This window comes from Desmodus rotundus, chromosome 8, assembly GCF_022682495.2.
Source record: "Desmodus rotundus isolate HL8 chromosome 8, HLdesRot8A.1, whole genome shotgun sequence".
NCBI lineage: Eukaryota > Metazoa > Chordata > Mammalia > Chiroptera > Phyllostomidae > Desmodus > Desmodus rotundus.
Window position 1 is genome coordinate 89104586 of NC_071394.1, and position 576716 is coordinate 89681301.

A 576716-nucleotide genomic window follows, 5' to 3' on the forward strand; every position below is an offset into this window, starting at 1 on the left:
CTTTGAGCAGTGACAACATGTAATAGGCACTGAAATATTTACTGTCACAATGAATAATACAGATAATTCTACTTCCAGTGTTTAACAGGCTTTGAAACCAAAGTGTTGAGTTAAAAGCATTTTTATATCCATTTATAAGTATGGGGATGGTGTCAAAGTGACATTTTCTGAAGTCACGAAAGTGGGGGTTCATCAAGAATTCCATTTTGGACACACTTAAATTTGCAATGCCTTGTCAACATCCATGGAGAGATACCAGATATATTGATCCGGATCTCAGGGAGAGGTCCACGCTGGAAGTATGTATTTGGGAGTTACCTTTAAAGCTATGAAACTGGGTAAAGTCAAACAAAAAGTGTGTAAAGAGGACACCTAGCACCAGAGAACCCTAACATTGGGCTGGACTGAGCAGGACCAGTGAAATAAGAGAACTAGTGTATGTAAGGTGTCTGGGAATCCAGGACAGATAGGTGTGAGGACGAAATGAGATGCTGGTTATTGGCTGGTCCATCAAAGCGCCCAAAACAAATGAAGTACCTGATATTGCTGGCATGCTATAGCCAAGACTTATGCGTAGCACGATCCACTTAATCCACACATTCCTGCTTCCTCACAAACCCCACCCCCAGCAGAAGGTTCCGCCCTTCTGTTTCCGGAGTTCTCTGGCACAACTCTCTGTCGGCCATCTTTACTGTGGGCAGCCAGCCTGGAGACTGCGATTGCGCTGGGAACCTTCTGTTCCGGAGTGTGTGGTGCGGGTGGAGGCTAAGGGTACCTGGGGGTCTGCAGCAACGATGACCCAGGCGGAAAAGGGAGACACGGAGAACGGGAAGGAGAAGGGCGGAGAGAAGGAAAAGGAGCAGCGTGGCGTGAAGCGGCCCATCGTACCTGCCCTGGTGCCGGAGTCGCTGCAGGAGGTTAGGTGCTAAGGGTGAGGCTCGGGTGGAGCTCGGTGAGGGTCCTGCACCCTGGCCTCGGACCTCCGCATTCCGGTCTGAGGAGGAAGTGGAGGCCAACGGAAGGCTTGGGGCCCCCCATGAGTCTTTAATACAAGATGTTTGATTTACTGCCATATATAATTACCAGGGTATTTATAAAGCCATAACCAACATAACCTGGTGGTGTACGGGCTGCTCATTCCCTCCCACGTTGTTGCAAGCCGGGTGAGGACTGCGTCCCCCCGTCCTTCCCCTCCGCCTCTGTGGGAGCCCCAGGTTCCCCGGCTTTGAAACGAGGGCTGGGCTGTTTCAAATATGTGAGGTTTTAGTGGTGGCACGTAGAGTTTAGCACCGGGCCTGGCTCACTGGGAGTATCTGCGGATATTTATTTGGTAAGGGATAGTTAGAGGTTCCTGCCTTTTTCTTTGTTAAGGAAATCTCAGGTAGTGGAATGAAGAGTAGACATTTGTCTAAATAGACATTGGGTGCATGTGTGTGTCAAAAACAACAAGATTAAGTCATACCGGAAAAATTATTTGCAGTACATGGTGGGCAAAGGGCCTTTATATGTAATATTATGAATACTCAGTGAAGAAAATACAAGCATTCCCATAGGAAAATGGACAAAGGTAATGTAAAATTCACAACAGAAATCAGGAGATGTTTAAATGCTCAGAATTTCTTGTTGGACATTTCTGAGGTAGGTTCCTGGTAGACGTGTTAAGTATATGCCAAACTGGCCAGGCAGCTCTAAAGTACATACCTTACAGTTCCTGGCACATGGTAAGCCCTCGGGGTGGTTATTATGTTGCACAGGGGTCAGTTCCTCCACTTAACTAGTTGAGGGGCAGACTGAATGGCCTGTGAGGGCTTCCTGGTTCCCACCTTCTAGGGTTATCCCACCCTGAGGGTGAGGCTGGGAGGAGTGCTGGGGGTGGGGCCATTGGTATAAGAACATGGTGTGGGATCCGCTAGTGGAGAGGACCAAAAGGCAGTGTTGGGCACACACAGCAGGTACCTCCTCCAGCCCCAATGGTCTGGGATGGTTTCTTCAGAGGAGGTGACATCTGGACTAAGCTGAAGGAGGATTAAAAGGTAGGTAGGGGGAAGGGAAATCTCAAGGAAGGAGAGCACAGCAGGAAAGAGAACTAGGTTAAGAGGATATGCAGTGTTGGAGATCAGGATGTTTGGAATGGAGGGAGTAAGGGAGCAGCAGATAAGACTGGAGATCTTAGCAGGGGCCATATGAAGGTCCTGTAAGCCAGAGAGTCTGACCAGCCAGTTCTGAAGGCAACAGCGAACTTTAGAAGATCCAGCCAGACTCTGAGCTTGTGATTGCTTATTAACTTGCTTAATCTTCACAATTATTCTATGAGGTAGGAACTTCATCCAGAGCAAAGAAGTGGCACAGTCTGAATTTGAAGCCAGGTGTGTGAATCCAGAGCCTGGGTCCTTAATCACTGTAGCAACATTTCCTTAACTTCAGTCAGTTGTGTAACACTCTGGTTTTCCATGGCCTCTGCAGCACATGTACCTGTATCTCATCTTAAACAATAATATCCAGGAAATGGTATGTGCGATGTACTGACCAAAAAAGAAGTGGTTCTAGACTAAGACTAGAGAAGTAGGCAGGGCCTTGCTCTTAGAGGTCTGGACTTTAACTATTGGCCAAGTACAGAAATATTTTGAACAGAAACATGCCAATAAGACCCAACTGTAGCTTCAAGGACAGGACAGAATAGGTGCTAGCTAAGGAGTCAGGCTGGCATGGTGTTTCTTAACAAAGGGATCCTGTTGTCAAAGGGATTCTTGAGTCCCTTTTTCCTTCCCCCACTCCCTACTGAAACGGTGGGTCCCTCAACAAGTTTACAGGGTAAAGGTTCCCCGAGTGATTCAGATTATATTCTGCCCTCTTGAGAATTTCAGATCTAAAACAATTATCATCTCAAAGTACAGTTTGCAATCATCCACTGTCCTGATTTGCACTACTTTGTCAGGCCCTTGTTCATCATCTCCCAAGAATGGATTGTGAAGTGCAGTGAAGTTTTCTGACTTAGGAGGATAGAATTGTGAACTCTGGCCAGTCTCTAGCCAGATTAGGTGAATGGCACAGAATCAACAATAGTAAAGTGTAGTGTTTTTTTAAAAAGTAACCAAAATATAGTTTATGCACACACTTGGGAAGTGGTTGGTGTATAAAGCCTTACTTTCCAGTATTGCAAAGTAATAATTGTACTTTTACATTAATGTTTTCCATTAGCTGTTGAACCAGTGGGTTTAAACCTGAGTGATCATGCTAATTACCTCAGGAGCTTTTGAAAACTGGATTCCTAGGCTCTCTCTTTGGAGACTCTGAGTTGCAGAATTTGTAGGGAAAGCTTAGGGCCATTTTTTTTTTTACAACTATCTTTAGGTGATTCCAGTTTTGGGAACCCAGCACTCCACTAGTCATGGTATTCCCCACATTCTTATTCCTTGTTTAACTGTCTTCCCTAGTAAACAAAAAGTTCTCTGATTTTTGGGACTTTGTCTTGGTTATCATTATACTCACAGTACCTGGCACAGAAATGCCCAAAAGGTTAATTTGCATTGAGTAAATACGGTTCTTTTCATTTAAACAAATATTTGTTGGACTATGTACTATGAGTTAGATCGTGGGAACACGGAACTATAAAATGAGTTTGTATTCAGGTAGAGAGCAGTAATTGGATACTTCTCAAGGAACTCCCCTTACTAAATTATTTTGAAACCTTTGGGTATAATGACCATTATAGGAAACTAACTTCTTAGTCTATCCTGTTACCTATATGTTATTTAACTTGTTACCTGCATATTACTTACTAAGGCCGCACTCCTGTTTTATATTTGCAGCAAATCCAGAGCAACTTCATTGTTGTCATACATCCAGGTTCAACAACTTTAAGGATTGGTCGAGCCACAGACACACTTCCTGCCAGCATTCCTCATGTCATTGCACGAAGACACAAACAACAAGGGCAGCCCCTGTACAAGGACAACTGGCTCCTAAGGGAGGGACTAAATGTAAGTCGGAAATGGAGGGCCTGGAGAGAAATCCCAAGATTGTTTCTTTGGGAAGACTTAGACATGCAAGTCTATGCAATCAGCTTGAATAAACATCTTCATAGCCTTGTGTTTTTAAATAATAGCACCAGCCCTGGCTGGTGTGGCTCAGTGGATTCCTGTGAACCAAAAGGTCGCTGATTTGTTTCTCAGTTAGGGTGTATTCCTGGGTTGCAGGCCAGGTTCCCCATTGAGGGCATGCAAGAGGCAACTGATCAGTGTTTCTCTCAGGCACTCATGCTTCTCTTCCTCTCTTTGTCCCCCTCTTCCCCTCTCTCTAGTAAATAAAGTAAATAAATAAATAAAGTAAACAAAGTAAATAAATAAAAATAAATTATTTTTAAAATAATAGAATAATAGCATTATTCAGGGTTACAAATAATCATTTTTCATCAGAACTAGCAATTTTATACTGTAAGTAAATAATTGTAATAAAAGTAAATTTAATTTTTTTAACCCACCAGGGTGAACTGGGTATTGATGAATGTGATTTTTAATGGAAGGTACAGAATTATCACTCACTTAAGATGATACATTCTGGTCTCTATTAACTGACTTCTGTTTTTTCTCTTCCAGATACTTAAGAGTTTAAAATAAACTCATATTTTTACTTGATAAGCAAATTGAATTTTTACAATAAGCACTTAATGCAATCTTAAGTCAAATCATAATGTAAAGGCATAAATATATATATTTTTAAAGATTTTATTTATTTATTTTTAGAGAAGGGAAAGGAGGGAGATAGAGAGGGAGAGAAACATCAGTGTGTGGTTGCCTCTCATGCTTTCCCTACTGGGGACCTGGCCTGCAACCCAGGCATGTGCCATGACTGGGAATTGAACCAACAACCCTTTGGTTTTCAGGCCAGTGCTCAGTCCACTGAGCCACACCAGCCTGGGCAAAAAAATGTATTTCTTTATGGTAAACATTTCCTTTTCCTATTTTGCAAATGGTAATTATAAGGAAAAATTTTTTTATGATAGGTGGTAATACATATATTACATTGTAATTCACTTTTAAGTTTTAAATCAAGGATATTTTTAGGAACTTCATTCTCTGTAATTCTGACAGTAAGCCTTAGGGTTCCATTTTTTAATTCTTACAATTCTACTTTAGAGAATAAAAATTGAAAGAAAGTAAAATAACTTCACATAAAAATTTATGGATATATTTTTTGCAGTATCAAAATTACTTGAACACTTGTTGATTAAGTAAAATAACACATGAGGGACTCTAACACTGTTACAAAGTCGTAAACATGAAAATGACGTAAATCTGTGAGAGCATCTCTGAAATACTTTGTAAATGTAAAAGCAGCTATGCTCTGCCTAGTGCTGTGAAAATTTTTTGTGAACCCAAAGCCACTCAAAGTTACAGATTTTTTCAAATACCTGCTTTATAGTGAGGATTCTTTTATGACTTTTTAAATTTATAAATCATAAAAAGATTACTTTGAATTCTGGAGATTAATACATATGTTAGAGATTAAGGAAACACTACCTGTTGACAAGGGAGCGTTTCCCAGGGCTGCATTAGTTGTTTGCCAGACTGCCTTCTCTTTTCACTCAGTTCTTTGCACTGCTCATCTTTAATTCTATTTTCTAGAAACCTGAAAGTAATGAACAAAGACAAAATGGTCTTAAAATGGTGGATCAAGCGATATGGTCTAAAAAGATGTCAAATGGTACAAGACGGATTCCTGTGTCCCCTGAACAGGTTCGACCTCAACTCTTCAGATTTACTCTTTCAGCACAGCCATTATATCATAATGCCATTCATGTGCTCTACCTATTTAATTATGCAAATGCAAGAAGGGATTTTCTTTAAAAAGGAAGAAAAACCATTCATAATCACCTGTGGTGTCCCTGAATCAGTGTCACAAATGCTTAGGCAAGCCAAATAATTTATAATGTGGTGTTTCTTACCACAAGTTGATAAGATTTATGGTTTACTTGAGAGTCTTCAGTGTATAATTCTAGGACCTTGGTGGGAAGCGGTATTCTTACCACATTTGTTTTTTCGATGTGCTAAGCCAATAATAATTAGGGATGCCTGGGAGTTGATGTAAATTTTGTATTCAGCTTTAGGTAGAAGGCAGTATTAATTTTGGACTGGCTGTGAATCACAGCCCTACGTACTAAAAATCAAGACTGTGGAAAAGGCAAGAGAATCTTTTTGTTACCAGTCAGTATTTCCCCAGATATCTTGTCTTTGTGAAAAAATTTGCCACTGTATCTGGTTCTGAGGGAAAGGAGAAAAGAGGACTCACATTACACTAACCCCTTCTTTTCCCTTGTGTAAATTCAAAGAATATGTGGTGTGCTTGTGTTTCAGGCACGTTCCTACAACAAGCAGATACGACCTGCAATTTTAGATCACTGTTCGGGAAATAAATGGACAAACACATCTCATCACCCTGAGTTTTTGGTAGGAGAAGAGGTAGGAAACTTCTTTATAATGAAATGGAAGAAGAAAACCTGGTCCTAATTCTAAAATTCATTTACTTTGCCGTCCAATTGCAGTTTCCACGCATTCGGTAATCCTGTTCTGAGGACCAGGTAGTCAGACTGGTTCCTGAAGTATTAGATCCTCCACCCTCACCATTTAGAATGTTCAGCAAGTGTTACTGATAATTTCGAGCCTTAGAGTTTTGAACTTGAATTCAGAAAACCCTGAGAGAAGAGTTTTAACAACATGCTCATCTCCCCATCTTTTCTAGGCCTTGTATGTTAACCCATTGGACTGTTACAATATTCACTGGCCTATTAGAAGAGGTCAGTTAAATATTCACCCGGGACCTGGGGGCTCCCTCACAGCTGTTCTGGCAGATATTGAAGTAATATGGTCTCATGCAATACAAAAATACTTGGAAATTCCATTGAAAGATTTAAAGGTAAGCTCACATTCCCAGTTACTTGGATAATCTTTCAGAATCTTGTTCAATAAAAGTACACATTACTGAGTTGTTTATGATACAGGGTCTTTGAAGCATTCTCGGCCTTAGGTGTTGGGGGTATCTTTGCTGAGTTCTCCTTTAATGCTTTGTCTTTTTCTTGTTCGGTTTGTTTCTTTGGTGTCCTGCTCTGCAGGCAGCAAGTGCTCTTGTTTGTGCCTTCTCTCTGGACCTTTTCAGACACATCAGTTTTATTTTTATTTCACAAGTGTTAAATAATTCAAAGAAAAAGAAAAAATGTCAACGTTCTCTGTTTTCTCATAAAACCCCAAAGATAGCAGAGAGTTTTGAGCTTTTACTCTAGGCCTCTGACCATTGCTTCTGTTGCTTTAAAGTGTGAAATTTACTTTGACCTGACGTTAGTGTTAACCATTTCATCCTTTTTCTTTGTTCTTCTCTTTAGTATTATAGATGCATCTTGTTAATTCCTGATATCTATACTAAACAGCATGTGAAAGAATTAGTGAATATGATCCTAATGAAGATGGGTTTTTCAGGTATGTCCAGTATTCCAGCGAAACCTATTTGAAATGAGATTTTTCCTTTTTTACTGACAAAGTTAATCCAGTTCACTGCTTTATTGGAATGCTGATTTGAGAGAGTCAGCAGTGGGTGAATATCTGCCCAGAGGTTCCTAGACTTTAGTTGATTATTTGTCTTCAGAGAGTTACTGCTCTGCAGCTGATTGCTCTTCTACCTTTTGTTTTTTAGGAATTGTGGTCCATCAGGAGTCTGTGTGCGCCACTTTTGGAAGTGGTTTAAGCAGCACGTGTATTGTAGATGTTGGGGACCAGAAGACAAGTGTGTGCTGTGTGGAGGATGGGGTCTCCCATCGGAATACTCGGTAAGGGACTTGGGAGGCGTCATTCCCTATCCCTCTCCCCTCACGGTCTGTTCAACTATAAAGCATCACAAGTTAGAAAGAAATCACTTACAAGGAATTATATATTCAAATTTTGCATAAGACACCAGCAAGATTGTAGAAGAGCAACTTCTGGCAAGGCTATGCACAACCAATTTTCTTCTTTCCTTTGGAACTCCAATAAGTTCACGTCAGCAGCTCCTGAAAGTCCTAGAGTGTGCTGTGCTGTCCCACGGAGGAAGCATATAGGTTAGCTCTGTGTCTCCTGCTGTGGGCTGGCCTGGAGATGCCGACCATGCACAGCAAAGCTTGATTTTGGCAAGTCTCATAGGAGAAAATAGGTTTTCGGGTTTGAGTTCTCTAGCTAGCATTTCAAGTATTTGCTTTTCTTTCATAAGAAATACACCATGAGTATTTATGGTGTTCAATGAGTAACTTTATGGTGAACAAATGTCTGTCACCACTGACAGAAAAGTTATAAAATAACTCTCAGAAGCAGGTTTGTTGCTCGTCCTTCCTGAGACTAGCGCAACTCAGGTAAGCACACTCAGGTAGTGCACACGCGGCCTCTGTGCAGCACTTTGTACTCCCAGGATGGCTTCTTCAGGATGCTTTAATTCTCCGTGTCCCTTACATTAGGTAGTTTGAATCTTAAGGTACGGAATCAAATTTAAAAGAGGTCCCAGTGAGTCCATGAGAAAGGTTAATCCCAAGTTACAATGCATTCTACAACCCAGAATGAGTTATTTTGGCTCACCCATTGTTTGTATTGTGTGATGCCAGTGGTTGCCAAGGTATGGAGAAAACACCGGATTCAGGTCTCCAACCACTAAAATAATGTGGCGGCGGTCTTTCTAAATTGCAGACGTGTTCAATTAGTGGGTAGTATCCTCTCAGATTTCTCCCAGAAGTTTGTCTTACGGTGTCAGCTTTATATGCCAGAGAATGTACACAGGCAGACAGCTGTCAAATGGTACTGACTTGGAAATGAACTGGATTTAATAGTGTGTTTTCTGTTTCTTGGATACTTTTTGCAGACAGTATGACTGCTTCTAGGTGCCTTACCGCTGGTTTATTCTAGAGTTCCCTTTCTGTCTCCCATCCATCCATCTGTTCTTTCTTTAATGTATTCCTATCACAAACATTTCTTGAATCTTGGTGTTTCACTGTGCCTGACTGAGTTTTTGAATCACTCTTTACACCTTTTTAACTGACATATTACCCATCTGCTTTTTCTCTTAACTCTAGCCTCTGCCTGGCATATGGAGGATCTGATGTATCAAGATGTTTTTACTGGTTGATGCAACGAGCTGGGTTCCCTTACAGAGAATGCCAGTTAACGAATAAAATGGATTGCCTTCTTCTGCAGCACCTGAAAGAAACTTTTTGTCATTTAGATCAGGTGGGAGCAAAATCAAAATTGACTACTTTTGTTTTCAGAAAAACTTTAACAGTATCATGCTACCCTTTCAACCTAAGCTGATAAAGCCTCGAAGCTGAAGCCCGTAAGGAGTGTGAGTTTTTAGGTGAGGTCAAAGCTGTGTAGATGTGTCTCTGGCTCTGGAAAAAAGCTTTCTTTTTTTTTTTTTTTTTTTTTTAAAGAGAGTTTAGCAAACCTCTCTCTCTGTAGGCTCTGGTCATTCTGATAAAGGATGAAAATAACCCTGTAGGGGTGATGAATAATAGCAGGTAAAACATATGCATAAACATTTAATAAAATGGTATCATTTGAAGCACTTTCTTAGTATTGTGAACAGTCAACATTTAATCATTGCTATATCTGGATTGCTACCGTTTTATACTCTTAGATCTTTTTTTCACCTTTTCAAGTAGTATAGTTCTGAATAAAAAAATTTTTAAGAGATATAAGACTAGGTAACATTCCTCAGTTATTGAGAGCATTTGCTTATTGATTTGGGTCGTTGTATTTATTAGTATTTATCAATAATGAAGAAAACAAAAAATGCAGATGGTGGATATTTCACAAATGTTAAAAAGAAAGCAAGTTAACATTGAACTCTTAATTTAAGTTTTAGTGGGTGTGGTAGAAAGTTGTAGGGCAGCCTTGTTATAGGTGAGGTTTAGGTGGTAGGGAGGCTTAATTGTAATCCGAGGAGTTTACATGCACTTTCACTGATTCACTGACAGCATCTTTTCCTGGAATCAGGACATCTCTGGGCTTCAGGACCATGAGTTTCAGATTCGACATCCAGATGCCCCTGCCCTGCTTTACCAGTTTCGATTAGGAGATGAAAAACTCCAGGTAACTTGGGTGTGTATTTTCATGAGTAGAAAGAAAGCCAGTCAGGCTCAGACTGAGAGACTGTTTACCTGCTGGAAACCTCATGAGGTCAGAATGTGAACTGGTTGGAGATTATTCACTAACCCAAATTAGAACAGATCTGAGGACCGTCTTTGCAATTAGCCACTATGTGGTTAGTCATCTAGAGAGAGGCTCCATTCTTATTAGGTAACTATAAAGTAGGTTACTATGTACTGTGCATTTACTTTGAGAGTCTCTGGTGTCATATCACACTCCAGTTAGATGATAAATGAGTTTTCTGGCCTATCTGCACTAAAGAAATAATGCTACTCCCCCCAAAAAGAACACTATATAGTCTAAGTTTTAGGATCTAATTGGTCAGTTTTGCTTTTTGGAAGAACAAAATTTAACAGGTCAGTTTTTTCAAGACACAGTATCCTGGGTTGACCATTCTTGTCCTTCCATGCACAGGCTCCAATGGCTTTGTTTTATCCATCAACCTTTGGAATTGTTGGACAAAAAATGACGACTCTGCAGCACAGATCGCAGGGCGATCCCGAAGATCCTCATGATGAACATTACCTGCTGGTGACCCAGAGCAAGCAGGAGCAGGTCTGCGGGGTTCCGGTGCGCGGGCAGGCAGTTTTCTCCCTGCAGGAGAGGTTTGCCCGAGACTAATGGACCACTGCAGTCACTGCCCTCTGGCAGCATCCTAAAGCCGATACTGTTTTCATGTTTATTTTTTCTAAGATTTTATTTCTTTATTTTTAGAGAGGGGAATGGAGGGAGGAAGAGTGTGTGGTTGCCTCTCATGAGCCCCCCACTGGAGACCTGGCGCACACCCCAGGCGTGTGCCCTGACTGGGAATCAAACCAGCTACCCTTTGGTTCGCAGGTTGGCACTCAGTCCCCTGAGCCACGCCAGCCAGGACTGACACTGTTTTTAGAACTTTAGGTAGAGTCTAAATTTGAAATCTGGATGACAGATTTTTTTGTTCAGAAGGCATTCATCCAATTCTCAGAATACCAGTCCACACATTTAAAGGTTAAATTAATGGAATTACTTTTGAATATTCATCATAGTAAACATTTTCAGTCACATTTCACCTGTATTTAATTACAACATAGGAGAGGTGTGTGGCACAGGCAAAGAGCTAAATGTCTTTGTGCAGTGCTGATCCCAGTATCAGGAAGCCTGATACAGGGGCAAGCTATCATCTGCTAATAGAACAGCAGCTCATGGTGGAGGGAGGAGGGCTCTAAGTCGTTTCTAGTCCTCTTCCCTGTCCCAAAGCGGGTCACAAAGTGATTAGAAAAGGTCTGAAAATGAGGATTTCGTAACAGTCACTGGCTCAAGAATTCCACTAAAATACTCCACTTACAACCTCAGTTCAAGGGAAGAAAAGCTTGTTGTCTACACTGACATCTCAATTGTAAATCCCAGCCCGTAATAGTAAGGTTCTGAGACTCGCCCTGCCTGCCCGGGACCCCTTTAGAATTGTCAGTGCACCCTCCTCTTCTGTCCATCACCCCTCACTCCCAAGTGGGCGGTTGCACACTCTGGTGTATTTCCTCTCTGCACCACACCTCAGGTTTTTTGGTTTTTTGGTTTTTGGCTTTTTTGGGCAGGGGAAGGTTACCCCCTCAGGCCTTAGTGTATAGTAGTATATGAGGGGAGGACCCCCAAAATAATAATTTATTTATAAAAAATTGTGTATTCTTACATGTTTATACTTCAGTCACCTTCACAGTACTCTCCATTTGATGCAATACACCTATCAAGACTTTTTTTTCCACTGCTCAAAACAGTTTCTGAACTTGTCGATTTTCATGCCTTTTTGTGTTTCTGCCATTTTTTGTTTCACTTTTTCCATATCCGCATCGACAAAACATTTCCCTTTGAGGATTTTTTTCATCAGAGAAACAAAGTTGGCTCAGGGCGAGATCAGGTGAACAGGGAGGGTGGGGTACGGGGGTCATGATGTATTTTGTCAAAAACTGCTGACACTCAGCGCGGTGTGGGCAGGTGCGCTCGTGAATCATCCATCATGAAAGGGGCAAACGTGTTGAAAGAGTTTTCACAAAAATCCACTGAAGCTAAATGCAGACTCTTGCAGCACCACCAGCTGGCACATTGATACAGATGGGTTCCTGAAACACTCACCAGGTGGGGACACCTGTACCCCAAGGGGTCCCCCTCATCTAGTGGCAGGAGGTCTAGCCAGAGAACATCGACAGTGTTCTGTCATAATCATACCACCTACTTGATTGTCCTTTTCATTGATTTAAAGTCTGCAAAAGCTACTGCTGACCGAAAGTCTGCATCCAAACCCATTGGATTTGAAGGGGATCTTCGTGGGCAGTCCTCTGATCTTCCAGAAAGACTCCATTCCCAGGAGGTGGATTTGGGATCCTCCCAGGGAGACTGTCTGATGGCTGGCAACGACTCTGAGGAGGCCCTCACCGCTCTGATGTCAAGGAAGACTGCCATCTCGCTGTTTGAAGGGAAAGCTCTGGGCCTGGATAAAGCCATCCTTCACAGCATAGACTGCTGTTGTAAGCACATTGGGGGAAGCTGGGAGAGGCAGTTAAATGAATGGGGTCAAGCTAGGGTGTGGTTGTGCAGTGCTACGTAACACACTCATTCAGAAACAGTCCAGCACCTGCCCTGTGCTTGCATTGTTGCGTTTGGGCATTGGTTCCTGGCCTTGTTGGAGGAGACCAAAATAAGGCAAATTATCGCACAAATGTGAAATTATAACTGGCAGGTACAACAAAATTGAACTAAACGGTGCTGATTGAGGGGGTTTAATAAGGGATTTTTACTCTCTAGGGGGAGTTGTGGAGGGTGGAAGTCAGGAAAGGCTTCCTTGGGGAAGAGCCATTTGGGAGAGATCTGGGCAGTGGGTGGCATTTCAGGCTGGGTGAGGGCCGGAGTGGCTAGGACACAGGATGTGAGGATGAAGCTAGAGAAATGAGTACACCCTGCTCTGGACTTTTTAGGCCCCCTTAGAGATTTTGTTCATGCTCCAAGTAGCAGGGTAGGGACAGCAACCTGCTCACGTTTGTGTTGGCAAGGTTCCCCTGCCTGCGCTGTTGAGGAGGGGTTGGAGAGAGAGCCTTGGGAAGGCTCTTGCAGTTACCCAAGCAAGAGATGACGTTGGTTTGCCTTAGGGTGGTGGTGCGTATGGAGAAAAAGCTTGGAAGGGCTTCCACTGTCTTTGCAGCCTCTGATGATACCAAAAAGAAGATGTACAGCTCCATCCTGGTGGTGGGAGGCGGTTTGATGTTTCATAAAGCACAAGAATTTCTGCAGCACAGAATTCTCAACAAAATGCCACCTTCGTTTAGGCGAATTATTGAAAATGTGGAAGTGATCACAAGGCCGAAGGTATGTTGTTCATGGTGCAAGTTGAACTGTATGCAAATGAAACCAGCATTGATTATTTCTGATTCTAATATGTGTGGGCAGATAAAATCCTGGAAGTCCTGAGCTTGTGCCTGGGAGTTCTTGAGGATTTGGGTCAGGTGGAGTTACTACTTCCAGCAGGTCACAGATGTGAGGAAAGGAGCTTGGATGAGGGGGACTGGGTTCCTGGGTTTAAGTCCCTGCTGTGCTCTCCGAAGCTAGCAGGGCTGACTCTGCCTCTGTGGAAGGATGGTGGGGCAAGGGGAAGACTGGCCCGTGTCACGCCGTCAGCTAAAACAACTCTACTGTGATCTCTCTCATAGTAAGGAGCTGCTGCTGGTCCCTGGACCAGGTGATCTTTAAGAATCTTTTAGGCTTCAACTGTCTTGAAATACAAGCCTAGGAATTTAGAAACAGATTGTGCCTATATTGCATTATATCTCATGGACAATTCCTGGGAATGTTCTTAATTTCAATCCTGAGGGAGAGATTGTGGGATGTATTTATTCTACTCAAACTTCAAAGTAAGTTATTTCCTTACATATGTTCTGCCTTCAGGGATGACTGTGTAATAATAGTGAATAGTAGTAGTTTCAGTAATAAAAACTGAAAAGTTTTCGTGTCAGTTGAAACAGACACCTGCAATGTAAGTTCACAGGTCTAGCATAGGTTGAAAATCGGGCTTATTAGTTCTTGACTCAGCAGAATTTGTTCCACCCCCAAACCCAAATAAATGATTAAGTGTACGTCTTGTCTGTATGTGTTGACCTGTCTTTATCACTGCTCTAGGACATGGACCCTCGGCTGATTGCGTGGAAAGGAGGGGCAGTGCTGGCTTGTTTGGATACGACACAGGAACTGTGGATTTATCAGCGAGAATGGCAGCGCTTTGGTGTCCGCATGTTACGAGAGCGAGCTGCCTTTGTATGGTGAAATGGGCAGGAAAATGTCACTCTTGAAGAACCCGAAACAAGCCTCTTGATACTAGAGACTCTTACAGAATATGTATTTTTTATTTATTGACCTACAATTCTAACTGTTCTATTGAGGACCTGACATTGGTGTGAAATTACAAGCTGCCTCTGTATCGGGACATTTGAGAAAAAATGTGGCAAGCTTTCCTGCACCGTCTCAGGGTCTCAGAAACTCGCCAGTGATGGAAGATGGTTGAGCAGTTGTCAGGTGGTGAAGCTCTTCATTTAAGCTGACTGCCCAGTGTCGTGAGACAGTCTCCTGCGGCCGTGAGGGGTGGGTGTGTGACTTGGGACCTGAATTGTGAGCACTGTGTGGTCATGATATTTTCCCTGTTGGCTGCAATAACAAGCACATATGATGTGACTCATGTGCTTTTGGAATTCCAAATAAGAAAAAGAGTTTTGATTTTTTTAAATTTTCTGTTGGATTACAAAAACTGTGGGGGCCCATTCAGGTCTAGATTTGCCAAGGCAGAGGTTTAGGGCTAGGCTGGCCGGCTTTCTTTAACCAACATGCCCAAGGGTAGCCTTGTGAAAAGAAAATAGTCATTATTTGACCAAAACAACCAAAGCAGAAAAGGAAATTTTGTTTTCCTTCCTAAAGCCAAACAAATGATTTAGGAATAATTGAGAGTTGTTAGCATGTGTTGTGCAGATAAGCAAGGCAGTAGTTGTGATTACTACTGACTTAATCATAACGCTCACCATCCCCCCCCCCAAAAGCATCTAAGCAATTACGGGGTGGGGATAAGACTGGGATATAGAATAAGAATGGTGGTAAGTCTTAGGACAGGGAGCAATGCTGGCAGTGGAGCATTTTGCATTAATAAGAGCATCCTATGTATCCACCTAGTAGGTTAGGAACAAGGGAGAGGCCACTGGTAGGACAAAGTTTAAGTTGCTGCTGCTGCTATTTGGAATGTATGTCTTCAATTTGAAAATTGTATATTCTTTGATTTAAGACATTTTCAACAATAAATTTATACAATATTGATTTTATTTATGTGTCTGAGCTATTTCAACACATTTTAGTATTGGCTACCTAGTTCCAAAATCATCATGTATTTCTGTTTTTAATAGTTTCCATGTAATGGTAGATACTGATTCAGAGGAAGTGGCTTCTGGCCTAAGTTTTGATATACACCATGTCCATCTTCTATCCCCAGCACTCTTAAGCACCGTGAAGACTGATCTTGACAAATGTGTGACCTTTACCACATTAAACATATTACCTGAGTAATTGCTAAGTATCTGCTGGTAAAGCTGGACACGGTGAGGTTTCATTCTATGCTTATTTATTTTGGCTTTTATTTTATCCTTAGGACATGTATTAGGAGGGGCATGGCCCTTTAAAAATAATCCACAAATACATTTTAGCAGTCATCTGCCTGAAACCGGTCCACTTTCTAGAGCAGATTCAGTATTGCACTGTGTGAAAAGACAGGCATTCTTAGAAAAACACATGTGTTAATATATATAACCTTTTGGTGACCTAAAATAAGAAAAAGGTGCTTTTAGGAAAATAAAAAACTTGGAAGGCTCAAAATACCACATAACTCTTGTGTTCTATAAGTCTGTGATAGTTTTTTTTTTATTTAAGCCATTATAATGACTCATTTATAAGATTAATTACTTCAAGAGAGCTCTCTTCCAACATAATAGGAATTACTTTTGTTCTAAACACAAAAAGTTAACGTAATAACCAAAAAACTCTGAACTATGACAATGACCTCTAATAGGTGACTGGGCAGAAGTAGACGACAGGTCTGCACGTGTATTGGTGTTCATGTTCGAGTTACCTGTACAAGAAGCAAATAGGACACTAACCTCGTTCAGAGAGGGATGGTCTTAGGAAAATACCAAATAATACAAGTGGTTACACATATACTAGGTCATGTGATGAGTAAAGATGGGTTACATTTTTGTATTAAAAATAAAGACGTGTGTAACAGGGTTTTCACCTAAGAAATCATTGGGTGAATTAACAAGGGATTATGAAATGTAGCATTCACTGCACTTGTATTGTTGCAGAGGTGAACAATTCTGCCTCCAGGACAGGGCAGGGACAGTTCGAGACCAGACATCAGCCGGAAGGTGCTGTCTCGCTGCATTGTCAGGACGGTTACAGTTTTAACTATTTACATTATAACTCTTCTTGATTTTTAGTTATGAAAGTAATTTAGCTTTATAACTATAAATTTCATTTCCATTCTTTAGTTAATACTACATTAGTAATATTTGTAAGTCTTAACATAAAAATTTAATTACTAGGCTAAGGCATGTGTCTTGTTATGAGTCCTCCCTATTCCTTTTGCTAACTCAGGTATATACATAAAATCCTCCCTGCAAGTCGCCCATGCAGTAAACTTTGTAATCGTCACAGAAGCTTTTTCTAATTGGAGGGGTCGGAAGCCTTCGAGTTCTCCTTTCTCATGGGTGGGCTACACAAAGGAGCAGCTGTTGTGGCAGGCTGGCAACCTTTTCCGCGCGGACACGTGCTGCTCAGCATGGAGAAGTTCTGAGCAGAAAGTGGTAGCTTCCTTCATGAGGCGGTACTTGGGGCAGATGTTGAGGGCGTTGTAATTGTCTTTGGTATCAGCCTCTCTAAAATAGACCACCATGTATTTGTGCACAAGAGTCTGGCTTCTCAAATCGCTGCAGAAGAGGTTAAAGGCCAGGGGGAACAGGTCTTGGGAGTTCTCATGGGGGCTGCCCTCGCTCTTGCCACAGGTACCATCACATATGGTGTTGACATCATTGGAAAGAAGGAAAATGATTTTATCTGCTGCTTGCTTCTGAGTGGTAAGCCACTGCACGGGACCCATCTCGGCTATTTTCTTTTTCTGCCACTTGTCAAGGATAACCTCACTTCGGCAATGATTTTGAAGAAATTCAGTGAAGTAACAAACCGTGTGATGGAAACATACTTCAGATGGGTAAACCACAAGAACCTTAATGAGGGGCAGTAGCGCAGTGGTAGGGAAGGAAGTCCTGATCCTCTCTGTGGAGGGAGAAAAGCATTTGTCACCTATGAACAGCAAATGGCAGCCTTTCACTGTAAAGATGTAAAAGCTGTATTTTCTAAGTTCTGGCCACTAAATCAGTTCTCCTAATCAAGCCATACCTTTGCAGGTAAATTAATAGGAATTGTTCCCATTTAAGGTACTCTGTTTTAGGTGGGTTGTTGTAACTTGACTGTTTTTAGTACCATAGGTATGTAAACAGGAACAACCTGACCACTGCCCTTTGTGTTTGGAGTTGGGTCAACTCAGTAGTTCTGTTTTCTACCTGCAGGTGGTAGAGTTTCTTCATCATTCCATAAGGTTCAGTGGTGCCCCATTTCTGGAACTTAACTGGAATGGTGCCCTGTGTGTGCTAGTGAACAGACGCTACCTTTGAAAGTACTATTACTAATGGCAGACCACACGACATCTTCTAAGTGCCAGTATTCCCGAGGTGAAAGTTCCACATGGCTTTCTTAGTCTAGGTCATGAGGTTAATCTTGGTCTATCTACACCATCACAGAGACTCGCAGTCTGCATTTTTATTTCCTTTTGTCCCCGTGGAGAGGGGGAGAAGCAGAGGCTTTCGGGGTGCCACCCTCTAGTCAGCTATCTACAGACTCTGGCTTCTGTAGTCAGTCCTCAGTGTTTTAATGTTGGCAGGACCCTTAGATTATATGAAACCCAGTAACTGGTGGTGTTATGCCTTATAAGAATTATTTTTTAAAAAGTAGGAACTAGCAGAGAGTACCTGTCACAGATTCACTGCCATTCCTTGTTAGCTATCTGCCCATTTCAGTACCTGTCGATCCCTCAGTGGCAAAAATGAAACAGATGCTGCCACCAGATCTGGAGGTCCCGATCCCTGCTTTACCTTACTTAGCAAATGTGATCCAGTCAGTATATGTCTTTTCAGAAGATCTCTAAGGCATTAAATAAATGCTATCTGACTCCTGTTCAATGCCAAAACGTGATTGCCTCTGGAGGGATCTCCTTCAAAAACAGGTTTCTGCGATGCATGGCATCACCCTTACCGCGTCTCCACGTTAGATAGATCCCAGCTGCCAGCACCCACGTGGCCACCAGCAGAGCCAGGAGGAGGAGAGGGAGCCAGCCACTCAGCACGCGTTTGCCTGGAGAAAACAAAGCTTACTCACCTTCAGCAAAACAAAACCAAATTACCTCCTACTTGGAAACTAAGATTTTTGCTCTTTTTGCAGAAGTTTAGACCCCTTTAAAAACGAGGGCCAATAGGTCTCTAAGGGGTCTGAAGAATGGTGTGTTTTTCTAGTGTCCAGACCTATTATTATATTCTTGGGATATGGGAGGAGATTAAGAATAGTCCTCTAAAATCACTTTGGTTTCTTACCCCATACTTATACTAATGTAACTAGAGTTTACATTTTGTTTTTTTGTTCTTTGACGAATTAACTTTATTCTGGGCGCAATTACTTAATGTGTAGTACACATACATGCATTTTTAAAGGCTGTTTTGTAAGACAGGAAATGTGGGGGATAAAGCCACCCCCTCACAGAATGTCAAGGATCAGGTAAGCTCTGGCACACAGGCGTGCTCAGGGACCCAGGGACACCGCCCACACAGAGTCAGGACTGTTAGGCACCTGGATTGTTGTTAGTTGGTTGGTTTGAGTTTCTAAAAATAACACCTTCCAAGTTTTGGCCCCATCCCTGGGCTAATTCCAGAACATTTTATTTGTCCATCCGTAAGTGGAAGTACTAACATCTCTAAACCCAGAGACACATTTTCCAGAACATGCTGCTCTCAGGCACCAGTGAGACGTGTCTTTCGGTGCCAGCATACTAATTTGTTACCCAAATGTTGGCCATGTGATCCCATCAACTTATAGCAACAGCTCGGCCTGGGCTACTCAGACTGATAAGATTCGAAAAATGCAGTGAAGTGCACGTTCCTTTATAAACTTAGTCCTTTTATGCTCTTGACTTTTTTTAAGCAGATTCTAGTGGCTCTAAACATCCATTCTGCACTGTTTATTTTTTCCCCTTGTGTATATTCTGCTTTGTAAAGGATCGCAAGGCAATTTTATAAATAAAGCTTCATCTTACTCAGCTCCGACATCTTTGCCTACACCCCAGTTCAGCACACACAGGCAGGGACTCTGTCACACGCCCCCATACACCCTGTCATATATTGAATGGGGCGGTGGTGACAGCTGGCCCTTCAGGCCCTGAACCTCTTTGCTCATCCTGTGACAGTGACTGGGCACTCACTCTCATCCAGAGGGAAGGAGCCACCTGTCTGTGGGCAAAGCACAACAGTTCCTTTGCGGCGGATGCAGTCGTAGCCACAAGTGTGGAAATACGGAACCAACTGAGGGAAAACAAGAGGATCAGAAAGTTCCCACCACACTTCTGAACAAAATCTCAGCATTATTCCTACTTCCACCGAAACTTCTCTTCCCTTTTTTTCCTGGTTTCAACCCTGCCCCTCCCTCTTGTAATAGGACCTTTTTTTTTTTTCCACCTTGGCCACAGTTCAGTGATAAAGCCCTCAAGTCGGAACCAGTGTCCCAAGACTGAAGCACCTTCTAAGTTTCCTGGTGTCTGAACCTAAAATAAATGTAGCTAACATGTCAGTTTCCATATCTAAACATGTTAAGTTACACTAGATACACACAAATATTTCCTCAGAAGAACAAACAGCAGTAGAGCTCCCATTAAGTCATGCTCTATGACATGGAAGTGCCCTGGGACTAGGAAAGGCTGATTCCCTGGAGGAGGGTGCAGACAGGTATCTGGCACGGCAAGGTTCTGCCTTTATGTTCCAAGGAATGGAAAGGAAAAGCTCCTTATATCTTGGGTGAGGCTGTATCTCACCGAGACCCTCCATGGCCTACATCATAAACTCAGATTTGAATGGGACCAGAGAGCATCTGCTAGTCTAACTTCTATTTTCGTTTCTTAATCCTCACCCAAGGACATTGTTTTTTTCATTGCTTTTAGAGAGAGAGGAAGGGGGAGAGAGAAACATCAGTGTAAGAGAGAAGCATCGATTGGTTCCCTCCCATACGCACCCGGATCAGGGATTGAACCTACAACCTTTCAGTTATGGGGTGATGCTCCAACCAACTGAGCCACGCCAGCCAGGGCTCAATTTCCTATTTCCCATCTGAGTAAACCAAGGCCCTGTGAGGACAGGCAGTTGCCCTTCAACAGTCACACGCTAATCAGGAAACCAAGCCTTCACATTTCACATGGTTTGTTACTTCATTTTACAGTTAGAACTGTAGCTTGGGAAAATAAAATGGTACTCCTGTCTTAGAATTACTCACGGACTTTGTGACAGAAAATGGAAATAAAAGCATTTTGGAAAGTCAACAGCCACTAATAAAAGCATAAGATACCACAACTGTAAGGTCAGCTGCCTGACCTCACCACTGTAAAAACCAAGACAAGGATTGCCCATTAACATCATTTAATGTAAGACTGTTGGCAGAAATGAACAGGCGAGAATTCACCTATTCCAGTTTTGAAAGGACTCATCAAAAGCAATTAATGGTGTAGAAATCAGTCTTCCCCTCCCCAAAGCTCCTCACTGAACTATACCTGGACCACAGCACCTTCACTGTCCTCAGTCACTGGAACCATGACAGAAGTTCGAGTTAGTTTGCTCCGTGCCGATAACTGAGACAAAATCAATAGTTAGGAGCCATGTGAGTGAGTAGATCAATAACTGCCAGTGAATAAACCACTCTTCCCAGAATGACTTTCAATTCATTAGACTCTATGAATGCAGATTCATTTCATACTTCTGACCCTCTACCTGTGTTCAACTTAGATTCACAGGGACATTTCCAGTGATGCCCTCAGGGACTTGTTTTTCTCTGTAGAATTAATCAAAATCACCCAGCACATTTGGACAGTGGACAGTTCTGCCTATGGTCTCTTAAAGGAGAGCCTTTCCGGGGAATCCTGGAGTGCACATGTTTTTCTTCAGCAAAGCAAGGGAAGCTGGAGGTTGAGGATGGGGTAGTGTTAAGGAAATGAAAGAGTACCTCCAGCAAAGAAGTCGCAGTTGAAAAGTTATTTTGGATAACAGCCATGTATTTGTTTCCAAGGGGACTAGTTGTAAAATTGACTTCTACTGTCTTCTCGTCCTTCTTACAAGCGGTGATGTTTGGATCCCAGAGACTTCCTGTAAAGAGAGAATCGAATCACATAGATGAAGTTGCAAACTCTTCCTTCATCTAAGTTCTCCAAAGGGCTTGACAAAAACAAATACAAGTCCCAGGCACACATCCAAGAGATACGGGCTGCACTACACACTGCACTTTTTATTTGTCATCGCTCCCAGAATTTCAAAGTAGCTGCTGCCCATGAAAGTTTAAGGACCCCAAGTCACTGCTCCGCTTCCCCAGGCCAAGGATGGTGGGCAGTACAGATTGGGTTCTGCTGTTCACTTCTGTTCTCGATGTCCATTTTGACTTAAGGGCTGGGATCAGTGTTTTCTCCTTTCCAGGATGGGGAGGACAAGCCATGCACTAGGAACTTGTCTACGATTATAGAACAAATGGATTCAGGCTCAGGACTACAACTACTAGAACATCCTGGGGTTCTAGGGGCTTCATCCTTCGAACCACTCTGCCAGCTTTCCTGGGGATGAAGAAATAAGGAAATGCCTCATAGGATTCCCGACTCTATGAGAAAAAGCCAGTTGTTTCACTCATGAGACTTGCAAATCAGCACTAGGTTAATTTCCAGGAAGGTAATGTATAATAGCATGCATTATGTTCCCTATCTAGGAGACCATTTCAGGTCCTAGCTCAGGTGGCCTTTGGGAGCAGCTCTAGGACTGACTGAAGGCCCCCAGACCTCTTCACATCACTATTGCCCTCCCTACTCCACCCTCTCGGCACAGTGCTCAAGTCTGCCAACAAGGCGACCGTGTGTAGCTCAGTCTGACAGGGTGCACAGGGATACCTTGTGGGATGGGGGTGCGTAAAAGATGGGGACTAATCCCCCCAAATGCCTCTAACTTCCTCAGCATTCTAAGACTGTATTACCCAGAAATTTACGCAAGTCCTTGTACAATTCTTGGAAATTCGATACCTGGGACAGTTTGCCCTGAAGGGTCTGATTTCAAAATGCAAAGAGTGGGGGCAGGTTCTAGTAGCCTAGCATGCAAGAGATGACCCCTGTGAGGACACAGGTTGAGAACATGCTGTTGGTTCATTACTTCCGCTAACACTACCACCTTGAATGTTTGTTCATCCAAACAGCAGGTTCTCAGGGTGCCCATAGCCACAGGTCAGTGGTACCGGTGTATGAGCAGGTGGAAGGACTTATGGATCGCCCCTCCAATCAGGGACAGCCTTCGATCGACACCACTATCGATGCAGCTTGAGCTAAAGTGCTGGTTCAGCCACTGGGGTGGGGCATGTTTCTGTGAGTGTTGCTCACTATCAAACCCCACTGAGGGTCTGTCCTTCCCTGGACAGACTGGATGCTTGATTCAGTGGGCAGAGAAACTCAACCTCAGTTTCTTCATGGAAGATGGGTTGAGTTGTGCTGGCTCAAGTTATGAGTTTCTTCAAATAACAACAGCAAATGCTGTATTTACTTACCTGCCTCGATGCACTTTTTTTTGTATTTCATTACATGGTCTAGGCAGCCTGGAAATTTGAATGACAGTTTTTACATTTTAGAAAAGATATCTCTGCTCCACCCCTTGCCAACAAGTACACACACATATATGCTTACCACACCCGTATGAACTGCCAGAACATTCAAGATGTGAGGTCAGATTGCAGATTTAAATAGGACACTAACATTTTACTGCTAAACAGAAGATTATCTACCCATGATGTGGTAACCAGAGACTAATTTCAATATAGTCTTTATCACAATAGGATCTATGATCCCCAGGAGAAGATTCAAACCGTTCTTTAAAGTGAGGTTTGGTAATATGTGTGAATATGGCCCCTTCTAGGAGGTGGAGCTTAATCCACCCCACACTCCCACCCTAGGGTGGTAGACTTAGTGACCTGTTTCTAAAAACTAGATTGGGAAGGGGAAAAACAGTCGATCACATGTGGAAGCCTGCCAGATGCCACTTTACCAAGTGATGAAAGTCAACACCACCCACGATGCGTGGATGCCACGTGCCCTGATAGGATGCCATGGGAAGGGTGCCTCACCCCTGCAGTGTACTCAGACTAGGGGATGTTCCACAGGATGCCTGGCCAGTGCTCCCCAAGACTATCAAGGTCATGAAGAACAAAGACAGACAAAAGCTATCACAGACCGGGGAGACTAAGGAGACACAACAGGTGAAATGCAACTGGGACAAAAAGAGGACATTAATGGATCAGCAGGTGAAATCCAAATAAAGTCTGGAGCATAGTTAAAAGAAATGTACAAATGTTCATTTCCTAGTCGTGACAAATGTCCCATGGCAATATGAGATGTTGATGATAAGGGAAACTGGGTGAGGGGTATATGGAAACTCTTCGAACTATCGTGGCAACTTTTCTATAAATCTAAAATTATTCCAAAACAAAAACATATTTTTAAAAAGTATGGTATGGCAACAAGAACATCCGGGATCACAATCTCAAAGAACAATGATTGGAAATTGCCTATTTGGAAGTTCACCTGAGACAGGGAACAGGCATGGGGTAGAGAACAGGTGACCCATCCCAGACCGGGGTGGTGTGGGAACTGCTGAAGCCTGACACCATGCTGGACCCTTCACACATGACCCTGTCTCATCCTCTCTGCAGTGTGTGTGACATTGCAGGTGTGACCCTAGAGACCTGACTGAATGTTGTAAAGCAAGAGAAAGAACCCAACATTCAACTCGCTGCCTCTCACCGACAGTTCGGGGAACGAGCCTACTGGCGACTGTATGTCCTCAGAGACCAAGGAGCATGCTCTCAAACAACACAGCACGTTAGGAAGCCAAGACTGGGACAAACGTTTTGCTTCCATGACAAAGAGTGGCTAAAGTGCATGGATCAACAAGGACCAGGGTTTGAGTATCAGCCTCTCTTTTACTGTGTGTGTACCCCAGGCCAAGTTACTTGAGAAGTTTCCTCACCTGTAAAACAGGGCTATCCCAACCTTGGAGTTGTTAGAGGCTTAAGTGACATGATGCATGTCAAGTGCTCAGCACAGTACCCGCCACACAGAAATGGTCTTTTTCCTAAGTTTACCTCTTCTCCCCTCTCGGGAGGTACAGTTACTACTGTGTCCATGTTTCAAGACTTGACAAGGCCAAACACCTTGTCCAGGGTACCCCGACCTCTCTGTACCAAACATCATACCCAAAGCAAGCATCTCAGGAAGACAGAAGAGTGAGGATTTACCTGGTGAGGTGAAATTCACAGACAAGAAGGGGCTGTCTTCATTCATATTTGCATTGGGAATATTATGGGCTCCGATGAAGTAGAGTGTGCTCAACTCTACAGGAAAGCCAACGTAGGAAAACATCCACTGAAAGGCAAAGCAAGGATCTCCTGAATTTCTGAAACACTGGGATGCAAAAACATAATAGTTTTGTGTTGTCCTTTTCATTTAGAGTTTTATTCTTCAACCTACTGCTGTAACCTAGGTCTCTAGTCAATGTCTGCTTAGGGAATGGACCCCACACAATCTTCAGTGTAACTCACAGAATCAAAGAGTAAAATTTTAGAGCCAGGATATAGTATAAGTTCATCTCCCCTCACTTTGCTGATGGGGAAAATGAGGCCAAGAGACGCTGACTTGCCCAAGGCTCACAGCAGAGAAGTGTCCAAAACCGGGCTTTGAACCCAGGCGTCATGCTCTAGGCTGACGGTGTAGCTGCCCACCAGCCTGTGTGTGTAGCACATCATCCATATCCCCAAGCAAAAGGCCTTCCCAGCTTTAATGACAATTAACCAAGTTCCTCAAAATGCTTACTTTGCCACCAGAGGGTCTGGTCTGAGTCTGGAAGGCCTCTGTGTAATTGCACCTCACACAGCTGTAGGACTGGAAGTTGTTTTTGCCTGTCACGCAGATCTTGGTGGCCTTCAACAAACGGATGCTGGCTAACGAGATAGACAAGAGAGTTTATTTAGCACTTACTAGGTGGCTGGCTTGATGCTAAGAGTATACACGCCTCATCTCATTTCATGCAACAGCCCTGAAGGGTAGGCACCGTTATTGCCCCCAGCTCATCGTGGCAGGGGTGGTGAGTGGGGCTTAGGGAATTTCAGGGAGACTTGCCTGAGCTTACAAAGCTCCCCGTGGTCACAGGTACTGGTGTATTAGCAGGTACAGAATATGCATTCAGATTCCAAAGCCCAAGCTTGTTCCTCCTCACGGGTGAGCCTGAATTTCACAGGCTACCTGCAAAGGTGACTCAAGCACTGCACTATTCTGGATTTCTTTAGAAGTAAAAACCCTCCCGAACATCATCGCCAAACCATGCCTGTGCTGACTACACTTTTATCCATGCCAATTCTTATTCCTGGAGTGCCTTTTCTCCCGTTCTCTGCTCTCCAGGGTTTACTCCTTGTCTATAACAACGGTTAACAGATACAAGGGCGCACTCTGCTAGGTATGGGGCCAAAAGCTTTAGTGCATCACCTAATGTAAGTGGGCTCACCAGGGCCCTCTCCTTCTCCTCCCTGCCCCGATCCACTCACAGCTCCTTGCGGGATTCCTGACACTGTCCCTTGACTGTGCCTGTAGCTGACTCACCTCTCTGTGCCTGGCACTCCTGGATTCCTGAACAGATGGAATTTAACTGAATTTAGCAGGTGGAAATCACAGACATGAGCTTCAGGCCCCCAGAATTTGTTCGTCAAAAGAACACATAGACTGCCTTGAGGGAATGCCAGGACTGCCCCAATGCCACTGGGAAGTGGGAACAGTCATCTATCTAAGCCAGTGCCTTTCATTTTTTTAAGTATATTTTCATTGAATTTATTGGGGTAATGTAGGTTAATAAAATAATATAGGTTTCAAGTATACAATTCTATAATACATCATCTGTATATTGCATTGCATGTTCACCCCCCAAGCCAGCGCTTCTCCTACACCTGGGGGAATCCTCTCTGGCCTTACCCCGTCTTCTTCCATGAGGCATAGCGTTACATACAGAGAAGTACACAGATCAGGAGTGTCCCACCAAATGAGTGTGCACACTCATGCAGCCAGTACCCAGGTTGAGAAACACCCCAGGAGTGCCCTTTATGCTTCCTTGCAGTCACTCCCACCCCAATGGAACCACTGTACTGACTCCTAACTGGTTAGCTTAGTTTTGCTTGTTTTGCATCTTTAATTAATGGAATCACACCGTATGCAGGACTGTAAGCAAACATGCAGATATGACTAGGAATTCTTTTGAATCTGGCTTCGTGGACATGAGAGTTTCTTCCATATTGTGTATCATTATAGATTGTTCGTGCTCATTCCTGTATTGGATTCCACTCTGTGCCTCCAATTCTAGTCAGGAATTTGAGTGTTTTCTGTCTTTTGCCTGTTGTGAATAATGCTACTGTGAACATTCTAGCACATGGTTTTGGGTGCATGTATGTATATATTCTTCTGGGTATATGTCTAGGAATAAAATTAATAAATCCTATAGTCTGAACATTTCTGCTTTAGGCCTTAACTTTGATTGATGCAAACTTACCATCTGCCCGGAGTATCCAGCTTATGTTCATCAAAATTGAATAGTCCTCCGTTGCAACACTGGTTTTAACAGATTCCACTCGAAGGTCCCTCAAGTCTCCTGGGGTCAGAGTGTGGTTGACCATCCACTCTGGAGACGGTCCTGGGAGAAGGTGAGACTTCCCATGACATGTCCCTCCCTGGCCCAATTCGATGACATCTCTTCTAAGTGACCCACTCTGATTCACAACCCTCATTCACAACCTGTCTTCGTTCCTGCTGAGGCAGGCCAGACATTTCTCAGTGTTGACTGAATTATAGCCGAGGTGATACTCAACCTCCTGGCCCCAACCTACAGAGAACTTGGGACCACTCCAGGTGACTGTGTGTGTGTACGTATGTATGTATGTGTTTAGTGCATTTGACATGTTTTTAGGCTCAGTCCTGCCTTCCCCATGCCTCATCCTGGACTCCAGCCAGCTGGCCCACACAACTCCCACTTCCTACCTCCTAAACTTTGCCAGTACCATCTCTCCCCCTGCTCACCCTTCTCACCTACATTTCTTGGGCAGAAGTCCACCTCGTCTTCAAATGCTCTGATCTCAAACACTCCTCTAAAACACTTGCTTACTGTTTCTGGGTGTAAGTGACCTCCTCCCCGCAGCACTTCGCTTCCCTCCCAGGAGTGGCACCCTTCACTTTCTGCCTTGTGCAGCCATCCCTGCCCTGCCTCTGCCCCTTTTACTGTCTTACTGGCAAGGAAGCCAGCTGCTCTGAAACACCGGGAGCTCTGCCTGGGCAGAGAAAGGCTTCATGTGCATCAGCTAACAAAGCAATGGTTCACCCTAAGCCTGGTCTCCAATGGCTTCAGGCCTGTAAAAGTCCAACTGTGCTTTCGATTTCCATGTAAAACCCCAAATACCCATTACCTGGTGCACCTACCATTTTCTGAGCCACACTGAATCGCCTGCAAGAGAGACAGAAACCAAGTATCATGCTGAATGTCAGCAAACCAGAGGCCAAATTAGTCGAAATACCATCTTTTTTCTTTAAATGCCTACACAAGTAATGAATGCTCAAAGAAAAACTGAGCCAGTCCACTTCACAGTTTGGGGGAGACTAAGCTCCCCATGTAGGCTATGATGGACCATAGATCGGCCATCAGTATACTAGGTCCTTAAGCCTGCTTATCACCTCACTTCAAGACCAGAGGGGATGACTCTGGACCATTATGAAAACCCCTCCACTCTAATGTGTAACCGTAGGTTTTCAGGGCCATCTAGAGGTTTGGGGGTTTTTCCCCCCAGATTAAGGACTGTCTGTACTAAGAAGATGAACAGAAGCAAGCCATAAATGCATTTCATGGTACTCTCCCCAGGTTCTTTAACACATTCCTCTTCTAATACCAAAAGACTGACTTACCTGAGCTATTTATAAAATCACAAAGCAACTGTGATCACATTTTATCTTTTTAAAAGAACTTTAAAAAAATGCGTATCATCAGTGCCCAAGGAGGGCCAGTACTAAATCTTTTGGAATTAACTGCTCATGTTTTTTAACTAGATAATACAATACTTTGCTTTTGGAATAAAATATTGGACCTCTTAGGCAGCAGCCAGTGCTAGTGACAAGACTCAGTGTGTTGTGCCAGCCAGCTCCGGAAGCCGGTCCCTCTCAGCCTCAACATTTCCAAAACGCCTTGTAAGACAGCAGGCAAGACTTGATGGTTTGAGTAATTTGGGTTCATGAGAAACTGTCAGTCACTCACCTTTGTCTTTCTGAAGCCGAAATCCAAGGGATATCATGAGGCATTTTTAAAGACATATAAGCCACCACAATGGGAGCTGAGTTCTGTCAAAAGGCTGGTAATATAAGTTGCAAGAAGAAGCAAAGCAACAGCTCTAAACTTTGGAGTTCAAACTGTTGGCCTGACAGCAACTACTGCAAAGGCAATGAATTCTTCCTCTAGTGGGAAAGGCCCAGGGGTGCCAAACTGAGACAGAGGCACAGCAAGGACCCTCGCTGAAGACATTGGGGCACACAAACGGGGTTTCTCTTTCCACAGCCATCACCAAATAACCACCATGCTTTTATGTTATATGCCATGCTAAAAAGGTAGGGATATAATTTCAAATACTGTTTTGCCAATGAGCATTTTCTTCTATGGTGAATCAGATTTCCTCAGCCCTTCAAGGCACGGGGAGGGAAGAAAACTGGTGAAGGAGAGTTCCGGACTTACCAGCTCCAGGGACAAGACACCCCAGTGCAACACGAATCAACAGGACAAAAAATGTGAGTGGTAATGGAGAAGCAGTTCTTGCGCTCCGAAAAGTGGGCAGACTTCAAGACCCCCAGCAGAACACCACCGAGCACCTGCTAGTACTGGGCTCTTTGCTGCTGTCTCGCAGGCCTTCCCTGTTCCTCACTAGACTCTGGTGAGTTAGGTATTACCCTTTGTTTTATAGATGAGGACACCAAGGTTCAGTGAGCATAAATGACTGGATTAAGAATATAGGGTGACATTTGAATCTGGGTCTGATTTCCATGCCCCTGACTCATGCTGCCTGAAGCCGGTGCCTACTGGCCCGCACAAGGCAAAGCCGGGCTGCCGCGGGGGCAGACTTGCCCTCTCTAGACCGCCCTCCGCGAACGTCTTAAAGAGGTAGGTATGAGCTGGCTGGTCGGCCACCTTCAGGGTCAGGGCTCCAAGGCAGGAAACGCGGGAAAGGGGCGCGGACAGGGTCTTACCGGCTCCGAGAACACCGCACCCCAACACAGCGCGACCAAGCTCAGCAACACTAACAACATCGCAGGGTCACCGCCCCCAACCGCTCGGGCCGCAGCCAGCCTCCCGCCGCGCTCTTATCCAGGCGCCCCGGGCCACCCCTCCAGGCTCCGCCTCCCATAGCGCCAACCTGGCACCACCAACCCCTCCTCGGGTGGGGAACGTGAAAGAGCCCTCGTCCTCCAGATTCGGAGGGATGGCCCGGGTCGAAGGGCTCGCGACCCTTGGCCGGCCAAGCACCGCAGCAAGCAGTAGCGCTTGTCAACCCCGTGCACACGTGCCAGCAGCGAGCCAGGTGCGCGGTGGCATTCGCGCCCCGCCTGCGCGAGCCTGCTGCCAGCCAGGCTCTCCGGTCTCCGCCCCGAGCTGACAGAGTCCGAGACGCCCGCGGTTCCTCTCCTGGTCTTGGAGAGCGCGCGGTGCGCCGGCGCGGACAGTTAAAGTGTAGCCGGGCAGGGCGAGGCTGCTGCCGCCCGCTCCTGCTCCGCCTCTGCTCCTCACTCTCCGCCACAGTCCACTGTCCCAGCACTCGGCCCCAGCCCCAGGGTGAGTAGCGGGGTACGCGCCCCGACCCCCCGCCGACCAGGCCCGTAGCGTTGCTGCCCGGGCACCGGCCCCTGCCCCTGCCCCTGCCCCTGCCCGGCAGGGCCCTGGCCGCAGCCCCCCGCGGCCTCAGGCCAGAGGTTTGGTGAGCCCGGAGCGCCCAGGCTGGAAGTTGAGACTAGGGCACCACTTTACGCAAGGGCGAGCCCCCCGCCCCAGAGCAAAAGGGGTGGGACAGGGGCAATCACAGCCTTATTGAGTTCTTCCCGGAGCTAGTTTTTTGCAAGAACTAAGTTATATGTTATTCAGGGTAACAGAAATTCCCCCATTCCATCCCAGGCTTTTCTAGTAAATGTAAATTTTCCCAAAATGAAGCCTGACACTAATACTTGGGGCTCCCAAGGCTGTTTTTGCTGTGGTCCTACTATGTGCCAGATCTGGCCCACCTGTTGGGTTCAGCTTTGGGCCTGCATGGAGTGGGTCCAACCTCAAGATCACATGGGGGCTCTGGCATGCATATATGTGGGGCTCCAGGTGACGTTTCTAGAGGATTGGTCTAGTTTGGAATTTTGGTTCTCCAGTTTCAGTGTGCCCAGGATTTCTCAGTGTTGCCATAAGTGCAAATTTTGGGCCCTGGTTCAGAGACGCCTACCAACTGCCACAGGTGGCTCAGAGTCTTCCATCTGCATTTAACAAGCCCTCTCTGGTAATTCTGACATAGTTGGGGGACGGGGGTTGTTTGTTTTTTGTTTGGTTGGTTGGTTTTGAGAGACAGTGTGGTCTATGGCCACTCTGAACGTGCTCAATGTCGTCTGATCTCGGAAGCTAAGCAGGGTCAGGCCTGGTTAGTACTTGGATGGGGAAGACAGTGTGGCTGGGGGAAGGGTAACAAATTGCAGCTGGGCTAACAGTGGATCACAGATCACAGAGCTTGGAATTGTGCTGCTTCAGCCCTCTCTGTTTGCAAAGGACAAGGGGGGTTGACTAGTCAAGATCACTTAAACTTATAAGCCAAATTAGCTCCTTTCTACAGATGACGAGACCAAGACCTAGAGAGGGATGTGGGTCTTATGGATGTAACTGATGAGAGGTTGACTTATCAGGTGAGAGTCAAGCAACTGTTCCTGCTATAGTCCTACTGTGTGCCAGGCCTGGCCTGCCTGTCAGATTCAGATTTGGGCCTGCATGGACTAGGCCCAGCTTCAAGGTCAGCTGGGGGCTCTGACATGCATAGTTACGGGGTTCTAGAGAACCCTGACGTTTCTGGAGAATTGGTCTGGTTCTTGACCAAAGAGAAAGGTTCAGGTGGGATCGTTACCTCACCCTTGCCTACGGCTGGGTGATCCTGGACCCCTTGCTCAATCTTTCTGAGTAGCTTTCAGCCCTGTGGTTCCTAAGATCATCTCTGGCTCTAATAGTTGTCTTTCTTCTTAGCAAACACCTGCAGGGTGCCAGTACTGGGTGCAAAGGTTAACAACACATGGGTGTTGGCTCATGGGCTGTCTTGGACTGAAGGTGAGTGCAGTGAGTGTGTGAAGGGCACGTGTGCCTGCCCTGCTGTGGAAGTACAGATGGAAACAGCCTCTTCTGCCAGCTTGATCATGAACTTTGTCCCATGGTGCCAAGAAACCACAGCAGAGGTTTAGGTGATGGTCAGTTTTCAGTTTTAGAAAGGCTGCCTGGTTGGCTGTGCAGGGCAGTAGGGTGCCAGCCCCTCTGAGACCAGCAGGGAGGTAGCTGCTAACCAAACTACTTCACATAGCTAAGTCCCTGCTGCAGGCCAGGCTCCGAGCTGTGTTGGATTTTCAGTTGTGTGCCAAAGCAGGCCCTTCTGTGGGAACGTGGGACTGTTGCATATGAGGGCTTTGGAGACAACCAGGGATGCAGAGGTGAAGCCTGGAGATAGGATATGTGAGGCAGACATTTATAGGGGATGGTAGAGAGGAGAGGAGGATAGGGCCCTAGGGGAGGAGAGCTTTGTGGAGGTGAGGGCTAGGAGGGGCTGCATGGGGAGTACAGGGGCAATTCATGGGGTCAGATGGGGCAGATATCACAGAGAGAGGAGGCTGAGACCTCCTGACCTGCAGAGGCCCTGCTCCATAGTGGCTGCATCCGGCCTGAGGGGCCCCCCTGGCTTAGGTCATTGACAATCAGGTGTGGTTTAGCAAGAGGGGGTGAGGGGGGTGAAAGAAAGTAGGTTTGGATATGGGAGTGTGGTGAGAGTGGCTTTGTTTTAACAAAGGGTGAAGCTGAGATTCTTCAGGGAAGAAGCTGGTGGGCAAAGGAGAGAAAAAGGGTGACATGAGGATAGAGTCGAGGTTGCTGAGCTTGTGGATAAGCTGGGAAGGAGGGGTGCTGGGCATTGACGAGAGACACAGACTGAGCGAGTACCCCCATCCACTGCCCTGGGTCCAGGCTTGAGGGGTGTGGGCCAGAGATATGACACCACTCTGGCCTTGGCCCTCTGTTGGATGGGGATGATGCCCATGGCCAGCTCTACAGACAGGAATAGAGCGGGGGGGTCAAGAGGTGAGCCCTGCGACCACACCTGGTGTTCTCCGTGGGCAAACCAGGTGTGCTTGCCTGTCTTCTCAGGAGGTTCCACATTGCTCGGAAGGTCATTCCAAAAAGTGTTTCTCTGTGAAAGGTGCTTGTTGATTAAGTGTGCAGCCTCTGAAGTGGCCTGCTGGACGGTACACCATTTGTTTGAATGCCTAAGCTCAGTAATGCTGTGGCTTTATAAATTGGAGGCAGGGCCATAGCGGGTCAGGAGGTCTCAGCCTCCTCTCTCTCTGTGACCGTGGGCAAGTAACTACCATTCCAGAGCCTCATTTTCCTGTTCTGTAAAGTGGACAGATGAGAGTGTATTGAAAATGGCTAAATGAGGTGACTCAAGTCTTAGAAGGAAGCGACCTTTGGAGATACTCTGACCTTCCCGCTTTGGTCGTGAATTCTTCCAGGGGTGTGTGTCTGAAAAAGCCACTGTGCAGTGTGACTTCATGTTGGGTATTTCGGAGGCTCTCGTTAAATGCTTGAACGGATGAGTGAATGCATATTTTCCTCAAAGGCCAGCACCTCAAAGGCCGGTCTGGGAGAGCTGGATTGGGCTTGCCCCTTGTCCTCCTCCAGTGGGTGAAGGCCAGGGCCTCTACTGGAGCTGGAAGATCACTCTGTCCAGCACCCATGGCCGCTGATGCCAGACTACCCAGGACAGGCTTTATGTGACAGCTGGGGGGTTGAGATCCCACGGCTCCATGTCCCCTGGCTGAGCTACTCACTCACCAGCTGCAGCCTTGGGAGAGGCTCTTGGTGTCTTGGAGCCTAAGTCACCCTCACCTATAACATGGGTTTGATATCAGCCCTGCTGGACTGGCAAGGGCTGTTGGGTGACTCTGGAGAGAGAGGAGGAAAGTGGAAAGATTTAAAGGTGCTGTGTAAATTTAAGGGCAGGGGAGGCAGAACAATAAAAAACAAATATCTCTATGATCCAAATAGGGAAATTCCTTTAGACCCAAGTGCAGTGATGCTCAGGTTCTGTCACTGTTATCAGACCTTTGTACATCTGCCAGATCCATACTGGGAGGAAAAGGCAATTGGGGTTGTTGACCTGTCCCAGGCCCTACCTCCACCAACACAGGTGGAATTTTCCACTTTGTTCCTTTTGCAAATATTAATCAAGGCCCCACGAGTTAACAGTGGACTCATTGTCTGGTGAAGAGCGAGCCGTTTCTGGTGAATGCTGGCTGCCTTCCAGGGCCCCGGTGGCATGCTCTGCTCCAGCTGGTTGAGCTTCACAGAGTCAACAGTCATGCCTGCTTTCAGCCAGGGACCCTGAAGCCACACTGAGGGCTTGCACCCACTGTTCCCAACAGGGCCACACTGCAAACATTTCCTCTGCTCCGGTAAGGAAGGGCTGGCCCAGGAAAGCACACAGACACAGGCCACAGGCTTAACTCCACATTAATGCTACTGCTCCTATTGAAACCCTGCGATGTCACAACCCGTTTGTACTTGCATTGATTTTCACGTGTTATCACACTGAGGTCTCAAAGAAAGTCCAGAACGCAGAGGAGGCAGCTACTGTTGTCCCCTCAAGGCCCCATCTGTATGTGGGGTGATGAAGCTGGCCTCAGGCTGTAGGGAGGATTCCTGGAGGCTTCAAGGGGTGAAGCAGGAAGCACCCTGTTGGGCACATATAGCAGAATTGGGGATCTATTTTTTGAACAATGACACTTTAATTAATCTGTTATTCATAATATTATCACAGCATAATATATAGTTGCAGCATCACTGTCCACACTTAATGGAGGAGGAAATGGATCCTCATGAAGTTTTGGCTTTGTACTTTTAATTCTTTAAAGTGTGTTTTAGCTATTTGCTTTTGCTCTCCTAACAACCCTGGGAAACGGGGGGTTCTGTTCCCATTTTGTAGATGAAGAAACTGAGGCCCAGAGTTGCTAAACCATAAATGGTGGCAAAGTTAGGACTGCAGCCCAAAGGATCTTGACCACCAGCTCCTTTCACTTTTTTTTAAAGTAGTGAAACTTGAACACAGGACCCCAATAAATAAAACACATGCAGGCAAAGTTTGCATATTTGTGTTCACATTTGTGATATTTTTATTTTGAGAGTATGTTTATTGCAGTTTGGGACAGTGAAACAAGGAAAGGCTTAGGATAGAAGAAGCAACAGTGGAGAGCCTAGGTGGGGCTGCTTTGGCTCTCTTCACATGTTATAAGAAAGAAATGAGTGTGGGCAGGGCTGCTTTCATAAAGGTGGGAAATTGTAACGGTGGGAAATTGTAACCCACCACACCATTCTTTTGACATTGTTTCTGTAAGTGCTGACTCTGACTAATATGTAGCTTATAGATAAACAGCATGTTTGTATAAGAATCCTAGGAACTAACTTCAAAAGATACAGACTCTGACCTTCAGGCGCCCCAGCTCCAGAAATTTGCTGGCCTTCAACCGTGGAGCCAGGATGACTAAATCAGGATGAGGCACAGCGGACCATCGCTTGCCTTATAGGAATGGACTGTGCCCGTCTGCATGTAGAGAAGCTTTCAACACTCTCTTGATCTCTTTGTTCTGTTTCCCTCCTTATAAAATCTCTGCCTGTGGAGATGGGCTTTTAGACAGGAGTCCCCCATCTTCCAGGTGGCCAGCACCTGAAAATGAACCACTTTCCTTTACATAAACACCTGCCTCTTGAGTACTGACTTTTGTAGTGGCAGGCAGCTGGATCTGTGTTTCACTTGCATTTTGGCTCCTTGGGAACTAAAAGTCACAGTGACAGAAGTGAGCCAAGTTGGGGCTGCTGTTAGCTCACTGAGAAGTTGAGAAAAGGGAGCCTTGGAGACATGTTTAGGGGGTTATCCCAGGACAAGCTGCTGCTGCCCCCAGGGCTCCCCTGGAGGCAAGCCTTGTGCGGACCCTCAGAGTTTAGGAGATGCACACCTTACAGGGGAGAAAGGTGTGGACGTGCTCCCTGGAGGGAGAGCACACTGTGACTTTTTTGTTTGTTTTTTGCATGTCAGAGTAAGAACAGTGATCCTGTTATGAGCACACTCTTGAAACCAGGGTTCCATGGGTGCTAGCTGGTGTCTTACAGGAGCCCTATGCTTGATTGATTCCTGCATTTTAGTTCGGTGAGAGAGTAATTTGCAGTTGACACAAGGAAGCAGTGGGGTTTTTTTAAGCAGCTCACTTTGCAGGCTTAGGGCCCACTGTATGTGTAAGTTGGCTGGCTAACTAACATCTTGCCACGGTGCCTGTAGATTATAAACAAGTGTGCAAACTGCCCACTAGGCTGCTCCCAGAGGTGATCTGGTGTCACTGTCACACCATGGCTGGTGATGGTGACTTGACAAGTGGGCGCTCGGCACCTCCTGGCCTTGCTGGCCATCGGTGGAATGTGGCTCTGGTCCTGTGGTGGTGCAGAGGGAAGATGGGTTAAAATCGAGCAGACTTGTCAGCGTCTAGTCAGTGCTGTGTTTATAGGCAATGCTGGTGTCCCACCCGCAGATGGTGGGAAGGGAGGATTTGACCTGGGACAAAGCAGGTGGGTTTTGGTCTCTAGGAGATTCATGTCCAGTCCCTAAGAGTGCCTCCCAGACTCTCTGTGGTGAAGGACCAGTCATTCGTTTGGTTTTTAAGTTTTAATCTCTCACAGGCCAGTTTAAAAAACCAATAAAAGTTGTTTAATAAAAATGTAGACACATAGTCCTGGCCGGGTGGCTCAGTTGGTTGGAGCATTGTCCCATGGACCAAAAGGTTGTGGGTTTGATCCCCAGTCAGGGCACATACGTAGATTGTGGGTTCGATCCCTGGCTGGGGTGCATACAGGAGGCAACTGATCAGTGTTTCTCTCTCACATAGGTATCTGTCTGTCTGTGTGTGTCTCTCTCTTCCCCCACCCCCAACTCCCTCTCTGTAAAAAAAATCAATAAACATATCCTCGGGTGAGGATTAAAAAAATAAAGTAGACACATAAAATGTAAACCCATTACCTTATTGCAATTCAACAGACATAAAGTCAGTGTCAGATCGCTGCAAAAGTTTCTAAACTCTGACTTCCAATCCTGTATCTTTCACAGATGATCAAAAATAGCCCGTGGGCTGCATGGGCCCCAGACTGCCCCATCTGGGTATAAGGTGGGTGCTTTTTCATTGCGATTTTGCAAACTGGTGGAAGGTGGACTTGAAAGAGGAAGCTGGTAGCAAGCATTTGCAGAGCACCCCAAACTTCTGTGCAGTGGTTTGAAATCCCCCAAATCCTCCTGGCTCTTCGCCTAGGAGGTTCTCCTGCCCTAGTTTCTTTCTCTCCCATGTTTAGTAGGGATATTTGAGATTTAAAACAGACAAAAACCTCTTGTTATGGACATTTTGAAACATGTACAAAATTAGCCAGAAGAGATTATCGAATTCAGTATTCCCATTACTTCATGGGCAATCCTGTTTCATCTGACCCCCTAATCCCTGGTGTTATTTTAAACCAAATTCCCAATATCCTTTATTTTTTGTCAATTTTTCAGTATGTATGTCTTCTCAGTATGTTTCTGTCAACTTTTCAGTTTTTTAAACAACATAACCACAGAGCCTTTCAGATTCCCGGGATCTAAATTATTCTCTCGTAATCTATATAGACTGCCCTCCATCCCTGTCTGTCTTGTTTACTTTTCACTTAAATTGGTTGTTCAGGAAATGAGTGGAGACTCTGGTGGCCTGGATCCGGTTGGTAGGGTCCCTGGGTGTCCTTTCACGTGTTCCTCTGACCTTTGTCCTCTGACCTTTGTCCACCTTGGTAGGTGGATCTAGAAGTGTGAGCAGATTCAGGTTTGAATTTTTTGGCAAGGGTATCTCATAGGCATTCTCCCACTCAGACCTGTCTCGACTTGAAGAAGTTGTCTGTTCTGTTAATGGTCTCCTGAGTGTGACGTTACTTTGGTGTGGCCCACGCTGATCTTCCGCTGGTTCTAGGATCCCTTGCACTGTGACAGCACCCAGCGGCTGTGTGAAGAGCAGACCGTGAGGTGTCATGGGAAGGGGTTGTGACAGCAGGGACACTGCTAAGATGCCATCAGGAGGATCCTGCACGAGGTGATGCAGGACATGCTGGAGCCTGATCAAGGCAGGGATCTATGAGGTGGACAGAAGTGAGCAGATTCAGCAGTTCTGGCCCCACCCCTTTTAAGAGAAGTTACTGTCCTCTGTGTCTTGGCTTCCACGTCTGTCCTCCTTTCCTGAAGTGAACAATGTATTTTTATATGCCAGTCACATAACAAGCATGTAATGAGTGCCTGCTGTTTTCCTGGCTCTGGGAGGAATGAGCACCCCTTCCCCTCTCCCCCGCTGATGACTGTAAGTGAACAAATGTGGTGGCAGCTCTGTGGACAGGCCCTGCCAGGCAGAAATTTGGTAACTCGTGGCCACTAGGTCACCAGGCTTCTGGTGATCTCTGGGTGCCATGGCCCAAGGAGGACCCTTAGCACCCCTGGGGAGGGAAGAGCAAGCACACTTTCTGGTGTCGTGTCATTACTGCATGAAAGCCAAGGCACCTGGGTCTTTTGTCTCCTCCGCCCTCCTCTGGCTTTGGCTCTGACTTACCAGCACCCACTTCCAGCAGGTGGCCCCTGCTTCCCCATTTTCACTTCTCTGCTGCTGGAACCCACTCGCCCAGGCAAAGTGCAGCCCCAAGTGCAGGGGAGTTGATGTCTGGAGGGGCACCTCTCTTCTTCAGGGGCCACTCCTGCCCATCTCCCCAGTCAATCAGGTGATTCATTCTGGGAGGGGCCTTGGGGTAATGAATTGAGTCACCCCCAGGAGTGACCTTGATATTGCACCCTGCTTCCTAAACACACCTTGTGTGAGTGAGCATGTTACCTACTCAGAATGAATCCGCAGACATGTCTGTGAGGAAAAGAAATGGAAGGAAGCCCAAGGAGCTGTCCCTTGGGGTGTTGCACCCAGGCCACCACCCCCTCCCCCCTCCCCCACACAGAGGTGTTAGGACACTAGGTTTTCCCACCTTATACTGCTTTTGGTGAGACCACCAACATGGAAGTTTTAGAGAAAGGGGGTCACCAGCTGGAGAGTGGGAGTCTGCATACAGAGGGCAGACACCTGGAACGTAGGGTACCAGGTCCCACATGCAGAGGCCAGCGCCCATGCATTACCAACAGGGAACCCCTGGCTGGGTCACTCAGCAAGTCCTGGAAGAGCCGGGATGAAAGCCCAGCCTTCGGTGCAGTGTCAGGCTTGAGGGCTCCCACCTTGGGCCTCTCCTGGCTGCTGGAGGCACGTCCTGTCCTGACCATCCTCTGCCCTGCCGTGTGGCCCCGCTCAGCTGCTGCACCAGCAGAGCCCAGGGGCCAGTGGGCCCTGCCCAAGCAGCCTAGAGTGGTCTCTGAAGCAGCCAGTGATGAGCTATTTCAAGAGAAAGGAATTTATGATTCATTTGTTTATCGTGCATCAACATGTGGGAGATGAAATTCCTAGAAAGAGAAACTTGACTTTTGAAGAAAATGCCTTTTTTTAATTTCTAAAAAGTTGAGCTACAATATACACACAGTGCCAATCTGTATACACAGTTTTTGATCTGTATATACACCCGGGGGATCACCATCAGGTTAGGGTACAGAACATTCCCTGCGCCCCACCCCCATGTGGTGCCTGTGTCTGCCCTGGCACACACGCGAGTTTAGCATTTGGGCTTCAGACAGCCCATGTGTGGGGAACCGTAGGCCACGTGCAGGCTCATCTCCACCTTGTGTCCATTCAGCCCGCATTACAGAGCACCACCCTGGGGCCAGGCCAGAGCCCTCAGCTAGGGGGATGGGCCTTCAACAGTTCATCTCACTTGTAGTTTGTTGAGGTCCCAGTAAGTGGTACAAAGGGAAACCCCAGAACAGATGTGGCCAATGATGGAGGAAGGCTTCTCAGAGGAAGTGATGGCTGAGGGAAGGTGAGGAGTGGCCCAGGTAGAAGGAGGTGAGGACATATACCGGGAAGAGAGAGAATAACACAGGCAAAGCCCTAGGTGGAGGAGGGCAGAGGAGGGGAAGGTGTTCTGTGCACCTGGAACCTAGAAATCGAGGCTCATGATGAGGTGAGAGGTGATGGGTGGGGAAGGGGACAGGCTAGGAGGGGCTCTTGGGATAAGAGATTCCATGGGGTCATGAGGAAGCCTGCTGCACCATCTTGGGGAGGGTGGTGGCCTGGATTGGGGGTGGCAGTGAGGTTCCTGTGGGAGGAGATGGCCGCTGTCCATGGTTATTCGCTGGGCCATCACCACCCAGCCAGGTTTCCTCTCTCTGACCAAGACCCTCCTCACCCTGGGCCACCAGCCTGCACTCAACCCCGCCCACCACAGGGCTGAGTGAAGAGATCCCCGTGTCACTGGGAAGGCTTTGCCAGTCTGCAGGAAGACAGCTGAACCGTCACCACCTTCTCGGCCTCCCGGGCCCTGGTGTGGGTATGTGGTGCCTTCCACCATTTTTATGTGCTGACCACGACTTTTGGGCTCCCACAGCATGGCTCTGTTGGTCAGGCCCATGGTGGGGTGGGTCCTGGCCTCTCAGGCTTGCTCCCCTTTCTCTCGCATGGAGCTGACAGTGATGGTGATGGTGATGATAAAGACCCCCACCCAGTGTCTTTGGGGAATTAATCCATGCAAAGCACTAAGTACAGTGTACCTGCCTCTATTATTATTACTATAATTATAACTCAGTTGGTCCTGTGGCTTAATGGAGCTCTGGGATTGGACAAAGGCAGCTACAGAGTACTGTTCATTTTACCCACGCAAAGCCCTGCCTAGAAGGTTGAGAACCTTGTCCGAGGTCTCACAAGAAGAACAGGTCAAAGGCAGGTGACCTGCCCCAAATATTCCACTTGAGAACAACCCTCAGAGACCAGCAGACAGACAAGGGTGGCCATGGCCCCCACCACACTTTCTGTGGTTCTCTCTCAGAATTGTCGCCACCACCCTGGCCCATAGGCACAGGGACAGGTGTGAAGGTCAAGTGCCTCCATGGAGAGTACCAGCCTCGGGCTACCAAGGGCCTTGATGCTCCTGAGAAGGAGAGCTTTGTGTTTGGGTCTGCTGACAGGGTCCCTCCTGTGTGTGGTCCCATTTTTTTATCGCACCATTCCTATTGGTGGACAGTTAGGGTTTCAGCATTGTTTGCCAGCATAAACAACTCAGATTGCTTGTGCTTACTTTTTCACAGTTGTGTAGAATTATCTTTTGGTTAAATTCCTAGAAAGGAGATCCTTCTGGAAAATTTCACATGCTCCCCAGCTGTGCCCAAAGCAGACTCACTATCATTGGCCTTGCCTCAGCTGAACTTCTCAAAGGCTAAAGCAGGTCTCTGCCTCATTTTGCATGCAGGCCTGGCTGAGACTGCTCGACCCTTCTCCAGGGTTCTGTCATCTCTTCTTGGGTGACCAACAAAAGCCAGGACTTCCCTGCATTGCACTGGCCAAAAGCTAAAAAGGAAACACATGCATGCCAAGAAATTGAGAAGAACCCTGTTCAAGGGGGTGTTTAATAAAGTTTTGTCAGTTCTCCAGCTGTACGACTCTGATGACAGACTGTGTCCCGAGTAGAGGCACTCCAGAAATGGTGGGTCAGCATTTTATTCTTGTAACAATTCTTTTGCAATTTGAGTCCACCAAAATCATCAGACTTGTTGCGCAACTAGTCACAAGCTCAGAATTACATGGAAATATGTATTGTCATACAAGAACATCTGGCCATGAAATTTAGCAAATTTTTCAATATAAATCTTCGCCTACTGATTTTAGAATTTTAAGAGAATTGTTAGTTGCTACAAAGTACTATGGTGATGAAAGCTGCTAGCAATAGTTAGTAGGGCGTGGTGGTAACTCACATTGTTACCACTCATTTAACGTCATCTCTGCACTCCACTCATCTTCTGTGTTCATTCACTGGCATCGAGGGTGCTGGCCTTAACTGGCCGAAGCCTCACTTCCCAGACAGAAGTGCCACAGGCTGACCAGCTAGATGGAAGGTGTGGCTCGGTGGAGCTGCTGCGTGCCCCATGATGATAAGTGTGGTATAAGGGTCTTCTCACCTGGACTCCACTGGCAGGGCAGGTAGAAGTCTCCCCTCCCCCATGCACAGTATTTGGCTGAGCCTCTTCCTCACCTGATCAGAGCCACATAAGTGGAGAGACAAGGTTGGTCCCAGGAAATAGGGTAGGTCAGGAATACAGGCACTCAGAGTCAAAAGAATGCTTTGGATGCAATTCCACCCACTTCAGCCCCCACCCATGGTAGGATTTCCCCATTTTACACACACACACACACACATACACAGTCAAATGAACACACATGCTATCCTGTCTCTCCCTGGTCCCATACCTCCAACTCCAACCCACCCCTCACTTTCCACACAGCCAATGCCAGGGAGTTCCTTCCCTGCCCAGGCAGCCCAGGAAGGTGGAAAGGGCTGTCTCCCTGTCACTCCTGCCACTCCCTTTTCTATCCTCATCAGTCAGTTTGTCCACCCACCCAATCTGGGAGCTTGAGGGAGACCTGCACTCAGGGCTAGGGGGTCCCTGTCCCCAAGGGGTTTTCCTTTGGGTAGTAGCCCCCACTTCATCCCCACTGTACACAGTGAGTGTGTACAGATCCTGCCACCTTCCAACACTATGAGCCCAAGGAAATGTTGTTCTGAGGTTAGAGCCTCCCCTGAGCCTGGGCATCAGGATTGCTGAGGGAGACAAGGAAAGCCCACCCCACCCCAGCCTTGGAAGAGGGTGGAGAGCTGGGCCACATGCGCCCCCGAAAAGGGGAACTGAGAGTGGGCAAGAGCCCTGGGTTTTCTGGCCTCCATTATTCAGCAATTCCTGGGCTGAGGATTCTTAGGGGCGAGGGGAGGATGGCAGAGGTGCTCAAGAAGTTTCCTCTGTGCAGGGGTCAGGTCCAGACAGAAATGCTCCAGTTTATCCCACCCCTGCCCAGTGCCATACCTGCCCAGCAGTTTGAGAGATCTGTGCCTAGTTCAAGGCCAGACTCAAATCTCCGAGAATAATCAAAGGTCCCCTCCATGCTGGGGTGTGCTGGAAGGGGATGTTGGAGGAAGAGCTGTGATAAGAGGTGTGCTTTAGGGATGTTTGGGGACAAGGAGAGTAAATGACCTGGTGGCAACCCACAAAGAAGGGGTCAGTCTTGACTCCTGTGCAGTAGGCCCGCTGCCTCCTGGTGAAGCTGCCCGTGTTGCTTCCTAATCCTACTGACTTGAATATCACCAATTATTTGAGACCCTCAATAAAACTGTACAACAAACAAACAAGTACCTGTCACCTAGATTAACAATTAAAACATGGCAGGTGCAAGTGAAAACACCTGGATACCCTTCCCTACTCAAAGGTAACTACTATGCTGAATTTCCTTATACTTTTCTCACTATTAGATTTGAATCACTTAATAACATCCTTAGTATTGCATGTGGTGTAGGGTTTTTTTGTAATTTTTTTAAATTGTGGTAAAATATACACCCTGGTCAAAAATCTTTTAACCATCTGTGCAAGGGTTTATTTCTGGGCCCTCTATTTCATCGGTCTACCGGTCTGCCTTACCCACACCACCATACTCTTTTTGATTACTGTAGCTTTGTAGTAAGTTTTGACATCAGAAAGTTGAATCCTCCAGCTTTGTTCTCTTCCAAGATTGTTTTGGCTACTTAGGGTCTCTTCAGATTCCATATGAATTTTAGGATGGGTTTCTCTATTTCTGAAAAAAAAAACCACTGTTAAGATTTTGATAGGGAATATACATTGAACCTGTAGATTGCTTTGAGTAATAAAGTCATTTCAGCAATATTAAGTCTTCCAATCTATGAACAAGGGATATTTTTCTATTTCTTTAACTTCTGACAGCAATGTTTTATAATTTCCAGTGTAGTCTTTCAATTCCTTGGTTAAACTTATTTCTAAGTATTTTATTCTTTCTGATGCTATTGCAGATGGAATTTTTTCTTTAATTTCTTTCTTAGATTGTTCATTATTAGTGGATAGAAATGTAGCTGATTTTTTGTGTTGATTTTGTATCATGAAACTTTGTTGCATTTGCTTATTAGCTCTAACAGTTTGTGTGTGTGTGTGTGATCTTTTAAGGTTTTATAAATATTAGATCATGTCATCTGCAAAGAGATCATTTTACTTCTTTCTTTAAAATTTTGATAACTTTATTTCTTTTTCTTGCCTAATTGTTCTGGCTGGAACTATCACTACTGTGTTGCATGAAAGTGGCAAAAGTGGGCACCCTTGTCTCCCTCCTGATATTAAAGATTTCAGTCTTTCACCATTGATTATGATGTTAACTGAGGGTTTTTCACATATGGCCTTTACCATGTTGTGGAAATTTCTTTCTATTCCTAGTTTACTGAGGGTTTTGTTTTTTTTTTTTAAATCATGAGTGTTGAACTTTGTCAAATGCTTTCTCTGCATCAGTTGAGATGTTTATGTGGTTTTTATTCCTTTATTCTGTTAATGTGATATATTATATTGATTGATTTTCATATGTTGAACCATCTTTGCAGTCCCAGAATAAATCCTACTTGGTCATGGTGTATAATCCTTTTTAATATGCTGATGAAGTTTTGCATCAAGTTTCATCAGAGATATTGGTGTAGTTTTCATGTTAGTGTCTTGTCTGACTTTGGTATCTGTGTAAAAATGGTCTCATGTAATGGGTTAGGAAATTTTTCCTCATCTTTAATTTTTGGGAAGAAAGTGAGAAGGATTGATGTTAATTCTTCAAAAGTTTGGGAGAATTCATAAGCCAAGCCATCTTTTTCAGGGTGTTTGTTGAGAGTTGTTTGATTACTGATTCTATCTCCTTACTATTACAGGTTTATTTATATTTTCTATTTCTTCATGATTTGGTTTTAGTAGATGGTATATTTCTGGGAATTTGCCCACTTCATCTAGGGTATCCAATTTCTTGATACAAATTGTTTATAGTACTTTCTTATAATCCTTTTTATTTCAGTAAAATCAATAATGATGTTTCTACTTTCATGTCTGATTTTACTAATTTGGGTCTTCTCTTTTTCTCAGTCTACCTAAATATTTGTCATGTTTTTTTAAGAACCAATTTTTGGCTTTTTTATTATTATCATGTTAATTTTTTAATTTAATCTTTATTGTATGTTTTCCCACTACCATTTAGTCCCCTTACACCCCCCTGTGCCCAGCAATCACCACACTGTTGTCCACGTCCATGAGTCCTTTTTCCCTTTTGCTCAATCCCTCCACCTCCTCACCTTTTCTCTATTGTTTTTCTGTTCTTAATTTTATTTTTCTCTGCTCTAATCTTTATTATTCCTTTCTTATGCTAGCTTTGGGTTTAGTTTGCTCTTCTTTTTCTACTTTCCTAAGATGTAAAGTTGGGTTATTATTTGAGATCTTTCTTTTTCAAATGTGTGAATACACAACTATGTTCCCATCTTAGCACCGCTTTCGCTGCATCTCCTAAGTTTTGGTATGCTCTGTCTTCATTTCCATTAGTCTCAACATATTTCCTAATTTCCTTTGTGATTTTGTCTTTACACATTGGTTGTTTATGTTGTTTAATTTTCACATATTTGTGAATTTGCCAGTTTTCCTTCTGATATTGATTTCTGGTTTCATCCCATTATGATCAGAAATAATACTTTATATGGGTTCAATATTTTAAAATTTATTAATATTTGTTTTGTGGCCTAACATACAGTATGTCCTAGAGGATATTCATGTGTAATTGAGAAAAAAAATGGGTATTTTGTTGTGGTGAGGTGGAGTTTTTTTTTTTTTATAAGTCTGTAAGATACAATTGGTTTGTAGTTTTATTCAAATCCTCTATTTCCTCATTGCTCTTCTCTCTGGTTATTCTCTCCACTATTGAATTTGAGTATAGAAGTCTCCATCGGCTACAGTAGAATGTCTGTTTCTCCTTTTAAATCTGTCAATGTTTGCTTCATATGTTTTGGGGCTCTGATGTTGGATACATATATGAATTACATGTTTTAAAACATTTATTTATACAAAGGTCTCATTCAGGTGATACCAAGCTGTAGATTGCTTTTTACATATTTTCAATATACTTTTAGTTTTCATCCACGTTGATATGAAGTGCTATTGTTCCTTCATTTTCACTGTCATGTGGGGTTTCTTTGCTTGACTGTATTACAACTCTTCCCATGACCTTTGTATCTCCATATACATTTTGAAGTCTACAAAAAGAATACTGCTGAGGAGAACCAAGATGGCGGCGTAGGTAGATACACTGCGCCTCCTCGCACAACCAGAACTGACAGAGAATCGAACGGCAAGGGGGTCCGACACCAAGGAAATAAAAAATAAACATTCATCTAGACCGGTAGGAGGGGCGGAGACGGGCACCGGGGTGGAGAGGACTTGCGTGGCTGTGGACCAAGACTGGCGGAGTGTGGGACGAACGGGGCAGGTAGTCCGAGCACTAGCAGACCCTGCGGCCACGCATTTGCACAGATAAACCGAGAGGGCCAGACTCAGAGTGGCAGAGAGTGGGGCAGGCAGAGTGCGGGTAGCACACCGCAGCCCCACATTCGAACAGAGATAAACCGGACAAACGGCGGGGAGTGAAGCAGACCGCGCAACCCAGGGCTACAGCTCAGGGAAATAAAGCCTCAAACCTTTGATTGAAAACGCCTGTGGGGGTTGGGGCGGCAGCAGGAGAGACTCCCAGCCTCACAGGAGAGGTCGTTGGAGAGACCCACAGGGGCCTAGAGTGTGCACAAGCCCACCCACTCGGGAACCAGCACCAAAGGGGCCCAGTTTGATTGTGGGTATCGGAGTGAAAGATTGAAATCTGGAGGAGAGTGAAGCGGGCGCCATTGCTCCCTCTGGGCCCCTCCCCCACATACAGGGTCACAGCGCAGCGTCACAGCACAGCAACCAGCGTTACCCCGCCCTGGTGAACACCTAAGGCTCCGCCCCTTAAAGTAACAGACGTGCCAAGACAAAAAAAAAAAAAGAAAAAATAATGGCCCACATGACAGAACACTTAAAAGCTCCAGAAAAAATACAACTAAGTGAGGAAGAGATAGCCAACCTATCAGATGCACAGTTCAAAGCACTGGTTATCAAGATGCTCACAGAATTGGTTGAATCTGTTCAAAAAGTAGATGAAAAAATGAAGCCTATGCTAAGAGAAACAAAGGAAAATGTACAGGGAACCAATAGTGATGTGAAGGAAACTGGGACTCAAATCAATGGTGTGGACCAGAAGGAAGAAAGAAACATTCAACCAGAAAAGAATGAAGAAACAAGAATTCGGAAAGATGAGGAGAGGCTTAGGAACCCCCAGGACATCTTGAAACGTTCCAACATCCGAATTATAGGGGTGCCAGGAAAAGAGGAAGAACAAAAAATTGAAAACGTATTTGAACAAATAATGAAGGAGAACTTCCCTAATCTGGCAAAGGAAACAGACTTCCAGGAAGTCCAGGAAGCTCAGAGAGTCCCAGAGAAACTGGACCCAAGGAGGAACACACCAAGGAACATCATCATTACATTACCCAAGATTCAACGCAAGGACCTACATCCAAGATTACTGTATCCAGCAAAGCTATCATTTAGAATGGAAGGGAAGATAAAGTGCTTCTCAGATAAGGTCAAGTTAAAGAAGTTCATCATCACCAAGCCCTTATTATATGAAATGTTAAAGGCAGTTACCTAAGAAAAAGAAGATCAAAAATAGGAACAGTAAAAATGACAGCAAACTCACAGTTATTAATGACCACACCTAAAACCAAAACAAAAGAAAACTAAGCAAACAACTAGAACAGAAACAGAACCACAGAAATGGAGATCACATGGAGGGTTGTCAATAGGGGAGTGGGAGGGGGAGAGGGGGGAAAGGTACAGAGAATAAGTAGCATAAATGGTAGGTAGAAAATAGACAGGGGGAGGGTAAGAATAGTGTAGGAAATGTAGAAGCCAAAGAACTTATAAGTATGACCCATGGACATGAACTATAGGGGGGGAATGTGGGAGGGAGGGGATGGGCAGGATGGAGTGGAGTTGGGGGGGGAATGGGACAACTGTAATAGCATAATCAATAAATATATTTTTTTTAAAAAAAGAATACTGCTCAGATTTGATTGGCACTGCATCAAATCTATAAATCCATTTGGGGGAATATTAACATCATAACAATATTAGGTCTTCCTATTCATGGTAGCTCTTTCTATGTAGGTCATCTTTAATTTCTATCAACCATGTTTGTAGTTTTCAGTGTATATCTCTCCCATATTTTGTTAAATTTATTTCTAAGTGTTTCATATTTCCTGTTGCTCTTGAAATTGGTGTTATTTTGTTTTTGTGCCCCACAGAGGGTAGGATCAACTTCACCACCATCCAAAATATGTTTAAATGTTGACACTGATGGTACCATGAACGTACTAAGAAGCTATGCACAGACGCCATGCACATACTAAGAGGCTATGTATGTACACCATGCACATACTAAGAGGCTATGGATGCACACCATGCACATACTAAGAGGCTATGGATGCACACCATGCATGTACTAACAGGCTATGTATGTACACCATGCACATACTAAAAGGCTATGAATGCACACCATGCACATACTAAGAGGCTATGAATGCACATCATGTACATACTAAGAGGCTATGTATGTACACCATGCATGTACTAAGAGGCTATGGATGCATACCATGTATGTACTAAGAGGCTATGTATGTACACCATGCACATACTAAGACGCTATGAATGCACACCATGCACATACTAAGAGGCTATGTATGTACACCATGCATGTACTAAGAGGCTATGGATGCACACCATGCACATACTAAGAGGCTATGTATGTACACCATGCATGTACTAAGAGGCTATGTAAAGGTTTATTATGTACATAATCGGCCTTTCTGGAAAGACCAGGGCAGGTCCCTAAGCTGGTCCAGGATATCTTGAGTGAAGGTAGGGGCAAGTGGCTCTGATTTTTATTATGGTGGGAGAGTGGGACCAAGGTGATAATTCCTGTCTATAGGTTTGATTTACATGATTTAAACTTCCCCACTAGCAGTGAGGGCAGGAATGCCAGGGCTTTTTTAAATTGAATTACCCAGATCTGGAGCAAGAGGGAAGAACGGGGTTTGAAAGCTGTCAATGGTCAAACACCAAAAATGGACTCAGACTCTTCATTACATCTATTTATATGTAAGTGCCCAGTTGTCCACTAATGTATATAAGAATACAGTTGACTTTTGTCTGTTTAACTTGTATCTTATGACCTAGCTAAGTTCATTTATTAATTCCAGTAACTTTTAAAAAGAATTTCTTGGGAATTTCTATGTAGATAATCATGTCTACAAATAAGGGCATTTATAATTCTTTCTTTCCAATCTGTATGATTTTTATTTTAATTAATTAATTAAACTTAAATTCCTGGTTAGAATCTTCATACGATGTTGAATAAAAGTGGTGAGAGTGACCATTCTTGCCTTGTTCCTGATCTCGGGGAAAGCTTTCAGTCTTTCACCATTTAGTACAAAGTTAGAGGCAGGTATTTCATAGATGCCCTTTATCAGGAAGTTCTCTTCCATTCCTTTCAAATTCATTGGGGTAAAATTGTCATAATATTATTATACTCTAGAATTTGGAGTAATATCCTGTCTGTCACTGCTAATGTTGGTAATTTGTGTTGTCTATGTTCTTTTCTTTGGGTAGAGATTTATTAATTTTATTGTTTTAAAGAACAATATTCTGGTTTTATTTTTTATTTTTAAATTTGTTTTTAATTTTATTGATATCTCCTGTTATGTTTATTATTTTCTTCTGATTACCATGGGATTAATTTTATTTTTTTCAGATTATTTAAAGGCGAAAGTATAGATCATCAATTTGAGATCTGACTTTTCTAATATAAACATTTTAATGTTATATATTTCCCTCAAAGCATTGCATTACCTGCATTACTGTCTGTTGTGTTTTCATTTTCATTCAGTTCAAAAATTCACTGATTTCTCTAGTGATTTCTTCCTCGACTCAATGGTTATTTACAAGTATATTTAATTTTTAATGTTTAGGGATTTCTCAGATTTTTTCTATTATTTATTTCTAAATAATTTTTTTGGTATCAGGGAAGATACTTTGTTTCATTTCAGTCCTTTTCAATTTGTTGAGATGTTTATTATGGCCCAGAATCAAGTCCGCCTTGGTGATGTGCGTTTGCACTGACTGTGGATTCTGCTGTGTGGGTGTTCAATAATAAGCATTAATAGGTCAATTTAGTGCATAATGCTGTTCAAATCTTTTATATTCTTACTGAATTTTTGGTCTAGATGTTTCTTTGAAAAAAAGATATTTGTTCAGCATGATGATCATTTAGCAATCAACAGCATGGATGCAAAAAAACCCTACATTAAAACCCTTTGTTGGAATGCTTTATACTTTCCATAGAACAAAAATTAAAATAACCTGTTATACAAATACAGTAACCTTGAGTTTTTGCCCATATACATCAGTATTGTCTAAAACGTGTCTTTGTAGCAGCTAGGTCCTACTGCTTCTGTGCTTGGCTGAGTTCACAAATCTGGTGTAACCTGTAGCTTCCCTATTACTTTGCTGGCCCTCCTCTCCTGCTAAGCTTTGTTTCCTGGCAGCAATTAAAACATCCTGCCACTGCCTTAGCTACTGCTACTGCTGGAACCACCTTAGCCACCTTGGTTCCATAGTTTGGCAGAATCTGACCTCTACCACCACAGGGGCCAGAGCTTCTGCCGCCAAAATTTCCTCCTTTTGTGGATCCAAAATTTGAAGATTGATTATTATAATTGCCAAAATCATTGTAGTTTCCACCGCATCCAAAGTTGCTTCCATCATTACCAAATCCATCATAGCCATCCCCACTTCCACCATACCTACCACCACCACCACAGCTTCTACCAAAGCCACGTGGACCATGAAAGTTTCCTCCAAGACCAAAGTCATTCCCACCACCACCTCTGAAGTTTCCAGAACCACTCCAACCTCTTTGGCTGGACAAAGCACTAGCCACCTCTTGCTTAGATAGGGCTTTCCTTACGTCACAGCTGTGGCCATTCACAGTACGGCATTTATGAATGAATCTTGTCTACAGAGTCATGGCCATCAAAGGCTACAAAAAGTAAAGTCCTTCTTCTTGCCATTGCCTCAGACATGATTTCAATCACTTCACTTTTCCCAAACTGTTCAAAATAATCTCTTAGGTGCTGTTGTTCTTCAGTGTCTTCTTTAATACCACCGACAAAAAATCTTTTTCACGGTGAAGTGGGCACCAGGTCTTTGAGAATCTTCTCTAGAGACAGCCCTCTTGGCTCCACAACTCTTCCACCCACCTTGTGTGGCCTTGCGTTCATGGCTGCATCCACCTCCTCCAGTGACGTACCTGACAAACCCAAAGCCTCTGGAGCGCTTGGTGTTTGGATTTCTCATCACCACACAGTCTGCGAGCACTCCCCATTGCCCAGCATGGCTCCGCAGACTCTCACCGGTTGTTTCAAAGCTCAAACCTCCAATAAAGTGAGAAAAATAAAGAGCTTCCACAGCTGTTCCGGCTCTTTGGGAGACTCTGACTTAGACGTGAAGACTGCGGAAGAGGAGACTTTAATGATGCTCACTCGGTGGCATCCACCAGCATAAAGGAGTGATCTGATGAACACACCTCTAGATGTTTCCGTTACTGTGAGGGGAGTATTGAAGTCTCCGAGTATAATTATGCATTTATTCCTTTCTCCTTTCATTTATATCTGATTTTTGCTTCATGACTTTGGAGTTCTATTAGGCACATACACATTTAAAATTGTTTTGTCTTATGATAAATTGACCCCTTTACCATTTTTAAATGTCTTCTAAACCCTGGTGATATTCTTTGTACTGAAGTCTAGAGTTAATATTGTCACTTTAACTCTTATTTGTGTAGTGCTTGTGTGGTGTATCTTTTTTCCATTGTCTGTATTTGTCTTTATTTTCAAAGTGGGTTTTTTGTGTACACAGCATATATTGGAGTCTTGCTTTTTTAAAATCCCCATTCGACAATCTCTGCACTCTAATTGAGGTATTTAGAATATTTACACTTAATGCAGTTAGTGATATGGTTGAATTTAAATCTATCATTTTGTTATTTGCTCTATATTTGTCCCATCTCTTTTTAGTTTATTCGGCTATTTTGTATTGGTTTCAGGTGTACAACATAGTGGCTAGAGACAATCATACTCTACAAAGTGTTCCCCTGTTATTGCCAGTACCCACCTGGTACCATACATAGGTATTACAATATTACTATTTCCTATGCTGTACTTTACATTTCCATGACTACTTGGTAACTACCAGTCTGTTCTCAAACCCCTCACTTTTTTCACCCAGACATTTAACCCTTCTTTCCTCTAGCAACCATCAGTCTATGTTCTATGAGTATATTTCTATTTGTTTATACTTTCTAGAGACTCCATGTAAAAGTGAAATCATATGGTATTTTTCTTTCTCTGATTTATTTCACTTAGCTTAATACCCTCTAGGTCCGTTCATGCTGTCGCAAATGGTGAGATTTCATTCTTTTTTACATCTGAGTAATATTCTATTGTATATATGTACCACAACTCTTTTATCCACTCATCTATTGATGGGCATTTGTGTCCATATCTTGGCGATTGTAAATAATGCTGCAATGATCACAGGGGTGCTTATAGTCTTTCAAATTAGTGTTTTGGGTTTCTTCAGATATATACCCAGATCTTGAATCACTGGGCCGTAGGGAAGTTTTATTTTTAAATTTTTGAGGAACTTCCATACTCTTTCCCGTATCGGCTGCACAAATCTGCAATCCCAACAATGGTGCATGAGGGTATTTTTCTTCCCGTGTCCTCTCAAATACTTGTTTGTTGATGATACAAACATTTACTGATGATAGTCATTCTGACAGGTATGAGATGGTATGTCCTTGTGGTTTTAATTTGCATTTCTCTGAGGATTAGTGATGCTGAACATCTTTTCATGTGTCTACTGGCCATCTGTATGTCCTCTTTGGAGAAGTGTCTATTCAGTTCCTTTGCCCACTTTTTAATTGGATTGGGGTTTGTTTGTTTTTGCTGTTGAGTTGTATGAGCTCTTTATTAAGTTTTGCATATTAACTCCTTATCAGATGTATCATTGGCAAATTTGTTCTCCCATTCAGTGGGTTGTCTTTTCATTTTGTTGCTGTGCAAAAACTTTTTAGTTTGATGTTGTTCCATTTCTTTATATTTTTCTTTTGTTTCCCTTGCCTGAGGAGAAATGTCAGAAAAAAATAAGAGAAATGTCAGAGATTTTACTGCCTATGTTTTCTTCTAGGAATTTTATGATTTTGAGTCTTACATTTAAGTCTTTAATCCACTTTGAATTTATTCTTATATATGGTATAAGAAGGTGGTCTAGTTTCATTTTTTTTGCATGCTGCTGTGTCCAGTTTTCCCAACGCCATCTATTGAATAGACTGTCTCTCCATTGTGTTTTTGCTTCCTTTGTCATAATTCATTGACCATATAGGTGTGCGTTTATTTCTGGGCTCTCTATTCTATTCCATTGAGCTATATGTCTGTTCTTATGCCAGTATCATTCTGCTTTGATTACTATGGCCTTGTAGTATAGTTTGATATCAGGTAGCATGATACCTCCAACTTTGTTCTTCTCAAGATTGCTGTGGCTATTTGGGGTCATTTGTATTAATCCTCCTTGGAATGCTCTAAGCTTCTTGAATCTGTGGTGTTTTGTCTTGCATAGATTTTGGAAAAGTCTCAGCAATTATCTCTTCAAGTATCTTTTCTCTCCTGTTCTCTCTGTCCTTCTCTCCCTCTACCCCCTCCTCCCTCTGCCCCTCATCTCTCCCCATCTTTCTTTGTCTTTTTACCCCTATCCTCCTGGGACTCCAATTATGTGTACTTGAGATAGTTTGATATTAACCCATAGCTCTCAGTTGCTCTATTCTTTCTCTTCTTATTTTCTCCTTCACTCTTAATTCTCTTCATATTTCCAATTTCTTATTACCTAATTTCCAGTTTCATTTTTTCTCTGCTGTATCCAATCAAATTATTCATCTTCAATAATGTGGGTTTTATTTTTAGCATTCCTATTCATCCCTTTGTTTTATAGTTTCCAATTTTTTCTTGAAATTGCCTATCTGTTCAACATGTTGTCTGCCTTTTCAACTAAATCTTTTAAAATGTTTAACTTGGTTAAAGTCTTTGTTTGATAGTTCTAACATCTGGATGGGCCATCCCATGGTCTGGTTCTGTTAACAATTTCATCTCTTGATAATTAATGGGGGGTTTTTTCTTACCTTTGTGTGTCTCTTAATTTTTTATTGAATGCTGGACCTTGTGTGTAACTGGATAGTGGGGACTGAGGTAAACAATATTTATGGCTGGAAAAGGGTACACCTTTTACCCTATCAGGTCATTAGTGTGGCGTGTTGAGTTAACCTAGAGGGAAGCTGAGCTGCTGCCACCTTGGGCTACTATGGGGCCTGGAGTGCTAGAAGGTTCTTCTCAGAGTTCCTGCTTCAGACTTAGCTTTCAGGAGGCCTTGGTGCCTCTTTGTTCTGTGCCTGCATGAAGGTAGTGGCGGGTGGGAACCTTTCTCTGCACTCTTACCTCTTAGCCCGCCTCCAGTGGTAGGCTGCAGTTGTTCCCTGGTGCAGGCTCATGGAGGGAGCAGGAGGATCTATAAGGGTTTTTGTTTTGTTTTCTTTTCTTTTTCTTTTGAGGTTTCTCAGTTCTCTTGTTGCAGCCCTAGTCTTGGGCAGGCCTTTTGTGGCTTAACCTCATGAGTGGAGTTTTCTCAGATGTGCTTATGTCACGGAGGCCTTGATGGGATACCATGTTTTTTCCCTTCTCTGTGCACTGAGCATATTGGTATTGATTTGAACATTGTTGGGAAACAACCATGCAAAAGCTACTGGCATTTCTTTGTTGGAACTTTAGCACTTGGTAGAGTGATCTTTGGAGATAGCAGCTCTGACCCCACCCCTGCGAAAAGCCCTCTAGTGTAAGCCATGGCCCTCGGGTCAAAGGCTTTGAACACTACAGCCTCGAGCCTCGAGCCCTGACCTGCCATCAGTTATTTATTTAAGTCTCTCTTAACTGTCTCTCTGGCCTTAGACCATCTGTTCTGAGGGCAGATGTCTTCCTCTCTGTGTATTGCTACTGATGAAATGGTGCCTGGCACGTGGTAGGGGCTCAGCAATCGTCTTGAGCGGATGAGGAATGAGCGCAAGTCTGGCGAGCCCTTACCTCCCCTGCTTTCCAGCAGAGAGACTCCTGCCCAGCCTACAAATTCAGGCACAGTTGTCACAAAGAAGACTTTCTGGGGACTCCCCAAGTCTGGAAAGGGGCCTTTCTCCTGTGCCCCAGCCCTAGCACAGATCTTGCAGTGCTGATATAACACCTTGTACCTCTACTCCCTCCATCAAGGCCCCCAGGGCAGGGACCTGCTAGCCAGGCCTGTCCCACCCAGCCCTGGGTAGACTATTTGGTGAGCCTGTGGGGGACTTTTGCTGCACCACAGACTGCCCCAGCTTTGGGCTGATTCTGCATGTGCACGCTGAGTTAAAACATTTAAGGCCTCTTTTCCTAAAGCAGGAATAATATTTTTCCTGTTTTCCTGCTTTAGGAAAAGAAGCCTTAAATATTTTTCCTGTTTTTCTGTTTTAGGAAAAAGTGAACCACCACATACCCCTCTGTGGATATAAGAGGACATGGCTGGAAGCATGTGGTGTGTCCTGCGGGGCTGGAGGCGAGGATACCTGAGCCCCTGCGGAGCCCATGGGCAGCAGTGGCTCCCAGGCATCCGTGCTCTGGCCAGCGTGGCCTCCAGAAGCGGGGCCGAATACAGTCACGTAGTGGTGGGTGCAGGCTCCGCGGGCTGTGTGTTGGCGAGTCGGCTCACCGAGGACGCTGATAAGCATGTGCTGCTGCTGGAGGCTGGGCCCAAGGACATGTATGCAGGGAGCAAGCGGCTCTTGTGGAAGATCCACATGCCCGCGGCCCTCGTGGCCAACCTGTGCGATGACAGGTACAACTGGTACTACCACACTGAGCCGCAGGCAGGCCTGGACGGCCGTGTGCTATATTGGCCACGTGGCCGGGTGTGGGGAGGCTCCTCGTCCCTCAACGCCATGGTCTACATCCGCGGGCACGCTGAGGACTACGACCGCTGGCACCGACAGGGTGCCACGGACTGGGACTACGCGCACTGCCTGCCCTACTTCCGCAAGGCGCAGTGCCATGAGCTGGGGGCCGACAGGTACCGTGGCGGTGAAGGCCCACTGCATGTGTCGCGGGGCAAGACCAACCACCTGCTGCACCAGGCATTCTTGGAGGCGGCACAGCAGGCTGGCTACCCCCTCACCGAGGACATGAATGGATTTCAGCAAGAAGGCTTTGGCTGGATGGACATGACCATCCACAAAGGTAGTATAAGGTGTCCATCCCCCATCTCCCAGATAATTCCTTTAAGAAAAAACAATTTACAGCCCCATGCCTCCTGCTCCCATCATGGTCAGTAAGTGAGGACAAACTAGGGCTGCCACAAGGCGGACGGAGATGTGACGTATTGCGCCCCCTACAGGCCACACAAATGCAACCCCAGTCAATGAGAAATGATGTGGGGATGGTGACACCTGGGGCATTCTCTGGGTCTCTGACCCCTGAGGGAATGGATAATGGCGAGTCAGCTCTCTGGCCAAACAATTCAAAGTTCTCTTGACACTCCCAGATGGGGAAACTGAGGCACAGAACATGCAAGGGGCCCCAGGTAGATGTGGATTTCAGTTGCACAGGATCTTTTGGTCTCGGCCTTACTTGGAATGCAGAGCTGGCACGGTCAAGGGAAGGACAAACTCCCTTTTTGGATGAGCTCGTGCAGGGTGTGCAGGGGCCAGGGGAAAGGGCAGGGGCTGTGCCTGAAATCCTTGCTCTGTCCTGCAGGCCAGCGCTGGAGCACAGCCTGTGCGTACCTGCACCCTGCACTGAACCGCCCCAACCTCACAGCCGAGGCCCGGACCTTTGTGAACAGGGTGCTGTTTGAAGGTACCCGCGCAGTAGGTGTGGAGTACGTCAAGAACGGCCAGAGCCACAGGGTGAGCCAATTCCCCCCAGGCCTGGGCAGCTCAGATGGCAGGAAGGGAGTGGACAGTAGTCATGTTTTTGTCTCCACCAGCACTGTAATGAGGAGTGAACAGCTGGTGGCAATGGCCTGAAGAGGTGAGGAAACCCCCAGTCTAGCTACCTGCAGAGCCCGTTGTGCCCTGGGAGCCTCTGTCTGCCACTCCCCACCTCAGAGCTGTACCCCAGTACCTTCCACGCCTTTTCAGAAGTTGGTACGTGTTACTGTGATCATACTCCATACTTCTGCACTGTGCAGTTCCCACTTAGTGTATCAGGGTTGTTCGGCTTCCCACTTGAAGGTCTGGTCACTGTTCGCTGTTCGCTTTATTGAAACCACTCATTTGAGTGCGGTTTCTCATTTAAATTCCACAGTCCTGCTTTTAAGACCATTACTACTAGTTAGCTGTTGCAGAATATTTCAGAATATGAATCATGCTTCATTTATGATTGCACACCATAGCTGAAGGTGTGGGTAGCTCTCACATAGCACCCTAAAGCATCCTCTTCCCACTTGGGTATGTCATGCCCAGGCCACGTTCTCAGAGCTCTGTCTGCCTGTTGGGGAAGGGAAGTGTGACCTGCTCGGCCCTCTGCCTTTTCCAGGCTTATGCCAGCAAGGAGGTGATTCTGAGTGGAGGCGCCATCAACTCACCGCAGCTGCTCATGCTCTCAGGCATCGGCAATGCAGATGACCTCAAGAAACTGGGCATCCCCTTGGTGTGCCACCTTCCGGGTGAGTCCCCTTCTCCACTGCTCCCAGAGGGTGTTTCTGCTAAATAAAAAGGATTTATTGTATTTTATTAGCATGGAGGGGACAGGAATCAGTGCTCCTCAGCACTGTCATATTTCTCTCGTGAGCCTGAGGGTCCCTCATGCCTCACAGGACACTTCTCCCCCCACCAGGGCCCCCAAGTCTTTGTGATGTTTCCCCCTCCCCTGGCCATCCCCACCTGCTGAGAGGCGATGCCCCTCCAGTAGGGAGCATGCGTAAAGCCCACTGGGCCTGGCTCCAGCAGGTCACAGGGCAGCTGTGTGGTAAGAGGGGTCCAGGCCTATGTTTTCCATCCTCAGGACTCACCGGTTCCTCTTAGTTAAAGATGCCAGCTCAGAGCTCCTGAGTATGCTTTTCATGTTAAGACAGTTTTCCAGTCCTGAAATTTATTTTATAAACTGTCTTTGATGCCCTTGGGCCTGTCCCTTTTGCTTCCTCTCATAACCCACGCTCCCAGAGGCCTGGGCCTTTGTGCAATCAGCCTTCATCATAAGAGGTCTGCAAAGGTGCTGGTGCATGACAGTGACTGGCCAGTATCCCTCAAGCTTGGATGAGCTCAGGCAGGGTCTGCACAGCATGACGGGGGCTGCATCCCCCGTTCCCCAGGCCAGGGATGAGGGTGGGGCTGTCAGCCATTCAGTGACAGCTTACGGAGCAGTATCTGTGGCACACGTGGGCCCTGCCCACATGGAAGTACTGCTTAGCAGGAAGGCACCTGGATGGTCACAGGTGCTTCCCTGGTAGTGAGTGACAAGGGCAGATGGGTTTGGCAACATGTGAGAGGGCTGGACTTGGTGGGGAGTACAGAAAGGTGTCCCTGGGAGGTGACCTCCAAGCTGTGACCTGGGGACTTGGCAGATGAGTAGATAGGGGAGAAATTTTCAAAACCAGGGGAATGTTGAGAGGTCAGCTAAGGCCCCTTGGTAACCATTTTTCCTCACCTCTCTCTCCTATTTTAGGAGTTGGCCAGAACCTGCAAGACCACCTGGAGATATACATCCAGCAGGCCTGCACCCATCCCATCACCCTCCACACGGCACAGAAGCCCTTGAGGAAGGTCCGGATTGGTCTGGAGTGGCTCTGGAAGTTCACAGGTGGGTGTGCTCATCCCTGACCTTGGCAGAGACAGTCTGTGGATAGCTCAGCCTCCTTCCTGAGGTGCTGAGCAAGGGCTCTGGCCCTACATTTCTGGTTTGAAGCTGAGCTCTGCCATGCACCTCAGCTCTTGGAGTCTCAGCTTTCCCATCTGCAAAATGGGGTACAGAGTTCTCACATGTTGGGCTGGTGTGAGGACCAGACTCCATAACTCAGGGCCTGACCCAGGGGAGACTCCTCACAGGCCAGGTGTTGTTCTTCCTTGCAGATACATGGGGATGGCATTGTGCTGGACACCAGGAGGTGTCTAAGGAGCTGGGAGAAAGGCACTTGGTGCTGGACTGTATAATCAGCATCCATTTCTTAGCATTTTCCATTTGTTTTCTGAGTCTCAGTGAGTTTTGCCAGGAAATGGTGCTTTGAAATGCTACTCATTCACTCAGCACGTGTTTCTTGTACACCTACTTTGCATTGAGGGCTAGAGGGTGAGAAGTGCCAGAAGGGCAGGTATCCTCGAGCCATTTACACTATAATGGGGGCAATGAAGAGAACCAGGTAAACATGCTAAATTTTAAGTACAGTGAAAGAAAGATCAGGTTGTTGATTAAACTAGAACATAGTGCTTTATGAAAGCAGGATCTGAAAGGCAGGAAGAATATGTGCAAAGGCTCCCGGACTAGGCATACCTGTTGGGCCAAGGAGCTGGCAGCACGTGGAGGAGGAAGCAGTGGTGGGGCTTGGAGGGGATAGGGCTTGATCATGAGGCTGTGCGTGAAGGGTTGCAGGAGGCACTGAGGGAGGCCTGGGCTCCAGTAAGGAGATCACCAGAGCCACCAGTTAAGAGGTGATCTGGGCTTGGACCAAGGCAGGGGTGTGGGTGTCAATGCCAAGAAGATGGATTCAAGCCGCGTTTGGAACTGAAGATAAGATATTCTGATGTGCTGTATGGTGGGTGATGAGGAAGAGGTTGGTTTCTCAGAAACAGCTCGAGTTTCTGCATTTAGCTGTGTGTGAAAGGAAAGGTCACGGGGGCAGGGCAGGGAAGCTCACAAGGAGTACAGGCTGGGCCAGATTAGGGATGCCCGTGAGACATCAGGCCTCATAGTCCGGTCTCCGAGGTGCAGTCAGGGGAGAGGCAAAGGTGAAGACCCTCGACATGGAGCTGAAATTGAAAGCTGTGGTGCTGGGTGAGGCCAGCCCATCTGCCATTCCCTGCCTTTCTCCTCTTCCAATCCTCAGGGGATGGAGCCACAGCCCATCTGGAAACAGGTGGGTTCATCCGGAGCCAGCCTGGGGTCCCCCACCCAGACATCCAGTTCCACTTCCTGCCATCCCAAGTGATCGACCATGGGCGTGTCCCCACCCAGCAGGAGGCTTACCAGGTGCACAGATCTTCTCATCTCCCCCACTGTGGCAGTGCCCTGCCGGCAGCTGCTCAGAGTACTCGAGCCAGGACAGGCAGTCTGCGAGCTGCATGGGAAGGGGAGGCCACACCCAGCTCAGTTGATACCCTGGGTACTGAGCACTGGCAGTGGACCCCTCACACCAACTCTGCCCAGGGAGTGCCACCTCCTGAGAGTTTTGGACAATTAGGTGCAGAGGCTAGAGTGATTCATCAAGGTGGTTTTTAATCACTGTGGAGGGTTGGGGGGGGTAAGATGCAGGCAAATGCTGAAATTTATCTACTTTTAACTGATTTTGGATATAGAGTCCCACCCACAGGAAACCTGGGACCTCTCTAAACTGAGTTGGGGGGTTGATGGAAGTGACTGCTCCCTCTGGATTCATCTAGGTGCACGTGGGGACCATGCGGGGCACGAGTGTGGGCTGGCTCAACCTGAGAAGTGCCAACCCCCAGGACCATCCTGTGCTGCAGCCCAACTACTTGTCAACAGGTACTTCACCAGCCACCTTTGTATCCCCAGGCCTGGGCCTGCTGGGACATTGATGGAATGACTGCCTTTATGAGTTCAGATTTGTGCCTGAGCCACATTACCTGAGACAGTCACTCTCTGTCCTCCCTCTGCCCTACCATTCTAGGCTGTGAGCTAACTGCACGTGCTGCTCTGCAGCGCCCTAGGTCACTTGGAGTAACCCTGGGGCATCCCTTTACACAGTGGAGGAGATTTGCAGTTTTCAAATAATCGACCCAGAGGTTCAAGGCAACCTGGCTGTGTACACGTAGCTCACAGAGCATTTGTCCTGCTGTTACTGTGAGCATCCTTTAAAAGCAAATTATATTCCTGGGCCTGCCTCTATACGTGCATCAGAAGCGAGCACTCCCCATTGGGCAGGTTTTGCCCAGTAAAAACTCACCGGGCCCTCACAGCCACACTGTGGCAGAGGCAAGGCATGTATTTCTTATTCCTAATTTACAGAGAAGAAAATTCAGATCCCTGATTTAAACCTGGGGCCTCTGAGGCAAGCTGTATCCATCTAGAATAATCTGTCTGGGCTTTGTGGGACTCGCCTTGTTTTCAGTGTAACCACTTATGGGTAGGTGACAAGCAGCCTGGAGGCTTGGACCCCCATGTCCTGAACTGTTTCCCCTCAGGCAGCTCATTGAGCCTCTCCATGACTAGAATCTCCCAGCAAGGCCAGTATGGCAAGAGGAGTCTCACCTGTTTCTTCTGTTCTACAGAAACCGATATTAATGACTTCCGTAGATGTGTGAAGCTGACCAGAGAAATTTTTGCACAGGAAGCCCTGGCGCCATTCCGGGGGAAAGAGCTCCAGCCAGGAAGCCACGTCCAGTCAGATAAAGAGATAGATGCCTTTGTGCGGGCAAAGGCCGACAGTGCTTACCACCCCTCGTGCACCTGTAAGATGGGCCAGCCCTCCGATCCCACTGCCGTGGTGGATCCACAGACCAGGGTGATTGGGGTGGAAAACCTCAGGGTGGTCGATGCCTCCATCATGCCCAGCGTGGTCAGCGGCAACCTGAACGCCCCCACAATCATGATCGCAGAGAAAGCAGCCGACATCATTAGGGGGCGGCCTGCACTCTGGGACAAGGATGTCCCTGTGTACAAACCCGGGACCCTGGCCACCCAGCGTTGAGGCACTCACTGCCTGAGAAGCCCCCTGACAAGCCCAGAGGGCCAGCACAGCCTTTGTCCAAATGCCCTTTCCTGAAACTCTCTACGAGTTTAGGATTCAATGGCAGAGACTTGGGTAATTTCTTAAGAAATGAGATCAGTACTCGTTGGTGAGTCAGGTTCCTTTTCCCTCGAATTTTCCTGTGGGCCCTTTGGGGAAGGCAAGGCCAGTGGAGGATGGTTAACTCCTACCAGGGTCTTGTGTTATTCTGCGGTGCTCTCCAACCCAGAGTCCTGATGCCCTCCTTGTCCTGGTTGGACCTGAGGGAAAAGGTTCTCTCCCAGACCTCCCTCTGAAGGCAAGCCCCTCAAAGAGTAGGGTGCTATGCACAGAGGCTGGGTGCTACCTTCTCTAAGAGGGCATCCTCCACCTCAGGCTGCAAGCTGTAGCTGAGGCCAGGAGTCACGCCATAGTTAAGGAGCACAGCCAGGATGTGTGCCTAAGCCTCCAGCGGGTCCTTGTTCAGAGGGGGAACTGCCTGCAACGATAAACAGGCCTCTCCTCTCTCTTCCGCTTCCTAATCTCACTCCCAGAGTCTGGCAGGAGCTGGTGCTCGCTGGGGCCCTCTGAGTGACCTGTGGCCCACCTGCCTGATGCTCTGGTTTATGCTAAACACCATCAGCCTGACGAGAAAATTTCTGAACCTTGTTCAAAGAGAGAAGGGTCTGGAAGGACTCTTCATGACTACAGGTTTCACAATTTCCCATTTTAAAAGGAAGCCTGGAGCCCAGAGCAAACCCCACATGCCAGACCACTGCTCCACACCAAAGCAGCTAGCCCAAGAAGACACTCCCCCCTTGGCCCGGGGAAACTACTCAGCGCTGGACAAGGCTGGCTCATTTTTATTCTGCAGATGTCCATGGGAACAGACCAGGATGGAGCTGAGACAAACACAGAAAGGAAGTCAAGTAAAACTATGCTACCTGATCCTGTAAAAATGCAACAGAGAAAAATTAATTGTCAAAGATTTGAGTTGGGGGTAGGGGAGGGGGAAAACCACATACAAGTAGCATTTAAAACAGTTCTTTGATCTTTAAACTTCTTATAATTCAATAATGTAATCCAGTAATTTATTTTTGAATGGAGATGCCTTATCCAGATGGTCCTTACAAGGTAATGGAAACAAAATGCATTTTGGATTGATTTTTTTTTAAGCTACTCAAAGCCACCCCCTTATGGCAGGGAACAAAAGAACAGCTGTGTGGAAACCTGCCAGGCTGGGCCCCGAGTAAAGAAGGGAGAGCAATGGGACACTCCGGGCTTCTCCCGGATCAGAGCGCACCCAAGTAGCTTGGAGGCCTGAGCCGTAACTTACGTTTCCGAGAAACACCTTCCAGAAAGAGAGGAAGAAGAAAACCATCACTTCTTCCTTTAAATCTTCACCGTGTCCAGCTTAGTTTTCTCATCCAATAAAGGGTCAAGAAGGGAAATTCTAAATCTGCCAAGAGATTTATTTCTCCGAGACAGGTGCCACTGCCGTGGTCCACAGCCATCACTGCTGGATCTCAGAGCCATCTGCAGGGGCCAAGGGACAGCAGGGGAGTGCGGGTGCCAGCCCCAGAGTTCCAAGGGCTGAGAAGTAACACGTTAGGGGTGTGTGCGTGGGGGGGGATCCCAGGTGACTGTGACTATACCAACCTTCTCTGGTGCAGGTATGGCAGGTGACATGGCCATTCAGTTCTGCCATCTCTATGTTCTGTGGTGGTCTTGGTCTCCAAGACAGTGGCTGGTTTGCTACTGTGGCTGTACTGTAAGTTAAGCAACATAACAGGTCCCTGTACAGCTCACTTCTACCCTGGCCCCTTCCCACCCTTGCTTACAGGGCCTTGTTCCGGCATTCGCACAATGTAGCTGCACACAGAAATGTTTCCACAGAAATGTTTCAAAGGAGAAGACTAGGAGTGTCACATATCCAGAACCCCCAGAAGTCAGAGTGGGAGACTGCTGTTGGGGTTCAGACCCAGGACAGAATGTTCTGACTTGAAGCCCAACAGCTCAGTGCCATGGTTGTCTGGGCAGAGTGAGCAGTGGCCCACGTCACAACCACTGGGCTGTCTGCAAGTCCCACTGCCACAAGGGACCCTTCCACCTCAGAATGAGAGGGCCGTTGTTTGAGGAAGCCAGAGAGGGAGAACAGGGCCTACTGGATTTGGGGGGCGGGGAGGACCCACAGTTAGGCTGCCCACAGAGATGGGGCCAACACTCAGCCTCTTGAGGAATCGGACAGACTGTCATTGAAACCCCTGAGCAAAAGCCTGCAGTCCCTAAAAAATGAAAGAATCTACTTTACGAAAAGTGGTTTAAGAAGCATTAACAGGAAGCAGTGTATGTGCCCAGCGATCAGGCTCTGAGGAGCACGGACCCCTTTGCAGAAGCCTGTGTTAGGCCGACGTAGCACCAGCAGAAGGGTCTTTCTAATAGGACGAGGGACGAACATTCAGCTATAGGAGCTGCATCCCCAGGATGTGGCGGGTCCCGGAAGAAGGACCTCTGGCACCGTAACTACCTCCTTTCTGTTTCCAGTGCAGGCAGCAAGAATCATCATTTCCATAAATTCAAATGGACTCTTCTTCCAAACCACATCTTCCACCCAAAGGTCATTTCATATTTCCACTGATTCCACTTATCAGATCTGATACCTAGATCGTTTCTCTTAAAACGCATGACTAAAACCACACACCCTGTCCGCTGGCCTTGTGTTGAGACCCTGGCAGTCCTCTCACGTTGTCCCCTGTCATCATCCTCAAGATCATGCTCAGCTTGTTCCTGTGCTGGAAGCAAGGGCCCCGGCCTGCTCTTCATTCTCGCCTGTCCTTTAAAGTTTCCAGTAGACAAGGAATAGCATTTTAGAGAAATAAAAAAAATGTCAACAAATGAAAGCATAGCTGGAGACCCTGTTCAGTTGGGGTAGTCTGATACCTGAACAGAGCTGTTGTGTGATGACACCTCTATTGCTAACCATTTTTAGATCAAACTAATTGCCAATCATGAAAATAAAAACCTTTGTAGAAAAGCAGACAATTGGCAAAGGCACTTTCGACCATGGTATAGCCTATGAAAAACCCCCATGAAACAAACTGCCCTGGCTTCTTCCACATGAGTGGGGTCAGCAGTAAAGAGGGCTCGTCCAGTAGGCCAAGCCCACCGCGCACCAAGACGTTCCTGGGGCCTCGACAGCCCGCCCTTCCTGGCCTTGGGCTGATTCCGAAACGTCTCGGAATGGAGCTGGGAAGCGCCGCCAGGCCAAGTCTGGATGGAAATCACAAATACAGTTATTAATGAGGGAATCTTGTTCATTGAGAGTTAAATCAGATCTTCCATTTCCATTTTGTGATACGAAAAACACAGATTAAAGACACTAAATGTACTATTTCTGGGAACAAAACAAAATGACATTTTTTAGGGGGCAGAAGGGGAACCAAAAGGAAAGACATTTAATCATAACATTTTCCTAAAACAAAGAAAGAAACCATGCTCTACAACTTCAAATTTTTCTTACAAAGAAAAATTTAATGTTAGATGATAGGTTGAACCAGGCTTAAAGCAGACAGATATTAAGAGTGGTGCAGCCTATAAAAATGCCAGTTTTTAAGTACTGACTGGAAAACAGCATTGCCTATGCCGGAAAAGTCAGTCCTGGTAGGCATGGTGGATCAATGATGTTAAGCCACACAGAAAGACCAATACCTAAAAGAGAAACAGAGTCCGAGGTGATGGTAACAGTGGTTTAGCCCTTTAGGAGAAACAGTGCTCTCTGCAGCTGGTGTTAAGTTGCCATAGGCATTGAAGGAGCCACGAGAATAAGAAAAAATCTACACAATTACAGAACTGCCCTCAAGGAGTGCCCGCCCCTTCCACGGCTCTCACTGGCAAATGCCAAACCAACACTTTGCAAGGAGAGCACCCAAATACAATAAAATTATTACACAGCTTTATTCTGAACATTTTACATTTTAATAGAAAAGAACTTATGTCAGGAAATAGTCATTTACAAACCTTGAAGAGTTTCTGCCTGGACCTGGAGTAAGAATATCTTAAGAAGAGGTTTGTAAGGTCTTCATAACAAAGTGTTGTTATTTACAAAAAAAACCATGAACAGGTTGTCTATGTAATATTTAAAAATTGCTACCTGTTTTTGACTGCAGAGAGTCCCTGCCAAGGTATCTTGACAAAGTCGGCATAATTCTGTGAACAGAAAAGGAAGCCTGGACGGGTCTAATGATCCAAAAGTGGGATTTCTGCAGGAAGTGCGATCGGAGGGGGAGTGCATTCTAGTGGAAACTTCAGCCCTCATTCAGTTGCATATAAAAGCCCTCAGAACACACAGCACAGCAGTGTTTTGTAAAAAGGCAACAATACGATTTGTCCAGATGCTGACCTTCTACTTTTGTAGATGGTCATGTCCCTCTGCTCCTTCCACCCCCTCTTCCCCAGCATTCCTTATGCCTACGACAGCAGCATCACCCTTTCCCAGGGGACAGGAGCAGAGGGACGTCATTCACCTGCAAAAATGTCCTGTGGGGGCAGGTGCGAAAGCCCACCACTGTGAATGCCACAGGGTCAGAGTAAGCAGCTTGACCCAGTCTGTCTTGAGCTAATGGGGGAGGGCGTTAAGGTCAAACAGAAGACAGCTGCAGCCCCTGGTGGAGCAAAAGGGACACCACCAAATCACAGAGCTCTTGCCCGAGGAAAAGACTGCAAGTAGTCAGCCTGGTGTACCTTGTGTAAAGATACACTTATAACGACTCAAAGTATTTTAGAAAAATCTCTGCAGTATCAAGTTCTTTTGAACTTAAAATTTTAACCCCAAAAGATTTTCACTGAATAAATGAGAATTGGCTCTATTTCTTCTACTTCCGTTTAGTCTGAGTAAAAATACCAATAATTTCTAGATTTCATTGGGGAACTACAATTATTAGGACCCATGGATATTGCTGCAGTTCAAATACGGTACAATAATTACAAAATATAGACCATCTCTTTACAAATACAAATTATAGTATATTACAAGTCATGTACAGTAAATCTATAATTTTTAAACAAACTAGCGTATCTAAGTTGACCTGGTTGCGAGTGAATTATTATTCCAGTTTACATCGCCCTTCGCCTGACAGTCAGAAAGCAGCCATCTGAGTGATGCTCTCTCACGTAAACCGGTGTCACAGAACAGAGAACCTTGCCTGCTAGGTCCTGCGTCCCTCTCAGGGTGACAGCTGGCAGGCAGGTCCTGACGTACTTCGGAACAGGGATCAGGAAGCAGTGTATTCTGAAGGGAAGGGTTTAAAAATGGATATGCTGGGCCCAGTGAGTGTCTGATATGCTAGACCGATGGCTGAGGTAATGACACAGGTATGGTGATCGCCATCACCTTTAACCTTCCCCAACGTGCCTGGGGGTGGGGGGCCAAGTGCCCTGGGCGGGCTCTGAACGAGAGGGCAGGGCCTATCCAGCGCCCGTCCTCGGTGAGCGGGCTGGACCTGCTGTTTCCCACAGCCCAGGCTCCGCACATGAGCACAGCTGCCCCACCAGGTTTATGGCTTCCTTGAGGCATGACATCACTTGTACAAAAGTCTAATTGAATATGGACTTCACACTAGTGCCTAAACTTTCCTAACTATGAGGCACTTTTTCCCTGGCCCTCCGGCACCCCACCAGAGGGCAGAGCCAGTCTGCCCCTCCCTGGGGACTACAGGGTGGTGATGCATATCATTTCATCCGCCAGGTCCTCCTCCTCTCTCCCAAGGTCTGGCTCTTCGTCACTGTAGCCTGGCCCGAAGTCCTGGAGCTCGTAGTCCTGCCGGCTTGAGACAGGGCCCAGGTCCCCGTTAGCCCGGGGATGCATGGTTCCATTAAGCAAGTTGCTGGCTGCGCTCTCCATCTCGTCAATGGTTAGGTCACAGGCATCAGCAATTTCGTGTTTTGTTGCTGACACAAATTTGGGGTCCCTTGCATACCGTCCTAAGCCTTCAGATATCAGGACCTGCACAGGTAAGAGAATCAACGGTATGAATGTATCATAATGACAGAAAACCCACCTCAAGCACTAACTGTATGATGTGCTTCTGGGCAGGGCTCAGCCAGTCATGTTCGTTCCATCTTGTACACAGTAACTAAAGGTCAATGTCATGAGGCTCAAAAACTATATACTCGTACATAGCCCCACAAGGATGAAACTACTAGGGATGAATCTTTTAGTATCAACTGGTAACTGTTGCGGGAATAGCACATATAATCCTGAGTATGGCTACTTTATGAGATTTAGCAGTGGTGGTGGTTTTATACTCCTGCTGTCAGTACCATCCTTGCATCTAAGAAGTGGGTGGTGTCCAGATTAGAAGCCAAGGAGCCTGGCTCCAGACCCCTCCCGCCCTCAGAGCCACCGCCTGCTCCTGCTCTGTGCGGCTCTCCCGACACCACCCCTGCTGTGCCTGCAGCCTGCCATACTCACTGCCTCCACCAAGCTGTCTGCGCTCCTCTGCTTGTCGCTGTTTTTGTTGTGGAAGCTGCTGGGGACAGTCAGGCTGGCTGGCGTGAAAGTCCGATAGGAGATGCCAGGCTCGTCCGTGTACCACGAGCTGCGGTGCAGGGAAGGCAGGCTGCCATTGACCTGGTCCAGGGCCTCCGACTGCTCCACCTGGATCAGGGGGGTGTAGCATGGCGTCCAGTCCCGGTACGGAGGGGTCGCTGGGGGCGTGGCCCATGACCGGGTGGAGTGGCTTGGCGAGTATTTCTGGGCTTTACTTGAATCGAGGCCTGCAACTGCCATGACCTGAGGAGAAAGGGGGAGTGGGAAGACTGGAAGTCCTCCAAGGTCTAGGCCTCGGGTGTCCTCACAGCGGACCCAGCCAGAAGCTCTGTTTTGTAGGGGCGGCCTTGGAGAAGGGCTGTAAAAACACACTGAGTACATTGAGTGAGTTGGCAGTAAAAATCTGGCTTTCTGGTGGACTATATTTTCTTTCCCCCGAAATCCATATGCATTTCCTATGGCTGTTCCCAAGTAGGAATCAATTGCTAATGAATGAAATCACTTCAGAACAATGAGGGATCAGGGAAGACCTACCAGCTGGGTCTATAAACATGCTCCCTGTTGTTTAAATACAGAGTACATTCAGGGCAAACTAACAGGCCCCAGCACCCACAGGGAAAAACAGCTGTTCTCTTCACTCTAGCGCAACGTGCCACATGGCCAGCCTTGCCTGCTCTGAGGCACCAGGTACCGGCCTTGCTCTCCCACCTCTGGTGACACCCCAGCAGACCTGCCTCGGCATCCCACTCTGCACAGGGGGACCCTGAGGCCAAGTCTGTGAGCTGCACAGGGGAGGCAGTGCACACGGGACCTGGGCCCAGCCAGGGCTGGCCAGCAAAGGGAAGGGGTTTTCACACATGTTCCCAGGGAGATTTCCACGCCTACTTGGTTCGTGGCATTTGATGACCAGGGCCTTCCCGGGACTTGTATTTCTTCCATGATAAGGCAGGACACAAATCAAAATGCACGTAAAGAACTGGCAGAGAGACTCAAATAGAAAATCAGAAATGGCAGCTGCTGTTCATGTGCTCAGGGTAGGAAACCACCCGGAGACCTGGCTCCGCCCAGTACAGACTGGGTGCGCACCACATGGGGCTGCTCTCCACCTCTCCCACCCTTCCTGACACACACGGGTGGACACACCTCTGATGTGCTCTTTTCAGACAGAGAGAGTCCTTGTCCTTGAGGCAAAGCCTTGGTGAGCAGGCTCTGGCCCCGTGCCCTCCTGTCCAGCTGCCTTCACTATGGACAGCTCCTTCTTTCTGCACCACATGCCCCTTGCAGGCAGAGTAGGGGCTCACCACCCCCAGTGACCACAGGGCCCTGCCCACACACGGCTCCATAAATGAAGGAATGACCTCTCAGAGCAAATGAAGAGCATTGCTGCTTGTTCAGGGTCAGTCTAGCAGCCACCACTCCCTAGGCCACAAATTGTGCCAGGCCCTGTCTTCAATACTGAGGACAGATGGCAGCTTTGGCAGCTGGCAGTTTTGGATTCAAATGCCAACCTGGTCACTCACCTACCATCTCTGATGTTTGCTCAACCACACAATAAGGTTCATGATAGTATCTGCAAGGTTGTCACACAACTGAACCCCAGTGTATGTGAAGGTTCTCTCCTTCCCGCTGGTGCTGGCAGACAAGGGGAAGTCGATGTCCTGAGGGTGGGTCTCACACAGGGTGCCCATCAGGCCATGGGAGCAAGGCCAGGTGGGCCAGCTCACCTGTTGCTGCATCAGGTGTAGAGGCAGGGCGGTACGGTGAGGGAAGGCCGGTGACATTGGGACCTCCTCCTGGCTGCTCTGCCGGCGCAGGCACTCAAAATTGAAGGAGGATCTTCGGTGGGCTGAGAAGGCAAAGCACATGAGCAGCTGTGAAACGAGTTCTCTGGTAGGACCCCAGGGCTCTGGAAGTCATGTCACTCACCGAACGCTCAAAGGGGAGCCCAGGAGGAAGCCCAACGTGTCCAAGACAAAGCATTAGGTAGTGAAGCCTCAGAACTTTTGGAGGGAGGATGAGGAAGCAGCCCAACTGAGGGATGGTTTTAAAAAGTGCAAGTAGATTTCTTATAAATGCCATTCCTGTTCTCAGGGGCAGGAGTGAAGGCAGCCCAAGGGCAGCTGCTCTGATCCAAAGCCCCTGCCCTACACATTGTGGGAAACTCAGTCTCATTCCAGAATCCCACAGACACTGCTGACTGCCTTCCGGACATCCGGGGCCTCTGGGGCCCGAGGCAGCTCACGGGTGATCCTGTGTTTACACCCGTGCCTTAAAGGGAGTGACTTGCCACCTACCCTGTCAGCTGAACCAGGTAATAACAAAATTCTTTTGTTGGGAAAGACCTCACTTCTCTAGCACTGAAAACAGAACAAAAAGGAACACCTCTGACTGTAAAGAATGAGCTTGTCCTGTTAACAGCCAGGGTGAGCGACGGCAAGATATCCAGAGCCCATGGCTTCCAGGGCACCAGACATAAGAAAGTCATTGGGATTTGGGGCCCCCTAGCAAAGGCCAGAAGCCCCCCCGCTGGAAACACCTCCCTGGGAAAGAGGAGGTATTTCAGGAGCCCTACTGATAGTTTGTAAGACAGTGACTGGCCAAGTCACCTTAGCAGCAACTTTCTGGACCTCTGTTCTAAGCTCGCAGGGCATGCTTCCAACTCCACACCCCTGCATTCCTGTATGGGTAACTGCAGACACCAGCCTGGGGAGGCCTCCTGGGCATGCTGGGACTGCTCACGAAGCTGCAGGAACTGGTTCTCCGAGGGCCCCGCTCCCGATGTGTGTGAAGAGCAGGTCAGCCACCGTACGACCAGGAGGAACAAGACAGACGACACTCCTGGTCTCGCAGGCCCGATGCACACTATGGGGTGTGCGGGGGCCTCCTGGAGTTGAGTCCGTGGCTGCTGTCCTCATCAGACAACCTACCCTCCACACCATGCAGGGTAAAATTTAATGGTGTTCTAAGGAGGACAGGCCCCCCTTGGCAGCATAACTTCTAGGACCCTCCTAGCATCAAGTGGCAGGGGCGAGGCTCAGAGCCAGGAAAGGAAACCACCACTCCTTTCTTTCGGATAGTGCCTTTTAGTTTTGGAAATGGGTCCACGTACACCCGTCATCTCATTGGTCACAACCATCTCTGCTGGAGGAAGTCGTCCTACTGAAGCTAAGAACACGGACTGCAGAGTTCCATGCTCCCTTGCCCAAGGTCTGAACCTACAGGCAGCAAAGTGGGACCAAGTTAGAAGTGACAAACCCAAGGCAGGCTATAGCACAAGTCCTACGAATTGTAGTTGGCAGAGCGTTGCCAAAGGTTGCACCGATCCTCATGAGTCATTGGATTGCCAGATTTAACAACGAAACGTAGTGGACACTCGGTTCAACCTGAATTTCAAATAAAGAGCAAATAATTTTTTTTTTAGTATAAGTATGTCCCAAACGTTGAATGATTTGTACTAAAAAAAATTGTTTATTTGAAGTTGAAATTTAACTGAGCATCCTGTATTTTATCTGATTTTCCTACCATGAGAGAAACAGACCATTTTAAACATCTATTCTTATAGAGCAGGAGGCCTGCTAATAATATGAATCACCAGCTCTAACAGCTCTCCTTTCTTTGTAGTTCTCTCTCCTTTAAACTGCTCCTTCGCACCTTGTCCTCTCCCATTTGAAACTAGAAAGGTCCAAAACAAGAGCTAGCCTGAATGGGAGGTGGTAAAAAAGAAAAAAGAAAAAAGAAAAAAAACAGAAACCAAATTCTTTCTGCCCCTCAAGACAGACTGGTATTAAAAATTAAAAAAATAAAAAAGAAAGAAAGAAATACATTTATTTATTTGCCCTTACAAATAAAGAGGACAGTTGCTCTTGTCCACTTAGGTTCCTCACTTCCCTGATGTGGTATCTGTGTATGGTAGGCATTAACGTGGCTGCCAAAGGGAGGTCCAAGGAGGGCTGTGGACTTGTATGGGCAAGAGGCCCCCACCCAGCCTCACCTGTGTGTGAGTATCCAGTAATGATGGAGACCAGAAATGCTCTGTGTGTTAGGACTACCACAGAAATTGGTCTGATTTCACTCCCCAGCAGGGCTGTGACCACTGGAGAGAGACAGAGAGCCCGAGGTGCCACCCAGCCACAACTGTTACTGTGCGTGCAGTCAGCAGACTGGGAGCCGACATATCTTGGCTATTTTTTGATTACTGATTAGAGTCCTGCTCAAAAATATGCATCACTCTTTAGAAACGCCAGAAGTGGATATTCTGTAACCACCATCCAAATGCCCACGTGTCCAAAATCAAACTGCCCAGCCAGGAGACAGCAGGGGCCACTGCTGCCTTTCCTTCTCCAGCCTGAGTTCCTCACCGGAGCTGACCCTGATTCCTGGCACTGCCAGTTATGCCACTTGCACAGGAAAACCAGATGGAAGCAGCCAGCCCCTGCCCCTGCACAGCAGTATGGGATTCCTCGGCCCCAGGATGGGAGCCCCTACCCTAGAGTTCACCAACAAGGCCAAAACCTGCCATGTGAGCTGAGGGCTCTGGCAGACCAGAGGACAAGATGAGAGAGGTGAAGGAGGAGAGGAGAAAAAGAAGACACCCTGGTGTGGCCTGAGAAGAGACAGACACCAAGAATCCCCAGGTACCCACACTCAGAGGCATTGGACTTGGTCTAGCTCAATACTCAGACTGATCCCTTCTGCCCTGAAAGTGGTTACCTGACCCCCAGACTGGGCCTAACAATGGCCACGGTGTATGTCTTACCCATCTCTCAGGATGGATCCCAGGTTCAAGGGCAATGAAAACGTGCATAAGCAGCCCCTTATCAGATTTTCCATGCTGTGCAACAAACATTAGGGCCGCATACTGTCTTTCTCTGCCCTCAAAGAGAGTCCAGAACAGCACTGAAGTAGTTTAACACATGGAATACTGATAAGAAAGGACAGCTGATAGGATCTGCAACCACGGGTCTGGGCTTGAGGACTAAAGGTCCTCCACACAGCAGGACTACATCCATTACCATCTTCCCCCCACCCTCGGGCCCGGGGAGAGGCACAGTGCTCTCTGGGAGGCTTCACCCCAAACAAAAAATCTGGCCTCACATGTTGGGGTGGGAGGTAGTAGGCGTCTCCTTGGAGATCTCCGGGAATCATAGCAAATGGGTGAGTCATCGTCCTCCAAGAAGCCTTGAGGGTGATGGTAGCCTCGGGGCCGCTCGAAGTCCAAGTTGCTGCCTGGGTATCGGTTGTAGTAGCTATAAATGTGCCTTGTGGTCAAAAAGGCCAAAAGAGAGAGTAAGGGGCACATGAACTCCTAGGTAACAAGCCCTTTCCATTAGCTCAGGCACACCCACCTCTACAGTCCTCTCCCCACCTCCTTGGGCACAGGTGGACTAGCTGGGAACAAGGCAGTCCTCAGCTTCACAGAAGATTCAAGATGGGGGTAAGGGCTATTCCAGGAAGGTTGAGGACAGCCGGCCTATGATGATGAACGGAGTGTCGGTAGTTTCTCCCTGGCCAGGGCAGCCTCAGCCCAGGTCCACGTGGACAGCAGATTTCCCACAAGCTTGACTATCACCCGCTCACTTCCTTCTTGACAACCCCTCTCCTGAGTCCCTGCCCTCAGCCAGGGCTGGGAACCAGGGACGCCATGGTGCATGAAGCGTGGCCCCTGCCCTCTAGGAGCTTAGCAAATGCCACACGTACACAGACAGCCACTGCAGCTGGGAAAGGTCAGCACCAGAAGACGGGCCCAGGGCGGGTTCTGTGAGTTGTGGGGTGGGCATTTCAATGCCATCAGGGAATAAGCAGCAAAGCCCTGATGCAGGTCCTTGACGAGAGGCTGGAATGAGGCCCACAGAGCTGGGAAAGGGTGTCTAAGTGGTGGGCATGCTGTGTGCAATGGCTCTGAAGAAGGAAAGGCAGAATCCATTTGGTCAGACTCAGTGGTTCTGTAAGTCAGGTGTTGAGGGAGGCTGATGGAAGGAACTGGCGGAGGGCAGGGTGAGTGAGGGTCCAGCCATGTCTGGCCTAGAATATGAGGCTAACAATTATTACCAGGAGGGACCTCACGGCAGTACCATGTCCACTTCAATGGGCCGCCTGGTCATTGTGAAATGCAATTTACAGAAAGAGGATGGTAGGTGGCCTTTGTCTCCCTGCACTGCCCACTATGGGGCCTAAAACAAAGTGTCCCTTTTAACCTCAAAATTCTTTCTTTAGGACCTGCAGAGGTGGCTCTGCTGAGAGATGCCACCCTGACCTCTTGTCCCCCATCTCAAGGACAGACCCCTTAATGAGAGTGGGAAACAGATGCTATTCATTAAGACTCTGCCCAAGCTATGGGCTGGCTGAAGGGCTATGTACACCGGGCCCCTAGCTCAGAGTGCTCAGCATTAGCAAAATAAAAACAGACACTTCAGAAGACAAGGAAGAGATGGAAGAGAGCTAACCCTCCATGAGACAAGCCCAGCTCTCCTTTCTGGACCTTTACTAAAAGGCCTCACAAGCCCCTGGTAGAAATGAGTCAACAGCCTGAAGGAACAGTCCCCACTCTGCCTCTCTCTGGCCCTGTTTCTTCTGCTCAGACTTCTCCTCTGGCCTGGAGTCCGCCTTCCTGGTTTGCTTCCCAGGGCAGTCCCCGGTGCGGCTGCAGGTGGCCTGGGGCTTCACAAACAGGCTGAGCACAAGGGATAGGCAACAGCGAGGCCTCCTAATGACAGCCTGAGCCCCAGAGCTCCTCACCTGCTGGAGGTCGGCGAGCTGTCGTCCTCGTAGTCCTCCTCACCACTGAAGTACTCCGGCTCCCCCAAGCAGTGGGGTTCCCTGAAGTAGCTGTGTATATCAGGGTCTTCCCGGCAAATAGTTGGGAACTGCTCATCTCCTGAGTCCGACCTGCAGTTGGGAGGGAGGACCTGAGCCCCTGTGCAGGAAGCAGTCACTTCCTGCCTCGAGCAGGACTGGACTGTAAAGGCCACTGGCCACAGTGCTGTGTGTGCGCGCGCACCAGGAGGGCTTCTCTCGCAGTACCTTGAATAATGCTGGTGCCAGATCGCTGTGCCCAGGGGCCTTGGGGCCAAAGGAGTAGATGTAATTTGGGAACAGGGCAAGAACATAAACCTAGAGACCTGCAGTGATCGGCATCCCCGGGGGAAAAGACTTTGGTCTCCCAGACCATCTACTCTGACCCCTGCTCCTTCCTACCTGGGCCCCACGTGACTTCAGAGCCTGGAACAAAGAGCCTCCCTAACCTCCAACTTCCCACTGCGTATGGCCCAGGAGGAGCAACAGGAGTTTTGGATACAGTGTCCCAGGAGAGACCCTCATGCATGACATCTACCAAAATTTCTAAGACGGTCCCCTGCCCCAGGACTGTCATAATGCCTCCCTGAGGTGCAGCTGTCCAGGCCTGAGACCTCAGGAAAGCCAGCTCGGGGCTGTGACATCGCTTCTCCCCAGAGAAAGGACTGTGCTCCCTCCAAGTTCTTTTTCTCTCTCTGACCTCCTCCGGCTCAGGATTTCATTGGAGATAATACAGCAGACCTATCCTCCCCGTCACCAACAGAATAACCATCCTGCCCGCTGTTCCATCCGTTCAACAAACGTGGAACAGGATACAGTATGTTTAGGGCTGCATGGAAGGCAAAGGGGAGGACCTGGCCCCTGGTCTTTGGGGAGCTGGGGTCATGTTTTCACAAAGCCCCACAAAAGGCTTGGCCCCAGAAAGCAGCAGCTATTGCCCAATTCACAGGCCTGGGCATCAAGTGTGCACAGATGGCTCTCCCCGTGCTGTCCAGAGGTGTGCTGAGGCCAGTCCCCACCTGTCATGTGAATATCAGTCCTTCGGTGTAACTGTCTATGCAGAAAAAAGCCACCGCCTCTGACTCCTGAGTCCACAGCCCTGAGCTATAATATTGCAGTCGGCTTAAAGGAACTTCTCATTTCTTAGCACTCAGAGGGACCAATGAGTCACACTTATAGTATTTAACACACACAAAAAGCAGTGAGCACATACCTAATATAAGTTTCATAATAGCGGGTTCTATCCAGGAAAAGCATAACAAGAGAGGGAGGGAGAAGGTAAGTTAAGTATTTCCAGCAAAATTTAAAATGCAGTTATCAGGCTACTACTCAGAACAGGGCTGGCAAGTTATGGGCCACAGGACGAACACAGGCTGCTGCCTGTTCCCCTATGGCCCACGGGCTATGATGGTTATTACATTTTTAAAGGATTGAAAACCATGAAAGGGAGGAAAGTATTTCATCACCTATGACTTTATGAACTGCACATTCCAAAGTCCAAAAATAAAGTTTCAGCGTGACACAGCCGCACCTGTGCATTTGACATGTTGTCTGTGGCTGCTTTCTCGCCACCACAGCAGAGCTGAGTAGCTACAACAGACAGTGGGGGGTTCGAGGCCTAAAATATCTACCATCTGGCCCATCACAGAAAAGGTTTGCCAACCTTTCGGCACAATTGGGGAGGGTGGGTTTGCACCTGCTGCCATTTTAAGGAGTGTCTCATACAGCAGGACACGGGATGGCTGGTGGCCCTTTATCCTTCAGGGTCATCACGTGGCTAGGGCCTGGAACCCACAGGTTCAACTGCAAATGCCTCCTGGGAGTCTCCTGCATGTGCCAGAGCATGGGGTGGGGAAGGGGCATTCACAAGTGCAAACACATTTTCAAGGTTACCTTTTAATACTGGACCTTCTTTGAGGCTCATGGTCAAGCTTGTGGGAGGACTCATGCTCATTTTCAGACACATGCTCAAGGTTCCCAATGCTGGGCCGCTTTCCAGGGGCAGCTTTGGACATATTGGCATTATTGAGATTGGCATTTGTTGAGCTGGGAACTTGCTTTCCTATGGAATTATGGTTATGATGGTTATGACACACCGAATTTCCTGCTGGAGGAAACAGCGGTTTCTCAGTATCACTTGCAGGTGGAACTGAAGGCCTTTGGACATGCAGGGGACGGTGGGTGGTATTGGTCTGCTGAAGGGAATCTCTCCTATCACTATTAACATGATTGACATGGTTTCCAAGCAGGGCACCATTTCTCTGCAAAATAATGGGAGACAACACCAGGTAATTTAACAAGTATTTGATGCAGGCTAGCTATGTTAGGTAATTTTTCTACATGAAAAACAAATTCTAGGTAAGCTCCAGAGGATCCCTGGAAACAACCTGAGGGCCTCAACAATCAGGGTGGGTGTGTCTGTGTGGCAGCTGGTCCCCCTGAAATGGGGAAGGTCACCGATTCCTGAGCCAGGGAGCAAGCTCTCGGTGGTCACTTGCGTGTGCTCTTCCAGTTGCTCCAAGATGAGGTGACTTATAGCCAGTAGGGCTGGCTGGCAGCCCCAGTGGTTGAGTGTGGGTAGTAGGCATGCTCCCCGGACTGAGGGGCTGGGAGGCTGAGAGTCAGCTAGAAGCTCAAAGAACTGGCCCAGGAAAGAAGGGGGCAGTGTGGGCAGGCAGCTGCCAGAAGCACTCAGGATGCTTATCCATACCACCCAGTGGCTGTGGCCAAGGTTCTTGGAAGCTGCCAGCGTGGGCAGAGGAGCAAGCTCAGGAAGGGCAGTCCTGGCCCTAGAAGAGGTGCTAGTGAATGGCAGGGGCGGGGGGAGGTCTGCCTGGGGGGAGGGCATGCTCCACAAGCCCCCTATGCTCTGGGGCTGGTTTGCATTCTCCAGGCTTTTCTGTGGCTCATTAACTGCCCAAACTGGAGCCCTGCTCCACTATTTTCAAGCACTGAGTATGTAGCTGTGTGTGGAATAATTACTTTGAATACATCTTCTTCTTCTCCTTTTGTTTCCTCGGGCTCATCATCTTGCAGATCACAGGATATGGCACGCCGGATCTCTGGCCCGATGTCGTGCAGTGTCCTTAACCCCGCCTAGATCAATGAAAACGGCAAAGCAGATTAGACAGCACAGGTGCCCTGGACCCGGCTGGGGTCCTGGCTTTGCTCCTGCCCGATTCAGCTGTGGGAGGGGAAGGTTTCTCCTCCAAAGGACAGACCGGAAACTGACCACTGTTTGAATGTAACTGAAGGGGTCTCTGCAGCCTCAGGGTTGTAGGGTGGGGGCAGAGGTTCAAGATGGACCTAGCCTGGGATGCTTGAGGCTCTGAACTTAGGAAACTCCTTTTCAAGTAACCCCATTTGCAGGAAACAGTGCCTGGTTACTAATACTAAGTTTGTCACAGCCAAGAGCCCATTCTCCCACCTAAATGACAGTCTACAGAAGGATGTCCTGCAGAGTGTTGTCTCCCGAGCCCCAGACAGCACGGGGAGCACAGGCAGAGTGTTGTACAGGGACGGTGGCAAGGACTCACTGGCTGTGCCTACAATGAGGAAGCCTAGGAGCAAGTGCCAGAGGGCAAGCAGACCGAGCAGCCACCAGGGCCGCTGGTTCTGCTAAAAAGCCATGGGAACAAGGGAGTAACACAACACACTGCAGCCACTGGCACACTCAGGACTGAGACAGAATGGACTGACATGCACACAGACCTGGGCCGCTGTGCAGTGCCAGCCTCCGTGGCCATTGTGGGACCCTGGCCTGCAGCCCATGCTTGGGCTGAGGACTCGCCAACAGTCAGGTCATCTTCTTGAAGACCACAACACATTGCGGAGGGCTCACCAGCTCTGGAGGCCTTGTAAGAAACCCCTGCTGCTGCCTCAGGCTCCTCACAGACATTCATCCTGTCTTTCCCCAAGGCCCTCTCAACTGGTCTTCCTTATCCTGGGTCCTGGGTTCCACTGGGACAGGGCCTGGGAGAAGCCCTTCCATTGTTCCCAACTTCTTTAGGGATGGACCATATATGGGGAAGGTATAGTCACTGGCTCTGAGAATATTTTGATGCTTTGACCATTGATTGGAAGAAAAACCATGCTGACTCAAAGACTGATATGGACAGTATAGCTAATTTATCCTTTTCCCCAGAAAGACATATCTGAAAGAGGCATTTCTTCCCTGTCCCAGGTCTAAGGCCACCTGTGAGCATGCAGGCGGCAGCCCCTCATTTGCTGCCAGCCAGTCTGCAAATTAAGCAGCCACTAAATGTTGGCTGTGCAGGTCCCCGTCTGCAGCTAACCTCCAATGTAAGGGCAGTCTGCAGAGAAGGACGGGGCCAAGTGTGGGTTGTCAGGGAAGGGGACCACTTCCTTGTCCTTCCTCCACAACCCCCAGCAACAGGTAGGCATAGGACATAACCAAAGTGTGATGACCACACTTGGCCTAGCAGTGGCCAAGGCAGGGGAGGGGATGGTGGTCAGGTCCAGCAGCGCTGGGCCCACTGGTGTGGGAATGCTCAGACTGGCCTTCTGCAGACACCTGTGGTGGTGACGTTAATTTAAAATGTAAAGTTATACGAAAACTTTTCATCTTCCCTGGTAGCACCCGGCCTGTGAGACTAGCCTGGGTAAGGAGGCACACCAGCCTGGCTCTGCTCTGCACCAGGCTTTGAATAGAGAGGATCAGCAGCTCTTTCCATGTCATGAATTGTGGGGGTAAGAGAGCCGCCAGAGTCAAAGCTTTCAGGCTCCTCACTAGGAATGCTGTGGTCTTATAGGGGAAAGCACACAAGGTCTGGAACCAAACCCAGAACAGCTGTGGTGTGTCAGTGAGGCAGCCACTTCCTCCCGTCCCTCTGATCACAGGCACACAATGCATGTGCACACACATGTCCACACATGCACACGTGTACTCACACACATGCATGCACATGTACAGAAACACACACTTTCCCTCTCTCGGGATCCCTGAGTCCAGCACATCTGAACCCAGGGAATCATCCGGCTTGGAGGGGGACCCACTTGCCATTCTCATGGAAACACCAAGAAGGCAAGTGTAATGTGAAGTGAGGGAAAGCTCTTAAACAGCAGAGCTACAGGCATGTGCAGAAAGGTCGAGCCTGTAGTATTACACAGCCTACAATTCATCCATTCAGCATTTTCTAGGGCACAATTATCATGGGAGGATAAATTAAGCCAGGGTTCAAGGCTGATTCTGGATTACTGGGGAGAAGGTGATGTCGCATATCTGAGGCTCCCAAACAAGGAGAGACCAGGTTTGAGACACCTGCTGCTGTCCCCACAAAATAAGCACAGGTGAAAATGCGCTAAGTCAACACACCCAGTTAAATGATGTATATAAGCCACATTACAAGCATGGGCTCGGAACACTGAGTTCAGGTAACAGATAATCCTGTTCACTGTCATTCAACTAATTGGACTAGGTCTGGTTAAAAGAAATAGAAAACTATTTATTTGGATAATTTTTAACATCATCCTCTGTTGACGGGTTGACATTTCACTGAAATACACATATAACATAATTGTATAATAAAAACAAAAACTGTCTCCAGCACGTCGTCAATGATACAGCAGAGTCAGAGAGTGCAGTGAACAGACACACGACAGAGTTTGTTTGCAACATAAACCATGGAGAAGACAGGTGGCCCATGAGGCAATTTCCAAAGACAAGTAACGACAACATATTTATTAGAGACATCAAAGGAGGAGTGAAAGCATCGCCCTTCCCGACAGAAAAGCAGAAGCTTAGAAATCATAATTACATTTTGCTTGCCCCACGCAGGAAGAAACACACCTTCTAAGTGTCAGGGACTGACTTTGCTCTTTCACGTGGGGTCTGGGGAAGCACGCACGGCGGCGGCGCACACGGGGGCGGGGGGAAGGGGATCTGCCAGGGCTGGGAATGAGGGAAGCAGATGTTCCCAAACTTAAATTGAAACAAAGAGCTTAAGCACAGCACCCTGAATTTATACACATCACAAAACATGATAACGAAATTTTTCTGGCGCACATGTCAAGCTGAAAGGTAGCTTAGGCTGCTCCAAAAATTCCATAGGCACAAGTTCCAACCCCCTAAATTCAAAAAACTATCTTAAATCCTTGAAAAAAATTATTTTTCATAGCTCTAGAAAAAGAACATTTTTTCTTGAAATAAACACTTTATAATCAGTAAAATTATGCATTCTTTCATATTTCATATCTGTGTCTACCTCTATCAACAAAATACTATTTTAATTTGAAATGGGGTCATAGCTCTTAAACCAACACAATTAAAGCCATATAAAGTCATTCCATTAACATCACAGTAGAATTATGGTTTTGAATAAACACAGAACTGCTATAAAATATAAACATTGTTGATTTAAGATGTCCAATCATATAAAATATTAAACAGAATCAAGCCTAGTTTCTGGTTGATTTTTAAATGCTACCTATTATCATAAATATTTTCTTAAAAAATGAACGGCGCTTTGCCTGTAGACTGCTGCTTTAAATTTTAGACACCATTTAATTGGAATTTTATAGATAGTTACTCTACTAAATGATTAAGTCACAAAAAACCCAAACTATAAAAATCTCTAAATATTTCTGAAGCAATAGCATAAAATTATGATTTTTTAACATCAGAAATGAACATTCATTTACCATCCTTCCTCTTGCCCACTTTCAGGGTTGTTCTTCCTACCTGGGTGCATTTGTAAGACTTTCGCTGCCTGTCTCCCTAAGCCAGCTCCATCAGACACACCAGGCATCTGCCAGCTCTCAGAACTAAGGCAAGCACGTCCAAACTCCTTCTGAACCTACACTGTAACAGTGGAGATAAGAGATGCGAGTTTCCAGCTGGGACTGGGCCAGGCCATTCATCTTCAGAAGTGAGTGCCAGGCTTTCCGACTCCAGCCCAAGAGCCTTTGCCTGGCAGAGCCTGTTCTCCATCACAGGCAGGTTTCACTCAGCCAGGGCTGGCCCTGCGCAGGCAGGTTCCAGTTAAGCTTTCAGCAGGATTCAGCCCCTACCCAATCAGCTGCACAATTTTAGACTTGCTCCTCTCGGGGAAAGAACTGATGGGTAAATTCTTAGAGAATAAACCTGTTCATCTACAAGCTGTCCCCCGCCTCCTCCGCATACACACATGAACACACACACCACAGAGGGCGCACCCGTCCTTTCGTCATTGCTTTCCGCCAGGGAAAATGTGATGGTGTGGCCTTCCTGTCTGTTATGAACAGTTCTTGGGTTATATAAGGGGTCAGAATCATGAGCACGATGCCCCATGAGTCAGTCACCCACGGTGATTCTAACCCTCACTGAAAAGTCAGCTGTAATGTTATTTCATGAGTCACCCTCGGGTTGCACTCAGCACTCCAAAGAAAATAAAGGGACATTTACAAAATCAGCTAGATTTTTGATCTATGACATTTCCCTGCAAACGATCTGACAGAGCTATCAGTCTCAGATACACCTTGATTCTCGGTTGTAGTGTTAACACCGGACTTGGAGAAACTCTTGCCGGCTTCCTGGTAACAGAGAGGATATTACTTAAAATGCAGGCTCTCCAGAAGCCACGCATCATGACTGCTGTTCCGGTCCACCCTGATACCTCTCCTGTGACCTCACATACTTTATCCTGCTACACCGGGGAGGGACGGTGGGCCATACTCTTCCCATTTGGTTAAGGGGCTTGCCTAAAACAGCAAAGGTTCAGCTAGGTTCCCATGACACCATGCTGCCCCACCTTGACCACCACCAAGAACAAGTCATTGGGTCAATGAAAAGAGGGCTGAGAAGGTCTCAACTGAATGCTCACTCATAACCATCTCCCTGCAGGCCTGTGGGTGCCACTCAATCAAGGTTAACCCCATTAACTAACTGAGCAGAGCTCTTGTATCACTAAGCCAACATGGAAATGAGGAGCCATCACAAGGTGTCATGAAAACTGATCTTATGCCTGGCACACATCCTCGCCCCAGTTGTGCCACTCGGAGGTGGGAGATCTTAAGAAATACTGTCTATCATGTGCTAACTCAGACCAGCATTCCTCCAGATCGGCACAGGCAGGGAGACGTGGCCATGCGGGGCATAACACTCAGTCTGAACTTAGCTGGACAGTGGGGTACAGGCAGCTGTGTCCAGGTGAATGGGTTGGGACTGGGGAGGGGTCTGAAAGGGAGAAAAGGGTTCAAGGCAGGGACAGTGGTCTACATAAGGGGCTCTTGAACCAGGGAGATCACAGAAAGGCCCTAGCATCCTTTTCCTTTCGGGGCATCTGGGACCATTTCCCCACAGCAGCAGTTCTCAAAGGGTGCTCCAGGGACCCTGGGGCTCCTCAGGACACCTTCAGGAGTCCATGAGGTCACTGCAATACACCAATGGGACGTTCTTTGCCTTGTGCACACTCGCTATCGTGAGAGCACAGTGCGGTTTCTCAAAGGCTACCTCATGTATGATGATGTCATCACTCTGGCATCTCGGTGTTTGCACACTCCATTAAAAAATTTTCTCACTTTTAATTTCTAATGCAGTAAATATTGGTATGCAAGGGGGGCTCATTAATTTGTAAGAGCACAAAAGGGACCTGAGACCACAGAGTTTGAGAACTGCTGATAACCTGTCCTTAAGACAGGTAGCGACATCTTTTCCTCAGGTGACAGACCCTTCTTCCCATTCAGGATTCCTGTTATTTTACCAACCTTTCTCCACTTTGGGAAGAAATGTCCTTTTCAGAGCTTCTCTGAGCTAGCCTTTGACACTTCTTGGCAGAGTGCTCTCACTGTGCCTTAGAATGGCGTGCTCTCCTATCATCCCAAACCTCTGCCTCTCTTATGTCTGCTGTGTGCCACGGAGAGCCAACTCGCACAGGTACCCACCCTACCTTGGAAGCACTCGTAAGTGGTAGCAAGCTCCTTCCCATGGATAACTGAATCACGGCACATGTGGGCTAATGAGGGGTACTAGGTAGGTATTATTCAATAACGTGCTACAATAATTAAGACCTTTTGTTACTATGTAATAGAACTTGTTGTAACTCCTTTTCAGCAATGTTATCTCCTCAAGGACTTTTGAAAATAGTAATTACTATTCTCAGAGGGAGGGTATCTACTTTTTAGAAAGAATATAGAATCCAGTACCCAATAATCCTGTGGGTTTAATTTTTAATTGGGCTACACCATAGCATAAGCTATTGAAGAAGAGCCTGGTACTCAACTCACATCTGCCTCCCACAATGGATACTGGCCTGCGTCTTCCACCCAGGGGCATTAGAGTTTAGCACCATGGTCTGTGGTGTTGGGTACCGAGTTTGCTGAGTGAGTCTATGACAATTCTAGGAAAATAAACTTGGGTTGTCTCCTACAACTTGCCTACATTTAAAGCTGTACTCTTCCACCAGGATTTTAGGAGAACAGACAGAGGTGTCTGTAGTTTGGCTGTAAACCGAGTTTCAGGGAATTCTTGTTTCCCTTCGGTGTCGAGGCCAGAAGCGGTCCCCATGATTTCTGACTGTCTTTTACCAACTGGCCTTGGCTACACACCTCAGCCAGTGCCGTTATTCAGCAAACATAGCCAGGCCCACGTTGGGTGAGACTCTCCTGTTTCATTTGAATCATTTCCTAAGACCCATCTAGAAAGTTACCATTTTGCAGTTTTTAATTATTTGGAAGGACTGTGGAGAAACACCAGCCACATAAATTGCTTGGGGCTATTCTGCCAAGGATTTGGCAGAATGAAGACTTAGATCTAGAAGACAGCTGGTCACACAGGCCCCTGAAGATGGGGCAACACAGACAGTGAGGGGAGAGCATACCGTCTGTGCTTTAGTGTTTAATAAACATCACATCAGGGTGGGGCGGAGACAAGCGGGGATCATGTGTCTGGGGGAAGACTGGCTCCTCAACTGTGTCCACAGGCTGACCGGCGTCCTTTCCAGGGATGATGCACCAACCTCTTAGTAACTGGTACATCCCAGACACTACCCAAAGAAAACGTGGGATTGCAGACCAGAGCGGAGTCCCAAAGGCCCCTACTACACCAGGCACTAGTCCTTTATTTGCCAAATCACAAAAGGGTCTGGAGAAGAGCTGGGGAGACTCATGGCTATTAACTGGCAGGTACAGACTCAGCATCCTCACAAAGGGTCCAGCCATACCAGAGTTTCCTGGCCAGCTTTCAACCCTATCTCCACACCACCAACCATGGTGATGTCTGAAGAAGCCAAACCGGGTCTCAGGCCTCACAGACCCTGCTGTGAGAACCCATAAAACCCACTGAGAACTCCTAGACTCACTGTAGTCTATACATGCGGGAGCAGAATCGGGGGCTGAGCCCAGCTCCATAGTGAGGCCAGGAAGTCCACTTGAGTCCAGGCAGATCCACTTGGTATCAGGACCCACTGGGGCCAAAGGGTAAAGGTCACAGCACACGAGATATCATGGGAACAGACCTCAAGGCTGGGAGGTAGACCGTCAGTCCTGCGTAGGAAGGACGTGCAGGATATCACTTCTAACTGGTGACACAGCTCCCCACTCAGCCCGGTCCTGGATGAGCACAGCTAGGAACAGGGCTTCCCCACATTCCGCTGGCTCCCTCCACCTCATTCTGCATGCCCCTAGCTCACACGCAGCCACCACTCTGCAAAGACCAGGGCAGCAAAAGGGGCTGAGGACCCTTCTTTTCTCTATTCACTTCAGAAACATCGTTTTTGCATTAGGGTTGCTTTTGAATGTTAGCTTTAAAACTCAGATTGGCTCCTGTGGGTATCTTGGGCTGAGCATCAGGATGTACAGACTCCTCAACCAGTGCTTGGCATTGGCTGAGAAATTCAGAGGGGAGGCCCTCCTGAAGCAACTCTGGGACAAAAATCTGTTCACGAGATGTGAAAACCCAACCTGTACAGTACCTCTGTTTACATCTTTGTGCATTTACAGATATCTTAAACAGGGGAGAATTCACCTTCTCATTGGATCACTACAGTTCAGAACAGAAAAGAGATAAAAGAAAAGCAGGAATTTCTTAAAGTTCTGGTAGTAAACAGGCATATGATATTATTATTGTTGTAGTCTTAATAATAAGCAATTATACGTTCAAAGTGCTTTACAATCACTTAGCTATTCCTCACAACAGCCCTGTGAGGTAGGTCGACATTATTATCCCCATTTTACAGATGGGGAAAACTGAGGCACAGAGAGGTTAAGTGTCTTGCCCAAGGTCACGCAGCAACAAAACGCTGGAGCTGGAACTAGAACCCAGGTTCCCTGACTCCTGGTGTCCTTGAAACTAGACCACACTGCTTCCAAAGAGGCATCCCCGGCCTGGCTTTGAGCACAGATTAAAGACGGACAATGTTGGATGAAGTTTGGGTGTGGTGGTGCTCCCGTGGACACGTTAAGATGGAACCTGAGGTGCTGCCTAGGTTGGTTTTGGCATGCGGGTGTATGGGTTAGTTTAAATGGGTGTGTCTGAGCTTCCTGTCCTGCCCGATCTCACTGCATTCTGAACTGGGTCACTGCAGAGATTGGAGCCGGATGGTCAGGAGGTCAGGAGGTCGGGACTGACTGCCATATAAAAGGAACTCTGTCAGCTCAGCACCCAGGGGCCTGCCAGTCTTTGGGAGTCCAGGCAAACTAGGGATGCAGGACTTTGGAACCGAGTCAGCTGCCCACCTTAGGCAGGTCTGCTTAATCTTTTTATTATTTTAATTTTTTTTTTTTTTACTGGCCAGCATCAGGAAGTTGTGTTCATTTCATTCTCCTTTTCTCTCTCTCACTCTTTCCCTTTCTCTGAGTCTCTGCTCAGAAGAGAAACCGATTAAGCCTTGCATGTTCCCTTTCATGAAAAAGAGCCACCGTGAGCAGTGTCCGCGACAGAAGGCCATGGCTCCGCTGATGAGCCAGGGCCCCGCTTCCACCTTCTGGAGGACTGCTTTGCTTGGAAGGGGTCTCCCCGGGGCCTTGGGTTTGCTTTTTCCTGCATTTCTCCTGAAATGCTGTTTCAGTAGAAATAAGCCCACTTGAGACTTTTCCCTTTCAAGGCCTTAGCCACAAACGCCTTCCGACTAACGAGCTTGGTGCTGTAGCTCAGGCAGAAAATTCTAAAGCATCCGTTCAAGCATCTGAAACAAATGAATCAGCCAGTGAAATCTCATCTGTTAGCATCTGTTCTCCTCTTAGATTAAAAAAGAAAGGAAAACAAAAGGCCTTTTTATGGCTTCTGATGGAATCATGCTTAAAAAAAAAAACAAAAAAACCCCACAAAAAACCCTTGGCTACTTTTTAGACTATGGCGATTTAGAAAACAGGTGTCTGATATTCCACAGATTAAATGCCTGCTGAACATCCCATTTGCCTTTGTGTTTTTGCACAAGCCTCCCTCAGGCCACATAGAGGCACATCGGGAAAGAAGCATCACTTGCTTCTCATACCACCCACTTTTCCACTTGACCACCTACGTCACTGTCTGTTGGCTTGGGGTACACACTTTAACACTATAAAACCTAACAAACGAACTCTTTGCAAGCTGGAAATAGTGGCCTCTTCCTTAAGCCCCACAGGTTTAAAACAAAAAAACAAAACTATCCCTCTAAAATCCTCCTGTCACTGAGACGGGCAGGCTCTCCCGTATGAGGTGAGTGAGGGACACGGTCTCCTCAGATTCCACCAGAGTGTCTTTTGCATAAAGGGAATCCCTGAATGTTGAAAGAAAAAGAAATGAACAAAACTTTTCCCACTTTGGGATCTTTTGTTTTCCTTTTCCATGAGATATTGGAAAAATGCGTGTCTGTCGCTTGCATAGGAGCCCTCCTCTGGAAGGTGTGATGGGGCATTACTGGTTGCTGGGAAGGGACATACTTTTCATGGCTGCAGAGCTGTTGTTCCTTTATTTACTTGCTCCTCATGGAAACTTGCAGGTCGCTTGGATGCAGCAACAATGGATGAAGAGCAAATGCTGAGTCAAACTAAAGTGAATATGGCATGGAGGGGATGAGTGAGGAAAAAAAGGCCTGATGCAGCTTCTCTCTGATTCCCTCTGGAGAGGTGCTGGAGAGAAGGCTGGCTTTAATGTCGATAATGGATGGACAGATGGAAATTGCACACTCATTCAGACCACAGAGGCCAGAGGACACAGGGTGCCGAGCTCCTCCCACACATGGATGCAGGAGCCATTCTCCTTCATGGAGAGGGGACACTGCAGTTGGTCTGAACACAGGGAGACCAGATGGAGCCCACAGGGTTGAAAGCCACAGTGCATCTGTGTGGCCTTGAAAACCATTTTCATGGAGGAGCAATGCCCAGAACGTGGACCAGTTCTGATGCTTTTCAGACAGACGGCACCCTACGCAACACAAGCACGCACATGCCTATGTCTTGTCTTCTGCGCTCACACCGAATTGCCCACACTCCACTTGCCATTAGCAATCGGTCAGCCGTGTGGCACCCTTGGCACAGCGAGAAGCAACTCACCCCACTTTTCAATGAGCCATGCCCACTTTCGGGTGCTTCCCTGAGGACCTATGTACTTGTCCTAGTGACACCGTGGGTACAGTTCTCCCATCGCCGCTCAACCCCATTTCCCTAACTGCTACATCATCACGTAACATTTCATCATGCCGGAAGGAAGAGCCTCCTCGTGCTAATTAAAAATAGAGTGACAAATCATATTTAAAGCCATTTCTAGAGCCGAGGAAGCCAAAAATGTAATTAGAATTATCCTTCAAGGAGACAAACTTTTTTCTACTTTTAATGTTTGCTTCAGAGTCAAATGCATTTTCAGAATTTATCTGTCAAGGTTATGAATACAACTTAATTTCGTAGGCTGTGCACACAACATAAATCAGAGCCACAGCCTCGACTCCCAGTGGAACTGTGTGAAATGTGTTGATATTACCACCTAACTGGAAATATTTTAATTTCACCAAGGAAATAAAACTCTTTCTATAAACAACAAAATGGAAAATGGGTAGGAGAAAAAAAAAAAGAAGAACCTCAGCATTACTGTAACACAATATAACAGAGTCTTTCAACCCATGGCTTAAAAATGCAGTCGTCACCTCATTCAAACCTTCAACTTGAACACTCAGGGAAGCCTGTTCATATGGAGTGGTAATTACTTAGCCATGTATTGTTTTTCAGGTTTTAAAATATTGAAAGTCTATATCCAGACATATCCAGTCACCAGAGCGAGCACTGAAGCCATCTAATCAGGAAGTCTTGGGAATTCAGAAAAGGTGTAACTCTGTATTGAGGTGGTCATCACCCGTGCCTTCCTCAGAAAATAGAAGGGTCTCATAACACAGAGCTAACTTGGTTATTGTAAATCATAACACAGAAACCCATGAAAGAGGTTGTTTCCCCTCCAGAAAAGTGATCAACTTCCACCAACCCCACCAGCTAGAATCTGAGAACGGCAAACAGGGCCTACAAGCCGAGGGTACCACGCACTCTGAAACCTGGCCAGCCTAGTCCTCCAGGCCCGAGGCTACTTTCAAGAAGAGATGTCAGAGACACGTTTCTCACCCTCTCTCTTTGCACCCAACTTGGCCACACCACCCTCAAGATGTGTGGGCCAGAGACCTTTCAAATTTACAAACACCTTTGAGTTTGCCTTGTCTGTCTACGGCTACTTGTGCACTGTGATCAGAAGGGCTGTCACTTTGCAAACTGGATTGGCAAGAGGTGAAAGAGCTTTGCTTACAAATTCTACCACCTGAGACAGCAATGAGCTGTCTGATTGGGCCTGTGGTTCAATGAGCCACCTTTAGGAGGTGGGATCAGAGAAAGATCAGAAATTGTCTGCAGTTGGATTCGGCTTATTCCCCTCACCCTGCAGCTGTGTGGGGAGAACGGGGGCTTCATCATGAATCAGCAGGTCACTGTCACACAGAGCACCTACTGACCCAACACAGGCGTGCGCGTCCTACGTGCCTTCGTTCACTCTTTCGTCCTTCACATTCACATTCTCTCTCTCGCAAGATCACAGACAAGCCTTCACTTTGGTAGTGACCATGACTTTGAACACTGAACAATCAATATGGGGCATTTTTCCCCAGAAAAAAAAATGCAGGACTACTTTACATTCACCCTTACCAATACCTACCTATGAGGCCCAATTTAAGACATGTGGTGATAACAGGTACATAAAAGTAATTTAATAAATTAATTAAAAGTAAATAAATTAGAAAGGAAACATTCTTTATCCTATTCATGATGGACCTAAAGCACTGTGGGTGGCAGAGATGACAGGGATTAATTTGGACAATTGTTTCTGACAGCTTGCCAACCTCTATGGTTCCCTTTTCCCAGGTCTTAGCATCTTTCTCTCCTTCCCTCTTCACTCTGCTTTCTCCATCACCAGCACTCACAAAGTCCCCTCCCTGGCCCCTCTGTGCAGCTCTCCATGGTGACTCCCTTCCCCTGCACACCTGCTTCCCACTGCAGAGCTCTGGGCTCGCCAGGATTCTATATCCTCTTGCACTCTGGTTTGAACCAGAGGTCCCTGAAGGCCACACCCACACTCTAGGAGCCCAGGGAGGGGATGGACTGGCTGGGGGGTGGGGACGAGAGGCTGGCCTGGGTGTGAGAGAGCAGCATTTGCACAGCAAGCCTCAGGGCCATCAGGAGGCAACAGAGAGAGACACACACACTGCAGGCTTGCACACACACATGCACGCACAAACACACATACACACACACGCACACACCAGGAGGTGATAGATGTTACTGAAATGGACCAAAAACCAACAAGCAGTGGGGTAAGAAACAAACAGAAACAAAACAAAGCACTTGCGTTCAGATGGAAAGCTGTTTAGTGGGCAGCTAGGGCCCACGCCCAGGGCTGGGGGAAGGTGGGTGCCTGTTCTGAGGGCTCTGCCTTGGGAGAAGCGTGGAGGAGACAGGTGCAAGGGCCACCCTCGCTCCCCTCCCTCAGGGCTGTGCCTCCACCGCCACCATCCTGGGGGTCCTGTCCCACAGGCTGCAGCGGATGACAGAGAAAGCAAGGAGAGGGAGGCACTTACCTTGTGGCCCAGAAATGGCTAGTCCACATTTTGGGGAGTGTGCAGTATCTCAGTTTAAACAAAATCCTTGTGGTACTGCTCAACCATGACCTGTCAGCTCTCTAGTATTTCAAATAAGCTTGTAAAATCGTTAGTGAGAAGAGAAAACAAGAAAACAACAATTCACCTGTAGGGCAATTGTGGTGTTCTTCGCAGGGTATTTTCCCACCAGTCCTTGTTCTTTCCGTTTCTTGAATTTCCTAAAGTAGTCCTGTATCAGGAAAGTGGCATAGAACTTCCCCACGGTTACCTCATCATCTAAACGGAGAGACCAGACAGAGCTCTCCCGAATCAGCACATTTGCACCAAGAGCCTAAACACTGGCTTCTGGCTGGGGGAGGGGGTGGGGGAGCGCAGAAGGCACTGAGCTCTCGGCTTACTACACAGGAGGGAGACTAGATCTAGCAAAAAGCAAGGTTTGGCAAAGCAGTTAAGGCTTAAAATTAGAGTCAGTTAAATAAACTGATACTCAACATTGCAGAAAATAACATTTGTCATGAATTTAATAGAGCAGCGTATTAGTAACACTACCAAGTGCTGTCTTTGTTATTTACTTAAAATAAAAGTTACAAAACAGAAAAGTCTTCATAGGCCGTATTTTCACTCCTGTGCACAGGGATTTGCATGTGTAATTACCATGAACACCAAGGGCAATTAGCCATCCAAATCCCTATGCCTGGAGATAAAGATAGAGACCTCAGAGAGGTGACAGACAAGCTTGGAAGAAGAGGAAGGTTCAGTAAAGTGACTGCAAACCCAGATTTTCATGTGCCCCTTGACTCTCTGCCAATAGCCTCCATATGCCATTTCTTGGTCTGTAATTCAGAACCGCTTGTGGTTTTGTGCTGTGACAGTGCCAACCAACCTCATGGTTTAGCTGACTTCTTTCCATTTTATTCAGAAACAACCAACATGGATCGCTGGGAACTGGAACTCTGCTGAGCATTTTATGGGTGATGCATGAGGCAGAATAGAGGCTCCGGCTGTCTGACGATAAACCACCCTGGCAGTGTGCATGTGCTCCGGGGGTCTCCACAAGCCCTGCTCTCCCGAGGGTGCTCACCACCCGATCCGCGGTGCACCAAGGCCTCCTGGGTGGAAAGCTTGGGCGCGCCCCACATGGGGCCGCGGGCCACTGACTGTGCCTTGCAGAGGCTGGGAGGTGGAATGGCTGCAGGCCCTCAGGCTTTAGTGCGGCTAACCTTTTGGCCAGGCCGCCCTTGTAAGAGTTACGTATGATCTGGGGCAAGGGGCTCAACTTCTATGGGCTTGTGCTCTCGTGTGTAAAGGGGGCTGCCTCTCAGAGGAGCTGTGAGGCTCACAGGAGAGGAGGCGTGTGAAGCACTCGGCCCCCTGCTGGGTGGTCCTCAGTGCTGGGGGCTGGATGGCTGTGAGCCATAGCACCATTATTTTATAGCCCACCAACGGTGGCATCCATTTTAATGGACCACAGAGTACCACAGGTTGGGGGACACCAAGGCCCACTGTGCTCCCTAATACACCCTGGGTGGGGTTCACTTAGTGCCCATGTAGGAGGTGTCTCTGGACACGACTGGGCCATTCTGGGCCGCCTCTCCAAACGGAGTAGGTCAAGAGCTACTCAGTGCTTCTGTGAGAGGAGATGCTTGGACTGGTCTGGCTATGGGAATGTGTTGCATTCCTTCCCAACCCACATTGGGCAAGTCCTGGAATGACGTAGGGGCCACCACAGTGAAACGAAGGCTTTGCAGAGCATGTGAAACCATGGCCCCTGACCAGTCTCAGCTGGTCCAAGGATGAACTCACGGGCAAGGAGGCAAGTGAAGAGAGACCATCCAGGTCTTGACATTTCAACCAGATTTGCTCTCGAGATGCTCCCCATTTGGCCCCATTCCAGCTACGCCTACTATCGGGCACCTACAGGTGCCAGGCCCGGTATCAGAGAAGTTCTATACGGGTCACCTGGCCTCTTCAACTATAGCTCTGAGACGGCGGATCTGCTCACCCGCTCAGACAGGTGAGAGAGGTAAAGGACTTGTCCCAGGCCAGTCGAGGTAGGACATGAGCAACCAAGCATGGGCTCTTCTCCTCCTCTGCACACCTCCCTGAGGGACGGCCTAGCTTCTGCCACACAGGTCACCTTCTTCTTTGGGGCTGCCTCTCCCAGAAGACAAGTCTCTCTATCTCCACTGGGCTGCAGTCAGGAGGACGGACTACAGGCTGCATAGAGGATCCTGTGGATCCCGGGACACTCCACCTGCTGCGCCACAGCCGGCCTCTGCAGTCCAGGGCTTCCAGTCTTCTCTGGGGGCTTCCAGAAATACACCACTCTACCTACAGAAGGCCCTTCATTCCATACGGGGATGCTTCCAGCACACGCAGGCCGACCCTTATCTCCCTTCAGCCTGGACTGTGCTAGCCCGCAGAGGCCAAGGGGCTCCTGCAGGAAGGCCTGGCTGTCTGTGGCCCACAGCTAGGGTGACAGTGTGCTCAGAGCGGAGGGCTGGCTGTGTCACTCCCAGAGGGGCAAGTCCAGGGCAGAGACAGCCACCCAGGGCTCTGCAGGGCAGGATCCAAGGACTGCTTGGTCTGCTCCATTAAGATGCTGAGCTAACTGAGACTGAGGCCAGGAAGAGTTCTCAAAAACAGAAGATGTAAAAGCTATAGCAGGACAGAAAATGAAGGAAGAGAAGGCATGAATGCAGGGAGGCTGCCTGGACTCCTGAAAGAGATGGGGTCAGCTCTGAGTGCTCTTCAGGGAATGAGAGCCAAAGATCCAGGCCAAGGACGAAGGCCCAGAGGCAAGGAGAACCTCTGGGAGGAGAGGGGACTTCTAAAGAAAGGGGGAGGACCCACACAGTGGCATGACAAGACTGAAGGTGGAGTGAGAGTCCGAAGTAGGCAATGAGACACCTCAGCCTTATGACGCAGACAGAGGACAGGCTGTCCCCACAGCCAGACTCCTGCAGAAGAGAAGTTCCCAGCTGGTAATTCAGGGCTCAGTCCTGAGTGTCCCCTTACTATGAAGCTCATGACAGCCTAGGGGCGCCTCACATCACACCTGAGCTGGCAACAGCTCCTAAGATGAGCACCTACTCCATGACCAGGTCTGGAAGGGGCTCTCTGACCGCCCCACATCGCCCAGGCACTGGGACAGCTCCCTGGTCCAGTCTGCTGCTCTCTGACGAGGTGACAGCATGGGGGACACGGAGCCCCCTCAGTCTTGGGGAGCTACCCACTTGTTGGCTCAGAGGGCTGTACAAATATTCTATTTCCTAAGCGTGCCATGACGTGGGAAAGGCTGGGAACCACTGGCCAACTGGAGTGTGAAAGAGTCAGAAACAGACAGAAATTAAAACACTGCTCAGCAACTCATTCAGGGTCTGTCCACTGAAGCCAGAAACGCACTGCCTTCTGAACGTCTTCAGTGGCAATAGCAGTGATCCGAGGTTCGGCCTGATGAGCATCAGCCCAGGCACGTACACAAGCCAGGGCACGGAACCTCTGCAGCATTCCATCTCCCTCTAAGGTCGTTCCCTTCTTCTTGGTTTCACGATGCCACCTGACGCCATTTTGAAATAGATTAACACATCATCCTAAGCCTCAATCCATTTTCAGAAATACCAAGAAAAAGCCAGGGCCCATCATTGAGGCAAGAAAGCAGAAGAATATGTGGCCTAGTAGAGCTAGAAGATGATCAGTTTTTCAAAGGAAGGGAGCTTAGATGGTGAGCCAAAGTCTGGACTATTTTTCTGGTCAAATAGAAAGAAATGAGGTACCACAGTGCTGTGGATGATGCCACCCAGGTGAGTCTAGCCAGGATGGGCACTGCTGTGTGAGTGAGACTAGTGTGTAACAAGGGTGGCATTTCAAGAGCGACGTGAGGTGCAGCAGGCGGAGCAGGGCTCCTGGCCACGTGGGGAAGGTTTACTTAGACAGACACAGCCCACTATTCTGAAGCATGCATCTGTATTTTGAGAAACACTGTAGGGGAATACAGTTGGCAAGAGATAACTCTGATTCCATGCCACCACCCTAAAACAGAATTGCTTCAGAATATTCTGAAAATTGAAAACTGAGAATTGAAAGGAATGGAGGCTGCAGAAAAACCTCAAGCACATTGTTACAATTTTACAAAACCAACATATCTAAGCCATGCGAGCTCGTGGATGTGCAGCTATAAAGAAAAGAATGAAACCAGAGTCGTTTTAAATGTGCAGGATCAGTTCTTCTGCGGACAGCCAGGGTTCTCTGGGTGGGAGTTGGGGGCGTTTGTTCTTTTTTTGGGGGGGGGCACTTTTTTGCTTTCCCCATTATCATTTCCTGGTGGGCCATCGTCCCCAGCTTTGAGCAGGAGGCCGTGCTAGCTGTGGGTGGTTCCCTGCAGTGACACAAACTCATACTGCTTCTTGCTTCATGCTGAGGAGCAGAGCTGGCCACCATGCTGCTCTCTCTGACCCCAAAAGCCAGAGGTTGTCACCTTCTCAGAGGGAGAGGCCTTGGCCACCGTCCTGGCCTGGGGTTCCGGAGTCGGCATCCAGGCCTGAGCCAGAGCAATCTCGAAAGCTGTGGGGGCAGTGACACTATAAAGGTTTGGTTGGTCACAAAATACACCAACTGCTTAGCACGAGCCCAGGACGAGGGGTGACAGAATGCTGCACGGTGACCCCGAGTAGGCTGATCCTGCACCTTTAAAACTTGAAAATAAAACAGTCAAAAACAACCACCTCAGCTTCTAAGTCCATGTGCACTTAAACAAAAGTGGAAAAACAGTGTATACATTATATATATATATATGTTTTATATATATATATATATATATATAAAAATCTGAAAAAAGTTTAGTCAGTTATTTCATGATAAATAACAAAAGGACATAAGCATGCCTGTTAGTCCTGTTCCTACTCTAAATTCTAGTTAAGGGGACACCTTTGGTCGTTAGGGTAGTAAACGCAGTCTTGGTAAGAACATTTGGGAAATACCATTTTCTGACAGCTAACCATTTTTCCTGAGAAGCTTTCAACAATACATTAAAGGACAAATGGAAACTAGTTTTAAACATTTCATTTTGGGCCAAAAAACATAGGCTTTTTCGTTTTGAGGTGGCAAGCCTGTTCTCTAACATTAATTCCTCTACCAACAAGAAAACCCCCACTCCAGCCATCTTGGTCTGGTTTCCCTCCCACTGACACCTCGCCTTCAGAATGGTCTTAATATTACCCCCAAATAATACCGCCAAGGGGCCTTCTTTAGCTGTTGGCCTCAATGACCTAGCTGATACATAAAGCATTCTGCAGTCCAGGCTGGCTGGAGACTCTGTCACTGAAACCAATGTGCTGGCCAAGAATTACTTAGGAAATAGATTACACTGACCACCAGCTGGTGGGACGACCTGGTCAAGTAGTTTCATGCTGGTTTTCTTCCAGATTTTCTTTATCACAGCTCGGAGTTCTTCATTAGCTTGTTCCAGGTTCCCTGGATTCAAAATGCAAGAGGAGAAAACAGGCCTTGCTTCTTCTACCCAGCAATCCCTCTCTGCTCTGACCATTGCTGCTTTCCTGGCTGGAAGCAGGGCCCTCGGGTGGGGCACCCCTCCCAGCAGGCTCTCTCTGGTCAGGGTCATTCTCATTTCCTATAGCAGCAAAGAGATACGGTCACTCCACTGTGGGGACAACCATGTTTTACTCTGGAATCCCAAGCCCACGCCTATTCCCTTCCTGCTGCTCCCTGTCTGGAATGCCAAATCCTGCCTCCAGCCTTAAAGACCCAAACTAAATTTTGCCCAAATAAGACTTTCAGTTCCTACTGTGTATACTCATCTGTAGCACCCATATGATCTTGGTCTTTTATCAGAAGGGCTGAGGTTTGTCTCCTCCACTAACATGTCAGTACAGAAGAGCATCCTGCCCTCTGCATCCCTCACTGATGCCGCTGGGGCCCGGTACACAGAAGCACCCTGCAAAGAGCACATTAGCTTGCAGGGACTGGCTCTGCTGGACAGTCACCCTGAGCTTGGGAAAACAGCTGTCCACTAGCTCCGCAGTGTCCCTTTTGACCCCTCTTCCCTCTCCTCCCTCACAGGCTCCGCTTCTTCCCCTCCTGGTCACTTCTGCCTCCCATTCCACCTCTGAAGCTGCCACTGAGCCAACCCCAATGGCCATGCTACAGGGCTATTCCAGCAGGGCCGAGCATAGCCCCAAAGGCGACTCTGCTTCGCGTCAGCTGAAAAGACGCTGGTCTTAACAGTATTTCCCGTTGCCCACTATGTGCCAGCACTGCAGAGGGGATTCTGCAGACATCAGCTCATCTTGTCCCCAGGACTTCCCTGATTTGGGTGTGTTTATTTCCTTTCCATAGAGAAACAAACTACAGGTCAGAACAGCCAAATCCCTCTCTGACGGTCACACAAGTCGTAAGGAGCAGCTGAAGTGAATGCGTGTACCCCGATCTCCCACCTATTTCTCCCGCTCTGTAGTAAGCAGTGGCAATGAGCACCTCCAGACTTTCTGGGACAGTGAAGAATAAAGGAAGGAAAGAAGGTGGGAAGGAGGTGGGCACAGCCGCGTCCATCAGCACAAACATTCTCATTGCACTCACCACCCTCTTCCCAGGGCCTCCTTTGACAAGGAAAGGCCCAGAAGGCAGAACACAGGTGGGAGGGGGCATCTCCCAGTTCTACCACCCGACCTGCTCCCAGGGGTTCTCACCTTCGGTCTTGATTTTAAGAGCTGTTCGAACCAAGGCAAACAGGGTCGCATTAAACATGACTGTCCCGTCACTGTTGAGAGGCATGTTCATGGCAACTAGTCTCTGCAAACAGAAAGAAACGTTTTGAACTAGAATGTGAATGATTGATGACAGCATTTTCTACATTTATTCTGTTTCTCCCTCCGATCTGTTGTAGTCGACCCTCAATTTAAGTCAACAGCCATGTGAGCAGCACCTGCCAGCCGGAGGGCTCTCACAAGACAAAGATCAAAGATTTAGTCATGAAACACAAATGCTGGCCCTTGGATGAGGTGTTTTGGTTTTTGTTTTTAACCTTAACTGTTCAACCATCTCACTGTTTCAGCATTCTTCTCCCTTTCTCATTAACCAGCTCTCCTTGTGTGCCGTGGGTCAGGACTCTCTTCTGGGCACATCCTTCAGGCTGCTGTGAGGGTAAAATGCTGTACCAGGCACAGTGAGACAGGTGCAGGGCGTGGGACTTGGGTTCGCACGCAACGGGGTTCATTACTATTCCTAACACAGGGAGCGTCCTTCGAGGACCTGCCCTGGTGAGACCCTTGTGGAGTCACGTGGTTCCTCCAAGTGCTTGGTCTTTCAGGGCAACATCCCTACTGTCCACTTCTCTTCCTGTCCTCCTGTTCCCTCCAACACCGGCACTGAGAGTTGGACAGGAGTGGGTGACAAACACCCTCTCTGGGCCCCCGGGACCTCATCTGTAAAAACTGATGACATGCCCACACCAAAGGGGCCATGCAAAGATTAAAGATCAGAGACACAGATTTCAGCCCAGTGCCTGGAACAAGCTAAGTGCTAAATGATGATAATTATAATCATAAATAGTTTCAAATCTCTTATTTTTGGCTGACAGGGTGTCCCTCCAAAAAAAAGTAAGAAAAAGGTTTTTTTCCTCTTTATTAAATGCACTGGAAATGTGTGTTTGCCTGATGCACCCCACTTAACTTCCCAGTCCTATTACCAACCAAACGTCTCCAAACCCAGCACAGGCAGCCGGGACGCCTAGTCACTTTTCCCGACAAGTTCCTGAGTCAACAAAATGGACCACTTTGTGCCTTTAGGACACTCAGATCCTTTATGTAAAAGGGTCTGGAAATGCAAATGCAAGACGACAGCTCCGAGTGGGAATCCACTGTTCTTGGAAAGCAGAAAAGAGGCTGGTACTAGGAAATTTATGAAAAAGAAAGTCAACTGCCAACCCGGAGTCCAGGCTGAGAAGAATCAAAGACATGGCAAGGACCCCAGGGACTTGCTGATGGGACTCCGGAGACTTCAGGGCAGGGAACAGTTTGGCTTAGAAAATTTCTTTGAAAGCCTGAAATGCACAGTAGCCTATACTCTGTTACCTGGGTCTTGTCTAGAACAGGCCCGGCAACCCTGGAATGCAGACTGGCTGGATTTCTATAGGGTCAAGTTTCAACAGGCAAATCTTGCAGTTTTCTTATTTAAAAGGGGAATTCTTTTCTGTTGAAATCATGGCTGGAGCTCACAGAGAGCACAGTCTGATGTGAGAGCTACAGAAATGGAGCAGGTGGGAGGTCTGGACCCATCCACAACAGGCCCCCGCCTGCGGCTCCCCAGGAGGGGAGCTGTAGCAGCAGAGGGCACAGTATGGCACCCACCAGCACCCCCGCTAGAAATGCCCAGGGACCAGGTCTTCTCCATTCTACTTCCCAAATGGAGCTTTAAGCCATCCCCTCCTCACTGACCCCAGATCCACTGCCCTCTCTCTGGCTCTAGTCACTTCATACTTAGACAACTCAACAGCCCTCCCGGGTGCTCTGCCGGGCCCAGCTTACTTCTCCATTGCCAGAGCTGCCTTCCTCACGTGGAAGTTCCCTCGTGTTTCTTCCCTGGAACTAGCATGGCATGGGATGTTCTGCACAGCTATGCTGAGTTTGTGCCTGCGGCCTTCTGCCACTTCCTCTTCTGTTCTAGCCACACTGTGATTCCCCATTTGCCAACACGATGTCCATTCTCCTGCCTCTGTGTCTGGGTTCTCTGTGCTTCCTTTCTGCAGCGCCCTTCCCATGCTGACAAACCCCCACGTCTCTCCTTCTGGACCTGATGCAAATGTCACCTTCCCCTCCATTCACCCAGTGACAAATTACATAATCCCCTTCCTATTCTTATTCTTGGCTGACAGGGTGGCCTCAGAGTTACACTTCTGGGAGCTCCCCAAGGACAGGAACCACATATTATTCACCTCTGCATCTCCAGTGCCCGACAGAAGGTTTGAGAGAATGTCACTTCGTGTTTTTTGAATGAACAAGGAAGTTGCAGCAAGAGAGGCCATCACCCACACAGGACATTTACCTTACAGGCTACTCTGTGTGGGCATAATTTCCCAAACCCCAGGGGAGGCTGGATGCGGCGAAGCAGGGTGACCACGTCCAGGTGCTTGATCCTTCCCCTGGAGACAAAGTACAGCATGAGGTCCAGGGCAGCACTGCTGGCATGAGCTTCCAGCCCATCCCGCCTTCCACCGAAACCACAGCCAACGTGCCTGAAACAGCCCACACCAGCCAGATAGAACCCTTTCCAACCTACTTTGCCTCGGGGTCATATTCTGACCATATTCTTTTGAATTCATCTAAGTGGTGAGGTCCCAGAATAGACCAGTCCCGGGTCAGGTAATCAAAGTTATCCATGATGACAGCCACAAACAGGTTGATGATCTGTGAAAGCAAATGAGAGGGAGGGAGCTTCACCTACAGTGGGATGAAGTGGGCTAGGAACTGCTTCTTCGTTACAGGGACAAAAAGCACTTGAACCCATTTCTCCAGAGAGGCTTTAAAAACTCTCCTTCTAAAGAACATTTGAGGGAGCATAGGCTTCTAGCTTTCTGAGATGGCTTTGGTTCTACTCCCAGGGGAGGGCAGGAGGATGAATTATCTGGACTTCTGAAGCACATCACAGTTTTATAATTTCATTACTACCAAATAACTCACACTCTTAAGTCACCGCTACATGCACTGGCTTTGAAATGTTTATAAAGAAATCAGCAGCCCTAAAAAGCTAGGGCAGTGACTGCCCCAAGCCTGTGACTGAGCATCAAAGCCCTGTGGACAATGAAGGTGCTTAACATTCAATGATCAAGCAAAAGCCTCTGCCAAGACTGCCAAGTGGAGTCTAGGGTGCTGCACTTCGACACAGAATACCCACAGCGAGTGGATGGGGCAACATCACTGGTCTGAATTCCAAACACTACATGAACATCTGCTCATTCAGAGGGGGAGCCCTTCTGATCACGTACCAGAAACGCGCAGAGCATGTAAAAACTGATGAAATACACGATGGCGAAGTTGCTCCCACAGGAGTACTCCTCCCCAGGGTTGTAATCCGACTCGGGGTCACAGAGCTTCCCCGGGAGGCAGGCCAGCATGATCTCCTGCCAGGCCTCACCTGTCGCACACCTTTTTTAGAGGGAGCAAAGAAAGGGCTTTTAGTTGGGGAAGAAGGGATTGGACGCTTAGACCTCTAAAAAATGTTAAGAAAAAAAATTTTTTCACTGGAGCAAAACCTAAGGAATTTGTTGAAGAGCCAGTTTTAATCAGTGAAAATATGAAATTCCTACTTATTTCAAATGCAATTTATCTCAAGAAGTGGAGGCCCTGCTACAACTTCCTTTGATTTATATCAATCGATATAAGCACATCAATTCTTTTTGTAAAAGGAGATGTTTATTTTTGTGCCTTTTCTTCAAACCCTTAAAGTTTTTATGGATCATTAATTGTCTTTTAATGACAACATCTGACAACTTGATTAGACCCCATTCCATTTTGTTGAAAGCCAACAATGGGAAACTGCCTACCTTGCAAATGACTTGCTATCCAGTCACCAAAGACATTACCAATTACTTCTATGATTTCTAGGAAGTTCTTTCACTTTGAGGCACCCTTGGTTACAAAGTTAATTAACTGGGGTTAAAAACAATCCCATAACATTTCAAATTCCATATTTTAGGATGTTCCCCATTGGCTGTGCAAAAGGCCTCTATGTTCATGCAAAATCTCCGTGTTCCTGGTTGTGTTTCAGAGCATGCTCCCCTGCATAAGCTTATCTCCTTCCATTGCCCCGGTGGCCTTAGTGGACCCAACTAACTCCCAAAAGGATAAACCTCAAGCCAGCCACAACCTGAAAAACCACAGCAGTTTCAACAAGCCAGCAACATTCCGTGCCTGAGACGCCAGTGTCTTTGTTTACAAATAAAAAACAAATACAAAAAGCCGCCATGACCCACTGGGCACGGGCACATGGCTTTAACAACACGTGTCCTCGGTCACTCCAGAGCCTGCAGCTGCAGGGAGACACGCCCTGTGCAGGAACCAGTCACCTGAAGAGCAGCAGCACTGCCTGGGGAAAGGTCTGGAAATTGTTGTTCCTGTTGATCTGGTTGTTATCTCTCATGGCAACTTTCCCAAACATCTGGGTGGAGAAATTATTAGGGAAAGAAGAACAGATTTTGTCATAAAAAAAAAATCCTCCATATGTGAATTTAGAACTAACTAAAGTTCCAGCCACACCCAAAGGGCTTTCCCACGGTGCTTGGCACTTCGTTTATTCACAGAGAAGTGCCAGGCACTGTGCTCACCACTGAGAACGTGGTGATGTTGGGCACACTCTCCCCTCAAGGAGCTCCTTTCTCTGGGTCAGAGCTGGGATGGTCCAGCTGGACAGGGGAGCACAGAGAGGTTCGCATATCGGAGGCTGGGGGGTTGGGTCAGGGAGGCTCCATGTGAGTGAGATGAAGGCCCAGAAGAACTGAGGCTACACAGGTGCTCCAGGAAATGAAGAGAACGAGTATGCACAGACAGGCCACGGTCAGGCTTGTGTCAGGCCAGTGGGCCACGGAAAGGAGGGTAGGCTTTACCTCCAGGGTAAGGGGAAATTAGGAAACACTTGTGGGACTTGGAGAAGCAGACTGACATCTCAGAAGAGGTGATGCCAGTGGTGGTACGCGCAGTGCAGTTTGCAGGTCTCTGAGACAGCTCTGGGTTTGCATGAGAGCATCCTGCATAAAGGACCTTTTGGGGCACACGGCATCACATACTGCTGAATGGCAGGGGCTCAAGCATGTTGATTCTTGGTGCACAACTCCTGGTGGGATTCCTAGCAATTTGAGAATCCTTCTATGCCTTCAGAATGAAATAAATAAGCATGACCCCTTCTTTGCCTCTGGAATCGCTCCATCTCTTTACACTCATATCCCTCCCCTATCTGAAAGAGGGCATCGAACCTGCAGAGAATGTGGTACAGAGGCCACCCAGGGACGTCCAGCCCCATAGGCTGCCCTCCACCTCTCTCTCCTCCTGGAGGTTCTGTCCACTGCAGCCACTCCGTGTTAGGGCTCAGCTGTTAATGAAGCTCCAGTCCTGTTCCCTACCCCAGGAAGAGCTGGCAAGAATCCTGACACCCCTCAGCCAGGGTCAAAGAATGACCTGGTTTCATGCTTCTTTGGGGTACTATTGAGGCAAGATAATGTTCCCAGTTCAGGTTCACCACAGCATCAGAAACTATTTTGTTTCAATTTTTCAGAGTACAAACCACTCGTATAACTAAATATCTTCTTAGTAACATCAGTGCAGAAAATAGGACAATTACAGCTTCTTTTAGTATGGCATTTCCTGTGGCTAAAATCAACTATGGATTTTCTCAATCGGTTGACTCTCCCAAGACTCATATTGGGGGTGAGGAGTGCCACCAAACCCAGCTTTCCTTGGCTTATTCCAGCCCCTCCTTGCTCTGTGAGCCCGGCTCTCTCTGGCACAGGCTCTTTCCTCTGGAGCCAAGTCTTCCTCATCTCCACTCTTAGGAAGCTGAGGCAACGGCTGCAAATGTATGACCTTATTTTTCCATTCCACCTGGCCAAGGTGCATCTTGCCATAGGCTTGGGTTTATCCAGGAAACAGGACCCCAGTGGAGCTGGAGCTTACCTGCATGCCAATCACTGCGTAGATGAAGAACAACATGGCTATGAGGAGGGCGACATACGGAAGCGCCTGGAAGAGAGGAAGCACTCGGCTCAGCATTGGCCTCTTGCCCGTCACTGCCTGGGCACAGACTGAAGACCCACATGAGGCCACATGCTTTTTTTTTCCATGTTATATTGAAAGAACGTCAACGGAGAGGAAGGACTTTCACACCCTAGCCCAGCATGGTGATTTCAGTCCTGAGCCCCCCAACCACGTGCACACCTAGTGTTACATAGCTGCAGGCAGCTGCAGGCAGGACAGCTTCCCAGGGTCATTAACAGTGTCTCCCAACCCTAAACAGTGTCAATGCAGACACATCAGTCTCATATTAATGTTTAAATTCCTCACTGGATTCCTTTGTGAAAATATTGTAATTGAGCAAACCATTCCAGAACACTGACATTGAGGTGGCTTCCACTTAAGTTTATGGGCACGTGCGGGGCAGGGGCGAGGCGCCATTGTAGTTCACCTTGCCAAGAAACGTCTTTGTGCAAATCACCTGGCCATCTCCTAAGTGTTTCCTTAAGGTGGAGTCTCAGGCGTGGAATTACTGGGTCAGAGAGAAAGAACCACTTTCTGGCTATCGCTATACAAAGCAAGACACTTTTCTCAAAATGCACACTTTCTGAAAGAACCACACAGTGAGGGAAGAAAGGGCGCAGGCTGGGCAGCTGTCAGCCTGGGCCACCCTTAGGAACATGGAACACAAGTGTGTGTGTGAGGTCAGACCCCTCGTCCTCTAACGCTGCTCCTCAGCTGCTTTTTTTACCCCAGCTCACGTGACAGCAGATGTCCCTGTGTGCGGCACACCCCCAAGGAGTGCCCAGAGTGTTAAACTGAATGCCAGACCCACATGCTTAAAGCACCCACTTTCTCTCCCATCAGCGGAAGGGCACCAGAAGCAAGCCAGCAGCTAAGAACTCTCCGACGTGTGCCAGCTCTGGGTCTGTGATGGCCAGCCCAGCCCGGTGCGGCCACACCGTCCTGACGGCCGCACTGGTTTGTGGAGCCCCACTAACCCTGTGGCTTTCCTACACGTATACGCATTTTCTTCTTAGATTACAGAATATTTAACAATTTTGTTGGCACCATTTCTCAGTTTTTATGACAGAATTTATTAAAAAGTTAAGCAATTTTTTTAAAAGTAAGTAGGAATGACATTATTACATGAATTCATTGTATTTTTATAGCAGTTCATTCACAAACTTTGGTACCTCATATTAATAATAGACTAGATGTCATCCCTTACCAAGATCAAGGCTTGCCTGCCTCAGGCCCCCGCGCCACCCTGCCTCTCTCAGGGCTGCATTCTGGTTCCTCCTGCATTTTCCCCACCAGGACTTGTGATTTTCCTTCTTTGAGTTTCTGGATCTACTCCCTTCCCCAGATGCCATCCCTCCTCCTCTGTATGTGTTAGAATCCTACCCAACCCACTGTGGAAAAATGCTTCCTGGGATGTTAGCACTGGTTACCTCTGAGGTGGCAGGGGACCAGTAGGTACTTTTTCTTAGTTTACCTTTGGACTGCTTCACTTATTAATGTGAGCACTTATTACTTTTGAATTAAAATAGTCAAATAATAAAGAAACAGATGCATGATTCATTTCTAATGCTTGTGCATATCTACAAATTCCCTGCATGGGTGTAGGGAGAATCTATACCCCTCTCCCTGTGGATTCGGTCCAGAAGACTAGAGTATCTGGGTGGGGTACTGGAAGTTTCGGGAGTAGACCAGAACCAGATTGCACCAGGCTGAAGAGTCACAAATGATGACTGAGACCTGGCTTATGCTTAAATGTCCACTCCGTAGTCCTTTCAGGCATTCGATAACCCAGACGCTGGTGATGATGTGCTGGCCCAGGCCCAGGGGGCTCTGATCCGTGTCTAGACTAGCTGGCAGCCAGGACTGTTGCAGCCCTGCGAGGAGAAGCCATCCTAGCGAGAGGCTGTTAGGCTTCTGGGGGCCTACTGCTTTCAGATATCACCACCCACCATGGTGCTTCCTGGGGAGGACTGGACCAAGGTACTGAGAGGCTCCATATCTCTATCAGTCTTGGAAATGGTGCAGAACCCTCAGCTGCGGGTCCTCACTGCTTTCTGTTCCTTTTAAGGAAGTAATCCTATTTGATTTACCCAAGTAATGCAGGGTCAGGTCCTCCCAGCATTCCATATTCCCTGTTGACCTAGGTGGTCATGTGACCCAGGCAGTCACGTGACCTAGTGGTCACCGTGGACATGCAGAAGAGAGTCCGGATTCTCCACAACAAGGGACAATCACTGACTTATACAGGATCTTTAAAGACAAAGAGAAGCCCTTGGCATGGCTCTTACCTGAAAGGACTTAATAAAAGTCCACAGCAATGTCCGGATGCCTTCCCCCCTGCTGAGAAGCTTCACCAATCGCATCACTCGGAAAAGACGGAAAAAGGTGATGGAGATTCTATTGCTCTCTTCAGAGTTCTGAAGGGTTATCATGGAGAGGTCAAACCCAATGGAAAGTAGAACATGCAACACTTTCAGAAAAACAGCAACAGATGCAAACACAGGTGACAGAGGTAAGAACTGAAGATGTGTTTCTAGGGCCTTTTCACCTTAAAAAGCATGATATGAAAGGAAAAGTTACATGCTAACAACACAGGGCTTGGAGAAACTGCGTTCACACAGCACATGCATGTCCACTGTGGTCTAGTGTATTAAGAGGTGAACGCTGGGCTGGTCAAGAGCACTGGACACTGATGATGAATGCAAACCACTGCAGACACCGTTCTGGAAGAATAACCATGGAGAATACAGGAAAGGAATACAGGAAAACTAGCGAAAAACTCGACATGGTCAAATAAACTCAAGGAAAAGGCCCAGCCCCTGGGGACTAGTCACTGATCTTACCCCAGGTGTAGCAGTTGGGACAGGGACATTTTCACTTTCATTTGGCTTTAAGAAATCAAAGATTGAAAATATATTAATGAATTGGGAAGGAAGCAGTGGTTCAGGAAGACATCCCCTCCCCCCTTTTAAAAATTTGTGGTGAATATGTTAGGACCACACACCTGCTCCCTCCCTGAGAAAGTGCCAGGGACACTGCCTGGAACTGGACTTGAGGGCGGGCAGCCATGTACACAGGCTGACATGCTACTTCCTAAATCATGCTACCCAAGATATGAGACTCCAAGGCTGACAGACACCCAAGAAAGATAATGCTGCAAGATTTCAGTTGTCCCTACAGATGGAAATGCAGAGTGGGATTCTGCTTTTCCTGGGGAGACTGGCTCTCTTTGCTGAATCAGAGTGTGGGTGCCAGGAACTCACTGTTCCGCCACAGGCCATAGGATGACTACCAAACAGGGCAAACGGTGTGGCAGCTGCCTGTGGCCCACAGACCTCCTGGGCCACACTCTGTTCCCAGGGCCACAAGCCTGGGCAGTGTGTGCCCCACGATACCCTCTCTGGTGGGGCTGCTGGGGAGCTGGACAGACCAAGTCGGTGGGGGCAGAAGGGTCTGTTTTTCCCAAATGGCAACTCAGACTGCTGTCAAGGAAGACAAAGCTCTAGTGATGACTAGAGAAAGAGCTCAGGACCAGTTTGCCCTGAGCTTCAGTAGTTCTGCCTCCTCCGAGGTATGGTGGGGCTCCTGTTTCTCAGGGCCCCAGGGTGCAGAATCACAGCACTCACCACCCTGTGTCACTGCCTCCCCCAACAGGCTGGGTGCCCCCCTAGGGCAAGGGCCTTGCCTCACTCCACTCAGTGCCCAGCGTGGTATCTGGCACTTATTGATGCTCAGTAAGGGCTTCAGAAAATGCAAAGAATTTGTAAGCAAGCTCTAACAAATATCAGAAGGCATCTTTAAGTTAAACAGCGAGGAATGAACAAGAATTGGGAAATGATGGCCTTTCTATTCCCTCTGGTAGGGTCACCTGTGCTGAAGCAGCTGGTCTACCAGGAGACCCACAAAGCAAGGAGGCTCTTCTGGTAGGGGCCTGGCACCGAGGCGCGCACTCTGGGGCTACTAGGCAGCCTTTCTGCACGGTGTGTCTGTGCAGCTATGGGACGTGTGTGCGTGCATGGATGTGCACACTGATGTGATGGGTTCCCCTCCCTAGGGATACAGGGAAAATCAGGGCTCCATTCTGAAGTCTCACTCTTGTCAACAGCTGCCTCCTGAGACCAAAAATAAAATTCCAAAAACTCATAGCAAATGAGGAATTTGAGCACATCACATCCCAACTGAAATTCAGTAATGCAACTATGAACCCAGGACTAACAGATTCTTACACAGTAAAAAAGGGGTCCCTGGGTCACCCAGGGCACTCAGAATGTGAATTCTGCAATGGGTCTGTTCCTCTTCTATCATCTCACCTCAAAACAAATAACATCACCTAAAAGGGATAGGTGGTGGTATTTAACTTAAGACTTTAACAAACGAAGGAATTAAGTTTTCCAGTGTCTGTCTCCCACACCACCTCCTATGTGCAGGAAGGTTCTAGTCGTCCATGCAGCTGGAGTGTGAGGCTGTGCAAGTGTGAGCATGCACACCATTGCTTGCCTACTCTAAAGGGGCCAGAGTGTATGTAAGACAGAGCCCTCCACAGCACACATTTGAAATGTCCACACATAACCTGTGAGTTGGACCCGTGAGAGGAAAAGGAGACACTCTTCCTGGCCACATGCTCTGGCCCAGGCCCCTGCTGTCCACTGCTGTCTATCCTGCTCCCAGTCTGACAGACCTTTCACCACCCCCTTCCTTACATCATGGGAAAGTTAGCAGCCAAACTGACTTTTGAAGTGCACATCTCTTTTTCAATTGATGTCTTTGACGTATGGCAAATCTTGGGCTATGAACTTGAAATCAAAGATAAATCAAAGAACAGGAGTAAAGAGCATCTGTGGAGGGACAAGGCAGCACAACATGCATTGAAGGAAGGAAAGAACAAACAGCACATCAAGCTGCGTGCACCCCCGTGCAGCCTGTGGCACCCTCCCCTCCCCCACTCACCACAAAGGGCAGGAGGACTAATGGGGGAGGTGCCAATGGCAGCACTGGGGGAAAGTGCAAGTTGCCAAAATATCTTACAAATTGGAAGGACCCCAAGAATGGCCTTGTTCAAACTACAAATGCCAGCCTGATGGAATGGACAGGCCGGCTCTCACCCTGGGTGGCACATGAGAACTGCCAAGGGATCTCTGACAATATCTGATGGCTAGGTCCTACCCCAAAGATTCTTATTTAATTGGTGGGAGGCTGCCTAAGCTTTGGAAGTTTTAAAAGTTCCCAGGTGATTCAAACGTGCTGCCAGAACCAAGAACTGCAGTCCTAGCCAGGGTAAAGCTGGGCCACATCTTCCGCTGGTCACCCACACCAGCTCATGCCTTTTAGGTCTGGACTGGCCATTCAGAGTGGTACTACTAAAAAAGCCCACTTGCGCTGTTACAGCTCACAGTGGGTTCTTTGGAAGTTAATGAGGGTTCAGTAAATGAATGCAGAGATCCACCACCTTCCTTACAAGGAATGGAGGAGGACATGCTGCTGGACTCCTGGGATCAACACAGGACACTGCCAGAGGTCATGAGATTGAAAAAGGACTCACTCCGTAGGCAGCCTTCCAAAGACAGCTGTTAGGGGCAGCATGATCAGTTTTCAAAGGAGGGGATTCCAGTGTCATCTCAAGGCCTGGACTAGATGAGCTCAGTGGCTCCTTCCAACCCTGAGAGGCCAATCTCCATCTGGGACCCCAACAGGGAGATGGCCCCCAGCCTCAGGAGGCCAAATAATATGCCCGGGTTGGGAAAGCTCCTTAGGTCCCTGGGGCTCTCCAGTGTTCTCTCCAGCCCCTTCCTGCAGGGCTCTCAAGCAGGCTTTTGAGATGCAGGCTCAGGGTCAGCCCTCCTGCAACTACAGAAGCCCAACAAGCCCTGGGTTTCCCAAGTACAATCAAAGGGCTCAATCTGTACTTTCTGAATTAATTCCAGTCTTTTTCTGGAAAAGCTGAAAGGATGCAGTTTTTCAATCCAGACAGAAAACAAACCAGCATCCCAGAGCCAGTTAACCCCAAGTGTCCTGGAGAACCCAGTCTTTGGAGGAAGACGACTTCTGATGACTGCTGACCTGGCATGTAACACCTCAGGGAGGAAGGGCTTCTATATTTGGTATTGCTGAGTCTGTGTCCAGAAGCCAGCAACCTGGTGCGTAGAAAAGGGTGAGCATAGGGAATGGAGGGCTGAAAAACCTGACGGTGGGTTCAGAGCAAGAAGTTGACTGCAGCTGTTGGCCATCTGGTCCAAACTCAGGCCTGACAAGTCAGGGACAATTTTTGGGCCCCTAGGAGTAAGTTCCCTACTGACGTTTGACACACTCTTCAGTAAGTAATAACAAGGCAGACATGGCCTCTCTACAAGTATTCCACCCCCCGCCCCCACCCCCGCAATAATGATAATGGTGAAAGCAGCCATTCCTGGGATAGGGAGAATATGTTGCTGGGTCATTTCACCAAAGAGCAAATGGGCATCTAAAAGGGAGCAAAAGTAAGCTTGCCAGTCATCGTCTGACATTTTGGCAGCTTGGTGGTGGGATGACCAAAAGCCGGGAAGACGAGTCCATGAGCACTATCACACCATGATCAGAGCAGGCTGGGGCCAGGGGAGGGGCAGCAGGGTGGAGAGGGCTGGGTGAGCATGCAAGCAGGACAACGGAAAGGGCCATCCAAACTGTTTGTTTATTTTTGTTTGTTTGGGGGTTTTTTTGCAAAGAATACAAATGCAAGCTCTATTTCTCATTTCCTTACTTCCAGGCCAGATTATTCATTCTTGAAGATTATGCTGGCAAGTCACAGAGCCAAGCATGACTGACCAAGATGGCCTCAGCTCAGGCCCCAGGCTGGAGACCATGAAAGGTGGGACGGGAAACAATTTAGATGACCATGACCAGTAGCACGTCCTGTGAAACTCAGTGAAAACCAAAGGTGGGGAAGCCAAAAACAAGTATACAGTCTTTAAAGTGCTTTTGCTTTAATGACTTCACCGTATATATGTTTATATATACTTGCCGCTACAATTTTCTAAAAATAAAACCAACATGAAAGTCAATTAGGCAACAGAAAATAAAGATCAACAGAGGTTGGGGGAGAGAGCACAGCAAGTTAATATTGCAAATAATGATGACTTATGGCAGCTAAAGCAGCCGACAATGGACCAGAGTGCTCGTGCTGAGCTGACCCAGGAGCTCAGGGGACATGGCCACTCAGGGACACGATGTGTGCTGCTACCCTGGGGGACTCGGCGTCTACGAAGGGGTGTAGGAGGCAACAGCCTGCTCAGAGAACTGTACCATTAGAGGTTAAGGACACCTAGTTTCTCTTATCTCTGTGCCTCCCCCAAGCTTCACCCACGGCCTGAGAATTCTAGATGTCCAATAAACATGGATTGAAAGACTGAATAAATGAGAAAGTGGCCTGGAGCATTCGCTCTGCACTGAGGCCTAGCACAGAAACACTGAGGTCTCCCACAGGAGTATTCTCCTGGCCCAGGGCAGAGACCTGGGATCGCCACTGGTTGAGGAAGATTTGGCCTCAGGCTATGTCTGGCCAGGGAAAGGTCAGCACTGACTGAAAGGACAGCATGGGCGTGATTCCCAGTGTGATTCTGAAAGTCTGAGTAAATGTCAGGAATGGGCCCAGTGATAGCTTGTTTCATAGATACCCTAGTGTCAAATGCTAACTAGAAAACTTAGTGTGGGCTTTTGTAGACCTGTGGCTTGCTTGACTACAGAGAGGTAAAGGAGAACACTGGGACACTGGTGAGCAAGGCTGGGTCAGAGGCGACATGTGCAGCGGGCTCCTGCGCCCAACACAGGGCGAGACAGCCGGGAAGCCAGGCACGTGCTGCTGCTGAGTGAACCAGTGCCACTCCCCGCCAGCCAGCAGGTGGGTCCGGCATCAGAGAGCTGGCTCGCTTACTTAGTGAACAAACTTGGCCACATCCTGGTACCCAGAAACTAGGCATTTATACCCAACACCTGCACAGCACTTTAAGCACTGAGTGCTCTAGGGAAACCTGCTAAAATTGTAGTTTATTATATTTTCATTTCCATTATAGACCGTCTCTGACTTACACAAGCCTCTGTTTCAGAATCTTCATGTGAGTATACTGAGATGTGAGTTATAAGTGCTTTGCATTGTAAGATGATTAAGCGGGCAGATGTCTGTCTGCTCATAAACTCAGGAGAGAGCCCGTGGCTGCCGAGTTAGGGTCCTGCTGTTCTCCCATTAACACTAGATTATTTTATAACCAAGAATAATTTATACGTTATGAATGGCAATTTTACAGCTGACTTATGGAATATTTCACATGAAGTGGAATTTCATAAGTCTAGAGGTTAGGGGATGTAAAATACCATTTTTATACCTTGTCATGGCATGAATTTGGGCGTTAAAAGGCTTAAGTCATACCTTCACGCACATGCTAATGCCTTACAGTCCATTTCACTTCTTATTACATGGAAAATCTTACAATGACACCCTGTATCTCCATAAGACTTTGGGTTTTTTAGCAAGTGTTTTCACAAATATTCATATTATTTTATCCCAACATACCTCTGAAGCAGGGAGAACAGATGTCATTAACCCCAGTTGATGCAAGAAAGAAGTGAGCCCCAGACCCAACAAGTCATTTTGAACTAGGACTGGAACTGCCAGGTCTGGAGATCGCCAGGCCAGTGGTGGTCCCACTAGTCTATACTCCAGAATCTGCCTGCCCCCCAAACAGGGGGCATAAAGGAATTTCATTGTCCTTACTTGACACAGGCTATCTGGGCACCAGGATGGACACATAATTCTGCAGATGTCAGCCAGGCAAAGCGTGGCGGCCCCTTCTCAGCCAAGTGTGGGGAGAGGCTGGGCTGGCGACGTGGAGCAGGAAGCCAACACTACACAACAGTTCTGCCCCATGCTCCACTGCCCCCACAAAGGACTCTACACAACCTGGTACACACATGACACCCACGAAGACTTACTGACGAGCTGGGACAGACCAGGCGGGCAGGGCCATTTCTGCCTGACCAGGCCCATCGGTCTGGGCGTGGCTCGGACCCAAGAGGAGCCAGCAGGAGGTGGTGCTCCCCTTTCTCCAAGCCTCTTAATTTTGAAGGAGTGTTCTCAGGATGCTTCTTGAAGGAGAGGGGGTCACACCACCTGCCACATAGCTTGTTCTCTCATCAAAGGATTCAACTGAGCACAACAAAGGAGTACTGACTCCCCCGACCCTTGCTTGATACGCACTAAGCCGTCCTTCTCCTGGTCCCGGGCAGCTTTCATTTGGCATCGCCATTTGGGGAGCTAGGATGAGGGATGTTCCCCCGTGTCACCAGTCAGACTCAGGGGACACGTGAGGACACCAGCAGCAATGGCCACATGCTCAGGGCACAACTGTGGCGTTTCCCTCCTCTGCCCTCACAGAACCACCGTGGGTACCAGGGCACACGTTATAAACTCCATTTTACAGCTGGGAAGGCTAAGGCACAAAGCGGCCGGGGGACATGCCAAGGCCACACAGCTAGGAGTGCTGAAGTTCACATACATCATTAACTCCTAGCCCTTAACATTTTAACAATATATTCTATTAAAATAATGTTTTAGCTCCAAGACAGTAATTCTACATTTACTTCCCCATCCTCTTTCATGGGAATGGAGTGGGGCGAGGGTGGAAGACCACAGAATGGTCTTAGGCTTTCGAAAGAGATAGGCCTGAATTTCTAAAGCATAGAAAGACCCTTGGGTCAGGGGGGTTCTGGTCTCCTCTGTTACACTTAACAAAACAAATTACGTCGTAGGACACAAAATTTGCTACTTACATTCACTTCAGTTATAGCAATATCAACGACGCTACCAACAACAATTAAGGCATCAAAAGTGTTCCATGCATCAGTGAAATAGTGCTGTTAGGGCAAGCATTCAGAAGCCACAGAAGAGATGAGGCACAATAGGAAAAAAGAAGAAAAGGACAGTGTTATAAAAGGGGAACGTTCTAGCACTGTGCCGCCCGGCTACTTGAAAAACAGCCCTAAAACAAACATGTTATAGATACATCACTTTGGATATCACTGCTGACACAGAAAATCAAAATAATTAGAGACGCCTATCTTACCCTGCCTACCAGTGACTTGGGTAATGCTGCAAAAGTCCTCCAAAAGGCGACCTGTCTAAAAAGGCCCAGGACAAGGCTCTACCTGAAAGGCCTGCTTTCCGCAGCTCTCATTAGGAAACTCCTGGTTTTAGTGAAGTGAAACTGGGATCTGTGACTTGTCCAGGTGATGCCAGTGCGGGTCGGAGGGAGCAGAGTGTGCACAGACAAAGGGTAAGAGGCGGGCGGCCGCGGGCGGGCACATACTCACGTCGGCTTCGCTGAGGGCCACGTCTATAATGCTGCCGATTACGATGAGGGAGTCAAACGTATTCCAGGCGTCACTAAAATACCCCTGGACAGAGCAGGCAGGGGGCAGACATTTATGAGCATGTAGGAATGAAACGCCACACGGACCATATGGGGACACATCCAGGCCCCACAGCACCCATGGCAACCAGATGGGGCAGGAGAGCCAAAGGGAGGCAACAAAACTGTCCACTGGTGGAAGGGGACACAGAGGATGGTGTGCACCTGCATGTGTTGGAGAGGTTGCCCACACACACACACACACACACACACACACACACACACACACACGCACACGCAATGCATACCTGTGGCCCTGAGCAGCACCAAGCCCAGCAGAGCATCTGCAGGACAGAGGCAGCCCCTTGGCAACTCTGCTCTGATACCCAGGGTGACAAGCCCAAACCCTCAAATGCTGACGAAGAAAAAGCCGCTCTGACTCCTTCCAGAGACCCCAGTTACCCCACTTCCTTCTCTTCTCCACTTAAAGAGCACTGTGACCATCTATTCCACATGCTCATTCCTGTGCCTTTAAAACCAGTAACCCTTCCCCCTCCTCTCCAGTCCAACAAGAATTACCAAGGGTGTGCCTGAGACAAGTTCCTGTCCTCTCACCGCTCTCTAACAGGGATGCAGACATGTGTGGCAATGGCTGACAGGGAGACAGGCACAGTGACACACACAGGTCCGAGGTACTGAGTCACGGCAGAGAAGCTCACTCTGGGTTATGTGGATGGGGGCCCTGTGGGGAAACCACGGCAGGTCTTATAGAGAAAAAGAGCACAGAAGGACGAGAAGGATGCTCATGGGCTCCCCCTGTCACAGAGGGAAGCCCCAAGTCACCAGCAGGCTCCTCCTTGCACTCAACTCTTGCTCTCTTCCTCCCTCTTCACCCTCCAGGCTAGGAGGACTCCTTCCCCTTCATCAGAACCACTACCAGCTTCTTCCCCACCTCCTGATGCCTCCCCACCCCAACTCTATCTGCCCACATTCACTTCTTTCTTCAAGGTCAAATCAAAAGCCACCTCCCGGAGGGGACCTTTTCAGATCCTATCTTCTACCCCCATCACGGTGACTCTGCATCTCTCATATCTTGATCACTGAATCTGGGGTCTTTGCAAGTCCATCACTCTGAGGATGACGACTATGCTGATGACTCCATCCCCTCCTCCACTAATCCCGGTACCCCTGAACCCAGTTAGTGCCTGACATGTTGCAATGTCTCTTCCTATAGATTATGCAGCCCACTGCCTTTTTTTTTTTTTTTCAGGTCCTCGTATCTTGCAACAATTCTGAAGGCACAACATCCCCATGAGTGTGACTTACAAATCCATATACACGTGCCATGCATTTTACTTCCTCTTCTGGGTTTAAAGCAGTAGGTGCTAAATTAGTGCCTGTTGTCTCTCAACACCCCCAGGAAGGCCGAGATAGGAGAGGGCAGTGGGCAGCACTGCACACAGAGGCTTCCGGTCGCAAGGTCAATGACCCTGTCTATAAATCCACTGTGTCTTTTTAGAAAGTCAGAACATGTTTTGGAAATCAAAATTTAGATCTGAATTGCATTAAAAAGGGGCCCAGTGTGCTCACCACTGGGGTGTTCACCACTGAGTAGGCTTCATGCTGGATCAGGAAAACCAGAACAGAAGGTACTCTGAAGTGTCAGGTCTCATGAACTTGTGATCAAGTGCAGGCCCAGAGGACGTCACTGCGGAACCCAGCCTTTTATGGCACAGCAGAAAATGTGGACATGTTCACATTTAGCTGAGTTGGCAGGTTTATTCTAGCTACTGTTAATCACTCTGGGTGCATGGATAGGGGAGCTATGACACTGACTGATGGTTTGGCTTTTATAAAATTTTGTTTTAAATGTAAGATTTTCCCACCCAACCGCCATGACTTCTGACCCAGGCTTTGGCTCTCTCCTCCCCTCCTACAATCACAGTGCCTCAGTCACACATTACCCTCAGTAACTGCCACCTTCCCAGGCCCCGATCTCAGTCCTGTAACAAGTAAACAGAAGGAGTTCACTGGCCCAACTCTGATGACCTATGGATCCAGTCTAATGGGAAGGTCTCCTTAAGAAATACCACATCCTGTATCTTCCAGCTTTTCTCCTCATGGTACATGATTCTTGGCCAGCAAAACTGAGGAAAGATGGGCCACTCTGAGGACTAGACTAGTGCTGCTAACACACCAGTCATGCTGGTCAGAGAGGAGATAAAGAGTTTGCACCAGGACATAGAGGAACACACTGCTTCACCAAGAAGTCTCCGAACCAACAAGTCAGCAAGATCAGAGGGTGCACCGAGAGCTGCTGTGGATGTCCCAGGTTGTAAGGATACAGATTCTCTTTGGAATGATGCACACTGTTGTGAACGGTATCAGACAGTCGGCTGACTAGCAAGCAGCCTTGGCAGGCTGCTCCGAGGGGAAGAGCCTGCTCTTTCCTTCGTGGTCTTAACAGCAACTCAAAAGCTCAAGAGAGTTGGGTGGTCCCTCCCCTCTCCTCTAGGGAGAAATGGGTGCCTTAGTAACATCGTCAGTCATCAGTAACAGCTGGGCCTCCAGCATCCACACAGAACAAAGACCAAGCATTCCTCCTCCTCCCCTCTCCTGCACAAGGACAGCCTCTGGCCACGCTGCCCTGTGCACTCTGCTTCTCCCATTACAGTCTGTCATTTACCTGAGGCCAAATGCACTGTGTGTGTGCTGGGTGCCAGTCCCTGTCACCTACTTTGGACTTTACTCCTGAACAGCTTTTCTTTTTCTGCCCAGGATTATCAGTATTAACCTCTGGATCATTTCCATCAGCCAACAAACTATTGTCCAGTGGATCATTATGGCTCCCAATGCTGCAAAAAGTCACTTTAAATCAATGTGAGAGGGGCTTGACATTTGGGATCCTGGAACTTTTTGGCAATGTCATCAACTCTCTCTCCAGAGGATCCCTCACACTCACAAAACCCTAGAGGCTGACATTCCTAACCCAGGTGACAGGAGGCTTGAGTTGGAGTAGGTAGCTGGAATCACAGGATCTGACCCAGTGACTCTGCTAGGTCCCGGGGAGGCAGAAAATGCCAGCCCACCCTTTCTTCCCACATCCTGTTCCCCTACTTAGTAGCCTCCTTTCTAACAAAATCACTGTCAAGTGAACATGACTCAGTCCCCCACCCCTTTCCCACCAAATTCTGGTGTCACCAGAAAATTAGACACTGTCTTCCAACAGAGGGCCCAGCTCCATCTCTCTTGTCATTGACAACAAATTATCATGCAGCTGAATTCTGAGGCCAGGGTCCCTCAAGTGGAACCAGCAGTCCTTACCAGCCCAGCCAAGGTTGGTCCTTGTATTATTTTTTGTCCAGCTCCATCTGCTTGAAAAGACCAAGCAAATCACCCACTTGCAATAACATCTATTACCTGGAAACAATTCTGACTCCAGAAATTTAAAACCATAAACCAACTAAAGTGTGTCTTGGAGCAAGGTAGCTCATGATTTCCAAGAATTTTATTCTGATTGTGTGTCGATGTCTGTCTCCTGCCCAAACGCGAGGTCCTGGAAGCAGAGCCTGGACCTCCAGCCAGGATGTAGCACAGACTTGGCACACATGGGGGAGAATGTTGGTGGAATGGCTACACATGAGAAATGGAAAAGCAGCCCAAGCCCGGGGTCTCATCTGCAGATCTGAAGAAGCCTTTTACAAATGACCTGCTTTTGCTGTTGACCATGGCAGCCAGAGCACTTATCAGTTTCTGCCAGGGCAGGATTTGACTCCAGGTACAACCCATAGCGCCAGCTTTTCATAGAACCTGTAGCTGGCAGCTTTCTAACTAGCATAAGCCTTTCCAAAGGTCATGTGAGTGTTTACAAGAAAACATATTCACTTTTGGCCACTCTACTCTGCCCAAAAATCCCATGACAGAAAACCAGGTACCCTCTTATGCCAAGAGGGTATACCCAAGGGCTCATCCATTTATTCCTTTCTCCATTCCCCAATCTTTACTGAGTAACCAGCTTGTAGGAGGCATCATGTAAGACAAAGGAGACCCAGCCTACAACATCAGCTAGTGAAGAGAGAGATGTGAAGTAGCAATGATGATGCTAATGTACCATCAACACAAACAGCTGATTCTCGCTAGGCTGGTGGGGATGCTGTCACAGAGGAGCCACTATTTCAGACAGGCCTTAAGGGATAACAGCCAGAAGCATGTGCCAGGGAAAGGTCTCTCATGTTAACAGTTAGGGATGGGGTGGGGAAAAAGAATGACAGGGAGAGAGTGGCTGAATGAGGCAGAAACATAAATGGGCAAAGGTTTTAGTGGAAGACTTTGAAATTAGACTAAGAAAGGTATGTTTCTCATGCAAAAGGTGGCTAGTACCAGAATTTCACTGGAAGAGCAGCATAGTCAGCCTTGGGTTTACAAAGGAAGTATGTGGAAGATGAATAGAGAGGGGCTGAGACCAGAGGCAGGGAGATGACTGAGCAGTCAGGGCAACTCAGAAGGGAGGAGGGCAGTAGAGATTTGGATGATATGGAGGTGGCCACGGAAGGCCTGGGCAGGTACCCATTTCACCAGGTGAGAAGGGGACCAGGAGAGAGTTCTGAGAAAACCCAACATTAAAGGAACAGGCTGAGCCCATGAAGAAATCTGACATAAAGTTCTAGTTAAGGAGAGGGAGAACTGGACTGTTATTTGGCATTAAAATCAATCATTGACCTTATATGTGATCACTGAACCGAAAAGACAGTGTCAGATGTTCTTTCCAGGAGATGGAGAATGTACTCTAGGAAGATTACTAGGGTTTTCTTGTTAAGACTGACTCTGCCAGGGACCCTGGGACAGGGACTGCTGTCCCTGGAGGCTGGTGGACCCAGATGACCCAGTGACCACTGTGCACCAGCTCTGCACAGACACATGTGGACTGAACTCGAACTCTTTCTCCTTTCCCCAAACCTAACTACTCTTTACTCTCGTCAAGTACAAGTGGCTGAGTGTGTAAATTAGCCATTGTTGAAGTAGAAGCAAGATCAAAACACTTGATGGCCTGAGACTTGGGAGCAAAGTGTGGCTCTCTGGGGATAAGCCCACAACCAGGGTAGGTAACCTGGCTCGAACACGTGCTGGACCAAACGCCAGATGGGTGACATCTAGAAGCACAAAGTGGAAGCCTCAGGAAAATCAGAAGTGTTCTTCCTACTTGCAGAAGCCAGTTCTCTGGAAAAGGCCCTTCTTCTTCATCTCCCTCCTTGGAACAACAGAATTCATCAGAGAATTCCGGTGGCTTCCCCAGGGAGTACTGGGGGGAAAGGCCAGGGGAGTGGGGCTGTCTCTTACCTAAATGATGGCCCACTTTTCAAAACCCTAGGGCTACACAGCCAACTCCAAGTTGAAAGCACAACCTTGAGTGCATGAGGTCAATGCCTGACAAATGGGTTTCCCTTGGGAGCTGATACAACATATTAACTAGCCTGCTTGCCTTGCCCTAACCTCGGGTCTCTGGTTTCTCAGCACCTTGCACTCTTACCTCAACCAGTGAGGTAAGCATGCAGTGAGCCTGCCTCCCCCACTGGCAAGCTCCCAGCCTACCTCAGCCCTTCCTGCTTATGGAGGTTGGGTGACCTCACCTCATGGGTCCTGGGACCGTATCCCTCTAAATGTACTCCATCTCAGGAGGCCCCATTTTTTGGTCAGTCTCCTGAATATAAGAGGTCCCCAGGGCCAGGTTTCTTGATTTACTTTAACTCTTCCTCCTACAACACCTCACCTACCAGGAAGGGTATTGTCCAACTCACTTTCTGTATTTAAATTATAAAACAGCTGTGACCCAGGCCCTCCTGACAGGTACATTCTCCTAGACAGGAATTTTCCTAGAAGGTATGGCCCTCACTATGGCAATCGCTGCCCCAAGGGACCCTGTTACAAAGCTCCTCAAAGGAAACAAAGACTTTTGTGACATGGGATCGATGGGCCAGGTTTCCCAAACCTCCGTCCCACATGGCCATCTCCTCAACTATTCTTCCCTCTTCAGCCTCTACCACATAGTCCCTCAACCCAGCTGCCCCACTTACTGGGAGGGAGGGCTCTCCCTGACCTGTCTGTGAAAGCCTGCTCCCCAGACTGGTGTTAACAATAAAGAAAAGACAAAGATAAGTCAAGGAGTGCTTTAAGCAGAGCTTCGCATCTGTCTTGCTGAAGTGACTCTCTCCTGCTCTGCAGGCACAAAAACGGCACAAAATCCTCCCCTGGCTTGGTGAACACAGCAACAGAGCTCCCCAAGCACAGAGATGCAGCTATCACTGTTATAAAACTTCTCAATTGTAATCTGAGGTTCTCTTATGCTATGCAAATATCTTGCTAAGTAAAATTACAAGCAGCACAATTTCTGGCAGAAATTACTCATTTTAAAACTCTGGTTGATCAGTACTGATTATAAATTTTCACTTGGTGCCTCCAGTCTGTTCATAGGCCACTGAACTCCCCTCTCAGGTTTGGGATCATCAGTTTACTGAGCAGAGCAGTGTGCAATGAGCCATGGGTGCAACGGCCCACTGCAGGGCTTGTGCTTGTGCTCACACACACACTTGTGTGCGTATACTTGCACACATGCATGCTCACACACATACTCTCATACTCACACTCTCTTACACACATGCCATGGGCAAGCAGGCCTTCTCTTCAGGCTAGAACAAACAAGCTTTTGAAACTTCAGAGCTTAATCACCAGGCAAGGGAAGGCATGGCAAGAGGGTCTAGGAAATGCTCCATAGATATGTTCCGTGTTGCATTTCTCAAGTCCTTTTAATGTTTACTTTGCAAACTTTTCCATCAGTTCAAACAAATATTATTTGAAGAAGTAAAGGTGAGAGGGAAGCAAACCACGATCTCCAAAGGAAATTAAGATGAATTTGGAAAAGGAGGCAATGTTTATATGTAGAGATATGGACAAGTCACAGTAGATAACACCTGGCCATGCATAAAAGTGCCAAATGTGACCCCACTGCAATCGCCCCAACTGGTCACTTACAAGTGTCCTTTCTTTGGGGTCCACAAAGAGCTGATAAAGATTGCATAGAAATTAATTCAAATTAAAGAAAGGAACAGTTCTGAATTAGAATTCCACATAAATATGGAGAATGTGAAATCATTTCATAATCCAAGTCTTAAGTTATAGATACCGTACACACAGATGAACCAATACCTGGGGCAATGTACTTGTCATTCTCTAACTCTGAAAATTTGGGGCTTTGCTAGAAAAGAAACTGAGGGTTAAATGTCCCATAGCTCAGCCAGGATTTGCTCCTTTGTCGAGGTCTTTAGAACAAGGGAACATCGTTAGTTGAAGATGACAGTGGGGGGGGGTGCTCAGCATGGCACCACTACCTGCCAAGCACTCCTCTAAGCACGGCACATCTAGCGATTCTTTACTCCTCACAAGAACCCTATGAAATAGGATTCATTTTATGGACGAGGAAACCGAGGCCTAGCGCAGCAAAGGAACTTGTTTGATGCGCTGGTGGAGGGTAGAGATTTGAATCCAGAACCACATGTGTTCCTCGGCACTGTCCTATCCGCCTCACACTGCAGACACTGACAGCTGTGAAACGGATTCACTCCCTCCCAAAGGAGACACAACGTGCTGAGTTGTCCAATGCAGTTTAATGCATTTCATGTCTTGTTTTATCCTAAAGTGAAAATTTTCTAAGTTACATAAACAAAAAGTGGCATGGCTATGAGGGGTCTACAGCTGGTAGAACTTTCCATTAAAGGTGAAAAAGATGCTGTAGACCAAGGACAAAGAAAACCAAAGCCTTTATCCTAGAAATCTAAAAATAAAATCACAGCCAAATTCTTTCTGATGGGTTATGTTAAAACAGTTTCTCCAGGGCTCCAGTAATGAAGCAAGTCTCCCTGAGACAGCTGGATACATGCTATTCTAGAAAAGAAAACCGGGTCTATTCATACATGCTATTCTAGAAACAGAATACCAGGTTTAAAACGGTCTCCATTCTACCAATTCCCAATTCTCTCTTCCCTTCTCCTTTTTCTTAGAATTGTTTTTATGAGGTTTTGTTTCTGTAGATTTATTTTCCCATATGTATACAGATGCCCTAATCAGATTTTAATGTTCTCAGGTGATAACCCAGTTAGCGGCCAGAACAATTCAGCATAATTCAGTAACACAAGACTAACAGGAAGCGGGTGCTTCTCTGGGGTGGTTCCGCAACAGCCTCTGAAAAGTGGTTTCAGAGACTCACCTTAGGTTTAAATGCAATGACTTTCAAAACCATCTCGACAGTGAACACCCCAGTGAAGACCATGTTGAGAATGTCCATGGCGTCATTAAACATCTTGGACTGCTCGTAGTGCTGTGGAGAAAAGCAGAGGCACAGTTCTCAGAGGTTCCTTCCCGACTCACAGGAGGAGGCCCCCGGTCCTCTGCTCTGCAGATGCCCATCCCCCACATGGACACAGAGGCCACCTGCACAGCCCAGCACCCTCTCCCAGGGACTCCACTGGCACTGCAAGGTCACAAGCCCTCCCCACAAAGTGCATGGGGTCCTTGAGAAGATGAGGATGACTGGATGATGTAGGGGAAAGACATCAACGTCCTCCGCCCTGGATAAGAGGAACCCATGCCTCCTCCTCCTGGCAGGGTTTATACTTGGGGCCATGACCCAGGCACAATGCAGAACCCACCAAAATGTCTATAAATAAAGGTAGGATTTGGCTAGGGATAAACTTCATGCTATTTAGTTCTATGTTCAATATAAGGCAGTACTAGCTTGACTTCCTACTTTCCCCTACATCAGTGCACGGTCCTTCTCATGTGTAAAGAATTCTTACATTTAAGGAAAGCAATAGGAAATTTATTGCTGGCTGTCTTTAGAACCATGTGCCAGATAGCACTGGGAGTTGGTTTGCTCACGTTCTCAAAGTCAGTGTGAAAAATGAATCTAGACCTTGGTCTTTGCTTCTTGTCCTAGTGTAATCAGACAATAAAACAGCTGGAAAGGCTAACTGTTAATCCTATTAATTACAGTGATAATAATAAATGTGCAGAATTATATTAAAAGTAACAGTGTTAATACACTTAACACTGTTAATACAGTATAATCCAGCTTGGCCAATTGAAGTGAGTTGTACTCCTTGCTCCCGATGTGAGGAGGGAATAGCTGTAACACAGGTCAAACTCCAATACTCCGTGAACAGCAGGATTCCCTGCTGCCATATGAAGAGCTCCTTGAGGACAGGAATGTGACTTATATGTTGTTTGCAACAATGGGCGCTTACTCTGTGGCAGGCCCAGAGCAAAGTGCCTGACACCAATTATCTAGCATAAACTTTACATCCGAGGGAGGTATGATAGACTTCCCACTTTACCAATAAAGAAAGCAGGCTCAGGGGATTTAAACAACTTTTCCAAGGTTGCCCACTGGTGAGGAGTCAAGTCAGGATTAGAACCCCTGCCTGTCCAACTCCACTCAGACAGAGCTTCAGTCTACCACTCCCTGGCCTGGGGGGCCCCCAGTAAAGGTTTACAGAGTTGAATGCTCAAACTCCATGGAAATGTCACCTATGGTCACACTGTATGGACAGTCTCTTACCAAGACAAAAGAGCAATCTTAAACTCCTACAGTGATGACTGTTAGTTAAGAATGGGACCCTGACCAAACTACAGCCCGGACTCACCAGAAAATCAAACTCACCCTCTTGGGAGGGGCTGGCCTCCCACCCTTAAAATCTGGATCATGGGACTGTGCAGAAGGGGCAGACATGATCCCCATCTCCACCCACGTGTCTTCATTTTTACCTGCATGGCCAAGCAGAGTGTGTTGAGCATGATGAGGACAAACATCACGTATTCGAAAGGCGAGGAGTTCACCACGTACCAGAACTTGTACTGGTAGGGGTTTTTGGGGATGTATCTCCGCAAGGGACGTGCTTTCAAGGCGTATTCAACACACTGACGCTGCAGTGGCAGAAAAGAGCAACAAGGGGACCTAAGCATGTCTCCAGGAGGAAGGCTCTGAAAGAGCAGGTGCAGCCCCTGCTGGGAAGGACCCAGGACCAAGGGGAAAACTACCAGGCAACCCCCACAGGTACCACTCTGCATCGGGGACAAAGGGCCCCCAGCTCCATCACCTCTTCTGATCCTCACAGCAACTTGGGAGTGACCAGATCCCCCATTCTGCTTCCACTTTACTTACTACAAAACTGAGTCCAAAGCTGCGAACTGCCCCCCCCCAAGGTGGCAGGGTATGTGGGCAGAGCTGTGAGGCCTTGCCCCAATTCTTACTCCTGCCATTCCTCTATGCCAGTGGATCACGTCTGTACTTCTCCTGCCCCGCTGTCCTCCAGGGAAGGAAACCATGTCGAGAGGCATAGAAATTCTCAAGAACCAGAGGGGCTGGGTTCACTGCCCGAGACTGGAGTCCCAAGGCTGCTCCAGGAAAGACGCACCCAAGTCACCTCTCAGGGCCCAGAGTGTGTTAATTATAAGTACCTAATGGTCAGTGAGCTATGGGTCCATCTGGGAGCTTTTGCAGCTCAGGAACTGGCCGTGTCCTCAGACTTATGGGTCACTAATGATGGCCAGAGCACTATCATCCCCACTTGCTCTGGGGCTGAGACTGGTCCACTCTTTGCAGCAAGCCCAGAGGGAGCCTCCAGCCCTGAGAGCTCGGCAACAGGCCCTGCTTGCACCTCAGCCCAGACCTACTCCCATTCTTCTGCTTGGACTCTGGGTTCTGACTTCAGACAGGCTCTCTCTGTTTAGGACCTGGCCCTGCTATGACCTCACACATTGACTCCAGAGACCCCCCCCTTGAGTCTGCTGTGGGTCTCGGGTGGTGATGATTTCAGCTCTGGTGCTGTCCGGCTGGCCTGGGCCTTGCCCTGACACTCTTCTTCCTTGGTGGGGATGAAGATCTGGGCCAGGCCTCACTCTGACTGTCACTGATGGAATCTGCAGAGACGTCCTGACATCTCGAAGCAACATCTTCCTACAAAACAGGCCAGCACTGTCCTCACGTTTCCCCCAACGGGCATGACTGCCGCCCAAGACAGACTGCCTCACCACAGCCACTTCCCGCATGAAGCCTAGGCTGGCAGATTATTCTTGTTCACTCCGTCATCATCAAACCGAGATGCTGCTGATAGAGGGCCTGGGGGAAACTCCCAGAGTAGAATCTCGATCTCACAATCTTTTAATGCTGGAAGGGACCTCTAAAAGCAGCTCCAGAATGCCCTCAATTTAGAGATAAAGACGCAAACCCAGAGAGGATTGGGGATGCACCCACAGCCACAGAGCAAGTGCAGGTAGAACAGGACCCAAACACAGGTTGCTTGGCTCTCTCGCACCATCACACAGTCAGAACCAAAGCCCCTGATTCTATCAGCTTGGTTAAAACAAGGTGCTAGGCAGAGAGAGATTGCTACCACTGCAATCTTAGTCCCAAGTCTAAAGTTAGTGACTTTTCCTGTGGCGTGAGAGTATACTTCCTCCTAAGTCAACAGTTCTCAGCCAGGGACATTTAGCACCATCTGGAGATGTTTTTGGTTGTCACCAAAAACAGGGGTCGGTGCTGGGTGTAGGTGAGTGCTACTGGAATCTAGTGAGTAGAGGCCAGGGATGCTGCTAACCATCCTACAAAGCATAACAAGAATTATCCACTCTGAAATGTCAATAGTGCTGAGGTTGAGGAGATAAAAGACTGTCATTAGGAACTCTGGGAGTATCACTGGATACTTTCTGGCCCCTGGCCACAAGATTCTGAGCTGTCACTGGTGGTCAGACCACAGAAGGTGGCCCAAGCACCTCTCTGAAGTCTCACCCACAAGTCTGGGGGTGGATTCCACAATTACAAATCCAAATCTGTATCTGGAAACCTAAGTTTCAACAGTGATGACTCAGACTGGCTGTGGGTGTGCTCTGAACGGGGCCCAAGCCCCAGGGACAGACACTGGTGGCGCTTTTCTCTGGGCATAGGGAAACCACTAAAGGAGAAGCAATTCCTCTCCTGCTCCGGGGATGGATGCCCAAACAGCGTGTGACTTTAACCTGATTTTTGTCCAGCTCACAGTTCTTATACTCTTTTTCTCCCTGCTCCTGGAATGTGACAATGACGAAACCCACGAAGATGTTCATCATGAAGAAAGCGACGATGATGATGTAGATGATGAAGAAGATGGAGATCTCTACTCGGTAGTTGTAGATTGGGCCGACATTCTCTCCATTCGAGTCAATGGCTTTGTACAGCAACCTGGAGAACAGAAGGACCAAGTGAGCATGGCCAGCCCCACTCAGCCCAGGTAGCCCAGGCCCAGGTGTGTCCCTCTTCTGAATGCCACCATGGGCACTGACTATCAGATCCGTCATCGGAGCCCCCTTCCCTAGGCCCCTAGACACAGGCAGGTCTGAGGCACTCTCCCTAGGGTGAGGTCCAGTCAGCCCAGCAGCACCTGGGTGAGGGGCACCTGGGATATGTTTGTGATTGATGTTTTGAGGCCTAAAAAATGAAAGATTTCACAAATATTCAGTAATGCTCCTTCCTATTCACAGATAGAAGACAGGAAGAACATTTCATGTAGACACTTTCTAAATTGAAAACTATACAGACTGGCGAAGACAATAGCAAGCAACCATGAATTTCCAAAGTGGAAATTCCATGGTTGGGAGGTTCCCCAAACTGAAATGCACACTAAATTAAATATAGGCCCAGCAGAACTCAAGAGGAAGAGAAGAAATTACTATCACACCCCTAAGTTAAATTCAGCCCCATTCTGATGCAGATTCAACACTTCCAGGGCACCCAGCCCCTGGGTACATTGGGCTACATACCTTCACATCCATCTGGGAAGGTGAACATTACAGTCACCCCCATATTATGGAAGCTCAGAGAGGGATCTAAGTGCCCGGCGTCAACTCCTCGGTGGGCAGAACCCAGCTCCTCTGAGCCCCAAGTTCCAAACTTGTTCATTTCCCTTCATCTGCCACCCTGATTGCTAAAGCACAGTGTTCAAAACCTAAGACCCAAAACCTGCGTAGAGTAAAAGATCTTACTCCATGCCTCTTCTCTCCTCAGGACTAGTTCCGTAGTGAACAAGCCCTACCCAGCCATCCTTCACCCCACAGGCACTCCTAGAAAGATCTCTGGCTCTCCCATGCATCCAGAGGGTTCTGCCAGCCTGAGGTCGTCAGCCTGTCCACCCTGTGCAACTCCTCTAGACATAGGAATTTGACATTCAGGACTCAATCTACACATCTACGTTCTACTGGCAGGAGGCAGAGATGGGGGGGGGGGTGCCAGAGAGTACTGAAGATACGAGAGACTCTCCTTTTGTATTCCACCTCCTTCCTTCTGTTTTCTTACTCTGCCCATCAAAATCCTAGCCATTCTTCAGAACCCTATTCTGCACGTATCTGGCACACCAGACCTCTCTACCTGCTTTTATCGCCTGACCAAGGCTCTAATTGAATTGGGGCTTTGAAGGGAGTAACTTACGTGGAGACAACTTCCACAGTGCCTAACAGGGCACGTTACATGGAACTGGTATCAAAAGCACACTTTACAAATGAGCGAGTTCCTCGGTGAAAGACACAGCACAATGGCTGCTATCCATGCTTGGCACATATTAGTACTAGGAATGAATGCATGAATGAATGAATGAATGAATGAATGAATGGTTTGGTACACTTCCAAGACCCTCTTTGGTGTAATGGCAGCTTTGCTGACATGGCTACAAACAGGAGTTGGCATAACAAATGCCTCTGAGGACCCCCCGTTCTCATCCAGAGATGCTCCCCAGGAGCTAGCAGAGATGAGCCCCCAGCCTGGGATCTGTGACCCCCACTTCCCAAATCTGAGAGTCCTGTCAGCTGGCAACAAAAGTTTATCCTTTGCCTAATCAGACAGAGGGGCCCTGTGGGCCAAAAAGTGATTGATAAGTGGCCCAAAGTTTAAGTCATAGGAAAAGGCTGTGCCTGTGGAGAAAAGAAGTAGGACTCACTCTAGAAGAGACGGATCAGCCTAGAGGACCCCCAAAGCAAGGAGGAGCCTCCCCGAAGATGTCTGCTCTCTGTACTTACTCAGGCCAACCCTCAAACGTGGAGACTGTGAACAGCGCCATCATAGCAGAAAGGACATTGTCAAAATTGAAATCGCTATTTTGCCAGATCCTCTCACGGACCACAGGGTTATCAACATCCTCATCCTTGTAGAGAATGAAAAGCCCCCTGGAGCAGAAAAGAAATGTGGGTTGCCTCGGTCTGACAAGAAACCGGTTGTGGCTGCCCCAGCCCCTCGCCTGCAGGCAGTCACGCTCAGCCCGCCAGCAGGGCCACTGACCTGAGCACTGCACTGTCTGCATCTGCGTCCCTCCTTTTGTTGCCCTCTGTTCAACCTAATCTCTGGTTCCAACAGCACTGCACAACTACTAGTTTAATGAGTGTTCTCCAGTGCAACTAGGCAGACACCGGCATATGCCAGACAACAAACAAAAACTACTGAACAGTAAACATCTCTCATAGGCAATGGGCCCAAAGTGTACACTGAAGAATCAAAAGCTTTGGCTGTAGAGAATTCCACAAGCTCTGGGAAACAAGCCCAGGTATCCTCTCTTATCTGCTATTTTAATTTTAATCAAATTCCTTCCCGTTATACTAACAATATTCCCAGGTTTTTTTCCCCCCAGAGACTTCTATAATTTCTGGCACTACACAATAATTCTCACAGAATTTCATTTCTGGGAGGTGCCCAATGTCTTTACTTCACAGATGAGGAAGTGGAGGCCTAAAGAAGGAAGAAAAGGTGTCTTCAGGCTCCTATGCCGCTCAACTCCAAAGAGGCCCTCCACTGCCCGCCCACATGAATGGGAGCCCTGGAAGTGCAGGGTCTGGTCTCATTCCATTTGGTGCTCTCTGGCTGCACCTTCTGTTGGAAAGAAACCGAAACAAGTGCAGGCAGCCAGACCTCACTTGGTGACATCTCAAGAGGATGGGAAAACAGGAGTTCTGCAGTTTTAGAACTTTAGGCAGTGGCTTCCGTCTCTGCCTTCACACTCTTCTGCACAGCTGGGTGTAAGAGGCATGAGTATCTTCTGCCTTGTCTCTCCTCTGCCCGTTCTTGTGAATGGAAATATGGCCAAAATGTGGTGACAGGAAACCTACCAGAAGACGGTAGCCAGCATCTGAATACTAGGGGTTGAGCTCTGAGTTCTGGTTTGGGGAAAAATTATCCAGGTGGCTGTAGAGTGAGCTATCTGGGGCACTTCATAATTGTTATTTTAGTGCCCCCACCCCAGTTTACAGATTCTATACCAAACATCAAAGCCATCTATCGATTGTTTTGGGGTGATGAAAAGCTTTGGAAATAAACAGAGGTGGTCTTTACACCACAGTGTGATTGTGCTAAATGCCACTGAATTGTACAGTTTAAATTGTTTAACTTCAGGTGATGTGAATTTTCCCTCAAACAAACAAAAAACACTCCTCCATCTCTCCAGTCACGAGCTGAGCACACAGGTCCCTTGCAGCCCGTGACTTCTGAAATGCTAGCACCAGTGAATCCTGCAGCCTTCCTTCTGTTCTTCCAAATTCCCCACTCCCTTCCTCAGGACCCTCACCTGCATTCCTCAGGGTTACTTTTGGCTTCATCGGTGCAGCGATAGAACTTTCCCTGAGTACAAAACAGACAGACAGTCAAAGGCAAGGTTGCCCCTGAAGAGATCATCCGGACCTCGTGCTCCAAGGCATGTCCCTGTACCTTGAACAACTGGACCCCGATGCAGGCAAACATGAACTGGAGAAGGGTGGTGACGATCATGATGTTGCCAATTGTCCGGATGGCCACAAAGACACACTGGACGACATGCTGGAGAGAGAGAGAGCAGCGAGAGGATGCAGGGGCATGACTTGCCTTTCTTGTTTTAGCCACAGGGAAAGCTAATGCCAGCCAAGACTGCCTGTGTGTGTGTGCATTTGTGTGTGGTTTTCCAACTCTGTGGTGCTTTGTTTTTCAGGTAGTTATCTGTGGGGAGTTACCCCCGGTGCACCATGGCTGCCTGAGAAGAGCACCCTGTAAGTGGGTCCCACCTCAGTTTCCTGCCACAGGTGCAGCACTGCCTGGCACACAGGCCCACAGGACTCCCCACCCTATAAAAGGACTTAGGAAGATACAAACTCTCTGGGCTTTTGTACAACCTGCATGAGAATAGATTTAAAGACTGAAGGAAACACTATTAATAATTTAAAAAGTAATAAGTGAACAGCAATCACATAAAGAAAATATTTTAAATGAATAAAAGAAAATAATAATAGTTAAAAATGGTATCAAGCACTTGGCAGAGGCAGCTCAATGGGGTAGAAATGTCCTTTACAAATGTAGAACCCACTTTAAAATCCATCAGGCCTCAGCCCAGCTCTGGCCCAGTAAAGTCAGTAATTACGGCTGACCCCACCAAAGCAAGCCCAGCCTGGAGGAGAGAAGCAAACCTTAAGTCCTTTCGCTCTATTGATTGCCCTGAGCGGCCTCAGGACCCTTAAGACCCTGAGTATCTTCACAACGGAGATGGCGCTGGATCTAAGGAAAAGAACAGAGGGAGGAAAGAAAGCACTTCATTAGAGCTGGATTAAACACTCTGAGGTCGTTACACTTGGCTTTCACTTTAATACCAAGACAAAACGTGGTGGGACCCACGTGGAACTGCGCCAGCCTCTCCCTATGGCTCATGGATGATGATGACCACAACCCACGGTGCCTCCTAGGCCAGGCCCACTCACGCAGGCCCTGGGGCAGGTGCGCGGCTGACCTTGGCGAGACACGACTGAGGAAATTTGCTTTGTTCTTCTCACTCAATGTAAATGCTAGGTAGTACTTGGCGTTTAGGCTTCAGTTTAGTTTGTTTGGTTTGGTTTTCTAACTTTGGGGCTCTTCTGTAGGGCTTTGGGGCTGGGCTTCACTGGCCTTCAAGGAGTCCACTGTTTGGTGGGAGAGATAGGCAATGATGCAGCCAGGGGAGTGTCACCTTGGGGAGTCTGGGAAGGCCTCTAGGGAGGTGACGGTTGGCTAGACAAAGGGGGAAGGGGCAGAGTGAGGGTTAGCTAGAGAAAGGGGGAAGGGGCTATAAGCAGGCCCAGGGAGCATCAGGTGGACAGGTCCTGCATGAGAAAGTACAGCTCATTTAGCAGGGCAGGTGGCTGGGTGTGGCCCGAGCACATTCAGGAGGCTGTGGGCAAGGCCTGGAGAGGGCAGGTACAGCCAGGAGTTTATAAAAGTTGCAAAGATAATGGTTAGAATGCCCTTCCAAGCCATGGCTACCTGGCTCCCTCCCTGTGGGCAGTAGTGGGAGGTGAAGAGGACTGTTCTCATAGAGGGCTGCTTCGGGCAGGCGTCCTCAATCTTCTGAGGGGAGCAGAGCCTCTCCATTTACCTTTAGCTCTGGGGGGGGGTGGGGGGTGGGGGAGGTACGCACGCACGCACTCTGATTTAGGGGATACTGATGGTCAGCATGAAGAAGTGGTGCTTAGAAGTCAGCAGGAAAGCAAGGCCACCCCTGGGTGTTCCCACTGGAGCCTCTGCTCCAGACCCCTGGGTACCACAAGCAGGTAGGGGGCAGCTCGGGCTATTTCCCACCAGAAATCTCAAAATGCCATAAAAAGGACCTACAGCCCTGACTTGCAGTCTCAGCCCCTTCCTAGCTGAAAATTTTAGAAGCCAAGAAAGAAATAAAAAGGGCCATATGTCCTGGAGATCAAGGGAGCCTTCACTATCCAAGTAGAAAGGGCTCCAAGAGGCCACGTGGTCCTTGCCCCTTTCATACAGATGAGGGACTGAGGCCCCAGAAGAGGATGCCCTCAATGCCCTGGGGCCAGCCCCTGGAGGAAGCTGGACTAGAATTTGGCTTTCTTCACTCTCTGTTGAAAGCAAATATCACAGAGTAATATAAGCCCAAGCTAGCAATGCACATGAAGCATGAATTGTCCCACTGCTCTCTGGCCTGGGTACCAATTAAGTTTTCCCAGGTAACTAAATATGGTTATCAAAATGATGCCTAGCTTTATGAATCATGCTACAATTCCTCAGGTGAACCATCCTGCCCAACAGGGTTGTGTGTATATGCACCCACACCCCAGAATACTTACTGGATCCCAAATGATACCAGAGAGACCCCGACCACCAGCATGTCCAGCAGATTGAAGTAGTTCCTGCAGAAGGCTCCTTTGTGGAGGAAAGCTCCAAAAGTCGTCATCTACAAGCAGAATCGTGGGTGAATTCACTGCTTTTTCTCCCCAGAGGAAAAGAAACCTGGACTCTTTACAAAACCTTGAGGAAAGTCTGTCTTCATTAACAAGTGTGCATTATGAAGCCAGAAATGCAAACCAAAAGGGCTGCACAACTGAATCATTTGTTCAAAAATAGAAAAAGGGCAGCTCATTTGGGGGGCATTTTAAAAGAAGAGAACAATTTAGACTATTACAGCAACAACCAATTTCAAATATGAATAGTCATTGGCATGTCCAAAGAGCCTGTCTCAGGAGAGAGGCCACATGACCCTACTTGTTAGGCAGTAAGTGCTGCCCAGACAAACTGGCTTCCCCACAAAATGCTGGTTCTGGCAGCCTACACTGTTCCAACCCAGGGGGCTAGGAAAAGCGCCGGAGTCCAGGGCTCGCTGGCTATGTCTGCATAGAAACTGGCGTTCTTCCAGGGAGGCCCCTTACTGATCCTTACGGTCCTTAGTGACACATGCACCTTAAACAGCACTTCCAGCTCCGTCATGTAGCTCTAGCAAGGCACGGCTAGGAAGCTGTCACACGCGTCTCACCTAAGTCAGTCTCATCGCGCTCTAGTCACATGCCAGTGTACCTGGGGCCCACTGGTAATGGCAAAGGAGTTTAGTGAGGAAACACCCCCAAGTGAAAACCGCAAAATACAAAGAATTCACTGTTTGCATAAAAAAAGTATTAAAAAGTGGGGAAGACTCATAAGTATAGGAGAGGAGAGACACAGCTGGGAACTAATAAACTTGGACCACGTGAAATTGCCAATACTCAACTATTTCTGACCTACAAAAGAGGCAATTTCATGTGTTCAACCAACAACCAAAAAGCCTTCCAAACCTTCTCAAGGCCACCAGGAACCTCCATTTCAGATGTCAGATGTTTCTTAGCAAATCTCCATTTTCTGGATCCTTCTTGTTTTAGCTTATTTTCCACTCTCCAAAATACTTCCAAAATGAAGAATGACTTGGAAGATTTAAGTCACTGAGGCAAATATACGGAATTTGAAAAGCAATAGGTTTTCTTTTATAGTCCTGTATCTCATTTGCCCCAAAGCCCAAAAGTAACTATATTCATTTGACAACTAAGACATGTGGAAAGTAAAATAAAACCTCAGTTAACCAGGTTAACAGACTAAATAGAACAGACTAACTAGAACATTTCCCCATTCAATTTTAGGAAGCAAAGGAAAATTATTTAAAATTAAAGAAAAGCAGCTGGGGCTCAAGCGGAGGCCGGTTGAGCGTCCTTGTGCCCCGTGCTTTCCGCATCTGTGCTTCTCACCATGGAAACCGCTGTTCGCATCTGCTCAGTGGCCCGCATGGGTCTGACTTAGAACTGTCACAAATCCACTGGCCTAAAGGCAGGAAAATGAACTCAAATTTTTAGACTTTAAACAAATGTTTAGACAGAGTTTGGTTGTTTAGTTGGTGTTGTGTGAATGTTTTTATTACCAAGTAATAATAATAGAAAGAAAAAAAGACCCCATTCACGACCCCATTCAATGTTAATTGAAGTTTCATCTTATAGAAGATTTTGTAAAGAGCCCAAGTCCCACAGTTGTCTAACATATATATAAAATACATTTTTCCCCCTGAGATGCACATATAAAAAACTCAAAATGGTTGAAAGAATATCATGGTTAACAGTTCTCCTTTCCCAGACTGTGTCCCCGCCACGAGAGAACTGCTTGGACAGCCGCCCAGTACTGCCATAGCCCACAACACTTAGCAGGTGTGGCAGTGCTTGACTCTCTGCTTGGGTCTCTGGGCAGCTGGGTACAGAAGGCACGAGCTGGCCCCAGGGTAGCCTTCCCCATCAGTCCACAAACCGCATGCAGCAATGGTACCTGTTAGCTCATGCATGGGTAGAACATTAGGGCACCCTGTCCAAAAGGTGCTCTTTTTGTTTGTGTGATTGTGAGCCCATTCATTAAAACAGATATAAAATATCTTAACACAAAAAGATCCGAGTTATCTTGCAAATGCTGTTGGAAGAAAATAGTGCTATTATTATTTTAGGCCACTGAAACATAATTCAATCAAAAAAATAAGAAGAGATCCATTCCCTTCATAGGATAAATGCTTCTCCTCTGACTTTGATGCCAGGAAGGGTGGAAGAAAGTTCACAGGTTGTGACGTATCTGTTATCAGCTGATATCTTTCAGAGGACATTAAAAAAAGGGCAAAACATAATTTCTAATCACTATTACGAAGCCAAAGAAACTCCTACATGCATCAAAGGTTAAAAAGAAAGAGCAAAAATGAATTGAAAAGTTTCAGGAAAAAATCCTTTGGTTTAAAAAAAAAAAAGTATAAGCTTGGCCACAGACAACGAAGAATAAAAATAGTCAAAAGCACTTCACACTGTTTTGCTGTGTCATATGCAGGAGAAGGCCCCTTGAACACAAGGCTGCGGAACCTGCTACCTTCAAAACAATCTCACATGCAAAAATACCAGTGAAGACAATCCATAACCTAGTATCTGGAAAGTAAACAAAGGATTGAAACTATTATTGCTACAGCTGCATTAGAGTACAGGAAGATCAACAAAAAGGCCTTACCTTTAACAGGATTTCAATAGTAAAGATGGCTGTGAAAACATAGTCAAAGTAACCCAGTATCTGAAAGGTACAACAATAAAATGAGAAAAAGGCATCTGGACAACAGCCATACACCCACGGGCAGACTCCCACGTGCAGACAGACACCCTCCCCAGGTAGGCCTGCCGCTCCGGAGGTAAGTGCGGAGATGCTCCTAAATGCCCGCCTGGGCCAATGACAGCTCATCTGTATGACCAGCGTAGAGCACTTGGAAATACTTACCTGCTTTAACCGCTCACACTAACTCGCTCCTCGGTCTCGCGTCTGAGACAGACTCATTTCTAAAAGTGCTTTATTAATAACCTTTTCTCGTCACAGCACCACGGTGACAAATTACTTGCGGCACCAGATAAATTAAGAGTCTTACACACATTTTGCATTTTTAACTGCATTTTGGCTAAATGAAATAGGCTGCCATTCAGCTGAGCTTTAGATTGGTGGAGAAATGTAAATAACAATGTAAGGGCCATTAAGTGGGCCAGAAGCTTCCATATGTTCCCTTCAATTCCAACCCATTTAATCAGGGAGTAAATACCATCCCCATGTGTGGGGCTAGATAAGTCCTCAAGAAGAGTTTCACTTATCTCCTTGTTCTGCATCTAACGCTGCTCTCTCCCAATACTGTTTTTTTAACCTCACTGGACCCACTCAAAGAACAGATGACCTGGTTTTTGGATTATCCGTCCAGACCACTTTGTCAGTATTCCTGAACATACCATCTACTCCCCAACCAACCAAGACCTGCTTGCCCCTTCTGGGGTCTCTGCCTTAACTCAGAGCCGCGGGGGCAGGAGCAGGGGCAGGTAGGCTGCAGCAAGGGGCAGGTAGGCTGCAGCAAGAAGTCTGACCAGCATACAACTGTGGCTGCTCACAGGGGACCTCGGCCACGAAGAAGCCATCTTGGCTACTTATTGTCATGACAATCATGCTCTGAGGCTCGAAAGAACTGAAGAGGTCAGAGGTGCAGCAAGGGACTCTGCTAACCATCCAGGCTCCTCCCTTCATTTAACACACGAGGGTCCTGGGAAGGGGCTAGGGGGTGCCTGCTCAGGCCACGAGGCCAGTTGTGGCACTGCTGGGCAAGGAGCTAGGCCTGTGCACTGCTGGTCGAGAGCCACGGGCCCTGTTGTTTAAGTATGGGGTCCATCCCGGAGGAGTCCTTTATGCCCTGTTACCGTAAGATGAAGCCCTCTGCTTCAAAGGCTAGCTCTCCTCAGCTTAAGAACTTAGGTTTAAGTTCTCTTTTCAGAGAGTATTCATTATCCAAACTGCTTCCATTTTTCAATTGGCAGCTTTTGCTGGAACCTCTCTGTGTGTCTGTGTTTCTGGCCAGGCAACGCAAAGCACTGCCAGCATACTACAGGCCCCTGGCCCCTCCTCATCTCCTCCATGGTCACAGCAGGACTGTGACTGTTGAAAGCACCCGGGTGGCCAAGAAAGACACCGCTGCCCAAAAGCCAACAGCTCAGCCTAGTGCCAGGGTCAAAGCTCTTAGAGTCACCAGCCTCCATTCTCTTTCTCACTAAGAACTCAGATAAGGTTAAAAAATATATTACAAGGTTGAAATTACATGAGATCTCTAAAATAGTCAAAAACCCATAACTAGAAAGTGGAGTGGAGGTGGCCAGGGCTGGGGGAGGGGAGAAATGAGGAGCTGTTAATGGGTGCAAACTTTCAGTCATGTAAGACGACTGGGTTCTGGGGATCTGCCGTACAACGTAGTGCCCATCACTATGAATACTGGGTTGCACACTTAAATGTTTGTTAAAAGAACAAATTTCACATTAAGTGTTCCTACCACAATTAAAAAGAAAACCCTGCAGAATTTTAAAAGCAATACACATACACATATGTACTTAAAAACAGTAATAACATTCTTGGGAAAGCAGCAGGAGAATAAACTCGTGGGGCAGTAATTACAATAAAAAATAAGAATGCAAGGGTCCAATATAAGTTAACTCTTTGGCAATCTGTGTTCTAGACTAGCTCTTGACCTCGTCTGTTATGTGATTATATTTTTCCCTTGTGTCTCATTTTCATGATGGGACTCAATGACACCGGGTCTTTGTTCCATTTGAATGTAGAGATTAAGATAGGCTCAGGGCCTTCATCTTTACATCAACACCAACACGTGCCTTAGAGGAAAGTTCTTTATCTTCATGTCAGAGTGTGTGTTTTATCAGTCTGATAGGTTGGGTTTGCCAGGCTTCAAGCCAAGAGCCTGGAAATGGAGAGACACAGCACATGGGTTGGGCTGTCAAAACCAAAATCCTGGGGCACTGATCTGGTGACTTGTCTTACTCCTTAAATCTCTAAAATCTCAAGAGGTGACAGAGGCACCACCCAGGCAACGCAGCCATACCTGATGGCCTCACACACTGGTGGGCTGCCCTTTCTTGAGAAGGTTTCTCAGTACTGCGCTACAATATCAGGGCCGAGAGGCAACAGGCCACCGGTCTTCCAAAGCTGTCTCACTTTGAAACTGTTCTCAGTGCTGAATCAGCTGACCTGCTGAGATGGAACTTCTTAGGCAAGAACCAGCCTGAGTACCATTCTGTCCAGCACGGATGCCATGCGAGGGTGCTACCCTACATTGTGAAACTGATTTACAGAAAACTTAACCCTCTACTCATTTTCTTCATTAAATCACTTCCTGCCCCACCAGGTTTCTTCCTTTCTGAGGAACCACTCAACTCCACAGCCCATCATCTCCCTAACTTGTATTTTCCTAGCAGCAGAATCAAGTAGCTTTGCAAATTTCCATCCATGTAGAATAGAAGTCTTCCCATCCAGCCTAAGTAAGAGCCCCTGGGCATAAATCATACCTGGTTTCAGTTTTACTTTCTGTCCTGCTGGGTGCTTCCCTAGGCAGTAATCTCAAAATAGGTATGGATCAGAATTTGACCAGCGGAGAAAAGAGGGACCAAAATGTTAGCAGCAGGGAAGGAAGAGGAAGAAATGTAGGGTCCCTGAATATACTATAAGGTACTGCCGAGTATTAAAATGAAGCTTAAAATACATGATTCAGAAAAGGTTTGTCCCAGTGAAACAAAACCCCACTGGTACTTAGAACATAAAATGCCTACTAGTGAATGAGATGCCTACTCTAGCTGTTAGCCTCTTGGGCCGCTGGAGGCCCTGCCTGGATGACAAGGGGCCAGTGCTTACCCCAAGGGAGCCCCACCCTTCTGTCCTCACTCAGTGGCTTACAATGTTCCGGAAGGAGTGGCTGCGGATGGGGTCCTCAGCGGCGAGGGACGCACTGCTCAGCATGATGAAGACGAGGATGAGGTTGGTGAAGATGTGGTGGTTGATGAGCTTGTGGCAGCCCACACGGATCCTGCGGGGAACACCAGCGCATGGACACAGCCCCTGGCAGCACCCGCAGCATGCTGGGACAGGTAGGTCCGGCCAAGGATAGCTACTGCTGTGCCGCCCAGGCCCCACCCAGAAAACCAGAACCACCTGTCCATCAGCCCCTCAAAACTACTGGACAACAGACCCTGAGGGCCCTCGGTGCCACGGCTCGGTGTGGGAGTGCCACAGACACCATCCATTGTGTCTTTCAGTGCGGGGATTATCACCCGTCTAAAGGAAAAGAAACGGAGGCTTAAGTATGTGCGAGAACTTAGTAAGAACCAGGGGCAGATTTCCAACCCAGAGCTGACTGGGACATTTCCCACCATAACACGAAGCCCAGCTCTTACTTTCCAACCTGGAAAGGAGACTGAGGTCAGAGCTCATCACTGCAGCTGCTCACAAAGCATGGGAGCCATCCCTTTCCTGCAGCTGGGCTTATGAAATATGACCGCAGGGAGGGAGGCTTGGTGAATGTCCTGTTATGTGGAGATTCAGTCACAGCACCATATTAGCACTAATTTGGGGGAGTTGATCCATAATGAGCACTCCTGAGAAAGTGAAGTGAGAGTCACCTCATCACGCAAGATCTCACGAGGACTCACCACACCATGTGGTAGAGTCCTGCAGGCCAGGCAGTGCGGCGGGTGCCCAGCACCCCGGGTCGGCCCTCACGATGGCTCTGTGGGCCATCAGAGCCTCTCCTGCTGCCCCGATGTCCCAGGGGCTACTCAGTGCCTGACTACCCTTAACCTCAACATTTGACTTTAGCTTTCAAAGATTTTGGGGGTGGGGGGAGGTGTCTATAGAATACATATAGGTTTTCCTTTGAAAAGATCTTTTTCACTTTCAAAACTGGAGTCAGCTTTATAGGAAAGTGACTCCTTGCTTCAAATCCTCCATTTTGGGGCTGCTTAAGGCTAGGCTGTGCCCCTGGGAAGGCTTGCAAGCTGATAGCAACTGAGTCTTGGGAAGGCCTCCCAGAGCTGAGGGCAGGAGTACTCACAGCTCTGGGGGGACACCGATCCCCTCCTTCAGTACAGTAGACACAGTGAGCTGTATGTGTCAGTAACATCAGCTGAGTTTTTTTTTTTAAAGGGACACCCGAACTCTCAACAGTGATGAGCTGTACAAACTATCACCAAATCTCCAAGTCTCTAAGGACCGCAGGTTGCCTTGCTTCCCACCTGTGCCTCCCTGGGGCCTTGAATCATAGAGTTCCTCTCTGACAGCCAAGAACTACTTCTGCAATTCTAGAAACCTCTCCTCCAGGAGCTATTTATTCCCTCTGGCATTTCACTCTATCCCAGATGATTTAAAACCTAGAAACCAGCTAGTAAATAGGCGTGTTCCCTTTACAGTACTTGTGAGTAATTGCCATGCTCCTGGTGAGCACCTTATCATTTTAACACGAGAAATGCTATTTTAAGCAGGACATCATCAAGCTGAATTGACTAGCTCAACCTATAAAATATCATTGAGCATATTATTTATTGCCATAGGACTCAACAGGGAAAGCGATCAACTATAATGGATCTCAGGATGAGGATGCAGGCAGAAGTCAGTCCCCCTCAAAGCATCTCAGCAGAAAAAACCCACTTATGAAGAAAGGGTCCTCTGGATGGGAAACACGTCACCGGTGACTGCACATGGAACCCCAGAGCCATGGGCTCTGACGGAGCAGCAGCTATCTCACCACTGCTGACCCCAGGGCAGAGGCTAAGGGGAGGGGAATCTGGAATGGGCTCCTCCCAGAACTTGGCCCCATCCCCACAGCCGCTACATCCAGGACAGAAAGGCCAGGAAGAGATGAGCAGAGGACAAAGGCAAGGCTGCGGCAGAGGAGGTGTTAGGGCTGGAAGGGGGGGCCCTCTGATGTTAGGTGCAGAAGGGGGCTTCCCCATCCCCAGCCACCATCATGCAACCTGTATGGTCACAGGTGAGACACAGCAGTGAAGTGAATAGAAAGGGGGTATTTACGGGTTGGTCTTGCTAAGAATGAAGAAAGCGCTCCCTTCAGGAATGGGGATGATTTTCTCTTTCATGTTCAACTCCGAGATTCTGCGAGGACGGGGGCCAGCAGGAACCTCGGGCTCATCCTCCTCCTCCTCTTCCTCTTCCTCTTCATCTACTTTAAATGAGACACTTTTTTATAGGCATGACACAAGGCTGCATTCGGGTTTTAATTATTCCCAATTTCACATGAGAATTTAGCTTACACTTTAACAACATCTATCAGCTTACATGAATCAAAACCTTTTAGAATAGGGACTATGTGGTGGGGAGGCAGAGGACTGAGAATCTTGCCCCTCTGGTGAGTGTGTGTAGTTGTGGGAATGAGGTCCCCAGCAGATGAAGATCTGAGCACAGCCCAAAAAAGAAAAAAAAAGGAGGCAGCACTGGGATTCTCACTGCCAACCCCCCAATATCCCGCTGTGTCCCTAGTAACATCCTTGTTCAGCTTCAGTCTGAGACACTGTGTGGGGCTTCAAGTCACACATGATCAGTCAGTCCCCCAGGCCCCACAGTCCCTCCTACATCAGTCAACAAAGGCACCGGTCAAATGTGAAAATGTCAGATGAGTCGTAACCGGTTGCCTCCTGGAGAAGATTTCCTAGCACAGCTTGGCCTTTTCCTGATCCACCTGCACTTGCTCTCCCACCCCCTGGAATTTCCATTATGTAAGCTACCTGTGACCAAGAGAAAAAGCAGGTGACTGGACTCATGGCCTCGGTGACCTCAGCAGCCCACCCAGCATGTGCCCCAGCTAGGCTAGCCAGCCACAGACTCAGCCGCTGATCACAGAGTGGTGGCAAAGCCACATCACTCCTGAGCTGAGAGCCTGTCTCCAGCCCCGCCACCATACCTGGCACATCGCAAGGTGGGTAGGGGTCCTTGTCCTCATCCTCTTCTCGGTAGTCATCAATTGTAACCTAGGATGACAGGGAGTTCTTGGAGGAGGGGGGGATTCTGACTAAAACGCATGTCAGAGGGCCGTGGTAAGGACTCAGCCCTGCTGCTAGCACAGGACAGAGGAACTCTCTTCCAAGTGTGCGCAGTACGTGAGTGTGCATGATACATGAGTGAGTGTGCAGGGGCAGCAGGCTCTGCAGGAGACGGAGGTCTGAGGGCAGATGAGGACCCTCCCAGCCACGGCTGCAGCACCCAGCACTGTCAGGCACTGAAGGCTGCTGCCTCCCTTCTGGACAGTGAGCCCCACGCAGGCAGGGGCCTCGCTAGTCTGGTTAACTCCCTGTCCCCGGTATCTGACACATGGTAGCCACGCAATAAGTGCTTACTGACTCAGTGAACAACCAACCAAAATGAATGAAAAATCCAGAGCTGTCGTACACACGATAAAGTTTGACAGTATAACCCTGAGCACACAGACCCCTGACCCTGTGATCTCCTCTGGGGACAGATATCTATTAACAATTCTTGATTTGAATCCTGAGAAGACACTAACCTAGGCCAGGTCTGACCACACAAGTCCAATAAAGGACAAATAAGTGATCAGACCAGTCAAATATTTAACCTGCTGGTGCTCTGGTAAAATATTGGCTAACAACCAGCTAAGTGCCTGAATTCACTCAGAACACCAGGGAAGGCAGCATCTAGAATGGCACGCCACACTCACACTCCAGAACGTCACACCCGACACCTTCAAGGCAGAAATGGCACCTTTTTGGTGGTAGCAACAGAATCATTTGAAACGAAAAGGGGAGAGTGTTTCAGACCACACACCTTGTTGTCACTGTTGGCTATCTGATTGACTTCCGGCTTGTTGTTCTTTTTATTTTCCAGGCTTTCTTTCCTACAGAGGAGAGCAGGACACAAGAAACCAAGTAACTATGTTTCTGTGAATAAAATTGCTAATCAGGATTCTGAATCAACAGCGGCCTGATAAAGGACAGAATTTAACTGGAAACAACCCTAACAGCAAGAGCACAGCACAACCCACATTACAGCTTCCTGTTCATCTAGTGCGCTGTTCATTACACGGATCATCTGATTAAAATTTTCATCCAAAAGCTAATCAGCATTGAATGCATCATTTATTTTATGATGCCAAAATTAACTGTAGTGACTCTTTGAGCACGGGGGTGCGTGACTCCCACTCTTAGCTCTGAAATGAGAGCCAAGGGACTGGGTTCTGCCCCAGATTCCATCCTTTTGGGTCAGCCCCACCTGGCCACCCACGGCCACCACCAAGCAGCAACAGAGGGCTGCAGCTGCTGCGGGGTCTTCACGGCTCTGCCAGGCCTCACCTGCAGCTGGCTCCCCGGCAGCCCCCTAAGCAAACACCTTAGCTGAAAATGGGGTTACCTGGCAATCTTTTTCCTTTCCTTTTCTTCAGCTTCCTCTTTCTGAGCAGTATTCAGACTTTCAGCGTCAGCCAAATTGTCCACAGCGATGGCCAAGAAGACATTCAGGAGGATATCTAATTTGAACATTTTAAGGGCATAACCCCTGTTTAAAGCGTGGTCAACAGCAGCAACATCCCCCCCGACCCCCGCATTCTGGGAGGCTGGTAACAGGTGACTGACTGTCCCTTAATGCTATCTTCATGCATAAAGCCAGAGGACAGAGACCTGTTTTCTTAAAAAAAAAAAAAAAAAAAAGAAAGAAAGAAAGAAAGAAAAGAAAAGAAACACCTAGAAAACTGTGGAAGACAATCTGGAAAGAAGCAAAATTAAGATTTGCTAAAATCCACGAAAATCTGTGTGTGCTTATGCATAGTGAGATCTATGATACACGTTGCAAAAGACAATCTACAACATAAATGTGGAGTTTTCAATGCATTTTGCATTTTCTCTTCATGCATTTTGTTTCTCTTAAAACACACTCATCCACCTATAACATATTTATTCGGGGCGTGCTTTCCAAAATAGACCCCTTTAAAGGCTACCCGTTATATAAGTGATGATCCCATTGCACAAAGCGGTCTGAGCCTGTCACTTGGAATGGCCTTCAGAGTGTGCCGACGCCTCGTGCGTGCACCGCACACACCGGCTGCAGCGGGCCTGCCCAATCAATGGTGCCGGACTGTCCTTCTGAATAGGCCCACTGCGGTGAAATCTTTGACTGCATGGCTGCATTTTATTTTTTCAAATAGTAAAAAAAGTTAAGCATTTGACAAGTTGTAAGGTTTTATAGGCTTCTACGATAATGATGTATGTGTGGTTTCCATGAATGATTGAAAAAAAAAAATTTCTGAACAGGGTTCCCAAATCAGAAACCGCCTGTTTCTTATCTACCACCAGTTAAGTCCGTTTTCACGAAGCAGACGGATCAGACAACAGAAGTGAAGACAGTGAAGACGACGACTCCCTTCTCTGACTAAAGCTTCTCTCGGGCTGATGCCCAGCCCTCTGCCTGCGGGAGCCCAGGACCTGAGGCAGGAGAGGAGCACCACTGCACTGCCCACAGGCCCCGGGCAACCTGAAATCTCAGGTGGGTCGCTGTAAACAAACCTAACCTCACAAGGGACCGATATGAGACAGCTTCCAGGGGATTTCACGCTTGACCAATCTGTTCATGTCTTTAAAGAGGACAGAAACATGAGTGAATTACATTCAGACTTTCAAACCACCTTTGAGATGCTAGACTATTTTTTAAACGGGGCCTCCATGAGTCTGAGGTGGTATTCATGTGTGTGTACAAATGCTCTTCCACCATTTATCGAGAGGCTCCATGTGCCAGGTCTTGCGCTAGGCAGGGAGGACAGAGAGATAAAGCGGACACAAGCAATGGTTATGGGTCATAAAAGTTCCAATCGAGGTAAAGAGAGATCTTAGTTTCCAGAAGTCTAGGATTAGAGAGTACTTCTTGGCAGGGACAAGGAATAAACAAGTTGAATAAAAGTTCCACTGCATGATACAGCAACAAGCCAATGGATATTCGACTTTCAAAAATGTGCAGATCAGCAGAGCAAAATTAGGTTCAGGGGCACTTAGGTCCATCCACTGAAGGTAGGTCCCTAAGAGGACACAAGTGTGTCCCTGCCTCCCAAGGATGAAGGCACGGGGAACCACCTGGCTTTGCCCTGAGCTATCCCCGTGGGACCTGTGACACCAGGCTGGGTGGCCACGGGGCCAGGCCCTGCCCTGTCTCAGGCTCATTGCCCAAGCTTGCTGTCACTCCTCAGAGTCTAACTGGAACTCTGCCTCCACTATGCTCTCCCAGCAACTGTGAAGGAGAACTGACTGAAAAGGTAAGGGCACCCACCTCCCCATCACAACAGCTACCACCACCCCGATGGGGAGATCCAGAGAGGGAGCAAAAAACATGACGGGGACAACAACACAGCCCTGGTCAGCCTGAAGGATACAGTTCCCACAAATGAAGAGGATGATGAAGTAGATGCAGACGATCATTCCTGAAGATGACGGGCCCCCGTACGCCATAATGCCGTCATACATCACCGCATTCCAATCTTCGCCTGTCAGAATCTAGGAAGTCAAAACTTGGATCAGCTGGCAGGCGGACCCACAGGGCCCAGGTGTTCTCCCAGAGCTCCTGGTGGCTGCCTAAATCTGGTTTAAGCTGCATTTTGGAGTCTGGCTTGCACTGAGCAAATCCACCTGTTATCCCCCAGAGATTTCAAAACAGTATTTTTAAATTAAACAAATAGATGAGTTAATCATTCCAGTGAAAATAACATACATGTAAGGCTTATGTACTCCTGGAGGACACTGCAGCCCAGTTTCAGTCCCCTCCCCAGCGAGCATGCTATTGGGCTGTCCCTCTCCAGGGCCTTTATCTGGGCCCTGGACTCCAGGGCGGACTTACACACACATTTACACACCCAGAGGAAATAGGCAGTTGGTGTCTTCTCTGATTTATTAGACATAAAGGATATCATACTATATACATTTTTTGCTCTTTTTCCCCCCTCAACAATATATTCTGGAGAACCTCTGTGTCAGTAGCTTCGTTTCATTCTTTTTAACTGCTGCCTAGTATTCTACATATTGTAGTTAACCAACTGTAGAAATGGAGAATTACATCTATGAATTTTTACAAGCAGGGAATTCTCTAAGTATCTTATGCAAATTTACAAGCTACCTCATGAGTAGATACTAATAACTACCTGAATTTCAAATATAATCTTCTCTACTGATACTTGATAATTCAACCCATTATGAAATAGAATCAAAGACTTAAATATAAGTTGTAACACCATAAAAGTCCTCGAGGAAAACATTGGCAGGAAAATCTCAGACATTCCACGCAGCAACATCCTCACAGACACATCCCCTAAAGCAAGGGACATAAAGGAAAGAATAAACAAATGGGACCTCATCAACATAAAAAGCTTCTGCATGGCTAAAGAAAACAGCACCAAATTACAAAGAGAACCAACAGTATGGGAAAACATATTTGCTAATGATACCTCAGACAAGGGCCTGATCTCCAAAATATATAAAGAACTCACACGACTCCACTCCAGGAAGACAAACAACCCAATTAAAAAATGGGCAAAGGACTTGAACAGACACTTCTCCAAGGAAGACATAGAGGGCCCAGATACATATGAAAAGATGCTCAGCATCACTAGCCATCAGAGAGATGCAAATTAAAACCACAATGAGGTACCATCTCACACCAGTCAGAGTGGCCAACAGAAACAAATCCACAAACAAATGTTGGAGAGGATGCGGAGAAAAGGGAACCCTAGTGCACTGTTGGTGGGAATGCAGACTGGTGAGGCCACTGTGGAAAACAGTATGGAATTTCCTCAGAAAACTAAAAATGGAACTGCCCTTTGACCCAGCAATTCCGCTGCTGGGATTATACCCTAAGAACACTGAAACACCAATCCAAAAGAACCTGTGCACCCCAATGTTCATAGCAGCACAATTTACAATAGCCAAGTACTGGAAGCAACCTAAGTGCCCATCAGCAAATGAGTGGATACAAAATCTATGCTACATTTACACAATGGAATTCTATGCAGCAGAGAGAAAGAAGGAGCTTATACCCTTTGCAACAGCATGGATGGAACTGGAGAGCATTATGCTAAGTGAAATAAGCCAGGCGGTAAGGGACAAATACCATATGATCTCACCTTTAACTGGAACATAATCAACAGAAGAAAAAAGCAAACAAAATATAACCAGAAATATTGATGTTAAGAACAATCTAACAATAGCTGGGGGGGGGGGCAGTGGGTAGAGGGGATTACAGGAACTACTATAAAGGACACATGGACAAAACCAAGGGGGAGGGTGGAGGTGGGGGAGGGAGGTGGGTTCAGTTGGGGTGGGGTGGAGGGATGGAGAGAAAAGGCATACAACTGTACTTGAATAACAATAAAAATTTTAAAATAATAATAATAATAATAATAATAATTTTTTTTAAAGAGAAATAGAATCAGATGAACATTAACAGCAATTTCAAAATACACTATCTTCCAGAAAAAGAGACAGGAGAGAGCATTCTCCTTTATCATTTATCTGGACCAGATACTTTAAAAATTAAAACTGCCGTGGGTCAGAACCAAGCAGAAAAATGGGCAAATGATCTGAAAGGATAAAGCAATTCACAGAAAAGGAACTACAAATGGCTCTTCATCACATGAAAAGACATTCCGGTTCACTCCTGATAAGAGAAATGTGAATTAAAACAATAAGATTCCATTTTCACTGATCAGATAGGCAACAACCAGAAGAGGAGTGAGGCAATGGGCAGGCTCCACGCTCCATCCCTGGAGGACGAATGAGCGCACTCCCAAGGAGAACACTGGGGCAAGAGCATTGAAGTTGGAAATGGACACTCACCTTGAGACCAGCAGAACTGATCCTACAGATTTACTCTCACATACGTGTCCCATGGTGTATGTTCAAGGTCACCCACTGAGGCAAGGCCAGACACAACAAAATATTTAGCAGCAGGAGGCTGGCTCCATGAATTATGGCACATCCAAACCACAGAATTTATGCAGCATAGGAAAGGAGGTAACCTTTTACCTACCGATAAGGAAGGCTTTAAAGGACATTTTAAGTGGTAAAAAGCAAGATGGAAAACAGCCTGCAGAATGAACTACCATCTGTGTACATTCATCTGTAGGCAGGTTAATTGATTTACATCTCAAAGCGTACACGAGAAGCTATGTAATGGTGGCTGCTTCCTAGAAGGGGCATTGGTGGGTGGGTGGGAGGGGGACTTGTTTCTTACTTTATATCCTTTGGTAACATTTGAATTTTGTGCCATGTGCATATATTACAAAACCACCAACATACAGGTCCCTCTGAAGGAAATCAGAAAAATAAATGACTTAATCAGTGACCCAAAATTAAGTGTAATTTAAAAAATCTCAAAAAATTAAGTATAATTCTGTCAGAGCCTATAGCAGTGACAGATATTTCATTCATCTCAAAATGACTAAGTGGGAAAGAATCTTAGAGATCCTTCCCTGTAGCCTCTCGTTTTTGTTTTTCTTTTTTCTTTCACAAAAGGATAGTGACTTTCCAGGGTCAGGGCTGAGCACTGAGAGAGCTCCCCGGGCCCTCAATGTCCACTGCCCCCTGCCCTAGCCTGGCCACCTCCCGGCAGCGCCCTGACGCTCCCTGACATGGCATGTGAAAAGCCACAAGGGAAGGTGGGGCTTTTAACTTTATCTGCCGGGCCCTGTGCACAGAAGGGCTCTAGCTCACAATACAGGAAGATGAAGAGGGGGTTTAGAACAACTCAGCTTAGGGCCAGAAGGGGTGGAGAGGCTGCTGTTCTGTCTCACACTGTCGCTTGCTTCGCAGCCTCACTGCCCACAAAGGCCCCCGGAAGCACCGACACCCTCAGAGTCTGTGTGTCCTCATTACATCACATGCGGGAGGGCAAGCAACGGGGCAGAAGGCTGTCACAGCTCTTTCGTCACCCTGATTCCTCTGACTTCACGGAAGCATTAGGGCTTTAGAATTTACTTCTTTGCATACAGCTGTAATAGCCAGGATTACAAAACTTGTCCAAGATCAAAACTTAGCACAGAACCAGAAAAGGATTTTAGAGCCTAACTCACAGAAACCTCAGAGCCAGTGGGCTGACAAAAACATTAAATCACACATCACATAGACAGCTGGATTAAGATGCAAAAGAAATGGCTTAAATGGTACAAAATTTGTCAGAGCATTACTGGGGCAGAGGTCACTAATGAAAATGGAATCATTTTTTCTCCCTGAGTTGTGGACAGACAAGAAGGTGCCTCCTCACGTGCTCCTCAGGGAGAGGCAGATGGGAGGGCTCACCTGGAACACTGTTAGGAGTGCCTGAGGGAAGTTGTCAAAGGTGCTCCGCTTGGTCTGCGTCTCGTCAAAATTAAACTTGCCGCCAAACAGCTGCATCCCAAGCAAGGAGAAGATAATGATGAAGAGGAAAAGCAGAAGCAACAGTGAAGCGATGGACTTCATGGAGTTTAACAAGGATGCCACCAAGTTGCTCAGGGATGTCCAGTGCCTGCAAGTGAGGATGAGGGTGTAAACCCAGAACGCAGAACATCACCCGACCAGGGAAGTGGCTCACCACCACCTCGTATTCAGAAAACACCCGCAGCAGCATACATATGTCCTCACCTGGTCACTTTGAAAATCCGTAAGAGGCGCACACAGCGAAACACAGAGATCCCCAGGGGAGACATGATTTCCAGTTCCACCAGGATCGTTTCCGTAATTCCTCCACACACCACGAAACAATCAAACCGATTAAAGAGAGAGACGAAATATGCCTGGAGACCCAAGCTGTACATCTTTACCAGCATCTCACAGGTGAACAGAGCCAGGAGGACTTTGTTCGCGATATCTGCAAAGACAAAGGGGCGTCTGTCCTTGGGATCTCGTTGTGGTGGAGGCTCAGGCTCAGCTTCTTCCCTCCCACCAGCCCCTGCTGGAAATTCCCAAGCACCTCTGCCCTCTCTCTGCCAACGCCTCCACTACAGAAACATGGCACTAACATGTATGGTCTGCTTGTCTGCCAGGTTCTAGTCCCGCTGCTGCCACTACCCTGGACGTGTGACTCTGCAGACACTCCTTGGTGTCTCCGGGCCTCTGTTTCACTGACTATAAAACAGGAGGGCAGTTTACCACATAATCTGTGATGCTTCCTCGACCTAAAAGCCTCTGATTCTCCATTTAGTCCATCGTATTATATTTTGTTTCCATCAGTCACAAAAGATCTGTCCAGTCTCATTTATAGCACCTCAATATAAAAAGCAGTTGCCTATCAAGGTCATTTCTATCAGCAGAAAACACCTCCCAGCAGGCTGGAGAGTTGGACAGAAACAGATTTGACTTGATGTAAGACAGGGCTTCTCAATGGTTCAAAACTGTCACACTCAGAAAGGGCTGTCTCAGGGGACAAAAACCACACCCCATTGCTGGGACAGTCAAGGCAAGGGAACAATCACCACTTGCCAAGAACCAGGGAAAATAAAGCTTCCATTTAGTGGGGGTGGGGAGAAGGGATGGAGGTCCCTTCCAACTGGAAGATTCCTGGATCCTAGGTGGTCACAGGGTGAAGACATGAGATGCCCTGGTGTTCGTCAGCTCCAAGGTGCTTCCTTCACCACACACAGCCTGCACCTCCACGCCAGGTGCACCCTGTGCTTGGACAGTCGCCTGCCTTCCAAGTGCATGCACCCTAGAAATGTCCCTGCACCCTCTTACACACCGTGCGGGTGAGACTGAAGCGCAGTTGACAGCCTCAGGGATCCCTCGTTAGGGTCAAAAAGAGAATGGCCCCTGCTGCTTGTACCTTGAATCTGTGTCAGCCAGTCGGGTTGGTTGTAGTGCTCAGAGGAAATGGTTAGGGTGTTGAGAAACACCAGGACAATAACCAGCCAGTAGAACGTGACAGACTTCACAGCAGCCCTACATCTTCTGCGACTGAATCGGTTCCAGCGACGCCAGCGTCGGCTGAAAGAGAGGCAGACGTCACACCCTGAATGACAGACAGAGCCCTGCGTGTCCAATAAGCATCACTGGGAAATCCTTCGTCTCCCACCCCAGGAGGCCCAGTATGAGAGGCCCAGACTGGGGCAGGGGTGCGGGAAGGAAAGACAAGAAAAAATGGCAGAGAAATGAACAGACCTCAGAACACAAATTACGTTGATCTTAAAATACAACTTTTTAAAGTATTATATCTTGCTTTGATCATGTTATCAGGTTCCTTACTGTGGCTTCAGAGAACTCCACAAGCTGTCGTACAGAGTCCTCCAGCCAGTTAGAAAACCTGGCTACTCCCAGACCCATGTGCAGACACAAAGCTGAGCTACCACGCACATGCAGGTCACATCCCCCATACGGTGCATGGACCCGTTGGTGCACAGAGCCACTCAGCTTGTCATCGCATCTCTCGCTGCCTCTCGATCACCACACAAAGTTTATCGGGCAGCGGAGTGCTCCAAAACCACCGTTTTCCATTTAGGGAAACTTTCAGTCCTTTCTTAAGTCTGGGAGGTTTCTCTGGAGCCTGGCAGAGCTGTCAAAGCTGAGTAGGACATGAGTCTTCATACTGAGTCATCAGGTGCCCTTTCTCACTAGTGATGTTCAAATCATACCTTTAGGAGAAGAGCCAATATTGAATCGTGTTTCCATGCAAATAAAATGAGCTGAGCCAAACAGACAAGCAGCATGTCCTTTACTGCCTTTCGGTTCCAGTTTGTAATGAGGAAAAGTATTCTCTCCCTTACCCTGTCTCTCTGTGGAAACATCCCTGCCCCAGGGTGGTTTGGTGAAGCGGGCTGTGCTCGAGGCACCTGAGTCAGAGGACTCTCCAGGTTGTGTCCAAGCAGCAGCCGTGGCTGACTCAGCAGCGCTGCTAGGCTAAACGCACCAAAACCCAGGGACCAGGCAAAGAAAGTGTTGTGCTAACTCTTCAGCAAGACTTGGAACTAACAAGGTACATTTTATTACTGTGCAAAATGTACAGTAAGAGTACTGTTACTGTACTCTTGCTGTACAGTTTCCAGTGGTAATAGCAGCTGGAAACAAGATGCCCAGCAAAGAAAAGTGCTACAGAGGACACTAAAGACTGTCCCCTCCAGGCTGGATTCCTTCAGTGATGCATAATTCAGCACACACTAGCAAGGTGGATACTACCCTGAGTAAGAGCCAGCCTTGGTGGGTCTCTGCTGCAGTGACCAGTCATAGGTGTCTCCCACCAATGTGACAACAATAAGGTCACCTTATAGCCACATCCCTGAAATCCTGCGGCACTCCCCATCTTGCACCTCGCTGGGTGCTGAGTGCCCAGGCTCTGTGCCAGGCACTGCGCATATGGAGATGAAGAAGACACGGTCCCATGGCCCCTGTCCAAAGCATGCAGGGTCATATATCATAAATCCATACCAAGTGCTACTGCCAAGGTACCAGATACAGGAGCAAAGAGAAGGGAGCTGCTAACACTCTTTGTAAGAGTCAGAATGCCTTCTCTGAAAAACTGACATTTGCGCTGACTCTCCACAGTTCAGCAGGAGTTTGCAGAGGGCAGAGGGAAGGGCACTGTGCTCAGAGAAGACTGTGGGACTGAGGTGACTTAGGTGAGAAGAAACAGTGTGTGTGGTATGTTTGAAACAGAGCAGTAGGGAGCAAGAAAGCGCTATCGAAAGATGAGGCCAGATGGTGCGCCAGGGGTCAAATTCTGAAGGAATTAACATGCCCTCTGGCAACAGCGAGTCATGGAAGGGCTTTTAAACTTATTTTTAAACTACGGTTTATTGAGATATAACTTACAGATGATCAAAATTTACTCTTTTTAGATATACTGTTTGTAACCACCACCAGAATTAAGATTTAGACTATTTCCATCACTCAAGAGTGTTCCTTCCTGGTCCTTTGGGGTCACATCCCTCTCCTCACCCCGACCCCTGACGACTGTTGATCTGGCTTTTTGTTGTTTTCTTTTTTTGGTCCTATTGTTTGCTCTACCCAGCATGCCCTATAAAAGACTCTATACAATATAGAGCTTTGTGAGACTGGCTTCCTTCGCTTAGCAAAAATTCTTTTCAGATTCATTTGTGTTGTCGCTTCTATTAGTTTTTCCTTCTTTGAGCATTTTTCCACCATTTGGATGAACTATAATTTATCTACCCAGTCACCATTTGACAGACATTTGAGTTATTTACAGTTTTTGGCGATTGCAGGTACAACTGCCATAAGCACATACGAGTTCGTGTCGGCGCACACCTTCATTTCCCTTACACAGATCTCAGAAGAGGGATGACTGGGTCATAGGAAAATATATCTTTAACTTTATGAGAAACTGCCCACTTGTTTTAAAAATGTCTGTCATTTGACAAGTACATGAGAATTCCGGCTGATCTACAGTCTTGTCAAAACTAAATATTGTCAGACTTTGAAATTTGTCCCATAGGTGTAAAGAAATTTTCTAATAGGTATGTAGTGGTATCTCACTGTGATTGTAATTTGCATTTTGCTAATGACCAATGGTCATTTCCTGTGCTTACTCTCCATCCATCTCTCTTCTTTGATACCATGTCTCTTAAAATCTATTGACCATTTTATATTGGGCTGCTTTCTTATTATAGACACTATTCTTTATATATTATTCTCTCTATATACGAAGTACTAGTCCTTTATCAAATATGTTTTACAAATATTTTTTCTTCCAGTCTGGAGCTTATCCTTTTTTATTTTCTATTGAAGAGCAAGAGTTTTCATTTTGATGAAGTCTAATTTATCAGTTTTTTTTCTGTTATGGCTGGTGCTTTGAGTGTTTTACCCAAGAAAATCTTTGCCTAACCCAAGGCCTCAAAGATTTCCTCCTATGTTTTCTTCTAGAATGTTTACAGTTTTAGGTTTCACATTTCGTTCTATGTTCAAGTTAAATTTTATATATAGTGGTAAAATGTTTTTAATTTAAAAAGAACATTTATATGGTAAATAAAAGAACATTTATTTGTACACAAATCATAGGTATACAGTTCAATGGGTTTTTACCAACTGACCATGTAACCCGCATCCGGGGCCAGAAAGAGAACATTACTAGCACCTCAGAAAACGTCTTGAACCTCATTCTATGAAAAACCTTTAAGCGGAACACTGACAAGATATATTACTCCTAGAGAAACGCCTCCAGGAGGGAATATGAAGGGTTGGTTAGTGGTGAGAAATTATTCACTGCTGCATCTTGTTGGTTTGTTCTGGGGCAAGATTTCTGGCATCTACTAACTATGCTGCTCTCCTAGACAGGAGCTTAATGTTTACCAGGCAGATGGATCTTCTATATGAATATTGCACCCCATAGAGTAACTCCATGTAAAATTCAGAAATTAAAGGTAACAAACCAGCACACCTGCTTAAGAAAAAATACAAAGAAGATACTGACCTGAGCTTAGATTTTGAGATGGCTTGACTGAAAGACAAAAAGAATATCATTCCTGTTAAGAAGGCTTGAACATACGCTCCCCACCGACCCCCACCCATCACGTCAGCTGAGATACCGGAAAAGCCATGCACAGAAGCAGGACTCAGCACCCCCAGTTCCTGCAGCAGGCCAGCTAGGGTATTTGCAGAGCAGGAATGAGGTGCTACCTGTCCAGACAGGCCAGGTGGAGCATCCCCCGGGGCCCGGGAAAGAGAAGGCTCTTAGCCAGATGCCCTGAGCAGCCATGGCACAGGCAGTGATGCCAGGGGTCCTTCTCCCCCACCCCCACCCACGTTCCCCAAACTGAAATCAGCAGGGCCTCTCCTGCCTGCAACCAGACACTCATCTCAACAGCAGCATATGCTGCTACTGCGGCTAATGAAGCACTGGGCCAGGAGTCCTGGCTCCGTTATTCACTAACTGTGTGAGTCTGGGCAAGCCGCATATCTTTTGGGGCCTCTGTGTTCTCATCTGTAAAATAGGGAGGACAAACCCATTTCCTGCCTACTTCAAAATATTGTGGGGAGGGCAGAGCAGGAGAAAGGCAGCAAATTCACTTTGCAAACTGTTGAATATCCTGCCTGTAACACATCATTTTTATGGACCTCTGCAAAGGAGATCAAATTCTCTTAAAAACGACACCTATATTTTGCAGAGATAAGACCTAAAAGATACCACATCTTTTGTTTGCTTAGGAAGCAAACAAAACAAAACTGCATGAATCCCCACCCCCAAAGCAGGCAGTACTCTGCACATTCCACCCTGCTGGTCCCCCACTGCTACAGTCCAAATCCTCCAGAAAAAAAGCCAATGGGGGTTAATGTGATGGCACCCTCCACTGTTAGAAAAGGGTGGTGCAAGGCTCCCAAGAAAAAGTGCTGTGAGCAGAGGTGGGCAGGGTCTCGCCATCCAGCTGCTGTGCATGAGGTTGGGAGAACCCATGCATGAAGGGAAACTTAAATATGAAGCACATTCTAGTCAGCCACTCTGCCATACAAGCTCTTCTTCTAAGCACTGACGCCAACACCAGACTTGGAGAAGAATTGGTCCGTTTACCCCCACCGCCGACACCCAGAGGGCCCAGCCTCGGCCGCGCCTCTTCTTTTCCACCAGCACCTAGTGGACACAGTGGGACGGTGGGTTACCTGGCACACTGTGCAGCAGGCTGCACCTCAGCAGGACTGCTGCTCTGGAGGAAGAGGGATGGGAGGGGGTGGGGGTAGAAAAGGGACCAAGGGGTCCACGGTGAGCCCACCCGCCCCTTTTGCCCCTGAGGATGTGGCCCCTGAACTCCATTTGCTTCTCTAACATGACAACAGCAGAAGCCAAGAGGGCAAGCAGCCTCCACACTCACCAGAGACTTCCACAGCAGCCTTGATTCTCGCCTTCACCACTTACGTTCTCTGTGTTCACGGATTCCGTCTCACTGGTTGGCATGCTGGCTGTGGGGAGAAGAAAACCATTCAGGTGGCGCACTGGAGGCACACAGCATGCCCAGCAGGGGGCCGGATACAAGATCCGCCACAAGGCAGACCCTCTGGGAACCTGGGAGAAGGGCGATGAAAGGCCCTCAGGGGCTTGACCAGCAAAAGGAAATGTTGGAAAGTCAGGCACCTCCATCATAGGAAAGTCTCTGCTTTCACAATCTGCCCAGAAAGCCCAGAGTCCCCATCAGGAACAAATTCTGTCCCTACAGACATTTCCCAAGAAAAGCAGCCTAGGGACAAAACAAGCCTGTCACTGCGCCTGGTACCTGCTCATGCTCCTGGCTTCCAGGTTTGCACTGAGAGGCTACCAAGACATCTCAGGTACAGCTACACCTTTGCTTGCCCCAGCAGGTGTACTAGAGAATCTGTGAATAGACCAATACTTCATGAACAAAGTCTTATTTTAAATATATTGAAGGAGAGGAGGAATTGTGGATGGAGAAGTACATGAAAGTACCAAGCACAAAATCTTTTTTAAAACTTAAGAACTCTAACCATTTTTAGCTAATTTATGTCATGTCTAAGTTCTGCTGAGCTTGTGAAGCCAACATGTAGAGGCTCTTACTAAAGAACCAGGACTAGAGTACTAGGAAATATAGTCTACGGTTGGAGGTCCCCCCCCAGTGGGCAGAGGGGAAAGCTGACTGTGGTCCCCATGCAGCCAGGGTCTCTGGGCATGTCTCCCTCCTGCACAGCAGGATCCTGAGCAGGAGAAGTGGAGGAAAGGTGGAAACGCACCCACTATTGTCAGGAGGCCCAGGGACACCCCGGAGCCACTATCTGGCACTTCGGTGTTTTTTTCCATCCACTTGATTAACTCCATAAACATCAAGAGCAAGTGCTGGAGACCAGGCGGTGAAGGAGGTGTGGGGCACAGACACGCTCAGCACTGCCCCCGCCCTGGAGGGCCTGTGGGAGAGGCAAGCCCCCGACAGATTTCAATTAACTGTGAAATGCGGAAATATAGACCCTCTCAGGGGTCTGGGCAAGGAGTGACTAATTCTGCTCTGGTGTTAGGAGAGACCGTGGAAGATGGAAACATGGGAGAGTCACTCAAACACATGCACCTCTTTTCCCTGATGCATAATTTCAAACTGGAACTGTCTTTATAGACCTTATGGCATCAATAAGAAGGCCCCCCCACCCTGTGGCCTCTTTCCACATGGCTCCTCTTAGCAAGGACGCCTCGGTTTCATCCACAAACACTGGCGGTGGCACCCGAGCGCTGTGGTGGAGACTGTGGCCAGCCCAGGCGCAGAGGGCAAAGAGCTGGGTCAGTGGGCTCTGTGTGCATAGCCACCAGTCTGCTGGCCTTGTTCTGGTGACAGGCGTGGTGTGAATAACAAAGGTGGGGTACCTGACTCAAAGGGCCCAGAGGTTTAAGGAGTATCTTCCCTGAGGGCAACAGAGAAGATCCCTTTCCTTCTGTGAGCACCCAGTAAACTGGGCCTGCCTGGTGGGAGTCTCAGCAGCCGCGTCCGGGAACGCTTAGGCAAAGATTTCAAAGGAAAGGCCCAATGAGCAGAATCACAGACCCACATCATACAACTGGTATTCTCGCAGAATAACCTTTCTCTTCCTTACTTAGATCAAAAGAAACCACTACAAACTTTGATTCACTTTTTCACAACTCCCTGCAAAAAAGCCCCCAAAAACCCCCAAAAACCCAGAGACAAAAATAAACCAAAAATACCAATAATCCAATCATGTTAAAACGTTTAGCAGAAAGCTAAACGTTCCATAAAAAGAAACACACACGCAAAGATGCTCCTGAAATTCTCCCCTGCATGACTGCTCCATGCCTTGGCTTCAGACTAAAACGTAAAATTCAGCAAAGTTCATAGTTATAGGTTCTTCTTGTAGGGTCGGCCTTCTTTTCAAGAACAGGACAGAGAAAATCACAGTGGGAGACGCTTATAAATATGACCACGAGCCATCTCTGCGGAATGTCTTCTCTGGTGGTCTAAGAGGGCAGAAGCTGAGAGTGGGGGGTGGGGGTCCTCAGGCCCCAGTCAGGTCCTGACTCTGCATGGGACAGAGTCCCGCCTCTCTCCAGGCTTTAGTGTCCTGGTCTGCTAACTCCACAGGCTTAAGGGTCCTCCCATCTCTAACAGTTAACCACTTCACGGTTCTACTATCACTCATATCATAACTTTAGTTATTATTTTGAAAAGAGCAAACTTCTGAACAAGCTGAATCTGCATGGCTTTTTATCCTCTGGGGCCATGTCCCATGATGATACCGATACAGTTGCAGCATTTCATTCCTAAGCTTCATTTTTCAAACGACATGCCTGACACAGATTAAAGTACAAACTGCCTACGGGGGGTGGAGGAGACACTGCGTGGCCCTTCTGGCTGTGGGCCAGCCGTTAGTGAATGAAACGTACTAGTTGCTCTCGGGCTCTCAGGTTGCCCAGATCTAAGTTTAACTTCACGTTGGTGACCGGGCTTCTCCAAGGCCCCATGTTCCCACCTGTAAATGGGGAGTACCTACATCTCAGGGCTGCTGGCAGAACTAAATGATATAAAACACAGTGTGGGTCACACCACAGGGGGTCGCCCCACAGTGGGTTATCCCAGAACAGGCCCACAGCATCAGGCAATCAGTGAGGCTCACGAATGGTAACTTCATCATCTTGTCAAAGCTCTCACGGAGCTCTCTGGATGCAAAGCAGCATTCCCTGGATGGTCTAAATCCACTGTCGCTTCCCCCAACCGCATGCATTACAGAGGCGTCTGGTGTGACAGTCTTCCACACTTCTGAGTCGCTCTTGCTTTGTCTCTCTCCTGTCCGACACTGAGTTACTTCTAACTTAGCCTGTTGTGGGCACAGCAATTTTTCTGTTACACTGCTTGACACCTACAGAGCTACGGACCCATAATAAATAAATCTATTGCAGAATGTTGTCGCCAGGGAGAGTGGGGAGGAGAGGGAAAGGAGAGTGACTATGCTAGGGTTTGGTGACTCCATTTGGTCCTGGAAATGGGCCTTGATCCAGTCCCTACATCTGAGCAGAGGAACCGAACTCTGACTGGGGCCCTACAGCCTTGCTATCCACTCCAGCCTCTCCGTCCCTGCTACAGGACAGCATTTCCGTTCCCAAAGTATAGAAAACATCGGGCCCGATGGGCATAAGCAAGGAGCTTGCGTGTACATTAAAACACTTCACCCTTTACTTGCATAGACATTCATTTTTTTAATGTTAATAAATTGATACAAGTTTTACTTCACTTAGTCCCATATGATCTCATCTACATTTTTTAAAATGAAGACAGGAGAATCACAGATGGTTAAGACTAGAAGGGGCTTCTGAGATTACATGAACAAACTCTGTGATTTCACAGATGAGAGAACTGGCCAGCTGGCCTTGGGACACAAGCTCAGACATGAGGAAGCTCTCCTGCTCCCTCCTCAGCATCCTTCCCAACATGCCATGCCCTTCCCATGGCTTTGGCTCATAGTTGATATACTGGTATACATTTTGGTGCTGGTATATGTTGGTGTACACAATGGTATATATTTAAAACTCCACAAATCAAAAAGTTCCAGAAGCCAAGCAAGCCTCTAATCTGTCAGCATCGGCTCACTGCCCTAATGACCTTCACGAATCCTGAAGAAACAAGACGTACAGCTTGACCACTTACTGAACGTCAGGCCAGCAAGCGTAAATAGTGCAAAATTCAAGCTGACATTGAGACTTTGTAAAAATCAAAACAAAGAATAGAAACCCAAGTAAATAAACCCACGGGCAAATAACTGGAACACATGTCCTTTCCCCCAAACCAACTGCCCTCTGTCCCCTTCAGCAGGGATTCGGTGTTACTTGCTGACAAGTGGCCAGACCCATCAGGATGCAATCAGAGAGACCCCTCTGACCCCACCGTGTCAGCCGCCTGCACCAGACCCTCCTGCAGAAGCAAGCCCAGGACCAACTGCATGCAGAGAAGCTATAAGTCCTTTTCCCTCACACATTCCAGGGAATTTTTGAGCTTTGGTGAGGAAGTTCTTTTTTTTTTTTAATGTATAAATTTAAAAACCATTTCCAGTGAATCTGGGTGAACCCAGGCATGAGGACAAGCCTGATGCCTATAGTGGGATACTGGCTTGCAGTACCATTTACCTGCTGAAAATCTGGGGAAGCTCAGGGACCCTGCTTTGTGATCCACTCCACACACTGGGCTCTCTTGGGAGAGCTCTGGGATCGACACTTGGGCTTCGAGTGCAGGGATGCTGAGGACAGGCCCTGAGCGCTGCTGTCAATCAGGAGAGGAGGCCAGACAGCAGGCCAGTGCATCCTGGACCGTAGATGAGAAAAGCCAGGGCCTTTCCCGGCAGCCCAGGCCACATTATTTCTCTAACACTTTATACTGGGCCCGATGCCATCATAGGCAATGCCACACAAAATAAACCCAGGAAATATACGTTCTCGGGCCAGCACAACGAGCATTTCCACCCATGCCTGAACAGTCCTCCCCTACCTCAGTCTGAAGGACAACATACCTCTCAACCAAATTAGCCTGGTTTGTGAATTCAGAGGGAAATCAACACATACTCACACACGCACACACCTTCGATGAGTCTGTGTATAGGTCCAAGTAGGCAGCCCCAAAATTATGTTCACTGTGAATAATCACAGCAAAATCTCAGAACAACTTCCTTCAGTGATGGAGGCTACTGAGGCCAAGACTCCAGAAGAATGTCAGAGAAGCTTGGTCTTTGTCACTGGTGATGTGGGGACTGGCCCCTTTTCCTCCTGGGCTTAGTTACCTAACCTAGAAATCAGGTGTTGGGTAATACCTTCTCTGAGACCCATGACCTCTAACCTCCTACAACTGAATAAAGAGGAAAAACCCACAGGCTGTCTGGTTTTACTCCCAGCATCAGGGGGGTTTTCCCTGGCATTCCCCAAGCTCAGCAAGGAGAGCAGGGAATGAGGACTGTGAGGCCCCTCTCATCCCTCAGGAGGGTCACCAGAAGTCACCTCCCAGCAGAACAGCCTGGGAACTAGAGAAGCACAAGAAGGAACAGCCCCCAAGAGCCCCGAGCCAGCCAAACTGGGCCCAGAGATGTCCTGAGCCTCTGGGAGCTTCACTCCCCCACTGGCCCCACAGAATAGGCTTTTGGGCACATTGAGGATTTATTTTATTTTATTTTTTTTTTTAGGATTTCTTTCAGCATCTCCCTCCATGCCCCAGCAGCCTACAGCTCCTCACTCTTTGCTTTCAAAGGCAGGGTACGAGGTGAGGCTGAACAATTGAGCAGGGGCAGCCATGGCTGCCTTCCTCGAAGAGAAGGGATCCAAAGCCAAGATCTTGTGTTCTTATCTTATTTTCATGACAAGCATGAGCAGTGCCATGACAACCCCTGAAGGAATTTGCCTGTGCTTGCCAGTGGTGATATGCTTCGCTGCCACAGGGTAACAGATTCTCATTGCTATAAAGAAGCCAGACTCTTCTTGGAGAATGTGGGTCAAGGCCAGACCAAGGTTTCTGTGTCTGAAGCAAGAATTATGCCCTGACAGTAAGTATTCCTATATGACCAGTGACATGGGGAGCACAGCATCCATACAACAGCCTCTGCCTCATGTGTCACCAGCAAGGTCAGGGCCTGCCTCAGGGCCCCAGAGTATCTCAGTCAACAAAAGACCTCCCCTACTCAAAATACAGAAAGTTTCCTGGAAATACTACATATACTGCTTCCTCTCCCTACAGATTTCTCAGAAAGCGAAGAGAGAAGCCTCAAGGATCCTTGAAAAGTCATAAGGCCCAAGCCGTGTCTGAGAAGGGCAGGTACCTATATGCCCAAAAGGGGGTCCCTTTTCTTCTGGGGACAGAAACCACTCGTCTTCTCGTGACCTACCCAGAGCTAGAGTCCTAAGTGGTCTCTGAAAACGTGTTTTCTTTTGTCAATGGTAGTATTTCCTGCTTAGCTGGAGCCCATTTTTCCCACAGAGGCCTCCAGGAGCTGTGGAGAGCCCAGCCTTTTCTTCAAAAACAGTAAAGCTGAACAAATCAGCTCTGTCTCTGCCCCCAACTTACTGCCCGCGGTCAGGCAAGTTCCTGCTCCCAGTCCTCTTCTTCCCAGGGCCACAACATGCGCTCAGAGCAATGGGGGCTTTTATCCAACAGTCTCTCCGTCCCTTTTCCCTTGTAGGCCTTCTGATGAGAGCAGGGCTCTAAAACAACCTTCAGTCAGACCACCCCTGGCTCGTTCCAAGTCCAATTCCCAAAACCTCTGGGCTCAGTGTTCCCACAGGTGGCACAGGCCACTCCTGACAAAATATTGCCCCCTCTTCTATCTTAGCAGCTGGCTTTGTGTCCCTGCAGAGCCGTCTAAATCCTCTCAAACAGACTCTTCCTGCAGCGTTGTCTTGGTGGGGGTGACTAGGTAGACGGGACAGTGTGCAGAGGCAAAGCTTCATGCTGCTGCAGGACCACACTGGTGACTTGGCAGGCAGGACACGGTGCCAGCTGTCTGCATAACTGCCCTGCCTAGGGATGGTCCTCACACTAACCCCAGGGTTTCCAAGGAGGGGCTGTGTTTAGCATTATTTTAGAGCATAGATGGTAACTTAACTCTTTCCCACCGGGGCCCTTTCCTCATTCCTACTTTGCAAAGGCAAGTATCCAAAAATCTTTGCATCCTAGAAGTATATTTTTAACTTCATTTGTCAAACAGCCTCTAGTAATTTGAATATGGTCCTGGGCAAACCTGCCAGAGAGTGAAAGACCAAGAGGCCATTTGAAAAATGTACCCTGGGGGGAAAAAAAGATCAATCAAATAATATCACTGGACTTTCACCTAAACTGAAACATTTTAGATGAAATGATGAAGAAGCATCATTTGGGGAAAAGTGTTTGAAAAGACTGTCTTCCAGTCTAAGAATATTCATGCTGAATTAAATAAATTTTCTGAGTTGGTTCAGCTGCTTCTTTAAAAGGTACAGTTCACAGAGAAAGGCAACTGCAGCGCTGCCTTGCAGACACACATTTTGGGGAAAGACAGGAAGAAAACAACACAACCAAATTTCAAAGTAATCAGGCAATTAAAACATAGGCATCTTACAGACACAGCACACAGGGACATGCACAGCACACCATGCCTATGTGTGAGCACAGGCCGCAGAGGTCCCAGGAGAAGAGTCTCCTGGAGACAAGGTTCAAGCTCAGCTATTTACCGTGATCTTTAGCCCTGCGTTGGCGAAAGCAGCAAAACTTCCTTTTCTTCTTATCCTCTTTTAGCAAGTCGGCCAATGTGACCCCTTCAGGTTGAACACAAGCGATTTCATTATGATTCAGTAGAGGGCAGCAAGAGCAACGAAAACAGGGCCCCGAGGACATGAGAGGCACAAATGCCCACGGGCTCTGATAGCAAAACCTGAAACTGTCCTACGTGGAAACCTACAGTTCGGGATCTGGCCAGTGCAGCAAAAATGCACGTTTTTTTTTTTTTTTGATGTTGTTTTTTTTTTTTTTATTGTTATGCAACGCAGCAGAGAGAAAGAAGGAGCTTATACCCTTTGCAACAGCATGGATGAAAATGCACGTTTTATAGCTAGTCTACAAAATGCCTGTTTTTAAGAATCTGTCCTAAATGAACAACCAACGGCAGTAAACAACCAAGCCACTAACAATAAATAATCAACCTAGTCTAAGCAAAGGTTTCCAGTGTTCGGCCCCCCCTCTAAGAAGGGTAGGAAGGGTTCAGAATCAGGAGTGCGGGGTGCTGACCAGCTGTTCGTGCCCGGCCAGTACTGCTATTGGGAAGAGGACATGTGGATGTCAGAAAGGTAGGCTCTGGGCTTGGGACACACCAGGTCTAATCCCAGCCCTGTACTCACTGGCTGGATGACCACGGACAGGTTACCTGATTTTGTTAAGCCTTAGTTTCATCACTCATGAGATGTTAACAGCAGCTGGACCTATACTTCATAAAGGGTTGTTTTAAGAGGAAACTAGTGAATACGGTAATGCAAGAGCTGTGCTCAGCTTCGGTAAGGCGTGGTCAGCCACTACGACTACAGCTCCCCTATGTCTGGGTCACCAGAGAAATGACTCGAGGGTCTCCATCACCTTCTAGCCCTGTGATATGGTGGTCGTTCCACACTGGCTAGTCCTTGAGGTAGAGGTCACGCGCTCCAGGGACGGGGACTGCAGAGGCAGTGTGGGGCAGCAGAAAGAATGCCAAGTGGGCTGGGGCCTGCAGGGGACGCCACGTGCACACACCGTCAGTGGGAATGAAACCTGCCAGCACTGGGCATAGGACCCTTATTTCTAAATGGCATGCCCTTTGACCCAGCAAAACCCTTTCTGGTAATCTCCCACAAGAACGTGAACGTTAGGGTGCAGACACAGGCACATGCGTTTGTGGGGATTAACAATGGCTAACGTGCACACTGTTCCAGAAGCTGGGTTCAAATCCCAGCTTTGCCACTTAATAGTCATGGGATCCTGGGATGCTACTTAACATCTTTTGTGCTTCATGTTCCTCACCTGTTAAGTCCTTGTCTCACAGAATTGCATGAGGGATGATGGATTCATGCACCCACAGCCCTGAAATAGTGTCTGACACATGGGAAGCACTTCATAAATGTGAGATATTAGTCTGTGTTCTTCGATTCAACAAACAGTATTTGACACAAACATTGCCCTAGGTATTGGCCACACGATGAAAGGCAGGCAGAGACCCTGGTCCCGCCCCATGGCGCACAGTCTCACAGTACAGAAGACGTCAGTCGGGCAATCACACTAACAAGGACAAAACTGCAACTCTGACAAGGGCTGTAAAGCGGAGGCCCGTGTGCTATATGCAGTCCGCTGCAACAGCCTTTGCATTAGCAAATCATTGAGAATAGTCTAGGTGCTGTTTTAAAATATGGAAAGATGTCTGCAGCATACGGTTCAGTGAAAAACTCAAGGTGCAGAACCTTCCGTGCTGGGCGACCTCCCAGTGAGGACCCGTGAGCGAGCTGTCTGCACCAAGTCCTGTGCTCCTATGTGCACGGATGAGGCCGGAAAGAACAGGCCCCAAACTGCCAGGTCTGGTTCTCTCTCAGAAGAGGAATGAAAGGATGTTATTTCTTTGATATTATATGAATTATTTACAGCGGGCAAATATTATTTTTATAATTAGAATACACTAAAAGCAAACAAAACAACCCGGACTTGGGACTCCACAAACCTGGCAGGAGTGTCTCCTTATCCCTGTCTCCATGGTGGGGCGACCACCTTCAAGTTCGCCTCCCTTCAGCTCTTAGGAGACCTGCCCAGGACCAACGACTGCTCCCAGTAGCACTAGGGGAGCAGCAGGCCCTCCCCACTCGGCCTTCCCAGTCATGATGCTTCCAGCAGCCTCTCCAGAGAGCACAGCGGTCTTGGCCACGTGTTTGCCACATGCAGCTCTAAGTGCGGCCCTTTGATTTACGGCTTTTAATTGAACGTTTGCCACTTGGAACTTGCACCCTGAGGTAGTTTAACTGTGATGAAAGCAGTTTTAGAAATCAAATTTTGAAGACAGAACCCTTTTAAATAGGACCAGAAAATTTCCATGCCTTGTGCTTGCAAACAGCCATTTCACCACTATTTTCTGCCCACCCTCACATCAGACACACAGCAAAAGTGGTCTGGGTGGCAGGTGAGAAAGGGAGGCAACAGCTACGGCAGCCTTGTGCACCAAGACCTGGGGGGCAGAGTCACAGCTGGAGGCAGGCAGGGACAGTGCTCAAGGTCCCGACCTGGGACTGCTGATGAAGAGGACACAGGCTCTCCTGTGGCCAGAGGTGGAGTGTCAAGCATTCCCTCCCTTCCTCTGGGCATCACTTCCCCCCTGATGGGGATTATCGATCATTCCTAGTTCCCACAGTGAAACTGCCTGCTTTTTTGGCCAGAATTTTAGAATGAGCTCCCTTTAAAACCATTTCATTATTTTTAATGCTATTTTTTAAGACTAATCACTGACAATGAGAAGAGTTTAAAATAGAACTTCAGGCTTTCAGATTCTAATGGCCCTAGAAAAACTCCATTGTTAACGCAGAAACAGCTGCATACGTCTAAAAAATCACTTTGAGATTTGGCAGGGTTTCTTAAGAAACTTGAAGCTCAGCAAAAAGTTAAATAAATTATCCTTGAAAATTTCCCAAATGCTCAGGAACTCACTTCCAAGAGGATTTTGTCCATTTGATTAATTGTGTAATACCAGCTTTCTAACAGCAAATTTAAGGAAGTGACATTTTAAGTAGTTCGTGAACACAAGAAGCGAGAGCTGCCAGTCACAGCAGCCACCAGGCAGCGACCTGACTGCCTCTCCTTTGTCTTCATTCAGGTGAAAGCCCGGAACAGTGTGCTCTTCGGTGGGAAGGCAGTCAGGAGTTCCCAACCTTGGCTTGACATTGGAACCCCCAGGAAGCTGTAAATAAAGTCACGTCCAAGTCCCACCACAGACCAACTCATCGACGTAAGTGTGGGGTGTGGCATCAGGATGCATTTGAGCTGCACAGGTGGTGGGCACGCCCAGACAGAGTTGGGTACCACAGAGCAAAAAATGACGTTTAGTAGATCAGAGAGAAAAGATCATGTGACCACATCTCCAAGCACTTGATTTGACATCTGTTCTCTGACAGAAGCATCAACCAACTACGAATGGACTTCAAGAGCCAGAAAACTGTGTTTCCATATTTCAGAAGTGACCAGGTCAACAGGTTCATTTTCTATCAGGACTTGGGAACCTTATAGTTTCTACACAGGGAAGTGTAGGGCATAGTCCTAAAACAGGTGCTCACCCTGAGGTTAGGCAGAGGTCTAGTAGAATCTGCAAAAATAATTCTGCTTAGGTCAAGTTTCCCGGCATCTCTGACGACTGGAGCAGCAGCTAGTACTCCTACAGCTGTGGTGGCTCCCACCAAGCATCGGACATGTAATCCTCATGACAACTCTACAGGGATATAGCTTTATCCCCTTCTTGCAGACAAGGAAACCGGCTCAGAGACACTGGATAATGTACCTATCACTAAAGTCCAAAAACTCAACTACAGCCAGCTCCAGGGAAAAGGCGGCAGAATGACCTCCAGCCCAGCGCCCCTCCTGTGGGCTCGTGATGTGGGCTATTAGTAACATTAGTAATAGCCTCCTCCCCTCCCCTTTGCTCCTCTTAGCTGAAGCTCAGCCATCAGGAAGCGCTTCTTCTCACACTGTCATTAACTCCTCAGTGTCTGGCAGGAAGTTGCCCTAATCCCATGCAGGACCCTGCTGAAAAGGGCAGTCCATGGAGTCAGTGTCCTAAAAAGGGAGGACAAAGTCAGGAGCCCGTAACAGAGTCCCATGCCCTTCCCCAGAGATAATGCGGAAGCAGGGCTGGGTGTGAGGTCTGTGGGCATGGATCTGACACACCCAGGGGACACGCTGGCACCAGCCATGCCTACATGTCACTGTCTGCTAACAGGTGACAGAGACTAGGCCTGGGTGTGCAGGTAGTAAGTCAACCTGTTTGTTGGTGAGGAGACCACACGGACCTTGTTGAACACTCTCCCCTGTGGTTTCTGTCTGGGACAAGAAGAAAATGGTCAGCAGCCACAGGAGGTTGCCAGGACGCCCTCAGCGCTGCTTCTCCAGAAGACCTGGGTCGCTGGACCTCATCGGGAGGTCACCAGGGCTCTCTTAAGTCATTACATCCCAACATGGTTCCCACAGCCTGGGGTTTATGCCTTTATTTTCAACCCTAATCATCAGGGCTCTGAGGCTCTGATGACTCGGGAAAAGCTGTGAGCCTCGCTCTACAGGAGACCAGAGCACTTGGCAAATGAGCGTGACAAAGAACAAGGGCGCTCCACAGAAGTATGTGCTATCATGGATCAAACTCCATGCTGGTTACACAGATACAGTCACACATCTCTGTGAGTAGCAGAAGCCACAGTGCTGATGTTTCAGAGATACAGTACGGCTTTACGGGATTTGGAGCCCTGGTGACAAAGCGAACTCTGAGCATCTACAGCTTTCAAAGGGGATTTCTTTCCTTGATTATATCACTAAGTAATACGCTGAAGGCTTTTAAACATTTGTAACCTTCCTCACCTTGTCCATGCCTTTCTTCGAATTAAGCTGTCCCCACCTCCTGCAGCCCAGGGTGGCTCATCCCTCAGAGCTCAGCAAGGTTAACACCTCTTCCATGGAGCCTTCCCTGCATTCCCACCAGCCTGCTTCGCTGTACCCTCTGGGCTCCCATGGAAGACTGCTCGCCCTTGACTACAGTGCCAGCTGGTCCACTGTCTTACACTAAGGCACCACTTCTCCATCTTCCCTCCATAGCAAGATCTCCAAAGGCAGAGGCCCTGGTTTTGTCATCACGTGGTCGGGTTCTTTAAGAACAGCAGTGGGACACAGGACATGCTGGGCTCAGAAACAAGAATGGACCCTCAGGACTACCAGCAAGCAATGCCTGAAGTCCACAAAAATCCCTACTCCTCAAATCACAGGCTGTAGACAACAGCCGCACTGCCACTGAGGCTGGCAACACTAACCCAGACAGATCCCTGTCTATTTTGAGAGGTGGGGCAATAGAGATGAAAGACATCAGACAGCAGAAAGACATCAAGAGGACTTCACTCAGCTCCCTACAGGACACTCCCAAACTAGCAGAGAAAGGTGCTCTGCTCATAAAAAGGGCAGCACCTTCACTGGTTTACACACAGTACGCTAGCTGCTGGGCTAGGAGAAGGGGGGCAGGCGTCCACAGGTCGGCATCTACGCTGCGGCTTGGAATGAAGAGGAAAAGCACGGCAGGCATTCCCCAGGCTTCACGCGAGTGGCTTGTTGCTAGCCAAACGGCAGGTGCCAAGGCCGTGGGGATTCAGGCTGGCTCTAACACCTGAGAGAGCTGTGCCAAGGACATGCAGACACTCTTCTTATACCTGATCACCTATAGCAGTGGCTCCAAGCTTTTGGGCACCAGAGACTGGTTTTGCTCACTCGCCTGCTGCTCACCTCCTGCTGTGTAGCCCGGTTCCTAACAGGCCATGGACTGGTGCCAGTCTGTGGCCCAGGGGGTGAGAATCCTTGACCTAGAAGATACCACTGAGTTTGAAACTCAAACCTCCACTTATAAACTCTAATCTCAAATTCAACAAACATAACACTATAAATCTTCCTACAGTTTCCCAGTCCTTAGGTGGTGAACCTGGGGCTCTTCCTTTAGGAGCAGTGGTTGAGACCTGGGAACAAACAAGGACAGGGAGGAGAAGAGAGCACCTGCATTCCACGAGCCCCCGCACTGGCTCACAGGACTCAGTCGATTGGTTGCATCCATGATAGCAGGAAACCCTTACGCCCCGTGGAATCACAGCCTCAGGGTGCCAGTCATGAATCCCCTCCAGCATAGGCCTCGGCCCCCACGCTCCCCGGCCCACAGAAGCAGCACAGACTGGCCTCCCCCTCCCTGCTTCGTGTCTCCCTGACCTGCATGCACATCCTGCGCTCCAGCCAACCCAAGCCCATCACTTCCTCCCTAAGCCTTGTGTTTGCCCCCTCAATGTCCTCCGCGAGCCATTGCTGTGGCTCAGAATGGTTTTCCTCACACTGAGCTGTGACATGTCTCAGATCCATCTTCCTTCAAGGCCCAGGTCCAATGCCTTCACAGCTGTCTCCTAGAGCCCTTCTTCCTCTCAGCCCCCAGCTCACGCCTGCCTCCCTTACAAGCCACATCTCTGTCTCCTTGTGCTGCACCAGTGTGCATGCAGGCCTGCCCCTCCTCAGGAGCAAACACAGCCTCTCCATCTCAGGAGTCCTCTGGATCAGCCCCCAGCCTTGCTGGATGAAGAAGTGACTGCGTGACATCTGAGGGGCTCCATTCAAGGGGGCTCCCTCAGCCACCTTCCACAAGGTAGTGCCTAACTTGGTTTCCCAGGCCTCTCAATAAATGTGTGCCTCCAAAATACGTTGTCAGTCTTTACTATTCACTATTCTAGAACTGAAACAAATCACACACATCTTAGTCAAATCCACTGCTAAATGTCTATACCCACCCTTACCCGAGGCAAGACGGCCCCAGGAAGAGTAAGAGAAAAGTATATGGTAAAACAGACATCTTGGCTGACGCTGACAATGAATTCCAGTGGTTGACTGAGCACTGGGCCTTCCTAGTGCAGGAAGTACCCTGGGGTGCCGAGTGTCAGTGTGGGGTACCAGGTGGGTGGGCTCCAAAGAAGCCACACTGACTCACACGTCTCCTAATGCTACCCAGAGCTGGTTTCTTCCCAACCTCTGGTGGACTAAGCATTTGGCGCCCCATGGCTGGCACAGGTGGGAGCCACTTCAGGTAGCAAAGGGGTAGAGAGGGCCCCTGCTCTTCAAGTTCTAATAACACTGCTCAGTCTAAAGGGAAGGAACCACAACCTGGGCTCCTGTGATGCAAGGTGAATGTGTGTCTTACCCCATCCTGCCCTGCTCAGAAGGGACGGGGCTTACTGAATTCCTGAGGTGATTAGTGAGTCTGCTGACCCTCTTCCACAATAAAGCCACGTGACTAGATACAACTCTAAAACCCAAACCTTAGGCAGAAATCGGAGGCAGGTAAATGGACTTGTTCTCTCTGATGTACAGACAGAAGGAACTGGATGGCTGAGAGGAGGCCATGGTCTCACAGGCTGGGTCAGAGGGTAGGAACACCTGCAGCCAGGCAGGCGCCTGCCTCTCACACACGCCCTGTCTGGTCAAGAGCAGGAAAGGGAGCTACATACTATTTCGTTTGCTTTCCTCTCCTCCTTCCTCCTCATTCTCAGGATCAATATCTTCTGCTTGGGTAATCCAATCCAAGTAGCCCTTTAGATCCTCTTCGAGCTGCTGCTTCTCCCGGAGCTTCTGGAAATCTCCCCGGGCTTTTGCCTTCTCCCTTTCCTTTGAGAATTCTCTGGGGGAGGCAAAGAGAACAGGCACATGTCAGGACGCTCTTGGGGACCCACACCATGAGCCATCTGCCCTGCGGCACAACAGTCTTGCAGCAGGACACACAGCACTAAGTACAGCCACACGAGCACAGCTACAGGGGCCACACACGTGGACAGACAAGACAGTGTCTTCCCAAGCAAGACTGTGGGCATCAGAGCTGCAGAGACCACACCAACACACATGCACCCGTTCTTAGAAAACGAACTCCCTTCAGGATTTTAGCGATCCCGAGGAGCCGAAGCCAAAAACATCATGTGCTGTCACGGCAGGCCTGTTGACATCCCGTCCCCACCCCCCGACCAAGGGCCTGAACTCGGAGATGCCACAGCCACCCCCAGACTCCCTCAGATAGCGGGCATCTCACTTCCAAGAGAAAGGACCCAGAAGGGCCAAGCTGTGGTCAAAGAGAACACCCAGAGAAGTGTTTCTGCAATACTTCCTGAAACTCAACATTCCTAATGTGGGCTGACCCCTTTGTCCAAACCAAGGGTGCCGAGAGGTGGAGCGGTCCAGGCTCCCCTCCCCACCACCTGCAGGTTCCAGGCAGAGCAGTGGACAGGGTCAGCGCAGACCCACCTCACAGCCCAGTTTCCCCATGGGGCACTGGTAAAACACAACTGTTTTTCTTAACCCTTGCTTCTCGCCATGATCTTTCTCCCGAAAGTCCTCCCCGTAGGAGGTGAAGAGGCAGTACAATTTGTTGCCCATTCATAGAAACACCCGCCCTGGAAAGGCTTTGGCAGGCATGTACATGTTCCCAACTGGTCGTGTTTACTCCGCCTTTCATGTCTCCACTCTTATTCCTATGCACATATACAGAATCCCCATTTGCTCAGCAAGTCTGAGAGTCAGGTGGATGATTACCCAATATTCATGTACAAGGAACCATCTGCCTTTCCAACCGTGAATTGTTACTGGAGCCAAGTTATGCAAGTTGCGGATTTAGTGAGTATGATGAAAAAGCTGCAAAGAAAGCAGATGAGATTCCCGGCAGAGCAGCTTCTGCACACAGACCCCTGGATTCCAACGGAGGGAACATCTGTCTGTCTTCTGCCTTCCTCCCAATCCAAAGCCAGCACATCTCCCTTTCAGGGACCTCATTAACCCAACCCAACCAAGGAAGGCGAAAGTGGCCTGCTTACGTAAAGCCAATCCCTATTCTCTTTCTCCTTCCTCTCAACTCTGGGCTGTCCAAGGGCTGAGCAGATACGTGAACACCCAGTGAAGCTGATTCTTCAGGTAAGGAACTGGAATCCTCGCCAAGGTTTCACCCTCTGTCCACAATACAAAGGACAACACTCATTGCTCCTAAGTCACCCACTCTTCTGATGTTCCAGGGCCTGTCATTGGCTCTGTTAGAGCAACTCCATCCCCATCTTCACCCTCAGGGAGGTGAGAAGGGGCAGGGTTGTGGTGCAACCTGGGCTCAGCTTACAGAGGAGCCCCCCCTGGAGATCTGCAGGGTGAACCGAAGCTGGTGAAGATGCTGAGATGTTTTCTGCACTCCCAGCCAGGGGCCTTTCCTTCTGGGGAAGAATACCTTATGTCTCAAAAAAGAAGGTATATGAACCATACCCTGAGAATGATTTGAGCTTTCTAGGCCTGCCAGGCTTCCTGAGATACAGGACGTGCATAACTCAGTCCTGGGTAGATCCATCCAATTAATCTGAACTTTGAAAAAGCCACAACCAATCCAGGATCGCATCCTTGAACAAGAGGAGGCCCCAGACTGTCACATGTCACTATGAAAATGCATTATGTGATCTGTTTTCTTAAATACCTTGTAAAGAACAAGTACGTGGGCCTTCAGTTCCATTGCTGATCAGAAGCATCCAAGTACAAACCTCTGTGCATGTTTTGATTCGGAACCTAGAGTACTAAAAGTACACGCTTACGTACAAACACGGTATTCTTGTTTTGGTTACATATCTGATCTGAATTCTTGAAAAAAACTACCAAGATAGTAAAAGAGCTGCCCTGAAACTTAATGGCTTTACAAATGAGGGTTTGCTTTAACGTCATAGTTTGTCAAGTTTTTTTCCCTGAGGAATGCAGAGACCCCTCTCTGAGCAGCTGCACTACTGTTGCACACCCTCGGCTGCTGGGACACAGAAAGCACGCCCAGGTAAATCCTCCTATGAGTCCAATTTCTGAGAATAAAGAAGACCAGCAGGTCCTGGCTTATGGCCCCTTTATTTTAAATAACAGTCATTATTACACAAGCTCATATAACAACTGTTCATGTAAACCCTCCCCCCACCCCAAACTCATTTTAGACAGTTCTGAAGGGCCTGATCCCTAGCAGACATGAAACGTTCACTGATTTGGACAGAACTAACATGAACTAGGCATAAATAGCCTCCTGTCAGCCATGAGACAGGGTGGAGGAAATGGTGTGGGGAGATAAGATCTTTGCGATAAACCCGGTGGCCCACTTGGTCCTCCTAAACCTAAAGGCTCCGTGTCAGAAGGCCCGGATTCTAGTGCCAGCTCTGCCACTTTCCTTTCCTGAGCTTCAGCTTCCTTATGTGCAAAACAGACACAATACCTGTTCTATTGTTTCGCAAGGATGAAATAAAACAGTCAAGAAGATGATGTTGTGGAAATCACAAAACACTGTACAAATGTGAAGTTCAAGTGTATAATATTTAGTTGTGGAATCTGGGCATTAAAAAAAAAGGCAACTGGAGGAACTTTCTCAGATACCAAAGTGGAAAAAATTGCTAACTGCTCTGAATGGCTAAGACACAAGATCACAGCAGAATTAAGAGAAACACAAAAGGACACATATCCTAGGGCTCAGAGGGATGTGGATGAGCCAACGGGTGCCCCACAATCCTGTACCGCTATCACTCAGTTAGAAATAGCTCATTCCTATCACAACATACTTTTCATTCCAGAAAATCTCACCTGATTCCACCGAATTTTGTATGAACTTCAGTGGATAATGAAAAAAAAGTTTTCTCTTTTGTGCAAGAATTCATTTTAGAAGCCTATTACTAAGGGATAAAATAACAATCACTATTTCAAAAGTTGGTTTAACAAAGCTACTGGTAGAAACCATCAGACGTTTACAAGTGACTAGAAATCTGACAACTCACGTGTGATAGAAGCTAACTTGTTCCAGATCAGATTTCTGTTTATGGTGCATTCAGTCAAACGAAGGATGATGTAAAAAGGAGATGGACAAAAAAGTGCGTAGCATGCTACCCTTAGCAGACACAAAAAAGAGGCAATAAGGAAACATACATATGTTACTACGGGATGCATCTGAGGGATAAAGCAGAAATAAGGGAAGGGGACAAATGGAGTAGAGGGGATCGAGTAGGAGTTTTTATAGTTTCACTTCTGGCTTTGCTCCCCTCTTGGCTTCTGGTTTCCACTGCAGACCTGACTTTGTCCTGTGCAGAATGCTTCATGGCTCCTCACTGATGCCCTCAAGGATCAAGGTCAAATGCTTCAGGCTGGCACCCAGGGTCTTCCAGCCTTCTCCCACCAGCTATTCCAGCTTTATTTCCCCTTCTTATAAATGTACCCCTTGTATTTTGGCTACATTCTTCTCGATTTCTCAACCCTCTGAGGCTTGGTCCATAGAACTCCATCCACCTGAGCAGCCTTCTCACATCTTTGAATTTGCGCTCACCTCCCAAGGCCCAGCTTTCCGTGGCTACCCCATTTGAAGAGTTCTGCACTGCTGTGAATCACCAGTGCGCTGTGAATCACCAGTTCACTGTGATCACTGAACACCAAGACTTGAATGTGTGTGTGTGCATGTGCCCTATCCCAGCAGGCCTCCACAACGTGGCATCCGTAGCAGAGCCCAGCACGATGTCCTACCCCCAGCCTCACTGCAACATATCCACTGTGAGGGAAGGGCTGTTATCACCCTCAATGTAGAGACATTGAGGAAACTGAACTTCTGGGAGGTTGGTCACACAAGCCCATCTAGCTCCTGAGTGAATCCTCCTAAGGACCTCAGCATGAGCACACAGGAGACAGAGGAAGAAGAGGGTAGTGAATGAAAGGATGAGTTTCTTCCTTTTCTAAAAAATATATAATCTTTACTACATTTTTCCATTATCATTTAGTCCCTTTTTACCACCCCACCCCCAGCAATCACCATCCTGTTGTCCATGTCCATCAGTCCTTTTCCTTTTCCGCTCAGTCCCTCCACCTCCTAACCTGCCTCCCCACTAGCTGTCATCTGCTCTCCATCTATGACTCTGTCCCTGTTCTGTTTGTTAGTTCAGTATGTTTGTTAGATTCCACATGTGAGTGAAATCATATGGCATTTGTCTTTCTCTGACTGGCTTATTTCACTTAGCACAATGTTCTCCAGGTCCATCCATACTGTTGCAAAGGGTAAAATTTTCTTCTTTTTTTTATGGCCGAGTAGAATTCCATTTTGTCAATGTCCCATAGTTGTTTTATCTACTCATCTACTGATGGGATACTTGGGCTGCTTCCATATTTTGGTGATTGTAAGTAACACTGCAATGAACATAGGGGTGCTTATGCTCTTTTGAGTTAGTGTTTTGGGTTCCTTTCGGATATATTCCCAGCAGTGGGGTTGCTGGGTCAAAGGCAGATACATTTTTAAATTTTTGAGGTATTTCCATACTGCTTTCCACGGTGGCTTCCAGCCGTCTCCCGCAGGCTATTCCAGGTTTATTTTCCCTTCTTATAAATGTACACTTTGTATTTTGGCTACAGTCTGAATTCCCACCAATAGTGCAAAAGAGTTCCCCTTTCTCCACATCCTCGCCAGCACTTGTTGTTTGTTGATTTATTGATGACAGACATTCTGACAGGTGTGAGACGGTATCTCATTGTGGTTTTTATTTGCATTTCTCTGATTAGTGATGTTGAACATCTTTTCATATGTCTATTGGTTATCTGTATGTCCTCTTTGGAGAAGTATCTATTCAGATCCTTTGCTCATTTTTTAATTGGTTTGTTTGAGTACTTTGGTGTTGAGTTTTGTGAGTATTTTATAAACTTTGGATATTAACCCCTTATCAGATGTATCAGCAAATATGTTCTCCACCACATACAAGAATATATTCAAAATGGATCAAACTTAAATGTTGGACCTGAAACCATAAAAATTCTAGAAGAAAACATAGGTGGCAAAATCTCAGATATTGCTCAGAGAAGTTTTTTATCGGATATACCTCCCTAGGCAAGGGAAACAAAAAAAATAAACAAATGGAACTTCATCAACCTAAAAAGTTTTTGCACAGCAAAGAAAATTGTCAAAAAAAAATAAAAAGGGATGAGTTTCAAAAAACAGCTTGCAGTCAATCCAGGAAGGGCCTTAAAACCCAAACTAAGATATCAGAGCTGCTTCCCTGTAGGAAATGAGAATCCAACAGAAGTTTGGTAGAGAGAATCCTTATCAGCTTTGTTTTATAAGAGTTACGTGTGAAGATGAGATCAAAATAAGGAGAAAGTGCTGGCAAGGACACCAGAAGGCAGTCAGTAAACAATGGGTGAGATCGGGTACATTCAACATCATTAAAAACACAAGTTGAAAAGTAACATGGCCCTCATAAAATTCCTATCTTTCTTACACTGTAATTTGGAAAAGCACCCATAAGGCCTGCCATTGCTGACTTCCAGCTATCCCCACTCTTTGGTCACTTTGACCTCCATGCCATTTGTGGGGGTGCCTGTGGCCTGGCACACCCAGCATCATCATCCAGGGTAACATGGACCTTCCTATATGGCTGCATGATGCGCCCCCACCCCAACCCTCCACGTCAACATTCCTTGCCTCAGTCTTCCAGCAAGAAAGGCAGGTGGGCAGGGAGCAGAGGAGGAGCAAACAGAAGATTAGATGGAGAAGAGATGCCACCGCGGAGCCCCGTTCCTGGTTTTCATCTCTGGAAGGCTGCTGCCATGGAAGAGAGGAAGCAGAGCCCCTGGTGCCCAGGGAGTAGGTGGGAGTTTAAGATTCATTTCAACACAATAGAAGGAAGAAACTTCTAATACTCCAGGTCCACCAAAGATGAAATGGGTGGTCTTGGGAAGCAGCACTTCCCCTGGAGGGGTGCAGACGGGGACCTTTGATGGAAAAGTACTGATGCCTCAGCAGGGAAATGGGAGCACAGGATGTGTAAAGACCTGTCGTCCGCCTCCCAGGCCTGCCCTACACCCACGTACCCCTCAGGCCAGCACGTGGCAACACACTGCCCTGTGCTCTGTTCAATTGTTGCTATAACCTGAGTCTCTCTGGCATCCTCCATGGCTCAAAGGAACAGCAGGACTCCTGACTGCTGAGAACTGGACCCTTCTTCATTTTTGGCTCCTCTCCCCGGGCAGCAGCCTGGCACCCTCTCTGAGACTCACTGGCATCAACACCAGGAAGCCAAAGGGCTGAGAGAGTTCACAAGAAATGACCAGGAGGGGTTCTGACTGTGAAGCATGGTGCAGTCACACCATGAGACCTACCCAGGCCCTTTAGATAGGAGAGATTAATGGAAGAGAACCAGCAGCAGGCTCTGAGATGCGCCCACCTGAGCCCACCGCCACCTTAAAGCAGTCCTTCACCTGTGACTGCACCAGCCCTGGGTCCCACCCATCACCCCGTGGTAGTCCCAGCAGGATCTGGGCTTGCGCTCCTGGGGTGCTGACTTGGTTTCCTACAGGAGAGCCTATCCAGGCCATGGCTCCTCTCACTGGTAATAACAGAAATAAACCTCTTAGGGGTTTTTTCTGGGGTCTTCAAAATGTCTTTACATTTATTGTTCCACTGGTCCCTCAATGTGGGACAAGCAGGATGATTTTCACTCCCATCTCACAAAGGCCAAAACTGAGGTTCGACAAGGTACTGTACCAGCCCCACACATGTGCCTCGGACACAGGACACCGGGTCTCCTAACCAACTGCTCCTTCCATGGGATGCCCAATTCCTGTATCTCCTGGCTCAGGAGATGCAGAGAGTGGATACTCACTAGTCAGGATCAGCGAGAGAGGGGCAGGACAGGATTCTGTTTCCTTTCAGAGCCCCAACTCAGGGTTAGAGAAAGGTGACAGCACCCTCTCTGCTCATCTCCCTGTGAAGCACCACTCAAGGAAAAACTCCTTGTGCAGGGAGCCAGCGAGCCTTCCTCCTGGGAGCCTGATCCACCCCCAGGGGCTGTGCACAAGCACCACACGCTGCAGAGAACTTCCCCACCCCTGACACTGCCCGGGATTTACAGGCCCTGACATCCTGCGCTCGGGGAGCCCTGGCTCCGTCCACACTGCTGGAGAGAGAGGCCTTAGCCTGCAGCCACTGCATTCAAATGGCAGGCAGTGCAGGTCAAACGTGAGACCGCCACAGATGCGGAAGGAGGCACACAGTTTGCTCTGAATTTGTTGTTGCTCAAATGCCCCACAAAATAAATGGGCCACTGAAAATCATGCTGATTTAGAGGTAGGGTTTTTTTCCACCTTGGGTTGTAATGCTATTTGTTTTAACCAGACCCACACAAATAAAATTTAGACAAATGAAATGCCTTGAAATTTGCACAAAGAGAAAACACACACAAAAAAGCACGAAAACCTACAGTGGGCAAGGCTCACTGTCACTCAGACTTCTAGTAAAACAGAACTCAGAAACTCACCCCCAAAAATAACAACAAAAAAGCAGCATTTAATAAAAGGCAAAAAGTAGGGGAAATTGCAGAGTAACACACTTATTTTTATCAGTAGAGGTCAGTCTTCCTAAGACCAAAATTATGTCCTCTACACAGACAAAAAGGAAATAAAACAGAATGAAAAAGTAGTTTGGTTCAAAAAATATTTTTATATTTAAATCTAATTTGGGGGGAAGCATGTAAGTTTAATTTCTATTCAACATACTAAGTATTTTGTTTCAAAAAAAATCAACAATAATGTGTGCTGTCTCACAATAAAAATAATTTAAATTAGTAGCACTGATTCAAAGTTCATCAAAATCATTGGCTTTGTTCCAGTTTTCCCTCAATCAACCACAAAAAGCCAAGGTTAGCCAGAGTATGTTCTTGTTCTCTCTGCATGAGACAAACAGCCCAGAACAGAGGCAGTGGGCCTTGGGAATCGGCACTCCGCCAGTAAGATCCACCCCTCTGCAGAGAAGTCCCAGGGAGGAGGAGAAAGCTAGCCTGTGACAGCATTCTTCAATGGCAAGCTAGGCACTGGCCCCAGGAACGCAGGGGAGTCACTGGCTGGCAAAAGGGACAACAGAAAATAAAGGACCCTGATTACACAGTAAATATGTTGAGAAACATATTTAACAATCATATTTCTAATCACCAAACCATATTATGGCTATTCTCTGGGAACTCATTGCTGAAATATACCCCATGGTGAATACTTTCACAAAGGTTTGGTGCCTCCTAATTTTTCTATTGCCAAAGGTTTGGGTATATTGAGATTTTCTCAAAGCAATCCTCCCATTTTCATGCTTGTCCTTGGCTGCTTTTATTGACATACAAGTCTGTGAAGATGCTTTAAATATGAAACAATTTCCATTTTGGGGGAAGATGAACCATTTTCAAAATAGGTGTTTCTTAGATTTTAATGACTACGTTGAATTATCTGCTGTGAATGGCAGATGAGCAAGCTGGGGACATATGGCACTCACCCTATGCTAGAGAACAGGAACAGGGATGGAGTGAGCAAATGCACATGTCTGGTCTTCTTTGATCTCCCCTGGTCCTTTCATAACACTTGCTCCCTGCACTCTGTACCCCAGCCATCCTAAAGTTCGCTCATTCTCCCCAAGGTACAGAGCTCTCTTTTAGCTCCAGGCCACTGTGTGTGCTGTTCCCTAAACCTCAACTGCTCCTCCAGATACCGCCCACTTGGCTGGGTTGGTCTATAAGGACATCTCTCTGATGTCCTTAGAGTCTCCTAGGTAAGAGTCTCACTTGTGTAGAATTTATTGTTTTTTTTAATATTCTCTCTTACACACTAGACTGTAAAGTCTGCGGAGGAGGGGCTGTGCCTGTTTTATCTCTGTATATTGGTTCCTTATCACAAACCCTGGCCATTAGTAGCTGCTTGATAAGAACAGGCTGAGTAAATTTAATAAATAGCATCACAGGCTTATGATCATGTCAAAGGCAGGGTCTGTGGGCTCTGTATTGGATGCATCAGACCACAAATGCCCAAGTAGCTCTCCATCACCTAAAACTGTACCCATCATTGTCGTCACAAAACAAAAACGAAGACAGTCAGGGTCCTATACAAGTCTAAAAAAGTCACGCATAGAAATAAACAATCTCAGGCTTCTTAGATTGAAACACACCTTTCCTTTCACATATCCTTGTCTGAGGACAGAGGAGGAGCTCCATCTTTGAAGACTGGGTTTCCATGGCTACCAAAGGCTTTCCAATGCTTCTATCAGAAAATTTCCTCCCAATGATAAGAATCCATGCAGGTTGCATGCTAAAAGTTACAGACTTCTTGTTTCATTTTGTTTTTTAAAAACCACAGCCATTCTTCAAAAACATGGGCTCTCTTGCCTGACGTCACTTTCTATGAATGAACTCATCACTCAATCAAATGAGCCAAACCAACATCACAATATTTTTCATAACAGGCTTCAAATACTGCTATTTAAGAAGGCACCTGAGAAACACGCTTCACTAGACTCTTATCAGATTCCAATTTCTAAAGAAAAATAAGGAAAATGTGTACCTGAAGTCTGACTAGGGAGGGTGGCAGAACCATTCAAGTTAAACCTGTTGGAAGGTACCAGCAACCCCAGGGCACAGGACTTGTGCAGCGACAGTCTGCTCCATGAAGGGCCTGGTTAGTTAAACAGCTGGACCTGCCCATGCAAACGCCTGCTGGCAGGATCTGACTACAGAGGAGCAGCATTGGCCCAGGGAAGGAGCTGGAACTGAGCCCACCCACTGGTCAGGTCAAAGGCAAATCACCTCCTGAGAGACCTTGAGAGGAGATAGAACCTCGCCCTCCCAGCAGGAGTTCCTCCTTGAAGGATGGGTGGGTGGGAAGTGCCCTCGCTGATTCATCAGGCTTACCTGAGAGCAAGGGAATATTATAGGGGAGACTAGGGGATGCAGAGAGGTCCACCCCCAGGAACAGGATCCAAAGGACCCCTTGAGCTAGAACGGGACTTGTTCACATGCAGTTTTAAGAGGAGAAAGAGAACAATTTCTTGAAGGCTCTATTCCACGATTCCACTTTGCTTTGGGTAATTAATTCTGGGAAGAGAAAGAAACTGCCAAAGCATGAAGAACAGAACAGCTCAGGATGTATCAGCATATTCCCAGTCTGGTAGACAGGATCCCCCAGGGGGCTCCCCCTCACCACACACAGAAGGAACTTCCGACCGATGAGACAAGCAGTTTAGGCTCTGAAGACAAGCAGATCTAGATTTAATCCCTACTTTACTAGGAATTCCTTACTACTAGCTGTGTGATTTTGAGAAAAAGATAAGCCTCTCTGAGCTTTGTTTCCTCATCTGTAAAACTGAAACAAAGCCATTTATCAAAGCAGTACAGAAGGGTGAATAAAATAAACTATATAAAGGACTCATCCTGTGCCTGGCCTATCTTAGCTGCTATATTAAAAATTATAATTAAAAAACTCTCTCATGCAATCCATACCCCAGAGTTGACAATCAAATCCACAGATCACTCCTCATCTGACTATCTTCTGCCATCAACTCCTTCATTTCCACGTCCACCCCTGCACCCCAGCCCATCACCTCACACCTGCCTCACGGCCACGGCCCCTGCCCCAGAGCTCTCCTCACCCCATCCTACACTGCAAGACACATGCCTCGCCTTCTGGGCCCAGCTTTCATCCATCACCTTATTTGCAAGCACCTCGACAGCTCCCATACATTAAGGAATCCTGGCTCCCTCACTGGGCATCCATGCTCCGTCTCACGGCTCACCGGCCAGCACAGAGCACCCTGGCAGCCTCACTGGTTCCTGATGCATGCAATGCACCTGCTTTCTTCAGCACTTGCCGGGATCTGGAATGTGCCCTCCTTTCTTTCCATCCTTACAAATGCCCATCCTCAATGTCCAACCTGAGGCTGCCTTCCTCAGGAGAGCCCTCTCTGCCCTGCCAACTCTCCACTCCACACTGCTTGGGTAATGTTAAAGTATACTCGCCTGAGAGCTGCAGAGGGTGGGAACGTGACACCTCTGGGAGGTGGTGGGCTGTGGCCCACTGAATTAGAATCCTTCGGATTCAGCAAAAGTCTCTCTGACTCAGAAGTTGAAAAGCCTCAAATGCTGAGAGGCTCCAAAGGTGCCAGCAGATAACTTAAACCAAGATTTATTTTAAAGCAGAATTTCAAGAGAATGATCTTTTATCCTTGAATCCAAACCAAACTCATGACAATCAGACTTAGAGAAATTAGGTTAGTGCTTCAAGTGCCACTCCAGGTCTTGGAGAGAGGTGGGGCCCTGAGGAGAAGAGTTGGTGAGTGAGTGTTCAGACCACAGATAAAAAGGCTTTTCACACTCGCAGGAACCTCCTTCTAGGAGACTGCAAGCTGGCCAACGTTGAGCACATGGCACATTCAGAAAGGTTCCTTCAGTTTACAAAGTCCCTTCCCTTCCACTTCTCTCCTACGTTCTCAGGACAGCTCTGTGAGAAAAATTACACAGCAAATGGGCTATCCACCTCGAGGGCTGAGAAAGCCTTGAGCTGGAGAAGAGAATTATTGTACATTTATGAAAGTCATGATTCTAGGAAGCACGGAACCAGGATGAGAGCCGGGATGCTGACCTCTCAACTTCAACTCTTCCAACTACAACATGTGGGAATCACTAACCACAGCAACCAGTAACACCCTTGGCCAAAGGAGCCAATGCAGGCCCAGGCAGCGCTCAGAGGTGCCAACCATAGCACTGCCACACCCCCAGCTGGGCTATCCACACCGTCTCGGTAGCGTCTGTACAGACTAAAGCCTCTGACACACACTTCCAGCTGGGTGAGCCCAGACCACAGGGGCTGGACAACACCACCCCAGACCAAGAGAGCCAGGGTCTATGCTAGTTGAGGCCCCTCCCTCATCAGAAGACCTCCCACCACCAAGCCTCTGCTCCCTTCACTGATGACTTCAGCAAATGCCTGCCCAAAGTGCAAGGCACATGACCAACGCCCAATCCCCCATCGTCCCCACCTTCCTCTGAACTTCCTGGTCACTGACTCTGCTCCCCTCACTCATCAACCCTTCCTTGTGCCCTCTGGAATTGCTGCTCCTGTACCCTCAACCTCTTCGAAGGGACCTCCATTCTCCTTGCTTTGATGGAAACCTGAGTCATCCTCAAGCTTACTGCTTTGCTTCCCTTGTAGTACTTCAAACTCCACCTATCTCGGGGTCTCAGGAGTAGTTGATGGCCTCCTTGTTTTTCTGTTCCTCTTCACATCCATCTAGGTCAATACTACCTCAGCTTGCTATAAAGAAAACCCGTTCCTTTGAGGATAGTGGCCTGGGCTACATGATCCTCTCCCCTTCCTCGGTGTTGTCTTCTCCTGAACTGAAGACTTAGGCTCCTGGCTCCCAGCCTTTCTTTCCATCCCAAGTTCTACCATCATTCTGGCTGACTCCAGAAGCCAACCCCTGGCTTTTCAACTCCCTGGCATGTTAATCTCCAATGACTTTCTTCTCCATGCTACTTCAGCCATCCAATCTCACTGCTGAACCCCAAATTTTACACCCCAAATCACGAATTCAAGCTTTCTGCTGGCTACTACCTCCTTTCATCCCAGCTGACTATAAACATCTTTAACCTCCTTGGAATGTCCAGTCCATTGACCCCTGCATTTTCTCTCAATTTGTCCTGCCTCTCCTTCCCTTTTAATGTATTTGAAATTCCATGATTCATCAGTGATTTGTTCAGTGGCTCTTGCCAAGAACCTAAACACTCTTCCTTCTTTTTACTGTACACAGATAGCAAAACTCTCTCTCTAAATGAGCTCAAATACTCCTTTTCTCCATACCTGGGTAAGGGCAGTCAAGCATAGCTACAGAAAGCATACAATGGGGCAGAATGACATCAGTATAGATTCATTATCACCACCTTCAAACGGGACCTCAATGTTACCTATTGTCTACTTTGGTTCTCTGGTCCACTCATTCCCTAACTCCCCGTAATGACTATTTTGAGCCTCCCCCACTCTCTTCAGACGTATGACTCTGCCACTTATCCACTCACCCTCATCAGGGAATCAGGCAGGAATGCTCCCAGCTTCCCACTACCAGACCAAACTTGCACCTGCCCCATTTTTCTCCCTTCTTTTCTTAATAGAGTTTTCCAATCCATGAACAACATATATCCTTCAACTTTTTTGAGGTATTTAATTTTTTTCAACCAACTTTTATATAGAAGAGGCCTTATACATCTTTCATTAGATTTATTCCAAGAATTATTTTTTTGGGTTTATCTTTCCCATCTCTTCAAACATTTTGAACATATGTAATACAGTTATAAAAATTCTTTTTATGTCCTTTTCTGCTAACTCGAACATCTGTGGGAGTTCTGGATCAGTTTCAATTGATTGATTAAATTGTCTCATTATGGATCATGTTTTTCTGCTTCTTTGCAGCTGTAGTAAACCCTGGATTGAACGCCAGGCATTGTAAATTTTATCTTGTTGGGTGCTCAATGTTTCTGTGTTCCTATAAATAATCTAGTACTTTGTTCTGGGATGCAGTTAGGTAACTCGGATCACATTGTTTGATCCTTTCGGGGCTTTAATGATTTGCCAGGTCAATCTGGGGCGCTGCTCAGTCTGGGATAGATAATTCCTCACAACTAAGGCAAATCCTTTCTGATCCTTACTCTGCTCAGTGTTGTGTGAATTACAAGTTTTTCCAGGCTGGCTGGTGAGAACAAGCAATATTCCTGGTCCTGTGTGAGCACTGAACACCAACCTTTCTAATCAGTTCGAATGTGCTTTGTCCCAGATTTAGATAATTTCTCCATTTATGTGTGCGGACAGGTACTCTGCTGAGCTCCTAAGGGGGACCTTCTGCTTATCTGTAGAGATTTCTTCTGTCTTGTACTCTGCCCTGCACACTTTAGCCTCCTTGGTTTCCACAGACTCTCGGCTTCATCTTCTCCACTCAGGGACAGGACACTGCCTGGGTCCCCTTTTCTGTGGCAGGGCCCCAAACTCTTTAAGCCAGTAAGCTCTGACAGCCAGGGAGCTGACTTAGTTTACCTCCTGCTTCTCGGGGATCACTGTCCTGCACTGTCTGATGTCCAGTGTATTGAAATCCACTGTTTTACGTATGTTGTACATTCTTGGTTTTGTTGTTGTTTCAGGTGGGAGGGTGAATCTGATATCTGTTTTCCTATCATGACCAGAAGCAGGAGTCTCTTTTATTTCTATTTTAGTGGTATTTTAAAAATCAATTTTATCAAGTCACAGGTCATGAATATTCATGTACAAAATTTAAGTTTATGGTTTGGCTAATGTTGACACCATGTAAACACCACCTGATCAAGATACAGAATATTTATAACACCTCTCAGAAGGCTCTCTCATTCCCTTTCCCAATCTACCCTTCTTCCTCTTACCCTAAAAAAATCAATGACCTGATTTCTGTATTCTAGATTAACTGCCTCTTTCAAAACTTTGCCATATGTTCTTTTTCATATCTGGCTTCTTTCCCTCAGCAAAATGTTTTTGAGCTTCCTGGTATTCCTACTTTATTCCTTTTTATTGTTGAATAGGATTTCAATGTCTGAACACACCACAGTTTGCTTATCCATTTACCCGCTGACAGACATTTGGGTTTTTCCAATTTGGAGCTACTATGAACAAAGTTCTATGACTATTCGCACACAAGTCATATGTGGACACAGGTTTTCATTTCTCTTGGGGAAATCACTAGGAACAGAACTGCTGAGCCATATGGTAAGTATATGTTTAACTTTTGAGAAATTGACAAACTTTTTCCAGAGTGGTTGCACCATTTTATGTTTCTATGAGCAACATATGAGTTTATCAGTTACTCTATACGCTTGCCAACACTTGATACTGCCCATCTTTTTTATTTTAGCTAATCTACTACAGGTAGAGTTTGTACATTTTCTATGTACGTAGTAGAATATTACTGCGGTTTTAACTTGCACTTACCAGATGACTAATGATATTGAATATCTTTACATGTACATTGGCTATTTGATTATAATCTTTTGTGAAGTATCTGTTCAATAAAAATTGTCAATTTTTAATTAAGCTGTTTATCTAATTTGTTAAGAGTTCTTTGTATACTCACGATACCAAACTTTTGTCAGATATGTATATAGTGAGTATCTTCTTCCACTTTGTGGTTTCCTTTCAATTTCTTATTACTGAAGGGCAGGAATCCTTTCAGAAAATACTGATAATTTTAGCTTTTTAATTAGATCTAGGATGCATTTTAAGTCAGTATTTATGTCTAGTATTAGATCTAGGATACATTTCTTCCAAGTTATTGAATTTATTGTCACAAAATTGTTAACCCTACTCTCTTATTATTTTGATGTCTATAACATCAATATTGATGCTCTCTCTTTCAATTCTAATACCAATAATTTAGAATTTGCTCTTTATTCTTTGATTAGTCTTGCTAGAGATTAAACAATTTCATTAAGCTTTACAAAGAGTCCACTTTTGCCTTTCTAGACATTACCTATTATTTGCACTTTCTATCTTATTGACTTCTTCATCTTTTCTCTATTTTTCTTGCACTTAATTTGCTCTTCTTTTTCTAGATTCTTAGATGGGAATGCAGATCACTAAATTTAAAACTTCCTTTATTAATGTGTGCGTTTAAAGCTATAACTTTCCCTCTAAGTGCTGCTTTAGATGGATATGCAAATTCTGAGAAATATTTTCATTATCATTCAGTTTAAAAGGGTGGGAAGTGGGGATGGCTGGGGTGGGGGAGTGGCAGGGGGAAATGGAGACAACTGTGCTTGAACAACAATAAAAAAAGTTAAATATTTTCTACTTTTATTGTAATCTTTTTCTTTAAATTGTAAATTATTTAGAGATCTAGAACTTTCTAGACAACTTATTGTTGATTTCTATTTTTACAAAAAACCATACTCTATAAGATGTTAATCTTTTGAGATTTAGTGAGCCTTTTTTTTTTTTTAACAGCCTTGATGTGGTCTACTCTGGCGAATGGTCCACGTACTCTCAAAACAGGACATGTATCGATAGTGCTGCTAACTATCAATTAGATCAGTTTGGTTGATAGTGTTCAGGTATTATCTATACTTAGTGTTTTTCAATTTCTTGCCCCATGAATTATTGAAAGATTATAAAAATTTTTATCTATGTTTGTGAATTTATTGATCTCTTAACTTTATCAGGTTTTCCTTCATGTATTTGAAAACTTACTAGGTAAAAATACATGTATAATCATTGTGTTTTCTTGATGAACTGACCCTTTTACGATTATGAAATGTCTATCTCTGAGATATCTCTGTCTCTGGAAATACTCTTTGTATTGAAGTTTATTTTATCTATTTGGTGTTACTATACTTACTCCATCCATTCATTTTTAATCTATGTTTTTATATTTACAGTTTTATTCAGTCTGAAAATTTATGCTTTTTAATTAAAATGTTGTGTCCATCTTCACTTAATGCCATTATTGATATGGTTGGGTGTAGGTCTACCATTTTGATATTGAGTTTTTGTTTATCCCATATGTTATTCCTTTCCTGCAGATAACTGAAAACCATTACTATTTAGAACTCCAATTTATGTCTTATTTTGTCATTTAAAATACCACTTTATTTTTTAACCATTGCTCTAGAGATTATCATATGCATCTTTAATTTATTAAGTCTACCATTAATTCACATATTATTTCACATATGACGTAAGAACTTTACTACAGTAAAGTTCCATTTGGCTCCCCTCTGTCTTTTGTGCTGTCATGTAGTTTATATGTTATAGTTCCTATCATACTACGTTATTACAGGAAATCCTCACTTGACATCATCAATAGGTTCTTGGAACTGCAGTAAAATGATGTACAACAAAATCAATTTTACCAAAGGCTTAACTGATAGAAACAAGAGTTAAATTCCTACGGCATCTCATCAGTGTTATAATGAAATGACATTGAACAAAACATTATCCGAGAAGCAGCTGTGTTTTTACTTTAAATGATTACCTTTTAAAGAAACTTAGAAATGAGAACACTTCTATCTTTACCTTTGTGCCTACTATTGTTGGCACTCTTTTATTTTTTAATGTATATTTAAGTTTTTATCTGGCATTTTCTTTAGCCTGAAAAACTTCCTTTAATATTTCTTGCAGTGTAGATTTGCTGGTGACCAATTCTCTTGACTTTTGACTAAAAATTTCTTTATTTTACTTTTTAAAGAGTTTTTTCTTGGCTGAATACAGAATTCTAGTTTTTTCTTTCAGCTTTTTAAAGATGCCATTCCACTGTCCTCTGGTTTGCACTGTTTCTGAAAATAAGTCATTGAATAATCTTATTATTTTCTCCCAGTATGTAATTGCCTTTTCCCCACTGGTTTCTTTTAAAATGCTGTATTTTTAATTTCAGTAATTTGAATTTGATGTGTCTAGGTGTGCTCCTCTTTGTTTTTTTTTACTGCTTGGGGTTTGTTAAGCTTCATGGATTTGTGAATTTGTACTTTTCATAAAATTCATGATATTTTCAATCATTATTTCTTTAAAAATTGTTTCCTTTTTCATCTTTCTTCTACTTCTGGGACTCTGATTTCACATATATGAGATTGCTTATTATTGTCCTAGAGATCAAAAGGTCTTCACTGACTTTTTTCCCTTGAGTTTCCAACCTGCTACTTCTTTCAGATACTGCACTGTTTCTACGTCTCTACTGAGAACCGTCACGTGTTCCTTTACTACAGTCATCCTTTCCTTCCATTCCTTGCACAGGCTTACAGTAGCAATTTCTGTCTTTGCTCATTGAAACACTTCTGTCATCTCTCAACTGTTTTTATTGACTCCTCCACCTTTGTTTATGGATCATATTTTCCTGTTTCTTCTCACATCCTACAGTTTTAATGATGTGGGAAAACATTTGGGGAATATCTGGATTTTGGTATCTTCCTTTAATGGGTGTTGACTTCTGTTTCGGCAGGTGTTTGTAAGACCTGTTAGGGCAGGTTTAGAGTGACTCTTACTCTGGGGCTAAAGCAACTGCACCCCTACTGCCTTGCGTTTGTGAGGCCTCAAATGAATCTCCAATGGATTCATGAAGGTCAGCCTACTCCATCTGGTCAGAACTCCTCTGTCCACTAGCACTGTGAGGTTCTCGCCTGGCACCTAGCAACTTACTACATGATCAAATATTTAAGAGAATCCCTATTTAGATTTCCAGAGCCTCTTCTCTGCACACCTCTCTCCAATACGGTACCCTGAAAATTCCAGCTATCTCAGCAGCCGAAGCTCTGCTCTTTGTGTCTTCAGCAGACAGACCGCTGTCTCCACGGGTCCCTGCCTCCCTGTGCCACAATTCTAAGAGTGTCCAGCAGAAAGACAGGGCAATTGTGGGGGACACTTCATGTGTTTCCCTTCTCTTTGGGATCCAATCCTGTGCTGCCTGTTTCCATCTTCTGAGGGGAAAAAAACTGCTTCATATATTTTGGCCAGTTTTACAGTTGTTTATGGTGAAAGGTTCACTCGCACCTTTACTATGTTGTGACTGAACATGGTAGATTAGAACAGTCCTACACTGGTCTTCCCACATCCAGACTCACAGTACCATCCAGTCCATTCACACTGCTTCAGCCGCAGTGACTGTTATATACAGATTTTTCCAAAATTTTACTGAGAAAATGTTCAAGCATTCATAAAAGTAGAAAGGACTAATAGTGAACCCCTAAATGCCTACCACTTAGATTCACAATTAACATTTTCTACATTTTCTTCATCACCTATATATCTAACTTTCTATCCATCTACAAGTCATCTTATTTTAAAGCATTTAAAGGTAAGCTGAATATATCAGAGCACAAAATAATTTTTACATAACACAAATATAAATATTACTTCTTGCTTAAAATTCATCAGTGGGTTCCCTTACTCTTTAGCTAATAACCTAAATCTCTGCCATGGTCTAGAAGAACCTCTGTGATCTGGCCTCTGCTGATTAGCTGTCTTCTTCTCTCTCCCCTCCTTTCCCAGCTCCCCAGCTGCCTGCCACCCTGGCTTTGCTCGGTTCCTCCAGTGCCTTCTGTTTCTTCCCGTTGTATAGCCCCACATGGGCTTTTCCTCTGACTGGAACTCTCCCCCAGCCTCTTCTCCCATCCAGCCTGGATATGATGGCTATTCATTCATTCCTCCCTTCCTCCAGGATACTTCCCCTGACACTGTAGACATCAGTTGTGCCTGTTAAACACTCCCACAGCACCATGCACCTGCCTTTCCAAGAATTAACAAAAGTTTGTAATTTTTGTCTCCCCCCATTAGATATATGCTTCATGAAAATAAGAACTCTGTTATGTCTCACCATTGCAGCCCTAACACCTAGTACCAAGTACAGTGCTTGGCAAATAAACTAGTACTGGGTAGGCTCTTGAAAAAAATCATTAAATGAATGAATTCAAGCCATTTTTTCTTAAGAAGTCTAAGACAAAGAAAAAAGTTATCTAACAAAATTTTCTGTTTCCTATTAGTCTGTTAGATTGAACCAACCAGGTGATTCAGGATCAGCCCTAAATATTGCCTCCAAACCAAACCCAGTTGTCCTAGTCCACGTTATTGAGCAACAAAGTCATTAAGAAAGGTCCCACCAGGAAATCCACAATTTTTTAGTGTTCTTTTAGACAGCCTATCTAAATCCTCATAGCATCGTAGATCTACACCTTCATTCGGTCCTCAGAGATACACCTCTGAGGCTCAGATGTTTGTTTTGATTCAGAGAAGATATTTTTCACAATATCGTCAAGTGCTGAAAATCAGACAGTGCCCGACAACTCACTCTGTGCCTCTCCCCTGTGTGTTCGCATCGCACATACCAGGCCAGCAGTGACGGCTCTCCTTTGCTTTGTGGGGCCTGTGAATGTTGTCTCACACACAGGAGGGCACTAATGCCTTCAGTGCACACATGCGCTGAAATAGTAAAATGAACCCCCAGAAAAGAACAACTGCTAAACTTTAATAAAAAGAGTTCCCTATATACAGATATACCGGTCTTTGTATACTTAGCTGCCTTGCTATACCAATATTTCATCTCTGTAAGCAATTTTACTGGCCTGCAAAAGAATCTTACACAGGAGGAGGAAAAAAAGACTGGCATAAGGCTGATACTAGCATAGCGTCTTAGAAACATTCATCAAATATGTTTCTCACAAGAAGTCAAATTATTAAAGTCATAAATATCCCTTCCATTGTAAAAGTGATAGCAACTGTTAACACCTCCCATCGAATAGGGAGCACGGGAAAGTTATGGCTTTAATTTCAACCATCAAAGTACTGGGGGCTTTATGAAGAGCTGGATCTGTGCATGAAAGCAATGCAATGAGTTCTCTTCTCCTAGGATTTGGGATCAACAGACTGAACAGCCTGCCCTGCAGCACGGATGCCCTGAACCACCTCTCCCCTCTCCTGAACTGTGTACCCACTGGCCAAAGTGCAGTGGGGGGGGGGGGGGGGGGCTGCTGATGGAGCAGCTGCTCAGGACAAGGTTCTCCACTGGCAAAGTGGGTGCCCAGGAGGGCACATGTGGCCAGAGGTGCCTCCTGCGTTCTCAGAGGTCTGTGCTACGCATTTTAAAGAAGAACTTGTCAGGGACAGATGATAGCCACAGCTGACAAGTGAGAGAGCTCTAGTGAATCTGTTGCTAGTGCCTGGCTGCTGTCCACTGCTGTTGCCAGGGAAACAGACGTCAGCTTGATGGAAACAAGGATCAGCGAAAACTTTCACTTACCTCGTTTCCACTGATCCCGACAGCCATTTCTATGGAAACAGTAGCTGCGAGCCAGCGGCAGAGAGGCTACCACTCACTTGTTAATGTCAGGTGTGGCTACCAGCCTGTGCACTTCAGGTACCATGGTACCAACAGCACCAGGATCCAGCTGTCAGCTACCCCCGACAGCCTCTTAACTCTGCAACAAGAAAGTTCAGTGTTTAAAAGTACATATACATGTTTCATTTGGTTCTTTATTTGAAAAGGGAAATTTAGCATTCTTCCATTTGAAGCCAAAGCAGGGCTTAACTTCTTGTTCTACCAAAGCCAAACCATGTGAAGTTACTAAAGGACCATGGGTCTCTCCCTCAGCATTCCACCCCACTTGCAACACTGCTTCCAAGTTCAAGAAAAGAGACATCCAAAATTGTGGACTAATCTTCCGCATAGTAGCCTAGACAAGCCGAAGAAAGGCTCAGCTAAAAGTTGGGAAGTATTTTGCTCTACGTGATCATTAGGGGTGCCTTTTTCTGGAATTCTGGCAGCCTGATCATCACTAATTACAAGATTTTTTTTTTTATTGTAAGAACTATCGACAAAGAACCCTCCACCATTTCTTTGTTTTTCTTAGTCTGCTGGTCAAGATACAGAATTACCTCATGAACTCAGTAGGACTTTATTCTGTAATACTGAGGTAACAAATCATACTGATAGCCCTGTTACCCCATTACCTCACAATATGCCTTTCAATGTTGTAAGCAACTTGGTTACTCTTTTAAGATGAAGGTATGGCAGAGGAGTGTGTACAGGGACAAATTTCGCTGTGCCTTTTCTATCAGCAGAGGCTGATAAAGTATTGAGTGAGAACAAAATCCAATCCCAGTCATGAATAATTTATGAGTGCCTATTCCCACAGGGTTTGTCACCACTCACAAGAAAACACTCACAAGCAATACAACCACCATCTACTCTGATATACCTTGCCAATATCCAAGGGGAAGAAATCAGAGGAAGTCTCTGACTTACCATGGCTCATAATGGTTTGAATTTAAATGGACCAGGGTACAGATTACAATGCCCAAACCTGTTCCTACTCTGTATAATTCTGAAACAACACAGCTGACAGTCTCACCCCTACCACCACCTTCCCTCTCCATTCTCCGCACACCAGCAGCTACACAAGGAAAGCAGCCGGTCCTGAGTCTCTGTGCAGGCCCTGGCTTCAGGTGCAACCAGAGCGGGTGTCGGAAGGATGAACAGTGAGTCACAATAATCACCTGGTTTGCAAATGGCCCTTCTATAATGCCTCACCCACCTCGTCCCTGTCCTTTCAAAATGGCCAAACAAGCCTCTAGTAATATAAAATTAGATTAATGATTTTAAAAGATAACCTGTGACCTGGTAGATGTGCAACTTATTGGGACACAAAGACACAGACTGATTTAGAGCTGAATGATTTTGAACTTGTAGGCATGGGTTGGGCCTACATTCAATCTTAGTCACAAAATCTGGTTTACAAAGAACGTTTGTCTCCCAACAACATGCAAGGACTGCTTAAGAAAGGAAGTGTTTCAAATATTTTTCATAAGATGCTGGCAACACCAAAGCCTTGGATTCATAGGTGAATTACAAAAGATTTTAATCTATTCTTTAAATAGGTGCTGGAGGTGGTAAAAGGTAAAGCAAAGATACAAGTCTTGGTGATCCAGCTCTAAAGCTGGTGGGTTTAACCACTGTGTTACAGAAATGCCATTACCCCAATTCGTGCCCCCCAAACTCACTGTCAGGTAGAACATCAAACACAAGGATTCAGAGCTGCATAATCCTTCACAGATGACCAAGTACCTCCACAGCCTCCTCTTGGAGGGCACAGAACACAGTACTAACATGTGCACCAAGCACGTTTCTCTGGCCACTTCCAGGGAAATTCAGAAAATGGTACACTCTAAATACTTTCCAAAGTACCCCTCTGGCTATTTCTACTTCACCCAGGTAGAAGGTTCATATATTTAATATACAGATACATTAAATGAGTAAAATCCTTTGTATATTTTTTGAAGCACTTCTACATTCTTTAGGTGATTTTTTTTAAGATTTTATTTATTTTTAGAGAGAGGGGAATGGAGGGAGAAAGAGAGGGAGAGAAACATCTATCAGTTGCCTCTCACACACCCCCAACCTGAGACCTGGCCCGCAACCCAAGCATGTGCCCTACCCTGGAATCAAACCAGTGACCTTTCAGTTCGCAGGACAACTCCCAACGCACTGAGCCACACAAGTCATGGCCATTAGCTGATTTAAAGCCAGCTGCCCTATGGGGAAGGCAGATGCTGGGATCATCCCTGTTTGAGGGGTGAGGAGACTAGGGCTCAGAGCTACTAGTCAAAGTCCCAGAGCTAGCGTGAGATGCTGGCTGGACTAGAACCCAGGTACTGTAGTTCCCTTTCCACCCACCAGTCCCTTCTTCAGGGTCTGAACCCCTCCACTGAGCACTACTCTAGCTTATGGCAGGTGAGCCTAGCATCGGGTGGGTCCTGCAGGTAAAGAACTGAGCCCACCGCTCAGGTCGCCCCCTTCCCCCGGGCACCTGGCAAGGATTCTAAAGAAACAAAGTCTGAAACACCGATGTGTTCTCTTATTTTTACCTACTTACTGACAAAAACCTCAAAAGAGACAAGGAGTTAAGTGAACAATTTCAAAAGTGAAAAATCATGAAGCTTCTAAAAAGCCAGCATGACAGGAGACATACCCTGCCTGAATTGTAGATTTAAATGACACATTCTTTCTAATCACTGGTCATAATGGGACCATCTCCTCAATGACATCTTAACGTGAAATTGCTACATGAGTTACTGACATTCTCAGCTCTTCCCACAGAACACTATCCTCAGAGATAAAGGTCTTCCTCTGTGTTCACGCTTGGCTACACAGCGCGTGCGCTCGGAAACTTCATACTCACCTTGAGAAAAGGGGTCTGTTGTAAAACCAAACATTTCTCCAGAACATCAATTTTAGAATGCTTTAAAAATGTGCAATGAATCAAGTGGCAGATTAAAATCAGTTCGGGAATATAGTAGGATGGCACAGCCACATAAAAAGAGAAGGAGGCAAGGAGCAGAAACGAGTATTTCCCAGTGGTTAACAGACTTAAAGACACCTATTATCATTTCACAAGTCTTCCTCAGAAGACTATGGTGTGGTCTCAAACTTCTAAAATAGGAGGCTTTTATTTCAGTGCCTTGGGGACTATGTTTCTATCAATCTGATGGTCCCTAAGGGGCTTTGCAACCTAAGTTTTCTTCCTTTTAACATTTACATTCTTATGGTTTTGTTATCCCTCTAGTGTTCCATAAAAACATTGTGAAGAACCCTAAGATTAAAATGCAAATATTTTAAATTTGCTTTAACAAGAAGATGAATACATACGACACATTTTGATTTTCGGTTGCTTTCAGGGAAAGCCCGGGGGGGGCGGGGGGGGGGTACCTGGGCAGAGAAGCCCAGGTCATTGTTAGGGTAGTTGGGAGCACGCCAGCTCCTCCTGTTTCCCCAGTAGACGACTTATCTCATCCTTCAAAATCTGGCTCCCAGCCCTGGCTGCGTAGCTCAGTTGGTTAGAGTGTTGTTTTGATACACCAAGGATGCAGGTCCCATCTCCAGTCAGGGCACATAAAGAAGCAACCAATCAATGCATAAATAAGTGGAACAACAAATCAATATTACTCTTTCTCTCAAATCAATAAATAAAATTAAAAAAAAAAAAGATCCAGCTCACAGCCCCTCGGTCTACACCCCTACCCTAGCTTTGCCTTCCTGCACTGCTTAACAATAGTCTCTCCCACCAGGCGATGAATGTCTGAGCACTAGGTCTTCATCTGTGTCTTAGACATCCCGGCCCCCAGTCCTCTGGCCCAGAGCCCAGAACGCAGCCGAACTCAGGAAACGTTGGCCAAATTAGTCAGGACAGTTGACAGGCTCTGCTTTGCAGACGTGGTTCTTACTTTACACAAAATACCCCTTAGCATTTCCTACCAAAGTGGCCTTCCGGGTGGAGCAGAGTCAACATGCAGCCCATGGGAACACGCACCGACGGTGATACCACCAGAAAGTCTTAGATTTTATTTTAAAAATTCACATGTCATTTGTATCTCCTTCATAAGGGTTCTAGTTTTGTTTTGATACAAAAATGGTTTTAGATTACTTGTAAATTAAATTATTTTCCCCCAAATATAGTTCAGCAAACTGGTTGTTCCATGCAGCTGTGTGCCTCTTTTTATCCCCCAGATTTTGAGACTCCCCCATGGGGGTGCATATTTAATGACCACCATTCTAATGGGGAGCCCCTCCCTCCCATCGTTTCCTTTTTTCTTTTTTAAGCTGCGACATCATGCCAGGGCCGTGGTTCCTGCTCTGCGAAGCTCAGAGATAAGGCATGTCACTGGCACTGTTAAAATTAGTGGTTTCCATGGCCTCAGTCAGTTTGGTTGGGTTTAGGAGACATGAGGTGCCAAGGAATTCACAACAGAATTGCTGTTAACTTTGTACAGCCTGTTCCTGAGGCAAAATTAACAGCACGATGCTGTTTCCCCAGGGATAAATTCCAACCTTACAATCCCAACACTAACCTGAGGCCAGAGGAGGTTCATCAGGAAGCAGGCACTTTTAAAGTTTTAAGTGAAAGAACATGGGGCTTGAGAAGACGCCTCTCTGTAGAAGGAAGCTTTGGGAGGGGTGGGGGATCAGGGTATGCTTTCACCCCCCAACTCAGTCCCAGCCACCCACCCCCCGACTCCTCTCGCGGTGGGGCACAGCTCCTGGGCCATTTCTAGATGAGCCTTCACATGACAGCCTGTGTCCATGTGTAAAACTGACCACACTCGGTCAAGGAGAACTCCAAAATCCTTCTGCCCTGAAACAGGCAGGGAGGGTACAGGGAAGATGAAGAAAGGCAGCAGAGATGGAATACAGACTCAGCTTTCTGTGTTCTGGGCTCCGGAAAAGGCAGTGTTGTGAAAAACACAATAAAGGTCTCTTCACTGACTCAGCGCTATATGAAGACATCACTTCTCTGAGACATAAGCTCGACAAGCTCCGAAAGAGGAAGATAAAGTGAGTGACAAGAAGATAAACTCACTTGGAAACAAGTCCATCGACAGTTTTTCCTGAGGATGTCTGCACTCAGTGGGTAACAGAGGCTCCTCCGGGGAGATGGGCACCTCCTGGCCCTCCAGTCGAAGCCCAGCACCCGCCTCCCCACACCACCACCAACAGTTACACTCTCCCAGCTGGAGCTGCTTCTGAGAGAGCCCAGACAGTCCCGGCTCTCCCTTCCATGGGGTATGTACTCCCCTTTCCAGGGGTAGTGAGGATGCACAGCTGCCCAGAGGGACTCTGGGGCCACCACCACAGGCAGGGCAGAGCCCAGAAACCCCAGAAGTCCCCTTCCTGAGCCAGTCTTTCCCAAGCCCTCTCTACAGAGGGTCAATCACAGAGCTGAGGTGGTAAACAAAATGTAATTCCAAAAATGGGGACTGAGTGACAAGGACTATAAAACCAAAAGACATGTATGTGTAAAGGCTGATCATTACTCTGCATTAAAGATTCTACCAGTTAAGATTTAAAATGTATTAGAGGGAAAATTCTCAGTGGGACAGCAGCAGAAAACCAGGCTAATAAATGATCCCAATCTGAAGGATGTAAGATTTTGAAATTTGTTCAGTATTTATGTGCTAATCTAGACTTCTTTCTCCTTCACAATGAAATCAGAAACACCCTGGAAATATACGTGATTATTTCAAAGGGTCAGGTTATGTACCAATGTGAATAAAACCTAAAAGATGCCCTTTCCTGGGGGAGACCAGGGCTGGGACTCTTTTTCCTCACTGGTAATCCACTTCTGCACATCAGCAAATGAACATAACTGGCTTCAGGGGAACATTTCATTAAATTAATAGTGTTTGGCAAGTGTCAGAAACACAGACAGATACAGGCAGAAAGAATCACAGTTCAATCCAAAAGCAACACACAGAGGGGACACCAGAGTCCACATGCATGCAGAGGAGCTGCAGGGGCGCTGGGGGACACACAGAGCCACCTCCCACGAGGCAGCAGAATGTGCAACATGGATCCAACTGCTTACCCACTAAGGACACCAAGAACCAGGTTAAGGACGAAAAATGAGCCAAGGATTATCAGACTAACAAAATACACCCATGGCCATTCCCATCCTATCGCATCATTTACCTGTAAAATGTAAGGAGACCAGTTATCAGTTATCTATTTACTAAAGAGCAGAGCCCCAGGAGCAGCTGCCAGACCACTGGGGGCTTTGATGGAAGATGAGTGCTCCTAGGACAAAGACCCCACCTAGGGCCTTTCATTTTTTTGTCTTCAAATAAGGACAAGTTCTGTTGTTGAATTCTGTAGCCTACGAAAAGTTGGCCAGAACGAGCTCATTTACCTACTGTTTTGTATCAATTAATCTGCATTATATATTTGGATCCAGACCAATAAAGCAATTATAAATGTTATCTCATTTTAGGATGGACAAAAAGACAAGCAACGGAAACGATTTAAATCCCAAGCAACAACACTGATTAATTTCTGGTCAATAACTATTCTATAGCTTTCTTTCATAAAAGCTGGCGAGGTTCCAGGAAACATCGTGATTCGGGAAGCCTCTGCAGGAAAGAAAGCATCTTGGAGGACGCAGAGCGCTTGGCACCCACCCGGCGGCCCCCATCTAGCAAAGCCTGTGTGGTCTTGGCAACTGTCCTCGGGACTCTGTTTTCAAGATGAAAGAGGTGTAGCTTACCCGCTCAATACACCAAGTACAAGATTTAGTACGAAAAATGACCCAAAGATGACGAGACTGACAAAATACACCCAGGGCAATTCAAATCCCATAGCATCATTCATCTGTAAGAAATAAGATGGTCTCATAGGAGCGGGTTAATAAGAAAATCTAGTAAGGAGAGAGGATCACATTAGAGACAGCATTCTATACATTTAATGAAACATTTACTTAACTTCAAATCGGAGACAACAGTAGCCAATACATATTGGTTCTATATTCCCAACACGTGCACGTACACACACACAGTCATCACAGCTTTCAGGGCAAATAAGGGCTAACGTTGGCCACCAGTAGGGAAATCAGCTGGGATTTGGGCTCTTCCTCACAAGGAACTGCCTTGATAAGGGATTTTCAGAAAAGGTCTTGGTAGAGGACAAAACTAGTGCTTAGCTGAAAACTATTTTCTCTATTGAGGTTGTTAGTACTATTTTTGCCTTTAAAATTTGTGATGGTGGAAAAGTCTTACAGAGATAAATTGGCAACATTTGACTCTATAAATTCAATTCTTTAAAAAAAAACTAAAATAATAGCTTTCCATTGGAAGCCAAGCTATCCAAGGAAACCTAACCTAACCTAAATCTGGATTATCCTCAATCAGTAAGTGCGAGCACAGCTAAACTAATGCAAAGCAGACAAGTGTTCAGAAGTCAGCTAGCTGACTTACATTCAAGGGTTCCCTTGGGAATGAGCTATTTATGACTGCGCCACAGGAAGGACCCAGGAAAGGGAAAAAGTCCTTATCCCCCACACCTTTCTTGGACCTAGATGACCCAGTCTCGAAAAGCTGGCTTCAGCTTGGCTTCAGCTGTGAGCTGACTGGCTCGTCTGGAGGAACCCCTTGCCCTACTTGTGGGACACCCTCAAACAAGGCAGGCAGACATGGCCTCCCTGGCAGGCCCAGGAGAGGTTTGGTCATGAGCAGCTTTCATGCCAGAGCAAAGAGGTGCTTCAAGGTTTGTGCTGGATGGGACTTTCCAACAGCACAGGTCACTGTAAAATTGGGCAAATGTTTCTCCCAGGAAGGAGATGTTAAGGATCAGTCAGGGACAGAATGAATGACCCCAGGCCTAGCCGGGCAGGAACTATATATAGTCTGGGCCGATTCATGGCTTGGGCCTCGCAGGTGCAAGCCCTTAGGCCTTTAAGCATGTGCTTTCCTCCGTGTTGTGTGGCTCCAGGTTTTAGCTTTATAGAATGAGGCTTGTGCATTTTACTGTTTGCCTCACGCAGAAGCCAAACAGAGGGGGAAAGAACACTAAAAAAAAAATCACCTAACATCTGTTGCTAAAGTCTAAGGAAAAGGCATTAAATCCCTTATGAAACACCTGTTTTGGCCACATGAAAACTGATGTACTTAATAGAACTCATATCAGTCTGCACATCTTACATTGGCAATTAGAGTAATGAATGAGCCAAGGCCATGGCTGCAATTGTTGATCTAATTAAGTTGGATAAACTAATTTCAGCAGGAAGGCAGAAGGTAATTCTTCCAAAGCAACTACACCCCCAAACTGACTTAAAAACCTGTGTGTGGAGGATAAGAAACAGGCTGCCTGATGTAGTGGCCAGAGCCCAGCCTGGAGTCAGGACCTTCCACAGGGGCCTCTCTGCTGGAACAGGCGACAAGAGAGAGCAAGCTCACAGGATGGGAGATAGATGTTCAGGTCCAGGGCTCCCACCAGGAGTCCTCACTTTTCTACACCTCTGGAAAAGGCAGTGGGCTGGGGAAAGGCTAGAGCTAAACAAAGGCCACAGGAGACTCTCTCTAAATCTGTAGACGTTGGGGAAGGGAAACAGAACTCAAGCAATATGAGCCAGTCTTTCTTCCAACTAAGACTTCTCAACCCAGGCTCTTTTCAGAGGCTAGTATTTCTTAGAACTTACCCCCTACACGGGACAAGTGGAACTGGCAAGCTATCCCCCAAAATACCCATGAAAAGAGAGACTCTGCTTGGGATTTTGTCTGCACGGTGTTTATCAACAATGGAGAAATTGGCATGAGCTGAAGCATTTCAGTTTACATTAATTTTTAAATTTTTATGTCAAACTCATCATGTGGAGTCACCTGGTGCCCAGGAAATACTATTCTATTGAGTTTCAGTTTTCTCTTACTTCAAAGGTTGAAACACATACTCAGGTTTCCTCCCAATTAAAGGCCAGCCTACGGCTTTCAGTCTTGTCTAACTGTTGAAAACACTACTGGAAATGGGATACTGGTTGTAGCTCCCCTGGGCATGGAAAAAAAGAAAAGTACAGAAAGGCAAGCCTTTGGCCAACTAGACAGGAATTTCCCAGGGACAGTACCTGGAATGAAGTCAATGATCAACTTGACCATGACAATGTCCTAATAGAGTCTGGCAGTCAGCACCTCCATAGGAGCTTGGCGATAAGGCAAGAGGCCATAATGATTTATATGGCTAGCTCTCTCCTGAAACCAATACTATTTTAATTTCTTCCATTCAAAAACATTCCTCTGAGTTGAAGGAAAAAAACGGATTATGTAGTCTTGTTCTGCACCTTACAGACTACAAAATTAAGGTGCAAAGAGTTTCGGGGACCTCCCCAAGCTCACAAACCCAGCCCTATCCCAGCCTCGATGCTCTTTCCTTGCACTGCCTCCTTCTGCCTCTGCGGCCAACACATACGTGTGGATCAGATACAGCTTAGTTATGTTTACAGAACTCAATTTATAAAAGAGCTCTACAAAGTAACTTTTTTCCACCAGAAGTTAATAATCCCACTCCCTACACAACCATGTGGTTTTGTTCTAAATGAATCTTTCTGCATATTGGGCCCACCTGTACTTCTCAAGACCATCTGCCAGGCTCTCTTGAGAGCTAAGGTATCAATGAGCTTTTGAACACCGACTGAATATGACAAGATGAAACACAATCCGTGGCAAGGGCTTTGTCCACCATATACGAACACCTAAAGGACTGAGAAATTTGCTTGCCATCAATATTTAAAATCTGATCTTCTTAGTTATCTCTCAAGATGTTTCTTTGATATCCTAGCTGTGGAGAAAAATTGATATTTAAACATGGGCCATCTCTACTGAGGCAATGGGATTATACACTTGAAGAGTAATAGTTATTAGTATTGGCTGAGCAACTGCTCTGTGCCAGGCACTGTGCTGGGCAGGGACATTATGTTCTGAAACACAGCTGTGTGGCTTCCAGCTGACTGTGGCCCAAAACATATTAAGAAGGCTTGGCGCCTTGGCTCCTGCCTATCTCCATGATGAGTTATAAAAGCAATCAACAGGTAATTAAAAACAACCTGATGTGTTTCAGAGACTAAGATCTCCGTGAACACCCTGGAAGACATTACCTAGCTGCCCCCAGGTGTTCTAGAAGGGAGAGAGTACTGGATTCCAGTCTAGACCAGGGGTCAGCAAACTGCGACCTGCAGGCCAAATCCACCCTGCCACCTGCTTTTGTATAGCCCTTGAGCTAAAAATGGCCTTTACATTATTAAATGGTTGAAAAAAATCAGAAGAATATTTTAAGACACATGAATATTATACAATATTCAAATTTCAGTGTACATTGAAAAAGTTTCATTGGAACAGAGCCACCTCATTTGTCTACACATTGTCTATGGCTGCTTCCGAGCAACATGGGCAGGGGGCAGAACTGAGTAATTGTGACACAGACATAATGGTCCACAAGGCCAAACACTTATTATCTGCCCCTTATAAAAGTCTGTAGACATCCATTCTACATCGAGGACCACAACACTTGCTGTAGGACCCTGGGGATGTTCGATGGTTCTCTATATTCCACTGATTCCATCTTCAAAATCCCAGACTTTCTATAAAGGGATATAGACTGGGATAGTGTTGATCAATTACGTGAGTCCTCCATCAGAGTAAAGATGCCATGTATTTCATAGACGATATAATTGTTACAGTCAAATTATTGACTCTGTCACATTAACAACAGAGATGAAAATTATTAGGCGATACTTAAAAGGTTCCCAGGCCAGCAAGTGGAGACTTGCTTCAGGGTGCGTGGAGTCTTCTCAGCCTTCCTCACACACTCCCAGAGGTTTCACTTGCTTGACAATAGGAAACTGTCATGGGAGCGTGTGCAGAAATGTAATATAAAACATAAAATTGTCCGTTAGTCAAGGCATGTTGGATCAGCAATGAACAATTCACCTTGACTAGAGAGAACAGTGGAGCTAAGAGGAGTCACAGATTTTATTTCTTTAAAAAATCAAAATGTTGTTTTCTGTACTGTTTGGGAGAAGGATCAGAGTTTGGGCTATTTGGATGACGCTTTTTCTATTTAATGGAAATTTCAAGGGAAGACCGGAAGGGAGACATCAACTAATCTAACTAGGAGTTGCAACTTTTTAGAGGATAACAGTGAAAACAAACCCTCTACTTAATTTGAGGGTCCCCTTGCATGGCCATGGTCTTGGCTCATCCATATAATCTCCTTCCTTGTTCCTCCTCATGAAAGGCACTGTCTGACGGATATAAGTAACATGTACACACCCACACAGACACACACACGCCCCTGTGACAGTAAGAAAAAGGAGAGAAAAGGGGAGAAACAAGATATAACATGTTGGTGATGCGTAAACCTTATTACCAAACTAGACTCATAATTTGGGGATGAAAATAAGAACATACCTTCTTTGAATATAGGGGCACCTACAATCCTGTAAGCATGGCGTCCACTGGTGAAGGGAAGCAAAAACCTACTCATGACCATTACACGCTATGTTCTCTGAAGTTACAGAGTAATTTAAAATCCTGTAAAGTGTCTAAAATTTAGAAGCTACTCTGTCAGAAGCTACTTTTCAATCTGTAGGCCTCCTAACTAGAGACTGCCCACATTCAAGAAGTATTTTATTACAAATTACCTTTTAACAAGTCATTATTGGAATCCTAGTTAGTCCCACTTGGACTTGGGCTTAGGCTCGAAATCTACACGTCAGCTGTTTTTCCCAGCAACTCTGTGGCATGGAAAATAATTTCTAAACTTTTGTGAGCTTTTTCAAATTCTACCAAACAAAAAACAAACTCAGCTCTGGGAAATGGCAATTAAAATTATGGGAAACCCTTCTGGCTCTGGCAGGAACAAGAAGAGCCTGACCCAGCCATCGAAAGGGTGTCCATCTGTTTTGCCCATCCAACGACACATTGGATGGGTCCCCGCTCCATTTCTACCCTTTCTGCTAGAGTTCTCTGGCTCCACAGAGAAAGGAAGAGAGAGCGAGCTAAGGGCTTCTGCTAGGCTGATTTATATAATATTGAATATGCAAGGAAAATATTATAATGGGGAAAACCCATTTTGGCTTTAGGGCTGTGCTAAGTTATGGGAAACATGAAAGGAATGCAATTTATGTTCCCTATCTTCTGTTTGGAATTCTAGTAAAGCAACTTGCCTTTATGTGCAAAAGATCAATTTTAGCCCATGGAAGCCTCTAAACCTGGGAAATATCCCCTGGCTCTCTAATAGTTGAATGAGGATAGTCCTGGCCTTCTTGGGTCTGTCCGAAAAGGGACTACTAGGCACACTCAGCAAAAACTCCCCAGGCAGCACTGGGGAGTGGAGGGGGCCAACATTATGCATCCTGCTATCTAGAGTGGAAACTAAGGCTCTGAGCAGGGGAGGATGATGAGTCTTGCTGAGTGAAGAGAGGGTCTGCTTCCCTTCCCAAAGAACTGACTTCTAGGGTTTCTTTTTCAGCCAACTCTTCAATGGCTCTAGCTAATGCAACACTGTTATCCACAGAAAGAACACTCCAATGACTCTCTCAAGATGCTTACCCAGTAGAGCACGTCTGTCCAGCCCTCCATAGTGATGCACTGAAACACAGTGAGCATAGCAAAGGCAAAGTTATCAAAGTTGGTGATGCCTCCGTTTGGGCCAACCCAGCCACTCCTACACTCTGTGCCATTGGCAGTACACTGGCGTCCATTCCCTGAGAACGCACACGGCGCCGGGTCCTCTTCAGCTATGATATCTGCAAACAGAGCAAGAAGGCTTCACTACTCAAGAGATGAACAGCAGGAAAACCAAGGCTGAGGAAGCCAAGTACCCTTGCCCGGAACGCCCTACCTCCCATCTCTGCTGTCTCACAATCCTACTTGTCCTTCAAGGTCAACTTCACATAGTCCCTGCTCCATAGGTTCTGCTATTTCCTGTACTCAGAATCACTGCTCTCTCCTCTGGGCTCACTCACAGCACCTTTCTCAAGGCTACATAGAACAACACCATTGATTCACCTCATGTTCTAGTTTTGGAGGTCCCTCATCTTGTTTGCCAGGACCCCATACATGGGAAATAAGGACAGAAAAAGAGATTAAATTCTCATTTATTCGGAACACAATTCACATCAGGAACTAGTTCAGTACATTTACTGGTACATTTGGCTCTTTTTTCCCCCTCACTCTTATTTTGTTTTACATTTTCCTAAAACTATAAAAGTTGTTTGGAAGAAAATTTTTTAAAAAATTTTAAGTTGGGTTAGCTACCATTTTCATTACTTACCTGAGTCAGCAAAAAAACACGTTTTGTGCATTTTTCCAATAAAAAGTTCCAATCCTATAATAGCATAGATTATGATTACAAATAATACCAAAAGGGCTATGTGAAGGAGGGGAACCATGGCTTTTATAATGGAGTTCAGGACAACTTGTAAACCTAGGGGAGAGAGAGAGAAATTTGTGAGCCAGAAAGAAACTTCAGTGATGCACATATATGTCCTAATGGTGCCTGTTCTGCATATGACACATAGTAATAAAACTCAGAAATATTTCAAAGCTTTTAATTAGCATTAAATCTGGATGTGAGAAAAGTTAAGAAAAAATTAAAGATCATCTAATCCAACTTCCTCACTTAACAGATGAAATAACTAAGGCCCAGAGAGGGGACTGTCCAATATCAAAGTCAGTCATTCATTCATTCATGCATTAGTTCATCCACTCAACAAAATTCCTTGAACATCTACCATGTGACAAGCATAAGGTTAGTACTTTGGGAGACAGGAGGATGTATTACATAAAGTGCGTTCCCTCAAAGAGATTGTGTTCTAGGAGACATAAGAATTAGGCACAAATTAAAGGTAGCTTACAGATGCTGTATGAGTAACATCAGTTACAATTAAAGAGGGATAAAAACATCACTTGTGAATGGGGAGAAGACAGAGGAGAAGGCAGCAGCCTCCTTCTTGGCAGGGCTAAGGAGGGCGGATTTCCACAGGTGGGCAGGGGAGAGGCTACACCAGGCAAAGAGGAAAGCTCCAAAAGCACAGAAGTGAACCAGCACATTATGGGCTGGGGGTGGGGAGTCTTGGCTGGTGGGCACACAGTGGAAAAGAATATCAGGAAGGAAAAGCATATTGCAGGTAGGTGGCTCCAGGTTTTGAATCTGGGTTACAGGGCCAGATTTTGGTCTATGAGCAAAAAAAGCAGCCTCTTTAGAAATACGAACAGGGCAGCAACAGACAAAACCAGTGGAAGACACCAGAAGTCAGCAACTGAGTTTGAGGGAGAAGAATGTACCAATAAGGCAGGGCCATGGGGGCAAATCTTAGTATCTGAACAAACAAAAAGCATGTCAAAAGGAGGCTCTCCCAGAATGAGGGAGGTAGGAGACGGGCAAAGGAAGGAGGGGGTGAGAACAACCTTAGACCCAGTGAGTTTGATCACTGGCGTAGCATTAAGAGGGAAGCATCCTACAGCTGAACTGTGAGCTTGAGAGATGAGGAAGGAACATGAAAACCTGGAAACTATCCACGGAGTAATACTCAGAGCCATGGTACAGGAAGAGAAAAAGATAATGGAGACAGGGGTAGTGGGTGGGGCAACACTCAGGATTAGGATTGGGATTGGGTGGAAGAAGGCAGAAGACCAGGGAACACTGATGGGCAGGACACCAGAAGTCGCACTAGGACCTGACTCCCATGTTTAGTGTCCTGCGTTCTCTCCAACACCCCGTGACCACAGCTTCTGCTCGGCACAGCTCACTCTTCTCCTCTATCTCTGTTCTCTTTTCCTTCCCCTTCCTTAACTCTCCCCCACTGCCACACCCTTATTCAAACTGCCCTCTTCTAATATCCTCTCACTTTCCCAATGCATATTCAAAAAATGAAAGAATATTAAGCCAAGGTGCTGGGGTTAAATAAGTTAGAAATCAGAATACACCAAGCAGAGAGAAGAATACTTATCAGCAATGGTAAGAAAGACAGGGAAGGGGTGTGGACTGAATGGGGAGGGAAGTTATATCCCTAATTATATTTATTGCCTCAACAAACCTTTTAGGCTTACTTCCCTACTCATTCACCCCAACTACACAACTATCAACAAACATTAGCATGGCCTGCGGAAAGGATTTCAGACTCATGAAGAGCCCGTCTTTCCAAGTCCCTCATTATGACCAAAATCTTAGGTTCTGCCTTCGGATATTTAAATGCCCAAATGGTTTCTTTTGAAAAACAATGATCAATAAGATGATTGTTAAGGTTCTCATCTTCTGGAAATAAAAGATGGGGGAAAAACATCTGCTTTAATCTACTTGGATAGGGTATTTTTTTGTTCATTTTTTAGACAAGGACGGGCCATCCAAAATCACAATTCAGTAGTGAGCTCTTCTAAAGTCCGTGGCAGTGAGCCATATGTTTCATGAATATATTTAAGTTTCTACTGTATTTTACACTGGCCAAATTTATGACATAATGAAGTTTGTATCTTTTTTTAATCCTCACCTGTGTATGTTTTTTCATTGATTTTAGAGAGACAGAAGAGGGGGTGGGGGAGAGAGAGAGACATTGATTTGACATTGTCTCCTGTTCAAGCCCTGACTGGGGCTTGAACCTGCAACCTACATATGTGCCCTGACCGGGAATTGAACACGCAGACTTTTGTTGTACGGCATATGCTCTGACCAACGAAGCCACCCAGCCAGGACAGGAAAATGGATCTTAATGTGAAGTGCACGCTTTCACAACATTAGGCTCCTCTGTATATTGTCAGTGTGTGCTCACACAGATCTCACGGGGCTCTGATGTGGAGGCAGAGGGATGAAGTAGAAAGAACACTGGGCCAAGAACTAGGAGACTGGGGGTCTGGCCCTGTTTGGACACCCACTAGCTGGGGGAACCTGCACAGGTCAATACCCACTGACAGGCCTCAGCTTCCTAACCTAAAAGGTGATGCTGTTGGATGGGATGTTCTGTGGGGTTCTTTTCCACTTTGACGGTCTAGGATTCCAGTAAACACTTATCAGTTAACTGAGTGTGGGTGGTCAGAACTCTGCAAATGTCTGAACTATCATACTATCTTTTGAAACATGCATTTTTTACCTTCCACTTCAATGAATATATATTTCATGCACACAAAAAAAATCCTATCTTACAGGACAGTCTCAACTCTCTTTAGAAATGACTAGACAGTTCCCAGATAAGTGGAGAGAGTCAAACTTTCCCAGGCATTTTTAACAATTTCAGGTACTTGAGAAGAAATCGCTGGGCCACAGTCACCAACCCCCATGGAAAAGAACATGACCCATAGTCCCAAACCCCTCTCCCCAAAGCCCATTCGGGTCTGATGAGAGACTTGGGTGTTCCCTCTCAGGGCAGTTAAAGTCTGGGCTGAAAAGTCCTCACACAAGACTCAATATCCCTGTTTCTCCTCGCTGACCCACAGGAGAATGTGATACAGACCTCGGTCAAGTTTCAAAGTGGTATTTTGGGTGGGGGAGGAAAAAATACAGTTTAAAACTGGTTCTCAAGAGGATCTAGGCACACGGGACTAGTCATTTAGTGACAACCTCATGAGACAAGGGAGCCAAAGTAACTCCATGTGAGGTCTGAGTTTTCAGCGGCCAGACGCGCACTCCCAAGGCCCCAGCACCTGGGCGTCTGCTCACAGCACAATGGAGGCTGGCTGTCCTGTCATTTGCTCTTTTGGGGGGCGGGGGGGCGGCTGTCGTGGTTGCTGTGAAATTAGATTAAGCTGTAACAACTAAATCTGAAAGAATACGTTTGCTCACTGAACTTCTCATGTAACCATCTTACATGTAACAGAGCCAGTCATTTCCAAGGTATTTCAATTTTTCTCAATTGCTTCCAGATAGTTTGTGGTTTTGACTTGTACTGATCTTTTTCAGTGAAAATAAATGAACCATCTGGAAAAACAAGTACACATAAAACACCACTTCCTACATTTTAAAATGTTAAATTTGGAAATCATTTTTTTCTTCCAGAGAATTTCTGGTGCCTTCTGAGCACCAACAGGTTTAATAAAAATTCCCAAAGAATTTCTGGAGGAGCAAAACCATGATCTGTGCTCTTCTGACGGCTTTCCGAGGTGTGCAGGACAGGTACGCCCTGCAGCCCCACATCCTTCCCCCAGCTCGAAGCAAGCAGGCAGCCACCTCACAACAGCCCCTGGAAAGGTGCCAGGACATCTACCCTCTGAAGTCCCCAACAGAGGGTGTCCTGTCAGGGACAGAGCCCAGTGAAGCACCGGTTTGCATCTCCTGGCCAGGGCACAGACAGGACATCTGCTCCCACTCAGGTGGCACTTGTCCTGGCCTAGAGGTCTGCAGCAAGAAGCACACTAGGACCTGGCACAGACAGGTATCACAGCCAAGTGGATGAAAATAACATCTCTCACCCCTGAGGGTCTCCTCTGTGCTCCGGACCTTGTGCTGGAGCTCTCCCTGAAGAATCTCATTCAGTCCTCAAACCACCTTCAAGCAAGTACTACTATGCCCTACATATAGGGGAGGACACGAAAGCATTCCCATCTTTCCCCAGAGAGCGACAGGCACAGTTTCTAAGAGTGGAGAGCTGAGTTTTCCAAAGTCCAGCCCCCTGTTGCTTTCACTTTGAAATAAGGCAGTGAGTTGGGCCCTCCAACACCTTCATCTACATAAGCCACTACTTTCAGAGGGCAGGCCTGGGAGTGGGAGGAGGAGATGGCCTGTGTGCTGTCACAGAAGAAAAACCAGACTAGAGTCAGGAAGCCTGTACTCAAGGCCTCATGCCACCATTTACTCCATCTCTCTGCTAGAGAAGACTGTCTCTTTTACAAAATCAGGAAGGCTCATCACTGCCAGTCCCTCTTGGCGCTCTCAGGAGATCAAAGTGACAACATAAACTGAAGTATATCGCAAACTGCAAAGGCCTCCAAGGTCGTCTGCAGAGCCCTGGGCTGGTACACAGCAACTCACCTTGTAGCACCCCATTTCATAATCCTGAGACCCACCCAGAAGGAAAAAAATCAACAAAATCCTGGCTTTAGGAAACAAAACGTGCTTACTGGGCACTCCCGAGACTAGTCGAAGTGGCCGCAACACTCGAAAGGCGCGGAGGGCTTTGACGTCAAAGCCTCCTGACTTGCCACCAGAGTGGTTACCGCCTTCCGTTTCTTTGGTTAATTGTTCCAAAATTACACTAAACAATCTGAAAGAAGAAGAGGAAGAACTGTTAGAGTTTGTCACCCAGGGAAGCAAAACAGGATGATAATAGTAGTTATTTTTGAACAAAGGCTAATTCTGTGTGGCTGCTGCTTAAATAAAGAAAAAGCAAGGTCAAGGCAAGAACCAGGCCGTGAATCCTCAAAGTCACCCCTAGGTCCAACATGATTTGGGTCAGGGATTGAGCTCCTGTTCCCCTGCCAATGGAACATCCTCAAGCAAGGCAATCCCCATGGGAGAGGGGGCTCACTGGGGGTCCAGGGCAACAAGTGGAAGTGTGCCAACAGAAGTAACCACAATACTCATATCTGCTACCATTTGTCAGCGCTCGCTGTGTGCTGGGCGCTTTACATACAGTATCCTCATAAAATGGTGTGCAGTAGAATTATTATTAACACCATTTTACACAAGAGGAAACAAACCACGAGAACAAGTAACGTGCCCAAGTTCACCAAGCTAGTGGCAGAACTTAATATATGAATCCAGGTATGTTGGCCCCACTAGGATGCAGGCTCCATAACAGCAGGGAATTTTAGTCTGTTTGTTCATTTGTTCATTTAGTCTTTTCTAGCTTAGCGCTTAGAACAGTTCCTGATATGTTAGAGGTGCTCACAAACATTTGATGAATAAATCAGTGTGTGAATATTGACTTCAAAGTCCCAAATCTTAATTGCTATGTTATATACCGCCTCCACCCTCATGGGGATGTTTGCAGAATGATGTGAATCACAGATGTTAAGGAACTATGCAAAGGCCAAAGGCAGTAACCTAAGATATTAATATAGTTATTTTCTCTTTTGAAATGTGAATAACATTGTATCTGGCAGGCACGACAAATTTTTTCCTACTCTCAAAAGGTTTTTCGGATAAAGCTATTTTCAGGCAATCTGCTCATTTGACAGTAACTTTTGCTCTTTGAAATAAACATTTATTCTTTGGAATTGTTGCTTGTTTTTCAGAATAAATATAAATTTGCCCATTTCAAATAGAATCAACTCTGGCCAATCAGATTGTGGGAGTGATTGGCCCGGGAACAAAGGAAAGGTTTCTAAAGTTTAATTAGCAGCCAAAGCCGAAACTCTGCCCCCACTGGCATGCCTCTGGATGGCCAAGACACTAAGTCCATAAAATACAGGGTGGTCTGATCTACAGTCCTGATCAAGCAGAGCCCTGCCATTCTGGGGCATTAAAAGACCGGTCATTTGTTTTAATAACACTACAGCAATTAGCAATGAACCCAGTGGGGGGGAAGGAGGAAATAAGTCAGGTCTCTACCTTTTCAAAGCTTCAGATGGCAGGTTTCTCTCATTAGCATAGTTTTTAAGATTACTATAAACTCCTGCAGCAAGGCTAAAGTTAAAGGTCTCCCTCCAAAACGAGTTCATAGCTTCACAAAAACAAAGAAAGGGGAAGAAAGAAAACCTCAAACTTTTCTGAAATGTGGCAGCCACAGGAATTTTCATCCCAAAGGGTTAGGAAAGCAATTTATGCAGGTGGTGACTTAAGATTGCTTTCAAGTACCAGTGTTTTGCAATGTATACTTCATGGTCCTTTATCCCCTATTCTTCAGCAATGTCCTTGAAAACAGGTGAATGATGTCTCTCCCATCACAGAGGAGCCTGAGTCGGAGAGGGAAGCTGGCTGCCGTTTCCAGACAGCCTGGAATGGAAAGGGTCAAGGCTGGCTTCCATACCTAAGAGCTAGGAGGCATTAAAGCAAGTCCCTCGCCTTCCCTGGGTTTCAGTTTCCTCTGTAAAATGAGAAAACTGGATTAAATGACCCAGAGCTCCACCCCCTTCCCATTCCAATATTCTGTAATTCCACTCCCTTCACCACCACCTCCAACCGAAAAAAATGTACCATCTGCCTAAAGAGATAAGAACATGAGGAGAAAGCAGTTTATCCTAGATTCTTATTAAAAGTTTACCCCAACAGAGTAGAAAAAAGGCAAGGAGCTACCCAACCTGGCTCAAGCCAGAAGCACCAGAATGAGTACTGCACATTCTTATCCACAAAGCTTATGTGAAAAGTCTGAATGCTAGAAATATCTGTGTCTTGAAAAATTAGGGGTAAGGAATAAAAGTTGGCTCAGATCAAACTTTCCTAGACAGGGAATAATATCAACCCTGGTAGACCCACTGAATCCTCCCCTGGTCACGATATCAACAGTTAACATTTTAGACGTATCAGTTACTTTCCTAATGGCTCTGTTATTAGGAATCTTGACAAAAGCAGGTTGTGGCGGACTTGGAACGGAAAATCCATTGGATTGAGATACAGTCTGCAGCTGGAAACTTTAGGGAGTAAGAATTTGATTCAAATGAAGACATCATTTTTCACTCTTTTAAAAGTTTCTTCCACTCTTTGACTACAATTTAGTGCATATTTTGGAAGAATGAAACTTTTTCTAAAAGTTTTTCATATTTAATGAGAAAAAAATAATAAATCCAGTTCCACTTTGGTTTCCTCTTTTTTTTTTTACTTTTTCAAAAACAATGTTATTGCTGCTAATTTATAATAAAATACACCCACTTAAAGCATACAGTGTTTTGACAAACATACAAGCCCAAGCAATGAACACCACAGTCAGGATACCCGGCATCTCTGACAGTTCTCTCACGCCCTGGTGCAGGCTTCCTCCCTCTAAGTGCCGCTGTAGGCAGTCACTGACTGGCTGATTATCACTTGGGGGGGGTTTCCCCCCTTTTCTTGAATCTTATATAAACAGAATCATACAGCTCATTCTCTTTTTTGTTTATCTTCTTTTGCTCACCATGTTTTTGAGAGTTGTCCAAGTTGTTACATTTGTCGGCGGTTCCTTTATTTTTATTGAGTGATACTCCACTGTACTAATAAACCACAATGAGTTATCCATTCACCTGTTGAGAGACATTTGGGTTGTTTCCACCTTTTCTCTATTATGAAATAGTCTCTTTGATAACATTTATTTTGCCTTGTCCTGGGTAAGGACCTACTAGTAATACTGGTAATATGGTCATATGGTTAGTGTATCATTAATTAATATTGTAAGAAATTGGCAAACTTTTCCAAAATGACTGCACCATTTTCCATTTCTACAAGCAGTGGATAAGAGTTCCAGTTGCTCCATATCTTGCTTAACATTTGGTATTGTCGATCGTTTCACATTCAGTAATACTAATAGCTATGTAATTGCTGTCCTTGTGGCTTCAATTTGCATTTTTCTAATCACTAATGATGAACACTTTTCAGTTGCTTGGTGACCATTTACATGTCTTCTTTCATGAAGGTCTGTTCAAAACTTTTGCCCATATATGTACTGGATTGTCTTCTTACTACTGAGTGGTAAGAGTTCTTTACATATTCTGAATACAATACTCTGGTTTCTCTTCAGAACGCACAAATCTTCCGCCTTTTACATATTCTGAATACAAATCCTTAGTTACATATACATACAGTAAATTTTTTTCCTAATTGGTGCATTATTTTTTCATAAAGTAATTACTTTTGAATGAAAGTTTTAAATTTTGATTAAGTCCAAAATTTCAATTATTTTTTGTATGGCTAGTGCTTTTTGTATGCTAAGAAATCTCTGCCTATCCCAATGTTAAAATAAATCTTTTCTACTACAAATTTTATAGTTTTAGCTTTCACATATACATCTAAGATCTATTAAGGCGGCACCTGTATATAGGATGAGGTAAGAATAGAGTCTTCTTTTTTATATGGGTAAATAGTTGTTCTGGCACCATTTAGTAGAAGACGGTTTCCTTCACCCGTTGAATTATCAAGAAACCTTTGTCTAAAATTAACTGTATGGGTCTATTTCTAGACTCCCTGTTCTGTTCCACCGCTCTGTATGTCTACTCCTTATGCCAATACCACATCATCTTGACTTTTTACTGTAGTTTCATAGTAAGTACACTAAGCCTTAAAACTAGATTCTAGCTTTGTTCTTAAATATTTATTTGGCTCATCTAGAGCCTCTCTAATTTCCATGTAAATTTTCAAATAAATCTGTCAGTCTCTACAACAATTTTGCTGGGACTTAGATTAGGATTCAATCTATAGCTTAATTTGAGAAGAACTGATATCCTAACAATATTGAGGCTTCTCGTCCATGACATTGTACATCATTTCATTTATTCAGGTCTTCTTTACTTCTCCTCACAAAGGTTTAGTCATTTTCAGTGCACTACGCCTAAATATTTCATGCTTTTTAATGCTATAGTTGTCTTTAAATTTTCATTTTCCAGTGGTCCATGACTATTTACATAAAAATTCACAGGCTTTTTCACACTGACCTTTTACCCAGAAATATTGCTTAATTCATTCAGAAAACAGAAGTTTGACTTCCATCTTTTAAAATTCACTGAGATCTGTTTTATGGCTCTGAATATGTCTCTCTAGGTGAATATTCCAGGTGCATGTGAAAAGAACACATATTCTGTTGTTGGAATGTTCTACAAATGTCAATTACCATATTTTTTGGACTATAAGATGCACTTTTTCCCCAAAATTTGGGAGGAAAATGGGGGGGTGCATCTTACAGTCCAAATTTAGCTTACCTGGCTCGCTACAGGATTTCTGCTTTAAAGGATGTTATTAAATATTTTACCATATGTTTTGCTTCAATTTTTTTTTCCTATTTTCCTGCTCTAAAACCTAGGTGTGTATTATGGTCTGGAAAATATGGTAAATCAAGTTGGTTGATGGTACTGTCCAAATCCCCCTGTATCCTTAGTAATTTTCTGCCTACCTGTTCTGTCAACACTCAAGAGTATTAAAATGTACAACTACAGCTCTGGCTGGTGTGGCTCAGTGGATTGAGTGCCAGCCTGCACACCAAAGGGATGCTGGTTCAGTTCCCAGTTGGGCATATGCCTGGGTTGCAGGCCAGGCCCCTAATGGGGGGCATGCAAGAGGCAACCAAATGTTGACGTTTCTCTCCCTCTCTTCCTCCCTTCCCCTCTCTCTAAAAATAAATAAAATATACAACTACAATTGTAGATTTGTCTATTCCTCCTTTCAGTTTTGTCAGTTTTAGCTTTTTGTATTTTGAAGCTCTGTTATTATGCATATATGTGTTTAGGATTATTACATCTTCTTTATGAAATGACTCCTTTATTATTATGAGGTGGATCTCTTTATCCTTGATAACATTCTTTGTTCTGAAGTCTATGTTGTTGGATATTAATATAACCACTTGAGCTTTCTTTTGATTAGTTTTTGCATGTTATGTATTTTTCTGTACTTTTACTTTCAAATTGTTTGTGTCTTTATATTTAAAGCAGTTGTTATATATACTATAGAGTAGGGACTTTTACATATAAAATTTGATGGACTCTAGATTCTGATAAGAGTTTATAAAGCTGAGTTTAAATCTATCATCTTGCTATTTCTTTTCTATTGCTCTGTCCATTGTTCCTTTTTCCTTCTTGTCTACCTTTTTTGTATTGAGCTTTTGAAAAAGAAACCATTTAATCTCCTCCAATATAGGCCTGTTAACTATACCTCTTTACTTGTCTAGTGGCTCCTCTAGAGCAAATGTCAGGAGAAGAAAAAAAAAAAAACACAACCTCTCTGAAGTGCCAGAGAGTAATCATTGTAGGATTTGCAGGCCGTAGACTCTCTGTCACAACTACTCAGTTCTGCCATCCTACCTCCAAATAGCCATAGACATGAGTGAGTGTGACTGTCTTTTAATAAAATTTAGGCTGCTAAAGCAAACAGCAAAAAACTTTGTCAGTGTGGGGGCGGGGGGGAAGGCAGTAAAGCAGGTTTAGTCTATGGGCGGAAGTTTGCCAGCCCATGCTCCAGGATTTAGAATATATATCTTTTAATTATCACAATCTACCTTCAAATAATATTTTGTCACTCCAACTACTCACACAAGCACTTTGCAGTAGTACATGGTTCTTTTTCCTTGTTCCTGTCCTTTGTATTATTTTTGTCATGTATTTTACTATTACAGAAGCTATAAACCCTACATTATTTAATCAATTAATTTTTAAAGAGATTTTTAAATGACAAAAATGTTCTAATATTTACCCATGTATTTACCCTTCCTGCCCTTGTTTAGTCCTTTTGTGTTGATCCACATTTCTACCTGGCATCATTTTCCTTCAATGTGAAGAAATTCCTTTAACATTTGCTGAGATGCAAACCTTCCGATGATGAATTCTCAGCTTTGGTTTGTTTGAAAAAGTTCTTTTCTACTTCAGTTTTGAAAGACATCTTTACTGAATAAGAATTCTTGTTTCCCTAGTACCTTAAAGATGCCTCTCTAGTGTCTTCTGGCTTGCATAGTTGCTGACAAAAAGTCTGTATCACTTTTCTCTGACTGCTTTTAAGATTTTCTCTTTATCCCTGGTTTTAAGCAATTTGATTATGATTATAATGTGCCTTGATTTAGCTTCCTTCATGCTTAATTTGCTTGGGTTTTATTGAGTTTCTTGGATTTTTGAGTTTATATTTTCCATCACATTTAGAAAATTTGGAGTACTTTTTTCAAGTATGTTTTGCTTTCTCCCCTCCATCTCCTCTCTTCTGGGATCCCACATACAAGTAGACTAGAGCACTTGATATTGCGCCGCGGTCACCATGGTGGTTTTCATTGTTTAATCCATCATTTCTCTTAGTGTTACTACAGTGTCTTCAAGGTCCTTGATTTTTTTTTCTTATGTTTTGTGTGTATCTTTTTTTTTTATTTTTATTGTTATTCAATTACAGTTGTATGCCTTTTCTCCCCTTCCCTCCACCCCACACCAGCTGAACCCACCTCCCTCCCCCACCTCCACCATCCCCCCCAATTTTGTCCATGTGTCCTTTATAATAGTTCCTGCAATCCCCTCTTCCCACTGTCCCCACCCCACTCCCCCCTGGCCACTGCTAGACTGTTCCCAACCTCAATGTCTCTGGTTGTATTTTGTTTGCTTTTTTCTTCTATTGATTATGTTCCAGTTAAGGGTGAGATCATATGGTATTTGGCTTATTTCACTTAGCATAATGCTCTCCAGTTCCATCCATGCTGTTGCAAAGGGTATAAGCTCCTTCTTTCTCTCTGTTGCGTAGAATTCCATTGCGTAAATGTACCATAGTTTTTGGGTCCACTCGTTTGCTGATGGGCACTTAGGTTGCTTCCAGTACTTGGCTATTGTAAATTGTGCTATGAACATTGGGGTGCACAGGTTCTTTTGGATTGGTGTTTCAGGGTTCTTAGGGTATAATCCCAGCAGCGGAATTGCTGGGTCAAAGGGCAGTTCCATTTTTAGTTTTCTGAGGAAATTCCATACTGTTTTCCACAGTGGTCCTTGATTTTTTTTTCTTCTATTGTGTCTAATCTGCTGTTAAGCCAATCCAGAGAATTTTCATTTCCAATATCTGTCAGCTCTTGAAGTCCCATTTGTTCTTTTTATATTGTCCCATTTTTCATCATTGTAGTCATGCATTCCTTTAAATCCAAAAACATATTTATAGTAGCTGTTTTTAAAGTTCTGAAAAGTAATTCTCTACTAATTCTATCATCTCTATCACTTCTAGGTCTGTTTCTATTGATGGCATTTCCTCCTGGTTGTGGGTCACATTTCTTTACATGTCTAGTGATATCTGACTAGATGCCGGGCACATTGTTAAATGTCTAGGTTTCTTGTCTTCCTTTGAAGAGTGTGGAGTTTTGTTTTGTCAGGCAGTTAAGTTACTTGCACATCAGTGTGCTCCTTTTCAGGCTTCTTTCCAAACATTATTAGTAAGGAATTCAGGTAGTTCCTACTCTAGAGCAGAGGTTGGCAAATTCATTTAATAAAGGGCCAAAGAGCAAATATGGGAAGGGGCAAAAGTCAGTTTACAGTTGTTTGTATGAAAAATACAATAATTAATAAATAATAATACAAGAATAAGTTCTGTTCCACGTACTCAAAACTGTAAACCAATTTTTGCCCCACCCTGTATTTTATGCTTTGTGGGCCTAAACTACTCAACTCAATTCTGTAAACAAATACATGACTGTGGTACAATAAAACTTTATTTACAAAAATTGGTGACAGGCTGGATTTGACCTGTTGGCCATAATTTTCCAACCCCTGCCCTAGAGCTAGTTTATCCCCAATACTAATGCCCCTCTGGAGTCTCTACTGACATTCCAGGGTATTCAATGACATCTCTCCACTCCAGCTGGTGTTCCCAAATAGTATTCTTTTCCTACCCTCATGGAATCTCACTTCATGTAACTGTAGCTTATTTTTCAGCCAAAACTCAAGAGGACTCCAAGGTATATTTATAGAGCTCCCTCTCTGAATAGCTCCTTCCACTTCCACACCACACCTCTCAAATTTAAGCCACCTCAGCATCCCTGAACTCTTGTTTCTGTCTCAACTTAATGAGACCACCACACTGTGCTGGGTTCCCTCTCTGTGCTCTACTACGGTTTGAAAAATGTCCTACTGTAAAAAGCGAAAGTAGACTGTGGGGCAGGGACAAAAGGAAGGAAGCTAAGTATTTCCATCCTCTAGCTGAACAGAAAGTCCAACGTCAGGAGAAGCACAGCAAAATCATTCCAGAATCAAGAGACCTGCAAGGCTCCTGCTAGCCATCCTCATTCAACTTCACCAAATATAGGGAGGTATGGTACTTAGCTACGGATCTGTTCATTTTAGTTGCACTACTTTTGCTGTGATACTTTAGATGCCAATGTACTCTGGTGGTTTTGGAAAAGCTAACTTTTTTCCTCATAAGTCAAATTATCCCACTGGGCCACCATTTTGGATCCCATTTTAACCTTCTAGTTGAAATGATAGGCTCAAAATTTACCCCACTCTCCCGATATCCAACTAGAGTAGTCTCCCATAAAAAGCCAAAGGATTCACAATAAAAGAATAATCCAAAAGAAAAATTACCTTGCTCAACTGTAACAGGTACTTGAACAAAGGCATGGAGATGAAAACAGACATGCCATTTAACAACCTCTCTCTATAGGACAAAATGTAATTTTAGAAGCAACCCACTTTATAGCTAGGTAACTAAGACTCAGAGATAGGGTTGTTTTATTTTCCTGTGTGGGTATCTGGTCCAAAGGCCCAGCATTCTTCTGACACGGATTCATTTTTCTCTTGCTGGCAACATTTTCAGGTGTGGAAGGACCAGAATAACACAGGCCGCTATTTTTCATTTTAACATGCTGGTGTCTTCTTCCTGTGACAGGATTTCAGGATAATGCCTGTTTCTCTGCATTTTCTGCCTTACTTCATTTCATGCCAGATACCTGATATTATTCAGTCACTTGTTTTGTTATTTAAAATGGGATAGTAGCATGCCAAAGTTTTTTCCCACAAGTCAGCAGAAAGAATTAATAGCTTTGCTCAAGGGATGTTTAAATAGCAGAGTACCTCACTCCTATAAGAATTTATTGCTTCTTTACTATTTTGTTGTGTTTTTTTTAACTTAACAAGGTGCTAAATATAAGAACTCTACACATTTAACTCAAATCACCAGCAACACTGGCCTATTTGTGGAAACCAGAGGCCTTGGAAGACGAACCACTCACATTAGCTTAGACTCCCTTCTACAACCATCACTGAAAGTGGGAGTAAAAATCATGAGAGAATTTCAAGCCAGTTCTGCCCAGAGATCGAGAGCAGCATCTCCAGTCTTCAAAGAACTCCTGGCCGATTCTGGCTGCAACCACTGGCATGGAGGAGTCGCCATATTTCATCAAAAGACACTGTTATTCCTCACCTCCCATTTTCCAAACAAACATTTGCCAAAAATAAAAGGGACTTACCCTACTATTACTATAACAAAATCCAGTAAATTCCATCCATTCCTAACATAAGCATTAGGATGTAGCAATAATCCATACGCTATAATCTTCAAAAATGTCTCGACTGTAAAAATAATCAGGAAGGCATATTCTACTTTTTCCTGTGAAGAGAAACAAAGGGGGGGGAGAAAAGATTTTTTTTAAATAGGTATTAGAATCAATATCTCCTATCCAAGCATTTTTCTCCAAGCAAAATTTCACTATGAGAAATGGAATAATTAACATTACACCTGGGCCAGGAAGGCATTTTAACTAACACCGAGTTGCTTCTAAGCCAGTACGTGTAAGACACTTTTCATTCAGGGCTGCATGATTGCATTTTGCCACCTGCCCGGATGCATGTGCAATGAGCCTGCCTAGGACATAACGGGTATATTTGTTATTTGCACATATTTGCAAAACGCAGCATGTTTTCCTCCTGAGGTTGCCAAATCAGGCCCCAAAGAGCATGACCGTACAACAAAGATTCCAAAGGTGGCTTTGAACAGAATGTCCTCTGAAAGAGAGGAGGGTGTGTTTGTTTTGACTCTCTCTTGCTCCTTGGGCTAATGTCTGACTTCTGAGTCAGGGTCAGCTTTGTCACTGAGCAGCAAGGTGACTCTGGCAAAGCCTCTCCTCTTCTCTGGACCTAAGTTTTCTCATCCGCACAGTAAATGGGGTGAATTCAGGACGAAAAGCCCACTGCCTGCTTATAGGCATGTCACCTCACTCGGATGATACTGCTGAATGCTGAGTGGTCACCACACATGTTCCCAGGCCAGGCTCAACCTTCTCCTCTAACAGCCCCAGCACTCATTCCCATGTGATTGTCACAGACTTCCAAGACACTGTCCTCAGGCCACATGGCTCTTAGAGCTTTTCCAGTTCCAACTCCTGCAACTCCATGAGTATAGAAAACACATTCGCCAGTGACCTTAACTTTGAGAGCTAAAAGGAAGAGCAATTCTGTTGCTTTAACCAGAAGCAAAAATCCCTGAAAATACCAATCCAGTGTACTGAAATTACACTCTGATCACCAAATGTAGATCGTCAATATGTTTTGGAGACTTAGAGTTCTAAGGGAACAAGATAAGCTGAAAATAGCACACTGATTTTATAATTCCACTTTCCTTTATATCCTTTCTGCTTTATTTACTTGGCCAGATAGGAGGGGAAAAGGCTTTTGCTGCCATCAATATTCATAGCAGTTACATCCCTACATCAACACGGAGCTATACTTTAGAGCAGAAAAACAAGACAAGGAACAGAGAGTACACCTACCAAACACAGCTTGTTTTTCCACTTTGGCTTTTATTTATAAGTAATTTTGCCACAATAATACAGGGGCTATTAGTATAACTGAATTGTTTCGGGTTCTTTTATTCGCTTCTCTTGCCCTCTTCTCTCTCCTTTTTAAAGAATTTGGTTTCCCTTTCCAAAATCTTCAGTGCATTACTTGATGGATCATTATAAGGAATACAACCTTGCTTTAATGTGGTTCTTTATTACAGAGGCTCTCCCATAATGCCAGCTAAACAATCACAGCCTGGAGCGCATGACAGACCAATATGCATAGAAGCCAGTGTCGTCCTGGTCTCAACCCTGCTGTTAAAAAATACTTCTATAAAACAAATACACCTCTATATTAAGCAAATGTATTGTAAAAAGAAATCTTGCAAAACAACAATCACAGGAAGAGAAGGTAATTATCTACTTCACAAAAAATTTGCTCATTTGAGGAGAGCATGTTGAGTTAATAATTTGAAAAGGAAGCCACAAAGAGTCAGGCTCCTAACTGGGTGAGGTGGGAATGGGCACAGGTCTGAAGGAGCCAGTGACAGGTCCCACGGAGCAGATGCAAAATCTGTGGCCAGGATGGAGGAGCACATGGAGGAAGAAAAGGCAGCAGGAATGAAGGCATGGGGCTGCATGAGCTGGGCATGAAAGGTGTCCCTGGGCAAGACTGCCCCTTAAAGCCCTACCCCAGGCTAAACAAAAAGAATAAATTCCTGCACACCAATCACCCTGCATTTGCCAGGCAGACTCATGTGCTTGTGGCACTCGCCAGCTACCAGCAGGGATTCCTTTCCCTGCTAGGTAGGTGGGCGGGATGAGTCAAACCTCCTTTTAGGAAACCACCAATTCCACCCTGGCCAATGTGGCTCAGTTGGTTGGGTGTCATCCAACAAAGCAAAAGTTGCTGGTTCAGCTCCCCGTCTGAATACATGCCTGGGTTGTGGGTTCAACCAATCGATGTTTCTCTCCCTTTCTTTCTCCCTCCCTTCCCCCCTCTCTAAAAGTAAATAAATACATAGATACATAAAACTTTTAAAATAACACCACTTCTTTTAATCACTTTCATTTTTTAATCATTTTATTGATAATGCTATTACCATTGTCCTGATTTTTCCCCCTTTGCCCCCCCTCCACCCAGCAGCCACTACTCCCTCAGACGATCCGCACACCATTGTTCATGTCTGGCTTCAGTAAGCCCCTAGCCCCTGTGTCTCTTGCTAGGCCCCTATGCCTCATGGGTCATGCATGTAAGTTCTTTGGCTACTCCATTTCCTATACTTTACTGTACATCCCTATGGCTATTCTGTAACCACCTACTTGTACTTCTTAATCCCCTCACCTCTTCACACATTCCCCCATACCACCCCTCCCATCTGGCAACCATGAAACTGCTCTCCGTATCCATGATCCTGTCTCTGTTCTTCTTGTTGGCTTAGTTTGTTTTTAGATTCAATTGTGGGTATGTATTTATTGCCATTTTACTGTTAATAGTTTTGATCTTCCTTTCTTAAATGAGTCCCTTTAACATTTCATATAATAATGGCTTGGTGATGATGAACTTCTTTAGTTTCTTCTTGTCTGGGAAGTTCTTTCTCTGCCCTTCAATTCTAAATGACAGCTTTGCTAGGTAGAGCAATCTTGGGGGTAGGTCCCTGCTTTTCATCACTTTGAATATTTCTTGCCAGTCCTTTCTAGCCTGCAGTTTCTTTTGAGAAATCAGCTGACAGTATTACGGGAACTCCCCTGTAGGTAACTAACTGCTTTTCTCTTGCTGCTTTTAAGATTCTCTCTTTATCTTCAACCTTTGGCATTTTAATTATGATGTGTTTTGGAGTGGGCCTCTTTGTATCCATCTTGTTTGGGACTCTCTCTGCTTCCTGGACTTGCACGTCTATTTCCTTCACCAAATTGGGGAATTTTTCTTCATTATTTTTCAAATCGATTTCCAATTTCTTATTCTTTCCCTTCTCCTTCTGGCACTGCAGTGATGTAAATGTTGGACCTCTCGAAGTAGTCCCACAGGCTGCTTACACTATCCTCATTTTTTTTAATTCTTTTTTCTTCTTGTTCTCAAAGGTTCTTTTTTGCTTCCTTATGTTCCAAATCATTGATCTGATTCTCAGCTTCATCCATTCTGTTGTTTTCCTGTAAATTGTTCTTTATTTCAATTATTGTATCCTTCATTTCTGACTGGATCTTTTTTATGCTGCTGAGGTCCTCACTAAGTCCCTTGGGCATCCTTATAAACAGTGGTTTGAACTCTACATCTGATAGATCACTTATCTCCCTTTCGTTTAGTTTTTTTTCCTGGAGTTTTGATCTGTTGTTTCATTTGGACCATGTTTCTTTGTCTCCTCATTTTGGAAGCCTCCCAGTGTTTGTTTCTGTGTGTTAGGTAGAGTTGCTATGACTCCCTGTCTTGGTAGCATGACCTAATGCAGTAGATGTCCTATAGGGTCCAATGGCACAGCCTCCCCTATCATCCAAGCTGGGTACTTACCGTGTGCCCTCTGTGTGGGCTGAGTATACCCTCCTCTTATAGTTGAGCCTTGGTTGCTGTTGGCAGGTCAATGGGAGAGATTTACCCAGGCCAGTGAGCTGCAAGGATTGGCCGTGACCACTGACCACCAACCTCTGCCCTCCATGGAGGATCAGCTCTGCAGTGATCTGTAGCTGTCCACTGGGTACAGAGGCTCTGGGGTTTCCCAGGTGGTGCAAGCCAAGGTCAGCCCCCACCTATGTTCTTCCCGGGGCCACCCAGCCTGAACTATGAAGCAATTTGAGGTGGCTGCTACTTGTTCTGGGCTTGAAGATTCCCAGGTGAAGCCAAGCTGTGAATCTAGGCTGGCTGCTGCTAGTGCCAGGCCTGAGGCCACTTAGCAAGAGGCACAGGGGCTAGGGGCTTACTGAAGCCAGATATTGCTTGTTTGATAGGATTTAGTAAGTTGTGAAGCCTGATCCAAAACCAGCCACTCATATAGAAAAGTCATGGTTAACAGCTTCAGTGGGCCCATAAGTTGGGTGGGTTGGAGTCTCAGAGGATCTCCAGGATGGTGCAAAGAGTGTTAGCCAGGTTGATGCAGTCTTAGAGATGGCACCTGCCTGCTAGCACTGAGATTGTGTGCATGGAGGGCTCAGCAAAGGAACAATGGCTACTGCCTGGCTTTCTGACTGAGAGAAATCTGTTCCCCAGGTCCTACCTTGAAGCCAGACACTTTAGTTTCTCCCTGAATGCCACTAGTGCCTTTCAAGCTGTTACCCTGGTGCTGGAGCTCAGAGGAAATGAATCTGAATAAATCAGTGTGGGTTTTTTAAAAGAAACTGCTTGGGACTCTAAAGGTTTCTTCCACCATCTCAATCCCCACTGGTTTTTGCAGCCAGAAGTTATGGGGACTGATCATCCTAGCACTGGAACCCTGGGCTGTGGGGCCTGTTGTGGGGCTGGGACTCCTCACTCCTGAGATATCCCTCTTGGATTTTCATCTACCACACATGGGTGAGAAACCAGCCCATTCCACATCTCCACCCCTCCTACCACTCTGAATGGAAGCGTTTTTTTTTAATTCCATAGTTTTCAGACTTCCAGTCAACTCACTTTTTGATGGTTCTGAGTGATGGGTGTTCTATATTGTAGTTGTAATTTTGATATGGTTCTGCGAGGAGGTGAACCGTGTTTACCTACGCCACCAACTTGACCAGAACCTGACTCCCACACATCCCTCTTAATCAGAGATAATGCTATATGAATGAAAGTCCCTCATGAGACTTCAAGCCACCAGAGAAATAAAGGCTCCAAATTTAATTCTAAAATCTGACTTATTTTCTTTAAACACTGAAGTTTCACCAAACAGGAGAGGCTCTAAACCAACAGTCTCTAAATCACTTAACTTTATACAGAACCTTGAGAAAAAGAAACTGCAACTAGCAGGGAATGGGGGTGTCGAGGATCCTCAGCTTGGCTGTACTTGTACTCATTTGATCCTTGTACTTGGTTATCAGCTCTTCCTTCTATTCTCAAGGATCCTTTCACTACTGCTGTGGTACAAACATCCAGCCAGCCATCCTTGAGCATCTGGGTTCTCCTCAGATAGCCTGATCCCTCAGAGAGCTCCCAACTTGTTGTCAAAAGGTCAACAAAGGCTTGATGAGCCAGCTAAGATGCACCTCTTTGCTCTATGCATCCACCTACATGGCCCCAGTTTTTGGAAAGGCTCTCCTGGCTTACACCCTGGCAGTAGCTGCCCCCTCCCCACCACACACATCCCTTCTGTGTCTTGTAGTTCTGGGCTCCCATCTCTTATTGTCTTTGTAACCTCAGCACCTAGCACCATACTGGACATACCTAAAGTATTCATAGGTGCCAAGGGCAAGTAGAAAAGGAAAAAAGGGAAGGAATAAAGCAACAAATCTAGACTTAAAGGGGGGGGGGTATAAAAACATGAGGTTTTGTGATTTTAGCATATGTATCAAAAAGCAAAACAAGTACAGTAGGTATCTTTCTAAGTTACCCTTTCTAGAACAAGCCTGCAATAAATGGTCAGACTGCTGAGATAATAGCTGATCTTAACTTCTCACCTGATCCTCCCTTGCAATCCCAACCTGAGCCTCTGGGTAAGGTCCTCATGCCTCCATCCTTTCGTAGCTTCCTCTTCCAACTCGCTCACCTCTCTCCCAAGAGAGCCTCCACTTCAGGTCACAGGCCAACCTGCTCTTTCCCACACAAGCTGATGCTGTCCCTCCTCTGTGCCTTTGCCTATCCCACTTTACTCACACAATGGGCTACCTCACGTATGGAACCACCCCTCTCCAAGTGAACACACAACTCCAATGCAGGGTTAAAACAAGGCCAGCACTGTCGGGTGGAACAAATGCCGGGCTTGGAGCCATACATAGTATCTGTTTTCTGCTAGCCCCAACTCGGCCACTGATTCTTTCTAAAATGGTTTCCCCGTCCTGCTTTTTCATCAGGCTATGTTCTACTTTTCCTTCAAGGCTCAGCTTAAATGATACTTGCTGACCTCCCAGACAAAACTCAGGCCTATTGTTCAAGACTGTCAAAACTCATTATACTACTTCATAGCCTTATGTGCAATTTTAAATTCTTTAAAAATTATCTCTTTAGTATTTGGCTGCCCCAATAAATGGTTATTTCTCTAAGATCATGCATCTATTGATCTATTTCATGCATCATTGTATACCCAAGGCCTGTCTTAAAAATAGATATGTGATATTTATAAATGAATAAATGGGCAAAATGTGAGGTTTCAACCAAACACTACTCAGTGTCTCTTCCGACTAAGAAGTTCCATAATTGTTTTAGTCTGCTCAGGTTGCCATAACTAAATACCGTACACCAGGTGGATTAAACAACAGATTTATTTCTCACAGTTCTGGAGGCTGGGAAGTCCAAGATCAAAGTGCTGGCTGATATGGTGCATGGTGGGAACTCTCCCTGGCTTGTAGAGGGTTGACTTCTCACTATGTCGTCATCTGGCCTTTCCCTGGTACATGTATGTGTAAAGTGAGAACAAGAGAGAGAGACAGAGACTTCTGGCCAAGATGGAGGCATAGGTAGACACAGTGTGCCTCCTCACACAACCAAAAGAAGGACAACAACAAATTTAAAAACAAAAAACAACCAGAACAGCCAGAAAAATTGAACTCTATGGAAGTCCGACAACCAAGGACTTAAAGAAGAAACATCCATCCAGACCAGTAGGAGGGGTGGAGACAGGCAGCCTGAGCAGAGAGGACTCACGGCAAGGTGGCAGCTGGAGGACCTGGGCAGCCAAGGCAGCAACTGGCAGACTGGATGAGGCAACTGCTGGCAGACAGGGCAGTCCCACATTCACATGCAGATAAACCAGGAGGAACAACTTGGGAGCAAGACAGACCATGCAACCCAGGGTTCCAATGAGGAGAAATAAAGCCTCACAACTTCTGACTGAAAAAACCTGTGGGGGTTGAGGCAGTGGCGGGAGAAACTCCCAGCCTCGCAGGAGAGTTCACTGGAGAGACCCACAGGGTCCTAGAACGTACACAGACCCACCCACCCAGGAGTCAGCACCAGAAGGGCCCAATTTGTTTGTGGATAGCAGGACAAGTGAGGGAAAACTGGCAGAGAGGAGAGCAAGCAGCACTGTTCCCTCTTGGACACCTACCCCACAGATAGCAAGCCTCACAACACAGCGATGTGGGCAGCCCCACCCTGGTGAAACCTAAGGCTCTGCCCCTTACAACATAGCAGGTGCTCCGAGACAAAAAAAAAAAAAAAAAAAAAAAGACCCAAATGAAAGAATGGATCAAAGCTCCAGAAAAAATACTACTAAGCGATGAAGAGGCCAACCTATCAGATGCACAGTTCAAAACACTTGTAATCAGGAAGCTCACAGAATTGGTTGAATATGGTTGCAAATTAGAGGAAAAAATGAGGGCTATGAAAAATGAAATAAAGGAAAACGCACAGGGTACCAACAGTGACGGGAAGGAAACTGGGACTCAAATCAACAGTTTGGACCAGAAGGAAAAAATAAACATTCAATCAGATCAGAATGAATAAACAAGAACTCAAAAAAATGAGGAGAGGCTTAGGAACCTCTGGGACAACTTTAAATGTTCCAATATCTGAATCACAGGGTGCCAGATGGAGAAGAGGAAGAGCAAGAAATTGAAAACATAATGAAGCACAACTTCCCTAATCTGGCAAAGGAAACAGACTTTCAGGAAGTTCAGGAAGCTCAGAGAGTCCCAAAGAAGTTGGACCCAAGGAAGCACACACCAAGGCACATCATAATTACATTACCCAAGATTAAACAGAAGGAGAGAATCTTAAATGCATCAAGAGAAAAGGAAACAGTTACCTACAAAGGAGTTCCCATAAGACTGTCAGCTGATTTCTCAAAAGAGACCTTACAGGCAAGAAAGAAGTATTCCAAGTCATGAAAGGCAAGGACCTACATCCAAGATTGCTCTATCCAGCAAAGCTATCATTTAGAATGGAAGGGAGGATAAAGTTCTTCCCAGATGAGGTCAAGTTAGAGGAGTTCATCACCCAGCCCTTATTATATGAAATGTTAAAGGGACTTATCTAAGAAAAAGAAGATCAAAAATATGAACAGTAAACTGACAACAAACTCATAGCTATTAACAACCAAACCTACAAAAAAAAAAAACCCTAAGCAAACAACCAGAACAGGGACAGAATCACAGAAACAGAGATCACATGGAGGGTTAGCAGCAGGGACGGGGAGAGAGGAGGGAAAGGTACAGAGAAAAAGTAGCATAAATGGTAGGTAGAAATGATACGGGGGAGGTTAAGAATAGTATAGGAAATGTAGAAGCCAAAGAACTTATATGTATGACCCATAGACTTGAACTAAAGGGGCAGAATGCGGGTGGGAGGGGGTTTGCAGGGTGGAGGGGAATAAAGGGGGAAAATGGGACAACTGTAATAGCATAATCAATAAAATATATTAATAAAACTATAGAAAAAGAGAGACGGAGATCTCTTCCTCTTCTTACAAAGACACTAAGCCCCATCATGAGAGTCCTTCCCTAATTACCTCTGAAAGGCCCCATCTCTAAATGCCATCATGTTGGGGGTGGGGCTTCAGCATATAAATTTGGGGGGATGCAGACATTCAGTTCATAGCAATAATACAACAAGGACCCATGGCTTTGCCCTATTCTGGGAAACTGTCCCTAAGTGTCAGGGAAAAGGCTCTCAGCTACACCATCCTCACGATGGTGTGCAGCTGTGTCCAGTCAGAGTGAGGAGCATACACAAAGGCTAATCAGTCAAGGGCAATAATCAACCAGAGCAGTGGAACATAGGGAGTGAGGGGCAGGTGGGGAGGGACAGGGCAAGGCTGAGTGGACAGCTCGAGGGAGGCCACGAAGGGCCTTGTGTGCCAAGCTGTGGGCCTGGGCTTCCATCTCTTGTTTGTAAAATGAGCAGACTGTATCGGATGAACTCTTCCAGCTCATCCCATTAAACTACGATTCACTGAAACCTGATGAGCAAGGTCCAGACACAGGCTTCAGAGGGAGGTTCTGTGAGGCCAGAAACCCCAGGACAACAGCCAACCAAGAGCAGCAGCAGTTTTGTCAAGTGGCTGGGTCACCTGAAGTCTCCTGCATACTCAGGCCAGGCTGCTGAAAGCCCTTCCCACAGAGGTGACTGGAGAGCCACAGAGCTACTATTCACAGGGTTTCAATAAGCAACTCAATCTCCTGTAAAACCCTGGTGGGTACACCACAGGAGGGTGATGGGCAGGTGGGCTTTGGCTCAGAGCTAAGACGTCAGCAGCATTTTTCTCTGCAGGTATTAATGAAGTATGTACTTAGCGGGCCTCCAATGGGTAGTTTAACAGCACAGTTACATGAAGAAACTAGCTACAATAGTCAGTTTGCCTCTGTTTCTCTTCACTTTTGGTTTAAAAGGACAAATTTTAGATGACATTTGTGACCTCAGTCCTATCCTAGTCTGTACAGCTGGGTCACCCTGGTCGAGTCATTCACCCCTTCTGCCTTTCAGTGTCTTCATCTATGAAACAAGGAAAATCACCCTGCCCACCCAGGTCACAAGGAAAATCAGATTAAGTGAAAGGTGGGAAAGAGCTCTCCTGTCTGCCAAACAAGCAAAGGCTGCTTGGAACAGGACGAGGTGAGACAGCTCTCCCAGCCCCAGGAATAGGAGCCCTGAAAGGAAGATCTGGAAACTCCCTCTCTGAAGACATGTCTCCAGAAACCCCATCACAGTTCGGTGAGCCTGTGACCCAGGTGGGGAGCGCCACTGCCCAGGATGCCATCCAGAACGTACTGAGATGACAAATGGAGAAGGCCAGCAGGGTGGCCTGGCTGAGCCCTCTATGGAGACCAGCTTCACCTGTGGGAAGAGGGCAGCATCAGGTCTGGGGCAGAGGGGGCTGGCAGGGCACACTCTCTGGATGTGGCCTGCTCACTCACCTGCAGAGCAGAGGCAGCTGCTGCTTTGCTGATAAGAATAAAACGAGCAGCTTGGGTGGTGTGCTAATTATGGTTCTTGCCCCCCCCCAGCAAAACTCCCAGGGTAACAGCCCCCTGATCTGCCCCCAAGAATTGCTCCTTTCCTACTCTCAGCCCAGAGGCTACAGGCATCAGCATGTGGTTACTAGTTCAAGCACAGGTATGTAAACCCACTGCATGCCAACCAGGTCCATTAGAGCTAATCTTGGAATTTTCACTTCAACAACTAGACAACAAGTTCTGTTGCTAGCTGGACTTAGCTCTGAGACACAGAGCCAAAAAATGGGGAGAGGGTGGCAAACAGAAGGATGGAGAAACTCAGAGACAGACAAGCATGTGGCTCTTATGCTTTTGTTTGAGCACCTGGATCAAGCTAAACCTGAAGTCAAACTTCTCCCCTTTACCTTATGCTGTTCCGTTACAAAATCCAATAAATTGAGCCAGTTCAGGTTTGGGTTTTTGGTCAATTACAAGCAAAAAGAGTCCTAGCTGAATACATGGGACCTAGAGGATCACTCTGCTCCTGTGAAAATTGAAGCATCTAAGAGAATCTTCAGCAGTTCCTCATTTCCCAAGAGATTCAACTCCTTTGGCGATTCCTGTTGATCCAAAAGCTTAGGAATCTCTGCACACAGGACTCATGAGCCCTGAAAGTCATTTTCTCTGGGAATTCATCTAGGCTCAACTTTCTAAATTGCCTCCTTCAATCTCATCCATTCTCTGCTGCTGTCTTCAATTCCAACTGGTTTCTGGGACACTACACACTCCTGCAAACTTGATGCCTCAGACCTGCTTACTTCCCACCTCACCCCTCCTGGGGCATGCATTCTGAGTTCTCTTTGCTAGAGTCTACAGGGACAGACACACCTTCCTCACCCAGCTTCAAGACACAGTCCACCTTCACCCAACCTTGCTTGGCAGTTCAGATACCCTAGTTTAATTTAATTCAACAACATTCAGTGGGTATCACTCCATACTAGGTGCAGTCCTGAGCACTAGAGATTCAAAGATGGCTAAGACATTGTCCACATCCTGAAGGGGGACATCAGATGCAAATATAAAAAGTCCAAGACACAGCAGATATCAATCAAAGCTAAAGCAAAGTACTGGGGATCACCAGTAGGGAGACAGGGGATGGAGCAACTAATTGTGTCTGGAGCATTTGGGAAAACTTCCTAAAACGCAAAGGACTGTAACACATCTTAATTCCTCCATCTGGCATGCCCAAGGACCTCTACAGTCTGCCTGTGTTCTACCTACCAACAACCCCACCAAGCACAGGCCCCACCCTACCCAACTCCCCTTTCCTTCTCCATGGCTCCCTCTGCTCCAGCCCATCAGTTCCCGCAATGTCCTGCATACATGCCACACTCACTCGAACCTCCAGCGTTTGTGACTGCTCTTGTCCATGACTGAAAGCACTTTTCTCTGTTTATCTAAACCTTGTTCCACCCTTTCAGGAATGACTGGGGATTTTATCTCCCCCAAGACTATTCTGCCCCCTATTGCAAACCTGATGCACTATCAGGGAAGACAAATGACTGCCACGTGCCTGCCACCCTGCTCCCCAGGGACCCCCGAGCCGACCTCAGCCGCCAGTCATCAGCTGGCCTTCCTCCACTGCACCCTAACACCGCTTCAGGAGGTGCCCAGTCAGGCACCATCATTGACCAGAGTGGGCACATGCAGCAGAACAATCTGCAGCCCCAGAGCTGAAAGCCACACCACGAGTTTGGCATCTAATCACGAAAGTGAGCTATAACAAACACTCAAGCTCCAATTAAACACAAGGCCATGAGAGAGCACAGAGAAGAGTAGGGCACTGCCCTGTTTTCAGGAGCTCCTGCCCAGTTGGGAAGGTAAACCTATCGGGTGTGTTGTCACGTATCAGTTGTGATTGCCACTCCCTTAGGGGCAGGAACCACTGTGTACACCTCCGCAGAATCCTCTCACTGTACCAACCAGAGAGCTGAGCACTCAGCCTCCATGAATTCCGAAATGGCACTGTCCACAAAATAGGAAAAACAGCCAGGATGCCAAAGCTGCTTTCTAAGCCCCTGGGCCAAGACCTCGTCTCGCTGTCAGGGAGCCCTAGGAGCAGTTCTGACATGCAGGCCCAAGTCCCACCGCCCTCTCCTAGCTGGCGTTACAGAGCTCTGCTTTCTTTCTAAACAGTGCCAGGCCTTCCCATCCCGTTCCACAGCTCACGTCAAGGCGGATGGCAGTGGGAGTGCATGCCCTACTGGGGCCGCTCAAAGCAGCTCACCGCCCACCGCCCCGCCGCCCCCTGTGATCTGTGGGGCCTGGTTCACGGGACAACGGCCAAAAACACCCTTTGTTTTAGAAAAGAAGCCTTTTCTCCACATTGGTTAGTTTGTGTGACATGAGCCAAAAGCTCTAACAGGTCTACCTCCTTGGCTGAGAAGAAATGAGCAAACATTTCAAAATGGCAGGAACTGAGAGAGTTTAAAACCAAACATTTCATTTTGACAAGAAAACAGACATTCCTTTTTTCCATTAACAGAGCTAAATAAAAGCCTTTCAGATCTGTATATGGTTAAATTTCCTGACATGTGAGGTTTAAATGCAACCTCACCTCATTGGCCTGTAAACATCCCACTCGCACACTTGGACCCAGCACTGGGGCAAAAGAAACACTTCCTAGCATCTTATCCCAGCTGATTCTCCAAGTGACTGAGAAAGACAGGCAGAGAAGGGATCATTATTTACATTCACCTGTGAGGGTCAGGGACACTTGGTTACTTGCTGCCAGTGTCAATGGGAGCAGCAGCAGCAATTGTGCCCTCTGGTTTTAAGAGACCTGACCACACCCACCTGGTGGGGAACCACACCTCCATGTCTGTCAAATCTCACCTGGGCCTCTGAGGTTTTCCACCTGTCTAGCACAATGACCTCAGCCTAGGGTCACTAGGCAACTTCCACTGAGCAACCTGAGACGCAAGTGCACTTGGAGGTCACAGCTGCTAACTGTACAAGCGTTCGTACCTGGTGGGTGAGGCTGCTCCCATTTAAGGAAGAGTGTAGCCGTGGCCCCGGACAGTTTCACCTCCCCCGGGGAGGCAAAGAGCCTGGAGTCGGGTTCGGGTTCTGGCTCTGCCAGTTACTGGCTTTGTGGACTCAGGCAAACGGCTTTGCCTTTTCTCACTGCAGCTTCTTCATCATAAACTCAAAAGTACAAAAGGCAGAGAATGCCCAGGGCTGCAGTTGATTGTAAACGAGGCAATGCGAGTAAAACACGTGACCCAGGGTCTGCGTGCTCCCACGACGGCTCGCCTTACTGCAGTGTCTGTGTAACATGCCCTGCACAGCACTGGCCGCTACCCCAAACAGCACAGCGGCCACGCAGAAGAGCGGCTAACTACTCACTAAACCAGCAGAGGCACGAGGCTGACTCACTGCCCACCCTGCCGTCCTGCACACCCACTGGGCAGATGTCTCCCTCAGGTGGGCCTGCTGGGTTAGCACTGGCTACACTCTGAGGTGCCAGTGCCAGGAGAGAGGTGCCCGTCCAAGCTGCTCCCACACCTCCCTGACTGTGCAGCAGTCCGTCTGGTCTATCACAGACAGGGCAGTCAGGAGATGAACCGGAGCCCAGCTCCCAGTCCCTGTGTTGCCCCCTCGCTTCACCACTAAAACAAAAAAGGGATGTCTGTGGGTCACTGGGAGCAGGCAACCTCCAGCTCACCAGTTGTCACTCACAGCATTAACAACCACTTTGGGGGGTGAGCAGCCCTCATCTGCAGTCGCCCATTTCCAGGGATGTGCTGAGATCACAGGAACACATCGTTTATGCCTACACAAACTCATAAATCACAGTTTAAGTAGCCCTAAAGTGTGAAGTCTGTAATGGAGATAAGTGTTCAATACATTTACTCAGAAGATTATTAACTCCATGTCTGTAAGTCACCATTGTTTTAGTATTAGAGAGTAAAATTAAGTGAAAAAAACAGGCACCGCTCAATTGCGGTCCTGAAATGGAAATGAATCCACAAGCCAAGGCCTGAGCAGTGAGCCTCTGCAGAGGGAGGCCTGAGCTGGAGAGGGTCACATGCAACGATCCCGTCCTGCCTGTGGCCTCTCCCTCCTGCGTCCCCACTGCCCAGAGGCTGGAGGGACAGCCCTGCCCCCACTCCCAGCTCAGGATCCACATAGGCCTCCGCCAGCAGTTCCAGTCCCAGGAGCACTGCTGGCTCCAGAAGCCGTTACTAGAGGGTTCTGTTTGTTCAGGTGGCTAAGGCTACTTAGTAATCCCCACTGTTCTTTTTAAAATTTTTTATTTAGTCCCTACCTTTCTCCACAAAGAATTCTAAGCAGCAAGAATATAAAAATTTGAAGTAATTGAGAAAGGGAATGCTATATGGCTGTTAAAAAGGAGGTGGCAGATCTATACTAAGAGTGGGGAAGGGAGGGAGAACCAAGATGGCGGCGTAGGTAGACACACTGCGCCTCCTCGCACAACCAGAACTGACAGAGAATCGAACAGCAGGGGGGACCAACACCAAGGAAATAGAAAATAAACATTCATCCAGACTGGTAGGAGGGGCGGAGACGGGCACCGGGGTGGAGAGGACTCACGTGGCTGTGGCAGGACTGAGACTGGCGGAGTGTGGGACAAATGGCTCAGGCAGTTTGAGCACTAGCAGACCCTGCGGCCCCACATTTGCACAGATAAAGCCAGAGGGCCAGACTCAGAGTGCCGGAGAACGGGGCAGGCAGAGCAGTGGGTAGCACCCCGCGGCACCACATTCGCCCACAGATAAACCGGACTAACAGTGGGGAGCGAAGCAGACCGCGCAACCTAGGGCTCCAGCATGGGGGAAATAAAGCCTCAAACCTCTGATTGAAAACGCCTGTGAAGATCAGGGCGGCAGCAAGAGAAACTCCCAGCCTCACAGGAGAGGTCATTGGAGAGACCCACAGGGGCCTAGAGTGTGCACAAGCCCACCCACTCGGGAACCAGCACCAGAGGGGCCCAGTTTGATTGTGGATAGCAGAGTGAAATATTGAGCTCCGGTGGAGAGGGGAGCAGATGCCATTGCTCCCTCTCGGCCCCTCCCCCACCTACAGCATCACAGCGTAGCAACCAGCGCAACCCCGCCCCGGTGAACACCTAAGGCTCTGCCCCTTAAAGTAACAGACGCGCCAAGACAAAAAAAAAAAAAAAAAAAAAGGCCCAAATGACAGAACACTTCAAAGCTCCAGAAAAAATACAACTAAGCGAGGAAGAGATAGCCAACCTATCAGATGCACAGTTCAAAGCACTGGTTATCAATATGCTCACAGACTTGGTTGAATCTATTCGAAAAACAGATGAAAAAATGAAGCCTATGCTAAGAGAAACAAAGGAAAATGTACAGGGAACCAATAGTGATGAGAAGGAAACTGGGACTCAAATCAACGGTGTGGACCAGAAGGAAGAAACAAATATCCAACCAGAAAAGAATGAAGAAACAAGAACTTGGAAAAATGAGGAGAGGCTTAGGAACCTCCAGGACATCTTGAAACGTTCCAACATCCGAATTATAGGGGTGCCAGAAGGAGAAGAGGAGGAACAAAAAATTGAAAACTTATTTGAACAAATAATGAAGGAGAACTTCCCTAATCTGACAAAGGAAACAGACTTCCGGGAAGTCCAGGAAGCTCAGAGAATCCCAAAGAAGCTGGACCCAAGGAGGAACACGCCAAGGCACATCATAATTACATTACCCAAGATTAAACGCAAGGACCTACATCCAAGATTACTGTATCCAGCAAAGCTATCACTTAGAATGGAAGGGAAGATAAAGTGCTTCTCAGATAAGGTCAAGTTAAAGAAGTTCATCATCACCAAGCCCTTATTATATGAAATGTTAAAGGGAGTTACCTAAGAAAAAGAAGATCAAAAATAGGAACAGTAAAAATGACAGCAAACTCACAGTTATTAACGGCCACACATAAAACAAAAACGAGAGCAAACTAGGCAAACAACTAGAACATGAGGGTTGTCATTAAGGGAGTGGGAGGGGGAGAGGGGGGTAAAGGTACAGAGAATAAGTAGCATAGATGATAGGTGGAAAATAGACAGGGGGAGGGTAAAAATAGTGTAGGAAATGTAGAAGCCAAAGAACTTATAAGTATGACCTATGGACATGAACTATAGGGGGGGAATGTGGGAGGGAGTGGGGTGGGCAGGATGGAGTGGAGTGGGGGGGGGGGGAAATGGGACAACTGTAATAGCATAATCAATAAATATATTAAAAAAGAACAAAACAAAACAAAACAAAAAACATTTACAAATTCAAAAAAAAAAAAGAGTGGGGAAGGATGCATTACTATAGGGACAGTGTGAATAATATGAATAAATAAATAAATGATATGACTACTGACGTCTGAAAAGGTCTCTTAACAAGTCAAGTCTGCAGTAGACACCAAAAGTGAGGACGCTTGCCTGCGGGAGCAGGGTCGTGGGGGTGGGGGCACTTTCTAACTCTACTTGTAGGTTCTCTGATTTGTGTGAGCTTTTCTCACTGACTATGTTTTATTAAAATCATCTGAAACTATTTAGAAAAATAAATAAGCAAGGAAAGAAAACGAACAGAGATAAGACCATTACAAAGACGTATACTGTATAGGCATATTTTTAGTACTATTATTTCTGAGATTTCTAACAGCTAATGGGAAAGAGGGAAATCAGACCAGTGACACAAGTCACCTTATCTTTAGAAGAAAATTGTTTCTCAGCCCAGAAAAGTATTTCTCCAAAGGATCTGCAGAGAGAAGCAGAGGCTGACAACACGAATTGAGCACTGACTCTGTGAGGGGGAAAAATATTTGCCAGTCTTCATAGAATTTATACTGTAATGGAAGAAACAACTTTCTAAATGAAATAAACATGAAGTTAACTTTTTGATTTATATCCAAAGTTAACATGAAGTTAACTTTGTGATTTATATTCAAAAATTTATTTCAATTTTTGAAAAATGAAAAAAATAGAATGGAAAATATCAGAATGCACAGAATGTCAGAATTTTTCCCTCAAACTCATGTTTTAAATGATATATACATATAAATGTTTGTGAGTTACAGTGTGAAATGTATCTACTACAGGTGGCCAAGGTGACAGAAAGCAAGTTGAAAAACACAGCCCTGGGAACCAACCATGTGGACCCGCCAGTGGACACCAGTGTGGATAAATACCCACTCTTCTCTCCCGCTCGCTCATGCACACTCTCTGCCTCCCACACATGTGTCCACAGAACACGTTAAGTTAAAGGCATTTAAAGAATTCGGCTCTGTGTGCAGAAAAAAAAAACTAAAGTCAGAAAGAGCCAACCCAGGAAAAGACAGGGATGGAGGTCCATTTCCTGAGGTTGGTTTCTAGAGGAAGAACTGAAGCTCCAGGTGAGGAGACAGCGACTCAGGCCAGGTTGGGCATTAAGTCCTCTGCCCGTCCCAGGGGATCAAGTGGGGCCACCTTGGGGCCACCTTGAGAGTTAACATTCTCTAGGGCTGTCTGGAGAGGCAGGAGATGAAAGTGAGTGAGACTAAGCTGGGAGTGTCTATGGGAAGGATGAAGACACATGCTTACCGTGGGGTACCAAAGGCAGAAGGGAGGATGGGGTGGAGAAAGGCACCAAACCGAAGGCTTTGGCTCTCAGAGCCAGAGGGCGCACACAGAAGGCATGCACTCCGGAGACCCAGCAGCTGTCCTCTAACAGATGGAGAAAGTGAAACCCAGAGAGGGGAAGGGCAGCACCAGCACACCAAGAACCTGGAGGTGGGAAAAGCAGCCTCAGACCCCTGGGAGCCTGACATGGAAAAAAGGGAGTATGCCCAGCAGACCTGAGCTACCTCATAGCCCACACACCTTCCCTGATCCACCTCGAGTCCATGCGGGAATAGCTCGTAAAAATTCCAGGACAGGATGCAAAATGATACCACCACTGGGCCAGCAAGTCTGAGAGAAGCACGGTAGGGAGCATGGGGACATGGGAAGACCAGGGTTATGGGTCCCCAGCTGAGACTGGAGCTTGCAGGCCAAGAGGGTCCACAGAAGCTGCGTCCACTGGCAGGCACGGGCTACCTGCAGCCAGTCACTAACACCTCTTTGCTGGAAACAGGCTGTCATAGCAAGGGGCCTCTAATTAACAAGGAGCTACCAGGGAGAGAGGGGGCTCCTCTTACCTCAGTGCATTATAAGAACCGTGGTCAGCTAGGATAAAAGGCTCGCAGCTGGGCAGGCTCAGCAGCGCCCGAGGCTGTCATTTTAAAGCATGTTTTTTGTCTTTATTCACTGAATAAGATGAATTCTTCCCTCAGCTTGCTTCACTGTGAAGCAACCGCCCAAAAGAACAATCCTTTAAGGAAGCACTGATTGTGGGTAATAAAGAACATGTGCAGACCGTGGTTCTGCCCCGGACCTCTTGGCAGAGCGCGGCACCACCACCAACCTCAGGGGGTTAAGGGTTAACAGTGGCGGAGGGAAATGCACTCAACACAGTGGCTGCTGTCACCAAGGTGGCTGGGTTGTGACTATTCCTCAGAAGGGTCCCCACAAGCTCTGGGGTGGGGGTGGGTGGAGGACCTCTTATCACCAAGGGCAGGCTTCTGCAAAGTTGAGAAATCATTCTCAGCTTCGCTTCACACGGCCACAATGCTGAGGCCCAAAGGGACACAGCCCCCCCACAACATTTTCATTCTATGACCCCCCAAAAAAAACAGTACAGAAGGCTCAGAAAAACACAGGAAAGATCATAAATAAATAAGCACCTTGAAATCACAAACACTAAAGTCCTGTTTGGCTAGCTTACAGCTCAAAACTACGTCCGTCCTGCCAATTCGGGCACAGACATATGCCTTTTAACGGTTTTGTGATCACTAAGATCAATCATCGTTTCAATAATGATTAGGGTTGAAAAACCCAACAGGCTTAATCATAACTGCCTCAATTCAAAATTCATTAACACTCTGTGACCAACTGAAATCATTACACTGGAGCTCTACATTTCATAAATGTACCTCCAAAGAGAATTGGCAAGCTGCTTGACTCCCGTACTCTTTATTTTCAAGCTGCCTTTATATGTCAGTATAGTTCACTTTCCATAGTCACTTCCCCATAAAGTTAGCGTTCAGGCAAACTCCTATCATCGGGGTAACTCTGAGACATCTGAACATGAAGAACCCATGGAAGCTTAAAAGTTAAATAGCTGCTATTTTCTAAGTATCTGGGATCATTATTTATCAAACACCCTAGTGAGTTAGGATAAAAGAGAGCAAACAAATACAGGTTTTCCTTTAATTACAGCCTTATGTTGGTGAATCAGACCTCAAATGTCTGGAAATTACTACTCTGTACAACTTGGGATTCTGCTCAAATACCAAACTCAAAAAAAAATCCAAATCCAGAACAAGTAGTTCAACTGTAACCTCCAGCCTTGCATATTTCTTTCACAGCCCAGACGCAGCAGAGTCCTGAGAGACACAAAGCCATGAGATAAGGCTGACCCTCCTTACTGCTGGACACGGTGAAGACGCGGGTTCTGAAACACGAGTGGCTGCATCGCCTCCGCGGAGCCTACAGCCCATTCGCTTGCCACTTAAAAACAACTAGGCACCCATTAAGCCAGGATAAGGGAAACTGAACCCTAGCTGGACGACTCAGCTGGTTAGCATGGTGAAACTGGAGTCAGTTTGGGTTCAAAGTTCCCTTGTGGTCTGGCTACTTAACCTTGCACAAGCACTTCACCCTTGTGGGCCGTGGTTTCCTAATCCCTGAATGTGTTGTTGAAAGAATAAGTGAGATACCGTGCTGTGTCCAAAGCACTGTACGCACATGATAAATGGTGGTTGTTATTCTGGGAACTGAGGGGAGAGATTCAGGCCTTGATCTCTTTTCTAACAGAGGAGAAGTTTTTTAAATCAATGCCCTTTTAACCAGCTGATAAGATGAACTGATATTCTCTTTGTTCCTTCTGGGTGAGAGATAATGACTAATGCCACGCCATAATGAATGCATGTGGTTGCTACATTGATTTCTAGAAAGCTTATACATGTTTGTTCTCAACACCTGAGTTGTATACTTACCAAAAAATTGGCTATGTTTGTTCCCAAGTTTATATCTGGCGCATTTGTTGCTGGAACTAATTGAATACTGCTGAGATGATGAGCCATGAGTGTAAAAAGAATTGCTGTTTCCACGAAAACAGGACTGAACCCTTTGGAAGTACTGGATAAGGAGTGTAGCTAAAGGTTTTGTTGTTGAGTTGGATATGGGCGAGATGACAGCAAAAGATAAAGGAAAAACCATAAACTTTCAGAATTGCTCTCAGTTTTCTTCTCATGCACTTTTATTATTTTTAAATAAAACACAACTGGCAACTGTAGGTAAACAGATGTAGTTTATGCAAGAAAAACAATGGGCACTATGACTAATACTCAAAAAAAGCCTTTGGTCCTCCACCAAAAGATTGGCAAATCAATGTGTAGTTATACATTCTAGGTCAAAATAAGCTTTAACATGTGTTTCTGTCTTTTTAAATGAGTCACCCTATAACTGACTTCTTAGAATAACCAATTTATAAGGTGAGATATAAGGGCAGGTGCAACAGGAGGCCAGGCAGACCAAACAGGGCTCACTCTGTTCCCAGTTCCCATCCGAGGTCTAGCATCCGACGATGCTCGCCATGAGTTTGTTTCGAAAACCTGCACAATAGGGTGCAAATGTACCGTCGATCAGCCGTGAATGTGTTTAAATAAATGTCATGGCAACTTGCGATGCACTGTGGTGGTAGAATACAAAGTACCACCATCTGTGCACTTGGGCTTAAGTTGGCGCACTTCCTAAGGTTGAATGCTCTGTCACCATCTCTGTCCTCTTATGCCAGAGTAGGCAAAAATGCTCACGTGTGTGCGTGTGTGTATTGGTAGCAGCAGTGTTATGTGCTGGGACAAGGGGCAGGGAGGAAGGAGGCAGTGTATGTGAGTATGAGTGAGAAACAGAACGCATCTGAGCAAGAAAGCGCCGCCAGTATCACACACGGGAAAGGGGGATGGCGGCCACTGGGGGACGTTACCAACCGATCCGAGTTCCCCAGAAAATTTCCCAGGGGCCACTGCTATATCCTGACTTAAACTTTGATTTCCTTTAAATTGTCAAGAGTTCTTTCATTCTGTATTTTATTCTCCTTGGTACAGTTCCTGAGCATCTGCTGCATGTGAGGTAGAGTGAAGAAGGGGGGAAGGTTCTCCCTTGGGAGTCTACAAAAACTTCTGCAGGTATGAACCCTTCTCAGAAGACTGAAAACCAGCCTAACCTCATGTCCTAGTTCCCAATCTGCTGCAGAAGACTCGGGATGGCATAAAGGTGAGCAGGCAAGCAGTGCTACCTTCTGGGGCTACATCAGACCACTGGTGACAACTCAAACGGGTACTTCTCACTGGACCAGGGTTGGCAAATCATGGCCCCCAGGCCAAATCTAGTGCATTGGCCAGATTTTTGCAACTAAAGTTGTGTTGCAACACAGTGTACTTATTTGTTTATGCACTATCTATGGAGGCTTTTGCCCTACAACAGCAGAGTTGAGTAGCTGTGACAAAAACTTCACAGCCTGCAAAGCATAAAATATTCACTATCTGGTTCTTCACGGAAAAAGTTTGCTGACCCCTGCTCTGGACCCTTAATGCCCAGGAGACAGATCGCTCTTGGCTTTTGCTTCTCTGACATAAAAAGACAAGGAAAATGCTAGTGATTATCTAGCCCCAATCTTTCTAAAATGAGTGGTGTATCGTTTTTGCTCAATAGCTATATGTGGGATACTAGCAAATCTTTGCAAACACATTTCTAAACACAGGTTCTGCCAGTCCCTCCTCACTGCTTCCTGTGAAAAGGAAGAAGCACTAAAGTTACAGTGACTGAGGCCTTTCCACACACACGCATGCACAGTCATACATGGTCCCAGCCTGGGTTTGGAGGTACACACTGTAATTCAGAACAACAAGCACAAAAGCAACTGCCATTAGGAAATATTTTTTAAAAGATCTTGAAGGACCCGGATTCCCCATTACCCTCAAAGAAGCTTTCAGTTTTCATTTAACCAAAGTTCCTACAAGACTATTTAAAAAACCCATAGCCACTGTGAAAATGAGTTAACATAATAGTTTCTGCAAAATACTTTACATGCTGTGGCATTTACCCCTTAGAAATGGGTTAGGAAGTACTATTATTTGGTCTGTCAGCACTGATGTGAGCGAACGGCAGCCCCAGAGCAGTGTGTGAGGACTCTCTAAGGTTTGGGGGTGGAGAGATTATCATAAACTTAAATAAGACTTAACAGCCATCCTTCTACAAGAAATCCTCCTCAGACTTGGACACACAACAGCATCGCAGAGAGCACACACAAACCATGAAAAGACAGCCCCAAATACAGGGCACAAGTTCTGTCTTTGATACTTGTACACATGTGCAGAGAAAGTACGGCAGTGTGAGTGAGGATAAAATTTATTTTGTAATTGAAGAATTGGGTGAGATACTTCCTATTATCTAGGTATTAGAGGACGGGGCTCCCTGCTGAAAACAAGGACTCAGGACCCCATTTTCTAAGTAATTGACAAATAGGACTAGGCACCTCCCTACCCAGGGCTTACTAAGACAGCCCACCACCATCAACAGCCTGCTACCCCCATGGCCGCAGTCTAGTGAGGCATGAGGAGAGGACAGAGAGTCTTAGGCTGTCAGCCTTGTGGAGACTGCAGTGTCTGGGGAAGAGAGAGACATTAGGGAAGGTCCCCTCCCTAAATGTCCTTGTCCAAGTGACAAGGACACAAGAGAATCATAAAGATGGTCACACTCACAAGGAAAACTAGCACCTCATCCCCCAAGGGCTCTCTGCTTTGGCCACAGTCCTACACTGCCACTCCCCTTTCCTGGACAGGGAAAAGCAGAATGGCAGGAAAGTCACATGCTGTCCACTGGCCTTCTTGTGAGTCAAGCAAATGCCTCAGGGCACTAGGTTTAGCTGGGACCTCACCCATGGGGACTGGTCACCATGAAAGGTCAGTCACCCTAGTGGCAGTCTATGCATTAGAGATCAGAGCCACTGAGCCAGAGCCACATGTCCCAGGTCAGGACAGACCCTCCACAGAAGCCCACAGACCCCACGGGGTGGGGGGTATTCTGCACGTGGACACATGTCAGACAGAAGGTCTGTCACCTGGTCAGTTTTAGCTAGAGAAGCTGCAAAGCCAACCAGGAAGGAACCTTATGGCATGCCCAGTTAGGTAAAATGGTTTCTGCCCTTGTACTTGATTCCCCCTCTCTTTCCTCAAAATTGGGCCATCAGAGCTGATGCGGTGTAAGGAGTGGTGAGGAGACAGGGACGTGGAGGGAGCAGCCTACTTCCTTCCTGCAGTGGCAGAGGGGGACCCCTAATCAGGTTACAGCACTGAAGTGTAGTAACTGAAGGTGACTGGGGAAGGAGGGCCACCGTGGCACAAGTGGAGGCAGTGGTCCCAAACATAGAACCATCTCATGTGAAAATGTGAGACCCTTCCATGAAATGTAGAGGGACGAGTTGAGCCTCAGAGAGAAGAAAAATTTCATCCACACATGAACCAAGGCAGTAGCTACACTGAAACACCCCCCCACACAATGACACTTCAGTGTGACTTTATCATGTTTCACTTAAAAAAAAAAAATTAGAGGAACCAGCTGGGGGCCTTGGGTCAGGTTACAGGTCTTCCCTCCTGGGAGCTTTCCTAAGAGCCTCCTCTCTCCATTTCACCACTCAGCCTTTCCTCATCGGCTCCCTGTCTCCTGCCTTCCACGCAGATTGCCTCTATCACCTGCCATGCCTGCCCACCTCCCCCTCCTCTGATGGGTTTTAACAGTCGGGACTCCCCAAACACTCAGGCTCCGACATGGTTCTCAGCTATCTCCAGAGCAGGGCCGTTAGAGCAGGCCTTTCCGGAAGCCGGCCACCAGCCTCCACCTCCTCACCTCTGACCACAAGGGAATATGCAAGGGGCAGATGACCACCCTAAGCCCACCGCGCTGAGCCAGGGAGAGTCCAGGCTTGAAAACATCTCCAATGAGCCCCACTTTGAATTAGGAGGAGTTCAGTGAGCTTCAGACCCATCTGTTCCAGATTTTCACTAATTCTGAGATCTCCTAGGTCAGTTTACAATTTCTAAGCTAATCTAGAAAAACTCAAAGCAGAACTAGAAACAAAACTCTTCCTTCCCCTCCACCCTGACACAGTCTGTGAATTTTCTCACTTCATTCCCCTCCTGCTCCAAAGGCAGGGAGCAGGCAGGATCAGGTGACTCCATGTGTCCCCACGTTCTCTCTGCATCAGGTGTCCTGAAACTCTGCACACACCCCCAGCAACACATCACCAGGAACTAGTCACCCCACCACATGACTCATTTTCTTAATTTGTTGCAAACAGACTTGAAGGTCTCGTGGAAATCTGGGTGATTGCAAATAATCTGTAGTTGCAGCAAATTGCTCTTGTCTACACCTGACACATGGGCACTTAATAGTTAGTGAACAAATAAATGAACAAACGTTTACTTCTAAAGTTGACTGTATTAGAAAGCAGGGCACAAACCTGGGGAGACAGGAGTGCTGGAGGAGGCAGGGGGAGTACAGGGCTGACGCAGAGAACACTCCCAAGTCCTGGAGCAGCAACCCTTCCTGGAAGGGTGACTGGTGGCCCCACGGCCGTTCTCACAGCTGAGAGCGACACGGAGGGTGAATCAACTCTCTGGAAGGGAAGAGTTGGAGACAAGCGGCACACGTGCAGGTGCTGGAAGACCACAAGGCAGCACATCCAAACCTCCCAGAGGGAAGCGCAGAGATACAGTAGGGATTTGGCCAAGGACTCATTTGTAACTGGGTGGCTCTGCCAAATGCAGACAGGGCAGCTCTTGGGGCCTCTCCCACCTGCATCAGCACCAGTGCTGGGACCCAGCTGCCCTCACTGCCCTTCAGGTGTCCTTCCAGGGCTCTCTCTCAATGCCGGGACATCGAGACCCAGACACGAGTGAAGTATGGTCTTTCCTCTGAGCGCTCTGCACTTGGCATAGTTCACTGTACTGACTTCTGTCGATTGCCAGTGATTCAGACTTGTTGAGCCATGTTTATTCAGGGCTGAGAACAATGGAAGAAACACACGAGCCACTGTGAGTCCTTTGCAGATGGACACGCTCTCTCCTCTCCCCCTTTCCTCTCCATTTCTTTACAAAAATACAGCATTTGGTCAGCTTTATTACATCCCTGCTCTAACAGTGTAATTTTCAGTCACCGCATGCTTGTTTGTCTTAGAGTTTCTCACTGTACCAACGGGGCATCTACCTCCATAATAACCCTATACACCCCCACTGGCACCACCTGGACAAATCCAGTGTCAGGCCTATCACCTGGGGAATGTGCTGTCCCTTACAGAAATTCTATTTCCAACAACTGATCCCACCAAGGCCACAGCTCCAGCGCTGATGTGTTGTGTAATGGAAATAACTAATATCGAAGAGCTTGTAGGGATACAGCAGAGTACCTCTGTAGGAGTCCTTCCTAAAGCAGCATATAATGGGAGATAAACACCAGAACCCACCTTGCAGATGGTGAACACAGCTGGGCTTGGGTTGGCAGGGAGAGGGATAGTAAAGGCCACACACACACACACACACACACACACACAACCCTACCTACTCGGGGGTGGGGAGAGGCTCAGCAAGGCAGAAGGAAATGGGGCTGGGGAAGAAATGCAGAGTGAACTTGACCAGCCCGAAGGGCGGAAGTTTTCTTTCTCTTGTTGTTTTTGTCCTCACACAAGGACGAACTAGCCAAGTGCGGACTCTCCTTTCTTCTGGTTTGCCTTTCCTGTGCTGGTTGTTACATAGCTAGGTTCAAAAATTAGGTTCATTGCAGATAAAAATGAGAACAACGTTGCTCTGACTTCATTCCAGGAAAACAAAAAGGAATGAGTGTTGATCTAATCTCTGTCCTCAGTTCACTCTATGATTATCTACAGTGGTTTCTAACTTCCCCTCCCCACTCAAAGGCCTGCCTGACATTGCTAACTTGAACAATGTCGCCAGGATCTTTGTCCGAGGCCCTGAGAGTTAAAATGAACAGCCTTTTCAGCTCTTGTACGTGACATCCACCATTGCACCATGGGTGGGTAACTGTCGCAGGGGAAAGTTGTTCTAGCTCATGTTTTATTTAAATCTTTACTGAAATACTAGAACTTGGTTTCAGTCACTAAGTACACTTCAAATTATTTAGTGAACTCTGAATCTCCTTGGCCACCGTTTCCCAGTCTCCTTCTGTTCATTTTTTGTTCAAATTAACAGGCAGTGAAAACAACAATTCCAAAGCCATTACAATCACTCAGCGCTTCAGGAAACACATTCAAGATGATCACATTTAAGGGGGGAGACAGAATCATAGCTTTGGGGAGAAAATTGACTCAAAGGTATCCAGGTGATACAAATGAGCAAGATGGGAGGATTCTTCTGATAAATCAGCTATAATGCAGAGGCTTCTGTGGCAGGTTTTAATGGAATATTGAACAAGATAAGCAATAAATCACAATTATTTTTTGTTCATTACTGTACCTTGCATCCTCTACTTAGGCATATTTATTCTCACATTATGAACATTTTCAAACACAGAAAAAAGCTGAAAGAATTTTACCAATATATGTACTACATAAATTCTACAATTAAGACTTTGCTGCGAGTGTTTATCCCGTATCTAGCCACCATTCGATTCACCAATCAATGCATATTCTTTTTGGTACGCTCCATATAATTCACCCCTAAACCCTTAAGCATGCCTAGTTACAGGGTGTTTTTTTTTTTAAGTAAAATTTACACTTTGAGAAATGCATTATTCGTAGTTGTGCCACTTAAGGAGTTTTAGGGGGGCTTAATACATGGGGGTACAAATACATGTACCCCATTAAGATAGAGCATCACCAGTACCCTGAAAGTTCGGCCAAGCCTCTTCCCACCCAGTCCCCACACCACATTCTCTAGAGGCAACCACATTTTGACTCTCACCACCATACATTAGTTCTGCCTGTGCAAGAACTTGTATAAATGAACTCATACAGTTATTTACTCTTCTGTGAAAGGTTTCTTTCACTCAGCATAATGATGCTACATGTATCAGGAGTTCATGCCTTGTTATTGTGGAGTAGTCTTCCACTGCATGACTATTATCAGTTTGCTCATCCATTCTCCTATTGATGGACACCTATACAGTTTCTAGGATTTTTTTTTTGTATTATGAATAAAGCTACTATAATCTTTTGTGTAGAAATCTCTTTGTGGGCATGTTTTCATTCCTCTTGGGTAAATATCCAGGAATAAAATAGGCCTCATAAAAAACTGCCGAAGGTTCTCCCAAGAGCTGTGCCACTGTCCAGTCCCACCAATGGTGTGCGAGCTCCTGCTTGCTCTGCGCCCTAGCCCACACTTGGCATTACCCCCTTCCTCGTTTTAGTCACCCTGGGGGTAGGGAGTGGCAAGTCACTCTGGCTTTAACTTGAGTTTGTCTGATGACCATAAGGTTGAACATCTTTTCATGGGCCTTTTGGCCATTCATATCTTCTATTAGAAACATTGTTATATCTTTTGCAAATTTTTAAAATTGAAATGTTTGTCTTTATATTACTGAGCTATATGAATATTTTATAGGTCCTTCATCAGTTCTGTGTTCTGTAATATTTTCTTCCAACTGAAGGCTTACTCATTCATGTTTTTTACAGCATCTCTGATGAGCACAAGTTTGTCATTTTGATGAAGTCTATTCCATCAGTTTTTCCTTTCATGGCTGTGCTTTCTAGTCCCTGTCTTAGAGACCTTGCTTATGCCCAAGTCCTTTCTTTTCTTCACAGGAGTATATTTATCTGTGTTATTACCCTGGTTTGTTCCATCCCTCTGCTCTCCCATGGCAACTGTTAAGTGGAACACACTTGGACTCATCACCACTGTCCCTCTCCTCCCCACCCTGACCACCTCGGCTGTGCAAGAGCTGGAAAAACAAGGGGCCTGGCTCTGGACACACTTAGGTGCTCTCCTGGGAGCTGTCTCTGGCTTGATACTGGGCCAGAAACTTTCTAGGGCAGCTGAGAATTAGTGGATGTGGAGGGCCAACTGTATACATTGTTCTATGCCATTTTATACGAGGGACCTGAGCATCACAGATTTTGGTATCCATGGGTGTCCTGGAACCCATCAGCTGTTGTCAAAAGTAATACATGAATTTTCTACTGCACTGGAGGTCAGCATCCTTCACCCCTGTGTTTTTAAAGGACACCTGTATAGAGTCTCTTCCTCATTTAGGAAGTGCCCTTCTTTCTCCTTTCTTAATGTTCTGGGGTCTGTGCTCCTAGGGCAGAGGACAGCTAGCCCTTGCAGGACAGGAGTATTTCTCCTTCCTCAGGCTCAGAGCCTACATCCTGCCCCCTGCCTCTCAGTTTCCCCTAGTCCTCACCTGATAAAGTTTCTAACATCTCTCATATAGCAGTGGAATCTTTCAGAAGCCACCCTGAACTCATCCCTGCTGTTGTTCAAATCCAGGTGTATCCACTTATCTCCCAAATGTAGGATGCAAACCAAGTTCCTATACAAAAGGAAGACTGCAAATGCCTGGGGAGGGGGGTGGCATTCTCAGTTGGAAGAAATGTTTCCCCACCACAAAAGTACAAATTTTGTCTTGAAGGGTTTTCTTGTCTTAAACAGAGGGACCAGAACTGGGTTCAAGTGGAAGGAATTACAGATCTAAATACCCTTCTTAAAAGAGCCCACTCCCTGACTCCAGGCCCCTCCACACACACTACCCATGGGAAGCCCACTCACCAGAACTCCCCCCACCCAAACCTGGATTTCTCTGCCTTAAAGGGAGGGAGGCAGGACCAGGGTCTTTCCAGAGCTGATACATGCTGGTCCTCTAATTTGTCTCGGTATGTTATTTTATTGTGTTCTACTTGCACTGCTATTTAAATTTTCATAAATTTTCTTCATGGCACTTATCACACTCTGTGTAACTATTTGGATTACTTATCTCTTTCCCAATTAAACTGCCTGTGCTCACAACTAAGCCTACAAGACATTTTTTTCTATTTGCTACCATATTACCAACTCCCAGCACAGTGCCAGGCACAAAGCAGACACTCAATAACTAGCTACTTGTTCAGAAAAGATGCGTGTGTCCTATCCACTGTGGCGGGTTCATAAATTTCTACAAGGAAACCACATCTTTTCCGTCTGCACCTGCGCAGTGCTCTGCACACACTGACAAGCGAGGCAGATACAAAGGAAGTCTTCCACTCTAGACAGGTGGACGAGGTAAGCTCTGTGAAAGGATCCTTGACACACCCTCCAACAAGCAAGGAAGAAAATCAAGTTCAGAGGGAAAGCACATCCGACTTAGAAGAGTCAGAAGATGAGGGCTGGAGGCCAGTCCTCTGTAAAATGACATCATTAATAATAATGGCCCCTTGAAGCCACCTCAAGCACTGTGAGGGCCACAGCAGTCAGCACCAGCAAAGGTGCTTGGAAAATAGGCCCCCATCTAAGAATGCTGTTTATCACTTCCAGTACTTCACAGTCCCAGGCACGTTACCAATGTTTCACAAAGTTTGCCAAATTAATTAATTCAAGGGAATAACCTAAAACTATAATCTTGGCAGAGAAATGAAAGGGAAGAGAATGGAGAATTTTCCATGACTAATGCCAATATTCCAATATTCCATAACTAAATACTAAATATCTGAGGGCCAGAGAGATAAGGCTTGAGCATATGCAAAATCTGTTTCAACCTCTTTCTACAAAGAGTGGGTGAGGGGCTGTGGGTTGGGAAGGGAGTGGAAAAGAGAGCCACTGGGCGGGGTGTCTGTTCTGCTGGTGTGGTTTCTACACCCTGACCGGACCTGCAGTCATACTAGCATCAGTACTTGCCAGGCACTGTTTCTGCCTGGGAGGAGGTGGAGCTGGCTGGGAAACAGATCTGAACCAACACAGGAGAGCAGATGCCAGTGGGAGCCACCTTGTGAAGATGTATTAGTTGCTACCTGCAAACTGCTACAAATATTGAAACATCATCTCAAAAACCCCAATGACTGCAGAGTTGTTAATGCCATTTCACCAGTAATGATATTGAGGCCCGTCCACAAGGTGAAGTTACTCACCCAAGGTCACACAGCTAATGAACAGCAAAGCCCTAATTTGACACTCGGACTATTCAGCAGTAAAGCCAACATTTGAACCACTAGAGTATATTACCTGACAGGTGGAAGCCCACGCACTGTAGGTCCTGTAGGTTATATCTGGAAGGGGAACAGACTTCTTATGAAGGAAGACATCTGAGCAGGTATGGGTAGAAGCCCAAAGAGCAATAGTGTGCACAGGTGAAGGACAGGAACAATAAATGGCTTATGTGAAAAATCAGGGTTTCAGGTATATTTGGAGACCAGCAAACAGTCGAAGTGACTGCAGCATGAATTTGGGGCCTGGGGACTAGGACACAGAGGTGACATGAGAAAAGCATAGGAGGCCAGAGTACCTCAAGGACTTTGAACACCATGTTCAGAAGTTTTATCCTTTGGCCAACCAGATGCTAGAGGCGTCAGACCAGCTGCGAGACAGCACAGCATGATGCCTGCTGTTACAATTCTCGCTCTTGACTTTGACTAGGCAGTAGCAACAGCAGCAAATCTGGCTGCCAGGGAAGTCCTTCAGCGTCAGCACAAATCTAGGCTGTCCACAAGCTGTGTTCCTGCAAAGCCCAGCCAGCCTGGCCATCTGAGGACAGCCACACATTGCTTGCAGCACTGCCAGCACCTGGCACCATCGCTGCCAGTCAGCGCCATCGGCGCCATCATGCTCTCGCCTCTCTACTCAGTTCTCCAAAAGCACGACTGGGGCAAGACATGTGCTAGGTGGAGGGCAGCTGGCAGGAGACCTCAAAACCGAAGCCCATGAGAGCTGGCCAGTCCCCAGAGGCCCAGCCCCTCCTGTTCAGGGCCACCCCTGTGACTCAGAGGCCACAGGAGCTGGTCAGGGTTACCCAGGTCAGAGGCACAGCCAGAGCTGTGGATCAGTGCTTCCGGGCATTCTTCTCCAGAGAAGGACCAACCACCTGCCGTGAGCCTGGCTCTGTCCTGGTGAAAATGACAGGCAGGGACTCCCCTTCTATTCTGTCTCCAGGTCAAGTGCACTCCCTCCTACGTGTACCTGCCTCCATCCACCTCTCCCACACAGTGGGTGCTCACATGCAAATATCCTTTCTTTCCAGCCGCACCCCTCTCTCAGTACCAGTGACTATTCCAGCACCGTGTCCAAGCATGGCCTAGGTTCAGAGCTGGCACTGAATAATCCAGTCCTCACTGGGTAGCCATGACTGACTGGGCAACTGGACTAAGCCACCTCCTCCCCAGGCTTCATTTTCCTCAAGTGCAAAATGTAAATAATAATAATAGCTAGCATTTAATGAGCACTGACTCTGAACCCACCATTATGCTAAGTACTTTACAGGCAATATGTCATTCAATTGTCATAACCTGAAACCCTATGTAACTGGAAATATTACCCTCAGTGTTTTAAAGACTTTATTTATTTTTAGAGAGGGAGGAAGGAAGGGAGAAAGAGGAGAGAAACATCAATTGGTTGCCTCTTGCATGCCCCTAACTGGGGACCTGGCCCACAACCCAGGGATGTGCCCTGACTGGTAATCGAACTGGCAACCTTTTGACTGAGAGGCTCATACTCAGTCCACTGAGCCACACCAGCCAGGGTATATCTTCAGTGTTATATACATACATGAGAAAACTGAGGCTTAGAGGGCAAATCAACTTAACCAAGGTCACACACAAGTGGCAAGTATGATACTCTACAGCTCTTAGCCCAAACACTGAACTACCTCTCTCTGCCTCCCTTACCACCATGCCCACTGATACACAGGCCTGAGGAGAATCAGGTGAGCTAATAGAGAGCACAGCGAGCTCTGTGCACATGAGCACTGGACAGAGGGGTGGAGAGGTGGCTGGTTCTGTTACAGACAAGAAGTACTGTGAGGCAGCAATCACTATGTATGGTTGGTCCTGACAGCATCATGTAAGTGCTAGCTCTGAGGGACAGGCAGGATTGGGATAAGCAGGAAGGAGGATAGAGGGCGTTCTCGGCAGCTGTGCTCAGAGACATAGGCGTCACATGAAAGAAAGGCCCAGAGGCTGGAACAGATGTTCACGACACAGTAAGTCAAATCGTCCCAACCATATTCAGTAATACTACCTCCAAACTCCCCCATGACACCAAATCCTACTACCCCCTTCCCCCTAAATGGACCAGGTGGACATAAAATCAGTGGCCAGTGCCTGCCTCCATGGAAACCCACCCAGCACATCCTCCTCCCTCAACCCCCAAATTCAGACCCCAAGCATATTTTTTTTAAATGGAAAGAAAAAGCGAAGTTGGCATGCGTCCAAGTTTCAGGCCTCCTGCCTCGTTTCCTATAGGCTCTGGCACAGTGCTTATTTGCATGGCTGATTGGATAGCCAATTATAGAGTGGAATATTTTTAGGTCTTCATCTCAAAAAAATAAAATAAAATAAAACCCAGGGAGAACATAGTGTATTTCCTCGTAGGCCTGCTGTAACTGCCAAGCACAGCATTGGGCCAGGGAGCAGAAAGAGGGAAGAAACTGGAATGGCTGTCTCCTCATTCACTCTGGTTGACTCCAGAGCAGTCTGCATCTGTCTGGAAAGAAGAAAGAGAATGTGCATATGTATGTGTGCCTGTGTGGGGGTAATGAGGAGAGGGAGGCAGGAAGGAAGATACAGATTGGCAATGTCAAACTCCTCCACATTCCTGTTCTGGCCTTCTCTCCACAATGTCATCCCTTCCACATCCCCAGCAATAGCTTCCAATCCACGTGCACAGAAATGAACACTGATCCTTAGAGTCCTGGGGCAGACACACAGCAGTGTTGTACTGGAGGGCTGGTACCCTTTCTTCAGCTCCAGAGAGAATGGAAGTCAAGCCCTGGACACTGATAATGATCACAAGAATTAATGCATCATGCCTCAACCTTCCCATGTACACAACCCGTCATATTAACAATTCACTTCTACCCACATTGTCCCAACTGATCTCATAACAACCCTGAGAGGTCACTGGAGCAAGAACGCATTAGAAGTAGAAGATTTTGAAAAGATCAAGGCCAAACTTCCCACTCTTCAGATGGAAATTCAAATATCCAGGGAGAAAAAGGGATTTACCTAAGATTGCACATCAAGTCACGGTAGAAAGCAGACTAGATAAGCAAATGTGAGAATCAACAAGCCAGCTGTAACAAAAACATAGAAACTACAGGACAGCTGATCCTTCATGGAGGGCAGAGGTTGGTGGTCAGTGGTCACAGCCAACCCTTGCAGCTGACCTGGCCTAGGTAAATCCCTCCCACTGACCTGCCAATAGCAACCAAGGCTGAACTACAAGAGGAGTGTGTACTCAGCCCACACAGAGGGCACACGGTGAGTACCCAGCTTGGATGACAGGGGAGGCTGTGCCACTGGACCCTATAGGACACCACTGGACCCTATAAGATGCAGATTCAAAGCAGCTCTATCTAATACATAGAAACAAACACAGGGAGGCTGCCAAAATGAGGAGACAAAGAAACATGGCCCAAATGAAAAACAGATCAAAACTCCAGAAAAAAAAAACTAAACAAAAGGGACATAAGTGATCTATCAGATGCAGAGTTCAAAACACTGTTTATAAGGATGCTCAAGGAATTTAGTGAGGACCTCAGCAGCATAAAAAAGATCCAGTCAGAAATGAAGGATACAATAATTGAAATAAAGAACAATTTACAGGAAAACAACAGTAGAGAAGATGAAGGTGAGAATCAAATCAATATCTGGAACATAAGGAAGCAAAAAACAACCAATTGCAACAAGAATAAAAAAGAATCCAAAGAAAACGAGGATAGTGTAAGCAGCCTGTGGGACAACTTCAAGAGGTCCAACATTCACATCATTGCGATGCCAGAAGGAGAAGGGAAAGAATAAGAAATTGGAAATCGATTTGAAAAATAATGAAGAAAAATTCCCCAATTTGGTGAAGGAAATAGACGTGCAAGTCCAGGAAGCAGAGAGAGTCCCAAACAAGATGGATACAAAGAGGCCCACTCCAAAACACATAATTAAAATGCCAAAGGTTGAAGATAAAGAGAGAATCTTAAAAGCAGCAAGAGAAAAGCAGTTAGTTACCTACAAAAGAGGTCCCGTAATACTGTCAGCTGATTTCTCAAAAGAAACTGTGCAGGCTAGAAGGGACTGGCAAGAAATATTCAAAGTGATGAAAAGCAGGGACCTACCCCCAAGATTGCTCTACCTAGCAAAGCTGTCATTTAGAATTGAAGGACAAAGAAAGAGCTTCCCAGACAAGAAAAAACGAATGGAGTTCACCATCACCAAGCCATTATTATATGAAATGTTAAAGGGACTCATTTAAGAAAAAGAATAAAATCAAAACTATGAAGAGTAAAATGGCAAAAAATACTAATTTATCCACAACTGAAATCTAAAAAACAAAGCAAATAAGAACAGAGACAGAATCATGGATACAGAGAGCATTTTCATGGTTGCCAGATGGGAGAGGGGCATGGGGCGAATGTGTGAAGAGGTGAGGGGATTAAGAAGTACAAGTAGGTAGTTACAGAATAGCCATGGGGATGTAAAGTACAGTGTAGGACATGGAGTAGCCAAAGAACTTATATGCAAGACCCATGAACATGAACAATGGTGGGGGGGGGGTTGCCAAGGGGGTGAGGGATGCTGGGTGGAGGGGGACAAAGGGGGAAAAATCAGGCCAACTGTAACCGCATAATCAATAAAGTATAATTTAAAAAAATAGAAACTGCAGGAAACCTGGTATCAGTACAATGTCAAGAACTGTCCATGCCCTGTGGTCCAAAATTACTGGCCTAACTGAAAGGTGAAATGGCCTCCAAAAGACTCAGTTATGTCATCATTTGGAACAGAATACCCTGAAAGGATGGGATTCTGTTGTATAGGAGGTAGCATATGCTTTGAATCAGAAATAAATATATTGTGTAGACAGGACACATGAATCCAGAATCCAAGGAAGGGGTGGAAGTGAGGGTAATAGCTGCTCTCACCATGACACTGAATACCCATCTCACAGAATATTTGATTCGCATTTCAGCCCTTAGAATCTGCTGGTTTGGATATCTTAGTCAGTCCCCAAGGGGGGAATCCTTCTACCAAGGTACACAACCGTGGTTCCACTGAATCTGAACATAAGATTACCACGTGGACATGTGGTCCTTGATGCCACTGAACCAACAAGCAGGGAGAAGGGGGTTAATCTACTGGCTGTAGTGGCTTATTCTGATTAGCAAGGGGAAACTGGGTTGCTTTCACACAGTGGAGGCAAGAAGGCAAAGTCTGGAAACCAGGTGATTTTTCTGGGGCATCTTCAGTATTTCTATGTCCTACAGTAAAGGTTAACAGAAAACTCCAACAATTCAAACCAGGCAGGAAACTGAGGGCTCATACTTTTAGGAAGGAAGGTTTGGATCAATCCACCAAATAATCTCAATCATCTGAGGATACTGTTTGAGAGCAGAGGAAATACAGAACAGGCTGTCTGAAAAGGAAGTCATAGAAGACAACTGTGGTCACGTGACCAATTACAGACTTGAGGACTGTAGCAGTTTTGTGTATTTATAACTTGCCTATTATGTGTATTTTTACTTGTATATACTAATCATTTTATTCTTCTCTCTCCCTCTCACTTTTACTTATACAAGTTGTTAGAAGTAACTTAGTTAACTTGTTGAAGTATGATGTAGTCTTCAGGTAACAGAACAATCAATGGGACTATGACTGAATTTGAGAAGCAAATTATAGAAGCCAAAGGGGAATACGATTCCTGGGACTGTGAGTCTCCTCATTTTCTGGAACAGGTGAGAACTTCACCTGTAACAAAGTTAGCTGTATCTTGTTTGGTAGAAACAGTAGTGGTACAGGAGTTTAGGTGAGAGAAGACTGCATGTGGAAGCTGAGTAGTGGAAGGAGTGTACTATGCCCATTATAGTCACTGCGCCTCAGCTCCAAGTGCAACTCTGTCCTTCAACTGAAGTGCTTGGACCACTTACATTTTAGTTTTAGTTTGATCTACCATCTTGCTAGGTGTTTTCCATGTCTTTCTATTATTTGTTCCCTTTCCCTCTTTTCTACACCTTTTGGTACAACTGAGTATTCTTCAGCATCCATGTATCTCTCTCTACTCTTGCTATATTAGCCATACCTATTTTATATTAGCTATACCTAGTTTATAAATCTTTTCTACATAATAGGTCTTTTATATTTAACATACATTCACCATTTTCAGGGTTCTTTATATTTCTGTGTGGACCAAAGTGTCCGCTTAATGTCATTTTCCTTCCATATGAAGACTAACATTTTTGTCGTGCACTTCTGCTAGCTATGAATCCCCTTGACTTTTGTCTGGTAATCTCTTTATTTTACCACCAGTTATGAAGGTATTTTCTTTGGATACAGAACTTTAGGGTGATGGTTTTCTTTGCAGCATTTTAAAGATGTTATTTAGCTGTCTGTGGTGTACTGTTTCTGATAGGAACTTTTCTTTGAATCTGTGTATATAATGACTTTTCCCCCTCTGTTTTTAAGACTTTCTCTTTATATACATTTTTGGATATTTGATTATAATTTGTGGAGTTTTTTGTTCTTGTTTATTCTTCTTTGGAGTTACTGAGCTTAGATATTTAGGTTATAATTGTCAAATCCAAAGTTTTTAACTATTATTTTTCAGTAAGTTTTTCTGTTCCCACCACAATTCCCCTTACATTGATCTGCAGAGTCAATGAAATCCCAATCAAAACCCCAATAAGGCTTATTTTGTAGAAATTGACCGGCTGATTATCAAATTTATATGAACATACAAAGGACCAGTATAAAGTTGGAGAACTTACACTATTTGGTTTCCAGACATACTATAAAACTTCAGGAATCAATATAGAGTGGTATGTGCATAAAGATAGATATACATATCAATGGAAAAGAATAGAAAGTCCAAAAATAAACCCGCACATATTTAATCAGTTAAATTGACAAGGGGGCCAAGGTAATTCTACAGATAAAGAGTAGTTTTTTCAACAAATGGTGTTTGAACTGGATACTCATGTAAAAAAATAATAAACTTCAACCCTTATCCCACATACACATTATATATAGATAGATAGATATAGATATATAACTACTTCAAAATGGATCATTGATCTAAATTTAAAAGCTAAAAGTAGAAAACTTCTAGAAAAAAAATATGTGGGAAAAAATTTTAAATCATGGGTAAACAAACATTTTCTTAGGACTCAGAATGAACCATAAAAGGTAAATTAAAATTGACTTCATCAAAAACTATTCTTCCAGAAACACCATTAAGGACATGAAAAGGCAAGCCATAAACTGTGAAAAACTACTCACACTGCAGGTTTCTTACAAGAACTTGTATACAGAATATGTAAAAATCTCTTACAACTCAATAAGATGACAAACAGCCCATAAAAATGCACAAAAGATGGGAACAGGCACATTACAACAGAGTAACCACAGTGAAATACACATTAAAGCCATAAGGAAACACCACTGCACACCCACCAGGAGGGCCCGAAGGAAAGGAAGACTGACAACAAATGTCGCTGAGAATACGGAGACACCAGAACTCAGATATATTGCTGATGACACTAGAAAGTTATACAACCGGTTTGGAAGCCAGTTTGGAAGTTTCTTATAACATCAAACAAACACTTAGCATATGTATTCATTTTCTATTGCTGCTATAACAAATTATCACAAATTTAGTGGCTTAAAACACCACAAGTTTATTCTCACTTCTGTAATAAGTCAGAGTCCAGTAAGCATGGTTGATTATTCTGGGTCCCGTTAGGCTGAAGTCAGGGTGTCAGCCAGCCTGGGCCCTTATCCACAGGCCCTTGGGGAGCATATGCTTCTAGTTTATTCAGGTTGTTGGTGGAACTCAGCTCAAACAGCTGTAGAGCAGAGGTCGCTCTTTCCTCACTGCCTGTCAGTCAGGGGTCATTTTCATCTTCTATTGGGTTGGCCAAAAAGTTAGTTTTTTCCGTACGATGGCTCTAGTAGCACTTAGTTGTCTTTAATTTCATTCAAAACAATCTTGTTAGAATGTATGGTAACAGCCATCATATCAATGTGCATTTTAGAAAACTTATCAAAATGGGTGAATTTTTGTGCAGCCATTTTAATGTTGAAGATGAAAGAAAATACACATTTTTAAGTGTATTATGCTTTATTATTTCAAGAAAGGTAAAAACACAAATGAATGCAAACAAAAAAGATTTGTGCAGCGAATAAAGGAGGTGCTGTGATTGATCTAACATGTCAAAAGTAGTTTTTGAAGTTTCTTGTACTAGTGACATTTTGGCCAAACAATTCTTTGCTGTGGGGCTGTCTTGTGCATTGGAAGATGTTTGGCAGCATCTCTGGCCACTACCCACTAGAAGCCAACAGCAGGAGACAGACGATATACTCAAAATATCCAAATCAATAAAGTTATTGGTGAAAATTCTAAAATTTGTCTTTTATTTTATGGAAGAACACCATATGGACTTTTTGGCCAACCCAACAGACTCATGACCCCCTCATTACCTGATTCATGGCCTCCTTTTTTCTTTTTCAAAGCCAGCAGGGCCAGGTTGAGTCCCGCTCTCTCTGAATCTCTCTGACCTCTCCTTCCACCATACTGCTCTAGCGGGCTCTCTGGCCGCCTTTTCTGATACTTCCATGTGATTAGACTGGGTCCATCCACTTAACCCAGGATCATCTCCCTATCTTAAGGTCAATTAGCAACCTTAATTTCACCCACCAAGTCCCCTTTGCCATGTTACATAACAGATTCAGATATATCACTGAGGAGGATGGGGCCAATGTCATGGGGGCCAGAACCCCACCTACCATACCACACAAACGAACAATTTCAGTCTTTGCTATTTTTCCCAAGAGTAATAAAACATATGTCCACACAAAGACTTGTATAAAAGTATTCATAGCAGCTTTTTTTGGCAATAGCTAAAACCTAGCTATTTATTTGTAATAGCCAAAACAATGTTTTCAATGTTTAGACTCAAATGTCCAACAGCGAGTAAGTGAATAAACAAATGGTGGTATGCCCATACCATGGAACGTCACCCCGCAATGAAAGGGGCAAACCTTTGGTAAACACACAAGGGTACATTCTGTATTATTTCATTTCTATGAAATTCTAGGAAAGCCTAATCTAATCTATAACAGTAAAAAGCAGACCAGTGTTTCCTTGGGTCAAGAACTGGGGGAGGACTGACTAGACCAGTCACAAGGGAACTTTGTGGAGTGATGGAAACATTCTGTAGCTTCCCTGGGGTGGTGGTTACAGAGTTGTATGTACATTTATCAAGACTTGTCAATCTGTGTACTTTAAGATGAACGTCATGTGTAAATTTTACTTCACACACGTGGGTAACTGTTCCTTCCTCAAGCACTTATGGGAATCAGACCCAAAATGAACATAAAGGTACAGAAAGTCTAACATCCATGGCAGGTGCTGTGCCCCACACCCAGACCTAGGTATCTGTCATTTCTGAGTCTTCCCTCCTGTCTTTTCCTTCCATGCTCAAGGATATCAAAGCAGCCAGCTCCCACCAAGGTATGTGCGTACTAATGCAGTTAAATGTAGTTCACCATAATTGAGGGTAATTTAAGCTGTCACATTTGCTGTGACCAGAGGTCTCGGAAGCCAGAGAGGCCACTCACATTAATTGCAACTGACACCTCCATCCCTCCTTCGGGCAAACCCAGCCCTGGTGCAGGGGTTTCTTCACTTCAGGGTCAAGTAACCCCAACTGTATCTCTCAATCTCTCTCTCTCTACTTTTCCTTTTGGTGAAAAATGACTACGATGATTAAAAGATAAAAAGGAGCTGGCCAAAATGGAGGCATAGGTAGACACACTGCGCCTCCTCGCACAACCAAAAGAAGGACAACAACAATTTAAAAACAAAAAATAACCAGAACTGACAGAAAATCGAACTGTATGGAAGTCAGACAACCAAGGACATAAAGAAGAAACATTCATCCAGACAGGTAGGAGGGGAGACAATGGGCAGTCAAGGCGGAGAGGACTCAGGCAACACGGCAGCTAGTGGACCCAGCGAGGTGGTGGATTGTGGAACGGGGCGGGCAGTGGGGCAGTTAGCAGACCCCGTAGACCCACATTCATGCATAGATAAACCGGGAGGAACTGCGGGAGAGGTAAACAGACCACGCAACCCAGGGCTCCAGTGCCAGGGAAATAAAGCCTCAAACCTCTGATTGAAAACACCCATGGGTGTTGAGCCAGCACAGGGAGAAACTCCCAGCCTCACAGGAGAGTTCATTGGAGAGACCCACAGGGGCCTACAGCGGGCACAAGCCCACCCACTCAGGAATCAGCACTACAGGGGCCCAGTTTGATTGTGGGTAGCAGAGGGAGTGACTAAAATCCGGCAGAGAGTGCAGCAAGCGCCACTGCTCCCTCTCAACCCCTCCCCCACATACAGAGTCACAGCAGTGACCAGCGTTACTGCCCCGGTGAACACCTAAGGCCCCTTTATGTAACAGGTGCAACTAGACAAAAAAAAAAAAAAAAAAAGGCCCAAATGAAAGAACAGATCAAAGCTCCAGAAAAAATACAACTAGGCAATGAAGAGATAGCCAACCTATCAGATGCACAGTTCAAAACACTGGTAATCAGGAAGCTCACAGAATTTGTTGAATTTGGTCGCAAATTAGATGAAAAAATGAAGGCTATGCTAAGAGAGACAAAGGAAAATGTACAGGGAACCAACAGTGATGAGAAGGACATTGGGACTCAAATCAATGGTGTGGACCAGAAGGAAGAAAGAAACATCCAACCAGAAAGGAATGAATAAACAAGAACTCAAAAAAATGAGGAGAGGCTTAGGAACCTCCAGGACACCTTTAAACGTTCCAACATCCAAATTACAGGGGTACCACAAGGAGAAGAGAAGAACAAAAAATTGAAAACTTATTTGAACAAATAATGAAGGAGAACTTCCCTAATCTGGCAAAGGAAATAGACTTCCAGGAAGTCCAGGAAGCTCAGAGAGTCCCAGAGAAGCTGGACCCAAGGAGGAACACACCAAGGCACATCATAATTACATTACCCAAGATGAAACAGAAGGAGAGAATCTTAGAAGCATCAAGAGAAAAGGACACAGTCACCTACAAAGGACTTCCCATAAGACTGTCAGCTGACTTCTCAAAAGAGACCTTACAGGCAAGAAGGGGCTAGAAAGAAGTATTCAAAGTCATGAAATCCAAGGACCTACATCCAAGATTACTGCATCCAGCAAAGCTATCATTTAGAATGGAAGGGCAAACAAAGTGCTTCCCAGATAAGGTCAAGTTAAAGGAGTTCATCATCACCAAGCCCTTATTATATGAAGTGTTAAAGGAATTTATTTAAGAAAAAGAAGATAAAAAATAGGAACAGTAAAAATGACAGCAAACTCAGTTATTAACAACCATACCTAAAACAAAAACAAAAGCAAACTAAGCAAACAACTAGAACAGGAACAGAACCACAGAAATGGAGATCACATGGAGGGTTATCAACAGGGGAGTGGGACGGGGAGAGAGGAGGGAAAGGTACAGAGAATAGGTAGCATAAATGGTAGGTAGAAAATAGACAGGGGGAGGGTAAGAATAAAAAAAAAGATAAAAAGGAAATCTAAAGTCAGCCAATTGGGTATTGTAAAAAAGCTGAATTCAGCACTTTGGGACTATTATCAGGTCCAAAAGGACCTGAATACTGACATGGGTGATGGCTTTCTCCAACTCCTGTGCAGGGTTGCTGGTATTTCCCAGACTTTTCCTCCTGGGTCCATTCACAAAAGCAGGATAAGAATAGAGACAAACGGGCCAGGGCCCCTCTCCCTAGAGCTGTGCTCAGAGAAAGATTGCAGCAGCTCTGGGGAGAAGGCGGACACGTTAGGAGAGCACAGTACCTTCTTCCCGGAGGGCTCGGTCCCGAGGGCCCAGGCCTCTAGGGGAGATCCAGGCACAGCTCTGGCAATGGGCACTGCATACTCTAGGCCACACAAAAGCTGCCTCTGCCTTTGATTGTATTTGATGTGTTCTTACCTTTGGAAGAGAACAGTCCTGCCTCATCAGGATGCTACAAACATTAAATGGAATATTTGCAAATGTTCTTTGAAAGTCAGAAGTAGTGTGTTATGTTTCTGTGTTAGGTTTTGGATTGCCACGTTTTAAGGTGCCATAGTCCCCCCATCATGATGGCTTCCCCAGTTTTTGTTGACTGTCTGGCTCCTACAGGCACCAGAGTTCAGGATCCCTGCAGGAAATTTAATATGTAAAATGCTCTGCATCATAGCTATTACTCTGATTCGCTATCAACAGCCTGTTAGCTACCTATCCAGCAGTGTGCTGACCAATTAGACCACTTCAATTAATTTGAGTCTTTCCTCTCTCTGAACAACTCCTACAGAACCTAGGAGCATACCATTCATTCGAGCATATGATCATTCACTGTGTTTCTAGAAAGAATAAGGTACTTTGAGGGGCCAGAAAATGCTACCCTGTTTCTCTCCCCAAGAATTTCGACAGTGCCAGGCATGGGGAGCCCTCCATGGTCGTCGCAAGCACATGGTAGCTGTCGATGTCTGGAAGGATATCCCTACCTGAAGTCACAGTTCTTATCTTGACAACTGCTCTGTGGAATACTGTATGTCATTTATTTCTAAGACTATAGTGTCAAAAACTGAATAACCCGTTGTTTGGGGGGTTTTCTAATCAGTTAGGTGGATTTGGGGTTACCTTTTCAACAATGCCATTCGTGCTTATGTGGAGTAATAGCAGAGAAGAGAAAGGAATGGAGTCACAGCAGAGCTCTGGCAGCAGGTGTAACCAGAGGTCTAACCGCAACTGCCCGCAGCGGAGATGCGGCTGTCAGCACTGGGAGTTAGCACAGTGCTCTGCCCTGCGACAGATCCGAGGAAAGCCCACACGCCTACATTTCAGACCATGAAATGAAGGTGAGAATAAATGTTTCTAGATCTTTAGATTTGGTGCTTTAACCTGGGTAGCAAGTACCCCCACCTCCAGCGAGGTATAGAGCCTGCTCTCTCCTCCCCATACCAAGGGGCACACTTCGTCCACATCACAGGCAATGCTTCTGCACCTGTGAAGGGCATTGACAGTGAAGCCACCAGTCATATCCACCATTTCAGCAACTCTATGGCAGCTCCGTAAAGTAAGGATGTCTACTGCTATTTTACAGCCAGGACTGGCAAAACCAAACAGTTGCTAAACATTGATCCAAGGGTTATTGCTGGCCCATCCTGGCATCTCACTTAGCTTATACAATTTCTTCATTAAGAGGCTTTTGAAGACTTTTTAGCTATAGGAAGAAGTGCTGAGTAGTGGGGTGAGGAAGTGCTCAATGACCCTTCAAAAAGCCCTCCATTTGTAGCCCTCCTCCTCAAGGATACGCCAGCCCCTTTCGATGTAGCACATGGCCCCTGGCTTGTCCCTTTCTCCCAGACTAACGGAATGACTCTACACTAAGCTCTCCTGCCTGTCTGCCAGCCAGTCGTCCTACTGTCTGCTCCTTGAACCCTCTGTACTGCTCCCGCCACCTGCAAAGTACCACGTCTACAAAGTCCTAACCCATAGAGCCGTTTCCTCTACATGTTGAAACGTGAGAATCCAGTGTGCTGCCTACAGACCAGGATCCCAAAACTGCCCAGTTCCAAATCTCTTTTTAATCACACCTGTTTCCCATTCCTCCCCCAGTTAACAGTCTCCATGAACCCTCTATCCCACGGCAAGGGAACCAGTCAGCCAGTAGAAACCAACCTCAATAAGAAACAAGAGCCGGACTTTCAGTCCCAGGTTTCAGGTCTTTAGATGTGTCTAGAATTTCTTTCAGACAAGCCTGCCCATGTAGCTTCTCCCACATTACCCAGTGAAAATGTCTCTATCTATATGGAGATAACTGCTGTCAGAGCCTCTACTAAATCCCCTTGCACCCTATTAAATATAAACAACTAATTCTGTTAGACCATGCAAGTATCAGAGGTTGCCCACCAGATGAGCTGCACCAGGATTACCTAGAGATCTTTTTATAAAATAACAAAGACAGCAACTTCCTGGGTCCACCCTTTCCCTGCCCTGCAAAATTCTAATTCCACTGGTTTGAAGAGGAGCCAAGGGCTACGTATTTCTGAAGTTCCCCAAGGACTTGAACACATAGCTGAGTTAGGGCATCAGCACTCTGAAGAGCCCGGTCACATCTGTGGGCTCTCCATCACCTCCAATTAGCCAATCTTATTGCTGCTGCGTGAACTGGGATTATCAGCTATAGTTTAGGCTAGAATATTCCATCTCTTCACCTTTTGTCACTAAGAGTATTTAAATGGCATTTTGCAGCTTACAGGGCATTCTCATTTGATTTAGCAAATCAAATGATAGAACAATGTGATATCATCTACCATATACTACGTCTCAGGAACTGTTCTGATGCTTAAAGTAGAAAGGCACTGAATCCTCACAACAACTGGCACAGGCTAGGTTTACTGCTCTCTCTGTTTTTACAGATGAGGAATCTGAGGCACAGAGAGAGTAAGGGATGTGCTCAAGGTCTTGCAGTAATATCAGAGCTGGCATTCAAACCCTAGTAGTCTACGTCTTTCAAGTCTTTGAAGTCCATACTTTCAATTACTCTGCTCTCCTGCCTTCAGAGCAAGCATGAGCATCCCTTCCATTTCAAAGAGTTAAGGGGACTGGCTGAAGTTCCATCAAAATATCAATTTGTCAAAGGAGAGGGCATCTGTTCCATATGTCAGCTCAGGTCTCTCTGAAAACTCCAGATGAAAAACCATAATCAAGAACAGCTTCATTATGTGTCAGTCCACGCTTCCCCGCCAGCCCTCCTATCCTCTAGGCTCTGGGAGCCTACCTGTGCCATGACATGCTGCACCTCGCTGTCCAAAGGGACAGCTTGGTACCTCGGCAGAAAGAGCTCATCCAGGGTGTACCAGCCACATAATCAGATGAGGGTTCTACAAGTGGAAGGCACTGCAGAAACAGAAAACAGGCTCTATTTTACATGCCTGCTCTGATCAGCTGGCAGAAGATTAAAGGCTTAGCAAAGAAAAAAAAAAAAAAAGGAAAGAAAGAAAGGAGGGAAGGAAGAGAAAAGGGAAAGGAAGCATGACCAACTAGTGATGGTGGGGAAGGGAACTTCCCAAAGTCATAAAACCATTTAAGGGCAGGTAAGACCCAAAACTCAGTTTTGGCTCCTGCACCAGGGTCCAAGCATCATCCACCTGAATGTGAACTCAGGCTGGTACTAACTTCTATTACTCCTACTACAAAGGTAAATGTCATCAGCTCTGACTGAGAAACAGCTTACCACCTAGTGAGCGAGACTCCATGTATTCACTTCCACCCAACCCTGATGCCAGAAAGGGTTTGTGACGGCAAAGACCATACAGTACAATCCAGGTGAGTAACAGCTTTGAGTTCAGAAGTGGCAGGGGACAGTAGCATGCACAACTGTATGCAAATGCTGTGAAAGCTGCCACAGGGCATCCTGGTTAGAAGTACAAGCCTTTGGTCTCAGGTAACACAGATTAAGCCCCAGCACCTCCACTACCTGGCTGTGGGACACTGAAAAAGCTTACTTCCATGAGGTGGGTCTCTCACATCTAAACAGGGGTGAAATACCTGCAACAAAGGGTCACTGTAAGAATTCATGAGTATGAAAAATGCCTCCCACAATGCTCAGCACACAGTGAATGGTAGCTACTGGCATTATCATCATCATCATCTTTACTGACAACATAATGTTTTCTATACGGAGTCAGGAAAATCAGTGACTGAGCTACAAGGGTTTCGTGAGGGAGGGGTGGCTGAGTTTTGCAGGCCCCTTCCCCCCATTCAAAATCATCCCAACTATTTTTAGAATCCTGGGGTTTGTTTCAATCAGTCTCCTGCCTTCTCCCCTGCTTCTGAACCAGTGGTTCTTACCAGGGCATGTATCCCAGAGAGAGACATATCTTGGTGGACGGGATAGGGTCACAGCAGCGGGTGCAGATGAAGGGAGCATATTTGGTATTAGAATGTAATTTCATATTTAAAATTTTAAAACCTTCACACACATGGCAAGAAGCAAAGTTTGGTCAAACCTTGCTGGTGGGCTATACAGAGAAAACACCCACCAGCCTCTGTGCACACTAGTGATCCTCGCGGAGGACGGGGGAGGGGCAGCGGGCAGGACTGCCACCCTGGGAAGCAGTGTCAGCATCTTTGCGGCGTGGCCAGAGTTTTATATTCATGACAACAGTGCATGAACTTAAAAAGGAGGGAGGGGCCAGGAAATCCATGCGATGCGTGTCCAAGATGGTTTCTCTCCCACAACAAACTTGTATGTACTTGGAAGCTAAAGAACAGAAAGCCCACATGTCAGAACTGTTACTAAAGGAAAGAATCCACACAGACACTAAGAGCAGGGTGGGGGTGGGCATGAAGGATGTATGCGTGTACGTTATATAACAATCATCCATTTTGACCATTCAGAACAAAATTCTTCAGAGATTTGGGGGTTTGAAAATATAACAAACAAGCGACATATTTTCATGTAATAATTTATACTTATTTTGCTGCTTCTACTGTTATTATCATATGAAATGCCTTAAGAACAAGGACACATCTATTTGTCTTCGCATACTCCCATGCAACAATGCTCTAACTGGAGAATGGTGTTAACCCCATGGTGTAGATAGGCACCAGACATTCTGATTAACAGATTTGTTGAAAGGTGATGATAATGCAGTGGTTAAAAGCACCAGCAATGGTACCACACCAAATCCCAGCTCTGACACTTACTAGATGTACAAGTTCATCAGAATATCAGTTTGTCTTTGGCTACATTATTCTTCAGTACCTCAGTCTCCCTGTCTGTTCTCGTTTCATGGGTTGTAACCATGGAGGAGGCACTGCACACTCTGGAATCTGCAGAGCCAAAACTCAGCTCCAGCTCTCCTGCCCCATGGCCCTTCGTGACAGCCCAAATACCAGCTCAGTGGGTTTTTGCAGAAAGCAACTAGTTAAGGACCTCTGGGCCTCTCCCGAAAAAGAGAAACTGAATCAGCAAATGCCTCATCTCTACAGACCAATAAGGAAACTTACAGGAAAAGGAAACAAAAGCTCTGCTTTCTCAGGGAGAAGTTCAGAGCTCCTCAGGCTGAGGTAAGGCAGAACTTTACGGCCTATGCTGGTGAAATGCAGCGCTGAAGCTTATATTGAGTCCTAGGCGAAATCACCAGTTTTGCCAAGGATAGAGGTTCTGACCAAGATCCACCCAGGCCCCCTTGTTTCTGACTTCACCAAGCGGTTCTGGGGCCTTTTAGTACCTCAGCATCTGCCGAATGTCTCAAGGCTGAGAAACCAATTTCTTCCCCACCTGGGTAATTCCAAAACAACCAAATAGATTGCTTCATCTGGCAGCAAATAAGCATGAGCAATTTTAGCCTGATTAATTTATCTGAATATATAAATGTCTGCAGGCAGGCTGATTTAGAATGGACATGTCAACCCTGCTCACAATGCACCAAGGTGGGGAGGGGCTTCTTGCACCCACCACCCGCCCCATCACTGGGTGGAACAGAGGAGGCCGGCTAAGATCCCACACTCTTCAGGAGAATAAGAGAGGTTCAAGTGGAAATAGGTAACTTCTATATAGAGAAGTCATACGCAGCCTAGTGTTGTACTTAACAGTATGTAATTCCATTAACGCTCACATTCAGCTTAAGGATATTATCATGCCCATTTCGTAAATGAGGAAACTAAGGCATGGAAATGTGAAGTAACTTCTATCTGACTGGACTCTTGAACAGTCAATTATTTTAACATCAAAATTTCTCAGTTTTTACCCCCTTTAAAAATCAACAACAAAGCAAATACTATGCAACTCACATCAAAAACCCATAAAATTCTGTATAGTCTTTACTTCAGCAATTTCCTGTCTAAAAACTGATTCTAAGGAAATAATCATAGCTGTGTATGGTGATTTTGCCACCAAGATATTCAAAGCAACATGGCTGATAATGGCAAAAGAGGATAATAACCTCAATTTCCAACAACAGAACATGGGTTAAATGGAACAATCACTTTAATGAAATGTGATGGAGGAAAAGTATAGAAGACCACGTGACATGCCGAAAGACGTTTACAATATGTACTCAGCTTCAAGAGCATGTATTTTAAATGATACCCTTTTATAAAAAGATTTTTATTGTGTTTTTGTTTATATTTCCTATACATTCTGAAATGAGTATGTTTTACTTTAAAACATTTTTAAGCTAGTGTGGAAAAAATTTTCAGGCAGAACTGCCCCTTCAGAAGAACCTAATACACAAAATGTAAAAAATTCCTTCCATTGGAAAACTACTTAAAATTCCATTTACATACAGCTTTTTACCAGGAACATACCTGTGGTCTTAAAAAAATAGCACACTGATAACATAACCGAATTTGGCCACCTGAAACTTATTTACTTCCATGACCGGCTGATTGGCTAGTGCTCTCAAGAACATTTTCAGATGACATCAAGTTTCTCAGCTGTCCCAGGGCCCAGAAAGGTCTCCCAAGATGACACAGATGTCAGCTGCAGAGTTATGCCAAGACCCAGTCCCTCGACACCCAGGCATGGGCGCATCCCTCCGCACCGGGTATGCCCTGGCCTTCACTGAGCAACCAGAAGTTCAATTCCTTTCACAGCAGCTGGGCCCCAGGGGCTGCCTCTGTAAGTACTCTGAAGTAAGCCAGCTTTCCTTCTGGCTTTGCATAGGAGCAGCAGGAGGAAGAACTAAAAGGGAAAAGGAGCCTCAAACAGAGAACAAAAAGACAAGGCTTTTCCTCAAACCCCTTCATAGGTGGTACTTCAAAAACAATCTCTAAAATCTACTGTTTGAGACTGTGAAAACTTATTAATGACTCATTAATTATGACCGAGACATTTTACTTCCATTGCCCACTTTAGTTCCATGCACCTTCCTGCCACGCACCTTCCGTTTACAAATCAGAATGGGATTAAGAAGTGAAGCTAACAGACAGAGGAGCTCTAAAGAACAACTTCAGAGTTTCCCTAGGAAAACGTATGCGGAAATGACAAAAAAGGATCAAGGCCATGCTAACGAGATGCAGTCAGAAATGCTGTTTACTGAACGTCACTTCCGCCCCAGTTAAGGCCTTGCTGGTGTCCACCTGCCTCGGAGGAAGCGTGGCCCATGTGCATCCTGTACAAGCCTGCTGGGCTCCCTGCAGCCCTGGGCTCGTCACCAGCATGGGAATGGGCCTTAGCTTTCTGGCATTTTACTGATAAGATGAGGAGTTAAAAATACCCCAAATGACAGCAATTTCTTTTAGCAACAGCTGGCAGGAGGGACTCCTCTCCCTCAGGAAAGTAGCAGATCCAGATTAGCAAAGTGGAGCAGTGTCTTCTCTGGGCCTGAGAGGAGGATCCCAGCAGGTCCCGGTGGATCCCAGCTCCACCCCCTGCCAGTGCATCACGCTCACACTGAGCTCAGTCCTCCGAGCTCCCATCCATTCTCTCCTCTCTGACACGGCATAACCATCCCTCTCAATCGGCTCTATTTTTCCCCGTACCGAGCATCGACTTCCAACATCATTTACAATTTTTTTAGCTATTATGTTTAAGGCTTCCCTCTGAAGCCTCCCTCTGAAGAATATAAACTTTGAGTGGGAAGATTTGTGTGAGGCTTGTTCACCACTGCATTCCCAGCGCCCAGAACAGTGCCTGGCACATAGTAGGCATTCCAGTACTTGTTGAAAGAACCTGAGGAGGGAGAATTCTACAATGGTGCTCTGACGGTTATAAGAATTAAATGACGTAACTGTGGAAATGCCTGACACACGTGGCTGTCCAGTAACTGTCCATTTATTCCCTCTGCGTTTGAGCTCTGCAGTGAGCGCTGGGGTTTACCTTCTCACTTCATGGTCCTTAGAACTAGAAGGACTGAAAAAAAATCACATAGTCAATTCTCAGTTTGGGGGCAGAAAACCCTTTTTGGTCCCATTTTAGAGTTGAAACAACTAAAATCGAAATGAGTAAGTGGCATGTTAGTTTCCTACTGCTGCTATAATAAATGATCAGAAATGTAGTGACTTAAAACAACGCAAATGTATTTTATACTTCTGAAAGTTGGACGTCGGCATGGGTCTCATGGGATAAAACTAAGGTGTTGGCAGATTGCATTCCTTCTGGAGGCCCCAAGACAGAACCTGTCTCCCTGCCCTTTCCAGCCCCTACAGGCTGCCTGCATTCCCTGGCTTGTGGCCAATCACTCGGACCTCTGCTTCCATTATCACATCTTCCCTACCCCTGACCCTCTATAAGGATGGGGTGGGCCAATCTAAGAAATCCAGGATAATCTTTCTCTCAAGATCCTTAAAAATCACATCTGCGAAGTTCCTTTTACTATGTAAGGTAACACATTCACAGGTTCCAGGGATAAGGATGTGCATCTTTAGGGGTCATTACTCTGTTTGACTTTGCCCAAATGACAGTTAGTAAATGACGAAGAGGGGACCTCCACCTAGGGTTCCTGCCTCCTAGCAGAATCTCTCCCGACACTGGAGCTGCCCTCAAACTCATGGGCACATGTGCATGCACACACACTGCAGAGAGAGAAAGCAAGGCACCCAAAAGGCAGAGGACCAGGTCACACGGTAAGCCTGTGGATGTCTGAGAGTGGACCCTCCTTCCCCAGTGTCATGCAAGCTGTTCTATCACCAGCCGGAAGGAGCATTTTTGCAGCGTACACACTATGAGGTCTTCAAGGTCCATGAGTCTTAACCTCATACTCCATCTCTTTTTGGCATTTTATGGGGAACCATTCCACACGTGGGAAATGTGGCCCAGCCCCCACTCAGAAAAGCCAGTGGGGAGCGAGGCTGGTGGGCAGGACCCATGCCCATGGACAGGTTCTCCCATGGAGAACCAGGCCTGCATTGTACCTAGGCTGCTATGAGACTTGCTTTTGCTAAAACTCCCTCACCCTGAATTGAGGCAGCAAATGTTTACTGAATATATTTGACTTCCTAAAGTCTGTGCTAAACCTCCCAAGTATGGAGTGCAACCAGTTCAACCACTTTCCCCCTTGAGCTGTAACATCCTTCTCTTTGAAGTAATTAGCAGTACTCTGTCCTTTGTTGCCCGTAAAAGGTAATCGCCTGTGGTGAACCTGTGCATAGTAAATGAGGACCATCCTCCATGTAATGTGCCCAGAAAAGCAGTAAAAGCCTGTCCAGGCAGGGGTCAGCTCTCTCTCTCTTGGGCTCTCTCTAGCCCTCTCGCCCTCTTTCACTTAGAGAGTGGCCATGCCGTCCCTTTTTCTCCACAGGGTTTCTGTAGTCCGTGTGTATTTGTCTACTGCAGCCACGACACAGGATCCTGCTGGCCGGGACCCACGTCAGCATTTAAAGCAGCAAGTGGCTAAGCGTTGTTTCTTTAATGATGACAGAATTCTACACCTGAAAAGAAACTCCAGGAGATCAAGAAGTCCACCCGGATACCAACCTGCCTTGTTTGCCCACAACAGGTGCCACCATAATACACTTTACACGTACAATCCCCCCCACATCCCCTCCTGCCCACCAGGCTGTCTGGACTACCCTCTGGGCACATGTCACAAATTGTGTTCATCATTCATGTCCTCACAAGCAGTAGAATTCAAACTCCTTGAAGGCAAGAACCATGTGTATACTTTTAGAACTCTTTGTTTTTGTTAATTCTTACCCAACATCTCCCTCACTACAAGTTCAAATGCACTCTAGACAAACTGGGTTCTGTCAGACAGGTGTCACAAGGAGCTGGGAAGGGGTGGTGGGAGGTAGGCAGGCAGGGGCTCAGGAGGACTGTGGGTCCAAATGCTGAGTAGCTCCGTGGGCCAGCTGGAGACTGAGAACTGATGGATGGTCCTCCTGGTGTTCGGAGAACTGGGCTTCAGAGACAGCTCTATGCAGGTGAGGGTTCCAGGGATGGAACTGAGGGGTGCTGCTACTTCATTCTTGGTTTAACCTCTGGTGTTCACCCTTTTCTTTCAAATGAAAGTATTCTTAGTATCTGCCTAAATCCCTTCCAAATGCCTCCACCGGTGTCCTCTTGTGGCTGCGACCTCTGCCTTCTTCAACAGGAACCAGAGCTCTGACTGAGGAGGAGCTGGTCATCACAACGTAACTACTAACTCAAAGATGGACTAAAACTTAGAAGGTTAAGCTCCCTATAAACACCTGTGCATATAGGTGTGTTGAACTAATGAACCGTTTTAATGATCAAACACTTGGCATCACTCAGAGAGGCAACCCATGGACAGACAATGTGGCAAAAGCACAAAGTGAAACCCAAGGAAAGAAACTGACAGAAAAGCAACAACAGGTCATGACAGCCGCAAGGGAGAAAATGCTGTCAGTGCAAATTCCACATCAATGGGAAAATTCAGGAAGATCTTGCTTTTATAATTGGGTGGTTGGGGTAAATGACAAGACAACGATCTCCAAGTCTCAAGGGACCCTCTTCTCTAATCAGAAACATTTAAATCTTGGCCTAGGGAAGAAAATGAGCCCCGCCCCCCATACCCACAACCACGCCTGCCACATATATACAAGTTTCTGAAACCACTTAGAACAAGAGGAAAGAGGGACTCGAGGAGATGGTGGGTTTCTTCTATAAGCAAATAATAGTATCAACTGGCCTTCCTTCGGCTCCACTAAAACACTTTCTTCTGCCTCATAGTCTTTGTATCTTGTGATTTGAAAACTGTCCCAGAGTCTCATGATACAGCCTTTCCTAGCCACCCTATCAGATTCTTCTACATATCACCTCACTTCATTTCCTTCATAAGGTGGCCGCTGCTCTGAAGCTTCCTGTTTACCTGCTTATTGCCTCTCCCACAGCACAATATAAGCTCCCTGAGGAGCCTGTTCACCAAATATCCCCAGTACCAAGAACAGCACCTGCCACCTAGGAAGTGCTCTATAAATGTTTGTGGCAGCGGTCCCTAACCTTTTTGGCACCAGGGAAATGTTAGGTCGGAGTCGCTCAAGAAACCAGATGGACGCAGCGAGCTAAGGAGAACAGGGTTTATTAGCGGGAATAAGAGGGAAAGTGGAGCCAACCAAGGAAGGTTGGTCTTGCAGGGGAAAGCTCACCAGCCGCCACTTACCTCCTGCTGTGTGGCCTGGCTCCTAACAGGCCATGGATCAGGGGTTGGAGACCCCAGGTTTGTGGGACTTGCTAATGGGAAAACATGGCCTGAGGAACCTGGACTCTAACTTCTTGTCTTGACTGAGTCTTATAAACTGAGAGCATCTGAGTGACTTTGTCCCCAGCCTCAACTCAGTCCTGACTTCAGGCTTCATAACTACAGATGAGGTCCTTTCTGTCCAAGAGCATCTCCTTCTTCTTTTGCCTCTTCTATCTCCTCCTCCTCCCTTCTCTTTCTTTCTTTCTCTCTTTCTCTTTCTCTCTCTCTCTCTCTCTCTCTCTCTCTCTCTCTCTCTCTCTCTCTCTCTCTCCTCCCCCTCTCTCTTTCTCTCCCTCCCTCACGTACTCCTGAGTCAGAGTTTGCCAGACTCCTTGATGAGTACTGTTGCTGAAGACAAGTTCTGTTCTTCTTTCTTTTAAGATATCACCTTACTCACATCTTTTTTTACACCTTCTAAGAAAAGCAGCAGCACCCAGCAGAACGGATTCTAACATCATCATTTCTGACTGAAGGTCTTGCAAAGCTGGCTGGGACTGTAGCCATCTCTGCTTGTGACTCAGGTGCGCAAGTCAGGACACATGGCACTTCTCAGGCCAGGGGTAGGCAAGGCACCGCCTTCTGCCCACCTGTTGGTTAGTGGGGATAGCGAAGGGGAGTCTTGCCTGGGTGGCTCTGGAGTGCCACCCTCCTCATACTTCAAGGATGAAGAACAGCCAACTGCCTTTTCCTCCTTCTCTTTCTCCCATTTGCTCCTCTATTTTCCCATACTTGTTCCTGGCTTCAACACCAACAGGACATTCCTAACACTTTTACAATCCTCTGAGAGAGAGGCACACACCCTTTCCTACAGAGCTACGATCACATTCTCATCACCACCGAGTGCACAAGTGCGTCTGGGAGTACAGTGAGCTCCCTGGGCTCAGGTGTACTGAGCCATTCACCATTTACATACTTGCTGTGAGAGAGAAGCAGGAGGCTCTGGGAGTCACTTGTGCTATATTTCTTTTGCTTATGGCCTTACCCATAAAAATAATTAGGTATCCTTCTGTTAAAACACAAGTAACTTACCTTCTCCTATTACTGAGTTTGTTAGTTCAATTTCATTAAGTTCATGAGAGATCTGAGGTGACATTACATAAGGTAAGTTGCATCCCTCTGCTCCTCAAAAATCCTCAAATGGCTCCCCACATAATTCAGAATAAAATCCAAGGCCTTTACAGGAGCCGAGAAGGCCCTATCTAATCTCCCAGGATTCTCTATCTGGCCCCTTCTACTATCTGGCCTCACTCCATTCCTACTATCCAATGCACCTCCTCGCTCTCTTCCCAAGACAACCACACACTCCTATCTCCTCAGGGCCTTGGTACTTGCTGTCCCTTCTGCCTCACATATTCTTTGCATAGCTATCTGTAAGGCATGCTCCCTTCACTGCACTTGGGGCCCTGCTCATGTGTCACCTCATCAAAGAAGCCTTTCCTAGTCATATAAAATGTATATTTCCCTACCCTGTGCATCTCCTCTACCAGGTGGTAAGCTCCAACTTTGGGGAGGGGTGTCCTTGTCTGTTTCTTCCCACCAGAATGTAGCTCCACAGAACAGAAACCCTGCTGATTTGGTTCACTGCTACTCCGTGGGGCCCAGCTGAGTGCCTGCCTGTCACACAGCAGGTAGATGCTCAGTAACTCCCTTTGCACTGCTGAATGAATAAGAGCAATGACACCTTAGTGTGGGGAAGGAAAGAAAAGGAGAAGAGGACAAGGTCCTGTCACCCAGTTTTGCCAAAAGTTGGAGACAAAATATGCAGAATGATGTGTTATTTAGCAAGCATTACAGGGTATACCTGACACCCAAGTATTAATAAGTTAACACCAAAACCAGGTCAACTGGTTATTTCCTTCAGTCAACAAGCTTTGCCTAGGAAGAACTGAGTCCTTTTATGTGCTTTGTACAGTTCCCAGAAAATAGGAAACATCACTCCTGCCGTTAGTTACTTATAATTTTAGAATGAAAAAGCAACAAAATCAATGCAGCCTTGAATGGACAGAACAACACACACAGGTTGGCACAGTCAGCAGACACATGCTGAGGGACGTTTGTGAAGATGGTACTAAAGAGGGTGGTGGACACAATGTTAGAATCAAGGAAAGGCACAGAGAGCGTATTGCAAACAGATGGATGAGAGGAGGACATGCACAAAGAGCCACTAATTGTGAGAGATGGAGAGTGATCCCAAGGAGGGTGTGTCTGGGGGCCGTGGGGAGTGAGAAACTATCATACAGATAGATAGGGTTCTGTGCCCTCTCAAAATGTTTATTTCAATCTACAAATGTTTACTAAAAGGCCGCATGTAAGAGAAACACATGAAGCACAAAGTTGTAGAGCGTTATGTTCCCAAAGTGGTAGAAAACAGCTCACAGTTAACAACAGCTAGCACTTTCTGGATGTGCACCTGTGCCCTGAACGCCCCCACATGCTCCACACCTGTATCAACTCATCGAATCCTATCAGCGATACCAGGGGGTACATTCTATTATCATTTTCTAGATGAGAAAAATGAGGCCCTGAGCAGTTACCTGGTCCAAGGTCACCCAGCTGTAAGTGGTGAGGTCAGGATTTAACTCAAGTAACTCAATCCAAAACCCATACCCTTTGCTATCACTCTGTACCCCACAGCCAGAGAACAGGAATTATAACTATAAGGATTACAGTGATTTTAGGAACCAAAAATCAGAACTCTAGTGCTGACAACAGATTTCTGAGACATCCGGTCAAGATGGAGGCGTAGGTAAACATGCCTCGCCTCCTCACACAACTACAGCAAAAATTACAACTACAAAACAAGTATCACCCAGAAACATCAGAAAAATGAGCTGAATGGAAGTCCAACAACCAAGGATTTAAAGAGGCCACATTCACCCAGACAGGCAGAAGGGGCACAGATAAGAAGAGGCAGAGTGGCACAGAGATGCAGAATGGGCAGTCCCTAATCCACATGTGGTAAATAACAATTGGGAGGGACACCTCGGGAGCAAGGGATCCCAGCCCCAGACCAGACCACCTAGCCCAGAGTTCCAGCACCAGGAAGATAAGTCCCCTTATCTGGCTGTAAAAACCAGTGGTGGTTGGGGCGGCAGATGAAACTGCAGGATTCACAGGAGACTCCTCCTAAAGGGCTCACAGTGGACTTAGGACTCATGTAGACCCACTCCCTCTGGGATTCAGCACCAGGGCAACATCTGGAAGGGCACCAGTGGGATATGAAGAGAAACCAAAGTGACTGGCATCAGGGTGAGTGCCGGGAGACAGCTTCATCCCAGGCAAAACTCCAGAGACAAGGCAGAGACAAAATCCCCTCTCTGAAACCTCCACATATAGAGCCACAGAGTGGTAACACAGGTTGCCTCACCCTGGCAATTACCTAAGGCTGCACCCCATACAATTTAGAGGTGTGCTTTTCTACAACAGGCCATGCTGCTGTGACAGGGAGTCAAAGCAGCTCTACTTAATACACAAAAACACACACAGGGAGGCTGCCAAATTGAGGAGGCAAAAAAATATGGCCCAAATGAAAGATCAGAACAAAACTCAAGAAGAAGACCTAAATGAAGTGGAGGTAAGTAACCTATCAGATGCAGAGTTCAAAACACTGACATAATGATGTTTAAGGAACTTACTAGGTACTTCAACATAAAGACCCAGGCAGAAATAAAGGTTACTTTAAGTGAAATAAAGAAAAATCTACAGGGAACCAACAGTATGGGGGATGAAGCCAAGAATCAACTAAATGATTTAGAACATAAGGAAGAAAAAAGCATTCAATCAGTACAACAAGCAGAAAAAAGAATTAAAAAAAAAAAGCCATGGATAGGCTAAGGAACCTCTGGTATGTTCAAACATACCAACATCTGAATCACAGGGGTGCCAGAAGGAGAAGAGGAAGAGCAAGAAATTGGAATTCAATTTGAAAAAATAATGAAAGAAAACTTCCCCAATTTGGTGAAGGAAATAAACATACAGGTCCAGGAAGCAGAGAGAGTCCCAAACAAGACGGATACAAAGAGGACCACACCAAGACACATCATAATTAAAATGCTAAAGGTTAAAGATAAATAGAGAATCTTACAAGCAGCAAGAGAAAACAAGAGAGTTACCTACAGGGGAGTTCCCATAAGACTGTCAGCTGATTTCTCAAAAGAAACTTTGCAGGCAAAAAGGGACTGACAAGAAGTATTCGAACTGATGAACAGCAAGGACCTACAACCTGTATTATTCTGTCCAACAAAGCTATCACTTAGAATTGAAGGGCAGATAAAGTGCTTCCCAGATAAGGTAAAACTAAAGGAGTTCATCATCACCAAGCCATTATTATATAAGATGTTACAGGGACTTACATAAGAAAAGATCAAAACTGTGAACATTAAAAAATGGCAATAAATTCACAATTATCAACAACTGAATCTAAAAAACAAATGTAGCAAACACACAGAACAGAAACAGAATCATAGCTATGGAGATTATTTGGAGGGTTATCAGTTGGGAAGGGAAAGGGAGAGAATGGAGGAAATGGTGCAGGGATTAAGAAGTACAAATTGGTAAGTACAAAATAGATAGAAGGATGTTAAGAAAAGTATAGGAAATGGAGAAGCCAAAGAAATTATATGCGTGACCCATGGACATGAACTAAGGGGGGGACCGCTGGAGGGAATGAGGGTACCGAGTGGAGGGGGGCAAAGGAAGAAAAATTGGGACAACTGTAATAACATAATCAATAAAATATATTTTTAAAAAAGATTTCTGAGCTGCTTCTCAGTGTGAGAGACAGTCTGGGAGATGGCATTTGGATGCCACAGTAAAAAGGTGTCTGGGCCACCTCATGGGCATGGAGGAACAGAAATTCTGCAGTAAGCACTGCCCTGCGATCGCTGGGTCAGGTATGGAATGGATAAGCACACGAGCAACCAGTGATGATCCCAAGTGAAGAACTGACCAGAGACTGCCCAGAAGGAGAGAACCTGACCTCATCTAGGCAGTCAAAGAAGGTCCCCCAGGAGGCAAATGAGGTTTGGACCCAAAGAAGTAGATGGAGGGGAGAGAGCACCCCAGGAAGACAGCACAGTCCAAAAAGAAGCTCTGAGTGGGGAAGGAGCTCAACTCAGGAATAGAAAAGGCAAGTGGGGCCAAGCAGTCATGAACTGTGGGGCAGTGGCCGGGCAGCCATGGGCAGAGGGCATGACTGGATCTCTCCAGGGCTGGGGATTTCCTGTGAAGATACAATGAAAAGTACATAAGGAAAGAAAGTTTAGGGCAATGACTTGAAAGGTCTGGAATCTAGGCTGGACAAAGAGGGAAGCATAGGTCCACAAGAATTACAGAGGAGGAAGTGGGGTCCCAGGGCCCCCTGAGCAGGCCAGCTGGGAGAAGGGGGTGCTGAGGTAGAAGCTAAGGAGTCGGAACAGGACCCACAACTACAAAGTTCAAGGTCCGAGAGTGGGAGTGGTGACTATGGGGAGGAGAAGTGCCTTGAAATGAGAGGCCAGAGTGGTAGATGTATAATTTAGCCCAGACAGGTAGCAACAATCATTACACGCTAATTGTCAGGGTCGTCCGTGAACCAGGTGGGCTATCTGGGCAGTGGGCACACCAAAGCGACCCTGAATGAGGGGAAGATGGCTTGGCTAAAGGGATCCAGCTGGGATGGGACCAACCTTGACCCTCGCTCAACCCTTCTGCACCCATAGTCCTGTTCTGTCTGTGCTGTATTCTGCCCACAGTGCTGCAGGTACAGTCACACATTTAGGACAATTTCATTCTCACAGGAAGCACACACTCAATTTGTCACCCAGGTGAGATGCACACTTCAGCAGCCCGGTTTCTCCTGCAACATCTTTAAATGCCCATTTGCCCCCACACAGAAGTTCCCTCCCCAACTTCCAAGCACTGTCTGAAATATCAGTCCTATTTTAGTAATCCCTTAGTTTATAAACTAGGCTAATGAGGAAAGAGCCTCACAAACAACATTAATAATGAAATATAAGACATGGAGTTCATTTGATAAAATATTCATTAAAGGTTTAATTAAGTTGAAAAAAGACACTGATTTCTGCACCAGAGAAAACCCTACAGACTTCAGGCATAAAGAATCACACATCTGTCACCATTCAGGAACTTCAGTACTTACAGTGGCACCGTGCAAAACGGAAATGTACATGGAGTGGCTGAGAAATTAAAGGTGCTCTCCCAAAAATGTGGACATGACAGGCGCTAATCAAGACCTTTTCTCTTGTGTTCAGCTAGGAAAGATCTTTGATTTTTTTCACAAAGGAGATCAGAACCTGTTACAGTTTGATATACACACTGCATATTATATAGAGATAGATGAGTCAACTCAATAAATCATAAGTAACTTAAGTTTTCCAATTTTCATTTCTCAGGAGCATTAAATAACATTAAGGTTGGAAAACGTCTGATTAAAAATTTATACCTCAAAAACTACAAGGTATGAAAGAGTGGCATGTGGCACCCGTCCTCAGGTGGGCCTCGGCCTGCTCCTGGGTACACCTGGCTCGGCTGGCTGACCTGTGTCCCCTCTCGGCTACAGTTCTTTGACTCTGCCAAAGACACGGTGGAACACTGAACAAGGCTCACAGAGCCGTCAGTCGTCTCCATTAATTCAATTATCATAACCTCTGTGAAGTCCCTCTCTATCCCCAAGCAGGAGGAACATCTCGCCCCTCTAAACTCCCGCACCACACACTGAACTCAAAGTGGAGTTCATCGTGTTTTCAGTCATCTGTGTAACAGCCACGCAGCTCTAGGCTCGCAGCCCCAGGCTATGGGCAGCGCTGGGTCTCGTCATGTTCGTCCCCGGGGCAAGGAAGAAGGCAACAGCGGGTGCTCAGCTGGCACCGAGTAGTCAGTGAGCGAGTGCTTCCTCCCCAAGTCTTCGCAGTGCCACAGAGGGGACTTGGAAGCCCAGGGAGGGCCACCCTTTCAGGTGAGAGAGACCAGGAAGCTCTTGCACCAGCAAGTCCAGAGTTCTTGTTGGCAGGAATGATCAGTTGCTTAGGTAACAATAAAGTCATAAAAATGTATGTACTCTATAACCAAAGAATCCAACCTCTGGGTGTTCATCCAAAGAATAAATCCAAAATTTGAAAACACTATGAATGTACTTCAGAATTTTCTCTAACTGTGCAGTTTACCACAAGGCTCCAGTTCGGTACACTTAGGTAGAACAATGTGGTAAAATGCACACAGCCATACAAAGTGCCACCACAGAGACCATGTACCAACATTCCTTCAGCCAACCATTAGTTATTAACTTACAACACTCACATCTAACACTAAGCTCATTTGTTGATTCCACTCACCTACTGAATTCTCATTTTGCATTACAGGGTGCTTTTCTGGGACCTGAGAAATAGCCTTTACTAAATCATTAAATATTAAATGATTAAATAGCCTTTATTAAACTCTAAATGTAGCAACAGCTCCCTCAAAGCTCTGGTTCCTAATCCAGGCCTTGAGTGAAACATCCTCTTGAGAAGTGTATTAAAGACAGAAGAACACAGACGCAGGCCACTGATTTTTGTCGACGGATCCAAAATTCATACCACCAGCCTAGTTCTCGCTCCAGAACTCCAGCCCATGTATCTAAGTTCCTACCAATGTCTCCATTTGGACATTCTACAGGCATCTCAAACTCCACATGGCCCAAACTGAGTCCCTGACCCTGCTCTCCTTCCCAAAATTCACCCTTTCCCCAGGGTTCCCTAACTCAGAATTCTTTGTAATTTTTGAAGCTCTCTACAAAAAATGTAAAGGATTATTGTTGCGGTTGTTTTTTAAATAATATTAACAGTCTCTGGTCCTTGTAAATATTTTCTGTGGACTACAGTGACACGAAATGAAAGAAAATGAAGTAGATTAATTGCTTTGGTATTTTTTATACCATTCTTATCATTGAAGATGCTGTAGGGTGTCACAAAAACTGGGGGAGGAATTGCTGCCTAGGGGGAATCCAGGAAGCCAAGGTATCAGATAAGAAGTCCACTGATAAACACATAGAATATGACCCGTGGGATAAGGAGCTAACTTATCTTCCAAGGCGGCAAAACTCAGAATACAGGCAAGGAAAAGTCAGTGAGAAAATCCTCTTCTCTCTTTCCTCTGCATGAATTTCTCTGACTAATACCCTTGCTGTGGAGCTGTCCCCAGTCCACCAGAAAAGGAGCCCTTGCTACATGACTAGGATGCTCAGTCATGTTCACTTTCCAAGGTTTTCCAGAGGAGTGAGCTTGCTGCCTGGTACACAAGATCCTATACCCAGTTTGGAGGTTACTTTGTTTCTGAACCACAGCTGGAACTACTTAAAAAACCAAATGAGGACGAGAACAAAGAATCCAGGCAGAAGTGGAAGCTCCCAGAGAAGGGACACTAGGTCAGTGCTGACAGGTCCCCATGGTGAGCCAGTGTCCAATGTTTTCATCTAGGCCTCTCACCACCTGCCTGTGTGAGCTTCACTCTCCTCTTCTGTGGAACAAGGATAACTGTAGTCTGCCAGGCCTCCCTCTCGGGGCAGTTGTCAAGGTCAGACAGAAAGAAGTAAAACACCTGAGAAAAGGTAAAGCCCCGCATGCTTGCACCAGGCAGCTGCCATCCTCTCCCAGGAGGCCCTCCCCCAAGCAAGGAGTGAGCACTAGCAGGCTGGCTCTGGGGAGGCCCTGTGCTGAGACTCAGCCCCAGGCCCAGTGGGAAACCGAGCTCCCCCAGACAAGGTTTTCACTCTCTCTTTTGCTCAAATCAGGTGTTCAATTCATGGGACACCAATAAAAACATGTGATGGAGGGAGCCTCACAAAGCAGGCTTTGATGAGGCTGGAATGAAAACAGGTCAACTTGCTTTAAGATCAAACCTGGCCCCAACCCAGAGTCTGACTTTTTTTAAGTCAAATCTTTTTTTTTTTTTTTTAAGACAATGACAATTCTTTTGGCATTAGGACTAAGTGGGCCAGCTGCATCTGCTACGAGGCAAATGTGTACTACACACTGTTGACGGGTGCCCCTGCTCAAATCCCAACAGCCAGGCTCCCCGGGGGGAAACCCACCCCCGACGACAGGCACGGGAGGAGTGCTGCCCCAGAGGCCTCTCTGGGTGGGCAGGCAGCTGTGCTCACTATTTCTATTAATTAAACTTAATTTATGAAGCAAGCAATTTAGCACAAGTCTCCGGAGTGATCAGACAAAAGGTGTGTGACAACGGCAGATCTGACCCACATTGAAAATGAACTGAGTGATTTAAATTGACACACCTCTTTCTTTAAAAACCAGAAAAAGAAGCAGAAGCTGAATAAAAGGCAAGAATTAAGCTTTTCGTTCTTCAGGAAAGCCTCAAGCACAGATACACTTTGGGGATCTCTGCTTATTGAGACATATTTTTCACCAAGTCCCTCCTGCCAGTCCGCGTTTCCAGACCAGAACTAGGAGCCTATCATAGAGCCGTCTACACCATGTGGCAAGCAAGAAGGCAGGCAAGTTTCGTAGACAAACATTCTTTTAAGACTTTCATTTACCAAATACACCAGGACTACAGTTCCAGTAATCTACTGACCAACAAACCTTTCACTCTTCCAAAAATATCCAAGAAGAGATTGTCTTTTACCTTCAGTTATGCCAGGGAACAAAACCCCAGCCCGATTTGAACAATGAGAAAGCATTCAAAGGTGAGCTCCCTGACAGCTGGGACTGAGTCGTCTTTCTGCATTCCTGTCTTTGGGCCTGTACGTGTGGGATGGATGAGTGAATGGACAGAATGAAGGGGCTACAAATGCATTAAGATGTTAAAGATGGAAACAAGTGGTAAGGATTCTGCAGGTCTGGGATAATAGAAATAAAACATGGGCATCTCTGCAGAAGCAAGAGTATCAATCCAACCACTTCCTCACCCCCCACCAGAAGGAATCCAGCCATGTACTATGAAAAATAGAGACATTTACTGTAGAAGATACAATATACAAGAAACCTTGTACATAGGACAATGACATCTTAGTCCCCTTCAAAGTAGGCACCTTGGGACCTCACACAGTTCTCCCAATCACCATCAGCTGCCCCATGGCATTTTCCTGAATCTCATCAATGGTCTGAAATCTCTTCCCTTTTCAAAGGTGATTTTAGTTTTGGGAAAAGCCACAAGTCACAGGGCACCAAATCTGGGCTGTAGCGGGGCTGAGTCACATGGGAAATTTGATGTTTCCAAAAAAAACTGCATGAGACATAATGCATGAGCAGGCGCACTGTCAGAATGAAGCTGCCAGTCACCGGTTGCCCATAGCTGCGGCCTTTTTAATCATCCGAACAGTCTCAGCAGAGGAGTGTTTAACATTAATGCAAAATTTGATGCAGGAAAGAGCTGCCCTGCATCACACTGACCGCAACCACCTTCTGAGCCGCCTTCAGCCCTGCCTCTGCCTCATAGAGCCACAGGGCGCTAAGTGCTGCTGAAGCCTCCTGCACTGAGCACTGAGGAGGGAGCCGAGTGCCTCTGTGCATGCACTGAGGTGACTGTATACAAAGAAGAATACATGGTTCCAAGATGGCAGAGGAGTAGGTAGAAGCTACACTAAACTCCTCCCAGGACCAATCTGGAATTACAACTAAATTGCAGAGGAACCATCCTGAATAACCAACTGAGCACTAACTGGAGAGGAGCCTTACAACCAAGGACAGACAGAAGAAACCACTTCACCCAAATGAGACTGGTAGGGAGTATGGAGGCAGCACAAGAGGGCTGGCAGGGCTCCCACAGCTGGAAGCTGAAGTTCCAAAGGAATATTTCAGCAGCTAGGGGGTCCCCCTGAGAAGTGTGGGGTCTAAACCCCAAGCTGGGCTCCCCAGTCTACAGCACCACAGCAAAGAAAGGAACCCAGATAACATCCAGCCGTGAAAAGTAGCAGGGGTTCTGTCTTCCAGGGAGAAATGGCTAGAGATTCAGAGAACCTTTTAAAGGACCAACACACAAAATTTCACTTGCAGCCACTTACCCTGGGCTATGGCAGAGGGAGGGCAGAGTGGACTAGAGAGGCTTGAGGAGAGTCTGGCTTTGCTGGCTGTGTGGGGAGAACTGAGGGAACAGCTGCCAGGATCCCTGTGCTGAGTCATTCCCCATACCACACAAGTCATCTTTCTCAGGCAGAGCATTCCTCTCCCAGTGGCATCAGCCTAGGGGAAGCAGGAATTATTCCGCCCCACCCTGTGGTGCGTAAGATGGGCTGCTGATTACACTTAAGGCTGTATCACTCATTAGTTTAACAACTAAGGCAGAAAAATACAAAGCAGCAGCCAAAATGGAAAGACAAAGAAACAGACCCCAAATGAAAGAACAAGAAAATACTCCAGAAGAAGAACTAGATGAAATGGAGGATATCAATTTATCAGATAAGAGTTTAGAGTAATGATTATAAGGATACTCAACAGCATGAAAAAGGCATATAAACCATAAAAAAAAAAGGACTGGTCAGAAATAAAGGATGCAATATCTGAAATAATACACTGGAAGTTATAAACAGCAGGTTAGATGAAACAGAGGATCGAATCAGTGTTTTGCAAGACTAGGTAGAATAAAAACACCCAGCCATAGCAGAAAAAAATAAAAAATAATTAAACAAATGAGGAGAGCTTAAGAAACATTTTAGACAGCTTAAAGCATAAAAACATACACATCATGGGAATACCAGAAGGAGAAGAGGGTGAGCTAGGGGTGGAGAACCTATTTGAATAAATAATAACCTAAAACTTCACTAATCTAGGAAAGGAAAAAAAGACACACGTGTCCAAGAAGCTCAGAGAGTCCCAAACAAGTTGGACCCAAAGAGGCCTACACCAAAACACCTCATAATTAAAATGACAAGGCTTAAAGACAAGGAGAGAATCCTAAAAGCCACCAGAGAAAAGCAGGTAGTTACAGACAAGGGAGCACCAATTAGACTGTCATCTGATTTCTCAACAGAAACATTTCAGGCCAGAAGGGAGTGGTGTGAAATATTCAAGGTGATGAAAAGCAAGGACCTACAACCAAGGCCACTTTACCCAGCAAGGCTATCATTTAAAATCAAAGGAGAATAAGGAGCTTCCTAGACAAGAAAAAACTAAAGGAGTTTGTTAACACCAAACCAGTACTGCAGCAAATGTTAAAGGGCTTGCTTTAAGAAGGGCGGGGGCGGGGGGGGGGGGGGGGGGGGTTGGGGAGAGGAAAACAGTCTAACAATAAAATGGCACTAAATACACTATCTATCGATAATCACCTAAATGTAAATGGCTTAAATGCTCCAGCCAAAAGACACAGGGTAGCTAAATGGATAAGAAAACAAGACCCATGTATGTGCAGCCTCTAAGAGATACATCTCAGATCAAAAGATAAACACAGACTAAAAGTAAAGGGATGGAAAAAGACACATTTCATGCAAATGGAAAGGAAAAAAAGTTGGGGTAGCAGTACTTATATCCAACAAAATAGACTTTAAAACCAAGATCATAGTAAGAAAAAAAGGACACTACATAATGATAAGGGAAAAATCAAAGAGGCTATAACGCTAGTAAACATTTACACACCCAACATAGGAGCACTTAAAATATGTGAAGCAAATCTTGATGGACATAAAGGGAGAGATCAACAGAAATGCAGTCCTAGTTGGGGATTTTAACACCCCATTGATTTCAATGGATAGACCTTCCAGACAAAATCAACAAGGAGACAGCAGCCTTAAATGGCACACTAGGTGAAACGGACTTAATTGATATCTTCAGAGCATTTTATCCCACAACAGAGAGTATATATACTTTTCAAGTGCACATGGAACGTTTCCTAGGAGGGACCACCTGTAAGGACACAAAACGAGTCTCAGTGAATTTAAGAAGACTGAAATCATATCAAGCACCTTCTCTGACCACAATGCTATGAAATTAGAAATCAATCACAAGAACACTGAAAAACATGTAATGACACGGAAGCTAAATAACATGTTACTAAACAATTAATGGGTCAACAACAAGATCAAGGCAGAAATCAAAAGATACCTGAAACAAATGGAAATTAGGACCTAACAATCCCAAATCCGTGGGACACTGGGAAAGCAATCCTAAGAGGGAAATTCATAGCATTACAGGCCTACAGGGAGAGGCAGGGAGACAAGGAAAAGTTCAAATAAACACTCTAACTTTACACTTAAAGGAACTTGAAAAAGAACAACAAACCTCAAAGTGAGTAGAAGGAATGAAATAATAAAGATCAGAGCAGAAATAAATGAAATAGATTTTTTTAAAAAAACGACATAAAAGATCAAGGAATCCAAGAGCTGGTTCTTTGAAAAGATAAACAAGATTGAGAAAGCTTTAACCAGACTCATCAAGAAAAAAAGAAAAAGGATCCAAATAAATAAACTCAGAAATGAAAGAGGAGAAATAGCAACTAACACCAAAGAAATACAAAGGATTGTAGGAAAATATTATAAGCAATTACATGCCAAAACTAGACAACCTAGACAAAATGGATAAATTCCTAGAAACATATAATCTTCCAAAAATAAATCAGGAAGAATCAGAGAATCTGAATAGACACATTACACCTAGTGAAATTATAAGCAGTAATCAAAAAAATCCCAACAAACAAAAGCCCTGAATTTGATGGTTTCACAGGTGAATTTTACCAAACATTTCTAGAAGAACTAACACCTCTCCTCAAACTATTTCATAAAATTCAAGAGGAGGGAAGCCTCCCAAATTCATTTTATGAGGCCACCATCATCCTAATTCCAAAACTAGGTAAGATACTACAAAGGAAAAAAAGTATAAGCCAATATCCCTAATGAACATAGATGTTAAAATTCTCAACAAAATATTAGCAAACCGAGTACAAAAATGCATCAAAAACATCATACACCATGATCAAGTGGTATTTATTCCAGGGATGCAAGGTTGATACGTTAGCAAATTAATAAATGTGATTCATCACATAAATAAAATGAAGGATAAAAACCACATGATCATATCAATAGATGAGGGAAAAGCATTTGATAAAATCCAGCACCCATTCATGATTAAAACTCTTAGCAAAGTGGGAATAAAGTGAATGTACCTAAACATAATGAAGACCATATATGACAAACCCACTGCCAGCATCATACTTAGTGGGCAAAAACTACAAGCCTCTTACTCGCTTAAGATCAGGAATAAGACAGGGGATGTCCAATTTCACCTCTCTTATTCAACATAGTCCTGGACGTCCTAGCCACAGCAATCTGACAAGAAAAAAAGGCATACAAATTGGAAAGAAATAAGTAAAACTGTCATTATTTGCACATGACATGACACTGTACATAAGAAACCCCAAAGATTCCACCAAGAAACTACTAGAACTGATAAATAAATTCAGCAAAGTATCAGGATACAAAATTGATATCCAGAAATCAATTGCAATTCTATATGTCAATAAGGAAGTATCAGAAAGGGAGATTAGGAAAATAATCCCATTCACAATTGCTATAAAAAGAATAAAATACCTAAGAATAAATCTAACCAAGGATGTAAAAGACCTGTACTCAGAAAACTGTAACACACTGAAGAAAGAAATTTAAAAGGGTACAAATAAGTGGAAGCATATACCATGTTCATGGGTAGGAAGAATTAACATCATTAAAATGTCCATACTACCACCCTGGCTGGTGTGGCTCAGTGGATTGAGTGCGGGCCTGCGACCCTTTGATTCAATTCCCAGTCTAGGGAACATGCCTGGGTTGCAGGCCACGTCCCCAGTAGGAGGTATGGGAGAGGCAACCACACATTGATGTTTCTTTCCCTCTCTTTCTCCCTCTTTTCCCTCTAAAAATAAATACAAAATAAATAAAATGTCCATACTACCCAAAGCAATCTATAGATTCAGTCAATTCCTATCAAGATTCCAATGATGTATTTCACAGAACTAGAACCGATATTTCAAAAATTTATATAGAACCACAAAAGGCCCCACAGAGCAACAGCGATTCTGAGAAAGAACAAAGTTGGAAGAATCATGTTACTTAATACCAAACTAAACTATAAGGCCATAGTAACAGAAACAGCATGGTACTGGCATAAAAAGAGACACAAAGACCGATGGAACAGAATATAGAGCCCAGAAATAAACCTACACCTTTACAGTGAATTAATATTTGACACAAGCATATCCAATGGGCTAACAGTAGTTTGTTCAATAAATGGTGTTGAGAAAATTGGACAGATACCTGCAGAAAAACGAAAACTAAACCATCTTCTTACACTACACACAAGAATAAGTTCAAAATGGATTAAGACTTAAATGTCAGATCTGAAATCATAAAAATTATAGAAGAAAACATAGGCAACTCGGACATTCTCAGAGCAATATTTTATTGAGTGTATCTCCCCAGGCAAGGGAAGCAAAAGAAAAAACAAACAAATGGGACTACTTCAAACTAAAACATTTTTGCACAGCAAAGGAAATCAACAAAAATAAAGACAAGCCACAGAATGGGAGAACATATTCACTAGGGTTATTTACAATCACCAGGATATGGAAGCAGCCCATGTGTCCATCAGTAGATGAGAGGATGAAACAACTGTGGGACATTAATCAATGGATTACTACTTGGCCATAAAAAAGAACATTTTACCCTTAGTGACAGTATGGATGGACCCACAGAACATCATGCTAAGTGAAATAAACCAGTAGAGAGAGACAAATACCATGTGGTTTCACTCACATGTGGAATCTAATGAAAAAACCGAACAAGGAAAATGGGAACAGACTCAGAGATGGAGAGCAGGATGACAGCTAAGGGGTGGGGAAAGTGAGGGGGAGGAGGGATTGAGCAAAAAGGAAAAAGGACTTGTGGGCATGGACAACCGTGTGGTGACTGCTGGGGGGAGACGGGTATAAGGGGACTAAATGGTAATGGAAAAAATACAATAATGATTAAATCAAAAAAGTTTGATGCAGATTTATTGCTCTGCTGGCTCAGTCATTTCGAATGTGACAGTCACACAGTACACATGCTCACTCAATGGTGTCTTCTGCCCCCACTGACTAGTAAAGTCATTATTGCCCACGCATGCATATTCCAGTCCACTCTCCTTGGCTGCCAGGTTATATGATGTCACGCAAACCATTCTCTTTATTTTGACTGGACTTTTTCCATACAAACCTCATATGTCTCAAAATTCCTTAGGACACTTGGGAGCTACCTTGCAATACAGAAACTTCTGAAGGTAGAATCCATGTGTAATTGTTCACTGTCTCCCTCTTGGCACACTGGACACCAGTGAGCTGTGGAGTGACTGAGAGTGAGAGAGAGGACAGGACACCTCTCTCTCACTCTGCTGTCCCGTGTGGAACACTGTGCATGGGAGGGTGCACAGGGTGCTGGTCCTACCTGGGTTAGGACTTGCCTCACTTGGCTTGTCATCCTAAAACGCTACACATCACAATCGCTTTCTTTCTAACCAAGGTCAAAGTCCTTAATTGGAGAAACCAAATGTTCTTCTGCTTTTCTAAAAAGGAAAAAAAATGACTCAAAAACTCTGAAGGGCACACTCTTCCCTGATCTCACCCACTGTGCCCTTCAGCCATCTGTCTAAGTCGAGGGGGAAACAAATGACCCTGCCACTCGTGCTCCTTGCTGCTCCCTGACGGGCCACAACTTGCATACGTGCCTCCTTACCAGAACGCCAAGGCAGCTGCGAGCGGCCCCACCCTATGCTGGGCACCTCACGGCCCCTTGGCAGAGCTCCTGATTAGAAATAGTGCAGAACCAGAAAGCAGAAGCCCCTGAGGAGAGCTCCAACTGGTGGCGGCCCAGCCATAAGAGCCCTTATACTGCCTAAGATACACACGGGTTGCTGCTGGCACAAGCCATTCTCAGATCAAGGAGGGTGAGATGAGGTTCCCAAGCATCCCACCACACACACCTGTAACAGAGAAGTACATTTGGGTCCAGCTTTACACCTGGGGATCCTGGGGCATAAGAGCCCTCTTGAGAGAAGACAGCTCAGACTGCATTTGGCAGGCGCTGGGGAGACAGCCCCGGCCCTCAGCTTGCTGGCAGGATGTGCCAAGGCCTGTCTCTGTGCTGCGTCAGGAGGGACCAGCAGGGAGACTGGCACTGGAAAGGCCTGCTCCCCACAGGGAGAGCCTCAGGGTCCAAGAGGTGGCCAACTGGTCTAATAACACGTCCACTCTATTGCAGGCCAGGGTACATGTGGACTGATATCCACATCAAAGCTATTTATTACCTAAAAAAAAAAAATTACAAATCACCGCATGTCCAAGGACAAGTTCTGGGCAGGATGGTGGGGAACAGAAAAAGGAACAAGACACAGTCCTGGCCATGAGGGCCACGGTCTGAGGATATCAGTGAACTGTCCTGAGGACGGCGAAGACTTTCAAACCGAATGAAACTTCCCCCAAGAAGCTTCACGATTTGAAAGTTTTTAAAATAAGTTGTTAAAATTAACCCTCATGCCAACCTTCTGCCTCCTAGGCTACAAGCTGCATATCCTTTCAAGGGTAACAGAAACCGCCAAAAGTTGGAAGGAGAGACGTGCACACAGATACAAAGTCGTGCACATAATTCCTGGTGGTCCCCAAATCATCTGAAACCCACTGGAAGGCTCCTACGCGGTCATGGACCCCTGGTCAGCTCAACCCCAGAGGAAAGCCAGGGGCAGCAACTCACCAGGCTGTTTGCACCAACAACTCTGGAGCAAGAGGTGGGTGAGATGAGGGGCGCCTCAGGGCATGGCCAGCGAAGGGAAGACAACCAGCCACTTTTGAGTCCCAGACGCCAGGATTCCCAGAGTTCCTTCTTGGCTGGCCCACCTAGGGACTCACCCCTGACCCTTCTCATCTCATACTCTCTTCTCTACCTGCAATGCTTTACCCTGAAGCCTCCAAATGTTCAAATCCTCATCATCCTTTCCAAGTCAACCTGCCTTAAAAGCCTTCCCTGCCCCCAGTAACCATGAGGAGGTCCTTCTGCCACTGAGTATCCAGGGCACTTTCTCTGTCCCTCTCTTGAGTCCCCAGCCGCTTTATAAATTGAGCTATAATTCTCCTGTACACATGTCACCTCTCTTTAAACTCAGGTTATTAAAGACAGGAGGGTCACAGATGCTGAATCTCCCACAGTACAGCCGTCCTTAAATGTGAAATGTTTGCTGGTGAACGAAAGATTGCTCCTAAGACAGCCAGAGAAAGGCAGGGTCAGAGTTACCCACTTGTGAGAGAGTAAGGGAAGGACCACCTACAGAAAGGAGGACCCCTTTCTACTGCGCTCGAAAGGCAAAGCAAGGAAAGAGAAATGTTAGGGTATTCAGATGGAAAACACAGGCGAATACAGTCCCACCAGGACTTGAATGTTAAATCAAGCATGTAGAATCTACATACAATGCAATGATGATAACCAGTGGGGTCCCCAGATGTTGGCTGATACAGAAATCAGCTCACTGTTGTGAGAACAGTCCAAAGGCTCCACTAGAGACAACTGCTTCAGGATGTCCAGATGCCATCCTGACACAGAGCAGTAGGTGCAGGCAAAATTAATCAAGCACTGGTCTCTCTGCTAAAAGTGCCAACCCAATGGGCCTCCTGGCACCTGCACTTTAACTCATTAGCAGGAAGCAGAAGTAGCAGGCAAGGTTTGGAGTGCCAGCACTGTTATCACTGGGCGCTGGGCCTGTTTTCCTCCCGGTGTTAGATTAGAGCTCAGAATCTTTCCAACCCTGAAGTTCAAGAAATCTATCAGGTATTTAGCAAATATCTACTGTGTCTCACACCAGACCCGATTTAAGCAAGTTGCAGACGAAATGTTAGTAAGACAAGGCCCTTTCTTCTCCTGCAGTCAGGTGTTGCTATGGAGTGATTGTGTGGTCCAGAAATTCGTATGTTGATACTAACTTCCTAATGTGGTGGTATTTGGAGGCGGGCCTTTGGGAGGTCATGAGGGTGGAGCCCTCATGAGAGGGGTTAGTGCTCACATGAGAATGGACGGAGAGCTGATCCCTCTCTCTCCTCCATTTAAAAATACAACAAGAAGGCATCCATCTACAAACCAGGAGGTGGGCTCTCACCAGACATCAAATTCGCTGGCACCTTGATCTTAGACTGCCCACACTCCAGAACTGTGAGAAAGAAATGTTTAAGCCACTCTGGCTATAGTATTTGTCATAGCAGCCGGAGCTGCCTAACACAGCCACTTGCTGCAGAAATGAGATACAAAAATAACTGTGAGATGACTAAAATCAAATTGCGCGTGTGTGTGTGCACACACGCACCTGCCTAGGAAAGGTTCTAAAAATATTACACAAGGTTAATAATGATTATCACTCAGCTACTTCTTATGGGTAATTATTGTTTTCATATTTACACTTCACTGTGACTTTCAAATCTTCTCACTGACAGTGTATCTACTTCTCTACTTATTTAGATAAAACAAAGCCACCAGTTCTCGGGCAGATGGGAAGGAGGCGCGTGCACATCAGCCATACACCCTGTATAACAGGATCCCATCGTGTTTTGGTGACAAGAACAAGTGCCCCCATGGCACCAGGCGTAACTCTTCCCAGAACTTCATATCCTTCTTTCTACTTCTGAGCTGCATAAGCAGAGCAGCAACCAGCAGCCCCATTTTACAAAGCAGAATTCTGCCAGGATCACAGATACCCAGCTTACTTCACCAAGGTCTCGAGACTGGTTAATGGCCAAATCTGGACTTGAATCCAGACCTTCTAACTCCTCGTCAGTGCACTTTCCTTCACCTACTGCCACTTACTTCATTTCCTGAATACCAAGTGACTGCTACCTGCTGCGTGTCAATCACTGTGTTGAGTACTGGAGGTAGAAAGAGAGCAAACGGTGAAAGACTAAGAAAAGATCTTGAGAACCAAAGGAAGTTGGAGACACTCACACATGACTCTTTTAGAAAATGAACTTCTATAATATAAGACAGACAGGTGCATCCCATTCCTTTATTCACACACTCAAATGTTTATTAAGTACCTATGTGCCAAGCCCTTGGCTAGGCACGCTGAGCAACCTAGAAATGGTCTCTGCCTTCACAGCCCTGCGTGACAAAGGGGGCCAAGTGAGATTATGAGATGTTATAGCACAAAGCTGTCCCTGTACCTAGAAGTCACAAGTCACACTCTACAGATGGTGACCATCTCTTTCTTCAGAGAAGTAAAACAGGATTAATTCGACTGCAAGTACCTCCTGTGTGCAGTGCAGAACAAGAGACTTTGTGCCGTGGGAGACAAAAAGGAACTGGCCAAGTATCTGCAAGCACTTTCTCTCTTCCTGTTCCAGGCCTCATCAGGTGCCCCAAACCGGGTGCTGAGCACCACCTGAGCAGTACTCAGCATCGGGGTACCAGCACCCGTACACCACCAGCGCAGCACTGCGGGAGCAAGGAGATGAAATCAAGCACCTCGTAACGGCTGAGAGCAAAAGAGCAAGACAAGGGACTCTGCATTTTTCACCTCACTAACTGTATGGGCTCCCATTTATGATGCCAAGTATTCCTCTACAACCCCCTTAAGAAGAAGCAGGTATAATCTCCATTTTTAGAGCATGACACATCTGAATGGTACCAAATTCCTCCCTCATAAAAAGTGGCACAAGTCAGAGAAGGCCACTTTGGATGACCAGCTGTAAGGTGGCACCACAAGGGCAGGAAGAGCTGCAGTGGCCTTGGTACCGTCCCGGAGCCCAATGTTGGTCGACATGTGAAAAGGCCAACCAATCTGTCTCCATGACTGGAGTGAAGCCCCTTAATCTTTTCACAAACCTCACCTTGGTTCCTTCTGTCCCTGAGCTGCTTCCTCGACTTCAAGATGGCCCAACATAGCATCTGGGGCCTGGACAGCACCACCTTAACCTTGTGTCCTTGCAAGAAAAGTGTTTTGTCTACGTCTGTGCCAGACGGGATACAAAGTACAGTATTAATACAGCACACCCTTCCCACCCCACTGCTGAGAGCCTGCTTCCTGGCATGTGACCTATCGGCAGCTGGTCAGGACCCTAAGTTAAGTTCAGGGCCCCCTTTATTTACTTCAAGAGTGTCTCTGAAAATCACTAGGTAAACACATAGTTGTGTTAACTTCTATGTTAGCTGAACAAGGGGAAATAATTCCCTCATGAATCTTTGCTAGAGACGAAATGACCACTTCCGAAAGCTCAGAAAGAATACCACTGCCTGAATAAGGATTTTATGGTTCATCTTTAAGTGGGGAGCTTTATAATAACAAGGTCTCTGAAGTAAAAGAAACCAAAATAGGAAACTACTTAGGAAGATGTTTCAAAATTAAATAAGAAGGGAGAAATGTGATTATGATTAACTGAAGTTCAAGTTGTGATTTACTGTTTTTAACATGATTGCTTGGTCCATCTGTTTGATTCCAGAATGCCTCAGAATGTCTTTTCTGGTTATTTTACATTCACTGAGTGAGCCTGCCAATGTCAGCTTTCGCTTACTATTGAGAGTAAAAATATTAAGACAGTCTTCTAAATCTCAGTTTGGAAAATCAGCCTTATCTACTGGAAGTCCCTTGGCTCAGAGGACAGCACTGACTAGCAGTCCCTGCGTCCACAGTCGAAGCCAACTCTGATCACCCCTCCCCCAGCCCTTCACATCCAGTCTGCTGCTCAGGCCTGGCCACAGGCGCCCACCGCGGCTGCTCTCTATCCTCCGCACACATCCTCACTGAGGTCCTTATATCTCCTCAAAACTATGCAGACAGCTTTCCAACTCCAGTCCCACCTCTGCTCTCTTCTTCACTCCAGCCACATGTGTCCCAAAGCACAGCTCAGACTGATGTCATGTCACCAACCCCACAGGCTGAGACTGCAGGGACCTTGTTTCAGAAGCACTGAGAATTTCAAGATGACCACAGCAGAGCAGTAAGCCAAACATGGGGCCCTGTGTGGCTGCAGAGGTCACATGCCCACAACTCCTACCTTGGAGAACTAGTGCCTAAACACTCCCAGCCACACCTCTGAATGCGCATTCAAGGTCTTCTACTGCCTAGATCCACCTTCTCTCCTGGTGAACCTCATGCCCCAGAAACACAAAACTGCTCTTCATATCACTGACTCATCTTTCACCATCCCCTCCCTAGGCCTGGGTTCATATCCTTCGCCATCAGGAAGGAGAGTGGGCGGTTCCCTCCACCATGCCTTTGCCAGGCCCCATACAGACTTCTGCCTGGGAACCTGCAGCTCCTTGGATGCTCTTCCTCTACTAGAGCATGGAACTGGTATTTGTCTTTGAACGCCCAGAGCCACACACAGAGCCTGGAATAAAGTGAACCCCTTCCTGCCACCGCATTTTGCCCCCTACATCCTATGCCTATAATCTACATCCTGCCTTCAAGGCTCAGCTCAGATGCCACCTCCCCATCAGGGCCTCCTGTGTTCTCCCAGCTGGATGGGCTCCTGCTCTACTCTGGGCTCCCTATTGCTTCCCACTTCCCTGCCAGCGCTTTCCCATATTCTACCTTGTACCACAGTATCTATACACTTAACCTACACTGATTAGACACCCAGAGAAAGGGGCTTTTCCTTGTTCCCTTCCACCCTCCCAGAACTTCAGAGTATCTTATATATGGTAGATTCTCCATAAGTAATTTTTGACTGAATAACAAAAGAAGATTAATTGAAATTTCCCCCTCCCCTGACAGCCCCTTAAAATACATCTTTTCAAAATATTTCAAGGTTAAGAGTAAGTAAAGTTAAAAGTTTATGAAGATATTAAAGGTAGTATGGACATATTAATGATGTTAATTCTTCAAGTCTATGAAAATGGTATATGCTTCCACTTCTTTGTATCTTCCTCAATTTCTTTCTTCAGTGTCCTATAGTTTTCCAAGCACAGAATCATGAAATAGACAGCTGTAAGAAGGGAGGGGAAACTGGGGACTGGCTGAAAGAAGGTGAAGGGATTAGTCAAAGAACATATATAAAGGGCCCATGGACATGGTCAATGGTGTGGGGACTGATTATAGAAGTGGGGGGGTGGTCTGGGTGAAGGGGATCAAAGGGGAAAAAAGTGGGATGACTGTAATAGCATAAATAATAAAATGTTTTTTAAGTAAATAAATATTAAAGGTAGAATCACCTAGCCCTGGCCAGTGGCGCTCAATTGGTTAGATTGTTGAGCCGTACACCAAAGAGGCTGGGGGTTCAATTCCCAGTCAGGGCACACACCTAGGTTGCAGGATCGATCCCCAGTCAGGGTGCATATAGGAAGCAACCCATCAATGTTTCTCACATCAATATATTTCTTTCCTTTTCCCTCTCTATAATCAATAACCATATTTTTTTAAAGGTAGAGTCACTTTAATAGGTTAGAGCAGTGGCTTTGGAACCAATATAAAGAAGTTGCATTCCCTAGGTAGTAAAATAAGAGAATGGATTCCACCTACCAGGAACTTTGTCTGCAGACACTATGCAAGGTTCTCTGCCTACATCACCTCAGTCCTCCCACTAGCGGGGCAGCCCCTCTTGTTACCTCACACTGTGTGGATGCCCCCACACTCTCCTGGTGAGACCATCCTTCTCTATGGGGAACACTTCCTCTGGCCACTGCAGACCCAGAAAACTCTATTCCCCTGGCCATGGTGCAAAGGACATGAACGGACAGTGCTCCACGTCAAGTACTCAGAGACCACCCTGGGACTTCTCTAATTTTTCTACTAGAAGCAGTCTCTCTTTTGGCTGGGGGACTGAGTTGGTAAGTTACGAATCTGGCACTGCCAGTGGCCATCTTGTCATCACATCCGAGGAGAAAGTCAAGCAAAGACAAGCGCTGCTGAGGAAAGAGAGAGACAGCTCCTCGAGGCACTGTTGGAACTGGAATCTAGTGGCACTTCTAATCTGAAGTCAGCTGCACCCCTGGCTTCCCAGCTACATGAGTTAGAACTCCCCCATTCTGCATAAGTCAACTGACTGGGCTTCTATCAACTGCAGCTAAGGGAGCCTGAGTGAGCGCAATTCTGTGAGAAGGCACAAATCGCCCCCACTTCACAGGCGAGGCAGCTGGGCCTCAGGGGGATGTGGGGAAGCACCCAGACCACAGAGCCTGGAAACAGCAGGGCCAGGAACCAAACTCAGGACTTTCTGATGCCACCTCTCTGGGAACCAATCCATGTTCTAAGACAGGAGTTACCAAGCAGGGGGTCTACAGCACCCAGAACTCCTGCAGCAAATGAAGGGGAGAAAATATCATTATGAACTGCACTGGTGACAAGGTTCACAGTAACATGGTCTAAAATAAACACACAGGTCAACAAGGTAAGCATTTATCAATTCTGCTGAGTGAATCAAATGAATATGTGTGCAAACGGAATGGAAAAAGCACCAGAATTTTTCATTAGTGACACGGATAAATTCTGATTGGCTGCTACTCAGACTGGCTGCCATGTTCCACCAGATGGTAAAGGCCAAAAATAAAAACTGCTGCTAGAGCGATTTAGACAAACTCAAGAAAAATATGAATAATGGCTCCATAAGAGCTTATTAAAGGAAGTTGTCCATTTTTGAACCACACCCCTAAATTTTTAAGGTGATGACAAGAAGGGTCACCAGGTCCTCCCACTCCCTCGATCCCACTCTCAGCATAAGAATACTGGACTGGAAGAGCCATTGGTCCGATGGAGGGCGGAGAGTCTTCTGTTCTCACAGGAAATCACTACAGAGAGCAGTGATTCTCCAAATGCAGTGGGTGTTAGTATTTCTGCACACTGAAGACTTCACTGAGAATCATCACATCCACAGACCAAGTTTTATTTAAATCCACTTAAAATTCAATAAGATACACTCACCGGAAAATGTTCATCACTGGTCTCTAGTTTGTTCTACAAAAGCAAATGACTGACCTACAAGTCAAACTTTCCCAGCCTCGTATTATTTCTGTAATGAAACCAATGTCAGTGGCATTTTCCCACTTCTTCATGGGCCACTGTGATGGAAACAAACAGCAACATTTCCCAACTGAAAGACAGCAGCGCATCCCTCCACGGGCCACGCATCTGACCAGAAACCAAGACATCCAGGAGAACAAACGGAGCAAACGTGGGACAAGGGCCATCAGCTTTGTCCAGTGTCAATGGTTGAAAACAAAGTCGCCCATGAGACAAAAATTTCCTCCCGACTAAAACCTGACAGGACAGAGCGCTTTGGGGAAAAATAACTAATAATTTTTCACCTGTTTAGCATTTGGAAGCTTAATTTTAAGATCAGAAAACATCTTCACCAGTTAAGGGATATTTTCCCCTTTCAACAAGACATCCAAAGGTTTTCTTAATGACTTCTGTGGATCAGAAGGTGATGGAGTGCGCTCTGTGGGCACAAGTATTATCAATACCGCAATTAACAATCTAACACCAAGTCTTATCACGTGAACTACAAGTGTCTAGCACCCTTTCAGATACAAAGAACAGACTAGTGAAATTTTAAATGGATGTAACTAGTAAAAAATCAAAATGGATTGAACAATTGGTGTGTGTCTTTACCCTCTTGAAGTACTGTTTACTGACCTAATGGGACACTGCTGTATTTCTCCTGGGCTCAGTAATCCTAAATGTTTAGGTAACACTGAATACCAGAAAAATGACAACTGACCCTGGACCCTGCAAGGCCAAGCACCAGAGCCACACATTTGGAAGTTCAGGAGTTTCCTGACAGGTGCTAACAGCTCCAGTGAAGGCAGGAAGGAAATCAAACCACAAACAGTGGAGCTGACAACAGAGATGAACATAACCCCAATTAAATCCAGTTCCTGTCTATCACTGCCAAGACCAGACAGGAAGCTGACCCAACCACAATCCCACCCTGCACCCTGACTTTTCTGCCCCACTGTCCCCCACCCTCCCCACCACACAATAGACCTCTGCCCTTGACCTGCCTCTAGCCTTTGTGAAGTCTCCCCGGACCTTTGCCTGCACCCCACCCCACACAGCAAGTGCCTCTCTGTCCATGGAGCCCCCACAACTTTTTGTGCACAGAACAGGTTGTCACTCATAGCAGCATGATGTAGCCAGGAAGGACAGCTATACCTGCAGCGGCGCCACACTGATCTCCTCTGGGACCACGCCTACACTCGAACCCTCGGAACACCCCAGATCAACACAGGATCAGGCACTTCACAGAGGCACACCCAGTGCTGGGGATTCAGTAGAGAAGGCCCCAAACACTCAGATGTGCCTGCCCTATGCTTGCTTCTGTCTCAATACTCCAGTAGGGTCACAAAAGAAAAACACCGCTGTGATGTCACCGAGAAATCCCAGGCAGGACACGTGATGGAGAATGGCAGGAACCTGCCACATGGGTTTCAACAGGGAAAACTGCACAGAAATGCAGATTTCCATAGAATTCAGAAGCTCATGAGAAGAAACTATAAAGGACTTGAAACATCCCTACTCCCATTCCTCTGGGAGAATTTCATAGCCAATGATTTTGACATGCACTTAACATTTTGTGTTTATTTTGGAGTTAAAAATCAACAGTGCCCTGCCATCAATGGAGTAATCTCTTAAGGGCCACTAAGGGAGGAAGATGGGGTCTTCTCATGATGTGGATCCAGTGACAAAGGTTTGAAGGAGAAGCTCCTCCCCTTCATATCACCCCACAGGCTAGAGACATCACAGAGTCCCATCCTCAGGTGTGGAAGGCAAGGGACCTGGGTGTGGCTGGCAGGGAGAAGGAGACATAGGGCGGGGTCCACACAAAACATGGGCCACATTTCTGAGCATCTGTGCTGTAGCTACCAGGCATCCAGAGACGGCACTCAGACTCACCGTCCCCCCGCCCCCGCCTTCACAGCACATGCAGTGCAAAGAACACTGGGCCCCAACTCGAGCCACCCCATGATGTACACCTGCTTTACATTCACTCAGTTACTCACTTACACTTGATGCTTTCATTCTGGAAAAAGTACAGAGCAGATGATGGTGAGGGTTGCACAAGTGTCAACATATTTAATACTGCTGAATTGTACACTTAAAAATGGTTAAAATGGTACATTTTATGTGCATCTCACTACAACAAAAGTGAATAGTGTGTGCACCGTGTACCATTCACTCCACATATATTATTCATTCATTCAGCAAACATTTACAGAGTGCCCAAAACTACTCACAGTACTGGGCACACAGCCCCGGCTGCTGCAGCTCAGCAGTGGGAGCTCGGGCCCATAACTGAAAAGCTGAGAGTTTGTCCCTGGTTCGGGCTCAGATCCCCGGTCTGGGTGAGTATGAAGGCAACCAATCCATCGGTGCTTCTCTCCCATCAATGTTTCTCTCTCTGTTCCTCTCCTCTCTCTCTCTCTCTCTCTCTCAAAGCAAATGAGAATGTCCTCACATGAGAATTAAGAAATAGTAAGACACCAGGCATATCACAGTAAAAGAATAGAAAAAACAGAAACTCATGGAGTTTTCATTCCAGTGGGGGAGACAGACAATAAATAAGATAAATAAGTAACATGTGCCATGTAATAGCCAGTGGCAATCACAACGCAGAAAAGTAAATCAGAGGAGGGCAGTGTGACGTGTTGGGGCGTGTGCAGTTTTGGACACAAGGACCAGAAAAGTGTTCGCCAAAAAGGTGACTCTCAGTAAAGAGCTAAAGAAAATGAGAACCAGCCATGCAGATATCTGGGTAGAAAATCTTTCCGGACAACTGGCCCAGCGGGTGCGAAGGCCCTGGGACAGAAGCAAGCCCAGGGTGTTTGAGGAACAGCAAGGAGACAGGTGTAGCCGGAGTGGAATGAAGGGAGGGAGGAGTGAGGGGATGACTGGAGACAGGGGGGGATTCACACGGGCAAGCAAAACAGACGTCGGCCCTTCCCTGACAGCAATCAGCTGGGAAATCATCAAATTAAGCACTAACTGTTGTAAATAACACCATCAAGAAAAAAAGCTGGGTACAATGATAGACAAAAATTTGGGAGAACTTTTTAGGTAAAGGAATTAGCTAAAGCCTAAAGGAGGTGACATTTAAGTGAGGGACTAATTGATAAAGAGGAGTTTCTGGATGGAAGGAATACATTTGAAAGTTCTGTGGCAATCTGAACTTTTTTCCTATTTCCACTATATTTTAATTTATACTGATACAAAAGACAGAAATCAAAATGAAGAAGAATAATCATTAGGTAGCCATGACGGCAAGAACACTTTACTGACAAAGCTCCCGCTACCCCAACCATGTCACTGATGACCAATCAGGACTGTTCTTGCTGGCAGGTTCCGGGTGGAATGTTGTGGCTGGAGACTCCATGGAGACGTGGAGCTGGGCTTTGGCCCCATCCTTGGGAAGCTGGGCAAGGTGGTGGTGGAGCTGCTGCCCAGTGGCCTGAGTCCACTCCTCACTGTCCACGTCCTCCAGTGGGAGACAATGGCGTGTCTACCTGTCACCAGCTTCTTGGTGGGTCTTGTACTTATAGTCAGACTTGTTCGGTCTGTTTGGAGTCAACTTTACGTAAGACGTGAAGGGCAGCTTGCAAAAGCCCTGGCCACTCAGATTGAGGAGAGATGCCAACTCATTGACAAGTTGAGCACAGCGAGAGAGGAGTGTGAGAGGATCCAATCATCCTTAGCCAATTCCAGGCGCAAGGAGGAGTCGTTAAATATACCCAGCCTTATGGATGCTTACAGAAAGGGGACTACGGCCTATTGGATGCTGAGGCAGGAAATTACTTCCCTGGTTCATGAACTGAAGGAAGAGAGATCCAAACGCTCCAGGCAAGAGGAGGAGATGGCAGAGATGCTAAAGACGCTCAAGTCCCTGGAAGAGGTCGTGAAAACCATCACTTCACAAGGAGCTTTGCCAAACCTGCTAGGAGGCCAAGGGTTAATAAGCCCTGGTGGTCAGCTCCCCTGGAGTGGATCTGGGTCTTATAAAGCAGCAGTGCTGTTCCCTCCTCTCCACTTGGGCCTTCCCAGCTGCCAGCTGTGCAGCCCACCTCCACCTCTACCAGAGGATCCCTGAGGCCAGTGGATGTAGGGGAGCCCCTCCCTGTGCTGAAGTTCCTCCTCCTCCCCATGCTGCACACAGCAGTCAGCTCCTGCCTGGACAATCCCTCCAAATGTAAAGAACACGAGACTTCCTGGAACACACCAAGAAATGAGGGACTCTGAACAGTGAGAGAATGTCTGGATTCTCTCTCAGTGGGAATGAAAGAAATGTGGACTTAAAGAGAGCCATCTTTTACTCAAATTGACTTTTCATCAAACTACATTTCTCAGGGTTTTGTAAGCATTATTTAGATATTTATCTTCTAAGTGAGCCTTTATACTTTATTTTCTCCTTAAATATTGTATTTTAATTGGAAAATATATGTAGCTTTGCAATAAAGACCTTTTAATAGTAGAAAATACTACATGCACAATCTTCCTTTAACTGTAGAGCTTATTATTTTAAAGAACCTAAAATGATGCTGATGTGGCCGAAGCACCACAGGCACAGGAGCAAGAAGACAGGATGTGGGAGGGAGACGGACACACAGCGCTCAGAGACCCCCAGGTGAAGCCCAAGTCTGAGTCACAGAAGAATGATCTAGAGAGGGGAGTAACGTGCTCAGACTTGTTTTTACAAGGCCGTCTGGCCACTGAGTGGGGAAGAGACTGAAGGAGTAAAGACGGCGGCGGTGGTTTAGGTTAGGGAGGTGGCAGTAGAGATGGAGACACCTGGAGAGATTCGAAATAAACCACAGGCAGAGAGAACAGGACTACCTGATGATTCTAGTGACAGGATCAGGGACAAGGAAGAATCCAAGAAGTGGATGAAATGCCAGCTGCTGGGGCAGGGAAGGCTGGGGGTGGCCAGGCCTGGAGGGAGAGAGGGGTTCTGTTTTGGATGTGTCCAGTTTGAGCCTTTGAAAGATACAAGTCAAGATTACCAACAGGTCGGGGTAGATATACACATTTAGGGGTCAACAGCAACTGGACAGGATGTAAAGATGGACAGACAGAAATACCTTGTTGACCTCAATCAAAGCAGTCCACAGGCTGTGTGGTAGTTTTCTCATTTGTAAAAGCAGGGTGATGTCTAAGACACTATCAGGAAATTTTATGAGTCCCAGTTGCTCAGAGGCAGAAGTTCCCCCACGACCTCCTATTTAGAGAGTATTTAACAAGCAGACCAGGGGCCAGGAATGGTCTAGAGTGTTCGCCAAAGCACAACACCTGGGATTCAAGATCACTGTCGCTTTCTCATAAGTAAGCCTTTGCAGTAAAGCTCATTGTTTATACAGAGAGGCAGTGGAATTGGGGACGTCCTAAAAAAACAAGGTTATTTTACCCTTGCACTGTTGGTGGGAATGTAAATTGGTGTAGCCACTACAGGAAACAGTATGGAGGTTCCTCAAAAAATTATAAATAGAACAACCATAAGACCCAGCAACTTCACTTCTGGGTGTTTATCCAGAGAAAACCAAAACACTAATTCAAAAAAATAATGTACATCTATATTCACTGCAGCATTATTTACAATAGCCAAGACACGGAGCACCCTGTGTGCCCACTGACAGATAAATAGACAGAGAATATGTTACACATACACACACAGAGGACTATTACCTAACCATAAAAAAGAATTAAATCTTGTCATTTGCCAACAACACGGTTAGACCTCAAGGGTATTAATCTAAGTGAAATAAGACAGAGAAAGACAAATACTGCATGATTTCCCTTAAATATGGAGTCTAAAAACCAAAACAAAACAAAAAATAGAAACAGACTCATAGATACAGAGAATAAATTGGTGGTTGCCAAAGGAATGGCAGGGGTGAGGAAGACAAGTGAAATACGTGATGGGAATTAAAGGGTATAAACCTCCAGTTTTAAAATAAATAAATCACAGGGATACAACAAACAGCATCAAGAACATAGACAATAATACTGTAATGACTTTTTATGGTGACGAAGGTAACGAGACCTATGGTGACCATTTCATAATATATACAAACATCGAATCACAATGTTGCATACCTGAAGCTAATGTAACATTGCAAGTCAATCATACTTCAAGAAAAGACAAGGTTATTTTCCTGCTTAGGGCTCACGTTTAACCTAGGCACACATGTGGAGCTGCAGTTGCTGCGGACACGTGTGGCTGTCACCCTGTGACAGTCACAGCCTCTCCTTTTCTATCTCAGCCTCTCTGCCAACAGAGAGCCCTGCTGACTCACGAGAAGGCCCGGTAAGACTGTGGGCTCTGGGCCACACACCCCCAGACAGTACGACCAACTATCAACAACTATGGTTTCCCAGTAAACGATGCTAACAGTTGAGAAAGCATAGCAATACACAACAGCTCTCTCTAGCCGCGCCCCTGCTCCTGTCCCTGCCACGTGGCATATTCTGGTTGTCAGTGGATGGGATCTGTGAATGATGCCACGTTTCTTTCTGCACAAAGCCTGAATCTCCTTGTCCTTCTCCCCAGAATTGCCCATCACATCACCAGAGAGAAACCCACAGCCATGAATTGCCCTCATGCACCCACCTCCAAGGAGTCAGACACACGCAGGAAACTAGTGATACAAATACTTCCCCACAACGAACTCCATCGGAAACCCCCTCTCCTGCCCTTCCAACGTGAGAACTAGCCCCAGTCTTGGCCCGAAGTCCACAAAACACCAAAATCACAGAGGCGGATAGGATGTGACTTGAGCTGTTTTCCCAAGGAAGCTCTAAGGCGATCCTCAGACTTGCGGCAGCCCTCTCAGAGGTGGGCATGCTCTGACCTGAGATCCATGCTCCCACTTGCCCCTGGCTGCACCAACCTCATACACTGTAGCACAAGACACGGTCTGACTCATTTTCAATGCCCATCTCCAATTTCACTTTTTCCAGGAACCCTGCTCTGACCATTTTTAGCCTTTGCTAATCATTCCGTCTTTGAAATCACAGGACTAAAATGTGTCCTGTCCATTTGGCACTTGTCACATACTGCCCAGTGATCTATACCGGACTGTATGCTGAACTCAGTTTACTCTTAATCATTTAGCAGCGTGAGAGTCCGTGTGTGCACGTGAGCGGGGCAGGCACTGTGTGCATGCGTCATCTACTCAGCTGCCTTAGAGCTGGAGCCACCTGCAACCCTTTCACCTCTGGAAGGTGCAAGCAACAAATAATTATCAGGAATGTGGCCACTGTTGACATTTACGGTGCAAAGCCAAAAAGCTCCTTTTTAGATATTTTTAAGCCTATGTTGAGTGTGTATTTACTAGCATCACCTACACTTTCCACATCTCAGGGCAATCAATACAGAAGAGTTCAGCTGAGTGCCTCCGGGACAAAGAACCAAGTGTTTACGCGCACTCACAACACACTTGGGAATTATGCTCGGTACACATATAAAGGCATTTCAGAAGGAGCCTGCCCTATGGAATGAGTTCCTTTCTCATTAATTAGGATATTCAATTCCACCAGAACATTCCATTTCCAAGCACTCTAGTTAAGTAAAATTTACTGAAAGACAGTCCTTGAACTCTGTAGCAGAATTCCTGAAAAAGACTGTTAAGTTGAAATAATGTAAATAAATCTAATTTTTACCACAGAAACAATGTTAATATTAGACAATTATGTTTTCAACCAAAGACCAATTGCCAACACTTAAAAGGAAAATAGGCATATTTTTTATTTCAAGCAATCCTAAAAATATTCTGTACAGCTAAGGACAATAATCCTAATAGTTATTACTAAATACCTGTTATGTGCCAAGAATTATGCTAAATGCATTTCATATATTCCACATTTAATTTCTCCCAATAGCCCTATGAAAGAAATATCATTTCACATCACAAATGAGACAATGAAGGCCTAGGGTTGCTATGTTTGACTAAGGCTCTGTAGCTATTTGGTCGCAGAGAAAAAATTTAACTAAGAAGTGTCTGGCTTTAAAGTCAAAAACCCCTCAACTACTCCAAATAGCCTCCCTGATCCAATCATGAAGAATATACTTAATACTGCATACTAAACTGTCTGTGATCAATTAAACAAGCCTGTCCAGAAACAATGATATCATCTTGCCAAACGAATTTATGAAGAGGTTTTTCAAGACAAGGACCATCAGTGAAGGGTCAGAGCAGCTTTGGATGTAGGGAGAGCTGAAACAGGGCGTAACGGTGAGTTATTAGTCTTCGCTGCATACTGCAACCTAATACACTTACCCTCCCAGGTGCTGTGGCTACAACAGTAAACAGAAAGACCTCCCTGTGGAGCTTCCATTCTAGTGGAGGGCACAGAGATGACAACCTAGCAACGGTGGCAAGTGCAGGACACACAGGGCAAGCGGGACAGGGCCTGCCTCTGCAAGGGTGGGTGGCTAATGAGCCTGGAGTACAGAAGTGAAGTCTGAGCTGGAGGAACGTGGGGTATCAGCTTCTGGATACATGTGAAATCTCAGACTGGATAAGATCACTGAGGAAGGGAGTGCCTGCCGACAGAAACAAGAGGAAGCCCTTCTGACTGCATCCCAGAACACGCCGACATGAAGAGGTCCAGGAGGAATCAGTAAAGGTGGCTGAGAGGGAGCCACAGGTGAAGCAGGGGGAGCCCAGAAAATGGTGCATCCTGGAAGCCATGAGAAGACTACGTATCAAGGAGGAAGGGGCCAGCTGGCTGGTGGTGGGGACAAGCCTGCTCCTGAGTCCCTCCCTCTGCCCTTCCCCTGTTGGCAAGCAGCTTCATTCACTCAACAAAGAGCGATCAAGTGGCCTCCACATGGCACTGTTCTAGACACTGAAGATACAGCAGTGAAAAAGACAGAGTCCCTGTCCCCTGGGAGATGACATGGGGGAGCAGGGGATAGGGAGCAGACAACGTGTCAGGTACCATGTAGAGTATCAGGCAGGGACGCGAGGGACAGGGACAGTGTGGAAGTTACTGTTTTAGAGGGTGGTCAGGGAAGCCCTCTCTGAGATGACGTATGAGTAGATACCCAGCTAATTAGGTGTGAACCAAACATGTATCTGGGGAAGCACATTCCAGACAGAGAACGGAGAGGGCCAAAGTCTGAGATGCAAGTGTGCGTGGCATTTTGAAGAATAGCAGAGAGTTAACCTAGCCAGTGTGGCTTAATTGGTTGGAGCATTGTCCCCTAACCAAAAGGGTGCGGGTTCAAATCCCAGTCTAGGCACACGCCTGGGTTGTGAGTTCAGTTTCCAGTCAGGGCATGCATGAGGGGCAACCAATAGATGTTTCCTTCCCTCCCTTCCCCTCTCTCTACAATCAATAAGCATGTCCTTTGGTGCAGATTTTAAAAAACAGCAAAGAACCCATTGTGACTAAAACAGTGAGAGTGGACACTGGTAAGAGGTGAAGGGGAAGCATGGGCAGATGAGGTATTTCTTTGGTCCATGGTAGGATCTTGCTGCTATCTACAGCCAGGAGAGACTTCAGGCTGTCTTTCCTTTGTCCAGGAATTCAGAGCCCTCTGTAATTACAATTTTCACAAAGCCTTATCATGCTTCACTTTGGCTGACTAGGTTGAGAAAGGCTATGACTTAACACACTGGTGTTATTTGAAAGTTGACTGCAACTTGTCCCATAAATAATACCTCCTGTGACCCTTCTGTCTGTAGAAAAGAGACGTTTGTGTGGAATATGTGTAACACACACAGTAACAATGTCACTCTGATATAACATTTGGGGAGCAGAAATGTTCCCAGCAAAGACTGTAGGCGTTCTATTTAATTCCTTCAACACCATCAAGGTGACATCAACTACCAAACTGCACGTCAGTCACCTAAGACCAGCTGGGTGCCGCTACCTCTTCCTTGTTGAATAAGACAACGTAATCCTAAGATTCGACATCTTGTTTTTTGACTTATGGAATCATACTTCATATACCTTTTGAAATTCTTCAGCATGTGTTCTAAAACTAACGTAACTGAGCTTGAACACAAGGGAATATTAATCCATCAAACAGCTTTTCCTGTCCCCTTCCCCTCCTTTACATGAGATTCGAAACTTTCTATAGGCCACTTCATGGGACGCATTGGAAGAGATTTTTGCCGTGAGGAAATATCAAGCTTGAGCCACTTAAATGTAATTGTTCCTACTTAACTTGTAGCAAACAAGTAAATGCAGTAGCAGTGACAAATCGTTTTGCAAAAGCCCGGATATGTGAACGCATTGCTGCAGTCAAGAAGCCGCCTGCCATTTTGCTTTCGAGGCGTAAGCAGCTTTCCAAGACACCCCTGATGAAGTAGAACAAAGCGGAAGGGCTTGACTTACCCGATAACAAGATTTATTACAAAGGCACGGAAATTAACACAGTGTGGTGCTGATGCACAGGCAGATAAATTCAGCCCTGAAGAGAAAAGCCAGGAACTTATCTGAGCATACAAGGAAATTTGATTTGTCATACAGCTTGTGTTGCAGAGCAGTGGGGAAATAATTTTTTAGGTTTTTAAGTAGTCTGTGCTGGAACAACTGACTATCCACACAGAAAAAATGTAAACTCTGCCCCTGCCTCATAGCAAAAACAAAAGTCTATCATGGAGCAATTAAAAACCTAAAATGTCAAAGAAAATAAAAGTTTTAGATGACAATATACAAAAACCATCTGCATGATGTCGTAGTAGGAAATGATTTCTTAAACGAGTTTCTTAAAATGCTTAGGTTCGAGTCCTGGCTCTCCAACTTCCTAGCTGGTGACCTTGGCAAGTCACCTGACCATCTGTCCCCCAGTTTCCTCGTCTATAAAATGGGGATAATAGTAGTATTCACCTCTAACATTGTTATGAGGATTAAATGAGTAAATACTTATAAAGTGCTTAGAGAAGTGTCCAGCACACAGAAGGTGCCCCACAAGCACTTGTTAAATAAAAAGCAAACTTCATACTGGAAATATGGATAAATTAGCCACATTAAAGTTAAGAACTCTGTTCATCAAAGGATACCACAAAGAGACCAAAAGAACAAGCCATAAACTGGAAAAAAATATCTGTATAACATTTAGTCTACAAAGAATTAGGATCCAGAACATATAAAGAACTTCAGTAAATAAGAAAAAGATGATTCCACAGAGAAACGGGCATGACTAAACAGACACTTCACAAAAAAGGAAAACTAAATGGCTACCTAAAAAGATGCTCAATCTTATTAGTCATCAGGGAAGTACATATTAAAACCACAATGATAAACCATCTGATTAGAAAAAATAAATGTGTACCATCAAGTATTAGCAAGGAGAGGAAAGCAAGTGCACCACTCTCCACGGTTGAAGGGGAGTTTACATTGATAAAACCCTTCAGGAAACAGGCAGGCCTCGCGGGGAGACACACTCCGACTCGGCAGCGCCACTGGCGAGGCGGCCCCTGTGCGTGTGCACTGAGGGGAGCTCGGGAGGCTCTTCACAGCAGCGCCATGTGAACTACAAAAAAATGGAAATATCCCAAACGTCCAACAGTAAACGTATAAATAGATGGTGGCATATTCTAACATGCGGCAATGGAAACAGATGAATTATAGATAAATTTCAAAAATATAATTGAGAGAAAACTACAAGTTACAGAAGAATATAATTCTACTAATGTAAACTTAAAAATTGGGCTAAACTAAAGATAGGTTGCTGAGGGATGGAAGCACACATGGGTAAAACTGTAAAGAAAAGAAGGATAAGCATGAAACCCCAGCTTCCAGTCTCCTCCGTGTGGGGGGAGAGGAGGAGGAAGGGACACTGAGGAGGAACTGGTACTGATATTTACTTAATGGGGAGTGTGGGCCCACTGGTTCTCATGAACTTTAAAGTATTTTATAAATATTCTTTAGTATCAACTCAAACATAATAATGATGTCCTCCATCACTAAACACAGGCAAATTGTTATTACAAGCCCAGCTATCATGCCCTGCCTGTTTTGTTTGTTTGTTTTGGGGGTTTGTTTTTTCTTTCTTTCTTTCTTTCTTCTTTTTTTTTTTTTTTTTGGTTTTTCTCTTCTGGACTCCCACTGGACGTCCTTGTGGCATTCCATTCAGACAAGGACAAAAGCAGCGATGGTCAAAGCAAAGTGGCTAACAGCACATCCAAGTCCTAATTGTGGCTTTCCCACTCACGTAACTGCATTATTGCAGGCAGACTGCTGAGCCCGAGTTTCCTCGACTACAAAATGAGGAACAATGTTGGTCTCCACTCACCCTGTTACTGTGGGGACTGAACGTGTTCATTTCATCCTCAGCCCCTTGTCAGAAGCATCTGGGTCCAGGTGTATTTTAGAATCCAGAATTTTTCAGATTTCAGAAAATTCATACCTAACCTCCCAAAAGGATCTAGAACAGCACCCTATAATCAAATAACGTTTCTTATTTCTTCAGTGGACCATCTGAAAATTGACACTAAAAGCGATAAAACCCATAAAAAGACTAACACAGGCTCAAGAGAATTTGTAGGGATAAAGAAAACATTATAAAACTAGAGCGTGGTAACAGTTATAAAACTTTACGAGTTTACCAAAAAGTACCAATTTTACACTTGATGCATATAAAGTTTATGGTTTGTAAACTGTACCTCAATAAAGTCCAACTCAGATTTAGATTTTCACAGGTCCGAGAACACGGGCCTGTGTTTGCAGAGCTCACAGAACACGGAAGCAAGTGCTCCCCGTGCGAGTTTATCACTGTCATCACCACTGCGCTTCTACTCGGCCCGGTGTTTCTCTACAGGGTCTCCGCCCGAACTTGGGGAGCAACAATCAATCTTCCATTGCAATCGAATCCCACACACTAAATTCCAACAGCACCGCTCAGTAGCTGTGACAGTTACAACTACCCCACACATTTCTAAACACTGAGAGAGAAGAATGCTACTTGAAAACCATTAAACCTCTTAAACTCTAACTTCCTTAAAGGTAAAGACCAAGTCTTACTCACTGTGATAAAACGAGAATACATTCTGCAAGAGTATGCAAAAAATCTCTAGCACAAAGCTGCATTCAAAATGTGACTTCATTTCTCTTCTTTGATTTTTTTATCACTGCTGAATAGCCGGTCTTTCAATGGTCTATACAGGTATCGACAGGCCTTCCTGTGCAGACCCAATTCACCATGAGGTAAGGAGAGGGGCACGGCCCCCGCGTGTGAGGTGCACAAGCTGGGTCAAGGGACCGGGCTGGACACAAACCCCAGTCTCGTCATGACCTGGGACATGCTGGTAACCCTCTGCACGGCAGTTTCTTCATCCATTAAAGCATGAAAGCATTTACTTTACAGGGTAATGTGGGGATAAATTGAGATAAAAGACGTAAAAGGCCCTCTTCTCCATGCAAATTCAGAAATACAAAAGAAGATTGAGAAGCCACTTTGGTTTATAGGTTTCACCCGCAAACACTGTGTAAGATCTCTGGAACCTCTGCTGCTTTCCTGCCTACATTCCTCCATAACAAGCAGGAAATAACCCTTGCAATCAAGAAGCATTGCTGGTTAGGGCCACTACAGGTGTTTGTCATACGGACATCTACGATGAAAACGGGCTGGCCAACTTGGGCCCGCGAGCTGAATCTGGCCCACCGCCTACAAAATTATAGCATAAAATAAAAAAAGAATAATATTTCCTAACACATAAAAAGCATAAGAGAAAATCAAATTTCAGTGTCAATAAAGTTTTACGGGAACACAGCCACCCTCCTCGGTTATGTGTTATGAGTGCTTTTACATGACAACAGCAGAGCTAGGCAGTTGTGACGGAGCCTGTATGGCCACAGACTAAAGGATTTACTGTTTGGTCCTTTAAATAAATGGGATGCCAAACCACCACCCCCCACCCCTTTAAATTGAAGGAAATGTAAGCTTATTAAGCGAGAATTCCATGAGACATGTTACGAACACATCCTCTGGACTCAGAAAGCCTGGCTTGGTAAATCCTACCCTGTGCGGGCTTTGGTTTATAAACAATACTTTTATGTGAGCATAAATAACCTCTTTATAAAAAATAACTATATTCTCCAAAACAAAAAAAAATGTAGTGACTGACACTGTTTTTACATTTTTACAAATCACCGACTTAACCGAAGGCAACTGGATGCATTCAATTTGTTACAATAGTTTGGTTTTGTTGAAGAACATAAAGTCTATCTGGCCTCACACAGATACACAATTGGAAAAGGGAGGAGTATTTTAATAGCTTTTTCAGTAATTATACTCTTTTTCGGTTCTACACAAAAATTCGATGAGATAGTTTCTTAACGGTTAGTTACAACGTGGAATCTGAAACCATAACAGCGAACTTTTTATACCCTGTTGCATTAAAATTCATTAGTCTGTGTTTTGCACTTTGAATGGATCTTTTGCCCATACATTTTATAAAATCATGCATCAATAATTTGAAAATAATGGTATACTGTAGACATTCCAAATGTTGACACATTGCATTTGTCAACATTTTTTCATATAATTTCAAAAAGTCAACTTTGTTATATCACTACTGATCTTAGCAGTCAACTCACCAGAAAACTTTTTAAACACTGGGAAGCTTTCACACTCACAATAGGGGAAACAAGTTTTTTAAAATTTTAATTTTTGCTCGAAAGCTCAATTTTACCATTTGATAACAAAGGCTGTCAGTTGTTTTCCTTAAAGTGACAGGCTTACTTCTGTAATTCGCAAGAAAAAGGCTGCCAATAACCCAAGTGTAAATAACCATAGTTTGTCGGGAATTCTTTCAAATGAAAATGATGTCCCTTGAAAATAAATGGCTAGTTCATCTCACAACCCAATCACACACCGTTTGTCTGGAGACAACCATCATCATACTACAGGACACAGCAGAAGTGCTTGATGTGTGCTTCCCATTCATCACAGAAGGTTAACAAGGCACGTACTCAAGGGTCAAGATTTAACACAGCTAGTCATTTTTACTGCTTCATCAAGGACATTATTAATGGAAATTGGATTCCGCTTTGTTTTGTTTCGTTACCAAGAGTGACAGCAATGACGAATACCATGACTAATAGTACAGTTTGGGGCCACTACTTTGATTTGTGCTAAGGCGCAGGCTTATAAACAAGAATATTAACACTAATATGGAGGCTCCAGTTCCTGGCAAGATGGACTAAGAAGACCCACCTTCTCTCTCACTAAATGTAGATATAAACACTGCACAGAAAACACAGAGCATCTGAGGATGCTGAAAAGTAAGTGGTAGCAGGTAGAAAAACCTAAAACTCAGAGTGCCACCAAACCAGTGGTGACTTCTCTGTTGTTTTGTTCCCTCTAGTGTCACCTGGCCTGGATGCCAAAACAGCCCAGAACCCACAAGCAGTCATTATGAATGGACAGAATGAACTTGAAGTTCAAGTTCACTCCTTTCTAGCCTAAAAATTAAAGAATGGAACTAACGTTCAGAGAAATCCCCTGTATTTTATTGTTTGTTTGTTTTTTCTGGTCTCTCCCACATCAGCCACAGGCAAGGCAACAGTGCCACAGAAGAGCAGCAGAGGTGCGCAGGCACCTAAAACTAAAAGGAATGATTCCATCTCAGACGTGTAGTTCCAAGAACAAGGGGGTGAATCCCTACTGCTTCTTTTTCTCTCTTGACTTCCACTGCTTGGTTCTGGAGAGTCACAGCAAAACACGCAGCAGAGCAGGGGAGCCGAAGTCCTGGACTTCTGGCTGACAACAGCAAAAGAGGGCCTCAGAGGATCAGAAATTGTCAGAGACGACAGAGCATGGAGTATACCAAAAAGTAACATATCAATATGTGGGGCTGCCCTCCAAGCCGCTCATTGTGGATCTGATCCTAAACAGCATACCAACGGCGCTGACATTTGCACTTGGAAGTAGATCACTGCCAGATCCCAGGCTGGACAATGGATTACACACATACAGGACAGATCCAAATGGCCAGCAAAGGCTTTGAAGGCTGAGCTTATATTATAAATACAGCCCACAGAGACTAGTCAGAACTTGTAACCAGATAAATCACCTTCTTAAAAAGGAAAAAAAAATAAAATAAACAGTCTCCGTAAGATATAAACAGGACCCATATGATCATAATATAATAGTATCTGAAACATCCGGAATACAATCTGAAAGTACTCAACATATGAAAAACCAGGAAACTCCACCAGCAAGGGAAAAGACAATCAATAGACTCCAAGCTAGGATAACACAGGTATTAGAATTGGAAACACATAATTTAAAGAGTTATTATAACCATGCTCTAAGAAGTTCTTCTGTTCTTCAACAGAAGAACACTGTTGAAACCAATAAAATGATTAAAATCTCAGGAAAAAAAAAAAAACATGAAGAATAATCAAATGGCCCCGGCTGGGGGGCTCGGTTACCTTGGAGTGTCATTCTGTACACCGGAAGGTGGAGGGTTCAATCCCCCGTCAGAGCACGTACAGGAAGCAACTGATCAATGTTTCTCTCCCTCTCTCTCTCCACCCTCCCCCCTCCATTCTTATCTCCATTCTTAAGGAGACTGAGATGTGACTGACGAGGGGTGATACAAGCAGTTGAAAAAGACCTAGGAAATGGTAAGGAACTCCAAGTGTACGTTCAATCCAACGACCATTCTGCTGGGGGATGAAAGACAGTGGCACCAGGAAAAGAGGCTCTTGAACTCATGGGCAAGCTCACAAGCCAGTGAAGTTTGGTGGGAAGGCCTACACTTGACACGATGCCTAGAGTAGAAAAAATCCCCCCATCTATCAGGGTCATGTGAGGCGAGATACAGCATGACTTATAAGAACCACATGTGATAGCAATAACCCCATTATAAAAGCAGTTTGCAGTTTACTAGCTCACAATTTCTGTCCATGTTTGTAAATACTTTTTATTACTTAGCTTATAGAGCTTTTCTGTGATGTGATATTTCAAACTCCAGTTTAAAACATATACATACACACAACTTAAACCACTTTCGAAAAGTATTTACACCATTTGAGTTCTGCACCATAATTTTCTACTTTAACACAAGTTTGTGGGTAACAAAAACTTGTATAGGGTTTGGAGAGCCCCCATCACAAAGACTTATCACAGTCCCTAGAAGAAACTTTGAACTTAATGGGAACTGCTGATTTCACCTTCTCCTCCAGGGCAGAGGCTGACTGACTGCCAGGGAATCAAGTATGTTGGCTCCAGGGCTCAACACTACAGGATGTGGGAGCCCCTGTGTGAGGTGTGTAGCCGTGACTCGTCATATGGCTGGAAAAGGACCCTATTTAGCATTACACTGTTTTAGATGCCTTGAGCAAAAGATGGTTCTTGTTTCAATTTTTCAATGTAACAACTATTTCTTTCTTTCTAATCATAAAGTATGCTCTAGAGAAATGCTGGACATCACCCACACATGCACATCTTACTATGGAGAGCTACATGGGCAAGTCCTTGGAGTCTCTGTGAACAGCCCAGAGATGCCCACACATGTACACGACACACAAGCTGTACATACCTGGGGGGCTTTAAACTTTACAGTACTTCCTCCTCTCTGGTCTGTATCTGTGCCTTGTCATTCCTGTGTGGGTAACACTGCGGAGCTGAGCTTGCTGGTCATAATTCTGGCACCTACACTACTTTCTACCTGAACACAGGTGACTCTCAGCGGATGATCCTCCTCGACTCCCCCACTACTCCCAGTCCTCGGGATCTCACTCACAAACTAGATGGCGATGCTAAGCAGGTGGCCACATCCTGGGGAAGTGTCTCTCATATCAGTAGACTCTGATCACTGAAGTCCTATTCTCCTCCTCCTTCCAGGCCTGTTCTTTCAAGCCTGTGATCTCAGCAAGTCAGATAACCTTGCTAAACCTCCCCTAAGCTAGGGGTGATAACGGCACCTGCCTCATAGGATTCTTATGAGGTTTAAATAGGACAAAACACATAAAGTGCTTGGAACAGGGCTCAGCATGAGCATACTCCTCAAACACTAGCTCCCATTAGCGGGGGGGGGGGGGGGGGGGGGTGCATCTGAAGGGGATGCACCACCAGCATGCATCCTTGCTGAATGACCTGAATGACAGGGGCTTGTTCTTAACATGCAGGAGGAACAGGAGGAGGGCAGAGATGCTCCTGGACTCTGCAGCCAGGTGGCGAAGCAGGCAGACAGGCTGATGCAGCAACAGTAAACACAGTTTTGTATAGCTTGATAACTGAGAAACAGGGATTGTGTTGAACACAAGCCTAGCCTAATTGGTCAAATCACAGGAATTAGGAATTGATTAAAAATTCCACCAAAATGTTCCATTAATTAGTGGCAAATCCATTCTGAATCAGCATTTCAACTACAATATGCTGAAATAAATAAAAGAACATTATTTTAAAGTAAACTCTGTTTCCCAAGCTAAGATCATTGCCTCATAGGAGTGCTCAGCGTCCCTGCTCTAATGTGTGTGCAGGCAGCCTGATTTGTATCTGCAAGTAATTCTTTAGTGTGCCCGGGACTTTTTCTCATAGCTTGAGAGTAACTGCTCTTATACAGGTTCAGCATTGCATCATTGTGTTTTGTGTTCATTAAGCACTCAGCAGGACGAGGATGCACAGAAGAATAAAACACAGTTCCTGACCTGATCTGAAGACGTTTATGGTTTAGGAAGGAAGAAAATTCACAGGAACAGTAAATCCTTTTAAAGTGTACCACGGCAGTCCCAAATTCAGAAGAAGGTAAGGGGTAACTGTTGTCTTTCCACTAGAGAGTCAAACAAAATGTACGTAAGATAGTGTAGAAAAAACTGTCAAAAAGTAGGCACACCAGGAGCAATCGAACAAGAAAAGGAAACTGACCTCACACTGCATATGTCAAGAACAGAAACTTAAGAACCTGGTGAAAAGGGCAGTGTGGAGGAGCTCCTGACCCGCCCCCCTGCTCAGGGCCATTCTGAGAAAAGAAAGGGAAGAAGCACCCAAATCCTGAGCATTCTCACTTAGAGGTTCCAGGCTGTAGAGGAGCAGGCCAAGAAGATTAAGCACACAGTCCTCAAAAAGTAAACTAAAGCCCTCAGGAGTGGGACCCCACACACACCACTGGGGGCAGAGACAAGAAGTGCCCAGGTCTGCCATCTTCCTTGGCACTGTGCTGAGCTGCCCTGGGGAGGGGGATCACTCCCAGGTAGAGGAGTAGCCTGGGTACAGATCGGTAACGGGACACCATGGGAGTCAGCAGGAACCAGGTCCCAGCAAGGACCCTTGCCAGCCAGGACCCCACATCCAACCTCTGCACCCTCAGGGCAGAAAGGAAGACTGACAATGATCCCCAGCTCTCCACCTGCAGCTCCAGGAGGAGACAAACTTCCAGGTAAGACATGCGGGGCATCTGGGAGAATTCACCCAGCACCATTGAAGCCATGGGCAAGCCCCTCCTTGCTAGACACTGAACCCTGAAAGGAAACAGCCCAGCAGTCATGCCAAGGTGGTTCCCAGGGAGAAGGCAGGACCAGCTTGTCTGGAGTGGGCCAAGTGTCAGCTAGGAGTCCAGCCTTCTACTAGTCCTGGATAAAAAGAGAGCCAGGGAAGGTGCCTGACCAGAGGCTTGGCAAAGAACAGTGGGATGTTACCACAGTAAGCATCAAAGTATGGTTTTTCGAAATTACGGTCCATCCTTCCCACCGCCTATGATAGTAGGCGACAAACAGTAAATACCTCATTACAAGCACTTCATACGAGCAAGCACATAAATGCGGGAGCCGGTGATGCATGTGGCAGTGGCCGTGACAGAGAGGGCAGAAGAAGGTCGATCATACTGGGCAGGATTGCAAGCTCCTGTACCCACTCCCCCTCTGCTCACGACAGTCTGGCCAAGGTGACAGAGGCTGGGGAACCTGGACAACTCTTCAAGGCTGCACTTACAGGCGCTTGAGAGAAACACGTCTCCTTCAGATGAAGGGCAAGAGGGGTACCCGCCCAACTGTGAAACCGATCAACCCTTTGGAGAGCCACCATGTGACCTTGGCCGAGGAGAAGCACTCACTCCTGAGCTATTTAAGTGTACATCAGCACTAAACTGAGGCATAACATTTTCTCTCGGACTGAAATCTGGCAACCTGGCCCAACGAAAATGTATTTCCTCAACTATGAAAAGAGTGGTCTAATTAAAAACTGGCCAAAATAAGTGAGGAGAACTATATGTTCATCAGTTTAAGATGTTTTTTGGCATGGAAATCCCCCCACAAAAAAAAAAAAAAAGGAGCCTTAAAGAAAATTTGGCAAACAATTAGGCCCTAATCACTTTGCCTTGATACCTATTCAAAAATTTTAAATGGGAATGATATCATCACTGTAATTTTATTTCAGAGGGAGCTGACAAAACAAATTTTAGAATATATTTCCACCTCCAAATTAAGGATATAATTACTCATTTAATTAAAAAACACTCTGGGTCTGCCCCCCCTTATTAAAATCTGCATAATTCAAAAATCTGTATTCCTCCCCACCCCCCGCCAAGCACTCTCTCTCGCCACTTTTCAAGCAGGCCAGGGGCATAGGGGTCTGGGGACTTCTCATGTGCTTCTCCACAGACAAGCAGCAATAAGAGGAAGACATCATGAGGCTCTTAAAAAAGTCTACAGTGACTGACTACAAAACCACCCATCTCAAAGAACAAATGAAAAATTACCCAATCTTCTAAAACCATGTTGCATATCCATGGAAAATCTTCCAAATGAAACCATGAAATAAACATTTTTTCAAACAAGAAATTGGCAGTGAGCAGGCCATATGGTTGCCTGACCCGACCGTGGGGGAAAGCCTGAGAGTTCACTGAGAGTCAGGCATGCAGAGTGGGACAGTCACCCGCCTCTGGGTACCATGTCGGGGACAGAAACATGGACCTGGGGTGAAGGGAGCATCCTATGCTGTCAGCCCCACGCCAGCACTCCAGGGTAACTCAGCACCACTACCCACTGCTCTTGAACACCTTGATAATCCAGGAATGTTAAAAACACAGAGGGCACTTGGCTGCTTCTCTGCATTGCCTGATCCAGGTGCTGTTATCTCACCAGTTCAGGACAAGAGCCGCATGTGCAGAGAGGAATGGTGAAGGCCAGCCCACCCCACTGCTCCCACCGCCCTCACCAGCACCCCTGGAACCTCATCCCTGGCTCTCCTCTCCTCCAGCTGACCTCCAGCCAGGTCGGTGGGAATGCTCTGTCTTTGATGCGGGGCCCTTTACCACACACTGCCTCTTCCTCCCAGCAGCACTGCAGAGGTCTGAGCACACAGTGAGGCAGCTCTCCGCCTCCCCCTCCCAGGTAACCAGCTGGAATCTCCACATCCACATGATTCCACATCCATCCTAGTTAGATAAGCAGAACTTCTCAGGAGAAAAAAGTAATCCTTTGAGTATTTGAAGGGAAAACGACTTCTCCCCCAGGCTCTCTCATGTACGCAGAGTGAAAGGGTCAGGGTGAACAGGGGACAAGAAGTCACTAACAGAAAATACACGGGTGGGCAAAAGTAGATTTAAAGTCATTTGTATGGAAAAAGACATGCAGGTTATGATTATTACAAGAATAAACTGGGTTTCGCATACTCACAACTGTAAACCTACGTTTGCCCACCCCACATAGCAATTTAAAATTTGTAATTAACCTGAAACAGGTCTGAAAACCACTTCTGTGCTATCTACAAAGAAAATGCTTGACAAGCCAATAGAGAACATGAAGATAAGAATTTTTTTAAATAAGCATGACTCCAAGGGCAAGAAGAGTATCCGTAAAAGAATGAACTTTTATAGAACTTTAAAAGTTTTCGGTTTACATTTAAACACCACTGCTTATCAGAGCACTCTTTAGAACAAGTACCTATAAACCTGTCTCTCTGGGCACAACCATTTGAAATAGAATAGAGACTCTTCATAGAATGTCCCAGAATAGAAACCCCACCAGATTCCTTCCTGCCTCATTTTAAATTTGCGGGGCTCGAGGCCCCACAGGTTGGGACTTGACACGAACGAGGGGCTCAGGTCTAGTGACTAATCACCTAGCGCCCGGTTCACTACCGCGGGTCATCCAGGGCTACACATACGGAACTCCAAGTACATTATGCAGGTCACTTCCATCTGACACCAGCAACGTACGTGGATATATTTTCTTTTCCTTTTTTGCATTTTTTTATTGTTGCTCAAGTACAGATGTCTCCATTTTCCCCCCACCACTTCCCCCCACCCCACCCTCAATCCTTCCCCCTTTGGCTTGGCCATGGGTCCTTCATACATGTTGCTTGATGACCCTTCCCCTTCTTCCCCCTTATCCCCCTCCCCCAAATGGACTTAAATGAAAGCACACCCAAGTTTAGGACAATCAGACTCCATAAATGAACACAAATTGTGTGGCACCGGAACACATGACAAACGAAGACCGTGAGGGCCGCCCTCTGGGCTGCAGAGCCGAGCCCCAGGCGGCAGTGAGAAGATTTGCACTTTACTTTAATTTATGGACTGTTTGTATCATTCTCGAAGCCCTGTAAGTGTTCTAAAACAGTACAGAAATTCGTGAAGCCCTGTAAATAACCGGATTACTTAAAGAATATTCTATTATTCAAACTCTAACTGTTCAACACCTGCTCATCACCAATTATTTTTTAATTCATGATGTTTAACAAGCACAATAGGATCCCCCACGAATGCCCACTGAATTAATTTACTATATTTTAGGCAAAAAGGCCCTGTGGTCCCCTCTCTGCTGCCCAGCCCCTCTTCTGTAAAAGGAGGATAAGAACAGCAACTATCTCTTGCAGCTGTGTGGGCATCAAGACGCCACGTCAGGGCCTATAATAACAGTGCACCACTAGCAGGCAGATGTTGTTCCTGGACACCCAAATTAGAAGGAGAGAGAAACTGCAAAAGTAACACCTATGAGAGGGGGAGATGAGCGGGGGGCAGGGGGAACCAAATACAAGACTTGGAAAGTGTGAGGCTCTGGAGCCATTTACTATCGGCACGAACCACCCCAAGGCCTCACTTCTGCAGCCCAGCATAACCTTCACAGCTCCTAACAGTGACCGCCAGGTGGAAAAACGTCAGGCTAGGTTCCCAGCAAGTAGCCAGGGTATATGGAAACATTTCAAGAGTTACCTTCCAAAACGCACTTTACAAAATAAAGAAAGCATTGCTGCTTGCAACAAATAAATTTCAGCTTCAGCCCTCAGAAAAGTTCAGCTCTCCGGAGGGGTACAACCTGTGCAGGAACACAGCCAAGGTGTGTCTTCTTCTTCGGTTACTTTGTGCACCATCAACTGAGCCACAGAACTAGTGCATTTAATAGGATTATTCCTAACCACTCTGCCAAATCACCTCTCAGGAGAGAAAAGTACAAAGAGGAAGATCAAAGACAAGACACAGGCAGAATGAAACAGAGGACCAAGAGAGGAAGCAGAAAACCAAACCACGGAGAAATTTGCACATCTCCTCTGTTCTGTGATGGGAAGGAAAAAAACTTTCCCAATTTAATGAGCCCTTCCACCCTCCCAGCTGTGAAATCTGGGCTAACCCTCCCTAGCCTGATGCGCCTCTTTTCTGCATCAACCTCTCGTGCTCATGCTGGAAAGGCTGCCCGGCAATGCCAACAAGTAGTCGCATTTTACTACAACCTAGGGAAATCGCTTTTGCAGGGGGAAGACATTAGAGGGACCAAGGCAGAAATTGCTTGCTTTGTCATTTCCAGCTGTACTCAGAGCAAGTACACCAGTACTAAAAGTTCACAAGCAGGATGAGCAGGCTCAGGGAAAGTGGCCAACGTCCCACCATGGGTCATGACAGCCAGCAGGAGAAGCACTACCCCCGTGGGGCCACTGTCATCGTCTTTAAGAGCTGGTTCAAAATGTGCCTCCTTGGAGAAACCTCCGTCTCTTCTCATCTTCAAAGACCTCCAGCCCACACTAGGCAACCTCCAAGGCCTCCAGCTGCTAAGCACACACAGTCTCGAGTGGAGGCAGGAGACACCCATCTGAAGAGCCTCAGGACTTCCCCAAGGAGAAAGACAAAGCTTAAGGTGAGGAGACCAAGTCTCGGTCTCTCTCCACCCTAGACATGGCATGGCCACGGGATGCAGAGAAGAAAGACGACCAACTGAGCATAATTATTATAGTCTGCCTCCCCTCTAAGAGTCACGTTTCCCTTGTTAATGACATCTCTAACCCAAGCACAGGGCCTGGCTGCCAGATGCCCTCTGTCAACACCTACTGAGCAAATGAATGGGGGCAGGCGGGCAGGCAGGCGGGCAGGCACCCATGACCAATGAGCCTTAATGCTCTGCATTCGGCACAGTGCTGACGGGTGCACTGAACTAAGACTCAGGACACCTACTGATTCTGTAAATAACCCTGGACAGGTCACTCAACATCTGGAGCCTCAGTTCCCTCATTTGTAAACTGGTGTGCAAAGTAACAATTCCCGCCCCTTTCTTGCACAGGATTGTTGATGGGATCTGAAAGGAATAACAAAATTAAAGCTCTTTGGTCAAATGTTAAGTACTGCAGAAGTATAGTATGAGAAAATGCAATGTACTACAAATAGTTTTTCTACAGAAAGTCTCATTTCACCCATGTCACACAAGTGGCGAAGAGAAGGCCCGTGGGACGAATTTGGCCCTCCACCTTGTTTCTACCCGGCGGCAGCGCTGAGCCCTTGCCCCTGGCTAAGGAGTAGTTACGTTTAAACGGTCCTAAAATTACATTCGGCCCTTTGAAGGCAACCACAAGGCTGATGTGGCCACCTGTGAAAATGAGTTTGACACCCCTGACCTATGAGAATGCCATCTTAAAGTGTACACCTGAAACCTATATAACCAATTAACCAATGTTACCCAATCAATTTAATAAAATGTAAATAAAAATTTAAGAGAGTGCCATCTCATAATTTATAAATGTTACATCATTTGAATAACTTTTGTATGTGTTTCTTCATAATCAGGTTATATATTGGTATTATCACCCCACCGTGAAAATAAATTTTTAAAAATCAGAATCTTTGCACCATAACTTGCCTGCTGTTGGGAAGCAGGGCTGTTTTCTATCCATTTACGGTAAGTCCTCACTTAACATCGTTAATAGATTCTGCAACTTTAAGTGAAATGATGTGGAAAGAAACCAAATTTACCATAGGCTAGTTGATATAATCAGGAGTTAAGTTCCTCCAGCATCTCATCAACATTGTAACAATACAGCAGTGAGTGAAATGACGGCTGTACTCTCCACTGTGTGTTTGTGTGATGCATGAACTCAGTAACATCACGCTGATGGGGCCAGGCTGGGAGTGGAGCCCTGCAACACAAAACTTGCGGCATTCAGAGATGTGCGGGCTGACTTGGCGTAGGAAACGGGGCAAAAATAAATGCAGAAGCCATGCGCAATCATAAAGGAAGCAGCATCTGTTTAGGGTTGGCTTCTCATCCCTGCCAGTCAAATCCTGGCTCTCATGGCCTCCCAAGAGCTCTGAGCAGTCTGTCATCCAAAGCCTAAAGTAAAAGCCACTCAAAAATAACAAAACCAAGGACAGATATTCCTCTGAACCTCGACCACTAAATAGCTACATACTCAGTGCCTATACATAAAGGTGCAAACAGTTTGGTTTGGGGAACCCCCACTCCAAATTCTAACCCTCTGAGGTGAGGGTCCAACCACCACTCCTTGGGTTCCTGGAATCAGTCAGGCTCCAAATCCAGCAGACAGTCCCCCTGGGACCCACATCTCCCTCCCAGCGCTACAACAGAGCAGCCTGGTGCTGACCTTTCATGGTTGAGCAGTGGTAACACAGAAATTACAAGCTCAGCCGCTGTGGCCACCACCGCAGCCACAGTCCTCCTGCAGCCAGTAAGCAGCTGAGAAGAGACTCGGGTGCTGGAGTGCCTGGGCGAGGAGGCCCATTATGCAATCAATACTTGTGGCCCCTTGTGAGAAAGCAGCTCTTGCCTCCCCATCCTTCCACAGGCGTCATCCACGCCAGTGCCATCTAAAGCCCAGTTTGCATCAGTTATCCATTCTAAAGGCACCGATTCACACTGCTGCCCATTTCCCTCTGCTTCTGAAATTGCTTTACAAGAAGGGTGTGTGAAAGGGAAAGTGAGAAACCAGAGGGCATGCAGAAAAAAAGAGTTCCATCAGGATGCACAATAGAAACAATTGACCTTCCCCCAAACCCTGCCCAGCACTGCTGTTCCCTGTGCCCTGAATCTCAACTGCTTTTAGAACAAGAAACTGCCTAGATTTGGCTAACTGCATTAAACAAATTAATTTTTTTACATGATAAAACAACCAGAGATTTTGAGATCTTTACAAGCCCTAACATCTTTCCCTGAACCCCAAGTTACTTTGTTTGCATTTACAAATAAAGAACACCATGACCTTTCCCAGCTGTCAGAAGCCCCAGAATTCCTGCTCTACTAAGACAGTCCTAGCCTGCAGCTCCCCTGGGAGCCAGATCCCCCGGAAATCCTCACCCTGTTCCCCCAAGAACCCTCCAGGCTCACTTTCATGACAAAAGCAAAAGCCTAATCAGGGTGCATCCATATTTCAGACATTAATATTAAAGGGAACTTAGCCTCATTTTCTAGAATACGCTCCCACAAGCTCTGAAGCCTTGGGAGGGCAAGTCAGTAAGTGCCTGTAAGCCTGCTTCCTCACCCGGGAAGAGGGCGGGAAGGGGCACTGCCCTGGCGATGGTGTGGGGAGACTCAAACCAGGACATATTCCGAGGGGTACTTTGTTCAATAAGCCACTCTTTAAAACTACAGAATCCTCTGTGGGGTGGGTAAAGGGGGTCAAAAGGTACAGATTTCCAGCTATAAAATTAGTCATGGGGATGTAATTTATAGCATGGTAAATATATTATATTTCATATTTAAAAGTTGCTAAGAGAGTAGATCTAAAAAGTTATCACAAGAAAAAAAATTGTCCCTAAGTTAAAAAAAAAAAAAAAAAAAACCTACAGAATCACAGAATTACAGTCATGGGTAAAAGCTAAGAGATCATTTAGAACCACCTATCATCTGACTGTTGAGGAAACTGAGGCCCAGAACGATAAAGTGACTTGCATATGGTCTCATAAGCATGGTTTTCTTTGTGGACACAAAGAGAATAATCCAGAGTTGTCCGACCTTAATACCCATCTGCCCCCTTCTCTGGAATTATAAAACATTAGCTTGTCTCTACTGAGCACTTACTCTGGGCCAGGCACTGTGCTAAATGCTTTCTGTGCCTTTTCTCATTTAACCCTCCAACAACCTGGAGCCAATGAGGCAGATGCTGTGGGTGGTGCCACATTCTACAAATGACAGCTAAGCAATCAGCCAGGTCACGTGGCTAGAAAGCAGCACAGCTGAGACCAGAACTACGCTACCGCAGAGAACCAGGACCTGAGCCTTTACCCATCACAGCTCACTGCCCTCAGACCGGACCACCCCTGCTCCAACCTCTTCTCCTAAATACGCCATGCGCGTGTGAGGTGCAGCTCGGTTCACAAATACAGCCCTTCCTTTGGTGTCAGTTCAGAGACAAGCTCTAACACCCTTTGCCCACTGGAAACTGCAAGTGACTCCCACCAATCACCAGGCAAATAAATGGCTGATGACTCACCAGGTAAAGCCCCTCTGGTTTTCCCTCACCTAGATCCTCCCAGCACTGGAGGTTCTCATGACCTTTTCATAGTACGTGGAACTTTCTTGCTCAGACTTGCAGGTTTTCATCTGGCGGAGAGACAGCCCCAGCCCCAGCCCCAGCCCCATCTGCCTCATGAAGCCTCCAGCCAGGCCCTACCCCACCACCCACCTCACTCATCTACGAAACCCCGAAGCAATTATTACCAGCCCTGCATGTCTCCATACTTACCCATACCTGCCCTAATCATACATGCCACAGAATGCGCCCCTTAATTTTTTTCAAGGAGAGGCAGTCGTTACACTCGTCAGAGTAGACAGAAGTTGAGGGACACTTTGGAACCAGTACGACCTCGCTGGAGCTGGGCCACGATAAGAACTCGTCAGAGCTGTGTTGTCCCCCTGCCCTCAGCCTGTGAAACAGCCTGATTTAAGGCTTTGTACGTCCTCAGTCCCAAGGTCCTTCAGTGAATTAGCAACAGCCTTCGCTCAGGGGCTGACAGAGGTTGGTGGATATAAGAATAAATCAGAAGTCACAAAAGCACTACAAAGAAATACATAAAACATGAAAGATAGGCATAACTATGCAGTCAAGTTAGGGGTGACTTATTTTCTTCTTCGTGCTTTTTCCTTGTCTTTTAATTTGTATTATTTGTGCAATAAAAATGTTGCCTCTCCCAACAGGAAGAGGGTCAGACTCTGGTGCTGACAGATCTGGGTGCGAATCTACCACTTTCTTGCCTTGCGACCTTGGGCAAGACACCTAACCTCCCTTGATCTCTGTCTCCTCACCTGTGAAGTGGTAGTAAGTGACTCCACTGCCACGCTGGTGAGACCTGAACAAGATAATGACGCCTCTGACTGCCAGAGGTTTCTCCTGCTTTTATAATTTAAAATGCCAGGCCTAGCACACAGTCGACAATCAATACATGTAATTTCTTATTTGAATAATTACGATTCACATGTTTATCTCAATCAGGCACCATATTCCTGGGTACGACAGAGCGTCTTACACAAGAACAAGCAGGCATTAAGAAATACCGATTCCTGAGTATTTACCACACATCTACCCAAGAGAGGGCCCTGAATCCGGCACATCTGAATATTGAACACTGACTCACCTGTATACACTGACTCTCTTTACTCCTCTCTTCGCCCCAGGTCAGAAAAGGTTTACTCAGAAATGGGGGGTGAGGAAAAGTACCACTTACAAACCCGTATTAATTATAAATTCAGAGAAGTTACACAGCTGTGAGTTACACTGGATTGGGGGGGGCTGGTTTGTGGAGAGTATTTTGTTTGGGGGTTTTTTGCCCTGAAACAATAACTGAGAATGTTGACCCCCCTTCTTTAAAGAGCCTCTGAATAGCTCTGACTCATTCAGTGAAGGAAATTACTCTCACACAATTATTTTCCTGTCTGTTGGTAAGTAAACTGGCTATTTCACTTACGTCAAACCGGCATCTGTTTTAGGCCCCTTCCTCCAGAACCGGGAATTCTGTATCATCCCATCTTTAAAGCAAACCAATGCACTAACAGGGAAAAGCTCACTGAGCCAGCTGAGGAAAACAGCTGCACTGGTTTTTTTCCTACAATTTTTAACAGCACCATTGAGATGCAATCATATACCATACAATTCACCCATCTGAAGTGTACAAGTCCACGGTTTTCAGTACATTCACAGAAATGTGCCGCCATCACCACAGACAAGTTTAGAGCCTCAAACCTCAAAAAGAAACCCTGGACCCTTCAGTTATCACCTCTCACCAGCCTCCCACCCCAGCCATAAGCAGCCACCATCTCATCAACAGTCTGAAATTTCTTCTATCTTTCAAAGGTGATTTTAGTTTTGGGAAAAGCCAGAAGTCACAGGGCGCCAAATCTGGGCTGTAGGGGGGCTGAGTCACCTGGGTGATTTCATGTTTCATCAAAAGACTCTGCCTTAGATGTGATGAATGAGTGGGCACGCTGTCATGATGAAGCTGCCAATCACCAGTTGCCCATAGCTGTGGCCTTCTGAATCACCCAAATAGTTTCAAGCCTGGAGGAATGTTGAAGCTTAATGCAAAATTTGATGCAGATTTGTCCCTCTACTCACTCAGTCATTTTTAATGCAACGGCCACAGAGTACACATGCTCAGTCAGTGGCATCTACCCCCACCCCCCACTGACTAGTACAGTGAAGTCATCATTTTTCACACATGAGCATTCCAGTCCACTCTCCTTGGCTGCCGGGTTACATCGATGTTGTGCAAACCATTTTTGTTATATTAACAATGGTTGGGCTTTTTCCGGACAGACCTCATATACTCCACACAAGCACAGACTCTCCTATGAAATTTGCTCCAAACTATAATATGGCTAAATTAGCAACTTCTTCCTCTGAAACATGGAGCATGGTAGGTGTTAATCTTTTCAAAATAACCATATTGCAATTAATATAGGTTGGGTCTAAAAAGCCCTTCACATCCAGATAATTTCTCTGGACAGGGCCAGTTGGACCTCCTAATTTAGACTATAGGAACTGCTGACTATTTTACATATATTCACTGAGAGCAAATATTAGTAATATTACCATTTAAAATAACCAAATTGTTAGACCCAGACATTCCACTGTTTAGAATCTGCTTTACAGATACACTCACAAAATTTTGCCAAGATCACGCACAAGTTTTTGGCAGCACCATTTTAATAGGAAATAAAACTGGAAATAAAAGTTGTGATCAGCATATGGATGATGTGGAAATATCTCCAAAATAACACATTATGTGAAAAAGTAAGGCACAGAACAATGGGACAGTATCATTCCTTTGGTGTAGATTTTTTTTAAAGGGGAACATGCATAGAATTTTTTTTTAAAAGCTATAAAGACCAGATCTTACTATGTAATTTTACTATATGATACTTTATATCTTTATTACATGTCCTAGCCTATCTCAGGGTTGAGGAACATTTCCTAAAACAAGACATAAAAGGCACAAGGACTCGTGCTCATGGAAAGGCACCCTGAAGAAAGTGGGAAGAGAGCCACAGTGGGAGAAGACAGCCACAGCACACATACCAGTGAGAACCTGCACCCAAGACGCATAAAACCCTACACATCAGGACCAGAAAATTCAAAGGAACAAGGAGCCAAAGACTTGAACAGACACTTCACAAAGGAAGAAATCCCAATGGTCAATTAAACATATTAAAAGGTGCCTGACCTCACTAGCAATCACAGAAACGCCAAACTAAAGTCTCAGTGAGATACTGCTTCTTATTCAACAAACTGGCAGAAATGTTAGAAGTCTGGTAATTCCAGGTGTAAGCAAGGATGTGAGGCCACAGGACACTAGAACACACATACTGTGGGTGAGAGTACTACGTGGTACAACTCTTTGGAAAGATACACATACCTTTTGACTCAGCAGTTCTAGTCCTATGCACACACCCTTGAGAACACGCACACACACCTGCACCAGGAGACGGGCACAGGACAGTCCTAGCATTTCCTAACAGCTCAAAACTAGAAACAACTCAGATGTGCTTCGGTAGTAAATGGATAAACTAAAATAAACTGAGATCTGTATTCATCCAGCGAAATATATCCTACTGCAAAGAAAAAGAAAACAAACGAAGTTACAAGATTGAATGAAAAAGCAACATACACAAGTATCCATGATCCATTCGTATAAAATGCAAACACAGAGGAAACCGAGCTCTATTGTTTAGGGATGCGCATGTAAATGACACACTTAAATGGTAAGACCAAAAAGAGGAAAGAAGGGATTACCAAAGGAGTCCAGGGAGTGGCCGCCTGAGGGGAGGAGGAGAGGACTGTGGTCAGAAACGGACCAACCAGAGTACGTCTGAAGTTGTGCTTTATGCAGCTTTTTCCGTATGTCTGGGGGTCTTACCATAAAAAATATTTGTTTGTTTATGGATACGCACCTCTGAGTCCAGACCATAGTCTTAAAATACTATTTCCCACTAAAAAAAAAATCCTTGGAGAAATGGCTGATGTTCAGCCAGGGCGAGAAATGTCATATTGAACATCTTGTCCCAGCAGATACACAGCTACCCTCGCGTCAAAAACGCTCAGGGACCAACTTGGAAAGGATCACGCTCACCAAACAGGGTGCAAAACTGAGCATCAGTAACTTCAATAAAACAGTAAATATGTTTAAATCCATAATTTTTAATTACAAAAAACCAAACCAGTCACTGTTAAAAGAATGCTAGTAAGCCAACTCAATACTTTCAAAACTGGTAAATTTAGGGAAAAATCAGTATTTCGGCTGAGAAACGGGCAGAGGAATGACAGAATTAGAGTATCAGCATCTTAGAGCCCACAGAGAATGGCTGGGTGTACACATCAAACACCGAGTGCCAACATCACGAGAAGGGACAGTCCGATTTTAAGTGCCTCCTACGAAGAACTCGACACCACCTAGGAAGTGGCCTGGCTAAATATTATAATAGCAACAGTAACAATAATAATAAAAATTTCGATGTGCTCAAGCCTCTAGATCCAACTAGCAAATCAGAGGACAGAGGAGGGTGTCAAGCAGTACCACAGGGACAGCACACCTGCATGAGAAATAATCTCTCTGAAAAGTAAGGGACGAGGATAAAACAAGAGGTACAGAGGGAAGGTACAGATTAAAACTGACTGAAAGGAGAACCACCAATCCCACTACGTAAGCCTTATTCAGCTCTGATTCAAACAAAGAGTGAAACAGATTATGACATTTAAAAGACTACTGTGAGAAAAAAAAACTTTAATACCCAGGGCCCAAATTTACACTAAGGAATTACTATTTTTTTTTCCCATTTTAATGGTCTGCGGTTGTTTTAAAGAGTCACTCTCCTGAAGGCGTGTACAGAAACATTTACAGGTGAGGTGGTGCACCTGGGGTTTGTGGGAAGTGCTGTGGGGATCGGACGCCCCAGAGGGAACAAGGTCTGCCCCTGAGGTGGGAGGTTCCGAAAGGGAATGATGGGTTCCTGGCGCGCGTTTTGTTTTACTGTCTCATGCTGTATACATTTGGAATTTTTCATTGTAAGATGTTAAATAATTAACGAAGAGGTATTTTACTAGCAAATTAAGTATGCTCTGAGAAGCTTTTTTGAAAGGATAGACATAAATATTCTGGTATAGCCACAAAAATATTTGCCACGTTAAATATTCAACTATTAACAGTGTTGCCTTTGAGTGTAGGCACTGGGATAGGTTTTTACTTTAAGTCACATCTTTCTTAGACTGTTTGCAAAAACTTTTACCATGAGCACTTTCCGTCCCCGGGAGTGCTAAAGAGGGTCCTCTGAGCAGTGGGGTCAACGGGACACATCTGTCCTTCTTCACACATTTTTCAACAAAAAGAAAAGTTCAAATACTAAAATTAAACGCTCAACTTGAAAAGAAGCAGCTATATATCAATTAATACATATTAGAACTGAAATTCCTCACCGTCGAGACTTGGGATTGGCGCTTTTTTTCTGTAAAATGCCAGCCAGCAAATACTTCAGACAACTACTCTTTGCCACCGAGCACAGAGGCAGCCGCAGACAGTACGTAAACGAGTGCGTTTGGCTGTGTTCCCGTAAACCTTACTGATGGACACCGAAATGTGAATTTTGTATAATTTTCACATGCCACGAAACAGCATTATTCTTTAGCTTTTTTTGTTGTTAACTACTTAAAAATGTGACATCCCATCCTTGGTTCACAGGCCATGCAAAAACACAGGCAGCAGGCGGGGTCTGGCGCGAGGGCCATGGTCTGCTGACCCCTGCTCTGGGCATTTCTCATGCCGCTTGGGCTCTGGAGTCTGGAGGTACCATCTGGACTGTATGCAGTGCTGGCTATTTTTACGTCCTTTAACCTGGTAGTTCCCATGCATTTCAACAATGCTTCTGTGAAAAATCAGCACCATATGGTAACAGGGCTGTTTGCAATTATTTCATTAGAGATAGAATCTATTTTCTCAGGTTTTTTTTTTTAAGTGAATGGTCAAGAAGACATGAATTTGCTTCAACCCATGCCAAATTCAGCTTAAAAAATGACCAAAGAAAGAGAAAAGCTTTGACTCCTAACCTCCTCTGTTATTAATTACATGACTTAAGCTTCAAAATCTTTTGCAAAGAAAAAAGGAAATTCAAAACTTTTCAGCCTTTTTTGGAGCCATGAGTTCCTTCAAAATTTCCATAAAACTATATAGTTAAGACCCAAAAGCACCCGTGTCCACAGAAGCACAAACGTGTTATTTTAGGTCCAGCCACACATTATAACAAACAAAATAAAACCAGCAAACAAAAACAAAGGGACCACCAAGGCCTTCCCTCGGCTTCCCAAGGGGCTTATCAGTAACTAGTACAGAATGAACACACACTGTGTGCTCGACACAACTTTCTCTTTGGCTGTCACCGCCCCGGTGAGGCAGGACATTTTATGTCCTTCAGAGAGCCAAGAAACCAGAGCCCGGAAGGTGAAGTGATTTGCCTCTCTTTGCACTAAAACTTGAAATTCCAGAAACTTAATCTAATGTTCTTTGTTTTTGATGGCCTGCAAACCTTAACCAAATTATCTAAATCTAAAATACAGCTTTTCTCTTCCAGAAGAGGAATAGAAATTTGTGGTCCAAGATATATCACAATCTTCTAAGATATCTGTTTCAGCTTTCATCTAACTTTTATGGCCGATGAAACCAGATTTCAAGTATGAGTTTACTATCTGCTAGACTGGGAGGAAGGGGGTCCTTGTTTGCTTTTCATAACCACAAAAGAAACAACATGTTCTAACTCCACCCAGCTGAAAACATTAAGACGGTTCATCCAATGTGGAGCTCTAGTTTACAGCCCTGCATGCCAATCCTCTCTACATGGGAGGTAATGCCTGTCAGTCAATATTCACCCACCAGCCCGGAGGCTAGAATTCTAAGCCAAAGACAGATTTTTACATACCTTTAAACAGAAGTGACAAGCAAATGCCATGTAATCTATTCTAATGCTGGATCCTTATTTCCTGTCTCTCCACTCACAGAAGGGCTGACCTCCCTACCATTCATTTGGGGAGGGGGATCACCTGGGACCACAGGCAGGTGAGGCAAGGCTGATTGCTCCTGCCTGCCTTCCTTTGCATCAGCAATATTCTCAGGGGAGGGTGCCCAGGCTCCAAGTTCCAAACTCGGAAAGTGCTGCAGGAAGGGTAACAAAGACGTAGGCGTGAAATGCTAGTTCTCTACTGGTTCTTGCATGCAGCCTCGTGACTGAACACTTTTGTGTTCCTCCTCACCCTCCCAGGTGTCTGTGTGTGCCTACAAAGAGGGACTTATGGAGAGGAAAAAGTGACAGCCTGTATTAGTGACTTGTGCCAGAGAGAAAGACAGGGACTAAGAGAGAGAGACGTACATTGAGCAAAGACACAAACACACAGAGAGAAGCAATAGGTGCTTAATAAACATCCCGACGGGGAGCTGGTAGGACTGGACATTTCAAACAGTCATCTGGCCCAGTGCTGACCATCAGGTCTCCTATTAATATGTCCACGAAGCAACATACTGATATTAAAATAAACATATTACATATTTAATTATACCAACTGCAGTTCATAAGTTAGAAAACAGATGCTTGAAGTAAAAAGAAATAGCATGTAAATGTGACAGAAGGTAAGAAAAGCCAGTAAGCAGGAAAAAAAAAAAAAGTGGAATGGGGTGGGAAGGACAAAGGTCAAAAGAAAGTGGGCAGAGAGAGAGAAACAGGAAACAAGAACAGGTCCTGGAAGAAGCAAATTATGTCAATGACATACAACTGCAAGAGAGACAAGGAAAAGAGAGGTCCCTGAGGTTGAAAAGCACCACGCCAGCTAGCTAGCTCCAGGGGCCTGCAAATGCAGAGATTATGCAAATACAGTCCCTATTTCCCCTCCGCCCCCACCCACATGGTGGGGACACAGAAGAAGTGAAAGGGACAGAATAAGCACAGGCCCTAAGGATGTTCTGGATGCACAAGGCTGGAGGAGATAAAATTAGATAAAATAAAGCTTAAGCCAGCAATTTGAAAAGAAAAGCAATCAGTTGAATTAGGGAAAGGAATAGTCACAGGGCACAGGAGTCGGGGAGGGTGGGGGGTGAGAGGACAGGGAGGGTAAGCGTGGCCAGCCTACATACTCCACCCCGCACCCCCACGTAACTTCTGGAAATAACACAGGCATCTCTGGGGGCCACACCAAAGGGCTGCTGGAATCCAATGTACTTTCTCTGTAAACCCAAGTATCCAGAATTACCATGAAGAGGTGTCCAAATAGGCCTTCAAACTCAAGGAACACAATCCAGCAAAGGGAGTTCCACTCCCGGTTGTCCCAGGGTGACCAGTGTCCTCAGTGTCTACAGGGGCCTCACTTCCTCTACAAGAGCTGAACACACCTGCCATGCTGAGTCTTTTCAATATTACTCCCCTGAAATGCATTGCCTGTGAGGATCCGATCATATCAGTAATTGCTAACAACTCTGCTGTCATCATTAAGTGTTTAAAAATACAGCACCCATCTCAGAGCCCAGCATATAGCTGGTGCCAAAAAATGGTTTGTCAGGTATATAAAAGCTACTTCTAAAACCCAGGCTGTGTGTGTGTTGGGGGGTGAGGGGGGCGGGGGGGGTGTGCGATGTGGGGTGAGGGGGGGCCAGTGGGGAGTAAGGGGGCACGGAGCAGCACTGACATCTAGTAACTATGCCCAAAATCTTCTTGTCCTACCACATTGAAGGACATTGGCCAGCAGCTGGCAGCACAGACTCAGAGCCCCCAGTCCCACAGCAGCCTCAGGTCCCCAGGGCAGCTGCCTCGGGCCCCTCACAACAAAGAGCTAGGGGTACAGTCCCCACAACCTCAGGGACTCACGAGTCTGCCTGCAAGTGTATAACTTCTGAAGGTCACCCCACCAGTACTTGCTTAATGAGGAAAATAGATAACCTTTATAAAGAAAAACTTTTCCCAAGAGCTTACCTCACATGAGAGGACAGGAAAATGAGCTGTACAGACTATTTGATAGCAAATAACCTAAAAAAGTTTAAATACAAAATCCATTCCAAACTTTTTTTTTTTTTTTACCAGTCACCCAAATCTGTTCCCCATTTGCCTGGTGGCCCTCCTTCCACAGAAATGATTTTTAAATGTAAACCCGACCTACTTCTCAACATGATTTAAGGTAATATGCAATAAAGGATATAGAAATAATAAGATTATCAAAGTAAAAGTTTAAAAATCACATAAAAAGTAAATATATATATTTAAAAACTTGAGCAACCCAGCAACTATAATCAAGCAATAAATTTAGCTCTGAGCTTCTTTGAAGCCAAGACAAAAAGGGAAACATGATGGGAAATGCAGATATAGTAACAACTCAGAGAGCTATCTCAAAGTCGCATGGCTGAGACATCAGAAGAAGTTGATCTAGTATAGAGCCCGGGTCGAAGGGCAAGCTCTCGGTCTCATCTCAACTGTCCTCGCTAACTGGCTGTGCAGCAACACTGTTGCCATGTCACCAGAACAAAAACCTCCTCAGAGCCCTAGAAGTTCAGGCAACGTTCCAGAAAAAAGGCCCTACTCCTGAGGTGGACGCTGAGTGTCATTATTCCACTTCCACAGTACGGCACACAGGCCCAAAGCCCCACAGGCCGGTAACAGCAGGAAGCGACCAGAGTCTAAGCTTACCTGCCACCTTCCGGGCAGCGCACTCAGCGCCTCGCCAGTCCTCCTGGCTATAAAAGTATCTGCCTCAACTAACTTAAGAACGTAAACTCCAACAAATGTAAAGGGTTTTCAAAAAAACAAGTATAAAAACAACATAAAAGCAACTTACATGGAAAAGTCAATTCAACATCATCATCTCAAACTCTAACCAATGCTGATTATCTTAAAAATCAAGAGATGTGATAAAATTCTAGTGTTACCAAAAAGTGCTTAAAATTTTGTATCCTGTTTCACCTCTTCATTCCCTTCCCCTACCCGGAAATGCCCACTTTACATCTCTCTCTGATTTTTACTCACCCCCCTCATACTGCCTCTTGGTGCCTCAGCTTACTTCTTGGCCCTGTGGTGTGGTTGTGACTATTGGGGACAGTGCCTGCAACAGAGCAGCTGCTCCATACGTGACAATTATTATTGTGGTTAAAATCCCACATCCTCTGTCCGCTCCACGTCCTCCCTCCCCCCGATCATTTATTCCCAGATGTGCACACAGGACACAAAGTAAGATGCCCACTAACTTCTTGCGGCCTTACCTGCTTCCTAGGTGCTATGTAACGCATCCTGTTATCCCAGGATTTGTGTTTCCTAAATGTTACCCCTGCAACTGGATATACATCATGAAACATGCCTTTGCAAAAATTCAGCAAACTTCAGTGTACAAACCTGAGCCTGATGACCCTCACCTCCCCTTGGCTGTCAACTACTAAGGTCACCTACCTGTCACGTAAGTAACCCTTTGGGAGAGCACTTGCTGAGTGCAAAGACTGATGCAACCCCAGGTGCAGAGCAAGTAGAGGCCTGGTCAGATACCATCAGAGCTCCTGCCACGTGCCACGCATGGGACATACATTCTCTCAAACTCCTCTACCATCCTGCAAGGCAAGCTTCATCATCCTTATTTCATTTTTTTTAAGATTTTATTTACTTATTGTTAGAGAATGGGGAAGGGAGGGAGAAAGAGAGGAAGAGAAACATCAATAGGTTGCCTCCCACACACTCCCAACCAGGGACCTGGCCCACAACTCAGGCATGTGCCCTGACCAGGAATCAAACCAGTGACCTTTTGCTTCGCAGGATGACACTCAACCCACTAAGCCACACAGGTCAGGGCTCATCCTTCTTTTAAAAGGGAATAAAAGGAAGGCCAGTGAGATGAACTAGCTCAAGGTTACACAGCCTGGGATCTGGTTGTGGGGATGCCTGCCTCTGATCTCAGTCCCCTAAGAAAACTGGCAGAGGAGCTAAGGCACAGAAACCAAAAGGGAGAAAGAACTCAAAACTCCAAACATAGTGAGTGTGGGGGAAAGGATTCAAGAATGACAGGAAGGTACCTCTATAGAAAAACCTTACCACAGAATCTAAAAGTAAAGGAAATAAGGCAATAATAATCCAGGAGGGGTCAGCCAGAGAAATCAAGATGCCAAATAATTTAATTTTGTTTCTTTTAGCCCAAATTCTCTGCTCTGACACTCATTACAACCTAAATTTCCTGCTTGTTGCAAACACTTAATTTGCTATTGTACCATACAGAAACGTTTTTTAACTCCTGTGCCCCAACAGCTACACCCTACCTGCGAATGTCAAGTAAGTAAATGAAATGCCTCCATTCTGTGATACTTTCTAAAATCAGACTTGGACCATATCTGCTGAAATGAACCTTGTCTTCTTAATTCAATTCAAAATGCATTATTCTCAAGGCTACATTATATCATACACATGCACAAAATAGATCCTAAAGGGAAGGAAAAGGGGGCTTCAGCAGTAAGTTAGGGAAAGGTTTCTTAAAAGAGGCCAGACTTGAAATAAGCCTTTAAGAATGACTAGGATCTGGGTGGGCGGAGAGCAAGGAGGGACATTTTATTCTGTGGGAACAATTTGTGCACATGTGGAAATGGTCCCAAGACCCTTTTAAAAGGATCTCCTGGAGGAACAAGTTGAGACTGCTACAAGAGGCAGCACTGGGGTCAGGCCTGTGGCCTCCAAGAACTTGCACTTCATCCCGCAGGCATCCAGTGACTCAGCCAGGAACTGGAGACAACAGCAGGAGGGAGCAGACACCTGTCAATCAGAGGTCACCAGATGGCTCCAAGCAACGCTGTGGGTCCCTGCTTATAGGTGCCATAACTCACACACCTTCCCTGGACTCTTGGAAAGAAAACAAGGGAAATCACGTGGGGACTTAAGTCCCCCAGAGGTGCGGTCCTCTAGATTGAAGAGGCTGAAGAGAAGCACAGCAAGTACTGCTGAAGACACTGTGTAGGACGTGTGTCTAAACATGTCATTCTGAAGACAGAGGTGTAGAGTTGGCATGCTTCCTAAAGCATCAGATCACATGCCCAGAACTCTTCCATAACAATTCCTTTTCCCTGTCCTTTTCCTGGATACAATATCACTATGGGAACTGGCATGGTTGCTTCCAATTCCCTCTCACCCACTGCTTACTTAACACAGATTTCTAATTCAGCAAAATTGACAGCTTGTTTTCTTCTAACTCCATTCTACACCGAATCACTGCTGAGTTAGACTGAACTTATATTCCTTCCTTTGAAAGAAAGTCTCTCCAAACAGAAACCATAGAGGCAACCCACAATGCCATCAATGCAGATGAAAAAATATTTTTATTTTATCTGTGGCCATGTGATCAACTTAATGCAAAATAACTCAACAGGTAAAAACACTAGCTGACTTAGTATATAAGCTTCTATTTGGGAGAAATACAACCAAAAGAGGGTAGAAAGAGAAAAATGAGATTCAAATATTAGCATACAATAAAATCTTATTAATTGTATACTCCATAAATTACAAATGAATGACAATCAGATAATTCATTCCCTGAGTGATAAAAGAAATTTTGCTAATAAATTCAAATTGGAATTTTAGCAAAAGGGAGGGTTAAGTTGTTCATCGCACTTAAGATAAATATTTTCCAGCATCTTTGATGCATTACTTTGTACGCAAGAAATACACTATTCCATAGACATCTCCTATGTTTTTTTTTAATTTTTATTGTTATTCAATTACAGTTGTATGCCTTTTCTCCCCATCCCTCCACCCCACCCCAGCTGAACCCACCTCCCTCCTCCACCTCCACCCTCCCCCTTGATTTTGTCCATGTGTCCTTTATAGTAGTTCCTGTAATCCCCTCTTCCCATTGTCCCCACATCTCCTATGTTAATAAGCAGAAATTCTTAGCTGATTGTTAAAACAATTCCACCACTTTAATCTAACAGCCACCACTCTATGCACTTAAAAGCAAAAACTAGAACCCTGCTTCTGATCATGGTAAAGTAACTGGTAGCAGACTACTCCTCATTTTATGAGACCAGCATAATGCCAATACCAAAACCAGACAGACATTACAAAATAGAAAATTAAGACACGGTATCCTTCAGGAATACACATGCAAAAATCCTTAACAAAATTAAAAAATTAAACCCAGTAATAAAAAAATAATACATCAGGACCAAGTAGGGTCTATCCTGGGAATGACATTTGGTTTAAAAGTCAAATTCATGGAATTTACCACATTAATAGAAAAATGAGAAAAACTCTATGATTTCTTCAATACTTGCAGAAAATGCATTTGACAAAATCTGATACCCTTTTATAATGAAAACTCTCAACAAACTTAGAAACAGAAGGAAACTTTCTCAACTCAAAGGACACTTATGCAAAAATCTAACATTGTAGTAGATATAAAACAATACTTTTCAGGTGTCCACTCTCACCAGTTCCACATCAACACCATACTGGAGTTCTAGCCAACACAATAAGGCAAGAAAAAAACATACACACATACATATTAGAAAGCTATAAATAAAACTGTCTTTTATTCACAGAACAGTTGCATTCATAGAAACACCTATAGAATCTTCAAAACAACTCCTAGGACTAATAAAATTGATAAGATGACAGGTACAAAGCCAGTATATAAAAATCAAGCACGTTTCTACATAAAAGCAATTAACAACTGGAAGATCCGTTTTTAAAATTCCACTTGCAGTCACATCAAAAACAAAATATTAGGGATAAACTTAATAAAATGTGTGTAAGACTTCCATATAAAAACATTGCTGAGAAAAACCGGAAAAGATCTAAATAAATGGAGATACAATAAACTCAGCAATTGAAAGACTCAATATTGTTAAACTGTCCTTCTCCTCAAATTGACCTATAGATTTAATTTCATTTCAATTAAAATCCCAGAAAGCTATTTTGTAGAAATTGACAGGTTGACCCTAAAATCTACATAAAAATGCAAAGGATTTAGAAGACCCATTAGATTCTTGGGGAAGGGCAAAAGAAGAACAACAAAAATTGAAGAACTTATACTATCTGATTTTAAGACTTACTAACAATAAAATTTCAGTAATCAAAATAGTGTAGGAATGGCATAAAGATAGATAAATAGACCAATGGAAGAAAAAAGAAAGCCTATAAAGAGAACCAAATGTATATGGTCCATTGATTTTCAACAAAGGTGCCAAAGCAATTCAGTGAAGATGGGAAAGTCTTGTCAACATAAGTAATAAAACTAGATTTTCCTTCAGATATTTAGGATTCAAACTCAAGTCTTCTCTTTCAGTTAGTATGAAAATTTAGTATGGCCTGGCTGCGTATACTTGAGAACATTTCCAGAATGTCTAAGACCTCTGGAAAGAAATGAAGTTATTCAATAGATTATATTTAACATTATTCAACAATACTTCCAAATGTAACTAAAACTCTAACTCCTCCCATAAAAAGACTATAGTTGAACAAAATAGGGGCTGGTTCTTCAGGATTTACTGAGTCAAAGAAAAGGGAAACATATCAAGAGAAGAGGGGGAACTTACAAGACAAGGAATGTAAGTAATAAAGAAAAACAAAGAAACAGATCTCTTTCCATAAGGTCCTTTACAACCATTCACACTACATATGAGGGTATTATTCCAAGGTCATGAATGAAGAGTTATACAGAATATAAGCTAACACAGTCACTGACTCCATCACACAGTCATTCAAATGTTATCAACCACACATGATGTTATACACCTGTTACACACAAGCAGCCAGGACTCTCCAGTGTCTATGTGGAAGATGTTGAAGGTGGAGGAGGGAGGGTAAGAAAAGATGTGGAATTCCAGAAGCTTCTGATTCCATGGAAGTCCTTTCTTTGGTGATATATGTTATCCTTACCCTTTATACTATCTCATTCCATGATGATTCCAGAACATCTTTTACTTCAGAATGTACTCTGCCCACCAATATAAATCAAGGTTTCTCAAAACCTTTTCAATCCAGGTGCATTCTCAAGCTAGCCTTGACTGCAGAAAACCTGTGCTCTGGGCATTATATTAAGTGAAAGAAGCTAAACACACAACAGCACATACTGTATTATCCCATTTATAATGCAGCTCATGAACAGGTAAACCTTAATTGATGCTGGTAGAATTCAAAACAGTGATTTCCTGGATGAGGGTCTGAGGGCGTGGGGGTTGGCAAGCACATGAAGTAACGGGATACCTTGATCTGGGCGCTGGTCACGCAGGTGTATGTATGTAAAAACTCACTGAACTGCACCTTCCAGATTTGTGCACTCTGCGTACCTCACCACACATACAGTGCACCTCAAAGACATTCGCTATTAATCTGTGCTCTGGTCTCAGGTGCTTTGGGTATTCTCTTGCAGGAAATATCTTCAGAGAGACATCTGCGTACCGTTAAGACTAACGTCTGGGTTAAGGCCTTGTTGTGTCTTCAAAGAATGCCTGTTACTGGTGTATTGTGGGCCTAGTAATCTGGCCTTAGTCTCTACCCTCAGTCAACTAGATGTTACTCATCCTAAAATGACCTAACAACTGATAAACCTACCCCAGGTGATCTTGCTTTCACTGGTTCTCAGGAGCATTTCACAGATAACAAGAGAGCAACACAGACATGACTTCCGCACAATGCATTTGGTTAATCTGATCCACCTTTTCCAATGTCTTGAAATAGAAGCTCACCCAAAAGACTTATATAAAAATTAATATAACATTAATAATGCCCTAACAATAGTCTGTTGGCTGCTGAGCACACTCAATTTCTCTCAAATAATTAATGCTGTTATAATTATTATCCAGTATTGTAAATACTACGAGTGCCCAATGCTTTGAGGCATGTGGCTGGGAAGAAATGAGCTAAGTGTTAAAGAGATTAAGAATTTAGCACTTAGCTCTCTTTCACAGGAGTCCAGCCCCCCTGAGACGTCTTTACCTTTCCCAAGATAAATGACTTGGACCTCAATGAGGCAAGCTTTTCAGGTTCTAATTAGGAAGCTACTGACTGTAACTCTGAAATGTTATAAACCTGACTTATTCCATACTGCACAAATTGAGCTAATTTGCTTTAATGGCAGGAGAGATTTGCAATTCAATCCTGATAAATCAGGGGAATGAATAAAGATAGAAGTAAAAAAGACGATCTTATTTTTCACTAAATGAGCTCAAGGCTTCTTATCATGAAGAACCGTACAACACTGGTGCTGCATTCGAATCCATCTGAGCACAAATTCAGTGAATTATATTAGAAAGGTAAATCCTCTCGGGAATAGCAGAAGACTACAAAAGACATGGGGTATCTGAGAAGACTCCAGACCACAGGCCTTGCCCCGCAATGCTCCAGCCACCATGCCTTTGGGTAAGTCATTGATAAACTTCGCTTCTGTGAAGCGGGAATTGTGAGTCCTGCTTCACCTCATCAGAGGCTATTGTAAGGATCAAATAAGAGCATGAATACAAAAGTACTCAGTAACCTATGAAGTGCTACACTCTGAAGGCCGTGATGTTTGAGAGCTTTCTAACATCTCACCCTCAATGAAGATGCATCTCTCCAACTCCGAGGAGCTAAGGGCAGTGGAAGAAAGATTTTCATAGATTTACAGTCATGGTGCTGAAACAAACTGCAGAGATTATCTGGCAGTATGCCTGCTCATGTGAAAAATCCAGAAATAACAACAGCCACCTGCCACGGACAGTCCACTGTGTTCCAGGCACCGTGCTCTACTCCCGTCACTTCATTTATTTCTCACAGCTCTAGGAGGTGGCTACTATTTTGCAGATGAGGATCCTGAGGTCTAGTTACAAAGTCAACATAAGATGTACACCCAGGTCTTTCTCCAGAATCTCTGAAATCGGCACCATTCCCCACTCTGCTACGGGAACCTGAGAAAGATGAAAACGTGTTCATCTGGATGACATGCCTCATCGGCGCCTGCCATTGCTCCAACTCTCTTTAGTCAGCTTTATCTTTTGAGAATCTCAAAGAGTAATCTCCACGAAGATATCTAATATTAGAGTCAAGGTCCCCGTGTTCACTGAAATAAGTTCCCTATCCGACCCAGCAAGAACGATGTTCTCAGGGGAGGAAAGATTTGGTGTCTAAATCCACATGGTAGCAGATTTATTCACAGCGGAATAAATTCTGGGTGTGTCAGGTGGGAACACAGCCCCAGGTTCTTGGTCAGGCCAGAATTCTACCTTTTCTCAGCAGTCGATGCTTCAATTTCTGTCCATTCTCAGCCGGGGGCTTAGGGTAGAGGTGGCTCCACCCTGGGTCAGGTGCGAAGCACAGGACTGGGGCTTAAGTCAGTGCTTCCCATGTCCCTGGCCACACAAGTTCAGAATGCACTGACCCAGCCTGAGCCAATGAGAGGAAACAAGGCCCATCTGGTATGGCTGGGACAAACACTCTCAAAGCTCTATTTTGCTGGGAGGGAGGTAGTAGGAGGCAGGCCTGAGAATGGCTGGCAGCCATCCTGCAATTACCAGGGGAGGGCATGTCTGAGAACTGAGTCACACACAGGAAGGGGAGTCAAAATGGGGAAAAAGAAACCAGATCCTGATGACATCACTTGAGCCCCTCGGCTGAGACTCCAGGTTTATCTCTGGACTGGTCAGTTAGGAGATCCAGAAATTCCCCTCTGGCTTAATCCAGTCTGTGCTGGCTTTGGGCCCATTATCTGGACCAAAGGCGTGCTAAAATACTAGCTCACTAAAAGCCATCTGTCCTATAGTGAACTGGGAGCTCCTTGTGGTCAGGGACTGAGTTCAGACTCCCCGTGTTAGTGTTCAGTGAATCAGGCTGATCCTTGGCACATTCTGAGAGCTCCGAGTATATAGGAATTAACTGGGTCACCTCTAGGCTGTACAAAGCAAAGCAGAGAATAACAAGCCTACAAAGCCCTGTACCGACCACTTAGTTCTCGTTTACCCCGCTGTGTTCTCACCGCACCACTGCAGAGCTGCTGCGTTTCGTATGGCCCACTGCCTACTCCCCATCCCCCGATCTGCTCCTCCCTAGGAAAGCAGTTTTGGAAGAAAACAGGAATGAGTCCATAACCTGATATAGCCCTTTTACAAATTAAAAAAAAAAAAAAAGGATAACACTGAATTCTTTTCAAGATGTCCGTGATACACAGAAATCACTTATTATAGGGCCTGTGCTCACTCATAATACCGTGTTTCTTACTTCTGCCTTAAAGAGCTAAGCTGTGAGTCAAAGGCCAAATTGAGGCCTTAGAACAGAATCTATCCACGGCTCATTCAGGAGAAAAAAAAATCTGAGCCCTAAACACACAGCCCAGAGTCACTGCTGACTCAAGTGAAGACAAAACACAGACCAATCTCTCCTTTACTGCCTCCACAAGGAGTTTCAGAAACTTTTCTCCCCAAATGAAAACTTAAGTGCACCCTCACACACACACACACTCACACTCTCACATACACACTCACTCACACACACACACAGAGGGAGGGCAGGAGGGTGGGGAGTTGCTCTGTGGGCAGCAGGAGTGGAAGGGCACAGTTCTACCCTCCCGGGCCTCTCTGCCCAGCTCCCAGGCCCCTGAGGCACCTCCAGAGGACCCCCAAGGCCTGCCTTCATATCCCTTCATTGCTTCTCAGAAGATAAGAAAATCAGGGAATAGCAGCAAATTAATGCATGGTTGAAATTCATGGCTCAAATGAGTGTTTAAAACCATTTCCATTTTCCTGGGCTGAAAAGGCCAGATATCCACAGGCTATGTGAAAATGAAAACAAAGGCAATGAGCCAAGTAATTCAGCCTGAAAACTTACTCTGCTCCAACCAAACTTAGGCCCTGGTAGAAGCTGAGCAAGGAAATAATTTAAATGAACCCAAAAGAGAGTCTTCAAAGGCCAGGCAGACAGGTGCTCTGACCTGGTCACACGCCAGTCCCACCAACCTGACCCTAGAGCCCTGTCCCTCAAATGCTTCAACATGTTTTAAGAATTTTGGGCAGATCTTTTGTAAACTGCATTTCTCGTGCTAAACTGGTGCATAAATTTATCTTGTGGTTTCATGTGCTGGCACAATAGTCCTTAAGCTTGTCTTTGAAAAGAACTGTTTTCCGCCTCTGAAAGAGAAAGCAGAAAAGTTCCACTATTAAGCGAGATACTCTGTGTTTATGACATGGAATTCCTTCCCCAATTCCCTGCCTGCCCACTCCCTGGTCTGGGAATCCTTCCCAGCAGGTCCTGTTGGACTACATCCACCCACTGCCCACTTCAGCAAAAAGTAGCCCTTCTCAGCACAAATGTAGAAGTCCTCCAGTTCTTATAAAGTGTAAAGTCACATGGGCAACTGTCTCTGCTATGGACAGAAAAATTATACCATTTCTTCTGGTCACCAGTTCCAAATTAGAATTGACACCGTTTTAAGATCATAGGGAGAAGGAACATCATACCTCAGAAACCCAACCAAAAGGGAATTTTCCTGACAGAGTAATTCCACAGATACTCGCTAAATGAACATGCTGTGGCAGTCCCCAAGTGGTGACACAGACAACGCTGTCCTTGCCCTCAAGGCTCTCGCAGGCTGGTGGACAAGGCTGACGTCAAAACTAACAAGTCTGTTTCCCAATTACATCTTTAAGGTCAAGGGCAGACCTCCCTGAAAAACAGATCGTGGAGATAGGCTGGAGAAAAGGAATGAAAACTAACTCTGGGTGATCCTGCCTTAACTGAAAGGTTTCTTAATGCTTTCTAATGAAGAGAGCAGCAAAGGAGGACCTTAAAGGCAAGACTTGGTGAGCAATGTGGGTTAAATTAACGTCTGAGCCCAGGCAATGTCTCCAAGAAGTCATCTTGTTAGCTGGTGTGTTTGAAGTACCCATCCATTGTGTAAATGAAGATGTACAAGATGGCAGGTGGAGTGTGAATAAGGCAAGGTACCACAGGACCTGGGTTCTCATCTCAGTTTTGCCCCCACTAACCTGCTGTGGGCCTGGGCGACTCCCTTCTCCTCTCTGAGATACTCCCTAGCTAGCTTGGGACAGACACAGTGTCTCCCACACTTGTACAGAGCATCCCCTGGAGACCTCGGGACCAGCTGCTCACACAACCCTCAGGATTCCAAGCATCTGAAATAAAGGTGACCCCCACCAGGGTGCCAAGCAGGACTAGGCCAAATCCGCCTTGTCACTGTCTCAGGACACCGAGGTTCCAACTCCTCATGCTTCCCTCCGCATGTCGCTTGCAAATTCTTAGCACCAGCTGCCTCTAAGGGGAAGTACCCAACCAAAAGGCCACCAATCACGAAGCTACAAGAACTAAACTCAAAAATTCTTCAACCTCTTTCCCTTGTCCCAACAGCAGATCAATTTATTCATTCACTTTTAGGAGTTAGCCTTTCCAAGAAAGAACACACTCCTCTCAAGCATCTTTCAGCTCTATTCCTGCAAGTCACATCTACTGGCTGGGGTGAGGAAAGGCAGTGGTCACATTACTGAAAACCAAGTCCAGAAACCATGAAAAAGAAGTTGGGCCCAGCTGGGCCCACAGTCCACCTAAGCTGAGTAGGGGCTTGCCAAGCAACCCAGAGGCAGCTACAAAGATAGGAAGTCCTTGTGGCAGGTGGGGAGGAACATGCTGAATACAGATCAAGGCTGAATCCGGGGGCACGGATAGAATGCCAGGGGCAGAGGACACAGATTTCTGTAGGCAGGCAGTACAAATCTCTGCACTGTCCAATTTTTCCATCAGTGCAGTACTGGCCGCAATGACGGAAAAGTTGCCTGTGTCTGCTGTCTCATATGGTAGATCCTGAGCAATGGACTACCATTCTGGACAGCTGTGCTGTAAACAATTCTCTCATATAGTGGTCTGAAAAGAAAGGACCCCTCTTTATTTAAAAACAAATGAACTGTGTCAATTATATTGCAATAAAGCTGGAGGGCAGCAAATGAACTATGAGGAGGTACCTTAGCAGTCTCATCCATAAGCAGAGCAGAGTTTGGGGTCTGCACATTTCAAGGGAAATAACAATGGTTCAGAGCTACAAACTCTCCTTCCCTACACACACAACCTAAATTCCCCTTCAGATACAGTGGGGGAAAATCCAAGATGCCCCAAGGTGAAAGTCAAGAGACCTAAACTCCAGTACTGACTTTTCTGGCCTGTGACCTAGAGGAAGGCCCCTCCACTCTGAACCACAGAGCCTCCCATCACTAGGACGAGGCAGTTGAAACAGGCAACCTCAAAGGCCCTCTCCAACAATAAGATCCAAAGAATAGGCCCTGGCCAGGTAGCTCAGTTGGTCAGAGAAATCACCCTGGTGCCTCAAGGTTGCAGGTTCAACCTCCAGTCAGAGCACATATAAGAAACAACCAATGAATGCACAAATAAGAGAACAACAAATCGATGTTTCTCTCTCTCTCTCTCTCTCTCTCTCTCTCCCCCCTCCTCTCTCCTCCTCCTCTCCTTCTCTCTCCCCACTTCCTCTCTTTGTCTAAAAAAATCAATAAATAAAAAAATTTTTAAAGATTCAAAAAATTTACATGCCACTTAATCAAAATTAAGAACTTTTGTGCCCAAATGACACCACCAAGAAAATGAAGAGACAATCCGCAGAAAAAAGGAAATGTTTGCAAATCAAATACCTGGTAAGGGACTGGTTATCCACAATGTATACAGAATTCTTATAACTCAGAAAAAAAAAAAAAAACCAACAATGCACACTATTTCTGAACAAGATGACAAAATGTGTAAGAACTTGAATGTATACACAAAAAAGCATAATTAATAAACACAAAGCCTGCATATTAACAATAATAATTACCATTAAATGAGCAACTACTTAGTGCCAGAAATTTTATTTAAAAGATTATCCTTATATCCTTTATTTAAAAGATTATCAAGGTCACATAGCGAGTTAACAATGGAAAAACAATTCAATGCTGGTCAGGATGACTTCAAAGTCAGTCTTTCCATGATGCTTTTCTTCACCATTGACTGGTGGAGTTAAGTCTCATGAGTTAAAAGTTTATAAAACTCATATTTTCTTCACAAGTCTCAGATTTAGACTTTCTATTCTCTAATGCATAATTCTTATGGCTTTTTAAAAGTGTGTGTTAGCTTCGGAATATGTGTAGTTAAATGAGACTCTAATAAGAAAAAATACCACAAAAATACTAAGACTCCAGAATTTAAGTTTTGTTTCTACCTACAGAAATATGCCCTAGATATATCTGTGTCATTTAAAGGGTCAAGTAAAGGAACATGTATAAAGGACCCATGGACAAAGGCAACGGTGGGGTGGGGGTGGGTAGGGCAGGGCAGGGGAGGGGACCGTAATGGGGGAAAATGAGGACAACTGTAGTTGAACAATAATAAAATATATATATACAAATATAAAAATAAAAATAAACCAAGCAGGAATTCCTTTTTCAGATTTAAAAAATAAAAACCCACCAATCAGAGACTGTTAAAATGAGGTCTTTCTCCCAAGAGGGAGAGAGACTTGCTTAAAGGCTCCTGTCAGTCACCAGTCTTTGCATGAACAGCATGACCTCTGTCACGTGAGTGCTGACATTTCATCATTTTTGGAATTGCTATATATTCTAGATCAAATAAAATAAAAACAAATACAAGCATTCTCAATAATACAAATAACACAATTTTTAAACGGGCCAAAGTTAGGAATAGACATTTCCCCAAAGAATATATAAATGGCTAACAAAGCACATGAAAAGATACTAATATCACTAGTCATCAAGGAAATGCAAATCTACAGTGAGATACTACTTCACACCCATAGGATGGCTACAACCCAGAAGACAGGCAATAACACGTGTTAGCAAGGATACGGAACAACTGGAAACCTCCTTGTACACTGCAGGTGGGAATGTAAAATAGTACAGCTGCTTTGGAAAACACTTTGGCAGTTCCTCAAGATGTCAAACTTACCATACGACCCAGTGAGTTCCACCCCTAGGTATACACCGTCCAAGAAAACTAAAAATATAAGTTCACACAAAACCTTGTACATAAATGTTTACAGCAGCATTATTCATAATAGCCAAAAAACCAGAAACAACCCAAATGTCCATCAATTGACAGAAGGGGAAATAAAATGTGGTATATCCATACAATAGAATAATACTCAGCTATAAAAAACGAAATGAAATATTGATACATTCTACAACATGGATAAATTCTGATAGCATCTTGCTAAGTGAAAGAAGCTAGGCATGATAGGTAACATGTTGCATAATTTAACTTATACAGTAGAAAAATCCATAGACCCAGAATGTAAATTAGAGGTTGCCTAGAGCTGAGGAGGTGAGGAGGAGGTTGCAGGGAAATAGGAAGTATGGCTAATGGGTATGAGGTCTCTTTTCAGAATGATAACAATGTTTTCAAATTGATTATGATGATGGCTACACAACTCTGAATAGAGTAAAATTTAAAAAAACACTAAGCCATGGCTGGTATAGCTCAGTGGATTGAGTGCTGGCCTGCAAACCAAAAGGGTGCTGGTTCGATTCCCAGTAAGGGCACATGCCTAGTTTGCAGGCCAGGTCCCCAGTTGGGAACAAGAGGCAACCAATCCATGTTTCTCTCACACATCGATGTTTCTCTCCCTCTCTTTCTCCCTCCCTTCCCCTCTTGCATGTTCCCAACTGTTTATAAAATCTATAAAAAAAATTTTATTATTTTAAAATAATGAAAGGTGAAAGACAAATACTGTATGATCTCACATTTAAGTGGAACATAATCAACAAAACAAGCAAGCAAATATAACCAGAGATATTAAAATTAAGAACAATCTGACAGTAACCAGGGGGGAGGTGGGAGGGGATAATGGGAGAAAGGGAGGAACGGTTTTCAGGAACAACTATAAAGGACACACGGACAAAACCAAGGTGGGGGTGGAATCGGGGGAGGGAGGTAGGGATGGCTGGGGTGGGGGGTAAATGCAGACAACTGTACTTGAACAATAATTTTAAAAAATAAAAATTAAAAGAATAAAATAACAAATAAAATATTTTTATTATTTTAAAATAAATAATAAAATGATTTAAAAAACAATGAATTATATAATTTAAAGTGGTAGATTGTATGCTAAGTAAATTATACCTCAAAAGGCTATTTTTTTAAAAAGAATGTATAACCTTCTTCCCATCCAGTGAGTGGAGGAGACCAATTCTGTGACTTACTGCCCCCAGGTCCCAATGCCAGGTGCCAGTGGCAATCATCTGAGCCTAGCTACTGAACAGTGGCCTAAGTCAAAGATGCTTCACTTATAAACAGTCCTCATTTTTAAAACAGTCCTCGTTGTCTCACACAGCTTCACGCACGGCGAGGGTGGCATTCTCTTTGCTGTAGCTAAGATTAAAATGTCTAACTTAACTGGGATCAAAAGTGAACTTTTTTAAAGGCAATAAAAAAATGCAGAAACTTATATTCTTCCAAGTCCAGCGCAAGAAGCCCTACTGGGAACTGAAGTAACTCGGTCTACTCCTGTAAATCGCTGAGCAGCTATGAACAATACAATTACATCTGTTCCAAGGACCCCCAAGCCCCAGCAAGGGTTGGGCATGGAGCATCACTCCCCAGAACCCACAAGGGAGTCCCTGACTCCAGAGTAGGAAACATGGAAATCTGCCTCACCGGGATGATGAAGGCCTTTAAAAACCAGGCGATGGTCGGGAGTGAAACATCTTACTTGACCACTCTCCTGGGGCCAAGCAGCTAAAGAGGAAAAAAGCCTGGATGGAAGAATTCTTGGCATGAGAAGAGTTTCAGACCAGATGAGACCGCAGACTTAGAGAAGTGTGAGAGCAAAGCACTCGGGCTCTTTTGTTTCATAAACACACCAGAATCACACAAATAAGTGTTGTCCCCTTCAAACCAGTAAGCTTGGGAAGCCGGGCACGGAATTCCGGTAACACTGCCATTCCTCAGAACGTTTTGAAATGCCTGTGAAGACCTTCCTCAGAGCTCATGACACCTTCCTCTCAAAGGTCCTCAAAAACAAGAAAGCTTGGTTCTTTGAAGACAGATTTAATTTTCTTACAAATACCCAAGAATTTCTTTAAGAAAAGACTAGTGAATAAGGTCAGTGATCAACCTGGATCACCCCATTTTAGCCAGAAACAAAGCAAAATTAAAGTAGAAATTCGCTGTGAAAGCAATTCTGAAGACAAGTGTTCCAACTTCACTGGGATGAGGGTGCAGCCCCCACAGCTACTATGAAGGGGTGTTATGTTTCGGTTGTATAAGTTCTAATGTTTTCATTAAGCAATCATAGTCTCTCCCAAAGGGAGTCCCCCGACCCCAGGACTCTGCTCCTGAGCTGGAAAGAGAGACCATCAGGCTCACATTAAGCAAACAGTCAAAGCAATTACAGCACCCTCGGGTGCCTGCTGTAGACACAGTGATGCTTCATCACATGGTCAATCATTTACCTAACACCTGGAGCCAGGAGCAGCGGAGGACTTAAGACAGAGGGAAGACAGCATCCCTGCCCATAGAAGTTCACAGCCTGGTTGGAACTAAGAAACTAGCGTAAGATTAAACAGAGGCAAGTCTGTGGTTCGGATGGCAGCGCTGCTTCCACGGCAAGGGGCTAGTCTGTGGAGTTCCAGGGAACACAACAGCTGATTTCACCGCCCAGCACACCGCAGGCACAGGAAAGAGTCAGCACCACACGTCAGAACCTCCAGCCTCCGACGCTCCCCAGCTTCAAGCTGGGACTACATTCGTTACTTCAGTGTTTTCGTCACACACAAAAGGAAGACAGTCTTAGAAAGGGAGTGAAGATGTGACATTAACTAGGTTCTCTTCACACTTAAAACCAGGGAGTAGCCTTTTCTCGTCTACAGGGCTGGCTGGGTCACAAGCCTTTGCATCATTAGGCAAAATTGTTTGCCCTTTTCATTTCACAAGCAGGGTGAGATCCACAAGTCTCAAGGAGCTCAAGGAACAGGCAGGACTTCAAATACCAGCTGGTCTTCAAACATCAGGAAGGAGGGAAGGCCAGCTCAAGCTTTAGAGCTGACTGGCCTTTTCAGTCCTTCTCTACCCCATCTCAGCCTCACCCCAACACCCCAAGCATAATCACATGGCCGTGCTGATGGGTGTGGCTTTTCTCCTGTGTGGGGGCCGTAAGTGGCCCTGGCATCATGGAACGACAAGAGTGGATTGGGGCTTCAGCCTTGAGCTGCTTTCTAAAGGGATCAGAGGGAAAGGTGAGGCCTGAGTCCTCAGAAGTGCCTGTTCAGCAGACAGTAATAATAAGGATAATGCCTTACATGTGCATACTGCTTTCTAGGTTGTAAAACACTTTCACACATATCCCATTTGACTTTTTAGTCTCTGTTTCATGACCAACAAAGTGGGATTACAGAAGTGTGGTTACAGAGCAGGAACTCAAAGCCTGGTCCCTTGACACCACATCTGCGTTCTTTCCACAGCCTGCCTCACGCACACAGCACAGGGCACACGGCAAGGATGGGGCTGAAGCAGTGGAGAGAGTGATCACAGGCCTCACTTAGAATGTTATAGGTTTATTACCTCAGCAAACAGTCATTCAGTTAACACCTCTGAGCTTTATTTGCCTCACCTGCAAAATGGGTTCTAGTCATTACAACATGACTTACTGTAAAGACCAGACAAGGAAACAGGTATAAGATTTCAGCCTGGTGCCTGAAATCAAGGGCACAAGGCTCAAGACACAGGCCCTACTAGTTCACTGCACAGGGAACATGCTCCCATCTGAAACATCAGTGTGGCCTTGAATACCAAGCCCACAAGCCCCCAAACTGTGCTAGGTCTTTCTGAAGAATAGGAACACAGGGCTCCCTGCTGCCGAAAATGCTGACCTCCACATCTCCACAAGATCAGCAGGCAGCCTCTCTGATTCAGCGCCACTTGCTGGGTGACCCGACCCGACTGCCACACAGCAAGCCCTGAGCTGGGGGCATTGACAAGGCCCCTGATAAAGAAAAGGGTAGGGAAATGCTCCCCTTCCCACCCCCACAGACTGGGCCACAATAAGGAAAAGGTGGAGGGGTGGTAATCATTGGGCCAAGAGAGGCAACACGCATCAGAGAGAGAACACAGGGATTTAACAGGCCTGGCCTGTGTGTGTGATTTAACCAGCCCTACAGCTCTCCAAGGGGGGGGGTGCGGGGGGGAGGCAGTAACAGAGGGGGTTCCCCCAACACTCACACACTGCGGACCTTCATGGGAGGTAAGAGACTGTGACCATTCCTGACCAACTGAGTCATGTCTTTTGATCTCACTCACACATTATTGTACTGACTCCTCACAAAGATTCCATGCTAATGGTAAGACAAGTATTATTTTGCCCATTTTAAAGATACAGAAACTAAGGCCAAGGGAGGTAAGGTAATTTGTTCAGTCACAGAGCTAGCTAGCAACAAATCTGGAATCCAAATCCCAATCTATTTCCTCCAAAATCTCTCCTAAAGACAGGATAATAGAGGCTGAAAAGGAGGCAGTCAGATCAGGGCAGGTCCTAAGAGCCTAAAAAAGTGACAATGTGTAAGAAAATTAAGGGTAGAGCACTTGGGGTTCACAGAGGGTTCCCTTAAAAAATCATTTGTAATCCTCTCAGCAATGTGAGGCAAGTGTTAGCATCGTCACTCCCATCTCACAGGTGAGGAAAATGAGGTCAAAACCACAAGGCAGAGAAGAATCAACCGTGACCAGGGTTCTAGGGAGTTTAGTTCTGGCAAGTCATATCCCATCTGTGAGCCTGTCTCCCACCTGATCAATGTGCAGAGAGGACACCCTGAGGCCCAGGCACAAGTGTGGCAGAAAGGACCCAAGAGGTCTGCATGCCACTTCCTGGCTATTTGATGTCTAAGTCTTTTAACAGCCGCAAGCTCAGCTGCCGCCTCCACAAAATGTGAGTGGTGCTCACAGGTGGCCGTGAGAATGAAATCCAACACAACGATGGAAGGAAGCACCACCAGGTACTAGTGAGGACTGTCACTGTCCCAATTCTAAGAATCACCCAATCCCCCTTCCTGAGAGCACAGCCATCAGGCCAGAGCTCCCCTGACACCTGTTTTGCTCCTTTGCGCTTATTTCCTTTCCTCTACTGAGTAACATTTAAGTCAAGACGTGGTCAGGGCCTCCCACCTGGGCTGAGCAGGAACACGGCAGTGGTCAGACGGAGTCCCTAGTAGCTGAGAAAGGAGTCTGTAGAGACACCACTCATGGGAGGGTGTGGAGCCCCAGATCTTCCCCCCCTGCCTCAAAGATAACTCACAGGGTAGAAGCAGGCTTCAGTTTTCCCAGCTGTGACAGGATCACTTCCTGGCCAAACCAGCCCCGTCTCTCCTCGGTGCTCCGAGGGAAACAAACAACATTCTACTGTTGTCTAAGTGAAGAGGGGGTATGGTCCAGGTCCTCCTATGACCAGCAGGATAACTTATGTTACCAGGTCCACCGACACCCTCCATAATCACTACCATCTGAGGCTACTCAGCAGCACAGGCAGAATGGGACAGTCTGGTGAAAACATCTTCCACACAATGGCTTTGGAAAACAAACCGCTAACCCAGCACAGCATCCAGGACACTTTCCAGGTATGGCTAGAGGGGTCCAACCCTCATTCTGCCACCCCTCACTGGGTTGGGAGCAAGCCATTAAGTCTTCTGAGGCCCAGTTTCTCCATCTGAAAAGATGATGACTGCAGACTTCCGGCCAAGATGGAGGCATAGGTAGACTCTCCTTGCCTCCTCACACAACAAAAAGAAGGAAAATAACAAATTTAAAAACAAAAGATAACCAGAACTGCCAGAAAGTCAAACTGTATGGAAGTCCACCAACTGAAGAGTTAAAGAATAAACATTCATCCAGACTGGTAGGAGGGGCGGAGATGGACAACTGGACTGGAAAGGACTCACAGCAAGGTGGCTAGCAGACGGGGTGAGGCGGCGGTTGGTAGAGCGGGCAGTCCCACAGTTGTGTGTAGATAACCGGGAGGAACAACTGGGGAGCAAGACCGCGAAACCCAGAGTTCCAGTGCAGAGAAATAAAGTCTCAAAATCTCTGAAAAAAATTTGTGGGGGTTGAAGCAGAAGGAGAAACTCCTAGCCTCAACGAGAGTCCACTGGAGAGACCCACAGGGTCCTAGAATGTACATAAAACCACCCACCTGGGAATCAGCACCAGAAGGGCCCAATTTGCTTGTGGGTAGCAGAGGAAGTGACTGAAAGCCAACAGAGAGCTGAGCAAGTGGCACTGTTCCTTCTTGAACCCCTCCCCTACATACCCAACAACATGAATTGCCCCACCCTGGTTAATACCTAAGGCTCTGCCCCTTACTACGTAACAGACCCACAAAGACAAAAAAAAGATATATATATGGCCCAAATGAAAGAACAGATCAAAGCTCCAGAAGAAATACAACTAAGCAATGAAGAGAGCCAACCTATCAGATGCAGAGTTCAAAACACTGGCAATCAGGATGCTTACAGAATTGGTTGAGTATGGTTGCAAACTAGAGGAAAAAGTGAAGGCTAAGAAAAGTGAAATAAAGGAAAATGTACAGGGAACCAACAATGAAGGGAAGGACACTGGGACTCAAATAAATGGTTTGAAGAAAAAGGAAGAAATAAATTTTCTGCCAGAACAGAAGAAACAAGAATTCAAAAAAATGAGGAGAGGCTTAGGAAACTCCAGGACAACTTGAAATGTTCCAACATCTGAATCAGAGGTTTCAGAAGGAGAAGAGGAAGAGCAAGAAATTGAAAACTTATTAGAAAAAATAGGCTTCCGGCCAAGATGGAGGCGTAGGTAGACACACTGCGCCTCCTCACACAACCAAAAGAAGGACAACAACAATTTAAAAACAAAAACAACCAGAACTGACAGAAAATCAAACTGTATGGAAGTCCAACAACCAAGGAGATAAAGAAGAAACATTCATCCAGACCAGTAGGAGGGTCAGAGGCGGGCAGCCAGGCGGACAGGATTTGCAGCAAGGCAGGGGCTGGCAGACCCAGCGAGGTGGTGGATTGTGGAACAGGACAGGCCAGGCTGCAGCTAGCAGACCCCACAAGGCGGTGGCTGGTAGACCCTGCGGCCCCACATTCACGCACAGATAAACCAGCAGGAACGGTGGGGGAGTGAAGCAGACCACACAACCCAGGGCTCCAGCGCAGGGAAATAAAGCCTCAAACCTTTGATTGAAAACACCCATGGGGGTTGAGGCAGAAGCAGGAGAGTTCATTGGAGAGACCCACGGGGGCCTAGAGGAAGCACAAGCCGACCCACTCAGGAATCAGCACCAGACGAGCCCAATTTGATTGTGGGTAGCAGAGGGAGTGATGGAAATCCGGCAGAGTGGAGAAAGCGCCATTGCTCCCTCTCTCCCCTTCCCCCACATACAGCATCACAGCTCAGCGACCAGCATTACCCTGCCCCAGGGAACACCTAAGGCTCCGCCCCTTTAAGTAACAGGCTCGCCAAGACCAAAAAATAAAAAAGGCCCAAATGAAAGAACTGATCAAAGCTCCAGAAAAAATACAACTAAGCAGTGAACAAATAGCCAACCTATCAGATGCACAGTTCAAAACACTGGTAATCAGGAAGCTCACAGAATTGGTTGAATTTGGTCACAAATTAGATGAAAAAATGAAGGCTGTGCTAAGAGAAACAAAGGAAAATGTACAGGGAACCAATAGTGATGGGAAGGAAATGGGACTCAAATCAACGGTGTGGACCAGAAGGAAGAAAAAAAACATCCCACCAGAAAAAAATGAAGAAATAAGAATTCGGAAAAATGAGGAGAGGCTTAGGAACCTCCAGGACATCTTGAAACGTTCCAACATCCGAATTATAGGGGTGCCGGAAGGAGAAGAGGAAGAACAAAAAATGGAAAACTTATTTGAACAAATAATGAAGGAGAACTTCCCTAATCTGGCAAAGGAAATAGACTTCCAGGAAGTCCAGGAAGCTCAGAGAGTCTCAAAGGAGCTGGACCCAAGGAGGAACACACCAAGCACATCATAATTACATTACCTAAGATGAAACAGAAGGAGAGAATATTAGAAGCAGCAAGAGAAAAGGACACAGTTACCTACAAACGACTTCCCATAAGACTGTCAGCTGATTTCTCCAAAGAGACCTTACAGGCAAGAAGGGGCTACAAAGAAGTATTCAAAGTCATGAAAGCCGAGGACCTACATCCAAGATTACTCTATCCAGCAAAGCTTTATTTAGAATGGAAGGGCAGATAAAGTGCTTCTCAGATAAGGTCAAGTTAAAGGAGTTCATCACCACCAAACCCTTATTATATGAAATGTTAAAGGATTTATCTAAGAAAAAGAAGATAAAAAATAGGAACAGTAAAAATGACAGCAAACTCACAGTTATTAACAACCATACCTAAAACAAAAACAAAAGCAAACTAAGCAAACAACTAGAACAGGAATAGAACCACAGAAATGGAGATCACATGGAGGGTTATCAACAGGGGAGTGGGAGGGGGAGAAATGGGGGAAAGGTACAGAGAATAAGTAGCATAAATGGCAGGTAGAAAATAGACAGGGGGAGGGTAAGCATAGTATAGGAAAATGGAGAAGCCAAAGAATTTATATGTACAAACCATGGACATGAACTAAGGGGGGATAGAATGCTGGTGTAAAGGGGGGTACAGGGTGGAGGGTAATAAAGGGGAGGAAAAAATGAGACGATTTTAATAGCATAATGAATAAAATATATGTTTTTAAAAATGAGGACTGTAGTCCCTACCTCACCAAACTGTATTGAGACTCAAGGACATGGCACCCTGGCACACAGTACCAGGAAGAGCCCAACACAGCTCTGTGGTTTCCAGAAGCCAGGGCCTGGACTAACGCCTCTAACTGCTTTATTTCCTCTTTACAGAAAAGGACCAGACGGGGCAAGGAAAAGCAGCTTGCCTGCTCACTGGCAGCTAATGGCAAAGTTGGGGACTGAGCCTATAACCCTAACCACTTACTCCTACAACTGACCAGCACGCAACACAAACCTCTGACCCACCCCACAACAGCTCCTGCATTTTCCCTTCATAAGTCAACACTTTTCAAGGAATTCAAGTGCTGCATTAAAATCTACTTAATGCCCAAATTTAAACTTCTCTATCCATTCCCATTTTAACTGGATGATTCAGAAGGCGCTTCAGAAGATTCCCCAGGGGGCCGTAGAGTTGTTAAAAACCTCCCCCCTGATTCTCTCCAACCACAAACCCTACCCGGTGCCCGGAAATGCTTCTGGCTGGGGGAAATGAGGACGTGTGCAAAGCTTACAGGCCACCCTCAAACCCAAGTTCCAAGCTCTAACCAAGATCAGGAACAGGACGCAAACCCTGCCCAGAGAAACCCACCTCACGTTCTGCTGACTGCTCTCCAGGTCTCTGCCCGGCTCTGCTCCTTGACCTTGCCTCCCTCTGCTCAGAGTTTAGATGAGCCTTGACTTCCCTTCATGGCCTCCTGGTGGAGTGGGAGCTCCTAAATCCCAAAGCCTCGCTGTGAATCCTGGCCCTACCAATTACTAGTTCTCATGGCCTTGTGCCGAGCACTTCAGCCACTCCGAGCCCTGTTTCCTCACCTGTAAAAGGAGGTAATTAGTCATTTCTTCGTTGGGAGTTTATGGTGAGGATTACATGAGAATTAAAGGGGATTATATATACAAAGCCCACATAGCTCAGTAGATGTCAGTCATGAGCTAGTAACAAAGGCAATTATCTCTGCCTCCAGCTATGGTCAACCAGACCCGCCGCCAGCCACGCTAAAACTAAAACAAGGTAACTGAGGAGAGAGACCTGCTGCATTTGTCTGCCAGTTCTGCTGACTCCCTCCTGCCTACCACATCCAGTGCCTGACGCCTTCCATAAAATGAGGCCGTCTACGGTCAAGGGATTTCTGCCTGCTGGTATACATAAAGGAATAAGAATAAGTTATGAAGTTAAATGTGGGGAGGGGGCATGATCAAAACTATCTTTTGGAAGATAACAAAAAAAAACTGAGGATAATTAAAAGCTGACTGAATGCCCAGCTTGCTGTAAAGAGACATTGTTTGGTCATGTGATTTTCTAAATGCCACTGACTGCCCCAGGCATTCTGGGACCCTGCCTGGGCCGTATGGGGGAGTGCCTGGCTTCAGGCAGATTTGCAGCTGTAACTGGAGTGGGAAGGACAGGGACTGGAAGTCAGAAGCCTAAGTTCCCACTTGTCTCTTCTTTCATTGTGTCACCCCGGGCGCGTCACCTGCTGGATCTGAAAAAGGAATGCACCCACCTGAAGGTCTCCGAGAGCCTTTCCAACCCCAACCCCACCAGGTCTGTGATTCACATTCAGCACATTCCAGGTAAATCAGGGCCAGCCTCCTAGCCCATTATTTGCCTCAGCTGGCTCTAGCAGTGACTAGCTTGTTCAGCTGGCCAGTCTAAACCACGCCAAAGTGTTCTCCACCTTGACCCTACTAGCTCCACCCCATATGGCTTTCTAGAAGAAGATTTATTAAACATCTCTCTTTTACCAAATTCCTGTTGGGGGTCGCCACTTCCCCACATTCTGAGTTAGCACTTTAGATGTTTTAGTTGCACTCCCACCAAATAATAATTCTGAAAAGAGCTTTAAATAGAGTCACCATTAATTTATATTTTAGTATTAGTAATTCAGAATTTGTGAAAGCCCAAAGACAAGCACTTGTGTACTATCATGAAAAGAGGACTAAGGGGCTAATTACTGGTATGAAAGGGCCGCATTTTACCCATTTAGCCGGTCAAGCTTTTTTGTACAATTTAAAAGCAGTCGTTTAAATATAAACAGTGTTTCATTGTACCCCATTGTTATCTATTTACTGAAGAACATTCGAGGCAATCTTTTAAAGATATTGGTCACTTCCCTTGTTTACATTAGAGTAAAATAATATCTTCAAAAAAGGGGGGGCTTGAGGGGAGGGTTGTTTGTAGTAATTCAAACTATCCTTTTGTATTCTGACTTAAACCAAGTTAGGACAGTAATGGAATGTGTTTAATGGGCTACATTTTACATATAATAAGCATGCAGAAAAGTACCTTCCGTATGATTAAATGATAGCTGTGTTAACCTACTCTCTTTTAACCTTCCCATCCTTAGTCCTAGGCTAACTTATATAACCAAAAGGCAAAGCTCTGACAGTAGAGACGTGCCTTAGTTACACCGCAGTTCAGTGCTGCACCCAACCCCACGGAAGCTGTGAATCCAGGGACCCTCTGCTGGCAGGCTTTTCCGACTCTAACAAAAGCACAGCTCACCGTGGCCACACAATGGACCTGGTACACGGACCCATGCTGTAGATTCCTCCTGGGACGCGGTTCCTGGAAGTGTTTCCTTGAATGAATGTGGCTGCTTCCCATTGTCGACAGGATAAAAGCCATGCAAGGGAGAATGTGCTTCCTTTTGCAGCCACTGCAGGAAACCCTAACAGCCAAGCTGGTGCCCAGGTGTTAATAATTTGCTCCCCTGGAGCACCTGGGCAAGTCTACTTTGTTTTGATTCCCAAGTGCCCCTTCATTCAACCTCTTTCATTTTCTAAGCCACCTCAGAGCTTTTGGAATTATAATAATACCACAATAATAGCGAGATTTTACTGTGTGGAGATAAAATAATTAATAATCAAAGAACATGGGACAGCAGAAATATACCAGATTAGATATTTTTCCCCATTAAAAGGAACATAAAGGCAGTACTCATCTAGGAATTAAACTATAGCAACCAAACATTCCAAAACTGACTCAATTTTTGTAACAGGAACTTATTTATTTACCTATTAGCTACCAAGAATGAATGTTTCGCTTTAAAAAGCACCACAGTACCACACTAGCTGTTCTGGCTCATTTGGTTGGAGAGCTGTCCCATATTCCGAAAGGTCATGGGTTCAATTCCCAGTCAGGGCACATACCCAGGTTGTGGGTTTGATTGCCCAGTTGGGGCATACGAGACGGTAACCAAGCGATGTTTATCTCTCACATCAATTTCCTCTCTCTCTCTCTCCCTTCCTCTCTCTCTAAAAAGCAACATAAAAGTCTTCGGGAGACAAAATAAACAAACAAACAACAGAATCATATTGGGTGGCACCCAAAGTCAGGCAAAGAACAATAAGCTTTGGTGCCTTTCATCTGGGTCTGTGGCTCCACAGTGATTACAAATCTAGTGTTAGGGGTCCATGGACATTCTGTTCTGACCAGATGCTCCGGATGCCTCCCAAACACCCAACAGAGAGAGGCAGTCCCCTGCTCTCAAGACTTCCTTTCCCACAGCCTAACGGAAAGAACACATGCAGCCACTCAGCAGCCCGGAGTGAGCACCACCTTACGGAGAGGTGCGAGTGGGAGCTTAAACTGATCCGGGCCTAGTGCAGGGCAACGTGTGTGGAATTAAACATGCACTATCCTCCCACCCAGAGAATTTACTTCTACACATTTATCCCAGAAAAATGTGAACTTGTGTGCACAGAGAAGCACATGCCAGCATATTCAATGGAGCATTGCTTGAAATAGGAAAACTTTAGGAACTACCCTAAATGTTCATGAGAAAGAGGAGAACTAAGCCACAATCCATTCACACATGGAATATTCTACAGCATCTACATAAGTTGTTAGAGCTCTACCTACAGATATGGAAAAGTCTGGAAGACTCATCAAGTGGGGAAAAGGAAGCAATATAGTGCATGCATTATGCACCGACTTGTGTAAAACTGACAGTTCCCAGACTGCATAGGTACATATTTAAAAACACACAGCTTATATACACATACGCACACACACGCACACATACGCCGGGGAAAAGGAAGCAATATAGTGCATGCATTATGCACCGACTTGTGTAAAACTGACAGTTCCCAGACTGCATAGGTACATATTTAAAAACACACAGCTTATATACACATACGCACACACACGCACACATACGCCGGGAAAGGCTGTTCTGAAGGGAGCACACTCAGGGGATCACTGTGACTGGAGTAAGCTAGGTAGGTAAAAGGGAACTGTCACTTTATCTGTATTGTTTTCATTGTTTACAAGAACATATCCGTGTATTACTTGTGTAAATTTTGGGTGATGATTTGCAAGAATGAAAAATATGAAAAGCAAAGAAGGCTGTCTCTGACCCCACATTGTGGGTTTTCGTGGATTGAAAGGGCGGCCGGCAAGCACGGCGAGCGGCAGCGGCACCGCTCAGCACTCGGGCCACGTGGGCCTGGTGCGCTCTGCATAGCAGGGCTCAGTAAATATTTGTTGAATGATGGTGCCTGGACTCCCTTTCCTATAAACAAGCTAAAGCTCTACAAAAATATTTGGGAGTCTACATAGTGCTAGGCTTCCCCATGGACACAGGAAAAGGAGGTAGGATGAGCCCCTCTGAAGATGAATGAAGCTGGAAAAGGGGTAAGCCCCTCCCCCAGTCTGAGTGGCCAGGCACAGCTGACCAAGCACAGCTCCTTCCTGGCCCCCCAGACACCCACATTCTCCCTGAGCCGTCTGCAGCCTGCCTTCCCTCCCTCCGATCAGCCCCCTATTCCCTCCAGCCTGACCCTCTCATTCACTTATTCAATAATTTCAACAGATGTCCTATGATTTCTAAAATTACCACTCAGACAGTAGGGAGGAAAAAAATTAGCAAAAATCACTGCTTTGAGATTCTGGAGAAGAAAGTCATTTTCCCCAGTCTGGGCAGTGTCTGGGGCTCTGTTTAGTTAAATCACCAGAGTAAGGCTTCATCCTACAAGGCTGGTGTCAAAAACACCCATCCTTATATCCATCCACCCACACTTTTCCCCAGCTCTTACACACACTCACAGAAAGAGAGGGACAGACAGAGAGACAGAGAGAGGCAGACAGCACACAGCACTTACCCCCATGGGCAACTCCCCCTTCATCCCCATCTTCCACTATTCTCAGTGGCCCCTCCCCACTGCCCACTGGCTTTGCTTGCCCAGCCTTACTCCCTACAATAACCCTAGCTGTGAGAACACCAGTCTCACATCAATTAAAAGGGGAAGACAGCTTCTGGCACTTTCTTATTTCAATCACATGGGCAGAAGAGGACCTGAGCGACTCATCCCATCCTGCTGATGGCAGAGAGCCCCAGGAGTCTGAGCAGGGTAGGAGGCAGAAGTAGGAATGTTAGCATCTATTCCTGGAAGGCCTGCCAACCCCCCACCCACACTCCGCAGGGCAGGGACGCCCACCAGCATGCCTCCCCTGACAGCATCACCCACACAACAGTAACACCCAACGCTGGCCTTCCCCAGCGCCCAAGCACCAGGACTGCAGAGCCTCTTCAATTTCTTTAGGACCTTCCTTCGGTGAGGAGCTGCTGGGCCTGAGCTGGAGTCCCCCTAACACCATCACCAGCGTTTAATATAAAGACAGAAGTGTCTCTACTCCTGGGCAGGTGACCCCCTCTGTAGCAGGTACTTCTCACATTCTGCAGACAGTGAAAAATGAAGCAAATACTGGTGGGAAGGATTAAAAAGAAAAGTACCCACAAGTCTGCTACAGGGGTCTCTTGTTTTCCACACAGCCCTTTTTTAAACATGGAACTTGACCTGTGGTTAAGAAAGGAATGCGTTTCCCCACAGAGGCTCCACCGAAGGGGCTGAGGGGACACCCATTTCAGGTGGTGTGTGAGGTGGACTCGCTGGAGGCCATGGGGCTCTGCGGCCGAGACGGAGGGCGGGGTGCAGGATGGGGCCCTGATGCTCTCTCCAAGACCCTTTCCAGCTGAGTCTGACATGACTTCTACGCCCTTGGACTTTTCAGTTACATGATCTAATAAATTACACACACATACATTTTTTTTTTTTGCAACTAAGCCAACTTGAGTTGCATTTCTGAAACTTGTAATCCAACCAGTTCTGGCTAATATAGCAATATAACCAAATATCCTCACTCTAAGGCAGTCTCACTTTTAAAGGGTCTGAGCAGGGCAGTCCTAGTGTGTAAGGGGTGAGTACAGAACTGAGGTGTACTTTTTAACAAATAACCCAAAAAGTGAGGACCCTTTTGGAATTCTTATTCTTAAGGAATGTTAACAGTAGCAAATCAGGAGAACCAAGATGGCGGCCTAGGTAGACACACTGCGCCTCCTCACACAACCAGAACTGACAGAAAATTGAACGGCAAGGAAGTTCGACACCAAGGAGATAAAAAAGAAACATTCATCCTGACCGGTAGGAGGGGCAGAGACGGGCAGCCGGGCAGAGAGGACTCACGTGGCCGTGGAGGGACCCAGACTGGCGGAGTGAGGGACGAACGGGGCAGGCAGTCTGAACACTAGCAGACCCTGCGGCCCCACATTCACACACAGATAAACCGAGAGGGCCGGACTCAGAGTGGCGGAGAACGGGGCAGGCAGAGCAGCGGGTAGCACCCAGCAACCCCACATTCGCGCATAGATAAACCGGATGAACGGTGGGAGCGAGGCAGACAGCGCAACCCAGGGCTCCAGCGCCGGGAAATAAAGCCTCAAACCTCTGAGTGAAAACACCCGTGGGGGTTGGGGCGGCAGCAGGGGAAACTCCCAGCCTCACAGGAGAGGTCGTTGGAGAGACCCACAGGGGCCTAGGGCGTGCACAAGCCCACCCACTCGGGAATCGGCACCAGAGGGGCCCAGTTTGATTGTGGGTAGCAGAGGGAGTGACTGAAATCCAGTGGAGAGTGGAGCAAGCGCCATTGCTCCCTCTCGGTCCCTCCCCCACGTACAGCATCACAGTGCAGCGACCAGCGTTACCCCGCCCCAGGGAACACCTAAAGCTCCGCCCCTTTAAGTAACAGAAGCACCAAGACAAAAAAAAAAATGGCCCAAATGACGGAACACTTCAAAGCTCCAGAAATAATTCAACTAAGCAGCGAACAGATAGCCAACCTATCAGATGCACAGTTCAAAACACTGGTAATCAAGAAGCTCACAGAATTGGTTGAATTTGGTCACAAATTAGATGAAAAAATGAAGGCTATGCTAAGAGAAACAAAGGAAAATGTACAGGGAACCAATAGCGAGACAAAGGAAACTAGGACTCAAATCAACGGTGTGGACCAGAAGGAAGAAAAAAACATCCCACCAGAAAAAAATGAAGAAATAAGAATTCGGAAAAATGAGGAGAGGCTTAGGAACCTCCAGGACATCTTGAAACATTCCAACATCCGAATTATAGGGGTGCCGGAAGGAGAAGAGGAAGAACAAAAAATGGAAAACTTATTTGAACAAATAATGAAGGAGAATTTCCCTAATCTGGCAAAGGAAATAGACTTCTGGGAAGTCCAGGAAGCTCAGAGAGTCCCAAAGAAGCTGGACCCAAGGAGGAACACAACAAGGCACATCATAATTACATTACCCAAGATGAAACAGAAGGAGAGAATATTAGAAGCAGCAAGAGAAAAGGAGACAGTTACCTACAAAGGAGTTCCCATAAGACTGTCAGCTGATTTCTCCAAAGAGACCTTACAGGCAAGAAGGGGCTGGCAAGAAGTATTCCAAGTCATGAAAGGCAAGGACCTACATCCAAGATTACTCTATCCAGCAAAGCTATCATTTAGAATGGAAGGAAAGATAAAGTGTTTCTCAGATAAGGTCAAGTTAAAGGAGTTCATCATCACCAAGCCCTTATTATATGAAATGTTAAAGGGAGTTACCTAAGAAAAAGAAGATACAAAATATGAACAGTAAGAATGACAGCAAACTCACAGTTATTAACAACCACACCTAAAACAAAAACAAGAGCAAACTAGGCAAACAACTATAACAGGAACAGAACCATAGAGATGGAGATCACATGGAGGGTTGTCAATAGGGGAGTAGGAGGGGGAGAGGGGAAAGGTACAGAGAATAAGTAGCATAGATGATAGGTGGAAAATAGACAGGGGGAGTGTAAGAATAGTGTAGGAAATGTAGAAGCCAAAGAACTTATATGTATGACCCACGGACATGAACTATAGGGGGGGAATGTGGGAGGGAGAGGGTGGGCAGGATGGAGTGGACTGGGGGGGAATGGGATAACTGTAATAGCATAATCAATAAATATATTTAAAAAAAACAGTAGCAAATCCGAATTCTTTAAGGGTTGGATTTGAGTTTTGAAAAATTGTCAATACTCAAGTGAAGTCTGTTCCATTGAGTATCAAGCTAGGTAACTTGTTCTTTGTCAAAACTAAGTGAGACTACAAAAGAGATGTGATTATTTGATTAGCATATAAACTGGCTCACATTTTATGATTAGGAAACCAGCTCTGGGTATAGTGCTACTGCACAAACCACCCCGCCCTGCACAGGTTGCTGCTCTCCCTCCTCCAGTCTCTACGTGAAACGTGACACTCACACACCCACCCCAGTGCAGTCAGTCACACACAAATGGCTCAAACACAGCACTGGACACACACGCCAGCCTATGACTTAGGGATTCCAAAAGCATTGAGTGCTGTCTTTCTTCTCTCCTGCTTCAGATATAAAGAGTCAGGCAAACTCTAACAGGTGTTTCCTGAGATTCTTGTTACTACTGGATAACGAAAGTCAGTCTCTTTGGTGAACATTAATCATTAGTCAATTGTTGAAAATTAACTTCTGATCCACGCAGACCATGGAGCCCTCACACAGTCGTTCAATTTATATATTCACGCACTCCACACGCATTTCCTGGTGTGCCTCTTGTGCGCCAGGCACAGAGTTAAGTTCACAGCACTGTAGAGACGAATCAGTCTCCTGCCTCAGCCTCTAGGAACTCATAATGCTACTTCCATTCAGGGTCATTCAGCTATTTGGCCAAAGAGCCAGCTGTCAGACCCCAGAGCCCATGTGCAGAAACACTGAACACGAACCCATTCCTCAGAGCAGTTATAAAATCAGTCGGAAATTGACTAACATCTATAAAGAGAGTTTACCATGCTTATGGGACTGCAGAGGGAAAGTGAGTACTTACACTTAGGCAGTGGGGTGGGAGGCAGGACAGGACAGGGATCAGAGAAGGCTGAACGGCAGAGGCAGCACATGGGCTGTCCTGGAAGAGCAGACAGAACCTAGGCATGCAAAAAAGGAGAGCAGGCAATCCAAACAGACAGCAGAGCACAGGCACAGTGTAGAGGAGGCACAGAACTAATACCCACCTTACAGGCTAAGCACAGCGAAGCAAGTGATGAAATTATGTTTCTGGAATTACAATTCACACCACTCCCTAAGTGCAAAAACTGTGCCATGATGAAAATATATGACCACACAGATCCAATGAACTCACTTTTTAAGCCCAGGAAACACTGTACACTGGGATCTCAGGCATAGAGGAGAGAATGCAATCAAAGCAGACTATCCCATGGTGTCCCTGGCTCTTGTGAAGCATCTGGTCCCGCTGACAACTGTCCACTGCCAACACTGCTTCTCAAAGATGCGTCTACCTGAGCTCTGCTACTCCAAGCCAGAGCACAGAATGTTCTAGACTTTGCAGGTCTGACACCAGATCGTTGGAGGGCTCCTCCAGCCAGAGGCACACAAGGGGGTCACAAGACCCTAAGCTTTTCAGGAATATATGCTTATAACATCCCACCCAACCCTAGTCAAGGACCTCCAAGGAATCCACAGAGGGACCTGCCACCCAAGAACAACCTGAACATGGCTCAGAGGAAAGCAAAGGGGAGGTGCTTCTCCTGAGAGAGCTGTTCACTTGGCGGTCATCAACAACTCACACCTACTGGACATCATTACACACTACCAGGCCAGGCACCATCTGCTGGGGACTGAAGATGATTCACTACAAACTGCAGTCTGAAGGGAAAGATTAGAGGTGCACAGAAATAAATAAAATATAGGGTATTTTATACATAAAGTGCCACGAGAGTGGTTCGGGTGACAGTGTTATTTCAGACCAGCGTCAGAAAAGGCCTCAGAGAAGAGACACAATTTGGGGTGACTTCTGAGCAGCTATAGGGACAAGGACACGTGAAGAAAGGCTAGTGGGGCTTAAGAGGCATCACAGATGGAGAAAGCAGGAAAAGTCAGTATGTGGACAAGTGTAGGGGAGGGTGTTCAGGAACTTATGGTAGACAGATGGGCGGGGCTGTGAAGGAGAGGAATGAGGGATAAACCAAAAAAGGTCGGAGAGACCAAAGAGGAGCTGGCCATAGCGTCTGGCCTTCCCACCGTGGGCAGTGGGTAGCCACTGAAGCCTCCAGATCACTTAGCCAGCTGTGGGGTGTACGGAAAGGAAGGGGAAGCCACGAAGGACGCTGTGGAGGCAAAATGTCAACATGCTGAAAGGAAACAAACTGGCCTCAAGGAGGTGAGAAACAGGGCAGAAAAGGGGCCAAAGATGTAGTGAAGGTTCTGGCGGCATCTCCCCAGACTCCAGTGAGCACCTGGGAGGAGCCAGGCACTTAGCCTGGTCGAGAGCCATGGGCCTTGCCTCCCGTGGGTGCAGCCATTAGCAGACCTCAGGGAAGGTCTGAGTGACAGATGAGGGTCCCTATTTTGGACAGTTGTCATCTGAGGCAGTTCAGCACCACAGAGAAATGGGTGGTAGCCTGGGGGTGGGGGAAGTATCAGAACAGATGGCCGAGACTGGAAAACGTTAGGCCACCTCGGTATGCTGATGAAAAACTCAAGTTTGGGGGGCAAAATAAAATGTTTCTCAGCACAATGAAGTACAACAGTGCCATCATCCCCACCCCGACACTCCATACAGAAGAGCTAAGAAGAAAAGTAAGTCAATGATACACGTTTTCAGTAAGTGGAACTGAGGAACTACTGCTGCCGACCGAACTGACAGGGACGTTACTGTGGGAACTGAGTTCCACCGTTTCCATGGCGTCAGCCTCACCAGCTCCCTGCAAGTCCACAAATGTGAAGCTGCATAGAAACTTGAGATTGTTTATGTATTTTTTTTAAATCTAACCCTGGGAAAACTTGCTGCCCCCAAGGTAGTTTCTAAATCCCCAGAGCTGGCTGAGTTACACACAACCCAGACCAAACACACACTGTACCGATGGGGATGTTTCTCATCCAACAAAAATAATCATTTCACTACAAACAACCTGTAACAGGCAGAAACACCTTCCACAAAGCTGGCCCTGGGTTTTACTCTAAGTGCTCGACATACACATTTCCCACAGAGCTACGAGGCAAAGAGAACCAGGAGTTCCCTGATGCGTACGGCTGTGCGACCCACAGGGGCCTCTGCCCTTTGTTTTGCCATTCACATTAACTGAAAGGTATTTACTACAGATGAAAAATAAGCTTCGTTCAGCTGCCTCTGAACCGATCCCAAAAATAGAGCAATCACTTTGGTACAAATTGGGTCAAATGTATTAAAAAAAAAACCCGCTCCCTGGTGGGAGGACTGCCATGGCATGGGACCTTGCTAAAAGTCAGGGGAGAAATCCGCAAAGCCCTTCCCTTCCCACAGTGGGAAAGGAAGTATTTAAAGAGTCAGGCAGAGAATAAACTCATCTGAGCACGTGATCATCCAAGTGAACACAAGACAAACTCGAATGCTATGAGTTTCAGAATCCTCAGAGGTCAAAGGGAATACATGTTGGCTTTTAGAAAGGCCTGCCAAAGGAACACACTGCCTCCTCCCTTCCAAAGACCAGCGTTTAAGAATTGTCAAGAAGGATAAACTGGGGAGGGGCGGCCAGGAAGAGACCTCTGCACCCATTTGATTCCCTCATCGGACGGGAGGTCTCACTGGCCTGCCGGAGCGCAGAGCAGTGTGGCAGGTTTCCCAGGGAAAGCGCGGGGCGTGAATCGGCTATACACGCAGCTGCGTGGATTATTCCATTGACTTGCATTAATCTGCCTCTCTGAAAGGTGTTTATTTTCTAAGTTTGTCTAATCATGTTCTCTTGAGCTACAAAAAACAACAACAAACTGGGTCACCGTCACGTCGTTAAATCTGGTAACGAGGCTGACACCATCTGTGGCCCAGACAGTGATGCCCTAGCCCCACTAACAGGGGCTTCGCACTCCTTCTGCTTCTCCTCGAAAAAGATCATCTAATGGCACTATCTACAATGAAAGCAGAAGCTGTTTAAAATATCCAAAGTTACACGAATCATCTTTAGCATAGTGTATGTACTAACAGTGTTTACATGTATATCCAACTCTCATTTACAATTGAATTTCCAGTAGTAATGGCCACATATTTTTAACTATCTAGAAATCAGACCAAAAACCCCAAAGATGAGTAGACATCAAGCCATATCTGAAATATGCCACATATTTTAAGTGTAACATGAAATCCTGTACATAAACCATGTGGGCTAACAGGGCAAGAGCTTAATTTCAGTGCATCCTCAGAACCCGGGAGAGCACCCCCCACACTAATTCTGCCTTCCCGACACTCGGTCAGGAACATCCAGCCCTACTAAAACTCAGCTTCCCCACAAGACACCAAAATGAATGGAACTAGCTGAATGAGGAGAAAGCCAAACAACGGAGAGAGTTTCCTGTTATCCAGCACTGGCCCCTCCTCCATCTGCCTTTCTGCTTGGCCTCCAATTATTAAGGATTGATCCTGCAAGGATGCTGCAGCTCCAGAAAAATCCTGAAATGGCTTCTGAATCACCGAGGAAAAACTACGAATGTCAGAGGAAAAGCCCATCCCAGTGATCTTCTCATCTGACGCCCCCCCCCTCATTGGCAGGCGGGTAAATGGCAATGCAGAAACGATACAGGAAAGGCCCCCCCAGTACGGCCAGTTGAGAGTCCAGTGGGACAAGCTCCAAGTCCCACTCAGGTGCTCATCAGTGGTTTAAAAAGAAAAAAAAAACTAGATCAGCCTTTCCCAAATGTAGTTCCATGAAATGCTGGTTCCGTGATGTGTTCTGTCAAAAAAATGTTTAAAGAATGCATGACCAATTACTTTTAAGGACTAGCTGAGTTAAACAAAATGAAATGGTTGTTTAACTACAGACCTTCCTAGAGTTTTTATTTGAGCTAATGCGTACTATAAAATCTTTTAGAAGGCAGTAAACTATGTGGAAGTATCCCAATTTATTTAACCATGGAATCATTTTATCTTGGGGCACTTCGCAGGACTAGGAGTTAGGATCTTCAATACTATCCTGTGTGCTTCTCCAAACTGTGCTCCGGGTAGTTCATTAGCTTTGTTGTATTCTACTTCTCTGAAAATTAATAGTTCATAGACAAAATCTGTAACTCTCTACTTACCAGAAAAATTGACCAAAGTATCCACCACTCCCAAATAACACTGGGTTTAAAACAAAAAAAAAAAAAGCTAATGGTGTCAGGAAAAGAATGATAGACAAAAAAAGCTTATATGAAGAGAAAAGTTATTTTAAAATCTTCTACAAACCTCTTCCATAAAGTATTCTATATCTATTTATACAAGATTCATAACTTTAAACACTTTCATTCAGTATACATTTGAGAATACAGGTAAAAAATTTTTAAAAAGAAAAACCATTGTTGCAGAGCTCCAGGAAACATCGCAGGCATCGCCGTGAACTGCAGCCACCCAGAAAGCCAGCTGCCAGTTCCAGTGCACAGGCAAACGACAGCCACACATCAGGACGAGCAGGAACTCTAAGGACACTTACCAAGTTATGATTTGTTGAATTAGAATCATCTTCAGGGAATGGGATGTAAATAGCTAAGGCCACACAATTGGCAAAAATAGCCAATAATATAAATATGTCAAATGGTCTGAAAAATTCTGTTAAGGTATATATACATATATATACACACGTGTGTATATGTCATACAAACACAAACCATCTCTCATCATGCTCCCAATCACACCACTTTTGAATCACTTTTAAAGTGAAAATTGTACATACAAATGTTTTCAGCTCACTACTGTGACAACTAGGTTTCCAGCAGAAGTCATCTCAGTGGTCACCTCATGGTAGATGTCCTATCAGATGACCTCTGCCTGTCCTCTTCTGTTAACAAGTTTCATGTCACACTCAGTCTTCTGCTGCTCATTTTATATGAAAATCTAAAAGTACATCCAGTCAGGGCACTGTGTGAACCAGGTTTCTGCTTCCTTTAGCTTTAAAACCAACAACAGCCTTCCAAAGCTAAAATTCCTGGCTGTTTGTTTCTTTCCTGACTCAAAGAGAAGTCATCGCGAGACAGATGTCTTCCACGAGTCCTTGCCTCGATGCATTAGAACCACTTTCCCAGGGGCTATTGTAGGCTGGGTCGGTCTGAATCTCTTGTCTGGACTGGGGTAGGCCAAGTCACCAGGACCTTCTCCATTCTCCCTGTGACTATCTCATGGCCTCTTCTGATTTCTCAGCTGCTATAATAAGCAAGCCAGGCTTCAGCTCCCTCCTCTGCTTTCTTGCCTAATCAATGATTACCACTGCTTCAGACTAGAGCTGGACTGGAGCTCAGTTTATTATGTGCTGTTACTGCATTCACTTTGTAACACGTTAAAAGCCAAAAGAAATCAGCATCAGACACTTTCAAAGTACAGTTTAACAATTCTAAATCTCAGGGGTCTGTCTAGAAGAATCACTGGGATCAGCTTTCAACAGATACTTGTTTAAACATTCTGGTGTTATTAAGAGACATTGTCAAAACTGGCAATACAAAGTATGACATCTGCCAAAATGACTGTTTTTCTTCTTTTGGTTTCCAGCCCTTCCAAAAGGTTTCGTGAGCACCAACCTAACCTAATCCGCAACTCCAGGGCTAGATTTTCCAACGGTGCTTCTCCCATACAGTAATCCATGAAGGCAAGGCCACTGGTTTAACTAAACACCTCGGAGTCCTAACACTTTGTGGATGTGAGTAGATCCTTCTCTAATCATTCTGAGATCCTTCTGAGAAATCCAAAAATGCTGAAGGAAATAAAAACCCCCTGCCTCTCTGGGGATACCTTGAGTTTCGTTAAACCTCAGCCCCCTGAAGAGTTTCCACACTCATGCAAGTAAGGATATGGACGATATTATTCCCTTACTGATGTGGATGGGTTCATTTTTAAAGCCAATTTGCTTGCATTCATGTTTACTCTCTTATCTAGTATTATGAAATCTCTCATCTAGGGACCCAACTTTAAGACAGTCCACCTTAAGATCTCAGAATCTCCTTTTTTTATTTTTCTCTTTAGTAGTTCCTACTGAAATTTAAAAAGCCAATTGCCCCAATGTTACTCTACACAGAAACACACTGTCTCTCCCTTCCCCTGGACCACCATTCTTTCTTTTTCATTTCCTAACACCTAAATGATAGCCCAGCAAATCTGAGAAATACTAACACTGTTCAGGAAGACCAAATGTAAGTTGGTTTTTTTTCTTTACAGTGGTCCAGTTCCAGTCTCCAGGTATTACTGGATATTATCTCACTGCCACAAGGTTTTCACAAGCCAAGCAGAACACAGCGATAGGTTGGATCCTAAAAATTCCTTCTAATAAGGCAAACACTCCTCATTCCCCCAAGATGCAGGATACGCTCTGCCTTTCCTGTGGGCAAAAACAAACTAGGCTCTCACTCTTCCGGAGCTGACTGGGCCTGGCACAGCTGGCTTTGGGAGGATTTCTATAACCTGCTCCCTGAACTAGAAGGAAACTGTTATGTGAAAAAACAAACAGATCACATATTGTTTAAGGATCTATTCTACCAACGGTCCCACTTGTAGGCAGGCTCCTCCCTGCCTTGGCAGCCACATCCCCTAATTCCTGTACGCACGTGTCTGGCAGTGCAGAAGAGGGAGTCGGCAGCGTGATCGGGAAGTCTCTCCATGCACATAAATTGCTATATACAAATTACTGTGCACGAAGAGAAACTGCACCAGGCCTCCCACCTCACTCACATGAAATGAGGGACTCTACCAAGAGGTCTCTGCTCACTCAGTCACATCAAGCCAGTCTAAAGAGGAGATCTTCCTGGCCAAGTGCAACCACTGCCTCTGACCCTAGCAATGCCACGGAGGCACATCCTCTTTACCTCCCTCCCTCCTGGGCCAACACAGTGTTCATTTTCAGACTAGAAAAGAATTTAAAGAGAAAACACATCCACAGTACCCCAGCTATGTGAGAGACGCCATAACTCCCTCTAGAGAAGAGACATCTGTTCTAAAAGGAAAGGAACATGAAAACCCCTCAAATCCTATCTTTGTATTTGGCTGCTCTCTCCAAAACCTTTCAGGACAGTTACCTCATTTTAACTCGTGTCCATGAGCACAGAAAGTAGACGGTTAAGACAGAGGGCATATCAACAGCTGCCTGGCTAGGTACTCACGTTGTAAGAGGGTTTCTGCTCCACCTTCCAGCCGGTTGCCAACACCCTCCTTTTTTAGTGTGGCCCCTCCATCTAGACATGGTGTGGGAACCCCTGGATTCACACTCCTTCCTATAGTTAGGAACTGCTTGAAGGCCCCTTGTCAACCCTAAATATACTTCTGGGAAAAGGAAATGTGAGTTTTACCCTGGCCAGTGAATCAACTAATTAGAAAGCCATTTGCATAGAAAGAAGACCTCAGTTAACCTTTTCTGAAGGGTGGCAGTAACTGGAGCCCAGCCTCCAGATTTGGGGAAAGGGATGTACAGGCAAAGCACCCTAATTTTCCAAGATCTGAGACATAACAACAATCCTGGGCATTTGAAATTCAGTTTTTAAAAATAAAAAGGAGACACTCAGAAATGTAACTCCAGCCCAAGGACGTAGGATTCTTTTTATAAAAGCAGCAACTGCAGCTTCGTCCACTGAGAGGACTGTTCTCTAACCGTACGGGCTCAGCAAAAGGGGCGGACACGAACCCCTCCCTTCACATGTCCCCTCACACTCACGGTTCAAAAGCCCTTTTGGAGCTTGTCGAAAGGAAATTCCAGAAAGTCGTAGCACTGATGAGCACACCGCTCCCTCCCTGCGAAGCAAGTGTTCACGTCTGCAGTCACCTGAACAGTCAGAATCACCAAGTGCCGAGCTGGAAGCAATCTAATCACTAACTGGAGTTTCGGAAGCAAATTCCAAACATCAAAATGAGAAGATCCACTAAAGGTTAAAAATGTTTGTGTTTGGGGCTTTTTGTTGTTGCCGTTGTTACGTTTTGTTTCGTTTTCTTTTGTTTTCTTTTGTTTTGTTTTTGCCCTGGCTAGAGTGGCTCAGTGGGTTGAGCACAGGCCTGTGAACCGAAAGGTCATGGGTTTGATTCCCGGTCAGGGTTGCAGGCCATGTCCCCAGCTGGGTGCAAGAGGCTGCTGATTGATGTGAACATCGATATTTCTCCCCCTAACTTCCTTTCTCTAAAAATAAACAAAATCTCTTTTAAAATGTATTTTTTTGCAGTAGAGCCTCATTCAGTCTTTTTTTAATCAGCATACCTTAGTTGCAATAGGTTCAATGCATACCACTGCCCAAAAACAATGGTGGATTTAAACTAGCCATCTTATGCCAAATGACCAAAAGTGAGTTTCATATTTTAATTATCTTCCACTTTGAAGTTTTAGGATATCACTCCCTCCCCACCACTACACACACACACACACACACACACACACACACACGCACACACACACACACACACACACACACACACACACACACACGGTAGGTTAAATATGCCCACAGAGCCACCACCCCTCTGCCCCCTGAGGAGATAGGAAGGTGTATACAATGAAACCCTTCACACACAGCTTCTGTTGCTCACATTCCAGAGACCGCTACCACTTTTAAGTGCCATTTCAGAACCAAATCCTTTTAAAGAACAGATGGTGAAAGAAAATGAGAAAGACTTCCCCCGAAAAAGGATACTTCCATTCCACTATACTAATGCAGGCTCTTCGAATGGGGTTATTGAGTGATAAACAGAAAAGGGCGCGGGCAGGTCGGCTGTTGGACGAGTTACCCTGTTTTTTGCTCTTGGAATATTGCTGACGTTTTCTTTGGGAGAGAGATCCTACAGGTGGGGGCGCGGAGGTGCTCATAGTTTGGGCGGCCTTGGCCTGTCTAGCAGCATCGATTGCAGCTTGCCAAGATAGGACGGTTTGCTTGGAGCTATTCGGCTGAGAAGTTGGTCCTTCCCCAGAAAGAGAAAGCCTGGTGCCTCTTGCATAGTTTGCCTCTGGGGAGAAAGAAAAAAAATAAGAATTTAGTGTCAGAAAAAAGCAAAGATTGTCTCCCATCAGGGAATCACTCCCATGATTCCATGTTGAACCTCATATCCCATTTTCCAGAAGCAGGGGTTTGGTCAGCCAGAGCAGCAAAAAAGTCCCTGCACTCTGCCCTAAGTGTCACTCACACAGGACCTCGCTGCATGATGCCCAGCGGGGTCAGGGCCTCTCCATATCCATGAATTCACAAGGAGTCTTTTGGTGCATTTCTTCGGACAAGCTAAGGTCATCCCCACATTTATTCCACGCCTTTTTTTCTTTAAAACCCATGTATCTCTGATGAGTTAATAGATAGGTATGACAGCTTCTCTCCAAAATAACGACCACCGTCGCACATAAAAGTGCCAATGATTCAACAGTCACTCATTTTCAGAGTGTCACTCCAACATCTTTCCAGTCACAAATGCATTTTTCAGCATGGGGAAAAAAGGAAAACAAACCTCCACTGGTACCAGGGCAATACCAAAAGCCCCACAACAAATATCTAGATTATGCACTGACACTTCCTGCAAATGAAAATTCATGATGGTTAGGACTCATTTCCTCCACAGGCTTTTGAAAACAGAAAACATCTTTAAAGCTTTTTTGCATTTTAAATTGCAGCCACATCAGCCAAGCCAGCATCCAGAGAAACCAGTAAGGCAGGCAGCCTGCACCCCTGCACCTAGGACAGACAGGCTGGATTACGCTCCGGGAGGGGGGGGGGCCTGAAGGCCTAAACTGGAGTCATCTCAGTGTAGGCTGCCATCTCCCAGTTCACAAGGGCAAAACCTCAAGATGTGCAAGGACCCCTCTGGCTTTGGGCCAGGCCACCACCTAAGCCAGTCTCCCCAGCACCTGCCTGCCTTGGGTCATAGCCTTCTTACCCAGACAGAAGTCAAAGTGAGAGCAGTGGCAGACACAGAGGGATGGGCGTTTGCAAAACCAATTCTTACTGAGTAAAGAACAAGGAAAAGTCAAAGCAAGCACAGGTCTGCGTGCTCAGCAGCCTAGGAAAGAGACCACGGGGGTGGGCAGCAGACAGTACCGGCCTGGAAAGGAGTCAGGCCAAGCTTTCCCTTGGGAAGTGCTCACCTAAGAAGGCTGCAAGCCCACGGGAGTTGTGGGGGGCGCCGGGGACCTCCAAGGAGGATGGAGGTCCCCTCCCCCGCCCCAGCCCCACCGGCGGCGTGGTGGCTGCACGTGGTGCCTGGGCCTGGGCTGGGGAGGGGATACCCACAGCGGCAGCGACTACCCGGCCATCACTAGGTTACCGAAGTGTGCACAGCGGTGCTGGGAGCGGGAATACGAGCTCCACCCGACCCCTAGCCAGCGATTCGGAGACCCAGCCTCCCTCTCGAGGGGAGCGGTGTGCTTCACCCACGGGTGGGTAGGGTGAAACCCAGCAATCCCAGAATTTTCAGGATGCCACCAGAGACCTTCTTCCTAGTAACCAGGGGCGGGGAAGCAGGGGAAGGCGAGAGAGGCTGGAAAGGGGGCTCGGGCTGAAGACTAACAGCCACCCCCTTCCACCGCTCGCTCCCTCGCTCGCGTTGGAGGAAAGTTGAGCCCGAGGACACTGAACCCGAATCACCTTAGCTTGCAGCCCCTCCGGCTGCACAGCACTCCCCCGACTCCGCGGCCGCCCCCACCCCACAAATGCAGAATTAACTCTGACATTCAAGGCCTGAAGGAGAGAAAGGAGTGGCTGTCACACATATCCCCTTTCTGTAGATGACACCGAGCTAGAAACATCCTCTCCAACCCCCTCAGCCCACCCAGAGCATCAGCGGCGGGAGGGGCGAGAACGAAGCGGGGTGGGAAGAGGAGGACGATGAAAAGGATTAGATTTGGCAGCGGGTGCCCAGGCTCTGGCTGCTCACCGGTCGCGTGGTCCGCTTGCTGCTGCCGTTGATGCTGCATTTTTTTCATCATCATCATCATCATCATCCACGAACATTTATTGAGCGCCTACTGTGTGCAGGGCACTGTGCTGGGCGTAGGGGCGGGGGAGGAGCGGGTAAGGGGGTTACGGTTGGATAGGAGCCACAGTCCCAGCCCTTATCCTCGCTTCAGCAGGGGGTGGGGAGGGACGGGGACTGATAACAGAAAATAAAAATAATTTATAAAAACTGCTCGCCACCTACGCTCCCTCTTTTTCAAAAATGGAGCAAAATAAACTTTTTTAAAAAAATAAGATCAGATGTATATATTATCTTAATAATATATACATGTAATTTTTTGCTGCAAAGGAGAATTGGCTTGCTCCCTCCTCTAGCGGAGGGACGCCTCGGTGATGCTGGCCCGGCCGCCAGGGCCGCTCCGAGCGCCCCGCATGCCCGCCGCCCGCCGCGGTGCCCGGTGCCCGGTGCCCGGTGCCCGCCGCCGCCCGCGCCGCCGCTGGCTCGGACCGCGGGCAGCCCGAGCTCACATCCGGGGACGGAGGCGCTCGGTCGCTCGCTCGCTCCGCGCCTGCCTGCCGCGCCGCGCCGCGCCGCACGCCGGTTCGCCCTGGCGACGCTGCGCACCCGCCGGCGCCGTCCCCTCCCTCCCCCCGCCCGCCCCGAGCCTCCCACGGGCCACGCCGCGCTCCAGCGGTCTGCTGCCCGGCCCGGGATCTCCCCGCACAGCCCGAGCGGTGGGGTGGCCGCCGCCTGGGGCTCAGAGTGCTGCCGCTCCGGCCTGGCTAGGATGCCCCACGGGCACCAAAGGGTTAAGCGCGCTCCAGCCGCGGGCCGCCTGCTTAACCCCCTCTTCGCCGCTGAGTGTTTGCCCCTTCCCGCCCCCCACCCCCAAAGGTGCGGGCGGGGCCTGCAGATCTCGCGGACGCGGTGTGCGGATTAACCGCTCCGCCCCCTGCATTTCTTCCAGGCGGGGGCTAGAGCTCTTAGACTTCGGCGGCCAGACTTGGTTTTCCGAGAGCGTCCTCCCCTCTGCACACCTGGAGGAGGCCCCGCCCCCTGGAAGCACAGGTGCCTTCGGGTTGTCGACGCTCCGGTGTGGAGAGGCTCTCTGGTTCCCTTAGCGCTCCCGAGCCGGGTTAGCACCCCACTTTCCTCAGGCACTTTCTGGTTGCTAGGAGGGGGATGGGAGAGCCGGGCCCTCTGGAAAACACTTACTGCCCCAGGTAACAGCCCCTTTAGATCCAACCGGGTCTCCAGCGCGTACCCCCTCCCACCCCCTCCCTGCGCTGGGTCTGGCTCCGCTGTGGGCTCTAGACGCTTTGGGGCCGGGGGTAGCATATTTCTCTCCCCCTCCTCCTCTTTTCTCCCTCCCTTTCTCTACATCCCCCACCTCCCCATATGCGTTTGGAGGCAGGTACAGGGAAATACGAGCTTGTGTTGCTTAAAGGAATAGGTGGTGCTGCTAAAACTGCTGACTCCCGTGTGGGAGCTGAGGAGAGTGGTTGTTTTATGGTACCTCCACTCTCTCCCGGGGAGGATGGGGGGGGGGGTGCAAGCAGCAGCTCCTGTCTGGAGGGGAAATACTGTATCTAGGGGATGACTGATATTTCTCATTTGGTGTAGTGCTGCTTGTTGGAGAAGGGCGTCTGCTCTGTTACTTCACAAGATTCAATTTATTTGCTTTTGTTCAGATCTGCATGTTCCTGCTGCGTCTTAGAACGTTTGAAAACAGTGTCTTTAAAGCAAAAGGCACAGCGTGAAATAAGAAATTACGGGAAGGTGCTCCCTGATCAAAGAAAGCACACTGGGCATCCTCAGTTGTTGGGGGCCATCTGGGAAGACAGAGCAGGGACCAAACAAAAGACTCTCCAGGGGCCTTCCTGGGAGCCGTATCTATCTGGACTAGAAAGATGGAAACAACCAAGCTTCTTGTCCTTTTTTTTCTTTTTCCTTTGTTTTGGTGAGGAGGAAAGGTGGGGAAGACCCCTGTGGCCTAACAGTAATAATATAAAGCTGACCTGGGCCACCTCACCCAAGTCTGCTTCTGAGCCCCTTTCCTTTCAAAGCACTTCCCATCCACCTGACCCCTGAGTAGCATGTATAGAATTCACAAGTACACCTGTCATTTTCAGAACTCCAGGTCTAAAGCTTTGCCTCTTGAGATCTAGTCTGCAAAATTCCACCCTAATATTTGCTCACAATTCGGTTCCGTTCAGCCGGCATTCTAGACCTGTTAAGAACAGGGTCTAAGCTAAGTGTCGTTGGGATGAATCTATGGCATGGCCACTCGTGCAAGGACATGCAGCTAGTGAAGGAAGAAAACTGTGTGTATGCCCCTAACACTATGCAGAACATAGGGTGTGTAGCAGGCATGAAGGATGCAATGCGAGCATCAAAAAGATTCATTATAATTGGGGGAATCGGAGACATTTCACAGAAGAGATGACATTTGTACTGATTCTTAAAAACTGATGGGGACAGGAAGAGGGAGGGATGACAAGATGGAGGACAGGGCAGTTTTAGGGCAGTGAAGCTGTTCTGTGTGACACTGTAATGGTGGGTGTAGGACATTATGCATTTGTCAAAGCCCACAGAAGTACACAGCACCAACAGTGAACCCTCATGAAAACCATGCACATTAGTCAATAATAACGCATCAACATTGGTTCATCAGTTGTAACAATGTACCACACTAATGCGAGGTGGTAATAATAGGAGAAACTGTTGTGGGAGGGAATATATGGGAACTTTGTACTTTCTGTACAACTTTTCTGTAAACCCAAAATTGCTCTTAAAAAATTTTAAGTGGCTGATTTTATAGGGCATAGATGGCGTGTGAAGTGCGGACCACCTGGGCAGGTGGGGGAGGGCTGGGGTGGACACAAAGAGCCAGTGGGAGCTTTGCAGGCTCGCTAAGACCAGATGTATCTTCTCTACGCTAGGAGCCCATGCTTTTGTTTTTGTTTTTTTAATTTTATTTATTTATTTTTAGAGAGAGGGGAAGGGAGGAATAAAGAGAGGGTGAGAAACATCGATGATGTAAGAGAGAAACATCAATTGGTTGCCTCTCTTAAGCGCCCAACCAGACCAGAGGGGGAACCAGAACCAAATCCACAACCCAGGCATTGGCCCTGACCAGGAATCACCCAGCGGGGACCTTTCACTTTGCTGAAGGACGCCCAGCCCACCCCTCAGGACCAGGATCCCGTGTTTAAGATGAGAAGTGACATGATGAAATTGTGACTTAGGTCTCCAGGTTTTACACTTTAGATCTTAATAAGTTTATGGAACTAGAATATTTAACATTTTTCCATCCCAGCTTCTGAGTCTCATCTTTGTAATGTGTCCAGTAAGCTTTTTCTTAGGGCCTTGACTCAGCCCAGCTCTGAATGCTTTGGCCCATTAAGTAATTTAAATATTTATATTTTGATAATATTGTGAATTACTGAGTAAATAAGTAATAGCTAATATTTTTAAAGATGTCCTATGTGCCAGGCACTAGCATAGCTACTATACTTTATATGTAGTAGAGGCTATGAGACAGGTAATATTAATACCTTCATTTTGCAGATAACAAAACCAAGACAGTAAGGAGTTAAGTAACTTACCCCAAACCACACAATTATTTAGTGGCTGACACAGTAAGACGTGAGGAAAGACTAGGAAAAAAGATAGCAGCTCTAAATCAGCCACAAGTGATAAGGCCCCATTATGTCACAAACACATTATTGTGGAGTTCTCATCCTCACGCCTTCATATATAGAACACGCCTGTTTAAAGGCACCAAGCTGGCATTCTAGACGTGGTTCCCTGTATTCATTTTTTAAAAAATCTTGCTGATACCCTAATTCAGAGCCTCACCACCTCACACCCCTGGATCATTAACTAGATGCCCCACCTTCATTCCTCCTCCCACAAAACCCAGCTTGTGCTGAAAAACACCATGTCACTTCCTAAACCAAAAAAAAACCAAAAAGGTGGTGGAGTGCAGGGGTGGGGGGCTGGTTCCCTCTTCCTTCCACGTCCAATCTGAACTCTCCTAACTAGTCTCCAACGTTATCATTTCGCACCATTCACCTTCACTGTGGTCAGCAGTCTCCTCATTAGGCTGTGAACATGCTGTGCTCATTTCTGACTCTGCCCTAGCTCATGTTTGTTCGCTGACCTGAAACCCTGCCTTGCCGACCTCTAACTACACCTTCCCTACCAAACAAGTCTCTGACAAGTCCCTGCCTCCTCCCAGAAGCCACCTCTGATTTCTCCAGTCGCTGCAAACAAACATGCGCTGCACACACACCACACCTCCCCTTCCTCAAAGGCCTGTGGCACCTAGTTACTCCTTGAATTACTTGCCTTCTTGTTGCTTGTTTGACCGCTGTTTAACTATGAAACCTGTCTCCCCAACCGTAGTGCAGGGTCTTCAGCAAAGATCACTCCCTTAGCCCCCTCCCTCCACTGCCAAGTGTTCTGCTTGCTGTAGGCACTAAATACTCTGATCTGTCTGCACAGCATCATAAACGCCCCCAGATCTCACTAGAAATTGTTAGTTAATATTTACAAAAGTCCCATAAAGTTTATGGCAGGACACTTGACCCTTTGATGTTAAAAAATATAAACAGGGAAAATTGGGTCTTTTGCACACCAGGAATTCTAGTTAAAACAAATAAACAGATCCTGAGGCGATGCAGAAGATACCCACAAACCGCGAGGTTTGGTCTGAATGAGTCCACCCTCAGGCCCTGCGCTCAGAGGACAGCACTGACCCGCTAACCACCAGACAGGTGGATAAAGGGCATGGGAACATGTGTTCCAGGTAGAGGAAGGCATGTACAAAGTCCGGCACGGAAGTCCGGGACGTGCAGACCTCAGTAACTAGGAGGCTGGGCTGGGACCTGGGGGCGCTTCAGACACAGTGGCAATCAGCGAGACTACAAAGGCAGGACGGAGTGGGGTGGTGGACGGTCCCCCTTACCTGCCTCGCCGTCCAGGTGTTGTCCTGCAGGCCAGCAGTCCTCAAGCCCTTGGGTCTCGGGAACCCTTTAACCTCTTTAAAAAATTGTGGTAGGCCCCAAAATGCTTCTGCTTGCTATGTAAGTTTTATCAACTGATATTGACCATATTCAAAGTTCAAACTGGGAACATTTGAAAAATCATCTATAATTCACTTTAAAATAGTAATAAGCCCATTACATGTTAACATAATTTTTTTAAAGTGACTAGATTTTCCAAAACTAAATAATGAGAAAAATGGCATTCTTTTACATTTCCACAAATCTCTTTACTATCTGGCTGAGGGGAAAGCAGCTAGATTCTTTTATCTTCTTCAATATCCAGTCTGTAGTGATAGAACGTTTGGGTTGGAGTATGTGAAGGCTGTTCAGCCTCACACATTTGGAAAAGGGAGGACTGTTTCCATAGCCTTTTTAGATAAGTGTGGTTATTCTTCTTTGCTATGACACCAAAATTAAACTTCTAAAGGTTAGTTGAAATGTGGAATTTGAAACCATATCGGTGAAACTTTTTATGCTCTTTTACATTAAAAATCTAACAGTTTACATTGCATTTTGAGTAGATCTTTTTACCTATGTATAATTTGGCAACATCATGCATTGGTCATTTGTAAAATACTGGTTCACTGAGTTACACAGATTTTCCAAATGTTGAAACATTTCATTATATTATCAAAAAACCACATATACCGTTATCACCACCAGTCTCATCAGAAAGTCTTTAAGTATTGGGAAGCCGTCAAGCTCTCAGTGGTAGGTAGAAGTTTTTCAAAATTTCAATTTTCACTTGAAAGCTCAAATTTTATAATTGGCACAAATACTGTCAAGATTTTTCTTTGAGGTGACTGGCTCACTGCATCCATTTTCAGGAAAATATCTGCCAAATACTTAGGTCTGAATACCAAAGCTTGTCAGTAAAAATGGTGTCCCATGAAAAAGCATTCCATTCAGCTTCTCACCTCACACCACCACTCAAGTGAGGCAACCACTGTCTGCAGCAAAATGTTTGGTGCATATGTCCCACTTTGTCACCTAGTATATTAAGAAGGCATCTCACAAGCGTTGCACTTTAATAAATATAATAATTTGCATAGCTTCATCAAAGAGATTTTTAAGTAAAACTGGCCTCTCTTTTTTGCTGCGAGTGCGGGACGGAGACATGACACAGGGCAGTGGGTACGCTCCGTGTCGCCGCCTTGACTCAGGCTGAGACGACTCTAGAGGACGTCTTTGTGCAAATGTCAACACAGTGGAAAAGGCAAACAAGTCTTAATGTTATGAAAATAGTTTTGACCTCAAAGACCCCTCGAAAGTGTGTTAAGGTCCCCCAGGTGGAATTGCTAGATAAAATACAGGATACTCAAATGTTGCATGGGACATTTATTTGTTGCTTATTTGAAATTCAAACGTAACTGGGCATTCTATATTTTTATTTGCTACAACTGGCAACCACACCTCTGGGGGTCTATAGACCACACTTTGAAAACAGCTATTATGGAGCCAGTTTTGTGCAGAGAAGTGCCGTCAGAGATGTGCTTTAGGAAAATAGCTCTAAGCCCAGTGGGCAGGATAGATCGGAGGGTGGAGAGATTTGTAGGTGTATGACGTTCTGACGGGTCAATTAAGAAGATATTACTTCTTAGCTGTAGTGATTGAGGGGGGCCATGCTATTCTAAGCCGGGGCCAGGAAAGCAGAAAGACCTGCCGGATACAGCTCCTAGCCTAGTGGGGTCACCTGTCCTGTGCTGCATACAGGCCACCTCCTCTTACCCCAACCCCTCCCCCCCAACATCGGGACTTCTTGATTACAACTGACTTATACCCCACCCGGCAAAATTTAAAGGCCTTCCTTTTTGCGTTGGCCACATGGAAAGTAGAGCCCCAGCTGGTCTTTATCCTCCATCAACTAACTTCACTTGAGAGTAGGAGTTACCTTTCACATCAGACTAAGTAATTCCAGTTCCTTCAACTGGTTCATTTCCATCCCCCTTAACCCAGTTCCTAAATCTTATCCCTCACTCTCTGATGCAGCAAATCCTCTCCATTTCCCCAGCTGGGAAATCCTGGCAGAGTCCAGTACATACAGTCAGCACCCTGTTTTCCATGCTGACGGAGGGAAGCAGTGAAGGGGACAGGTCTTAAGTTTTCCATCTGTGATGTGAATTTGGTATAAAACATGATCGCTAAGAGCTCTTACCTCCTGAAGTGGTGTGCTGGAGAGCCTGGACTTTGGAGCCAGGCAGTTCTGGGCTCAAATCCTGGTCTTCTCAGCTACTAGCTCTATTGCTTTGGGAAACTCACTTACCCTCCTGGGGTAAAACAAGGATAATATCACCCAACTTATTGATTTACTGCAAAGATTAAAAATAATGTTGTAGAGCCTCTGATACATACCATCAAGTTGAATCATATGGTTATGTGATTTAAATATACAGTTGCAGAGAGAGAAAGGTAGGGAAGGAGGGAGGGAGGGAAGGCACCATTTAAATAGTCTGCCCTTCCTTTGGACTTCATTCTTACCTTTATGCCTGCACTTTAGAAGTGGCTCCCCTTTTCATTAACAGCGTTCTGTCATTCAATGTAGTCCCAAAGCAATAGAACACATTTGGGTTTTTTTTTTAAATAGGCCTCGTATTTTGCTTAAATTTTAATTTCCAGTACAAGCTTTAATATTTAAGATTCAACAGTCAAAACTGATAACCCCCAAAACAGATAAAGGAGAAGGACAGAGATAACGGTAAGTAGGTATTTAAACAGGGTACACACAGAAGTACAGCCCCGTGGCGCATGCCGAGTGTAGAAGTGGACACGCACACAGCACCCCCAGCATTGGGTTGGTCAACACTACTGCACAGACACCCCCAGGTTAAAAGCATTGGCTAACCCCTGGAAATAAAAGTGATGGATTCACACACGGGAAGAGTAACACAGATCTGCATCTGATCAACCACAGGAGCAAGTCCACAAGGATAGGGTGTTGTTTGGGAGATCCGAGAGTCAACAGATGTCAGAAATCTTGTAGTTTCCTTTCTGTTTCTGCAGAGCAGTTGTTTAAATATTCAATTCACAAAACAAAAATTGAAGTTTAAATGGCATCTCACAGACGCGGCACCCACCATACTTGCAGACCTGTTTACTGACATAAGCCTTTTCATTTCTTAAATCAATATTTTTGGGACCATTAATTGGGAAATGGTAAAAATATCAAGAATCTTCATTTCATTAGTTTTACTAATAAGCCCTTAGAAATAAGCAGCACAAACCTTGAATGCTTTGTACCCCTTTAATTCACATTGGTTAACAAAGTAGAGAGTACTTAACCAAGTAAGGAACATTTTCTTTCTGTTTGACAAAAATATGATATGAAAATGCAATAACCTCTCTTCCCTTCACAATTATGATGATAAATGGATGCTAAAAATTGGAACTGGGGCATGGGTTTGAAATTTAGATAAAATAGCCAGGCCTTCATATATCCTAGGTTATTAGAACATACACACAGATAAAAAATTCAACTTTTAAAAGGTTCCAACTTGAGAAACTTTTATAAATGAGAGGAACATTGTAGGAGCCAAAAACACTTATTTGAAGGAGAATTCATTATACAAACTTAAATAACTCACTAAGGATTATCTGTTTCGTGTTCTAATAACCCGGGTGGCACTGTATTGCATCCAAAAACATGGAACTTTCTATTTGTCAGTTTTATCTTTTTTTCGGTTGCTATTTTTAACGTGTGTTTACAAGACACTGAAGACATCTCAGTCAATCACGTATTGAGCAAAATAATCACCATGGCAGGGAGACACACATGGTAGTCTTTATTGTCAACATGTCTATAAACTGAATAAATATTTGTTACTTTTCCATTTTGATAAATACAAGGAACACATGGGGCTGAAAGGGAAACTATCAAGAGCTTTGTAATTTTTCAAAGACTAACACTACTTTAGTGGTAAATAACAAAGAATGCCAGGGTCGAGGAGAGGGCTTTGCAAACATACTACATCAAAAGCAGACTAGACCTTTGATTCTGTGGCAAAGTAATCAAGGCACTAACAGACAGGACATCTTGTCCCATGAGGCTAAATGCTTAGGTGGCATAAGAGATCTCAGGAGATTCTTTACTTTCTGCTCCCCATTCCCTTCCCTTCAGCAGGCCTCTCCTTGGCTTTCTTTCCCAGCTCCTGCCTAACTGGGTTCCTTCCACCACCCACAGCCTTTCTTAGAAGTTTCTTCCCTCCAGTCCCTTTACTTCCTCCTCCAAATATCTCTTCATAAATCTCTAAAATGTCCCAATCATTGTAGCTCACTCTAGACTGCTGAAGGCAAAGGGAATGAAAAGAGTCCCTTTCACAGATAGAGGCAGAAGATTGAGGTTCTTGTTTCAGCCACACTCAGCTGACATCCTGGAACTCAGCAACATTTCACTTTAGAACTAGAAAAAGGGCCACAGGAGAGGCTCAGACTCCAGGCTCTGCCCCGTGCTGGCTGGGCAGCATCAGCAATCACATTCTTTCTGAGCTTGCTTCTTCACCTGTGATGTGCCTACTCCGTGAGGTCACTAGATGTAAGAGGATCATAGGAGATGGGTATGGGAGGGCATTTTATAAATTATAAAGCACAAGACCCATGGTTACCAAAGTGTAGTTCCCATGACTGCAGCATCAACATCACCTGAAAACTTAGAAATGCACGTTCTCCGACACACCCAGACCTACTGAATCTGAAACTCTTCAGGTAGAGCAAGCTGTTTTAAGGAGCCCTCCGAGTGCTTCTGCTACACACTGCGGTTTGAAGATACTGCATGTTCTATACAGATGAATTGCTTTTCATGAGATTTCTTCTGGTTGTAGCTGCTATAATTCTGAATAGACTCTGCTGGTGTGTGGAATGTTAATGCCCTTGTATTGCAATGGTACTTATCATGTGAGGAGCACAATACCTTATTCTCTTCTGTTCTCTCCTTCATTCTCACAAAATCCTGACAAAGTAATGCAAGTGGAGCCATTCACGGATCCCAGGGCACTGACACTGTGGATCATACAATTTATAACATTTTCGAGGGCTGGGAAATATTCTGTCACATGACCAGCCCAACAACTTGATGGAAGCCTATATACACTTTCCAAAAATACCAAAAATACTCAAATTCTACACATTTCCACCCTGCTCACTGATGCCAGATATTCCATCATTGCAGCTTAAAACTTTAGTCCTCCCCCTGAAAGATGGAAAAGACTCTTAACTATCAAAGAAATGGGTCTGTGGATTTCATTAATCTTCTTCCTTACCCGTCCCTTTTTTAAACGTATTGTAGCCCTGGCCCGTGGCTCAGTTGGTTGAAGCTCTGGCCCATACACCAAAAGGTTGCGGGTTAGATTCCCAGTCAGGGCACATACCTAGGTTGCTCAATGTTTCTCTTTCACATCGATGTTTCTCTTTCTCTCTCAAATTAGAAACATGTCCTCAGGTGAGGATTTCTTTTAAAGTATTGTATTTATACCGTCTGCACCTTAGAGTTTGAAAAACACTCTCACATGTAATATCGATATTTCATTTACTCACTACAGCCCATGAAGCAAAGAAAACTCCTTTTAGTAAGGAGGAAACTTGTACAAGGCTATTGCCAGCAGGTAGCAGAGCTCACTTGGATTTAAACCCTGGCTTTCCAACTCCAAGCCTACTCCTTCCATCTTGGTTTGCACCGTAATGCCCAGGTGGTCTGTGCATCACTGCTGGACTCCGCATTCCCTTACAGGGAGGGAGGCTAGCGTTCCAGAGCCCTGGTGTGGAGCACGATCCCAGGCTCCTGTCATTCAAGCAGTTTCCCAGTTTGCTCCCCCTGTGGACCTCCTTTCTGTTTTTAGAGCACAGAACTTCATGAGTCCACAGATGGGCAACACTGTCAGCCATGGAAAAGAGATTCTGCTGTGCATAACTGTGCTCTGAAAATATCACCGTGGAAGTGTGTAACTGAGTGACAGAGTCGGCAGGGGACTTTCACACAGGCAAGGCCCTTCCGATGATGAACACCATGGGGCTCTGCAAGGTGGCCCCAGGCACAGTCCTTCCCTGACTCTAGGCAGAGGGATGCTGAGGCCAAGCTCAAAAGACATTCCGTGCACTATCACTGAGGTGAGGACACTTGGTTCGTGCACAGCAGTCTGGCCTTAAGTTTTCTAAGTTTTCCAAGCCTGTCATTCTAGTTTATACCCAGCAAAAGTTTGTATTCAGTTATCTGGTCTCCTTGTACCATTTGTATCACTCAAGCTCCCATCCACATGATAATGGATTACAGATTTATATTTCTGGTCCTGCCCTTTAACCTAAGCTCCGTTGTCACACCACGTAACACCTGCCAGATGTAGTCACCATCAAATCTGGGTGGAAATGTCTTAAACCAAACTAACTTCTCAATGTCCTCACAAACCAGCTTCCCGCAGCAACTTCTAGCACAACCATTTTGCAACCAACAAGACTCAACATGGTGGAGTTGTCTTCTTCATTTTGTACATTTGGTTAATCATCACTAATTTCTGTTTCCTGAGTACACTCTTCATACTGCTGCCTGACCGATCTTTATAAAATCTTCTTTCACTGTGCTATTCTCTGATCCAACATTTTCATTCTTGCCTTACAGCCATGAAAACGGTGTTTTTCCACACTAGCTACAAGTTAGAGCTTAAAACTTCCAATGTCCAAGTCCCATCTCCAGAAAGTTCTGACTCACGGAGCCTGAGGTGGGGCCTGGTCATCAGTATCACTGAGAATCCTTATCCTGAACTGCACTTTTCCAACTTCAAGGTGCACAGGAACCACATTTGGATCTTGTTAAAATGTAGATATTTCAGCAAGTGAAACCATTCGTCAGAACATTCACGTTAAGAGGAACCTCAGAGTTCCTGACCCAGCCATTTCTCTCCCCATCCTCTTATCGATAAGGCAGCTAAAGTCCTGAGAAGAGATTAGCTTTTCCTCACAAGACCAAGCCATTAGTAGCAGATCCAGGACCAGAGTCCAGCTTCCCTGTCTTGTTTGATCCAGTAAACACATAACCTTTGTTTCAGAACAAGAAGCTTTGGATTCTTCCAGATGTAGCACCTTTCCAAGTGTGTCAGGGAAGCCACTACTGTACAGGGTGGGGCAAAGGTAGGTTTATAGTTGTTCATGTGGAAAATATTACAACAATTAATAAATAATACAGGAGTAAAAGCTGTTTTGTGAACTCACAACTGTAAACCTACTTTTGCCCCACCCTGTATTAAGCAAATGACATGCCAAGGCACCGTCACTAGCTGGGCCGGATTAAATCCAGGAACCATGTGCAAAGGCAAGACGTTACAAATGGCAACCTGCTAGGTAGGACACCCTACCCATAGCAGAATCCTCCTGCCTTCCACAGGAGGTCAAGCTCTACAGTCCAGCGTAAGACTCCTGATGATCTGGCTTCAAGGTTCCCCCAAATCTGGCCCCATCTTATCCCTCCAGCATCCCTTCCTGCTGGGACATTCCACTCAAACTTCCTGTTTCTCACACATACCTTAGCCATTGTTGATTCTTAAACCACCAGACTGCTTCTAGGCACAGGAGCCCATGTAGACGTGGTTAAATCTGCTACATGACCTTTAACATCTTATACTTTGGAGCTGAACTAGGCAACGGCTGAGCCTGAATGTGGGTCCGGACCTCACAATGGTGACACCCTTTCCAGAACTCTGGGCATGCTCCTCCTGAGATAAAGGAGCTTTAACACTTTTGGCCTCCTAATGCCCCTTCAGGTGAAGTTCCAGCATGAGGAGCCCCAACAATTGTCACGCTGTGGCTGGTGATGTTTAATTGGATTTTAAAAGATGAGAAAGCAGCAGGGAGCTGATTGTCAGCACTCTGACAAGGCCAAGAGGCACCGCACAGAGGAGGGGAGGCCCGCCCAGTGTCTCCACCGGGTGCAGGGGGCTGAGAAAGGGGGAGTGTGGCAGCGGCAGGAGAGCCTTCCACAGACTCAGTGCCAGACTGCCCTGTGTTCAGTGTTCACCCCAAGAACTGGGCTCTCTCAGGAGGCAACCAAGACTTCACTTTTTAAGTTACCCCACCTCATTAAAAAAAGTCTCTATTTCACAGATATAGAACAAACATTTCAGAAATGTATATGGAACCATAAACGACCCCAAATAGCTGCAGCAATTTTGAGAAAGAAGAACAAAGCAGGAGGGATCACAATACCTGATATCAAACTGTATTACAAGGCCACTGTAATCAAAACAGCCTGGTACTGGCATAAAAACAGGCACATAGACCAATGGAACAACAGAGAGCCCAGAAATAAACTCAAGTCTTTACGGTCGATTAATATTTGACAAATGAGGCAGGAGCATAAAATGGAGCAAAAACAGCCTCTTCAACAGATGGTGTTGGGAGATCTGGACAGCTACGTGCAAAAAATGAAACTCCATCACCAACTTACGCCATACACGAAAATAAACTCAAGATGGATAAAAGACTTAAATATAAGTTGTAACACCATAAAAGTCCTCGAGGAAAACACTGGCAGGAAAATCTCAGACATTCTATGCAGCAACATCCTCACAGACATGTCCCCTAAAGCAAGGGACATAAAGGAAAGAATAAACAAGTGGGACCTCATCAAATTAAAAAGCTTCTGCATGGCTAAAGAAAACACCACCAAATTACAAAGAGAACCAATAGTATGGGAAAACATATTTGCTAATGATACCTCAGACAAGGGCCTGATCTCCAAAATATATAAGGAACTCACACGACTGCACTCCAGGAAGACAAACAACCCAATTAAAAAATGGGCAAAGGACTTGAACAGACACTTCTCCAAGGAAGACATACAGAGGGCCCAGAGACATCTGAAAAGATGCTCAGCATCACTAGCCATCAGGGAGATGCAAATTAAAACCACAATGAGGTACCATCTCACACCAGTCAGAGTGGCCAACAGAAACAAATCCACAAACAAATGTTGGAGAGGATGCGGAGAAAAGGGAACCCTAGTGCACTGTTGGTGGGAATGCAGACTGGTGAGGCCACTGTGGAAAACAGTATGGAATTTCCTCAGAAAACTAAAAATGGAACTGCCCTTTGACCCAGCAATTCCACTGCTGGGATTATACCCTAAGAACCCTGAAACACCAATCCAAAAGAACCTGTGCACCCCAATGTTCATAGCAGCACAATTTACAATAGCCAAGTACTGGAAGCAACCTAAGTGCCCATCAGCAAATGAGTGGATCCAACAACTATGGTATATTTACACAATGGAATTCTAAGCAGCAGAGAGAAAGAAGGAGCTTATACCCTTTGCAACAGCATGGATGGAACTGGAGAGCATTATGCTAAGTGAAATAAGCCAGGCGGTGAGGGACAAATACCATATGATCTCACCTTTAACTGGAACATAAGCAATAGAAGAAAAAAGCAAACAAAATATAACCAGAGACATTGAAGTTAAGAACAATCTAACAATAGCCAGGGGGGAGTGGGGTAGGGACAGTGGGAAGAGGGGATTACAGGAACTACTATGGAGGACACATGGACAAAATCAAGGGGGAGGGTTGAGGTGGGGGAGGGAGGTGGGTTCAGCTGGGGTGGGGTGGAGGGATGGGGAGAAAAGGCATACAACTGTAATTGAATAACAATAAAAATGTTTTTAAAAATGTCTCTAAGCCCTAATATCAATAATTTATATTTTTAACAACACTTTTATGTTTCCATGCTACCATTTAGGCCTCATTAAGCCTCTGAGGTAGGTGGCCAAAGAAAATATCACCCTCGGTTTATAAAGGAGTAAATTAGATTAATTAAGCTGGGACATGAGTTTGCCCAAGGTTACAGAACTAGGAAATGGTTAAGCCAGCACTGAAGATCAGCTGTCAAGGATCAATGATGAAGCAGTAGATAAAAGCGGTTTCAGACATGGCAAGTACACAATTTCAATTGCTGCATCTTAATACAATTCCCCAAAGAAATAAAGATCCCTTTGTTGTGACAGCGCGTGGAGAGCAGGCTGTGCCCTGAGGGCTAATTAAAAAATGGAGGTTCCCATATACACCCTTCATCCTTGGACTGACAGAGACTTTACACAGAAACAGCAGCGTTTCCAGGGCACACGGGGATGTCTACGTGCTCGGCTGCTTCTAGGCGTGAGAAAGCAAGTAACTAAGGAGAACTCGTGGATGCTCTTCTGAGACAGGTAGCATACAGTATGGCATGAACCTAGGTTGCTAGATTCAAGATTTAGCTTCAAGATAAATAGGGTTCTGGTCGATAAGAACTGCCACTGGACGTGTGAAGTAACTTTTTCTCCTAAGATGTTTTTCTCAGAAACATCTTAGGAGAAAACCTTGAGAATAAACCTATTTCCCTGAACTTTAAAGACTTCCACCCCACACACAACCACTTTTAAAAGCTTGGGGGATGAGACTTTTCCTAAAACCTAGGACAGCATTTAGACTTCCAGCCTTGCCTGTGAAAAGATGTCCACCTTGCGGAGTGATTGACACAATTCTCCTGAGAAAGCGTAAGGAGCAGCTTTCTCCCTGTGAGGAACCTGGCTAAGTGGACACCAGGTCCAGTGGCTCACAGAAGACAGGAATATTGAAGTTTGTTTCCTCAACAGCAACTGAGCCAAACCAAGCACTTTTATATACATTAATTGCAATCATGCGGCCTTTCTCACATTTGATGAGGAAACTGAGGCCCCAAAAAAGTAAAATAATTCATCCAAGGTCATATGACTAGTGATAGAACTAGAAATAAAACTCAGGGCTTAGGAATCTCTGTTGACTTTAGCTTGAAAAGAGTTTCTAAAAACCTTGTATTCGTTTTAAAGCTCAAAATTCAGCTTTTCTTCTTTTGAGAGGGGCAGATAATAATTTTATGTTCTTTTTTTCTTTTTTACTGAGGTATAATTAACATATTAGTTTAGGTATACAACATAATGATTCGGTATTTTTATATATTACAGAGTGATCATCACAGAAAGTCTAATTAAACATCCATTACCTCATTTTGTTTGTTTTTCCCTACCGACCACCCCAAAATTCAGCTTTTCTTTTCTTTTTTTTAAAATATATTTATTGATTATGCTATTACAGTTGTCCCATTCCCCCCCCTCACTCCACTCCATCCTGCCCACCCCCTCCCTCCCAAATTCCCCCCCTGTAGTTCATGTCCATGGGTCATACTTATAAGTTCTTTGGCTTCTACATTTCCTACACTATTCTTACCCTCCCCCTGTCTATTTTCCACCTATCATCTATGCTACTTATTCTCTGTACCTTTCCCCCCTCTCCCCCTCCCCCTCCCCTATTGACAACCCTCCATGTGATCTCGATCTCTATGGTTCTGTTCCTGTTCTAGTTGTTTGCCTAGTTTGCTCTTGTTTTTGTTTTAGGTGTGGTCATTAATAACTGTGAGTTTGCTGTCATTTTTACTGTTACTATTTTTGATCTTCTTTTTCTTAGGTAACTCCCTTTAACATTTCATATAATAAGGGCTTGGTGATGATGAACTTCTTTAACTTCACCTTATCTGAGAAGCACTTTATCTGCCCTTCCATTCTAAATGATAGCTTTGCTGGATACAGTAATCTTGGATGTAGGGCCTTGCGTTTAATCTTGGATAATGTAATGATGATGTGCCTTGGTGTGTTCCTCCTTGGGTCCAGCTTCTTTGGGACTCTCTGAGCTTCCTGGACTTCCCGGGAGTTTATTTCCTTTGCCAGACTGGGGAAGTTCTCCTTCATTATTTGTTCAAATACGTTTTCAATTTTTTGTTCTTCCTCTTCTCCTTCTGGCACCCCTATAATTAGGATGTTGGAATGTTTCAAGATGTCCTGGAGGTTCCTAAGCCTCTCCTCATTTTTCCGAATTCTTGTTTCTTCATTCTTTTCTGGTTGGATGTTTCTTTCTTCCTTCTGGTCCACACCATTGATTTGAGTCCCAGTTTCCTTCGTCTCACTATTGGTTCCCTGTACATTTTCCTTTGTTTCTCTTAGCACAGGCTTCGTTTTTTCATCTGGTTTTCGAACAAATTCAACCAATTCTGTGAGCATCTTGATAACCAGTGTTTGAACTGTGCATCCGATAGGTTGGCTATCTCTTCCTCGCCTAGTTGTATTTTTTCTGGAGCTTTGAAGTGTTCTGTCATTTGGGCCTTTTTTTTTTTTTTTGTCTTGGCGTGTCTGTTACTTAAAGGGGCGGAGCCTTAGGTGTTCACCGGGGCGGGGTAACGCTGGTCATGCACTGTGATGCTGTACCTGGGGGAGGGGCCGAGAGGGAGCAATGGTGCCCACTCCACTCTCCACTGGATTTCAGTCACTCCCTCTGCTACCCACAATCAAACTGGGCCCCTCTGGTGCCGATTCCCAAGTGGGTGGGCTTGTGCACGCCCTAGGCCCCTGTGGGTCTCTCCAACGACCTCTCCTGTGAGGCTGGGAGTCTCTCCCACTGCCACCCCAACCCCCACGGGCATTTTCAATCAGAGGTTTGACACTTTATTTCCCCTCGCTGGAGCCCTGGGTTGCGAGGTCTTCTTTGCTCGCCACCATTTGTCCAGTTTATCTGTGTGCAAATGTGGGGCTGCGGGGTGCTACCAGCCGCTCTGCCTGCCCCACTCTCCGCCACTCTGAGTCCGGCCCTCTCGGTTTATCTGTGCAAGAATGGGGGGCCACAGGGTCTGCTAGTGGTCAGACTGCCTGCCCCGTTCGTCCCACACCCCGCCAGTCTCGGTCCCGCCACGGCCACATGAGTCCCTCCGCCCCCCTACTGGTCTGGATGAATGTTTATTTTTTATTTCCTTGGTGTCGGACTTCCTTGCCGTTCAATTTTCTGTCAGTTCTGGTTGTGCGAGGAGGCTCAGTGTGTCTACCTACACCGCCATCTTGGTTCTCCCAGCTTTTCTAAAGCATTGGGACAGGTCCCGTTTTAATTTGATGGCTGATTAGTCCCTGTGTAAACTGACTCATCTCTGCATACGTGAGCCATAAAAAAGAAATAGTTGAAAGATGATTTGTAGTACATAGAAAATAAAGTAGATGGGCATGGAATTTTCATATATTTGAGGAAATATAAGTTTGATAAACCAGGTGAATTCCTAGAGGATAGATAGAAAGTGAGAACAGCACTTTAAAGAGGTAAATGTTTCCACTGGTCTCAAAGTCATTCCGAGAGCACTACCATGATTTCTGAGCTCACAAAGAATATTATTCACCACTAAACTTGCAGCCCAGAGGCTCACGGAGGCAGAGCCAGCACCGAGCAAAGAGCTTAGTTTCTGCATCTCAACTTCTTGTACACACACCCCATCAACTGTCTTCCTGCCCTCTTCCCCTTTCTCTCAGAAAAAACACGCATACCTTTCTCTTAGAAAAGACTCTGCCTTTAGTCATTTGCACCTTAATATGTATTTAAGGCTTTATGGTATCTTTCCCTCCAGGAATTTGCATTTAAAGCCTTTTCTTTAATGGAAGAAAAATACCGTATTAGTAAAAGGAATTTTCAGCATTAGCCAGCCACTCTAAGGAAAATCTACTCCCCTCCAACAGAAACACCCCAACTAAAGAAGCTTCTCCATTTCTTTAAAATCAAAGCCATCCCAAGTTTTCTTGGGAAGAAGAGAAAGTACCACAAAATTTGTAACATAAGGGAAAAAGAAACATCTATACAGGTTCTCCTTGGTGTTAAAAATGAAGAGCCAACAACTGCATACAAGGAAAGAAGTAGGTTTGGAAATAATACCTCAGTACTGATTCTGTGTGCTAGTCCTGTCTCCTGTTCCCCAGACACCCTACCAAATGCAAGCATCAAAAACAGTTCAATCTACTCTCATGGTTACTCCTCTGGCCTTACAAACTGTGACACTGTGTCTGTTAACAGGTGACCACATCACTGTAGCTCAACTTAAATAGCTCTAGCTCTTTGGTTTGATTTAGAAGGTTTAGAATCTTCTCACATTGTTCTTTCCATGTGTAACATGAAATCTTAAGGCTGTGCCTCTCATATATATTGAATCCCTACAATGGCTCAGCACTGTGTTGGGTACCATTGGGAAGACACACGCCATGATGAAATTAACAAGCAAAACAGCAATATGTTGGCCTCTCTGATTTCATTTTTTTTTAATTGAATCATTATTGTATTTTTTTCCATTACCATTCAGTCTCCTACACCCCTCTCCCCTCTGCAATTGTCACACTATTGTCCATGTCCATGAGTCCTTTTTCCTTTTTGCTCAATTCCCCCACCCCTTCACCTACACCTAACTGGCTGTCATCCTACTCTCCTATGAGTCTGTCCCCATTTTCCTTGTTAGGTCAGTATGTTCATTAGATTCTACATATGAGTGAAATCATACAGTATTTGTCTTTCTCTGACTGACTTGTTTCACTTAGCATAATGTTCTCCCCGTCCATCCATACTGTTGCATAGGGTAAAACTTTCTTCTTTTTTATAGCCGAGTGGTATTCCATTGTGTAAATGTCCCGTAGTTGTTTATCCACTCATCTACTGATGGACACATGGGCTGCTTCCATACCTTGGCAATTGTAAATAATGCTGCAGTGAACATAGGGGTGCTTACGTTCTTTCAAATTAGTGTTTTGAGTTCCTTTGGATATATTTCCAGAAGTGGGATCACTGGATCAAATGGCAGATCCATTTTTAAAGTTTTGAGGTATCTCCATACTGCTATCCACAGTGGCTGCACCAGTCTGCATTCCCACCAACAATGCAGAGTTGTTCCCGTTTCCCCACATCCTCACCAGCACTTGTTGTTTGTTGATTTATGGATGATGGCCATTCTGACAGGTGTGAGATGGCATCTCATTGTGGTTTTAATTTGCATTTCTCTTATGATTAGTGGGAAACGTTGAGCATCTTTTCATATGTCTATTGGCCATATGTATGTTCTCTTTGGAGAAGTGTCTATTCAGGTCCTTTGCCAATTTTTTAATTGGGTTGTTTGTTTTTTTGGTGTTGAGTTTTCAAGTTCTTTATAAATTTTGGATATCAACCCCTTGTCAGATGTATCTGCAATATGTTCTCCCATTCTGTGGGTTGTATTTTTATTTTGTTGATTTCCTTTGCTGTGCAAAAACTTTTTAGTTTGATGTAGTCCCATTGTTTATTTATTTATTTTTTTGTTTCCCTTGCCTGAGGAGATATATCTGAGGAAAAATTTCTCTGAGCAATGCCCAAGATTTTGCTGCCTATGTTTTCTTCTAGAATTTCTATGGTTTTGGGTCTTACATTTAAGTATTTGATCCATTTTGAATTTATTCTTGTGTGTGGTGTAAGAAGGTGGTCTAGTTTCATTTTTCTGCACATGTCTGTCCAATTTTCCCAACACCATTTATTGAATAGAGTATCTTTAGTCCATTTTATGTGCTTGCTTCCTCTGTGAAATATTAATTGACCATAAAGGTATGGGTTTATTTCTGGGGTCTCCATTCTATTCCATTGATGTGTCTATTTTTATGCCAGTACCATGCTGTTTCTATTACTGTGGCCTTATAATCTAGTTTGATATTAGGTAGCATGATTCCTACAACTTTGTTCTTCTTTCTCAAGATTGCTGTTGCTATGTGGGGCCTTTTGTGGTTCCATATAAATTTTTGAAATATTTGTTATAGTTCTATGAAATACATCATTGGAATATTGATAGGAATTGCATTGAATCTATAGATTGCTTTGGATAGTATAGACATTTTAATGATGTTAATTCTTCCTGTCCATGAACACAGTATATGCCTCCCCTTATTTCTTTCTTCTTCTGTTTCTTTCTTCAGTGTCTTATAATTTTCCGAGTACATAACTCTTTCCTCCACCCCATTTCAGCAACCTTCCTACCCTCATGCTGACACCCTTGACTTTATCATTGAACACACGCACACATCACTTCTGTTTTTTCCAAATTCAATAGACTCCAGCCTCCTATTCTTTTCAGCTACTTGCAATATCCCAACTACAGCAATTCTTCAGTATCACTTTGGAACTGCAATGCCCTTTCTCACTTTCATCAACTGATCAACAGTTATCTCTCTCTCTCTCTCTCCACTTCCTCCTATACTCTTTAAATTCCATGTTCCATCTTTATAATCAGTTCCTTGCAAATCCTCTCAATGCTGTTGCTCCTCTCCTTCTACTGCACTCCCCTGACAAAACCACCCTGCTTGGACATATTCAGGCGTCTTCCTTGACCATGTCTGCCCATGAGCTCTGGAAGCACATCTGGGTCCAAACACATTTGCTAAGTAACATGGAAGACTGCAAGTTGTAAGTGGGTCCAGAGTAGTAAAGGACTCTATAGAAAGTCCAAGCAGTGATGCGTTCAGCTCTGTAACTTGGACCATCTGACCTGATGGAGGTGAGGAGTAGGGTGTAAATGCCATGAGGAATTTATGATAAACTTCTGCAGGAGAATCACAACATAAATCCCAAGGGTTCTGGAGCAAAGCCATATCTACAATGGAGAACTGTCAACCATTATTAAAACTTCCTCTATTATGTCACTGGGCTATGAGAGAAATGGAGTATCTGGTCATAAGATACTGAGTGACCATGTAGCTGAGTTGCCCATCTTGAACAGGGGTCTGTCAGACCCACCACGCCATAAGTTAGGATGGTCCCAACAGTGATACAGCATGGGACTGAAGTAGTACATCCAGGGTTGAGCATGAGTATGGACAGAGCACACAAAAAAGCTGCATGAAGCAGGTAGCTGAGACTCCCGGGTCCTCCACCTTTCTGTGAGCAATTGTCCCTCAACTCACACCTATGGCCACCTGGGAGGTCCTTTGTGAAGATCTGACAAAGGAGGGAAAAAGCAGAGCATTGTTCACTGATAGTGACTTGAGTGTAGGTGCAAACCAATAAATGGACCACTAGTGCACTCTGGGGCAACACTGCAAGACAGCAGCTATCTGTGTGACACCTGGCTACCCACTGTATGTGGAAAAGAGAAATGGCCTGAAGTAAGAATATACATACATTTATAGGCAGAAGTGGATGACTTGACAGGTTGCTCACAAGCATGGAAGGACAAGGATGTTTGGGGAAGAGGCATGTGGGTGGAACTGAAGGTAGAAAGACAAAGTGTGAAGATATTTATATCACGTACTAATGCTCACAGATAGTATCCACCACAGAAAAAGCATTGAACAGTCACGTTGACAGAATAGTGTAGCTGGCCGACATCAGCCAGCCTCTGTCATTGGCTTCTCCAGGGCCGGCACGATGGACTCATGAATGGCATAGTCATGGTTCAGGGATGGAGGGTATACATGGATCCTGCACATGGGTTCCTGTTCACCAACGTTGATCTCACCACTACTGTTGCCAAATATCTACTGCTAGCAACAGAGACCAATTTTGATGCCCTATACAGCATTATTCTTCAAGGAGACCAACTAGCCACCTGGTAGCAAGTTGATTGCACTGGACCCTTTCTATCTGGAAGGGGCACAATTCATTGTTGGGATTTTACAGTTTACCTTTGTCTTTCATGCCTACATGGTCTTGGCCAACACCATTATGTGAGGGCTTACACAGTGTTTGGAACACCAACACGGACTCATTCTACAGCAAAGGGGTGAAGCATTGAGGCACATAAGCATGAGATCCACTGGTGCTGTTGTATTGTTCATCCCGCCAGAAGCTGCCACATTCACAGAGCGGTGTAACAGCCTACAGTAGCTGCAACTGAGGTGTCAGATTAGGGATGGCAACCACAGGGTACACACAAAGCTTACACCTAAAGCAATGGCCACTACACTGTGCTGTGTCCCAAGGGGAAAAATGCAAGGGTCTGAGAGCCAAGGGATAAAGGTAGGAGTGTCCCCACTTGCTATTTCTCCTTGCATCTTCAGACTAGGGAAGGGGCTAGAGGTCTTGTTTCCCATAGGAATATCACTTCCACCAAAGGAGACAAGAGAGCCCCACTAAACTTTAAACTATAACTGTCACCCAGTCACTTTGAGTCCCTTGTTCCAAAAGATCACCGGCCAACGAAAGGTGTCAACATCCTCACAGAGGTCATTGACCTCGCTCATCAGCAGGAGGCAGAACTGATGCCACACAAGAGGAGTGTGTTGAAGAGTGTGCTTGGCACCCCCGGGTGACACACTGGCACATGTCTTGACATTCCCCTTCTCAGTTTGATGACATCTGGACATGGACAAGTACAGCAGACTTAGATCTCAGATATTTCGGGAATGACCAGAGGTTCAGTTCTCATCACATAAGGCAAACCAGCAGCTGTGCTAGCCAGGGGTGAGGGGAATTTAGAACCAGTACAGAGGAAGGCAGCTGTGATAAACTGCAGCCTTGAGACCAGCTGAGGGAGAGAGGTATTTCTTCCCTCTGAGGTTGCTCTTGTAAATTTCCCCAGGAAAAGACCAAGGATGATCCCTGAGAATATCCTCCCAGGTGGCTGGCTGAACTGAGCACAGCACGTTAAGGGGGAAGGGCTTCCTTTGACTCAGGAGTCAGGTTGAATTTTAAACTTGCCAGGGCTGCATTTTAACCACTCAAATTGACTGGAAAGTTATAGGATCTGCCAAACATTCACTGAGAGGTAGGAAATTGGGTGAACAAGGATGAAAGCAGTCACCGGAAAAAAAATACAGCTATTTCAAGTTTACATCCAAATGAACTGAGAATCCTCAATGAAATGTTTATTCTCGTTACTTGCTTATTGTTTGCCCTTCTCTCTCCTTGTAACATCCAGGAGGGCAGGAACCACTATGTCTGCTTTGCTCATCTAGCACTAGCACTGGACCCGGTACAAAGCAATTACCAAACATAGCTGTAGCTTTTGTACTTATGAGTGGAGTCTTCAACTACATGCAGAGGCTGTAAGATCTGAAAGCTGAGGGAGAACAATGAGCACCAACTAGAGAGAGAAGACTTCAGGAGGTTAAGGTGGGCTGTGAATGCATCTAAATTTCCCTCCTTTCTCCTTCTACAGTAGGGTAGACCCTCGTTACTTTCAGCTGTAGCCTTTTGGTCCCATGTAGCTGCACAAACAAACTGTTCAAAAAGATCACCGCTTCACATGATATATGGGAATTCTTTAAAAATTTAATAGCATTGCTCCCCAAAGATGCATCATTTGAGGAATCACTACGTATTAAACTCCCACTGTGTGCTTACTGTTGAGCGAAGTCCCTCTCAGAAACTAAATCTTCTTGTGAAGGTCCAAGACAGGCTGAGTCAATACTGAATTCACCTCTACAACTAGGAGTATTGCAAAGGGATTCTAGGATGCTCTCATTTATGCTTAGAGACCTGTGAACAAGACTTTGTGATGGAACCACAGAAATGCTACTGTCGTCCCAACCATCCCCTTTCCAGTTAACTGGAAAACCACAACCTCTGCCACATGGATCCAAGAATATTAAAGAGATGCTGGATCCTCCAAAGGCAAGTTAGAGAATTCAAAGTTCTGATCTGTGAAACCGCAAAAGTGGCTGATTCAGACATTTTACTCTGATCAGGATAGTTTTCCAAAAAAAGACACTTCAAGTGCTTGAAATATATAAAAACTGAGAATCTCTACCTATTTTTAAGTAGTCCAGCTTCTTTATTTTTAAAGTACCTGTGTGTAACATTTCTGCCAAACAAATCCTGTCGTTCTGCAGAAAGGCAGGGAAAGCTCACCTCCCTAATTTTGCAGCAGTCAACTTCCAACTCTCAGGGGCAGAGAAGTTTGTTGCTAGGCCTGGTCCAATAGACACAGTTTCATGAGATTATGCAAAAACTTAGGTTAAACAATAAAATTTAAGCAAACAAAAAGAGGAAAGTCACCCTAGTCCAAAAAGCTAAATGCCTAAAGCGGAAGCGAGTCCCTATGACACCTACCCCCACAATCTCTCTCCCTGTCTACCCATACCATGCAGGGTGTACTGACCTGTGCCCAGGCTCCTTGTGGCCATTCATCTCACATAGCACCTTACCATGTAAAAGATAGGAAATGGAAATAACTGTGTAGTCAGTGTCAGGTTGTGAGTGTCTGAGCAGCTCCTCTGGAGCTGGAAGAGCAAATACAAACAGTACCTATTCTCTAATGGAGTTTGGGGGCAAGGGCTGGGAGCAGAGAAAGAATAAAAAGAATAAGAGAAAGGAAAACTTACAAACAACACGCCCTAATGTAACTTTTGCTTATCACCCTAGCTCTTGCTTTCCACAAGGGCTAGAAGTACCCTACTAGAGCTTTCATAGTCACTCTTCCTGTGAATAGTTACTACGTCTCATAGTTACTAGATGCATAGGTACTATGCCTCGTTGCCTCTGGTAGATGAAGGCAGGCTGAACATGAAAATTCATTGTGATGACTATTTCCTGAGCCATGACATTTCCCAACACCTATTTTAAGCAGTGACGAGTTTAAGGACAAGAACTGACATCTTCGCTAAGTAAAGAAATTTTACTGAATTAAACTCGTCTAGCATGAAGAATTAATATTACAGTACATGCTCTCTGCATGCTCTAAAACTGCCTTACAGGCCAGAGCACTTTCCTGTGAAATGAACACACTGATTTTGTGTGCAGTGAACACTTAACGCGCTTTTCCAAATTTGGTCAAAAATAGTCTTTTTTTAAACGCTTGGCAGACTATTGGAAAAGGCCATTCTTTTGAAGTACGTACAAAGGTTATTTCAGAAATTTGGAAAGTGAAGGCTTTAAGTTTACCAAACAGCCTGAAGAAAAGTAATTGGTTCTCTTGAAAAGGAGTAACTGCAGAGAACCAAGATGGCAGCGTAGGTAGACACACTGCACCTCCTCGCACAACCAGAACTGACAGAGAATCAAACGGCAAGGGGGTCCAACACCAAGGAGATAAAAAAGAAACATTCATCCTGACTGGTAGGAGGGGCGGAGACGGGCACCGGGGTGGAGAGGAGTCACGTGGCTGTGGCGGGACCTCGACTGCCAGAGTGTGGGACAAACGGGGCAGGCAGTCCAAGCACTAGCAGACCCTGCAACCCCACATTCGCACACAGATAAACCGGACGAACAGCGGGGAGAGAAGCAGACTGCGCAACCCAGGGCTCCAGCTCGGGGGAAATAAAGCCTCAAACCTCTGATTGAAAATGCCCGCAGGGGTTGGGGTGGCAGCAGGAGAGACTCGCAGCCTCACAGGAGATGTCGTTGGAGAGACCCACAGGGGCCTAGAGTGTGCACAAGCCCACCCACTCGGGAACCAGCACCAGAGGGGCCCAATTTGATTGTGGGTAGCAGAATGAAAGATTGAAATCCAGAGAAGAGTGAAGCGGGCGCCATTGCTCCCTCTCGGCCCCTCCCCCATGTACAGGTCACAGCCCAGCAACCAGCATTACCCCGCCCCGGTGAACACCTAAGGCTCCGCCCCTTAAAGTAACAGACCCACCAAGACAAAAAAAAAAAAAAAGGCCCAAATGACAGAACACTTCAAAGCTCCAGAAAAAATACAACTAGGCGAGGAAGAGATAGCCAACCTATCAGATGCACAGTTCAAACACTGGTTATCAAGATGCTCACAGAATTGGTCGAATCTGTTCAAAAACCAGATGAAAAAATGAAGCTTATGCTAAGAGAAACAAAGGAAAATGTACAGGGAACCAATAGTGATGTGAAGGAAACTGGGACTCAAATCAATGGTGTGGACCAGAAGGAAGAAAGAAACATCCAACCAGAAAAGAATGAAGAAACAAGAATTCAGAAAAATGAGGAGAGGCTTAGGAACCTCCAGGACATCTTGAAACATTCCAACATCCTAATTATAGGGGTGCCAGAAGGAGAACAGGAAGAACAAAAAATTGAAAACTTATTTCAACAAATAATGAAGGAGAACTTCCCCAGTCTGGCAAAGGAAATAAACTCCCGGGAAGTCCAGGAAGCTCAGAGAGTCCCAAAGAAGCTGGACCCAAGGAGGAACACACCAAGGCACATCATCATTACATTATCCAAGATTAAACGCAAGGCCCTACATCCAAGATTACTGTATCCAGCAAAGCTATCATTTAGAATGGAAGGGCAGATAAAGTGCTTCTCAGATAAGGTGAAGTTAAAGAAGTTCATCATCACCAAGCCCTTATTATATGAAATGTTAAAGGGAGTTACCTAAGAAAAAGAAGATCAAAAATAGTAACAGTAAAAATGACAGCAAACTCACAGTTATTAATGACCACACCTAAAACAAAAACAAGAGCAAACTAGGCAAACAACTAGAACAGGAACAGAACCATAGAGATCGAGATCACATGGAGGGTTGTCAATAGGGGAGGGGGAGGGGGAGAGGGGGGAAAGGTACAGAGAATAAGTAGCATAGATGATAGGTGGAAAATAGACAGGGGAGGGTAAAAATAGTGTAGGAAATGTAGAAGCCAAAGAACTTATAAGTATGACCCATGGACATAAACTATAGGGGGGGAATGTGGGAGGGAGGGGGTGGGCAGGATGGAGTGGAGTGGGGGCGGGAAATGGGACAACTGTAATAGCATAATCAATAAATATATTTAAAAAAAAAGAAAAGGAGTAACTGCTTTATTCCCTTTCACATCTTCTGTAGGAGCAACAGGTACCTCAGAAAGAAAACAGATGCTTTCCTCTAAACTAATTTGTAAACCATAATTTGGTACTTCCTGGTGCATATAATACTAATTTTGTGTGCCTTAAGAATATTTTAAGTGGTTTTAAATAAATTAAATGTCTTCTAATTTAATTGTGCCTTTAAAAAAGCTTTCTCACAATAAAAGTAATAATGCATTCATCTTGTTTTTACTATTTAATATAGTGTAAGTGAGCTCCTCATGCCATTAAAACAGTCTTTAAGCCCTGGCTGGTGTGGGTGAATGGATTGAGTTCCAGCCTGCAAACCAAAGGGTCACCGGTTCAATTCCCAGTCAGGGCACATGCCTGGGTTGCAGGCCAGGTCCCCAGTAGGGGGCGCACAAGAGGCAACCACACACTGATGTTTCTCTCCCTCTCTTTCTCCCTCCATCCCCCTCTCTAAAATTAAATAAATAAAATCTTTTAAAACATAAAACAGTCTTTAAAATCTCTGGGCTTCTTTGACTTTTCAAAACTATCTTCAAAAATATCTCTTTTTATGTCTTCATAATATTCCAGTGAATATACAATATTTTATTTTGCTATGGTTTCTCCAGTTTTGACCATATGACTAGCCTTATGATAAACATGGTTGTGCTGTTACTTTTGTCCACGTTTCTGATTTTGCCTTTAATACAGAGTCCTACGATGGCAATTACAGTGTCAAAAGGTATGAATTATCTGAAGTATTGGCTGTAGATGGTACTTCTCTTTCTCCATTCACATTTAACACCTGGATTATCTGGAATCCTTTTCCTAATGTTCACCTTTAGTGCAAATATCTGGCTGCCTCTAATAAGAGTTTCCTTTTGCCATGAATATCTTTAGACTTTAAGCCTATCCCCAAGGAGATGTTAAACATCTGGATGAAAACTTTTTAGGATTTTCACTGTCAGTGTGGCCTTCTTCTCCCTTCAAATTCTTTCCAAAATGAGGAGAAAAGGAAATGGAAAGAGAAACTCCATATAAAGTCAGAAAGTAGATGGAGGAAGGATGAATGACTTCATGGAACAGAGAAAGGTCAAACCTGAGGGCATACAAAAGAAGATGCCAGTGAAAGAAGCTAATTCACCCTCAAGAACTCTGGACAAATTCAGGAAATGTTAAGTACTGGATAGAAGGCAGGGGTGAGCCAGAGGCAACAGGTAAGCCCCAAGATCTCAACCTCCACCTGGCATAATCAATTGACTCCCCTCCCCACCAGAGACAGAAGGCATCATCTCTGGAGAAATTGAACCACAAAAAATCAACTCACAGGACATTAGGCCTGGGACAGTAGAGGGGTTTTGGTGAGGAGCAGAACTACAAACTTGGAGATCAGGTGAAAATCTGCATACTGAATATGAGAACCACAGCCCCTCCCACCACATAGCTATAAAACCATGGCATCCAAGATTCTGGTTGAGAAGACTGGATGATCCTTTCTTGGAGAAATTGAATGACATATCAGCAAAGACCTGCAGATGCTGACATGTTGGACTCCCCAACATAAAAGCTAGCCGGCCACCCATCCAACTGTCCTATTGTTAAGCTCATCAAACATCAACTTGCACATACACATTCATTAATATAATAAATATTTATGGAATTGCCACAATGTTGTAAGTACAAAAGATTCAGTGGTAAACAAAACAGATAGAAATCCCTATCTTCATACAGTTTCCATTCTTGTAGAAGATAACAAAAAATACAACAGACAAGTAAATGGCATGGTATAGGTGGAGGAAAATAAAGCAGTAAAGGACAAGAGAGAATGCCAGTAATTCTAAATAAGGTGGTCAGAGAAGGCCCCTCTAAGAAGGAAACACTTGAACAGAGACTGGAAGGAAGTGAGAGAATGAGCCATGTGGATACCAGGCAGAAGAGAGTTCCAGGCAGAGGAATGAGCAAGTACAACACCCTAAGACTCCTGTGGCTCCTGTATGCAGAGTGAATAAGAGTGGCAACTGCAGGGCATGAGGCGAGAGAGGTGATAGGGAGCCACACCGTGTACAGCCTTGGAGGCCATTTGAGAAAGACAGACTCAAGGTGGTGTCCTATGACCCCCAACGTTGGAGGTTCATACCCCTGCGTAATTCTTTCCTCCTGAGCATAGATAGGACCTGTGACTTTGGTAACAATGATGGGATGTCACTCTCGTGATTATGTTACATTAGGTAAGACTCTGCCTTGCTAGCAGACTCACCTAGTCTCTATCTCCCCTTGCAGGCTTGAAGAAGCAGGCTTCCATGAATCCTTCAAGTGCAGGAAATCAATGCTACCAGCAATCACACAAGTTAGAAAACACGTGTTTCCTAGCCGAGCCTCCAGATGAGAACCTACCCCAGCCAACACTTTGCAGCCTGTGAGTCCCCAAGCAGAGGATCCAGCTAGGTCATGCTGGGACTTCTGAATCACAGAAACCGTTAAATAAGAAATGTGTATTGTTTTAAGCCACTAAACTTGCAAGAGGTGATGGTGGTTAAGACCAAGATGGCATAGGTGAAGGTGGTGAGAAGTGGTAGGATTCCAGATATATTTTGAGATACACAAATAGCTCTTTACACTCATCCTTAAATATGAATGCATAGCCTAGGATCATCAGACATTTGAGAAATACTAGAAATAGTTCTATAATATGGTCAGAGAAAATAATAAACAAACAAACAAAAAACTCAGAGAAAACAGATACAGCCCAGTGAGCAGGAGAACATTAAGAATTTCAGAAAAATAAGAAAAGATATTTCACCCTTGAAATAATAATGGCATTACTATATATAAAGGTTTAAAAGTAATAATCCAAGGAAAAAACTTTTCAAATTGAAAACATAAAATTTTTAAATGTAGAAAAATCTCCTAAAAGATAGAAGTAAAAAAAAAAAAAGAAATGGACAATAATAATGAAAACCAAAGGAAAAAAGAAATATCTTAGAGGTCAAGTTTCTAAACAATTCCAGAGAGAGAACAAAGAAAATAGTGGGAAATAAATTATCTAAAACATTATCCAAAAAAAGAAGATACAGGGAAATTTCCAAGAATTAAAGCACATGATCCTCCAGACTGAAAGGGCCCACCCACCAAATATCCAACACAATGACTGAAAAACAACACAGACCAGTCAAATTATTATAAATTTTCAGAACACTGGGGTCAAATTAGGGATCCTAAAACACCCAGAGAGAAGAAACAGCTTACCTACTAAGAACTGGGAGTCAAATGGTATCAGACTTATCAATAGAGATACTAAAGATAGAAAACACTGGAACAATGCCTTCAGAATTCTAGTGTGATAGGAAATTATTTTTTATCTAGAATTCTACACCCAGATAACCATGGGTGGAAAACATGCATTTTAGAACTAGCAGTTTCTCGAGATTTACCTCCCATATTCTCTTTCAGAAAGCTCCTGGAAGATATATTTCACCAAAATAGAGGAGTAAACCAAGGACAAAGGAAGATATGAAGGTCAGGAATCAGGGATAGGACACAGGACAGATATGAGACAAAAGGACTTTGCAGGATGATGGCAGAGAGCTGCTTGGAAGACCCTGTACTGCAGCCCCAGAGAAGGAGTGTCCAGCTTGGGAAGGAAGGATAGAAGGCTGCCAAAAGATGTCTCCAGGAAAGAAAATAGGAAATTGAAAGCTAAACTTTGCATCTATTATAATAGAGACAATAAATAATGTCTAAAAGGATGACCTGGGAGGCCATAGTATATACATATTATTAAAAAAAAAACATTAAAAAAATGACTTAAGAAGTTGAGGATGGTTGCATCTTAGATTGGGAGAAGCCATGGGAACACTGATCTTTGTCATTAGCCTTACTTAAATGTTTAAAAGATATTAATTTATTCTTTTGCCATTAGTAAAAATTTGTTTTAAAAAAAGTAAGTGGTTTATCACCCAGAATTTGTAAACATTCTAAGAAAAAAATGCAACAGAAAATTCTGTCTTATCACAAATAGACAAAGCACTATAAAATGTTATAAAATAGCACTATAAAGTGTTATAAATGTGAGAGGCCCTGTGAAGACTCCTACCCCAACTCCTCTCATCCTCAAGATTAGGGATTAATTCAGAGAATCACAGAGTGTTAGCGTCAGATTGTCACGAGGCTAATGAAGCCTAAGTTATGCACTGGCCCCTTCCAAAGCCCTGAAAGGGACTCTAAGCAATGTGTTCCTAAATAAACACATACATACACACACACATTCTTTAAAATAGGTCATTCACAGATATAAAATACTTCAACCGCAATTGTTAAGAGTGCTGTCTTTCCAGTCTGACTTTCCTTCTAACACACTTCTTCTAGAGTTGGGTACCATTGGAGTAGAGGCCACTTGGAGAATCTCAGTAAAGGAAAGTTGAATTGTGGGTACATTTAGTTTTGCTTTTTCAAGAAATATTTATACACAGTAGCTCAGATTTACTTCTAAGTAGAGTTAAGTTTTTGCTTTCACTTCCAGTGTAAGAAAGATGCCTAGCAATGTTCCTACTATTGACTCTGCTGACTCTGGCATGAAGTACAGAGCTAAGGTCATGTCATAGTATGAACATATCCCAGGGCACCCAGCCTCAGAAGTATGTGACCAGTGTAGAAGAAATGAAATGTGCATAACTAGAAGTTAATCTATGGAAAATTCTTCCAGTTATCAGATATTTAAAATTGTAAATGAAACATAAAGTTTTCATTGATGCTATATCAAAGCAGAATTCCTCTTCTAAAAGAAACACACTTGATAAGAACACCAATACAATTATAAAAACACCATTTTTTCTCCTTTGGGGGGAATCATACAAAATAGAATTTATCAGAATTCTTGTCTTGACATGAAATACTGACTTCAGTGAAGATAATATAAATTCAAATTAAGCTACTAAGATGAAAACATAAAAAATAAAATAAAAACATCAATGGCACACAAGTTAATGAGTATTTTCAATTCAAGATATAATTAGTTACTGTACAAAAAATTTTTCATCTTACAGCTTATATGTAAAAGAAACCACAAGTTTTTACAAAATTCATAACAATCCTAAAAATATACATAATAACCAGTAATAAGCTGTGGGGCTAAAAGAAACTTTTCTAAATTATCACTGATAGAAACAAAATTTGATAACCATATTAAAGGAAAGGCTGAATTATCTGTAGAAAATGATGTTCATTGTCAGGTGAAGAGATGATTAAAGTATGCTGACAAAAATTAAAGGAAAAAGTATTATAGAAGTATGTTAGGGAGTTAATTACTAAAATATTCATATGTATAAAAATATATACATAAATACATATATATTGGGTGTTTGTGATACTTATCACTTTGTGGTACTTTAAAATGATTGTATTATGTTACAATGTTTTTTCTCAGTGTAAATAAATGCCCATTTTCATACCTAATTTTGTATTTCTAATTTTGATTTTTTTTTTTTCTTTCAAGAAGGGGCCCCTATATTGAATGAGCTTTGCCTCCCCAGTAACTGAATCTGTCTTTGGTAGAGTCTCAGCAGACTTAAAACATCATCTAGTCCACCAATTCTCAAGGGAGGTAACAATGCCTGCCCCGCCCCCCACAAATGTGTTTTGGAAATTGTGGTGGGTATTTTTATTGTTCTCCCAATAATTTGGAGAGAACCTACTAGCATTTGATGGGTGGTGGTGAGGGGTACTCAGCCTCCTGCGATGTGGAGAAGAGTCCCACCCACACAGAACTGTCTTACTGCCTCTGACTTTCAAACATCCAGCCAGTCAATTACATAGGTGAAAAATGGATATTTAATTATCTGAGCCTAGAACAGAACTCTTTTCTACATATAAGCACATGGTACTTTGGGGGGCATGATTTAAATATATACTAATTTTTTTTTAAAGAAAAGCAACCAAGAACAGAAACCATATATTATTTTGTTTGGAACTTTAACAACAAATGTTCACCATTTCAAAAAATCTCATTACTGACAGAAATGCCACTAGTAGTATTTGAAGGTCAATACAAATGATAATTGTGGGTCAATACCACACACTCATAGCTGTATCATTTGTAGCTGTCACATTTATGGTGATTCTATGTACAGCTGCAAACATCTCACTACTTTAATATGTTATCTGCTGAGCATTCACATTTTGAAATATATGTTGTTTTATGTAAAATACTTTCCTTTTATTTCTCTTTTATATGACAGCTAAGTTACTGTATTGATTTTTAAATGATATATATAAGTAACATGTTATCTCTGAATTTCATTTTAAAATAGTAAAATGGGAGTTTAAAATGAAAGGGAAGACATTGATATGGCTGATGTGACTAAAAGCCACTAATTAAATTTAACTGCTTCATTTTGTAAATTAAAAGACTGAGAATCCATTCAATTTGTCTAGGTCACAAAGTCTGTCAATAATAGTGCCAGGACCAGAACCCAGGAACTCCCCTCTCTCTCTCTCTCTGCCTTCAGGGGCTATGCCACTGGACCAAGCAGCTTTCCTATTGAAATAGGAATGCCATAGAGAAGGGAAGCAAAATGAGTTATGGTCCAACATTAATACCTCAGTTTGAATGGTATGATCTTCTTCTTTTCAAGTGGCACTTCCTGCCTGAATCACTGAGAAGAATGTCAAAGTGGAGATTATTAAAAAAAAAAAAAAAAAAAAGGATGTGGAAAAAACCAGTGACTGAAAAATACCAAAAACAAACTTCCTCAGCATCACTCTTTTGCCAAATGTGAATTCTGAGAGTAATCCTACCAGAGAGGACATTTCATTTACCATCTGACCTGACATTGTCATTGCCATGGCCAATGCAGTCCGGCTATGCAGAGTCTCGGCACACATCTGACCCAGGATGCAGGGAGAGGAGGTAATGTCTGTCACTAGTCACAGGTGCTGTTCTTGAAGAGTTGCCATGGCTGTGACATTTGAGAGGCCTCTTATGTAAATGGGCTTAATTCCAACTGAATTCCTTGAGTCAGGCTCAAAAAATTAATTTCTTGGGTGTACAGGATCTTGCTTGGATTGAAGTGCACAAAGCAGCTGATTTACCCAAGTAACCTAAAAATCCACCCAGAAAGTGGAAGAATCTAAGGATTAACAATGAGAATGAACAGGGGACTGGGTCCATTCAAGCATGACTAGCTTAATTCTGACAAATTTTCATTAATCAGGAAAACTAACCACAAAATTAGCTTTAGTAGATAATATTAAACATGCATATGTATAAAACCAAACTGTTATCCCCCTCCCACTGCCACCTGAAACCAGATTTTTCTTCCAACTTCCTGGTTTCCATTCAGGATATCACTCTTCCTATGAGCTCAAAACCTCAGTGTTTAGACTATTCCTGTTCCCTCGCCCTGATACATTCTATCGGTTACTAGATTTCCTCTGATATTTTATGTTCCCGCTTTATACTCTTTCTTCCTCACCCCTTTTTACCCAGATTACCATAGGAACTGACTAACCTCTCTCTTTTCTCCATTTATCCTGCTAGGTAATGTTCCTAAAGTGAACACCAATATATCATTCCATTGATGTAGTTATTTGCTTGTTGTTTCTTTCATTCATGCATCCAATACTTGGGTCATTATGTGTCAGGCAATGGGAATACAGGGGGAAGTATGTCACAGTCTCTCCTCAAGGAGCTCACTATCTGGAGATGGATACAGAAAACTCAGCCGGCATTAGAATTCAGAGTGATGGGTGGTATGACAGGGTGATAGGGGAGGAAGACTTGCAGAACCGGTGTCCAACTCAGGAGGGGACAGGGAATCCTTCTGGCAGTCATAACAGATGAAACCTCAAGAATAAGCTAGAGCTCATCATAAATAAAGGGATGAGAAAGATGGTGAAGACAGGCAATAGAACAGGGAGTGCTTAGTAAATTGCAATTAGCTCATCATTTCAGTTGGTGTGTACCTGCCAGGAGTGGGGATGTATAAAGAATGAGCCTAGAAGGACTGGTGGAGGACAGATCAAGGGTATTATAAATTCTGCTGAAATCCTTCAAAGACTTACCAAATTCAATGCCATTTCCTCATTCTGGCACTCAACACTCTATCCAAGGTGACTCAGTCTACTTCCTAGTCCTCTGTCTCACTTGCTAGCCTTTTATGCTGACACTGACTGTTCTGTGACGTGGCTTATCCTCCCCTCTTCCTCATTCCTGGGCCACTCCACCCTGGGCTTTGGTTCTTAATACACACACACACACACACACACACACACACACGCTCCCAAAAGTTGGGTCCTACTTTAAGAAAATTCAGTGTGTGAAATCCAGGAGTGGTAAATAGATACATAATTGGTTGAGGAAAGAGACAGGATAAATTATTCTTCAACAAGCAAAAAATAGTCACAGTGATTTTAAGGAGTAGTTACTTTTGTATACTGTAATATTAATTTGTACACTATGAACTGCTTTACAAAGTCCTGAGCTGAGGTAGAAAAATACTTAAACTTTAAAACTGTCTTTATTTGCAGATGACATGATACTGTCCATAAATAACCCCAAAGATTCCACCAAGAAACTACTAGGACTGATAAACTGAATTCAGCAAAGTAGCAGGATACAAAATTAATGTACAGAAATAAGTTGTATTTTATATGCCAATAATGAACTAACAGAATGGGAAATTAAGAAAACAATCCCATTCATAATTGCTTCAAAAAAATAAAATACCTAGGAATGAATCTAACCAAAGACGTAAAAAACCTGTACTCAGAAAATTATACGACACTGAAGAAAGAAATTGAAGAAGATACAAATAAGTAGAAGCACATTCCGTGTTCATGAATAGGAAGAATTAACATCATAAATATATTCAGGCTACCCAAAACAATCTATAGATTCAATGTGATTCCCATCAAGATCCAAAGACATATTTCACAGAACCAGACATGAACTTTTAAAGATATTTTATGAATCACTTATAAATCCTGTGTAAAATGATAAATAACTGATTAATATGAGATTTTTCTTTTACCGTTTACTGTTATTCTTTACTGTTATTTACTGTTATTCTTTAATTGGTCCCTACTTGTCCTCCAAACAAGTGATTTGTTAAGAACTTACATGTCTTCCAGACTGTGTTCATCACTTACCACTGTCTGGCATTAGATCACCTGTTTGTTTGGTCTGCCTCCCCCACTAAAATGTAAGATCCCTGTGGGCAGGAACTTGGTCTCATCCTATTCTTTGTACCTCTACTAGCTTGGAATGAGCCTGATACAGAATAAGCACTTAATAGTGTTGATTTCATAGATGGATATTAAGTGTTCTGAGAGAGACCAACAACATAAGATATTTTCTCAAACCTAATGGAAATTTTCATGGGGCACTTGGGACTACTGAACACTACAGACTAATGTATATGCAAGAATCAAATTATTTAACATGGATTCATGCTGTAAAGTTGAGAAAATAGAGTAAAGTGATCAGTAAATGCATCATGATTGGAGAAGTTTCCAAAAGAAGTAGAGTCTGAATCAGATGCTAAAAGATGGACCATTTGGGGTTTGGAATGCGGGTGAAGGAGGGCAATGAGTAAAGGCCAGTGAAGATGGCACCAAGGAGACCAGACAGACCTCAGGAGAGTTTCTTTTGGGCGAGAAAATGGGAGGGAGAGTTGTAAGGGCAGGTGAATCACAGATTATGGAAGATTTCCAAGAGAAGAGAAGGGTTCAGACTTAATGTAATAGAAATAGGAAGCTCAGAAATAATGAGATTAAAATCTTGCCTCCCAGATTAGATTGCAGCAACTCTTCTCTTCCTGAGTCCCCTGAAAACAATGACCAGGGTGGGTCACACAGCAGTTGATTAATTAGCACTTTTGATTAATAGAATTTCAAACAAAGACCTGGGTCTTCCATTCATCTGTTATTATTCATAGACGCCACAGGAAAGGAGCAATCTCATAGATTTTATTTCCCATCCATCTTTTGTGCCTTTTTTCATGTCTGCTGCTGTTTACGGTCCAGGAAAAAAAAGTATCACGAACTAAGTCATTGCCTCATTAGGAAGCAGGATCTGATCTGAAACCAATTTTTCAGAACAATGACTTGTTAAGTGCTGAAAAATGCAGTGTTTAGTCATGGAGAAAATAAAGACAGATTCACATGCAATTTGGGTTTTTTTACTTTAATACTAAGAGATGAGAATTTTAACAAGTGGAGGGAAACAGCCCATTATCATGTCTCTGCTCCTTCAAAAAGAGAAACAGGACATGCTCCTTAGTGCACAAACAGAAAAAGCTTCCTTCTCCCTCACGCCCCATATTTTCTTACTTAAAATTCAGAATGAATGTTGGCCTTGTAAGAATGTGAGGAAGCTCAGGAAGGAAGATGTGTGAAGCTTAAAACAAATCCTTTTGTGAAGGACAAACTGGGTGAGCAATTTCAGGCGAGGGTGTGTGGTGAGCACAGTCCTCCAAGGCTGCCCGTGGCTGGTGATTTCTCCAAAAAGGGCAGTGAGGTTGCGATGCTGAGAGAGAAGTTATGAAATTCAGAGAGTGGGAAATCACCTGCAAACATCAAAGTGAAGTGGACCGAAGGCAATGCCACTTTTATTCAGAAGTAACTCAGAGTAATTCAGTGGGAATAACTTCCATTCTACCACTGCTATGGTCTCTGAAAGGTAAATGGTTAGAAAATGGAAAGTATTTGACTCCACCCATTAAGAAGACCACTGGAGGAAGAACAGTGGCAGAATATTAATGTGACAATACTTGTTGGCGTGAAATAGAAAATACCCCAAGATACCTCTTTCCATGGCCCTGAGTACATGGTGCAGGGCTCATTTCCTCTGTGAACTCATTGCTTTCCCTCTGCTCCTGGCCACAGATTTTAACCATTAACGCCAACAAGTCGGTCAGCAGATTTGTACATATGTCACAGGGGAGACCAGATCAGTGAATGGGAGTTACTCTACTCAAGTTTATGTCCACTTTTGGAGAAAATCTCTCTGTTTAAACTATATCCATCACACCAAATTCTTATGTTAAAGTATAATGTAAGCTAAAGAAAGCAGAAAACATCCCTGAGACAGGGCAGGCTTTCCAGGTTTTCAAGCAGTTGCTACTTCTTTGTCTCCAGCAATCCCATCCTGGTCTTGTTGAAGAGGATTGTGGAAATGCAGGCTTTGAGGGGCATGGCCCTGAATACTTAATGCGCAGTCATCCCTCCCTCCTCTTCTCTTCCCTTCCAGTTGTAAGAGTGTATGACTTTAGGCCCACTTTTAATTTAGAGTTAATGTGGTTTGGCTCTTAAGCTATATTGTAATTATACTTTTATGTATGCATGTTAATCTCATCTCCTTATCTACTGTAAATTGTAAGCTCTTTTGAATGAGGGGTTTTTTTCACTTTTGTATCTTCCAAAATGCATATAAAAATGTTGGGCACACACTTTGGAAAACAGTTTGGCAGTTCTTCAAAAAGTTAAACATAGAGTTACCCTCTGACCCAGCAATCCACTCTTACACCCAAGAGAACTGAAACCATACATTCACCCAAAAAGTGTATATAAATATTCAGAGTAGCATTATTCATAATTGCTAAAAAGTGAAAATAACCCACATGTCCATCAACTGGAAAATGAATAAAACAAATGCGGTATATTCCATACAATGAAATACTATTGAACCATAAAAAGGAATGAAGCACCAATACATACCACAATACGAATTGCCCTTGAAAATATTATGCTCAGTGAAGGAAGCCAGACACAAGAGCCATCTATTATTACATGATTCCATTTATAGGCAATGTCCAGAATAAGCAAGTCCATGGAGACAGAAAGTAGATCAGTGGTTGGCGGGAACAAGATGGGAGGTAAGAGTGGGAAGTCACTGCTAATGGGTATGGGGTTTCTTTTGAGGTGATGAAAATGTTCTGAAATTAGATAGTGACGATGCTTGCATAACTTTGTGAATACTGTAAAACCACCAAATTGTATACTTTAATTGGTGAATTTTATGCTATGTGAATTATATGTCCAATTTTTTAAATGTTGGGCACATAGAAGAATTAGTGGTTGAAAGTAAGGTTTCCAGAAATATTTTAGGGGGGGGGGGGAAACACAAACAGAAACTATGCCTAGTGACTTTGGTGCAATTGTGTCTTCTCGTTACCACGTGATGAGCTAGAGGCTTTCTCCACTCTTGTATGCCTCCCTGAGAGAGGCTGTGCTGCAGCCAGGAAAATACTGCTCAGGCCCCAGCTGCTCCTCCTCTACATTTACTATGACATTTGTGCCAAGCTTCCACTGACTGCTCCCAACCAATGACTGAGCATAACAGGGGTACTAAGGCAGGCTCATTCCAGCAAGACACAGACTCTTCCAACAGGCAATTATGGCTAAAGGACTCCCTATCCACCTGGCATCACTAAGAAATTGAGTAGTGCTCTCCTCTACAAGCCAGAGCTCACGATAGGAAAGGCAATCACAGAGCTAGGCTCACTAATATCTATTAAGATGAGGGGGCCATCAAGAGCAATGGCCTTAACAGAGTTAGGAGATGCATATTAGAGCATAGCATTTTTAGAGGTAAATAGATAGGCAGCCATCAAGGGTGCTACTTAATTTAACATCGATAAGCAAAAAAAGGGGGGGCAAGAATGGAGGGACAAGAGATTGAGTGTGGTCATCTCAATGAAAAGTCACTACCTTCTCTGTTCCCAGATCCAAGGTGATTTTTAGACCAGAAATTCACTGCCTAAAAGAGATGAGGTGGTCAGTTCCCTCAGACCCACAACAGCACAGTAAGCATACAAGAGATTCTCCTAATCTTTCTCCAAAGAACCTCAGGCCATTTGCTCATTGATTGTGTAGTGAGCTATGATGATTTCCAGACTTTCTGAGAACTATTGGACACAGAATCTGAATTAACATGGCTACCTAGAGACCCAAAGCATCACTATGGCCTTCCTGTTATCACCTTAGGTGGGGCCATGTCTGGCTCACAGTGAGCTCTACCCAGTGATCATTCCCTGAGTCCCTGAATATGTAATTGGAATTGATACACTTGGAAGTTGGAATAATACCCACATTGAGTCCTTAGCCTGTTAGATAAGAGCTATCATAGTGGCGAAGACCAAGCAGTAGCTCTGACATTAAGCCCCTGCAAGCCAAGATAGTGAATCAAAGGCAACATCACTTAGGGAGGGGATGGAGATTAATGCCATCGTTAAAGACCTACAGGATGCAAGACCTATCATATTTCCAATCAATTTAGCAGTCTGGTCCCTGCAGAAACTGCACGGATCCTAGAGAACTCCTATAGACTAAAGCTCACACAAATAGTAGTCCTGATGTAGCTGCTGCGCTGGGCACAGTATTAATGCTAGAGCAGACCAACAAGGTGTCAAGTACTGGATATGTGACCAATGATTTGGCAAGTGCATTCGTTTCCATTTTTCCCTTCTACATTTATATAGGACCAATGACAATATTCAACTACAATACGTCTTAGAGTCAGGTTAATTCTCCTGCTTTCTGTCATGATGTAGTCTGAAAAGATCTGGCCACCTGGAAATCACACAGTACATCACACTGATCCATTCCATCAATGAGAGGATGAGTCTGCTGGAGGCCTCGGTGAAAAACGTGCTGCAGGGGTGGAAGAAAAACCCTATGAAGCATCAGGGACCTGCCACTTCAGTAAAGTCTTAAGGGGTCCAATGGTCGGGGCATGCCAGAATATCCCTTCCAAAGTAAAAGACAAATTGCTGAATCTAACATTCCCTACCACGTAGAAGGATACACAGTGCCCAGTAGCCCTCTTTGGGTTCTGGAGGCAACACAGTCCACACTTAGAAATACTGCTCCAATCTATACAGGTGGCACGGAAGGCTGCCAGCTTTGGGTTGAGCCCAATGCAAGAAAGAGCTATACAGGATGTACAGCAGATCTTTCTGCTACTTGGGCCTTACAATCCAGCAGACCCTATCATGGAGGGGGTATTAGTGGTGGAAAAAAAGATGCTTGTGGAGCCTACAAAGAGCCCCAGTGGGATAATCACAATGCAGGTACCTGGGATTCTGGAACAAGGCCTAGCCATCTGCAGTGGAGGATTTTATGCAATATATATGTGTGTGTGTGTGTGCGCGTGTGTGTGCATGTGTGCACGCACGCATGCAGTTTTTGATGTGTTACTGGGCCCTGCTGCAGACAGAATGTTTGACTCTGGGGAAAGTGAGTGACTATACATCTGTCCACTAAGAGCTGGATTCTGTTGGGCCTGCCAAGTCATAAAGTGGGACAGGCCCAAAAGATGGAAGTGGTACCTCTGTGACTGAGCCTGAGCAGGAACCAAGGGCCCAAGAAAGCTGCCTGCACAGGTAGCCCACACTCAGATGACCCACCACAGCTGTGCCTGTGCCTCTCTCCCACCTTGCACCTCTGGTCATACACAACCAGCTGAAAGAGCAGCAAAAGGCCCAAGTTTGGCTTACAAATCTATATTATATGTGAATTATACCTCAATTTTTTAAATGTTGGGTAGAAGTTGTATGTGGATATATGCTGAAAATTGACAACTGCTGCGTTATAGCCATTTTCAGAGTTGGCCTTCAAAGACAGCAGAGAAGGAAAATCTTCCCAATGGAGGGAATTAGGAGCAGTGCTCTTGACTGTCCACATGTGTAGAAGTGGGAATATATAGATTCTGAAGCTGTGGCCAGTGGCTGGACCTTTACTCGGGGCCTGGAAGTGTAGAGGGATAGTGCCTTGTAACTTAAACAGATATGTGTAGCAACTCCAGCCTGAGAAGGGTGATTACCAAGTGCTCAGCCCACTTGATATGAATGTTTGGGTCACAATAGAGACCAGTAAGGTGCTGCTACCTGCTGCTAAGGTGATGGCTGAGGGTGAGGGCAATTTAGAATGCTTGTGGAGGAGAGAAAGGATGAACACCAGTTGTGGCCCTGAGATCAACCACAACAATGGGCTATTGTTCATCCTATTGACCTCTTCTTGGTTTCCCCTGAGGAAGAGAGGCTGATGAGAACTATGGAGAAGCTGCTTCCTGGGCTGTGTAGAGAAGATCTGTGCAGTGCAAGGGGTGGACACTGGCAGCCACAAAAACACACAGCTCAGATCTCGTGCTATGGGGTATGCACTTGACTGACAGCCCCAGCCAGTGATTGAGCACAGGAGGGAGATAAAGGTAGGCTTATTCCAGCAAGACATGGGGCTTCTCCAACATGTAACTGGCTTGATGACTCCCCATTGACCTCGCTGAACCTCTTTTGCACCTGTGCTGTCGTTCAAGACTCTTGTAACCAAATCCTGCTTCTTGCCTTCCTCCTCCCTCAGGTGTCAGACCTGAGCCACGCTGTCTGCCTTCTCCTGGTCCCATCCCCAAGAAATCTCTTGCATGTCTAATGCCATCCTGAAGTCTGCTTTGCAGTGGACTTGAATTAACACAGGCTGCATTTTAGTTGCTCCCTGTGAACAGAGAATAACATTGTGAACAGGTGCTTTGTGGATGCAGAGGATTTTTATCATTATCCACTCTGCCCCAAATAGGTGTCATTATTGCCTCTTGCCAGGAGTTGAGGGATGATTGAGTGGAGTGCACGAGCCATCATATAAAACACTAGAAATGATGAATGTGCTAAATTTCAAAACTGCACTTTATCAGTTCTTTTTATCCACTCAGTTTCTACTGAATAGACAGTGAACAGTGCCGATCCGAGCACAGTTCCTTACACACTGCCAGGAGTGTTGGGACTGGGAGACCACTGAGGGACTCTGGTTTCTGTGGAACTCAACAGACTTGAACAAAACATTGGTGATTTAGAATCTAACAAGAAAAATAAGCAAGTCCCTTTATTGCTGCTGGAGAACTTTAAGCTTCCCATCAGAGCCAACCAGTGAGCAACAGCCCACTCGTGGTAGCTAACTGAGCCAGTGAAGCAAGTGCTGGATGTAGGGTCAGGGCTGGTCAGCGTATTTGCAATGCTCTCACATACAGCAGTCCCCACTTATCCACGGGGTATACATGCCAAGACCCCCAGTGGATGCCTGAACCTGCAGATAATACAAACCCTATACACACTATGTTTTTTCCAATATGTATATACCTATGATAAAGCTTAATTTATAAATCAGGCATGGTAAGAAATTAACAACAATAACTAATAAAATAGAACAATTATAACAATATGCTGTAATAAAAATTATGTGAATATAGTCTCTCTCTCTCTCTCATTTCTTTCTTTCTCTCTCTTTCCCTGATAGCTGACCCGATAACCCAGATGGCTACTGAGTGACTAATGTGTGAGCAGCATACCTTGGACAAAGGGATGATGCACATCCCAGGTGGGACAGAGTGGGACAGCATGAGATTTCATCATCCTGCTCAGAATGGTGCATAATTTATAACATGAATTGTTTATTTCTGGAATTTTTCATTTAATATTTTTGGACTGTAATTGACCATGGGTAACAGAAACTGTGGAAAGTAAAATCACAGACAAGGGGGTTACAGTGTCTCCTTTCTGGGACCCCTCTCTTTCTATCTGGGTGTGAATGAGATAGCACCTTACAATGCTTTCTTTCTCAAGGGTTTAGCACTCTGAAATGACTTCCAGTAAAATGAAGTTTTAAGATGTAGGGAAATTCTTTGGAAAAAGGAAATGCTTTGGACAAAGGAAATGCTTCTACCACCTACAACTTGTAACAGCTCCTACTGTGCACAGGAAACTGTGCTAGGTTGGCTCAAGCTTTAAAATCTGAGATCATATTCAGATACATTGTCTAATGGCTACTGAGATCCTCAGTCAACAGAAGGCAAGCCGGTCAGGGACTGGCATTACAGTTTACAGAGAAGGAAAGGTTTGCTCACGCCCACAGGTCAGATCCTGCTCTTCTCACTTCGCTTGCCTAAACTTAAAGAGCACCTTCAAGTGTACTACTTACTTTTTACTTTTAGAACAATCATATTTATGTCATCAAAAAAGGCAGATGAGGTCAGAAGATATCACAATCAAGATTTTAGAAATCCTAACTATTGGATTGGATGCTGTGACTCCACCCTGCTCCCTTTGGTGATGAAAGTCACTCCCAGCTGTAGGAGTGCTGCCAGCAAAAAGCTCTCAGCTGTCACCCCGGCACAAGTCACCTTGGTGGGAGACAGACATCACACTGCCAAAATCATGGCCCCTCACCAGAGCGTACTGCACCCAATAGCTCTTTGACGTCGAGGCTTATAGGTGAAGTCCTCTTGCCCCAACTCTGGACAATCCTGAAAAGTCATGCCGTCTCCACTTTTGAACAATCCTCTGGGGTCAGCTAGGGCTTCACCGAGTCTGCATCACAGTTCAACTTCTCTTCTCTTCCACAGGTTTTGATCTTAAGAGCAATTCCTAGTAAGTTTCTTGTATATTAATCTTTAAATCAGTACCAGGCATAGTATGAAAAAGCAAACAGGAGGTTAGATATTTTGGATCTGGATTACCAATTGGCAATGAGGATCCTGTCACTGGGGCAACTGTGTAGCATTAAGCAACACAAGGTAGCAGTACACTTGTTAAAATTTTTACCTGTGGTGAACTGGGGTGGTATACTGGTAGAAAGAACAGCATTGGCTGGCTTGGTGCATCATGCATTGAAAAAATATAGGCAAAATAGTAACAATAAGGATAATGAAATTGGGTGGCTATTGCTAAATACAATTGATACTGAAAAGCTGAAAGTGATTAATCACCATTTAAAAACTAAGTGTGAAAGGCAGGTGGCTCCTTTCATAGCATAGGAAGAGGCGCTGACCACCTGTAGTGGGAGAGCAGAAAAGGCCGAGGTCAGTCCTAGGACTTAATAATAAGAACAGCTCAGCTCCCAAGTAGATTAAACACCCCATCAACATGGATTTGCCAGGCCAAGGACAGAGTCCTGGTTGGGAAAGAAAGGACCATGAAACATGGGATGGAGACATCTGGGCTGATCCATCTGAAAATGTTAAATCTCTATATTTCTCCCAAAACTCTGAGGCTGCAGAAGTGGCCCAGGCCTCCCAGTTAGGGGCTAGCACTCCCCTTTTGCTTATGAATGATACAGAGGATTCTCCCAGCTAACAGGCAGGTGCCCCCTCAGGATTCCTCCTCACCTCTCATTCCAGTCGCTAGGCCAAAAACAGGGCTTAAGTCACAACACAGTCCAGCTGTGTAATGTAAATGGTAAATGCTCTATGAGTTTAGGCAAGCTGGTAGGGAAGTGAGAGAAGAGGATCTGGGCCCATGGTCTGTTAGGTAGGAAGGAGAACACACCACAGAGGAGCTTCGGGACCTGGCCAGCATGCAGTGCAAGAGGGAGGGAGGCACACACAGCCAGGTCCTGGGGGTGCTCCACCAAGGAGGACACAACATAAGGTTGAATGATGGACAGTTCATGGCTTTGGGAGCACTCTCCTGGGATACATGATATCATACCCTGGCAAGGATCCCAGGGACATGGTGCAAATACATCACTAGGATGACTCCTAGAAGCACAGAAGAGGAAATTGGGCCACACTAAGTGCAGTAGAAATGCCGAGACTGACGTGGCAGATGACGAAAGAAGGACCAAAAGGCTGGAGTTGGTGGTACTAGCGTGGATGTACCATTCAAGGCCAGAAAAGCCACCAGAGGATGTACCACCTACCAAAGCTAAGAAATTCAATGGTGGCCGTCCTCCGTGGGCCAGGGCTAATGGTAGATCTGCCATTACAAAACTGAACTCATTATAGCAATGAGGAGTAGGGTAATAGGACCCACCCCACCCAAAAGAAGCCTGGTGGCAATGCTTAACTGTCAGTGGGGGTAGACGTAATTATCATAGAGAACAGCAAGGTCAGAGGGGCAGCCAAGGGGACCGGGACACACAGTTACGGAGATGATTAATAGAATGCAGAATCCCTAGGCAGAAAAGAAGTGGGAAGCCAACAGGAATCCAGATTCCCAAAAGGAAGGATCCTGCAACATCACAGCAAGTGTGAACAGCAATTTCCCCCTGTGTTTCCTCCTCGAATGGGCCTATAGCCATCTCCCAGTTAATCGCACATGAGGAAAGGGGGCTAGTCAAAAGGATTGCTGGACAGAGGGTCCAAACTGACATCAATTTCCAGAGACCTAAAATAGCACCATGCCTAGATACTAAATCCAAGTCAGGGAAAATGGCAAAAATTAGCTCCCCACTTAAAGACTTAAAGGACACAGAGAGGATGGTCCTCATCATGTCTTCATTTAAATCACCAGCCTGGCTCCTGAAAAAAATAAGACAAATCCTAGAGGAGGAAGGTGGGCTACTGCAAATTCAACCAAGTAGAATCTCCAATTGCAGCTGCTGTGCCAGATGTGCTGTGTTTGGTAGAACAGATAAAGGTGGCTTCAAATAAGGGTGTGATCTGGAAATTGCATTCTTTTCTATCTTTCTGAGAAAAGATGATTAGAAACAGTTTACATTCACTTAAAACAGTCTGCACTTACAGTCTTCTATACACTATTCAACTATAGTCTTGCCCAGAGCTATATTAACCTGGTGGTCTGGCTGGAAGCCCCACAGAATATCACACTGAGTCTATATAGATGGCGATTACGCTAACGGTACCAGATGGACAACTACACCGGACAACTTGTTAAGACGTCTGCTCTCCAGAGGGTGGGGGATAAAGCTTACCAAGATTTACTGCCGCATCAGTAAAATCGGTTTACTCAGGAAGACATGCCAATCACAACCCCGGAGGAACTTCTCTCAGAACTTACACAAAAGGGTGGATCTGAGCAGCACAAAACAAGACTCTTGTGGACACTGAAAGGGAAGGAATTCCACTGCTCGGAGGACCGCCAGCAAAAAGGCCTCAGCTGTCAGGCCCGTCCACCCCGCCCCGGGACTGTCTCAGATGAAGATAGCCACCTAACCTGAGATAACACTTCCTCACTGGGGCAGTCCACGTCCAGTGACTGACCAACAGAAGGTGTAAAGGCCACGCGCCTCGCCCGCACTCTGTGCAGCAGCTTCAGAACTCCAAGCGATCCACTGCAGCATCCTCTGCGCTGGCATCGACACTCAGCTTCTCCCTCTGCTCAGTCCTTTCTCCCCCTCCTTTTATAAGTGTTAAGCCCAAAAGTACTCCCTCATAACTTCCTGGATGCTAATCTCAGTTGCAGAGTCTGCTTCCCATCCTAACCTGCAACAGTGGCAAACCTAGAGCTAGCCTTGGGCTGTGACTCCAGATCCTGAGCATGACATCACTATTTGAGAAGGAAATGAGCCTACCCCACCATAGCCCTGGAGTTAGAGGCAGGCAGAAGAGAGAACACTTGCCAGTAACTTTTAAACTTTCGGGGTGGAGTTATAGATTCCTCTGAGATTCTAATGAATGGTCTGAACAATTCCCCCCACCAAAGGAAATAGCATCAAATACTGAATGAACTTCGAATAGTTCACGGAATAACTACAGATCCTAAATGAAGAATTCCAAATTTACGTCATCTCTAATACACCCTAAATTTCTTGAGATTAAACCATATTTCCCATAGTGAGACATATCATAGGCATTCAGTAAAAGTTTGCTGATTTGAGTGTTGTAGGCACTCAACAAATGCTTGCTAATTTGATGTGATTTCAGATATAAGGTGATGAACTAAAGCAAAAATTTTCTTTCTCCCACCTTTCACCCAGCTACCTAAAAGGTAACCACTGAAAACCCACCACTGCACACCTTTATCTCTCAGCTTAAAGATTTGCTTCCGTTAAATGAAGATGCTATCAAAGGTATCAAAATAACTTATAAATCAGTTTACCTAGCAGGAATCAGTTATGTTCAATCTCGAGCACTGATGTTACATAGAAGTGAAGGAGAGTCATCAGGAGAACAGTAGGTACCAGGTGAACTCAACAATTGAAGGGTTGCGATAGATGAAGAGAGGAAAATTTCTGGAAATGAGTATCGACATTATCAGCTTCAGCTGTTTTGCACTGGAGGCCTAGTTCTGCCACAAAATGACATTGTGCCAGTTGTAAGCTCAGAGCAAATTACAGTAACTCCAAATTTTACCTGGTAAAAATATATAATTGCTGCTGTGGCTCAGTGGATTGAGTGCTGGCCTGCAAACCAAAAGGTCACCAGTTCAATTCCCAGTCAGGGCACATGCCTAGGTTGCAGCTGGGTCCCCGGTGAGGGGTGTGTGAGAGGCAATCACACACTGATGTTTCTCTACCTCTCTCCCTCCCTCCCCCTTTCTCTAAAAATAAATAAATAAAGTCTTTAAATATATATAATTACTTCTTGACATTTTTAAAGGAAAAAAATAAGCCTCTTATAATAGAGCCACTGTATTAACACAACCAATTCCTTATTAAATTTAATTTCCTAAGAGGTAAGTAAGACCTTTTTGAGGCAATGTGATTCTTACTTGCCACCTTCATTTTATTTGTTCCCCCTAATCTCTTCAGGCCTCATAGCTGAGTGGGCCTAGAGCAGGGGTGTCAAGCTCATTTTCACCGGGGGCCACATCAGCCTCATGGTTGCCTTCAAAGGGCCAAATGTAAGTTTAGGACTGAATAAATGTAACTAATCCTTAACAGCTAAGTGAGAGCTTGGCACTGCCGCTGGGTTAGAAACAAGGTAGAGGGCCGGATTCTGCCCGCAGGCCTTGTGTTTGCCACCTGTGAACTAGAGGCTAAAAACATTACACAGGGTCAGATCAAACAGCGTGTCCTGATTTCTAATCTGCTCTGGGTCTGGGAGAAGGCATGCACCTAACTCAGACCTCAGTTCCAGGACTCCTGGCTTTCTTTAGAAGCCCTTCTTATATGAGGAGAGATAAGGGGATGCAATGGAAAGAATTCTGGACTAAAAGTAGAAGATGTGGTTTGAAGTTCCAGCCTAGCACTTACAAACTGGATTCTCAGGCAAATCCCTTTACCTCTATGTCCCCTAAAATAAGAATATTACCTGTCTTACCCAATAGTATTCTTTGAGAACCAAATGAGACAATATATGTGAAAGCACTTTGTGAACTTGGATACATTAACACTCGGGTAAGTTTTATTTCTAGCACTTCTGAGAATACCTCTCCCCACCTCTTCCTCTCACACGTCAGGCCTAACACCCTTCCTGAGATCTCTATAACCCCTTCTACCTTCTTCATCCAACTCTCTCTGGGTTTCTTCTGTGTGTCTAATATGTTCCACACAATTCCTCACATATCATCTTACGCTATTCACTGGTCACGTATGGTAGTGCTCTCTGTAATTTGAATGTAAGTGCATTATAAACAAAAACCATGTCACATATTCTAAACTCTACTTAGGCTTGCAAACACATAGGTCCCTAACAAACAGGAATTTGACAAGCTGATTGGGAAATACATATGGAAGAACGAAAGTCAGATATAGCCCAAACACTCCTAAATCATAATATGAGGGGACTTTCTTACCAGAGATCCAGACGTAGAAAGTTATAGTGATGAGGGTGATGTCTACGGGCACACAGACTGACAGCGTAACCAGTGTAACAGAATGCAGACCACGCAAATGGTGACATGCGTGTGTAGAAATGTAACACATCTCAAGGTGACACTGTACATCACCTGAGGAAAAGGTGAACTATAAATGGTGCTGAGAGAACTGATTATCCACATGGAAAAATTAAATTGGATTCCAACCTCACACCAGGTATAAAAATCAATTCCACTGGCGAGTGTGGCTCAGTGGATTGAGCACCGGACTGCAAACCAGAAGGTCTCAGGTTTGATTCCCGGCCAGGGCACATGCCAGGGTTGTGGGCCAGGTCCCCAGTTAGAGGCATGCAAGAGGCAACTTGTTTCTCTCCCTCTCTTTCTCTCTCCCTTCCCCTATCTCTAAAAATAAATAAATAAAATCTCTTTTAAAACATCAGTTCCAGATGATTTAAAGACTTAACTGGGAAAGGCAAACTTAAATTTTTAAAAGAGATTATCTTTATGACTTTGGAGTTGGAAAAGATTTCCTAAAGATTTAAAAAGTGCTAACCTTCAAAAAAATTGAAAATTTTTACTACATTAAAATTAATAACTTCTGTCACCAAGATATAAAGAAAATGAAAAGCCAAGTCATAATCTGAGAGGATATATTTGCAACATATCCAAGGAACAAAGGATATGTATCCAGAATATATAAACAATAATAAAAAAAAAGATGGCTCGGCAACCTTGACAAGACCTGCAGGGGAGACACAGTTTTGGAATTTGAGTCTGGCCAAGTTCAAGGAGTTGGGGGTGGGCTTGGCACGGTATGGGCTTTTCACAGATCTGTTATAACAAAGCACAAAACTAATTCTGCACAAATTCAAGGTGACCTGCCAGTAATTAAACTACCTGCTAGAACAAAAATAACTTTCAGATGAAGACGTGACCCTGAGATGGCACAGATGTTGGGGTTAGCAGACCCCTTAAAGCTACTATAATATGCTCCAGGACAGTCTTACTAAATGGACAGATAGGGAATCTCAGCAATAAAACAAAATTTTTGAAGAGATCCAAATGGAAATTGTAGACTTGGAAAGAACAATAACTGAAATGAGAAGTTCACTGGATAGCCTTGTTAGAAGAAGAAAACGTTAACAAACTTGAAGACAGATCAATAAATATTATCCAGTCTTAAAAACAGAAAAAACAAAACTCAAAGTAAAGTGAGCCTCAGGCATTTATAGGACAATTATGAAACAGTCTCATGTTTTACAATTTTGGGAAATAAAATTTTATTGGGGCAGCCACACTGTTCACAGAGTTGAGTAGTTCCAACAGAGATGGTATGGCCTGCAAAGCCTAAAATATGTACTATCTGACCCTTTACAGAAAACGTTTGATGACTCCTAGGCAATCAAAGATTGCCTAAGAGGGGCATAGGGAGGAAGCAGTGTTACGGGAAACCTGTGGACAAGTCACCCGGCGAAAGCTAGAACCACAGTGGCCCATCTGCATCCTAGAGCCAAGAGGAGACTCAGCCACAGTCACTTCCAGAAATACTGCTCAAAACAGAGAGAAGGGAAGAAATACATGGCTTCTCTCTTCCTCGTGCCCTCCCAGGTCCCCACTGCAGGCCCTAGCTGAGGTGGCTCAGTGGACTGAGTTCCTGCCTGAGAACCAAAAGGTCGCCGGTTCTATTCCCAGTCAGCCAGTCAGGGCATATTGCTGGGTCGAAGGCCAGGTCCCCAGCTGAGGTTATGTGAGAGGCAACCAATCAATATATCTCTTGCACATTGATGATTCACTCCTTCTTTCTCCCTCTTTTCCCTTCTCTCTAAAAATAAACAAAATCTTTTAAAAAACACTGCAGAATATTCACACAATGGAATATGACACAGCAGTGAGAATAAATGAATTACAGCTACCCATAACATTTAAGTCTAAAAAATATAGAGCTAAAATTTAAAAATTGAGATGCCTAAAAAACATGCTGTATGATGATATAATTTATCTAAGATCCAAAAATGTAAAACTAAACAATACATTGTTTTCTGATATATACCTATGTATTAAGATTATAAAGGAAAATAAGGAAATGATAAATACAAATTCAGGCTAGTTGTTGACTGGTGGTTATGGGGAAGCAGAGGAATAAAATTAAGGAGAAATTCAAAGGTAGTTTCAACAGTATAGTTATGTTTTATTATTAAGTTTAGCACTGTTGGTGTCACTGGTATTTATTTTATTATTAACCTTCATAACTTACATACATGTTTGTGTGTGTGTATTTAAACACATATTTAAGTATGTATCAAAATTTTTTGGATATATTTATTGATTATGCTATTACAGTTGTCCCATTTCCATCCCTTCACCCAACTCCATCCTGCCCAACCCCTCCCTCCCACATTCCCCCCCTATAGTTCATGTCCATGGGTCATACTTATAAGTTCTTTGGCTTCTACATTTCCTACACTATTCTTACCCTCCCCCTGTCTATTTTCCACCTATCATTTATGCTATTTATTCTCTGTACCTTTCCCCCCTCTCTCCCCCTCCCAATCCCCTATTGATAACCCTCCATGTGATCTCCATTTCTGTGGTTCTGTTTCTGTTCTAGTTGTTTGCTTAGTTTTCTTTTGTTTTGGTTTTAGGTGTGGTTGTTAATAACTGTGAGTTTGCTGTCATTTTTACTGTTCCTATTTTTTATCTTCTTTTTCTTAGGTAACTCCCTTTAACATTTCATATAATAATGGCTTGGTGATGATGAACTCCTTTAACTTGACCTTATCTGGGAAGCACTTTATCTACCCTTCCATTCTAAATGATAGCTTTGCTGGATACAGTAATCTTGGATGTAGGTCCTTGCCTTTCATGACTTGGAATACTTCTTGCCAGTCCCTTCTTGCCTGTAAGGTCTCTTTGGAGAAATCAGCTGACAGTCTTATGGGAACTCCTTTGTAGGTAACTGTCTCCTTTTCTCTTGCTGCTTCTAATATTCTCTCCTTCTGTTTCATCTTAGGTAATGTAATTATGATGTGCTTGGTGTGTTCCTCCTTGGGTCCAGCTTCTTTGGGACTCTCTGAGCTTCCTGGACTTCCCAGAAGTCTATTTCCTTTGCCAGATGAGGAAAGTTCTCCTTCATTATTTGTTCAAATAAGTTTTTAATTTTTGTTCTTCCTCTTCTCCTTCTGGCACCCCTATAATTTGGATGTTGGAACGTTTCAAGATGTCCTGGAGGTTCCTAAGCCTCTCCTCATTTTTCTGAATTCTTGTTTCTTCATTCTTTTCTGGTTGGATGTTTCTTTCTTCCTTCTGGTCCACACTGTTGATTTGAGTCCCAGTTTCCTTCACATCACTGTTGGTTCCCTGTACATTTTCCTTTGTTTCTCTTAGCATAGGCTTCATTTTTTCATCTGGTTTTCGAACAAATTCAACCAATTCTGTGAGCGTCTTGATAATCAGTGTTTTGAACTGTGCATCTGATAGGTTGGCTATCTCTTCCTCACTTAGTTGTATTTTTTCTGGAGCTTTGAAGTGTTCTGTCATTTGGGCCCCCTTTTTTTTTTTGTCTGGGCGTGTCTGTTACTTAAAGGGGCGGAGCCTTAGGTGTTCCTGGGGCGGGGTAACGCTGGTCGCTGTGCTGTGATGCTGTATGTGGGGGAGGGGCCGAGAGGGAGCAATGGCGCCCCCTCCACTCTCCACTGGACCCCAATCACTCCCTCTGCTACCCACAATCAAATTGGGCCCCTCTGGTGCTGGTTCCCGAGTGGGTGGGCTTGTGCACACTCCAGGCCCCTGTGGGTCTCTCCAACGACCTCTGCTGTGAGGCTGGGAGTCTCTCCCACTGCCGCCCCAACCCCCACGGGTGCTTTCAATCAGAGGTCTGAGGCTTAATTTCCCTGTGCTGGAGCCCTGGGTCACACGGTCTGCTTCGCTGGGGCTGTTTGTCCAGGTTTATCTGTGTGCGAATGTGGGGCTGCAGGGTCTGCTAGTGGTCAGACTGCCTGCCCCGTTCGTCCCACACTCCGCCAGTCTCAGTCCCCACGGCCACGCAAGTCCTGTCCGCCCTGGTGCCCATCTCCGCCCCTCCTACCAGTCTGGATGTATGTTTCTTCTTTATCTACTTGGTGTCGAACTTCCTTGCTGTTCAATTTTCTGTCAGTTCTGGTTGTGTGAGGAGGCGCAGTGTGTCTACCTACACCGCCATCTTGGTTCTCCCAAAAATTTTTTTATTAATTGATTTTAGAGAGAGAAAGGTATAAAAGAGGGAAAGAGAGAGAAAAACATTGATTTGCTGTTCCACTTTTTGTGCAGTCACTGGTTGATTCTTGTGTGTGCCCCAACCTGGGATCAAAGCCACAAACTCGATGCGTCAGGATGACACTCTAACCCGTTGAGCTACCCAGCCAGGGCCTATTTTTTTATAATAGTAATTTTTTTAAGATTTTATTTTTCTTACTTTTAGAGAGAGGGGAAGGGAGGAGGAAAGAGAGGGAGAGAAACATCGATGTGAGAAATATATTGATTGGTCACCTCTCACATGCCCCCGATTGAGGACTTGGCCCGCAACCCAGGCATGTGCCCTGACTGGGAATTGAACCAGCGACCTTTCAGTTCATAGTCTGACACTCAATCCACAGAACCACACCAGCCAGTGGAATTGATTTTTATGCCTGGTGTGAGGTAGGAATCCAATTTAATTTTTCCATGTGGATAATAAGTTGTCTCAGCACCATTTATAGTTCACCTTTTCCCCAGGTGATATAATAATTATTTTAAAAGAAAGAAAACCATGTTTCCTAGCTAGACTTTGTCTGTCTTTCCCTTAGGTGTTTCAAGGCCACTACCAAATAAGTGTTCCTTTAATTTACAAGACACAAACAGGAGGCTGCATCCCAGGAACAGCCAATCCTAATCATAATATAGACGAATGTGTTAGAGGAATATCTTTCTCCCTTATAAGAGGAGACACAGAGAAGCATGGATACACTGTTGGAAGGGGAATAGAAAAGATCGATACACAAGCATTGACACAGAAGTCCACTATGTGTGACACTGCCTGAGAGACTCCCAGAGCCCACAGTCCAGTTGTAGAAATGGGACAATACAAAACTGTGACATGAGCCTGCAGAGTGGGTTCTGTAGGAAAAAGGTGGGAGAGATCAGGACTACCTGGGAAGGTGAAGGAAGGCTTCTCATAAGAGAAAAGACTGTCAGGACCTTGAGGGGTGAATGAGATGCCTTCTTTTCCTGGTACTTGGGATCCCCAATTGTCAATGATTTGAGCAGGCCAGTGCTTATCTGTATCTCAGGTTCCGCAGTATGGGGGGGTGAGGCAGATAAATCCCAACTGCTTTGAAGGGATGTTCAGCAGAAAATGCTTAGTGACATAGAAAATTAATAAAACCCTTCATTGATATGATTAAAAGAAAAGGGAACATCATATACCAAATGCCAATACCTTGTCACTTTGTTCTCTCTAAATTCCTGGGAAGTCCACAAAGCAATCCTAGGCTTTGCTAGAGAACAGGAGCTTTTGTGTACCATGAGGCATCCTGCCAAGGCTACCCAGGTTAGCCCCTGCTTCCAGCATAGTGATGGCAGTAAGGATGATAGGGAGAGTGCTTTTAGGTCTGGATTCAAGGCATAGCAGGGAACCTTGCACATACTACCTGATTAAATGCAAAATAAATGAATGAATGAATGAATGGTCTCCCACCTAGCAATGCACAGTGTTAGATGTTTGCTTCCTTTAATACAAATTGCATGGGATTCAACACTACCTGATATATTAAAACTATAAGTGATGTCTAAGAACTTCACTGACACATTTAATAGTTCAACATAAACATAGGCATAATGTACAATAAATGTTTATATAAAGGATCTTGGTCTTAAAAACAGTGTATTTAATGCCTCACAAGTTATATGTATGTTCTCTTGGGGTTTTTTTTTTTATTAAGCTAAGGCCAAATTAATCTTTCAACAGCCAAACTTCAGAGATAACTCAGCCAAAAATCCATCAAAACAGCCTTCTTTGTGCAATCTAAGGGGCCCTGGGAACCTGGTCTTGGTGAAGGAATGTACCCCATGTTAAGCCACTTCTCCAGGGTCCCCAGTCACTTAAGGTGTAACACACTGACCCCTTGGTGAAGTGAAGCCCGAGCATTCACTTTACTGATAAGGCAGACAGGGCGAGGACAGAGACTTAACGAATGAATGAGCACAAAGAGGGTGGAATCAGATAAGGTCATCAGGAGGGTTTCCAGTAGCCCTGGCTGAAAACACTGAGCTCTTTCTCCCTTCTCTGGATCAGTACATCTACTTTATCACTCCACAGCTGTTAATCAATCCGATTTGTATCTAAAATCACAAGAGGGGAAGTAAGTGATGCAAAGCTCTCCCTACTTACCTGATCACACGCACCAAGTTCAGTTCAGCTGACTTTGTTGCTGAGAATTGAACTTTTCTACCTCAAGACCTTCAAGTCTGACCAATTAGAAAGGAACTTTTCTTTCCATGCCTTGTCTCGATTGCTTAAGGTTCCACGAAACACAGGCTGCTCCAGAGACCTACCTGGAGGACAAACCCCCTACTACAGGCCAGTACAGAGTAATAATGACAAAATCTGTTTCTTCCCCCTTACCAGCCCTTGCCAGTGTTCCATAGGAGCTGCAGATTCTTACTACATTCTTTTCATTGTAGCTACATACAAGGTGGAGCAAAATTAGATTTACAGTTGTGAGTACATGCAACAGTTTACTCTTGTATTATTATTTATTCATTTTTATATTTTCCATATGAACAACATTGCATGTATATACCACATTTTGTTTATCCATTTATACATTTATAGACTCTTGGGTGGGTTCTACCTTTTGGCTATTTGTGAATAATGCTGTGAACATTAGTCAACAAATATCTGTTCAAGTTCCTGTTTTTAATTCTTTTGGGTATCAATTCTTTGAGGCATATATTTTTAGCATCCATCCTTATTTGTTTAGAATGTTTTTCATATATTATTATATCACTTTATTGGTTGTTTTAGGCATCACTAGATTTTATATATATATATATTACAGTCAGTATTATTGCTATAACTTTGTATGGTGACAGCTGGTTACTAGACTGAATGTGATGATCACAGCGTAAGGATTATAAATGTCAAATGACTATGTTGTACACCTGAAACTACAATACTGTATGTCAACTATACTTTAATAATTTTTTTATGTTGGTAGATTTCAGAAGTGTAGATTTGTTTATCCTCTTTGGGGTGCACTCACTTCTTGAATATGTAAGTTTGAGTGCCTTCCCAAATTTAGGAAGTTTTCAGCTATTTTTTCTTCAAATACTCTGTCAGCACCATTGAGTTCTTCCTCTCCTTCTGGAACGCTGAGGATACGAACGCGAGCTCTTTTGTTAGCAGTCCACCAGAGATCCCGGAGGCTCTGTTCGTATCCACTCCACTACTGAATCTATTCAGTGACTTATTTCAATTATGCGATTTTTCAATTCTCTAATTTCCATTTGGTTCTTTTTTATAACTTTTCTTTCTTCGCTGACATTTTCTATATTTTCACTTATTTTGAAAGACTTTGTAATTGATTATGGAAACAATCTTAGGATGGTTGCTTTAACATCCTGGTAATAAATTCCAACATCTGATTCACCTCAGTATTGGCGTCAGTTGGTTGGCTTTTCTCATTCAAATTGTGGTTTTCCTGGTTCTTAGTATAACGAGTGATTTATCACTGGACACTTAGCTTATGATGTTAGGAGACTCTTGATCCTACTTAAAGCTTTTGTGAAAACCTTCTATTTTAGCAGGCTATCACTCTATTGAGGTTTAGCCTGTAAGTTCTGGCCTACTTTGGGGCTTTAGCTCCTTCCAGGGACAGTTTAGTTTCCAGAGCCCTTGCAATGTTATTGTGGTGTGTTTCCTTCTTCTGGTGCTGCTAGGGTTTCTGCTCAATTCTTACTGGTGCCATCTGCAGGGGCAGAAGGCAATTCCTTCAGCTACCTGCTCTCACTGGGTGATCATCTGGGGGAAGAGAGTAAAGCAGAAACCACTGGGTCTGTGTCTCCTTATGCTAGTAGAGGGCAGAGAGGCACAGGGCTTTACTGCTCCTGCCACTGTGTTCATATCAGTCTGCCTGCCCGTGCCCTGGTTGTGGAGCAGTGTCTGGGGTCTGTTGTCACTGCTGCCAACAGACTGGACTGCCTACTGATCTGAGGTGTAAAACAGGGTTGTAGCTCCCCACTGGGCTTTTGTCAGGCTTCCCCTCTCCTGGTCCTTTGGCCAGAGAGAGCAGGCTTTTCTTGGGTTCTTTTGTCTATGCCTGTGGGTGCTTCCAGACTGAAAGCCTCTCTGGAAACCAGGCCTGGGGTGTGTGGGAGACAAAAAGAAAACTCAGGGAACTCACCATGTCCTCCTTCCTTATGCCCTAAGGTTTCCTACCAGTCTGTGGCTTTTTTCTAGCCTTCAGAGTCCTTTCATAATTGCCTGTTCAATAATTCCAAGTATCTTTAGTTGTATTTAGAGGAAAGAATCAGGAAAAACTGCATCTACTCTGTCTCATTCCAGAATCAGCAGCCCAAATCAATTTTAACAAATTGTATGATCAAATCAAAATATTACCATTCAATTATACAAAGAAACAATTAGGTTATATGCAGAAATATAAGACACACTGTGTCTAACAACAAGCAATAACTCCACGAGGCCAATCTGTTCGCAGATTGTCAGTTCTGATGGCCGGAAGGTGGAACCAAGGCCTCCACAGTGCTTCACTGTAGAATTGTAAAGAGAATCAACTGAGAGAAGATCAGCTGCTAGGAAAATTCCAACACAGTCATAGTCAACTTCTGGGTGCTGAGCTAAGTGGTAAAGGAAAAATAATAAACACTCGACTTAAAAACACTTCTGACTATACTCTCTTCTGACCCAAAGGAAGTGGTCCAGAACCACTGACTTTTGTGTAGCAACAGAATTGATTTAGGTGACCTTAAGTGAGGCCTCGGTCACGATTTGAGGGAAGACTGGGTAACCAAGAGACAGCTAAACTCCTCTACCCAAGAAATAAGAAAAACTTGGTGATGAGATTGGGTGGAGAAGTGAGGAAAGAGAAGTGAAAGAGAGAGGAGCCGAGCAGTGTGATAGGAGAAAGGGAATACCCATGGAGAAATGTTGCTGAGTGGCAGGAGTCCCTGAGAGCTCTTGTTCAGAACTGTTTTCCTTGTAGTTCTAAATCTGTTATACACAATGCTTGTGCGTGGCACCTTGGAATGTACAAAGCAAAGGTATTCTGTTCCATATCTAAGCAAGCATCAAGGACATAGAGAAGGACATCTGATGGGAGGTGAAATCTGGGGAAAACCTAGAGTTCAAAGCAACAATGTTGGACCTAGAGGTAACCATGGGAACATAAGCACTCAGAAATTCACAGAGCAGCTGGGAGATAGGGGAAAAGCTTACTTCTCTGTACATCTCTGAGGATAAGGTACTCTTGGCTGCAGAAAACATGTGTGTGGTGTGTCAGCTCATGTAGGTGGAAGATAAAGAGGCATAACTGACAATCTGGCTGCTTTTCTCTTGTATAGAGTGGCCATCCATGGGAATGTAACCTGGAGTACCTTACGGGTACAGTAATAAGGAACACAGTTGAGACAAAGGGAAGACTGACTATTGGGAGAAAAACAACAGAAAGGGAGGGAAAAGTATAACCTTTCTGCAGAGATGACATACTGGAACTTTTGCAGATTGAGGAACATTATAAATGCATATTTGAGCCCCTACTTTAGGCTTGTTTCCTTCAGTTTGCTAGAATTACTATGAATTCATATTTCCATGTAATAGACATTTTTAATATTTAATGTAAAATATGTATAAGATTCTATTGAATCCTTGAAAATTTTAACATGATTTTATTGGTCTTTATCATATATGCAGAGAACACATGAAATATAAAAGTTAAAATTCAATCTGACTTATTAATAAGACAATATATATTGACAGCTTTGATGTTTTTGACTTTAAAGATAGATTCTGTTATCTGAGAGAAAGGAGAATTTAAGGCACCTCAAAAGAGAGAAAACAAGTTGTTTTAACATTATCAAAAAAATCCGTTTGAAGGAATAAAGTATCAGCTGCACACCCAGGCAGTAAACCTCAGAGGTTTGCTCACACAGCAGTAAACACACAGAAGTAAAAATCAAATAGAATTCCAAATGACTGTACTGAGTGCCATAGCTGCCAAGCTAACTACTTCAAAGAAGGTCAGAGTCTTCCTCCTGTCTCACAGGGTAAAGGTAGATCCAGCCCATATAAAAGCCCTGGGTGGGCTAGCGCTGAGGTAGCAGCTGCTGACTATGCTGTACAGCAGACATGGCTGGGAGGTGGAGGTGGAGATGGGGGTGTCCTTGGGGAAGATGACTCACAGAAGAAGAGAAAAGGAGACACCAGTAATAGATGATCTGCAGGCTGCCCCCAGCTGCTAAAGTTTGGATGCCTGGTTGATGAAAAGAACTGACTCATTTGGAGAATGATAAATAGCAACAATCACAGTCACTTGTAGAGTATTGTCCACAGTTTTCACATGAGTAATCTAATTTATAACCAAGCAGTTCCAATGAGGAGTCTGATGAATCCCCTGCATGAGTCTATGGTATTCCTCACATGTCATAAAAGAGGAAACTGAAGGGAGAAGGAAGGTACACGGCTGCTTCCAGGCCACGTGGGGCCTTTACTAGATGGATGCTCTCTGGAGGATACAAAAACAAATGGTTCCAGATTACATGGATGACCCTAGCTAAGTCATTGGATGCCTCCAAGCGGCCCTCAGATCTACATATGTCTGAATAATTGTTGTTAATATTAATGTAATTTTTAATCTGAAGGTGAATGTCAAAATAGTTCTTTTTTAATTTAAATATTTTATTGTTTGTGCTATTACAGTTGTCCCAATTTTCCCCTCTGTCCCCCTCCACCCAGCTCACTCCACACTCCCACAGTCAATCCCCACACCCTTGTCCATGTCCATTCATGTTCTTTGACTAATCCCTTCACTTTCTTTCACCCAGTCCCCACCTTCCCCCACCCCTCACAGCCGTCAGTCTCTTCCATGTTTCTATGCCTCTGATTCTATTTTGCTTGTTAGTTAATTTTGTTCATTAGATTCCACTTATAGGCCAGATCACATGGTATTTGTCTTTCACCAGCTGGCTTAGTTCACTTAGCATAATAGTCTCCAGTTCCAACCATGCTATCACAAAAGGTAAGAATTCCTTCTTTTTTACTGCTGCATAATATTCCATTGTATAAATGTACTACGGCTTTTTTATCCACTCATCTACTGATGGGCACTTTGGCTGTTTCCAAATCTTGGCTATTGTGAATAATGCTGCTATGAACATAGGGGTGCATATATTCTTTTGAATTGGTGTGAAAGGAATAATACACACTGTAAAATGGTAATTTAATAACAATAAAAGCAAGCACTTATATCTTATTTACTATGTGTCAGGTACTACTGATAACATATTACCTCATTTAACCCTCACAACCATCCTTTGATGAAGGTATTACCTCCATCTTTCATAGGAGGAAAAACTGAGGCAGATGAATTAACTAAGCAATGTCACACTGTTGATAAGGGATAGAGCTGAGATTCAAACCTCAGCAGTCCAGCTCCAGAATCTTTACCACCCTTCTATCCTGCCTCTCAGCACTACTATTAACAATAACCCAAAAGTGAGATTCCTGGAGGATATCTACAAAAATTGGAAATGCCAGGGGACTGAGAAAGGAAATAAAGCATGCAATTTTTTTTAATTTTACTCAAAAGAAAATCAATTTTACTCTTGAATTTGATTATTTGAGAAAATGCATTTGGATTTTAGGGAACTGGAGGAAACATGAGGGACTTTTCAGAGTAATGATAATGCATATCTTAATTGGAATTTGAGTTACATGGGTTACATTTGTCAAACCTCAATGAATGTAAACTTCTATTTTATGTTTTATTTTATATAAATTTTACATCAAAAGAAAGAACTGTAAGTAAATACTGAACTCTAGTTAGTGGTATTAGAGCATTGAAGTACTGAGGGGAAATATACAAATGTCTGTAACTTACTTTCAGATGCATCCAAAAATAAAACAGACTGACAGATGGATGGAGGGATGGATAGGTGACTGCATATATAATAAAACAAGTATAGTAAAATATATTTATATATTTTCAAATGATACCATGGACAAGGGTTTGATCTCCAAAATATATAAAGAACTCACACAACTCCACTCCAGGAAGACAAACAATCCAATTAAAAAATGGGCAAAGGACCTGAACAGACACTTCTCCAAGGAAGACATACAGAGGGCCCAGAGACATATGAAAAGATGCTCAGCATCACTAGCCATCAGAGAGATGCAAATTAAAACCACAATGAGATACCACCTCACACCAGTCAGAATGGCCATCATAAACAAGTCAACAAACAAGTGCTGGAGAGGTTGTGGAGAAAAGGGAACCCTAGTGCACTGTTGGTGGGAACGCAGACTGGTGCAGCCACTGTGGAAAACAGTGTGGAATTTCCTCAGAAAACTAAAAATGGGACTGCCTTGTGATCCAGCAATTCCACAGCCAGGATTATACCCTAAGAACCCTGAAACACCAATCCAAAAGAACCTGTGCACCCCAGTGTTCATAGCAGCACAATTTACGATAGCCAAGTGTTGGAAGCAACCTAAGTGCCCATCAGCAAATGAGTGGATCAAAAAACTATGGTACATTCACACAATGGAATACTACACAGCAGAAAGAAAGAAGGAGCTCCTACCCTTTGGAACAGCATGGATGGAACTAGAGAGCATTATGCTGAGTGAAATAAGCCAGGATGTGAAATACAAATACCACATGATCTCACCTATAAGTGGAACCTAATCAACAAAACAAACAAGCAAGCAAAATATAACTAGAGACATTGAAATAAAGAACAAACCCACAGTGACCAGAGGAGAGGGGGAAGGGAATAATGGAGGCAGCAAAGGAGAAGGGTCATCAAGGAACATGTATAAAGGACACATGGACAAAGCAAAGGGGGCAGGATCGAGGGTGGGAGGTGGGGATGGGTGGGGTTTGGGGGGAGTGGTGGGGTGAAAACAGAGACAACTGTTGTTAAACAACAATAATAAACAAACAATAAATAAATAGAGATTTAACAAAAAACAAAAAATAAACAAGTATAGCAATGTGTTAATGACAGAGCACTTGGTGAACTGTCCCCCACGTGCCCCATACTAATCACTGCCTCCATTTCTCCCTCTAAAAGTATAATCACCTTCTTGTGTTACTTTACGTTCTATCACCTGTATGCACAGTTTAGTTTGCTCCCCTTTCTAATTTTGCATATCTCCCTCTGACCCTTTCTTTCCTTGACAATGAGTCTGTTGAAGGACCTAGACTGTTTCCCCTGTGAAGTTTCCTCCCAGCTGGACTTTGATGACTGCATGCTCATGGTCCAGGTCAGCATGTTCCCCTGCCCTCTGCCCTGCATTTCCTGCAAACCGGCCACTGAGTGCAGAGGATTGGTGAGACTCAGATTCTATCCCTTTGGCAAGATTGAGTGTTGGTGCGTTCTTTCACCAGGAGATACAAAATGTCTGCTTTTCATTTTTTTTTAATTTTTATTGTTATTCAATTACAATTCAATTGGCCTTTTCTCCCCATCCCTCCACCCCACCCCAGCCGAACCCCCCTCCCTTCTCCACCTCCACCCTGCCCCTTGATTTTGTCCCTGTGTCCTTTATAGTAGTTCCTGTGATCCCCTCTCCTCACTGTCCCCTCCCCACTCCCCCCTGGTTCATTTGTTTTTAATGTTGGTAGTTATTTGTACTCAATGCCTAGGTTCATTAATTCATTTGAGATCATTAGGATGGTGATTTTACCACATTATTTTCATTTATTGGCTGGAATGACTTTATAAAGACATGTTTCCCTTCATCTACCATTTGGTTACCCAGTTGCACAGCTCAAAAAGGACAGGCAATATAAACAAACAGTTGATTCTTTGTTTTTATTCACACAATTATCACAATAATGAATTGGTTATCTGTCATCCTCAGAAGCTGACAAATTAGCTTTCTTTTTAGATATTATGAAATCATGGATTTAAATATATTTAAACACTATCCTCATTAAGGCTCAAATTGTTTCTTTCACCTGTTACCGCGGAGCCTCTTCAGGATGACTCCTGAGACCTTTGTCTACAGCTCTAGCAGTCTTCGGTAAGACAAAAGGTTTCAGTTTATCTTGTACACTTCCTACTCCCGAACTGGAATCAGCCATTTATTTTCTCCAAGTAACCCGAGTTTCCTTCAGTGGAACATAGTATTTCAAGACCATAATCTAGACATTAGAAGACTGTTATTAGGGGATTGCATTCCCTTTCTTCCATACCAAGAATCCTAGTTCTGAAGCAGCCAGGGGAATGACAGAACTAGAATATCCCATCATTTGCTCTGACCTATAATAATTGTGCGACAGTTTCAGAATAACAATACTACCACCACCACAAATTATATTCAGAGAAAACAGGCAAATTTTTTAGGCTAATCTTATTCTCTCCTTCTTTTAAATGGTTGTACTAGATCTGTGTTGACAAATCATAACACCTTTACATATTCTCCCTCTTTCAACCTTCGTTAAGTCTTAGTTCTGCAAGCATCATATACTTCATGCTCACCAACCAGTTCCTGTCTCTCTAATCTGTGGTGGACTTGATCTCTAGTAGACACTTTAATACAGGCCCGTAAGAGCAATGTTCCCCAAGTGCCTGCATGTTGATCACAATTCATGCCACTCTTACTTGACATAAAACCTTTTGCTCACATTTTCTTTCCTTGTGTATCTTATGTATATTATTCCATTTTCTTTTCTGTTTTTTTTTTAATTTATAGAGAACATCCATCAATTTTATTTGGTTTGACAAAATCAGCATTGTTAAAAGACAGTTAACAGAGGAACCAAGATGGCGGCGTAGGCAGACACACTGCGCCTCCTCGCACAACCAGAACTGACAGAGAATCGAACAGCAAGGGGGACCGACACCAAGGAAATAGAAAATAAACATTCATCCAGACTGGTAGGAGGGGCGGAGACAGGCACCTGGGTGGAGAGGACTCGCGTGGCTGTGGCGGGACTGAGACTGGCGGAGTGTGGGACTAACGGGGCAGGCAGTCTGAGCACTAGTAGACCCTGAGGCCCCACATTTGCACAGATAAACCCAGAGGGCCGGACTCAGAGTGGCGGAGAGTGGGGCAGGCAGAGTGGCGGGTAGCACCCTGCAGCACCACATTCGCCCACAGATAAACCGGACGAACGGCAGGCAGCGAAGCAGACCGCGCAACCCAGGGTAAATAAAGCCTCAAACCTCTGATTGAAAGCGCCCCTGGGGGTTGGGGCAGCAGCAGGAGAGACTCCCAGCCTCACAGGAGAGGTTGTTGGAGAGACCCACAGGGGCCTAGAGTATGCACAGGCCCTCTTACTCGGGAACCAGCACCAGAGTGGCCCAGTTTGATTGTGGGTATCGGAGTGAAAGACTGAAATCCGGAGGAGAACGAGGTGGGCGCCATTGCTCCCACTCAGCCCCTCCCCCACGTACAGCATCACAGCGCCACAGCGCAGTGACCAGCATTACCCCGCCCGAGTGAACACCTAAGGCTCCGCCCCTTAAAGTAACAGACGCGCCAATACAAACAAAAAAAAATGGCCCAAATGACAGAACACTTCAAAGCTCCAGAAAAAATACAACTAAGCGACGAAGAGATAGCCAACCTATCGGATGCACAGTTCAAAGCACTGGTTATCAATATGCTCACAGAATTGGTTTAATCTGTTCGAAAAACAGATGAAAAAATGAAGCCTATGCTAAGAGAAACAAAGGAAAATGTACAGGGAACCAATAGTGATGAGAAGGAAACTGGGACTCAAATCAATGGTGTGGACCAGAAGGAAGAAAGAAACATCCAACCAGAAAAGAATGAAGAAACAAGAATTCAGAAAAATGAGGAGAGGCTTAGGAACCTCCAGGACATCTTGAAACATTCCAACATCCTAATTATAGGGGTGCCAGAAGGAGAAGAGGAAGAACAAAAAATTGAAAACTTATTTGAACAAATAATGAAGGAGAACTTCCCCGATCTGGCAAAGGAAATAGACTTCTGGGAAGTCCAGGAAGCTCAGAGAGTCCCAAAGAAGCTGGACCCAAGGAGGAACACAACAAGGCACATCATAATTACATTACCCAAGATTAAACGCAAGGACCTACATCCAAGATTACTGTATCCAGCAAAGCTATCATTTAGAATGGAAGGGCAGATAAAGTGCTTCTTAGATAAGGTCAAGTTAAAGAAGCTCATCATCACCAAGCCCTTATTATATGAAATGTTAAAGGGAGTTACCTAAGAAAAAGAAGATCAAAAATAGGAACAGTAAAAATGGCAGCAAACTCACAGTTATTAATGACCACACATAAAACAAAAACGAGAGCAAACTAGGCAAACAACTAGAACATGAGGGTTGTCAATAAGGGAGGGGGAGGGGGAGAGGGGGGTAAAGGTACAGAGAATAAGTAGCATAGATGATAGGTGGAAAATAGACAGGGGGGAGGGTAAAAATAGTGTAGGAAATGTAGAAGCCAAAGAACTTATAAGTATGACCCATGGACATGAACTATGGGGGGGGGGGGAATGTGGGAGGGAGGGGGGTGGGCAGGATGGAGTGGAGGGGGGGGAAATGGGACAACTGTAATAGCATAATCAATAAATATATTTTAAAAAATAATAAAAATAAAAGACAGTTAACAAAACTTGATCTTATATTGAATCTGACAAGTTAAGTTCTACAGTATCTAGAATATTACATAAGAAATATCAACTGAGGAGGAAACAGGGTAAAGCATCATGTGCAGATGCTCCAGGCAAAGAGGGAACAACATCTGTAGGTGAGGTCCCTAGGGTACAGTTCATAAAAAACCCTAGAGAAAATACAATTGATTTCTTTGGGTGAAGTGTTTTTCTTTGGGGGGAAAGAAAAAGGTGGCAAAGAGGGGCAGGAATTCAAAGGCATATGCAGATTGGCTTCACCACTTCAAAATGCTCATAAAAGTATTTAGATCATGGCACTAGGGCACCTTTGAGGGAAAGAACACCTTAACCACATATAGGCTCATTACATAATATTTTGGTAACATGTACAATTTCCAAGTAATGGGGCAGACGTAAGAATAATTGTATTTTAATAGAGGCTATCTATTTTTCTTCTCGTTCCCTGGGGCTTGTCACAGCATCACAGGGCCACTTTCTCCATGCAGTTCTAGGGAACCATCCTCTTACTCTTGAAACATCTTCTATAAAGGAATCATCAAGAATTTTGTCTTCCTACAACCAGTATTGTAACCCTCTCCTGGCTGAAACGAACTCCCCCCTCTGCAGTATTATTCGAGGCTCTTCAGTGCAGGGGCTCATGAAGATTGTTTTAATTCCTTTATTCAAAGGTCAGCAGGCACCACTGTACTCTTACTTTATACTAAACACTTCTTACTCTTTTTATCTGCTTTTTTCTTCCAACTGTTCTGTTAAATTGTACTGGTGACAGCCTTCACTTACTGGTCACTCCAGTCCATCTCCTTCTGGGACCCCTGACCAGGTAAATACCTGTTTAAAGTTCTTCCATCAACTTCCCATATCGTAAGGGAAAACAAAAACTTCATCTCATTGAATTTGATCTGTAGCTTTTTCTTCAATCCATGATGCAATAAAGTTTTGTTTCTGAGAATTATTTTCATCTAGATAAAAAACAATGTCCCAGTGGCAATGGTTGTTCCTAAAGCTAATCCCAAGGCAAACACGATGGCAGCAAATGCAGCTAATCCAAATGGAATAGTTGGAGGAGGATCTCTCCCATCTGCACTCATATAGATCTTTACCGTGTTCCACACAAAGGAGAGCCAGTTGTAAAGCTGCGTATATAATCATAACAAAAATGAAGGCAGCCTGAATACACCCAATGGTATTAGAAGCAGAAACAGTATGAACGAAGCATGATTTCAGTGACCACAACAGTTGTTGATCCAAGGACAGCGGTGGTCCATCTTCATCACACACCTGCCACACTGCCAGCAGTGAGGGGACTACGGTGCCTTGTGTGCTTGGAGACTTGATGATACCGGAGGTACATGCCATCCTGAGAATTTTCCAGCTCCCACCCCAGAGGGACAAAGCCAGGACTAAAACATAGCTTTGAAGTAATTACAAAGAATTGTGACAATCCAGTTTGTTAACATGATGAAATCCATGCTTCCCCCAGCCGTATGTAAGGGCGGGTACCACAGCACAGAGTCAGTCATGGCCCTCGCACATTATACTGCTACAACACCACGGGCTATACTGGGACCCCAGTGACACTGTCTCTAATTCTTGGAGATTTTCAAACTTGATAACTGAGCAGAATGTACCCATTTTGGTGAGGAAGAATGCCTTCCTATCTTTAAAGAATTACAGATTTCCTTTTTCTGTGCACACACTTCCTTGTGCCACCAGTTTGTGTGTGTTCCCTAATTATCCCGTCTTCGGGTTATGAGATATTAATGCAGATTATGCCATTTTCACTGTTACATGCTCAGAGGAGACTCCCAAAGACAGGCCATCTTTACTCCATGGGCTGGAGTTTCTTTCAAGTAACCATTTTTTCTTTTCACACTTCAAAAGCAAATAAACTATTATTTTAGTCAGAAGAAAGTGCACCCACATAGCAGGCTTTCAAAACAAAAAGGCTAGTGAATCTTATTTCATTTCTTCTGCCATATCAGTTCAGCTTCTGCTTTCGAGGCCCTCCCTACAGAAAAATATTCATCTTTTCCTTTGTGTGAATCAAAAAGAGACATCAATGACATACTGAATTAATATAAAGGAATTTTCAAATGCAGACACCATCCAACGCCAACACCAAGAATAAAACTGTCTTCGCTGAAATATTTGATCAATTGTTTGATGTCAAGCAACATTATTGAGTTAGATATTTGTCTCTCTTTACATAAAAGGACAGATTACTGTATTTTACAGAGGAATAAACTTAACAATTTCCTACCAATAAAATAAAACTTTGCCCTTAAAATGGTTTAGACACTTGAACTTTAAAATGCAAGCTGTCTCCACAGCTATTTTCTATTTTCCTTGGACAGACAAAAATAATTTATTTAATTAATTTATAGACATTAAGATGAATATCTATAAAAAATAACTATCTTGCATAGCAATATAGAAAACACAGAAGCACTCCTTTGATTGAAGGATAAAAATCTCTGAGCATTTGCATGTAAAAACAGAAGTAGTAAAACTTGGATAATTATGGCTGAAAACCTTATATTAGGTCTTGCCACCTAAACGGAGCCTCGAAAGTCCACAAAAGCCCTTACAGGCTTTCCCCAACGATAATTTCCTGTACATTGCCCTACTTGCTCCCTAGGTTTAGTTGGTTCCCAAAGAGTAACAAAGGCTGCAGCCCTGTCCTCAGATTACCAGGCGCTAAGCAACATACCAGGGAGTCACCGATCATGTTAATTAAGATATAAGTTGGGAAGGAAAAAGAAATACAGTAGAAAAGAAGGGGAAACTAAAAAGGGAAAGATGGAAAAGGAGCAGTAGAAAAAGACAAAAGGCAAGACAGAACTCTTTGGGAGCCATCGACAGTCACCACCAGCTCCTAAAAGAGACTCCTGTCATTGTCACCAACCCCATCATATGGAATCACCATTTATTTTGCACCTGTTGTGTCCCAGGCTCTGTATTTGATGTCTTACATGCATCCTTTCAATTTATTCTTGCAACAAGCCCCATATGGTAGACTTTCAAATTTAAAATCACAGATCGATTTATACGTGAATGTTTATGGCAGCATTATTCATACCAGCCCAAAGGTGGAAACAGCACAAATGTTCACCAACCCAAATGTCCATCAACTGATGAAACAAAATTTGGCGTATCCATACAATGGCATATGATTCAGCAATAAAAGGAAAGGCTAATACATGAAATAGCATGGTTGAACCTTGAAAACATGATACTAACTGAAAGAAGCCAGTCACAAATGACCACATTTATGTGAACATCCCAGAATATAGAAGCAGAAAGTAGATTAGTGGCTGCCTAGGGGGAGGGATGGAGGGAGAATTGGGGAGTGACTGCAGTGGGTACAGGGTTTCTTTTTTGGGTGATGAAAATGTCTTCACTTAATTGTGACAGTGATGGTTGCACAATCTGCACATACATTAAAACCATTGACGTATATACTTTAAATGAATCATATCTTAATAAAGCTGTTATTTTAAAATCAGAGATTGACTATGCCAGTTGCTCCTTGAGGAAAGGAACCTGATATTGATTTGTTGCAGCATAACAACTAGCCCATGTCTGAGACATAGAAGTGGCTCTGCAACCACATGGCGGCCGGGGTCCCAAGTCCTAATGTTCTCCTCTGACTAGATGGTAATTTTGAGTAAGCAAATCTTGAAGTATGAAGAGACACAAAATCTGGTGTTACTGAAGAAAATACCATGCGCTTATTGCTTTATAGGTACCTCAGTTTGTAAATTTCTCCCTTTCCTTCAGCCTCCAACAAATCACCAAGTATGAGAGAGTTTATCTCCTTAACACTTCCCCCATCCATTTCTTCTTCTCCATTTTCACCGCCCACTGGCTGACCTCAGTCCTCCCATAGTTGTAGATTACCGTAACCACTCCCAACAGGGTCCCTCTGCCTTTACTCAATGCCCCTTTGATTCTCCCAAGCACACCACTGCCAGAGTAATATCTTTAAAATTAAAGTCTTAATCATTAGGGAAATGAAAATCAAAACTACAATGGAATACCACTCTCCACACATTAGGAAGAGTACTATGAAAGAAAAAATGCAAAGAAAACACAAAGCGTTGACAAAGATGTGGAGAAATTGGAACCCTTGTGAATTGTTGTTAAAAATGTAAAGATAAAAAATATGAACAGTAAAAATGACAGCAAACTCACAGTTACTAACAACCACACCTAAAACCAAAACAAAAGAAAACTAAGCAAACAACTAGGACAGAAACAGAACCACAGAAATGGAGATCACATGGAGGGTTATCAATAGGGGATTGGGGGGGGGGGAAGTTACAGAGAGTAAGTAGCATAGATGATAGGTGGAAAATAGACACGGGGAGGGTAAGAATAGTGTAGGAAATGTAGAAACCAAAGAACTTATAAGTATGACCCATGGACATGAACTATAGGGGGGGAATGTGGGAGGGAGGGGGTGGGCAGGATGGAGTGGAGTGAAGGGGGGGAAATGGGACAACTGTAATAGCATAATCAATAAATATATTTTTTAAAATGTAAAATGGTATAGCCACTGTGGAAAAATAGTATGGTCATTCTTCAAAAAATTAAACATAGAATTACCATATAGAACCAAGATGGCACCATAGGTAGACACACTGCGCCTCCTCACACAACCAGAACTTACAGAATATCGAACGGCAAGGAAGTCCGACACCAAGGAAATAAAAAATAAACATTCATCCAGACCGGTAGGAGGGGCAGAGACGGGCAGCCGGGGCTGAGAAGACTCGTGTTGCCATGGCGGGACTGAGACTGGCGGAGTGTGGGACGAACAGGGCAGGCAGTCTGACCACTAGCAGACCCTGAGGCGCCACATTGGCGCAGATAAACCGAGAGGGCCGGACTCAGAGTGGCGGAGAACGGGGCAGGCAGAGTGGCAGGTAGCAGTTGGTGGCCCCACACTCACGCACAGATAAACCGGACAAATGGCGGGGATCGAAGCAGACCCTGCAACCCAGGGCTCCAGCGAGGGGAAATAAAGCCTCAAACCTCTGATTGAAAACGCCTATGGGGGTTGGGGCGGCAGCAGGAGAGACTCCCAGCCTCACAGGAGAGGTCATTGGAGAGACCCACAGGGGCCTAGGGCGTGCACAAGCCCACCCACTCGGAAACCAGCACCAGAAGGGCTCAGTTTGATTGTGGGTAGCAGAGGGAGTGACTGAAATCCAATGGAGAGTGGAGCGGGTGCCATTGCTTCCTCTGGGCCCCTCCCCCACATACAGCATCACAGTGCAGTGACCAGCGTTACCCCGCCCCGGTGAACACCTAAGGCTCCGCCCCTTTAAGTAACAGAAGCGCCAAGACAAAAAAAAAAAAAAAAATTGGCCCAAATGACAGAACACTTCAAAGCTCCAGAAAAAATACAACTAAGCGGGGAAGAGATAGCCAACCTATCAGATGCACAGTTCAAAACACTGGTTATCAAGACGCTCACAGAATTGGTTGAATTTGTTCGAAAACCAGATGAAAAAATGAAGCCTATGCTAAGAGAAACAAAGGAAAATGTACAGGGAACCAATAGTGATGCAAAGGAAACTGGGACTCAAATCAACAGTGTGGACCAGAAGAAAGAAAGAGACATCCAACCAGAAAAGAATGAAGAAACAAGAATTCGGAAAAATGAGGAGAGGCTTAGGAACCTCCAGGACATCTTGAAACGTTCCAACATCCGAATTATAGGGGTGCCAGAAGGAGAAGAGGAAGAACAAAAAATTGAAAACTTATTTGAACAAATAATGAAGGAGAACTTCCCCAGTCTGGCAAAGGAAATAGACTTCCAGGAAATCCAGGAAGCTCAGAGAGGCCCAAAGAAGCTGGACCCAAGGAGGAACACACCAAGGCACATCATAATTACATTACTGAAGATTAAAGAGAAGGAGAGAATCTTAGAAGCAGCAAGAGAAAAGGAGACAGTTACCTACAAAGGAGTTCCCATAAGACTGTCAGCTGATTTCTCCAAAGAGACCTTACAGGCAAGAAGGGACTGGCAAGAAGTATTCCAAGTCATGAAAGGCAAGGACCTACATCCAAGATTACTGTATCCAGCAAAGCTATCATTTAGAATGGAAGGGAAGATAAAGTGCTTCTCAGATAAGGTCAAGTTAAAGAAGTTCATCATCACCAAGCCCTTATTATATGAAATGTTAAAGGGAGTTACCTAAGAAAAAGAAGATCAAAAATAGTAACAGTAAAAATGACAGAAAACTCACAGTTATTAACGACCACACCTAAAACAAAAACAAGAGCAAACTAGGCAAACAACTAGAACAGGAACAGAACCATAGAGATGGAGATCACATGGAGGGTTGTCAATAGGGGAGTGGGAGCGGGGAGAGGGGGGTAAAGGTATAGAGAATAAGTAGCATAGATGATAGGTGGAAAATAGACAGGGGGAGGGTAAGAAGAGTATAGGAAATGTAGAAGCCGAAGAACTTATAAGTATGACCCATGGACATGAACTATAGGGGGGAAATGTGGGAGGGAGGGGGTGGGCAGGATGGAGTGGAGTGGGGGGGAAATGGGACAACTGTAATAGCATAATCAATAAATATATTTTAAAAAAAGAATTACCATATAACCCAGCCATTTCACTTCTAGGCATATACCCCAAAGAACTAAAAGCGGAGTCTCACACAGATATTTGCATACCCAAGTTCCTAGCAGCCTTAGTCACGGTAGCTAAAACATGGAAGCAATCCAAGCGTCCATTGACAGATGAATTGGATAAGCAAAACGTGTGTATATGCACACAAAGGATTCAGCAGTAAAAAGGAAGGAAACGCTGACACAGGCTACAACATGGATGAGCCTTGGGGACATTATGCTAAGTGAAATAAGCCAGTCACAAAAAGGCAAATATTGTATGATTCCACTCTTTGAGATATCTAAAGTAGTCACAGTCATACAGACAGAAAGTAGAAGGGTAGTTGCCAGAGGATGGGGAGGGACAAGTGGGAAATTATTGTTTGGCAAGATGAAAAGAGTTCTGGAGGTGGATGGTAGGGATAGTTGTACAATGGTATCAATGTATTTAATACCACTAAACTGTACACCTAGAAATGGTTAAGATGGTAAATTTTATGTTGTGTATATTTTACCACAATAAAAAGATTTAAATTTTGTTTTGAAGTTTTAAATTAGAAAAGAAAGAAAGAAAGAAAGAAGAACGAACGAACGAATGAAAGAACGAAAGAAACAAAAGGAAGGAAGGAAGGAAGGAAGGAAGGAAGGAAGGAAGGAAGGAAGGAAGGAAGGAAGGAAGGAAGGAAGGAAGGAAAGAAAGAAAAGAAAGAAAGAAGGAAGGAAGGAAGGAAGGAAGGAAGGAAGGAAGGAAGGAAGGAAGGAAGGAAGGAAGGAAGGAAGGAAAGAAAGAAACAAACTTAAGCACTTGGTCTTAGTACCAGTACCAACACCCTACCTGAAACCCTTCCGTGCCCCTTTTGTCTTATAAAATGAAAGTCAAGTTGCTTGAATTCCCATCTCTTGGTGACCTGGCTCCTAGCCTCACCAATGTCAATCTTTCATCCAATAGAGAGGACATACCTTCAGCCCCAGAGACAGGACACCAGGGAACGGGAGGTCCCATACATATGTCACAATTTCTCAGATGTCCATGCCTTGCACACTGTTCCCTCTGTGGAATTGCCTTTCCTCCCCTTTTTCCTATTATAAATGCCAAGACCAAAGGCAGTTCGTCTGGGTGTCTCTGAGGTGATGGGCGGGGATAGGGTACTGGCTGGAAAGAATCACAAAGGAACTTTCTGTGGTAAGGAAAATGATTTATATCTTGACTGGGGTGGCATTTACATGGATGTATGCATTTGCCAAAGTTCATTGAACTAAATTGCAATCTGAACATTTAAATTTTTAATAATGGTAAGCAACAAGGAAAAAAGTCAGTTCAAAGCACCATTTCCCTGAGCCCCACTTCTAACACAGGCTGATTTAGATACCCCTCCTCTGTGCCCCATAACAATTCTACAAATACTCTTGAACTTCACCAACTACAACTAGAATCAGCCTACAAAACACCCCCACCACTGGCTACCGTCTTCCTTCTTGCAGACACACTTAAACAACCCCACATCATCACTTTCTTTACTCTTCCTTTTAAATAGTTTATGCCACAATTAATGTGTTCGTGGCCCCAGGGGACACCTTCCCAATGTGATATGAGGTTCTTCTGTTTATTCCCCTCCAGCCCTATAGATGATCCTGAAGAAAGACATTTAGAAGTCATTCCCCCATTGAACTTCTGTCCTGTTGAATGATCAGCGGGAATGATGGCAAATCAATTTTCCAGAAAAGGCTTCCCTGGCTTCTTGGTTAGGGAATTCAACTCTAATCTCTTCAAAAACACATGCCTAAGTGAGCCTTAACATCAAAATCCTTATAGTTAACTTAATTTAGATAAACATTAATCTCCAGAAATTTTACATTATAAACTTGGCTATGACTGAATGCTTCAGGAAGGCCTGGACGTGCTGCAGGAATCAATGGAATGTTAACAAGCTCTGACAGCTTTACAGGTGCCACAGTGGAGAGTAGAATCCAAACAAGGATTGTGCTGGGCCAGGCACACATGTTGTCCCACCCCAGCAAGGTTGTCTTCTTGCCACTTTTCCACATACATGTAGCTAGGCACAGCCCTGGCCTAGGCAGAATGACATTCCTCCCTATCTGACTCCTTCCCCCTTTCCCTTTCCCACTTAGCACCGCTATCCGTTAAAACCTCTGTCAAGAAAGGCCTGAGTCATGGCCTGGTGGCTCAGTTGGTTGGGCATCATGCTGTAAACCGAAAGGTTGTAGGTTCAATTTCCAGTCAGGGCACATGTCTAGTTTGTGGGTTCAGTCACTGGTTGGGGGCATACAAGAGACAACTGATCAATGTTTCTAACATCGATGTTTCTCTCTTTCTCTCTTCCTCCCTTCCACTCTCTCTAAAATCAATAAGCATGTTCTCAGGTGAGGATTAGGAAAAAAAAAAAAAAAGGCCTGAGACTCATTCACTCAATGATAACATCGGCTGATGCAGATCCATGTTCTCTCATGAGCAATTCCAAATGCAAAACTCTGAAAACCAAAACATTTTTAAAGTTTGGTGCAAATTCCTTTGACAGCACACCCTGACCTGAACTGACAGACCATTTGTATGTGGTCTTTATCATCATTTTCTGATTATAGAGAGCTGCCCCAAACCATGTTGGCAGTAGTATACACTCTACAGTATATGCAACGGATCGCCTTTCTAAAATCCAAAATTCTCTGGATGCCAAAGTACATCCAGTACTTTCAACATGAGATTGTGGGCCTCAACCCACTGGAAGGCCAGTTGGATCCCTTTGTAGTGGGCACCCACAAGGACATTTCTGGGTCCCAGTGGAAAAAGCAAGCACCATGGTGTTGGGAACTGCCCTGCCTGGTTTCAGAAGCTGTAACCCCCCATGGTTAAGGCTGAGTAAAAAGACCTTGGGACCATAAGCCACTAAGGAGACAAAGCGTATCTTCCCACCAGGCAGGGGCACAGCCTCTGCCCCCTTTAGGTCACCCTGCTTGGCCCTAGGCAGATGACTGGTTGGCCAATGACAGGTAAGATTCCTCAAGTGAGGGATGACCTAAGACAGGCATGGTTGTGAAGGGGCCATCAGGGAAGGACTTGGGGGATGATAGAAAAGGGGTGATGGACCCTCACCCCTTGGCTTTGACATAGTCTGAGTCTTCCTTGTGTCTGTAAGAGGTCTCCTAATCTCTTGGCTGCCTTACTTCCCCTGCCTGACTTAAGCCTGAAGCAATGTGGGAGGCAGGTGTGGCACTGTGCTGGAATGGGCAGTTTCCTGGGGCAATCAGGCCTAAGAAAGAATGCATAAAACCCTGTGAAACCTGCTTTGCTAAGAATACCCTCAATTTAAATGATAAGGAGCCAAGCATAAAATGAGTTTGTTTCCCAAAGTTTTATGGACCTTTGGCTATCTGACCCTGACTCAGAATAAGCCCTGGCAGTTCTTTGAATCTTATCTATTCTTTGATCCTTACTGCCTGACAATGATGATGAGCTTTATGCCCTGTATTCCTATGCAAACTAAACCCAATAAAAGCCCATTGAGGAAGAGGCTCAAGGCCCTTCTCCTCTGGCCACCTTTCCTCCCCTTGCAGATCAGGTCTTGGCAGACTTATTCTTATCAGCGGAGGGTGGGGGGGCTCTTCGGTGGTGCCCACCCCCCCACCGTGGTAGGTAGCTTCTGGGTGTGTGACAGGGATGACAGAGCAGGATGTAGGGCACACATGCCTGACAGCACTATCCCTGACTTAAAGTGTCACCTCATCCAGCAGGATTACATTCTAGTAGTTCCAATGCTCAGGAGCCACAGGGTAGCTATGACCTTGCTCTTGAAACCAATAGTTTAATAGTTCAATGCAGCCTGATTTTAATGAACTCAGAGACTACTGTTCATGGAAACGGACACTTTTAGAACGGCCATGGCTGGGTGTCATCTCTAAGTCAGCAGGTCAGGTCAGTGAATTCTGGTCCCCGTTTAAGTGATTGGGGCTACATATCGGAGGCTAAACTGACTTGTTTACCTGTTATCGTGCCAAGATAAAAAAAAAAAAAAAATGGCCCAAATGACAGAACACTTCAAAGCTCCAGAAAAAATACAACTAAGCAAGGAAGAGATAGCCAACCTATCGGATGCACAGTTCAATACCTGTTAGTACCTGTTAGTGTTTACAGTCAACACTCAGAATGGTGCCTACAAGCAAGTGAATTTTTACAAATTGAACACACCCCTGTAACCAGTGTCCAGCATGCAGGAGCCACCCTTGTGTTTCCTTCCGGGTCATTATCATCTTCTCTCCCCACCAAGACCAACCATAATCCTAACTCCTAAAAGCCCATTTCCCAGCTGTATTTTTAGGTTAAATTCATCAAATGTTTTGCCATTAGATAGACCCAGTTTGGGTAATGACCAGGTTTTTCCTTACCTTCTGAAGGTGGAGCAATAAAACTAGCTGGTCAAAAGTTGAAGCAGGGGTGGTGAACATACCATACAATACACAGATGATATATTATAGAATTAATTGTACACCTGAACCTATAATTTTATTAACCAACATCACCCCAATAAATTCAATAAATTAAAAAAGAGAAACTGAAGCAAAACAACCACAGAGTACAGGTCCTGATACAACTCCGGAAGCAGATGTCCCACCCCAACCTGGTGTTGCCTCAAAATCAAACCATAAAAGAATATAAAAATAAGCTAAGTCTGCTTGCAATAAAGAGCAAAGAAACTTAATTTAAATTAGATGATTCAAATATAGATATCACTGAAATCTTGCAAAATGCCATTGTTAACTGAGATATAATTCACATAACATAAAATTCACCATTTTATCTATTTGTAAATGTATAATTCGGCAGTATGCTCACAGACTTGTACAATTTTCACTGTTATCTAATTGCAGAATATTTCCATCACACCAAAGAGAAACCCCATTATCTGTTAGCAGTTACTCCTAATTCCTCTGTCCCCCCATTTCCTGGTAACCACCAACCTACTTTCAGCCTCTGTAAGTGTGCCTGTTCTGGACAATACACCCAAATGAAGTTGTACAACATGTGGCCTTACCTGTCTGGCTTCTCTCACTTAGCATAACATTTTCGAGGTTCATCCATGTAGCAGTACCCACCAGTATCTGATTCCTTGTCATGGCTAAATAATACTGCATCGTACACATATACCACGTTTTGTTTATCCACTGATCAGTTGGCGGACATTTGGGTTGTTTCCTCCTTTGGGCTATTAATAATGTTGTTATGAGCATTCCTGTATAAGTTCTTATGTACTTGTTTCCATATGAAAACATAGGCTTTCCATTCTCTTGGGCATATACCTGGAAATGGAATTGCTGGGTCACGTAGTAACTCGAACATTTTGAGAAACTGCCAGTCTTTTTTCCAAACTGACAGCAGCATTTTATATCCCTACCAGCAATTTATGATGGTTCCAATTTCTCCACATCCTCACCAACACTTATTTTCATTATCATTGTTATTATTATTATTATAGCCATCCTAGTGGGTATGAAGTAGTATCTCATTGTGGTTTTGACTTATTTTCCTAATGGCTAATGATGTTGAGCACCTTTTAATGTTCTTATTGGCCATTTGTATATCTATTTTAGGGAAATGTCCTTTGCTTATTTTTAAATTGGATTGCTTGTCTTTCCATTGTTGCATCAAGAGTTCTTTATACGTATAAGATTTGCAAATGTTTTCTCCCATCCTGTGGGTTGTCTTCTTATTTTCTTGATAGTGTCATTTGATGTAGAAGAGTTTGTAATTTTGAAAAAGTTCAATTTATCTGTTTTTCCCTTTGTTGCTTATGCTTTGGATGCCACACAGGACGGGTTACAGTCGTTTGTGTGGAAAATGATGCAAATAATGAATAAATAACACAAGAATAAACACTATTTCGTGTGCTCACAGCTGTAAACCTGCATCTGCCATCATGAAGATTCACACTTGTTTTTCCTGTTGAGAGTTTTGTAGCTTTGTAAAATACCATTTTATTAAATCACGTTTTTATTTATGTAAGATAACTATGAGACCAAAGCTTTCTTACTGTAAGGGTCACAAAAATATAAAGACGACACATGATACATCGTCCTCCGTAGCGTACTAGTTCATGCTGCAAATCATTCCAACCGGAGTCAAGTCCTAGGACTGACATGTCTAAGGAGTGCCTTTGGAGAATCTGTGTGTCCTGATTGAAAAAGAGTGTTCCAAATTATGCATGTGTTCTATGTATTTATCTATAATTATTTGTTTATCCAAAGCTATTTAAATATATTGCCCTACCAGTAGAAACCATTAATGTGAAAAAAGCAGAAAACTTTTATAGACTGATGCAACTCCATACTCACTAAGCATAGAGAGACAAAGGGTATGTGAGTGGAAGAAGAGCTGTCTGTTGATGTATTAACAATATATTTTAAGACTGAACTGGGATTGCCCAGTTACCTAATCTTTCTAAGCCTCAGTTTTGCCTCTGTCATATGGAGATGATAACAGTATTTACCTTATAGGTTATGAAGATTAGATATGACAATATATAAAATGTAATAATTGTATGTGTCACACATTGTAAGCTCAATGAATGTTAGCTATTATTTTCTCATGTTTAATGCACATTAAAAGTGTTTGTAGTCATTTTTAAAATAACACATTTTCCTTCTGACCCTCTCTGTCCCCTCTTGCCATAGAAGGATATAAGCTTTATGCGAGCAAATGAGCAAATAATGATTTGAGCTAAAGATAAATAATAGCCTTGGGAGCAATCTACAGGATTAGAGAGAGAAACAAGAAACTTTAGAGTGGGTAAAGACCAAGAAATGTTTATTTTTTCCATCTCTTAGGTGATACTCTAGCTACTTCTCCACTGGCTCTGAGCTTTTTGAGAGCCAAGCAGTTAACTTCTCCAAGATATTCAGCTGAGCATTTCTCTGATTATTTTCTTGTCTACTGGGAAGGCAGCAAAATGTATGAGAGTGAGAATTAGGAAACCTGAGTTCGAGCTCTGATTCTGCAATTATCTGTGTAACCCTGTAGATTTGCCTCAATTCTCTGGCCCTTGATGTTCTATCTGAGGAAAGAAGGAGAGAAGGAGAGAAAAAGGGAGGGGAGGGAAGGAAGGAAATGCCCTTCTGATTCTGAAAGTCTAATATTTGGGACTTCATTTAAGATTTCTTTTCATCTCTATTTGTAGCAAGCAGAATTATTGGAGCCAGTTTTCAAGCTATTTGGGTGTGCTAACCTTTGTGATAACACTTCTATCATAATTGGCTTTTGGAAGTAATTCCCAGCCCAAAAAATAATCTTCCTTTGTTTGTTTGGCATCTCCACAAAAGCCAAGCATCCATACATCTGGAGGGAAGAAAGGCTCTGTGCCAGGCTCAAAGATGGGCATAAATGTTGACTGCCCAAGGACGCTGCGGGAGATCAAAGGGGGGAAAGATGTGCTAACTGTCCAGTAGGAATCACTGTGAGCCCACTGCTCAGAGGGACTGTGTCATCCCTGACCAGACCGTTTTGGAAAGAAAACGGAAGGCCCTTACCATTCACATCAGTCAGGCAAACAAAACAATGCTTTAAGATTTCTGCTCTTGCCACTTGTCTCCAAGGGAGGGGTTATGGAAGGGAGAAGTATGTAGACAATTCATTCAGTCATTCAGTGAGTATATATTGAGAGCCTACAATGTGCCAGGCATGATTCTATGCACTGGGAATTCCGCAGGGAACGAAAGTAAGTTCCAGCATCCACAAAGCTTACATTCTAGTGGAGAAGACAGTTGACAGGAAAATAAACTAGTAAACAAGTAGGTATACATGCATGTGTAGGCAGAAAATGTGCGCACATGTGTGCCTATGCATATTCACAGGTGAAAATGTGTGCATATATATGCATAGATGGAAAGTGTGTGCATATGGTGTACATCGGTGCAAATGTACACACACGCGGAGGCATATACTTGTGTGTGTGTGTGTGTGTGTGTGTGTATCAGTGGGTTAGTACTTGGGAAAAAGAAAAGCAGAGAAAGTGGCATAGGGAATGTGGGGAAAGGGTTGGGTACAAGTTGCTATTGTAAATACTGTGGTCCAAGTGAGCTTCCTTGATTAGATGACATATAAACACAGAACTGAAAGATGAAGGATTGAGAAAGAGCATTCTAGGCAGAAAGAACAGAGTAAAAAAAGGCCTTGAGATGAGAACAATGTGTGTTGTATATGAGGAATAGCAAGCAACACAGTGTGGAAATCAAGGTAGAGAGTAGCAGGAAGTATGTGTGATGGGGCGAGGGGAGGGCACATCACACAGGGCTTGTAAGAAAAAAATAGAACACTGTAAGAACTTTGGCTCTTATTCTGACCAACACAGGAATCCACAATTTTGAGCAGAAGAGACATATGATCTGACTCATATTTTAAAGTGAGCTCTCAAGCTGCCGAAAATATTCTGCAGAGGGGTGATAGCAGGGACACCAGTCAGTTTATTGCAATTATTCAACAAGTTGAATGGGACCTTAGTCAAGGGGACGTAGCTACGAAGACAATGAGAAGAAACGAGATTCTGGACATATTTTTGAAGTAAAGTCCAGCAGGACTTGCTGATAGATGCAGTGAGGGATAAGAAAAGTCAAGTCAAGCATGACGACAAAGTGTTTGGTCGTCTAGATTGAAGGGTGGCTGTAGGAGAAACAAATTGGAAAGCAGGGGGTTGTGGTGACTCAGGAGTCCACTTTCGACATGTTTGTGTAATGCATATAGACATCCAAGAAGAGATGAAGAATAAAGATCTGGGCTGGGGATACAAATGTAGGAGTTGATGGCATATGTCTGGGATGAAAATCCATGAGACTGGATGAGCGCCCCTCTGGAATGAGGGTAAAGAAGAGAAGAGGTCTGAGGCCCGAGGCCTGGGGCTTGCCAGTGTTAGGAGGGCTGAAAGAGAGGGAGGGAGCACTGGAGAAGAATGAGAGAGAATGAGAGAGGTAGCCGGTGAAGTAGGAGGACCATGATAAAGAGGGCGCTCCAGTGCTACACTGAGCACAGGTTGTGCTTCCATCACGGTAATTTTACTGCAGTGGTGACAGCGAGACCTGTAACATTTTTGCTCTGCTCAATGTGTAAAAACTGGATACAAAAAGACTTTTTAGCTCTGGCTGGTGTAGCTCAGTGGATTGAGCACGGGCTGTGAACTAAAGGGTCACAGGTTGGATTCCCAGTTGGGGCACGTGCCTGGGTTATGGGCTGGGTCCCCGGTGAGGGCCACGTGAGAGGCAACCACACACTGATGTTTCTCTCCCTTCTCCTTTCTCTAAAAACAAATAAACAAAATCTTTTTTAAAAAGCTTTAATAAAAAAAAGACTTTGCAATTTTAGAAACAATTAAGGAAAATATATCTTACATCATCTGCCAAAATAGCAATGTACTTCCTACTATTTAAATTCTAGGGCCCTAAAGTAAATTGCTTGAAGAAATTGGGTCCCAGCAATTACAAGTGGGGAATTTTGAAGTATGACCATATTCAAGTGGAGGTAGAAGGAGCTCAACTAAAAGAATTGTGAACTAACATAACAACTGGATTGAGCAAAAATTATTTTTTAAGGGATTAAGACTCAAACTTGGAAGGAATTTAGGCAGTGGAAGGAATCAGAACAGGTAAAATTCCTTAAATAAAAATTTATTAACAGGGAAGAAGGAAGGGAGGGAGGAAGGGAGGGAGAAAGAGCTGCAAAAGTCAAAGAACAAAGAAGTCAATCACATCAAATGTTCCTCACGGTCAGGATGAGGGCTCATGATTCATGCTACACTGTTGATAAACCTTGAAAACATTATGGTAAGTAAAACAAGATAATCGCAAAAGGCCACATTTTTTTTAATATATTTTATTGATTATGCTATTACAGTTGTACCATTTTTTTCTCCCCTTTATTCCCCTCTGCCCTGCACTCTCCTTCCCACCAGCATTCCCCCACCTTAGTTTATGTCCATGGGTCGTACATATAAGTTCTTGACTCCTCCATTTTCTATACTATTCTTAACCTCCCCCTGTCTATTTTGTACCTACCATTTATGCTTTACTCCCTGTACCCTTTTCCCCATTCTCCTCCCTCCCCCTCCCCACTGATAACCCTCCATGTGATCTCCATTTCTGTGATTCTGTCCTGTTCTAGTTGTTTGCTTAGTTTGTCTTTTTTATTTTTTAGGTTCAGTTGTTCATAGTTGTGAGTTTGTTGTCATTTTACTGTTCACAGTTTTGATCTTTTTTTTCTTAAATAAGTCCCTTTAACATTTCATATAATAAGGCTTGATGATGACGATCTCCTTTAACTTGACCTTATCTGGGAAGCACTTTATCTGTCCTTCCATTCTAAATGATAGCTTTGCTGCATAGAGTAGTCTTGGATGTAGGTCCTTGCCTTTCATGACTTCAAATACTTCTTTCCAGCCCCTCTTGCCTGTAAGCTTTCTTTTGAGAAATCAGCTGATAGTCTTACGGGAACTCCTTTGTAGGTGACTGTCTCCTTTCCTCTTGCTGCTTTTGAGATTCTCTCCTTCTCCTTAATCTTGGCTAATATAATTATGATGTGCCTTGGTGTGGGCTTCCTTGGGTCCAGCTTCTTTGGGACTCTCTGAGCTTTCTGGACTTCCTGTAAGTCTATTTCCTTTGCCAAATTGGGGAAGTTCTCCTTCATTATGTTTTCAAGTAAGTTTCAATTTCTCGTTGTTGTTCTTCTCCTTCTGGCCCCCCTATGATTTGGATGTTGGAACATTTAAAGTTGTCCCAGAAGTTCCTAAGCCTCTCATTTTTTGAATTCTTGTTTCTTCCTTCTGTTCTGGTTAAATATTTATTTCTTCCTTCTGGTCCAAACCATTGATTTGAGTCCTGGTTTCCTTCCTTTCACCATTGGTTCCCTGTATATTTTTCTTTATTTCTCTTTGCACGGCTTTCACTTTTTCCTCCATTTTTGGACCGTACTCAACCAATTCTTTGAGTGTACTGATTACCAGTGTTTTGAACTGTGCATCTGATAGGCTGACTATCTCTTCATTGCTAAGTCCTATTTTTGGAGCTTTGATTTGTTCTTTCAGTTGGGCCATATTTCTTCATCTCAGTGAGACAGTTACATTGTAAGGCGCAGAGCCTTAGGTATTTGCCAGGGCGTGGCAACCCACATTGCTGGGTTGTGGCACTGTATGTGGGGGAGGGGTCCAAGAGGGAGCAATGTGGATTGTTCAGCTCTGGGTCAGCTTTCAGTTATTTTCTCCAATACCCACTAGCAAATTCAGCCCTTCCAGTGCTGATTCCATGTGGGTGGGTATGTGTACATTCTAGGACCCTGTGGGTCTCTACAATGAACTCTATTGTGAGGCTGGGAGTTTCTCCCACCACTGAAACATTCATAGGTTTTTACAGCCAGAGGTTTTGAGGCTTTACTTCCCCCGCGCTGGAACCCTAGGTTGCATGGTCTGTCTTGCTCCCCAGTTGTTCCTCCTGGTTTATCCTCACACAAATGTGGTATTGCCTGGTCTGCCAGCTGCCAAAAGGCCATATCTTGTATAACTCCATTTGTATAAAATGTCCAGAACACACAAATCCTTAGAGACAGAAAGTGGGTTAATGGTGAGGAGAAGCTGAGGGATGGAAAAATGAGGAGTAACTGCTAATGGGTATGAGGTTTTGGGGGTGAGGTGATGAAAATGTTCTGGGATTAGAGTGTGGTGATGACTGTACAACTTTGTGAATAAACTTAAAAACTCACTAAATTGTATACTTTAAAAGAGTGAATATTACAGTGTATGAACTAATTATTTTAAAATTTTAAATGAGCACTCAGAATTGACTGTGGGGTCTTGGGAGGTGGGGGCCAATGGTGACACTGACAAGAGTGGTGGGCACCACTGAGGGAAGTTTGGAGACAGTGGCAGTGGGGAAACCTGAGCACCAATGTGGGTAACAACGGCTGTGCACTGAAACACACCTAATACGTTTGAATACATTAGTTCATAATGATACTATTTTTTGTGAACAAGCCACAAAAAAGAACCCAAGATCAGATTAGGAGATGCCAGGAAACCAAATTATTATTTTGAGAGTAGTAAATAAAAGAATCAAGAATTTATCCTGCCACCTGTCTGGTGTGGCTCGGTGGGTTGGGTGTTGTCCTGCACACTGAGAGGTTGCAGGGTTAATTCCTGGTCAGGGCATATGCCTGGGTTGCCCAGCAGGCCTCCAGTTGGGGGACGTGTGAGAAAGCAACCGATCCTAAGTTTCTCTCACACACTGATGTCTCTCTCTTTCTCCTTCTCCCTACTTTCCCTTTTCTCTAAAAATAAATGAATAAAATCCTTTTTTAAAAAAGAATTTATCCTGCTTTTCCTGTATAAATTGTACCATTGGGTATCCAAATAGTAGACACAGATAAATTTCACTTATAAAAAGTATTCCAGCTAATAAATGAAAAAGGAATGATAAAATTCAAATATCACCATTCTGAAACCCCTAGTAAATTAACAGATATAAGCATTGATCAGCAGCAGCTACTAGCATCTCAAAAAGATAAAGCAGCAGACTTTACAAGTGCCCTCAGAGAAGATCCGACCACCACCTTTGAAGTAGTCCTGGCCCCAAATCCCCAAACTCAAACCTGTGTCTAATCAACCCTCTAAATTCAGCTGCCAATTTTAGGAAATACAGAGGGTAGAGAAACATGTTACACTACACCACAGAGTTGTAACTGGCAAAATCCAAACTACAAAAAACTTAAAAATGAGCATCATTGTTTTTTCAACAAATTACTAGTGAGGGGAAGATGGAGAGAGATTGAGAGACAGAGAGTGAGAGGACAGAGGACAAATGCAATAAAGACATTATTTTAATTCTGTTTCAGTGCTAAAAAGTTATAGATGAGACAAGTAGAAATTTCAAGACTGATTGAACATTTAATGATATTTCACTATTTTTTCAGGTATTAGTCATGGTACCAGGGTCCTTATCTTTTAGAATACACACTGAAAAATTTACAGATGAAGTTATGGTATATGGAATTCACTTCAGAGTTTGAAAAAGGAGATATGGATAAGGGTACAGGTGAAACAAAATTAGCCATGATTGACCATTGCTAAAGCTGGGGGAGAAGTATCTAGTGGTTCGTTCTACTCTTCTCTCTGAGCTGTTACATCAGTTTAAAACACATCATCAAAAAACGAACAAACAAAAAAAGCTGAAAAAGTGAATGGGAGGAGAGGACCTGGGGAAAGCAAGTGCAGACTACTCTTTAGAGAAGCCAGCAAAGGGAAGCAGAGACATGGGGCAGCGGTAAGAAAGGACGTGGGGCCAATGGGGGGGTTCTCTGAAAATGGCAGGCATTAGCGAAGGTTTGTATTCTGATGAGAGCATGATCGATTCAAAAGGGCAAACATCTGGGAGAGGGGACAGATGCTCTAGTGTGGGCATTAGGCAGTGACCTGCAAATAAGTCCAGCACAATCCTCACAGCCAAGGGCATAGGTTTTTTAGAGAGGAAAACCGTCTCTGAGTTGGTTCTACTTAAGGGACCTGCATAAGTGAATTTGGGGTTTCCTCCTCCTTGGGAAGCATCTTGCTGAAAATACCCTCCTTTTTGTGACCGGGCCTGAAATCAGCCATGGTTATTCTTCATTCATAATAATCCTCCCTAACAGCTACACAACACCTATTTTCCCAAGGGTCTAGGATTTTAATTTCAACAATTATTTTTAGTTTTCAAAGAGAAAATAATAAAAACAAAAACAGCCCATAATCCCACTGCCCAGACAGCCCTGTTGATATATTTAATGAAGTAGAAGCCTGCCTCCCCACTCTGAATTCCATAACCAGTGTTTTATTTTTCTAGTTAATAATAATACCTTATCGGTATATACATTTTTAATAAAAATTCATACACAAAAAAGCACCATACTATCATTACTATTCTGCACCTTACTCTTTATACTTAATATATCTTGGCAATCTTTACCAACATATTTATTTTAATAGCCACAGTGCACTTTTTAAATAAAAAACTCTTTGCTATGTGTCATACCTTCATCTCATTGAAGCACATTGAGAACAGATCTCATTTTGAAGATAACAAAATTGACCCAGAGTAGGATTAAATGACCTGTCCAAGGTCTCATGAAGTTGAAAGCTGAGGAACAGATGTTGGGTCCCTTTCACTCCCTGTGCCACAGCGCCTCCCAGTGGCATTCAGGTAACATTTTCCACCCACAGCACTACACCTCCCATCCTCCAGTTCTCTGGAAAATGTCCATTTAAATTATTAACACCAACCAACATCCTAAAACACGAAGTCTCTTTTTAAGTAACTTCTCTACTTGTGAAATACTTTTTATAACCATTGAATTGGGCTTTAAAATTCTTAATAGCATGTTAAGTTGTACATCCTATAATATTGATAACATTCTAAACTTTTCATATGGAAGGAGAAAGTATAGGTGCTCTGAGAAGTTCCTTTTTATCAATTTTTCAAAATTTAGTCCAATGTACTGGGCATTTTCAAATGTTTGTGGCTCTTAATCTTTTGGGACACGTGGCCCCTTTTGTGAATCGGGTGGAAGCCACAAACCTTCCCCTGAGGCAGAAGCACAGACATGTAAAACCTCTCCTTTAATCCCAGAGCCTTCACAGGACTTCTAAAGACCGTCCACAGGCCGCAGGTTGGAACCCACTGCTGCCTTGGTTTCATGTCCCGATTTCGCTCACCCAGGCACCCCTGCAACATTTCAGTCAGTGCCACAACACGCTTTTAATTCACTCCAACTTTTAACATATATATGCCAAATCTCAGCCTGACTGGTTATTTAGGGTTAACTCAAAATAAGCCCAACAGGTATTCTGAAAACCCTGATATATTTTGTTTCAAATGTTTTTAAAACAACAGAATTAAATTTAAGCTCCTATTGAAAACAAGTTTTCAACCAAAATATATCGAAATAAAGTTTTGAGCTAGGATTATACAGTGATAGCTTGATGTGCGGCCTTTACTTACACTGAAAACAAAACCAAACAAAACAAAAATCCAGACTTTGGATATGAAGGGGAGAAGTCGACGGGACAGAGGCTTCGTCACAACATCAATTAATCATTAACTCCAGAAATATGACGAACCTCAGGGGCACAGGAAGTTTAACCTTTGGCTTTGGGGTGGGCAAAAACACTCCATAAAGAAAATCCTTTCTTCTTCCACACTTACAATCCTCTACCCTAATTAGGGAAACTTTTTCTGAGCGGCCTTAGGACATCACCTTATGCAGGCTCAGGACCCAATTAAAATGGAGTCTGCATATAACACCATTATTAAATAACAGTAAAGGACTGTGTCAATTTTTTCCTCACACAGTTAAAACTACTTTTAATTTCCCTTTCCACCATCCAACTTTCTAGTTCAAAGCCACTCTGAACAAGAGTTTAATCCGCTGCACAAAACATTAAAAGCTTATTTTCAAGCATTTCAAAAGAGTGACCCTTTTATCACTATTTAATGATACGGTGAGAAGAAGATGGGAAGAGGATAGTAACAATAATAACATTTTCTCACCTCTAAGAGCTTCTCTAAGCTAAGGCTCTGTCCCCAACACCAACCCTAACCTCATCTCCCAAAGGAGAAACACTTTCTTCAGTGTGAATCCAATCCCTGTCTACAGGCTCACTAAGTGCTGGAGCAAGAACCAGAAAACAGAAGCCGCTGCGGACTGGGGAGACGGCGACCTTGCGGTGCAGGAGGCAGTTGCCCAGGAGAAGCAATTCCTCAGAGCCACCAAAGCCCTTTCCTTCCAGGGTTAGCAGCAAATGTTAAAACAGATGGTTTTACCTTTTGGGGGTTTGGGGCATTTTTTTGCCTTGGATCTGTTTCTCTGCCTGGGAACATTTTGTCATTTGTTATTATCATTCTTATCATTTTTAACTTTTTTATTACATTTTTTGGGTGACATTGGTTACTATTAATTCAATAGAAACCCTGGAGCATAAGGACTTATAGGTGTGTGCCTGAGTCACTCTGAAATTGCATTTAGCTTTTAAAGGGATGTTATTTACCTTGCTGGGGGGCCTGTGGCCATGCGACCTCCCCTTTTCTTCCATTTCTAGGCTTAGAACAATCTCTAAAACCACATCCTCCCCTCATACTGATCACTTCCCCAGTACCATGTTCTAATTAATAGAGCACAGAGGTCTCTCTCTGTCTTCTAGTGGAGAGCAGGTTTAATCAGAGTGTTTGCCCCATCTGGTTGCACTACTATAGGATTATATGGAAGGCCACCCAGGGAAATATATGTAAGAAAAATTCCTGTAGCTCCGTGCCAGATTAGCTCACCTGGAAACTTTGATTACCTGGCAGTATGCACTTGTCCTTGGCTAACAAATGTCCTCACCTTTTAACATATATGCCTGGCCTCAGCACTTTTCAGTCTTAAACTCTGCTGTCCTTTATTCCTCTTGACAGCTAGCATGTGTCCCGGGGCTTTTGAGGGTTACGGATGCCGATGTACCAGGAATTGTGAACTGTGGCACCAGCATCCATTTCCCAGACAAGAATGAGGGTCTTTGGGGGTTTCCAAGAAGGATAACCCAAATTCCAGAGACAAGCATTTCAGCAGAGGTACCATGTTCCTCACATGCTGCCAGGAACCAGGCTGATCACACAAATCTCACATATGGCCCATGAGGAGGGAATGGAACCTTGTTATTGATTGTTATTGTGTAAGGTACTGTTAGTTAATTTGCCCACATTTCCTCAAAGTAGGTATTACTAACCCTGTTTTTTCCAGTGAGAAAACAGGTCCGGAGGAGTTAAATGACTTCTCCCAAAGTACCAGCCATCCGGTGGTAGAGCCAAGACTGATAGTATTGTTCGGCTTTCTGATTTAAGATGCTCAGATGGTAAGCATCTTAAAGATACAGCTTTAGCATTACACACAAAATGGGAGGAAAGGAGAACTTTCTTTTCAAGAATGTTTCAAGAAACAGTACTCACAAATATAACTGCAAAGAGAATTGATTATTTTCTCTGTAATAAAACATGTAGAAAAAGAAAGGAGGAGTTGGCATCTTCTCCTATCCTCTTAGCCTATCCTAATGCTATCCACCACCAAGGATCAGTCCAGCCCTGCCTTCTCCTAATGGCTTCTCTGAGTGCCCTCAGCTGGAATTCGGCCCTGGCCAACAGTACCATATACCGCTTTATGTTGCTAGTTTCCCTTCTTCTCATCTCCGTTCCCAACTCCTAATTACATGATGGAAATTCTAATAAGCAGAGAAACACTAAAAAGTAAAGGAAGCAACCTAAGCATCAGTGAATGAATGCATTAGGAAAACGTGGTATATAAATGAAATAATATTCAGCCATAAAAAAGAAGGAAATCTTGCCATTTACAACAACATAGATGGACCTTCAGGGCCTTATGCTGAGTGAAATAAGACAAAGACAAATCCCTTATGATCTCACTTGTAAGTTTTAAGTAATGAACAAATAGATACATACAGAGAACAGACTGGTGGTTGCCACAGGTGGGGGTGGGAGGTGGGTAAAGGCGGTCCAAGCGTACAAACTTCCAGTTAGAAATTAAATAAATCACGGAGACGTGATGTGCAGCATGGTGACTGTAGTTAACAACACTTGAAATATAATACTTGACTATAGTTAATAATATTTGAAAGTTGCTAAAAGAAGAAATTTTAAAAGTTCTCACCTCTAGAAAAAACTGTAACTATGTGTGACAGATGTTAATTTGACCTATTGGGGTGATTTTCCACAATACGAACAAATGTGAAATCATTATGTTGCACACCTGAAACTAATAAAATGTTGTACGTCAACTATATCTCATTAAAAGAAAGGAGATCCTGGACACTCCACAGATTGTATCACCAGCCCGATATCCAGAGTTGACTCTGTCACCCCGGAAGCATCACAGCATCATAGCACCTTGGCCTTGCTTGTCCCACCTCTTGAGGGGGGGAAGCCAGAAAGAGATCTTCCAAAGTCCAGTCCTGTGTGAGTGAATGCACCGAGTTGTTCGGCAGTGAAGGAGCAAGAGACAGGGAAGCCTTTGGCCAGCTACAGGCAGAGAAGGCTCAGTCACAAAATTAAGAGTTACATCAATCATGAGTGACTTCCAAATACAGTTCCCAAAATTTCTCTGCTATCTAACAAAATTTTAAGGACACCAAAGTTTTTGGTTTTTCTTCCTTTCTTCACAACCCAGCTCCATTATCTTACTGAGCATAAAACCATCTTTCATACCTTCCTGAGACATCCACCGTGAAAGCTGCTGGTGACGCAGCTCAGGTAAAACGGGGATTACCTGGGACTACCACTGGTATTGTATGTTAGCATTTGTTTATCAGTTTGCTACTCGATTCCTTGCGTGCCAAAGGGCTGAGATCCCAGATGAGGCACAGGATAGTGAGGCAGGGCCGTCTTGCGGATGAACACCGAGGCGGTAGGTACCGGCTGTATGTGTATAGAGGCAGGTTCCATCACTTCATTTATTGGAGCTCCCATTTCCCCCCCAAATGAAACAAGGATAAACATTCTTGCCCTGTCCTGGGCTGAATATTAAAGGAGATATTATGTATAAATATTCAATGTAAGCGATATTTCTATGGCAGTGATTCAGGACATGCTACCCCAAATTATGGTACCTTGGCACATGGAATATCTCAAGCTGTAGAAATACATCATGTCATTCAATATGTCATGTGCAGAAAGGACCTTCCCCTGAAGCAGATCAACAGACCTTCGTATGAGGGTGCCCTTTCTACACCCAGAGGAAAGGCACATTCTTCGCTCAGAAGACAAAGGGACACAGGGAGGAGTCTGAACAACCGGGCCTTGCTGAGCTTCCCCTCGTTGACTACACTTAACTCATACTCTTCGTCCCACCCTATCTGTCCATAACTTCCCACCCTTCATCAAACCTGGCACAACTACACTCACGTGTAACAGTTTCTTTGGGTCTTCATTTCCTTACGAAAGCTCTTGTGTCACACAAAACTTATATTAAATAAATTTGTGTGCTTTTCTCCTGTTAAGCTTTGTCAGTTTAATTTTCAGACCAGCCACAAAGCCTAAGAAGGTTCAGGAAAACTTTTTTTCTCCCCCATAGCAAAGAGTGTATTAAAAACTCAAAGTGCCAGAAGCGTGGTGCTTTGCCACGTCAGAGTTCCAATGTCTCACTCACATCGGGAAAGATCTATGCTATTCAAAACTTTAAAAATCAGTCAACTTCTCTGAGAGGGAAAAAAAGACTCCTTGCTTATTATGTGAAGACACACCAAAACATGACATTAAGATTACCTATCAGTTTGATGCAGCGGATGTATTTCTAACAATTGCAAGCTACATGGCTTGTTTCTTTGGTGTGATATGCCTTTCAACATATCTCCTGGCTCCTTCCTATAGGTGATGTACTGAAATCCTCAGGGATTCACTGACGAAAGAATTTGAGATTTTTATTTGCATATATTCTATTATATAGACTGTGGATGGGCATTCCTTCCTCCCAAGCGTCAGTTTTCAGTACATTACTTTAAGTGCAGGAAACTGTAGAAAGCAGAAAATGCCAGTACGGTAATGTTTCACCTGGGTAATCACATTTCCATTACCTTTACTAAACCACAAGGCAATTTAGCTCAGAAACAGATAAATGGAAAGTTTGAAACTGTGTATATTCTCAGGTGTTTCATTACTGAAGAATAAAAGGCCATCAATGGAAAACAAAGATAGGAAAGGGGTCTCTAAGAAAATGAAAACCTTTCTATATGAAAGCATCCATTAGTACTTAGGAAATACACAATATTTAGACATTTACAAACAAAAAGCCCCACTTTCCCCCAACATTCCTTATAAGTTACATCTGTCACCAAGAGACCCCTTAGATTATTTTCCAGCATTAATTGTTATACAAATACACTGTGCTTTAAAATACTCTGTATAAACAACAACAAAGACTTAGAAGTGTCTGAAAGCTTCAAACAACAAATAACATTTCAAAATTAGACATAGCTTCTTTAAGAAGTAACTTTGCCAGCTTTTGCTGCTGGAAGATTTCACATAAATATAACTATAGAGTATTTTTTGTATCATTTTACCCATAAAGACATTTATATTGCATGACATTTTTAATACCCTATCTTTTTATTTTACTTTTTTTCTTGAACTTATCAGCAATATAAGTAAAATAAAATTACAAATATACAAAATACACAAAACAAGATTCTATTTGGTTCACATTTTAACATTACCTTTCTATACCATCTGCCTCTGGATTTCCAATAAAAAGTCTTTTAGTTTGAAAATCTTCATCTTTGCCAAGGCGGTTTCTAGAGCTTTGGAAAGTTGTCACACTAGTACAATCACAAAGTGAACCGGCACAGAGCAGCTTAGGAGGACACAGGAGAGCAGGTGTTTAATTACATTACTGTACCAGATCACTGTTTCTAGGAGGTAATCCATAAATTTTTAATCCTTCTGGTATTCTTGGGCAATGTAAAAAGAACCACTCCTGACTAGTTCTACCTCTTTTATCACAGTAGTGGCAATAATTTTATTGTGAAACTTGTCATTTTATCATCTTTTGGGTTAATGGTTTTTTAATTTTGCAAAGTGTAATTTATACTCTTCTCTTTAGATAATGTGTTAAGCTTCTCCTTCAAGGTCTAGAACAGGTGATATTTCTAAAATTCAAGGCTCTAGGAAACATATAGATGAGTGAATGAGTTTTCATATTGTGACAGTTGATCTCCATTAAATTATAGCATTTCAGTAATTCAGAGTGATTTTTAATGTACCCTATTTTATATCAATTTCTATGTTATACATACAACTGAGTGGGGGAAATAGAATTTCCTAATGTGTGAGCCTTCAAGGTAGATGAATTCAAGTTTGCCGAAAATAACATAAGCTGTATCTGGACGATGTTTGTTACCCCACAAATTACATAGTGAGTAGTTTACACAGGAAGACTCCCTACGAGTTTTAGGTCAGTTTTGCCTCAAGTTGACCACGTGTTGTTGAAGACCCAAATTAGGACGATTTGTAAGCAAAAAATATTAAACCCTTTAAGTACATCACACTGGTTTTAAAACCTCAAAGTGGAAGGGTACAATGACAATAAATAATTCATTATTAAGGGTATTTCTGTGCAAATTCAATCCTTTGGAGGTCAACAACTTATAAATATGCCCTAGCCAGTGAACAATCAAATTTCAGATTCAAGAAAGTTAAAACCCATTAAATGAATTAAATGCATTATGATGTGAAAATTACTGTTAATGTTGCCAGATAAATAAATATTAATAAATGAATAATGATTATATAAGACTAGAAGCAACCCAGAGCCGAAACGGGAAAGATACAGAAAAGAACCCATGACAGAAAGAATCTGTGGGTTACCAGCACTTCTTATGTTTTCATGTTAATCTGGAGAGTCTACAACGCTTTGGGGTTGCAGAGAGTTGACACAGCACACAAATGCCTTTACTCAAACTCTTGTTACTGTGTTGACTTAAGAAATACTTGTATCATAATATCCTGGAGGGTAAAAGAAGGGCAGATTCCGAGAGGTCTGCGAGTCTCTGTGGGAAAGCTCATGGAAGAGGTACATTTTAAATGACAGCCTCCCTCTTTGGCTCCGCAGGTCACTTCATGATGCAATTACAAAATCAATTGCCTAATGGTAGAGGCAAAAATATTTTTGGTCTTTAGCCATTTCGTGACTCTGCAAATTTGTGCCTGTAACTGATTATAAATGCAGAGCTCTGGCTGGAGTTCTTCTAAAATCTTGACTTATTGTCAAAACACTAAGCAGTGTTCTGGTAAATCATATGCCTAATTTCAATTCTACTGCAGAAGACTGAAGTTTTATTGCTGACTTTCTAAACAATCTGGAGCAGTGTACTTAGTTGGGATAAGCTGGACTGAGGTAGCAGAAAGACTGCAAAGTACCTAACCCTTCAAACCCAACAGAGTCCATCTCCTGTTCCTGTAACAGCCTGAGAAGGATGCCCCGGTCAGCAGGGTCCCACACTTTCCCTCCTGTGACTCTGCCATTCCTCATGGCCTCACAGTTGCATGCCCCCAGCCAGCAGAAGGGGTAAAAGAAAGTATGGAGGGGCAGAGGGCTTCTTTAAATCTCTGCCTGAAGAAGGCACATAGCATTTCTGATGACATTCCACTGGCCAGAACCGGATTATGGCACCATACCTGACAAAAACGGAGGGTCCTGATTTAATGCATGATTTTGATTTAGCACATAGCCCCAGCACTCCATTCAGTTTCTTCACAACATGCCCCAGTCCTTTCCCCTGCATTTATTAACTCCCTGAGGCAGCAAGAAACATGGCCAAGCCCTGACCAATGGTCACAAGCTATGGGTCTCCTTAAACTAAAGATAGTATCACGTCCTAAGTTGTATTTCAGTTCCAAGCCCGAAAGCAGAACAACCCCTGGGCCACATGCCAATGAAACCACACTGAAGGACTACTCTAAAGCTGACCTAAAGACCTGAAAGCATGGCACTGGATGGGTAGCACAGCTAGTTAGAGCACTGTCCTGACACACCAAGGTTGAGGGTTCAATCCCCAGTCAGGACACATACAAGAAGCAAACAATGAATGCATAAATAAGTGGAAAAACAAATCAATGTTTCTCATTCTCTCTCCCTTCCTCTCTTTCTCTAAAAGCAATAAATAAAAATAAAAAAGACCTAAAATCATGAGTTACTGCCCAAAACCTCTTACTCATGACGACTTATGAAGTTTGCTCTATACAACCTCTTGTCTATGCCATCAGGGAGTCAGGTATTTTGGAGCACAAGCTCACCTGTTCTCCAGATTGGCGTCAATCCTAATTAATTATTTTTCTCCACTGTAAACTCCTGCTCTTACATTGCTTTGGGCTTGTGCATGCAGGGGGAAGAACTTTTGTTCATTTCGGTAAAGTTACCCAAAGGAGTTTAGGATTTAAAACCTAGCTGCTTGCCTAAGGCAGTTGAAAAATATAAAAGGATTGTTGGTGAAAAGCAAACAATCTCTGCCACAGGCAAGTCAACTAATCTTGTGCCTCTGGGCTCCTTCATTTACAAATGAGTAACAGTCACCTACATCCCTATACCAATCTTTTTTTTTTTTTAAGATTCATTCATTCACTCATTCTGAGAAGGAAAAAGAGAGGAAGAGAAGCATCGCTGTGTAAGAGAAACATCAATCTGTTGTTGGGGACCTGGGCCACAACCCAGGCATGTGCCCTAATGCGGAATGGAACCAGAGACCTCTCGCTTTGCGGGATGATACCCAACCAACAGAGGCACACCTGCCAGGCACACCTACCAGTCTTGAGAGATTGTGAACATGTTTAACATGAAGTTCTTCAAACTCCATGAATAAGCAGTGTGTCAGTTAAATACACTGCTATTGTTTATGCCATTGCTATGCTATTGTTAATTTGAAATATTACATCGGGTTAAGTAACAGCAAAAACAACTGAAGAGCATTATCAAGAACCTGGTTAAATGCAGTCTTGTCTGGCAATAAAAGGATGTTCTTTTATTCTAGTTACATTATTCCCTATGGAACCGCTATTTTCTTTCTTCCTAGATGAAAGCGTTAGAGTTCTGAACCAGAACTGACAGGCAAAACTAGTTCACATATCAGAAGTGTTATTCTAGAAAATATCTAGCACCTTTTAAAATACTTTCATAAAGTAACATTTTAAATATAAAGGTCGGAGACCTTTCTGGAGGAACTAAAGAAAAGAACTACCATCCTAAGCATCTTGTAAGGACCAGCTAATGAAGTTTATGGTAAGTCCACAACCTTTTGGATAACAATCACGTAAGATAAATGTCAGTAGTGAAACAGTAGCACAAGGATAACAAGTTTCACTCATGCGCAGCCAGTGTAATTTAAGAGTGTGCCAGGCGGAACAGTAGCAAGGTGCACGATCTACCTGGAAACCAGAGCTAGAAAATGCTAAGACCAATGAAACAAGTGAATCATTATATGACCTGGGGAAAAATAATTACTTTGTTTCTCTGGCTGAAGAGACCAACCGTGATAAGCAGATGCTTCTAGAATATATCTTTAAAATCTGAGAGAAGGAAGAGAAGGGAGATGGAGAGATGGAGAGAAAACAGACATGGGGAAAGTTGCAAAATTGAAAAGGTGCTGAATGAGTGCCCTGGATTCTACTAAAAACAGTACATTTGCTTCAGGATGCATAGAGCCTAAGAATCAAAATATATTAATACAAGCAAATCAGGTATGATTATTTGTTTAGCACTTATGACAAACAAATGCTTTGTTAGCTGTGGAGCTGAAACAACCATTTCTTCTCACAGGTTTATGCAGTAGAGAACATCCTCACATTCCAATTAATCCAGCAAATACATACTAGTCTGTGCCTCTGTGCCAGGCACTGGGAATGTGGTGGTAAAAAAGACAGATACGATTCCTGCTTCATTGAGCTGACAAGATCGACAAAACCTAAGGAAATAAAATAATTCCAACTTGCAGGTAAGTGCTATGAGGAATGTAGAGGAAAGAGGGGCGCTGTCATAAATCTAACCAAAATTAACTGCAGTGATCTTACCATTAACTACTACTGGGCAGGTCAGGGTGAGCAGTCATGCCCCAGACCTATAACTTCTTTAGTAAAAGGTTTTTGAGGGGTTGTGTGTGTGTTTGTTTGTTTGTTTTTTTAAGGTTTTTAAGCAAGCCCTGTCCACTGTTCTTATGCATCTAAGTTAACACAACTTTGAAAGGTCAGAGGTAATCCTCTTTTCCAGACCCCTGAAAGGGAGCACAAAATCTCGTTAACTATCCTGTCACTTGCTTTCTCCCACCTTCATGTCATCTTCCTTTCCCTCCTTAATTCCAAGCACACAGGCATAAAAGAAACTGCAAACTTGTTATTCTAAGGAGCATATAAGATCTTGCCTCCCAGCACATGTTGTCAGTTTGGCTTGAATAAATTCTTATAAAAATTCTCTACAGGTTTGGATGTTCTTACTTGGACAAGAAAATGAGGAAATGATTCATAGGGTGTCACAGGGATAGCAGAGAGAAAAGTGTTCCAGAAAGGGGGAACAAGTGCAAAGACCCTAAGATAAGACTCATTTGGCACATGCACAGGAATAGCAAGGAGGTTGTAGGGAAGGACTAGGTTCTAGGGTAGGGTGGAGTAATTGCAAGGGTGATTCACAGAAAATGGAGATGGGAAGACAGCAGGAGGCCAGGCAGAGCAATGTCTCCTGAACCATGGCAAGGACTGGATTTTACATGGAGAAATGAGATGTCTGCGACTGACTGACAAAGGTACACAGCAGGTAGGTGCGGAACTGAAACACTGATCCTTTGACTTGTGTTCTACCTTTACTTTAGACCCCACAACTTTACTTTAGACCCCACAATTTTAAATGGCAAGTTTTTTCTACCACAAAGCCCCTGAGAGTAGGAGAGAGGTGAGGTTAGGTGACTGAACCTTGGGTTTTCATATTTTAAATTATTTGTATATTTTACAAAAATAATTGACATTCATGGAACACAACTTAAAAGTGACCAAAGGTTTTCCAGTGCAGAGTTAAGACTCCCTTCCATCTCTGATCCCAGCCACCTGCCTCTCTCTTCCATGGCCTTAAACGAGTTGGGTTTTAAGATGACATTCATTCACCTATATTTATTGAAAGCCTATTCGGCCAGGGTTAGTACTCTACTAAGTGCAGGGGACCTGACAGACTAAGACGTAATCTCTGCCTTCTCAGAAACTATTGTCTAAAAGGCACAAGAAAGGTCTTAAGGTTTGATTGACAAAGATAAGGCAAAATTAAGTCTCATTGAAATGAGAAAGCTTTAAATTACAAAACAGTCATACTCTCTTTAATATATCTTAAGAGCTGTAAATGGCATTAAAGCCAACATTAACATGTTTGGGGCCAGGCAAACATGTATTTTGAAGAGATTTTATATTCTGAATATGAAAACTCCCTAAAATAACTTGATGTTCTTTTCTAGTCTAGCCCTGTTCAATGAAAAATAATAAATAAAATTTCTTAGATCATTTTAGGAAATCTGTTTTAAAAAACTAATGAATAAGTCATAAGGATGTGGTATACAGCATGGTGGCTACAGTTAAATACCGAATTGAATATTTGTATGTAGCTAGCAGAGTGAATCTTGAATGTTCTCATCACAAGAAAAAAATTGTAATTATTATGGTGACACATGTTAACTGGACTATTGTGGTAATCGTTTTGCAATATGTACAAATATCAAATCATTATATTGAAGTTAATGTATGTCTGTTATACCTCAATGAAAAAAGAATAATTTTTTTAAAAGAAAAAAAAACTAAACTCAGTTTCAAGTGTGCCTTTGAATTTTGTACAAAGCGAATGTATAGGTATTCAAAAAACACATATACTGTATTGTTCTTAAATTAGTGTGCAGATTAAATGTTCAACTCAAAGTAGGTGGGGGAGAGTATACCTCTGTCTTCAGGAGGAAGAAAGCAGCCGTACTGTGGAGGTGAAGGGTAGAAGGCAGGAGTCCCTGCATTCAGGAGCCCCTTGACTCGTGTGGAATTTTAAACCAGTGATTTCTCCACCCAACTTCATTAACTCATCAATCAAATGAGGATGACTTCATCTTCTGTACCTCACCATTAGACTGTGAAATGAAAGAAGCCCTTGCTTATCTTCTCTGAACTCCTACTCAACACTGAAGCACTAATTCAAGTATCACCTCCTCCATGAAGCCTTCCTAGTCTTTCCTGACCAGGAGTTGTTAGTGCTTCCATCCTCCGGGTTTCAAGAGAACCCGGTCTAGCATTGTCCCAGTTTCTTTGCATTGTCCTTCTGCTTTCGGTTTCTCCCAGAACCAAGTAGCTGTCTTAAACAGTCTTTGAAGCGTCCAAGGAGCTACTAGTTTACAATTAAGAGTTCAATAAATACCCGCGTAATAAATGATACCTGTTTCCTTGTTTGCATTTGCAACCGCTTCTTAGGTGATTCTGCAAAGAATATAGGACATGAAATCTCTTTCCACTAAAAAAATCATCCTGCGATGTAACAAAATCATAAACAATACAAGTAGTATGGGGTTTTATTCCTTTCAAAAATTTAAATTCCTTTGGGGTATCTTTCCGATATAAGAAAGTGTTCTTTAACGGGGATGGAGGGGTGCACAGAGCTCCCTATCCTCTCCACACTTTGTTTTTCTCTAGCTTGTTCCTGGCTCTTTAAAATGCCTTAAAATGCTCAACAGGTGTTTGCTAAAAGAATGAACAATCTTTTTAAAGCTTTAAATGATGCAAGACAAACTCAAGCCTTCACGGGCTCTTCCCAAGATTGGACGTAAAGATTCTACCTGGGACTCAGACGAGAAAAATAAGCAGCAAAAGTGCACAGCAAAAAACACGGCTACACATGGATTAGTGTGGCTTTTTCAAAAATTTCCTTCATAAAAATAACAAATTGCTAACTGTGCTTTCTAAACGACCCGGGGAGATTGCCATAGAAGGTTTTAGTTCTAGTGCCCCTGGCCCTTCCACGAGCGCGACCCGAAGCAGGCTCCACGTCAGTCTCCAACCTTGTCTGGCTGGAGCTCGGAGAGAGCTCGCGGGCGCCTCGATTCCGGCGTCGGGGCAGTTTAGTCTGCGCAAAGGAAGCTGCTGGGATGCAAACTGCCAGCTCCGCGGAGTGGCTGCGTCCCCCGACCCGAATCTTCAGGGACCGAGGACTTAACGACGCCGGAACCCGATACTAGGGACGTGGGCGCAGCGGAGCACAATAGCTACCGTACGGCCCTACAGTGAGGCCCAGCAGAGAGGCGGAAATCAAGAGCGCTGACGCAGCTGGGGGAACTTTGCCTCGATGGCACCTTCCTGTTCGCAACTCCCCCCCCACCCCACTGGAGAGGCTCGGCTAGAGAATTCAAGATGGAGTCGCTGAGTCGAGCTGGGCAGGAGATGAGCTTAGCGGCCCTGAAGCAGCACGACCCCTACATCACCAGCATCGCAGACCTCACGGGCCAGGTTGCTCTGTACACCTTCTGCCCCAAGGCGAACCAGTGGGTGAGTGCCGCCAGGCCACTGAGGTCGTCTGCCCGGCCGCCGCTTCTTAAAGGGGCCGCGCGGACAGCCCTGGGTAGGGGGTGAAGCCGGAGGCCAGGTCAGCGGAGATGAGGTCGGGGACTGGAGGAGCTGGCTGGCCTCTGCGGGGGGGTCGGGGGCACACAGATTGGGAAGGAGGAGCTGGAGAAGTAGGCCCAAGACATCCGGGGGGAAAACCGACGGAGGGGAGGATTGGAGGAGGATCGGAGGAGGATCCGACTCGTGGGGTCGGGACCGGGGGCGTGGGTGATCTGCCGCCTTTGCAGGTGTGTTAGAGGGTATGAGACGGGTGAGGTCAGAAAGATGCCTTAAAGATTAAGGATTATTGGATAAGTTACCAGTATATAATCTAAGTAAACGCCCCTCCTCCCCCCCACCCCCCAACAGACACACAAATCAGAGCCCCCTTCGCAGAGGTCATTTGGATTTAAAGCTTGAGCTCAAGTTAGTTTCAATTCTCGGAAGAGAGGAGGTGGGGATAAGTCCCGCCTTCATCGAACCACACCGTATTTCCAGAGTTTTGGAAAAGATTTTAAGGCACTTAGAAGAGAGCTTCCATGTTAATTGGATTCCCTTGAAACCTTTGAAAAAGAGACCTTGTAAATGTACAGGGTTCCAACTTTGCTGCTGGTGATGTCACTCCTGAATGCTCCCATCACACTAATTACTTTTTGACTTTTTTGCACGGGAGTGGGTCCGAAAAAGTTACATTCAGTCTATTCAGTGACTTGTTGGTCCCTGTTTGAAGCCTCCTTCGTTGCTTTAATAACATAATTTCCTGTTTTCTAGTAATTGATCCTTAATTAACTCATTCAGCTCTAGGCTTTATTTAGACCTAGAAAATATTCCGTGCTAAACAAAATACTAGCAAAACGAATACAACAATTAAAAAAAAAGAGAATCCGTAAATGTTTGATGAGTTGAATTCGTGAATTACTGATGTTCACTTTTCAGTAAGAAATGACCTTGTACTGACAAAACTATGAAAGGTTATCGTCATACCACATCCTTTACAATATAACAGAGATATAAGTTACATTTAACCAATACTTTTGTGAAGATTATTTGCCGTTTATAAAGTTAACTCAGATGAAGACAGTTGTCAAAATTATTTTGCTTTAGATCTTTCCCTCACCTCCTGGAAGAGGAGGAGGTATGGGAAGCCACAAAAAACAAAATTATAGATTTATTTTTAAGTGAAACTGTTTTAGATATTGGCTTACTTTGAATTGTTCTGAATAATTTTTCTTGGTCCTACATATAAATTTGTGAAACAAGAATTGCAGACAAATGTTAAAGACTTGGGGCAGGGACTTACTAACAAACTTTTATTTCTAATTTTTCACAGACTTTCAATATTTTGGAATTTTAATTGTGAAGTCCTGCTTTATATATGAAATATAAGTCATAATAACCTGAGTTGAAAAATAACCTGAGGCTGCCATTGTTTGTTCATTTGTATTATGGAACATAGTACATAACCAAAATCTTTTGTGCCTTTCTTATTTTACAGTGAGTTGTGACTTTGCACACTGTGTTGTTTGGGCAAGTTTTCCCTGTGACACAGTTGATTACCAATTTTTTATACTAATAACTTAGCATTTGAAAGTCAAGAAAAAGCCTCTGAATCCCTAAGATGGAAAAGTTCCATGATACTTAAACTAGGGCGATACTCCTGGAACAAATTGAGATAATAAATATTTTTCATCCCAACAAACTAAATTTGATTTGACTAACATTTAACATTTTCTAACAGTCTGTTGATTACATTAAAATATTTAGGTCTTGCCCTGTCCAGTGTGACTCTAGTTTTGGGGTCGTCCCATAAACCAAAATGTTGCTGGTTTGATTCCCAGTCAGGGCACATGCCTGGGTCACGGGCCAGGTCCCCTGGCTGGAGACATTGGAGAGGAAACCGATCGATGTTCCTCTTGCACATCGATGTTTCTCTCCTTCTCTTTCTTCCTCCCTTTCTCTCTCTCTAAAAATAAATAAATAAAACCACTGTGTATGTTTTTAATAAATAAATAATAAAATCAAATATTTAGGTCCTGTGTAGCCTGTGAACTGCCAACTTTTATGTGTGTGTGTGTGTGTGTGTGTGTATGTATATATGTTTTATAACATTGTAACTATGTTTAAGACCTAAGTACACTCTTGGCACAGCAAATGAAAGATGGTGTGAGTTGTACTTTACTAATTCAAAACATTTCACTTTAAGCTAAAAAAATTTTTTTAATTATTTATTGGCCTACAATAATTATGTTAAGGCAGAGTATAGTTTCATTATCCAAAAGTTCTAAAAATAAGAAACTAATTGTGTTTGACAGTAATTTTTTTTTAAACTTTTATAAGATTTAGCCCTGGTTGGCGTGGCTCAGTGGATGGAGCACCACCGGGCTGCTAACTGAAAGGTCGCTGTTTGGATTTTCCATCAGGGCACATGCCTGGGTGGCCGACAGGTCCTTCATTGGGGGCATGCGAGAGTGAGAGGCAACCGATCAATGTATCTCTCACACACGGATGTTTCTCTCCCTCTCTTTTCTCCCTCCCTTCCCCTCTCTAAAAGTAAATAAATAAAATATTTTTTTAAAAAAGTTTTACTGAGCCAAACTGGCAACATATGCCAAGAAGCAATATTTCAAATAGCAGTACCTTCTGTTTTACAGTAATTTTCAACCACAACATTTGCTACTCATGAAATATACTAAAATCCCCCAATGATGAAACAAAGTATACTATAAGATAAAATTTCCTCTTTTTTTCCCTACTAACTTTGATAAACTTTAAAAATGAAGAAATTTCTATACACAGTACCTTGCCTTTAAAATTAAGAAATCTGGCTAAAACATTTTAACTTAAAAAGTGAAAGCTAATTCAGGATTTTCTTCTTTAAAAAAGAAAGGGAAAAAATGCTGCAGGTACAGGCATGTTGCTGGATTGAACAGCACATATGCATTAATGTGCATCAGGAGCATAGAAAGGAAACAGAAGAAACTGCTCATAGTAGTTTGTGGAGTGAGGGCTTAGTTGACCTGTTTGAAAGTAATTAATTTTAAAATAAGTAAGTTGATCTCAAACATGAAGTATTTCTTTTCCTTTGGAATATTTGGGGTTGGATTATGGATGAAAAACTAATTGATTCATTGTCTATTATAGGAGAAGACTGACATAGAAGGGACCTTATTTGTATATCGAAGGTAAGCTTTTAAAATACATAAATGTATTTTTAAACCTCATGGTGAGCAATGTCATATGAAGTGGTTCAACCCCATTGTACATTTGTCCTCAGAACCTTCCTGCTGGACCCTTCAAGTATTCATTCATCTCTACCAGTGAGATCCTAACCAAGTTACGTCTCCTCTTTGAGCCTTCCTGTGATTCGGAGTAAATAGAACTAGAACTTCTTTAGGAACCTAGCCAAACCATCTCAAAATAGAAAATATTTTGTAGTAATAACTGAGTCTAAAACAGATGCCTTCCTCCTCCCCATACCCCCACCCATATTTAAAAAGATATATAATTGAGAAAAATATAATCCATGAACTATCTCTATAAAATAATGTAGTTGAAGGGTCAGCCCTGCTGCTCTGTGGTTACTAAATGAGAGGTTATCTTCTGTGACTCGGGTTCTGTCCCCTTTCCTACCCACTCCGTAAAAGTTCTGGATTGTGTACAATGAATTCAGTAATGTGTATTTTTAATATGACAGTCCTTTAGAGATCATTCAGAATTGCACGTTTTTTTTACTTTCAACTTCTTGAAGGTATAAAATATGATTGATTTGCAAATTGCAAGTTTAGTGGTCTAAAAGTAACTAATGGGATGTGATAGTCACGGAGTTCCTTCTTTTCCTCGATCCCTGTTAGGCCTTGCTCCGGTTCCTTTGGTTTCTAAAGCTTAGGAACTCAGCAGGAGTTATGACTGACATCCGATTCTTTTCTTTTCTTTTCTTTTAAATACTATGAGCTATCTTTTAAAAGGATTGCTTTTATCCTTTGATTATAATTAAGAATTTATCAGATATTCTCTAAATTTTTTTGGTGGAGGAAGGTCTTTAACATTTACCTCCTATAAATCTAGAAACTTTTCAACTATTGGTAGAACTTTGGTGTCTATAATACTTTGAAAGTACTCCCCTGGCTTTTTTGTTACAGTATATAGTACAGATTCACTAATTGTAGAAAATGTGAAATTTAGTACTGTGAGTGACTTGACTTAATAAAATATAATACATGGAGGCTTCCACCATATTGATTGTAATAAAAGGCCAAAAGGAGAACATTATACCTTGGATAAAGTTATACTAGGATGTCATACTATTACTTTGCAGAGACCTTAGCATTGAAGAAGCCTGGATTTGGAGTCAGAAAACCTAAAGCTGAATTCTGGTTGTTATTTGTATGACTTTGGGCATAGGCCTTAATCATTTTGAGCTTGTTTCCTAATCTAATCTGTGAACAGGATTCTAAAATCTCTCCCAAGTATGCTGAGAAATGAATGAGAAACTGTAAAGTGTTGTATACACGTGAGGTGTCTAAAGGATCATGTACTGAATCACACTAGGTATAGGTACTAAGGACATCTCTTATTGCAGGATTTCAGGCATTTTCTCTTACTTGAGAGAACTATGGAAAGACCTATTTGGTACCAAAAAAATCATTATTCTAATGTCAGACAATCATCGTTATAACCAGTCCTGTACCATATTTAAAATAAATGAGACTTTTATTGAGCAAGTGTTTATTAAACATCTACTGTGTTGTTTGTCTTGGGATATAGCTAGGGAAAAATAAGACAAATTCCCTATTTGCATGGAGCTTACATTCTAATGGAGAAAGACAGTAAGTATGGAAAAGAGAAAGGAGGTTTAGAGGTATTGAGCTTGGGAGCCCTGAAAAGGATAGTTCTCAGGTAGGCCTCATTGAGAAAGTAACATTTGAGCAAAGGCTTGTGGGAAACAACGTAACTGTAGATTCTGGGCATGTGGTCCAGGCAGAAAAGTATTTAGAGAGAGCAGCAAGATGCTCAGTGTGGCTGGAGCAAGAAAAGCAAGGGAAGAGGCATAGGAGATGAAATCAAGGTGGGAGCAGGAGGGGTGCATATCACCTAAGACCTTGTGGCCTTCATAAGGACTTCGGCCTCTACTCTGAGGGACTGAGTCCTTGGAAGCTTCTGAAAGGAAGAGGATTATGATCTGACTTTTTTTGGTTTACAATTTTAAATGCTAATAATATTGTGTAATGCAATAATGTATGCATTCTTAGAAATGGAAATAAAGAAGTAGGTAGCATTTCTGCAAACTAACAGTGACTGCAGATTATTATTATTCTATTAAATCTAAGGTCAGCTTCACCTTACCATGGTTTTACCATTGTGAATCGCTTGAACATGCACAATCTTGTTGAACCAGTGAACAAAGATTTGGAATTTCAGCTCCATGAACCATTTCTTCTGTATAGAAATGCAAGCTGTGAGTATATCTGTTTTATTACAGGTCATATGTTTATAATTAAAATTGAGTGACTACAGTTTCTACCAACACATTTTTGGAGGGTTTTTTTTGTTGTTTGTTTGGTTTTTTTTTTTTTTTTTTTAATTTATTTTTTATTGTTATTCAATTACAGTTGTATGCCTTTTCTCCCCTTACATTTTTGGAGTTTTAAGTTACAAAAAAAACATTTAGTCTATACTCTTTTATAGTTATAAATTAGTCTCAGTAAAAGCAAATCTTTTAACTTGGGCTTCTAAAATTAAAACACTTTTGTATACAATAATTTAGTATGTTATTTTAGTTAACTATACTACTTCATTTAATAGCATTACATCCTGTTGTTTGCTTTATGAAGGTAAGTTTCTTGTGAGACTGAATTGTTGCCACCCATGCCCCTGAGCAATAGGACTTAGTTTGAGAAACACAGAATGGGACAGACACTGATAGTTCTGTCCACAAAGAAAGTATTATCTTTGCCCTGATAATGGTATTTTTCAATCTGCTTATTTAGTTGAGTGTGTGCTGAGCCAAGAGGTACTGTACTTTAATGTTAATAATACAGTCACCTCTATGGGGAAGGCAGGTGTTTAAGTCAACTGAGACTCAGGTGAGTGGCACCCACTCAGTTGGAGAGTGAGAATAACCTTTTTTTTTCCCCTTCATAGTCCAGGGTTTTTTCAGACATTTTACAGACCGTTAAGAATGATTGGATGTAGTAAGCAAAGCTAGAGCGGTCCTTTCAAGATGTAATGTACTAAAAAATATGCAGTACTTGGTGCCTACATTTCAGGATGCGTAATGAACGGGTGTGAGGACGGAAGGTACGCTGGAACTGTCACCTAGGGAAATTACTGGAGAGAAGTGTTGCTTCTAACTCAAAAAAGAAGTTACTGTGTTTGAATTTCACTTGAATGGGAGGTAACTGGTATTGGAGGGATGTATAAAATATGAAAAGCTACTAGAAATTATGTATCTTTTAATTCCCTGAATGAGAAGTGGCAAGGTCTATTTTGAAGCTAGAAGCCCCAAATTCTTCTCCCTAACTCTCTTTTAAGTATCTAAGTGAAGTGGAATCTCTTTTCAATAAACTATTTATCCAGCTAATTGAATTACCTCTGAGATTTTAATTTCTGTGGACATTTGGAAATGCCTTTTAATACCTATAAGTTCAGATAGATTTAAACTAATATTAACTGTAGAATTATTCCAGATGACTGTTTTCTTTGTGCGGAACATTCTGTTGAAGGGGGAATACTGCAAAGAAACACAGATCCAATTTTTTTTTAAAGAGAAATTGGCTTAATTCTGCTCTTCACTGGAAACTTAATCTAGCAATTGTTTCTTAGAAAATTCTGATCATTAAAATAGTAGGTAAGATTATCAGAGGCCCATGGACATAATCACCATTTAGTGCAAGCATGAAGTGAATTGTATTGTATTTCATTCACAAGTAAAGTTTCCATTCAAGTAGGAGGTGCAGCGTAACACAAATATAATGAAACCATGATTAACCAAATTAACTAATCAGAGCTTCAGTTATCTGGAAATAGTTCTGTAGTCCAAGTGTGGAAGAAATGAAGACAGATTATAAGAAAGAAAGCTAATGTTAGATTTTATTTTGTGGAAATTTAGCAAATAAGTACAATCTGGGGTCAGCATAAAAATGTCAATGTTTTATAACTTTAACCCCAGTATAGTGCCAGTATTAATAGGTAATTTGTTATAACGTTAAGATTTTAAATTATCAGGAGTGTTTATTATCTTACAGTATTCTTGAGCAGAAAAGTACACTAATGCATTTTATTTTAGAGAGATACTCAACGAGAGATTGAAACAAAGGTTTCCTTAGTTAAACAGAAAACTCACTCAACCAGGTCATGTCATTTCCCAGTTAATGGAGGCTCTAAATCATTATCCCCTAAGAGACTTACAGTTTCTGATATTGCTAATTAGAAATTCAAGAACACGTCAGCTTGTTTTCAGACTAGAGAAAGGCCTGGAAAGGTCAAGTACAACATTGTGGGTATATTAGAAACAGTCTAGAAGAGGAGCTTGGGGAAATACTTAAAGGAGTAGCTGTATCGGGGAGAAGTGACAAGACAGCACAAAGTGATCGGGGAGTGTTCAGGCCTCTCTTCAGTAGTGTGTGTCTTGTCTACCTCATCTTAAAAGTAGAAAGTAGTCTTGTTGGGTCAGCAAGCCATTGAGTTGTTCAGGGATTTGTTCTTTAAATAAAAAGTTAATTAGTGCCTGATTGTGTACACAGGTAATTATACCTGATTCTGTAGCTGCGATTCTGCCATTTTCTTGTGGGAAATAGCACCAAGCCACCTGACCCATTTTCCTCGCACACCTTCAGATCCAGCCTCTTTCACTCAGATCAGTTGGTAGAGTAAAATAATAGAAAATGGAACTATAGCTTTGTTCCGTTCTAAATTTTGTTTATTTTGTTTATTTTTCTTTATACGAAATGCTGGCCCAACCCCACCCCACCCCACCTTCCACCAAGAGAAGGTGAAATTTTACGGAGAAAGTGCTTATCCTAGTCAAGGGCTTAGGTTTGGTGATTCTCTTGAATCTTTCAGAAGCAGTAACTACATTTTTACGTGCTATGCAAGGGCCTCTTGGCATCCACAGGAACCCAGTGGGGCTGCCGCGAGGGATGGGGAGACCAACTGTAACCTTAGATAGATCACTTCAACCACTGTGTCCTGCTCGTCCTAAAAGGCATCATATATGTGAAGATATTTTATCAGTCACTTAAAATATAAAATATTACAGACTGTGTCTCCGTCTTGGACTCAAGCCAAAGGATCTTGTTAGTGAGAGAGTCATAAGGACTTTGATATTATCCCGGTTCTTTATAACCCGTGCCCATCGTGTGCTGCTCCCCATTCCTTCTGACTAGCACCATGGCAAGCTGGGAACCCTGATTATCTTTTCAGATACTATTTTCAGATGTTGTTGGGGCCATTACTAGACAGCCTGAGCTGTGACGAGTTGAAAATATATATGTTAAAATGGAAATCTTAGTGGGTACAGATTTTTTAAACTCTCAACAAAAGCAATTTTGATTAGTAGGTTATGGTGTTTGTTTCTTTGTTTTAATTTTTTTTTTCAATTATAACTGGATATAATATTAGTTTCAGGTGTACAACATACTGACTGGACATTCATATAACTTACAAAATAATCACCCCAGTAAGTCTAGCACCCATGTGCTTGGTACTCATTTTTCTCGTAATACTGAAACATATAGCATCCCCCTGCCTAAAACTTTATATTAATAATAAGATATAGTAATAATGTTTTAATCTCCCTTAAAAATATTGATGAGAGTTTTAATTTATCTATAATTAGTTGGGGGGGACATAGATCCTTTGCTGTGTAAACATATGCATTACTGCCAACCTGCTGATCTTCCGTTTTTTTTTGTAAACAATCCATTTCACTAACTGGATTATAAAATCATTCTTTGTAGACTGAACTTGTAGGTGTTCTGTGGCAAAGGCACGTCAAGGAAAATATCTTTCAACTGTCCAGCAATAGCATAACAGAAAATCTTCCTACAAATATTTAGAAATGCCATATAAAATACTAACTGTATAGCTTAAGCAAAAAGGAAACAGTGGACATTGCCATGGGCCGGCATCAAACTGAAGTCTGAAAGTGAAACTGGGAAGCCTGTGAACTGACACTGGCTGCTAGCTGTTAGGCGTTCTAGCGAAAGGGGAACTCTCCTTTATGTGAAGACCCCATTATAATTACATGGAATCAGGAGACAAGATCTTGAGTCCTAATGAGGTACAAAGTTGGGACTGAGACGCACATACCAGCGTACATCCAGGTCCCCAGATAAGCTATATAATTAATTAGATATTGGCCCACCAACCTAGGGAGATGAAAGGCAAGCGTATATGTCTTGTCTGGGCTGGATTAGAGGGCAACTGTTTCCCCTAAAACTTGTAACCATGAGCCTTCTCTCATTCAGATTTGGAGTTATACCATTCATTTGGTATAATTGCTTACCCAAGCCAAAAAATCAATGTAAAATTAATCTTCAGCTGGTGAGCACTCTAGGACCCCTGACAAACAGAACTGCAGAACTCTTCCAGAGGGACACATCCTTAACACAAATCGCCCAGGGATCTCATTGATAAGCTTTATGGTCCACAATTACTAAATATACAAGGAAGTAATTTACAGTCAATGAAAGAGGTAGGATACAACAAACAGCGGGATTAGCCAGATCTTCCCAAGAACTTTAGTTCGTGAAGTGATCAGATAGAGACTTTAATGCATGGGGTGTCAAACTCATTTTCACCGGGGCCACAGCAGCCTCACAGTTGCTTTCAAAGGGCCAAATGTAATTTCAACTCCTTAACAGTTAAGGAGTAGTTACATTTATACAGTCCTAAAATTATTTTGGCCCTTTGAAGGCGACCACGAAGCTGATGTGGCCCCCTGGTGGAAATGAGTTTGACACCTCTGCTTTAATGGATGTAGATGTCAAGTGTAGATTATAAAATGACAGGCCAACCAAGTACAAACAACCAAGTAGAACTTAGAGAAATTAAATTTTTAATTATTGAAATAAATTCTTTACCTGGACTCAACAATTGGAAAGAATTTTGGGAAATTGGAGGACACATCTGAGAAAAGTATCCAGAATGCATCCCAGAATGAGAAAGAAATGGAAAATATGACAGAGAGAATAGAATTGGAAAGTCTAACAGATGACAGAGAAGAATTTCAGAATGATAAAATTTAAAGATTTTTGTTTATTTTTCGAGAGAGGGGAAGGGAGGGAGGAAGAGGGGGAGAGAAACATCGATGTGCCATCAGTTGCCTCTCACGTGCCCCCAACCAGGGACCTGGCCCTCAACCCAGGCATGTGCCCTGACCGGGAATCAAACTGGCAGGCTTAGGTTCGCAGGCTGGTGCTCAGTCCACTGAACCACAGCAGCCAGGGCAGAATGATAAAAATTAGAGAAAGGTAGTATTTGAAGAGTTTGAGAATTTTCCACAATCTGCGAAAAACGAAAATCTCAGAAGATGTCAGTAGAATAAGTCCCCAAGCATAATAACTAGAAATAAATACAAACCCGAACACATGGTAAATCATCAAAGGCAAAGAGACAGCAGCAACCAGAGGCTGCCTGAGGTTGATTATTTACAAATAGCAATAACTAGACAGCATGTTCAGTTGCAGCTACTGAGTTTGCAAGACAAAGGAATAATATTTTCTAAGTACTGAGGGGAAAAACAACCAACAATTTAGTAATCCAAGAAAACAAAATAAAGACTTTTTTCAACAATAACAGACCTGCCTCTAGTAGCACTGTCCAATGCGGTAGCCACATACTGCTTTTGAACATTTGAAATGTGCCTATTGAAACTGAATTTTTAATTGTATTTAATTTAAATTTAATGGTGCAGTTCAAAAGGCTGTAGTTGAAAAGTAAGATAATTGAGCACAGGAATAGGAGATGAAATTTAAGAAACAATGAGCAAAGAAAATGAGATAAATCAAAATAAGCAGTGACTGTGTAAAACAATAAAGTGACTAGAAATACTAGACAGCAGTAACAAAAGCCGTTCAAACCTACACATCCCGAGACTGAGGTAAGATAAACTGATTAATCATAGACTTTTACATCAGCCTATGTGTGTTGAAAAGATTCAAGGTAACCACTGCATAATAAAAATAGGATGTCTTTTAAACCAGTAGAAACCAGAATTAGAACAAAGTGAATAGAAACCATGGGAAATAGAAAGCCCAAAACAAAATGGCAGAAATAAATAAATTAGTACCTAGAACAAATATTAAGTGAACTAAAACTACTAGTTAAGACAGATTTTGAGGTTGGATAAAGATACAGAATTTGGCCGTTACACTGCTTTCAGAAATCTTAAAACTTGTCCTGGCTGGGTGGCTAAGTTGGTTGGAGTGCTGTCCCATACACCAAAGGATTGTGGTTCCATTCCCAGTCAGGGCACATGCCTAGGTTGCAGGTTTGATCCCCAGTCAAGTGTGTACAGGAGGTAACTTACAGGTGTTTTTCTCTCACAAAGTCTCAAAACTCAAAAACCTGGAAAGGTTGAAAGTTAAGGGATAAAATGAGGTATCTCAGGCAACTATTAACCAGTCAAACAAGGGAGATGTAGTTATATTAATCAGACGTGATAGATTCTAAGGTAAAAACATCTGGGATAAAGCTTACCCCATAATGATAAAGGAACAAATTACCTAGAAGATAAAACAGTTCCAAACTAGTGTGTATCTAGTATATGTCAGAAATGTATGTGGAATGTTTAAAATCTATAATGACAGATTTAACAGGCCACCTTAGTAATTGGCGGATAAAGTAGACAACTCAGGAAGATTACGGTATATTTAAACGGTACAGTTAACCTTACTAGTGTGTATCTAGTATATGTCAGAAATGTATGTGGAATGTTTAAAATCTATAATGACAGATTTAACAGGCCACCTTAGTAATTGGCGGATAAAGTAGACAACTCAGGAAGATTACGGTATATTTAAACGGTACAGTTAACCTTGATCTAGTGGACACGTGAAGACCCTTGCTTCCAGAAATTCAAGGATTTGCATTTTTCTCAAGTACACATTCAAATTTTATAATTACCACATGTAGGCCACCCAGCCCAAGAAGTTAGAAACCTGAGTAAATTTGAAGGAAAATAATAGATGAGTAGAAATTAATTGGGGAAAGTAGAAATTGGAGTATAACAATAGAGCAAATCTACATAATTTTCAAAAAACACGCTCCTATATATGATTGATCCAACTACAATAAAAAGAGTGAGAGGAGGTATGCTAAGCAATATTAGGAAATGTGTACATATGTGAGTGTGTGTGGGTATACACATCACTGTACATTTCTGACCTTATTGTAGGGTGTTTATCCCCACAGACCAATTTTCTGCAGTGAAGAAGTCATTCTTCCCATATTCACTGTCCTTCAGCCAGCATTTGGCAACCACCCACTATAAGCAGCGTACCTCACTAAGTATGCTTCTCTGAGAAGGTGCCTTTTCCTAAGCCCAGTGCCGAGGGGTCCTTTGCTTTCCACTTGTGTGGGCACCTCTCAGAGTGAAAGTGGTAACCTGGCATCTGTGTGTGTGTAGTATATACTACAGCTGAATTATGAAATACCCCAAGAATAATTTGTAAGGTGGGTTCTGAGCAGTTTTTTTTTTTTTAATCCAAAATTTGGTGTTTGAATTAACAGAAACATAAAAGCAAGCAGAACTGGTTTTTCTGTTACAGCTAAACCATTTACAGTATGACCTGCTTAATTTAAAATATTAAGGTAAAGGTTTGTGGTACCATTAAGCTCTGCAGAATCAATTCTGGCACTTAAGGATTTTCTTTTGCAAAACTATTTCAGTATTGTCTTTCACTTTTAAACAAACAAGGTGGTTATTTCACTGAAATGCATACCCACATTCAGTGATATTTAACTATCTGTCATTTGCCAAACACTTTACCAAGTGCTATATACCATTTTAATTAAAACTATTGTTTACTTTTAAAGAATTTTATTTGTCCTTCAGTCCTGCTGTACTTTTTTGGGAAATTGTAGGCAGAAGTCATAAAATTGGTTAGAACGTCTAGTGTCAGAACTCTGCCTTTCTGGTAAGGGTCAAGATTCTTAATGAAATACGCTGCTGTGTTAATCCAAATGCTATGCTTATTCCTAAAACAACTTTGTTCATTAATGGTAAAAATTAATTAAGACCTGTGATTTGAGAATTTTCCGTTGTAAATTTGAAGGATTAGGCTAGTAATAGCCAAAACCTGACCCACCAGAGAGGCGAAGACAGCTCTTAGTTTTCTCCATCCAGCACCTTACGGTATGGACGGCCCACTGAACGCCACTTTTCATGTTTTAAATGTTTTCTGTAGCCAGCAGCACTGTGGGGAAGTGAACAAGTATGTAGTTCCATAGCCCGCTTAACAACAACAAAACAATCGCCGTAACAAGAACAATTAAAAATATTACTGCTTTTTAGTATTTTTAAGAACTTACCTCCAAAAGCCTGTGAGAAGTTCCCCTTCGTTTCCGCTTCACTTACAACTTTTCCTTTGTATCGGGCATCAGTCTCCTGATACAGAACATTTTTAATTAAAATTAGATCGCTAGAAAAAGCAGGGAGATTCATTTCCATAGTGTTGAAAGTGCAGCTGCCAAATGGAAAGTTTCAGTAAAAGAAATACTGTAGTGTGTACCCCTTTTTTTTTCCTCTCTGCTTGTCCTTTCTCAGTTGAAGGGCAAGACTTACAACAGTAGAGATGGTAGGTGGCTGTTGGCACTTGGCACAAATCTTCAGACTTAAAGCACAGTGCAAGAGAAGTTTATAATTTCTCAAGTCAAAAAATGTGAGTTCTACCTCCAAACTGAAAGAGGAGTTTATAAACAATTTTAAAAGTTCCACAGTTCATTCTTTGTGATCTTTGAATTTAGCACAGTGCTTCTTACTAGCCTGAGGAAATGCAGTCAGTTTTCCCCCATCAGCTGCAGCACTGCGCTGGTGGGTATGATTCTGTAATCAGAGAAGGAGAAAGGATCTGTGGCAACTGCATTAGTCTGGCCTTCTGAACCAAGATAAGGAAAGAGCCTTGCTGTTGCCACATTTGTAGATTGAAGAGGTAAAAGCACCACGAAAACATGGAGCGACTGAGACTCCAAGGCTGACCTGGTGACACTGTTAGGTCAGACATTTCAGAAACCTGTACTGCTTGATATCTGCTGCAGGCTGCTGTGTAGCAGAGCCTCCACCAGGTGCCTTTTGTTAATTTTGTGAGTCCATGAACATTTTAGAATTTCCAAAGCACATTCTTTTCAGTATGCCTTGCTAATTTACTGGCTTTCCCTCCCCTCATGTAGTGTTGGCACGTAAAAAGCAATTTTATCTTCTTTTTAAATCGTGGTGTTAATCTAAATTGTAAAGATTTTCGAAGTTAACCATGCTGCACCATTTATCTCCAATATTTTCTCTTATAAGAACTCACAAAGGAAAGCAACAATTACTTGTTAAATGGCAGAAATGTGTTTTTCTTAATATGTATATGTATAGGTTTTCGCCTGGGTTTACATGGTAAAGTCCGTTGTGGAGGTAAATATTGAAACAGAGTAACCGCTAGTCCAAGAAGATTGGAAGGCACTCTGGAGTTGGCAGAATAAGCCTCCAGGCTGAGCACTTGACGTCAGTACCCTGGAGGATCCAGGTAGATCTGAGTTCCTTACAGAGCCACTCTTTCCAGGCATGCTCAGCTTTTTCTTTTTATTGAAAGGAAGACATAGGATAAGCACTTGCCACCAGTATTTAAAAGTTAGGATATTTTACACACACATACACCCCGTACCGCTGGATTTCTACCTTTTCTTCTAGTGGCAAAATGGCATGTATGGTCACACAGCACCTGCATTCCTGCAAACACTAAAAGCCAAAGCTCTGGGTTGGCTGCCCTCCACATCCTCATGGATCCCACCTCCTGAGGTTTCTTAAAATCCTGTGGGCATTTGCTTTACAACCATGGTTTGGGTAATCTCTTAGTAAATTGACAGAAAAATATATAGGAGAGAAGTTAGGGAAAGGAGCGAAAAGAAGTTCCGCCTTTTCTTACACCACTGCCTGCCTGACCTATTTTCCGAAGCCCTAGGTGTAGATTTTTAGAAGCCCAGGAAATAGGAACTCAACTCCATGAAGGCCAGGGGCCATACTTCTCACCCTTTGTTGTCCCTTATGATGCATAAAAATGATCATATTTGTGTGGGAAACCAGGGTGAATAGACTACCCGTGGTGGTTGGACGTCTCCATCCAGCGTTTTGGCACGTCCATTATCACTTGCAGCACACACTGAGAGGGCGCTCTCGGAACTTAGGGAGTGGCGAGTACTGTGTGGCAATAATGGCAGTCAGTCCTGACAGCAGAGATAAAACCCTCATGTGGTTCACTGTTTTATTTGGGCTTGCCTATCATTTAAGAATAAAAGTTTATAAATAAAAATGATTAGTTGTGATGTCCTTAGGTTTATTTTCTTAGTCCCTAAAAAAAGTTCGAGGGTCATTTTATGTGTCTGGATCCTATACTTATTATATTAACAGGGACTGTAAGCAACATTGCTGATAAATATTTTCAGGCTTGATTTAATTTAGAGAGGGGTACCAAATTTTAAAATACTAAACCAAAGAGCTTGCAAAATAGCATTTTTCAATTACCTGGCCCAGCCCTAACTGGTGTGGCTCAGTGGGTTGGGCATCATCCCACAAACCAAAAGGTTGCTGGTTTGATTCCCATCAGGGCACACGCCTGGGTTGCAGGCCAGATCCCCAGTTGGGAGTGTGCGTGAGCCAACTGATCAGTGTTACTCTCCCTCTCTTTCTCCTTCCCCTTTCTCTAAAAATAAATAAATAAAATCTTTCATAAATAAACAACCTGGCCCAAGTCTTTTAGTTAATGATCAATACACTTATTTAAAAATTTTAAAGTGGGCTCCATCTCTACCATGTTAGTTTCAATGGTGTTTTAAGATGTGTGTTTCGGCCAAAAGGAGTAAGCTGCTAAGGTAATTGAAGCATATCTACCAGCCTGTCGTACAAATTCACAACATTTCCTCACCTGCCGGTGGGTGTGTGTGTTCTTACTCCCACCTCAGAGCCTTTCTCTGCTCTCTGTCCCGACTGTTTGATGTTCATGTGGAACCACCAGGCTTATTCTTGTCTTAAATGATCTGTCAAGGCAGAAGCATTTGCTTTTATACTTGCCAGGGCAGACTTTGTTTATGTAATCTGTTCCAGTCTTGTATCATTTTTATAATCAGAAGGGTCTTCCTTATGTCTAGAGTAAATGTTTTTGGCTGTGTTCAGAGCCGATTTCCTTGTTTTTGTTTCCTGGTATAGGGGATCTTTGTCAGTATCATCTTTAGAAATTTTGTTACTCTGAACACCAGTGCAAAAAAGCTTTTATCAAACCCCCTTTTCTGCTTTGTGCCATGCTGAGAAAACCTCCAGCTTCCTCAAATCCGTTTAGAAAGTAGGTCAAATCTAAATAGTAAACGACTCAAAAAGACACCATGTTCATGAGAGTGATTTCCAGCTCTGTTTTTGTGACATTTCACGAGACCTCTACAAGTCTCAAGGGATTTTATAAAGCCTCCATATGATATTAATTTGGATTTTGTAACTTTATGTATGCCACATACCACTCCAGATTAGAAGCAGAGTGAAGTACATCAAATCATAATAGGCTTTTGGATCTCCAAACAGGCTCTCTAGGGAAATGGAAAACTCTTGCCCCTCAGCTTTTTAAAATTTCTCAATATTAAATAATCCAAATACCTTTAGTCTTTGTCAGTCTTATTTTTCATACTTTGAAAAGAGAAGGGCTGTCATTTAAAAAGAAAAGGAAACATTTGATTTTGTTTATGCTTTTCTGCATCTTCCTGTTTTTCGTTGAAGTGCAAACTGAAGGTAATTAAATATCCTGTCATACTTCCAGACTCTCAGTGACTCGCCTCTACAGCATGACTTACTGGGGACAGCTGGTAACAGCCTCGATATATGGTGGGTGTCCAATAGTTTGCTTTCATCTTGAGAAAAGCCATTTATCGTACAGGATGCCATCATTATTTGCTATAGCAAAGTAGTACTGTATTGCCAAGTCCCTAAATCCTCTGTGGTATAATTAATCAAGGAAAATTATTTCAGGTTGTTTGTTGACAAGGTGTATTAGGCCATGTAGTTAAGTTCTCTTGAGGAAAGAATACTTAGCTTTGGTTTGGAGACAATGTTCTCCGCAGTTTTAGCTATCTGACATACTTGTCTGTCTTTTCTCACTGGTGACAGTGACAGGCTTAGTGGCAGGTCTTTGGGCCTTCTTGCCAGTTGCATGCACTGAGCATTTGATATGTTGGCAGACAGCTGATTCTTGGATGCGTGTCTGAACCTCTACAGGTCTGCTTTTGGCAGAATCGAGTGTGACTCTTATCCTTTTCCCATTAAGCTATCATTATGGCTTCCTTATCTTTATTTCTTCTGCAGACATGCCTTTGAAAGCGTTTGGCTCTTTTTTGGCAGTTTACTTGATAATGTACAAGAGTGGAAGGCATGTGTCTTACTTCTAAATTAGAGTATTTTTCAAAAGAAAGAGGGAACCTAAGTGAAGATTTGTCATAATAAGTTGATAGCTCTGATGGATTTATTTTGATTATCAATTTGGAATTCTTTCCTAAGATTTTGTTTTACAATCCCCTATGAAACCATAGTTAAACACCTCTGGTTAGCCAAAAAAAATGTGTGCCTCTCTGAGCCTGGCACATTGCATATCATATATATTTTCTCATCACTCTAAGTTGTATGGGTGTATGCATTAGAGGAATACTGGAATCATCTGTATTTGCACTTTTGTGTTTTGCTTGTTCTTTAGTCAAGGCTGGAAGAGGCATATTTAAAGAAAGATAGGTGTGTGTAGTTGCCATATATGGAGTATTTTCAAAGCCCAATCTGAATGACTCTATGTTGGAGCAGTTGTTAGCTGCTAAGAACATAGCTAAGACCCTGCAGTAGATAATAATTTCTGTCTTCTGTAACAAGGCTGCTTCTGTGCTATTCCCTTGGGCTGTCAAAGGTAAATTTGTTGACTTACATGTTTCAAGATTATTATTCATTGGATGCTGATTCTGTTTGAAGCATCAGTAGTGTTTTGAAATTCTGTGAATAGAAGTACTATGAAAATGGGTTCTGAACATGAGAAACTAGTCACAGCCATTCAAAGACTTGGAAGACAAAAGCAAACCTCAGCTGCTTCATGGTAGTGCCTGTAGCCACCTGTAGGACACATAGGTAGACATGGTTCTGACAGTTTAGGACAAGTTCAGTGTAATTGGAGGGTTTCCCTGCCAGAGAAGCCTTCTCTTGTAAACAGGGTGGGAAAAAAATTTGTTTGCGCTCTTCATTGATTAAAATGAAGCCATTGCCCTGGCTGGTGTGGCTCAGTGGATGGAGCTCTGGCCTGTGAACCAAGGAGTCACTGGTTCGATTCCCAGTCAGGGCACATGCTTGGGTTGCCGGCCAGATCCCCAGTGGGGGGGTGCATGAGAGGCAACCACAAATTGATGTTTCTCTCCCTCTCTTCCTCCCTTCCCCTCCGTCTAAAATAATAAGTAAAATGTAAAAAAAAAAAATGAAGCGCCCTGTCCGGGGCAGCTCAGTGGATTGAGTGCAGGGCTGCAAACCGGGGGGTCTCCTGTTCAATTCCCGGTCAGGGTACATGCCTGGGTTTCAGGCTGGGTCCCCAGTGGGGAGCACGTGAGAGGCAGCCACACATTGATGTTTCTTTCCCTCTCTCCTTCCCTTCCCCTCTCTCTAAAAATAAATAAATAAAACGTTAAAAAAAAATGAAGCTATTTACTCTGATTATCCATGATGTTTTCATTCACTGTACAGTGACAGTTAAAAACTCCCATTAAATTTTTATTTTCATTGAAAAGGGAGCTTATACAGTTATGATTGGCCATGAAGTCTTATTGGGTTGGCCAAGAGATACTGTGTTGACCAAACAGTCTGTTTAGTTTTTTTCTGTCAAAAGACGCACTTTTCCTTTTCACTGATAACTATATTGATTTGGATATTTTGAGTATGTATATCAGCTATCTCCCGCTATTGGCTTCTAGTGGGTAGAGGCCAGGGGTGCGGCTAAACACCTTCCAATACATAAGACAGCCCCACAGCAAAGAATTTTTTGGCTCGAATGTCGCTAATACCAAGAGACTTTGCAAACTACTTTAGACATGTTCAGTCAGCCTCAACATCTTCTCTACACACTGCACAAATCATTTTTTGTGTTTCAGTCATGTTTTTACCTTTCTTGAAGTAATAAAGCATAATACACCGAAAATGTTGCATATTTCTTTCCATCTCCAGTATTAAAATGGCTGTACAAAAATTCACCAATTTTGATGTTATTTTAAATTGCATGCTAATACGACAGCTGTTTCAAATGAAGTTAAAGACAACTAAGCACTACTAGAACCATTGTACAGAAAAAAATGTAACAGACTTTTTGGCCAGCCTAATATAATTAAACTTAATTGAAGGTAAAACAAAATTTACAATTAAAATAGCTTTTTAGCTTTTATTAACAGTGACTTTCTAAATTATAGTTGGGTTTTTTTTTAAGATTTTATTTATTTATTCTTAGAGGGAAAGGGAAGGGGAGAGAGAGAGAGAAACATCACTGCGTGGCTGCCTCCCACACACCCCATGCTGGGACCTGGCCGCCAACCCAGGCACGTGCCCCAACCGGGAATCAAACCATGACCCTTTGGTTTACAGGCCAGTGCTCCATCCAGCGAGCTACACCAGCCAGGGCTAAATTACAGTATCTTGATAGTATCTTTATACAGTACAAATAATAGCTATTTAAAAAGAATTTTAATTTAAAGTTTCTTGTAGTAGCATTTATAGTTCCTATATTCTGTCATTTTTTTAGTGTATAATTTTTAACTTAGTTATTTATACTTCTTTTATCTGTTGCTTTAATCTTCAAGCATAACAAGGTTCATTAACTTTTTATTTCTAGAAAAAAAATTTTGTTATTTAAAGTAGCGAGGCGCAGTAGATATGCAGTGGCAAGGCCCAGGAATGAGAAAACCTGAGTTCTAGTTCTGAGACTGTTTTTCTCTTGATTTATTAATAAGTCACTTAACCTTGCCGTGAGCCTCAGTTTTCTATCCATAAAAGAACCTAATGAAACTTCTGATACAAACAATATGGCATAGATCTCTTTCTCTCTGCTTCTCTCTGTCAGTATAAAATTCAGAAATAACACAAGAGACAATCAGGAGACCTCTGAAAGGTGAAAGAGGAAGATCATCTGGTGTAGGGCCCAGAACTGACCGAACACAGCAGCAGGGTGTCTTACAACCTCCCACCCAACAGAATAAGGGGTCTCAGGCCTGGTGTTTCTCGACCTCCAACCTAGCAATCGAATGTGGCCTAGTTAGGCTCATTCTTCCCCTAAATCCAATGGGAGTCCTGCCAACAATACCAGGTGAGTACAGCAAAACTGGCAGAAAAGATTGGAAGCCCTACTAATAATAAGTGGCCACCAAGAGAGTACTTTTTCTGCCGTCCATGAAGGGAAGGTGGGTGCAGGGGAAGAGTCACACACAACCAGCCTGTCCTGGGAAGCAGTCTTCATTTGTGAAGGTCAGAGGCTTCTTTTCCCCCAGAGGTACACCAGGTGGCCTGACCGTGGGAGACTCTTTCCACTGCTTCAGGCAACACTGGCTGAGAGCCTACTAAATTCCTACCTCAAGAATTAGAAACAGAAGAGCAAAATCAACTGAAAGCATAAAGAAATAAGGTAGAATAAAGATAACAGCAGAAATCAATGAAATTAAAAATAGAGAAAAATCAAATCAATTAAACAAAAAGCTGGTTCTTTGAAAAAAGTCAATAAAATTAATAAATCTTTAGCAGGACTAAAAAAAGAAGATGGATTTCCAGTATCAGGATTGAAATGATGGGTATTACTACAGATCCTCCTGGCTTTAAAAGTAATGAGGGTGCTGTAAGCAACTTCATACTCAGAAACTTGACAACGTAGAAGAAATGGACCTGTTCCTTGAAAACCACAAACTACAAAATTCAACCAACATAAAATAGATAACATGAATAGTCCTATATCCATTAAAGAAAATGAATTCATAATTTTTCTTTTAGAGAGAGGGGGAAGGGAGGGAGAAAGGCAAAGAGACACATTGATTGGCTGCCTCTCACATACCCTAAACCAGAGACCTGGCCCGCAGCCCAAGCATGTGCCCTGACCGGGAATTAAACCGGCTTCTTTTTGGTTTCGGTGATGACACCCAGCCCACTGAGCCACACCAGTCAGGGCTGAATTCATAATTTAAAAGCTTATGAAACAGAATTCTCCAGGCCCAGAAGATTTTAATGGAAAATTTAAAGGATAATTTACACTAATATTACAGGTTCTTCCAGGAAATAGAAAAGGAGGGAACATTTCCAAACTGGTATTTTTATAAGACCAGTATTACCATGATAACCAAACAAGACAAAGGCAGTACCAAAAGAAAAGCTACATATCATTATCTCTCATGAAATTAGATTTTTAAAATCTTCAACCAAGTATTAGCAAATCCAACAATAAGTACAAATATAAAAATTGCCTAGATGGGCTTTACTCCAGATATGCAAATCTTGTTTGGTATTGAAAATCAATCCATGTAATCCACTGTATCAATAGGCTAAAGAGGAGATAGGAAAAATATCATGTGATCATATTGTTTTGGGGTTTTTTTAATCCTCACCTGAGGACATTTTTTCCATTGCTTTTGCAGAGATAGGGAGAAACATCAATGTGAGAGAGGGACATCAATTGGTTGTCTTCTCGTACATGCCCTGACGAAGGATTGAACCCACCATCTGGACATGTTCCCTGACCAGGAATCAAACCCGCAAACTTTTGGTCTACGGGACAATGCTTTAAGCTGCTGAGCTACACCAGCCAGGGCCATGTTGTATTTTTTGACACACAAAAAAATAATTTGACAAAATCCAATGTTTATGAATAAAACTTTCAAGTTACAAATAGAAGTGAACTATCTCATCTTAATGAAGAGCATCTATAGCAAACATCATGTTTATAGGCTTTTTGAAAGGCTCACAGTTTTCCCCTCTAAAATCGAGAGCAAGACGAGGATGTCCAGTGTCATCACTGCTGTTCAACCCAGCACTGGAAGTTCTAGCCACTGCAGTAAGGCAAGAAAGAAAACTAGCAGGTCTACAGATTGGGGAAGAAGATATAAAAGTGTTCCTGCTCACAGATGACCTGATTGTCTATGTACAAATTCCTAGAACTAATAAGTGAGTTTAGTAAGGTCTGAGGATAGAATATCAACACACATAAAATGTGTCACATTTCTGCATATAACAATGAACTTGTGGAAAACCAAATTAAAAACAATACCACTTATAATCTCTACAAAGAAAATTAAATACTTGGGTGAAAACTTAAATTATAAAATACTGATGAGCCCTAGCCAGGTGGCTCAGTTGGTTGGAGCATCCTGTACACCAAAAGGTTACAGGTTCGATCCCCGGTTGGAACGCATATGGGGAGGCAACCAATTAATGTTTCTCTCTTACAGCAACATTTCTCTCTCTCCCTTCCTCTTTCTCTAAAATAAGTAAAAACATAACCTCAGGTGAGAATTAAAAAAAATAAAATAATGAAAATACCAATGAAAGAAGACCTCAACAAATGGACATGTGTACCATATTCCTCGTGTATTAAAGGACTCAACAGAGTAAAGATTTCAACTCTTCCCAAATGGACCTATCAGTTTAAAGCACTCCCTATCAAAATCCCAGCTAGGCTTTTTATAGGCATAGACAAACTTACACGAAAATTGAAATAGAAAGGCACAGGCCCTATAAGCTAAAATCTTGAAAAACAAACATAAAGAGGAAGGAATTATTCAAACCAATATGAAGACCTATTGTGTAGCTGTGACATCAACACAGTAGGGTATTGGTAGAGAGGTAAACAAATGGGACAGAATAAATAATCTGGAAATAGATGCACACAGGTGTGCCCAACTGATATTTGACAGGGGTATAAAAGGTTACTCAATAGAGGAGAGTATTTTCAACAAATAATATTGGAATAATTAGACCAAAAAGAGGAAAAACAAACCAAGAACCTTTCCATAAATCTTTCCATGCAAAAATTAACTCAAGATGGATCACCAACTTAAATGCAAATATATAAAACTTCTAAGAAAAAACATAGAAGATTCTGGCACTAGGACTCAGCACAGAGTTCTTAGACTTGACACCTAAAGCATGATTCCTAAAAGGAAAAACTGTGATTTGGACCATGTCAACATTAAAAATTTTGCTTTGAAAGGACCTTATTAAGAGGATGAAAAAATAAGGTGCAGACATGAAGAAAATACTTTCAAATCACATAGCTGACAAAGGACTAGTATCTTGAATATACAGTGTCCCGTAGAAGTAAGGTTTGCTTAAGTGTGGTTGGTAGGGTATGTGAATGTCTCATGTGAGAGGGACAGCAATTTGAATATTTCACCTAAAATGTCATATGGTGTGCTTGAGTGTGATATTATGTTACAGAATTACATGCTTATGACTTTGTAATAAAAGATTTTGTAATAAAAAAGGGGTATTATTTGTGCCAGACCCTGTATAAAGAACTCTCAAAATTCAACAGTAAAAAAAAAATATCCAATTAGAAGGGGCAAAAGACATGAACACACATTTGGCTAAAGAGGGTATATAGATGACAAAGAAGCACATGAAGAGATGTCAATAAATATCACTAGCTATTAGGGAAATGTCAATTAAAACGACGATGACTTGGCCCTGGCTGGGTAGCTCAGTTAGAGCATCATCCCAATGTGCAGGCTTGCGGGTCCCATCCCTGGTCAGGGCACATGCAAGAAATAGCCAGTGAATATATAAGTGGGGAAAAAAAATGATGTCACCCTTGATCTCCCCCTCTTCCTAAAATCAATAAATAAAAAATTAAAAGAAAAAACACACAATGACTTCCTTTCCAACCTGGGCCCAGCAGAATGGCTCCTGAGAAGAAGGGTAGCAAGAGGAACAAGAGCTGATCTGCCGACAGTGAGGTAGTGACCAGAGAATACACCATCAGCATTTACAAGCACACCCATCAGGTGGGTTTCAAGAAGCCTGCCCCAGGGGCACTCAGAGAGATCCGGAAATTTGCCGTGAAGGAGATGGGAACTCCAGATGTGCACATCGATACCAGGCTCAACAAAGCTGTCTGGGCCAAAGGAACAGGAATGTCCCATACTGTATTCAGGTACGGTTGTCCAGAAAACATAATGAGGGTGAAGATTGACCACACAAGCTCTATATGTTGGTTACCTGTCACCACCTTCAAAAATCTATGAACATTTAATGTGAATGAGAACTAACTCCTGATTGTCAAATAATTATCAAACTGCCAAAAAAAAATATGCTATATTGTACACCTATTAGAATGAATATAAAAGTTTAGAGAACTTTGCATTGAGAACAATAAGTGCTGGTACGAATGCAAACTAGATTGCTCACACATTGGTGGTGGAAGTATAAAATAGCACCACTCTGGAAAACAGCTTAACAGTTTCTTATTAAACTAAACATGCAACTACTGTGGCTCAGTAACTGTACTTTAGGGCATTTAACCCAAAGAAACAAAAAGTTAGTTTTGCACAAAAACCTGTACGCAAACATTTCATAGTAGGTTAATTCATAATATCCAAAAGCTGGAAACACTCCAGATGTCCTTCAATAAATAAATGGTTAAACAAACTCATACATTTGTACTATGAAATACTCAACAAAAACGGAGTATGGGGGGAATGAACTATTGATGTAAGCAAGGGAATTATGTTGAGTGAGGTGAGTCAATATCAAAAAGTTGTATACTATATGATTCCGTTTATATAGCATTCTTGAAATGACAACATTATAGAAACACAGATTAGTGTACCAGTGGTCAGAGATGGAATGGGGCCGTGGGAGGTGGTCGTAGCCAAGAAAGGGCATGAGGGATCCTCGTGGCCATAGAAATGTTCTATATTTGGACTGTATAAGCATCAGTAGCCTGGCTGTGATACTGTATTACAGTTTTACAAAATGTTGCAATTGGAGGAGACAAAAGGCACACAGGATCTCTGCTTATTTTTTTACAATACATATGAAACTAAAATTATATCAAAATTAAAAGTTCAGTTTTTTAAAGAAAGCGTAATGATACCTGCCCTTCCTGTTACCAGGGAGTAGTTGAAAATAAGAAAAGAGGTACAGCCCGGGACAAGCTGTGTCCCAGTAGGTGAACATGGTAGCAGTACGCCATACCTACCCACGTGCTTATTTTGGCATATATTCAGTATTTCTAGTCTGCGTTATCCAAAAAGTATATACAGTATATTTATATATTGTTATCTTTAATAAAGTTCATTTATCTAGTCACCAAATTGTTTTTGTGGGCTTTCTTGTGCTGATCACCATACTGGGGATAAAAAAAAAAAGATGGGAAAAGAAGTGTGATGGCAGAGTTGATCATAGGATGGGTCTGGGGCTGGTATTTGTTTTTAAAGCTTTGTTTTTACTGTGACATAATATTTTGTATTTTTAAGTTTCAAGGCTCACAAAGGTTCTAGTTTTTGATAGCTGGTAAACTGGTTTTCAATAATTAAGACCTTTTTTAACATTTTTGGGGAAAGGCATTTTTTCCTTTAGAGGAACCTTTAACAATTTGAGAGTCTGGTGATAAATTCTGTGGCATTCCATAGTAATACTATACTACTTACGTGCATGCTGAAACCTCATTTCCCCTTATCATTTTTTTCTCTTTGTTTTTCAAGTGTCAATATACAGTATCTGGTTTTATGACAAGAATGACTGTCATCGCATAGCCAAACTCATGGCGGAGTAAGTATTTATATCAGTCCATAGATTTATTTAATTAATGATAGATGAGAAATGAAAAATTACTTTTCTCCCTACTTTACTTTGTTACTGGAGTGTACTAACTTGCATATTTTCCTCCTAATTTCCTGTTTGTTGTCAAAAATTTGGAAAAGGCAGAAAAGCCTAAAGAAATCTGAAATTATTTATAGTCCTACTATGACACCCAATGTGTGTCAGCATGTTAGCCTGTTTCCTTCTGGTCTTTTCTTTATGTGTCCTTTACGTTGTGTAGTTGATTGTTTCTTGCAAAAATAGCATGCTGTATGTACATCCTACTTTTCATGTCAGTGGCATTTTTCCAGATCATTAGACAGCCCTCTCCAGTGTTCTGATGACTGCATTGTATCCAGTCCTGCGGGTAGACTGTAGTTTAACCAGAATCTTACTGTTAAACGTGTGGTTAGTGCCATCATATTGCTCAGCGTCATATGATGCTGTCTGCATGCAGTTTGCAGCCTGACCACCACATCTGACTTAGGTTCTCTCCTGATTTTCTCTGTAACAAGTGGTACTGTGTTCAGTAGCTGGTGGAGGACTGCACACATCCATATTTACCCCTTAAGTGAATTTACCTTTGACATAGATTCTAGGTTTAATAGTTGCCAATCCTTTAATAGATTGTGTTCCAGGAGATTTTTTTGTAAGTCAGAATCTTGGAGTTTGGAAAACAAGTTTCATTGAGTTGATGTTCTAAAGGGTGGTTCGTTGTCCTTTCTCAAGCCTGCCAGCAGAGGCCACGCCTCATGGCTCATCTGTATTGCTGGTATTGCTGGTCTGGATTCTAGGTGCCTGAGACACTGTGGTTCTGGAGGGGCCTGAGGAGCTCCAGAGCTCTGGGCAAAACGCTACAGTGGGCACACTTACTCTGGTGCACTTACGTTTCCTTTTCAGTTTTTGCCTGAATCTTCTCAGAAATGTTGACAACTCTTTCCCCTCTGTCAAATCAAGATTCCCTTTTCTCTCCTGAAGGATTTTTATCTATGTGTTTGGAAGAAAGCAATCTTAGTTATTTGAAACAATCTTATTTTAAAACTAATTTTTGTAAATAAATAATTAACCCCAAAACCTCAGTTCCGGGTATGTTTGCGCTTTACAAGAAGCACTCATAGCTAAGGTTTTAATCCAGGACTGCTAACATGTCCTGACTGGATGTTAATCAGCCACCTGCCTTCCCTGCTCTGGCTACAGCTCACAGAGCAGGCCGTGTGCACCCCCTGAGGATCGCTCCATGTGAACCTGTGTCATTCATATTTGAGAATGTGTTGGCTCTCTAGAACCACATTCTCTTTAGAGCATCTTTTCTCCGAAAAAGGATAAAAACTATTTTACAAAGTCATTTATTTGATGACACTACTGTGTAGTTTTGAAAGTAACAGGAGAGGCAGCTTACTTCTGTTTACCTAGAAGATGCAGATTTGTTGCTTCTTGGTTATCTGGAATATTTTTTTAACATTTAAACTTTGGAATATAGTAATACAGTTGACCATTGAGCAACACAGGTTTGTACTCTGTGGATCCACTTACACATGGATTTTGTTTTCAATAAATACATACAATAGTGTAAATGTATTTTCTCTTCCTTGTGATTTTCTTCATAACATTTGTTCTCTCTAACTTACAACAGAAAACGTATGTTAATCAACTATATTTATGTTATCAATAGGACTTCTAGTCAGCAGTAGGTTATTAGTAGGTAAGTTTTGGGGAGAGTTAAAAGCTATACTCAGATTTTCGACTGTGCTGAGAATCAGTGCCCGCTTATATCCACATTGTTCAAGGGTCAACTGTATCTAAACTTTGTCCTGCAGGCTGAGAGCTTTTGCAGCCTGAGTAAGAGAATCTCGCTTCTTTAGCTCTTACAGCTATTTACAGGAAACCATTTTGAGCTTTTTTTCTCTATCACAGCAAGTAGTACCCGTAATGTAAAGCTTCAGATGGTAAATGAAACTGAAGACTAAAGGCCTGTCTGAAAATACTGTACTGAACCCCAAAATAGGATGAGGAAGTAGAAGCAGAAAGCAGAGAGGAAAAAGAAGAGCATCCAGGGTTCTTTCACCAGAAAGGCCCAAAAGAGACATTCGCTTAAGCTTTCAGCTTACTTTACTTGAAGTGCAGAAGTATCGAAAGTGGTTAGAGAATGCCCTGGTAAAACTATTGACAGTGAGTTTTCAAGTGTCGGGCCTATTTATGACTGAAGAGAATACTTTATATGTTAACATTAACTTTGTGATACGTGGCATTCTGGACATCAAAGATAAAAAAGGCTACTTTATCTTTCTTTGCTCTAACTTTGCCTGTGTACAGCTTCTGTTTGCTACATATTTCAAAATGTCATGTCTGCTAACCAGAAGAAACACAGGTAAAATTCCTTTTGGCATATTATGCATCTAAATAAATGTGTCTGTCAGTGCCCATTCTGTTAAATTTAGATCTTTTGTCACTGTTTTGACAGCTGCAATATAATAAAAATTCTTCAAGTAAGAAGTCTATTTATTCCAAAGTGGTTTATAAAAACTGAGAAGCTGTTTAGGAGAGCAAGCAAATTTCTAAACCTTGTCCTGTATATACATTTGAAAATTCTCTTTGGTGATTGCAAAGTGGAAAATCCATTAAACTTGATAAAAGATGTTGACTCTCCTAAAGAGGAGATCCCTTCCGCCGGAAACTGTTTAACAGTAAAACTTGTTTCAGTGTTTGTCTGCATAGACTATAAAATTAAGAGAATTCATGGAAGTGAGCTTTGCTCCTGATCTTACAGATAGTTTTAGGGGCATATTTGATGACTTGAGAGGAAGGGAGAGAAATCAAGGTCTGTCTTCAAAGTTTGAATTGGAGGAGGTCTGAGAGCCCAAGCCTTATTCAGGGGAGGGTCCCTTCCACACCACCCAACAGCTTCCGCTTTCAGCACTGGTGAGCTTTGTAAGGTTGCCTGTTCCACAGGTGAACAGAGGGTTGTTAGAAATGTCTTCTTTTGAATCAAAAGTACAGATATTGTCCAGGTCAGCAGAGAGGTGAATACAAGCATGGACAAGCCAGGCAGCATGATAGGAGGTAGGTAGAAGCAGACTGTGGCCAGAGTCCTTGATGAAACATAGATTCAGGCCAGTGTAATCTGTAACTGAATATATTAAGTTATTTTAAGTAGTCTTTTTTCTTCATATTGAAGGAGTACCTATTAACTATGGAAAATAAAGTACCGAGAAATGTGAAATTGCTTATAATTCAACATCAAAAAATAACCAATGTCTATCTCTCCAGTCTTTTTATCCTTTGCTACAGACCTCACAGTTACAATACAGTATTTCCCAAGAGATGATTACCAGTGTGGACATAAAAGAATCAATATTCTGAATGGTCTGATCCTCATTACATGCCAGTCTTCTTTCAATTTACCATAAGGTTCATGGTTCTACGTTTGTTTTAAAAATAATAATCCTGCCCTGGCTAGTGGGGCTCAGTAGATTGAGCACCAGCCTGCGAACAGGAAGGTTGCTGGTTCAGTCACCTGTAGGGGCACATGCCTGGGTTGTGAGCCAGGTCCCCAGTTGGGAGCTTGCAAGAGGCAGCCCATTGATGATGTTTCTCTCCCTCTTTTCCTCCCTCCCTTCCCCCTCTCTAAAAATAAATAAAATCTTTTTAAAAAGAAATAATAATCCTATTAAGCGCTATAAGAATGTAGATAGAAAAATGACATCATTACCTTAAAGCAGCATTTTCCAAATAGGAATCCTGCCTCAGGAGAAGATTCTGTAGTCAAATAAATTTGGGGAAATATATAAGCCCACCCTTCTTAGAGAATTATAATATATTTTAGTACATTAAAAAATTCAGAATGATTTTGCTATTAAAAAAAAAAGTCTTTAATATTGTTTAACCCAATGTTCTCAAATAAAAGAAACCTCATACACTAGGGGTTCCTGGGTGGACTGTTTTAAAGTAGTGAATTGAGTGGCACTAAACAACCTATTGTCGTCCTGTTCCTCTTATTCCATAAAAACATAACAACAGCAGCACAGAACCTTTACTGCTGAATTGTTGTGTTGCCCGTCATCATCACTGTCTGAAAAATGCTCAGTTAATACAGTGATCGAGTTGTGACTGTGCCACTGATATTCTGTGGCAGGCAGGCCTATTCATTGCAATTGGAACTGAAACTTGAATAAATCTTAAAAAGAACAAAAAAAAAAAGACTAGTTGCCGTATTTAAAACTTATTATTATTCCAAGCTTGAAGAAAAATACAAGAAACAGTTAAGAAGCCCTGTGCTCACCACCTCGCTTTCAGTTGCTGACATTTCGCTATAATTGCTTCAGACCTTTATGGGGGGGATATTCTTAAGAAATGAAACCCCACAGATAGATTTAGAGACCCCCAACCCTGTAAGTGACATTCTTAACCCTCAAATTTTCTTGCTTTATGTATTTTCAAGTGCAGAATTAGCCTAAGCAGCACCAATCAGAATAAAGAGCGTTGCCACAGTTACCCTGACCTCAGTTACCTGCTGAGTGATTTTTAAGGAGAAAATGAGCGAAACCTTTTGTTTGCCTGTAGTGCTATCATACTTTTGAAGATTCTCCAAGATCTTTATTTTCAAGAAATGAATCTTTTCTTTCATTCCAAACTTCCACAGTGAGTTGTTCAGCTATGCAGACCTCTTTTGTCGTGGTGGCATTGTCCACGTTCAAGTTTACTTATCAGTTAGACTGTGAGATACTTCAAAAAAGGAGATAATTTAGCAGAGTTTTTAAAGTACCTATTTCTAACAACTCTAGAATGGAATTCTGTATCGTTGTCCTTCTCACAGTGAAGTGTATTGGTTGGCAGTGCTGTGAACAAGGTGGTGTATTGGTCAGTCATATATTCCGGGTTGAGATAACCCAGGCTCTGTGTTTTATAGTGTGAGGGCAGTGTTATCATGACATGTTTCCTGTGTGCTTGGAAAGGAACACCAGAAGAGTTCTCGGTCAGATTGCGTCTAAACAGGTCTTTCTAAAACATGGTTCTCCTCGTGCAGGGTGGTAGAAGAGGAGACACGGCGCTCTCAGCAAGCTGCTCGCGATAAGCAGAGTCCCAGCCAGGCCAATGGCTGCAGTGACCACAGGCCCATCGACATCCTGGAGATGCTAAGCCGAGCCAAGGATGAGTATGAGAGGGTGAGACTCTGCATGCTGACTGGGAAGGTGAAAGCGGGGGAGAAGACCTACAGGGGGCTTGTGGACTGGGGAAGTCACCTCCAGGTTCAGCAGAAATAATTCAAAAAAGCTTGTCTTTTAGTTTTAAGCCTAAAAGATAAGTTTGTTTACCCTCGAGTCTTTGATTTAACATGAAAATTGAGAACTTTTTTTTTTCTCTTTCTATAAAATTACAGTGGGAGAAAGTGGTTTTGGAGTGCAGAAGTTAACCTACAACAGGTAGTTCTGAAAAAGCTTCATGCCTCTTCTTCCCTGCAGTCTCTGCTAGGACTTAAGAATTTATATAGTCTTTGAAAAGTATCCTGATATTCTGCACCTGTTAATTTGCACCGCCTTCATTAAGCATCATTAGGAGTTTGACCCAAATGAGAGGCTTTTCTAGAACTTTTTTTTTTTCTTTCTGTTTTGTATTTTAGTTTAAAAGATGCCCTGGTCAGTATGGCTCAGTGGATTGAGCACCGGCCTGTGAACCAAAGGGTTGCCAGTTCAATTCCCAGGGCACATGCCTGGGTTTCGGGCCAGGTTTCCAGTAGGGGGAGCATGAGAGGCAACCCCACATTGATGTTTCTCTCCCTTTCTTTCTCCCTCGCTTCCCCTCTCTCTAAAAATAAATAAAATCTCTTTAAAAAAGGTTAACTGATAGCATTTTCTCCCCAGAGTTGGGTGAAGTAGAAGCTGTGGGCTTTCATGAATTTATTCATTACATAATTATGAACTATCCATGGTGGGCCAAGTAATAGACATTTCCTCAGTGGTCCTCAAACCTTGTGGCTTTGTAACTGACCTGGCTTTTCACTTGACATCAGCACTTAAAAGCCCCACGTTTCATTGGAATGAGACTGTTCCCACTTTGTTTCCGCAGGATTATAGTTGTCTCCTTACTCTTTACTCAACACTGAGTTAAGTACTTTCATTTCCTATCTAACCCTCACCAAAAGATCAGGGAACGAGGTATAAAAAGCTCTCTAAAATCGTATTTCCCAAACAGTTCCACTCTAACACTGGTCTCTACATTGTTAACAGGTGATCCTTGAAAAAAGATTCCAATTGATCAATGAGTTAAAAAACATTGTTAGCTTGGCTCTTCTTGCCCCACCCTCTTAGGGCTCTAAGTACTCAAGACTCTGAGAGGTGCCCGCAATAAATAAAACAATAAACATCAGCTCCCAGATTGATTTGACTGTAGAACCATTTTTCACATACTACCCTTTAAAAATCTAGAGTTCAGGGAACAAACTTTTGAAACAGTGCTCTGGAAGGTACTTTCCACCATAAACTATACAATAAACCTTCTACATTCTAACACCAAAGAAAGTCCCCTTTCCTAAGTAGAGAACTATACATCAGAGCCCATGAGAAGTTTTAAGTTGTATCAAATTCCTCAGTGGCTCATAGAGAATTAGGAGGAACCTATAGATCTGTGAAAATTCATATAGGAAAACCATTCTCTCTATAATGAATTCATTGATTTTTAGGCAACTGGATGAGAAATTTCAAGAATCATTTTCTGAACTTTTAAGTTACCTTATATTCCCAAAATTTGTTTTCGTATCCTTAATAAGGTCTGGGTTGTCTACAGAAATGCCTTGTTCTGTTTTATAGAGGGCTTTCTGTGTTCTCATAATAGGTAACTAATAAGTCCAGGGCTCTGTCACCTGTCACTAGGGATGACTAGATTAAGCAGCCACATGGACAGAGAGTGTATGTGCTGTGCAGTAGAGCAGACTCTCCAGGAGGTAGCCTGGCATACTCCTCAAGCTCAAGAGTGAATAGCCACAAAAGGAAAGAAGGAACCACACCTCGTGTTTGTGCACAAAGCTGTAAAGGAACTCCAGGTCAAGGGAGCAGTCTCAAAATCTGACGTGAGCCCTGGCCGGTGTGGCTCAATTGGTTGGAACATCACCCCTTAACCCAAAGGTTTTGGTTCAATTCCAGGTCAGGGCATATACCTAAGTTGTGGGTTCACTCCCCAGACTGGGTGCCTAGAATTCCCTGGTCTGGGCTCATATAGGACGCAGCCAATCAATTCTGTCTCTTGCATTGGTGTTTCGCACTTTCTCCCTTCCTCTCTAAGAAGCAATAAAAAAAAATGTCCTTGGGTGAGGATAAAAAATAAATAACTAAAAATATGATGTGACTTCTAGTTATAATAAACTTTGCAAAAGTAAGAATGTGGAGAAAACAATAATTACTGTTGTAAAGAAAATTCTTCAACAGTGTGGAAGAAATAAAAGATTACCTGTGGTTAGATTTAGTTGGGGAATTTAGGTAAATCTTTGATATTTACTTTATAATATGTTCTTTCTGCTCTTGAAAACCGTCCACAAATAGAGCTTCCATAAATGGCAGGTTTTTTAGGTTGTTGTTGTTTTTAATTATTTTACTGTTCAATTACACTTGTCTGCATTTTCTCCCCTCCCCCCACCCCATCCAAACCCACCTCCCTCCCTGGCTTCCACGCCCTCCCTTGCTTTTGTCTATGTGTCCTTTATAGTAGTAGTTCCTGAAAACGCTTCTTCCCACTGTACCTACCCTCCCCCCTCCCCCCTGGCTATTGTTAGATTGTTCTTAACTTCAGTGACTCCATAAAGGACAGTTTTGTTTCTTGTCTGCACTTGGCCTAATGTCTAATCGAATGCAGTTGGTATTAGCAGTGACCCCTGAGTTCATTATCTTAGTATTTGGATGGGTTCTCCTCAGCTGCCATATGGTTCCAGATGGCTCCATTGTTTATCTATAGGGAGACACTTGGGAGACTGACAGAGTCAAGGGCAGGCGTACAAGCCAGGCCTCAATGATAGGATTTAATCCCAATCCTAAATCTCCCCTGTCCAGTGTATATAATAAAATGAATGAATTTCAAGACTTTTGAGTGAGGTATTTATAATACAGACGATTTGAACATAAAAACTCTCTATAATAAAAATTTTCTCCCCAAGTTCTATAGTTAGTTTTAACCAACTTTCCTATTTTTTTTTCAAGGTTTTTTTTCCTACTACCATTTATCCCTTCATACCCTCTTCCACCTTCAGCCACCACCCTTGCCCACCCCCCTCCACATTCACCACACTATTGTCTGTGGCCGTGAGTTCTGTTTTTTTTTTTTCTTTCTCTTTTTGGCACCATCCCGCCACCCTCCAACTTGCCCCACCCAGAGCTGTCAGCCTGTTCTCTATGAGTCTGTCTCTATTTTGCTTGTTAGTTCAGTTTGTTCACTAGATTCCACATAGGAGTGAAATCATATGGTACTTGTGTTTCTCTGACTGGCTTAACTCACTTAGCATAATGTCATCCAGGCCAGCTCCATTCATGCTGTCACAAAGAGTAAACTTTCCTTCTTTTTTACAGCTGAACAGTATTCCATTGTGTAAATGTACCATAGCTATTTTATCCACTCGTCTACTGATGGGCACTTGGGCTGTTTCCAAATCTTAGCTATTGTAAGTAACACTGCAATGAACATAGGAATGCATATATTCTTTTGAATTAGTGTTTTGGGTTTCTTCGGATAAATTCCCAAAATTAGAATCACTGGGACATAAGGGAGTTTCACTTTTAATTTTTTGAGGTAACTCTATACTGCCTTCCATAGTAGCTGCACCAATCCACATTCCCTCCAACAGTGTAAAAGGGTTCCCCTCTCTCCACATCCTCACCAGCACTTGTTGTTTGTTGATTTATTGATGATGGCCATTCTGACAGGTGTGAGGTACTCATTATGGTTTTAATTTGCATCTCTCTGATGATTAGTGATGTTGAGCATCTTCTCATAAGTCAGTTGGCCATCTGTATGTCCTCTTTGGAGAAGTGTCTATTTAGGTCCCTTGCCCATTTTTTCATTGGATTGTTTGAGGGTCTTTTGGTACTGAGTTTTAAGTTCTAAGTTTTAGATATTAACCCCTTATTAGATGTATTAACAAGTATGTTCTCCCAGTCAGTGGGGTTTCTTTTCATGTCGTTGATGGTTTCTTTTGCTGTGCAAAAACTGCTCAGTTGCATGTAGTCCCATTTGTTTATTTTTTCTTTTGTTTCCCTTGCCCGAGGAGATATATCAGGAAAAAATGTTACTACTAAAAGTGTGTGAGATATTACTGCCTATGTTTTCTAGGATTTCTGTGGTTTCAAGTCCAACCAACTTTCCTATTTTTAATGTAAAGAAAGGCAGCTGAAACCGCAGTCCTTTATAGCTGGCCCATTCTGAGTTGCTCCTAGCCTGGATTTGTAGTCCTGGGTTTGGGCAGAGGTTGTTTATCTGGCTGGTGGTGGTGGTGGTTTTTAATTTAATGGAAAAAATTTAAACCTAGACTTTTTGTTCTTAAAAGCCTAGGAGCACCATTATTTTTCTTATTATGTTAGTAGTACCTATAAATTACAAAAACTTTTATATTTAAAAATTACAGTAAAAGAAAAAAGCCATATTTCCACCACCTAGAATAATCAGTTTTAATGCCTTGTCATGTATCCTTCCAGAAATATATATACAAATATGCCCCAGTGTGTGTGGTGTATTTGTATATACTAGTTTTATTAACTAGTTTTCAAAATAGTTTTTATTAACGGTTTTGTAACCTGTTTTTTCCCCAAAGAACACTATCTTTTGACAGTAACTACATAGGGAGTCCCTGTGAGAGTTCATTTAGTAGCCTGAAAAAATTTCTTTTTAAAAAGAATCATGATGTTACCATATTTTGCTGTGTATAATGTGTTCCCGTGTACAATGTGCACCCACGTTTTTGGCCCAAACTTTCAGCGGAAAAAAATCTTTCATTTAATTTGTAATTCAATTTTTTTATTTATATATAAAACCAATTATTATAATCCAGAGTAGTATTTTGCATACAGCTATCGTTACTGCTTTCTAGAGTTACACTTCTAACATATAAGCATAAATAAAAGAATTAAAAACATTTCTATAAATACAGAATTAGTACTGCCTATGTATAATGCTCATCCTTTCTTTTCCCTCAAAATTTTGGGCAAAGGGTGCGCATTATACATGGCAAAATATGGTAATAGCTGTGTATTTTTCCTTCTGTGCCTTATGTAAACAATACCCGAGGTTTTTCTGATTCTTTGTACTAAGAATTTAGAATATACCCTTGTAGCTAGCTAAGTCATCAGGTGCTGCATTTTCTTTCAAGATAAGTTCTTAAAATGGAATTGGTAGTTCAAACGATTTTGACTTTTGTTTATTTTTTAATCCTCACCCAAAGATACATTCACTGATTTGAGAGGGAGAAAGAGAAAAACATCAATGTGAGAAACATCAATTGGTTGTCTCCCTTGTTCTCCCTGACCAGTGATCAAACCTGCAACCTTTTGGCGTATAGGACGACACTCCCACCAACTGAACCACCTGGCCAGTGCCAATTTTGACATTTTTGAGATTTTTACCCAATATTGTAAAATTTCATTCCACAAAGCTTGTCTCTTACTCATTTTCCTCAAGCCTCACAAACACTGGGAACTGTCATTAGCAAAAAACTCAGAATAAATCTTCTAGGAATGGCGCTGCATATGTAGGAAAAAGTATGTGAAGTTCTGGAGACCTTTTAAAATACATCCTATATTGCCCTGACTGGTGTGGCTCAATGGATTGAGTGCTGGCCTGCAAACAGAAAGGTCATCGGTTCAAATCCCAGTCAGGGCACATGCCTGGGTTGCAGGCCAGGTTCCCAGTTGGAGGCGTGCGAGAGGTAACCGATTGACATATCTTTCACACATTGGATGTTTCTCTCCTTCTCTGTCTCCCTCCTTTCTCCTCTCTCTAAAAATAAATAAATAAAATCTTTTAAAAAGATACATCCCATCTTGTAGCTCATGTTGAGTTAAGCATTGCAGAGTCAAATGTGCCCAAGACCACGTGGGCCGTGATAGTGCGGAGAGGGTCTGGCACAGACAGGGAGCCCGTCACTCTGTCAGAAAGTCAGTTGCAGCTCAGCCCCAGGCTGTTGCCAGTTATCTGGCTTCTCTCTGAAAATGACAGGCTGGGATTTTTATGTGACAAACTCCCCAATTTTTAAAATGCTCCAGAACATTTTATACCACTGCCACTGTTTTAAGAACTTGTTAGGAGCAATATTTTGAGTTTATGTTTTCTCTAATACAATTTTTTTTAAGATGATAGCATTATAATAAAGTGAAACCATTTCCTTTTTTAAAAAGAAAGAAAAAGGTATGAGTGTTAGTTTTAACAGTGAAGTTATGATTTCTGGGCATCTGGGCTCTGACCACTGAGCCTAGCAGTGCTCTTCTTCCAGCCCCCCTGAAAGGCACTAGGGGGAGCCCCAGAGCCTCCAGGTGGCAGGAGAGTGTGAAGGAGGCCGGCATCCAGCAGTCAAGAGTAACCCAATACAGTTCAGTTCCATGCATTTTCCATAATGTGTTGAGACTGGTTGATGGTGTTGTACAAAGAAATACATTAGAAGATATTTCATAGGTTTTCACAGAGTACTTCACCTCTGTTTAAATGGGTAATATGGCATAAATGGCTTTTTAAATAATATAAGGGTTAAGGCATTTAAATAGAAAAAATATATATCATTCATTAATTTAACATTCGAGTATCTACTCCTGTACTAAGCACATCCATTTATTGTATGGTATCAAAAAAATTAATGTCTCTGGACTGTGAAGTTTAAGGCTTTTTTTTTTTTCTTTATCTTGAATATTCTGAACTTGTTTTGGTGTTTATTTTGACATAGATCATGCTCACCAGATGCAGGATCAGATAACCCAAATAGAACTTAAGTTTCTAAAAATTCATAGTTCGTCCTGGCCAGTGTGGCTCAGTTAGTTGGAGAGTCATACCACAAACCAAAAGGTCATGGTTTGATTCCTGGTCAGGGCACATGCCTAGGTTGCAGGACTGGCCCCCTGTCCGGGCGCATATGAGAGGCAATCAATTGCTGTTTCTCTCTCACATCAGTGTTTCTCTCCCTTTCTCTTTCCCATCCTTTCCCTCTCTCTAAAGTCAATAAGCATGTCCTTGGGTAAGGATTAAAAAATAATAAAAATAAAAATTCATAATTCTACCTCCATCTCTTTTTTTAGGATTCTCTTTAAGAACAAAAAATATTTTCACTTTCAGTGTTATATACAAATTAACAGGAATTTTATGACTGTTTTATTACCTGTAATTATGATGTTTAGAGACCTAAAATTTAGTTTAATTTACAAAGCTATATGATAATTTCAACAAATAATTGGGAACAATTGGTCATCCATTTGCAAAAAGAAAAGAACCCCAATCTAAATGTAATACCTATAATATAAATCAACTCAAAATGGATCATAGGTCTAAATGTAAAACATAAAACTATAAAAATTTAGAAGACAGATATTTTTACTGTATGACCCAGGTACTACTCCTAGGTATCGTATTTTGCTGTGAATAATGCGCACTTTTTTGTCCAAATTTTTGAGAGAAAATAAGGGTACACATTATACATGGATATAATAATTACGTGCTATGGTTATAATAACCCCGTGTATAATGTGCAGAAAAGTGTGGGTGCACATTATACATAGCAAAATATGGTCTTTACTCTAGAGAAATGAAACTTTTGTCCATGCTAAAAAAGCTTACAATTATATCACCAAAAACTGGAAACAACACACATGCCCTCCGATGGGTGAATAGTTAAATAAACTGAAATGTAGTCATACCAGGGCATACTGCTCAGCAATAAGATACCATACGACAGTTTAGATGAATCTCAAAGGCATTGTACTAAGAAAGAGAAGTCAGCATTCCATTTTTTATGCCATTTTCTAAAGGACGAGACTGCAGTGACAGAACAGATCACTTGTTTCTAAGAGTGCAAGAAGGCCATGACTACAGTGAGACGGCGTAAGGAGTTTTGGGGGTGAGAGAGCTATTTCACATCTGATTGTAGTGATAGGTACACAGAACTATTTACCCCCAATATGTTAAAACAAAAAGACCCTGTTTTCTTTATTTTTATCGTACCTATGTGGAAAGATGGATGGTAGCTGAACCTAGTGTGATAGGTTATTTCATAGTGTATGTAAATCAGTCCATCGCATTGTATGTCTCACACCTACGCAGCGATGTATGTCAGTTACTTCTCAACAAAATTGGTAGGAGGATTTTTTTAATGGAAATGTATATGTAATAAAGTAATGCCATTGGCTTTTCCTTAAAAGGGTTATAAAAATAACCATTGTTGCTTCTATTGTTGTCTTAAGATGAAGGGCTCAACTTGCTAGAAATTTTATTGTATAAGTTACATGAAGGGTCCAAAGCAAAACATTTGGAGTTTTTTGCTTGTTTTTCAAAAAGCACTTTTGATAACCTCAGTTGCTGTTTTGTGAGCCAAGTAATGGCAAACTTTTTCACATTATAAACTTTTCCTTTTAATTTAAGAATCAGATGGGCGACTCAAATATCTCCAGCCCTGGGTTACAGCCAAGTACTCAGCTCTCCAATCTGGGAAGCACCGAGACTCTAGAAGAGACGCCTCCTGGGTCACAAGATAAGGTTTGTGCAGCTGAAGTCCTAGCTTTGTCCAAGATAACAAAATACAGAGTAACACTTTATAAGGATTTTAATGCAGTACAGGTTAGGTTTGTCATTTATCTTTCAAGGTATGTATGGGCAGCAAAATAATGACATCTACTCATGTGATTTTCCCTGGTCCATGTAACCTTGTCTCATCTAGATTCTGCAGTAGTAGCCTCTGCTGGTTTCCAGCTTTTGTCCTTGCCACTCCCTTACCTATTCTTAACCCAGCTGCCAGAGTAATCCTGGCCAAACATAAGTTAGATTATGGCATTCCTCTGCTTAAAACTCTCCAGTGGGGTCCCATCTTATGCAACAGCCAAGGTCATGGCAGTGGCCCATGAGGCCCTACTTGATCTGGCCCCCTATCCTGGTCTCATCTTCTGTCTCTGCCTTGCTCACTTGGCACCAGCCTCGCTGGCTCTTTTGCCTTTCCCCTGATGTGCCAGACTAGCTCCTGCCACGGGACAGGCCTTTGGACTTGTTCCCTTGGCCTGGAATACTTCTGTCCTGTTTATGGCTTGCTCCTTTTCTTCCTTCAGGTCACAGTTGTCCTCTGTATAGGTGAGGCCTTCTTTGACCTCTCTGTTTTGAATGGTACTTCTTCCCTACCCTGCTGTGCTTTATATTCTTCCAAAGACTTCTACCCCACTAACATGGTTTGTGGTTTTCATATATATTCTTTGTGTCTCCTCCCCACCAAAACGTAAGCTCCCTGGGGGCAGGCAAATTTGTCTGCCTTGGTCAAGTTAGTTTTCTTTATAACTGATGGCTTGATAAATGAACAGATACTAAGTAAAACTTAGTTTTTTAATTAAAATTTTATTTTGAGGTAATTATAGGTTCACATGCAGTTAAGAAATAATACAGAAATGGGTACATTGTATCAATATCCAATGTAGCCTTTACCCATTTCCCCCATTGATAACAGCTTGCAAAATACAGCACAATATCACAACCAGGATATTGATACACTCTACCCATTGCGTTAACATTTCCTCAGTTTTATCTGTATTTGTGTGTGTGTGCATGTATATATTTGCTTCTGTACAGTTTTATATATAAATTTATATACATATATTGTAGCTTTGTGTATATACCACCAAAGTCAAGATACTGAAGGCTTCCATCACCATAAGGATCCTTTCTGTTGCCCTTTTATTATTTTTTTAAAGATTGATTGATCAATTGATTGATTTATAGAGGGAAGGGAAAGAAGGGAGAAAGAGAGGGAGAGAAACATCAATGTGGGAGAGAAACGTTGATCTGTTGTCTCCCACATCCCCCCAACTGGGGACCTGGCCTGCCACACAGGCATGTGCCCTGACCAGGAATCAAACTGCTGACTTTCTGGTTCACAGGGTGATGCCCAACCCACTGAGCCACACCAGTCAGGACTGCCCTTTTATCATGACACTGCCTTTTCTATTATACCCTTCCTATCTTCCCCTCTCCTCTTATCCCTAACCCCTAACAGCCACTATCTGTCTCCAGTTGTGTAAATTGTCCTTTCAGGAATGTTACATAAATAGTATACAGTTCACCCATTGAAGGACCATACAGGTTTTCATTGGGTTGGCCAAAAAGTTTGTTACTTTTTTTTTCTGAATGTATGTCTAGTAGTGTGCTTAGTTGTCTTTAACTTCATTTGAAACAATGTTGTTAGATTGTATTGTGACAACTAACGTATCATAATGCAATCTTAAAAACACTTATCAAAATTGGTGAATTTTTATGCAGCCATTTTAATATTGAAGATGGAAGAAAATATGCAACATTTTCAGCATATTACGCTTTATTATTTTAAGAAAGGTAAAAACGTGGCTGAAATGCAAAAAAAAGATTTATACAGTGTATGGAGAAGGTGCTGTGACTGATCGAACATGTCAAAAGTGGTTTGTGAAGTTTCTTGGTACTGGTGACATTTTGGCCAAATAATTCTTTGCTCTGGGGCTGTCTTATGCATTGGAAGATATTTAGCAGCACCCTGGGCCTCTACCCACCAGAAGCCAATAGTGGGAGATACCCAACATACTCAGAATATCCAAATCAATAAAGTTAATGGTGAAAATGAAAAATGTGTCTTTTATTTTATGGAAAAAACTAAATGGACTTTTTGGCCAACCCAGTAGTTTGGGGCTAACACAAATAAAGCTTCTAGGAGTATTTATATGCAAGTTTGATACATAAATTTTTATTTCTTTGGTGGAAATGCCCAGGAGTGCAAACTTTAGGGTATTTGGTAATTGTGTGTTGTTTGCCAGAGAGTCTGTACCATGTTACATTCCCATCAGCAATTTGTCCATTGTTGTTTTTAGGTATTACATGATGATTACTTTAAACAAGAGTTTGTATACTACATTCCTATTCTCCATTTTTACTGAATTTGTATTTAGGATCCTGAAGCTCAAAAATATGTATTAAAAGAGGTGCTATGTAAAATTTAACTTTTTGAACTACATATTTTGAGAGAGGAAGGGAAAGAAGAAACAGGGTTCCTAGATTCCTCCCGGTCCAGTTTATCACCCACGAGTGTTCAGTGGGCCAGTTGTTTCCGTTTCCTTTAATTGTGGGGCTACGATTCTTGCATTGCCTAACAGTGATTGTGAGACCCAGATTAAGACTCAAACCCCCAAAAATGTCTGAAGAACCATAGAGCACCATTCATCAAAAGATGAGAGGTGAGCGTGACAAGCCATGGGTGCTCAACCTTGCAACAAAAGCACCAGTGACGGATCTGTGGGCATACAGAATTCAAGTGGTGGGTACTCAAAGAATTGTGCCCTCCGATGCGAATAATGCTGATGCAGTTTTTTTTTCATTTCTTATGTACATTTAAAGTTCCATTTTCTAGAACAAAGTGGCAAAATTTTCTAAAATACTGAGTTATGGATATTTTCAGAAGCGATGTGATTAACTAAAATTAGCTTAAATCCACAGTCAGTCCCTACTCAGAAATAACACATTTGGTTTGTAACACTGCCATCTAGTGCTGAGAAACAAGGCCCTCAAGCCTTAATAGTATTAAATTCCATTTCAGTTTCATAATTCATTTATTAAAATTCCCTTGGGACTCTTTGCCTAGTGGGTTGTTAGATTGTATTGTGACAGCTAACATATCATAATGCAATCTTAAAAAACTTATCAAAATTGGTGAATTTTTATGCAGCCATTTTAATATTGAAGATGGAAGAAAATATGCAACATTTTCAGCATATTACGCTTTATTATTTTAAGAAAGGTAAAAACGTGGCTGAAATTTGTGTATTCAGTTTACTTACCAGGTAGATCTGTCGTGGTCACAGTAGAGCCAAGCAAATATGCAACTCTGAACAGAGGGCCGTGGGGTGAGGAAGGGACGCTTTGAAACCTGACACGGTAGATTAGGGTAGATTAGGGTTGTGCCGTGCACCACTTGTGCTGTTGCTCGCTCACCTCCATCTCCCGAGGGGAGTGAGAAGTCAGACTAACATCAGTTTCCGTGAGGCAATGCAAAACTCAGAACCCAAACTTTAATAAGCATATTTGGACATGAGAGAATATAGCCCGTTTTTCTTGTCATTGGGTCCTCCCTGGTACAGAGACTATAAAGCTGTTGGGAGCTTGTGTGGCAAAGCATGCCCTGCCTACTCAGCCTCTTGTGACTGATTCAGCCAGTTACGTATTTTCAAAAGGTGTTACATTTTGACCTGTAGCTACCTCTTATCAAGCTTAAGCTGCACCTCTGTTTTCCAGAGGTTAACATCACCATTCAGTTGATTTGGTAACCTATAGTCTGCTTAATTGATATCTCAATGTGGTGGTGTAATGGTGAGAATGTGTACTGTGTTGTTGCAACTAGATTAGAATCTGGTTGTGTTACTGGACTTGGGCACCGTCTAAAATGGCAATAGTAATAGTACTGCCCTCATCGATTAATAGAGTAATGCACTTACTGTGCATAGTGCAGGGGCTCACACATAGTGAGCATTGTCTGTGACAACTTATTACCATCACACCTCCATTTAGTCCTTCTTATGGGAGATACCTCTGAAACCCTAATGGTTTACCACACACTCTACTCCAAAGAAAGTGGTAGAATCAGTCTCCGGCCTGGCAGAAGTTGTAGAGAGGCAGCATTGAGAAATCTGGAAACTGTCTGCTTTTGCAGTCTGGGTTCAGGGTTCTCCCATATAGTTTCCTTTTTTAATATGAAGTAGATTTAAAACCATTGGAAGTACATATTTTTTAAGTGTAAGTATAGAAACATTCCGAATGTAAACGCAGTACATTTTAATTGTTCAAAAGTTGACTGATGTTCCACCAAACAGGTAAAAATTCCTACCCTGGGTGATGCATTCTTTTTTTCTTGTCTTTTCTTTTTTTTTTTTCTTTTTTTTTTTTTTTTACTGATATTAGAAAGTGGGGGAGAGAGAGAAACAGAAACATTGATTTATTGTTCCACTTACTTATGCATTCATTGGTTGATTGTTGTATGTGCTCTGAATGGGGATCAAACCCTCAACCTTGGCATATCAGAACAACGCTCTAACCAACTGAGCTACGCAGCCAGGGCTTGGATCTTGCCATTCTTGAAGTTCAAGGTGTATTTCATGGTGAGGTTTCTGCATGTCTTATTGTTGGATTGCTCCTTTTCTTACAACAAAGATATTATTCTTATCTTGGAAAGACTTAAGTTTCTGCCAGATAGCCTCAGTATGATCTGTGTTTTACAAAGCAGTTCTATCTAAATGTTGGCTTCTGTCCATAAGTACAAGAGTGTATTTGTATACGTCTATAACAGAATGTGGTGGTGAAGATCTACGTAATTTACATTAATGAATGAAAATCAGTGTAGTTTTTTATCACTTTTTTTGCCATTTTGATGATTTTGTTCTAAACATAATGTGTATAAAAAGGAATTAACCCAACTCAAAAATAGGCTAAGGGCTTGACTAGACATTTCTCCTAATAAGGGACACAAATTGCCAACAAGTATTGGCAAGTATGGAAAAAGTGGAACCGTCTTGCTTTGCTGGTAGTAATGTAAAATGGTACAGTAGCAATTCCTCAGAAAGTTAAATGTAGAATCACCATATGATCTAGTGACTCTATTCCTGTACATATACCCAAAAGAATTGAAAACAAGGATTAAAACTGATGCTTCTACACTGATACTCATAACAGCATTATTCACTATAGCCAAAGGATAGAAACAACCCAGCTGTCCATCATCAGATGAATGGGTAAACAAGATGTGGTGTATGCGTACAGTGGAATATCGTTCAGCCTTAAAAAGAAACGAAATTCTGACACATGCTACCACATGGATGAACCTTGGAAGCACGCTAAGTGAAATGAGCCAGTCATCAAAGGACAAAGACTGTACTTATATGAGGTACCTAGAACAGGCAAATTCTTAGGAGCAGTAGAATTGATGATATCAGGTGCTGTGGATGGGGCAGTGGGAGGAAGAGGAAAATAGGGAGTTATTTAACGGGTTCAGAGTTTCTGTTTGGGTTAATGAAAAAGTTCTGGAAGTAGATGGTAGTTACACAACATTCATAATGTTGTGTAACTACGGAATGTCACTGAATCTTAAATATGGTTGAAGTGGTGACTTTTGTCATGTATATTTTATCATAATTTTTAGAAATGGGGGGGTATCTATACTCATCAGTAGACATTTGTGACTCCAGAGATCCAGTAGTGAATAAATCACAGTGGTCAGCATGGGCAGTGGAACCTATACATTCTAGTAGTTAGGTGGCCTGGAGAAAGGGAGAAGTCTGCCCCATGTGAGAATTCATTGTCTATTTTGAATTACATTGAATGAATTTGAGATGTTACCAGTGAGTTTTAGACAAACAGCTATGTCTTTAATGCCTCCCTGCATCGGGGAACAACAAGGTGGGTTATAACAGCACAGCCTGGGTATCCCGTCAGGTGGTTTTGCTCTTCTTTGCATTATGGGGGTATGATATTGCAGAGGATTTGATGAATTTTTAATATCCCAACATATTTTTTGATGTTCCTTAAAACATATCCCAACACAGGTTTATCCTGATTGGTAGTAAAGATTACCTGGTGTTCACTTCCGTTTACTGACTGCTTATTGGGCACCAGATGTTATAGTGGAAACTTAATTTTCACAGCAGGTGTGAGTTGATTACCACAGTTGCCCCCATTTTTCAGGTGAGGGAACTAAATACAAAGATTACATAATTTTTCTACTTAAAATCTGGGGATTAAACCTAAGTATCTTTGATTTCAGACCATAAGCTCTCTGGTTTTTTCAGAAGTAACAATGTGAGGAAATTACAGCGTGTAAAATCTGCGTTGTTTGAAACGCCAGTGCCGCCTCGCACTTGAAGTGGGATTCTGAATCTGGAAGATCCGTGAAGTACTAGAAAACGCTGTGACCAGTCTTTCTGATCTCACTACAGCATCACTGGTGGGGGCTGAACTTGCGACTTGGGGATTCCTTCACTTAAAAAAACTCTTGTCACATTAATTTCCGAGATACGTTAGATTTTAAATATTAACAGAATTCCCTTTATTGAATATTTCCCTGGATAAAATTGTTTGGTATGGAATTACAGTTCTTCACGGCTGGAGGAGGCATCTGCCTCTTCTTCAGCCACAGGGGCATCGCACCACCTTCATTCTCCTCAGACCTGCTCTGCCACCTCTCACCCAGCGGCACTCCCTTCACTTTCCGTCCCTCGTGTAAACTGCCCTGCATCCCCTGTCCTCAGCACTGGCCTTCCCCTGCTGTTTCTCTTTGACAAAGGGCATCCCAGCCCTCTCCTCATAAGATCCTGTAGCCAGTAAGCTCCCTCCCCTTTCTCTTCCCAACACCCACCATCATAGCACAATGCCTCTGGCAACTGGCAAAATCAGTAATTTTTTTTTAAGATTTTATTTATTTATTTTTTAGAGAGAGCGGAAGGGAAGGAGAAGGAGCGGGAGAGAAACATCAATGTGTGGTAGCCTCTTGCACGCCCCCACTGGGGACCTAGCCTGTGACCTAGGCATGTGCCCTGACTGGGAATCAAACCAGGGACCCTGTGGTTCACAGGTTGGCACTCAACCACTGAGTCACACCAGCCAGGGCAAAATCACTAATAATTTGTCAAATGCATGAAACAAACATTTGACTAGTAAAAACTCTGAGCTCATTTTTCTGTAGAAATGTGGTCATATCATAGAATTCTCATGATTATACTTCACTCGCAGTTGCTTTAGCTTTTACAGACTTTTTGAGGCCATGGAAATCATGCATTTAAACAAATTATTTTTCCCATATGAACATCTGAACAACTAGGTAGTCCACACACTTTAGAAATAAAACTATAAGTTGAGGCCCCTTGTATTGTCAAAGTACTTAGGTTTATTCCCCACTACAACAGAAGCTCTAGTAGGACTTTTTTTGTTACTCTCTTCAGTGCCCCTTGGGCCCAGGTCAGAACAGGACCTGGCACCCTGTGGGTACCCCATAAATAAAGGCTACATGAATAGGCAGCACTGTGTGGAGGTGCAGGAAAGCTCGTGAGTGGGAAGCTTGAATACTTCTCCTTTAAATCATTGCTGTGGTGTCATTAAGTCCAATCAGAAAAACGTATGTAAATTTAACATTTTTAGCCTTAAATGCTTGGGCTTTTCTTAAGAATTCTGTGATTTGGGAGTAGGATGAGGAACGGCCTATTTGTTTTAAATGGTTACATTTATTTTCTGGCATCTGAGACCCAGTCCTCCAGGTGGCAGTGCCTAGTTTTTTATCAGAAACAGTGGAAATGATGGTAGGATTACTTGATCAGCATTTGGTCCTTCTCGCCTCCTGAGTGTAATTTCCCGACGTGTGTTACTAACACGCGGCAGCAGGCACGATTACCTTTGTAGTAAGGTGATGGTCCCTTCACCTGATCTCAATCACTTGCCCAGAAAACAAACATCATCATCTGGAGACCCTAAAATTTTAATTTTATTACTGATGAAGATTTCTACCCACCAAGTTAGAGGGACCGGCTGTACCTTGGCCTTTATTGCTAGTACATCTTTAGTTTGTTCCATTTTCTTATTTTCAGAGACCATCATCATTGCTTCTGGAAACTGTTTTTGGTTGATGAAAAAAAGGTTAGTTACACTGGTTTGCAAGAGATCTCTTTCATTGGGTGGTTTGATTTGTTTTTCAGTCTGCTCCATCTGGACACAAACATCTGACAGTGGAAGAATTATTTGGAACTTCTTTGCCAAAGGAACAGCCAACAGTTGTGGGTCTGGATTCGGAAGAAGTGGAGAGGCTGCCAGGAGACGCCTCTCAGAAAGAGCCCAGCTCGTTCCTACCATTTTCCTTTGAGCAATCAGGAGGGACCCTTCAGTCAGAAAACCTGGGTGTCCGTCCTGTTGCCCACCACTCAGTCCAGCCTGAAGTCACCTCCCCGGTGCTAATCACTCCTGCCTCCATCTCACAGTCCAGTGAAAAGCAGGCCCCGAGCTATGCGATCCCGTTGCGCCCTGGGCTCAGTCCCACTCTGCCAGCAGAAGCGCCTACTGCACAGGTTCCCGCCAGCTTACCCCGAAACACCACCGTGATGCAGGCGGTGAAGACCACACCTAGACAGAGGTCTCCACTCCTGAGTCAGCCAGTCCCTGAGCTGAGCCATGCCAGCCTGACTGCCAGCCAGAGCCCCTTCAGGGCCCCACTGAGCGTGACAAATGCTGCTGGAACATCCCTCCCAAGTGTTGATCTTCTCCAGAAACTCAGGTTGACCCCACAGCATGACCAAATACAGACACAGTCACTTGGAAAGGGTGCAGTGGCAGCCAGCTTTTCTCCAGCAGCCGGCCAGCTGGCCACACCTGAGAGCTTCATAGAGCCTCCCGCTAAGACGACAGCAGCAAGAGCTTCCACCACCCTGAACAACATGGTGCTTGCTCCCCTTCAGGTACCAGCAGGAGGGTGGGTGCTGTAACTGAGTGGGATGAAACTGGAAAGACCATGATTTTGATTGACATGAGACAGAGTCACTTTATTTTATTTTAAAGATTTTGTTTATTTTGTGGGGGGTAGAGAAACATTGATGTGTGGGAGAAACATCGATCAGCTGCCTCTTGCATGCCCCCAACTGGGGACCTGGTCTGCAACCCAGACCTGTGCCCTGACCAGCAACCTTTCTGTTTGCAGGATGACACCCATTTCACTGAGCCACACCAGTCAGGGCTGAGATAGTCATTTTAAAGAGACAACTATTGAGCCCTGGCTGGTGTGGCTCAGTAGATTGAGCGCTGGCCTGCGAATCAAAGGGTTGCCAGTTCAATTCCCAGTCAGGGCACATGCCTGGGTTGCAGACCAGGTTTCTAGTGGGGGGGTGTGAGAGGCAACCACACATTGATATTTCTCTCCCTCTCTTTCTCCCTCCTTTCCCCTCTAAAAATCTTGAAGAAAAAAAAAAGACAACTATTGAGCATGTCAGGGGCTAGAAGAAAGGAGAGGTCAGATGTCCTGTAGTGAACAACCAAGTTGACATTGTTGTTATAATGCAGTTCCTCTTCCGAAATTATTCCTTGATGAAAGCTAAGGAACTGTTTTCCTGTCAGGGTATGTATTGGGGCGGGGGCGTGTTTGTTTTTGCCTGATAGTTCCAGAAGTCCTCAATTGACTCAGGACCACCCAGATCCAAATTATCCCAGTGGTTGATCAGTTCCCAACTCGCTCAGTACAACATTCAGTGCCTGCCTTGTGCCAGGCACACTCGGTGCTGTAAGAACATCCCAGGTTTGGAGGTATGAGGTCAGATAAAGCTTTCTGGTGAGCTGATGTTCAGCTGAGATCTGAAAGCTCAGTAAAAATTAGCCAGACTTTCCCCAGACCTGTGAAAAGTGTTTGAGGCAAGGAGAGCAGCACGTGCAGAGGCCTGGGGATCAGAAGGCATTTGCTAAACTCAGTTGTAGTGTGACTGGATCTACTGTAGAAAAAAACATGGGGGAGATGGTATTTGTTGATGAGCAAGACATTGTAAATTGTGTTACGGAGTTAGAGGTTTGTCCTCAGAGCCCTGGGGAATCTTTCCAGGGCTTTGAAGAAAGGATGGCAGGATGGGAAAGGAGAAGACAAGTAAGGTGACCCATCAGGGAGGAGGCTGTGGCAGTCACCAGGCTTGAGTTGATGGAGGCGTGAATTGGGGAATGCAGACAAACAGGTTTGTTTAAAAAATGTGATTAGTGAGGCTTCCTGGCAGATTGGGAGGAAGGGGGTGATGTTCAGATCTCAGCTGAACATCAGTTTCACCAGGAAGCTTTATTTGACCTCATGTCTCCAAACCTGGGGCGCTCTTACGGCACCCTGCTGTGCCAGGCACTAGGCAGCCGCTCAGAGAGTCCTGAGGGAGTAGAACTGAGTGATTGTAAGGTTGGTGAGTTGTGAGATCACAGAACTGAAAGGAGGTAGCACCCTCTACTGTAATTGTATTGCTTACTTTTCAAGATCCTAGCCTCATGCCCTGTAATGATGATAACCCCCAGTCTTAACATTTTACTTAATAATGTTTAGAAGAGCCCATCATCACTAATTGTATATTATTTCTTACTTAATGGAATATTTTGTTTCATACTTTTGAAAGAGGAAGTTTAGTATCTTGGTTACATTATTCACTTGTTTTGGGCCATTTCTGTTGAGGTTCTCTGCATTCAAGGAGTGGAGGTGTCCTGCTTAATAGTTAAGTCTTATGCCCTGCACTGTGCCTGCTGCCATTGCCCTGACAGCAAAGCTCTGGAAATGCAGCCATCTCTCGTGAACGCCACCCCCTCCAGATTGTGACCTCTGGGAGAGCGCCCTGCTCTCTAGCCTGCCTTCTTTCAAGGGAAGCTCCCATACGTGTGCCTTTTCATTTACATGGCAATATCGAATTTTAGGACCCAGGGCTTCATTGAGTTCTAACGTATTTGCTCTACAAGTTCTTTTCTCTCCCGGTGAGCGAGGACAAAATTTAGCGTGTGTAAGTGTGACTCAGATGAAAACCATTCAGTGCTACCTGCCCAGAATTTAAATTACCGAATCAAAAGGTATGCTGCCAGGATCTTGCATCTCTGCAGACTCGACAGCAAAAATACACGTGGGCTGTCTCCAGCTCTTCTTAAGAGACACAGGTTCCTGCTTTTTCCTTAGCGATACCTTACAGGCTTTGCACACACCTCCCTGGAGAACTGAAGGAGCGGGGACCTGTCCTGCCACTCTCATCCTGCGGTCAAATCATCAATAGCGTTGTCACAAGTTCCTGTCAGCCTCTTCCCTCAGGAATCTAGGAACTAGTTGGCGTGAACTCCTGCCAGTGTTTCCTGTTGCTCACCTGCCTTTTTCCCCAGGAACTAGGAGATCTTCATTGAAATGTACTGCATCTGTTCATCTTTCTTTTTTAAACATTGCAGTCTATGCAGCAAAACCAGGATCCTGAAGTCTTTTCCCAGCCAAAGGTGTTATCCAGTGCCATCCCGGTAAGGACTCCCATTTTCTGAAGAACACATTATGTTTAAGTTCTGCAGGGTGTGAAGTACTTGAGTGAAATGTTTTAGCTTTCAAGCCTAGGCCCATTGTGGATAGCCCCCCTAGGCCAGGCTCCCCCTGCTCCCCAGAGCTCATTGCCATGACCTGTGTGTAGACTTCGTGTCATCTCTCTGAATGGATGTCTTCCCTGTGTGTACGAGGGCAGTGTCAGCCGCAGGGTGGACAGTCACTCAGTGTTTGTGAATGGGTGACCGCTGAGGGCACGTCAGCCGGGTTCTCTGAGTAGGACGTAGTCTTTGCCCTGGAAGAGCTGTGATGTCCCAGGTAACAGAGGACAGCGTCACCACCTGCTACACTGATCTCATTGGCCTCCCACTACTCTGACGACAGAGTCTCCCAGGCCTGTGTGTTCTGTCCCTCTCTTGTCCTCCCCTGCCCCATATTTTGAAATTTGTCCCCACCCTCCATCACCTGCCAACCTGGAAATGCACACTTACTTCTTTCAGTTCCTAAAATTTTGCATTCCCATTTGCCTCTGATCCCTTCTACCTCTCCTCAAGTCTCAGATTTTAAACTAAAGCCGGCTTCTGGTCATTTCTGTGGTTCGTCCTGCTGCATGGTGATCAGCGGGAGCTCTCAGCCTGGTGCTGCACCAAAAAAACAAGCTAAATGGCTCAGACATCGAAACCACAGCCCTTAAAGCTGTGGCAGGCTCTGTGCTTTTTGTACCTGAGGAAGGTGACAGGGAAAAGAGAGGTGCACGTCTCTGTGTGTGTTTTATAAAGTGTGAGAATTATTCAAAATTATTGCTGTGTTCTGATGCTTAGCATAGCTGTCTAAGAAACACATCCAAATGGTGGGAAGGAGGTGGATGTTAACTTTAAAGAAATTGTATCTTTGATACTTGGAATGGTAGAGTAAAATAATCGAACACTTCAAAAGAAACTAATATTTATGTAACTGGATTTTTTAATTGTCTTCCTATTGAAGTAAAATTTACATGTAATAAAATGCAGATTTTTATGAGTTTTGACAAACGTGTACCCCTTGAGTAACCCCACCCAATCACCATATGTAACATTTCCGTCACCCCAGAAAGTTTCCTTGTGCCCTCTTCCAGTCATTTCCCTGCCCCCTCCATGTAAAAACTTTACATTTTAATTTATCATAGTATTGTTCATATTGTGCATACCATGCTGATTATATATCACATTTCCCTTGTGTGGTGATCGGACTTGGCTTCCTATAATAGCTCCACAGCATTCTTATCACATAAATGGGCTTCCTAACCAGATATTAAATGCTCAAAAGCTTCTACTGAATGCTAATCTGAACTCCACAGTTACGTTGGACTCTGCTCCAGTCTCCTACAGCTTATCAGGTTATCAGGGGTTTCCTGCTTTGGGCCTGGCTGCTGGCTTCTGCACTTTGGTACAAAATGACCGTTGTTCCCCTGCAGGTTGCAGGCCCTCCACTGGTTACTGCGACGACCACTGCAGTGTCTTCAGTCCTGCTGTCCCCAAGTGTTTTCCAGCAGACAGCTGCAAGGGCCACGGACCTAGAGAGGAAAGCAAGCTCCCCTTCTCCTCTAACTGTTGCAACGTCAGAAAATCAGAGAAAGCCTTCCATTATTCTCAGCAAGTCTCAGCTTCAGGATACATTAATACATCTAATCAAGGTATGTAGGGTATCAGTTTAGTCTTTGAATTTTCATTTTTTAATTTTTAAAAAAATTCTAAGTTCTTAGAAATTAGGTCATAAAATAAATTCAGGACTAGCTGGGAGTGATGTTTCTCTTTCTGAGCATATACTCCTGATGGAAGAATATCTGAGCAAATTCCAAAATATTAATCATGGTTTCTCCTGGGTGATGGGGTGATTCTTTGGGTGACTACTTACACAAATCATTTATACAACTTGTTTTCCTAAGCTGTTACCAAAGACGTAGTTCTCATGAGGTCACTGAGACGTTACCTTCTCTTCCAGAATGACTCCGGCTTCCTCAGTACGCTTCATGAGGTCTACTTGCAGGTTCTGACCAAGAACAAAGACAACCACAACCTGTGACTGGAGCAGAGATCAGTCTGAAGACAGAATCTCAGCCTCAGAAACAAATGGGCCTCACATTGGAAACTTCTAAACAAAACATTGAGTTTTGAGAATCCTGAAATTGAGCCTATGAGAAAGAGACTCATTTCTTAAGAATGTTTTCCAAGGGACATTCTCAGTGATAATGGAGGTTTCACTGTGAAGCATCACCAGCAGACCTTTGTTTTGACAAAAAGAAAAAAAGAAAAAAAATGACCATCGTGTTAAGTTGTGTGGGTGTTTTCATCAGCTGTAAGCAAGTATGTGAAATAAGGAGTCTGATTTTTCAGCTGCTTTCACTTTCAAGGTCTTAGGAAGGAAGTATCACCAGCCTTGCAGCAGAGTTCAGCCCAGCCCGTACCCCTTTCCTTCTCTGTCCCCCTGGAAACTTGAGCATTAGGCTAATAATCAAGTTCTGAACAGAGCAGAAGTCAGCTCTGTGCAGTGTAGCTTCGAGTTGTAAAAGATCAGCGTTGAAATTGACACATTAAGACTGATTTGTTCAAATGAAGTATATTTCCTATGAATGCCTCATTTGGGCCTTTAAAGTTCTGAAAGTTGTGTTTTGTTTTTAGGTGTCCTCCGTGCTGACATGCAGCAGGCGCCCGGGGTCCTGTCAGGCCCTGTGGTGGTGTGGGAGCAGGCGTGTCACACCTTTGAAGCAAAGACTGGGGCTAGTAAAGCTCAAATTTCTATCAGAAATCTTCACTTTAAGTTAAACTCTCCAGTGTTTTCGAAAATGTTACATTTGTGTGTGAAGCATAGCCTTGTTTTCCTTTTCTGTGTAAACACAGAAGTCATTGTTGATTGTTTTCCTTAACACTTTGACAAAGGACCAGTGGACCAATCTGACAAAGCCATTTCTGGTCCCATTCCTCGAGTTTACTGAGAATAATTTTGAAGCTATGCAGAAAAGGGAGCTGTTACTCACACCGCCCTTACTTTACTGTAGTATATGGAGTTAAAACAAAGTGAAATTCAGAACTTTACCAATGTATTCCTAGGCTGTGACTACTTTTGCAGCCCCAAGTGTGAAAATATGTAAAGATGCTTTGTTATGCTGCTATTAATCTGCCATGATTTATATTTATTCTTTTATGGCATGTAATGGTGATTAGTAATATTTTAATGTAGACTTTGATTTATTTCAGCAATAGTAATTTTAAGATATTCTTTGAATGAAAGTGTCTTCGTTTCTATGATACAGGTCATTTTGTAGTATTTAACCAATTAAGATGCACTGCTTACTTTTCTGAGCACTATTTAATGATTGGGTAAAAACCCCAGTGGCTCAACCAGCTAGCGTAAGGACTAGCTGTGAATAACGCTGACAGGTGTGACGGTTCCTTGGGAACAATCATTTAAGCTTTAATGGTAACTCAATCATTAAGTCCATAGATTTTTTTTTTCCTAGCTGAGATTTTAGAAAATTACTTGTGAATTACATACTTGTTTTAGTTCGGGCTGAGTTTTTTCACAAGAATGCTTTGTTTGATTGGCTTTTGTTAATCTAAACATGCTTCCTGGGCAGCTTTTCTTCTTCTCAATTCAGTGTCCTCTCTTGCATCTGCCTAGTTGTGTGGGAATTGTGCAGAAGTCGGGAAACCTTGTAAGTTCTCATACTCAGTTGGGGATAGTTTGTTTACAGAGGTAGTGTGTAAATTCAGCAACCAAAAATGAATTGCTCGTGTATCACAGGGAAAGGAAAGAGTGAGGTACAGAGAGTTACTGACACCAGGAGATGGAGTACAGGGAGACCCGTGACTGTTCCCCGAAAACGGCTGCACCAGGAGGTCTGATCACACCCCGGGTGTAGTCTCGGTGGGCTCTGGTAAACAGAAGCATCAAGGGATTCTTGTTATAATAGACATTTGAATGGAAATGATGGCTCAAGTATGTGTAACATTCGGGGAGTTAAGAGAGACTATTCTAAGGAGGGTTTGTAATCAAAAATCTTAATTTCATCCTTTAATCCAAGGAGATGAATATGGTAGATGGTTAAAAGAATCTGTGATAAGGTTTCCTTAATGTGAAAGTAAACTTTTAAGTGCCCAAGTCATGGAGACTTGAAAAGGGTATGCCTGTTTAACTTCCAAATTTATATATTCAAAGCATTTATATAAAGTTCAGAAGCCAGAAGTTCACCATCATGATTACCAGGAAGTTAAGGCCAGAATGAGTTCCTGGAAAAGTCAGGCCAAGCCTGGATAATTGCACTTGGATACCTCTGGCCCAAAAGTCCCAGTTCGGTTGCCTTATCCCTCTTTCAGGCGCACTCCAGAACCTCGTGCTAGCTTGGGTTGCATGTTTACATTGCTACAGTGTCTTTACTGGGACCTTAGTTGAATCATAATGGACACCAAAACAGAGATGCTTATTGCTAGGCTTTGCAGAACTCCAGGTGGTGCATTTAGGCCACGCTGTCTATCTGTGTGCCCACCCCCACCCCCGGGGGTGGGGGGTGTTACTGCTCTTCTGTTGTAGTTCATGTGATGCCTTTGAGTGGACTCCTGCACCTCCCAAATGACCTTATTCCTTTAAGGCAGGAGCGCCTGAGATTTGTAAGGTGCGAGTTTGCATCCTGAGTTTTCAAATGACTGTCAATGTCAGGAGAAGCATTTTGTGCTTCTGCATGTGAATGTCCACAGCTTTCCTTCTAAGGCTTTTGGGTCATCCTCACAGAGAGGTGTTTTGTTAAGAGCCTAAGTTGACCTGGGTCCTTCTCTGCCAGAGGATGCACAGGCTAGTTTAGGATGTGTCGGACCCAATTTTGCATGTCAAACATTTGTTCTTTTTCTGCCCGTGTTTTCTTGTAAAAATTACAACCCCCATCAAATCCTGTACTAGGTATTTTTAAACAATGCAGCTTTATTGCTCTCCTCCCCAAAGAATGTAGTTTGAAATTTTCTCATTTTGGTAGTAGAGGCCATAACTGCCATTGTATTACTAATAATGCAACATGAAATTGAAGGTGCCTAACTGCTTAAAAAAATGAAATCAGCCATCATACTGTAACTCTGGGCAAAACGTGGAAACACAGAGGAATGAGAGGTGGCACAGGCATGAGGGGGCCCGGCCCCTGTGCGTAAAGACAAGGAGTCACAGGGACGTGTGTCCTGCATTCTCGCTGCACATTTGCTGCTGAGCATGTGTTTCTTTCATACCCATCTTTGGTTTTCTTCGCTTGCATTCAGAGTGGCTTGTGCCCTGTGTTTTCCAGTGTCTAAAATGTTAAGATCTGCACCAAGTAAAGCAATGAACACTGGGCTTTTGAAAAGCTGTGCTTGAGAACGTTTCCCTGAGTGCACTGGGGCCTCGAGGAGCCTGTTTTTCATCGAGAAAGATGTGTGCAATGTTTCACTTGGTTTTGTATTTGATCTGATACCTTCATTAAATGCTAAGATGCAATGTCCTTCACTTAGAGTGGGGAAATGCAAAGTTGTTTTCCTTTTATCTGCGATTCCTTAAGTGTGTTTTTAAAGTACGTGTTCTAAATGGGTTTTTATTCTGTATTACTGCTTTGGCCACGTGGCTCTCATGACTTTCAGTGTACCAGTCTCGGCTCCCTGGGAGGCGGGGGCGAGAAGCTCTGGAATTGCGGCAAGGTTTTTGTTCCATGAGCTCAGTACTGCGTCATCAACATTTTTAATGGTATGAATTTTGTACCATCTGTGTATGTTTGCAAATATTAAGTTATTACATGTTTTCAAATGAGCATTTTTCATCCTAAATTTTATATGTTTGCAAATATATTTTTTTAATAAAAGTTCGAAACCAAGTTTTAGCACCTAATAAATTTTAGTTGTGTTTTTATTTAATTTATAGAAGTGGAATCTTTTGAATGAGTTGTTCTACTTTGCCAGAGCCTAGCACTGGAGAGATGGGGTGGTGTGAGAGAACAAGACTGGCAAAACCCTTGCCTGCCTGTGTCCACACTGCGCCAGCCAGGTGGATCACGGGCCACACAGAAGCCTTAGATGAGTGGACGTCTAAAGAATCTCTTCCTCAAAGGTTTCCCCAGGTGGAGGATACATACAGTTCTAGTCACAGCCAAAAACACAGTTTTATAGGCGAATTTACAGTTTGGGTCATTTCCCAAATTCACCCCATGTGTATTGAATTACCATTGTGTGCCAGGCATCTAGGACAATAAGGAAAGAGTGAGGGAAGCAAAATGTGATTATTACGGGAAATAGAGAAAAGTTTAAAGAAAAATGGGTTAATCATATATCTCCCTAATAATTATTAACTTTTTAATACGTTTCCAAACAGGAATCTTCCCCAAAATGTTTGCTATACCTGCCTGCTTTCTTAGGGCAGAGCATATGCCAACTCTTGCTTTATGACTGTTTTTATTCACACACACAGCCGTCACCGTTAATGTTGCATGCTCATTCAGCACCTTCGGATTGCTGTCTCATTATCTTCTTGATCTGCACAATAACCCATTTTAGGGAGAAGGAAGCTGAAGCTGAGAGTGATTGAGGTTATGTGCCAAATGCTGCTTTTTAAGCCCATGGTGGCCCGAGGACCTGAAGCCAAGCAGACCAAAGAGCTGATCTAGAATTCCTCTCGACTCCGTGGCCTCCCTGATCAAGGGTTCTGGGTTGCTGTTCATAGTTTCTTAGGTCACTCATTACCACAACTTACTAAAAGCTAGAATGGTCTACTCACCGCTGCTCTTCCTCTGTCATGACCTGGGAAACCAGGTAACTAGGTCCGTTGGAATTTTGTGAAAAACTCAGGTCAGTGGGTACTGAATAAGCTGTAGAGGATGGGGTTGTAGGTTTCTGGGTTGTTTCCAATGATGTTTTCACTCCGTTTATGGGTCCTGATTCATAGATTAAATGTTGCCAACAACCTGATGTTTAAGTAAGGAAACAGTAAGAGATTATTGAGGCTTCTGGGAAACAAATGTTTGTCCCAGGAACAGCCTGTCTCTCCTACGGTTGTAAATGAGAAGCTAGAAATTGGACCGCTGGGTGGTCACTGAGGGAAGCCCACCTTTAGACGAAGCCAGGTCCTTGGAAGGCTGAAGGGAAGAGCAGAGAGAAACAGTCACTGAAACAAAGCCTAAAACTCAATCTACATCTCCACCTTTCAGACGGTGCCTGTTGGGTGACCTGCTATGTGCAGTATGAAGAGGCCTAACAGGCTTCTCGAGAGCTGAGATCAAGTCAAGATTCTAAACCTCTTCGAGTCTACTGAGTGGAGTTAGGCCAGAAGACAGCGCTGCCACACGCACACAGCACCGAGGTGAACCCATGCTGCCCCCGCACTGGCAGGAGGGTGGGGCTCCGAGCCCCACGGACGCCTTTCCCCTCGTCAGGTTCTCCAGGTAATAATTTCGCTAAAAGTGAAGATGACTAGTAAGATTTAACCAACAGAAGCAGGATAGCTTGAAAGGAAGTCATACAAAGTTAATGTGATAGTCAAGTCTATGTTGGACAAACATTTCTTTCAGATGAGTTTAAATAAATTGGAAGTGTAATTCCACAAGGAATCAGAACTGACATGTGTCATGTGCTTCATGCTTTGTATGCACTCTTATTTACCCCCTCCACACCCCGGAGAGGTGGAGGGCAAGGACCGCACGAGACCCCAACACACAACACCGACTTCCTGTCACCCCGTGGCGGGCAGTGGCACGGGCTGTGTTTAGATTGCTGTCAGTGCAGTACCCGAAAGGGCCCCAGAACACGGAACCAGGAAGGCAGCCGCAGTCCACAGGGACTATTTTCTTACCAGGTCCCTGTCACTCCAGAAAGACGGGTTGGGAGTACCTGAGTCCCTGCGAGGCTCTAGGCAGCACCCCCAGCAAACCAACCCCTGTTTTCTATGGAGTCTCTCAGAGTGTTGGCCATGGTGCCCTGGCTTCTGAAGCAGGTACAAAACACATTTTGCTACCCAAGCCCAATTTTGTTGTTTCTATCCCCGATGTATCCCTGCCCCCAGGGATTGCCCCTCCTAGGTCTCTCCCAGGCAGGGTTCTTTCCCCCAAATAGAGCTGGCCAATGTCCCACCCTGATGGCACTGGGAGGCTCCCTGACTTCTATTTGACCCCTGCCCTCTCCCACCAGGCCCTCCAGACTGGGAAGTGGACCCTAGCAATGGGGTGCAAACAGTGCCCCCATTTGCCATGCGGTCTGCACCAGGGGCCTCCACTCCAGCAGGCATCTCACCCCCTTTTTAAAAAAATATTTTGTAATTCCACCTTTATTAACCTGACCTGGAATTCATAGAGACCTATGCACAACTACAGAAATTTCACCAAATGCCCCAGTAGAAAAGCCCTGGTCTTCACTCTGACACTGTTCCCACCATGCCCAGGAGACTGCTCAGCCCCTCAAAGGGCTTGTCCAGAGCCTAACGCCCCTGGGAGTTAGCTCCTCCCAACCCTCCACGGCCACAGCCCCGGCTTGGCACTCATCGCCCTGACTCACCTGGGCTCCCACCCAAAAGGAGACTGAAGAGCTGTTTGCACTCCAGCCCAAGAGGGAGGGGTTATTAATTAATGCTCCTGGAGGACTTTGGAGTCCTTAAACAATGGCTCAGCTCAGTGACTGGAAGCTCAGCCCCTGTGACCACCCAGCCTCTCCCTGCGCTGTATCTCAGGGGAGGGCCAAGCAAGGTGGGCTGGCAGGTAGGAGACGACACATGCAGGTGCTACTTGTTCGTCCCCATCTGACCATTGGGGCTGGAGGTGGCAGCTACACTGTCCCAGACATTGTGCTTGACACCACGCCTGCATGGCCATGCACACAGGCACACCGCCACGCACGGGCCGCCCCGTTACACGGTGACTCCATGGAGACCTGGGGCTGCTTGAGCCCTTTGTATAAACTGTGGTGCAGAGTAGAAGTGTGTGTGTGTCACTATTTGTGGAGCAGAGTGAATTTCACCACCACAACCAGCTGGGAGGCATAGGCTGTTACCTCGTTCAGATGAGGGAGCTAGTGATTGAGTAATTTGCCAAAGGCAGTCAGTCCAAGTTCACGGCTAAAGCACAGCAGAGGCAAGAGTTCAACTGAACCTCCACCTCCCGCTGGGGTTGTGGAACGTGGAGAAAGTCTCTAGGTCCCTGGAGAATTGTGAAGGTTTTTGGAATGACAGCAGCATTGCTCTCTATGATGGGGCAATTTGATTGTGACTATTCCCCGTTACCCCTGGCGAGTGTGGCTCTCAGAGTGCTTCCTCAGCCCTAGGCCAGAGTAGGGCAATGGGAGGCTCAGAGGCAAGCTGCCAGGACGCTGGCCGAACACGAAACTGAGGCCGGGGCAGAAGGTGAGTGTCAAGGCAGCACGCTTTTCCCCTCTACAGCTGCCGCTGCTTTCCAATTCAGTATTCCAAAATTCGAGATGGGTTTATTGTCTCAGTCCCCCATACTCATGCCAGCCTTACACAGGTATAGTTTTGTTGCAGGGAATACTGTTATTTCAAAACTTGCTGTCCATGGTCACCTCCTTCTTGGAGGTTTCCCTGATCTACAGCCTCAGCAGACAATATTTTGGGGGTTTTTTGCACAGATCACAGCAGGCAAGTCTTCTGTACACACAGCCCTAGCCAGCCTGTGACCTGTGACCTCCTCAGAATCAACCGTAACAGAACTGCTCTCCTTCCTGAGCCTCTAAGCATAGCACTGGTACAGGAGCCTGGGTAAATGGAACAAAGGAATGAATGGATGAGTGGATCAGATGGATGAGTGGTCATTGCTGGTAAAACCAATTTCCTGTCCTGACTGGGTGACCCGCAGCAGCAGCAGCACCTCTGCTGTGCACAGTAGTGCAACCACTGCTTCCCTGGGGCTTGACTCGTCTAACTAACCAGAACCGGAGGCTGGCTGGATACCCGTGCTCATCCGGGAGTGCAGGTGGGGAGAGAGACAGTAAAAGCTACTGTGTCTGGAAAGCAACTACCTGGGTTTGGGACTTTGTTTCTCCTAGTCCTCCCATCCTTTAATGGCTTCATATTTCCCAGGAGGAGCTGTGGCTGGGGACAGTGAAACAGCCCCTCTATGTGCCTTTCTCCACAGTGCTTTAGTCCTACCCTCAATAACCATTCCCTTCAGCTATTCAGCAGCCGCCCAGGAGAGAATCCACTTCATCTCCCCACAATAAAATAAACACATGCATCTTTATTATTCATGAGAACAAGTAGCCACCTCCACCACCTTGGCCGGCTCAGGAAAACCCAGGCGCTAGGTGTAAAGGGGACAAGGGTGGCGACCTCTCCCGACCCCATCCTGCAGTCCATGCAAGGTGGGGTGTAACTGCTGTAAAAGTGCCCTGACTGTCAACAGCACTGCCCTAGCGCAGCCTGGCACAGCGCCCCTGGGAAGGAGCTGCCAGAGGCTGTTGAGGCAGCTCTATGCTCCCTGCCCGGGGAGGTGCCCAGGCTCCACTGCTCAAGTTGCAAGCTACAATGACTAGGCACCTTTTCTTTATGCACAAGGAAAGCAAGCCTGGAGGCCTTGGCTGGGCTAAATGCTGGTGCTCATCTTTCAGGAATGCCAATGTATCCAGCTCCAGGCCTTCCGGGGTGACTCGGAGGGTCAACAACCCAGTCTGGTCCTGAGATTGGCCAAGGACACACCGTGTTGACTGGAAGAAAGCTCTCTCTGCCAGAAACGCATGCTGGCTGGAGTGGGAGCACAAGCATTGTTTGTTACAGGGTAAACACAGAAACAACGCAAATGTCAGGGGGACAGTGACCGACCTTCCTCTGCGCCAATAATAATCCTGGGAGAGAAAAAAAGCACATAGACTCCATGGGAAAGGATTTAAGATGCATAGCAATGTAAACAAAAGCAAGACATGTGGAGAGTTCATACCTTATTTAGGATATTTATCGGTAGAAAGAGAAGAAAAAAAAGACTGGAAGGAAATGCCAAAAGGTTGTCCCTGGTGATCTCTGGATGGTGTGGGGTTATGAGGCACTGAAGTTTTCTTCTTTGTGTGAAGTTTTCTTCTTTTTTCTTCTTCTCAGCCTGGGCCAACCAGACAAGCAGAACCCATGGATATACGCCATGGTCTGTCCAGGAAAAGTCCAGCCATTGTTAATGTAACAAGAACGATTCGTGAAATATCAATGTAACCTGGCAGCCAAGGAGAGTGGACTGGAATGCGCATGTGTGAACAATGACAACTTCACTGTACTGATCAGTGGGGGCAGTAGATGATGTTGAGTGAGCATGCGTGTGCATTCAAAATGACTGAGTTAATGCACCAAATTTTGCATTAACCTTGAACATTCCTCTATGGAAACTATACGGATAATTCAGAAGGCCACAGCTATGGGCGACTGGTGACTGGCAGCTTCATCATGACAACATGCCTGCTCATGCATCATGTCTCATGCAGCACTTTTTGGTGAAATATCAAATCACCGAGGTGACTCAGCTCCACTTTAGCCCAGATTTGGTGCCCTGTGACTTCTGGATTTTCCCAAAACTAAAATCACCTTTGAAAGGGAAGAGATTTCAGACTGTCAATGAGATTCAGGAAAATACAACAGGGCAGCTGTTGGCAAGTGTGGAAAACTGTGTGAGGTCCCAAGGTGCTGACTTTGAAGGACTGAGGCATCATTGTCCTATGTACAATGTTTCTTGTATCTTGTATCTTCTTCAATAAATGTCTCTATTTTTCATATACATGGCTGGATACCTTCTGGATAGGCCTCTATATTAAGAGGTCTGTGCAAGGACTTGGCTTGCTCCATTGTAGGGGCTGGCTGCATGAGTCACAAACCTGCAGGGCAGCCCGTCACGAAGGTCAGGCTGGGCTCAGCACAGGCTAGCACTGCTCCTGAGAAATCACGTCCTTTCTTTAGCCTTTTAAGCAACTGAATCAGGTCCACCCAGGATTTCTAGACAGAGAGTGGCCTCACAGGGTTCTGACCTGGCACACAGGGCCTGGCAGGGAGGGAGAATGCAATCTCTGCGTTGTGAGAACGAGCCCATTCCATGGAGGTGAGGAAACTGAGGTCGAGAAAAGGGCAGGTATCTCACATTCCCGTTCTCCACTCTCTGCCCTGAGCACACACTGGGGCCTCTCCAGCGAGAGGCAAAGGTGGCTGAGCTGCAGAACAAGACTTTCTGGAGAGCTCTTTGCCAAATATGTTTCAAGAGCTTTAGAAGGGTTGCCACCATCCAACCCAGTGGTTTCCCATTCAGATCTCAGGTTTGGGAGATAACCCCCCATGAGGACAAGGGTTCAGGTACCAAAATGTTAACTGTAAGGTAACACTTAATGGTGAAAGACTGGAAACAGTCCCGACACCCATCACTAAGGGGTGCTGAATAAGTGAGGGCGTGGCTTTGTAACGGGACAGCCCACACCCAGTAAAAACGATGTCTTTGAAGGGTTTTGATATGCTAATGTGAAAATGTCAGAAAAAATGGCAAATTTTATATGACCCTGACAGTGTGTGAAAAAAGGAGAAAGAACTCAAACACATGTTGAGCAAAGTATCTACCTGTTTTCGGCCTTGCCTGACCCCCTGACATCCAGATGTATCCCACTCCCACTTTCTGGTCCCTGACCCTTGACCCTGTCTCGTTTTCTTCACAACAATTCTAATGAATCAATATGTGTCAAATGAATGAACCATTTAAATGGTGATCCTCTTTGGGTGGAATATTGCATGATTTTAGTTTACTTTAAAATTTTCTATACCTTCCAGGTTTTTACAACGAGCATGTTTTACTTTTGTATTTAGGGCGAAAAATAATAGTCCACTCAAGAAAAATTAGTTCCTGTGAGTTGAACCGTGTGTGATCACATCTTCCTGGGGGCAAATCAAACGAAGCATTTCCAGAGAAAGCCTCCTAAAGGAAATTTGGGGCATGGAGAGGAAAGATGGATTTATTAGAGCTCGAGCACTCAACCTGCAAGCCCATAAAGAGTGGCCATGCGTGGCCGGCCGTCTACTGCGTCCGGGTGCGCATCAGGCTGAACAGAGACTCACACGGCATTTGTCCCGGCCCGCAGGCTGCAGCCCTGGATGTGAGTCAAGGGAAGTGCCCTGAGAACCCCAACTGGGATATTGGCTCCACTGCAAGCCCCGGGCTGGCTGGCGGCCCCCAGAGCCTAGTCCGAACGTGCCCCAGGAGCATACACAGGGGCTGGCGCTGCCAAAGTGATGCCCAGTGCTGTCACTCAGAGCACAGCTGCGTGGGGCCGTTCATGCCTCATCGGTGCCCACTCCGTGGACCTGCAGGAGCACATCAGCATAGCTCCGCCCCAGGTTTGATGTGGTTGGCAAAACAAGGACAAAAGGAGCCCCCACCCACAAGCACCCACCACCTGGGGTTTTGCTCCCAACCCAAAAATATCCAGGGCAGCAACCTGGCTTATGAAACACGGGGCAGCTTTACATAACCATGAGAAGTCAAGAGAGGAAGTGCATTCACGAAAATGAACCCCTCTCCCCAGTCTCGGCAGTGTGTTTTCAAGATGGAATTTGGGCTTCACTTTTTTCAGATTATGTTCCCTGGCACTAAATTGCAACAAAAGCAAAATGTGTAAAACAGAAGCTGCAAGTCGCCCTCGGACTCCGCCTCCAAAGGCCCCCACAGCTCGGAGCCTGTCCTTGCAGCCTCTCTGCTTTGCCCATGCAGACTAGAAACAGGCAGGCACAGAGGCATGCACGCACCACACCCGCTTTTAGTTGTTTCTGACAGAAATAGGATTGGGCTCCTTGCTGTTTTATACCTCGCTTTTATTCTGTTAACAGCAGATCGCATTCTTCCCACCACGCACCGGACTTTCAGCGCTTTGCCTGCCACACCGCACTCAGCCCTGGGCGGCACCCCGCAAGGCACTGAACTCAGGTCCTCAGGGCCTCCCCCGTATTTCCTCCGGAGAGTTCTCAGAACCTGGATCAGAGTTCCCTGGGTGTCTTCTTAGAGATGCAGAGTCCTAGGCTCCCCCCCGCCCGGAGATTCTGATTCAGAGGTTGGATATGGTGCCCAAGGATCTGTGTATTTAACAAGTGCTCCGGTACTTCTGTGGTCGTTGGGACCATTAAGGAACTACGTTTCCTCACAGGCCAGTCCAACTTCTGTGCCCAAGAGTAAGCCCATTTCTCAGGAGTTTTGATTTTCATGCTATTCAGGTAACATGACTGCGTAGGAGTCCACCAGCCCCTGCCCTCAGCCATCGCAGACGTGTTTGCAAGTGGAGCTTCCCTCAGGATCATCTCCCAGGCACAGAGTCCCAGCTGAGGGGCCTGAGCACTGTGGGGGCCTTCGTGTCCGAGGGTCTGGCTGGGCCCAGGGCTGAGCCGCAGGAGGAGCTGGACTTTGGCTCTGCCCTGGGCTGAGGCTAAGGCACACAGGCTTTGCTGGAGGCCCAGGAGGGACTGTGGTCATGCCACCCTGCACTCTCCAGGGCACAGCAAGACTCACGGGACACAGCATGAGGGGGCTGCGTGTGAGGGTGTGTGAGCGTGCGGCGTTTCCAGCAACCTAGGCTTCCTCACGCCTGGGCCAAGTGCAACCATCTCTGGATCCCTAGACAGAGCTGGAAGATGCTTGGCCCACACTGCCGGTCTCCCACAGCCAGAACCTCTGCCAGTGTTGTTGATTGGTCCTGGCGTTTCCTTCCAAAATGCAACTCAGAATTCTGCTGCTCCACATTCCGCTCCTGGCAGCCATTACAATCCTTCAGCACGGTCGCAGCGACCAGAAGCTAACTCTGATAAGCATCCCAGTAACTAGGCTGTATGTCGCCCCTATTTCCCTCTTAAGTCCCTTCTGGTGATCCTGGAGATCCCTAGGGAGCCGGCTATGAGGACTGTCCTTTGGGGACTTGCATCGTCCTGGCTCTCCAAGGATTCCCTTCTCCCCAGGTGCAGTGTGAGTCTTAGGGGACAACTCAGACTCCAGCATGTGGCTCTGCTATTGGAGCACTCTGGCCTTCGCCGGAACCTGATGCTGGCAGCATGACTTGGGTACTACTTCCTGTCGTCCAACAGAGCACCTTTGTGTCCCAACTCCTGGAAAGGCTGTGTCAATGTAAAAAACATCTGAACACATAGAGAATTTTTATAAGAGTTTATGTGAGCCCGACTGCACTCCAGAAAGACAAACAACCCAATTAAAAAATGGGCAAAGGACTTCAACAGACACTTCTCCAAGGAAGACATACAGAGGGCCCAGAGACATATGAAAAGATGCTCAGCATCACCAGCCATCAGAGAGATGAAAATTAAAACCACAATGAGGTACCATCTCACACCAGTCAGAGTGGCCAGCATAAACAAATCCACAAACAAATGTTGGAGAGGATGCGGAGAAAAGGGAACCCTAGTGCACTGTTGGTGGGAATGCAGACTGGTGAGGCCACTGTGGAAAACAGTATGGAATTTCCTCAGAAAACTAAAAATGGAACTGCCCTTTGACCCAGCAATTCCACTGCTGGGATTATACCCTAAGAACCCTGAAACACCAATCCAAAAGAAACTGTGCACCCCAATGTTCATAGCAGCACAATTTACAATAGCCAAGTACTGGAAGCAACCTAAGTGCCCATCAGCAAACGAGTGGATCAAAAAACTATGGTATATTTACACAATGGAATTCTATGCAGCAGAGAGAAAGAAGGAGCTTATACCCTTTGCAACAGCATGGATGAAACTGGAGAGCATTATGCTAAGTGAAATAAGCCAGGCGGTGAGAGACAAATACCATATGATCTCACCTTTAACTGGAACATAATCAACAAAAGAAAAAAGCAAACAAAATACAACCAGAGACATTGAGGTTGGGAACAGTCTAGCAGTGGCCAGGGGGGAGTGGGGTGGGGACAGTGGGAAGAGGGGATTGCAGGAACTATTATAAAGGACACATGGACAAAATTGGGGGGAATGGTGGGGGTGGGGGAGGGAGGTGGGTTCAGCTGGGGTGGGGGGGAGGGAAGGGGAGAAAAGCATACAACTGTAACTGAATAACAATAAAAATTTTAAAATAAAATAAAATAAAATAAAATTTGTCACACACATTTACCCATCTACTAAAAAAAAAAAAAAGAGTTTATGTGAGCCAAACTGACAACATATGCTGGGGAGCAAGGTCTCAAATACTCCACAGAGTAACAGTCTTATAGCTTCTTTTATGAATTTGAAATTAAGGAAGACTGGAGAAAGCAAAGCAGGGATTGAAATACAGGTTATTGAACAAAATTATGTGCTTTCTTGCCCTGGCTGGTAGGGCTCAGTGGATTGAGGGCCAGCCTGTAAATCAAAAGGCCGCAGGTTCGATTCCCAGTCAGGGCACGGGCCTGGGTTGTGGGACAGGTCCCCAGCGGGGGAGTGGGAGAGGCACCCGACAGATGTTTCCCTCACACATCAGTATTTCTCTCCCTCTCTTTCACCCTTCCTTATCCTTTCTCTAAAAAATAAATAAAATCTTAATAAAAAATTATATGCTTTCTTAAAGGTAATATCCCATTTGATGGACTATTACTTCTGGCATGTCAAAGGTGTGTTAACGTAAATGCACAAGAACAATGGACAGGGCTTGTTTAAAACCTTTCCCTAAAAGAAGTTACAGGCCTGGACTGCCCACCACGACAGCCCAGTTAGGAATTTATGACCAGATCACCCTGTGAGGTTACTTTCCATAGTCTCCCCCTTTTATTTCATCCTCAGCTGGTGTGCAGGGCATGGGCCTAAGCAGCCAGATGTCCTCCCTGGGGGTCCCCCAATGCCCTTTCCTCTTGCATGCAGCTCTGTCGGTGGCGGACTGTGTGACCTTAGGCAAATCATGTAACATTTCCACAAGCCTACTGCATGTGAGACACAGCTGTAGCCCCTGAGGGTAGAGCCAGGCGGAACAGGAGAACGTATCCCTCCCCTGCAGCTGACATAAGGTACGGGTGGACTGGAGAACACTGCAGAAACTCAGAAAGGTGGCGTAATGGGAAGGAGGGGCTGCTCTAGGTTGTCGATTTAAGAGATGTTCAAACCCGTAGAGAATTTTTATTAGATTTTATTTGAGCCAAAACGGATGACAATTGCTGGGAAGCAAGATCTCAGATGCTTCAGAGAATAACAGTTTGCAATTTATTTTTTCTTTTTTTAAAAATTTTTATTGATTGATTTTTAGAGAGAGGGGGAAGGGAGAGAGATACAGAGATAAGCATTAATTTTTTGTTGTCCCACTTATTTATGCATTCATTAGTTAATTCTTGCACATGCCCTGACCAGGGATCAAACCACAGCTTTGGCGTATTGGGATGACACTAACCAGCTGAGCTACCTGGCCAGGACACAATTTCTTCTATGCATTTGTAGTTCAGAAGGGGCCCTGGCTGGTGTGGCTCAGTGGATTAAGTGCCGGCCTATGAACCAAAAGGCTGCCAGTTCGATTCCCAGTCAGGGCACATGCCTGGGTTGCAGGCCAGGCCCCTGGTTGGGGGCGTAGGAGAGGCAACCAATTGATGTATCTCTCTCACCCCGATGTTTCTCTCCTTCTCTTTCTCCCTCCCTTACCCTCTCTTTAAAAATAAATAAAATCTTTTTTAAAAAAGGGATATTACATAAGATGGGTGAAAGCAAGGTAGGGATTGGATTACAGGATAATTAAGATTATGTGCTCTCTTAAGGGTGCTAATAACTTCAAGAGGTATTACTTCTGGCATTTCAAAGGTGTGTTAACCTAGATGCACAGGAACAATGGGTAGGGCTGGCTTAAACACCTTTCACTAAAGAAGTTATACGCCTGCGGGGTGACTACCCACCATGACCTGCCCAATTAGAAAGTCATGATTTATTACAGCACCCCTTTCTCGTTCACAAGATCCAGGCAATGTGAAGAGTTCGCGAAGGACATTACTGGCGCAGGGAACAGCCTGTGCAAAAGCCTCTGGGGAGTCCAACCTTTGGCGTCCCTGGGCCACGGTGGAAGAAGAAGAGTTGTCTTGGGCCACACATTAAATACACAAATACTAACAAAAACTGATGAGCAAAAAAATGTTTTTAAGTAAATTTAAGATTTTGTGTTGGGCTGCATTCATAGCCACCGTGGGCCGCATGTAGCCGGTGGGCCACAGGTGGAACACCCCTGTGTCTCAGGGGCGTGAACTTAGTGTTTTTTAAGGAAAGCAAGGCAAGTATGGCTGGAATAGGGTGCGGGGAGGGAACATGAGTGGAGAGAAATAGGAGAGAGGTTGGGGGTGTGGGGGACGGAGCATGCTGCCATGGAGGACACTGATATTCTGAGGGTGGAGGGAGATCGATGAGGATTCGGCTGGGAAGGAACAGGGGTTCCCTCTGGCAGCCATGGGGAATGTGAAGGAGAGGCTGGGTGAAAGAGGGTGGGGTCGGGAATAAAGGAGTAAGATGGCAGCTTGAACCTAGGCAGAAAGCTGTGGCCAGCAGATCCCAAGGTCTTCCTCCCAAGTGCCATGTGATTTATGAGATGCATGTCATTGAATAAAAACCCAGTATCTGGGGACGGGAGTACCACCTTGGACAAACACGGTGTTGGCAACACCGACACCCAGTCCAGGATTCTGGTTCTGAAGCCGAGCTTGAGGAAGACCAAGAACTCCTGACGTGTGGCTGAAGCCCAGGATGAACTGGGTGTCTCTCACCTGGAACCCTCAGAAGAGAACAAACTACCCCGGGGGTCCCTGGGGCCCCATGGTATGGCAGATGGAGGGGCATTTTCTTTTCATCACAGTAGATCCCCAGAGCCACAGTGAATCCCATGACACCATCAGAGACCAGGGTGGGTGCAAAGTGGCAAGAATTAGTCCCATTGGGCAGATGGGGAAATTGAGGCTCGGAATAGGAAACCACTACTCCAAGGGCTGCAGAGTTGGAAGGCACAGAGCTCCCAAATGGTTTCAAAGGTGTGTCCTCTTATCAGTCTGTGAGCAGCTTGGGGATAGCAGTGGCATACCCCCGGGCTATCTCACTCAGACCTGGTCTGCAGCACTGGCTGGCCTGGAGGCCTGCCTTTGATGGGCTGGGCCAGTAGGATCCCAGTGCTAGCGGATGCCACACCTGGGGTCTGGCTGGGCCTCTGGGAGCCAAGCCAGCAGAGAAGCTGAGGAGCGCCTAGGGGTGGATAGGGGACTCACTCACATCCAGTCTGTTGTCCCACATGATGCAGAGCTCTGAGTGTGGATCCACTATGCAAAGGATACAGAGGGGACACAACAGGGCCTGGACACTGGTGCCTCCCACAGCTCTCTCAGGGTTCAGCATAAAACAGATCTGGTGCACGCCCTGCTCAGCCCCTGGTTTGAGGAGCCTACCTTAATCTCTCTTGTAAAATGGAGCTCCCTCCCATGGTAAACAATATTAACCTCGTGGGGCGTGTGGGGTGAGTGGATTCCCTGGACAGCGTTTGTGATGACGGTCCTCTGCCTTCCCCACTCTGGGGACTCCCATTCCCCTGGGGGCCAGGAAGTCTGGTAATAGCAGAGGTGGGTGCTTGGGACCAGACCCAATAATCTCCCTAAGGGTCAGCAGTGTTTTTAGGCCCTAAGAACTTGTGAAGGGCCTGCCTCTAGTACTTTCTCAGTTAACATTAGCTGGCATCATCATTACAACTACTATTACTCTCATTTTCATAACCCCTACCCCTCTTATAGGCCCCTAAAGCCATGGGCTCACTCTCTTGGGGCCTGTGTTTGAGGATGGGTCTGGTCTGCGAGGGCAGAGCCCTACACCCACCAGCCCTGTGACCTTGTTGACTTTGCCAGTCTCAATTTGCTCATCTGTAAAATGGAGTCCAAGAAAGCCTCTCCTCTCTATACTGTCCAAGGCCGTGCGGAGGACGAAGGGACGCAGCGGTCTGCAGTGAAGATGCAAGTCAACAGGCAAAGTCTGAGCCAAGCCTTGAACCTGGAGTTACTTCTACTTGTGTTTGGTGAACACCGCAGAGCAGTGCCTCCTGACTCACAGGAGCCTGGCAGCCCATGGCTGCCCAGCAATGTCGGGGGAGGAGGTGGGGAGATTAGGCGGATGGAGAGCATCCGGCCCGGTTTCCAGGTGCCCGGGATACAGGCAGTTTCAGTTTCCCGCTCAGTGCCAGAGGGCTGGGACTACGGCCGCTCCCGCAGGCGGGGCCGGCGGGGCGGGGCCGCCAGCGGCGCCGCGACCTGGGGTGATGCGGCCGCCCCGCCCTACGGGCGGGCCCGGGAGTCTTAACGCGCCCCCGTGCGGCACCCGGCCTCTGCCGCTGCCGGTCTCCGCCTGAGTCGCTACTCTGTCTCCTGCTCACCCGGCCGCGCCATGGAGGGCTACCACAAGCCTGACCAGCAGAAGCTGCAGGCCCTGAAAGACACGGCCAATCGCCTGCGCATCAGTTCTATCCAGGCCACCACGGCGGCCGGCTCAGGGTGAGCGCGGGGGGGCCCGGCGGGGCTCAGGCCTGGGTGGGGGAGCCGTTTTCGGCGGCCGCGGGCGCGCCCGCCCAGTGTGGCGCTGCCTGGACCCACCTCGAGGGAGGCGGCCAGGGCCAGGTCAGGTGGCGGAGACCCGCGCCTCGCAGAGCCCGGGCCGGAGGCCCCTTCCGCTGCGTCTTTCCGCCGGGCTTCCGCCCGGTGGGCCTCGGCTCCCTCTGCGCCTCTGGCTGGCTCTGCCCTGCAAGACTCCGGCTACCCTGCTGCGCTCTGGCGCGAGAGACGCGACTTGTGAACCGCGCGGCCCCTCTGCAGCCCTACCGGGAAGGCCACCATTATTGCGCTGTCGCGGAGAGCCAGGCCCTGCGCCGTGCGCCGTACACGCGCGGTCCTCTGGACCCTTTCCACACCCTGTGTGGAGAAACCGAGGCCCAGAGTTTAAGTCAGTTGCTCAAGGTCACACACGGCGAGAGCTGGAACCCACGCTCCCCAACTTGAGAACGCCTGTTTTAGCCCTCATGTTGCAGAGACTCTCAGGCCTGGCCTCCTCCTCACCTCACAGTGCCCCTCACCTAACATTCCTGCCACCGTGGGTTGGCGTCCAGCTCTGCAGCAGGGGACTGCTGGGACCCCGGACTAGGGAATGGAATGGGGTGGGGAGTGGGGAGGAAGGCGGCCACGTGGATGCAGAACCCTGGCAGCCGCTGTGAAGGGGAAGTCTTAGATCTGACTTGGTGGGAGGCGTGCGGATGGGGGCTTGGGGAGGAGAGACTTCAAGGCTAAGAGAACGGACCTAGTCCCAGGGCCCGCTACCAGGTGCAACCTCCCCAGGGGCAGAGGCTGGGGCACCTATCTCCCAGTATTTTTTCAGGACCACTCCTTCTGGAGGTGAATAACCAAGAAACCTACACTGAAGGTGGCTAGAAGCAGGGCCAGTGATTACAACTGGGGCCACTGCAGAGGCATCGGGTGGGGTAGTCAAGGGTGTGTCTCCCACTCTGAAATGAGAACAATAATAGCTCCTACGCTCCGGGTGGTTTTGAGGATTCAAGCCTCTCCCTTGGGGTCTGGCGCGGAGGATACGGAGACAGCAATGTGCTGGGTTCATGAAATGAATTTGGGGGCTGGGTGGGAGTGATTTCCAAGAACTTTGCCAACCAAGCTGTGTGTTTAGAACAAGGACAAGATTCTAGCTTCTGGCCAGTTTCATACAAGCCATATTATTAATTAGTAAGTACATCTTTTTGACCTTAAGGTTAGGTATGCACAACTCCTTTGTGCCTTTAAGACACTCAGATCTCAGAGGGGATTAGACCTGTCTTGGCAGGCCCTTTCCCCTCCACCCCACCCCCATGCATACTTTGGACCCATTATCCCCACTGGGTTTAGATCAGTCTTACCCATTGTGTGGGAGTCCCTGCCCAGACAGGGACCCAGCTTACTCTACAGGCCTCCTACCCCAGCCTGGAACACAGTGGGTCTGCACACTGTATTGCTTACTGAGTACTGCTGGTTCCTTTCCTTGAGCATTTCAGGGGGTGGTTTGCCCTGCAGGGCCTTGTTGAAGTTTACTGTGTGCTAGGAGCTATTTAGCTAGGCTCCTGGGGGTCAAGCTGGAGAGGCATAGCAGTTACCCAACTGAATAGTGCTGTACACCGGAGCATCCTACAGGGCCAGAGGAGACCTGCAGACAGTTGTAGGGCTACTAAGCCAACTGGCATCTCTGGTGTGACACAGAGCAACCTTTATGGCTAATATTGTCTCATGTATTCTGAGAATGACCCTGGGAGACAGGTGCTTTTACGTTCAGATTTTATAGATGAGGAAACTGAGGCTAGTGTGTTAAGTGACTTGCCTAGCTGATCATTGGTGGCTGTTCCATGCTGCCCAGTAAAGGGCATGCGTCGTGACTTCTTGGGCAGACGGGAGAATGGGAAGAAATTGGAAATGGGGCCGTCAGGTGGATTAATGGCAGATATCAATCAGTTTGAAGGCACTTAAGAGAAATGAAACATTTACAATTGTTGGGGGCTCCCAAAGGGAGGGGGTGTAGAGTAGGTCTGCTGCATCGTTGTTAGGTGGTTAAACCCTGATTTCTGTGAGCGGGAAAAGATCCTGTGTGGCAACTGAGGCTTTTGCCCGGGTTTACATTGTAGTTGTAGGGAAGAACTCACTGAACTGCAAGCTTCCACATGCAAAAAGAAAAAACATGTAGAAGACTGTGAGTGTGTAAAAGGTGCAGGAAAGAAATACTTAGAGAAAACTTACTTTGTAGAAGGAAGTAGCATTGCTAGGCAATCCCTGTCACAGAGGTATTTTGAAAGGTGTTTAGCAAGAGCTCTGTGTGTGCACAGAAGTTTTGAAAGATTTGAGGTCAGAGGAGTGTTTTGCTCACCAGATGTTTGTTTTGAGGCTCGCTGTTTCCTCAGTGCCCAGTGCAGAGCCGAAGGGATCACCTGTCAGGATGCCCCCTTTCCGGGGGAGCTTACATCCATTCTGGGCGTGAAGCAGCGTCTTGGCTAGATCTTTTCACGGTCGCCCCCACAGGCTGGACTCAGACATTTCTGTCAGTGAGGACCCTGGCTGTGGGGTTCAGAGTTCGGTGAGGTCCTGGTTTCTCAGTAGCTTTTCAGTTCCTGTGCCATCGCCAGGCCCCAGCAAGTAAGGACACTGGCTTCTGTGTCAGGGGAGCTGAGGGACAGAGGACTCTTTGTGGATGCAGCACCCACAGTGGCCAGAGCTTCTCAGGGGTCACCTCCCTCCACGTGCTCAGGGAACTGTGGCAAGGGTCCAGCTCATCCAGGCTTTAAAAAAACGAAACCCACTGGGTTTATCAGAAGGGGGCTGGCTGCCGAGGCTGGCGGTAATGGTTTTGTGGTCCTCAGTCACCAAGGCTAGAGTGTGGCATTGTCCAAACAGTGCTGAGTGTCACCTGAGGACAGAAGCAGCCCTGAGTTGGGGAGGCGCAGGCTGTGCTTTTAACGTGTCCCCAGGGCTCTGACCCACAGCGTTGGGGAGGATACTTGGGACCTAGTGTCTGGCAGGACCTGGCAAGTGGGCACAGGAAGACGGGAATCTAAGCCCGGCTCTGGCTCCGTTCAGAGTGGCTGTGTCCTTGTCAGGAAGGCCTTTCCCATCCAGGGCCTTGATTTCCCCATCTTTAAAGGAGAGGTTCATAGACAGGTGGTTTTCGAACTGGGTCGCTCGGGAGTGTGACGGGGAGCAGAGTGAGCAAGCTCTGGGGCCCTGCCCCCTGCTGTTGTGGGTTTCACATCCTGGTGATCCATGACTTTGAAGTGGCTGGAAGCACATCCCTGTTCCCAGCTCTGGCATTCAGGGATGCTTTGGCTGAGTACCCAGAGGCCCCCTTCGTGGCTCAGGCTCCTTCAGGTCTCTGACTTCTCTGGGCAGAAAACCATGCCCAGGGCCTGCTTCTCCATTCTGGCCGCCTTGCCCCCACCTGGCTGTGACTGAGGCAAGAGCAAAGCCCGTTGGGATTGCCCCAGCAGCAGCATTTCCCAACCCACTGTGAAGACATCTGGCAGCCCTGTAAGGACTTGGTCCTCTGCTCGAGAGCCTCTGACTCAGCAGGGCTGGTAGCCAGTGTTTCCTGAAGCTGGAAACCAGGTGCAGCCCCTGGTTAGGGCCTGGCTGAGAGGTTCTCATGAGCTGACCACACTGTGGCCTTGTTGCAACTCTGACTCCGAGACTCGGCTCCTTTGGCCAGGCCTGGTCACTAGAGCCTGGTCCCACAGAATCAGGGACTCCCTTATTGCCACAGATCAGAGCTCTCTGCCCTGGATGCTGGAGTATTCTCGGAGGGCAGGACTGCCAAGAGCCAGGTCTAGGCAAAGTCTGCTCTTATCCTGACGGCGAGGTGGAGTGTCCCGGGGGGTGGCCTTGCGGGAGCCAGGGGCACACTGTTTGGCCGTCCTGCTCCGAAGTCCACTGCGCTCACGGGCTGGATGTGACCTCTGAAGGCCGCGCAGCTGGGCAGAGGGATGTGGACACTCGAGAACTTCCTCTACTGGGCTCTTAGCACCTTTTTCTTTTTTAAAAACTAATCTTTAACTGCTCTATTATGTCTAATTTGCAAATCATAATATTTTAAGTTTACAGTTCAGTGGCTTTAGTAAATGAACAGTGACTTAGCGTAAGTTTTAGTGAGTTTACCACCTCTAATCTTAGGACACTTCCTTCCTGAAAGACCCCGCTTGCTCTTACTGTCACTCTCCGGGGCCCAGCTGCCAGGCAACCACTGGTCTCCTCTCTGTCTCTGCAAGTTTGACTCCTCTGGACATTTCCTGCAAATGAGATCGGGCAGAATGTGGCCTCGGGGTCTGGTTTTTATTCAGCATGATGTTTGGATGGTCGTTCCTGCCGTGGCGTGAATCAGTACTTCGTTTCTGTAACTGCGGAATGTCCCATCGTGCGGATGCACCACGCTTTGTTTATCCGTTCCTCAGTTTCTCACAGCATTTTCTTCTGTCCCAGCCCTTCTGCTGGCAGACAGTGTGCCCCTGGCAAGTTAGTTCCCTCCCATGGACCTTAGAGGTCCCACCCTCAGAATGAGGAAGAGGTTTGACTTCATCTCTGGTGTGTTACGAGCTAATCTTACTGAGCAATTGCCATTTGCCTGTGTGCTGTGCCAGGCTCTTTACCCACACACGACCTCGTTCATTCAGACTCTATCAACGTCTCCACTTTACATTGAGGAAATGGAGGCTCAGAGAAGTCACGTCCCTAGGATCTGGGAGCCAGGATGCAGCATTTATTCATTTGTGACTTCATGCCAGGAGCTGTTGCAGCCCAAGGATACAAGTGGAAGTGCTCACAGTCCCTGCCCTCTTGGAGCTTGAGTTGTAGTAGGACAGACAGCCAGTAAATAGACACATAATATCCGTGGCGGCAAGCGTGAGTGCGGGGAAGGAGAGGTAGTGTGGGCAAGGAGGGCTTCTCTAACCAGATGACACAGGGAAGAGCTGCGAAGGAGCCTCCCGAGGCACAGAGGCAGAGGCCTTCTGGGCAGGTGTCAGCTGGGGCGTTCGAAGAACAAGGACAGCTTCTGAGGTTCACTTCTGCCCTGGCATCCTGGGGCTCTCGCCTGAGTATTTTTTAAAAAATAAATATATACTCTTTAAAAAAAAGCATATAATGTAGTCCTGGCCAGGTGGCTTAGCTGGTTGGAGCATCATCCTGTGCACCAAAAGTTAGCAGGTTTGATCCCCGGTCAGGGCATATCCCTAGGTTGAGGGTTCAATCCCCAGTCAGGCATGTATGGGAGGCAATTGATGTTTCTCTCTCACATCAGTCTGTCTGTCTGTCTGTCTGTCTCTCTCTCTCTCTCTCTCTTTTCTCTCCCTCCCTCCCTTCCTCTCAAGAAAATCAATAGACATTCTTTTAAAAAATACTATAATATAAATACTGTAGCCCTGGCCAGTGTGGCTCAGTTGGTTGGAGCATTGTCCTATCACCAAAAGATTGCAGGTTGGATTCCCAGCTAGGGCACGTACCTAGGTTGGGGGTTTGATCCCTGGTCTGGGTGCCAGTCCCCAGTCTGGGTGTGAACGGGAGGCAACCAATTGATTCTGCTTTCCTGCATCAATGTTTCTCTCTTTCCCTTCCTTTTTCTTTAAAAGCAGTGGAAAAAATGTCCTTGGGTGAGGATTAAAATAATAATAATAATAATGTAAATACTGTACATATGTTATAAATAATGAACCTGTATGTACCTACCACCAGGCTTAAGAACTAGAACGTTACAGTACTTAAGGAACTCCTGGGTGGACACCCGCCTCCCCCAGAAAGGACTGCACCCTGAATTTTCCATTATCATTCCACTGTTTTCCTTATAGTTCTATAGCATTTGTATGTATGCATAAACAGTGGTCTTTTCTGCTATGCAGGTCCTCCTGCGTTACGCTCTAGTCACATGTATTCGTGGGATAGGGTTGGTGTTGTCTGTATAGTTCGCTTATTCTCGCTGCTGCATACCATTCGCTAGATGAATACTGTATATTGTGATTGACATGGTATTGATGGACACGTGGGTGGTTCCCGGGTCTGGCCCTCCCACACGGTGCAGGGACCCTCCTGCGAGTCTCCTGCAGCTGCGTGATAGATGAGTGTACATTTTGTTGTGGGCGTGTCCCTACGATTGGAGATGCTGGGCCTTAGGGGTGCATCTGCAGCTCCTGATTTGGTTTCTTTTTAATGGTTAGAAGATTACTCTGGTTTTCTGTTTCTTGAATCAGTTTTGGTAAGTTATTTTTTCCCAGACATTTTCCTTTTTCAAATTTTTTGGTATCCGGTTGTTCAGGGTATTTTATCATCGCTATGCCCCTCCTTCCATTTCTCATATTGCCCTTTTCTTTTCCTGGATCCTGCCTTATCAGAAGTTTGCTAAATTTTATAACTTTTAGTCTTTTTTTTTTAAGAATTAACTTTTGGTTTTTATTCTAACTTTTTGAGTTGGATCTTAGGTAATGGTTTTGCACTCTTCCACCTTTTATTTACTTTCTTCTTAGGGTACTTATTTCTTCTCCATAACAGATTTGATTTCCTTCTTTATTTTTGAACAGTAAGGATTACTCCCATGGGGCTGTTCGAGGTGCTGGGTCTCCCCGGTGTGTTCATTCGTTGAGCGGCCGTGTGACTGACTCTTGTGACTCAGGCCAGCGTGTGTGCCGCAGCCGCGTGGTGGGAGGCGTTGGTAGGGTGGGAGGCGGGCCATTTGTTGACAGAAGTTGACAGAAGCTGACAGTGCTTGTATCTTGATAACGGGGGGAGCCCAGCCAGAGCAAGAGGAGCGAGGGACTTTTCTCTCCACTCTTCCTGCCGGGAAGCCCGGGAGCAGGCCGAGTGAATGCTAAAGGCTGGGGGGGAGCATCTGGAAGAATGTGTGTCCTCCAGGTGGGGGCGTCTCTGAGAAATTGTACCTATTTAGGCCCAGCTCTAAGCTCTCAGCATCGCCTTCATAGACTGTCCTGCCCGGCACTGCAAGTGGACTCTTCAGGCCAAGGCAGGGGTTTTGAACAAACTCGTTAACGCCCATGTGTCCGTGGGTAAAGCACCCCGCAGTGTCCCCTCCCCTACCTGTATGCAGCCAGTGTGTGTCCATGGGTGTGACACACGCAACACCATGAAATGGGGTGTCCACCTATAGTTGTCCCCACCAGGGAGGACAGGGTTGCAGGAAAAGGTCAGGCCCTGGGTCAGACCTGAAGGCCTTCTAATCAGTTGGGTTTAAAAGTAACTATGTCTCCTGTGTGCTCAGCACTTTACAGTTTACAGAGCCCTGTCTCAATTCTTGGCTCATTTCTTCCCTCCCAACTGCCCTGTGGTCAGCGGTTGGGGGGCAGGGCTCACAGTCCCAGCCCACAGATGCAGAGGTGGAGGCACTGAGAGGTTAGGCATCCGGTCCTCCGGCAGATGGTGGTGGCTGAGGCACCTGGGCATTTTGAATGCATGACCTTACTGGGACTCCTGGACGCCCACCCCCCACATAGCAACCCCATTTCCAGGTGAAGAAGCTGAGCCTCGGGGAGGTGAAGCACTTGCCCATATCTCCACCTGGGACACTTTGCAGAGAGAGACCCCTGAAAGAGTGGGGCAAACACCTGGTCCCTAGCGTCCTTATTCTGTGTGGTTTTATTTAGTAGGTGTGAAGACGGGACCACTAGTGAGGCCAGAGGCAGGCTTTCAAAGAGATAAAATATTGCCGGCTCACCCCCCATGGGGCTAGCTAGCAAGGGTTAAAAATCAACTAATTTCTGCCTTCTGATGTCTCTCTGTGCTCCTCCACGTCCACTCTGCCCCGGCCTGGATGCACCTCTGCCGCATGCAGAAAGTGCTCACGTCTCGCACTTCCTGTGACAGTCAGGAGGGAACATCCCCCCGGGATTGCCCTGTGGACGAGCAGGCAGTCCCCTCACCTGCCTTTCTTCTCTCACGGAGGAGCTGTTCAGCCCACTCTCCGCCCACATCCTTCCCCTGCTCCTCTCATACCAGGGTCAAGACGTTTGAAACTGGATTCCTCAGGGATGGGGCTGCCCTTTGAGGCAGGAAGGATAGGAGGTCAGCCTGAACCGGTGTTGACCTGGATGTCCTCCAGCTGAAGTTTGGCTCTGGGGACAAGGAATCTGGGTCCCCGGTAGGCAGAGAAAAGTCTCTCGTTTACATTTCCTCACCTCCCTCTTCCAGGTGTAGTGTCTTTTCCCCCTGACCAAGGAGCTCGTAGAAATGGTGAAGTATAAGACGGCCGTGTGCTGGGAATGTGTGTACTAAATCAGCATGGACAGTTCCGGATTTCCTACTAATGTGTCTGCACTGGGAGTGACTCACCCCTAACCCGGTGCTGGGTGGCGGCTGGCAGGGGAGGAGGGAGGCGTATGTGAACCCAGACGTGCATGTGCCCTTTGGTTTGGCATTGGGCATGTTTTAGTGTGAAGGACCTCCAAGAGTGGCGTCAGGGCTGCGTCGAGCTGCATGGCAGGGTGGCGCGGAGGCCCGTTCCCTCAAGAAAACCGTGGGCCAGAGTGCTTCAGCAGGGTTAGCCAGGCGTTAGCGTGTCCCGGCAGGAACCCTAACCTCTAGCCCTATTCTAGGGCTGGAAGGGCAGGCTTCCGGCTTTTGTCATCCCCACCTCAGCTCTTGTCACAGGCAGAAGGGATTTTTATCTTTTCATGATTATAGCCTTTTGAGATGAGGTCAGATGAGGTCGTGTGTTTTACCTTTTAAATTCTACACAAAAGCATGATTCCTGATGGCTACACCAGCCCTCAAAAGGCCCATTTAAAAAGGTGCTAAGTAGCACAATGATGCTATTAGAGAGCCGGAAGCCCAAGTTTGCAGACTGCTGGACCCATGATGCTTCTGGGAGGTTTGTGGTAATTCCCTGAGCCTCAGTTCCTTACCCCTTGCCCGTGGCCTCAGGACCAGCACCCCTGGGACCTGGGAGGGCAGGGTGACCCTCACAAGTAGGCAGAGTCGTGAGCAGTCCCAGTGGGATGTAGCTCACTGGTTCGTCACAGAGGGGCCACAAGTCCTCAGTTGCCCAGTCCTAACTCCTGCTGGGAGCCACAGTGCTGGAACTGGGCTCCACCCAGCACCAGCCACACCCCAGCCATGGCGCTGCCTTGCACTGGTCTGTGCTAGCCTGCACAGTGTCCTGGCCCTCCTTCTTACTCCAGTCCAGCCCCAGAGTTTTTTAGTTGTGTGACTCTGAGGATGTAAACTGTTGGCCCCTAGGAGGGCACAACCCCCATGCTGCCAGCAGTGGCCTCCTTGAGACCCTGTGTGACCTTCCCAGGGAGCAGGAGCATATGGCCCTCTGTGACTCCTTGGGACCTGTATCCCCGGGCCCATGCACATGGGCTAGGGTGAGCCCTGTAGGCCACGGATCCGGGGCCATAATGTACCTGTCCGTCTCTCCTGGGCCACAGCCACCCCACGTCGTGCTGCAGCGCCGCGGAGATCATGGCTGTCCTCTTTTTCCACACCATGCGCTACAAGCCCCTGGACCCCCGGAACCCTCACAACGACCGCTTCGTGCTGTCCAAGGTAGGAGCCGCCCTTCGCCTGGGGCTGGGGGTCGTGGGCCCTGGACCCCTGAGAAGATGCTGGCAATGGGCCATGTCCAAGGGGACCCACCTCCCTAGCGTAATCCCAGCCCTGGCCCATGCTTCTTCCCCCAGGCCCCTACCTCAGTGTCCTGCTCTGTGCTGAGCCAACTGATACACTGAACCAAGTTAAGGAATAAATTAACAGGGGACAACGGAAATGGTCTGCCGGGTGTTGTGCCTGTTGGCACGTGCAGGACTTGAGTCCAGGTCTGGGCACGGCTCTGTGGCTTTCTGCACACATTTTTCTGTGCTGTGCTAGCACCCCTGGGCCATGGCTTGTTCCCTCACAGCAGCAGGGTTTGGGATGGGGCACCCTGTCCTGACCCTCCCTCATGAGAATCACAGCCATGGCACAACTCCCTGAAATTCACCTGTACCCAGGCCTAGCTCTGTGGCCTCTCGTCTCTCGAGGCATTAGAGCTTAGAAGTCTGTCCAAGTTGGCTCACATGCCAGAAACCAGGGATTAGGGCAGCCGGCTGCGTGCTGGGGGTTTGGCTCTGGTGGCCTCACAGCTGTGCTCCCTCTGCACCTGTCCTGGGGCTCGCTCGGCCTTGGCTGTGGAACTTTGGGGCTGGAATGGATAAAAGGAGGGGAAGTGGCCTTCACTTGGTTCCTCCCTTGAAATGGATACCCTGGCCTACAGGCTTGGCCAGGCCCCGGGTTTCAGTGTGCAGTGGAAAGAGCACCACAGCGTCAGCTCCCCCTCTGACCCCGCCCTCCACCATCCCTGGCAGGGTCACGCGGCTCCCATCCTGTATGCCGTCTGGGCTGAAGCCGGCTTCCTACCTGAGGCAGAACTGCTAAACCTGAGGAAGATCAGCTCCAACTTGGATGGGCACCCTGTCCCAGTAAGTGTACAGGAGCCGCACAAGCATCTGTCTGAAGTGGGGCCAGGTCCTGTCAAAAGTGGGGCAAGGGTGCCCAATGAGGAGCCGAGGGTGTTGAAAGGCAGAGAAAGGCACTGACATGAGGAAGGAAAGAGCTGGGCATTTTGGGGGCTTGCTCCATTTTAAAAAGCAGGTGCTGGAAGCAACCTAAGTGCCCATCAGCAAATGAGTGGATCAAAAATGCTAGGGTACATTTACACAATGGGATTCTACGCAGCAGAGAGGAAGAAGGAGCTTATACCCTTTGCAACAGCATGGATGGAACTGGAGAGCATTATGCTAAGTGAAATAAGCTAGGCAGTGAGGGACAAATACCATATGATCTCACCTTTAACTGGAACATAATCAACAAAAGAAAAAAGCAAACAAAATTTAACCAGAGACATTGAAATTAAGAACAATCTGACAGTAACCAGAGGGGAGGGGAGAAGGGTTTTCAGGAACTACTATAAAGGACACATGGACAAAACCAAGGGGGAGGGTGGAGGCAGGGGAGGGAGATGGGTTTGGCTGGGGTGGGGAGAAAATGCAGACAACTGTAATTGAACAACAATAAAATAATTTAAAAATTGAAAATAAATTAATTAATTTAAAAAAATAAAAAGCTGGTGCTGAAGGGTGAGGCCTTTCCAGGCCCCAGCCCAGGGTGCTCCGGGTCAACTCCAGAGACGGCGTCTCCAAAAGCACCGAACACCCAGCTTTCCTTTCCCACGGGCCTCCCTGGCCACATAGATGAGCTCGTGAGAAGTTCATGGTATCAATAAGGGGGTTGAAGGATGCTGGTGGTACCCCAGGGAAGGGACCCAGTGTGCTCCTCAGGGTGCTAATCCCTGCAGGTTACCATGGAAAATATCACACACGCACACCCCACCTGGGCACCCACTAGGGCCAAGTGTTTTGGCAGTTCTGTCATGAATTCTCCTGGCTACTGTGTGGGGTGAATGATGTGGGCTCCCCTCACAAACGAGGGCACTGAGGCCCAAAGAGGTTCAGTTCCTGGCCTGAGGTCACACACCTCCCTGGTGGGCAGAGATGGTATCTGAACTGCACCCACAGTTACTGCTGTGTGCGGCCGAGAACTCGCCTCTGGGTGGAGGCTGCCCTGGGGCCAAGCCTGGGTGGGGATGAGGCCAGGACCCTGTGAGGGGAGCTACTTCCTTCTCTCCGCTGTGAGTAACTGTGGCCCTCTGTTATGACAGAAACAAGCTTTCACTGATGTGGCCACTGGCTCCCTGGGCCAGGGCCTTGGGGCTGCTTGCGGGATGGCCTACACGGGCAAGTACTTCGACAAAGCCAGGTAACACTCCCGTTCCCCACCCTGTTCCCCACCCTGTCCCTCCGTAGTTTTGGGAGGGGTTCAAGTTTAACCACTGCCTCCAAGTACCACGTCTTGCCTGAGTCAGGGCTGAGGAACAGTGCACGTGTGGCCTGAGGCTGGTTCCACACCAGCTCCCTATTCAGACGAGGAAACAGGCTCAGGGGAGTGAAGGAACCTGCCCACAGGCCCTTGATAGTGACCGCTGGGGCTGGGTTTGAGCCCAGAGCCCATGCTCCTGACCACAAGCTCTTTGTCCAGAGTGCTTTGGCTGATGAGTTCCTGTGCGCCACCCCCAAGCCTGGTTCTTGGACCCCAGAAAGTCTCAGTAGGCCCCACCCTCTAGTGTCTGATTAAGTGCCACAAGCCCAGGCCGAGCTTGCCTGTGTCCTAGGAAATGAGAAGATTGGATATTTTAGAGGGTTCTGGGCACCTCTGAGCCCCACCTATCAGTCGGAGGACAAATAAACACTGGAGAGAGTGACCTGATCGTAGAGACTTGCCGTTCCAGCGCCAGGTGGCGTGGAGGCACATTTCAGCCACAGGGCTGTCTGCTGCGGCCCCTTTGGTCTGCAGAGTGGTCTCCACTGGGGGAGGGGTGGAGTGTTGGCTGCAGGCTTTAAGGAAATCACTTGTCAGATGGTGTCTCGTGCCATTACCATGTGGGGCCCTGTACTCAGTGCTCAGAGCTTCAGAGGCTTTCACCTTGAAAAGCCCCCTATGGGCTGAGTGGTGACAGGTGTACAGTTACCTCCACACACACCGATGGGGAAACTGAGGTAAGATGTGCTGGAGGTAGGATTCGAAGCCAGGGCGTGCATCCCGAGTCCGTATTCAGAGTCCCCAGACTGTTCTGAGGGGCCCGGAGGAAGCACAGGGGGTTCAGGGAGCCCTGTGGGTAGGAAACTTCCTAGAGGAGGGGCTGCTGGAGCCTGGCCTGCGGGTGGCAGGAGGGGTACAGCTGTGCAGCGATGGCTTCCCCAGTGCCCACAGTCCACCCCCGGCAGAAGGGCCACAGCCAGGTGGTCTGTCGTGGGATTGTGGCGGTAACTGCAGGCACACCAAGGGCAGGTGGCTGCAGGGAGCCTGACTGGGTGCTACACCGCAGTGAGCACCTACTGTGTGCGGAGGACGGGGCTCCTGGGACAGCTCTTCAGGAGGTGGCGGGGGCTGTGAGGCGCCGCAGGCCCCCTCAGGCCACTGTCACCTGGCAGCGCAGCATTCGCCTTCAGTCCCCAGAAGTGATTCACTGTGAAGAAAGTCACGAAGAATGGGATGTATGTTCAGGAGTATTTTATCTGGCACAGAGCCAGAGATGTGAGTTCATTAGTCCCTACAGTTGCTCTAAATGATTCCCCGTGAAGGGCCGTTTGCTGGCCCTAGTGCACTGGAAGGAGCCAGTGTTGGGAGAAGGTCGAGCTGGGTTCCCAGCAGCAGGGTTGGCTGAGGCTCTGGGCCTGGGACTGTACCTGGGGGAGGGAGTGGCAGGGGTGTCAGGGATTAATCTGGCCATGCCAGGCTCCCAGGGGTAGTGTCCTGAAAGAGCAGATCCGGCCTCTGGGTGTGTCACCCAGCCACCAACAGCTAGCATACATCAAATTGACTCTCTCTCTCATTTTTTTTTAACTAATTTTTGTGTTTGGATTATAAAATACCTACTCATTTGAAAAAGAAAAGCATTAAAAAGAAATGAACACTTTCTTTATTCTTAACCACTCCCCCACTTAAATCTCACTTAATGTATCATAGTTCCCCCATATTATCATGAGAAGAAATGTACAAATTTGTGATCCTAGTATTTACACAATTTCCCATTCCGCTTTCTAGAAAAATCTAAACAGCGTGAACATTTTCTCACATTGTAGCCATCAAGGGCTCGTTTTAATGATTGTGAGATGTTCTGTGCTACGGGCCTACTGTGACCCGTTTGGGCTGTCCTCTGGTTGGGCACTTGAGGAAGTTTTCAAACACCTCTGCAACAGGCGTTGGTCCCCTGTTCGGGACCCCTTCCCTTTGTGGTGGTAACTCAGACCCTCAGGGTGAGCCCTGGTTTCTGTGGGCTCCAGTGTTTTCCGAGGACCCCAGGATGGCCTCCTGACCTGAGGCTGGAGGCCCCAAAGGGCCGATCTGACTTCCTTGGAAGTGGGTGTGGGTTTGGGAAGGCAGCCAGTCCGCTTCCCAGAAATCCCGTTCTAGAGAAGCTGAGTTATCTCCAGCTTCTCAGCCCCATCTGGCCGGTGACTTCCAGGAGCTTCTGTGCCAGGCCTGACTCCCTGCAGAGCTCAGCTTCAGATAAGCTCGTGTGGGCCCTGGACCTGCTGCTCCTGGCCAGGGAACTGGTGGCCTAATCTGTTGGAAGCCACAGAAGGATAGAATGGGGGACTCCTCCTTGACCTGCTGGCCTGTGGTGGTGCTGACTCATGCTGACAGGGCCACAGCTGTCCCCACCCCTTTTCTGATCTGATCCAGGGCTGCCGCCTGCACAGGGCCACAGCTGTCCCCGCCCCTTTTCCGATCCATGGCTGCCTCCTGCTGCAACGGCCGGCAGCTGTGTCCCCTCTGAGCCCATCCAGGCACCATCCTTACTCCCTGGGCCATGCACCTGGGCCCTTGGCAGGGGGAAGGGGGGGTCTCCTAAATTCTGCTGCTTCTCCCCCTGCGTGCCTTCCTAGACAGCACGGAGTGGGCAGTCTGTATCAGGCAGCCAGACCTGTGTTTCAATCCCCGTTCAGCTACTTCTAACTGCATGACCTTCAGACAAGTCCTTAATATTTGAGCCTACTTCCTTTTCTGTATGGTTTGGGGATAACACCTGCATTTACCTTCCCTGGAGGGTTCCTCAGCAAAGGGCCCAGCACCTTGCTGGGGCCCCTGAGAGCCCAAATGCCACATGCCAGCCTGTGAGTGGGATTCTGGTTCCTGTGCCTGTGACTGCTGCCCCTCTGCCATGCCCTCACGTCTGGGGGATGTTGGGAATGGGAGCACAGGGGTCAGAGGCCCTGCTGGTCGCCCAGCCTCTGGCCTCACCCTCTTGGCTCTACCCTTCTGCAGGTCCAGGGAAGGTTCTGTTCACTGCATCCCAAATTCTGTGCTCCTCTAACCGAGTCACACTGCCTTTGCAAAGACCATGCTTGCCTGCGTTGAGAGCGGAAAAAGGCCCCTGGGGTGGAGAAAGCCCAGACCTAGCTCCTCTTGTCTTGGGCATCGACCAGCCTCGGACCCTTGGGAGAGTCCATCCTATGAGGCACCCGGCCCATCATGAGCCCCCTCCTGTGTTGACACTCATTCCTCACCTGAGGCATCTCCCGGGAGGGGCTGCTGGCACACCTCCCAGCCTCCCCAGACCAGCTCCTTCGAGTAGAAAGGTCCCCTTTCCCGCTGGCCCACCCAGCGAGTCCCAGGGCTCGCCCAGCACTCCCCCTGCAGCGGGCAGTCCAAGCCCGTCCTGCCTAGTGCGAGCCGTTGGCCCCAGTGAGCATTCATTTTCCTTGTGCCCTGACGGCCCCCAATTCTCTGAATCTTACCGACCAGACTGCTGCTCTTGGAGCTCTGTTTTGTGGCAGCCAGCACTTTCTGGAGCTCCTGACAGCTCCCTTCACAGCCATTTCCTTGGGGCATGGACTTGGGGGGGGGGGCATCAGGGAGCTCTCAGCACTGTTGGCATGTCATGGGTGGTGGCTCCTCTACCCAGAGCGCAGGCTTCTTGGGAGGGACAGGCCAGGAGCACAGTGGCCCGGGTAAGAGGTATCAGCCCCATATCCCTCCCCATCTGTAGCTACCGCGTCTTTTGCCTGCTGGGAGACGGGGAGCTGTCAGAGGGCTCTGTGTGGGAGGCCATGGCCTTTGCCGGCATCTACAAGCTGGACAACCTTGTTGCCATTCTGGACATCAACCGCCTGGGCCAGAGCGACCCCACTCCGCTGCAGCACCAGTTGGACGTCTATCAGAAGCGCTGCGAGGCCTTCGGGTAAGCACGAGGCCGTGGCCGGAGCACCCGCTCAGCCTGGGGGCCATAGTGCTGGAAGCTTTGCAGGTGCAGGGGCTGAAGCCGGAGGCTGAAGAGTCTCCCTTTTTCAGGTCTGGACTCACAATTTCAGATTTAGGCATTTGGACTTAAAGTGGCAGCCCAGGCTGCTTCATAGGTTTGGGGGCTAAAGCCCAGTTTTAAATGAGTTCCTTGGTGTGGTTGTGTGGCACGAAAGTTCTGAGACTCCATAACGTCTCTCACACATCCTCACTTGATTATTGGTGGTGAGGTGGGGGCACGTGGTGTGAACTAGGCTTGCTCAGTGAGGCTAAGGGACATGTAAGGGTTTGAACGTGAGTCAGCTGGCTGCCAATGTGCCCGGCTTCCGCCGACCTGTGGAAGAGAACAGGCCCTTTCTCCTAGTGAAATGGGAAAAAGTTTTCAGACTCCCCCATGGGCCTCGAAAGGTTGTGAATTCAGAGTCACGTGTTACAAAGCGGGGAGGTCCCTCTGGGTGGGCGCCAGCCAGCAGGGCTTTTCCTTGATTACAAGCCGCTCCGCAGTTAGGACTCCGAGGGCCTTTGTGGATGTGTCAGTGACCGAGGAAGGGCAAGGTGGAGTCGTAGTACTGATTACACAGGAGACGTTGGTGTGGCATCTCTGATGACTGCCCTTACAGAGAAAGTGAAGAGAGCAAGTATTCTTCCTGTTAGACAGAAAGGAAACTGAGCCACAGAGTGCCTCGTGGGTCTCCGTCAGGCCACTTCCGGCTGGGGACTTGGAGTAACCCCAGCAGCTGGCCTGTGTCTAACCTTGTGGCTCTGAAATCAGATTCGTTAAGTCCTGGCTCCATCACTAAGTTGCTTTTGGACCTTCAGCAGGTTACTCCACCTTCAGTGTCTCAGTTTGCTTGCCTGTAAAATGGGGGTGGCAGTGCCAGCCCAGGTTGTGCTGAGACTCGCATGTGTTACTCTGTGTGTAGCGCTTGGCCCGCTGCCTGCACAGTGTGTGCTCGGTACACGCTAGCGGCTATTTTCATTATTATTTTGTTGATTTTAAGGATAGACAGGAATGGGGAGAGAGAGAGACAGCCATTGATTTGTTGTTCCACTTATTGATGCACTCATTGATTGATTCTTGTATGTGCCCTGACCAGGGATTGAACCCCCAACCTTGCATCAGGATGACGTACTAGCTGGCCAGGGCTCATTACTATTAACCTGCCAGAAAGAGTCCCGGGACGGATTGCTCTGAAGGGCAAGGTTGCCCCTCCCCGGCGTCTCCCTACATGTCTGACAGCATGGCCCAATTTTAAAAGTTTGCAGCACCACAGCCAGCATCTGTGGAGTGACCAGATAAATAAAAATTGGGCCAAAAATTTCATCAAGAATCCAAATCAGTGCATTGTCCCCAAAGCAGCTTTCGGTAGGAAATGAATAGACCAGGAATGAAAGAGGCAATAAATGAACTAAGCTTTGAATTACTTAGGAGAGGGGAGGAAAATCTGTTCCAAGCAAACACGAGGAAGTGAAATAATGTGAAAAGAGAAAAGAAAACCCAGATTGGAAACAGGAATGTGGTACATGCCTCGGCCCCTGCAGCCCTCTTCCAGATTGTAGCTGTGTGGTGGATCGAGGGCAGGCCCTTCCCAGGGACCCCCTCAGGGTCCTCGGGCCCCTGGCCCTTGCCCCTCACTGCCCCCTCTCTGTCCCCAGCTGGCACACCATCATTGTGGACGGACACAGCGTGGAGGAGCTCTGCAAGGCCTTTGGCCAGGCCAAGCACCAGCCGACAGCCATCGTTGCCAAGACCTTCAAGGGCCGAGGGATCACGGGTCTGTAGGCACAAGCCTCCCTCCCCACTCCTGGGACTGGGCCTTGTGGCTAGCTGAGGGGCTGGGGGGTTCAATGCAAGGGGGCATGTCTCTAAGGTCATATGTCTGGAGAGGCACCAGCCCTTTGCTGCCCTTGCGAGTGCACCCCAGCTGGTGACTCAGTGGTCTGCATGACTGAGCTAGGATCCAGACTCAGGTCAGGCTGGCCTTGGCTGAGGGGCACGTGTAGGCAGGAGGAGAGGCGGGACCTGGGTGGGGCCTGTGGGCAAGGAGAAGGGACACTGGCATGAGATCATGCCTCACATGCCTTCCCTGGCTGACACTTGCAGAGTGTCCTTGACAGCCCCGGCTGTCGCCCTGAGCCCTCCGAGAGCCCTGGGAGAACCTGGAAAGACCTGGGTTCTCCCCGAGAGGCTAGTGGGCAGGACAGGCCCCCCAGCAGAGCAGGGCTTAGAGAGGGTCTGGAAGGGCCCCGAGGCAAGCAAGAGAGTGATGCCAGCAGGTTGCTCCCCCGCAGCCGGCTGGGAGAAGGGGCTGCAGGTGGTCGGGAACTTGAATAGGGACACAGGGAGTCTATGGCACTGGAGGGCCTGGGACAGGAGGAGCTGCTGGAGGCCTAGGGGTCTAGTCGGTGGGGACCAGGCACGTGGAGTCCTGGTCACCATGACTCTCCTTTTCTGACCGACCCCCAAGGTGCCCAGCACAGGGCTGCCCTTGGCTGTGATGACACTCTTCCCCCCTCTCCCCTGACCTTCCTTCGACGGGTCGAGGCCCCATGGAGTAGTTTCCTGGCCCTCTGGGAGTGTCTGTCTTACCTGGCCCTCTGCCCTCCTACACTGGACCCGCAGGGGTAGAAGATAAGGAGTCTTGGCATGGGAAGCCGCTCCCCCAGAACATGGCTGATCAGATCATCCAGGAAATCCACAGCCAGATCCAGAGCAAAAAGAAGATCCTGGCAACTCCCCCGCAGGAGGATGCCCCCTCGGTGGACATCACCAACATCCGCATGCCCACTCCACCCAGCTACAAAGTTGGGGACAAGGTAGAGTCAGGTCTCACTTTTCTGGACTACTTGTGGGGGGGGGTAGGGGTGCATGGTTTTCTGACCCCCTGAAGTTGGGGCCAAGATGTGTCTCTAGAGGGTTGGCAAAGTGAGGAGAGGGATCATTTCAGGGTGAGAAGGAACCCTGAGGAGCTGCTCCTACCAGTTCCTTCATGGAAATAGCCAGCTCTGGAATCATTTACCTGCAGAAGCTCAGAGAGGGCAAGGGACTTGCCCACAGTCACACAGCAAGCTACTGGCAGCACTGGGATCAAAGCAACATGGCTCCTGAGTCCCCCATCAGGGCCTTGGCCTGAGCTCAGGACTGGCCCTCATCTGGCCTGGCAAAGGCTTCGGAGGCCTGCCCTGCTCCATGCCCCCACTCCCCCAAGTGAATCCTTCCGTGCAACTGGCTTTGGGCCTTCTGACCGCCAGACTCTCAGCGTATTCCCTCGCAGACTGGACTGAGCTCACAGCAGAGACTCACGGGCAGGGAACGTGAGGGTGGGAGGACCTTTTTTGCAGCTGAAACAGCCCACAGCTAGGCTGGGACGAGGGACTGCAGACACTCCAAGTTGTTCATTGCAGAAGTACTTGTTGGGAACCTTACAAAAGTTAACTTTCCAGAGGGCTATGTATTTTTGATCTTTTTGTTTTTCTGCCCCAGTCTTTGTTCTTTTCCTCCCTAAAAGGTGTAGTCCCCCAGAGGCTGCGCAGGGCGGTAGGCCGTAGGCCGCACCTCACACATGCCCACAGCGGTGCTCAGCCTTCTCGCTCTCCTCTCCACAGATTGCTACCCGAAAGGCCTACGGGCAGGCCCTGGCCAAGCTGGGCCATGCCCATGACCGCATCATCGCCCTGGATGGGGACACCAAAAATTCCACCTTCTCAGACATTTTCAGGAAGGAGCACCCAGATCGCTTCATTGAGTGCTACATTGCTGAACAGAACATGGTGGGTTCCAGGGGCGGGCAGGTGCCACAGGGCCCGCCACACCTCAGGGGAGAGGTCTGAGGTATGCAGGGGCAGGACTCGAATTTCCCCCCACTCCTTTGGGCAGCTATGCTGGTTGTGCCAGGTGCCTCCCAGGTGTCTAGGGAGACCCCATAACAGCTAGGACCCAGCATTGACCCTTGACCTCAAATAGCCATAATTTGGGGGGGCGAGGCTGTCGCATCCAGGTATGAATGTACTGGATGGATGTGCAAACAGAGGAGCTGAGTGGGGCTGCAGGTGCGCATAGGAGGAGCTGCATGAAAGCCAGGTGTGGTGGCAAATGGGCTCTCTCTGGGACTGAAGGGCCTTCCTGGCGGAAGGCGGGGCTGGAACATGATGGGCCGCTAGTCAAGTCCCCTGAGTCCTTTCGTGCACAAGCCTCTGGGCCCCTGCCATGCACACAGTTGGGTTAGCAGCCCCTTGTCAGGAAACGAGGTGATCAAATAGGGAGGATGTTTTGTCCTGTTTTTTAAAATGTCTGCTTCTAGGGACCAAGAGCTTCCTCCCTCAGGATGGCTCTACCACATCCAGACTTCTTCCAGCTGAACCTGAAGTTCTCACTCTGTGGCTTCTAGCCTTGGCAGCTGGAGGGTCCAGAGTAGACTGGCAGGTGTGGGGGCTGGGGAGGCCCCGGATCTGGGGAAGGAGGGCTTGTGTCGGCAGTGGGTTTCAGAGCTGTGGAGGGGGCAGCTGGTCTGGAACCAGTCCCGTACTCAGTGCTGCTGGGCTGGAGCCTCCACGGGCACACAGAGGGGCCTTGGGGTTAGCGAGGAGACGGGGAGGGCTTGCGCAGGTTGGGAAGGACAGACCGTTCTGTGAAAGGCTTTGCTTGTTGCTAGGGGAAAATGGTGTTTCCCAGGACACTAATTCTCAGAGTACTTTGAAAATGGTTATTTCAAGTCGAAGGAGTTTGGTTTTTGGAAACAGACTGCGGAGTCCATGGATGTGCAGGAATCGCTCGCATCAGGGAAGGAGGAGAATTCCTAGTCCCTAGGGTGACGGAAGCCCCTGACCACCCTCTCCCTCCTTTGCCCCCAGGTGAGCATCGCCGTGGGCTGTGCCACTCGCGACAGGACCGTACCCTTCTGCAGCACTTTCGCAGCCTTCTTCACGCGGGCCTTCGACCAGATTCGCATGGCAGCCATCTCCGAGAGCAACGTCAACCTCTGCGGCTCGCACTGCGGCGTGTCCATTGGTAAGTTGAGCCGGGGCCGTGACACTGACACCTATAACTTCCCTGGACTTCTGGACCAGGCAGTAAGGGGGAGGCGGGTCCGTGGATGGGGGTCTTACTACAGCATATCCTTTCCCAAATCCCAGGGGAAGACGGGCCCTCTCAGATGGCCCTGGAAGATCTGGCCATGTTTCGATCAGTTCCCATGGCAACTGTCTTTTACCCAAGTGATGGAGTGTCTACAGAGAAGGCGGTGGAATTAGCAGCCAATACAAAGGTTGGTCACACTGTGGCTGTAATTTCTTCAGCTGGCAGCTGGCTCTTCCTTAGAGGGGTGGGAGGGGAGGCCAGCATGCAGGCATAGAGCTGCTCATTCACTGCCCCACAGCGGTGTCTCCTGGCCTTGTCCCTGCTGTTTGTAGCTTGCGGGAGTCAGACTAGGAAAAACGAGACACACGCCATCCTTCTGCCACCGGGCAGGCATTGCTCGTGATTGTCAGGCTCTTCCTCCGCTGAGAGTCCTGGCAGCCCCTGCCAATGTGGCAGTTGATGCCTCGCTGGCCTCCTGGAGTTGGACTCACTGCGACATAGTGAGAAACGTGGGCCTGACCACGAGCCGTGCTGCCCCAGACCAGAGTGCCCGAGGCCAGTGTGCTAAGTGCCCTAGACCAGAGTGCCCAAGGCCGGCGTGCTGGGGGCCCCAGACCAGATGCCCTGAGGCTGGCGTGCTGGGTATATTCTGGCCAATCGACCTCACCTGGAGACCATTCTACCTGATAGAAAACTCATTTTCCATCTGGGGCTGGGGGCTGGCAAAGACGTTGGGCCAGTGTCACTCGGGAGGAATGTTTGGAGAGGTGCGTGCTGGAGGGCAAGAGGGTCCTTTTTCCTCCCAGAGCAGCTAGCATTAGGGAACCGACAGACAGACACCTCCATGGGTACAATAGCGTGGAGGACCTCTCTAGAGAGACTTGGCTATTTGAGGTTGGGTGTGCTACGTCCTGTAACCCTCGGTTATTCTGTTTCCCTCCAGGGCATCTGTTTCATCCGGACCAGCCGCCCAGAAAATGCCGTCATCTATAACAACAACGAGGATTTCCAGATCGGACAAGCCAAGGTCAGTGCGGTTGATGCCCTGACCTCACACCCCACAGAGTGCACCTGAGGTCAGGGCCCTCCTCAGGTCACCTGTCCCTGTGTCTCACTGACCCCCCTCCCCCGCGTCACCCCCAGGTGGTCCTGAAGAGCAAGGATGACCAGGTGACTGTGATCGGAGCTGGGGTGACCCTGCATGAGGCCTTGGCTGCTGCGGACCTGCTGAAGAAAGGTGAGGAGGGAAGGACCCAAACAGTCTTAGATCGGATGCTGACTAGGTCCTAGATACATACTAGGTCTTAGGGGTGGGAAGTAACTTCATCCAATTACGCGATGATAATAGCCACCCTTTCAGCATTTACTGTGTGTCCGCTATGATGCTGAATTCTAGGGTTGTAGTCACCACAGCCCCTACCCGGGGGCCCTGGGTTTGAGGTGCCCAGCACAGCAGGCAGATCAGAGGCCCTGGGGCCTGCCAGTGCAAGTGAATCGCCACTTAGCTGAGCACTGGTTAAGTTATTGAGTATCGCTGTGCCTCAGTTTTCTCGTCCATAAAATGGAGATACTGTCACCTTCCCTGTGGGGCTGTCCTGGGGATTCAGTAAATAATAACCTGGCATTATTATTACCATTGCCAGCTTGAAAGCACTGGCTCCTGGGAATGTAGGGGAGACAGGCATTAGCCTCCCTACAATAAATCACAGATGTCACATTTCAGCCATGCTGAGCACAAAGGAGAGGGTGGACATGGGCGTCCTTGGGGCAGTGACCTCAGATACTCGTAGGTCTGATAGGCAAAGAGGGAAGTGGAGAGGCCCAGGCAGAAGGGACTGTGTGTCCAGAGCTCTGAGGAGCTGGAGGAAGACGGGGAAAGGAGCAAGATGGGCTGGCGAAGCCGGGGAGCCTGGCCCCAGCAGGTATGGGATCCAGGGGGAGGGTGTGAAGGAGGCATGGCAGAGCAGGGTTTGTCGTTCTGAGGTCATTCAGCTGGGTTATCACCTGACCTGATGCCCTCACACTTGCCTGCGGCCGCAGCGTCCCTCTCCATCACCCCATGAGCACATGGCTTATCTCAGCGTAGACCCTTAGACCTGTCTCTGGCTTCCTCTCCACCTCCAGAGGCATCTGCGAGGATGAAGGAAGACTCTACAGGCCCTACACATGCCTCTTGGTATTCTTGGACAGTCCAAAGGCCAAGATCCCCTGGCCCGGGGCGTGAGGGAAAACAGAACAGATGCTCCTAAAACAGGCCAGGAAAGGCTCCCGGGAGGTGGGTGGGTGCAGAATGCCAAGGTACGTGGGCACCACATAGTGTGTGGGGGAAAGGGGCAAGCCACTGGGGGTTGGCAAGCACGAGCTCAGTGGTGGGAACGGGGCAGTTGGTCCTCCCCAGGACGGGCAGGACACAGGCTGAGCATTTAGCTAGTTGACAGACCACTCTCAGGACACCCCAGCCAGTCCCCCTCCCAGGGGGCTCATCAAAGGGCAGACCCACAGCATCCAGCCCAATTCCCCTCAGCCACATCCTGCATCTTCTACCCCCGCAGAAAAGATCAACATTCGTGTGTTGGACCCTTTCACCATCAAGCCCCTGGACCGGAAACTCATCCTTGACAGTGCCCGTGCTACCAAGGGCAGGATCCTCACGGTAGAGGACCACTACTATGAAGGTAAAAGGGCCTGGGCTGGAGGGCCCAGGGACACAGGGCTGGACATCCCTTCTGTATCCCAGCCCTAGGAGGGAAACCATGGCCCTCCTAGGGGCCAACCCAAAGCTGGCCTCAGAGCAGCTGGGACTTGGCCTCTTTGGCCTCAGGCTGGGCCTGGGAACCCAGGGAACTCTCAGCTGCTGGAATTGCTCCATGAAGCCCCTGCCACCCAGGAAGCCAGTGGGGATCCCGCTCTCGCTGCTAAGAGCGGGGAAAAGGTGTCTCGTGTCCAGAAGTAGCTATTGTGTCGAATCAAACTGGGAAAGCCACACAGATTTGCTTTGTGAGTCCTTCTCAAAGCTGTCCTTGATAACCACATACCACCTTCCCCCCAACAGGAGAGGAAATGGCCTGGACTCTGGGGTCAAGTGCAAATGCTAGTCTGTTGATGACAGCTGCCCAGAGGATGTAGTTAAAATGATTCAGAGGCCACATTTGGGCTTACAAAAAAAACAGTACGGTGATTGATGAAGGAGTGATGTCTGTTCCGGCTGCCCTCATGGGGAAGGGGCGGTGTGTGTGCCACCTCTGTCGTCCTTGGGGTGGGGAATAAACTCAGAGACAGGCAGAGGGCCAGGGGACCCACCCACTGCTCCCCCTGGGGCCAAATCACCCGAATCACCTCCTTTCCTTTGCGCAGGTGGCATAGGTGAGGCCGTGTCCTCGGCAGTAACGGGTGAGCCTGGCGTCACAGTCACCCGCCTGGCTGTCAGCCAGGTACCGAGAAGCGGGAAGCCGGCTGAACTGCTGAAGATGTTTGGCATTGACAAGGACGCCATTGCACAAGCTGTGAGGAGCCTTGTCACCAAGGTCTAGGCAGGGCGGCTCTACACATTCCTGAGAGATTCTGGCAGAGGTGCTCGAAGATACACTGAGAGGAGTGGTAAATATATGTTTTGAGAAAAATCAGCGTCTGAAATGTTTTTTCTTTGTGGATGCAGCCAGTGCTGGTTCTGGGGAAGAAGGGTGGAGGGAGACAGGGAAGTGTCATCCCTGGCTCTGGGCCAGGACCTGGCGGTCCTAGGGACTTCTGCGGTCACCTCCCCTGGCATCCACCTCAACCACCATAACTGCTGCTGCCTCGCAGACACCGCCAGGTGACGTTGGACTGCAGTCTGCCCTCAGGCCAAGAGGCTGCAACCCCAGTCCCTCAACTCACCCCCAGCCGCCAGCCACAGGGAGGGTGGGAGCTGCCTCAGGCCAGGAGCAGTCCGGATGCCTTAGGGCCACCTCAGCTCCCCCAAGGACCCACAGCCCTGCAATCAGAAGTCTCTGATTTGGACAATTTGGTATTGTCCCTACTTCTTGCCACATCTTAACCAGTAATCTCTGAGAAGCGTCCTGGGAAGAAGGTGGCCCTCGGGTTGGCATCAGAGCTGCAGGTGGCAGGTTAACAAGAAGTTCCAGCTCCCACCCTGTGCTACGGACCAGAAGTCCTCAGTCCTGGCGGCAGGACTGCCTCCCCTCAACTTGTTAAAATGCAGGTCCCTGGGACTCTGCATTTGACGGCTGGCCCAAGAGCATCTGGTGTCATGCAGGCCTCTGCTCTGGCCCCTACCCACTGCTGGTTCCCTCGCTCCTGTCACCACAGCTTATTTATCCTCCTGCTACCTGGGCTCAGAGTCAGCTCTGCTTGTGGCCAACTTCAGAGACCTTTGCACCAGCCTAGGACAAACTAATGCCAGGGAACAAGGGCTGGATGCCCCTGGCCACTGTGGGGCCCCCAGGAAATCCTCAGAGCCCTTGGGCCGGAGACACAATGTAGACATGTCCACTTGTCCATGGATAATCTGAACAGAAAGAACCAGTCCAACC

At 45.1% G+C, this 576716-nt stretch overlaps 6 protein-coding genes, 1 non-coding gene and 2 pseudogenes across 20 annotated transcripts; 5 read left to right on the forward strand and 4 right to left on the reverse strand.

The window, feature by feature from the left end:
* The first annotated feature begins 636 nt into the window (after positions 1 to 636).
* ACTR8 (actin related protein 8) lies at positions 637 to 15478 on the forward strand. Of its 3 annotated transcripts, none has more exons than XM_045192204.3 (13): positions 637 to 931; positions 3810 to 3980; positions 5625 to 5735; positions 6354 to 6458; positions 6739 to 6912; positions 7376 to 7469; positions 7684 to 7816; positions 9083 to 9236; positions 10002 to 10097; positions 10569 to 10709; positions 12388 to 12652; positions 13324 to 13487; positions 14295 to 15478. In XM_045192204.3, the coding sequence occupies exons 3-13, from the start codon at positions 5664 to 5666 to the stop codon at positions 14436 to 14438; spliced, it is 1542 nt and encodes a 513-aa protein (XP_045048139.2). In that variant the 5' UTR covers positions 637 to 931; positions 3810 to 3980; positions 5625 to 5663; the 3' UTR covers positions 14439 to 15478. The 3 variants fall into 3 exon arrangements, with proteins under 3 accessions (XP_045048139.2, XP_024412376.2, XP_053786149.1); XM_024556608.4 differs by having other exon boundaries at positions 649 to 917; XM_053930174.2 differs by lacking the exon at positions 637 to 931 and adding an exon at positions 1889 to 2033.
* A 31-nt stretch (positions 15479 to 15509) lies between these two features.
* Positions 15510 to 30062, reverse strand: IL17RB (interleukin 17 receptor B). Of its 4 annotated transcripts, XM_045192206.3 has the most exons (12): positions 30015 to 30062; positions 29339 to 29597; positions 28042 to 28066; positions 27122 to 27262; positions 25402 to 25529; positions 24828 to 24954; positions 23085 to 23132; positions 21516 to 21655; positions 21067 to 21144; positions 19732 to 19831; positions 18516 to 18614; positions 15510 to 17480 (listed from the first exon to the last, which is right to left on the reverse strand). In XM_045192206.3, exons 4-12 carry the CDS (start codon positions 27243 to 27245, stop codon positions 16921 to 16923), a joined length of 1404 nt encoding a protein of 467 aa, XP_045048141.2. In that variant the 5' UTR covers positions 27246 to 27262; positions 28042 to 28066; positions 29339 to 29597; positions 30015 to 30062; the 3' UTR covers positions 15510 to 16920. The 4 variants fall into 4 exon arrangements, with proteins under 4 accessions (XP_045048141.2, XP_024412149.3, XP_053786150.1 ...); XM_024556381.4 differs by lacking the exon at positions 29339 to 29597 and having other exon boundaries at positions 29848 to 30031; XM_053930175.2 differs by lacking the exon at positions 30015 to 30062 and having other exon boundaries at positions 29339 to 29835.
* A 217-nt stretch (positions 30063 to 30279) lies between these two features.
* On the forward strand, positions 30280 to 63520 carry CHDH (choline dehydrogenase). The gene is made up of 8 exons (XM_024556518.3): positions 30280 to 30430; positions 55670 to 56428; positions 56945 to 57096; positions 57728 to 57857; positions 58856 to 58990; positions 60231 to 60373; positions 60784 to 60886; positions 61633 to 63520. Exons 2-8 carry the CDS (start codon positions 55714 to 55716, stop codon positions 62049 to 62051), a joined length of 1797 nt encoding a protein of 598 aa, XP_024412286.1. The 5' UTR covers positions 30280 to 30430; positions 55670 to 55713; the 3' UTR covers positions 62052 to 63520.
* Positions 50612 to 54483, reverse strand: LOC128781529 (heterogeneous nuclear ribonucleoprotein A1-like; annotated as a pseudogene).
* Positions 63521 to 65579: 2059 nt separating the features above from the next.
* Positions 65580 to 378485, reverse strand: CACNA1D (calcium voltage-gated channel subunit alpha1 D). 5 transcript variants are annotated; one of them, XM_045192200.2, is made up of 49 exons: positions 377863 to 378485; positions 375642 to 375951; positions 371480 to 371585; positions 219548 to 219687; positions 209634 to 209776; positions 204859 to 205011; positions 204135 to 204331; positions 198308 to 198411; positions 170414 to 170583; positions 155553 to 155640; positions 155255 to 155314; positions 154160 to 154186; positions 150566 to 150726; positions 149389 to 149614; positions 149065 to 149272; positions 145152 to 145272; positions 143147 to 143261; positions 142565 to 142634; positions 141687 to 141753; positions 140801 to 140951; positions 138674 to 138803; positions 135425 to 135484; positions 132724 to 132830; positions 131074 to 131161; positions 130346 to 130453; positions 130206 to 130258; positions 128671 to 128817; positions 126643 to 126844; positions 124393 to 124551; positions 122837 to 122947; positions 114542 to 114625; positions 114002 to 114085; positions 106495 to 106623; positions 104126 to 104191; positions 102526 to 102617; positions 101446 to 101605; positions 100740 to 100867; positions 100506 to 100602; positions 98153 to 98255; positions 96819 to 96920; positions 91594 to 91724; positions 78391 to 78504; positions 77302 to 77669; positions 76622 to 76648; positions 75352 to 75501; positions 73711 to 73874; positions 70341 to 70462; positions 68539 to 68859; positions 65630 to 68070 (listed from the first exon to the last, which is right to left on the reverse strand). In XM_045192200.2, the coding sequence occupies exons 1-49, from the start codon at positions 377927 to 377929 to the stop codon at positions 67777 to 67779; spliced, it is 6585 nt and encodes a 2194-aa protein (XP_045048135.2). In that variant the 5' UTR covers positions 377930 to 378485; the 3' UTR covers positions 65630 to 67776. The 5 variants fall into 5 exon arrangements, with proteins under 5 accessions (XP_024412284.2, XP_045048135.2, XP_045048136.2 ...); XM_045192201.2 differs by lacking the exon at positions 114002 to 114085; XM_045192203.2 differs by lacking the exons at positions 114002 to 114085; positions 155255 to 155314; positions 198308 to 198411 and adding an exon at positions 197633 to 197736 and having other exon boundaries at positions 140801 to 140948.
* A 66737-nt stretch (positions 378486 to 445222) lies between these two features.
* On the reverse strand, positions 445223 to 446319 carry LOC112301071 (palmitoyltransferase ZDHHC6 pseudogene; annotated as a pseudogene).
* A 14044-nt stretch (positions 446320 to 460363) lies between these two features.
* Positions 460364 to 460515, forward strand: LOC112301342 (small nucleolar RNA SNORA1). Its single transcript, XR_002974482.1, has one exon. It is a non-coding gene; the product is annotated as a small nucleolar RNA SNORA1 (small nucleolar RNA).
* Positions 460516 to 479077: 18562 nt separating this feature from the next.
* On the forward strand, positions 479078 to 536164 carry DCP1A (decapping mRNA 1A). Of its 5 annotated transcripts, none has more exons than XM_045192184.3 (10): positions 479078 to 479518; positions 482717 to 482757; positions 484903 to 485030; positions 505511 to 505577; positions 510631 to 510796; positions 519198 to 519311; positions 527507 to 528259; positions 530739 to 530804; positions 532274 to 532492; positions 532801 to 536164. In XM_045192184.3, exons 1-10 carry the CDS (start codon positions 479384 to 479386, stop codon positions 532879 to 532881), a joined length of 1770 nt encoding a protein of 589 aa, XP_045048119.1. In that variant the 5' UTR covers positions 479078 to 479383; the 3' UTR covers positions 532882 to 536164. The 5 variants fall into 5 exon arrangements, with proteins under 5 accessions (XP_045048119.1, XP_024412278.1, XP_024412277.1 ...); XM_024556509.4 differs by having other exon boundaries at positions 479079 to 479518; positions 510631 to 510769; XM_024556510.4 differs by lacking the exon at positions 519198 to 519311 and having other exon boundaries at positions 510631 to 510769.
* Positions 536165 to 551070: 14906 nt separating this feature from the next.
* Positions 551071 to 575808, forward strand: TKT (transketolase). The gene is made up of 14 exons (XM_024556590.4): positions 551071 to 551255; positions 560702 to 560819; positions 561617 to 561730; positions 562969 to 563066; positions 566860 to 567051; positions 568767 to 568885; positions 569734 to 569927; positions 570717 to 570881; positions 571962 to 572118; positions 572244 to 572374; positions 573131 to 573214; positions 573331 to 573424; positions 574740 to 574862; positions 575542 to 575808. Exons 1-14 carry the CDS (start codon positions 551149 to 551151, stop codon positions 575715 to 575717), a joined length of 1872 nt encoding a protein of 623 aa, XP_024412358.2. The 5' UTR covers positions 551071 to 551148; the 3' UTR covers positions 575718 to 575808.
* Positions 575809 to 576716: the final 908 nt, after the last annotated feature.

Bases quoted from the DNA above. Each gene is read 5' to 3' on its own strand.
- CACNA1D (XM_045192200.2), bottom strand. From the start codon at position 377,929: ATGATGATGATGATGATGATGAAAAAAATGCAGCATCAACGGCAGCAG. The intron at 149,615-150,565 runs GTACAAGCAGCA...TTGTCTTTGCAG, and splicing joins CTGGCTGACACAGATTCAAG to ATATCGCGAACAAAGTCCTC. The intron at 73,875-75,351 runs GTGAGGAGCTCT...TTTGACCACAAG, and splicing joins AGCTCGCCGACCTCCAGCAG to GCACATTTATAGCTACTACA.
- DCP1A (XM_045192184.3), top strand. From the start codon at position 479,384: ATGGAGTCGCTGAGTCGAGCTGGGCAGGAGATGAGCTTAGCGGCCCTG. The intron at 485,031-505,510 runs GTGAGTATATCT...TTGTTTTTCAAG, and splicing joins TCTGTATAGAAATGCAAGCT to TGTCAATATACAGTATCTGG. The intron at 519,312-527,506 runs GTTTGTGCAGCT...TTTGTTTTTCAG, and splicing joins CTCCTGGGTCACAAGATAAG to TCTGCTCCATCTGGACACAA.
- CHDH (XM_024556518.3), top strand. From the start codon at position 55,714: ATGGCTGGAAGCATGTGGTGTGTCCTGCGGGGCTGGAGGCGAGGATAC. The intron at 57,097-57,727 runs GTGAGCCAATTC...TGCCTTTTCCAG, and splicing joins AGAACGGCCAGAGCCACAGG to GCTTATGCCAGCAAGGAGGT. The intron at 60,887-61,632 runs GTACTTCACCAG...TCTGTTCTACAG, and splicing joins GCCCAACTACTTGTCAACAG to AAACCGATATTAATGACTTC.
- TKT (XM_024556590.4), top strand. From the start codon at position 551,149: ATGGAGGGCTACCACAAGCCTGACCAGCAGAAGCTGCAGGCCCTGAAA. The intron at 563,067-566,859 runs GTAACACTCCCG...CCCCATCTGTAG, and splicing joins AAGTACTTCGACAAAGCCAG to CTACCGCGTCTTTTGCCTGC. The intron at 573,215-573,330 runs GTCAGTGCGGTT...CGTCACCCCCAG, and splicing joins TCCAGATCGGACAAGCCAAG to GTGGTCCTGAAGAGCAAGGA.
- ACTR8 (XM_024556608.4), top strand. From the start codon at position 795: ATGACCCAGGCGGAAAAGGGAGACACGGAGAACGGGAAGGAGAAGGGC. The intron at 7,470-7,683 runs GTATGTCCAGTA...TTTGTTTTTTAG, and splicing joins AATGAAGATGGGTTTTTCAG to GAATTGTGGTCCATCAGGAG. The intron at 10,710-12,387 runs GTCTGCGGGGTT...ATTGATTTAAAG, and splicing joins CCCAGAGCAAGCAGGAGCAG to TCTGCAAAAGCTACTGCTGA.
- IL17RB (XM_024556381.4), bottom strand. From the start codon at position 29,907: ATGTTGTTAGTGTTGCTGAGCTTGGTCGCGCTGTGTTGGGGTGCGGTG. The intron at 19,832-21,066 runs GTATAGTTCAGT...GTTTTCCCTCAG, and splicing joins GTGAAGGTGCTGTGGTCCAG to TTGGTTCCGTATTTCCACAC. The intron at 17,481-18,515 runs GTAAGGGTGATG...CTCCCTCCACAG, and splicing joins CTATCTAACGTGGAGACGCG to AGAGGATCAGGACTTCCTTC.